The sequence below is a fragment of the Cynocephalus volans genome, chromosome 6 (genome assembly GCF_027409185.1).
Source record: "Cynocephalus volans isolate mCynVol1 chromosome 6, mCynVol1.pri, whole genome shotgun sequence".
Lineage (NCBI taxonomy): Eukaryota > Metazoa > Chordata > Mammalia > Dermoptera > Cynocephalidae > Cynocephalus > Cynocephalus volans.
Window position 1 is genome coordinate 65,725,961 of NC_084465.1, and position 435,041 is coordinate 66,161,001.

At 37.2% G+C, this 435,041-nt stretch overlaps 10 protein-coding genes, 1 long non-coding RNA gene, 1 other non-coding gene and 3 pseudogenes across 25 annotated transcripts; 6 read left to right on the plus strand and 9 right to left on the minus strand.

The window, feature by feature from the left end:
• Nucleotides 1–6,472: 6,472 nt before the first annotated feature.
• On the minus strand, nucleotides 6,473–39,364 carry KRIT1 (KRIT1 ankyrin repeat containing). 4 transcript variants are annotated; one of them, XM_063099261.1, is made up of 18 exons: nucleotides 39,069–39,364; nucleotides 37,559–37,713; nucleotides 35,888–36,012; nucleotides 34,812–34,971; nucleotides 31,284–31,376; nucleotides 30,319–30,448; nucleotides 29,424–29,667; nucleotides 29,111–29,226; nucleotides 28,640–28,783; nucleotides 22,779–22,935; nucleotides 21,932–22,039; nucleotides 19,659–19,815; nucleotides 18,248–18,399; nucleotides 12,921–13,087; nucleotides 12,208–12,295; nucleotides 11,526–11,732; nucleotides 7,240–7,356; nucleotides 6,473–6,716 (listed from the first exon to the last, which is right to left on the minus strand). In XM_063099261.1, exons 3-18 carry the CDS (start codon nucleotides 35,987–35,989, stop codon nucleotides 6,648–6,650), a joined length of 2,211 nt encoding a protein of 736 aa, XP_062955331.1. In that variant the 5' UTR covers nucleotides 35,990–36,012; nucleotides 37,559–37,713; nucleotides 39,069–39,364; the 3' UTR covers nucleotides 6,473–6,647. The 4 variants fall into 4 exon arrangements, with proteins under 4 accessions (XP_062955331.1, XP_062955332.1, XP_062955333.1 ...); XM_063099262.1 differs by lacking the exon at nucleotides 28,640–28,783; XM_063099263.1 differs by lacking the exons at nucleotides 37,559–37,713; nucleotides 39,069–39,364 and having other exon boundaries at nucleotides 34,812–34,955; nucleotides 35,888–35,904.
• Nucleotides 39,365–39,537: 173 nt separating this feature from the next.
• On the plus strand, nucleotides 39,538–200,072 carry ANKIB1 (ankyrin repeat and IBR domain containing 1). Of its 4 annotated transcripts, XM_063100255.1 has the most exons (21): nucleotides 39,538–39,961; nucleotides 90,895–91,168; nucleotides 96,493–96,793; nucleotides 109,227–109,409; nucleotides 125,975–126,092; nucleotides 151,075–151,283; nucleotides 152,487–152,575; nucleotides 159,105–159,249; nucleotides 160,701–160,867; nucleotides 171,050–171,138; nucleotides 179,926–180,056; nucleotides 185,031–185,165; nucleotides 186,138–186,224; nucleotides 186,315–186,381; nucleotides 188,387–188,532; nucleotides 189,557–189,735; nucleotides 190,728–190,779; nucleotides 194,702–194,816; nucleotides 195,705–195,838; nucleotides 196,293–197,066; nucleotides 199,861–200,072. In XM_063100255.1, the coding sequence occupies exons 2-20, from the start codon at nucleotides 90,981–90,983 to the stop codon at nucleotides 197,031–197,033; spliced, it is 3,276 nt and encodes a 1,091-aa protein (XP_062956325.1). In that variant the 5' UTR covers nucleotides 39,538–39,961; nucleotides 90,895–90,980; the 3' UTR covers nucleotides 197,034–197,066; nucleotides 199,861–200,072. The 4 variants fall into 4 exon arrangements, with proteins under 4 accessions (XP_062956325.1, XP_062956324.1, XP_062956326.1 ...); XM_063100254.1 differs by lacking the exon at nucleotides 199,861–200,072 and having other exon boundaries at nucleotides 196,293–199,615; XM_063100256.1 differs by lacking the exon at nucleotides 199,861–200,072 and having other exon boundaries at nucleotides 194,720–194,816; nucleotides 196,293–199,615.
• Nucleotides 132,930–133,456, minus strand: LOC134380629 (ubiquitin-ribosomal protein eS31 fusion protein). The gene has a single exon (XM_063100670.1). It carries the CDS (start codon nucleotides 133,432–133,434, stop codon nucleotides 132,964–132,966), a length of 471 nt encoding a protein of 156 aa, XP_062956740.1. The 5' UTR covers nucleotides 133,435–133,456; the 3' UTR covers nucleotides 132,930–132,963.
• Nucleotides 200,073–209,866: 9,794 nt separating the features above from the next.
• LOC134380929 (protein lifeguard 2-like) lies at nucleotides 209,867–237,192 on the minus strand. Its single transcript, XM_063101048.1, has 11 exons — nucleotides 236,943–237,192; nucleotides 235,416–235,443; nucleotides 230,195–230,469; nucleotides 225,766–225,844; nucleotides 222,828–222,881; nucleotides 222,031–222,121; nucleotides 218,537–218,574; nucleotides 218,212–218,299; nucleotides 215,098–215,187; nucleotides 212,652–212,699; nucleotides 209,867–210,383 (listed from the first exon to the last, which is right to left on the minus strand). Exons 1-11 carry the CDS (start codon nucleotides 237,190–237,192, stop codon nucleotides 210,231–210,233), a joined length of 1,194 nt encoding a protein of 397 aa, XP_062957118.1. The 3' UTR covers nucleotides 209,867–210,230.
• A 659-nt stretch (nucleotides 237,193–237,851) lies between these two features.
• LOC134380184 (GATA zinc finger domain-containing protein 1-like) lies at nucleotides 237,852–325,827 on the plus strand (annotated as a pseudogene).
• LOC134380183 (RNA-binding protein 48-like) lies at nucleotides 244,348–255,467 on the minus strand (annotated as a pseudogene).
• Nucleotides 255,694–264,754, plus strand: LOC134380435 (uncharacterized). Of its 4 annotated transcripts, none has more exons than XR_010023870.1 (4): nucleotides 255,694–255,879; nucleotides 261,078–261,188; nucleotides 261,988–262,035; nucleotides 262,706–264,754. It is a non-coding gene; the product is annotated as an uncharacterized LOC134380435 (long non-coding RNA). The 4 variants fall into 4 exon arrangements; XR_010023872.1 differs by lacking the exon at nucleotides 261,078–261,188 and adding an exon at nucleotides 257,748–257,998 and having other exon boundaries at nucleotides 255,694–255,875; XR_010023869.1 differs by lacking the exon at nucleotides 261,078–261,188.
• LOC134380434 (GATA zinc finger domain-containing protein 1) lies at nucleotides 260,493–271,598 on the minus strand. The gene is made up of 5 exons (XM_063100319.1): nucleotides 271,118–271,598; nucleotides 270,129–270,254; nucleotides 268,484–268,543; nucleotides 262,950–263,133; nucleotides 260,493–260,712 (listed from the first exon to the last, which is right to left on the minus strand). Exons 1-5 carry the CDS (start codon nucleotides 271,367–271,369, stop codon nucleotides 260,522–260,524), a joined length of 813 nt encoding a protein of 270 aa, XP_062956389.1. The 5' UTR covers nucleotides 271,370–271,598; the 3' UTR covers nucleotides 260,493–260,521.
• LOC134380421 (protein FAM133B-like) lies at nucleotides 276,333–308,026 on the plus strand. 2 transcript variants are annotated; one of them, XM_063100296.1, is made up of 11 exons: nucleotides 276,333–276,462; nucleotides 282,038–282,135; nucleotides 284,268–284,346; nucleotides 285,032–285,106; nucleotides 285,246–285,278; nucleotides 285,678–285,743; nucleotides 286,431–286,523; nucleotides 288,658–288,708; nucleotides 295,531–295,623; nucleotides 302,350–302,397; nucleotides 306,234–308,026. In XM_063100296.1, the coding sequence occupies exons 1-11, from the start codon at nucleotides 276,439–276,441 to the stop codon at nucleotides 306,312–306,314; spliced, it is 741 nt and encodes a 246-aa protein (XP_062956366.1). In that variant the 5' UTR covers nucleotides 276,333–276,438; the 3' UTR covers nucleotides 306,315–308,026. The 2 variants fall into 2 exon arrangements, with proteins under 2 accessions (XP_062956366.1, XP_062956367.1); XM_063100297.1 differs by lacking the exon at nucleotides 276,333–276,462 and adding an exon at nucleotides 276,706–276,801.
• LOC134380066 (calaxin-like) lies at nucleotides 313,033–321,284 on the plus strand. Its single transcript, XM_063099573.1, is given in 6 exon segments — nucleotides 313,033–313,221; nucleotides 314,034–314,095; nucleotides 315,434–315,585; nucleotides 316,964–317,068; nucleotides 319,305–319,456; nucleotides 321,135–321,284. Coding segments are annotated over 6 exon segments (810 nt in total).
• Nucleotides 325,828–331,730: 5,903 nt separating the features above from the next.
• Nucleotides 331,731–366,606, minus strand: PEX1 (peroxisomal biogenesis factor 1). Of its 2 annotated transcripts, XM_063099675.1 has the most exons (24): nucleotides 366,414–366,606; nucleotides 363,347–363,490; nucleotides 361,142–361,225; nucleotides 360,582–360,696; nucleotides 359,720–360,483; nucleotides 357,007–357,126; nucleotides 353,658–353,781; nucleotides 353,323–353,432; nucleotides 352,243–352,325; nucleotides 350,945–351,077; nucleotides 347,844–347,940; nucleotides 345,838–346,008; nucleotides 344,238–344,392; nucleotides 342,899–343,088; nucleotides 342,527–342,693; nucleotides 340,942–341,076; nucleotides 340,425–340,489; nucleotides 338,209–338,351; nucleotides 338,023–338,126; nucleotides 337,022–337,198; nucleotides 335,350–335,580; nucleotides 334,065–334,262; nucleotides 333,658–333,788; nucleotides 331,731–331,967 (listed from the first exon to the last, which is right to left on the minus strand). In XM_063099675.1, the coding sequence occupies exons 1-24, from the start codon at nucleotides 366,540–366,542 to the stop codon at nucleotides 331,883–331,885; spliced, it is 3,855 nt and encodes a 1,284-aa protein (XP_062955745.1). In that variant the 5' UTR covers nucleotides 366,543–366,606; the 3' UTR covers nucleotides 331,731–331,882. The 2 variants fall into 2 exon arrangements, with proteins under 2 accessions (XP_062955745.1, XP_062955746.1); XM_063099676.1 differs by lacking the exon at nucleotides 357,007–357,126.
• Nucleotides 366,607–366,902: 296 nt separating this feature from the next.
• On the plus strand, nucleotides 366,903–374,746 carry RBM48 (RNA binding motif protein 48). Of its 3 annotated transcripts, XM_063100682.1 has the most exons (5): nucleotides 366,903–367,024; nucleotides 367,598–367,788; nucleotides 369,279–369,424; nucleotides 370,794–371,362; nucleotides 374,409–374,746. In XM_063100682.1, exons 1-5 carry the CDS (start codon nucleotides 366,914–366,916, stop codon nucleotides 374,493–374,495), a joined length of 1,104 nt encoding a protein of 367 aa, XP_062956752.1. In that variant the 5' UTR covers nucleotides 366,903–366,913; the 3' UTR covers nucleotides 374,496–374,746. The 3 variants fall into 3 exon arrangements, with proteins under 3 accessions (XP_062956752.1, XP_062956753.1, XP_062956755.1); XM_063100683.1 differs by lacking the exon at nucleotides 367,598–367,788; XM_063100685.1 differs by lacking the exons at nucleotides 367,598–367,788; nucleotides 369,279–369,424.
• A 168-nt stretch (nucleotides 374,747–374,914) lies between these two features.
• On the minus strand, nucleotides 374,915–388,074 carry LOC134380930 (calaxin-like; annotated as a pseudogene).
• Nucleotides 388,075–389,981: 1,907 nt separating this feature from the next.
• On the minus strand, nucleotides 389,982–415,737 carry FAM133B (family with sequence similarity 133 member B). The gene is made up of 11 exons (XM_063100331.1): nucleotides 415,621–415,737; nucleotides 412,320–412,417; nucleotides 410,426–410,504; nucleotides 409,668–409,742; nucleotides 409,491–409,523; nucleotides 408,978–409,040; nucleotides 408,340–408,432; nucleotides 406,079–406,129; nucleotides 399,854–399,946; nucleotides 395,580–395,627; nucleotides 389,982–391,570 (listed from the first exon to the last, which is right to left on the minus strand). Exons 1-11 carry the CDS (start codon nucleotides 415,642–415,644, stop codon nucleotides 391,484–391,486), a joined length of 744 nt encoding a protein of 247 aa, XP_062956401.1. The 5' UTR covers nucleotides 415,645–415,737; the 3' UTR covers nucleotides 389,982–391,483.
• Nucleotides 391,690–391,763, minus strand: TRNAT-AGU (transfer RNA threonine (anticodon AGU)). The gene has a single exon. It is a non-coding gene; the product is annotated as a tRNA-Thr (tRNA).
• Nucleotides 415,738–435,041: the final 19,304 nt, after the last annotated feature.

Here is a 435,041-nt window from a genome sequence, read left to right on the forward strand (position 1 = left end):
CTAATTTAATTTCTTTCTCATATATCTAATCAATTGTCTCCAACAATTTATTGAACAGTATACCTGTCAATGATTTCTAGTGCTGCTTCAATCATACAATCACATATGTGTGGAAGTGTTTCTAAACTTTTAATTCTACTATTTTTAAAAAATTTGTCTAAGTGTGCATCAATACTACATGTTTTAATGATTATAACTTCGTAGTATATCTTGATATCTGGTAGAGAAAGTTCTCTCACTTTATCCTTTTTCTTCAAAACCATGCCTCTTCATAGACACATTGATTTCAGGATCAGTATGTCAAGTTCCACAAAATATCTTGCTTGGATTTCAATTAGAATTGAATTAAATTTGATAATTAACTTTGGAAAGTAGTGACATGTTTATGATATTGAGTCTTTGTATTTAATAACACGGTATATTTCTGTTGCTATTGGGAATTATATCTTTTTTCTGTCATTTTTTAGTTTTTAAAATATTGCTACTACTAATTTTTTATATATTGATTTTGTATCCAGCAAGCTGACTGGCCTCTATTATTAATTCTAATAATATTATACATTTTTCTAGACTATCTATAAAGACAATATTATAAATATTGACAGTTTTTGTTTCCAATTCTATGAATTATTTATTTTCAGTATCTTACTGCATTTATCAAGCCCTTTAGTGCAATGTGAAATAGTAAGGATGACAGCAGCTATCTTGACTTGTTCTTTAATCACTAGTGTGGTATATTACATTAGTAGATCTTCTTTATTGAACACTTGGAATTTCTTGGGTAAATCAAAATTGGTTATGATATATTACTTGGTCATATTATATTATTTGTATATTAGTAATAATTAATTACTATACAGTTAATATATGGTAATTAACATTAATATATATTATATAATATGTAATGTAATAATCTATATGTCATATTACTTATAAACTTGGTCATGTTTTATTACTGAGTAAATGTAATATTTACTCAGAAGTTTTACACCTATGTTCATTAGTAATTTTGCTAATTTTCCTTTTTTGTAGTATATTTGTCCAGTTTTGGTGTCAAGGTTATATACACCACCTTCATAAAATGAGTTGGGTAACTTACCCTACTTATCTATTTGTTGAAGCATTTTACATACTTAGGGATATCTGTTCCCTGAAGGTTCACAAAAAATTTACTTTTTAATATTTTTAATGGATACTGGTTTGTTCAGCTTTTCATTTTCTTCTTGTAATGTGTGGAGAAGTAATTACCTTTCCCTGGCTTCATGTTTCCACGTGGAAGAAACTATACTTGAGTAATGCCCTTGGCCTCGAGCCTCATTGCTACAGTCTCCCTTCTGCAGAGAAGAGGAGAGTTGGATGACTGACGAGTCCAGGTTCTTCTGGGCTCTCTCCTTTGGGTCTTTCTATTTGCAAGATTTGTGTTCTGTCAGCTGTCTTCCATAGAATGAGAGCTGCATACCTGTGGAAGGAGGTCAAAGTTGTCCATCTGTGTGATGACAGAGATCTGCCCAATTCAGGGGCAAATCATTGTAAGTCCACTTAGCTGCAGACCAACATTATTTTCTGTAAACTGCTTTATCAGTAACAAAGGTGATATATTGACCCCCATCTCCTGATTATATTTAATGATACAAAAATTGGGAGGGGAAGGAAGGGTGTTATTCTTTGACCACTCCTCAAATTCCAACATTTGGTGCATTGGTTGAACACTGAAAAATAAATACAACTGGGTTTTGATCTGCTAAAAAAAAAAAAAAAAAAAAAATTGGAAAAATCTAAACTCTGGGATGGCCAGGATTCATGGTTCATAGCCTTAACATTTTGTAACAGCTCAGACTGTGTAACCAGCTTTTGTGAACATAGCTTCTTCAGATGGCTTTAGTAAGCACGGCATACATTGGATTGTGATCTTGATGAGTCATTGCAGTTTATAGCAGTTTTATTTCAAGCTGTTCGGTTGTTTTAATGCAAAAAGCCTTCTTCCTCTTTTTAAAAAATTGTGGTTAAATATACATAACATAAAATTTATCATTTTAACTATTTTTAAGTGTACAATTAATGGCATAGGTACACTTACATTGTTGTGCAACAAAAGGGCTGTTTTTAAAAGATGTGGAACTTGAACAAGGGCTGCACTGGCCTCAGTGTGGGATACGTACAGATTGACCTTGAATGTCGCACCTAGCTTGGTATTGGAGAAGAGACTGAAACAGAGATTAGATCTCCTGTTCCATTGGCCCAAGTTAGGTCATGTGCCCAACCCTGAACCAATGACTATGGTTCATTTTAGATAGTGCCACAAGGCTCACCCCTAGAGTTGGGGTAATATTTGCCTCCCTTAGATCACAGGGGCTATACAAGGGAAATAGAGCAACTCGAAGGATGAACACATGCTGTAGAAGCAACTATGATGTCCTCTATAGCTACTTCTTAGAAATAACTACTGGTGAATATTATCCATATAGTTTTTTGGACAAAATCAAGACCTTAATATGTAGTAGCATCATTATCCAGTATGGTAGCTACTAGACACATGTGGCTATTTCCATTTAAATTCATTAAAATTAAAATTATGATTCAGCTCTGCAGTCACACTAGCCATATTTCAAGTGCTCAATAGCTTCAAGTGGCTAGTGAATATCTAATTGAAAAGTGCAGAGTCAATATTTCAATCATCATAGAATATATACAGTAGTTAACATGCAATGATTTGAAATCAAATATTATCTGAAAAGCTTCTTTCATGCCTGCAAAATATTCCACTGAAGGATGTGCCATCAATTATTTAACCATTTCCCATACGAACAGTTTTAAGGCTGATACACACAGCTAAGTAACATTCTAAAAATTTATGCAAGAAAGTCTTCTCTCCCATCATTCTCACAAGCACTGAGTCTCATTTAAATACAAACATTGCCAATTTGATAGACAAAAATATATGCAAACTCAGTTTTAACAAATATTAGTAAAGTTTTAACAACGACGCAATGTAATTTGTTACATATCTTAAAGACATGGACTTTTTCATATCGTGCACATCAACAAATTGTTTCCTAGAGTGTGGAAAAAGGCCACTCAATAGAGGCTAAAGCAACGTGGGACAGAAAGCAAACCTGTGAGAAGCGGGTATCCCTGGAGCATGGAGAAGAGGGGAGACATTCAAACCTGCCGGAGTTGAGGAGAAATGGGAGGAGAGAACCTAGGCTTGGTTTACAGAGCTGCTGAAGTAAGTGACAGCGCTTCTCATCACCTGGGGCCTCCTGCGGCCGCTGCGGCTCCTTCGAGGAGCCGGCAGGGGGCGCGCGCAGCGCCCAGCGAAGCGATTGCGGCGACAGCGGAGATGCTGCCCGGACTGACGCTGGCCGTGGCTCCCTCCGCCCAGGCCGAAAGACGCGAGGCGCTCGGCTCGACCGCGCCCCTTGCCTGTTTGTGAGCTGGCGCTCGGTCACACTATTTTATCCGAGGGGGAGGCCAGGGCCCTCATTCAACTCCCCAGGAGGGACGCGCGCTGGCTGCCGCGGGCAGTTCAAGAACGTGCCTTAGAGTCCCTGATTTGCGTACTGGAATCTCCCTGGGAGATTTTACAACCCGCCCTGAATGTTCTGATTTAATTGGTGCGGGGGGTTGGGGGAGTGTCCAACTGGGTGGATGGTCGCATTCCGAGGTGCTTCTGCCTAGTGATATTAAAAACGTTTGATATTTAAGTTTTGCTCATATAAAATTTATTGGACGAGCTGGCTGGCTATTGCTGATTTCCTCAGGATCAAATTAAAATCTAAATTTTATCAATGCAATTCTATTAAATTTGGCCAAGAACTGCAGGAAGTTTTATTTTGTTGAATACTTCTATCAAGTCTAATTTTTCTAGGATCAATTTTGGCAATTTTTAATCCTGTGGTTCTTCAGTTAGTTTTTGTCTAGTACGTTTATCATGTACAGTGGTTTTAGTTCTACAACGGAAATTCATTTATTGTGATTTGGATAACAATTGTTTGAATTCATATCACAACTAAACATGAGAAAATTGTAATTCCCCTCATCAGTTCTCCAGGACTGTCCTTGGGGTCAAAACGTCGTCTCACTTCCTTTCCTACTGAACTATCTTCACATAATTAATTCCTGCTCACACCTCAGATGCCAACTCAGGTCTCACTTGCTCAGGGAAGCCTCTCCTGATCCCTAAGACTAAAACTGCTTAGATTATACATTTTATTTTTCTTTATCACAGCTATTAGCATTTATAATTATATATTTCCATGAGTATTTATTGTCTCCCTCATCAAACTTTGTTCCCTGAAGGCAGTGACTTTATTTTCCTTACCACTGGATTCCTGGTACATAAAAGCATTCAAATTTGGATGATGAAAAGGAAAATGGTATCTTATCCGCAGTGCATATAAAATGACTGACCAGTAGTACTAGGCATTCTTTAAAAGTTGTTTGGATTTCCACATCATTGTTTTATTTCTGGTTTGTTATGGTCTGACAGGTAATGAGCAATAATTTTTTTCTCAATACTGATTTTTTAAATTGACTTTTAAATGTGATGTACTTTTATAAGCCTTCAATAGCTACGCTACTCTAATAGTCTTCTCTTCCTTTCTCAATAAGGGCTGCCATACTGTACAACTTCAGAAGGGTATACTGTATTCCACGGAGCAGGGAATTGTTTGGTGTGTATCACCACATCCTCACCTCGCTGTGAAAGGAAAAACATTCAGCTTTTTCCTAAAGTTGGTTATAACTGTAGTTCTAACCCCTAGCTGTATATATCAAAAGCATATGGGATATTTGAAAAACAAAAATGCTTGGGCTCCATCCTAAAATTATTGAATCAAAGTATTTCCCCACGTGACTGCAGAGCCAGGTAGTTAGGAAACACTGGGTTGGAATATAAGACGAGTGTGGAAGTGGTCAGACATTAATATGGATAGGCAGGTTAACAACAGAGTATTACGGCCCTGTGTTCAATACTGAGGAATTTGGAACTTAATTCTACATGTAATTAGGAACCACGAAAGGTTTTCACATGGTAATGAAATGATGAGATTGATGAGAAAGGTTAAGTTGGCATCAGTGTGGCACACAGGTGGGCAGGGTGTAGAGCCTGAGTCAGGCTCTCCAAGATCTCCAGGCTAAGTAACTGGATGCAATTTGATGATGCCATTAGCCAGAGGGAATACAATGGAAGAAGGACAGAATGGAGCAAACAGAGGAAACAAATTCTCTTTCCAGCTTTGATGGAACTGAAGTTCCTTGTAGGCCATTTCGATGGAGCTAGAATAACAGGAATTTGGGAGTTAAGATCTAGAGTTCAGAAGAGGGGTTGAAGCTGAAATTTCAGGTTAGGGAGTCAATAGGATATTTATTAACAATTGAGGCCACTGGATGGGTGAAATTGGACAGGGAATTGTTCATGTAGAATCAAAAGTACCTGGCACAGAATTAAAGATAAATCAGGCTTTCTTGTTAACATTACTTAACCACATCATTTAATAAGGCTTAGACAAAGCACCACTAAAAATAAGCAGAAGTAATTTACAATCTGTAGGACAACTTTAAATATGACTATTATATCTCTGAACTTATTTAGAACACATCAGTCTATTAGTTCGAAAAGGCTGTAGTTTCTAGCTTATTAAACAGTACATTGATCAAGTTAGCTCCTCCTCATTGACATCAGCACTCCCCTAAATGAAACAACCAGATATCTGGTGACCTGCTTCCTACAATATAAAGGTAAAGGTAACAGAAATAAACCATTGAGTCAACTCTTGAAAATACAGCATGCACTAAATAAATGCGACTACAGGTACTAATTTCCAGAGGCTGTCATTTAAAATGTTAAAATGTGTGTCTGTGTCTTAAATATGTGTGCTCGTGTGTCTGGCAGTTTTGTGTAATTTCTCAACTTTAATAATCTAAATTCCTTATTGGGTGTGGAATTATTTCAACAGGAAAAAAAAAAAAAAAAAGGCAAACAAACATGGAAAGCTAAAACTTAAGATTCCCAGTCTCTGCTACTTCCAGAGAGTGAGTGAACTTGTCTAACATGAATTGCTGAAATATTTGTTTTTAACAGTCGCCCAGGTAATTATGCAAGGGATTCAAGAAATACACTTTGAGAAAAACTACCTTATACTAGATATACATTTCAACCAAGACTTTAAAAAACATGTTGGGAAATGCTTATAAGTTTCAGAAAAATATTTTAAATAACAGTGTTACATGGTTCAAGTAGAAAATAAATTTTCTTTATTCAAATCATGTTAACTTTCAGTATATTTTGAAATAACACACAAAGTTATACCAAAGCTACACTTTAATTTCATCACAGTGCACTCCAAATTCTTTACCATTTACCAAAAATAACTTTTTATAAAGGCTATTTTATCTAATATTATACAGACTATCAATCTACAATTTTTTTTTATGTGTTTCTCTCAAAAATCAGAATAGCTTATGAGGACATTATATAAAACTAATTGGTATATTACACACCAAATAAAAGTACAGATTCTGTACAATGTAATAGTATACATATATATTACAGGAAACTAAATACCTTACTAAAAGTAACATTTTAAGAAGTCTTTCACAGAAAAAAACTACACTACAAAATGTGGTGGCTTGAGTACCAGCTACTTTCATGAATTTCTTTCAGTGGGCATGAACTGTCCATTTAGCTTCATTAACAGTTTTACCACGAGACCAGCCTACAAAGTAAAATATATGTCAACAATAAGTATCAAACGTGTAAGAATGCTTAAAGGACATACATGGCAATAGGTATCTATTTGAAAAGGGAACTTTCTTATCAGGAGGAAGCTTGTATACAGAGTACAGAGATAATATTTACTCAGGCTTTTTGAAGAGATTTAAGAAGCGACCTGCTGAATACAAATAGTGGCTCAGATAGGATACTTGTCAAGAAGAGAAAAAGACTACCTAATAACTTGATAGAAGAGACAGAGAATACTGACCAGAATTAAAAGAAATGGCACAAGAAGCTTAATTGTTATAAAACTGAAAAGAAGTATTCAAATTAAGGTTCTGGCTTTCCTTGCTTAGGAAAGGCCTGCCTTTTTTCCTCAGTCTTAAATATTTTAATTTCATTTAATAGTAGAGGTTTTCCTTGAAGTTAAATGGATTATGTCACTTTTAAAAAAAGAAATACCTTTAACTTTACTAATACAGTAGTTCATTATCAGAAGTGCAAAATAATTGACAAATACTTACCTGTTTTGTGTGTACGACAAAGCTCATTTTATTTTCCATACTATGGATCTGAAAACAAGTATCAGCATCTCCCAGTTGCCACATAAAACAACCATACTTAAGACTGATGAGTAAAGCCTGAAACATAATTAGAAACCATTATATTGACTATATATTAAAAACAACATTTACCTTCTCTTTCTATCTATACATATCTAGTCAGATCTAAACATAATGGTTTTGAATTTTATACTACAATCTATTCAAAGTGCCCACACTAATCTCACACAACTGCAGCACAGAATCACAGAGATGGCAGGCTCTCAGGAGACTGCTTTGAGCAATGATATTCTTTGTATCAGACTGACAAAAATTTTTAAAGAGGCATATTCTTATCAGTGACTTTCAGGACAATGAAATGCACTACAAGCTTTTACTTTTTGCAGGTTAAAAATTATCTCTAATTTATTCAGTACCTTTCTTTTGAGTATTCACATAGTATTTTCAGATCTGAAATTCATGCAATAGGGGTAGCATGCTGACTTAGGCAATTTCATCGCACTGAAAATAAGTAGTTATATTTAATGTAAAATTAAACATAATTTTAAAAATAATATACTCCTCATAAATTAAACAGAACTATATAAAAATCAACATTAAAGTAAACTATTCCTATAATTTAGTAACTTAATGCTGTATTTAAGCAGGTATTCGACAGTCTTGATTATTTTTTAAAATTCTCTCCTAGCAGTAACTTGCATTTTCTTGCCCTAAACATATATTCTTTGAGCACACATATATGAAGAAAGTGTTCATGCCACCCCATAAAATATATATGTTTAGAAACATCAGCTATCCCTGAATAGCAATTCTTGTAATATTGATTCTAAATAATAAACTAAGAATATGCCAAAAAAGATAATGGCTCAGAGCATTTTTAAAGCAAGGTTCTATAAATGAAACAGCATTATTTATTTACATGAGAGTATATTATGTATAATGGAAAACTAATAATATCTTGTTTAAAAAACAGCTATATATATTCATATTGTAAAATACAATTCTATACATAGGGTGTGCTAAAATCGCTACTTACCAACAGAAACATGAGTCAAGATGTCATAATACCTTAAACTGCCTATCTTTTGGATCAATCACTTGAAATTTCTTTAATCAAAAGCCAGAAAACAGTCCATTAATATGGCCTCAAAATAGTTTAATATACAGAAAAACATACATCTGTGGTATAACAACTCCTCAATTACATGGAGGTCAGATTTCCAACAAAAGTACTGAGCCCATAAGATAAAAACACAAGTTTTGTTATTAAGGGACAATGTGTAGTGAGGAAGAAATTCTTGACAAACTCCAAATAACGAAAATAGTTGAATAGAGTTGAAGAGCCAAACATTTCACAAGGTGCTTTTTAAGTGACGAAGCTATTCCAAAAGGAAAAAGCAGCTCTCATTAGGAGGTAAAACCTACAAAGGGCAAGGTGCTCAAGTGAGGGAAGTAAAAAAAATCACAAGAGAAACAGTTGAGAAGGATAATTGAGAGAAGTGGGAAGACCACAGAAGTCAGAAACAGCACACAGGTGACAAGCAGATTGGAGAAATAGTGATGTTGACAACTGCTCATGTAGAATGGGACTAAGTGGGTGTTTAAACAACCAGTTTCACTTCGATGGTCAACATAAATTAACGTCAGCAAAGGATAATCTATTGCCCGGGTGTGATAGTGGTACTATTAAGGTTGAAAACATAACAAGTACAGTTCAGTTGTGGAGACTGCAACACACTCACTATAGTAAAATGCTAAACCACAACATAGTGCACTTATCTATTCAATGGTGTTTACATTTTATGTAAGTATAGAAATTGGCTGAGCTATATATTTTCTGATGGGCAACTTTATTTCAGAGAAAGAAGATACAGAAGGTAGAAATAACTGATATAAAAACACAGCTGTCTTCTATGGCTTTTCCTGAGAATTAATATCTGAGGTTAATGTATCCCATGTAGAGTTCAAATGCAAATGAAAGGTGTTTTTGCAGATGAGGGTGTTTACTCTATTTTAGTGAACCTTGTCAAATTCAACCCTAGCAGATCTTGATGAATTTAAGACAACTGAGAACAAGCTATTTGTTCCCACCTTTGGTGAATGGAAAATGTAATCATCTTAGAACTTTCAAAGATGACTTACACCTAGATTTATCAGTGGCTTACAGAGCACAAGGTAATGGTCAGAATGGACAGAAAACATCTTAACCCTTTGGTTCAATCATCTTTTTATATACCCAAGGATAGAATTTCTATTTATATTTCTAGAAATTGAACATCTTATCCTAAAAAAGCAGACTGTTAACTAATAATGTTGCTATCATCCTCTACCTGCTTCTGATATCTCACTTATTCAACTCCCAGACCAGAATATATTCAGAATATGAAATGCTGGAAGATACTGCTAAACCATTATTTGGATGCTATGAAGCTTTTTATTGTTGCCTAAGCTTGGAATGCTATCAAGTCAAACATAAAACACAGCTTAGAGAAATGGCACAGCATCACCATCCACAGCACCACCATTCGGTTCTATGAAGAAGAGATTGTACATGTTGGTATAAAATGCTCTGAAACAGCAAAGGAAAAATTTCTTGAAATGGTGGGGGGCTTTTCTCCTTCATTTCCTTTAACAAACTTAGTACAACAGAAACAGAAAGTGGTTACAAGCTAATAAGCAGCAGACTGTTCTGTGTGAGCAAAATAGTTTTAAGAGAAAATGATAAGCAAATGACCCAAAAGCAAGCTGCTGTTATACAGCATTTAAGAAATCAACCTCCAAGTCAATTACTGAAATCAGACCCTATTTGGCCCTATGTCTCTATCTCCGTCCACAGGTATGTCTAATAGCAAAGTGAAATAACTGTTGCCCATATGGATGATCCCGAATTAGTAAGAAATGGCTAAACTATGAGTGGGATTCTTTAAGAAGTTATGTGATTACATAATAAAGACTTATGAAAACAAGGAAAATAAAAATTAGGTTCATAATGAAATTTCCTAATCTGAAATGCTTTTTTAAAATGCATAATCTCAGTTATTACTTTAACTGATTTGGAAAATGGTCTACTCTTGACAAATCTGAATTGACAGATTAGATTTGATTTTTATTATCTTCCTATTATAAACTAGAAAGCTGTTCATCTTGTTTAAATGTGTTAAAAATAATTGATAACTATGTATTTTAAATATGTGACTTTGATTAGCAAAAAGAGCACCATACAGTAACAAATTCTTATTGAAAAGATCTGAAGTATCTCATGGATGTTCACAATCTCTTCCACACTTCATCCTGCCTCCAAAAGTTTCTTATAACTAATTCTAAAACTAAGTCTAATTTTCAAAGTGAAGCCCTTATGTCAGATAGTACATTTTAATTATTTTTTATCCGTATTTTTTCATTTAAACCTAATTGATGTTTTAAACAGATAATATAATCACACAGTTAAAAAAAAATATTTAAGGTACAAAATGGTACTGTTATAAATAGAATGTCTGTCCTCCATTCATATGTTGATATCCTAACTTCCAATGTGATGGTATTAGGAGATTGGGCCTTTGGGAGTTAATTAGGTCATGAGTATGGAGCCCTCATGAATGGAATTAGTGCCCTTATAGAAGGCTCTCAGAATTCTTTCTGCCATCTGAGGATACAACAAGAAATCAGCAGTCTGCAATCTGGAAGAAGGCCCTCACCAGAACCAGACCATGCTGGTACCCTTCCAGCTTTCAGTACTGTGAGAAATAAATTTCCATTGTCTATAAGTCACCCAGTCTATGGTAATTTGCCACAGCAGCCTGAACTAAGACAGGTATACAGGGAAGTCTCCTTCCTTAATTCCTATTCCCAGTTACCTGGTTCTCTTCTCTAAAGGCTTCAAGAGATTTTTTAATGCATACACAAGCAATACGTATTTACATAAAGATAATCTTTACTTCCTCCTATTTTTACATCAATGGTAGCATATTACATATGGTTCAGAACCCTGCTTTTTCACTAAATACATCTTGGAGATCATTCTACACAAAAATACTCAATAGACTTTTATATGGCTGAAGGTATTCCAATGCAGAAATGTACTATAATTAATGTTAACCTCCTACTGATAATCATTTAGTTTTCCCCCTCAACTTTTGCAATGAATGAACAGTCTTGTATACATAACATTTCTAGTTTCTTTACATAGGCTGGTACTGTTATTTTAGATTTTATATGATGTGAGTGGTCAAAAACAGCTGAAAATTTACCTTAGTTTCCATGTTGAGGAGATGAAGTCCTTTTATATTGACTCCTACATACACAGGAATAACTTTATGATTGCTGGGGCTTGCCTTTGTAAATATCTGTCCTGTGAAAAAAGCTGCTCCATATGTTGGAATTTCCCAACAATTCTGTAAGAACATGCGCTGAAGGTGATGCATTTCTTTACTGACACCCTCACTTGTACTAAGACTCTAAAAATAAATGAGATAAAATAAAAATAAGAGAAGTATAAAAATAAAAATAAGAAATAGGTCAACTAAGCAGATTTTAAAATCAAGGCTGCTTCAAAGAAGAATAAAATTATGGAACATTATCCCAAGAGTACTTTTTCTTTTGTGATCTTAATATTTATAAAAATTGAGATATAAAAATATTGCTCGTCTATTATATTAGGTTTTAAGTGCCTCATGGGCAGAAATAGTACATTATTGCAAATTTTTATCTCTAGCCCTTACCAGTATTCAGCATATATAAGGTATTCAGTAACAGATTCTACATTACTAAAAATAAAAGTATCTGCTACTTTGTTTCAGGCATTGTGAACTAAAAGATCCATTCTTAATTTCAGAACTATAAATTTAATGTAACTATGGGCAAAACATTAATAATATTAATAGAATTTTAACTAGGCTATAAAAATGTTTTTATTTCTATTAAACAGCTTACCTTGTATTCATGAAGTATTCGATTTGTCCAGTGAGGTGCCTTACTTTTCAGTTTAGTAATAGGTACAATGGATTTTAGATTTTCTTCACTGTAAGCACACATGTCAACACCCTTTAAATAAATCACCTTTAGCAGCTAAAGTACAATAATCATTCTGTCACAAATGGCTTTAAGTAACATAATTTTTAAGCTGAAAAGTACTATGTTGTAAAATATCAGAGAACTCTAAAAATTTCAAGCAAAAAGCCAGAATCCTAACGTTATCGACTTAGAGAAATGTTTCTTCTTTCAATAACTAGGATATATTTTTGAAAACTGAAAACCATAACAAACACTTTAGATATGCTCAGTGTTTTCTCCCAAAAACTGATCATGAAGCTAGTTTTTAATGGTGGGATTCCTAAATGCATCTGCCTTATAAAACTTTTTTTACTACTTACTCAAGTCAGGTTTTCATTAACTTATTTAAACATACAGTAAAGAAAGATAAATAAATAAATAAATAAAGTACATCAAACTACGGTCAAATATAAGAAAGATAACTTTGGAGATTATAACATGAAGAATGCTTTACTATAGTAGCGTTTTTTTTTTTCTCATTCTATGCCTTGTATTCAATGTATAAATCCTTTTAATAATAACATTTTTAAACTTTCTTGGTTAAATGGAATCTTGAGCATAGCACAAGATCATGCAATGTATTAAATACTTACTTTAGGAAACCTTGCTTGTGTTTCTTACTTTCATAATTTCCATAAACTATTTGCAACAGCAGACTTGCCAATGTTATCAGTTTAGCATCAGGAGCTGTATAGAAGCCCTTCAATAAATGATATCTGGCTTCGTCAAAGAGAATAAGAATAGCTAGTGGATCTTCAATCTTAAAAGAAAAAGAGTAATTTGGTTATTAGGCTATAATTTCCTCTTACAAATGTACAACTTACCACTGTCTGATGTTGGAGAAGCAAAAGCTATATATTTGCATGTAAACAAGCTGTTATTGATTTAGAGTGTGGGCTGGCAAACTTCTTCTGTTAAGGGCCAGACAGTAATATTTTAAGCTTTGTGAGCCATATGATCTCTGTTGCCATTACTTAACTGTCATTGTAGCACAAAAGCAGCCACAGGCAATACATCACAAATGAGTGTGGTGGTGTTCTAATAAAACGTTATGTACGGATAGTGAAATTTGAATTTCATAAAATTTTCACATAAAATATTGTTCTTTTGATTTTTTTCAACCATTAAGAAATATAAAAAACCTTTCTTTGCTTGCAGATTGTATAAAAATGGGCAGCAGGCAGGATATGGCCATAGGCTATAGCTTGCTAACCCGATTTACCATCTTATAATATTATCATAAGTTTATGGATATAGGTAATTTCTAGCACAATTTTATCTAAATTTTTATATTCTTGAAACATTTTTCTGTTGCCTATGTTTTATGTTACAATATAGTAGTGAACCTCAAAGAAGATAAAAGTATGTCAATTCCCAGAAGGGCAAATGTAGTTTAAAAAGCTTGTTTTAAAAAAAACATTTTAAATTTTATTTGACCAAAAAGACTTTGCACTTTCAAATAATATTAAAGGAGAGTATAGGTTTTTTTTAAGTTTTTAAAACTTTAAAGTTTCACATTATCCAATAAGATTAATAAAGATTGAAAAATGCTAGCCTACAGAATATATTTCTAATTGGAAATAATCACCAATTATAATGTTTATGAATGAATACTTAAAGTATTTTCAAATACAATTCACAACAATACCAAATCCTATGGTAAAAATGATTTTTGTCATAGTAACTAAAGTAAATCTGTTTTTCAACTTTCTAGTACTCTGTACAATATTAAAAAACTGAAACAGATTTCGCAGAAAATAAAAGATGTGGGAACTGTTCTAAAGAGATAGCCAAATACCTTGCTAGATAAAGTGTGAATCTTGACAAGACCCTTCCTTGCATTTGTGAACTATAAAAGACCTTTTGAAACAATTGGGAAAAATCTGAATTTAGATCAGATACTGGATGTTATCATGAAGGTATTAATTTTATTAGGTTGAAAATAGCATTGTGGTATGTCCTTATTCTCAGGAGATGCATGCCAAATAAGTAGGGATAAAGTGCCATGATATGTACAACTCACTTTAAAATGGTTCACAAAGAAAAAAAAGATGAAACAAATACAGCAAAATGTTAGTGAATCTAATGAATGGTATATGGTATATTACTCTTTCTTTAATGTCTCAAAATAAAATATTGGAGAAAAAACATGGAATGAAGGCATATTTTACTAATAAAAATTGACTTAGTGAATTTGAAGAGTTTGATTAGATAACAGTTATGAATTTCCAAATAATATGTTCGATGAGTTTTAGTCAACAATTGTTCTCTTCTAATGAAATAAGGCTGTTTTCACACTACAAGAATTATGGTAACCAATAAGTGCAATTCTTCTATTTTTCAGATGGTACAGATAGTAATTTCTTATAATTACACAATGAATGAAAAACAAGTATTTTACCAGGTCATCGTGATATTCTGACTTAAGAACGTACTAAGCCTTGCTTCTTTTTTACTCAAGTCCACTTTATTTTATAGTATAATTATGCTATTTATTTATTATCCAAGTATTATCATTATTGCCCCTTTCCTCTACACCAGCCAACTTTTATTTTTTAAAATTTTTATTTACTCATTTATTTTTATTTTTGGTGACTGGCCGGTACAAGGATCTGAACCCTTGACCTTGGTGGTATAACACTGCATTCTAACCAACCAGCCAATTCTTAAAATATTACTTGGGTGGAAAATGAAGATAGACTAAGTCTACTTAAATTATTTGCAGATTTTATAGATTTAATACATTTTTTAAAATCATGGTAAAATATATCTGCTGATAGACACTTAGGTTGTTTTCACCTTTTTGGCTATTATAAATGCTCTCATCACAAAGAAACTAAAAATTTTTACAATGATGAATTTGCCAACTACCCTGATTAAATCACTACACATTGTATACATGTATTGGAATATAACTCTGTATCCCATAAATATGGACAATCAATATGTTTCAATTAAAAAAAACAAAAAAAAATTTTTAGGTTGCCATTTTAACCATTTTTAAGTATATAATTCAGTGGCATTAATTACATTCACAACGTTGTGCTACTGTCACATTATATCCACAACTTTTACATCACCTCAAAAAGAAATTCTATAACCATTAAGAATAACTCCCCATTCCCCTCCACCCCAACACCTCTGGTAATCTTTAAGCTATTTTCTGTCCTATGAGTTTGCCTATTCTAGATTATTTATATAATTATAAATTATAATATGAATGGAATCAAAATATTTGTTCTGTGTGGTTTAACTCACTTAGCATGTTTTCAAGGTTCATCTGTGAAGGGCATGTATGAGAACTTAATTCCTTCTTATGGCTCAATAATATTTCATTGTACATATACCACATTTTGTTTGTCCACACATCTGCTAATAGACATTCAGGTTGTTTCCACTTTTTTGGCTATTATAAACAGCCAACATATTCAAAATATTATTTATATTATTCAAAATATTATGAATAGCTGTAGTGAACAATGATGTACAAGTATGTCTGAGTCCCCGTTTTCAGTTCTTTCAGGTATATACCTAGGAGTGGAAATGTTGGATCACACAGTAACTGTATGCTTAATTTCTGAAGAACAACCACACTGTTCTCCACATTGTCTACACTATTTTACTCTCTCACCTGCAATATATGAAAGTTCCAATTTCTCTACATGCTCACCAACACTCGTTATTTTCTGTTTTGCTTTTTACAGCCATCCTAGTAGGTGTGGCTTCTCCTTGTGGTTTTGATTTTCATATCCTTAATGACTAATGATGTTGAGCATCTTTTTATGTGCTTGTTGGCCATTTGTACAGGTTTGCTGGAGAAATACTAATCAAGTCCACTGACTACTTTTAATTGGGTGGTTTGTCTTTTCATTGTTGAGTTGTAGGAATTCTTTATTTTGAATAGAAAACCTTTTTTTGATTGTTTTTTGCTTGTTTGTGTTTGGCAGCTTGCTGGTACAGGGATCCAACCCTGAACTACAGCGTTATCAGCACCATGCTGTAACCAACAACTGTGCTTAACTGGCCAGCCTGGATAGTAAACCTTTATCAGATATATGATTTGCAAATATTTTCTCCCATTCTGTACGTTTGTCTTTTCACTTTCTTGATAATATCCTTTGATGCATTAAAAGTTTTTGATTTTGATGAAGTCCAGTTTACCTATTATTTCTTTTGATGCTCATGCTTTTGGTGTCATATATAAGAATCCACTGCCAAATCTAAGGTCATGAAGACTTACCCCATGCTTTCTTCTATTGAGTTTTATGGTTTTAGCTCTTATATTTAGATCATTGATAACACTTTGAATTAATTTTTATATATGGTATGAGGTTAGGGTCCAATTTTATACTTTTGTAATTTCCAGTTGTCCCAGCGCCATCTGTTGAAGAGACTATTCTTTCTCTGCTAGACGGACTTGACACCCTTGTCAAAAATTAATTGGCCATAGATGTATGGATTTATTTCTGGACTCTCAATTCTATTCCATTGATCTATATGTTTATCTTTATGCTAGTACCACAATGTTTTGATTACTGTAGCTTTAGAGTATGTTTTGAAGTTGAGAAATGTGAATCCCCCCACTTTATTCTTCCTTCCTCAAGATTGTTTGAGGCTGTCTGCAATTTCACATGAATTTGAGAACTGACCTTTCCATTTTTGCAAAAAAGGCTGTTTGAATTGTTAGGGACTGTGATGTTATCAGCACCTTGCTTTAACCCAATGAGCTAACTGGCCAGCCCCAGCTGTGGGTTTTTCATAAATGCCCTTTATCATGCCGAGGAAATTCCCTTCTATCCTAGTTTTCTGAGAGTTTTTATCATGAAAAGGGGCTGGATTTTGTCAAATGCCTTTTCTGTATCAGAGATGATCATGTGGGCTTTTTCCCCTTTATTCTATTAAAGTGATTCTAACACATTTTTAACAAATAATTGAGACTTAACTTTTTAGTAAATTTCACAAATTTTTATGTAATTCCCAGTATATTTGGTTGAAACGATTAACTCTATCTTTGATTTGATAATGTAAGAGGGACAATATAAAGTTACATATAAAACATTTACCATGTTTAGACGTGGCCACTGAAATTTTCATGTGTTGAAATTTGTTTAATCTTGTCTGTCTAATATTTCCATGGACAAAAAAATCATGAAATGCATTATATTTTTTTTCTTCACCAATGCTGGGAGACCTTGGAACTTTTATTTTTTCCTTCAATTTTCACAGCTACCATTGTATTTAGACTATCATGCCTAGTTTAAGTTGTTATAATCTCTCCCTTAGGTTTCTCCTTGTCCATTCATCCTTATGGCATTACCTCACCTCATTTCTAAAATCTACAGTAGTTCAAACCCAGACATACTGGAACAGAGCTATTATCTAATGTAAATTCTATTCTTGTTTTTTACTATCTACACAATTCTCTGCTTGAGTCAAGAACAGCTACTCACTGACTGTTGAGAATAATTTTCTTATGCTGCCTTTAGAAATACAATCTTCTCCACTCAGATTTTTTTTCTGTTCTCTTCCACACCAATATATCTCTTTTCTTCTTTGAAATTTATACAACTGATTAGCCCTTTATTAAGTTTATCTTTGAACTTGAACTTCCTTTCTAACTACCCAAAAAATTACTTTTTCTATATAATTCATCTCCCCATTTGATTGCTAATTTTTTTTTAGGATGGCTTCTCTGTTTCTTTTGTATTCTTAAGACAATGGGAGTAGAAATGAAAAAACCAACCAAAGCAGAATAACTGAAACTACCACTTACCACAAGGATGTAGGAACTGAACAGCAACAAAAGTAAATAAAACACCTAGTGCAGAAACAGCACAATCTCTCTGCCTCTAATTCCTACAATAGGAACTCAACAGATTCTGTGCGTTTAAATGACTATAAATAAGATTTCCAAACAAACCTTTTTTTCAACTTCCAAAGGAAGTCTCACATCTCTTCTTAGGAAAAGCTGTGGTGTTTCCCTTTGAGGATCCAAATTGGTCAACTCAGCAAGTATTTCTGGCCAATCACGAACATGTTGCAAGGGTTTATGATAAGGCTTGAGTTGAAGGCCTGAAAAATATCTTTCCTTTTATAAATGATAATGCAAAAATAAATCAATTATATCAATGTATAGAAAATTTGTCATATAAGTACCACGTGCTAACTGATTGTGCCACTGGAACTCCAATGCATAGATAATTTGTATTAAGCTCTCTGCAGTTAAGTACTGAATACAAAAATAAGGGTCAATAATTATTTTAATCAATATTACTACCCAAATTGTGCTTAACTGCTTGTTTTTAAGGATATCAGAATTATAAAAATAATTCTTAAAATAAATAAAATTTATCAAATGTATTTAAAATCCTGAATTATATTATAGCCTATTTAATTATGACATAACCAGTAGAATTTAATGTTAAAAAAATACAATTAAACCAGGCCGGCCCGTGGCTCACTCAGGAGAGTGTGGTGCTGATAATACCAAAGTCACAGGTTCAGATCCTGTACAGAGATGGCCAGTTTGCTCAATGGATGAGAGTGGTGCTGACAACACCAAGTCAAGGCTTAAGATCCCCTTACTGGTCATCTTTAAAAAAAAAAAAAAGTATAATTAAACGACTAGATAAGCAGTCACATCAATCAGTTAAACCCAGTATGTAATTTGCAATACTTTGAGGGACAAATCTATAGTGACATTAGGTTGATTTTAAATAAAAAGGTTTGGCAGAAAACTAATATAATCTTCCCCCCACTTCTCACTACTACACTGGACTATCTTTTTTTTTTTTTTTTTGTGACCGGTAAGTGGATCGCAACCCTTGGCTTGGTGTCGCGCCGGCCAGTGAGTGCGCCGGCCATCCCTATATAGGATCTGAACCCGCAGCGGGAGCGCCATTGCGCTCCCAGCGCCACACTCTCCCGAGTGCGCCATGGGGTCGCCCTACACTGGAGTATCTTTTAAAAAAAAAAGTAGGGGGGGACAAATAAAGGAAAAAAACAAATTATATTATTTTGAGATGAGCACTGAAAATAAAGGCAAGTTGTATGAGCACTATGGTTTGACAGCATTAAAATCAAATGCTATTACCAGAGAACAAAATTTTGGATTTTGCTACTCAAAAAATGCTTTGAATGAAGCAGGGGAGAGGGTCCCTGGGACTTACCTGTTCCAGTAGTTTGAACACTAATAATTTATATAAAAGAGAAGAACACTGTATTATTTCAAAATTTAAAAGTCAAAATAAACATATATTATACTTAAGTTTACCAACCAACTCCCAAAAAGGAATAATGAGGTTTACATGACAGAATAAAAACTTTCTTACTGAGGTTTTCCGAACAGATCCAAATAGTGAAATATTGCTGTGTTTCTTGAGAGAGACGCATCCCTTCCATTATCTGCTGCACTGTGGTATTATTTCCATGCTTCAGTTCAACAGAACGATATGATCCATCCATTCTGTATATTCGAACTTTTTCATACTAGGACAAGAAATGATAATTAATTATTTAACCTGCTTAGAAATTACATATTACCATCCAACAAGATACTTCATTTTCAACTTCATATTCTTTTGTACAGATTCCTAACATGGAAAATAACAGAAAAACTGCTTTGGGTCAGAATCTGTGGAACATTTTTAAAACATTTTGCTTCTGTAAAATATTTTCTTCTGGATGTTCCCCAGCCAAATAAGTTTGGGAAACTAAGGAAAATGGCTTTTTAAAAAATACTGAACTTCAAATTCTTGTGAGAGGATGTTTTAGAGCCTTTAATGTACAATGCAAATATCATATGATATGGGGAGTACAGACTTGGTTACTGAATCTAGTGTTAGCTGGGTACCTCATGAATCTAGTGGTCCACAAATCATACTGCAGAAATGTGTACCAGCAATAATTTGTTCTAAGATGAATCTGTGATGAAAGGAAGACTTTGCAGGTAAAAGTTATAGAACAAAACGGACTTTGAGCTAGTTTCCTTCCTTCAGTTCAAAAAATCTCAGGGAGTAGTGGCATTCTCAATAGATTTTTATTGTTATGGGAAGCAACTGATGCCCCCAAGTAACTTCCAGGCAGTTCGTTTTGAATAAAGTGATTCTTTACCTTATCAATCCTTATATCTTATCAATTCCCAATATAAAAATTATGCCAGGAATAAAAATGTGTTATCACTACACAGCTAGAAAAGAAATTGTAGTAAAGTATAACATAACGGTGCCAATAGCGCTTATCTATTTTCTTGACTCTGTCTTATGCTCTTGGAATAATTCTCTGACAAAATATGTATGAGTGCGTGGTGAGTATGTGTGTATGAGTAACATTCCTTAAAGGCAGAGATCATATATTCCTTATTACTTTCAGCATTTTGTAGTGTTAAATTCACAGAGATGCTTAGCTCAACAAACTTTTATTGTCTAATTGATGGTTAATGTCTGAAAAGGCTTAAATATATGGGTTATATCTGTTGGTGTAAAGCTTTTATCCTTTATCTGTTGGTATAAATCTTTTTCTCTGGATTGCAAGTTATTAAACAGTTTTAAATCAATGATAGTTTTATCATCACTTTAACTTTTAGGAATAACTGAGTTTCTTTTAATTGTTTCTTCTCTTTCTCAATATCACTGCTAACTGTAAGTTAAACTTTACTCTTTTTAATACTTTTTTTTTAGATTTTTCAATACATATTATTTTTAGAAGAATACAATATTATAAAAGAAATATATTTCATGTTATTTTTATTCTCTTCAAATTACGTAATTTTATTTAATGTTTTAATAAGAGTTTAATTTTATTGATGCATTTATCAAGTTTTATGCTTGTTATTTCTTTTTTTTTTAATCTGTACTTTCATTTCTGAGTAAATAGATTTAACAATATATATTATTCTCTAGTTGCTGTTTTGGTTACATCCCAGAAATTGTGATAGATGAGTAACCTAAAAGTGACATATTTAAAAAATTTTTTTTATTATTAGCATATTCATTCTTACAAATCATATTTCTTTATGCCCTTTTTAATACAATATTTTTTTAACGGCTATGTGTGCCCAGCATTAGATTTATGAATTTAATTCAGGTGTAATTAGATGAAAAGGCCAGGTTGAATTAGCAGAGTATAAGAACTAGGAAATCACTTATTTCACTTTCGTGAGGAGGAAAATTAGTCTACTACACATAAACTAACTTGCTGAAACTAAAATAATGAATGATGTGCAATGCTTTTATTTACAAATATAAAATGTTGTTTAGAAGGCCTAAGTTGAGGGATATGCTTCAATGAATACATTAGAATTATTTGTAATCAGCACATCAAGTATAGAGGTTATACTGAAAATTAGATTAATTTTAAGTGTTTTGAAAGTTATATTTATTTATTTTTACAAGTTTTATTTTGTTATGTAAGAATAAGTGCCCAAATTTATCATTCCAAATGTGTTAGGGATAATAAATTTAATACCTATGAAGTTTAACAATGAGGTTTTATAGCAGTAAAGAAGCCAACCATTCAATTCATCCTTCCACTTCTGGCACAGATCCTCAAATTACCTATCAGTTTAAATACTATGCTTGGCTCTGTTTATGAAGATTATTCTTACTGGTTTGTTAATGGCTTCCTTCAATAATTTTGCAGCTTCTTCCCAGTTATTTTGTTTGTTTTCTTCACAAATATTTAATGGAGATCTTCCTTGTTGGTCTGTTATGTGCTAGATGTGGGGGAAAAAAGAAAAAAAAGGCAATATACAGAAAATGTCATTCAATCAAAGTTTCAAAAAAATAGACTTGTCAAGTATTAAGTAAATATTAACAATACTTAGTACATACTATACTTAAATAAGAATTGCCAAAGATAAAAGACTCAAAGCCCTAATCAATGAAATTATTGTTTTTTAAAAGGTGTAATATAACAAAAGTTTTGCTAATGCTGTTATTTTTCCCTTTATGAAAATACTTGTTACTACAAATTCCAGAAAATGGGTAGAAAATATATATTTTCCAACATTTTTGGGGAAAATACAATATAAAATGAAAAGAGGTTAAATTTTATGTACATTCTGGAGATGGACAGTGATGATGTGAATGTACTTAATGCCTCTGAACTAATACACCTAAAAATAGATAAAACTGTAAATTTATGTGAGGAGTATTTTACACAATAAAAAAATTTTAAATTTATGTTCAAAAGCACAATACATGCATAAATATTACTTACACTATAATGTAGGTAAAATTTGTTTTTATTCACCTGAACTGTCAGGTGTACAATTAAACATTTAAGTAAGTAAGTGCCATGGGCCGGCCCGTGGCTCACTCAGGAGAGTGCAGTGCTGATAACACCAAGGCCACGGGTTCGGATTTAATATTTAAAAAAAAAAAAAAAAGTAAGTGCCATTATTTATTATTCACTGCTTGAACATTAAAAAAAACCCTTGGAAAATAACTTACTCTGTCAACTTCCGGATGGTTTAGGAGAATTTGTACTATTTCAGCATGTCCTCCTCCAGCAGCAAAATGAAGAGGAGAACTAAGCTGTCCATTTAAAAGATTTGGGTTGCACTTTCCTTTCTCTAACAATATGCGAGTGGCCTCAACTTTTCCATACCTATAAAGAAATAAAGCTTACATATAAAAAAGTCATCCAGAATGTATTAAAAATCCAAATTTTACATGTTATCTCAAAAAAATCTAAGATTGTTCTAGGACAGAAAGCAAGGGATTATTTAAGACATTGACATAAATATTTTTAGTGCTTATAGATTTCTTATGAATCATTCTGGTTCAATTCAACTATTTCTATTTCTGATCAACTGAGAGAAAATATAACCTCAAATACAAGATAGAACATATGACAAAGTACAAAAGTTACAAATTAGACATACTTTTTAGTCAAAAATGAGTTCAGAATCAGAAAGTAACTCATAAGCTAACTTAATAAGCAAGTTTTTCACTTAGGCCTGACTGTGATTTACAAAATAGGCCCAAAGACATAATTCTGTATGTAGTTGTTGTACGAGGGGTCTTCACAAAGTTCATGGAAGGATTCATGATATATATTAATTCAATTTTTCCACGAACTTTTTAAAAAATTAAAACATAATTGACTACATATCTGTGGGGTACTGCATTGAATATCAATACCTATTGCAATATGTGATACTCAAATTAGGATAATTTTATATTTAACATTACACAATGTAATCATTTTTTGTGGCCCTTTACCAATTTCTTGCTTACACTTCCTCACCCTTCCCCTTTTCCTACCTCTGGTAACCTCAGTTCTGTTCTCTCCTTTTGAAAGCTTCCATGAACTTTTTGAAGTACCCTTGTATTAGACAATGTGGGAGACACATAGCTCTGCTCTGGAAGGTTTACAATGTAATTGAGAGGCAAAACATAAGCATGGGATAAGGTACATAATGCTGTAAAATTTAAGTAATAGCTTAGGATAACAATCAACAAAATAAGGCACTTCATATTTTTCAAATCAAAATAGTATATAATTAATGCTTTAAAAAATATCAGAAAAGAGATACAACTTCACTCTAAGATGGTCCTGAAAAGTGTTTTGATAGAAGAAAAAATTTCAAAAGGATTTTACATAGGAAAGGGTACAGGGAAAAGAAGTAACCAAAGCAAGATCTCAGAAGAGTAGAAAGCATAAGTCAACCAATCATTTGGTTAGAGCCAAAGACTTTTGTAAGGCAATCTGAAGCAATGGTGGGAAGTAAATTGTTGTTTGGAAATAAGAGTGTGGTAGGGGAGAAGGGGAAAGAGAAATTTGGTTTTAGATATGGTGCATTTGAGGGGAAAATGGCACATCTTTAGAAATGATCTGATTTGCACTCAACTTTTCCTTTCTTTCCCTTCACATATGCTACGGTTTTCCTATACCCCAAATCGCCCACTTGTATCCTAACTACCCTTCTTGTTCATGTGACTTTTTGATCACATTCTTTGCTATTCTTAAGATGTCCTTTTCTCCTTCCTCATTTTGTTCAGGGTAAATTCCATAATTTCTCCAAAACCATTTAAGATATACTTCCTCTATATTCCCACTATATTTTAGCATTTTATTTTTGCTTCTTTTATGGGACTTATCTCATTTTACCTGATTTCATCCTTGTTTATACACACGCTTCTCTATCAGTCTAGAAGTTCCTTGAAAGCAGAAACAGTATCTTTGCATCCTTCAATGCGCCTTATGCACAAAAGATGAGTGACCAAACTGTTTAGCAGGCAACAAAATGCAGGATTGGTACTGAGGAGCAAGGCAAAGGCTTAGAATATCTATCTGAGAATATGCAAAGTCATCTTAACTGAAAATACTGTTAAAGCTGGGAGAATGGGTGAAATCTTTCTGAGAGAGAATTTAGGGAAAGATGATCGTGTTAGAACAATGAAATGTATCTTAAAAAACACCCTTTCAAAAAAAGGCAGGAAAATACAGTGAGGGAGCAATTCAAGAAGTAATAATATAAATAATTAATATGAACATACATTTTATATGATGCTTTAACATTTTCCAGGTACTTTCTTTTATAATTATTTAATATAATCTTCACAGAAACTTGAGGCAGACAGAGGTATTTTTATCACACAGATGAATAATAAAGCTTGACCTAAGTTAAGTAAATTGCCCAAAGTCTCATTATTACTATCCAGAGATAAAATCTGGTTTTCTGAGTGTTAAAATAGTAGTTTCCATATTGGGACACATGCTTGGATCACAGAATGAAGGCCAGTACTTCAGTAGTATTAGTAATAATAATGATGATGATGATGATGATGATAAGGTAACAAATAATATGTTGCACTTGTAATGACCTTCACTATAGCTCCATTATGCCCTTTCAACTGTAATTTGTTCTTAGAACGAAGGGGTGGTCAACAGTATTAAAAGCTTCAGAGCAGGGAAAGAGATTAAAAACTCAAAGAAGTTTAAGAAGGTTTATGAAGAGTGAAAAAAGAGAAAGCAGAGTGTGGCCCACTCACCTTTGAAAGGAAGGAAAGAAAACAGGATAGTAGTTAGAAGAGGCAGCAGGTTCAAGTTAAGATTTTTTTTAAGGAAGAAGAAAACCATGCATATTTGAAGGCAAGAGAAAAGAAAGTGTGAAAAATTAAAGAGTAAATTTAATGGGAACAGGAAAGATTTTTACATCCATACCCTATGATACAGGAGAGATGGGAACAAAAACAGATCATTAAGGATAGAGAAGGACATTTCTGATGGCTTCAATTTTCTTTGAAAATAAGGAGTAAAAGGGAGTATGGGGATTATAAAAGTAGAGAAAGAAAGTAGTGGGAGTTTAGATACTTAAGAGTAGAAAGGTTTGGAATAGGTTGTAAGGGAGGAGTAAAAGGCTGAGAAAATAGACAGCTAAGCTACAGTGAGGTCCCAAATAAAATCAGATGGAATAATTTATAGGGAGCCAAATCACCATAGTTCTGAAAACACTTTCTAGCAGTGATCTGAAGCTTAGAATTATTACCAGAGAAAGATGACACTGACTTGATTCAAAAGACAGAGTATGGCAGAGAGGCATGGAATATCAGTGAGACATTTACTGAGTGGTTGACAAGTTTTCTACGTGGGGTGAAAGCCATTTTAAATAGTTTGGAATAATAGTTTTTCTAGAAAGAAAAGAATAGTTTTTAGGTGCCTGATCGCCATTTGGAAATTTTTAAAGCTTAGAACAATACTAGGGATGATCTCATTAAGTAGTCCTCAAAAAGTGATCCAGAAACCCATGAGGATCCTTGAAACTTTTCCAGAGTGTCCTCTAGGTCAAAAATATTTTCATAATAACACTAAGACATTACTTGCCCTTTCACTCTCATTTTCTTGTAAGTGTAGACTGGAATTTTCTAGAAGCTATGTGACATGTAATACTGCAACAGACTGAAGGTAGAAGCAAAGTGAGTATCCAGCTATCTTCTCTTAAGCTAGACAATAAAGAAGTTTGTAAGAATGTAAAACAATGCCACTCTTCTCATTAACATTGGAAAATATGTTATTTTTTCATAAAGTTTGTTAATATATAACATTTACTGTTATTTTAATATAAATGAATACTTAAAATACTTTTCAGTTTTTACTTCTAATATGGTAAATAATACTAGATTTAATCCACATAAACAAAAATTCTGTAGAATTATAACTTTTAAGAGTGGAAAGGGGTCCTAAGACCAAAAAGTTATAGTAATAGTGATCTAATCAAAACCCTCATTTTAAAGATGAGAAAACAGACTAAAGGGGGTAAAACATTTTGTCTAACCTTATAAATACAGGATCAAATGCCAGTCCGATGTCCCCTCCTCAAACCTTGTACGAACTAGTGAATAAGAGTACATTTCAGAGGTGAAGTAGTTGAAGTTTTTTCCTGACTAGCTAAATTATTCTTTATTCACATTCACCTCAATCAAATGATGCATCTGATTAAAAGTATTACAAGGTGACTCATACTACTTCTGGTGTATTAAAGTTGATTATTATCTCCAGCTGAAAGAAGATTTTATCAAAAGATAAAATTCTTTTTCTTGGTGTATTCTAGTAACAAGAAGGTGCAGTTAAAAATACTGCAGATTAATAAATTTTAGATTTAGATATCAAAATCTTTACATTTTTATAAACTTATTAATAAAAGCCAATATTCATTGCGTGTTTATTATGTACTCTCAAAGCACCTTATTTGCATTTTCTCTTTCCATTTTAGGTAAGATACCACTTTAAAGCCCATCTCACAGATAAAGAAACAGAACCTTAGAGACATTAAGTGACTTGATGAAAGTCATACTTTTTGGAACAGTTGGGACTGATACGTAGGTACATTCCAAAGCACATTAAATACTATACCATACTTTTGTTTTTTATGTAATAGGTAGTTGAAAACATTACCATTCTTTAATTAGAGAGGAAAATAACTCCCTGCCACAAAAAAAGGGCTACATTATAGCCAAATATAAATTTGGGGTTCCTAAACTGAAATATACTACCTTTGTATACTGCCTTTCCTAATTTCAGTGTACTTTCTTCAGGTTTGAACTATATTCTCCATCTCTTTTTGTTTAGCTCCAGGTAGAGCATATGATTTCTTTTAGTATTATTTCTGCTACCAGTATTTACTGATAATCTGAAGAACTATTCATTCAGTTAAAAACAATTTAGAGTTAACTCTTTCTAAATCTGAATATAAAATTTCCCTGTAATGGGAAATATAAGAGCACATTTATAGAATTAAAGATCATATTTTTAAGGAAACAAAAAAAAGATATACACTAAAAGCAACTATATTTAGGTACTTGATCACAAATATTAGAATCAGAGAAATCAAAAGAATTTTGAGTTGGAAAGAACTCTAGAAATGATCTATTTATTGCATTTCACATATAAATAAATAAACAGATGCAGAGAGGCAAAGTGAAGTACCTTGCTCAATGTGGTACAGCTCTGACATTGTGGAATTCAAGAGGCAGTAAGTAATATGGTACTTCTTAAACTAGCCAAGGAAGTTCACTTTAAACATTAGGTCAAAAACACCTTTTTCACAGAAATAATGGTAAAAAAACTTCATTATGTCGTTTGTAGAGGATGGGCTATAGCAAACAGTTAACTACTGCTATGAACACTAAGAACTCAGCTGAACTGAGGGGAAGAGTTATTATTTTGTGAGCAGAGTAGGAGATCAAGAGCTACAATGGGCAACTAGTGAAAAGAGCTAACCTCAATCCTGTCCCAACACTCACCTATGAAAAAATGGAAGGCTATGATTCTAATGAAGGCTTTGGGAGTGTCTTGATACCATAGCTTCCCAAAGAACTATAGGGATTCTTTTCAAAACTGATGCAAAGTCAAATCATATGTAGTTAGTTATCACATATAAATGTTATAGGAAAAATACAAGGGGACTTCAAAAAGTTCATGGAAAAATAGAATTGAAAGATAACATGAATCTTTCCATGAACTCTTTGAAGTACCCTCATAAACTAACATAAAAGCAAATACAACAGAAACTGAAAGGGTGACTAAGGGACCTCGTGTTCTGCAATGACTTTTACTAGTCATTAACTATCTTACTGTATGACCTGGGAATGCCTAAGAACACTGACAGTACTTTTCCTAAGGGACAGACATTGCAATTCTGAACAGTGGCACATATCAAAAATCAAAGATGAAAACAGAAAGCTTCATAAGGCAAACGTGGTAGAGAGAAAGTGTCTGGAATGAAAACAGTTTTGAAAAGAAGCACTAACATTTATAGCTAAGAATTTATTCTTTCTAAAAAGAAAAGAATAAGTAATCCATTTACCAGCATGCATAATGAATAGGTGCCCAGTGGTCACTATCTAATTGGTTGACTGAAAATCTTTCACTGAGAAGACGGCTTAGTAATTCTGAATCTCCTTCACAGGCACTTCGATGAAGAGGAAAATCATCTACCCACTGTCGTTCCCTAATCATTAAAAAGAAATTTAAAAAATACAAACAGCACTGTTGAAATTCAAATTGTTTCAAAACAAACGTGACACATCAATAAAGCTATATCAGTATACGGCTGAGCAGCTGCAAACTAGTAATTACATTGCATACTATTTGCATATACTGTACAATTTTAAACAACATTTTAACATTAGAATGTAAGTTTAAAAAAAAGCAAGGGCTGGCTGGTTAGCTCAGTTGGTTAGAGCGTGGTCAAAGTCAAGGGTTCAGTCCCCCATGCTGGCCAGCTGCCAAAATGAAAACAAACAAAAAGCAATGTAGAGTAAAACCAAAACAGTACTTGTCTTCTGTGACACTGCTCATGCTTCTCTGCCATTTTTCCTGTTTGGGAATTTGGATTTTTGAGTAGTCTGGAGCTCCTAGACCAAAGTATGGATTTATTACCACTTTATCTACCTAGAAAGGGAAAAGAAAAGGAAACAAAAACCCCTTAAGAGCTTCAGATATTGACTTTTATATGTATAAATAGAGCAAGGATGTTTTCTTAATGTTTACAATTAGTAATAAATGTATTTATATTCTCAGGGAAAAAAAAAATTATATTGAGATGAAATGTCTTTTGAAACCAGAGCCAAAATTCACTCAACTCTTACCCGGTTTGTATACTGAAGATCTGATCCAAACAAAGGGTTGTAAATACAGGTATCTGCTTTCTCTAGGGCTAACATTTTAATCTTTATTTCTAGTGCACTATAGCCCATATGTAGTGAGTTTTCTGTCTGACCTGATTCAGTAGCATACGCAGGGTTTATGACATTAGTTTTTATCCGCTCAAGAGGAGAAGGTCGGAATAAAGCTGGAATAAAGTGAGATTGTGAATGGCGTTCATCTAACCACCTGGCAAAACAGAAAAAAGTAGAAGTATCTGTTCAAAAGTGAAGCTGAAAAAGGTAGACAGACTGCTTTCCAACTCTGATATGTGATACTTTCTAATATTACCTTCAGATTTTTGTAACTTTAATTAGTGTTGGTTAAGTACTTCATTTATTGCTAGAAAAAGTTTTGTTAATGGACACAGCAAACAAGTTTTTAAAATGCATATGCCGTTATAACAATAAAAAATAAAAATAACACCTTTCAAAAAACATGAAGTACTTTAAAAATATAAATCATTGAGATGCAGGTGACATCAACTCTATTACTACAGAAAGACATAGGCGTGAGAAGCTTAAATGACTTGTTCACTGATAAGATTAAGGCAATGCTAAATCTAGTTTTACAACAGGGGAATCTTATTTCTCAAGCCTTCCTAAGCCAGGGTAGCGTTTGTCATTTTTGAAAAATAAAATTAACATGCTGTAAGCAGACCAGCACAATCTTGTCTTGGGGGTTTTTCACTTTTATATTATAATTTAAAAGCTTAACATTTCTTAATACATATATTATTTTGACTATTTTCTTCTGAAAGTGTCTATATCTATCACAACTAATTTCTACTATGAACATGTATTTGATTAATTAAAAAATATTTTTAACGGCATTTCTTACTTATCCAAAGCTATTAACATCCTTGCTGTAAGTGTAGCAAAGTGAGTACTGGATTCACTACAGACTCGCATAATATCCTGTAAGCAGTAAAAAATAGGGCATCCTGGAGTATACGTATATTTAGTATTATCTGAAAAAGAAAAATGAAGAATTATGTAAACATATAAAAGCCTTGCAACTGCATGTTTTTCATTTAAAAATATACAGTATGTTAAAAAAAAATTAAGACTTGTTAAGTATAATATAAATTATTCTAGATTTGGAATTAGAAGATCAAGTGATGACCAGCTCTATGACCTTGTCCACTTGGGTGAATGCAGGATTTAGAATCTTGGAGGACTATAGAAACTGTTTCCTCTTTTTCTTCCTCAACAGTGTTGTAAAACTTATTAATAAGATTTCCAACACCGTTTAAAACACTGAACTTTTAAATCTAAGTTTGACTGGAAAATATATCTAGAATGCTAGGGCTGGCTAATAAAATACATGTAAGTACTATGAAGCAGCAGACTGATGGGATGACCATGGTGGGTCATTAATATATCATTAGTATTATTACCATCTTACATCAGGCCAGTACTCTAGCTTCCAAAGTGATTTCACATTCAGTACCTTATTGAATTCCAAAATGAATACATTATTGCTCAGCTAAGAAGCCTGTATATTATTTTGAAATCAAAACATCTTTAAGTAACAAATTTCTTTTCTTTCTTTAATTTTTTTAATGTTTTGTTTTGTTTTTATTGGTTATGAATATTCATGGAGTACAAAGCAAATGGTCACCACTCGTGCCTAAGATGTGATGGCCAGATCCATACCAGCAGTCTTTGTTTTTTAATTTAAAAACATGTATTTTACAACAGTATTATACTATCAACTATGAATGCGAATTCCTAAGTTCCTCAATAGACTTTCACTTAGCATCTAAAGTACATAAAGATTTATAAAATAAATTTAGACTTTACCTTTGACAACTGATGGAACAATAAATAACGCCGCTTCTCTGCCCATCTTCTCTCCATCCAGAGGAAATTTCTTCATTAGTACCACTCGTTTTCCTACTCATTTAAAAAAAGTCAGCAAAGATAAAAATAATTATTTTATTTTATTTTATTTTTTTGAAAAGATGACCGGTAAGGGGATCTTAACCCTTGGCTTGGTGTTGTCAGCACCACGCTCAGCCAGTGAGCTAACTGGCCATCCCTATATAGGATCCAAACCCATGGCCATGGTGTTATCAGCACTGCACTCTCCCCAGTGAGTCACAGGCTGGCCCCCCAAAATAATAATTTTAAATCCTATAAATTACCCTGAGAATTAGAAAATTAAAAATTTAAAAGGCAGCATTAAGAGGAACTGAAATAGTCAATATTATTATATGCATTAATAAAAACTAATAATTCTAATAACAATACATAATCATTCTGTGGACAATCAACTAGTAGATTCAGGGTCCTGATCTTAACTCACTAGAAGAGAAGCGTTCTATGCACAGCAAGGAAACTGTCCCGCTAAGAACTGGGAGAGCAGCTGAACAGCAAGGCATCCCACAGGGTCAACAGGTATATACTTCCTCACTCAGCTGGGATATAGATGGGAATTTTACTACAGCCTAGGCTGGCAAAAGAGGGTATATATAAGTTCAAAGTTTTAATCTTTAGAAGCTCTTCATTTAACATGTAACCTCCATCCACAATTTCAGTTTTTTTAAAGCCTGATTGGACTACAAACTATTGTTCTGAATTTTAACTACTGTACTTAGTCTATTTTTCCTGATTTGGCAGTAAGGGGGTTTATAAATAATAACCCACAAGTTTTGTGCTCTAAAACCTCATGCTCTAGATACCTTTGCCATGATATTTATCAACCCTTCTAATATCCTCATCCCCCAAAATATATCCTTGTTCCTAACCCAGATAGGGATGCCTAACTGGCAGGTGGGATGCCTTCTGTGTACAGGCAGATAATATAATATTTCAAATAACATCATTTATTCACAATATATCTGAGTCAGTATTTGTGATTATTAAGGCCTATTATATTATAGCTCCCAAACAATTATTTTACAAAATGAACACTTATACAAAATATGTGTTAGATACAGAATAACATTCTCATAAATTTCAGAGGCAGCATTTTTTTTTTAATTGATTATACATATTCATGGGTCACAGAGCTGAACATCAGCACTTGTGCCCAAGATGTGATGATCAGATCAATACTATCAGCATGCCCACCACCACAAATTGCAATTATTCCCTGTGTCCCCCACCCCACCCTCTGCCCCAGCAACCCTAGGTCTGTTCTCTCCCTCTACCAATCCGATGCACCACTGAAGAGGTCCTGTTTGTTTTGTCTGGCTTGAGGTCTTATCCCCATTTAATCTTTCCTGCCCTGATGCTTCCCTAAATCTGGTTCTGATTCATTGTTTAATTGCCTACTTTGCAAATTATATATGTAACTATGAGATCTGTTGCAGGGGAAAAAAAGGACTGACTACAAGTTGGGAGATAAGGGTTCTAATTCCTTCACTAATGGCAGTGTATGCTCTTAGGAGGTGATATCTTATAGATGTGAAAATGACCACATACCAACTCACAGGACCAATTTAGGAATTTCACGAAAAAGTAAACATGGTAGTGCTTTGTAAACTACATACAGCACTGCACAAAAATGAAAAGCATAACTACTGGTACTATAGGCATTTGTGATTTTCATGTGATGCTTATACAAGGAATCATATTACTATAAAAATATTTCATACATTTCAAAAAACTCAGTTGAATAGGATATTCAGGATATGGCATGACTCATTAATATAACTTTCTATTTAGTTAAATAAAACTTCTCTATTTCAGTTTCATTAAAAGCTGCCTGAAAATATACTAGTACATTTTACTAAGTATACAACGCAAAATTGTGCTAGACATATTTTGGGGTGCCTGTCCACTCATAACTCCTACTAAAGAAAACTATCCAGTGGCCTCTGGACCAGATGACATTTTTGTTGACACTGACATCTCTTCCACACCTCTTCTGGATAAATGGACCTCGTGGTAGAGCTGGGCTAATTCATAGCAAACTATGACTTGTTTGCCTCAGCCCAAATATGAGATTTAAGCTAATCAGATTTCTGTCTCAGGAACTTGGTCTCAGGATAGATCCTGATGAACTACAACAGTTTGGCAATACTGGAACAAATTTGTCTGGATAAAAATTTATCAGAGAAGTCCAAGACTGACATAGAAAAGACTAACAAATTTGTGGTAACCGAAAAGAGCCCTTCACATGCCTTGATGGCACAAAAGGACAGTACCCCCCTCCTTTTTTTTTTTAAAGGTAAAATTGGTTTCAAGATCATTTTATTAAAAAGTGAATCTGATAATTATGGAAAGGAGATTGTCTTTGTGAGACTCAGAATGTATATCAAAGATCTATAAATTTATGCAGGAACTTCTTACAATCCTGAGTTGCAAGGCTTAGAGTCCCAACCCACAAAAAACCCTTCAGGTCCTACTGGGGAAGTTACCTATTGGGAAGGTAAAATGTAGTGAATGGTACCTCCAAAAGTTATGAAACACAAGCTTATAGTTCATCTATATATCTCTAGGGAACAGATATCCAAAAGAACTAATAAATCAAATCACAGGATTCAGCCATATCTCTGCAACAAAACGTCTCTTTTCTGAAACTGATGAATTGAATAATTAATCTCTATAAAGATGTACAAGCAGAAAAAAACCAAAAAAGTAAGCACAGAGAGGTACTCTTTACCTCACTAACAACTGTTTTCAACTGCTCTTCGATTTAAATTAGCTTTACGTTTTTAATTATAATGCCTGAATCTTGGACATAATTTATAATTTCTGTAACTTTTTAGCTGCTATTTCTTATGAGACTAAGGCCTGAGAAAACTGATCATTAATTTTTAATGACTTTTAAATGGGGTGTCAACCTTTTAGGGTTAATACTTCTACAATTTAGTTTGGCTGTCTGAAAAGGATCTTCTTCCTATGACCAAACGGGAAGAAAACCTCAGCTACCCACTAATTTATAGAACTTTCCCTAATCCATGAATATTAACTTTTACTTAACTATGGAGAGAGGTTTATTGTTTCCTCTGTCCTGGAGTAGAGAAATAAAGTACTAGTTCAAAAATACTTGTCTAGAGAACTATACTTCTAGCAAAAGTAATTTGTACTCTTTTGATTTTCAACCTACCCCTGTTTCTTCTTTCTATTGAACAAATCATTAACACTGTGACCTCTTTAAATACTTTTCAACTTTAAAAAAATAATAGTCAAGTTACTTCTGGAAGGGGCTTGGCTGTACCTTAAAAAAACTTTGAGTATTTTGCAAGTTTTTTTAAATGTAAAAGAAAATAAAAAGAAATTAATTTTAATATATTAAAAAGTATGTCTTTCTCTACAAATATTTAAAGCAAACTGTGTTTAAATTAAAAAAAAAAAAGAAAGAAAAGAAAAGGTTCCTACCTCTGATGCCCTGGTTTGCAGGAGAAATTGGTTTGGTAGCTTCTACTACATAATCCAATATGCCTTGCGTTATTTCACTGTTGCCTTGAAGTTTAGTTTCCAACAAAACTTTCTTTCTCTTTTTTTTCTGCCCTTCAATGGGAACTTCATGCAACAAAATCTTAGATGAGAAAAATAACATTAAGAGAATGCTTTAAATAAAATTACTTGCCCTAGAATACTATACAATAAGATAGCAGTCTTTCTCAATCCTAGCTGCATATAAGAATAACCCACAAAACTTTAAAACAATACCAATGCACAGCCCCATCTCAGACCTATTAAATCAGAATGTCTGGGGACTTGGTGTCCTGGTACTCACAGTTTTAAAAGTTCCTCAGGTGATTCTACACTGTAGCCAGGATTGAGAAATGGTAAGCTAGAGAACTGTTGAAGCAGCAGCCTCCTAAGAACCCCTATAGTAACCTTTATAACAGGTTTCAGATAATCTTAAAAACAGTTTAAGAAGAAACTGTTGCTAGAGAAATTAGTCAAATGAGATTACAAGTAATTCATCATGCTTGGAATCTTGCATAGAAAAGATAAAAATTCAGTTATATATATACATTTTTTGCCTCAATTACATGTTTACGAATATATGTAATATAATTCAAAAAGACTACAGAGAGATAACTGAACTGCCAAATACTTAATTTAAGGTAAAAGGATATTTTTAAATGAATTGTTAAAAATATTTGGGAAAATAACCAAGAACAATGTTTAGATTGAAATTTTGAGTGAGCTGACTTTTGCAGCGGTTTTTTAATTTCTGAGAGCAATTCCATAAACAGTACTAAAATCTAACCCTATAAATTGTAAGGAAAACTCGGACAAGTAACTTTTAATATCTAGTAACCTTCACGTGTCAATGAATAGCAAATAGAAGACAAGCAGCAGAAAAAAGACAGTGATGGGCAGTTATCCAGAATAATTAGCTTGTCATTAAGAATTTATAGAATATGGTAAGGCTTTGTGTGTAAAGGATAATACAGAATGACATTCAATGGTAGAAATCAAGTGTTATTTAACTTTCTCACTTCATATGACTTAGCTTTGTATTCCCGAGAATTGAGACTGGTGGTATTCTTTGGACGAATAACAGCAACATACGCATCTTCTATGTTTTCTGGATTTCCCATTGCTTTATAAAACAAACAAATCCCTTGAAAGATTAAATGACTCAATTAGTGGCAAGGTAAAAAATATAGTATTGCATACTAATGACAACTTTTATTTTCACAAAATCACTTTAGAAAAACAATTACAAAACTAAAGTGATTTTTCTATATTAGAATAAATAGTTCTTAAAAGGCAAGAAAGAGATGACTTGATTGTATCTTTGCCATTGAACTATTCAAACATCAAGATTTCTTTGTAGTCCTTTTTTTCTTTCTGTTAAAGATAAAAAATTTTTAAATGGGATATATATTTTCATAGATCTTAACTGCACAGTAAGAATCTGCCTTTGGGTCTAAAAAAATTGATATAAAATATCTTGTAAAGTAAATAATAACTTGAAATAGTTATTCAGAATAATACGCATTTATTTTCCATAAATTACTGAGTGAATGTCATATTGCTAATGGTTTGGAATCTGAAAATAAGTAGCTGCCTTACATCAACTGACATTCACTCCAGAATCTTTAGCAAGGAGAATTTTGATATTAGAAATTTAGAGGAACTAAAGTATATTTTATAATTTTCTTTGGGAGGTGCCTATCACAGAGGCAAAACCATTTGGCCAGTTGAAAAAAGCTTTCTGATGATGACTTAAGAATCTTTTCTATTTCCCTTATCAATTCTCTAGATACTCCAATTTTTTTCTTCCAAATATATTCTCTCTCTGTGTGTGTGTGTGTGTGTGTGTGTGTGTGTGTGTATGCTTTTTTCCCTCCTAGATTAATTTTAACTCTCCAATGGGCAATTTCCAACAAGTAACTGAATTTGCTCTTTTTTTGGTTAATAGTTCTCTTCATTAAGTGCTATTATTAATTTTTTCATGGTTAGACTAAAACACATCTCTTTGTATTGAATATCTTTAATTTATCTTTACAAAAAAAAAAAAAAAGGTTCCCCTCATTTATATGCCAGCAAATTTCTAAGAGTTTTTAATCCCAGCCATGATAAGGTGAACTTTCTTCAGTTTTTTAAAAGCCCAATAGACATTCAAATGATCTGTTCATATTTAATGAATTCCTTACTGCTCCAACTTTCAAGAGAGAAAAAAGAGTCTATTTTCAAGAAAAAGTTTTGAATGTTATTTGAGGGGAGATACTGTAATTTACTCTGTTTTCTCAACTGCAGTAGATAATATTACTTTGGAACTTTTTAATCACTTCCCTAAATAATAATTTTAAAAATGCCTTATGATTGAAAAATGTCCTTAAAACAAAATTCTTTTAAAATCCAGTTACTTTGGGCATTTTAAATAAAATTTCCCTTAAGATTACAACAATCATTAAAATTATTGTATAAAAATTTTATTTTAAATAAAATAATTTAAATAATTAAATAATTTAAAAATTTATTTTCATTGATATAGGTACAAAAAAATACAGATATTTCACTAAACAAACTATAGTAAATCATTAGGAATGGAAACATTTCATTTTGTGAAAAATTTTGAGGACACAGCATTCATTCTCATACTATACGTCATAAAATTTTTTCAGTTCAATTTTTTTCATAAGATCATTCTTAAAACCCACCTCATGTAACACAGCTTCCTACACCATGTGAAAAAAATAAGGCCGTTTTCTTCTCAGAATTTCTATTTAGCAATTTCTTTTCATCTTGGATTAATAATGACTTCACGATAATAAAACTTTACAAATTATGAGATTTATGGATGCCTTCTTCAAGACTGCAAGCCCGAAAACAGAAAGACATTGTACTGTGAATACACTGTACAATATACAGGACACAATTACAGAAACAACTTTTTCTATTAAGCACCTAAAAAAGAAATAATTTTTGGCTTTCTAAACACAATTTAAAGCAAAGCAATTCCTGTCTTGGTCAACTCATGTGAAGAAAACATCAACTAGCAAAGTGATTTATTTGTTAATACTCACCACTTCTCTAGACTATTTACTACCGCACAGAACACTCAACTTGTGAAAGGTAAACAAATGTTACATGATAGAAAAAAAGAGACAGACATAACTATGAGGGTTATAGTGTTTTGTTTTTTTTTAACTATTTAATGTTAACATATCCCCAAAGATTCTTAAAATTGATTTTCAAGAAATATTCATACTTGACTACTTGAAATATATATTCTATAAGGGACATGAAAGGAAACAAAGCTTAATTAAGAAAAATAACAAAAGCTACAAATATAGTAAAATACTGCTAAGGCAGAAACACAAATGGATAGGAAGAGAGTAAGCTGAGCTAAAAATAATAAAGAAAGGTATAACTAGAGTTTGCACTATGTTTAGACTGAGTTTTAGATAAAGATTCAAGTGACTAAATACAGGAAATATCGGCGTCTTGTTATATGGCTCACTCTACCCTGGGAAATACTTAGGCATAAATGATGATATGCTGCCTAAGTAACGAGGCCTTATATATGAAATGGTGGAAGTGGTTCTCAACTGGGGGGTGGTATTAAAAGTACACAGGGCCATTTCTTGTTGTCACTATGCCTGCCTTTTAGTGCCCATCGCTCAAGTTTGTTAATACCCCTTTATTGTGGTAGACAGTCTGTTTGCAAACAGAAACTGTAAAGACACGTAAGCTCTCCAAGAGAGTGAGAAAGAAACGGAACTTAGATCTGAGTGAAGCTAAAAACATCATAGAGAAAAAGCAAAGAAAGCCAGACGTTAAAAGAATGAGAAAGGTGTAGAGGGGAGAAGTGAGTTAGAACAAACTGTGAATCGCTTTCTGAAACGACAAAAATAAACGCTGCCAAGGAGGTTTTTTCCTCTGCTTCCACCCATCAACGTCTACTACCGGGAAAAGTGCAAGCCTCTTTGCTCAGAGAGTCTCCATCCAAAAAGTGGCTTTGGCTTCCCTGTAACTACTCGTAAAAAGAAACTCCTTGCCTGGAGAAACTAGATGTGGAGAGGGTTCAGTCTCCCACTTGTTTTCTCTCGCTGGAGTCTGCATCTTGCTCCTCCTCGTTTTTCCGAAGGAAACAGAGCGGTCTCACCCGTGAGGGCGGCCAACTGCCTCCTGGGCAGCTACATTCAACTCACTGGGTGGGACAGTTACCTGGGGGGCGGGGGGCTGTCACCGCTTTCTCATTCCTCCTTCCCTTCTCCCAGGCACAGCGGCCAGGCCCAGCTTCCTGTGACAGGAAAACCCTCGGTCGCCACCAGGAGCCGCCCGGCGTGTTCCGCCGCGCTCCCCAACCCGCGCTCTGAGAGCTCGGGTCTCTGGAGTCGAGAACCTCTTGGTCACTGGCTCTTTATTGTCCTTCTCTGTTCCCGCACCTCAGCACCTTTCACCCCTCAACCTCTCCCGTAACTACAGGATCCCAGGTCTTCAAAGGCCTCGGCTTTCCATCTCGCCGCTACCGGGGCAAGGAAATCGCTTCCGGGTTCACATCCCTGCAGCCCGGCGGTTGGCGAAGGAAAAGCTTCCGGGTCGGCGGCCGAGCAGCTACCATTCCCGCTGCTGCTCGCCGAGGCTACCTGCTATTTAGACTATTGGCGGGTGGCTTCGAGACTGGAGTGGCGGCGGCGGGGTTGCCAGCGGCTGAGCCGGAGGCGGGGGAGGGGAGGAGGGCGGTCGGGGCTGAACGCGCGCGCGCGAGGTTGGAGCATGAGCCGGACTTGACCGGGAGGCGGAGGCAAGAGCCACCGCCCCCTCCTCCCCTCCTCCGAGTGAGGCGGCGCGGCGGTCGTAGAGGCATGGGGGCCGCCTGCCCAGTCTAAGCCTTGCCGCGGGCGCCTTAGGATCACGCACCGTTTGCGCACCCTCAGCCCCAGCAGCCTCCGCCCCACGGGTGCACCCGGGCCAGCGAGGAAGGGGCTCCCGGGTGGGTGGGGCGGGGAAGGTACCTGAGGTCACCGGCGTCGCGCGGGAGGCAGGGCTGCAGCGGCCAGAGGCAGAACTGAAGACCTTCGGTGTCCACCAGGCCCTTACCCTCAGCCGAAGTAACCGTAAGTTTCACCTTCTCCGTACGGGTCTGCTTGAGGCTCCCTCAACACATTTTGGGCTCCGAGTTCAGAGCTGCCTAGTTCACGCTCTCCTACGAATGTGACTTTCTCCCCCTGTGGAGCATTGTCCGTCCGTCTGTCTGTCTCTGCCCCTGAATTGGCAGCAGCATCGTCTGCCCTGTGGGGCTTTTCTTCTGCGAATATGCAAGCCTCTGGGTCTCCGTGCCGCGTCCAAAACTCCCCATCTGGATGCATCTCCTTGTCCCTCTGTCCTCAAAGGATCTGTTCCTTCCTCTTTTTTCTGTCTCTATCCCAGAGCTCACAGCCTCCCCCGCCTATCCTTTGAGACGTGGAAAGCCACGGGTTCTGCCGAGCTTGGGGGCTAGAGAGAGTCTAGAGGAGCGGCTGGATGAAAGCTCTTTGCAAGGCTGTCATGGGTGGGAATAGGTACAGATGGCTCCCGTGAACCTTTATTTTTGCAGCTTCTGCCACCAAAACAAAGAATGGGACGCTCCCCTGTATGTTGCTGTTTGAGTCGCAGGAAATTGGAACTAGAGCTGTGATCAACAGCATCTCCTGAGGAGGTTTAGAGAATTGGTCTCAGAAGCTCCATTCACACAGAATGGCATATTGAACGGTCTTTTATTGAAATGAAGGCCCATTCTCAAAGAGCTTTACTAGTAGATCTGAGAAATGAATGTGGAAACAAAAGTCTGATATTTCAAATATATCTCTAGATAATTTTTAGTGTTTTGATTTACATCTGCTTCTTAGTATACAAAGTGTGTTTGTGTGTGTGTATGATGTGAAAATCTTTGTACTGGAAGATATTTCTTTGTTGGTGGAGACATATAGTGGTTAAAAAAATCTTAACACAGAAGTGATTTTTAAAGATCATGTCAGATTGTACTCGTATTTGTCTGAAGATACTATTTTCAATCCTTAATTCCTTTTTTGCTGATATGTAACACCTGGAGATGTTACACAACTTGGTGCCTGTGACCTTTCTGCTTCTCAGTAAAAAAAAAAAAAAAAAAAATTAACTGAGTATCTTCAATGTGTATTTCCAAATTTTGGACCAAACATTTTTTCATTAAAATTTGGTTTGCTTTTTAACTGCTACTTCAGAACTTTCAAGAAATTTGATTAAAAAATAATTTTAATGCTGTCAGTAATTGGACAGCAGCTCTTATGTACCTTCATGTATTTGCTACTTTTCAAGGCACCATAAGAGGTAAATGATAATTTAAGAATAGTTTTACTGTGTATTTCAGGTTCTTTGTTTTATTCTCTAAACTACTCTGTAATGTTGACTGGTAGCTTTTGTGTTTTGTCTGTCTGAAGAATATTGTCATTTAGTTACAAAAGATAGATGTATTTAATTGTGTTTTCCCAAAAAACGTATTAGCATTTGATTTCAGGCTATTATTTGGTTTGTAACCTCACACTATTTACAGATTTTAGTTTGAAGTAGGCTCAGGACATGTACCTCCAGCTGTCTGTCTGGAAATGTATTTTGCTTGGCACAGTGAATTATAAAGGGTGTGGTTTTTGCTTTCTATAAAATTGATTAGTTTCCAAATAAGAGTGGGATGCTGTAGTGAGGGAATGGGCAATAACTTGGAGAAATCTTTTTTTAAAAAGTCCATTGATCCCCCTCTTACCCTTGGAATAGGGTGGGGAAGATAGGACCGTATTTTTATGTTTCACTTGTTTCCTCGCCCACTGCACTGAGAATTTTGAGTTTTCAATATGAAAGTGTTCAAAAGCCGTGCAGACTGTGAAGTATGCAAGGGCTGTAACAGTTGACTGCTGAGACGTGGGAGATAAGTTTTGTTAGCCACTCTTTTGTACTCCCATGGCACTGCCCACTTCTGAGAGGGTTGGTTTTCTCTCCTCTTCCTTTTCTTGGGTGTGCACTCAAACTTGTAAAAGTGAAATACGTATATTTACTGCTTACTTGTAGATAAAAGTTCAAGGTAATTTTCACATATAAGTAGATAGAAGAAATATGAATTAAGATTAACTGATTTTCTGTGAATGGAAGTTAGAAAAGTTTCCTCAGTGCTTTGGGTAATTGTTTCTCCCATTGAGGATACACATAATGTTTATTTAGATTAAATTTAAAAATATTTCTCTCAAATATTAGAATTTATATATGATATATTTGCCAAAAAGGATTTTAAGGAGAACTATCTGAGGGAAGTTTTATGCGTGGTTCTAAAAATGGTTAGGTATTTTATTTCTTTTTTCAAAGTGACTTCCTTAGGAAATAGTAATTTTTGGACTCCCAGTTTGTTTTTAAGATAACCTTAGACTACTTCTTTTTCTTTTCCAGACAACTTACTTTCATGCTTACTTCATTTCAGCAAATGTTTTTTGAACACCTGTATGTGAGGCACTGTTCTAGGTTCTGGAACAACCAGGATAAATAAGTCGATTCCTTTCCTCATTAAATTTAACTGGTAAATTAAACTGGATATTCTGTCCACCAGCCTTTACAGACTTCTCTAATAGGATTTTAAGACACTTGACCTTATTGCAGGGTTGTTTCACATCCTTTCTATAAGAATAAACACAATAAATGACATTTATTGAGTACTTCATTTGTGCCAGCACCATGCTAAGTGCTGTATATACATTATCTCATTTAATTCTTAAAACAGTCCCAAGAAGTATTTTATCTCCATTTAGAAACCATACAGATTCTGGTTTATAGTATTGCTGGATGTTATTTTACTTGCAATATGATAGAACAGATTTGACCTGTACTTCTGAAGGAGAAGAAATGGTAATATAGTCATAACAGTTTTTAGTTCCCTAAAATTGCTTTGAATAGAAAATCCTAATTTCATAAGATGTTAGTATCTTTTGTGTTTTAAAGCAGATAGTTATATATTATCAAAATGTAATTTTTGGGCCGAGCCCGTGGCGCACTTGGTAGAGTGCTGCGCTGGCAGCGCAGCGACGCTCCCGCCGCAGGTTCGGATCCTATATAGGACTGACCGGTGCACTCACTGGCTGAGTGCCGGTCACGAAAAAACGACAAAAAAAAAAATGTAATTTTTAGTTGTTGTTTAAAACCTTTCAAAAGACATAATTCTGAAGTTCATTATAGTTAACCGTAACTGATTTTCAGACATGTATAACTGTTTTTTTGAAGTTCAGCATTGGGATGAAGAGCCTATAAAATGTCCTAAAAAATATTTGTATTATTCAGGAAGGGTAGAGCATTGAGCCGTGTGAAATCTCTATTCAGCTTTTAAAATTTTGAGTTTAATTTTGACAACTATCTGAATGCTTTGGAGAGTTTTGGTTTCTGCAATGAAAATGGATTTCTTCAGATTCAAAAGTGATCTGACTCATCCATTATTAGTAGAATATATACTTTATCAGCAATTTGGTATGGTTCAATCTAAGAACTTCCAACATTTAAAAAAATATGGTCTTCCACTGTGAACTCTTTTCTCCAAAAGCCTCCTTTGTATTCTAAACATTTTATCCTGTTTTTTGGTTTTATTTTTAACCAAAAACTTAACATTTTGTTATCTTGGGTTTTTTTGGTGACTAGCTGGTAAGAGGATCTGAACCCTTGAACACCACACTCTAATCAGTTGGGCTAACTGGCCAGCAACATTTTGTTATTCTTTAGCCTAATGCCTTTTACTACTGTCACTCTTCTGTTTTTAGGACTGTAGAGCAGAAAATTAATACTCCTCGAGTTCCTAAGAATGATAGTCCTTGATATTTTTCTATCCTCAGTCTGACATATATATTTTTACTTGACATAGACAGTCCTTCCCTTTCAGTGTAGCAAAATCCTTGATATTCAAGTCACTGTATTTTTCTGATTGGAGTAATACTGGGGGTAGAATTATGTTCAAGGACATAAGGGTGACTAAATTATAAATGTCTTAGGTGCTGGGACTACAAAGACGAATAAGTCGACTGCTCTACTGATTGAGTTGCAAAATGCTGTTTAAAATCTGTGAAGAAAGAGGAAAGTTCATTTAGAACACTGAGATGCTCTTAGTTCTCCAAACAGGCATAAAAACATTGCCCTTCTTGTTAATGTATCCCCTCAGAGTATGGTAAAGGAAGGTATGTAAATAAGCATATTAAGTCAGGGTATTCATTCTATATCCTGGCTTCAGACAATAGCTAATTCACATTTGCTGGAGCACTAGATGTTCTGTATCACATCTTTATTTCAGAATAGAACCATTTTGAAATAATTTCAAACTTACAGAAAAGATGCCAGAACAGTACAAAGAACTACTATATCCCCTTCACCCAGATATCCCCCATTGTTAACATTTTGCTGCATTTCTCCCATTGCCTGTCCTCTCTCTTTCTTTCTGTCTCCATACATACGTATGTGTGTAAAATACGTACGTATACACATACCAATTATCAGTCTCCATACGTACATATGTGTATATAAATACATACATACATACATACCCATTATCGGTCTTTTTCTAAATCTTTTAGAGCAAGCCGCAGACATGGTGCCCATCACCCCAAACACTACAGTGCCTATCTTTTAAAAACAAGGCTCTCTCTTATACGACTGACATACAAATAATCTTAATAATAACCAGAAAATCAGCATTGGTACGACACTGCTGTTTAATCCAAAGAACCTATTCAATTTTCATCAACTATCCCAACAATCTCTTTCATTGCTGGTCCAGGATCATATCCAGGAATACATGTTACATTTAGTTGCCATGTGTCTTTAGACTTTTTCAGCCTCAGTTTTCCCTATCTGTCGTGTCCTTGACAGTTTTGGATAAATACAGGCCCTACATTCTGTAAGATGATCCTCATCCTAAATCTATGTGGTATTTCCTCATGATCCCAGTCAGGTCATGCATTTCTTCTTGGCAGGAATACCCAGTAGTGGTGCAGTGCCTTTCTCAGTGCTGTGCATCCAGAGGCATATGATGTCAAACCGTGCCACTGGTAGTGATGTTAACAAGATCATATTTGTGTCCCTTTGTCATTGATTGGTATTTGTGGAGATATATTGCAAACTTATGCTAGTTTCCTGTTTCTCATCAGACCTCTACTCACTAGCCATCATGGGTCTTACTGATGACTTCCACCTGAATTAACCACTTTTAAGATGATTCCCAAATGATATTTCTTTTTCTCCTTTCTCCCCATTTATTAATTAAATCAGTAAAGACTCATGGATTTTGATTTTATTCAGTGTGTTGTAATTTTGCTGTTAATTGTCCCCAATTTAGCTAGGGAGCCCCTTCAAGCTGGTTCCTATGTCCATTTGTCATGCTTCTGTCTCATTCATTGTGCATTTCTTTAGGACTTTCTGGCAGTTCAAGCTGTTCCTGGTTTATTTAGTGCTTTGTCTGCTGTAGCCCTGTAATCAGCCATTTCTCCAAGGTACCTTGATTTTCGTTTTTGTAAAAGGTGGTATTTAAAAATAAAGGTTTGGTGGCTTCATGCGCTCATTCCTACCAGGGTGTCATTGCTTTCAAGCTCTCTTAGTGGACAGAATTAGGACACTTGGGTGTGAGTATGGTTTGTAAACACACACAGACATAATGCACATACTCATATACATACATTATTTCTGTATCTGTGTATATATTAGGAAATCATAAGTTTGTTCCTGTAGTTCTAATTTCAGTCCAGTACCTCAGGGGTTTTTTTTGTTTGTTTTTTGTTTTTAGCTTTCTCCCTTTTCATGTTTATAAATGCTTAATCTGTTAGAAAGAAACTTGGCTTCACATTAGCCTCAATTTATTTATCATTTGCCCAGTTGTTTTACTTATTTGCTTAGTGTGTTACCATTCTTTCTGCCATGCAGACCATCTCTTACCACATCTGCCCCTACCACCTTGCATCATTTACCGCTGGGCCTGCTGGCCTGTGCCTGTTTGTGGATCCACAGTCCCCACTGGGCCTACAATTCTGTGCAACTGTCTGTCCCCACAGAACACCTGATGTCCCCGCCTCTGGGCTAATTGCCCACACATCTTCTGGCCTTCCTAACATGCCCTCACTACCCTGCATCCTCAGCCAGCATGCCGACTCCTTTGCATGTCCCAGTTATAGTTAATTGTGAAATATATTTCAAGGATTTACAAAAATACATATATGTGATAAAATATATACATAATTTCCACACAGACAAATGGTAACATACTATATTAAATGTTCTACACCTCGGGTTTTTTTTTAATTTATTTAACATATCTTGTAAAACTTTACACATGAGTACGTAAAGTGACACCACATTCTTTTTAACAACTTATATAGTATTTCATTGTTTGTGTGTATGTATATATATCCAGATGTGCACGTACATGCACACACCTCTACACACCTACCTATCTGTGGCAGAATGTTTTATGATCATAAATTTCTCCCATCCTGAAATACATTCCTTTTTGCAATGTGCCTTTGCTGCTTCTTCATCTAGAGGTGGAGTCTATTTATCTCTTGAGTCTTGGCCGGCCTTGTGACTTGCTTGGACCAGTGAATATGGTAGAAATAATCTATGAGTTCTGCAGACAAGTCTCTTAAGAGGCTTCAAGGAATGCTTTCCTGCAGCTGACAGTAAGGAAGCGGGTTTGGCCTATAGAAGGATGAGAGGTCTCTCGCAGGAGAAACCAAAATGCCCCAACCGACAACCAGCACACATGAATGTGGGTTATCTTGGACCTACTAGCCCAGCAACCCTTTAGCTGAACGCACCTGCAGAGGAACTAGAGATGAAACCAGCAGTAAAACCTGCCAGCCAACAGGTTGTGTGAAATAACGTTGTTTTGAGACACTAAGTTTGGGGAGGTTTGTTCTGTAGCAGGAGATATCTGAAACTATAACTGTGTTCTGAACATCTAGGTTGTCTCTAGTCTTCTATTATGAATAATATTGCAGTGAATATCTTTGTATATAGTATTTGTATGGATTAAATTTTAGTACGTAATGCCATATTATTTGCCAGAAGTAGTGACACAATTCTTATTGTCACTATTAATGTCTGAGAGTAACTCTTTCCCCTGCACATTCACTCTCATTGAATGCTTTTCTTTAACAATAAAATGAGTTTTAAAAAAAAAAAAAAAACTTCTTATGGTGCTTAATTGTACATTTCCCTACTTATGAGGCTAAACATCTTTTGATATATGTATTGGTCATTCTGATTTTCAATTCTATGAATTTCTTATTCATATCTTTACTCACTTTTTCCTATTGGATTTTTTTCCTTACCAATTTGTTGGTGCCCTTTGATGTATTTATTATGAATATAATACTTTAATGTTGTTTGCAAATATGTTTTGTCAGTCTATCTTTTGTTTTTTGTCTTAGTTTATGGTATCATTTACCATAAATTTTTCTTTTGGCATTTTATGTAATCATTTGTAAGTCTGTCTTTTTCTGTGTGACTTCTGATGTTCCTGTCTTGAGACTGTCTTTCTCCTGTGTAGGTTATACATACTTTTTCCTAAATTTTTTTCTAACTTAGTATTGTCTTTCCTGTCAAATAGGAATCATGTTTAGCTGCTACAGAAATAAAAAAGAGAGTTGTATAAACAAAAAGAGAGTTGTATAAACAAATTAGGGACTGTTTAGAGCTGGCGTAGTAGCTCCACGATGCTGTCAGGAATATAGGCTCATTTGTCTTTCTGTTTAACCATCCAAGCTTGTCACCTTGTGGTCCCGAGATGGAATTCCAAGCTGAGCAGCAACAGCTTTCTATTTCCTTACTTAACATCCATGGCTCTGCTTATTTTAACTGAGGATCATATCCAGTTTGGTGACTATAACCTCTGGGGATGAGGCCATGACAAAGCAGGTCCCACAGAATAACACGTTTTTGTGAAATATGTTTTTTTGTTCTTTGAAAAAAGTAGTGATGATTTTGCTTTCTGCACCATAATAAATGTGTTTACAGAATAAGGCTCCAGAAATTTTTTTCTTTAAACTATTGGGCTGCCATGTTTTTAAAAATTGTTTTTCAAATATTTACAAGCAAACAGGAAAATTAACATGATTGTATTCTCAAACTGGAAACCAGTGTTGGGGACACAGAACTTTGTTATTATGTTCAATAAATAATATTCATTAAAGGTGTTTATGTGCAAGTAACTATGATAAGCAGTTGGTATAAAACTGAATATGGTGTGATCCTTGTCCTTAGGGAGTTTACCAGATAACTGGGTGTGTTAGTCCATTTCTCTTGCTTTTAACAAAATACCTGGAACTGGGTAATTTATAAGAAAACAAAATTTATTACTTACAGTTTCTGAGCCTGGGAAGTCCAAAGTCCAGGGAACACATCTGGTGAGATCCTTCATGGTGGTGACAATGACAGCAGAGTATCACATTGTGAAAATGGTAGAGAAGAGAGTCTAACCTCATTCACTCTCCTTTTAAAGCCCTCCAAACCACACCCATGACCACCATTTTTAATCCATTCACTATGGCATGGTCCTACAATCTAATCACTTCTTCAAGGCCCCACCTTTCAGTTACCGTAATAGGATTTCCCACCCTCAGCAGTTACAGTGGGGATTAATTTTGGGGGGGGATATTCAATCCAAGGCACTGGGGAAGCAGATAAACATTTAATTATAGTTTTAGAGTGTAGATTGAGTGAACTATAAAGTTAGAGAGGCAGGGCATCTAACTAAGTTAATTGAGGGTTGGGGAGCATGATCAGGGAACATGATAGAGAAAATGGCTTTTAAGCTCAGACCTGAATTAGCCTATTTGAGAGGAGTTTGTAGCAGGGAAGGAAGAAGAACATTCTAGGAACTTTAGTAGTTCAGTGGGCTTGGGATGAGTTACAAGAGATACAGTGAAGAGATAGATAAATGCTGGTCTTGGCAGAGACGTTTCCTTAAGGCTGGGAGCATTTGGAAAGTTGTAAAATGGAATTGTACAAGATCAGACTTGCCATTTGATAAAGTGAATCTGGATTTATTTCAGTATTAAATAAATATTGAACACCTATATAATGTGGGGGGAATACATAGATGTGTAAAACATAGTTTCCATTCTCAAGGAGTCTGTGTTATAAAATAACTATGGACTAGATATCAACAATATGAGGCATTATACCAATATTATGGCTCCTATCTTACAAAATGAGGGCAACTAAGAACTGCAATTAAAACGAGCCCAAAAGATCTTCACGGCTTCAAAGCACATATTCTTTTCATGTATACCACATTGCCTTTCACAACACTTATTCCCCTTGACTTATTCAATTATCTGTATGTTGCTTGTACATTGCCTCGTAACCCTTGTGAAATAAGATTAGAGTACAATTAAAGTGGTTTTCAGTTTGGGAAGGAAAGTGTCAAACAAGTTTCACTGTCTTTCTCTAGGCAGTCTCTGTGTTGGATGGAGTATAACCAGGAAGATAAATATTGCTCAGAAAAGTTTTCACGTTGCATGAAGGAAGCAGTTGTTGTGAACAGTCTTAAGTTTAGTTTCTGGGAAACTTAGAATTAAACTGACAAGATAATGGGGGACAAGATGCTGGCATAGCATGCCATGTCGTTAGAAATTTGGATAGCATTCTTGTTAATGTTAAGGTTCTTTTTTCCATATTTAATATACAGAGCAAAAAATGAGAAAACAGCATGCACTATTGCTAATAAATAAAGCATTGGTGGTTTTTGATGATGTATTTGTTTTTATTTCTAGAAAGTAGTTGTGAAAATAAAAATTATTCTCTTTCCAACCTTTCTAACACCTTACTTAAATCTACTAAACTAGCTGTTTTTTTAGACTAAGGCCAGATAAAGATGGCTGGAGATAGTAATATTATTCTTGGTCTCTCTTTACTTCTGAAAGATGTGTGCTTACCAATTGACCTCTCTGGGCCTCAATTTTCTCACCTGTAAGTTGATACATTTGGATAAATTCCAGAGAGTCCTTTTTGCTCTGAGATGTGACTTAATAACATCCACAGAATTACTTAAAAAGTTAGGATATGACATTCTAATTGGAAAAATGTAACTTTTTCTATAAAGTAGGGAGGAAGAAGGTTGGATTGATAATTTGATATCATAGAATGAGGAGAAAGAAACTCAGAGGGAGGGTGTTCTTCTGATTTTCTAACTATTGGAAAATTCTGAAGGTGGGTTAAATGTCAGATGTATAAGGCAAGAGAAAGCAAAAAATAATAAGGTTCCAGTGTTCAAGGATTTTAGAGTCTAGGAGCCTTTTTCAACTGACATTCCTCGAGAGAATTGAGCCTTAATGCTGTAAGCCAGTGGTTCTCAAAGTTTAGCATGTATCAGAATCATCTGGAGAGCTTATTAATACATAGATTGCCCTTCGTCCAAAGCGTCTGGGTGCGGCCTGAAAGTTTTCATTTTTATCAAGTTCCCAGGTACTACTGCTTGTATTGGTGTTATCTGTTGTATGAAATTAATTTATTTTTCTTCTATGCCTCTTGAATGCTACTAGAGACATTGGGAGAATTTTAGAAATAGCTCCTCAAATCATTTTTCTGTGTTCTGTGCTTTAGATGAGGAACTGTGATGGAGAAAGCCTGGAAGGGTGGGGAATTAAAAAAAAGAAAAATGGGGCCAACCCCGTGGCTCACTCGGGAGAGTGCGGTGCTGGGAGCGCAGCAGCACTCCCGCCACGGGTTCAGATCCTATACAGGGATGGCCGGTTCGCTCACTGGCTGAGCGTGGTCACAAAAAAAAAAAAAAAGAAAGAAAGAAAGAAAAATGGTTGAAATTATAATTCCAAATCTTGTCTCAGAAGGTAAAAACAAAGTTGCGTGGATATAGGGAGATTAATCTAGCAGTCATATGCAGAATGGGTTGGAGTGGAAAAAACAGGTATGGTCCATTTACTCAGGAGTTTCTCTTATCCATCTGCTACCTAGAATCTGATTTTTTTTTTTTTTTTTTTTGCCGCTGGCCGGTATAGGGAACCAAACCCTTGACTTTGGTGTTATCAGCATGACATTCTAGCCAAGTAAATTAACCAGCCAGCCCTAGACTATGATTTTAAAGAGACCTCTCCTTTTGGAATTTTTTGCCCTTAGACCTAGTAGCATCAACTACACATCAGGGACCAGTTTTAAATATAGCACATACCATAATGTCAATCTGCTAGTTTGTAACCTAAAAGTTGGATAGTTAAATATTTGACTTTCTCCATGATTTTTCTCATCCTTTGCTCCTTGGTGTAGTTTGTGTATATACTTCTGTCTCCCTAATTGGATTTCTGGCTTCTAATTTCTGTATCCTATTTAACATGTATGCATATATTACATAATTTATAATTCAGTAGCCTGGATAGGCAGGAGAAAAATCTCAGCATTTTAAAATTGGACAAATATATGTGGAAAATATCAGCAGGTTTATATCTTTGGGTAAACTTTTTTACAAACAATACCATCTGTACATTGCCAACTTCCAAATTGTACCCAGACCTCTCACTTCAGCTTCAGATTTGTACATCTTTTTGCCTACCTGATATATAATAAGTATCTTAAATGTAACATTGTTCAAATATAAGCAGATCTCTCCACTCCCACTCAAGCCTCACCTCCTGCAGTCTTCTGCTTTCAGTAATAGTAACTCCATTCTTTCAGGTGCTCAGGCCTGAAACCTGAAGTCATTTTTATTTTTTCCTTCTCTCTCACTCCTCCTTCTAATCTTTCAGTAAATTCTGTCTGCTCTTATCTTCAGAGTACGTCCAGAATCTGTTTAAGTATTCACCACCTCCATTGCTACGTCTCAGATTCAAGCTACCATCATCTTTTACTCGCATTAGTACAGCCACATCCTAAATGGTCTCTCTGCTTTTCACATTTCCTCCTGTCCCCGTTAGTCTTCTCATTAGACAGCCACCCAAGGTGATTCTGTTAAATGTAAGTCAGGTCATTTTACTTCTCTGGTAAAAACCTTCCAGGTGCTTCCCTTTTCATCAAGAATAAAATCATAGTGATTTACAATGACCTTCAAGGCTCTATCTAAACAGTTTGTCTGCTCCCATTACTTTTCTTGTCCTACTTCTTTCTTTCTCACTCTCTAGACTACAGTAACAATGGCCTCCTTTCTGTTCCTTCAACACATAGGGCATGTTCCTGTCTGTGTACTAACCATTTATTTTATGTGGAATACTCTCCCCTAGATACCATATGGCTTACTACCTCACATCCTTCAGCTCTTTACTCAAATGTCACCTTGGTAAGGCCTTCCTGACTACCCTTTTAAACGTTACAATATCCCAACATCCTCTCCTCCTGGCTTTACACCTTAAACTATTGAACATAGAGTATGAACTCCATAGGGACAATGATTCTAGTTTATTTTGTTCCTGCTGTATTGCCCTACACCTAGAATAATACCTGGCACATGGTAGATGGTTGATAAATATTTGTTGCATGAATTTATTATTTTATCTGCCTGGAAGAGTATCCCTTTCCTCCAAGAAGTGCACCTGAAAATCTTGCATAGGCTACCAGTCATTGACTATACAACACTTATTATTCTATTTCTCTCTATTCTAAAATCAGTATGTTCTGTGCCTCCCTTGTTTGTATTTGAAGTTACTGTTTCATCTTATTCTGCATAATTGTAGTTCCTAGGTTTGTTTATAATTTTGGGAAATAAGTATCCTTTAATCCTTTGTAAGGTATATGAATTATTAATTGCTGTCGTTGTCTGTGGTGTTTCCTTACAGTCACATTAATATTTTGTTATGTGTCTTGCTTTTAGATGACTTTTTTTTAGCTGACACTTTGTTTTTTTTTTGACCAGTAAGGGGATCACAACCCTTGGCACAGCGTGGTCCACACCACACTCAGCCAGTGAACGCACCAGCCATCTCTATATAGGATCTGAACCCGCGGCCTCAGCACTCCCAGTGCCGCACTCTCCCGAGTGAGCCATGGGGCCGGCCCCAAGCTGACACATTTTAATTGTACATGCTTTTAGGGTACAATCTGATGTTTTGATACATACATATGTTGTGTAATGATCTGGTCAGGATAGTTAATGTAACCAGGGTAGTTAATGTAACCTTATGCATTTATCATTTCTTTGTGGTGAAAACATTCAAAAGTCTCTCCTAGCTGTTATGTAATATGCAAAACTTAACTGTTAGCCACAGTCGCCCTCCTGTGCAGTAGAACACCAGAACTTATTTCTCCTGTCTAACTGTAATTTTGTACCCATTGGCCAACCTCTCCCTGCTTTCCCTTCCCCTCTTCCCTTCCCAGTCTCTGGTGACCACTGTTCTTTTGGATGACTATATCATGATTTATAACTTCATACCATAACTTCTTTCATATCTTCTAGGAAAGGTCAATACCTGTTTCTCCTTTTAAGCCTGAATTGAGAGTACTTGGTCTTGTTTTGATTTTTGAAGGTTTTATAGATTTTAGTGTTTTTGTGAGGCCAGTACTTAATAACTACCTGAATTGGAGCTGTTATATCACACAGAGGCACCTTGCCCTCTTATTCAATTTCTCTTGGTCCAACAAGACTTGAATTTTATGTACTTGCTATGGAAGTCATATGCATTAGATTTTTCCTTTCACATCTTGTGCCCTATTGTGAGATCATGTTTTGAAACATGTCCTAACTTTTTAATTTGAAAAAATAACCGTAACACTTATGTTCATCCTGCTGCCATTTCTTCTGGATGCTGGGAAGCACAGGTGGCTTAAGACTCAGTTCTTCATATCTTTTCTAGGTGTTACAGGCTGTTATATTCATGTGTCCTTCATTACTTTATTAAGATATATGGAATGTAAAGTGAATTCAAAAACATTAAGTCAAATACATGGTATTAGTTTCTTGTTTCTGATGCTGGGGAATTTCTAGTCTCAGACTGGGTCTGTGGCTTTGGTAACAAACAGTAGACATGAGGAAGCCCTTAACCTAGAATGCTAAGATTCAATATCATTAGCTACAGATGTATAAACTAGAAATGAATTCTTTCTTTCAGATGCAAATCATAACCTGAATGTTAACATGTATGATAAAAGTAGGGGTTTTGCTGAGAAAACAAGTAAAGCTACATGGCTTAAGATATCCTTTGGTTGGGGGGAAATAGGTTCAAAGATACACATAACTTTATAACAGTGATAAATTAGAATCAGCTTTAAATGTAAAGCAATAGGGAAAGGACTAAGTTATTATCTGTATGTCAGAATTTGATATTATTAAAATGTGTTCAAGGCATATTTAATCAAATGAGAAAATGCCCATAATAAAGTTAAGTACAAAAGAAAAGATTCCAACTTTATTATACAGCATGATCCAGTTCTGCAATTTAAAGAGGGGTATATATGTACAGGGAAAAAAAGCAGAAGAAAATATACCAGTATGATAACAGTGATCAATTTAGTTTGAGGATAATAGTGATCTTTTTCTTTTCTTCTCTATATTTTTCTATATATTTTCTAATTTTGATACTATATATATTTTTGCTAAGTATTTTTTTTTAAGTTTTTAGAAATGTAGCTTTATGATTCTAGGCAAGTTAGTTAATTAGTAATCACAGGGATAAAGGCTACATTATATTGAGTACCTACTATTTAGCAAACATTGCATGTATTTCACACATTTTATCACCCTTATTTTATAATAACCTAGCAAGGGAGGCCTAATTGTCTACTTTTACATACTGGGAAAAATATTAAATAGTTTGTAAGCTAGTAAGTGGTAGAGCCAGGTTCGAACCAGGTTTTTTCTGCAGAATTTTCTTATTGTACCATAAGGCCTTCCCAAAATAATTAAATTCACAAAGCCTGTGTTTCTTTATTGTAAAATGCAGGTGAGATTTTGTGTGAATTAAATGACAGAAGGTACATAAATCACTGGTTTAGGTTTTTCCCATGAGCATCCCTTACAAATCTAGTCTTTTGGCCTTTTTTTCAGTCCACTTCTGAACATGTATTCCTCAAGCCTATTGTTAAATATTTTCATTAACAGCATTATCTGAAGTTTAACTCTGTCATATCAAACCTGTAAACTGCATTTCTATAAAGAAGAGCAAAGTTAACCTCTTGATTAGAGTTTTGTTCTTCATAGTTTTTGTGTATATGTAATGTAATTTTGCAGTAATTTTTGAAAGTTTTATTTATGTAAAGATCGATGATACTCTTTAAAAGGTGTAAAGCTTGTGTTTCTCGCCTTAAAACATGTTTTAAGAAACCTGGTATTTTGTTGAGGTTTGGAGGGACCTCTATTTCTTGTCTGAGTTCTGAGCCATATGAGTATATAAAACAGTAAGTATATCCAGTTTTTTTCTTCCTTGATTTGCTAATACCCTTAGGTAGATAAAGGTCAAGAATATTATACCTGTTGGGCTCTTGCAAATGGAAGAAAGCATTAGGAATTGGAAAGAAGTGTTACTCTCAACTCCTCTCTCAAGTTTTATACTTTGTTTAGAAGTTAGTATAAAAAAGCTGCTGAAATGCCAAAGTATGATGAATTGGGCCCTAGCTAATAGTTTTAGTCAGCAAAATATGCACAGTCAGCCCTCCAAACCTGTGGGTTCCACATCCTTGGATTCAACCAACCATGAATTGAAGATATTTGGAAAAAAAAATTGGGTATGTACTGAACATGTACAGACTTTTTTTTCTTGTCATTATTCCCTCAATATAGTATAACAGCAATTTACATAACATTTACATTGTATTAGGTTATAAGTAATCTAGAGATGATTTAAAGTATACAGGAGGCTGTGCATAGGTTATATGCAAATAATATGCCACTTTTTATCAAGGACTTGAGCATCTGTGTAGGTCCTGGAACGAATACCCTATGAAGACTGAGGGATGACTGTACATATATGTATATATAAATAGATAGTCTAGGTATAGACATAGATTGCCTACTCTTATGTTCAGATTTACGCTGTTGCTTATGAGTATGATGAACACACCTCTCAGAAAATGCATGACAAGTATGATTTCAAGTATTATATTTGGCCTCTGTGTTTTTCTAGTTGTGTGTCTTAATGTAGGATTTGGAAAATATGGGCGCTATTATCTATGGGAAATACAAAGAAGTATAAAATCATTCTTATCCACAGGTTTACAATTTGATTGGACAAATAAAACATTCCTTTAGACAATGAACATGTATTTTTTCCATATGTTTTAGTGACTGCATAGTATTCCATTGGATGATTAACGACCATTTATTTTATCTGTTCTAGTGATGAACAGCTAGATTATTCCACATTTTTTTAAAAACAAACTTCAGAATAGTGTTTTATCTGGGAGAGAGAGGGAGGGCAAGGGGGTGTAGCAGAGGGAGGACCTAATTATGTGTTATATCTTTAAAAATAAAGAGATTTGAAATAATTATGGAGGAAAAAACAATAACATTATGGACGTGAAGTAGATTGACAGTGGTAAGAATTCAGAGGAGGAAAAGAATATTTTCAGGAAGTAATCTTTTATTCTTTTAATAAATATTTATTAAGCTGTTTTTTAGGTGCCAAAATGCTAGGTGGTAGCTTTACACCAGTGAATAAAACAATCATGGCCTCTGCCTGTAGCAAGTTTATAATCTAGTGGGGTAGACAAACACTAAAACATGTAAATAAATCAAACTTACAGCAAATGATTTCAAGGGATACATAGACTCAGTGATAGGGAATAATGTGAGGAATACAGACCTATTTAAATAGGAAAGTGTTCAAGGAAAGTGTATCCGAGTACATGATATTTAAGACGAAGATGGAAGGATGAGAAAATGTTTAAGCCAAAGAAGAACAAGGGAGGTAGTCATTGCTAAGAGTGCTTTAGGAGCATATTAGAGGGATTTGGATACGGTTTTAGCTACAGCTTCAAGCCATTGAGTTATGTTTAAAAAAAAAATAAAGTCCTCTAAGTGCTGTGTGGAGAATAGATTGTAAGGGTGTGAGGGCAAAAGTAGACATGGATAAACCAGTTAGGAGGCTGTTGAAGTTGTTGAGATAAAAGGTGAAGGTTGCCTGAGTTGGGGTTGTCCAAGAGATGGTGAGATTTATATATTTTCAGAATGAACCTGACAGTGTTTACTGATGGATTGAATGTGTGGTATGAGGGGAAGAGACAACTCAAGGATGACTTCTCTGTTATTGGCCTGAGTGACTAGGTAGGTGATAATGTCATTTATGAGATGTGCAAGATTGGGGAAGGAATAGATTGGCAGAAAGAATCAAGAGGACATGTCATTTGAGGTAGTCAGTTACACTTCCCTATACAAGATGTCACGTAGACATTGATACAGGAATCTGGATTTCAGAATAGAGGTCAGCAGTTATGAAGTTGGGAGTAATCAGTATATACAAGGGTACTTCAAAAAGTTCGTGATAAAAGACAAAAAATAATACAAATCTTTCCACGAACTTTTTTTTGAAGTACTCTCGTGTGTGTGTGTTTGTGTGTGTGTGTATGTGTGGTATTTAAACTCATAAAACAGAATGAAATCAACCAGGGAAAAATGTAGTTTGGGAAGTAGCCATGGCTTAGGAGCAAGCTCAGAACTCCAACATTTAGAGGCTAGATAAATTTCATCAGGAATCTGGGAACCAAGTGTCCAGTGAGGTAGGAGGAAAGCTGAGAGGGCCTGATATTATAGAAGCTGAAAAAGGAAAGTATCTCAGAATGGAGAAGGAGAGATCATCTATCTGTTCAGAAGGCTGCTAAGAGTTCAGGTAGGATGAGAATAAGAAAATATATACAGTCATCCCTCGGTGTTTGCGGGGGATTGGTTCTAGGACCTCTTGCGGATACAAAAATCTGAGGATGCTTAAGTCTCTGATGTAAAATGGCATACTTATGCACATCCTCCTTATACTTTAAATCATCTCTAGATTACTTATAATACCTAATACAATGTAAATGCTGTGTGAATAGTTATTAGACTGTTTTGTTTTTATTTGTATTATTTTTTATCATTTTGGGATTTTTTGGTGTTTTTTATTGCTGTATTTTTTTTTGTTTGTTTTCTTTTTTGAATGTTTCTATCTGCAACTTGTTGAATCTGCAGATAGGTAAGCTGTAGATATAAAGGGCTGACTGTACTTGATTTGGTGATGTGGTCAGTTTCCAATCAGGAGGCAGAACCACAAAGTAATTTGAAAAGGGAAAGTTTAATATAAAGAATTATTTACTATAACTGGAGATTACCTACTGAGGGGAGAAGAGAACTCTAAAGAATATAACTATAGCAAATATAGGGAAACAACCACTACCTCTAGTCCTGGGGCTGAGCACCCAGGGAAGGAACAAATCTGAAAGAACCCCCTCCCCCCTCACCACCCCTGGGCTGAGATTCAGAGATCATTGGAAAGGGCATGGCCATGGCCTACTAGATGGCAGAAAAGTTCTCTGGAGTGCTAAGCTAAAAGAACTCACTGACAGAAAATCTCCCTCTGAGGGGTCCAAGAGAAACAATCCAATGGGAGGTGCCTGACACAAAACTCACTGGGGCCACTATGCACTGCCCAGGAAGTCATCTTCTAGGGTGCTGGAGGAAAAATATCCATAAAGAGGTGCCACATTGTAGAGCTCCTTGGGATTCCATTCTTGGGGATAATGTATGCTTAGAAGCTAATCTCCATGGTACCAAGTTGCCAACAGGGAGGTACCATTCAATATTAGCTGCTGCACACTGCAGAAGCCTACCGAGAGGAGCACAGCAGAACCAGGAAAAGAATCCTTTTTTTCCTATATTGTCTCTTCCATACCCTCTCCTGACAAAGTTTAACATTGTGACAGCAAGCAAAGCAAAATTGTTTCCAGTGTCTGTCTTCATTATAGCACAGCAGATAATGAAGGATGAATTTTCAGTTGAGATAGTTGGTACACACGGGAAATTGCTGGTGATCTTGATAAGCAGAGTCAGGGAATGGTGAGAGTGGAAGCCAAATTGTAGTAGGTTGAGGAGTGAATAGGAAATGAACGGAAAAGATAATGTAAACTACTCTTTCAAGAAGATTTACTGTGAAGTAGAGCAGAGTTAAAGAGTGGTATCTACTGTGTGGGGTATTATAAGATAGAATTTTTGTTTTATCGTTTTTAGAATGTTACAATAGAACATGCAGAAAAATACACAAACCATTTTATACATCTCAATAAATTTCCACACAGTGAACATAACTGTGTAATTAGCACCAAAATCAAGATACAGATACATAACCAGTACCCCAGAAGCCACCTGTATTAGTCCATTTTGTGTTGCTTGTAACAGAATATATGGAACTGGGTGATTTATAAAGAAAATGAAATTTATTGCTTACAGTTTCTGAGGCTGAGAAGTCCAAAGTCCATCTGGTGGTGGTGACAGTGAGCCAGGGGTCTCACATGGCAAGATGGTGGAAACAGAGAGAGAGAGAGACCCTCCTCTTCTTTTAAAGCCCACAGAACCATGCCCCTGACCACCATTTTTAATCCATTCACTAGGCATGGTCCTACAATCCAATCACCTCTTCAAGGCTCCACCTTTTGATTACCATAATAGGACTTCCCACTCTCTTAACAGTCATAGTGGGGACCAAGTTTCTAAGATATAAATTTGGGGGACACAATTCAAGCATCAGTGAGTTTTGGGGGGACATAATTCAACCCACTATACCACCCTTATGCATTCAGTCAAAATTCTGCCTCCCAAGAGTAACCATTATTGTGACTTCAACAACATTGTTTTTGCCTTTGTTGTTGTTAATCTTTATGTGAATTGAATGGTAGAGTATATGCTACTCTGTGTGTGCCTTCATTTATTCAAAATGTGTTTCTCCATACTAATGCATGTAGTTACAATTTATTACTTTTTATCACTGAATAGTATTTCAATTTATGAATATTCCACAATTTATCCATCCTATTGTTGATGGATATTTGAGCCAAGTCCAGTTTTTCACTATTACGGTTAAGGCTGCTATGAACATTCTTACACTTATCTGTTGATAAACATATATTATATATTTACACATATCTGTGGGGTATATGTTGGGGTGAAATTGCTGGATGGTAGGATATGCATATGCTCAACTTTACTAGGTAACGCCAAACTGTTTTCCAAAGTGACTATACCAGTTTGCACTTGCATATACTGGGTATGAGCATTCCAGTTTCTTCAATCATTATACTCCTAAATGATATGATTATTTTTTTTCTATGTGGATGTACAATGCAGTCTGTGTGGATTGACCAAGCATTTATTGAGAGGACCCTCCTTTAAGGGAGGAGATTTTTTAAAGATGGAAAATTATAGAATGTTTGCATGTTGATGGGTGATCTAGGCCTCTGTCATTCTCTAGATTGCAGGGAATTGGTGGTATAGGAATAGGGTAAGGTAAATGAAAGAACATAATTTTTGAAAAGGAAGGAAAAGTTTTAGAAAAGGAACATATGCCTAAAAAGAACATATGACTTTGCTTTGAAAGGGGCATACTTTCATTGTAGCATAAATAGAACATATGCCTTTGCTTTGAAAGGGGTGTACTTTCATTGTAACAGGAAAAGAAGAGAAAAAACAATTCAAGTGCAAGTTAGTTTATAAGCTTAACTATGAGAAAATGAAGGAATTCCCTCTGTGTGCTTCTGTTTTGTTCATGAGATAAGGGTGAGTCCTGAGAAGGTAGGTCAAGGAGGGAAGGGTTTTTTGGCACATGGATGTCTAGTTGTTTCAATACTATTTGTTGAAAAAAACCCCTATCCTTTCTGCATTGAATTGCTCCACCCCTGGAGTGGAGCCAGCCCTACTAAGCCGTGTCCTGATTGTGGTGGAAGGAAGTTTTTCCAGAAAAATTAAGTTCCTCTTACTAGGGAAGTAGTAGAACACCTGCCAAGTAAATAAAAATATATTGGAATATAATGGAGGAAAACATTTGTAGCCCTTTGATCTTTAAAGGAGTATGACTATCTTTTTTGTAAAATCAGTGAATTAAAAACTGAAGCAATCATGTTGTAAAAGGCTTTATCTTCTTTTAGAATTTGTCTTTACTGTGTCAGTGTCCTTTGACTTAATGGCAAAACTGTCACAATGGACTGTGGGTATTTCCTTTGAGCTTGCATCTCTTCCTTCTTTACATTAAAGTTTTTGTTCAGTAAGTTTTGTTCAATGGATTTAAGGGAGAAATATGCTTCATTATTAAAATAGCTTATGGCTTGTGGTAGGGTGTTCAGGGAGGGCATTACTATAAACTACAAATTATTCATGACAAGATACTTTTGCAGACATGGCAACAGGCCACAGTGTTTTCAAGACTCTTTTTAATGTTTGACTTTAAAAACAAATAACATTAGAAATTGTATATTTCATCTTATAATACAATTAGAAGTATTAGACAGTGCCTGTAGGACAAAATCTATTTTGTAACAGCATGTCTTACTCGTTTCTTAGATTGAATCAGTGGGATAGCCTTGAGGGAAAGGAAAATAATAAAATATCCTTAGATTCTAAACCAGTTTCTTAGGGTGAGGGCTATAGTTATTTAGTAGTAGGAAAGTTTGGCTTTCATCCGTTAAGCCTATAATTCTTTTTTTTTTTTTTTTTTTTGACGGCTGGCTGGTACAGGGATCTGAACCTTGACCTTGGTGTTACAAGGTGGCGCTCTAACCAACTAAGCTAACCAGACAGCTAAGCCTATGATTCTGAAACCATCTTTCACTTAAGTTAGAAAAGAGGAGTAGTACCCAATAGAAAAATAAATGTTTTTGTATTATCTTGTAATTTGCTCCTTCAGTGAGAGAAAGGAAGTCAAACCACATAGGGAAGTGTATTTGTTATCTTGTGCTTGCTTGACACAGCAATTGCTCAATAACAGCATCTGAATTTATGAAAAATATGTAAATATGTGATTTTTTTTGGAAGCTCTGTAATGAAAACCCTTTTCCTGTTAACAAATATTTTATTTTGTAAGAGCCTATAGCCCTAGTATGGACAAGAATTATTCTGACTTTATTTTACATAAGCCTAAAGCAACTTGATTCATTGATACTTTCCGCCGTGTTAGCTAGCATTACCCAAAATATATCGGCTACATCGGCATTGCATCCTCTTCCTTTTCCATGATTGAAAACATTCGACTGTCTCTTTTTGCCCAACTATCCACAATACAGTTTCCAGTCTTTTTTCCCCGCTCTGGCTGGTACAGGGATCGAATCCCAGACCTTGGTGTTACCAACACTGTGCTCTAACCAACTGAGCCAGCTTCTAGCCATTTTTAAGTACTTTACTTGTATCTGAATAGTGAGCTGGAAAGGCACTTAAGGAACATCTGTACCATGATAGAGAAAGTCTGAAACAAACGCATAGGGTTGAGTAGGGGGAGACCCAGGTGATTTTTTGGTAATTCAAGGAGCAGAAGAAAACCGTTAAATTTTATTTTTTAAATTATTATATAGTAAAGTGGACTTCTTTTGGTATACAGTTCTACAAGGATACTTGAAAAAATTCATAGAAAAATGGAATTAAAAGGTAATACAAATCTTTCCATGAACTTTTTGAAGACCCCTCAGATGGATTTTAACGTGTATAGATTAACATGTAACATATAACCACTGTCATAATCAGGATACAGAACAGTTTTATCATCCAAAAAACTCGTTTGTCTTATCCCTTTATAGTCACAACTTCTTGTACTCCTAACCCTTGGCAGCCATTGATCTGTTCTCCATCACTATAGTTTTATCTTTTTGAGACTGTCCTAATGTATGGAATCATATAGAATGTAACCCTCTGAGACTGATTTCTTTCACTCAGCATAATGCTTTTGAGATTTATCCAGGTTGTAGCATTTTCTTTGTTACATGTGATTGCCAATATTTTCTCCCAGTCTGTAGCTTGTCTTTTCATTCTCAGGAACAGTGTCTTAATGCACATCAGAATTAAATTTTGATCAAGTCCAATTTATCAATTTTTTTCTTTTATAGATCATGCTTTTGGTGTCATGTTAAGAGCTCTTTGCCTAATCCCAGGTCTGAAGATTTTCCCCTAATTTTTTTTTCTTCTTAAAATTTTATAGTTCTAAGTTTTACTTCTAGACATATGATCCATTTTTAGTTAATTTTTGTATAAGTTGTCCTTGCATCTTATGCAGTTCATAGTTTTTCTGTTTGTTTGTTTTTTTTTTTGCACATGGATGTCTCATTGTTTCACTGTCCTTTCTCCATTGACTTGCTTTTGTACCTTTCTCAAAAATGAATTGACCAATTTGTATGAGTCTGTTTCTGAACTCTGTTTTCTCATACATAAATCTATGTCTGTTTGCCAGTATCACGTCTTAATTATTGTGGCTTTAGAGTAAGTCTTAAAATCAATTAGTGTGTTTCCTCCAACTTTATTCTTTTTAAAAATGGTTTTATTTATTCTAGTTCCTTTATAGATTTTAGAATCACCTTGTCTGTATCTATAAAAATTCCTGGTACAACTTTGATTGTAATTACATTTAATCTATAGGTCATTTGGGGGAGGTTGACATCTCTAACTATGTTGAGCCTGGAAAGCTTTTTTAAAAGAATGTTTAATATCTTCATAGAGATGAGATGTTACATCCACAGTACAAATATAGGCTATTATAGGAAAAGAAGCAACCAGAAGGCAAAAAATAGCTGTGGAAATTAAAGTATGATAGCTGGACTCTATATTCAGTAGAGTAGTTGAAGATAAAGTTAAAGAACTTTAAAGGATGATAAAGGTAAGAAGATTTCCCTGAAAATAGAACAAAATGGTAAAGCAATGGGAAATGGGAGAAAGATTGAAAAACTGAATGATCTAGCTAGGAGATTCATTATTCAGATAACAGGAGATTCAGAAAGATAGAACAGAGAAATGAAATGGACAGATGGAATTTGTCCTAGAACTGAATGAAGGAGATGGATCTTCATATTTTAAAAGTGTATTTTAAAAAGAGCCACACAACTTCATAGAGACAGAAAATAGAATGGTAGTTGCCAGGGTCTGGGGAAGGGGAAAATGGGGAGTTAGTGTTTAATGGGTACAAACTTTCAGTTTTAGAAAATGAAAAGGTTCTAGAGATGGCTGGTGGTGATGTTTGCACAAAAATATGAATGTTCTTAATGCCACTCAACTGTTTACTTAAAAATGGTTAAAATGGTAAATTTTATGTTATGTATATTTTACCACAGTTTAAAAAAAAAAAAAGAACCACACCAAGGTGTATCACTAAAATTCAAAAACATGGAGATCTATGGGGAGACAAAGAGAAGATACTGAAAAGTTCCAGAGAGAACAAAACAGGTGACATAAAATACACTGGAAATTAAGACACCCAACAGTAATATTGTAAGCTAAAAGATGATAAAGTAATTACTTCAAAATTGTCAGCAACCCTCTAAAGTGACAGCGTAGAAGAAAGAAAAGGATAAAAATTTTACCTCTAATGTTCTTTTTTTCAGTAGGCTACTAGAGGATGTGCTCTAGCAAAATGAGGTCATGGTTCAAGAAAGAGGAAGATTTGATCTAAGAGTATAGCAGAACCAGAATGGAAAGCCCCAGGATGACAATTGTACAACAGGCCTAGAGAACATCTGGCCCAGATTGGTGCAGGAAAGAGTCTTGGAGTAAAGGTAGTTTAGGGAAATGATTATTTTACTTGACTGAACATATGAAAAATAACATGGATAGGTAATGAAAAATGTGATGGAACATTTTCAAAAAAATAAGAATATTTATATAGTTCTATATAAGTGCAAAAGAGATAGAATTAATTCCAGGAAAGTCAAAGTACAGGAAAGTACAAGAAAGAAAATGTAATGTTTGTATTAGTTAGGATGCTTTCAGATTCAAGTATAAAAAGCTCATTTAGGTTCTAACAGTGAGAAATTTATTTTCTCACACAAAATAGCGTTAATGAGAAAGATTTATCATCTTATTCAACAAAATGAACCCAGATAGGATGGTTCAAAGATTGGTTAATTCAGTGGACATCATCAAGCACTGAGATTCCTTGAATATTCCTGTCTTCTACTTTCAGCTTTCCCTTTTCTGTCTATAGACAACATCCAGAGGGAGAAGAAATTATTTCTTACTATGAGTTTCATTTTATAAACCAGGAACCTTTCCTAGATCATGCAACAGAATTTCCCTTATGTCTCATGGCCAAAATTGCATTGCCTAAATATTATGAAATCATTGTTACAGAATTTATTACTAGAATCATTTATGAAGATCAAGTAAAGATGGGGAGAATATATAGGGGATTGTTGTTGTAGTCTGGGTAGGAGAGGGTGGCACACCAGTACTAATATAGAGGGAATGGAGCTTTATAGCACTTGAGAAATGACTGCCTTAAAGATTGACTATTTACCATTGGTTTATGTTTCAGACAGCTTTTTAATAGTTCAATTTTTCTGTTTACAATTAAGAATTTATATTACCTCCCTTCCCTGAACTATTGGTGTCATTATATGTTCCCAAACTTCAGGTGCTTATAAACAATTTTTATAGCTTGTATTGACTATGTGTAAGGCACTACTAGGTACTTCAGATTAAAAAACAAAATCAAAAAATACAAAAATAGAGGTATAGACATAATCCCTAACTTTAAGGAATGGAAGTTCACCTTAGAACAATAGTACATATATGTAAAAAATCAGTAATAAAAGATAGTTTATACTTAGGATAAAACTAGATTATAATAATAAAGAATCTAAGATTCTAAATGCTGTTAACTAATTATTGTATGGGTGTGCCTTTTAAAAGTTTTCACAGTAACTATAATTTTGAAGGTTTTAAATAGGCAGATTGTGTTTTATACTCATAGGGATGTTTGCCCCATACATTTATCATATATACTTTTGTAAACCCAGTAATTTTCCTTGAGTTCCTTTTTCTTTTAAAACGGTGTTTCAGAGCAGGAGCAATTTCTCAGCTGCATAGTCTGGGGCAGAGGATCTGGTCAGTTTTACTCCTTATAAGATTTTTTAGTCTCTGCTATTTTTAGCTATATCTGATACTTCTTCATTTAGAGCTATTCCTTCCTCTAATTCCTGTGTTTTGGGGGGTGTTTTTTTTGTTGTTGTTTTTGGCAGCTGGCTGGTGTGGGGATCCGAACCCTTGACCTTGGCGTATAACACAATGCTCTTAGAAACTGAGCTAACCAGCCATCTCTTTTTGGGGTGTTCTTTAGCACAATGCAGCCTGCTTTTTTTTTTTTTTTTTTTTTTTTTTTTTTTTAAAGATGACCGGTAAGGGGATCTTAACCCTTGACTTGGTGTTGTCAGCACCACGCTCAGCCAGTGAGCGAACCGGCCATCCGTATATGGGATCCGAACCAGGGGCCTTGGTGTTATCAGCACCGCACTCTCCCGAGTGAGCCACGGGCCGGCCCTATCAAAGCTTTTTTGTAGTCTTTCATCTGCTGTTGTCTCCTTTCTTCTTTTTCACTTTGTGAATTTATCCTTTTTTCTTAATTTACTATCATTTAATGGGATTTCAGGAGTATACTGAATAATTTTTTAGTTATACATGATTACTAAAGAGTATAAGACAAGACATCTCTGCACTGAGATATTACTGATGTAAGTCTACTTTGAATCAAATGAGCAAATATTTTAAAACTATTCTTCTCAAATGTGTGTGGTACTAGCCACTATCACTCCACCAGGGTATTTGGAAATACTTAGGATTTTTTAAAATTACAGTAATGTCTGGGAAACACTACAGGTATTCAATAGGCAGAGGTCATGGACAGTAAACATTGATGTGAGGGACAGTCCTAACACAATGAAAGAGTAGCCCCAGATGGCAGGAAGAAGACAGGAGGTGCATTAACCTGGAAAAAGTGTGTCAGAAAGACAGGAACATACAGCTGAGGGTGATGTACCATTCCGGAAATAAGATTAGGTGGAAGTACACATCCTAAATGGGAGGCCTCCCCCAGCTTCCTTCCTACCCTTAGCCTGAAAGAATAGGCCTAAAGATTCTGACAGTTGGGGTCCACAATGAAACCATCCAGTCAGTTTCATTCTACAGTGATGCCTGCTGGTTGCCTAGCCTTGCTATTGTAAATAATGCCAAAATAAGCATCACTGTATATGTCTCTTTGTATACCTGTTAGGAATGGTCCTACGACACTATCTGTTAATTTTTTTTAACCATAATCCACAGTAAGAAGTGATTTTCTATCATAATCTAGCATACACACACACTATATGTATTTCTGTGTGTGATATATCTATATCTGTATATAATTGAAACAAATTTTGCAAGACTACTCTTAGAACATAGATACAGTCTATTTTTAGTTTAAAAGAAACAAATTGGCTTGTTACATCTCATTTATATAGAGAAGTAAATATATATATATAGAAAATACATACATTAGATATGAATATATGTAGAAGTAAATTCTAGGCCTAAGTCATGTTCATCTTCAACACTAATGAATATAAAATTACTCTGTAGAATCATTGTTCCAAATTACACCTCCATCAGCAGTGAATAAGGGTTTCAATTTGTGTTTTCAGACTCTTACTAATCTAATAGGTAGAAATGGCATCTGTGACATTGTATGCTGACCTCATCTTTATTTCTGAATCTTTTCTTTCTTCCTTTCTCAACTATGGAAACCTTAAAAGATCAAAACTCTGTTCCCCAGCTTTCTTGTGATTAGAAGTAGCTGTGCAGTTCTGACCAAGCCTGGACTGCATTCTGCAGGTGTAGCAGCCATTTTATGACCAAATGTGTGGAAACTACATGCCTGGAATGGCAGAGTATAAAAACAGGAGGAGCTTAGGACATTGGCAATATTTGTAGTTTATTTAAGAGTTTTGGATTATCTCCTTCTGGACTTATAGTGATGTGATAAAAAATAAACCTTTACCTGTTTAAGCCACATTTATAGATTTTTCACGTTCACTCTTCTATAAATTGCTTGTTCATGCCTATACCAGTTTGTTTTGACTAAGTTATGCTATAGAAACAAATGTCTACAAAACTTAAGTGGCTCATAACATTTATTTTTTATTCACCTACATGTCAACTGCAGATCTGCTTCAGATTTGTTCCATGTCATCCCTATTCTGGGGCCCAAGCTGAAAGAGAATCTCCTGCCTGGGTCTTGTGGCAGCGAGAAAAAGACGATGGTAGAGCCACACGATGTCTCTAAGGCAGTGAATAATTGGGGACAGTAATACAACCTATCACAGTATCCTTTTGCTTTTTCGTTCTTATACATTCTAGTTACTAAACTTGTGGGTTTTGCTTTTACGCTTAGGTCTGTGATCCATCTACAGTTAATTTTTGTATATGGTCTGAGGTGTAGGGATCAAACTGTAGTTTTTTGTTAATAGGGATATCTATCTATTCTGGCACTTTTAGATAAAAGGACTTAACTTTCCTCATTAGATTGCTTTGGCTCCTTTGTTGAAAATCAAAATGCCATTTAAATATGTGTCTATTTCTGAGCACTTTTTTCCTGTTCCATTGATTTATTTGTTGAATTTTATGCCAGTACCATACCATCTTGATTAGGTAAGCTTTGAAATCAGATAATAAAATTGTCCAACTTTGTTCCTTTTTTCAAGATTGCTTTGGATATTCTAGGTCCTTTGTAATTCCAATACTATTCCATTCTCAGTGATATTTGTAGTTTTCAGCAAAGAGGTCTTGTACATCTTGTGTTAAATTTATTCCTAAGTATCTCATGTTTTTGATGATAATTGCAAATAGAATTTTAAAAAATTTCCCAATTGCTTGTTAATTTATAAAAATACAATTGATTAAATATATTTTTTTTGGTATTCATTTTTTTCTGGCAGGGCGGGGGTAGCTGGCCAATCTGGGGATCGGAATCCTCAATCCCCTGGTGTTGTCAGCAGCACGCTCTACCAACTGAACCAGCCAGCTAACCCATCCTTGATTTTTGTGTATAACTTTTGATGGACTTTTAAGTTGTTTCCACTATGTTGCTATTACAAACAGTGCTGCAGTGAATAATCTTGATTTTACATCATTCTAAATATATGTTATATAATATATGATCTGTATCTTGAATCTTTTTGTAGTTTATTACTTTCACATGCCATGTCTATCATTAGATCTAGTTTTAAATAATTGTTTTCTAGAGAGCTAGCTGTTTAACTCAGTTGGTTAGAGTGCAGTGTTATAACACCAAGGTCAAAAGTTCCAGATTCCCATACCAGCCAGCCCCCCCCCCCAAAAAAAGGCTAATGAATGGGAAAGTGTTCAATTGCACTGAGGAGTAGAGAAATGCAAATAAAAGCAATGAGATACCATTTAAAATAATAATAATTGTTTTCTAGAATTTTTGAAAAATACCAAAAAAAAAAAAAACCAGGAAAAATTCCAAGTAGAATTGCATAATTCTTTGACTTAGAAAAAACCATGGTTAACAGTATAATAAATATTTCCTTAGTCTTTTTTCTATGGTTATGTATATTTATTTAGTTGTAATTTATTATATATAATTCTATAATTATTTATTTATTATGTAAACATTTTCCCACATAAAGTAAAGTTACAGACATGATTTTGGTGCCTGTAGTATAACATTCTATCGAATAGATTTACCATAATTTACTTAATTAGAACCTAAAGAGAAACTTTGTTCATCGTTTCTTCAAAATTTAAATTTGAAACTAATTGATCTTCTTGTAAATTGAGCATCAGAATCATTTTTTTTTCATGTATCTGGAAATGGACTAGAAGTATATTCTTTCCCCTTTAATTGGTAATTAATAAAATACTGTTTTTACTTGACTTCTTTATGATAATGAAAAGTTTTTTTTTTTTAAATCAAAACTCCTTATGGTTTTATTTTGTAGTGTAATTTGTTTATTGTATTATAGATATTTTAATTGTTTTTCTTTTTTTGAAGGGGATGTAAAGTTTATTTCTTAACGTATATCTAGTTTATAAACATCTATATATAGTAATAACCATTTTTAGCTGAGGTCCAGAAAGACAATCAACCAGTTAAAATTATTTCTAAAATTAGTTTGTGAGTTTCATACAAGGAACTTAAAATGAAATTTTGGAAGACTGGTCCATTCTATGTTTTGGGAATAGAAGAACAATGATGTTTTTATTTACCTCAATTATGTCTAGAGATTGATGGAGTCAAGTAAAAAAAAATTGGCATTGTTATTTCCTGTGTTTCTCTCTGTCACTAAACTATTTAAATAGGATTGTGGCATCAAACATTAATTAATCACTCACCTTATCCCTGTTGATAATCTTCACATAGCTTAATGTGAATAAAAGGATTGTGACGTCAGAGAAAATTGACTATGTTCCTTCTTTTGTTCTCTCTACTTTTCTTAATACTGTCCTGTGTAATAAGTAATGCTAATAACCTCCCAGTATCTAGAGGTTAGATGCATATCTGAAAATATGCAATATTTCTTTAAACCCCTAAAATGGGAATTTGATTTTTAACATTTGTGCATACACACACACGTACACACACACGTACAGTTTCAGAAAATAGAAAAATCATACAATCTCATGCTTATTAGGACTTACATAATATAATAACTAATTACAATTTTAACAGTAAAAAGAATCCTTTATTTGGTAGCATAATTCTGATACTAATGGCTTATATTTAGCATATAACTGTTTAAAGTTATAGATTTTAGGTACTAAGATGCTTTTCAGTTTTGTCACTTACCTTATTTTTCTTAGGGCTTTCTTAATGACACTGTAAATGGCAAGAATCATCATGAAGTTCTGCTTGAAGTTCATCTTTTAACAGAAAAACATAAGGGACCATTAGTTTGTATAAGAATAATTTACTTCCTCTTAGTCTTGAAGTTCCAGTGGGCAGAAGATATTGAATTAAAATTAGATTATCATGACTAACAGGGAACATATTTTTAACAATATTGAATAATAGCTTAAACATTTGTTATAATTTTTGTATAAGAATGTAAATTATTGTTTTAAATGATCTAACGTGGGGGCTGGCAGGTGTAGCATAGTTGGTTAGAGCATGGTGCTGACACCAACAATCCAAGGTTCTATCCCTGTACCAGCCAGCCAGCCAAAACAAACAAAAAGGGCTGGTTGGTTAGCTCAGTTGGTTAGAGCATGGCACTAACACCGAAGTTAAGGGTTTGATCTGTGTACCTGCTAGCTGCCAAAAAAAAAAAATAATAATAATAATAATAATTAATTTTAACCAAACATTTTTTTCCAAGTAAAGTAAAATATCCCTTGACTACAGAAACTATATTACATACATATGCTGGCAGTGAACGTGGGCTTGGAGTAATTGTTATGTGAGGAAAGGCAACATGGTAAGTTTTCCTTCAGGAAGAGGGCAACACTTCCAAAAACAGCTCTGAAAAACAAAGATCATTAGTGCCCTTTTCCATGCCTCCCCAGGTGCTGGATTTTTGTTTTGTGTCTGTTGTTACAAAATCATTGTGTCCTATTTAGCAATCTTAAGTTTATGTTTTTTCAATTATCTCCTCTTTTCACCGAGACTTTTTATCCAGAAAGGTTTGAGTGCAAGAGGGGCAAAAGCATCTTTGTAGAAAAACATTTTAATATAATTTGACGAGAAAGATACATTTTGTTCAGGAATTGGTCAGTATGAACTATGAATTTTTGAAGTTTTAAAAATCTTCATAATGGATTTACATAACTTCCCCTCCTCCTTTTTCTTCTTGACCAACTTATCTAGTAGGCAGCCTAGGAAAAAACATTTTCTTTTGGGGGAAAGCTCCTTTGATAATGAAACTGCCTCACTAAAGTGTGTGCACCATGAGAAAGGTGAGGGAAGTTGAATCAGGCTATCAGTCCATTGTTGTAAGATGCAACTATTCTGGAAACCTGAACACAAATCAATAGCAGTGAGACATCCCCTAGAGGGAGTCCAGAATCCAATCTGTAGGTGGAGGGGTCATACTCCTTGTGATGTGCCCTCCCTCAACTTGAAGCTTTTGGCCAGAACCACAAATTAAGAATGCATCTAGTCACTGCATCAGAAATACACAGTCAATCAGCCCGATTTTAGATTGTCCCATCAGAGAATAAGCCCTTTCCTGTTGACATTTGGATGTGACCCAGACAATCCAGCTGCCATCCATTGATGTTTTCATAGTTTAGGGCCCCACAGAGGGGTGTCCTAAATCTGCAACCGTCCCAGAGTCTGACTTCTGTTCATTAAGCCTATGTCTGCTTTCAGTTCAGCAGACCTAATGCTGAGGCTAAAACGGCCCTTATCAGATGGAATCAGGTTTTAGCTTAAAGTCAGGCCCAGGCAATTAGGACCTCTGAATTCAGAATTCCAAAAAAGCTAGCAGCTATTCTTTTGCAGCAGCAAAATCAAGCCAAGCAAGCCCAGACAGTTGCGTTCCAAGGCCAAGTGACAAGCAAGGCTTTCTTAAGCCCTTTATATCTCATCAATCTTAAAGTCCAAATTGACCCACTCAAAAATATGCACATCAGGCTGGAAAATTATCCGCCTCTAAGGGTCAGACATCAGATTTCATAAGAGCTTATTATCAACTAAAAACTGGTGTAAGACTCCAAAAGTGTATCTACATCTAGAGATCGCCTATTTTTATGTTGTCTCCTTTGATGCAGAGAGTCCAGTAGGCAAAAATCATCAGTTACGGAGACCTACTCTGTTTCTGATATTCAGAGTGTTTAAGTTTCAATCAAGTGGCCAAAAGCAAGGAAATTTTGTCCCATTAACATTTTTTCTTTTCAGCTTTTCCTGATGGGGATGATCACTCAAGCATTTATGAAATTACCAGCATATAACATTTTACATCAGTTTTATCATACACCCAAATGCAATAGCCACAAAATATAAAAACATTTTGTAAATTTTTTTTCTCCTTGAACGTTTATTTAAATTCCTAGCAGTAAATTTTACATTTATAGATTCACATTACAGCTGTGGGATTGCGGGGAGGAGGTTAGTGTATATCTTGACTAGAATGTAATGGAGATAAGGTTGATGCAGCAGCAGCTAAGCTGGAAAAAACTGCTGGAGGGCATCCCCCACCATCACCCCTTTCTTTGGTCCCCTTTTTTTCCGTCCGAATTTATCTAATGCCTTATTCCAGCCCTGGCTGTTGATTTAAACTTTTTTCCTCTCATTTGGAGGAGAGAACAATGTAAATTTTAACATTTTTGGTCCACCCAAAGCTTACCTTTGGGAATGTTTGGGCCCTTTGTCTTCTCACCTGCAGGAAAGAACAAAAACCAAAAACATCACCCAGGAGGTGCTCCCCCCGCTCCACTTTAGCCAGTGTAGCCAAAGCAGTCAGGAGATCAGCAAGCCAATTCTCCTAGTATTGGATCTATTATTTTCAAATTTCATAGGTAATTTTTATGTCTCATAACAGAAAGACACTCGCCTCCTATTTTATATTATGGGTAACTCCATAGCTACTCAAGCACCAAACATTTATTATACTCCACCCCTTCATCCTTTCTTTTCCCAAATAATGCTTTTGCCATATTTTAGTGAGATAATCTGGTGAATCCCACTACCGACACCACTGTGTTCTGGGGTCCTCAAGACCACCACTCAAGTTCAGTGATTCTTAGAGGACTCACAGGACTCAGCATGTAGTTGTACTCACAGTTAAAAGTAATTGCAGCAAAAGAATTTGAAGCAAAATCAGCAAAGAGAAAAGGCACATGGAGTGAAGCCCAGGGGAAGCACAAGATTCCAAGAGTCCTTTTCCCTGTGGAGTCACACAAAATGTGCTTAATTTCTCCAGCATTGAATTAGGACAACATGGTGAGATGTTGTCTACAGGGAAGGTCATTAGAGATTCAGTGCCCCCCAAAAAAGGTTTTTACTGAAGGCTGGTCATGTAGGTACCATCTGCCTGGCACATACCAAAATTTCAGACTCCCAGAAGAAAAGCAAGTGTCTAGCATATACCTCATTGTTTGTACAACAATTTAGGCAGACTGAACCTCTCCTATCACTTAGGGAATGGGGAGAGCCCTGCTGGTATTTAAGTTCCCAGACCCCAACCGTGGACCGATTCTGCAAGCAGACCTTTTTAAGGATGGCTATCTCAAGCCTGCTACATTAACTTTTTTCTGCACAATTGGGTAGAATTTTCTCAGACAAATGATGCTGAAATTGGAATATCGAATAGATTTAGTTTGACTTGATGAATTCATCTAGGTTCAGCCAGACAGTAAGAAAAAGTGAGAGCTCCTAGAGGTGAAATAATTTTATACTCTGACACAATACTTCTAGAGTTTTCCTCATAACAATAATAATTCTTAGAGTACTTTAGCACAGGACACAGCAAAGCGAGGAAGACTCACTGACTTTAAAAGTGTCTGACGGAGTGAGGTCTTTTCCGATGAAGACAATTTAAACAATTTTGTATTGTAGCAATTTTGTATTTGTTCTTTATAATTAGTTTGAGAAAAGGAATTGTTCTCTTTTCATATAATTTTGTAAACTTGTACTAATTTTGTATGTATATAATTATTAGAGATATGTTTAGAGAGCAATGCAGTTCCTTGAAGTGTAAAAAAAATTCCCAATTACACTTTTTTTCATTTCAAGCATTTAATTAATGATTCCCTTTTAAAGCAATATTTGACTACAAATTTCTAAACTTCCATTCATAGTGTTTAGTTTTTGTCTTTTTCTTTAATTGAATGTATAATTGATTTACGTTAAGGGAGCCTCAGTTAAGGCTAAAAGTTTCTCTTTTGGGGCATAAGTAATTTTTGTCTTTGTCTCACATGCATCAACTTTGAGTCTCTGGCTTCCTAATTTTAAGTTAAACACTTTCAATTTAACATTTTCACTTATGTTTTTGAAATAAGGACAATACAGTATTCAAAAATTATGAAAACAAACACTGTTGAATAGTTAGAGATGCCAGAGTTGCTGAAATTAAACTATTTGCTGACAGTACCATAGTGTTAGAGCCTGAAATGTTCTAAAATTTCATGTTATGAAATTTTACTGTATGAAATTCTGAATTCAAAATTTGAAAAATAGTTGTGAAGGGGGAGTTAAAGTATGACACGTAACATTTTGAGTAGTTGAAAACTTAAATGTATGAAAACTGTATACTGTCTAAGAAAAGTTTCAGCTATCTGAAAAATGTATGTGCAGAGCTGTGATTATTACAGGTAATTATGTTTTAATAGGAAATAGAAAAGTAAGAGTGATGTCTCATACAGTGATTTTATCCCAAGTTTGGACAGTCTTCCACTTGTGGACCTCATGCTAGCTGCTGCCTTTTTCAGTGATCTTTACTTCTTCCTTTTCTAACTGCAGCATCCTTTTCCACACTGTAGATTTAAAAGGTATCCAAGGAGAGCCAGAATATGCTGGATTATCTTTTTCCATGCTTACTGAGAAAACTCAGGCAGATAAACTGCCACCAGTTTTTCTTTTATTGCTATCATGATAATACTTTTGTGTTGACGTGGCCATTTTATTTTGAATTCCGCTGTATTAAGACATCGGAATAACAGTAAGGTGAATTTTAACTCTGGAATGCACATTACAGGGAAGTCACTTTTTTCATTAAAAGATTTTTCTCAGCTCAAATTATTTTCACAATATTCCGTAATACTCAGAAGTTTTCCTGTAGCCTGTGGGCATTCATGAACTTCATCTGGGAAGTGATCAAGAGTAAAAGCTACATTTGATTCCAACTTAATATGCAGTTTGGCAAGCTAAACCCCAAATCTCTTAAACCAGACTTCATTTTTAGCAACATTTCAGACCTCTTTGCTTCCTGCCAAAGGGGTGTGTGTGTGTGTGTGTGTGTGTGTGTGTGTGTGTGTGTGTGTGTGTGTGTGTGTGTGTGTGTACGCACACACTTTGCATATACTCACAGTGTGAGGTCTGTCTACTGCTCCTGGCTTTGTACTTAACAATTCTATGTCTCTTTCACTCATTATTTATAAGTGCAATTACATAGGAGAGACCTTTGTTAATACTGGCAGTGACCTAGAAAAATTTTAAAAATGGAATTAACATTTGTTCAGAATATAGTTGAAAAAAGTACAGTTTTAACTTGCCATAGGTCAGACACATAATAAACAATAAAGTCTAGACTACCAGTTATTTATCATTCTTGATATAGAATGTAGAGTTGGTGACATCTTCCTTAAGGTTTCACTGTCTTTTAAAAAGAATGAGTAATGAGTTCTTCAAAGGTAGCAACAGACTCTACTAATTGCTTGCAGATCCTGATGGGGAAGAGAGATAAAATTTATGGAGCACCTGCTATGTGCCAGGCACTGTCATATGTGCTTTATGTATGTAATTATGACAATCCTGAAGGGTAGGTAACCTTCCCATTTTACAGATGAGGAAATTGAGGTACAGAGACGTTAAGTGATTTGTGATAGAAATAGGAGGCAGTTGTGTGGTTCCAGTTCACATTGCTCCCCCATGTAGTACTCTTTCCACCAAACCAGAGGTTAGCAGACTATGGCGCATGGGCCAATTCTCCTTGCCTGTTTTTGTAAATGAAGTTTTATTGGAATACAACCATGCCCATTCTGTTAGGTATTGCCTGTGGTTTTCAAGGCACAATAGCAGAGTTGAGTAGTTGCAACAGAGATTGTATGGTTCACGAAGACGTGTTTACTATCTTGCCCTTTACAGAAAAAGTTTGTTAGCCTCTGAAGCATATCTTACTGAAGCATTAGACTTGGACGAGAACAATAAAGTACGTTCCCCATAATCTAACGAGGGAGGTATTAACTAACAACAAGCCATGAGTATTCAAAAGCTTTTAGAGTTAAATTTGGAAAAATAGGCTGGGATGATTTAAATATAGTCCTTTGTATTCCTGTGATTCTACGTATTATAATTCATTTTTAAGAATTAATACTTGTAAGCATTTCAGTTTTCTCATGAAAGTAAGTATAAATTGCTTTTCTTATCTTTGTTTTGTTCTTGGTGAATACAAGTTAACATTTCCTAGTATATTTTGTGATGCTTAAACTGTGCCTCCTGTTATGTTAATGTTTGCACTCAAGCAGAATGTTTTGTTTATAAGTGAGTTCAGCTTAAATTTTAAAAGTCTGTTATAATAATAGGATTAAGATATATCAAGGAGTATATGTTGAGTCAGGGGGCAAGGACTAGGGACAAGCTGCTAACCTTATGGGAGGGATATAAAGTTTCTCAGAAGACTCTCTCCAGTTTGCCTTCACATTTCTAAAGACTTTTATTGTCAGTCAGTCAGGTTCATCCTTTTTATCTAATGTCATTTTCTGAGTGAACTACACCAATATTATTTTGCTGTAGTATTTTTTTTGGGGGGGGGGAAGGGGGTGCCTGGCTGATATGGGGATCCAAACCCTTGACCTTGTTGTTATCAGCACCACGCTCTCCCAAGTGAACTCATCTGCCAGCCCCATAGTACTTTCTAATAACACTATTATTGTTTTTAGTTCCTAAAATCTTCATAGACTTTTAAAAACAACAGTCCTCCAATCTTTGATATCCCAGTTCTTAAAAGAATAAAAGGGGGGAGGAGGGGTTAACATTAAGTCATTTTAATTTTTAAATAGCATTTTCTTTTGGGGGCAGCCTATGTCTCTTTAAATGCCCATGATACTCTGACGTCTGTATGAAGTGTGAAAGAGTACCAAATACATTTAATAAGGATTTCAGTGACCACTTCACGGTCAAGTTCAGGGTAGGTTTTTTAGGTAACTAACGTGGAAGGCGTGCTAATTTAGGATTGTCTGATCACCATATAGTAGTCCCCCCATGTCTGTAAGACATACTTCCAAGACCCCCAGTGGATGCCTGAAACAGTTGATGTATACCAAACCCTGTATACATACATACCTATGATAAAGCTTAATTTATAAATTAGGTGCAGTAAGAGGTTAGCAACAATAACTAATAATAAAATAGAACAGTTATAACAATATACTATAGTAAAAGTTATGTGAATGTGGTCTCTCTCAGAATATCTTCTTGTACTGCACTCGTCCTTGTTCTTGTGATGATGTGAGTTGATACAATGCCTTGATGATGAGAGGAAGTGAGGTGAATGATGTATGCATTGTGATGTAGCATTAGGCTACTATTGACCTAATGGGCAGGTAGTGTATACAGTCTGGATACCCTGAACAAAGGGATGATTCATGTCCTAGGTGGGATGGGGCAGGATGGTGCAAGATTTCATCACGCTACTCAGAACATTGTACAATTTAAAACTTATGAATTGTTTATTTCTAGAATTTTCCATTTAATATTTTGGACTGTGGTTGACCATGGGTAGCTGAAACAGCGAAAGTGAAACTGTGCATAAGGAGGAACTGTTGTATTTACTTACAACAAGCTGTGAATCTTAAGAGCTTTTATTGTTAAATCTGTGAGTTTAGGCTGGAAAGATTTAAATGTAGTCCTTTCTATTCCTGTGATTTTAGAAATTAGTAATTTGTTTATACTATAAACATTTTTCATATAGAGAAGTATAAGCTATGTCTTACATTGGTGGACTTTAGTCTCAAGAGGAATAGAAATTTTGTTTTATCAATTATTTCTTATCAGTTGTATAACTTTATATGCTGTTTTAGTCCGTTTTGTGTTGCTATAACAGAAATACCTGAGACTGGGTAATTTATAAGGAAAAGAGGTTTATTTGGCCTACAATTCTGGGTTAGCTGCATCTGGCATGGGCCTTAGGCTGCTTCTACTCATGGCGGAAAGTGGCAGGCGGCCGGGGGGTACAAGCAGATCACATGGCAAGAGGAAGCAAGAGAGAGAGAGAAGGTGCCAGGGTCTTTTTAAGCAACGAGCTCTCGCAGGAACTAATAGAGCGAGAACTCACTCATTAATCCCCCCTCCCCCAGGGAGAGCATTAATCCGTTCATGAGGGATCCACCCCCATGACTCAATCAGTTTCCAACACTGCCACATTGAGGATCAAATTTCCACATGAATTTTGGAGGGGACAACACATCCAAACTCCATCATATGCATTATCAAATTTAATCTTTTCAATGGCCTTCTGAATATTATTTTCTAGATGAGAAAACTGAGGTTGTCATTAAAAGACTTCCAAAATTCTAGCTTAGCTCTGTCTATCTTAAAAGCTCTTTCAACTCACTACACCACGTTGCATTAATTAATCTGTCAGAAGAAACAGAATATATACATAACACTAAAATACACTGGCCAAGTTCAAAATAGCCAAAATAATAAATGAGCTCTCATTTCAGAAATAGGAAATATCATTAAGAACTGTGATAACCTGAAATTATGTTGAGAAAGTTAAAGCTAAAGCTAGACTCTTAGGATAGGAATCCAAGGGTCCAGCCCTACCTAGCTATACAACCTTACCTCTGCTTATTCCCCCATGCAAATCCCCAGCTTCAGGCCAACTCATTGTTCTTAAAAACACTTTTATGATACATCCTAAGTTATGCACTTCCTAAGAGTTTGCCTTTACATTGTCAACTGTAGGAAGCCATTGCAGATTTTATAGAAGATTAACTCCTAAAACCGCTACCTTTTCACCTACATACTTTATGATCAGATGCTGAACCCCTGGTGTCACTGAAGCTGACTGCACACCCTAGGAGCAGCCAAAACGTGCCTTTTTCCTTATTTCCCTCCAAATGAGATGTTTTAATGTTGGACTTGAGTACTAGGTTGTATACATTTTAGTAGAAGCAATGCAGATTGAACCTGGATTCAGGCAGCTGTTTTTAACCTCCCCCCACCCCGCCTCTGTCTCCTCACCATCAGAGAAGTCTAGTCAAGAGGGGCCAGTGGACCTTGTCATTTACATGTGGCATATCTTAATATTCTGGGTTAAGAGGCTGCATGGAGGTTAGACATTTGGTACCAAAAATAGTTGATTTTTCTTGGAGTTGCCTTTCTGTTTATTTTCCAGTGGACAACTGGTCCTTCAAGGTTTAGTGAGTTTAGGATGTTGTCCTTATTTTTATTTTGTTCTTTTGGATAGTTAATAACTTATACTGCTCTATTTCTACACTCTTTAAGGTTTCTTTCAATAAGTACTGTTTAAAATATATCCAGAATCTAAACACTTCTCAGTACCTCAATTTTTGTGGTCTTGGTCCAAGAAACTGTCATCTGTTTCCTGGATTACCCTTGTAGCCTACAAGTTGGTCTTCCTGTTTCTATCCATGCCTTCTTACATCTGTTCCCAATGGAGGAGCTAGAATTTTTTTTCACCTTTTTATTTTTAAGCAATTTTAGACTTACTGAAAAGTTGGAAAAATTGTGTAGAGTTGTGTCTACCCTTTACCCAACTCCCCCTAATGTTAACATTTTGCATAGCCATAGTTCAGTTATCAAAAATAAGAAATTAACATTGGAACAATACTATTAACTAAACTATATACTTTACTTAGATTTCACCAGTTTTCCATTAATGCCTTGTTTTCTGTTCCAGAATTCAATCTAGGATCCCACATGGCATTTAGTTGTCACGTCTAGTTAGTTTCCTCTAATCTGTGAACAATTGTGTATGTAGTCTTTTCTCATCTTTCATGGCCTTGACACTTTTGAAGAGTACTGGCAGTTATTTTATAGAATGTCTGTCAATTTGAATTTCTCTAATATTTTATCATGTTTAGATGATATTATGCATTTTTTGACGAGAATACACAGAACTTATGTGCCTTTTTAGTGCATCAACTTGGGGTACCTGATGTCAGTATGTTACAGATGATGTTAACCTTGATCACTTGGTAAAGGTGGTATTTTTCACTTTATAACTATAGATATCTTGGGGGAGATGCTTTGAGTCTATGCAAATATTCTGTTTCTTCTCAAACTTTTGCCCACAAATTTTTTTTTTCTTAATTTTATTTTATCAATATACAAGGTGGTTGATTATTGTGGCCCATTACCGATAACTCCCTCCCTCCTCCCTCCCCCCTCCCTCCCGACAATGTCCTTCCTGTTTGCTTGTCATATCAACTTCAAGGAATTGTACTTGTTATGTCTTCTTCACCCCACCCCCGGTTTTTGTGTGTGTGTCTGTGTGTGTGTGTGTGTGTGTGTGTGTGTGTGTGTGTGTGTGTGTGTGTGTGTGTGTGTGAATTTATTTATTTATTTTTAGCTCCCACCAATAAGTGAGAACATGTGATATTTCTCTTTCTGTGCCTGACTTGTTTCACTTAACATAATTCTCTCAAGGTCCATCCATGTTGTTGCAAATGGCAGTATTTCATTCGTTTTTATAGCTGAGTAGTATTCCATTGTGTAGATATACCACATTTTCCATATCCACTCATCCGATGATGGACATTTGTGCTGGTTCCAACTCTTGGCTATTGTAAAGAGCGCTGCGATGAACATTGGGGAACAGGTATATCTTCGACTTGATGATTTCCATTCCTCTGGGTATATTCCCAGCAGTGGATAGCTGGGTCATATGGTAGATCTATCTGCAATTGTTGGAGGATCCTCCATACCATGTTCCATAGAGGCTGCACCATTTTGCAGTCCCACTAACAATGTATGAGAGTTCCTTTTTCTCCGCAACCTCGCCAACATTCATCGTTCAGAGTCTTTTGGGCTTTAGCCATCCTAACTGGGGTGAGATGGTATCTCAGTGTAGTTTTGATTTGCATTTCCCGGATGCTGAGTGATGTTGAGCACTTTTTCATATGTCTGTTGGCCATTTGTATATCTTCCTTAGAGAAATGCTTACTTAGCTCTTTTGCCCATTTTTTAATTGGGTTGCTTGTTTTTTTCTTGTACAGTTGTTTGAGTTCCTTGTATATTCTGGATATTAATCCTTTGTCAGATGTATATTTTGCAAATATTTTCTCCCACTCTGTTGGTTGTCTTTTAACTCTGTTAATTGTTTCTTTTGCTGTGCAGAAGCTCTTTAGTTTGATATAATCCCATTTGTTTATTTTTCCTTTGGTTGCCCATGCTTTGGGGGTCATATTCATGAAGTCTGTGTCCAGTCCTATTTCCTGAAGTGTCTCTCCTATGTTTTCTTTAAGAAGTTTTATTGTTTCAGGGTGTATACTTAATTCTTTAATCCATTTTGAGTTGAGTTTAGTGTATGGCGAAAGGTATGGGTCTAGTTTCATTCTCCTGCATATTGATATCCAGTTCTCCCAGCACCATTTGCTAAAGAGGCAGTCTCTTCCCCAGTGTATAGGCTGGGTGCCTTTGTCAAAGATCAGATGGCTGTAGGTGTGTGGGTTGATTTCTGGATTCTCTATTCTATTCCATTGATCAGTGTGTCTGTTTTTATGCCAGTACCATACTGTTTTGGTTATTATAGCTTTGTAGTATAGCTTAAAGTCAGGTAGTGTTATGCCTCCAGCTTTATTTTTTTGCTCAGCGTTGCTTTGGCTATGCGTGGTCTTTTGTTATTCCATATAAATGTCTGGATAGTTCTTTCCATTTTTGAGAAAAATGTCATTGGAATTTTGATGGGGATTGCATTAAATTTGTATATCACTTTGGGTAGTATGGACATTTTCACTATGTTGATTCTTCCAATCCAAGAGCATGGGATATCTTTCCATCTTCTTGTATCCTCTCTGATTTCTCTCAGCAGTGGTTTGTAGTTCTCATTATAAAGATTTTTCACCTCCTTGGTTAACTCAATTCCTAAGTATTTTATTTTTTTGGTGGCTACTGTAAATGGGCAGGCTTTCTTGATTTCTCTTTCTGCATGTTCACTATTGGAGAATAGAAATGCTACTGATTTTTGTGTGTTGATTTTGTATCCTGCCACTGTGCTGAAATCATTTATCACCTCCAAGAGTTTTTTTGTAGAGGCTTTAGGCTGTTCGATATATAGGATCATGTCATCTGCAAACAGGGACAGTTTGACTTCATCTTTTCCAATCTGGATGCCCTTTATTTCCTTCTCTTCTCTGATTGCTCTGGCTAGTACTTCCAACACTATGTTGAATAGGAGTGGTGAGAGTGGGCATCCTTGTCTAGTTCCTTTTGCCCACAAATTTTAAAATCCATCTAGCTAGTGTAATAAGGCAAGAAGAAGAAATAAAAGGCCTGCAGATTTAAAAGAAAGAATTAAAACTGCCTCTGTTCATGGATGATATGAGTTACTTTTGATAATCCCAGAAAATGAACATAAAGACCTTTAGAACTAATACAGTCATGCACTACATAATGACGTTTCAGTCAACAGCAGACTGCATATATGACAGTGGTCCCATAAGATTACAGTGGAGCTGAAAAATTCCTATTTCCATTGTAATGCAACACGTTACTCACATAGGAGCAGTAAGCTAATACTGTATAGCCTCGGTATTTGTTTTGGGTGGCTGGCCAGTATGGGGATCCGAATCCTTGACCTTAGTGTTATAACATCACACTCTAACCAACTGAGCTAACCAGCCAGTCCCCATATAGCCTACGTTTGTAGTAAGTAAGTAGGCTATACCATCTATGTTTGTGTAAGTACACTCTGTGATGTTCACACAGTGATGAAATTGCCTAACAATGTATTTCTCAGAAAGTATCTTCAGTCATGTTGTTTAGCAGTGCATAACTGTAAGTGAATTTAGCAGGTCAATATACAAATTCAATTGTATTTCTATATATTCATTTATATATACTAGAAATTTTTATATACAAGAAATGAACACTTGCAATTTGTTTTTCTTTTTCTTTTTTGAAGTAAAATTTATAATAGCACTTCCCCCCCAAAAAAGAAATACTTAGGTATAAATCTAACAAAATACATATACCATTTGTATTACGCAAACTACAAAAATCTCATTGAAAATCAAACAGTGTAAATAAATGAAGAGAAATACCATGTTTATGGACTAGGAGACATAGTACAGTTAAGATGTCAGCTCTCCTAGTAATCAAGGCAATATAGTATGGCTGAAAAGGGAGACACACAGAAAAATAGAACAGAATAGGGTCCAAAAATGAATTAACACAAGTATAGTCAATTGGTTTGTGACAAAGATGCAAAGTCAGTTCAATGGAGAAAGCATGATCTTTTCAACAGCTGATGCTGGAACTATTGGATGTCTATACTCAAAACGCCTTACATAAAAATTTACTGAAGATGGATCATGGACTTAAATGTAAAACCTGAAATTATAAAACTTTTAGAAGAAAATATAGGAAAAAATGTGATCCTGGTTAGGCAAAGAGTTTACAAAAGACTGCAGAATCACAGTCTGTAAAAGGGAGGAAAATTAATAAATTTGACTTCATCAAAATTAAAAATTTTGGTCTGTAAAAAACATTAAATGAATGAAAAGAGAAGCTATAAACTGGGAGAATATTTGCAAATCATGTTTCTTTGTTTATTTTATTTTTTATTTTTGTTGAATCATAATTGATTGTACACATTTTGGGGGTTCAACGTTGACATATGTTGAACAAATCAATATTACTTGCATATATATTGTTTCAAATCATACTTATTCTTTATGCCCCAAGTCCAATCTCTCCCCATCCCCCATCCCTCCCCTCCACCTCTGATAACCCTAGATTTCTTCTCTCCTTCTGAAAGCGTAATGGTTACTCCGTTGATTTGTTGCCTAGATGATCTGTCCAATGCTGAGAGGTGTGTTCAGGTCCCCCAATATTATCATAGAGCAGATGCATCTGTCTCTCTGGAATGGGCTTTGTGGAGAGAGACTTCCTCTTCTTTTCTTTGGTCTCTGTTGGTGACTCTCCTTCTGTCAAAGCACTCCAGTGGCTGGCAGACTATCTGCATGGTGGTTGTGGCCTGTAGCCGCTTTCATGGCAGCCGTGGTTATTGTGGTGGCTGTGGTGGGCCACCCACATGGAGGTGATGCTTTTGGCATGCTCCTTACCTAGTTGCTGGTGGCTCCTGGCTCCATACCTCAGGACGCTGGGCAGGCCCCATGGCATTGGTAGTGGGCCTGGTTGTGGGAGGGGGTCCGGTTCCTGGCCCCATAACACAGGACCCTGGGCGGGCCCTGTGGCACTGGCAGTATTCCTGGTTGTGGGAGGAGGGTCCAGTCCACAGCTCCAAGCTTCACAACCCTGGGTAGGCCCCGTGGCACTGGCAGTGTGCCTGGTTGTGGGCAGAGGGTCTGGTCCCTGGCTTCATACCTGAGGACCCTGGGTGGGCCCCAATGGGTTCTCTGTTTTTTCTTTCAGTTCTGTATTGGATTATTTGCTGTTCCCACCACTTAAACTCTGCACTGGAAATAATTTGTTGTCCTTTGCTTACTTCTAAAGTGGGGGAACTTCCTGAGGGGACAAGTACTTGAGCTCTGTGATTGAGCTAAATTGCTGCTGATCCCCTGGGGAAGGCTTTTTGTGCAGCTCAGGTTTTAATGGTTGACTTTACAGGTACTTCCGGGTTTAGTGAAATCCGCTGCACCTAGGTTGTGTAGAAACACTGGTCTGGACCTGAGACTCTTTATCAAAGTACACCCCATGCAATTCTATATTCCTGACCAGTCTCCTCTGAGTGGTCCTATGTTGATTGGGAGGCAGATCAGCTGTCCTTGCTGTGCCCCAGTGTTCTCCTGGTGGACCTGTCTCCCCCACTGCCTGTGCTTCAAACACTTGCCATGGGATGGGCTGTGCTCTGGTCGCTTGCAATGATTCACCAGCCTCTAAGTGGCTCCTTTCTTTCATTTGTTATGGCTCCTTGGTCCTATATGGGTCCATGGGAACCCTATTAGTGGTATTGCTGGCCTGGGGGCCACCGAGGTCCTCTTCTCCCCTGCCACTTTCAAGCAACTTCACCCAAAGGGTGTAGCTGCGGCTTTTGCCAGCTCCTGCTGCATGCACTCAGCAGCTCCAGCCTGAAATGTCTGGGATTCAAAATGATCAGAGCAGTTTTTTCTTTCTCTCATCATGGCTTCTCCCGCCTTCATGTACTCCATAGGTCTCTGAGCTCTAGTTGCCCTAGCTTGGCTGTAGTTGCTTTTAATAGTTGTAAATTAGTTGATTTGTGGGAAAGAGTGATGCTGGGGACCTCTATTCCGCCATCTTGACCGGAACTTATTTTATTTTATTTTTTGCTGGCCGGTACAAGGTTCAAACCCTGGACCTTGGTGTTATCAGCACCACACTCTAACTAACCAATCTAACCAGCCAGTTTGCTAATCACATTCTAATGAAAGACTTTTCTTTTTTTTATGTAAATTTGTAAGGAACTCACAGACAACAACAATTTATCTTAAAAATGGGCAAGAGCCCTAAACAGGCACTTTACAAACCAAGATATATGAATAACAAATAAGCATGAAAACATGCTCAACATCAAAATCATTAGGGAAATGGAAATTAAAACCATTGTGCTATATCCCATTACACATCCATTAGAATGGCTGCTAAAAACAAAAACAAAACACCTAAAAACTGACAATTCCAAATGTTGACCAGGATTCAGAGTAACTGTTCTTATGCATGGTTGATAGGAATGAAAACTGGTATTTCTGCTCTGGAAAACAGTTTGGTGGTTTCTTATAAAGTTAAGCATATGACTTATCACATGTCCCAACAGTTCTACTCCTGGATATTTACCTGTATTAGTCTGTTCTGTTGCTTACAACAAAATACACAGAACTGGGTAATTTGTAAGAAAATGAAATTATTGCTTACAGTTTCAGAGGCTAGGAAGTCCAAAGTCCAGGGAACACATCTGGTGAGGGTCTTGGTGGTGGTGACAGTGATGCAGGGCATCACATTGTGAAATGCCAGAGCAGAGAAGTCAAGAGATCAACCTCCTCATGTGCTCCTTTTAAAGCCCTCAGAACCACGCCCCTGACCGCCATTATCAATCCATTCACTGCTGCCAGGTTCTACAGTCTAATTAACTCTTCAAGGCCCCACCTTTCAATTAACATAATAGGATTTCTCACCCTCAACAGCTACAGTGGGAATTAAGCCTCAGTGAGGTTGGTGGGGTGGGGATTCTAATCTACAGCATTACCCAAGAGAAAGTAAAACTTAAGTTTACACAAAACCTGTATATGAATGTTATGGTAGCCTTATTAATAATTGTCAAAAACTGGAAACAACCAAGCTGTCCTTTAATAAGTGAATGGTTAAACAAACAGTGGTACATCCATACAATGGAATACTACTCAGCAATAAAAAGTATTGAACTATTGATTCATGTATCAACATGGATAAATACTAAATGCATTTTGCTAAAAATGCTAAAGCAAGATCTAAGATAGATGAAGCTCAAAACCCTGTGATGGCTCCTTGTTGCACACAGAATAAAATCAAAGCCTTACAGTGTACACCCACTAAAATATAAACTCTATAGGTGTAGTGATTTTTATGTTTATTCATTTGTATTTGTTGACTGAAGAAAGTAGATATTAATACTGCTGGTTTACAGATGAGGAAACAGCTCAAAGAAGTTAAGTTATTTAGCAAAATAGGAAAAATTTGAAAACAAGTCCATCTGACTACTACTACACTGTTCCTCACCATCACATTTCCTGCCACTACTTTTGGCTTAGCATACTTTCAAAACTAGTCTGTGGTTCTCAACTCTAACCTGCATCTTATAATCAACTGGGGAGCCTCTAAAATTCTCACTCTGGTCTTGTCCTCCCAAAGACTGGATAAAATCACCACCCCAAGTGATTCTGATGCACAGTGACAAATAAAATTACTGTAGGTCAATAAATGCTTGTTGAATGGGTGAATGAACAGAATCAGTAGCTTACTATATTATTTGTCCACATACTTTTGGTCTGCTGTAGTATGTTGATATTTCCTCGCTTTTCTTTTTCTATCCTTATTTCTTTCTTTACTTTATCCCTTGAAAGTTCTCTTACAGTCTCTTTTTTAATCATCTTTTTTTCAATAAGTATTATTGAAGTAACAATTAGAGCTATTTTTGGACTTTGAACTTTCTGGAATCTTCTTAGAAAATCATCTCTTAGATAGCTTGTGGTGGGATGGGGTTAGGTTGGGGCTTGCTGTTTGAATGAACTTTCTACTTGTTTCTATACTGGCTAACAAGAAGTTTAGTTGTAAATTTAAGATTGTTATTATCAATAGTGCAGATAATTGCAGAAGGGTGAATTGAGTATATGTATTAATATATACGTATATGTGTGTATATAAACCCAATATGACATACATATAAGTGTGTGTGTATATATATATGTGTATGTAATATTGGGTCTTCTAGTTAAGCAAAGAATGAGAACCAGTTATTTTGTTTAGGTCAACAACTATAATCCATAAGTAGGACTAAAAATAATTTACTTTATGGAAACCAATAAATTAGGAGTTGGTTATTTCTGAGGAACTTCATCTTCTGTAAAAGATTTCTGGGAGTAATTTGTCAATTTAAGTGTACTTGAGTTTTTATTGGAGATTATTAACCTGTGAATGGGAAAGCTGGGAGACAAAAATTTAAAGCTAGAGTTATAGAGCTCTTCACAATTAAAAGTTAATCAGAAATTAAGTAAAGCTTCCCAGAGTCCAACGACAGTCTACATTTTTCTTTCTTTTTTTCACTAAATACTTATCAAGTGATGTGCTTTACTAAAAGATGATGAAACCTTGCCCAGGTTTTGCCTGAAAAGATTTAGAAGCCCAAAATAAGGAATTATTTTTACCTTTTTGATAATCTCTTACCTCTTTCATGAAGCTCTGTACAGATTTATTTTGGAGTTGGAGAAATATTAAGGGTTTTGATTCAAACAAAGAAAACAATCACTTCAGGCAATATTAGCTGTGGCTATGAAAAAGTGAGAGGACACATCTGGCAAATTTCTAAGCAAGACTTGTAAGGATAAATCTGAGGGGAATGGAATGTTTTTAAATGATGCATTTCCTGGTGACTTTCAGACATATTCATCAAATTTCACCAATGAAACAGACTTGAAAATGACTGAAAGCCACAAAAAGGTTTCTAGATGCTATTTTACTTTTCAGCATTAGTAACAGTAATATTTAATGCATATTTACAGTATTTTTGTATGTGTGTGTGTGTGTCTTTTTTTTGTGACCAGCCGCATCACGCTCAGCCAGTGAGTGCACCGGCCATCCCTATATAGGATATAAACCCGCGGTGGGAGCGCTGCTGTGCTCCCAGCGCCGCATTCTCCTGAGTGCGCCACGGGGTCGGCCCTACAGTATTTTTTTTTTTAAGTATCTTGTTACCTTAAATAAGTACCCCCAAGATACCATTGCTTCCTTAGATATTTCTTTTTTTACATGTTGGATACAAATTATTTTTCTTATAGAACATTTTGCTAAAGTAATAATGTAATGAAAGAAAATATGTTATCTATTAATCTAATCCAAAATTCTGAAAATGTTTATAATTTGAGCTGCATTCTATGATGCAGATGATAAGACCAAAACAACTGAAAGTTTCCAAATCTTTTGGAAAGACCTTTTAGAACCCACATGATATCCTTTATATTTGGTTATAGAAAAAAATATACAGTAAACTGAATGGAATTCTTCTTAAGAATAATAAAGAAGATTGGTCTGGGATATAGCGTGGACAGTAGGACTCTGGAGTTTTTTAGGTTATTATGATGTACAGCCAAGGCTGAGAGCCACTGTTTAGCTTAAGGAAACAATCCTTTTGGTTTTTGGTCCTTTAATTTCTATTCTGTTGAAACTATTACTGCCCTGTACAAAGATTACGTTGAACAGCATATATGTTATTTTTAAGTGTTTTTTAAAGCTGTATTTTAGTGTGCAGCCTGCCACTGTATTAATCAGGTAACATGATAGACTCGTATTGTCTGCCTCTGAGTTTTCCTCTCTCCATTCTATCTTCTGCGTTAACTGACAGTAGTTAATTTTCTAAAGCATAAAATAATTATATCACTGTCTGTATAAAAGCCTTTAATTATCTGTTCTTTTCAGGTTAAAATATAAATCCTTTAAATGGCATCAGCCTGTTTTCAATTTTATCTTCTGTTGGTCCAGTGCTAGAGACCTTGAACTCCATGCATATGCACCATTCCTTGCATAGGCCTTTTTTTTTTCATACCTGTCTTTACATATGCTGTTTCCTTCGTCACTAATTTTGCTTATACTTCAACAGTAGATTCAGAAACAACATTTATTGTAATAGAAAAAAGCTAGCATTTATTGAACACATTAACTAAGGACTGTATTGGGTACTTTAAATAAAGTAGCTCTTGTAATCCTCATAGCCATCCCTAAGAAAAGGCCATTTTCCTTGCTGTACAGTTGGGAACCTGAGGCCTTAGAGGATGAATAACTTGCTTAAAATTACACAGCTAGTGTAGGCAAATATGGTATTTCAAACTCCAAGTATAGTACTTGTTTCTATGACCTTCCTCCACCCACCTCACAATTGTTTCAGTAGTAAATACCTGTATGGTTATTATTGTAGCCTCTTTCCAGACATAGTATGCATACACATTAGATGTTTTCAGCCTTGTTTTGAACTCTTTATAGTAGAAGCAAATAAATTTAATGGTCTTAATTTAATGGTTTCCATTGTTCTATGTATTGCTGTAACTATTGAGGATCAGTGAGTTGTGTAGTCCTATTTATCTACATTTTAAAAATCTTTTCTCTGATGTCCTTGTAAGTACTAAGCAGTTTCACTTTTCCTTTACTGTAGTTTAACATCTATTCTGGAGTTCTGATTTGAGCGAATTTCCTACATTTTTCACTATTCCACAAATTGGCTAAGTAAGATTTATACATAATTTATACAAAAATTTAAGTGTTTTCAACCATAAAATTCAGTCAAGCTCATTTCCTGCCCATGTGAAGAGGAAAATTGAAAAGCTTATATACGTAGATAAGTTTTGTACTACAAAGTACAGCCCGTATCTGTGTGAAAAAATGTTACAGTTTAACACGAAGTTAATTTGAGCAGTGTTAAAAATTTGAGATTTTTATTGACTATTGAGATAAATTTGCTAAAGTGTAATACAGTTTGTTCCCTTACATGTGCTTTCCAAATTTTATTAGTATTTCTAATTGTGATATTGTTTCTTTAGGATACTGCTTCATAATTATTATTTTACAATCTAATTTGAATAACTTTCCTCCTTCAGAATGTGAAACATGTTGCAGAAGCATTCAAGAAGTAGCTGAAGGGAGAAGGAAAAAAGTGTCACTGCCTATCAGAAAAACACAAAACATGGGAAATACAACCACCAAATTTCGTAAAGCACTCATCAATGGTGATGAAAACCTGGCCTGCCAAATATATGAAAACAACCCTCAGCTAAAAGAATCCCTTGATCCAAATACGTCTTATGGGGAGCCCTACCAGCACAATACTCCATTACACTATGCTGCTAGACATGGAATGAATAGAATATTAGGGTAAGTATTATGGTAAACCAATTGATAACAAATTGGCGAAAGGGAAAAAAGAACTGTGATCTTTAAAAGTATATGCAGACATATTTGTGTGTTGTATGGTATTGTAGTGAGTTAAACTTTCTAAAATGGAATATACCTAAATTATTTGGTATGTTTTCTTTATTGTACCTAAATTAAACCAAAAGTTTTAATAATGAGGTTTACATATTCTTGTTGCTATAAATATATTTTGACCCTCAGTGTGTTTCATAGTGTGAATTCTTGATAATAGTACAGTTTTTAATTTACAGCATTTCAATTCTACAAAAGTACTTGCCAGCTATCAAAAAAATTACAGGGAATTGTGCAAAAGGCAGAATTCTAAGCTCTCGTTAGTTATTTTATGTTGAAAAACAGGTACTTTTGCTTTGTCTAGTCATGATCGGGCTTGAGTTTCCTTTCTTTTAATGGGGTTCAGTTAGTTGAAAAGACTTTTCTTTTTTTTTTTTTTTTTTAAAGATGACCAATAAGGGGATCTTAACCCTTGACTTGGTGTTGTCAGCACGATGCTCACCCACTGACCTAACCGGCCATCCCTATATGGAATCCAAACCCGTGGCCTTAGTGTTATCAGCACCGCACTCTCCCAAGTGAGCCATGGGTCGGTCCCAAAAAAACTTTTCTGGAAGTAAAATATTTTCTTAAAACTAAAAGTACTAAGAAACTTTTAAAAAAATCTCTTCCAGAAGAAAGCATCAGTGACTTAGCGAATATGTCTAATTTATTTATATGGAGATTTTTACCTCATTACATGGGAATTACATTTGATATTTGCTAGCTTATAAAATGAAAGAAACAGGATAGAATGGTAGTTCCAAAACAAGTTTAATTTTTTAAGAAGATTGTGCAGCTATGGAAGTCAGGTGCTTGAAGAGAAAGATATACTTCTTTGCTTATACAGTGAAATATAATTCTTAAACCAATATTCAGACCTCTTAAGAACGTGACAAAAAAAATTAACTTTCAACCTTTTTTTCTATTTCTTCTGTATATAAATTGTTCGAATTAAGCTGCTCTTTGGTATCCCCAAAACATGCCTTGAGTGTTCTGTCTGCCAGGTGTGTCTCCCTTCCCATTCTTCTCACCTTTCTCTTTCTTATCTAAATCTTGCTCTTCTTTCAAGGTCCTGTGCCTGCTACATCTATCTTCTTAATATTGTTATAAGCCATAGGAACCTGAACTTTTTTTTTTAACTTCTATGGCTCTTTTTTGTTTGTTTGCGTCACTAATTTGGTATTTACCACCTCGTATTTTACAACTTTGTATACCTTCTCTCTGCCTACATATGTTATAACTATTTTTTTTAAGGTAACTTCTTTGTACTTCTAGCATGTAGCACAGTATCTTAACACAGAGTGAGTAGAAATTTTATAAAATCATTTGTACAAAGAAATGTTTTTATGATTAGGATTTGTGAATGAGAAAAATTCCATTAATAATTTAGGTCATTCAGGCCCATGACTTTATTGAGTATATCTTGACTTTTGTAGGTATTTCTGGTACCTCATTTTTGCATTTATCTGAAAACACCTGCTTAGAAGCCATCTCCAAAGCTTGTTTGCAATTTTGTATTTTTCTTAATTGAGATAATGCATATAGAACATTATATGCATTATCTTGATTATTGGAAGACCCAGATTGGGTCTTCTCTATGTTAATGATACCACTATATTGTGCTGATGTAATAATGGCGAGTGTTTATTGAGGGCATACTAGGCACTATTAACAGTGCTCTATATGCATTATCTCGATTAATCCTCATTGCAGTTCTGTGAGATAGTTTCTTGTCTGCATTATACAGGTGAGAAAACTGAGGCACAGTAAGGTTAAACAAAATGTCAGAACACTCACAGCTTATAAGTGGAAAAGCTAGTTTCCCAGGCAGAGGACTGTGGGCTCTTAACCACTGTGCTATACAGCCTCTTACCTTTACAGTTAGATCAACCTATTTGTCAGGGCTGCCTCAGCCACTTATTAGCAAGTCAAGTTACTTAGTCAATCTGCACTGCAGTTTCCCTATCCTTAAAATGGATATTTATCTCACAGCTTGTAGGAGAATTAATCAGTTAATGTGTTATGTGTCTATTATGTTGCCTAACATACAATATACACTTGATAATATTTATTACTTCTCATCTCTATAACCCCAAATATGTTCAAATTATCCTTGACTTACTCTTCTTCTTTATCTAACCTGCTACTAAGTTCACTAAGTCTTATCTCTTAGATTCACTTCTTTCCATTCCCATTGCCCTAGGCTTAGTTCATTCTTATTAACCCCTGCTCCCAATACGGTAATACCCTGGCTCCTAAAGGGTCTTTTCGCAAGTCTGTTCTTCTTACAGTCTCATGTCCAGATTAATCTTCCTGAAGCATAGCCTTTCAACGTTCTTTCTATCTTGAAAAAATTATAACAATATCCTATTGTCTGCGTTATTCTGTTTGGCTTTCCAAACTCTCTTTACTTCTGCCCTCATTCTACCCAATTAGCCTAAACTCTCATTACTCTCTAACATGATCTTATCAGTCAAATTGGTTGGTTGACTTTCCTCTTGCTTTCCTTCCCCACCTTTAGGAATGCCACTCCCTTGGCTTTATTTCTGTTGTTCCTTTATTCTCACATGTCTTCTTTCTTCTCTACCTATCCTTTAAGTTTTAACTCTGTTTCTGCCTTATTCATGAATTCATCCCCAACTACTCTGACCTGAGTATTCTTTCTGTTCTCTGAAATCCCTAGAACTTACTTTTTTTTTTTTAACTGAGTTTATTTAGGCAAAGAAAATCAAAACAGAATAAAGCAAAACAAAGCAAACAAAACAAAAATGATTCATGAATCTGGCAGCCTTCTGAACCAGAGCAGGTTCAGAGAACTCCAACCAATAACATGATCTGACAGCATTTATAGAAAACAGACTTCAGTGCAGTGTAGAAACAAGTTAATTGGTTACAGCTTAATCTGTATTGGTTAACTAAAGCTCAGCTACTGTAGTTAATCTTCATATTAGTTTGGTCAGTTAAGCTTAGTGTAGGAGGAGCCTAGTACAAATCAGTGGTCCCCACAAATTTGTTAACAAAACAAATCCCTGGGGCTAGCCAGTTAGCTCACTTGGTACATGGTGTTGATGATAACACCAAGGTCAAGGCTCTAGAACTTACATTTAAAACCATATTATCATTATTAAACTCATTTCGTTTACTAAATTTTTTTTTTTTGTCTTTTTCGTGGCCAGCACTCAGCCAGTGAGTGCACTGGCCAGTCCTATATAGGATCCGAACCTGCGGCGGGAGCGTCGCTGCCTGCGCTCCCAGTGCCGCACTCTCCCGAGTGCGCCATAGGCTCGGCCCTCGTTTACTAAATTTTAAACATCATAAATACAGTGCTAGACACTTAGTATTGTTCTCAATGGATTACTCATTGCTTAATTTATTCAGACTTTCTAACATGACCTTTTAGTTTTGATTTTTTAGATTGAGCATTTTCAGTGAAATTCTAAAACTATTGATAGAGCTTCCTAATATTGAACATTCCAATAATATTTAATATCAAGTCTTATATATGATTATTTAAAACTTGTATGGAATAACAACATAAAATACATTTAAATATTGTTAAACTAAATTAATATGTATATTTTAACATAAAAGAAACCAAATATGAAAATATTTTTTAACCATTTATAGTATAACTTACAGATATACTTTATAAAACTGGAAAGCTTTATATAAGAAAGTCATTTAGTCTGTTGATTCTTAAAATGCCTGGATCCCAAGACTCTTCAAAGGGTACATGAAGTCAATACTATTTTTATAATAATACTGATAAGCCATTTGCCTTTTTTACTGTGTTGGCATTTGCAATGATAGTGCAAAAAATGGAGAGAAAACTGCTGGTGCGTTTAGATGAATCAAGACAGTGGCGCCAAAGTGTACTAGTAATCACTGTTAGGCACTTGTTAAAAAATATAAAGGCAGTTTCACTTAAAAATATTCTTGATGAAGCAGTAACATTATTAATATTAATTCATCTCCATCCTTGAGCACATATCATTTTTAATATTCCGTGTGACCCATGGGAAGTAGGCATAAAACACTCCTGCTGCATTTTGAGATCTGACGATAGCTTTGAGGAAGAGCATTTGTACTGTTGTTTGAGTTGTGAGTTAAAGCACTTACTTTTTCATAGAATACCATTTTACAAATAGCAACAACAACAAAACAATGGTTATTCAGACTTGGGTACGTGGCCAACATTTTCTTGAAAATGAATTGAGTTTGTCAATTCAAGGAAAACTGCTAGTATTTACTGCTATCATTTATTAATGATAACATTTGAGCTTTCAAGTGAATATTGAAATTTTGGAAAACTTGTCTTTACCAAACTTGTCTTTACTACCTTCAGCATGACAACTTCCCAATACTAAAAGACTTTTTTTTTTTTTTTTTTTTAAAGATGACCGTTAAGGGGATCTTAACCCTTGACTTGGTGTTGTCAGCACCACGCTCACCCAGTGAGCTAACCGGCCATCCCTATATGAAATCTGAACCCGTGGCCTTGGTGTTATCAGCACCGCACTCTCCCAGTGAGCCACGGGCTGGCCCCTAAAAGACTTTTCTAAGATTGGCAATGATAAATGTGACAACATCTGGAAGTTCTGTATAACTCAGCAAATGAATATTTTTTCAAAGATCAGTGTACAATTTTTAAAAATTATGCATGGGTAAAAGGTTTATTCAAAATATAAGGTAGACCAGTGGATTTTAATGTAACAGTACAAAAAGTTCATGGATACAATTTCAGATACTGCATTGCAACTAACCTTTAAGAAACTATCACTTGTTAAATTTTTGGTATAGTATCAAATATAAAATATTCACAGTTATCTGAAAAAGCTATTTTAAAACACTGCTCCCCTCTCTGATGATATAAAGGCTGGCTTTTCTTCATATACTTGAACCCAGACAACATACTGCAACAGATTGAATCCTATGAGACTCTGGCTATCTTCTATTTAAAAAGACATTAAAAGAGATTTGTCAACAAGTAAAACAATGCCATTCTTTCACTTAATTTTTTAAAATAGCTACACATAACATTGTGAAATGAAAAATAACTAATGTGCAATGGATTTATTTTTTAAATTAATATATAACCCACCTAAACAAAAGCTCTTAGGAACCTGCAGTGATCAGCTTAAAAGTAGAGCTTATTTTTAAATTTATATTCTGTGTATTTTAAGGTAGGAAAAAAGTGGTTTTCATCCTTTTTTTCTTTCTTTCCATTTTAGAACTTTTCTTTTTGGTAGAGATGGAAATCCGAATAAACGGAATGTGCACAATGAAACATCTATGCATTTGTTGTGTATGGGACCTCAAATTATGATATCTGAAGGAGCCCTTCATCCTCGCCTAGCACGCCCCACAGAAGATGATTTCCGAAGAGCAGATTGTCTGCAGATGATCTTAAGATGGAAAGGAGCAAAACTTGACCAGGGTGAATATGAGAGAGCAGCTATTGATGCTGTTGATAACAAAAAAAATACACCCCTGCACTATGCTGCTGCCTCAGGGATGAAAGCCTGTGTAGAGGTAAAACTTTACTTTTTTAATATTCTGCACTGTAAAATTTATGTCTTGGTTAATAATCACTGCTTATTTTGCTTGTCTTAAAAAAAGTGTAACTAATCATTTTTGCCCCTTTTGTCATTCTAAAAGAATCAGGGTTATTTCATTGGTTTAGGAGGAAAAAACACTCTGCTGTTAAAATGGTCAATGTTTGGAATAAAAATTTGCTAGATCTTCTAAGATAATGGTCATCAATTAAGCTCTATCGTATTGAGAGTAAAAGTTTTAGTAGAGATACATTCTGCTTTTTTCTGATTTTTTTTTTGTAGCCAGTTTATAGAATTTACACATGTTGAATGTGGCAAATCTTAGCAAGTGGGACCTATAGTTACATTATCTAGAATTGATCAGTTCACTAAGCAATGGATAAATATTAATACATGTATTGAAGGTTTTATAAAAACACTTGTAATTTTTTCTATGAAATTCTTTTAAAAATTTTGTTTATAATTGACACATAATTATAAATGTTTACGGGGTACGGTATGATGTTTCAGTACATGTGTACATTATATAATGATCAAATCAGGGTAGTTAGCATATCTGTCACCTCAAACATTTATCTTTGTGGTAATAACATTCAAGATTCTCTTTTCTAGATATCATGAAGTGTACAATATATTGTACAAACTATAGTCACACTATTATGTAATAGAACACCAGAACTTATTCGTCCTATCTAACTGTAACTTGGTACCCATTAACCAACCTTTCCTCATCTCCCTCTCCCCTCTACCCTTCCTAGCCTCTGGTAACTACTATTTTGCTCTCTACTTCTGTGAGAACAACTTTTTTACATTCCACATACGAGTGAGGTCATATCGTATTTGTTTTTCTGTACCTTGCTTATTTCACTTAACATAATGTTCTGTAGGTTCATCCATATTGCCACAATGGCAGGATTTCATTCTTTTTTTTATAGCTGAATCATATTCCATTGTGTATATATACCGCATTTTCTTTCTTTATCCATTGATGGACATTTAAGTTGATTCCATCTCTTGGCTATTGTGAACAATGGTGCAATAAACATGGGAGTGCAGATACCTCTTAGACATACTGATTTCATTTCCTTTGGATATATACCCAGTTGTGGGATTGCTGGATCATACAGTAGTTTTATTTTTACTTTTTGAGGAATCTTCATACTTTATTTCATAATTGCTGTTCTAATTTATGTTCTCACAGTGTATGAGAGTTCCTCTTTCTCTGCATCCTCACCAGCATTTTATTTTTTGTCTTTTTTTGAAGGGGTGGCTGGCTGGTATGGGGATCTGAACCCGTGCATTTTTTGTCTTTTTGATAATGGCCATTCTCACTGGGGTCAGATGATATCTCATTGTGGTATTAATTTGCATTTCCCTAATGATTAGTGATGTTAAGCATTTTTTTCATGTACCTGTTGGCCATTTGTACATCTTTTGAGAAATGTCTATTTAGGTCTTTTGTTTATTTTTTAATCAGATTATTTGGCTTTTTGCTATTGAGTTGTTTGAGTTCCTTATATATTCTGGATATTAACCCCTTGTCAGATGCATAGTTTGCAAATATTTCCCATTCTGTATGTTGTGTTTTCACTCTGTTGATTGTTTCCTTTGCTGTGCAGAAGCTTTTCAGTTTGATGTCTATTTTTGCTTTTGTTGCCTGGAAAACACTTGTAATTTTTATATGTGTTATTTTTTCTGTTTAATCTGCATTAACTTGTTCCTGAATACATACCGTATTTGATTTTTTCCATATATATTTCATGTATAAATACATAATATATATAAAATATCTAATGAGCTTAAAGTCACACATATAATACGGGATCTTAACTAAGCTAAGAAATCATTACTCTATATAGTATCATCACTAGTATGCGTACAATAGAACTGTTTTTTTTTCAGCTACCAACATTTATATTAGTCCATATGTATACATATCGTAGAAGTTCTTTTGCATAGATGTATTTAAGTTTGAATGGGGAGCATTTTAGATCAGATCACAGAGTATCTTCATTACTAAAAATCTATACCTTTAATGGAAAAGCAATGATCTTGATCAGATTAAAATATATACCTGAAAATTAAGTGTTTTCTTAATGTCATTCATGTATATATGCTTTATAGTTATAAATTGATCAGTATACCAAAAATATGAATGTCCATTTTCTTATTAAAGGATTACAGCCACATTATATGATTTCTCTAGTATATCTGAAGTGTCAATTCTTTTCACTTCTAGAACTCTTATGATCTTATTTTTTGTTTACTGCTATTATTTGTGATGCTTGTTAATCTTTTAGCATCTTTGTCATTTTATTTCTTGGGTTTGTGTCACCTTTGCCCTCTAGTTAGTGACAGTTGTTAACTTGAAACTATTTTTTCATTCAGTGCTTTCTAACGTTGATTCAGTGTGGTGGAAGAGAGGAGGGACTAATATCAGAATTCCTGAGGTTTTTTACACAAGGCCTTTCTGTGTATTGTTCTGTGCCCACATCCTGTAGAATAATTCCTGCTGTAGTTGTCTCACCATTACTGATGAGGCTAATCATATTTCTCAAGTTTGTTAGGGTAGAAAATAGCTTATTCTTGATAGTAGCAATAATGTTCTCATGTTGCTGTTTTAATATCATGCTGCCAAAACTTCTCTATAAGCATTGCTTTAGTAGTTGTTGATTGTGGAGTATATTTACAATGACATGAATATTAAATTGTTTAAAAAATTGAGTGTGGTGTTTTCACCAGCTTTACTTTTTGCTCAGTGAGGGAAATTAGTGCCAGGTTTTGCAGGCCTGGTGATTTGCTTGGAGAGAGAGAGAGAGAGAGAGAGAGAGAGAGAGAGAGAGAGAGAGAGAGAGAGAGAGAGAGAGAGAGAGAGAGAGAGAGAGTGTGTGTGTGTGTGTGTGTGTGTGTGTGTGTGTGTGTGTGTGTGTGTGTGTGTGTGTGTGTGTGTGTGTGTGTGTTTTAACTATTTGATCTGTCAGCATATCACATTTCGTAAACTGCACTATTTGGTGACTGTTTTCAATTTTCTATATTCAGAAGAGGTTTTTTACTTAATGTAAATCATTCCAAATGGAGCCTTGTAAATATCTTACATCTACTCTAGTTTTCATCAACAAATTTCAGCATATCACTGTGCCTATATAAAACTTATCTTTAATCTCTTGTATGTACTTGACTGTATTCTTGCCCAGCCTTATGACCTTAATGACTTTTGATTTTGCTTACTGTTGATTAAACTAGAAGAGTTTCCCAGGGAAGGAAGCATATGTTAACTAATCTCCAAAGGCTTTATTGTGTTTCGTAGTGTGATTGCATAAAATAAATACATTGAAATATATAACCTACCATATATAGGTATAGTTCTTAGAGTGTTAGTCTTCAGGTATCTTCAAGTGGTGTCATACTGCTTTGATGAACAGGAAAGGCTTAGATTTCTCTTATAAAGTTTACTATCATGGGTAATTTAAATACTTTTTTCTAAACTTGTTTCTCTACATCATTGTTTTCCGTCTTTAGCCATAAGAATAATAATTATAACAACTAACATGTGTATAATGCTTTCTAGTTTTCATAGTGCTTGTTGGTACCAAGCATGATATAAAGGTTTGGGTTGAGTGAAAGTGTGTCCCCAAATATTTATTAATTTTTTCATGTAACTAAGAGGTTTCAGTACGGTGGAAAGAACACTGGTTTTCATCTTGGTCCTCACAGTGACTATCTGTGGTACCTGGTATGAGTCACTCAACCTCTGTGATAGTTTCCTATTGAGTGATTGGGATAGATAATCTCTTAGACCTCCTTTTAGCACTAATTTCCTATTAGCCTGCAATTGTAGTAAAACATATCCCATTTTCAGTGACTAGCCTTTAAGATTAAAGAGATTATTTTTTTCCCTATGATTAAGGCTAGTCTGCTTTTAACTCTCAGATGACTTACATCTCTGGAAGTATGTCTTCTCTACTTGTTGAAAATGTTTTTCTTTCTGTATATTTATTTAAGAATAGAATTGAAGTCATCATTTGACAATTACAGTGCATTTAATAATTTTAACACATTTTCCTATGGCTCATTATTTTGAATGATAGAAATGAAATATTTATTTTAAAACTTCCCCTTCTCCCTGTGATAATTGTGTTTCACAATAAACCCCACCCCCAAACATAAAATTAAAACCTCTTAATCACAGAGTTCTTCTGGGAACCACCAGGTGTGAAGACATCACTGACTGTATGTAGAATTGCACTGGTATGTGTCTGTGATGCCTAGCACTGACTTCTCTGATATTTCTCATTCTATGTTGCTGCCTAATTGACTTCGTCTTATGGATGTTCCAACAGTCTCTAAAGTCAGCATTTCTAAAACTGTGCTCAGTCATCTTCTCTATATACTCACTTCTCCTCTGCCTTGTTTTTATTAATGATACTACAATTAAACTCATCCAGTCTTGATATCTGGACTACCTGGGACTTTTTTCTCTTTTTTTTATTGTATCAAATTCATATCATTCATTGGCAGAGTAGAGCTCTTCCTTGTTTCTTCTGGCTAGCCCCTCCTTTTTATGGACACACTGTAACACCAAGGGCTTTATGTCAAATCCTTGGTTTAGTGTATTTTTTCAGAACTTCCTTAAGCAGGAAAATCTGGAGTTTCACAAATATTAATTATTCAAAATTATTTATGAGATAAAAGTAACGCAAAGAGCAGTAGTTTACAATTGTTTGAAAATTGGAAGTGCTTATATGATAAACATTTATTAAGGGCAAATAGTAAATAAAGTCCTTGTAATTCTAATTTTTTCATATTCCAAAGAATTATTCAAGGGTCATCAAACTTTTTTCTGTGAAATCCCAGATAGCAAATATTTTAGGCAACTCTGCCATTATAGCCTGAAAGCAGCCATAGACAATGCATAAAAGACTATGGCCAGTGTTCCAATAATCTTTATTTATGGACATCGCTATTTGAATTTCTAATAATTTTCACATGTCATGAAATATTCCTTTAATATTTTTCAACCATTTAAGGATGTAAACCATTTTTAGTTCATGGACTACGCAGAAACAGCAGGCTGGATTTGTCCCGTGGGCCTTACTTTATGATGAACCCCTGCATAATGCAAAGAATTGGGAAAATAAAACAAAGATTCCTTCATACTTTAGAACCTTTTACAAATACATAAAATAGCATTATCAATATGTAACGAGTCTTATGTCCTTTAATTATACAAAGGTTTTAAAAAGTATGCCGTAATGGTTGTCCAGTGCACAAAAATAAAACTCCATTATGTCATAAATCTAACAAGAATTTTATATAATTAATAATACACTTTTTTCTTAGTTGCTAAGAGTTTTTGTTTTCTACTTTGGAATACAAGTGGATTTTGGAGAGGAATGATGGGTTTGGTCAATTAGCATGGTCCAGTAGAAAGTCTAATGATATTTCTCCCCTTTATAGACTTCCCTAGAGCAAGCCTACTTATTAGGCCTCATTTTATTTCTATTAGTGCTTGACCTATAATAGTGATTCAGTAAATGGTGGATGTGACAGAGGTTGTTATATTTTTGATAGCGCTTTGGTCTTTGTGAAAAGTGGTTTTTAAAAATGAGTGTTATGTTAGATATTTCCTATGCACCCTTGCCCTACTTGCTTCTTCAAAGCTTCAAGTGTAGCTGCTTAGTGTCAGATCAAAGAGAAGTCACTAGAAAACCAAAGGTGGTAAGTCACACTTTTCTCTTTGCAGCCATCCCTATTTGATACTTTGACAGCTATCAGAGCATTTTGCACTTCATTGAAAGCCATAAAAACCATTCACAGGTCAGACTGAAGAGTTTTACCTAATAATACTGTGTTTTTAGCATTCACAGTTTTAAAACTGTGAAAATAATACAGGAATTGTAGTCCTAGTTCAGCACCTGAGTAACTTTGCCTGTCTGGGCCTCAGTTTTCCAGTTTTTAATCAAGAGAGTTATGCTTTCATTATTGTCCCCCAAATATTATGATGCTAAGGGCTATATTAATTGTTTAGGCAGTGACTGTTACAGTCATTGAAGGGAAAGAGATAATTATACATCTCCTAGAAGATTTCATGGGTAGTAGTAGTACGATTTGAATGGGTAAGATTTCAGTTTAAGTATTTGGAAGAAGCTACTCAGAATGTGTCTCTCAGACCTGCAGAATCAGTAATTCCTGGGAGCTTGTTATAAGTAGAAAATTGGGGGCCCACCAGAACTTCAGATTCCAAAGCAGAATCTCTATGAGTAGATTCCAGGAATGTAGCAAGTTCTCCTGGTGATTCTTTGGCATGGCAGACTTTGAGAAGCACTATTGTAGGTCTGAGGCATATGCAGATGAAAGTATTTTGTGGAAGAATAATAAGATAGATGACTTAAGAGGAAGATAGAGGCCTTGCCAACTAGAAACTACTAAAGGCCAAAGTCAAAAATTTGGAATTTCTTTTACAGAAAATTGAGCCGTTGAAAATTTTCGATTGGAGAAGTGATATTATGAAAGCAGTTATAGTAAAATTAGCCAAATGGTTGTAATGTAAAATGGATTTGAATGGGTTAGTTCTAAAGCAGTGTTTTTTAAGGCCTTGCCACTCAAAGGATGGTCCTCAGACTGGCTATGGCATCAATTTCCTGGGAACCTGTTGGAAGTGCAGAATCTCAGGTACCATCCCAGACCAAGTGAATCTGAATCTGTAGTTTAATAAAATCCCAAGGTGAGTCATATTCACATTAAAGTTTGAGAAGCCCTGTCCTAGAACATAGTTTATGGGCCACCTACATTGGAATCAGCTATAAAAACTATGAATACCTTTTACATTCCCCACTTTAAAATCACCTAGTATGACTATTAAGCTACCCAGATGATTCTTATACAGTTTGAAAACCTTTGTGCTGGAACATTGGTTCTAACCTTGACTGCACAGAAACCTCAGACCAGTGAAATTAAAATCTCTGAAGGTGGACTCCAAAAACTGGTATTTTACAGTTCTCCAGATGACTCCAGTATACAGGCAAGGTTATATGAGAGGGAGTGATAGGAGTTAGCAGATTATTGCACTAATTCTGGTGTGAACTGATAAAAAGCCTGGATTTGTATGGTGGTATTGGAGATGGTAAGAATGAGGCAGATATAGGGGACATTGTGAAGAACTGGTAGAATTTAGTAACTAGGTCAGTTGATACAGGAAAGCAAAGGCGAGAAGGGTTAAAAATGATGCAGGCTTTAAAATGTTAGTATTGACAGTGGTGAGCTATCTTTGTGTGATATAATTTTCTCTCTGATTTTTTTTCACATTTTCTATAATAACCTGCTATCATCTATAATTAGAACAAAATTAATTAACTTTATTTTTAAGTAAAATGAGCATGGTTTTGAATCTGAGTGACTTTGAAACCTGCTAACAACAGACATTTGAAAAGTAAGACAAGGTGGAGGAATTGGTTGAAATGAAGGGAGAATATGTTGAGTTTTCATTTAGAAGGATGGTGATTGAAGAAAAAACACATGCTGTTTTTCTTCTGTTCTCACAGCACAACCATCAACACAGAGACTGACTTCTGTGACCAAATATATGGGGATTTCTCCCCACCAGCAAGAAAGCCAGCAATTCAATCCCGTTTGGTGTCCTCCAATTCATTTCCGAGAGAGGGCTCCCCAGGTCTGCCTCCCCCATTCCAATGCCAGTCACAAGCTCCAGGTTGTATTACCTGTACTTCTGACCTACTGGCTATAAATCTGGGTCCCCAAAACCCCCTCCTTGGGTTTGATTGATTGCCGAGTGGCTCACAGAACTCAGAGAAATGCTTACTTACATTTACCATTTTATTATAAAGGATATTACAAAAGATACAGATGAAAAGATGCATAGAACAAGGTATGGGAGAAGGGACACAGAGCTTCCATGTCCTCCCTGCGCACACCACCCTCCAGGAACCTCCACATGTTCAGCTATCTGAGAACTCCCCAAACCCTGTGCTCTTGGGTTTTTATTGAAGCTTCATTACATAGGCGTGATTAAAGCATGGTCAACCATGTAGAAATGTGATTGGACATAAAGGGTATGATCTATGCTAATAGACTGGGTGGGAAAACCCAGCAAGGCCTGTGTCCAGATTCTTCTTTACCTCTCTGTGCAGCATTCCTTCCTCCCAAGCATGGGGCAAGACCCCTCCTGAAATGGGAATCTTATGACCTACAATGAGACAAGGTAGGTCAGAGAATTTCTTAATGGCCAGCTCCAAAACAAAAAGATTAAGGCTTTGTATCTGGCTTTGCCATGGAGTCTTGTGACAATGCAGGGAATCACATGGTAAGAAAGGCCGGTTCTATGACACGCCTTGGAAAAGAGGGATTCTAGTGTCTATGGCTTGCCTCAGGGATAAAAAGGAACAGATGGAAGGAGGGCAGGAGAAGGTCTGTTTTCTGAGGCCTAAAGTGCTCCCAACATTATAACAAAAGAACAAGATTTATTGGAGTTGTGAGCCAAGAATTGTGGCAAAACCAGATATATATATCATAATATCACAGATAGAGATTAAGGTCTTAGATTATCCACATGAAAGATTGAAAAGCTATTGAAAAATAGGACTACGTGTTTGGGAATAAAGAAAATAGATTTAGAATTGAGTGTCATCTACATAGAGTTGACAACTAAAAGCAAGGTAATATATAGATGAAAAACTCAAGGAAAAGACTAGGTTGTAGTTATATTAATAGAGTTAAAGTCACAGCATCAGTTTAGAGAATGCCTATGTTTAAAAAGGGTTAGAACAAGAAATGGAGCCTGTGAATGAAACAGAAAAAGTAGAGAAATAAGAGAACTCTTGTAGTCCATTTTCTGTTGCTTATAACAGAATACCTGAAACTGGGTAAAGTAAAAAGAAAATAGTTTTATTTCTTACACTTTTGGAGGCTGGGAAGTCCAAGGTCCAGGGGCCACATCTTATGAGGACCTTCTTGTTTGTGGGGGCTCTGTATGGAGTCCCATGGCAATGCAGGGTATCACATGGCAAGAATGGCAATAGCGCTCTTTACATACTCACTTGCTCTTATAAAGCCACCAGAGCCACTCCCTCATAATGCATTAAACCATAACCCCATTAATCCATGAATGGATTAATCCATTCACGAGGGCTTAGTCCTCTTGATCCAATCACCTCTTAAGACCTCACTTTCCAACACCATATTGGGGCTGAAGTTTCAACGTGAGCTTTGGAGGACATTTGAACCACAGCAAGAGAAGAATTTCAAGGAGAGGAGGGAGTTCATCATGTGACATGCTGCAGAAAGGTAGTTATTGGAGGACTGAGCAAAGTTGATGGATTTGAGAGTTCAGAGGTATTAATGACTTTCAGGACTATTGTTTCAGTAAAATGTTCACAGTAGAAGTCAGATTGCTGGCAGTAATTGAGTCATTTGCTGAGGAAATGGACAGACAGTTGGTATCAATCTCTAATTTGAGAAATGTGGCTGAGAAAGGAAGGAAAGTATCAGGGAAGTAACTATAAGGAGAGAAGGATTAAGTTAAAGATTCCCTGTGCCAGGAGCCATTGGGAATTCAGAGTGAAGATGGAGGAGGTGCAAGGAGTTATGGAGAGATGATTAAATGGTAATTTTAGAGCTAGAACAGATGTTAGAAATCATCTTGTTTTGTGTCTTTTTTTAAAACTTTGTATGCCTTGTTTTACAGATTGACCTGTGTAAACTAAGACTTGAAGCAGTTAAATGACTTGCCTAGAGTCACCAGCCATTTAGATTATGGACCAAAGGGGTAGGCAGGATGTCTTGAATACTAGGGGTTACCTCTCTTCCTCTGGAATTGTGAACAGAAAGAAAGGCAGAGTAGAAGTACAGATGTGTTGATATAGTGATAATTTGATGTTTCTTTTAACATAGTACATTTTATGTGCCACCATGTATTTAAGATCGGCCAAAAACCACATTTGAATAAAATATTTGATCCTCCTTATTCAGTTCTCCTTAGCTTGAGAGCGAGGAAAATGATGCTTAGTTGGGATGCTTTGGTTGAAGCATTTTAAAAGTCCCTCTTCAGAACCAGATGTAACTCCCCTATTATGTCAAACCAAAACACCTGACTTTATGCAGCAATAATTTGACAGTTATAATAAGTCTTTCACTTAATGGTGTTTCTGATATTATGCCCCAAAGGTCAGCAAGCTGAAGTATTTTTTAACACAGTCCCCTCCAATGTCTGATAATACTGCTTTTAGATAGCCTCTATGCTAGAGGTAGCGTACAAGCAGAATTTCATTGCCAGGACAAATGCTACAAACAGGGACCCTCCATTCCATCATCAAGTATGAATTTCTCTGTAGGTGCTAATTTCAGCAATGAGAGGTCTTTGTGATCCCATCACACTCACTCCAGTCAAATTCATTTGGGGATTTCATGCAAAGAAAGATTACCAGTTAATCTCACCTGAGTTCTAACAGTGGTCAGCAATGACTCTCACAATAACTTCTCACACATCCCCTCTCCACACACACATTTTTTTAAACCCACCAGTGAATGGAGCCCACACTCCAGCATGTCCTTTTAAGAAGTTTCCCCTTACCATGATTCTGTTAGGGCACAACTTTTTAAATTTTGTTGTCTTTGCTTTTGTTAAGGAAGACTGGGGTGTTAAAGATGATTTATCTTGTGAAAGTAAATCAAATCATGACTTTGAAAGCTATCCCAGTGTGCATTTTCAAAATCATTTTCTAGAATTCTAAGTAGAGAACCAGAGAATAAAGTCAGCTCTCTTAGTTCTGCAGCAGTCAGAGGCATATAGTTTATTTTGTATTTAGCTGTCGGAGAACCTGGGAATCATAGAGGCTAATAATAGTAATAGATCCTGCTATATGTATGTCTGTGAACTTACTACAGGTCCCCAGTATTGATAGATTAGGTAATATAAACATATCAATTTCCATACCCACACTGGTTGTACTCTAGGTTCATTGCTTCTCAAACATGTATGTGCATGAGAAACTCCTGGAGATCAGAATCAGATTCTGATTCAGAGGCCTTCGTTGGGAGGGTGTTGGGTAGTGAGACAGATTGTGTATTTCTAACAAACTTTCAAGTGGTACTATTGGTCCCCAGACCACACTTTTACTAAAAACTTCTAGGTGGTGAATAGCAGCTGATGTGATCTTGTCCTCAAACTCTAGAAAGTGGGTGCAACAATGATTACTTAGAGCTGTCTCTAAGACAGAGTAAAAGGGCGAGAGAGTAAATATTTTAAACTTTGTGGCCAGAGGTCTGTATTTCATATTCTTGGTTTGTTCGTTGCTTGCCAGTGTAATATCCAGTCATGGTTGAAAATTTAGTCAAACTTGTGTCTGAATCCCAGTACTACTGCTTAATAGCTAGATAATTTGGTCAAATTAACTAACTTTTCTGAGACATAATAATACCCCTGTCACATGAGGTTGTTAATATTAAATGTGAATGTATGTTTAAAATGCTTAGCATGGTGCTTGGCACTTAGCAAGCACTCAATAAATGGTGACTGTTCCTACCTTATTAGAAGTATGACCAAATCCTATAAAAGAATCTTGATAACTAACTGTTAGGCTGTCCTTTAGGGTTGTCCTAGATTATGGCTCTCATGGCATTAATGCCCTTCTTAATGTTTCTGCAGACATATGGGGAAACTTGAACCTACAGCTCTTATAAATATGTTGTCACTAAAAGCTGTAGGTTCAACCTAGTAGAAACCTCAGTAGTGTACAAGTCATTATTCTATGTGTTTTTAAAATTGGGATTTCTTTGGGCCAAAGATAAATTGTTTGATAGAGTATCTTTCCAACTTGGCTATCAGTAGCTGTTCCCATCACTTATTTTGAGGAATATTGAATACAGCTTTGCCTCAGAGACTTGCTCGGTCTAATTTCATTTCAGTGTTTCACTGGATAATGAATGATACAAGTGGAAACTTTTGTCTGCCATGTCAGGGAATCCAGGTATTAGTGGTTCAAGTAATGGTATCAGTAGGGTCTCTGTTTAAGATTTATAGAAATTATAAGAAATTTGTAAACTTAAAGCATTAACTATAAACTGTTTTTATCTTTAAGTAAAACTTTATTTTTGGACTGGACAAAATGCATAAGAATTTCTTTTTAAAGTTTAAGAAATTGGTTTTTTGGGTTGTTATTTTTATTATTATTTTTACCCAAAGGAACTCATAACTGAAAAACAAGAATTACTAATCTTAAAATCAGAAGTCACTGGTATCCAGATACCTTTTATTGTCATTTCAAATACATACTGTACATACTGTTGCATTTTTGTTATGTTAATTTTATTATATTTTTAATGTTTTTAAGTGTGTAGCATGATATAACTTGTCATTTAAATCTGTGGTTGCAAGTTTTTTAAAAAAACTTTTTTAGCTTTTAGTAAAACATGGAGGAGACTTGTTTGCTGAAAATGAAAATAAAGATACTCCTTGTGATTGTGCTGAAAAGCAACACCACAAAGATTTGGCTCTCAATTTGGAATCTCAAATGGTATTCTCAAGGGATCCCGAAGCTGCAGAAATAGAAGCTGAATATGCTGCATTAGACAAACGAGAGGTAAGTTTTTTCAATAAAATATTATATGTGAAAATAATTTTAGATTTTATGTTGTTTTTTATTTTTCTTTTTTAAAACTCAGTTTGTGTGGTCTTCTTTGCAATATGCTAAATATCCTTCCATTTTCATAGCCGTAAGTATAAAAATACATCAAGAAAACCTGGAGGTGGGGGTCTTTTCTCTAACATATGTGAGTATGTTTACTTACAGATAAATAGGGGTGCTGATGTGTGATATGATATGTATCCTGTCCACTTCTGCTACTACATGTCTTCAGTCCTTCTGTTCATTAGTGTCTGCCCTTATCAACAAACATGCTTTGGTAACTCCCATCTTAAAAAATAAAAGAAAAAACAACCATTGACCACTCTTCCCCAGCCCTGTCCCTGTCTTCTTTTACTTGTAGCACCTTATCTGTGATATTCATATGAGAGAAACAGAACTTAGGAGTCGTCTATACATACCAACTTTCTCACCTTACATTCACTCTTCTGGCCACTGCAATATGACTTCCTCCCCTTCTGCTATGGTGGAACTGCACTTGTCATGGGGTCCCATGTTGCCAAATCCAGTAGGTGCTTTTCTCTCCTTCTCTTACTTGAATTCCTAGGCATCACTTGACACAATTGACCACTCCCTTCTTAGAGAAACACTCTTCTTTTGGCTTCCTGGACAACATTCTCATGTGGTTTTCCTATAAGTCTTCCCTGTTTCAGTAAATATTACCTACATCCACTGAGTTGCTCAAGCATAAGTGTGGCAAGCATTCTTGATTCCTCACATCTCCTTAATCATCACATTCAAACAATCGGAATCCTGTCAATTTTGCTTACGAAAATATAATCTAAATCTGTTTGGTTCTCAACCTCTACCTCCCTAGGCCCTCAACCCCTTCACTTCTCATCTGAGCTACTGTAATAGTTTCCTTACTGTTCTCTTTCTTTCTGTTCAGGTCCCTCTAGAATCCATTTTGTACACAGGAGCCAGGGTGACATTTTTTTTTTTTTTTTTTTTTTTGTCTTTTTCGTGACCGGCACTCAGCCAGCGAGTGCACCGGCCATTCCTATATAGGATCCGAACCCGCAGCGGGAGCGTCGCTGCGCTCCCAGCGCTGCACTCTCCCGAGTGCGCCACGGGCTCGGCCCCAGGGTGACATTTTAAAACTTAATTTACATCATAACACTTAAATCATTTAGTGACTTCATTATATAGGAAGTTTGTTGGTATCAGCACTTTGGCTTCTAGAATATCATTGATTACAGTGGTAATCTCTTTCTGCCCATTACATATTCTGTATTGTTTTAAACTAACCACCTGAGTGGGTTCAGGCAGTTCTGGTTGTTCCCATTTAGCATGTCCAATCAAGACTGGCCTGAGGGTGGACTTACATGTCTTTTTACAATATTAAATAGGGCAAGCAGTCACCAGTCAGACATGATATCCATCCCAATAGTACTTTCAGGTAAAGGAGATACTACCACCTTACATAAAGTTTGTTCAAAAAATCCCAACTTTCATCCAAACTTTCACCATAATCCCCTCAACTATTGCATCTCCATGTCCTCCCAACCTAACCTTAACCCCCATTTAAGATTTTGCTAACAGGTTGGAATCACAGTGCAGTGGGCCCCCATGTGAAGAAGCCCCCAAAATGTTTCCACTCCCTCACCTGGCCGTTTTACCCACATGTGCATATGGCCTCTGATCCCCAGCCAAGGGTTGGACCAGGAGACCCTGGCCTCTCTCTCAGTTGTTACCTTGATTAACCAGTCTTAACTATTGACCCAGGTTATTCTGGGTAGGCTTTCTCATAGTAATCATTGACTTCTGGCTTTTTGAATTCCTCCAAGTTGTGATAAATGGAGGGGACTTGCTTGGGACCTATTAAGGTTGGGGGAGCAAGTGGAAGCTCCTGCTGACCCACCTAACCTTCAGTGGTGTTGCATCAGCACCCTTGTTTCAGTGTCATCAATGTCTGCCATATTCATCCCATTTTTCAATAACCATCTAGAGATTTCTACCCTACTGGGACAAGTTTCTTGACTCTCCCTTATGTCTCTCCCTATTTTCTTTTTAATCACCTTAATATCCTGTGTATCGAAAGACCCATGCAAAGAAGTTGAGACAGCAAATCAGACAAGGCTTCTTGAACTATTGTTTGATTTTGCAAGTATAACATCACATGGGGTGCCCATGTAGAAGGGGCTCCCATAATCACAGCATTTGTCATAACCTGGGTAATAGGCACATTCAGTAGAAGAATATCCTGGTCATCATAAAGCTAGTCCCACATGGCTTGCATATGAAGCGTATCAGCTGCTCCAACGGGGATGCTCCACTTAGCATTTATAAAAGAAGTTAAGCAGTCCCCCTACTCAAGATAAACACATTTTACTGGATTTTATCCATTCAGTCAGGCTGGCTATTCCCTTGGGAATAAACTCCTGTGTTTTAGGATCACGTATAGCCATCTGTGATTGTTCCATAGTTAGCTGTGTATCATATATTAACCCAAACGTATTCTTCCACTCTGCTACCTTTGAAACCAAAGATACTGCTCCTAAATTAGTTGCTCTCACAATCCATTTTAGTGTAAGTTCCTTAGCTAATGATACCAATTCACAAAATGAGAAAATTCCTTCACACTATACCCTCTAGTTTCAATAGTTTCTTGGTTTTGCCTTTCCCCTGCATTGACTACCTTCTTGGTGACCAAAGGACTTTGTTGTCCCTGCATAATTTTCCCCTATGTGGATGGCTTTGAGGCCAGTGGCCTCAACTCAAGACAGACCGATCTCTGAGCTTGGTCCAGCCTCAAGGCCTTACCCAGTACTCTCTTTTACCTTCATTTTAGCTATTACTTATAGCAATAACCAAAGGATTGTATGTTTAGTATGCTTATTATTTTTCATTTCCTTGTGTGTCCAATAAGCCAACTCCTCATGATTTGTGTCTACGTAACCATCTCTAAATTCCATTGGTAACTTTAACCTTTATTGACTGAATGCAGTACAGCTGCAGTTTTATACCATGAGTTACTGGGTAGCCATCCAGTAATCAAAGGTTTCTTATCCTGCACCCTTTCATCCTTCCTTTTCCCAAAGTACATGTTTCTGTGAGCCAGGACCGTTCTAGCAAATCCCACTTCTCTGACACCAAATGAGAGAAAAAAACAAACTTTTTTTCTGTTCTCTCAGAAAGCAAAAATTATCAGCACAGAAGACAGACTTCTTACATCTGTGACCAAGTGGATTTCTCCCCACTGGCAAGCAAGTCAGCAGTTCTCTTGTAGACACCAGCTGGATGTACTCCAATTCAATTCTGACACTGTCTACCTGGAAATAGTGTCAAATCCCATAGGTTAAAGGTTCAGTCTCCAAAACTTTCTCCCCACTTCAGATGCCAGTCACAAGCCCAGACCTCTGGAGCTTCTGACCAACCAGCTATAAGTCAGGGTTCCCACAACCCCTCCTTGGATTTGATTAGTTTACTAGTGCAGGTGATAGAACTTGGAGAAAAACTTACTTGCATTTATCAGTTTATTACAAAGGATAATTCAAAGGATACAAAGAAACAGCCAGATGTAAGAGATACATAGGGTGAAGTCTGGGAAGAGTCCCAAGTGCAGGAGCTTCTGTTTCCGTGGAGTTGGGATGTTCCACCCTCCCAGCACACAGATGAGTTCATCTGTTCAGAACTTCCCCTTACCCCATCCTCTTGGGTCTTTTATGGAGACTTCATTGGAAAGGCATGACTGAAGCATGGATAACCATGTAAAAATGTAATTGGACAAAAAAAAGTATGATCTAACACTAACAGACTGGATAAGGAAAACCCAGCAAGGCCTTTTTGTTCAGGTTCTTCTTGACCTCTCTGTACAGCATTCCTTCCTCCCAGGTGTGGGCAAGACCCTTTCTGGAGTGGGGGTGTCTTATGACTTACAACCAGACAAGATGGGTCAGAGAATTTCTTTATGGCTACTTCCAAGACAGAAAGATTATAGCTTTGTGACTGGCTTTGTGGCTGGTTTCTGTGATCCTCCTTGGGAAAGAAGGATTCTAGCTTCTATGGCTTGCCTCAGGGAAACAAAATAACGGGTGGAAGGAGGGCAGGAGAAGGTGAGAAAGACTCAGTTTTCTGAAGCCAGAAGTACCCTGATATTACAATGGAAGAAGAAGGGTTATTGTAGTTATGAGCCAGGGACCATGGACAAAAACATATATACATATGTCATAATATCACAGTAATTACATCAGAAAACAATAGTCCTCATTGTCCACAGATTTAAGATCTAAATGAACTAAATGTATAACTACAATAAACTATTACATTAAGTTAAAAAAGAGTTACAGAACAATTTGATAGTAGTTTTTTTGTATATAGTTAGTATGTATAGGAAGAAGATTGCAGTACACCAAAATGATATTTGTGGTTATGGATAATTTTCTTTACTGTTATTATTTTTTCTATTTTCACAAATTTCCTGAAATTTATAATAAATATTTATTGCTAAAAATATGAAAGTTTTCTCCTTGCTGACTCTACCCTCCCCTGTCATTTCTTGTGTGTACTACTAGACTTAAGCAAACATATGTACATATTGAATTTTTAATGCAAAAGTGGGATCATATCATACATTGAGTTCTACTAAAATATTTTTTCAAGTTAACAGTATATCATGAACATCTCTTCCAAGTCAGAACATGTTATGTACACACTTTACTCATTTACCTATTGATGAACATTTAAGTAATTTAGATATTTTTGTCTTTAAAAACAAGACTAGAATGAACATTTACTTGCCTACTTGCCAGGTTATTTAATCTTTCTGCCTCAGTCTTTTCTTCCTTAAAATAGAGATAGTAATAGTCTCTACCTCATAGGGTTGTAGTGATTCTTAAATGAGTTAATATATGCTTATGCTTATGTGTATGTGTAGAACAGTGCCTGGTGTATTTTAAGTGTTAGGTAATTGTTTGCTTCTATAATCAAGATCATCATATCATCATCATTACTATTGCATTTATATACACATTTAAAAAGTATATTCCAACAGCTGGTTCAAGGGTTTGGATCCCCTTACTGGCCAGCTGCAAAAATATATACATAAAAAATGAAAAGTATATTCCCTGTATATTTCTAGAAATTGGTCTGATGGATCATAAGATTTTAAACCTTGATAGATGCTGTTGAACTGTCCCAAAAGATTATATTAATTTACTTTTCTTCCATTAGTATATTAGAGAATCCTTTTTCTCATACTCTTCTCATCATTGGATATTATCAGTGTTGTTATTTTTTGCTGTTTGGACAAATAAATGATACCTTGTTTTAATTTATTTCTTTGATTTTTCTGTGAATTCACTCTTCGTTTGCCTTTTTTCTATGGATTGTTCATGTTTTCTTAATACTTTCTAAAAAACTTTTTCTTTTTCCATATCCTAAGTTTATCACTTGTACAGTATTCGGAGGGGTAAATTTTTTTTCTTTATGGCTTCCAAATTTATGACATGCTAATATTATAATCATATGCCTGTATATTTTTCTAGTTTTGTTTTTAATCCATATTGGACTTGTTTTTGTCTACTGTTTTTATAATGTAAAGAGTAATACTTTTGTACTCAGATAAATACTTGTACACAAATGTTTTTAGTAGCACCATTCACAATAGCCAAAAGATGAAAATAACCCACGTTTATCAACTATGAATGGATAAGATGTGATATGTCCACACAATGGAATATTAGCCATAAAAAGGAATGAAGTACTAATACATGCTGTAATATGTATCAACCTCAAAAACATTATTCTGTTTCTATGAAATATCCCGAATAGATAAATCCATAGAGACAGAGAAAGCACATCGGTGGTTTCCAGGGTGTGGGGTAAGGAGGAATAAAGAGTGACCGCTTAATGGGTATGAGGTTTTCTGGAGAAACGAAAATGTTTTGGAACTATAGATAGAGTTGGTGATTTCACAACATTGTGAATATTCTAGGTGCCACTGAATTGCATACCTCAAGATGGTTAATTTTATGGGTTGTTTTTTTTTTAACCTCAATTTAAAAAGAAAAAAACAGTGCCTTCTTCAAAATTCATTATTACACCTTCTATCTTGACCATGGTAACTTTTGAATTATTTTGTCTATGTTAGTAATTTTACATGGCCTGCTGTGTAATTGTATTAAGTCATATAATTAGGTATTTTTTTAAATTTATGTTCTTAAGGTGAAGTGTATATTTTAGCTAAGTTTTGGTTCAGTTAATGATGTGGGAAGTGTATAATATATCTCCATAACTTCTTGACACATCTTAATTTAGTTCTTTCCTTTAAATGATTAATTTATAAATGGGTAAAATCCACTTCTTGATCTCATCATTCAACAGAACTCTAATACTTGGCTAGACACTGTTTTGGGTTCTTGGAAGTTACACTGAAGAACAAAGATAAGCACCTGCCCTCAAGATATTTATATTCCAGCAGAGAGAGTGAAACACAAAAATAAGTTTAATAAGTAAATGAATACATAATTTCAGAGTGGTAACTGCTATAAAGAAATAAAAATAAGATGATGTGTTAGAGTGATGGCTGGAAAGAGTGTGTTCAATTTATTTAAACCCCAAGCAAAAAAAGAAAAACTAGTGAGTAATCGCCCTGTAAGGATCAGACTCTTTTTTTTTTTTTTTTTTTTTTTTTAAAGATGACTGGTAAGGGGGTCTTAACCCTTAGCTTAGTGTTGTCAGCACCACGCTCAGTCAGTGAGCTAACCAGCCATCCCTATATAGGATACAAACCTGCAGCCTTGGTGTTATCAGCACTGCACTCTCCCGAGTGAGCCATGGGCTGGCCCAAGGATCAGACTCTGAAGAAGTAGGATTGTGTGATTACATCTGAATAAATGAAGGGAAGAGTGGGCAAGGTGTTGCTAGAAAAGCCCATCTAAAGAATCCCTGCTTTCCCTCCCTACTCCCAGTCTATAACTCAGGAAGTCTCAAGGTTCTTTTTCTGGCATGGAACCCATATGCTGGACATCGCCTTCGCCGGCTACCCTGTTTACCAGGTTTAACCTCCTCTGCTCTGTGGGAGTGGCTACCTTCCTGTTAGGTCAAAGTACAGGTCAGAGTATCTTAGGTCTTGATGCCCAGGTAAGAACAGCTGGGTAAGGAGAAAGGACACTGAAATGAAGGGAAAATTCTAAGAATCATAAAGACTTTCTCTGGCTGTTTTCCCCTCTACCTCCCAGGCTAAACTCATGCATCAACTAATGAGAGATTGGTATTAAGGGGAATTGGAAATATCCTTTCTCTCCCCTGAGTGTCTTTCACGTCTTTTAAAATTTTAATACTTACCGATACATTTGAGTAAATAAGTACTGTTTTGTTTTGTTTTGTTTTAAATAATGAACATATTTTACAGTCCAGGGTGGGGGAAGGCTATTTTCAAATACAAACGAATACTTCTTTCATAATTCCTTTATGTCATAGTCTTTCTCAAAGAGTTTTTGAGGACAACCAACATTTTATACATGTTATGCATTTCTATGTGAGGTGGTTTCACATTTCTTCAGTGGTCTTTTGGTAGCAGTAGTATGCGGAGGCAAAAGAGGTACTTTCATTCCCTGTTTCTTTTTCATTTAGTTTTCTTTTTCTTTCTTTGTATCAGTACTGACTGCTTTGAAGGTTATTTCTGGTTTTTGTTTAATCTGAAAATAGAAGCAGTTTATCTTTGCAACAGAAAAGAGAAAGGCACCTTCATTTTAATCCCTCCTGCAGAAGAGAGAGCTAGTGCCTGCTTGGGACTGAGCAATGTATTGAAATGCTTCACATGACCTAATTACAGTTCTCTCACAGAGATTTGGAGTGAATATGTTACGTGCTCATGAAGTCAATATGTCTTTGTGACATAAAAACTATTTTTCTTCCATTCCAATTTTAAGTTTAAAATTGCATGCATTTTAAAAAACCTAATCTGTACAGATGGCTTTATATTATCCCTTCTTTCTCAATATATCTAAAATCAAAATTTTCAGTATATTATGCCAGAATTGCAAGGAAAATTAATTTTCCCCCATTAGTTAGGTACCATTTTCTCTCTACATATTTGATTCAACATAAATGAGATAGAATGATAGCTAATCTGAAAAAAGAACATTTAGAAAATAAGACCAGAAAATATACAATTGCTGCCATTAAGAATATCAAGAAAGGTCAGTGGAGGCAGCGGCAGGAGAGGCAGCGGCGGGAGAGGCAGTGGCAGGAGAGGCAGCGGTGATGGCAAGGAGATAGCGTTTGCCCTCTGGGAAGCTGACAAAACGCTAAGGATTACCCGGCCTGCCCCGTGGCAAGATGGAGGTCTGAAGGCAGCGGCAGCGGTGGAAACTCAAGACTTGGGGGCACCAGGGACTGGAAAAAATCACAGTGCCTACTTGGAAAGAAGAAAAGGTAGCGACTTGCCCCAGCCCAACCCCAGAGCGGGCCCCTAGAAAGGTTGGAGCCACCACCGCTCGCAGTCGGTGACCGCGCAACTCTGAGCCCACCCGCAGAAGGGACAGCGGCAGCAGCGGAGGAACCGGCAGCAGTGGAGCCTGCGGCAGCAGCGGAGGAACCGGCGGCAGTGCAGCCGATGGCAGTGGCAGCAGCGGAGGAGCCAGCGGCGGCAGCAGCAGCGGCAGCGGCGCCCTTGCCAGCGGCGGAAGCGGTGCCAGCGGTAGTGGCAGCAGCAGACGAACCGGGTGCAGCAGCAGCAGCAGCGGAGGAGACAGCAGCGGTGGCACCGGCAGTAGCGGTGCCAGTGGCAGCAACGGTGCCAGCGGCAGCAGCAGGGGAAGCGGCACCAGCGGTAGCGGCAGCAGCGGCACAAGCTGGGAAGTGGCGGCAGTAGTGCCGGCAGAGGCTGCGGGAGTGGCATCAGCGGGGAAAGCGGCAGCGGCAGGAGCGACACCCTGCAGTAACACCCCATCACCCAGCAGCCTGGCAGAGTCCAAGCTGAACAGAGAGGTGGCTCCCCGGAGAGGCCCAAGGCCCGAGGCAGCCACACACGCAAGGCTCTATTGGCCAACTGAGTAGTCACCAAGGTAGCCATACCAAATTGGCAACCACAGCAATATCTTAGTCAGTCAATAGTGTAAAACCAGTGGACTGTGAAACCCCCTGCCACAATGAATAAACATCGAAGAAAAGATACCAGAAATACAAAAAAATCAAGAAAGTACACCACTCAAAGATAATAAATCTCAAGCTCTAGATCCTATAAAACAAGAAGCCCTTGAAATGACTGACAAGGAATTTCGAGTGATAATTCTAAGGAAACTGAATGAGATACAAGAAAACCCAGCTAGACATCATGATGAAATGAGGAAAAGTATACAGGACCTGAAAGAGGAAATGTACAAGGAAATCAATGCCCTGAAAAAAACTGTACCAGAACTTGCTGAACTGAAGAAGTTATTCAGCGAAATAAAAAACACAATGGAGTGTTTAACCAGCAGGCTTGTGGAAGTTGAAGAGAGAACCTCTGAGCTTGATGATGGGCTGTTTGAAATAACACAAGCAGAAAAAAATGAAAAAAGAATCAAAGGCATTGAAGAAAATCTGAGAGAGATATCAGACAACCTTAAGTGCTCAAATATCCGAGTCATGGGTATTCCAGAAGGGGAAGAAAAAGGAGATTGCATTGAAAACATATTCCACAAAATAGTGGCATTAAACTTCCCAGGTATAGGAAAAATCACAGATCTTCAGATCCAGGAAGCTCAACGATCTCCAAACGTATTAAACCCAAAAAGGTCTTCTCCAAGACATGTTATAGTCAAGTTGGCAAAACTCAAAGAGAAAGAGAGAATCTTAAAAGCTGCAAGAGAGAAGCATCAAATCACGTATAAGGGAGCCCCAATCAGGCTAATATCAGAGTTTTCATCACAAACCCTAAAAGCCAGAAAGGAATGGGATGATATATTCAAAATAGTAAAAGACAAAGATTGCCAGCCTAGAATACTCTACCCTGCAAGGCTATCCTTCTGAAATGAAGGGCAAATAGTATATTTCTCAGACAAACAAAAACTGCAGGAGTTCACCACCACACGACCACCCTTACAAGAAATCCTCAAGGGAGTACAGGGTTTGGTTCCTGAAAAATAACTACCACTGCCATAAAAACCCAAGAAAAATCAAAACCCACTAGTATAATATAAATGGCAGACGGAAAGAAATCATTAAGATCAGAGCAGAACTTAATGAAATTGAAACCCAAAACACAATACAAAAGATCAATGAATCAAAAAGTTGGTTTTTTGAAAAGATAAATAAAATTGACAAACCATTAGCATGGCTAACAAAAAAAAGAAGAGAGAAGATTCAGATAACAAAAATTAGAAATGAAAAAGGTGATATTACAACTTATTCATCTGAAATACAAGGAATCATTCGAGACTACTATAAACAACTATACGCCAACAAGTTTGAAAATCTGGAGGAAATGGATAAATTTCTGGACACACACAAGCTCCCAAAACTGAACCATGAAGATGTAGAAAATTTGAACAGACCAATAACAATAAAGGAGATTGAAGCTGTTATCAGAAGGCTCCCAACAAAGAAAAGCCCAGGACCAGATGGATTCACAGCAGAATTTTACCAAATATTCAAAGAGGAATTGACACTGATTCTTTACAGACTATTCCAAAAGATTGAAACAGACGCAAATCTCCCAAACTCATTCTATGAAGCAAACATCATCCTGATACCAAAACCAGGTAAAGATATCACCAAAAAAGAAAACTACAGGCCGATATTCTTGATGAATATAGATGCAAAAATCCTCACTAAAATACTAGCAAACAGAATACAGCAACACATACGTAAAATTATTCACCATGATCAAGTGGGATTCATCCCAGGGATGCAAGGTTGGTTCAACATACGCAAATCAATAAATGTGATACACCATATTAATAAAGTCAAACACAAGGACCATATGATCATCTCTATAGATGCTGAGAAAGCATTTGATAAAATTCAACACTCACTCATGACAAAGACCCTCTATAAGTTAGGTATAGACGGAAAGTATCTCAAAATAATCAAAGCCATATGTGATAAACCCACTGCCAATATCATCAAGAACAGGAACTAGACAAGGATGCCTACTCTCACCACTCCTCTTCAACATAGTGCTGGAAGTACTAGCCAGAGCATTCAGAGAAGAGAAGGAAATAAAGGGCATCCAGATTGGTAAAGATGAAGTCGAACTGTCCCTGTTTGCAGATTACATGATCCTATATATTAAACAGCCTAAAGCCTCTACAAAAAAAATCTTGGAGGTGATAAATGATTTCAGCACAGTAGCAGGATACAAAATCAACACACAAAAATCAGTAGCATTTCTTTTCTCCAATAGTGAACATGCAGAAAGAGAAATCAAGAAAGCCTGCCCATTTACAATAGCCACCAAAAAAATAAAATACTTAGGAATTGAGTTAACCAAGGATGTGAAAAATCTCTGTAATGAGAACTACAAACCACTGCTGAGAGAAATTAGGGAGGATACAAGAAGATGGAAAGATGTCCTATGCTCTTGGATTGGAAGAATCAACATAGTGAAAATGTCCATACTACCCAAAGTGATATACAAATTCAATGCAATCCCCATCAAAATTCCAATGACATTTTTCTCAGAAATGGAAAGAACTATCCAGACATTTATATAGAATAACAAAAGACCACACATAGCCAAAGCAACACTGAGCAAAAAAAATAAAGCTGGAGGCATAACACTACCTGACTTTAAGCTATACTACAAAGCTATAATAACCAAAACAGTATGGTACTGGCATAAAAACAGACACACTGATCAATGGAATGGAATAGAGAATCCAGAAATGAACCCACACACCTACAGCCATCTGATCTTTGACAAAGGCACCCAGCCTATACACTGGGGAAGAGACTGCCTCTTTAGCAAATGGTGCTGGGAGAACTGGATATCAATATGCAGGAGAATGAAACTAGACCCGTACCTTTCACCATATACTAAACTCAACTCAAAATGGATTAAAGAATTAAATATACACCCTGAAACAATAAAACTTCTTAAAGAAAACATAGGAGAAACACTTCAGGAAATAGGACTGGACACAGACATCATGAATACGACCCCGAAAGCATGGGCAACCAAAGGAAAAATAAACAAATGGGATTATATCAAACTAAAAAGCTTCTGCACAGCAAAAGAAACAATTAACAGAGTTAAAAGACAACCAACAGAGTGGGAGAAAATATTTGCAAAATATACATCTGACAAAGGATTAATATCCAGAATATACAAGGAACTCAAACAACTTTACAAGAAAAAAACAAGCAACCCAATTAAAAAATGGGCAAAAGAGCTAAGTAGGCATTTCTCTAAGGAAGATATACAAATGGCCAACAGACATATGAAAAAATGCTCAACATCACTCAGCATCCAGGAAATGCAAATCAGAACTACACTGAGATACTATCTCACCCCACTTAGGATGGCTAAAATCCAAAAGACTCTGAACGATAAATGCTGGCGAGGTTGCAGAGAAAAAGGAACTCTCATACATTGTTGGTGGGACTGCAAAATGGTGCAGCCTCTATCGAACATGGTATGGAGGTTCCTCAAAGAATTGCAGATAGGTCTGCCATATGACCCAGCTATCCCACTGCTGGGAATATAACCAGAGGAAAGGAAATCATCAAGTCGAAGGTATACCTGTTCCCCAATGTTCATCGCAGCACTCTTTGCAATAGCCAAGAGTTGGAACCAGCCCAAATGTCCATCATCAGATGAGTGGATACGGAAAATGTGGTATATCTACACAATGGAATACTACTCAGCTATAAAAACGAATGAAATACTGCCATTTGCAACAACATGGATGGACCTTGAGAGAATTATGTTAAGTGAAACAAGTCAGGCACAGAAAGAGAAATACCACATGTTCTCACTTATTGGTGGGAGCTAAAAATAAATAAATAAATTCACACACACACACACACACACACAAAAACTGCAGGGGGTGGGGGGAAGAAGACATAACAACTACAATTCCTTGAAGTTGATACGACAAGCAAACAGAAAGGACATTCTTGGGTGGGAGCGGGGAGAGGGAGAAGGGATGGGGGTTTCGGTAATGGGCCCCAATAATCAACCACATTGTATATCGACAAAATAAAATTAAGAAAGAAAAAATGAATATCAAGAAATATTCACTCTCATTGCTGAAACAAAGAGAGGTACCTGGAATCCCAAGTATGGACTTGGAACACATTTTCTAGAAGCAGTGATATGCATAGTGTATAACTTCTATACTAGAATGAGTACTACAAGTTTAACCGTTAAAGCATTTACTAGGTTTTTGCAGGGAAAAGTATGTTTTATAAATTAGCTTAAAAGCAAACTGTACGTGATGGTTTGGGGCTTTTTCTAGGATAATTTGGATTAAATTGTAGTCTTTCTTTTTTATTTAATGGTACCCCTATATAGAATAGTTTGGGTTAAATTTCTATTTCTTTTTCTAGTTAAGTTCACGGGATATACCTGTATGTAGAGATTCATGGCAATATAGCTAGCCGAATATTTACGTAGGTGAAGTAGACTGTAAATGCCATTTAACATAAGTCTTCACTCTCATTTTTTAAAAGGAATAGCACAACAGATTGTGTGCACTGCCACAGTTGGTAGCCCTTTAACATCCCCAGTGATTTTTCTTTTATTCTTTAATTATTTTTTTTTCTGTAAAACATGCTCTTCATAAAAAAGAAGCAGGATGAAAATTTTAATTATTCATTATTCTACCATTTTAAAATAATTATAATATTTTGCTGAATTGTCTTCCATTTTTCTCCTTGCATATTTTTATATCATTGTGATGATATTATATATTTTATATCCAACATGATTTTTTTTTCCCTTAACACTCATGGTTTTTACAAACTCATCATGAAAATCATTTTGAATGACTGCTTAGGTTAGTATTCTAACATGTGTATGTCATATAACTCTCTTAATGTATATTTGGGTTATTTGCGTTTTTTCATTTTTGTATCTAACATTGCAAATAATTTTGTTCACATTTGTGATTATATCTTAGAACAGATATATATATGTGATTATATCTTAGGAAAAGTAAAATTACTGGGTCAGAAGATGAATGTTTTAAAAGCCCATGATACATGATTAGATTGTTAAATGATATACTGATTTTTATTTTCACCTATAGGGTATCTGAGGGCCATCTCACCACAGCTTTACCAACATTTGAGTATTGTCTTTGTTTTTTTTTTTAACCTTGGCCAGTTTGCTAGGTAAAAAGTTTTTCTCTCTAACGATGTTTGTTTTTGTATACATGTTAAAGGTAAATACACTTTTTGTGCTGAAATTGTGGCAGATTTTTATGTGATCAAGTCTGTCAGTCCTTTTTATCATTATCATACTTATTGCTCTTATATGCATCACTGCCAGAAGATGTCTAAGGATCAGAAAATTAATTGTGTCAAGTGAGAAATTAACCCTGGTGATTAGTCCTAGTCATATGGGGTTGAGTTAGAACTAATGAAAGAGTTACCATAATACTAAAAACAGGGCAAGAAATAAAATCTAATTCTAAAATATCTATAAATCAGCTGCAATGGGTGAGGTTTGTTAACTGCCCGGGGCTTTCTAAAAACTGTGATAGGTGCCGCCAGAGGCCATCCTCAGTGGTTGTTTTTCTAAGTATGTGGTAATTTCTACGACTTTTAAAGCTATGACCGTTAGTTCTATGCTTACTGCAATAAACTAGTTACATCTGTTTAAAAGAATGAAATAGATACATGTTCTAGTATTTGAATGATAAAAATGTAATATTGAATAAAAATACAGGAAAGCAAATTGCCTAAAGATGTACATGGGGTCTTCAAAAAGTTCATGGAAGGATGTTATTATCTTTTAATTCATTTTCCTATGAACTTTTTGAAGTAATCTCATATATGATGTTATACCATAATATTATAACAGCCATAAATCAAATTCATGATAGTGATTGCCATAGGCAGGGATGGGGGAGATTAAGGAAATGGAATGGGGAGAACATGTTACAGGTTATTTTAGCTTTATTGAGTTTTGCTTCTTTTTTTTTCAAAAAGGACTTGAAACAATTACGGGGAAAATGTTATCAATAATTGATTCAAAATGGTGAGACACTTGTGATTTTTATTTTTTATATATTTTCTGTTAAAAGCAAAAAATATATAAATAAAGGGTAAATATATAGTAAATATAAATATAAATAATAAATATATAAATAAAGGAATAAAAAACCTGAGATGATATAGTACCTAAAGTGAGAAAACAAAGGGACATCAAAGAACACTTGAATGAACAGAGAGAGCATTTATAAGAAGTCTGAATAGTATGGTATAATCATTTCTCTCCAAATTAATTAATAGGAATCATATAATGTCACTAGCAATCCCAAATAAATTATGGTTGGAATTTGATAGAGTAAGTCTACAGTTCACTCAAAAAATAGACAGGAATATCCAAGAAATATTTTGGAAAACCAAAAAGGAGTGCTGCAGGTTCACTGATAACTTTTTTTTTTTTAATTTTTCAAAAGAACTTTATTAAGAAACAGAGAAAAGATATAAAATACACAACCAAAGGAATGAAATAGTCTGCAGCACAGATGATTTTACCCTAGGGCAGGTAAGAGAAATAGGCTGGGCTGACACCATGGCCCTGATTCCTCATCTTCAACTGGGCTCTCCCTAAACCAGCCAGTTCAAAGTTTTTTGGGGACAAGTCAGGTTGCCTTCCCAAACCTCCTTCCTAATCTCCTCTGTGTACATAGGCCCTTCTATAACTGGTCCCCAAGATTTCTCACCCAGCACTTCAGGTGAGGTCTCTACCCGTCCAATCACAGGAGTCTGCAGTCCTTGGAAGACCTATTTTTGCTCCTGTCCTGATCCATTTAATTAAACACTAAGCAGATTCATAACTTTCTAGTAAGTGTAAATGTTCATTGGTTTAATGACTAAAACTGTGCCTAAATGAACACACATACAAGACTACTTTGAAAAGTTCATGGAAGGATTCATGTTATCTTTTAATTCCATTTTTCCACAATATTTTTGAAGTACCATCATATATTCACATATAATTGATTTGCAAGTAGAACAGACTGAATTTAAATACACAGGAACTTTAGTAATGATTATTGCTCAGTGTTGGGATTTTAGGTTTTTATTTCTAATACTTTTCTATATTATCCATATTTTCAAAACTGTAAGGTAAGGTTGTCCTGCCATTATACTATGATACTTTTATTTTTAGAATGATAAAGTTCATGAGCCTCAGCATCTGCTTTCCAGATTAAAAGAAACTTGTGAAAGGGTAGTTTGAAATCTGTGATAGTAGAGCATAAGAAAGCTTTTTGAACCTAGGTAACCCAAATTGAAACTGTGAAGTTAAATAAATGATAACCATATACTTGTTTATAGGTATTTTGATACTTCCTAAGAGTATAATGGCCAACTTAACTTTGTTTTTCTTCTTTTCAAAGCCATATGAAGGATTAAGGCCTCAGGATCTTCGTAGATTGAAAGATATGCTTATTGTGGAAACTGCAGACATGCTTCAGGCTCCTCTGTTTACTGCTGAAGCTTTACTTCGAGCTCATGGTAATGAAAGAAATGTCTTACGCTTCTGATAACATGGGTACCTTTTGAAAGTTTTCACAGTTAAAAGATGGCTATTTTTGTATTTTAATATAAAACAAAATGGTTTGTTAACAAGCCCAAGTTGTTTTTTGTGCAGTGGTTACTGCAGTACTCTGCATCCTCATAACGTTTTGTATTTTGAAGTACAAACTGGCTATAAATCAAAGAGGGGAAATTGAAAATTTCTTTTTAAAAATGAAGCTACTAAATCAACTTACACATTGTCTCGTTTTAGAAATGTGTCTGATTTGAGTGGGGTTGGGCATTGGAATCCATAGTCTTAGTCCTGGTTTTGTTACTGATTTTTACTGAAGTCATTCAAGTATAAAATTGTAGTAGTTCAAGTAAATATCTAATGATTGTGTTATTAGTATTGTCAACTGTATTTATCTTATGTAAAAGCTGTTTTCACCATGAAATGCACAAAGCAAAGTTAAAAGTCAACTCAAGAATGTACCATCACTTTTAAGAGTTGTCTTTTTGTTTTTTAAGATATAACCAATTTACTTAGAAAAATTTTTCTAGTGACTCAGGTTATTGTAAGTTCTATGTGATTCTTAACACAGCTATTCTTGGTGTTGTCACATGCTAGGTTGGACCCTCTCATTGCACACTTGATATTTAACATTTTGGCAGGTTTCCAAGAATAGTATTTTCTGGTTTAAAAATATCTTGAAAAAGAAAAAGAAAGGTAAATGTTGAATTAAAGAAAAATTTTAAATACATTTTTTAAAAAGTAAATGGCTATTTTATTCCAGTTGTTTGGAGGCACTAGCTGTCTATTTTAGATATAGATCTTTATCATCTATACTAAAATAGAATGTCAACTTCCAAAATTTTATATAAATTTTTGATCAGAAGAAAACATAAAACTCCATATTCTATCTTGTTGATCACCACTGCTGATAAGTTGGTATATAACATTCCAGAATCACTTTCTTCAATGTTAATGTTTTCCATGGTTCTACGATTGGTGTTTTTTTCCTACTTTGCATACCAGTGGCTCTTAAATTTTAGTGTAATTGCCTGGGAAACTAAACATAGATTCCTAGGACTAACCCCAGAGAGTCTAAGTCATTACATGTAGAGTGAGGAATACAAATAAGTCCTGTAAACAAGGCTACCAAGTGGATCACTCTGAGAGGCGTTGCTATGCACATTTACCTAATGAAACCCATGGTTTTAAAAACCACCTAAACAACGAAGACTGTATCTACTACCTGACTTTAATCAAGTATTCTAGACTGTATTTCTAAGTGCTTATTTATCATTTTCTTTTCAGTCCAAGAATCTCCACAGCTGAACTCATCATTTCTCCCACTGTCTTGATTAGTGGGCACCAACGTTTGCGTAATTACCCTAGCCAGAAACTTGGAAGTCATACTTTACTCTTCCATCTCTATTATGTATGTCCATAGTACCATTTTCTCTTCCTAAGTATCTCTCAGCCTCCCTGCACCCTTACTAGCTCTTTCCGTTAATGCTGCCACTGACTTAAATTCAGGCTTACATTATTTTTCATCTGAATTGTAGTACCCTGAGTCCTAGTCTCCAGTTTTGCCATTCCTCTTTCACCCAATTAATTTTTTATATTGCCATTATAGTGTTCTTTTAAAATGCAGATTTAAACATGTCATTCCCCTGATGAAAACCCTTTCCTGGCTCTCCCAGACTAAAAACCGTACAAATTTTTTGGTAGACTTTATGACACAGGCTTCTTAAACCGGGCTGTCACTCTCCTCATTTCTTTACCTTGCCCATTCCAACTTATCCTTAGAAATCACCTCTTCTAGGAAATCTTTTCTAAGTATGTCTTTTCATGTCTCCATTGAGACCTTTCCTGTCTATTCCTATTATATCCCATGCATCTATGTCATACATTTAGAAATCAGTATTGTTATCTCTTTTTAAAATATTTATTAGTATTTTTAATTTAGTTGAAATGTGTTGATTGCACATATTTATGGGGTACAGAGTTATATTTCAATACATGTATACAATGTGTAGCGATCAAATTAGGGTGGTTAGCAAATTTGTTATCACAAAAATTTATTGTTTCTTTGTGAAGAGAACATTTAAGCTCCTCTTTTAGCCATTTGATAACATACACTAAATGATCATTTATTATAGATTCCTGGCTACTACTATATACCAATAGTACTTATTTTTCCTATCTAGCTGTAATTTTGTGCTCATCAACCAACCTCTTATTATCTCCCCTCCCTGTTCCCCTTTCCCTCATCTAGTAACACAGTTCTCCTCTCTACTTTTAAAAGTTCAACTTTTCTATTTCTCTTTCTGTGCCTGGGTTATTTCATGTAACATAATTTTCTCCAAGCTCATTCACTTGCTGCTGTGAGTGGTAGAATTTCATTGTTTTTTATGGCTGAGTAGTATCCCATTGTGTGTGTGTGTGTGTGTGTGTGTGTGTGTGTGTGTGTGTGTGTGTGTGTGTGTGTGTGTGTACACACACACACACACCACATTTTCCTTACCCAATCATCCATCAATGGACATTTAGGTTGGTTCTAAATCTTGGCTATTGTGCATACACCTGTGATAAACACGGGAGTCCAGGAATGTCTTTGACATGTTGATTTCCTTTCCTTTGGATATATACCCAGTAGTGGGATTGCTGAGTATGGTAGTTCTGTCAGTAGTTGTTTGAGAAACCTCCATACTGTTTACCATAATGGCTGTACTAATTTATAATCCACCAACAATATATGAGTTCCCTTTACTTTGCATCCTCGCCAGCATTTGTTATTTTCTGTCTTTTACATAGTAGCCAAATCTAACTGGGGTGAGTTGAAATCTCGATGTGCTCTGATGATTAATGATGTTGAGCATTTTTCATATACCTGTTGGACATTTATATGTCTTCTTTTGAGAAATGTCTGTTCACCTCTTTGCTTATCTTTTACTCGAATTTTTTGTTTTTTTGCTATTGAGTTAATTGAATTCCTTCTTATTCTGGATATTAGTCCCTTATAAGATGCATAGTTTGCAAATATTTTCTTCCATTCTGCAGATTATCTCTTTGCTGTATTGTTTCCTTTGCTATGCAAAAGCTTTTTAGTTTGATAAAACCCATTTGTTTATTTTTGCTTGTGTTGCCTGTGCTTTTGAGGTCTTATTCATAAAATCTTAGCCCAGTCCTATGACCTGAAGTGTTTCTCCTGTGTTTTCTTCTAGAAATCTTATAGTTTTGCATCTTACATGTATGTCTTTAATACATTTTGTTGATTTTGTGAAATGGTGAGAGATGGGGTCAAGGTTCATTCTTCTACACGTGGATGTCCAGTTTCCCCAGCACCATTTATTGAAGAGACTGTCCTTTCCCTAGTGTATGTTCTCAGCACCTTTGTCAGACATCAGAAATGTTTTGATTTCTTGCTTAATTTCTTCTTTGACCCATTGGTCATTCCAGAGCATCTTGTTTAATTTCCATATATTTGTACAGTTTTCAAAGTATCACTTGTTCTTGATTTCTAGTTTTATTCTGTTGTGGTCTGAAAAGATACTTGACATGATTTCAATTTTTTAAAAATTTGTTGAGACTTGATTTGTGGCCTAACATATCTATCCTGGAGAATGATCCATCTGCTTATGAGAAGAATGTATATTCTGTAGTTGTTGCATGAAATGTTCTGTAGATATCTGCCAGGTCCAGTTGGTCTGAAGTATAGTTTAAATCCTGTGTTTCCCTGTTGATTTGTTGCCTAGACAATCTGTCCAATGCTGAGAGAGGAGTGTTATAGTCCCCAACTATTGTACTGGGGTCTATCTCTCCCTTAGATCCAATAATATTTGCTCTATATGTCTGAGTACTCCAATGTTGAGTCCATATATATTTACAATTGTTTTATCCTCTTGCTGAATCGATCCCTTTAGCATTATATAATGTCTTTCCTTCTTTTGTCTCTTTTTATAGTTTTTGGTTTCAAGTCTATTTTATAGCTACTCCTTCTCATTTTTTGTTTTCCTTTGTGTGGAATATCTTTTTACATCTATTTGCTATTAGTCTGTGCATGTCTTTATAGGTGAAGTGAGTTTCTTGTAGGCAGCATATAGTTGGGTCTAGTTTTTTAATCCATTCAGCCAGTCTATATCTTTTAAATGAGGAATTACATTCAAGGTTGTTAATGAGAGGTATTGCCTTATGCCTGATATTTTATTAATTTTTTATGGTTGTTTTCTGTATCTTTAGTTCCTTTCTCTTTTGTTGTTTGTTTGCTGTTTGGTGGTTTTTTGTATTGATAATAAATTATTTCTTACTGGCATATCTGTTCTAGATGAGAGTTTTATTTTTTCACTTGTTATTATGATGGTAATTATTGTTCTTTTGCCTTCAGATGTAGGACTCCCTTAAGGATTTCTTGTAAGGCTGGTCTTGTGGTGGTGAATTCCCAGTGTTTGTTTGTCTGGGAAAGACACTATTTCTCCTTCATTCCTTCATTTGCTAGGTATAGTATTCTTGGCTCGCAGTTTTTTTCTTTCGGTACTTTGAATATATCATTTCACTCTCTCCTGGCCTTTAAAGTTTCTGCTGAGAAGTCTGCTGTTAGTCTAATGAGGATTCCCTTATAGGTGCCTTATCACTTTTCTTGTGCTGTCTTTAGAATTCTGTCTTTGACTTTTGACAATTTGACTGCTATATGTCTCTGCAGCTCCCTAGCTGGGGTAGGTAGCTGTAGGCATGCTCACTAGAGCTGCAGATGGAGCTCTGTGCCCTCAAGATAGGTGACAAGGCACTTCACAGTTTCCTGCTAGATACATGGGTCTGGGCAGATTTTTTGGAGCTGTGCAGGACTCAGAGCCCCTGTGAGAGGTGCATGGGCACTCCACTAAAGACAGCAGTGCTGCCAGCAGTGGCGGTCAGCTCTCTGGCTCTAGAAAGTGTGCACACTGACTCCCTCTGTCCTGAGGGTGGCTTCCACACTGCACTGGACTGCTTGTTCCCAGGGTATAGGACACAATATGTGCTCAGGGTGCCAGAGACTTGCCATGATGAGGCAGCTTGAGGCTGTGGAGGTGCAGGAGCTGTTGGCCCCCTGGGAAAACTAGGGTTTTGGCTGTAATCCCAAAAATGGTGATATGCTGTGGCAGCCCTGGACCCAGGAGTGGGGAGGTTCAGTGTGAACTCCCTCCCTGTATTAATGCAGTTTCCCACACTGGGCTCACGGCCTGCAAGGGCTGCTCAACTCCCTTGTAGTTTGGATTGCAGGCTTTTATAGCACAACTCTGGCTTACCTATCCCCTGCAGGCAGGAATTCCTCCTTGATCCCTGTCACTGCTGACTGGGGGATCGGGTGGTGGAGGCCAGAAATTTTCTTCTCTTCTTTATGTGGCTATCCCGAGTTTCTGTGCTCACTAGCATTTTTGTTACTCCTTTGATGTACTCAGGCGCTCTCCTTTAGTTATTTACGCCCGAGTGTAAATGCATAGTCATTGTTTTGTCTGTCTTTGGAGGAGAGGAGTCTTGTAGTCAGCCATCATGCTCTGCTCCCATTCCTATAATCTCTTTATATGCTTTTTATCTATATTAACCTGGGAGCTCCTTGAGGGCAGCTTTTAATGATTTGTTTGTTTGTTTGTTTCCAAAATGCCTAACATTTATCAATCTCTCAGAAAATTGTTATGAATAGGTAATATACCTGAAATGTTATTTCTTTTTTTTTTTGAAAATCCACCTTTTTGTTATAAAATTGTGCTTCTCCATTGCCATCTTTATAAATTACAAAGTAAATCCTATGGGAAAAAACTTAGAACTTTGTTAAAAAATCAAATTTAGAAATTCAGAATAGCTTTTAAAAATCATATAATTTAAAGATAAAGTATTTTTTCAGCCATTAATAATGCTTAACAGCCATAATATAAAAGCTTGTACAAAAACACAAAATATCTTAAATTGTGTTTCTTGAGGGTAAAGTTCATAGCACCAGAACATATAACCTGTCCTTTACTTGAGCTTTTAAATACAGAGTATGCATTTAAATATACGTAGAGCTGGCAGAAACATGGAAGCTATTCATCTGTGGAACTAGTTAGGATAGTCTGGCTGCTGAAACAGAAGCATAGGCTCAAACACAGTAAACATTTCTTAATCATGTAATAGTCCAAAGCGTTTCCATTTAGATTAGGTGAGACAGGAGCTCTGCTCTGCAGTCAAGTATCCTGAATGACTGAGACTTTGCCATATTAAAGTAGCTTCTGAGGTTGCCCTGGGGATTATCTCCATTCCAGCCAATCAGTCAGGAAGGGAAAAGAGCATGGAGGAATTAAGTGTGGGAAGTTTTTTCATCCAGTCCTATAAGTGGCATACATCATTCCTGCACATGTTCCTTTGGCCAGAATTCAGCCACGTGGCCACATTTAGGCACAAGTAGCAGTTCTGTGCAACAGCATTTTTGAGTACAGATAGCCGTCTCTGCCACAGGTGTCTACATTCAGCTAGATAATGTAATAATGTATTATAACTCATAAGTTACAGTATCTTTTAGAATCTAAGACTAACTTAACCAGTAGTTTCAACTGTAATGAAAAGGAACAGTTGCTGTGTTTTTAAACATTGTGTTATCAAGTATTATTAAATGATCTACTCCATTTTTACTCCATTGATATTTCCCTAAATTATTTATTTTACATAATAAATAATTGAAGCAAATTCAATAAAGTGAATCTTATTGAATTTTCCTACTTGCCATTTGTCTATTCTTTGAAAACTTTTTTGATAACTTATAAAGCATTTGTTCTGTATTTCATTCCCTTGTTTTTTTTTTTTTTTTGTTGTTTGTTTTTTAGTTCATGTCTTTTATTAACTCATACACAATTACTTATCTTCTGGTTTGTTGAAGCAATAAGTCAGACAACATTTGCCACAATAATGTCTGTCAAAGTGGCTGGCCATAAAAACTCCAGCACCACATTCGTCTGAAGGACACTCCCGACGAAGGCGACTAATTTTGCCATTCTCATCCACCTTATAGTATTTCAAAACAGCCAGCTTAACCTTCTTTCTCTTATGCTTATTCTTCTTGGGAGTGGTGTAAGACTTCTTCTTCCTTTTCTTAGCACCACCACGAAGTCTCAATACAAGATGAAGAGTTGACTCCTTCTGAATGTTATAATCAGACAAAGTACGTCCATCTTCCAGTTGCTTACCAGCAAAGATCAGTCTTTGCTGATCAGGAGGAATTCCTTCCTTATCCTGGATCTTGGCCTTTACATTTTCTATTGTATCCGAGGGTTCAACCTCGAGAGTGATGGTCTTCCCCGTAAGGGTTTTTACGAAAATCTGCATCTCGGTGGCAGTTCCACCACAGATGGCAGATCGGAAAGCTCATTCCCTTGTTAAGGCATAAAATAGAGGGTAATGCAAGATTTCAAATGAGCATCTCTTCTGTATTGTTTAGGTAATATCAGTGATGATTGATAATCAAATAAGATATACAGAGATAAATGGTTAGTAAAATAGAGCACAGAGCTACAGTTTATTATAGTTGCTCTTAAAGCCAGAACAGAATCTTGTTTCAGAGCTGTTAAACTAAGCTAGTTTGAAGATTTATAGATCATATTCTTGGTAACATTCATTCAGCTTTACACAGGAAAAATAGATTTGAGTTTTATACTGTCCTTTGTCAAATTTAGTCCCAAGGTAATGAAGTTGATACAGATTTAGTGGAAAGCAGAAATGTTTGGCAGTATTTACTAAATAATCATTGAATTTTAAAGAGGACTGTGTTAGGAATACAAAAGTAATACAATAACTTATGCAATTGAATGCCATCTAATGAGAAAATTTTAAAAATTCACAAAATCTGAGACCAAGGCTGATTTGCTTGTGCTTAGAATAAATTTATATTGAAGCATTGTTTTTAACCCCTTTGGAGGCTCATCATCTTCTGTGGGCAAGGAGTCACTGGTAGTCCACATCTCCTCTTCTCATTCTACTCTTTTGCTAGGAAATGTTCTCTTCTCTCAAGTGTTTTTCAGTATACATATTTCCCTCTGAACTAGACCTCTCTTCTGAGCTGCATAACTTATGTATAACTGCCTATTTGAAACCCTCTCCAGAATGTCTTGACAGCCCCTTTAACTCATCATGTCTAAAACTAAAATCGTACTAAAATATTCCATTTGTACCTGGTTCTCTGGTATTCCCTATCTCCATAGATGGCAGCACCAGCCAACCAACTGGATTTTCAAGGCAGAAACCTGGGATACCAACTTTGACATTTCTTTTCCCTCACACCCTATATCCTATCATCACTGAATTGTCAGTTTCACCTCCCAAATCTTAAACTTCCTCCTTTCCCTTCATTTCCATTCCCCCTACCTAGCCCTAGCTGCCATCATCTCTAAATTATACTACACAGTAGCCTCCTGTGTGATCTACTTTCCTTCCACTCTTGACCTATCCAATTTGGTTTTTTTTCCATACATTACTTAGTATAATCTTTTCACATCTAATCATAACAACCTGTCCTTCCTGTCCCCAATCTTGATTTTTAATTGACTTCCTATCACTCGTAAATTGAAGATAGAAGTGTTTGTAAAATGTCATGTGTGGCTGAGCCCCTGACTTTCTCTAGCCTTATTTCACACAGTGCTTTCCCTCTGGTCTCCATGTTCCAGCCACATTGACCTTTTTAATTTCACAAGGGTGCCACCTTTCCTCCTGCCACAAAGCCTTTGAAATGTTGTGTTCCATCTGTCTTTCCCTCCCCCTTTCACCTAGTTAACTCTCACTCATCCTTTAGATGTCCACCTGATGCCATTTCCCAAGGTTCCCCCTCTCCCTGACTTGGATTCTCTACATCTCATTTATGGCACTTCTGACAGTGGTGATTCAAATGTCTTTCTCCTTACTACACTGTAAGTTCCGTGAAGACAGGGATTGTGTCTGGTTTTACTTACCATTATATCTCCACTGCTTGACATAGTGGATGACACATAAAAGGCATTCAATAAATAATTTGCTAAATGACCGATATGATAGAATCAAAGCAGAAATTGTGTTGAAAAACATTTGTAGTAGATTTGGCTAAATTTAGCATATTTAATAATCTGTGTATATAAATTGTAGTAGTTCTTGTTCTCCTTTATTACAAAGTAACATAATGGAAATTTTTGAAAAATAATTATGGTGTCCTAAGAAAATTATTTTTGCAGTCTGCCCCCCATATTTTAGCTTCTGCATCTGTGATCCAGCCAACCACAGATCAAAAAATATTTGGGAAAATAAAAAAGAATAAAAAATAACAATTCAACAATAAAAATAATACAAAATTTAAAATACAGTATAACAATTATGTACATGGCATTTGCATTGTATTAGGTAATATAAGCAGTCTAGAGAGGATTTAAAGTATATGGGATGAAGTGTATAGGTTATATGCAAATACTATGCCATTTTATTTTTATTTTTATTTATTTATTTTTTTTATCTTAACCCTTGACTTGGTGGTGTCAGCACCACGCTCTCCCAAGTGAGCTAACTGGCCATCCCTATATAGGAATCTGAACCCGTGGCCTTGGTGTGATCAGCACCACACTCTCCCAAGTGAGCCACGGGCCGGCCCTCAAATATTATGCCATTTTATATAAGGGACTTGAGAATCCTCGGATTTTGCTATCCAAAGGGGTTCCTGCAACCAGTCCCCTGCAAATACCGAGGGACAACTGTACTTTTTATGACTCACGCTTTTGATATTATGTGGCACATTTTTATACAGTATCAATCTAATTTTGCTACACTTCCTTCACATAACTTTTCAAATTTTTTCAGCAGTTTTTATGGTTACCACTTTTAATGTATAAAAAAATGTGATGTGCTTAGCTAAAGTAAATTTGGGATATGGCACTTACTGTTGAATTAATTTATTATTACTTTATTCCAAAGATAAAATTTTAAGAGGTAATAGTACTTAATGCTATTATTATTGAATTCCTTCTGTGTTGCAGACCCTATACTAAATGCTTTACAAACACTGAGAGTTGAAAGAATTAGAGCCAAAGTAGATATAATTATCCTGGAATTTCAACTCAAGATGGCGTGATTCCAAAGAATGATTTTTATACTATACTCCATTACTAACATTTTGAATGACAGCAGTGAGAAAATTTGAGAAGCTGTACAGGGAATGCGTTCTAGATGTAGTATGCTGTCAGACAGATTATAGAAAATGATATAACAAAAAGAATTATTTTCCTGAGTTAGGCTTAAAAAAATATTTTCTAACAATATTCAAATAAATAGTAAAACAAATTACTAGAGGGAAAAATTTTTTTAAACTTTTTTTGTAGTTTTTATTTTCAAAGTAAAAATGGCTCCAATGATTTTTATATGGTTCTAAAAGTAATATATTATCTGTCTGAAAGAATATCCAGCAGGACACAGAGAAGTTAAGTTTTATAAACATGATGTTTCTATTGTTGATTATTTACACCATTTTTTCTTTTTACTATTATAAATAATGCTGTGATTAACATCCTTGGTACATATTGTTGTGCACCTATTCATTTATTTACTTAGGACAGATTCTTGGCAGTGAAATTACAAGCTCAAAGAATAATCTTTTAATTAAAATTCTGTATTTCTTAATTACAAGTGAGGTCTAGTATATTTTCATATTTACTGGACATTTGTATTTCTTTTAGTGATTTGTCATTTATTTCTTTTCTGCTATTTTTTCTGTTGAGCCCCCAAATTTGTATATTGTGTATTATTTTCCCATTTTCTTTTGACTCATCTGTTATTTAGAAAAATATAGTTTAATTTCCAAATATTTGAGATATTTCTGTATCTCTTATAAGTAATCATTTCCACTTTAATTCCACTAGTTAAAATTTCAGTCTTTTGAAATTTGTTGATAATTTGTTTAATGGCCTAGTATTTGGTCTATCTTAGAAAAAGTGTATTCTGCAATTGTTCAGTGTGGTGGTCTATAAATGTTAAGTAAGTTAAAGTTGGTGATGTTATTTCGATTGTCAGTGTCTTTACTAATTTTTATTAATAAAGACTAGTTCTATAAGTTGGTGAGCGTGGGATATTAAAATTTCTGTTTATGAATATGAATTTATAAGTTGCTCCTCCTTAATGCTTTTACTTTGCTTAATGTATTTTGAAGTTCTGATATTATTAGGCTCATAAACATTTATGATTATGTCTTTTTGACTTTTTTCTCATGACTTTTCTCTCCTTTACCTTTCTTACTACTCTTTTTATCTGATATTAATATAGCACTTCAGCTTTCTTTTGCTGTTTGTAGGTCTTACAGATAGCATATAGAATGGAATCTTCCTTTTTTGATTGGTTCTAATACTCTCCCTTTTCATTGGACTCAGTCCATTTACATTTAATGTAATTATTGCTCTGGTTGGATTTAGGTCTTCTGTTTTACTGCTTTGTTTTGAGGGGTTTTTTTTGTTTTTCTCTTCTGTTTTTTATACCTCTGTTTCTTCTTCCCTGCTGTCTTTTGAATTGAAAAATTTTAGAATTTGATTTTAATCATCTCTTGGGCCTTTAGCTGTTCCTCTTTGCATTAAAAAAAGTGCTTGCTCTGTGGACTACTATGTTCTTCTCTCTTTACAGTCCTTTTTTACAGTCTACTTAGAACTAATGTGGTATCACTTCACATATAATGTAAGAATCTTGCAACTATATATGGGTTCATTGCCCCATCCTTTATGCTATAATTACAATATTATGTACAACATAAATTTCATAATATGATGTTATAATTTTTGCTTTAAACAGCCATATATATTTTAAATGAGCAAATTCATCTTTTTTTCTTTGTACTTCAGGTGCTCCGGTCACCCTGAATTTAATCTCAGGTTCAGTCTAATCTCAGATTCTTTAAGCTAGTATAATTTCAGGTTTCTCTCCTGGTGTGCAACATGGTCTGCTGGGCTGGCTGGTTAGCTTAGCTGGTTAGAGCGTGGTGTTATAACACCAGGGTCAAGGGTTCACATCCCCTACCAGGCAGCCGCCAATAAATAAATAAATAAATAAATAAATAAAACCACAAATGAGTTCTGCCTACAAGCAAAAACTTGTAGAAACAGACTCATAGGGTGCTTTTCATTTTGCCACGTGTCAACTCCTTCCCAATTTCTTCCTGCTTTTCATTCCTCCCTAGAGTCCTCAGATTGTTGTGAATTATATTTTGTCCAGTCCTCAGATCATTGTGATTTATATTTTGTCTGATGTTTATAGTTGTTATCTGTAGGAGAATAGGTCTGATAGAAGCTACTTCACCATTACCAAAGGTGGAACTCTGTTTATTATATTCAGAGTATCCCTTATGGTTTTCTTAGGACTACCAAGAGTGAAATCATATCATTTGTAAATAATGGTAATCCTGCCCGTGGCTTTTCCTTATCTTTTATCTGGTTTAATTACATTGGCTAGCACTCTTATGCAATGTGACATTTGTTATTAGTGATGCTTGCATTATTAGTGATGCTTATTGTTTTCTTGGCTTAAGTGGAAATTTATTCTTTCAGTCACCAAATTGTTTCTTATTGTATACCAAGCAGTGGACTTTGAGAAATCCAAGTGGAGAGATTGTCCAGAGCTCAAAATCATTTGGGCAAGAAATAGATTCTTGGAATGCATCAGTGAATACGCGATAATGGAAATCCTGAGAATGCCTCTAGTGTTTTAAATTAAGAAATAGGTTATTGGTTTGAAACAGATTAGATTCTCTTTATCATGTTAAAGAAGTATATTTTTCTTGCTATTTAAAGGCTCTCTTTTTAAAAATTCAGGAATTATTTTTCAGTTTGTCTCACTTTTTCCAAATCTTTTTAAAAAAAATCCTGGCTTTTTCTGCTTTGATATATTGGTATTATAAATTATCTTTCCTAATACTCAACTGTTCTTATATTTCAGGAATAAAACATACTTGGTCTTTGGGTATATGTCATACTGAATTTGGTTTCCTGATATTTTATTTAGATTTTGACATCATAGTACAGTAAATGCTCTCTTAACCAGTGTCAAGTTAACTGACTCTCAGGATTCTCTTTGTCAAATAGACTCAATACTCTTGGCTAGGAGGCTGTTTTTCAGAATTTCCAAGCACTTGGCTTGAATCGCATGCTTACCAAGGGTCAATTACCAAACCTGGTTATCCCAGTTGTACATCTTATTGTGATTACATAACATAATCAGCCATTGCTGATAAAAAGATGAGTAAAAAAATAGTTATTTCTCTAAAATATAAATTGTATGCCTTGGAAAGCCTTGATAAAGGCAAGTTACTTTTAAAATTGCTCTTCTGTGTGAGTGAAACAACTGAAAAAGAAAGCGAAGATTAAAAACATCTAAGACTGCTTTCAGATTATTACCTAAGTATCTTTTAAATCTTGTTAAATAATAATAAGATTATAGACAGTGTTCTATGGATGTAGGTTAGACAAGAAATATGAAATAGAAGCAGAACAAAAGTCAAAGAAAAGGCCTTGGCTCTTCATAAAAAGGATTAGTAAATTAATGTATTTGTTTTATTAAATGTTTGAGGGATGTGTGTCTAATTGTTTTTATAATTCTACATTTCAACTGACCATCTATGTGTGCTGATAATGTCAAAGATGACGACTTGTTTTATAAGTGAAATTGTGTTTTGGCACTTTAGGTTTTTATAAGAACTTTTTAAAAATATCTAGGAATCTTTTTTTATTCTTTATGCTTGTGAAATAGCATAAAAATTAATTGCTACTCGAAAATTTGAAAAAACATGTTTATGGAAATCATATAAGCTCTGTACTTTTTAAAGAAATAATTACTATATATTCTTAAGTTTCTTCCATAATTATTAGTCTACTTTTACTACCTTTTCATGAATTCTTTGGTTTTAGTCATTTACAGTTTCATAGAATACTGTCTGCTTCATCTAGATTTTAATAATTTTGGCATGTGGCTTTACATCTGTTTGTTCATTCAAACATATTTATTGAATACATACTTAGAACTAGGCTCTGGGCTGAGTAACGGAGATAAAATACATTGCAGTACAAGGACCAGCTCTGCCCTTAAGTTTACAGTTTAAAAGACATGGTGTTTTCTTACAATTCTTTTAATTTTCTCTCTACATATTGCTGTATCTCATTTTTAGTTGAAATGTGTATATCTTGAGTTTTCCTTAACTACACCAGTTATTGGCTTAGAGAAGGTCTAGGAGAGTTACATGTAAATCCAAGGACAGAGGAAAACCTCTGAGTTTCTAAGACAAGAAACTAAGAAGCTAAAGCAAAGACAGACATATTAAAGTGTATTGAATTTTTGTTTTCAAATGTACTATAAATAAAGTTAAGAAACAAAGTTTTGATTTGGGAAAAACACTAGTTAATATTTATTGTTTAAATTGACAAAAAAAATTGGTTAAAAAAAAAAAAACAATAAAAAATGATGGAAAGATGTGGATATGTAATTCACAGAAGACCAAATCCAAATGGCCAACAAATACATGAAGAGATGTTTGAATTCATGGGTTGTCAAGAAAAATGAAAATTAACATAACAGTGAACTATCACTTTATAAACATTTTAAAGAACTGTAGCATCCACTGCTGGAGAGGAAAATGGTAAGGTTCTTTCTTGCTGAGTAAAATATAAACTTTTGTAGCCTTTTTGGAAAGCCATCTGGCATTATCTTTTAAAAACATAACAGGCCTTAGACTCAGTCCCATTCCAAGGAATTTCTCTCAAAGAAATATACACATGGATGTAGACTTATTCATGTGTGCTGATACATGTAGCAGCGTTATTGTTGTGGCAAAAATTACTATAAACAAAGCAGGGGAATATTTGCTAAATCATGATACACAGATTAATTTGCAGCCATTAAAAAGAAGGAATTAATGTTAAATTGGTTTACTTGGATAGATTTCCAAGAAGTTAAGTGGGAAAAGAGGATAAAGTTTGTATTATATGCTATTTATGTGAAATAATCACCAGAAAGCCTCTGTATATACTTACATATTTGTTTGTATATGTTTATACATAATTGTATTAGCATGGAGGAAAATACTCATATGGAAGAAGACAGATTTGATTGCTAACACTGATGAGCTGAGGGATGGTGGAGAGAGAGGACAAAGAGAGACAACTAAAAACATGAAATATTCTCCTCTAAAAATAGCACCATGATATACCATGTATACCTTTATGTATAATTATACATGTTTATAGACTCTAATTTAAAAATTTAAGAAACATTCTTCATCCTAGCAAATAATAAATATGAAATGATTGAATATTTGAAGCTTTGTCCTAAAAATCTTTTGAAGTAACGAATATAAATAGCCTTACTTAAAAATTAAAAGTAAAAGAAAAGCTATAGCAGTTCTCATAGCCCCATTTAATTTTTTAATCTAATTGCCTTTATAAAAATTTTTTAAGTATGTTTTCAAATGTATGTTTTTAGTCAATGTATTATTAAAATTTATAAATTAAAAAAGTAATTTCCAAACAAGACATTTAGTAAGATGTTTTCCCATCATTAATGATTGCAGTTTTTAAATGGGTTTTTTTAACTTGCTAGTCCATTTTCAGTAGAATACTTTAGACTTAAATTATACCTCATTTTAACATAAAATTATTCTAACTGGTGTTTAAATTTTATTTTAGCCTATCATTCTTCACAAGGCTAATGCTACCTCCTATTTCTCACATTCTCCTTTAAACCTACTAATGAATGCCATATTTTTAAGAGACAAGATAAGGTTATTAGTAAAGATTTTTTTTTTGCTTTATTTCCGTGTGTTGGTTTTATTTATTTATTTTTATTTTATTTTATTTTTTCTTTTTTTTAAATTTTATTTTGTCGATATACATTGTGGCTGATTATTGTTCCCCATCACCAAAACCTCCCTCCCTCCTCCCTCCCCCCCTACAATGTCCTTTCTGTTTGCTTGTGGTATCAACTTCAAGTAATTGTGGTTGTTGTATCATCTTCCCCCGCCCCCGTTTTTTTTGTGTGTGTCTGTGTGTGTGTGTGTGTGTGTGTGTGTGTATGTGTGTGTGAATTTATATATTAATTTTTAGCTCCCACCAATAAGTGAGAACATGTGGTATTCTTTCTGTGCCTGACTTGTTTCACTTAATATAATTCTCTCAAGGTACATCCATGTTGTTGCAAATGGCAGTATTTCATTCTTTTTTATAGCTGAGTAGTATTCCATTGTGTAGATGTACCACATTTTCCGTATCCACTCATCTGATGATGGACATTTGGGCTGGTTCCAACTCTTGGCTATTGTAAAGAGTGCTGCGATGAACATTGGGGAACAGGTATACCTTCGACTTGATGATTTCCTTTTCTCTGGGTATATTCCGAACATCGGGATACCTGGGTGGTATGGTAGATCTATCTGCAATTGTTTGAGGAACCTCCATACCATGTTCCATAGAGGCTGCACCATTTTGCAGTCCCACCAACAATGTGTGAGAGTTCCTTTTTCTCCGCAACCTCGCCAGCATTTATCGTTCATAGTCTTTTGGATTTTAGCCATCCTAACTGGGGTTAGATGGTATCTCAGTGTGGTTTTGATTTGCATTTCCTGGATGCTGAGTGATGTTGAGCATTTTTTCATATGTCTGTTGGCCATTTGTATATCTTCCTTAGAGAAATGCCTACTTAGCTCTTTTGCCCATTTTTTAATTGGGTTGCTTGTTTATTTCTTGTAAAGTTGTTTGAGTTCCTTATATATTCTGGATATTAATCCTTTGTCAGATGTACATTTTGCAAATATTTTTTCCCACTCTGTTGGTTGTCTTTTAACTCTGTTAATTGTTTCTTTTGCTGTGCAGAAGCTTTTTAGTTTGATATAATCCCATTTGTTTATTTTTCCTTTGGTTTCCCGTGCTTTTGGGGTAGTATTCATGATGTCTGTGTCCAGTCCTATTTCCTGAAATGTTTCTCCTATGTTTTCTTTAAGAAGTTTTATTGTTTCAGGGTTTATATTTAAATCCTTAATCCATTTTGAGTTGATTTTAGTATATGGTGAGAGGTATGGATATAGTTTCATTCTCCTGCATATGGATATCCAGTTATCCCAGCACCATTTGCTGAAGAGGCAGTCCCTTCCCCAGTGAATAGGCTTGGTGCCTTTGTCAAAGATCAGATGGCAGTAAGTGTGTAGGTTGATTTCTGGATTCTCTATTCTATTCCATTGGTCAGTGTGTCTGTTTTTATGCCAGTACCATACTGTTTTGGTTATTATAGCTTTGTAGTATAGCTTAAAGTCAGGTAGTGTTATGCCTCCAGCTTTATTTTTTTGCTCAGCATTGCTTTGGCTATGCGTGGTCTTTTATTGTTCCATATAAATGTCTGGATAGTTTTTTCCATTTCTGAGAAAAATGTCTTTGGAATTTTGATGGGGATTGCATTAAATTTGTATATCACTTTGGGTAGTATGGACATTTTCACTATGTTGATTCTTCTAATCCCAGAGCATGGGATATCTTTCCATCTTCTTGTATCCTCTCTAATTTCTCTCAGCAGTGGTTTGTAGTTCTCATTACAGAGATTTTTCACCTCCTTGGTTAACTCAATTCCTAAGTATTTTATTTTTTTGGTGGCTATTGTAAATGGGCAGGCTTTCTTGATTTCTCGTTCTGCATGTTCGCTATTGGAGAAAAGAAATGCTACTGATTTTTGTGTGTTGATTTTGTATCCTGCTACTGTGCTGAAATCATTTATCAATTCCAACAGTTTTTTTGTAGAGGTTTTAGGCTGTTCAATATATAGGATCATGTCATCTGCAAACAGGGACAGTTTGACTTCATCTTTTCCAATCTGGATGCTCTTTATTTCCTTCTCTTCTCTGATTGCTCTGGCTGGTACTTCCAACACTATGTTGAATAGGAGTGGTGAGAGTGGGCATCCTTGTCTAGTTCCTGTTCTTAAAGGGAAAGCTTTCAGCTTTTCCCCATTCAGGATGATATTGGCAGTGGGTTTGGCATATATGGCTTTAATTATGTTGAGATACTTTCCCTCTATACCTAACTTATAGAGGGTCTTTGTCATGAATGAGTGCTGAACTTTATCAAATGCTTTTTCAGCATCTATAGAGATGATCATATGGTCCTTGTGTTTGAGTTTATTAATATGGTGTATCACATTTATTGATTTGCGTATGTTGAACCAACCTTGCATCCCTGGGATGAATCCCACTTGATCATGGTGAATAATTTTACGTATGTGTTGCTGTATTCTGTTTGCTAGTATTTTAGTGAGGATTTTTGCATCTATATTCATCAAGGATATCGGCCTGTAGTTTTCTTTTTTGGTTATATTTTTACCTGGGTTTGGTATCAGGATGATGTTTGTTTCATAGAATGAGTTTGGGAGATTTGCGTCCGTTTCAATCTTTTGGAATAGTTTGTAAAGAATCAGTGTCAATTCCTCTTTGAATATTTGGTAAAATTCTGCTGCGAATCCATCTGGTCCTGGGCTTTTCTTTGTTGGGAGCCTTCTGATAACAGCTTCAATCTCCTTTATTGTTATTGGTCTGTTCAGATTTTCTACATCTTCATGGTTCAGTTTTGGGAGCTTGTGTGTGTCCAGAAATTTATCCATTTCCTCCAGATTTTCAAACTTGTTGGCGTATAGTTGTTTATAGTAGTCTCGAATGATTCCTTGTATTTCAGATGAATCAGTTGTAATATCGCCTTTTTCATTTTTAATTTTTGTTATTTGAGACTTCTCTCTTCTTCTTTTTGTTAGCCATGCTAATGGTTTGTTAATTTTATTTATCTTTTCAAAAAACCAACTTTTTGATTCATTGATCTTTTGAATTGTTTTTTGGGTTTCAATTTCATTCAGTTCTGCTCTGATCTTAATGATTTCTTTCCGTCTGCTAACTTTAGGTTTGGATTGTTCTTGTTTTTCTAGTTCTTTAAGGTGAAGTGTTAGGTTGTTCACTTGCCATCTTTCCATTCTTCTGAGGTGAGCACTTAATGCAATAAATTTCCCCCTTAATACTGCTTTTGCAGTATCCCACAGGTTCGGGTATGATGTATCATTGTTTTCATTAGTTTCAATAAATTTTTTGATTTCCTGCTTGATTTCTTCTTTGACCCATATGTCATTAAGTAGAATGCTGTTTAATTTCCATGTGTTTGTATAGTTTCCAGAGTTTCGTTTGTTCTTGATTTCTAGTTTTAATCCATTATGATCTGAGAAAATACATGGGATAATTCCAATTTTATTGAATTTATTGAGACTTGATTTGTGACCTAATATGTGGTCTATCCTGGAGAATGATCCATGTGCTGATGAGAAGAATGAATATTCTGAGGTTGTTGGATGGAATGTTCTGTAGATATCTGCCAATTCCAATTGGTCTAGAGTCTTGTTTAGATGTTGTGTTTCTCTACTGATTCTTTGCCTAGATGATCTGTCTAATATTGACAGTGGGATGTTCAGGTCCCCTGCTATTATGGTATTAGTGTCTATTTCCTTCTTTAGGTCTAATAGAGTTTGTTTTATAAATCTGGCTGCTCCAACATTGGGTGCGTACATATTTATGATTGTTATGTCTTCTTGATGGATCAGTCCTTTTATCATTAAGTAGTGTCCCTCATTGACTCTTTTTATGGTTTTTAGTTTAAAGTCTATTTTGTCAGATATAAGAATAGCTTCTCCAGCTCGTTTTTCTTTTCTGTTTGCATGGTAAATCTTTTCCCATCCTTTCACTCTTAGTCTATGTGAATCTTTATGGGTGAGGTGGGTCTCTTGTAAGCAGCATATAGTTGGGTCCTCCTTTTTGATCCAGTCAGCCAGTCTGTGTCTTTTGATTGGGGAATTTAAACCTTTCACATTAAGAGTTGTTATTGAAAGGTGTTGATTTATTCCTAGCATTTTATTGGTTGTTTGGTTGTCTTAGGTGTCTTTTGTTCCTTGCTTTCTGATTTACTGTTTGTTTTCTGTTTTTGTTGGTTCCTTAGGTTGTAGATAGCATTTTTGTTTGATTGTTTTCTCTTCATGAATGCCATTTTTATTATACTAGTGGGTTTTGATTTTTCTTGGGTTTTTATGGCAGTGGTGGTTATTTTTCAGGAACCAAACCCAGTACTCCCTTGAGGATTTCTTGTAAGGGTGGTCGTGTGGTGGTGAACTCCTGCAGTTTTTGTTTGTCTGAGAAATATACTATTTGCCCTTCATTTCAGAAGGATAGCCTTGCAGGGTAGAGTATTCTTGGCTGGCAATCTTTGTCTTTTAGTATTTTGAATATATCATCCCATTCCTTTCTAGCTTTTAGGGTTTGTGATGAAAAGTCTGATGTTAGCCTGATTGGGGCTCCCTTATAGGTGATTTGACACTTCTCTCTTACAGCTTTTAAGATTCTCTCTTTTCTCTGAGTTTTGCTAATTTGACTATAACATGTCTTGGAGAAGGCCTTTTTGGGTTGAATACGTTTGGAGATCATTGAGCTTCCTGGATCTGAAGATCTGTGATTTTTCCTATACCTGGGAAGTTTAATGCCACTATTTTGTGGAATATGTTTTCAATGGAATCTCCATTTTCCTCCCCTTCTGGAATACCCATGACTCGGATATTTGAGCGCTTAAGGTTGTCTGATATCTCTCTCAGATTTTCTTCAATGTCTTTGATTCTTTTTTCTTTCTTTTTGTCTGCTTGTGTTATTTCAAACAGCCCATCTTCAAGTTCAGAGGTTCTCTCTTCAACTTTGACAAGCCTGCTGGTTAAACTCTCCGTTGCGTTTTTTATTTCGCTGAATAACTTCTTCAGTTCAGCAAGGTCTGGTACATTTTTTTTCAGGACATTGATTTCCTTGTACATTTCCTCTTTCAGGTCCTGTATACTTTTCCTCATTTCATCATGATGTCTAACTGAGTTTTCTTGTATCTCATTCAGTTTCCTTAGAATTATCACTCGAAATTCCTTGTCAGTCATTTCAAGGGCTTCTTGTTCTATAGGATCTAGAGTTTGAAATTTATTAACTTTTGTTGGTGTACTTTCTTGATTTTTTGTATTTCTGGTATCTTTTTTTTGATGTTTATTCATTGTGGCGGGGGGTATCACAGTCCACTGGTTTGAGACTATTGACTGACTAAGATGTTGCTGTGGTTGCCAATTTGGTTTGGCTACCTCCGTGACTGCTCAGTTGGCCTTTAGTGCCTTGTGTGTGTCTTGGGCCTTGGGTCTTGGGCCTCTCCGGTGAGCCAGCTTTCTGGTCAGCCTGGACTCTGCTGGGCTGCTGGATCACGTACCACAGGGTGTGTGATCTCTGTTGAGCTTTCACTTCCCGTGCTGGACTTCTCCCTGTTCCGTGTGCTCTGGCCCGGGCTGTTGGATCGTGCAGTGGCGACCCCACAGGGTGTGTGGTTTCTGTCGAGTCTCCGCCTCCCTGATCGCACGTCTCCCCACTCTGTGCGCACTGGGCTGGGCTGGGACGTGTCTTCTGCAACCTTCGTCTATCAGCTGGGCCTTCAAGACCCTGCTCGGCACTGCCTCGCCCAGGAAGTCTACCAGGTTTCTGCTAGGCACAGACGACCGGTCGCTCTGGGTGCCTTTGTAGCACTGTGTAGATCTTTCTCGGTACTTATCACCTTCCTCCTGGTATTGCGGTTATTTGTGTACTTGTCTTATCTCCCACACCAGAGCGTGAGCTCCTCGGGGGAGGAGCCCGCAGCACACGGTTTACCTTTGTATCCCCCCGGCATGGACCGAGTCTAGTGCCTGCCTGCAGTCAGCTCTCCGGCAGGTTCAAGCAGACTTGGGAACTCTCCTACCACACTATTCCCAACCAGAAATTGGTTAGGCGTTTTTCCGAACTGGTGGCTGCAGAGATGGTATCTGCCTCCCAGTAACAGGAAGTTTAACAGGGGCCGGAGTCCAGGTTGTGGTGGAGTGACAGTCGGCCCCGCCCGTACTTCCTTGCCCTCCCAACACTGGCCGGGACGCCCCACGCCACCAGCCCCACCAGAAAACTGCGGAGGCAGTGGGAAGGGAGGCCAGCCCACAGGCCCCGGGAAGCCCCACGCTGGGGCAAGCAAGTGGGAAGGCTCAGTGAGGAGCCGAGTAGGGCTGGACCTGCCACCACCTGGGAAAATGGAGGCAGCCCCAAGGCAGTGAGTGGCCCGGTGATGCAGGCAGAAGCCAGGTGGGCGTCAGCCCCCCGAGCAGGGCCGGGCCAGGGGTCACTCACAGGGCTGTGCCAGGTCGGGCGCTCACTCTCTGCCTCTGGTTTGTCGCCTTCCCCGTTCTCAGCCGCCGCTGCCTCGGGCTGCTCGCTCGTCCTGCGGCGCGGCTCGGGCGCTCCCAGGAATCTTCTTTTATGCTGGCCTGAAACCTCTAATCATGAACAGGGGCAGCTGGCCGCCTTCAGTGCGGCCCCGGCCTCTGGGATCCTGTCTGCATCCACAGCAGCCCTGGCGCCGTGTTCCCTGTTTAGAGACTCGCTTTTGCAGCTACGGAACAGTTCTTTTCCTGCTCCATTCTTCAAAGCTGTTGCCTGTAAATGAGGCAGCCTCTCCTGCCGACGGCAAAGTGACAGTCAGCCCCTACGACCGGCCACCAGCAGCGGTCCTCCCTTAAGAGATGGCAAGAGGAAGGTCCACAAGTTTCCCGGCTGCCTGAGGCCCAGTGGCTGCCTTTTCCACCTCAGCTACTCCGCGCCAACCGCCGCGGCCACCGCCATCTTGAAACCAGTCCCATTAGTAAAGATTTTTTAGCCTAGATAAACTGATTGCCCCCTGGGCACAATTTTTATTCTTTAATGCTGTTTGTTTATGATTCCTCACCAAAATCCTCTAGCTAAAGCCCTCATTTCTGGTGCTTGTATTAGAACTCCCAAACTATGAGTCACATACCTTAAAGTCACCAAGAGTAGTTTGAAATAGCTAGTTTGAATATTACTGAAATACAGTAATAGCTAATCGTAGCCTACATTTGCTGATATCACCATCTTCCAGACACTATTTTGAGCGTATTACATATGTTACTTCAATTAATTCTCATGAAACCTATAGAGTACATAGTAATTATAACCAAGTGACAGATAAGAAACTGAGACAAGGAGGTTAAGTAATTTGCACATTACACTCTTATGAAGTCAGTGACATTTTGTGAAAATGCACATGGCAGATTAATTTTGCCTAATAAACCGCAAGTCTCTATAGCTGCTAAAAAATAATCAAGGATATCTTCCCATATCTTCATCCCAGTCAGTATCACATTTTTAAATATCTGCCCACCAGTTTTAAGAAACCATCATGATATTGGCATCATAACAAAAAGTAGTTAGGTAAAAAAATTATTTTTATGATCAAGTCCGGGGGGAGAAAACATTTATTTATTACTCCCATCTCTAGTAATCCTCCCATAAATGTTTATTCAAATGAAGGATTGCTTTTGTATATTAAAATGCCTTTTTACTGATAAAATTAGTAGATTTGTCTAATTTTATTCTATACATTTTAGAAGCAAAAGTCAACTGTTTGTTAGAAATGTGTCTGTTTTATATGTACATATAAATTTGTCATACAGGTAGGAAATTTGGGTTTGTAGTGCAACATTTGAAATATGCAGAATTTAGACTGACAATCAGCAGTACCACAGGAAAGTGAAATATTGCATACAGGCTATGATCTTTGTAACTAATGATTTATCAGAATGCTGAGGTCCATTTAACGACATTTCCTTGAAAGCACTAAGTGTGGTTTTTTTCAGTTGTTAGATTTTTCTTCCCCTTTGTAATCTGACCCCTATTTTCAATCTTATTTTTCATCTCCCCAAACCACAACATCCTGTACTGCAACTTTACAGAACCATTTAACGTTGTGTTATACTTCTGTACCTTTGTATGTGTGGTTTCCTCAGCTGGAGATAGAATCCCTCTATCTTCATTGCATGAGTAAGTCATACTTAAACCGCCAAATACATTGGCTTAATGTGGTTGAAAAAAATCTTGTATAGAAAATTTCCACAGCTATTTATATTTGAGCTATAAAATTACACAGAATAGGAATAATTTACCCTTTAATACTCTTAAGAAATAGTATGTGATAGTAGAAAGAACACGGACTTTGGAATCACAGAACTTGGTCTCAAATCTCTATCTGTGTGAGCGTGGGCACATTATATAAATTCCCTGAGTGTTGGTTTCTTCACCTAAATAGTGATTGAAAAGTTTGCTGGGAGGAATAAATGATATAATGTGTGTAAAACACCTAGCAAAATAATTGTATATATTAGTTTGTTGCTTTTAAATCATTAGATTTTTATGGCTCTGGACTTTATGCTTTATATAGCATACATGCTTCACGAAGCCAATTTAAAAGTGCTCCAAGTACGAAGATAATCATTTTGAGTTAAGCCAGGTTTGAGCTCATACAGAATTTATACCTAATTCACTAAAACTTTGTTTATAACCCTAATCCCTTTCAAAGGTCCTTCTGCTTTCAAACTGTTTATGAAATGATTTTTAGGACCTGTTGTTGGCATTTTGACATGCTTATAGTGAACTATGATTATTTTACAACTTGACAACAGTGAGGCTGATTGCAAAATTATATTACTCATTAAAGAGTAAAGAGGTTAATTAAACGTACACCATCAAAAATTTAGTAAATTCCAAAAGTGATGTGTGAGTCACCTGTTTTGATTATTAGTAAAAGTTTACTGGGAATTTTGACTATATTATTAGATGGGCCGGCCCGTGGCTCACTCGGGAGAGTGTGGTGCTGATAACACCAAGGCCCCGGGTTCGGATCCCATATAGGGATGGCCTGTTCACTCACTGGCTGAGCGTGGTGCTGACTATATTATTAGATACCTTTTTTCCCCTTAGATAACCTATATATTTTTAATCTATTCTTATTGGTTCTTTTGTTATTATGTGGCTTTTAAAACATTGCCATATTTTCTGGTTTTTGAGAGATATCCATTCCATTTTTCTTAAAGACTGGGACAGGGAGAAATTACTTGAAGCTTGGATGTCCAACCCAGAGAACTGCTGCCAACGATCAGGTGTTCAAATGCCAACTCCACCACCAACTGGGTATAATGCCTGGGACACACTCCCTTCTCCAAGAACTCCAAGGACTACACGCTCTTCTGTCACCTCTCCAGATGAAATCAGTTTATCTCCTGGCGATTTAGAAACCAGTTTGGTATGGTTTGGTGTTCAGTGTACTTCCCATTGCTTTTGGTTTTAGTCTTTTTACTTTTTAATTATTTAATATTGTTCCATGGAGCATGTAGTTGTGTTCTTATAATGGAATCCTACACCCTTCTTCCAGGGTTCAGTTATTTTCATGCTTAGTAAATAAATATTTTTGTGATCTCTGAGCTACAGATTGAAAAGCAAAAGATTTTCTTTTCTCACTCCAAAAAAGAAAACATAAGTGAGTTTGGGGAAACTTAAAAGTTCCAGTTGCTTAAAGTTTTAAACACAACATACTGAAATACTAAAAGTTGAGTTTGCTATTGGCACTTTAAAGCAGAAATACAAAAACATTTTTTATAATTTCTTACATGCTACTAATTTTTAAATATTTACAATATATTAATAATTATGTATTTGTTTCAATAAAGCTTCTCGAGTTGTCATCTAGATGCATTTTCTTAATGTTTCCTTTTTTTATTAAGCAACAGTATTACCATTGTCAGCATTTTTAACTAGCATACCGTTGGTGTGCTGTTATAGGAAATTTTTATGTTTTTTGAATGATTGTCACTCAAAATATGTGATAAATATGAAAGCGCTTCTCATTTCATCTAGGCCTTTTTGGAAAACAGAATCCTACTTCTGTAATTCACATGGGTAACTTTATAAAGTTTGCTTCTAGGAGTCATTATTTAGAAGATACATAGTTTTGTAGCAAAGTTCTCTGGGTAGAAAGCCTTAAATTGCTACTCTGAATATCCTGAGTTGCTGTATTAAAAGCACAAAGTTACTCTGTATTTTGTAGATTTTCCAGGGTAAGTGTAGGGTGAAGGACATGATACTGAAATGGTTATTTTGCAACATGCAATTTGATCTTGACTGGAATAGATTGTAATGGTTTTTTCTTGTACTTCCTTTTCCAAATGCACAGTTGCTGATTAATATGTAAATTAGGAATTCAAGAGTTTGACTTTTACATTAATACATTTAAATCCCACAGTAGTTTATAATGAGGTAGTTATGATATTCGTTACTCAAAGAAAGGTAGGCACCCTAACTGTAACTGCACTTATAATTCTTAAAACACAGTTGATAAAGCATGTAATTAACATATATTGTTTTTGCATTAAACTGGTGAACAAAATGAATGTATTATTCTGTCTCTGATGTATGACTGTGTTAAATCATTGTTCTTCTTCATCTCCAGTGTGACATTTGTATGTGCAGTATTTCTGTATTTGAAGACCCAGTGGATATGCCCTGTGGACATGACTTTTGTAGAGGATGTTGGGAGTCGTGAGTATATGAGCAGCTTAGCATCTCTTACTGCATGATAGCACTCTGATTTGGTAATAAAATTGTTTGCTTTCAATATTTAATGATATGGATTATGTTGGTTTCAGAGTTACACTGAAATGTATTACACTTTACTATTAAGGGATGAATATTTCTGTATTTCTTATTTTGACATCTTCCCAACTACTTTAATTAATGCTGTTTAGTTTAATGTAATACTTTTGAGAACAAAGCACATACATATAAATAATTTCTCTTAGTATTTTCATTTATATTACATCTAATATAAATTTCATTCAAGCCTACACCTAAATATAAAGAATCAGTTTCTGTCTTATATCCTGAGAATTTTAAGTATTTGTTTTTGTGCTTTTTCTGAATTTTTGTAACAAGCAAATAGCCTTGAAAATCTGTAAGAATATGTATGTTTAAAATTCCTTTTTAGGGCCGGCCCGTGGCTCTCTCGGGAGAGTGCGGTGTTGAGAATACCAAGGCCCCGGGTTCAGATCCCATATAGGGATGGCCGGTTGGCTCGCTGGCTGAGCGTGGTGCTGACAACACCAAGTCAAGGGTTAAGATCCCCTTACCGGTCATCTTTTTTAAAAAAAATAATAATAAAATAAAATAGAATTCCTTTTTAGTTAATTCAGTTAACTAAATATCTCTACTAGACATAGTTAGGTATATATTATAAATAGTAATTTTATTTTGCTTCTCATGTTTATCTCTATTCTCCTTCCCATTACTTTGCCAAGATTTATACTTTCTCACCATCCATTAAATTTGCTCTTTGTTGTGCTTTTCAAGAGAGGTTTATAAACAAATGAAGAAAATCAATATAATGAGCAATACAATATCATGTTATTTCTAGAGACACACAAAGCCACCTGAGAGAAGCATGTCATTAGTATTTAAGGAAATCTTAAAAATCACAAGTTTTCAAACTATTTTTTTCATAGAGTACTGGGTACCAAGTATAGGGAGCTGGGGAGTACCGTGGGGTTGAGAGAGCAAGAGCCTCAGCAAATTTTCTGTTTTCTGTTGTTTTTTTTTTCTAACAGTTTTGTTGGGGTACAATAGACATACATCAAATCACACATTTAAAATAAATAATTTGATAAGCTTTGACATATGTATACACCCATGAAACCATCACCACAATCAAGATAATAAATATATCCATCATCCCCAAAAGTTTCTCCATTTCCCCTTGTACCCCTCTTGCCCTTCTCTTTCTGCCTCCCTCTTATCCTCTCACACCACCCACTCTCCCTTTCCAATCTGTAGGAAAGCACCGATCTATCATTCCAATTTCAATTTGAGAGTATTTTCTTTATCTGTTTTCTAAATTGGAGTATGAGGCAAGATTTCATTTGGAGAGGGAAAAAAATTACTACTTTTTAAAAAGTCTGAATAAATAAAATTATCTGGTTGTTCTTTCATAAAACATAAATTCTGCGTCTAATTAGATAGGATCAAATCAGTACAGCTGATTCAGGTTAGCTAATTGGCAAGGGTTAGTGCTCACAATCCAAAGGGATCCTTGGCCCAGTACTGGACGCAGAAAATCTTCCCCAGGTACAGTACTTTATTTAGCTCAAAATTGTTTACTGTATTATAGGAAATATTACTTGGGTTCTACCAAGTTTGCAGCTGTTGGCCCTGGTTGGTATGTGAAACCTGAGCCCCCAAGGGATTTACTGGAATTTTTTTGAACATTCTTGACCTTCCTCACCTAACTCATATCATAAGAACCATCTCCCGTACTCATTACAGACTAGCAATGAGAAGATAATGGTAAAATTTAAATATGAAAGATCTAATTATTGTTTTCCTTCTTTCCTCCCCACCCCTGCCAGTTCTTGTCAGATCAAGCCCAGTAAAACAAGTTCCATGTTGGGTGATTCATGTTGATAAAATCATTTTTTTAATTAATTAGAGTCTTTTCTTAGGCATAGAGAAGAGAAACTCCTGCCTAAAAAACAAGGAAGAGTTTTTCAAAGTCCTCAGATTGAAAGCTCCTCAGTCTGTCTTATTCTTCCCAATCTCCCTTATCTAATCAGTCCAGCCAGATGCTTTGAAGCATCTATGCCAAGATCTTAAATGAAAGGGAATTATTATGTTCTACCCAGACTAGAATATCCTTCCTAATTTTGAGGATAAGAGCTCAGGTTCTAGATAAAATAGGCTGCCGAGTTGTGAATTTAAACTCTGCTGTTTATTAGTTGTTGATTTAGGTAAGTGGTAACCTGCCTGTGCCTCAGTTTCCTAATCTATAAAATGATGTTAATGGTAAGTACTTCATAGGATTTTTGTCAGTTTATTAAATGACTTAATACGTGTAAAGTGCTGAGAACAGGGCCTGGCACATAATCCCTCAATAAATGTTACTTATTGTCATCTTCCTAAGCATTGTAGTAAGCAAAGAGAGACTATCTATATCATCTGTGAAGCTGACTTAGAAGATAAAATATGTAGGTGAAGTTTACCCCAGATTTATATCTTTTTTTGACATTCATCAACTCCATGTTCTGCTCATAAATTAAGTATAAAATTGTATCTTGATGTGAATTAATAACATGGCTATCAGAGAACTGATTCTATCTTCAGTGAGATCTTCTCAGTTCTGCCTTTTAATTCCCCAGAGATAATTTAATATGCTCTGATGTGTTAGAATACATAAAATTCAAAACATCATAATATAGTAACTATGTCTAAGCAAACTGTGCTCTTTGGCAGGGACTATAAGTATTAAAATAAACTGTATCCAGCTTTCCAGGCAAAGCTAAAAAGAAGAGATTCCTGTTAGCAATTCTGTAACTTTTAGACTAAGACCCCTTTACACTCTTATAAATTGTTGAGGACTTTAAAGAACTTTTATTTGTATGGGTTATACGTATCCATATGTACTATATTAAAAATTAACACTGAAAAAAATTTAGTATTCATTAAAAGTAATAAACCCATTATATCTTAACATAGTAACATTTACTGTGAACAATAACTATATCAAAAAAAAATTTAGTGACAAGAGTGCTATTGTTTTATATTTTCTCAAATCTGTTTAATATCTAGCTTAGTGGAAGACAGTTGTATTTTCATGTCAGCTTCTGCATTCAGTCTGTTAAACAATATTGTTTTGGTTGACATATATAAAGAAAATCTGGCCTCACAAAATGTGTAGATGGAAATGAGGGAAATATATTAATAGCCTGTTCAGATAATTGTGGATACTCTGATACACATCAGTACTCAACAATTGATAGTTTTTTAATGGCTAGTTGCAGTATATAATCTGAAATATCGATGGACTTTTTGTATTCTATTACATTAAAAAACATTGGTCTAGCACTTTGAATAGATCTTTTACCCATATATGGTTTTATAATATCATTCACTGATAATTTGGGAAATATTGGTTCCCTGAGTTCTGCAGATCTTCCAATGTTGACATATTTCCCTACAGGTAAATATAGTGAAAAATCACATTAGTTAATCTCACCACCAGTCTCATCAGAAAAGTCTCTGTGTATTGGGAAGCTGTTAAGGTCTTGATAACAGATAAAAGTTTTTCAAAATTCTAATTTTTACTTAAAGGCTTTAATTTTTTTATTGACAACAAATACTGTCAGGGTTTTTTGTTGTTGTTGTTGAAACGACAGGCTCATTTAATTCATTTGAAAATAATGTCTGCCACATACCCGTATCTGAATAATCATTGTAGTCATTTTTTTAAGTGAAAATAGTGTTTAATGAAAAAAGCAGGTTTGTCTGTTAGCAACTTTGAACAATCCCCTAAGAGCTTTTCCTTGAGACAACAATCATGTTTTGGTATGCAGCAGAAGTTAATTATGCTTACTTCCCATTTCTATGCACACAATACCCAAAAGATGTATGCTGAAGGGTCAAGATTTAACAAAATTAATCATTCTTAGTACTCCATCAAGAACGTTTTTAAACAAAACTTTTTTTTTTTTAACTGCAAGTGTGGGGCAGTGATGAATGCAGAGACTAATACTAGTCCTGTTTTAGTGCCCACTGCTATGATTTGTGCTAAGACACCAAGCAGTTTTAACCATAAAGCAAATAGTCTTCATACCATTAGGAAAATAGTTTTAATTGCATAACCCCCCTGATAGGTGTCAGAAACCCCCACAGCTCTACAGATCATATTTTGAGAACTACTACTCTACAGCATTTCAAGAGTGCCTCATCCATCCTTACTTCTTCCAAAATGTTTTGCCGGACATCCAGAGTCATACAAAAAAAAATGTAACTGGGAACTGAGGTGCTGAAAGCCCTTCTCTTGGATGTATCAGAGTTTTGTGGAAACAGTGTGGTTTTTAAATCATATTTAAAGTAGAATGGAATATTTTAAACATGTTGAATTTAAATTGCCTATGGAACATATAAGTGAGAATACCCTGTGTATAATCAAGATATATAGCTAAAGAGGGAGATCTGGGCTTTAAATTTCAGAGCGTATAGTTTAAGTTAGGGGTTTTTAGATCACCCAAGGAGATTTATGGAATGGGAAGGGAAGAATTTTAGGTGTAAACTCGGTATGAGGAATTCAAGAGTGAAAAAGGCAGTAGTAGAAAAATGGACAAAGAACTACCAGAAATAAAAATGCCAAGAAAAAAATTAATTCCTGGAAGCCAGAGAAAATTTGAAAGAAAGAACTGTTCAGCAGTGTCTGATGCTCCAGAGAGGTCAGGGAAGATAAAAACTGAAAAGTCTTGAATAAATTGTGCTAATGAGTAGTCATTGTGGCTCAACAGAGCCAGCCATTGAATGAAGAAGAGATAGAAGCCACAGTGCTACAAGTTGAGAAGTGAATGGGATGGACTTGAGGAAGGAATGATAAATTATCATAAACTATTTTGTCAAGAAACTTTGATGTGAAAGGAAAGAAAAGTGGAACTAAAGAGGGTCATTTAGTAAAAGAGTCATTTGGTTAGAAAGGGTTTTCAGGGTGGGAAAAACTTGAGCATGTTTATTGTGCCCAAGTAAGAGCCATTAGAGTGTGAGAGAGAGAAAGGATAGGCTAATGGATGGTGTGATTCCCAGAGCTGGCCAGAGGATTTGAGGATTAGCCTGGGAGTAAAAGAGGAAGCCCTCTTTCAGTGAATTGGGTGGGAAGAAAGCAAAAATAACTAAAGATACCACTAGGTTTGGAGTGTGGTAGAGAGGACTTTGAGAGAGGGCTTAAAGGGCCACAAAAAATGATTACGTTGTATAATGTTGAATATACTAATTATCCTGATTTGAGCATCACGTATTACACACAGGTATTGATATTCAACACAGTACCCACGATTATGTTTCAGTTTTTTTAAAAACAGAGAAAGAGGGCTGCCCAATGGGGATTCTGTTTTCTATGAAGTGCCATGATTGAGGATATGGAGGAAGGAGGATTTGGAGTAAAGGGAGCAGGTCTAAGTGTAATGGAATTAAGAGACTAAGAGAACTAAAGGATAAGGGTTTTACAGGCAATGGAATAATCAAACCATTGATGGTGATGACTAAAAAGTTGTGATTTAATTGCCAGACTTTCTATTTATTTTCTCTAGGTTTAAGTGTTAAATCTATACTTCAAAAATTTGTGTCTTGCTTTTCCACAGGCAATATTAGATAGTAATAATGATAATAATCCTTGCTACAGTTTATGAATTCTTATTCTATGCAAGACACCATGTAGATATTTTACACATATGAGGGTACTACAAAAAGTTCATGGAAAAGTAGAATTAAAAGATAATGTGAATCCTTCCATGAACTTTTTGAAGACCCTTTATATTATATAATCTGTATAATAACCCTGGAAAGTGCATATTATGAGTATTATCTCCATTTTAAATATGGTAAAACTGAGGCTCAGAACAGTTAAGTAAATTTCTTAAGATTATATAGCTTATTGGTGATAACCTGGAATTTTCTAACTCAAAATCCTGCTCTTAACCACTTAATTCACCATGGGCTGTTCTCCTGCCACTTTATGGGATGCTCTTTCCTTACTATCTCATCTAGTGTGCCTAGAGAGGGACATAAAACACATTTTAATCCTCATCTAAATGAAATATAAAGAGAAAACATTGTCTTCAAAAAGGCATGGTATATATTCCAGTGCCACCACGAGATATCTTGAAGTATCTATGGTTAATTTCTGTGCCATTGCTCCCTTTTATTTAAAGGTGTAGAATATTGAAAATTGAATATAATCTTTCTAAGCCACTCACTTCTGAATTTTTAACTAAAAGTATGCTTCAAAGTTTTAGAGAGGATAAAGCAAAATAAAAATGTAAAAATATATAAAGCATACAATATACTGTATATATGTCTCTATATATCTGTGTATGTATCAAATGAATGGCTGGGCAGATAATAAGTATTACAATTGATATTCCACACGTTGTGGGTGTCATTTTAATTATACTCTAACAGAAAATTCAGCATAAGGAAAAAATTCTTAGAATATACAAATAACTTATATCCTTGCCTCTTTTCTGTCAATTATTCGTTTTAATAGGTTTTTGAATCTGAAAATTCAAGAAGGTGAAGCTCACAACATTTTCTGCCCTGCATATGATTGCTTCCAACTTGTGCCTGTGGATATCATAGAAAGTGTAGTTTCTAAGGAGATGGACAAACGATACCTACAGTTTGATATTAAGGTTTGCTGTCAATTATCTGTCTGATTTCCATAATTTTAATTTTATTAAGCCTATATATCAGATGTTCTTTAATTCTTTTTGGGGTTTTTTTGGGGGGGGTGGCTGAACTTCATGGGACCTTGACCTTGGTGTTATATATGCACCCTAACCAACTGAGCTAACTGGCCAGCACCTTTTTTATTTTTTAGAATTCATAAAATAATGGGCTCTAACTTTTGTTTCTCAGAAAACTTTCATAAAGGAGTGGTGGCATTAATTAAAGTTTTAAGCTAAAGCATTATTTTATAAGAGCGAAAGGCTAATTTAGTAGTTTACCAAAAAAATAAAACTATTGCTCAGAACTGTTTGCTAATTTGCCTGTTGCACTTTTATAACCGATTGATCAAGATAATGTTCAAAGTAGATAGTACCTACTTTAGGTTTTACAAAAGACATTATATTTCATACTACTTTTTTTGTCTTTTTAAAAATTTATTTATTTTTACATTCTAAGATGTTGTGGGAAGGCGGTGGCTGAAGGTGGGGGTGGGAGGATGGGGCTGGCCTGGTTGTGGAGGGCAGGTGGACATGGCTGAGACCCCAGATCACCCCCGCCCCACTCCAGGTTGGGAACCTGGGGATTTCTGGTGGCAGCTCGGTTGTTGCCAGGCTGGATGCTAATGTTGGGGAGTGTGGCTGAGGTTCTCAGCCACCCCCACCACAGCTCAGGAGCCTGGGGTGGGGAGTACTTCTTGTGGCGGCAATATATTATACTCCTAAATATAAGTATTTAGAAATAAAGATTCCTAACTTGGAAATTTCTGATTTTTCTTAACATAAATAATAGTTTTATGATAAATTATAATGTTTATTTCATTTTTTTCTATATTTTCATCCAGGAGTTACTTGGAAGCATATATGCAAGTTACTTTCTTTTTTGAGTGATTTAAAAGTTACATTTTAACTGCCTTGTGCAGATTTTTCTTAGTCTAAACTCAAATATATGGACTTTTAAAGAAGTCCTACTACTTCTTTAACACTGAAAGCATCATAATGATTTGTATTAGGGTGCTGTTTAGAAATTTACTCTTCTAATACAACCAATAATTATATACAAGACTCTACTTATATTTCATCAGAATAGTGGCACATTGTATGAGAAAACATTTTTAAATTACATATTTTCTGTATGAGTAATTGCATCTTTACTTTATCATTATTTACCTAGTTTTTAGATTAAGAGAACATAAATTTTAAAAATCGTGTTGTTAATAATTGCCACTTTTTTCTTTCTTATTTTTTTGAGTACTTCCCTTACTGTTTTAAGTATTTCTGCAGACTGACAACTCCTTGTATAATATTTATTTCACTCTTTTTTAGCTTTTAAAGTAAATTACCATAGAAGTACACTCTATATTAGAATTTAGAGTTAAAATATATTCTTTTGTGTTTTGTTATTGCTGTTTAAACAGGCCTTTGTTGAAAATAATCCTGCCATTAAATGGTGTCCTACTCCAGCCTGTGAAAGAGCAGTCAGACTAACAAAACAAGGGTCAAATACATCTGGATCTGATACACTCAGCTTCCCATTGCTGAGAGCTCCTGCTGTAGATTGTGGAAAAGGACACCTCTTCTGCTGGTTAGTATAAGACAAATTGGGATCAAACTAATCACCTTTCTAACAGTTTTAAAGAGACTTTGTACCTTGAATCAGGCCTTTAAATTGTAGTGTACTTGATATTATTATTAATTTTAAAAATGTGTAATAAGTTGTAATAGTTCATATTTAGCACAGATCATGTGCTTGATCTGTGCCAGACACTATGCCAGTATGTTTTAAATATTGAATTCTCCCAACAATGCTGTGAGTTGACTGCTGTTATATGTCCATCTTACAGATAAGGAAATTCAGGCACAGAGGAATGCAGCTAGGAAGTGGCAGAAAAGGGATTAGAGCCCAGCTCTGTTTGATTTCATAGCCCATGCATATAAACTCTAATACCAGATTGCTGACCTTAGATTAGAAAATGTTTAGAGTTTATCTTCTTGTAATACAAGCTCTGACAGTGATTCTTAACCAGGGGTGCCCAGGATTTCTAAGGAATCCTTTCCAAATTTTTATCCCGGACTCCAACAAGTGAGATTTTGATTAAGTAAGTTTTTCAGTGAGACTCAAAAAAAAAAAAAAAAAAAAAAATTCCCAAGTGATTCTAATGCACGATTCTAATTAGGAACCAATGACTACAGGCTTTTTGAGTCTTGTTTCGTTTAGTTTCTAGTGTCTGATAAGTACTCAATAAGTATGAACTCAGTATGGAAAGGATATGTAACTGCATACTTGTTTGACTATATGTTTGTCAGCCATCAGCAGTCTACTTTATTCGGAGTACATTCAATTAATTGCTTTGTTTTAGTTATTAAATGATCAGAAAAAAAGTATTCTGCTTTTTTGCTGATTTCCAGAATTATCACCTATACATGGATATACTTTAGATAGATATAAGATTCTCAGATTACTTTTATACTTATCAGAAACCAAAGTCTATGGCACTGCTAAATAGTAAAAAGACGTAGTCATAGAACTATCCCTACCCTGACAAGTTTATTTCTTATCCTCATCATCATCATTAGCTAAAAATATTTTAGTTGCCAATCTATATATAGCACCAAACTCTTGGTTAGGGATCAGCAAACTACTGTGCATGTCTATTTCTGAAAGTAAAGTTTGATTAGAACACAGTAGGTTCCCAACTCCTACTCAATACTATACCATGAAAGATAAGGCTCTGGCTGCAGGAATGAGAAAGAAGTTAATGAGCTTAACTGTTAGCAAATAAATGGTATTTAGATGAATATGAATATACTTTATTCTAAAGTAGGAATATTAAAATAATAAAGGAGCTTTTTCTTCTGAGTCAGTGTGGGGTTTCTTAAGAAAATTAAACTCGAGTGCCCTAAGGCATTCGTTTTATGCATGCTCTGCATCTAGAATGGTACTGTAGGTTTAATATCCTTTATCTGAAATGCTTGGGATCAGAAGTGTTTGGGATTTTTTCAGATTCGGGGATATTTGCAGAATGCATATCAGCTGAGCATTCCTAATCCAGAAATCCAAAATACTCCAATGAGCATTTCCTTTGACCATCATGTTGGTACTCAAAAAGTTTTGGATTTTGGAGCATTTCAGATTTCTGATTTTTAGATTAGGGATGCACAACCTATAATTATATATGTGAGAAATACCCTCACCTGTCCAATGCCAAAGAATGGACATGGAGACATGAGGTACAGTGGAGCGAGACTTTGGTAGTGGTCTTGCAAGGTCAGGTATCTGATGGGCAGGCACACCTGAAACAGTTACAGCAAGGAATTTATTCCCTAGTGTGCAAGTCCCTCCCTGAGTTCCTCACTGGCTGAGTACTATCGGATGTACAATCTTCCTGGACATCACCTAAGTTTTAGTATTTCCTTATAAGGCATTCCTTTGACAGCTCAGGACAAGCCCGTAAAAAAGGCCTGCCAAAAGTCCTGAGAAGGGAGAGGAACCAGGAAATAAAAAGAACAAAGGGCTGGCGACTAGCCACCATCTTGAGAAGTTATTTCTCAAGAGTAACATCCTGTTTCTGAGCTCTGTTTGTTCAGGTACTCTCTGGGATCAGGGACTCTCTGGGAATGGATTGAGCCAGTTAAACAACTTTTGTTAAGCTATTCCTGAAAATGAATCACTTAGGCTATTTTCTTACATATACAATCCTTGCGAAAATTGAGAAAAATTATTGCATAAATCATTTTCTGAGTTCTCTGGTTCCGTTGAGGAACGCTAATTGAGAAAGGCTGATTTAGAGGATTGACTGGAAAGGCTACACAGAAGAAAAACATAAATTAGTAAAATATCTAGAAGGTAAAATAAAAAGACAGCATTTGCTGAGATTAAAGTAAAATAAGGTTTTGAAAGGAAAATAAAACCTGTGACTGGCATTGTCTTCTTAAGCTCTGTGGTTTCTGTGGTGTAGCTTTTACTAGTTTTCGCTGTAGTTTAGCTTTTATTTTCTTGTATTCTTCCCCATTCTCTTTGTATGCTACAAGTAATAAGTTTGATTTGACTGAAGATAAGGAATTAATGGAAAACCTACCAGTATAGGTCCGACTCTAAAAACTGTATGTGTATATACATCTATAAGATGATGCTATAAACTGTAAATTTTTAGACCAACCTTTAGAGAAATATATCAGCCTACTCCTTCTCATACTTCATCAGGCTGGTTATTCTCAAGATCCATTGGAGACTATATGTCAAGATCACAGGCCCTACTTTGAATTTTATTTCAGTTCAAGGAATCTGAATGGCCATATGTACTAAGATCACATTTAGTAATTATTTACTTTCTCCTATTTATAAGGGTAGTAGTAGCAAATAGAATCATCATTTTCTGGACATAGCACCTTAGGGGAAGGGAAGAAGATGACTTAAATGAAATAAAAGTAGGTTTTAATGAGGGGCAAACTCAGATTTGTTCTTCCACTTAATCTTGCCTTTCAGTTTTGATATTCGCTAAGCTATAGGATTGTGAAGGGTGTGTGGTGGGGGGGGTCTGTGTGTAGAAATCCTAGGATTTTTCTACTTCACCTTCTGGCATTAATTTACAATCCCTGTTTTTACATTCTTACCTTCTTATTTTTACTCATATAGTATAAGACCATAATCAGAAATTCTAAGTGGAAATGGTCACGTTTTCTAGTGCCCTAATCCCTTATTTCCATGAAAAGCAAAATCTGCTCATGCAAAAGGAAGCTTTGTAAGAGAAATCTTTACAAAATAAAGGCATGTGATTTTGGTTTTGCTTCTTTCTTTCCCCAAAATGTTCAGAAATAATTCTCTAAAGATTATAAAAACTGCAACAAATGACAATAACTGTTTCTTCTTTTTAAGAACTACATGTGACAGAATCAGTTGAGCCTTGCCCAGGAGATGTCTGCCTGGTTATGACAGTGTATTCATTGTTGGGAAAGAAGGTGATAGTGGGCATTTCCCTTCCTACCACATGATAACCCTTTCTGTTGTAACTTGTTCACCAAGTTCCGTGCCCTTTGTGACTGAATCGAGGGTGCTTTCTCCGCCTAGCCTTTATAATTGATTCATAATTGTCTGATCTGCACAAAGTTATGTCCAGACAGTTTTCAAAACCTGGATGGACTTTGACTTGAGCCAGTGACCTTTCCCCATTTTTCTTTGTGTTAAATAGAGTATGCTACTATGTAACTTCTCTGTCCTTTGAATTGACACAAAGTCTGTCTTCTCTGAGACAACTCTTTAACAAATTATTGTCAGAAATACTTCTTGACCACCAAACCCTGATTTGTAAGAGAAGAGCTCAAATTTAACCTGGTATAGTGGGCATTTTCTGTCTTATGTCACAATGTCCTCTGGTCTCTTAATCACCAGTATTTCCAGTGGAAACTGAGAAACTTAACATGGAATTCTTCTTCTAAAGCCATAGACAGTCAAACATATTTTAGAGTTATTCACTGAAATTGACTAGCAGGAATATTCTAAATAGTAATCTGGTGGGGTTTTTAATATATCACTCAGCTGTGGAACGTTTATTTACTGGAACTATGCAAAGACGCCTTTAAAATAGTGTCACCACCTCCAAGAAACAAATTTAAACCCCTGATAGAAAGGTTTGAATCATAATGATGCACAGGTTGAGAAACTACAGTATCAGGTGTCTAGTCTACTTAAGTTTCCAGTGAATCAGAGTACAACGTGCCGACTTGTCAGGTATTTAGGGAAAACTCTGAAAGTGAATGTCATTGCATTAAAGTTGTCATCAACGCATTCCGTTTTTCAATACTCATGATAATGATTTTGACAACACCTACTTCCTTGTTAGGATCATGTATCTTAATGGAGTTAAAGCAATAGTTTCATGCTTCATCTCCCTCTCCATAGACTTCACAGGCAAAGGGACTCTGCAAGAGTCCTCTGAGCAAAATAGATGAAGTTGTCCTTATTTGTGGATCTTAATAGTTGCATCTTGTCTTCTCTTACAAAATCACCCTCAGACTCTAATGGAAAAAAGGTTTTTCCGGATGGGCAGTGTCAAGCTATTAAAGTTTCAGAGTCTTGCCAACTAGCAAAATGTTTCCCAGCTCTTCTGAGGCCCAGAAATAAAAACATGATGCTATTTATTTGACAGAGTGGCACCACAAGACCTTATTTAAATATTATGTTATACAAAGTAGGGTACCCCACAAAATACATACTGCTTTGGAGTTCAGTTTATCAGTTTTCAGTAGAGCAAAGATTGATATTGATCTGGGGACAGAGGACATGCATTTGAGACTTAGTTCTGCCACTAATCAGCTGTGTGGCTTGGTGATAAACAAGCATTATCTTTTATAATAATTTGGTAATAAAATAGAATTCTTCTTATCTGATGTAGTCAACATAAAGAGTGCTAATTCCAGAGCCCAACTATTTAGCTTTAAATTTTAGATCATCCACTTGCTACCTGTGTGAACTTTGGCAGGTTACTGAACCTCTCTGTGCATGTAAGATGGGATAAACAGTACCAATCTCAAAGAGTTGTTATGAGGATTATATGAGTCAGTATATGTCAAGTATTTAGAACATTGCCTGGTATACTCAAAAATGTTAGCTGAGAGGGAGTATCACAATGATTTCTACTTAATGCACTCAAGATTGGTTTTTAATACAGTTCTAAAATGGCATTGAACTGAAGTTGGCCAACTTCTTGATACAAATTCCTTCTTTCAAGTAATGACATTTGAAACTTTAGTAGATTTTTCTTTTTCCAGAACTCTTTGGAGCCACTGTATATTCCTGCCAACAGTGTGCGTATTGACATGTTTTCAAGGAAGGAGCTGTTCTTTGATCTGTTGATATTAGGTTAGCCATCCGATCATATTTGGACAAGGTTGAGGACTTTAGATTAGACAACCCCCCCCCCTTTTTGTTTCTTATAATCTCTTACCAGGGCACTTTTTTTCCCTGAATAAACCCACTCTATTGGTATCTCTAGCTAAGATTCAGTTGGCTATGTGCCAATATTCTTCTCCCCATACACTTGTTTTAGTGATATTTTGAGATTCAGTTTTTAAAAAAAAACATTATTAATATTACTTTTTTTTACATTCTAAATTGTTGTTGCAGAGCAGTTGGGTAGGAAGGGGAGAGGGGAGGGGAATAAAGTGGGAGGAGGATGAAGGAAGGGCAGCATGATGGAGGCCTGTGACATCCTCATTCCAGGAGGGGAGACCAGGGGGCTTCTGGTGGCAGCTCAGTGATCTCTGGGCTAGATGGAGATGTCAGGCAGCATGTGGCTGAAGCAATCTGTCCCCCACCACCCCAGCTGGGGAGCCTGGGGCACGTCCTCTGGCAGCTCGGTGGTCATGGCTGGGCTGGGAGCAGTTGGGGGGCGGGAAGTGGCTGAGGCCCATGGCTCAGGGGGCTTCTGTTGCTCGTAGGGTTTATAGGTGTTCTTTGGTGGTGGTAGACCTTTACTGGTTAATATCAAACTTTGTCTCTGATCTGTGGGTATTTTGTTTTTTCTTTCAGTTCTGTGTTAGATTATTCGCTATTCCCACCACTTAAACTCTACACTGGAACTAATTTGCTGTCCTTTGGTTACTTCTTAAATGGGGAAACTTCCTTAGGGAACCAGCACCTGAGCCTTGTGATTGAGCTAAATTGCTGATTTGTTGCTGATAGGGAAGGCTTTTTGTGCAGCTCAGGTTTTAATTGTTGATCTTGTAAGATCTTCCAGGTCTTGTGATGTCTGATACACCTGGATTTTGTGGAAACTCTAGTCTGGGCCTGAGTCTTTTCAGCAAACTGCACCCCCAGCAGTTCTATATTCCTGACCAGTCTCCACTGACTGAGCGTGTGCTGAGTGGAGGGCAGATCAGCTGTCCATCCTGTGCCCCAGTGTTCCCCCAGTGACCCATCTCCCCCACTGCCTGCACTCCAAACACTTCCAATGGGACAGGCCATGCACCGGTCCCTTGCTATGACTCACCGGCCTCTGAGTGGCTCCTTTTTTCAGTTGTCTGTGGCTCCTCACTTCTGTGCAGGGCAATGGGAACCCTGTTAGTGCTCTTGCTGGCCTGGGGGCCACCAAGACTCTCTTCTCCCCTGCCACCTCCAAGTAACTTCATATGAAGGGCACAGCAGTGGTTTTTGCCAGTTCTTGCTCACCAGGGCCAGCCTTGAAGCAGCTGGGGCTCAAAATGGTGAAAACAGTTTCTTCTTTCTCTCATTGTGGCTTCTCCTGCCTTTATGAACTCTGTAGATCTCACCTCCTCTTCCCCTGAGCTCTAGCAGCCCCAGCTTGGCTGTCATTCCTTTTTAGTAGTTGTAAATTAGTTGATTTGTGGGAGAGAGCGACGCTGGGGACCATCTATTCTGCCATCTTGACCAGCGAGATGAAGTTGCAACAAGTACCAGGTCCTTTAGAATACTTGTCACCCATTATTGGTTAAAACTTTCTACAGAAATTTAGCTTTCTAGTATCCATAGCACATTCTTCTCTCTATTACTTTTCTCATAATAACGTCTCTTCTCTACATTGACAATCCAGGTTATCAGTCATCTATTGTATCTCGTAGCATTATTATTACTATACTTTGGAGAAGTTCAGACATATTTTCCCAGATGCCTGAGTTTTCATATATATTTCATAGTATTAACTGGCAACCTCTAGCTCTCTTTCTGATTTATAGTCCTTGCTATAGCTTCTTCTTTCTTTATAAGTGTCTCCTTTTTATACCCACTCTTAGTATTGCATTGGAAAATAGTAGAAACTGTGCCAACTTCTTATAAAACCCTGAAGTAATCTTACTGATTGGGCTGGCACTCAGGGAAAAATAGCAGGTCTGTGTCCTCCTGTGAGATTATGGAAAAGAAAACCTTCTGTGGCTTTTTTTTTTTTTTTCTTTTCAGACTCTATTTGAAAACATTGGGCTTTTTTTCACCATGATTATTTTCTTTTTTCTGTCAGAAAATATACATATTTTCTCAATATATAAGTATTGAATATTATATATTCTCAATATATAAGTATTTATTCTGCTAGGAAAAGAATGTTAAATATGCTGTTTAATCTCCAAGGAAAAATATCTTAAACTTAATGGAAATACTTTAGCTCATTGACTTCACTTGTTTGTTTTAGGTACTTCAGATATACGAGGGTATTTCAAAGAGTTCATAGAAAGATAACCTCTTGATTCTATTTTTCCACAAACTTTTTGAAGTAGCCTCTTGAAAGGGTATTTTGCACCTCCAGACTTTTTTCCCCAGTTTTCTTAACATATAATTGACAAAAAGCCTTTTTTTTTTTTAAACGAGTTGTGAAAAATGTAGATTCTGCATTCCCACATGTATTCTCCAGCACCATATGGAAACCCTCTCCCTAGATTTGTAGGCATATTTCTTACTCTGGTGTATGCTAGCATGTGTGCCAAATTAAAACTAATGATTACCACAGATATCCCTTACATTTCTGGAAAACAAAGTTGATTTTAATATACACCAAAGTGAATCTAATATACCCACTTCCATTTTTCATCAACCCAGTATTTTTTGAATGTCTCTTAAGTTACTGTTAAGTTGCTAGGAGCTCTATAAAACCACAGTTATGGAAAAGATTTCCCAGATGACAGGTTAGGTGATGTCAGGAACGTAAAAAAACTAAATTATCTTTTCAAGATTTTTTTTTTTTTTTTTTACCATTGAATCATTTTTAAGTATGCAATTCAGTGGCATTAATTGCATTCACAATGCAACCATCACCCCTATCCATTTTCAGAACTTTTTCTTGATACCAGACAGAAAGTCTATAAGAATTAAGGAGTAATTTCTCTTCCTCTCCTACCCCAGCTGCTGGTAACCACCATTCTACTTTCTGGTCTCTCCGAATTAGCCTGTTCTAGATCTTTAAATTAAGTAGAATCGTACAATATTTGTCTTTTTATGTCTGGCTTATTTTATTTACAAAATGTTTTCAAGATTCATCCATGTTGTAGCATGTATAAGAATATCATTCCTTTTTATGGCTGTATAATATTCCTCTGTATATATATATAAAACACAATTTGTTTATCCAGTCATCTGTTGATGGACACTCAGGTTGTTTCTACCTTTTGGCTATTGCGAATAGTACTGCTATGAACATTGGTGTACAAGTTTGAGTCCTTGCTTTCAGTTCTTTTAGGTATATGCCGAGGAGTGGAATTGCTGAATCATGTTGTAATTCTATGTTTAACTTTATGAGGAACCACCAAATTGTTTTCCATAGCAGCTACATCAGCATTTACATTTCTACTGGGAATACACAAGGTTTCCAGTTTTTGCACAGCCTCACCAACACTTGTTATATTCTGTTTTCTTGATGTGTGAAATAGAATTGGTACATTCTTAATATAGTGAAATATTACCTCTTACTCTGTAAGACTCTGCCTGAGTCACTTGGTGTGCTTTCTTAACAGACTTAACCTTTGCAAATAAGATCTTTATTTAAAATAACACTGATGATGATGATAATGATGTCACTTCCAGATTGAGTATTTCTCTCCCCAAAATAATATTATTAACTAGAATAATTAGCTTTGTAATATACAGTATAGGGTCATATTGAATTAAAATGAGGAATTTTGTTTGTTTTGTTTTGTTCTGATGGCTGGCCAGTTCTGGGATCTGAACCCATGACTTCGGTGTTATAGGCTATACTCTGACTGACTGAGTTAACTGGCCATCCCAAAATGAGCAATTCATAAAGGCTTTAAGCTCTTTTTAGTGTTTGACTTTTTGGTGTCATCATTTTAGTGGGGAAACGCTTGTTTAATTCTTTGGTCTCCCCCCTTTTTTCCTTTAAATAACTGTCTCTGTCCCTCCCTCCTTTATCACCTCCACATAAAGGAATTCCTGCTCCCCTTTTGCCATAGCACATTGCCCAGCCAGCAGGGAAATCCTACCCTGGGCCAGAAGTGTAGGAGGCAACTGCACCTACTGTAATGGCAGCTTTTTACCCCATACACAGCTAGAGATGGCATTGATTGTAGCTGCATTTTTTTGCTGCTTCTCCCCCAGACCTCTTCTATTTTTTGCTCCTCCATCAAGACAAAGACCAGTATTTGACTTTTTATAGAGCTATAGAAAGAATACAAAATTGAGTTACAAATGATAAATTGATGTTTTTACTTATTTAAATCAAAATTTGCCAAATTCCAGTAAAAGTAAATTAGGTTGCCCTAGCTGGGGATTCAGAGGTAAAAGTAACTGCAAAACTGTGACTTAAAATAGTGCTTCTCAAACTATAAAATGAAGAAGGGGTCATAGTAATTTTGACAAAATGCAGATTCTAATCTATGGGTCTAGTGGGGCCTGCTCTTCTGCGTGTCTTACAAGCTTCTGAATAAAGGCAGTTCTGCTACCTTGAGTAGCAACAATTTTTAAAGTATTAGTGAAGATAAAACCTAATTGATAAAATTTATTATAGCTTTTAAGGCATGCAAAACTAAGGTATAAGTTAGGTAATTTATAGATTACTAGGTAATCTGTTTGGAACTTTTGAAATGTATAAGTGAATGTACTGATTAAAATTTTAAAAAACTAGTCCAGTGGTATCAAACATTGGAATTAAATTTTCAATTCCTCTGTTGAAATGCTTCATCTCTCTTTAGTCCCTATGCCTTAATGATTTCAACTTTAAAATTGGAAGAGTACTTCCCACCTATTTTTTTCACCTTGATATTGATGAATAATATTTTTAAATTGCACTTTCTATGTTTTCTTCTTTAGGGAGTGCCTTGGTGAAGCACATGAGCCTTGTGACTGCCAAACATGGAAAAATTGGCTGCAAAAAATAACTGAAATGAAACCAGAAGAACGTAAGAGGAATTTTTTTTTATTATGAAACATAGTTGATTGTACCTATCTGTGGTGTACAGAGGTGAATATCAACATCTGTGTGCAGTATGTGACAGTCAAATCAGGATAATTAGTATATTCAAGATTATACATTGTAGTCGTTATTCATGGCCCTTTACCAGTTCTTCCCTTATCCCCCCTCTCCCTCCCCCTTTCCCACCACTGGTAACCTCAGTTCTGTTCTCTCCTTTTGAAAGTTGATCATACTATTATGATTGTTATATCTTTCTTTCTTTCTTTCTTTTTTATTTATTTGTGTATTTTTTATCTCCCAGTTATGATTGAGGACATGCAGTATTTCTCTTTCTGTATAGGGCTTATTTCACTTAACATAATTTTCTGTAAGTTTATCCATGTTGCTGCAAATGGCACTATTTCATTCTTTCTTATGGGAGAGTAGTATTCCATTATTTAAATATACCACATTTTCTTTATCCAGTCGTCTGATGATGGACATTTAGATTGGTTCCAAGTTTTGGCTACTGTAAATAGAGCTGCAGTAAACATAGGAGTGCAGGTATCCCTTCAACATGATGATTTCTATTCCTTTGGGTATATTCCCAGCAGTGGTATTGCTGGATTGATTGGCAGTTCTGTCTGTAGTTGTTTGAGGAACCCCCATACCATTTTCCATAATGGCTGCACCAATATACACTCCCACCAACAGTATAGGAGTATTCCCCTTTCTCTGTATCCTTGCCAGCATTTGTTATTCTCTGTCTTTTTTATCATAGCCAGTCTAACTGGGGTGAGATGATATCTCAAAGTGGTTTTGATTTGCATTTCCCTGATGCTGAGTGATGTTGAGCATTTTTTCATGTGTCTGTTGGCCATTTGTATATCTTCCATTGAAAAATGCCTATTCAGCTCCTTTGCCCATTTCTTAATTGGGTTATTTGTGTTTTTTTACTGTTAGGTTGCTTGAGTTCCTTATATATATTTTGGATATTAATCCATTGTCAGATGTATAGTTTGCAAATATTTTCTTCTCTATAGATAGTCTTTTTGCTTTGTTAATTGTTTCTTTTGCTGTGCAGAAGCTTTTTAGTTTGATTTAATGCCATTTGTTTATTTTTCCTTTTGTTGCCTATGTGTTTGGTGTCATATTTATAAAGGCCTTGCCCAGTTCTACTTCCTGAAGTGTTTCTCTTATGTTTTCTTTTAGTAGTTTTATAGTTTGAGGTCTTATATTTAAGTCTTTAATCCATTTTGAGTTGATTTTGGTATATGGTGAGATGTATGAATCTGGTTTCTTTCTTCTGTATATGGATGTCCAGTTTTCCCAGAACCATTTATTGAAGAGGCACTCTTTTCCCCAATGTATTTTCTAGGTGCCTTTGTCAAAGATCAGTTGGCTGAAAGTTTGAGTTCTCTATTCTGTTCCGTTGGTCAAAGTGTCTGTTTTTTTGCCAGTACCATGCTATTTTGGTTACTATAGCTTTATAGTATAATTTGAAGTCAGGTAGTGTTATACTTCCAACTTTATTTTTTTTGCTCAGGATTGCTTTGGCTATTTGGGGTCTTTTGTTGTTCCATATGAATGTTAGGATTCTTTTTTTTCTATTTCTGTGGAGAATGACATTGATATTTTCATGGTGATTGATTGAATCTGTAGATTGCTTTGGATAGTATGGACATTCTCACATTAATTCTTCCACTCCAAGAATATGGAATGTCTTCCCATCTTTTGTGTCCTGTAAAAGGAATTTTAGATAGCTATGCTACATATTCCCTAATAGCATTTGAAAGATAATGTGGTCATATTTCTTATAGTCTCCATTTAACAGGTTTTCAAGATTATTCATGCTAGAGCTCCCATGTCTAACATCACCCCTCTGGCCAACATCCTTTTGGAGACAATAGCATTTTTGCAAGGAGGAATTATAGAATTTTAGACAGATTCCATGTTTTTAACAGACTTACTTTCCAGCCTAAGATAACCAGGGTAAATGGGTGTCACATTTAACCTTCTCCCTACATCCCTTTTATCCTGGGGTGAGCCAACCAGCTTTTCTGTACTTTATGAGAAGAGTATCCAAGGGTACTTCAAAAAGTTTATGAAAAAATAGAATTAAGAAAGATAATACAGATCTTTTTGTTAACTTTTTGAAGCACCCTCATATGGTCTGTAGTAAGATTAAGCTTCTCATTTCCCTGAAAGCTTCCAATGAGGTATGAGACAAATTAATTTATTGCTATTATGTGTTTCTGCAGATTTGCTTATATTAAATACTATGTCTGTAACTGTTGTCACTTAGACTTGTCTGTAAGTACATTTTGTCTGTTAATCCTTACAGAAATTCTAAGAGGTTGATGTTAGTATTCTTGTTTTACAGAGGAAACTAATTCTTAGGTTGGGTTGAGTGGCACAGGGTACATGCCTGGTAAACAAAATGGGTTGAATTTCTAAGGGTACTCCTTTTTAAAGACTTCCTAATAACAATTCCCATATTTAACAAATAAATATATCTTCTTTGCAATAAGTTTCTACTTCTAAAATGTATTGTGATAGCTATTTTCTTTTAAATAAATATAAATGAAAATTAATTTAGTTCAGGTCTTTAAAAAACCTTTTTAGGTAATGGAGTTAGTTTGATATGTTGCAGATCAGGATCAAAAATTCACTCAGTGAATCTACACTTAAAAAGCACATAAAAAGTTGATGCTAGACTTCAGAGAATGCAAAGACTAAAGGGAAGCAGTCAGGTAATTATAGTATCATGTGACAACTGATATGGTGGAGTAAAGATGAGAGAAAGGTTGCAAGGAAGAAGGGGTTTCAAAGACTCTTACTGCAGACAGTAAGCTTTGAATTGAGTTTTAGCATATCTGCAAAGGCAGAGATATGGTAGGTATTCCTGTCAGCAGCTGAAGTGGCACTGGGGGAGACTTGGCTGGCAGCTGTGAGACCTTTCACGTTTGTGTTTTGTCAGGGAAATTACCATTGCCTGAGGACAGGTCTTCAGCATTTTAGATCCACAAGGTTCATTTTGTTCACTGACTCAGGGTTATTCCCACCCATGGAGAAGAGACTACTTTGTAAACCAAAATACCAGTTTATTAATTGATAATGAGGAGGATCCCTCTCACATGATAAGAAGGCTCATGTTCCTTATCCAAGAGTACAGAGAAGTGGATAATCTTAGGATATTTTACAGTGAGGTCTGATTAAACATTTCTGTCCTATTCATGCATCATTCAATCAGAAAGTATTTTTTTTGGAGTACCTGCTATGTACTAGGCACTTCCTATATCAATCAGGTTTATTGTGTCTCTCCCTTGTATGCCACATGTAGCTTACCATTGCTCTTGATACCCACCCATTTAACCTATTCTCCTGATACATGTGGATGTGTTTGTGTGTGTGTTACTTAAATAGATTAATATACCATTACCCTGCAGCACCTTTAGATGTGACAAAAAACAATTGGATTTTGCTTTCTTTTCCTGCTTCTTGCAACTAGAAACATCTGTATTTCTATTAGGAATGGCTTTCAATTGCCCACCTACCTACATTTCTTTATACATTTCTGTAGAACTTAAGGTTAAGGTCAATGGGAGAAATTTGCAAGAGATGAGGCTGGATAGGTAGGTGTTGCCATATTATGAGCGTTCTTGCCAAATTGTTTTAATTTATCCTCTGAACAGAATAAGCTATAGAGTGTATTATTTAAGTAGGGAAGTGGAGTTATCAGAGAGAGATTTATTTATTTATTTATTTTTATTTATTTATTTTTTTTAATACCCCCATATTGGACCTCCTAACCCTAAGTTATTATTACCCTCTACGGTGTCTCACCAGCTTTGCTTTGGAACTCAGAGTCTGGACCTTTTATAGAAAGCCAGGCTTTGCTTGTGTATTATAAATGAATGCTATTGTCATAGAGATATTTATATCAAGATAACGAATGACTATGAAGAGTGGGCTGAAGGAGGGATAGACCAGAGGTAGGGAAGTGAGTTTTTAGTTTGGATCAAGGGTAGATCATGATGCCATTAGTCAAAGTTAGGAAACTCAGATAAAGGAGTAACTTTCTAGGAAAAATAATGAGTTTTGGTGTGGACATTTTTAACTTGAAGTACTTGCAGGACATATGTGTGGAGATGTCCAGTTGGTATTTTAGAAGTGCTTATCTGAAGCTCAGAAGAGATGCTACAAAAACTGAGGAGTAATTTGCTGGTTTTAAATGGTACCTTCATTATTTTTTTAACATTTATTAAGTGTTGTATGTTAGAATACAGAAATAAGATGCCCTGCTCTTGAAATTTATATATTAGAGATGGAGACAGCTATATACAAAACTAAGAAAAAATTGTGTTATAAACATTGTGAGAGAACACTGTTCCTGTGGTAAATTGTAGGGGAGGGAAGGACAAGGAAGGAGGAAGTAAGTTATCTCTGAGATAGTGTTAGGAAACACTTTATAAAAGAATTGATCCTTAAGCAGAGAGATGTCATTTACATGGACCAGAGTAGGAAGGGCATTGCAGCATAGTGTGAAGTAGCGCTGTGCGGTGGTGTAAGAAGGTACAGTGGTGCAGGAAGGTACAGTGAGAGATAAGACTCTGGCTCTCTCTCACTGGCAGAAGTCCAGATCAGGCATTGGGCATGAAGAGGGGATTATACCAAATGCTAGGAAGTCTGACTTTATCCTGAGACTCTGAAAAGGAGTTTTGAGTAGGAGAGTGATGAATGAAGATGCTTCCTTAGAACGATCACTCAGGCAGAAGTGTGGATGATGAATCAGGGACTATTGAGAGACTAGGTAAGACCGCTATTTCTGAGACAACTTCAGAATGTCCAGATGGGAGGATAATTAGGGCTTAACAAGACAGAGGCAATGCAGATGGGAGATGGGGGCTAGGGTATATACAGCAGAGTTAAGGAGATGTCATTTTATTAAGTTGTAAGTCTAGTGTGCTTACTACTTCCCTAAAAGATTTAATGCACCACAAGAATTAGTCCAGCATGTTATTTAATTCTTGAATAGAAAATGGGCAGATGTGTCTGATTTGAGACATAAAGCAAGTATTTTGAAATTGGTGATTATTTTTAGCTATATCTTACCATTTTAAAATTGGATCAGTGATTCCATACCTATGGATAAGTTTTTGCTAGAGAAGGAGAAAGGGAGAATGCCCTGGCTAGTGAGTGGCATGGTGAAAGAGTATCCTAGCACATGATAAATGATTCTTATAATAATGAGGGGAAAGAAATAGGAAAGCTAGAAAATGGTATACATGGTGTATACATGATAACGTCTGGTGGCCGGAGATAGGGAGACCACAAATAAAAACTGAAGATCACCCTGGAAGAGCCCGAAATGGGGTTTTTGATTCAGAAAGATGGAGGAATGTTGGAAAATAGAATAGGAGGTAAGAGACTGAGGACACCTTAGAGTGCGGCGCTGGGAGCGCGGCAACACTCCCGCCGCGGGTTCGGATCCTATATAGGAATGGCCGGCGCGCTCACTGGCTGAGTGCCGGTCACGAAAAAGACAAAAAAAAAAAAAAAGAAGTGTTTAGAGAAGGAGGCAAAGCCAAGACTGCACGGAAAGTTCCAATTGCTAAGAGAAAAACCTAGGAGTTTTCTGACTGCGCTGATGTGTGTCCTCCACACTGAAAGGTGGTGACCAGTAGACTACTATTCATGGTCACTGAAATTTATAAAATTTAGAGTGAGGCTTAAAGTGAACAATAATAGGCCAACCATAATACTAAAGTAAAACATCATCATTAAATATACAAAAATGATGTTACAAAAAAGAAAACCAGGCCTAGCCCCTTAGCCCAATTGGTTAGTGCGTAGCCTTAGAACACTGAGATCACGGGTTTGGATCCCTGTACAGGCCAGCCACCAGAAAAAAAAAAGTATGATTAAGTGCTGTTCTAAGTTTACATATTACTTTGGATTACCAGCATTTTTATTTTTGCATTTTATGCACAAAAAAAAATGGTATAAGCATTTTTAACTAAACTTGTAGATTCATGAGATATGCCCAGTTTTTCAGTCTTTGAATTATGAGACTCAAAAGGAGTGACAAAATCTAATGAGAAAAAGAATTAGAAAATATGCTGAAATCAGTTCAAAGAATTAATTTTATATAAAGATTCAAGTAGTATATTTAAGCACTGAAATTGCCTCTATCATATCTAATCAGAGCAAGAAGCAGGAATGATATTTTCTGTGAAATGATAGTTAATTTATAAAATTTTCAGACCAATTTTTTTATAGTATGTATTCTAAAATGGTTGTTGAATGAAATTCAAATTGTTCATTTAAAAATTCAGTTCTTAAAAGCAACCGTTTTCACTTGGATATATGTTGATTCTACTAATAGATCTTAGATTTTGTTTTACCCTAATTGCTTTATTAATTAGAGTTAATATTTCTTACAAAGAGGCTCAAGCACACTAGATTATTAAGAAAGAAGATCAAGATATAATAAATATGTAACTGAAGTGTAGAGTTTGAAAGTCAGTAGGGGTGAGGAAGACTTACCAGATAGGTTGTAGGGAGATGAGGTATTGCAGATGTTAAGAACAGTAAGTACCAAGGGACAGGTGTATGGAATAAGCATGTTCAGAGAATTGGAAGTGAAGGCATTTTTTTCCAGCACAAGATTTTATCATAGTAATAGTTGGTTATTTCCTGAACGTGATTTACTTCATGCAGTCTACTAGAATGGACTTAGGAGCTGGCATTCTCTCCAAGGATAGAGAAAAAACTGTTATGCTGTAGGCCACACAGCTGCTTTGTTTTAATGGCTTTGTGCTTTATTTATTATAACAATAGACAGTAAGGGTTATAAGAATATGTTAGAGCCTTTGAGCTAAAAATAATGTTGATGCTGAGGGAAGAAGAAAGGCCACCACTTTTAAACAAAAATTAGATGTTTTAATTGGGAAATGTGCTTAGTGATTAGGTTTTATAGCATTACCCTGTGTTAACAGCATTGCCTCCACAGTTTGACCTTATTAGCTGTAAATATACTAAGTTCCTTCTGAAACTCCAGCTCCCCACCAAATTATCTGAGAACTCTCCCCACCAACACCCGAATCATACTACCATCTTCTACCAAATTGTTTTAGAACTAGACTGAAGCCTGATCAGTTCATTGCCCTTATTGTTTCTCTTTCCTATGTGGAATTAAAAAACAGTGCTTTGTAGTCTTAACAGTAACTGCTGTTCTGTTGATATAAGCTTAAGTAGGTGCCTTGCAGCAAGATGGCCCCACTTATCTTCTGCTACACTCCATTAAAGGGCTGCTCCTAGTGCTCAGCTCTTCCAATTCATATGCAGAGCTTCTTCTGAGGGGTCAGTCAACCCAAACCTTTGTCCCCCTTCCCTCTCCTGGGGCTTATATCTGGGGGTGGTAATTTTCCTTTAAAACTTCAAAACTTAAAGGGTCTGATTTCTCCCCTGCTTTGAGCAGTAGGTTTAACCCCTTATCCCACCACCCTTCTGAAAATGTCTGCATGTAATCAAAGCCTTGATTGGGTGGGCCACTTTCAGTGATTACGAAGTGATTTTCTGACATCTTTTTCAGTAGAGAAAAGGTAGGACTTTCCAGTGCACTTAAAGCTAGGAAAGAGTAGAAAACAAAAGCACTTGATTACTGGCATTCTTGGAGAAAAAATAATTTTTAAATTGTGAATCTAGAATTCTCTCCAGCCCCTAACTCTCCACTGGAGGGAGGGGGCGGGTAGCTTGTAAAATGTAAATTTTAGAATCTTTAAAAACCATGGCATTCCTTCAGGTTGCCGATCTCAAATTATAGTAGAATAAATTCAGTTTAAGAAGATGAAAACGGTAAGGTTGGTGTGGGTATAGAGAATGAAATAGATGGCCAGATCATGAAGGACTTTGTATTCTTTGCTAAAACAGTTTGATTTTGTCTTGTAGTTAGTGGGGAGCAATTAAAAGATTTTAAGCAGATTTGTATTTTAAAAAGATCATTGTGCAGGCAGTATAGTTGGGGATGGAAGAGGGAAGGAGACGGACAGATAGTTTGGTTTTCTGTGCTTTAGTTGTCTAGGCAAGAGGACCTTAACTAGAGCAATAAGAACTGGGAATAGAGTGGAAACGGATGAGAGAGAAAAAGGTGGAATCAATGGGATGCCGTGAGTGAGGGAAAGAGGAGGGTGTTGAAGATCATACTTTTCCTGGATTGTCTCTGGGCAGATGATGGTGTCATTTACCAGGACATGAGAAAGGAGCAGGCTTGAAGCAGTGATAAGTTTGGTTTTTAGATATATCACATAGTATTCATTTTTACTTTATCCAAAATAATTGTGGATAAAAAAGATGTTGATATTTCATGCTTTTTGCTAGGATGAAGAGTTTTTGGTAATTATGTTTGCAACTGACCTATTTAAGAAATTATCTAAAGTAACCGTTCTTTCTATAATTTTCTTTGATGCAGTAGTTACTTTAAACAGAGAGTAACATATTGCCTTTTTTCCATTGTTTTTGTCCTTCCCCAGTTTATTTGAACACAAGTTTATGGAGAAATCTCCTTTAAATGAGGTTTCATGAAAAGGGCTTTTGGAATAGAGCTCCTATAATTATGCTATTCAGAGTGAAACAGTTTAAAAGCTTTGCCATAGACCCTAATAGGAAAATAAATATATGATTAAAGTCGAGAGAAATCCTGCAAAGTAAAGTCTGGGTGTTTTTTGGTTTTTTTCCCCTGTAGTTGTACAGTAACTCATTTATTTTTGTGTTTGTGCTTAATATCCCAAAGTTGTGGGAGTTAGTGAAGCTTATGAGGATGCTGCCAATTGTCTTTGGTTGCTAACTAACTCCAAGCCTTGTGCTAACTGTAAGTCTCCAATACAGAAGAATGAAGGCTGCAATCACATGCAGTGTGCAAAGGTAAGAGGGTTAAAGAGGATTTTGCATGCTTTGCATTTGGAATCTTAATTTACTTTTATTGTCAATCCAAAGCAGAAGTGTTACAAGCATAAAAATCTTATTGGGTTTCAGATAGGTTCTAGAAGAGTGCATTCTACATTCTTTGTTGAATAACAAAGTGTTGATTTATACTGATAAATTTTACATTCACAGTGAATGTTAAAAGTAAGGGTAAGGAGGGTGGCCAGTTAGCTCAATTGATTATAGGGTAGTGCTAATAACACCAGGGTCCAGGGTTTGATCCTTGTAGAAGCCAGCCACCAAAAACCAAACCACAACAAAACAAAACTAAACTGTATGATTACCGTATTCCTCGGTGGTCTAGTAGTAGTAATTAATAAATAAATAAAAGTAAGTAATAAGTAAGTAAGTAAGTAAGTGTAAGGATTCTATGGTATTATGTTCTACCTTATATAGATTTCTTGCAAAGCTGGTTTTGGAGCACAAAGCTCAGACTCAAGGCCCAAACCATGACCTTTCTATATAGGGATCTGTGTAATATAGGTACCCAAAGCAGTGGCCAGAATTTAGGTGTGCTGATGAAACCAATTAAATAGGTAATTCATTAATATATTGAAAATGAAAATGCCAGCAAAGATCCACTTGGCTGAAAAATCATTAATATAAAAAATCACTGTTAGAGAACCAAAGGCTAGATACAATATATCTTCCTGACTTAGTTGCACAGAAAAAAACTACTATATGTTCAAAAAAATTTTTTTGAATTAGATTAATAATATTTTATTAATCCATGCCTACATTTATGAACATATTTGTTTTAAAATTGTAATAATCTAATTTTTTTCCATTGGCAGTGTCATATGTATATTAAAAATGGTTATTTAAAATTGTTGAGAGGAAAATGTAAGTTTTTCTAATTTAAGATATGAGAAAAACCCAGATAGTTAAGATTATTTCAGTAAAATATACTGATAACCAAGTCTATATTATTATAAAATTAACACAAATTAATTTGCTTAGTGAGGCAGTAGAAGAGTCAGATAGCAAAACCTAGTACAGAGTTATGAACAAAATACTCAGAAGTGCTTGTTAGTTCAGTTCAGGATGGGACCAAAATTACTTTATCTATTTGTCATCTTATCTCCAATATCCTTTTTTTTTTCTCTTGGAGAGTCAGATATAGACTACCTAGATGTGTAAAGAAATACAGATTGACCATAGAAATTAGCAGTTAGCTACCAAGACAAAATCCAACATTATTTCCTTCATGGCACCTACCAGTACAAAGTAACTGATAAGTATGTATTGAGTGAATGAATATTTTCATGAATTAATCAGGCTGATGATATAAGGTAATCCAACTTAAGCAGATTTTGCTTAAGGTTCTATTGCATTTAAAAGAAACATTTTCTTACATGCTATGTAAATGTAGTAGTCTTATTTAATATACCATCTGAAGTGTTTGCGTTGAACAATAGAAACAGAAAAGTAGTGTTCTTATTATGGCATAGAAGACCCATCTAGAAGGTAATAATCTAGTTGCAGCAAAATTGTATACTTTTAGAGTATTTTTTAATATGTAGGGGGAACAATATGTCGGGTGTAATTTAATCCATACTCTAACACAATGACTAAATTATAATATACCTTTATTAATGCCTCAGTATTGATTATGATTCAGTAAGCAGTTTAGTCTATTAAATACTTTGAAAGAATGACAGATGTGGTCCTCTAAAAATAAATGGATTTATTTTAAAAACACTTTTAATTTATCTTTAGATAATTTTCAAGGGACTATTTAATTTTGCATTTTTAAATATTTTAAATCACACAGTAATTTTCTTCATTTGACTGTGTAAAACTATCTGCTGCAACTACAAATAAAAATTATTAAAGTTCTGTACTCTTTTTCCCATCATAGAATGTAATTAGCTGTTTTGTAGAAAGGTTTGCCACTAACTTTGAGAAATCAGTAAAACTCTATTGAAGGGTACTTGTATCAAATCAGGCACAGGTTGGGGCCGAGCTCGTGGCGCACTTGGTAGGCACAGGTTGTTTATACCATGCAGAATAAGAATTTTATACTGTCAGAGCCTTGAAAGTAGTTTGCAGTGTATTGTGTAAGTGCATGTTGTAAAGGGCTAGATGATTACAGAGACTTTAATTCAGCTCTCTGTCCATAACATATCAGGCAGGCAAAAAATGAGTAAAGATGTAGAAGACTTAAATACCATAATTACCAAGGTGTATCTGATTACTGTATATTCAAATTTCGTCTCCTGAAAATGTAGACTGCGCTGTTTTCAAGTACCCATGTAGCATTCACAAAAAATGACCATTGATCATCAAAGAAAACCTAAATAATATTCCAGAAAAAATAAAATGTACAAACATCTTCCGATCATAAAGGGAATGAAATAGAAATGAATAATAAGATTACAAAAGACCTTTTCACATGGTTATTTTAAATCTCTCAACAACTCTTATTTTAAACAACTCTTGAGTAAGAAGGAAATAAAAATGGAAATTAAAGAATTTCTAGGAAACAAGGATAATGAAAATACTACTTTATCAGAACCAGAGTGCTGTAGCTAAAACAATGCTCAGAAATATGCATAGCCTTATTCACTTAAAATGATATAAATGAGTTAAGGATATGACTCAAATTTAGAAACACAAAATGAACTTGAAAACAACCAGGAGGAAAGTCTGTTTTTTTTAAAAGCAGAAATCAGTGAGTTACAAACTGAAAAGTAATGCAACTAATAAATAAATCTAAAAAGTAGATTTCTGAAGAAATAATAAGATAGATAAACCACTAAGCTAACAATCAAGAAAAAAATGGAGATAAGGCAGTTCAAATATACAATATAAGAAATAAAGGAAATAATCAGAGAAACAAACCAAACTAAAATAATAAGGAATAATGTTGCTCAACTTTGTAAGTTAGTTTGAACTTAGATTTGAAATTGATTGATTTTCTAAGAAAATATAATTTATTAAAACTAAACCTAGAATATCCAAATAAAGCCATTCCCATAGAAGAAAGAAAAGAGTCTTTCAGAGATCCTTCCGCACCTTAAACTCCTTAAAAGCATTGGTCCTAACAGTGTCACAGTAGAATGTTATGAAATCTTTAAGGAACAGGTAATTGCAATGTCATTTAAACTGTTCCAGGGAGTTAAAAAAACAAAAATTTTAAAGGAAACTTTAAAATTATTTTTTAAAGTGAGTAGAACCTTGACACAAACTTGACAGGATTATAAAAATTAAGAGAAAACTGTAGATTTATCCTACTTATAAATAACAATGCAGAAATCCTAAATAAGAGGTTGCAGAGAAAATAAAACCACAGACTAGCAAACATAATCCAGCAGAGCACATTAAAAGAGCAGTTGACCAGGTGGGGTTTATTCTAGGAATACATGAATGGTTACACTCAAGTAAATAGGGATAGAATGGATTCTTTCTTAGTATGATAAAAATAAATTACATCAGTCCAAAAGCTGGCATATTTAGTGGGGAAACTAGAGGCGTTCTTATTAAACTGAAGGACAAGATAAGTATGCCCTCCATCACCAGTATTAACATTGGACTAGAGATACCAATCAGCATAATTAGACAACAGAAAGAAATTAGAGATGTAAAAAATTAGAAATGAGGTGATAAAATTATCACTTTTTTCAGATGATTGTATACCTAAAAAATCCACATGAATCAACTGAAAAACTACTACAAACAAGAATTCAATTAAGTCAGAGTACAAAATTAATATGCAGAAAGTAATAGCCTTCATATGTGCCAACGACATCCAGATAGGATATATACTGAAAGACCTCATTTAACTGAATAAAATTAACAAGAACTATGCAACATTTATATGTAAAAAAACTTTTAAGCCCTCTGTGGAACACAAAAGATGACCAAAAAAATAGAAAGACAACCAAGTTCTTAGAAAGATTCCAACAATAATACCAATAGATTTTGTTTCTGCATGTAGGTGAATTAATTCAAAAAAGTTCATATGGGAAAACAAAGCAAGAATTACTAGGAAAATTCTGAAAAAGAACAATGAGAGGGAACTAGCCTTGTCAAATAGTAAGCCATATTATAAAGCCTCAGTAATCAAAACAGTATGGTACTGGCGCATGAATAGACAGATCAATGAAAAAGAAGAGAAAGCCCAGAAAATAGGCAGAGATACTTGGGAATTTAGTATGTGGTAAAGGTAGCATCTTCAACCCAGTGGAGAAACATGAACTATTCAATAAATGGTACCGGGACAACTGGACAGTTGTGTGGGAAAAAATAAAGTTGAATGTATACTGTATACTCGCATAAATTCCAAATGGCTCAAAGATTTAAATGTTTCTTAAAAAAAAATAAACAATAAAAGTACCAGAAGACAACATAGACTTGGAATGGGAAGATCTTTCTAACTGACTCAAAATCCATAAGCATAAAGGAAAAGAATATATTTTCATACTGGAATGCTAATATTTTTGGCATTGTCTGCTAATTATGATACGTGATTTTTTTTTTGTAATGGGGAGCAGGTTTTATGTCAGCTGTTCTACTTAGAGACCTTTTGTCAAAGTTGCCAGAAGTTTTTCAAATAGACTGGTGGTACTTCATCGACCCATGTCAGATTACCACACTCTTGAAAAATGAAACATTTTTATTTGTTTTTATTATTTGGAAGAAGATCCTATTAATATTTTTAATGATTCCTTATGATTACTTCATAATATTATGATTTACATTTTAATTTATCTTTAGAAACAATAATTTTAAACTACCCCCACATCTTTCCATAATGCAGGTAAAGTCTCCAGAGGAAGTGTGAGAAAGTGAGATTTGTTCCTGGTCACACAGGCAGGATTGTTTAATCTTTACAAATTGGTTGACTAGAAAGATGAAAATAATTTGCATATTAACATGGGGAGATGTTTTCGTATATGTTTTGTTTTGAAGTGCAAGTATGACTTTTGCTGGATTTGCCTAGAAGAATGGAAAAAACATAGTTCTTCCACTGGAGGTTATTACAGATGTACTCGCTATGAAGTTATTCAGCATGTGGAGGAGCAATCCAAGGAAATGACAGTTGAGGTAAAGAGAACTGATTAAGCCAAGATCTCTGTTTAAGCCACTTAATGTCATTGAAAGTATTTTGCATTTCTTCTTTTCCTATCTTCATCTTAATGAGGCATTAAATTGGATATACTTTAGAGTAACCTTTAATTTAAACAAAATAGCTCTATAAGCTTGGGAGCTTTTTCTTTTTTTCTTTTTTTTTCCTTTTTTTATTTTGGTAAAGATATGAAATGTCTTATATATCCCAGCCTGCCTCTGTAAAGACTTAAAAACAATTTTAATATAATATCAACAGTACGACAGTATAGCATACAGTTTCTTAGCCTGCTCAGCTGCCATAACAAAATACCATAGACTGAGGTGGCTTAAACAAGAGGAATTTGTTTCTTGCTATTCTGTAGGCTGTGAAGTCCAAGATTAAGGTTCTAGCTGACTTGGTTCTTGGTGAGGACACTCTTGTTGGTTTGCAGATGGCCACCTTCTCACTGTGTCCTCATGTGGCCAGGAAGAAGAGCAAGAGACCTCTGGTGTCCTTCCTCTTCTTATAAGGACACCAGCCCTATCAGAATAGGGCCCCACCCTAATGACTTTATTTAACCTTTATCACATCTTCATAGGCCCTATCTCCAAATTCAGTCACGTTGGGGGTTAGGGCTTCAACATATGAATTTGTTGGGGACAAAAATCAATCCATAGCAATAAGCCATATAATAAAACTTTGAAGATCTGATAAACATAGGTACTGAGAAGCATCTTTGCCTTAATACCCTAGGATTGTGGATTCACTGGTTTGTCATGGAGAATACAAATGCAAGAATTTGTTCTGGGAGCCTTTAAAATGTAATGGTTATTATTTTCTCCCAAAATAATCAACAAATCTGTATGCATTACTACCTATTACTAATAAAAACTTTAAATGATCTCCCCCAAAACCAATTTCAATACCGAGTAATTGTTATAAGTCATTCATGGACTTTTGTTTCCTAGGCTGAGAAAAAACACAAACGATTTCAGGAACTTGACAGATTTATGCACTATTACACAAGATTTAAAAATCATGAACATAGTTATCAGGTATGTCTCAAATAATTTCAAATGAGCTAAACTACACTGTTGTGAATAAATGAAGAGAATGGTTTAAATTATTTATTTCTATTCCTTTAGTTAGAACAACGCCTTCTTAAAACAGCGAAAGAAAAGATGGAACAATTGAGTAGAGCTCTCAAAGAAAGTAAGTTATAAGTGGTATGTGTGATAAGTAATATAAAATATCCTTATGTGTTTAAGTCACTTCACTCATAGGAGGTTAGGCCCTTAAAGGAATGCATTATATCCATTAGCTTGTTCTGGTAGTGTTTTGAGTTTTCTGAAGCCCTGAGTGTAGCTTAACACATGAGGCCTCTGTGATTGGATTTCCACCCAGCACCTAGCCTTCTCCTCTCAGTGCAACCTATACTGTTACCAGATGAAAACACATCATGATTTTGCTTACTGTTTACCACTGCTAATGCTCTACAATGTTAGAAAAAGTGGATGCACCATAAAGGTCATCCCTGACCTATTCAAAGGAGCAAGATACATATGCTACCCAGTTGTCATGTAACTGAATACCCAAAGATATTTGAAGAAATTTAGCAGAGAACCTAATGTAGTGAAAGTCAAGTACAATTTGGGGAGAAGTCATTTTGCTGGTAAATAATTAACACTGGAGTCAAAAAGCAAAGCCATGAGAGGGCTAACATGTGAGTCCCAAATTGGAAGTTATAAAAGAACATTCCTAAATATGGATTGAGTATTGGTGGCATCATTAGAATATAATATCCCACAATTACCAGACTATAGGTTTGGTATGTTTGTTTTAAAAAGTCACGTTTTTAAAATAATTATAGCTTATATATGAAAGGTACACTTTAAGCATAAAAATGTGATCAATTACACTTGCGTTTGCTCCAGTTTATAAAAATAATGAGTACTAACACCTTTTCATGACGATAATTACCTAAACAAGACAGTAACCATAAGTTAAATAAATTAGAGTGGGGGAGAAAGTGTCAATGTCTCCTTGTTAATTATTAGTTCTTAGACTTTATTAATGACAAACTATATCATGCCAAATACCAAACTCTTAAAGTACTGTCCACAGTAAAAGTTGAAAGGAAAACACCCTCACATGTTCTGTTGCTCTTCAGCAGGGATTTTTGTCTGTTTCATCACTAATGTATCCCTTGTGCTTAGAACCTTGACTGACACATAGTAAACACTCAATAAATATTTGTAGATATTATTGATTCTGTTCAACATTCTGGAGGTTTCAAACAGCATGGTAAGATATGAAAAAGAATTAAGATAAACAATTGGAAAGGAAAAAACAAAGCTTCACACACTTCTCACACTTACCATAATGAGGAAGTGGGGATGGTGTGTTTGTTTTGTTTTGATGTTTACATCTTAGTCGAAATACCTACTCTTGGGATTGAGTGTACTCAGAAGTTTTAGTCATCTGTATATCAGTTTGTGTACATACACATGTAATTTCTTTCTCCAAGCATGCAGAATAATCTGATTTTCAACAGTACTTATGAATTTAGATTCTATTGTTTAATTTCTGTTTATTTGTACTTAAGGAAAAAGTTAGAATGCTATAATGGTATTTTTGGAAGGAATAATTTCATATTTTAAGGCAATTTCTTCCTTCCTCCACATTCGTTATTTGTAAGTTTTTTATTTACTACTAGCATTAGTGACCCAGATGTTCCTGAAAATGTCATATCTTTTTCCTTACAGTGTTGTTTTTACAGAGTGTTGTTTTAATTATAATTAGACGGTTTTTTTAGCAAGCAACTTAGCAAAGGCATTTGTTCTGATTCTTAAGTAGTAAATTTCCACTGGGGATAATATGAAAAACTTAGTAAAGCATGGTACTTTTGGGTAGACCTAAAACTAGATTTCCTTACCAATAGGGTAAGAAAAGAATCCAGGATGAGTGTATGCATTTCTTCATGGCTGCCATCAGTTCCCCTGGGCTGCTGGAGCATATGCCTCATGTATAAACACATGTATGGCACACATGAGTGTTTTATACAGGTTTTTAGTCCAGTTCAAATGAGGATTATCATACAGCTACTTCAGTTTCTTCTTAGGGGTCCTCCTTACTTTTTCAAGAGAAAACATAGTTGTTTAATTTTATAATAGCATATTTGCAAAAAAATTTTACTGTGCCTCAATTACTTTTATAGGTGAAGGAGGCTGTCCAGATACCACTTTCATTGAAGATGCAGTTCATGTGCTCTTAAAAACTCGACGTATTCTCAAGTGTTCTTATCCATATGGATTTTTCTTAGAACCTAAAAGCACAAAGAAAGAAATTTTTGAACTAATGCAAGTAAGATATCTTTTTAAAATTACATTTAAATGGTAGCAGTTATTATGAAAAACAGATTTCCCCCTTTTCCAACCACTTTACTAAGTTTTATCTAATTTGGGTGCAATTAGTAAAACAATTTTGTTTTCATTTTTAAAATTATTTTAAAATAAAGGAAAAGTTACCAGTAATAACCTGAAATTTTCTTTATGATTAAATTTGTCACTCTGCGGTCCAAATGAGTTCTGAGCTATATAAACATTTACTACAACATTTATTTATCTGTTTTAAACTGGTTGAGGTTGAAATCTGACCTATTTCTTATTATGTGATTTCTTCAAAAATGAAACAAACCACATGACATACTAGATGAGAAAGCTGCTATTTACCAGTTTATTTCAAAAGTACAACTCAAAAAGTTACAGTATTTAAAAAACAAAAACACTTAAACCAACCGACATCACTATAGCTAACCAACTTCATTGCACATTCTTTTTTTGAAGCCAAACTTTCTACTGTTCTTACAGTTTTTATGTCATCCCTTTGAACTGCCCTCTACTAGTTTACATCCTACATTTCTTTCAAGGCTTAATATTCATTTTCTCCATAAAGCCCAAATCACAGTAGTCTTGCATTGCCTCAAGTTTCTTCAGCATTTATATATATTCTTCACCACAGTATCATGCATTTATTTGTACAGTGCTTTCAAAAGTACTAGTTTTTTTCACACAGACAAATTATAAATTCCTTGTAGACAGCTGCTGTTCTCACTACGTTGTTATCTGTACCAACTGCATTGCTATAAATGCCTATCAAATGAGGGCTGTTTCCCTGAATTTAAGATGATTTCTTTCTTTTTTAAGATGATCCTTCTTTCTCTTTCATAACCTGGAAAAAATGTACAGTGTTGAACAGGAAGTTATTTCAAAATTTGGATTGAATTCTGACTTCAAAAGAGTTAGGTTTAACTGAGATACCAGATAGAGTGTGGATTTGCTATTGACTAAACTATTCAGCCTGTAATTTTCTCTCTCTCTCACCATAGACAGACCTAGAAATGGTCACTGAAGACCTTGCCCAAAAAGTCAATAGGCCTTACCTTCGCACACCCCGTCACAAGATCATCAAGGCAGCATGCCTTGTACAACAGAAGAGGCAAGAATTCCTGGCATCCGTGGCTCGTGGAGTTGCTCCTGCAGACTCTCCAGAAGCTCCAAGGCGCAGGTAAAAAGGACATGCACTATGGAAATCATCCTAGCGCCAGCCACAGATGCCAGCAGTTTTTTATTTTTTATCCAACTAGGGTTCATATTCCTGCAAGTTACTTACACCTAAAATATGGATAGCTGATAAAAGTATGTTAACTTCTTTTTGGTGATTTTCTTCTCAGTACTGTTTCTATTTTTCCTGTTGTTTTTTTGTTGTCACTGTGTAGTTCCTTAGACTAAATTAGGCTAGGTTAATTTCACATTTTGGGTGAACTCATAATTCAAAGAGTATTCTAATGCATCATTTCAAATATGTAATTTACTGTAGGAATATAATAGTCATAAACATAATATAGAATTTGTGAACTTTGCCAACTTGTTATGGTCATATTTGTACTTTTGTGTTAAGAAGCTGTGAAGAAATGAGAAATGTGATATTTATAAAGTTATGTAAGTGATCCAAATTCATCCATTAGGGCTTGCCGGTTTGCTCATTTGGCTAGAGCACAGCCTTATGACACCAAGTTCATGGATTTGGATCCCCCCTACCAGCCAGCTGCCAAATAATAAAACAAATTCATTCACTAAAGAGCAGTTGAGTTTTGATTGTTTCATTTCAGATACTTAACACTATTCCTGCCTTTATAAATTGAAGCATGCTTTCTTATTAGTAATTATAAGCATTAGAAATTCCTTTGGCCCTATTTTTACTAAATTCCTTTGACCCCATTTTTACATAAATACTCAATTTACTTACTAAGTAAAAATAGAGGCAATCATAAAATACTCTAACATGGTGATTTTTATTTTTTCCACCATTTTACACATACATAAAGCAACTTAGAATTTGAAAGAAATGGTGAAAGTATTTTAATTATAATAGTTGATCTGTGTTGGTTAAGCAAGTTCCAAGCAGAAGAATTAGAAATGTTCAAAGGGCAAGGGTGTGATTATGTATACTTTGTAGTACTGATAATAAATCAAATGGTATGTCTAATTTCTTTGTAGCTTTGCTGGTGGAACATGGGATTGGGAATATTTAGGATTTGCATCACCCGAGGTAATTGTTTTGTGGGGGTTTTTTGTTTTGTTTTTTTGTATTTTTCCTTAGTGCAGTCCTGCTTGCATTTGCACTCTCATCTATTCTACATCCTACTGAGATTATCAGCAATGCTTTCTCTTTCTTTTGTAACAAAGATGCCTCAGCAGAGACTACATCTAGCTATTTGTGGTATTAGAGTATCATCACGTTAAATGCATCCTCCTTTTATAGTTTTTAATTACTGAACAGTCAGAATTAAGGAAAGCTTACAGCACAAATTTTTAGAAAATGACTTCTAATTTGTTAATAGAGATATAAATTTTATTTATTAGAAATGCGTTCCTGGTGATAATATTGTTTCAGTCTGAATCTATTGAACACCTAAGTGAAAACGTATTTTTTTAAAGTCACTGCAAAATCTTGAGAGAATTGATTTATAATCAGTTAGTAAGGTGGAAAACTTGACATTAGTGATGTTTATGCAGAAAGAAATGCTTTGCTTAGTTGCTTTCTGCTTCCCTTTAAGACTTTCACACTCTTCTTATTTGTTTTGTTATTGTTGTTGTTATTGATATGCCATTTTAAAATACGGAAGGTCTAAAATACTAACTGCCAATAGCAGTTGTGGCAAATTAAAATAAGTAAAGTGAAAGTCTTAATCACATAGCTGTTTTTTGAGATTTAAATTGCCACTGTCAATGTTGAATCTGTTTTTTTAATGACTTAAGCAGTTCTCTCCACTTCTCCCTCCTTGCTCTTTATAAAACAATATACCATTTGATGCTTATATTAGGATAACCCTTCAAACTTAATTCTTGAAGGGGAGGACAAATAATGAAACCTTTGTTTATCATTTATGACCCATTTGTTATCTGCAAGTGAAAGACAGTGAAGTTGATTATTATCCAGAAATGACTGTGGCTTATTTAAATCAGATACTTTCTCTTCACAGCTGCTGAGGATACTTGCAATCACCTTGTAGCCTTTTGTATTAGTAGATATGTCCAAGAAAATATTGACTTGAGAAAACAATTTGTGCTTAGGGCTGTGATATGAAAATTTTAAATTCACTTAAATTGCAAAAAAATTTAACATATTGATGAATTTTTTATTTTAAAGTGAATTATGAACTTTTTCTTTACCTGATCTTGTACTTATTATTTCTGTTATGATTATAGCTTTGATGATATTGAATTTCCACCTAAAAGGAGGAATAAACAAACTTCACTTATCAAAAAAGGGTACTAAGGAGTTCAGTATTTCAAAGGAGAAACACAATTTAGCAAAAATAAAACCTCTATCAATGTATTTACAATCATGTATGTACCATCTTACAGGTTCTGGCTCTGACAGTAACTTAGGAATCCTGAAATATCTGTCCTTGAATATTGGGGGTCTGCCACTTAAATTTTTTTTATAAATCGATAAATTTATTTTTAATTATTTAACTCACTTTTACTTTTCTTTAAAGTCTTTGGTACACTGAAAAACCAAGCTTTTATGTAACCCTTATTGCATATCTAAAGAATTACCACAATTGTGAGACTTTCACATTTTGCACATGTGTTGCATCAAGTAACTGCCAAAATTGTTTTTTTTTGTTGTTTTTTTTGTTTTTTTTTTTAAAAGATGACCGGTAAGGGGATCTTACTTTTGACTTGGTGTTGTCAGCACCACACTCTCCCAAGTGAGCCAACCAGCCATCCCAATATAGGGATCCAAACCCACTGCCCCAGTGTTATCAGCACCACACTCTCCCAAGTGGGCCACGGGTCAGCCCCAAAATTGTATTTTTAAAAATTAGTTCTTTGACTTGACATAGATTGTGGGAGGGAAAAATGTTGCCAAACTCCAGCAGACTTTTTATGTTGAATTTATATTTTTCAGTAAAGTTAATTTCATCTTATGCTCTTTAAATTAAGTTGAATGAGTCAGTGGCAAGCATAAATATTTGTTTAATGCTGCTTTAAAGGCAGTGGAGCCCAGTGGAAAGAGTCTAAAAGTCTAAAAGTCTGAGGGACACCTGAGTTCAAGTTCTAGCTCTGTAAACTTATTAGATCTTAGGATAGGTCATTTCTTAATTTGTCCTTTCTAAAATGTGTATGGTGGTACCCCAGGGAGGTTTGGGAAGGATTAAAGCATCTCATTAAATCACTTACAAAATTGGTGCTCAATAAATGGTGGCTATTGTTATTTAAAACAAAAACTTCTGGCAGTTTTTTCCCCAGTAAATACTAGAACTTTTCAATCTTCTCAAAGATTGCCTTAACATTCTCAAACCATTTGGAGCATCCTGACTAAAAGCGTTTTCATATGCTTATTTGAAGATCTTAGGAATCTTTGGGAATTTTCAGATAAATTTAATTTTATGAGAACAATTTTTTTAAGCCTGTTGTATCATGAGTGAATCCCATTTGAGAATTTTGTATCAGAATAATTAGAAATATAACAAATTTCTTTTGCAATTGTTTTAATACCGTTTAGTTTTCTTAAATTAGAAATATGTATATTCTATGGTACTAATTTATGTAATTCAGAATAACTTTGTGCCATCATAGAGTCTACAAAGTAAGCAAATTCTCCCTGAATAAAAACCTCGAATTGAGATAAAATTTCTATACCATCTTTGTCTAAGAAGCGTGGCAGTCCTCAGTGGTCCAAAGAGCCATGATGACACATAAGAATTCATCCACTTTGAGATCATGTAGCTCAAGGAAAGAGGAAATGATGGCCCAATTCAGAAAGAAATTTTAAAGAACCTAAACATTTCCTCAGGGCACTTGTAGTATCTTTTATTTACTGGTTTCTAACCTGGTAAGAAGTCTTCCATCTCTTATTAAGAGTCCAACTACTTAAAATGATGAAGGAGTTTAAATAAGTTTAACCAGAGGGGCATGACGTGAAAGTTTTATTTGTGATCTTCACTTATTCCTAGTACTTTCACAGTATAAGCATATTACTATTCGAGGGATAATCATAAACCTGAATATCTTAGTGTTTATCACTGAAAAATTATATAATGATCCTTAGAATTAGTGCTGATGTCACGCACCCTGGCCTCCTCCTGTTCTCTTTTCTTCTGTCACTAAAATCTGGAAAAGTACACTTATATCCAGGTAATAGCAGGTAGTCCCAGGTTGTAGCCTTCAGTAATAACAAACCCACTTTAAACTGTTGTCACAAATGTAAAATAGACTCACAGACATCTGCCTAAATTTGTGTTCGTCTCTTATGCTAAATAGAAAACACTTCTCCTGCCTGTATCGTAGATAATGCCACATATTGGCTAATTTAGGAAGGAAGCCAAACATCATCTTATTATAAAGCTAACTAACATTTTCCTTTTAATCTAGTCACTTGACTTGTGAGTATGGTATGTAGTAGTCCCAAAGAATAGACAGTCCAGCAATCTGGCAAGTACTTGACAGTGTGTGTTCTTCTTTCTTGTTTCTTTTTTTTTCTGTTGCATATTTCACAGTTACTTTTTAAAAACCAGACCTTCAGTTTAGAGCGTGGTGCTGATAACACCAAGGTCCAGGGTTTGATCCTTGTACTAGCTAGCTGCCAAAAAAACAAACAAAAAAACCTAGACCTCCAAAGAAAGCTTAACTTATATTAGTAAAATAACTGTGGTATTACTTACAATATTACATAAGAAGGCACATGAAATAAGGCTTTGTTATAATCTAGCATGGGGGCTTGCAAGTATTCCCAATTTATCTAGGCAATTGTAATGACTATTTGAAAAAAATTTTTTTTCCATTTTATCTTTTCCGTTTCCTTGGCATGGCAAAACCTGAAGTTTCTTTTTCTAAAGCCAAGTGATTTATGTGTATAAAATCACACCTTTTTTTCCCTTGGAAAAAAGTATGTTGTTTGCTTTATTTGCATTTAAAAAGTTGCATGCTCTCCTGTATTTTATAACCTTTGGTTTATGCAGGAATATGCTGAATTTCAGTATCGGAGGAGGCACAGACAACAACGCCGTCGAGGAGATGTACACAGCCTGCTCAATAATCCTCCAGACCCTGATGAGCCAAGTGAAAGCACTTTAGGTAAACTCTTGGGTTGAGCGTGGTTTAATCTCTTAGTTCTCTTGAATTTATTCTTAAAACTGGCCGATGTAAATGTTTGTGAAAGCAGATGCTTCTATTGTCACAGATACAGAAAACCAGTGAGATGAAGAACATGGGCTGTGAAGTCAGACAGACCTGGGTTCATGATCCCATCTGCTGCATATTAGCTATGTATCTTTAGTCAAGTCACTTAACCTCTTTAAGCTTTAGTTTCCTCATTCTAAAGAAGCGATAATAATAGTAGTGCCATCTCATGGGCTCATCGTGAGGTGATGCATGGAAAACACTTAAGCACCTAGTGAGCACTCAATAAATTGTAGCTGTTGATACTGTTACTGTGTTCATGGAATATTTTTCTCCTTGCCTTAGTTCTCCTATAGACCTTCTTTAAAAGAGAGAATTTGTGGGATTAGAGATAAATTATTTTAATTATTCAACTTTTAAATGTTAAATTATGAATTGAAATTTTTCCAACAATGTCAGGATCGATGGGATTAAAGATTTGCTCTTCAGGTTATTATAATTCCCAAATTCCTTAATTCTAAGAAATTTGAAAATGAAAACACCTGTATTTGTTATTGCTTAAGATAAAAAGATTAGATAGCAGCATTTGCACTTATGAAGAGAATCATATAGCATGCAATCAGAAATGTAAAAAACAGTCATGGATTTGAAGTAACTGTATTAAATATTACTGCTTATGGTGAGAGAAATATGGATGAGAAGTACCAGAAAGATTAAGTGAACATGTGAACACAGGTTTTCATCAGCACTGAAAAAAGAAATTGCCAATTTAATAACAAAATGGATAGAAAAAAAATAAAACTTACTTATCCTAAATTCTTTGGTATCAATTGCTTGTAACAGATATTCCAGAAGGTGGCAGCGGCCGCAGGCCCGGCACATCTGTGGTAAGTTCTGCATCTATGAGTGTGCTGCACAGCTCCTCCCTGCGTGACTACACCCCTGCCAGTCATTCTGAAAACCAGGACTCTCTTCAGGTAGCCTCTCTGGGCAGCCTCGTTGCCCATGCTTTTGCTCTTTCTCTGTTTAGTGTGGTTTCCTGGTTATACTTTATTGCTTTCCTTTTTCTCCCTTCCATTCTAAAATCTTCTATTCAAAGATGTGCTACAGGAAAAGATTCCTATATTTCAGATTTATCGTAAGGTATTTTTTTTCCTTAATCATGGGCAAGGAGGAAATTATAATATTATTTGTGTAGATGAAATAATTCTGTATAAATAGAAATAATTATCTGTTTAATAAAGGAAAAGTTGTAAACCTGATTAGGTTAATCATTTTTCCTTTAGTCAAAAATTTTTTTCTTTTTATTTATTAAGACTATTCATGAGATGCAAAGCTAATTGTCACACCTATCTTTTTATTTGTTGGTCTGTATGGGGATCCGAACCATTCAGTCAAATTTTAAAGTGGTTTTACTTTCTGTTGCCTCAGGCTCTAAGTTCCTTGGACGAAGATGATCCCAATATACTTCTTGCAATACAGTTATCACTGCAAGAGTCTGGGCTGGCCATCGATGAAGAAACTAGAGACTTCCTCAATAATGACACATCCCTAGGTGCGATAGGCACTTCTTTACCTTCCAGGCTGGACTCTGTCCCCAGGAATACAGATAGCCCTCGGGCTGCATTGAGCAGCTCTGAACTGTTGGAACTTGGTGACAGCCTCATGAGATTAGGAGCAGAAAGTGACCCATTTTCAACTGATGCCCTGAGTTCACATCCTCTCAGTGAGGCAAGAAGTGATTTCTGTCCATCATCCGGTGACCCTGACTCAGCTGGCCAGGACCCCAACATCAGTGACAATCTTCTTGGCAATATCATGGCTTGGTTTCATGACATGAACCCTCAGAGTATTGCCCTGATTCCTCCAGCAACTACAGAAATCAGTGCAGATTCTCAGCTCCCCTGTGTTGAAGATGGGTCAGAAGGTGTGAGGAATGTGGAACTGGTGCTGCCAGAAGAAGATTCAGTGTTTGAAGATGCTGGTGTCAATGAAGGTAGAGGAACCCAGATAGAAGAAAATCCTTTGGAAGAAAATATTCTGGCTGGGGAAGCAGTGTCTCAAGCTGGTGACAGTGGTAATGAGGCAGCCAACAAAGGGGATGGTTCAGATGTTTCAAGTCAAACACCTCAAACCTCAAGTGACTGGCTTGAACAAGTACATCTAGTGTGAACTGCACACATCTGAGCTCTATATGACTCACAGGTATGCTAGGGTGGAGTATACTTTACAGAGACTTTGACCCACTTAATTCCAACCCAATTATAAACCACTGACATTAGGATTGAATACAAAGGAGTTCCCTTGAATGGCATTCATTTTTTATTTTAACATTACAGGGAATTTCTTTTGTATTTAATTGGATAGCTTTTCCCCTTTTTGCTGACAAAAAAAGAACAGGAGAGAGAGAGAAACACAAATGGAATAAATAGGTAGTATTCCACAGTCTAAGAAAATGCAGTCGTCTGTTTAGCCCAGAGTTGACAATACTTAAATTGAACATTTAAATTAAAGGCTTTCCTTTTAAAAAATTTTTTCCCTTCATTTTAGAAGTTCATTTTGGACAGATCTAATAACATGTATGTCCTCAGTCTCTTTGTGCTGTTCCATAACTTCCTTCCTTCCTTTTTGTCTGAGCAGTGTGAATTGAGGCTTCTCTTTAGTGCTGCATCTACCACAGTGTAATTAGTTTTAATTTTCACATGAATCAAAGATTATTTTTCATGTCTATTTACAGTCCAATTGTGCCAAACTCTGAGTCATGCGCTGACTAACAAGGCACTTAGGTGTACAATGTCTTAGAGTGCTCCAGGGTAGTGTCAGCGTTTTGGGGAGTAAAAGGTGCCACTCGGTAGCAATGATATTCCAGAATTTAATGGGCTTTTGTTGCCATGGAGACTGCATTAAATAAATGTAGCCTGTAGCTTAAGTTAACTAAACCTAATGCTGCTGTTAAAAACAGTTTATTTTAATATTAAAGTACAGTTGATTAGCAACAGCGGTGCTGTATTTTAAGAGACACTTTATTGGAAGTGCAATCATAGTTCTTTGTTTTCATAATTCTACAGTGCATTCTAATTACTAATGGGTGCAATTACTTTTAATGGTAAGTGTTTTATAAAATAGAAAAAAAGTGGAGTTTTCATGAGTTATAGTAAATCCCACGATTATTAAAAATTCAATAAAACATCCTGCGCAACATGTTACCGTGCCTTTGCCTAACCTTAATGGATAGTTGCCAGTTAAATAAGTGAGTAATTCAAATTTCAATGTCTCTTCTGAAGTAACTATGCTATGAATTGCAAAGACCTCCATAAAACCACCCATGGCCTTGCCTTTACAGTAAATATAACAACTAAATGTTCAATCAGTTTGCCAAAATAGCAAATGCTGACATGTGTTTGTTCTATTGCACAATACTCATCTGCTGTGTGATTACTGTTTAGTGTTGAAAAAATTCAACTTCCTAGTTATCAGTGTCTTACTGTGAAGAAAATACTGGTCTTAGTTGTAATTAAGATACAATGGTACATACAGTGTGTAATTAAAACGAGTAAACTGTTGGAATGGCTGTTTTACTTACATATTATTAGAACTAGCATAACATAAGCAAAAATAGATACACACAATACTCCATTTAATGTCTGCCAGATTGTTACCAGAAATCTACAGATACCAAAATTTCAGTACTGAGTTTGTACAGGCAAGTCCTGAGCTGAGTAAAAGGTTATATTAGTATTGATATCCACATGAGTTGCAATTACAGGTTTTTTGGGTTTTTTTCCAAACCCTGCTTTTGAAATATTCTTGTACTTCAAATTCATATGGCTAGGACATTATATTAGAGTATTTAATATTTCCTGTGTTCCCTAGGACAAACCATGTGGAAATTGCTCCTATGCCATGTATATCAAAGGTCCATGTTAGTTTTTATTTCTCCAATTATCAGAAACATTGCTATCAATCCCTATTAAAGTTAGTGGGGGAAAATAACTTTATCTACAGTGTATTACTGTATATTAACCTGAAATAGTCCATTAAAGGATTTTTTTACAAATTTATTTTGGATTAAAAATATCAACAACAATAAGCTTTTAGACCGAGTTGTAATTTTTCAATAGAAAGAGTCTTTGCATCACATTGAGGCATCTTGCACAGCTGCAGTAAGGTGAGAAGGAGTGCTGTGTGTGAAGATAGCATACTTGGTGGGTTCTGGTTTCCTTGCACCTTGTGCAGTATCCTTTGTTTCTGTGCTGTTTTCTCCTGAGCATGAAAAATGATCATTATCCAACTTGTATTTCCTTGGTACATATTTTAAAAACAACACAGTCATTGACTTTGCAATTCAGTAATAAAGTTTGGCAAAGCCTATTTTGTAAACGAGTTAATTTTATAATGTAAAAAAAAAGTTAATCTAACCTTGACTTGTTATTTGCACTTTCATAGTCTATACTTGATACATTCCCACTTTATATACAGTAGTATTCTACAAACGTGTAGATGTTTGGCCAAATGAATGCTGTTAATAATATGTACAATTCTTTGATTAAACATTTATTACTTAAACCACTTCCATTTTGTCTCATTACATAATAGACTTTGTTTTAACCAAATCAGGAAGCTGATTTTCTTCAAAGTAAATCCCCTCCAATATGATTGGATTAATTTGGTTCTTGCACGTAATTGGCTAGTGCCTAATATTTTTACACTAGCCCACTTACTAAGCATCTTATACCCCAGTGATAAACCCCAAAACACTGCATGACAATGTGTTAAAACGTTATGACTTTAGTGCTCATTTTGTTTTTATCCCTGTAGTTTTCAGGAGAAAAATGTTATGATTTTTCCTCAAAACCTCTAATAGAAACACAAAAAAAGAACTTTAAGATATGTTTTGTGAAATTGCTTAGGAAAAGAAAAATTTTTTTATGCCATAAGACTAAAAACATCTGCTTCTCCATCACTTTATTATTCTGTCTCTGTTCTGTTACCAAAACAGCCCTTGGCATCTGTTCTCCTGTGCCAATACACAAGGTCCAGGCCACCAGCTGGTGCTCCATGGGGTCTGCCAGTGATAATCATTTCAAGTCATGTTGTTTCATTTGTGCCTTTCATTGTGTGGATCTGAAGCTTAACTACCAGTGTTCATATGCTGAATTATTTCTTAAATGTTTTTATTGTAGCCACTGATCTCATTTTTGTTCTTTTTAGTCCTCCAATATTTGTCACTTACCTGTTATGAATTAAAATTTGAGACTTAAGTTTGGTTGTGATTTTAAAACAGTTAGTTAATAATATCCCTGAGGAGTAAAACCTTGGCATCTAAATACTAAAAGATAATAAAAATTGGGGTTTTTTTTAATGCTGAAATAAAAACTCCATAGGAAAAGCATTTTCATGTCCTCAGTTCTTGGGCTGAGTAGTGGTTTTATCTCAGCATTGTGCTACAGGCATAATTATTGGGTCTTCTCCTTAGCAATGTTATATTACTGCCTTGTCAGTTATAACCTTCTCACCGGAATAGTGGATTTCTTTCTAGAAAGATAGAAGTGGCTCTTTCTAGACTGCATTACATGACAGTCCTTTTTTTAGGAACTGGCAGTAGTCAGTTCTTAAAGAAAGACAGACTTGAGAAGTTTCCTTTAGCTCTCTTTTCCACTACGGACTGACAGGTAGCTGACACACTAGTGGCCAAACTTCTGAAGGAATTCTTCTATAGTCTTTGAAACTGTAATTTGACAATATTTCTTATCAAGTTATCTGTCATCTCTTAGCCAGACGTTTCATTAAGTATTTATTACACAAGAGCCTAGCCTGCATGAGGCATCGGTTTACAGATAGGTTGAGAGATAAGTACATGAAAGAGTGAACAAAGCACAGTGTAGAAAAGGATAATTATTGGAAGAGACAGTCAGTCCTCTTGGGCCTCTTGTGTGCTTAGACTGCCAAGGCCCTGATGACAGTTTTGCCTGGGCCATCTTAAGGTTTAGGTAACTAGTAACCTAGGACAAGCAGCAGGCTTAACTGCTTGCTGTAAAAGTGGTGGATTCCTTGCACTCAGTATTCCTCAGCTTGGTATCCATCCAGACCCATTGCGTTACCTCTGTGGAACTGAAGACCAGGGGAACTGACTCAGTTAGGGTGATGTTCATTCTCCCTGCTGTGCCATGAGTGATAAAAGATCCAGGAGTCTCATGTCTTCTGTCATCATGCCCGAGGCTGTGACAGGCTAACACTGGTTTGTAAGTACGGTAAAATAGGATCCTAGACCAACGAGGATAGCATATTTACTGACAGAGACAAGATTTTCTGGAAAACAAATCATGGGCCAGGTTCAGGAATATAAGACTCCTCCGTAGGGTCTGGAAGTGAAACTTCTCATCCAAGTCATGGGTACAGGGCGAAGACTGGAGGAAGCTAAGGGTTTCCACTGTCCTACCCATTACTGTTGAGCTAATGTTTAAAGACTTAGCAATAAGAGGTAGGATTGAAACAAGCTCTCCAAATGATGCCTTGATTGTCACTCCTGCAGACAGGAAGAGGAAGGGATGTTTTCATGACAGGGTGAGCAATTCCTTTGGCCTTAGCTGAAAGGCAATTTGGCTGTGGCTGCTGTGTCAAGAACTCTCCAAACATAAAATACATGGTATCAGCAATAAGAACCTTGCTTTTAGATTGAGAACTTTGGGTGGACTGAAAACATGAGGAAGTGATTTGGTTGAGCCACAGACAGTCACAGCACTGTTCAAATGCAAAAGTGAATGCACAACCTTACCTAAAAGTTCAGAGAAAACAGCACTCACAGAACTAGCTCCTGCAACAGCCAACTTATCTAGCTGTGAGGACAAGAAATGGTGCAGGAGTGAGAAGGTGCCAGAGATTTCAGGGTAAAATGTGGCAGGGTGCAGGGGAGAAGAAAGAAGTCCCTGGACCCCAGTTCTCTCTGATGCTGAGAGGCATTACCACTGCCACAGAAGTAGTTCTCATTGTTCAGGCGCTGACCCTGGAGCAAGGGGGTAAAGGAGAAAAAAGGCTGACAATTGAGTTTCTTCCCACAGCTAACCTCATCTACCACCCTCCTGGTTGGGGGACAGTGTGATCTGGCACCAGTTTGCCATCTGTTGCTCCTTCCACGTGTAGTTCCTGACTCGTGCATATTCTTAACTCCTCAGTGTGTGTTCCTATAGTGGAAAAGGCATTTGGACATGCTCCATGGCAGGGAAGAGCTGCTAGATGGCCCTGTGGGTGGGGCTCTCAGTGGTTCAGTGTAATGCTGTGACTTCCAAACCTGAATGTATAGTGAAATTGATGTGTTAAGTGCCTACACTTACCTGTTTCATAATTGTTCGTGGGATTCTCCCTTTCAAGTGCTGCCATATGTAGACAGGTGATAGAGGGGTGTGTAAATCATTCCCCGAACTTTCCCTCTCCCCTCCCAGGTGGTCCAGCAGAAACTAATAGAGTCCCAGGAGAAGAAAGGAAAATCACTGCTTTTAAACAATTTCAGTAAAGTTGCAGGATACAAGATCAACACCCAAAAATCAGTAGTGTTTTTATACTCCAACAACAAACTAGCAGAAAAAGAAATCAAGAAGGCTAGCCCATCTACAGCAGTCACCAAAAGAATAAAATATCTTGGAATCAGTTTAACCAAGGAGGTGAAAGATTTCTACAATGAGAACTACAAATCACTACTGAAAAAAATTAGAGGACACAAAAAGATGGAAAGACATTCCATGCTCTTGGATTGGAAGAACTAACGTGAAAATGTCCATAATACCCAAAGTGATCTGCAGATTCAGTGCAATCCCCATCAAAATACCAATGTTATTCTTCACAGAAATAGGAAAAAAAAAATCCTAACATTCATATGGAACAATGAAAGATCCCAAATAGCCAAAGCAATCCTGAGCAAAAAAAATAAAGCTGACTTCAAATTATACCAGAAAGCTATAATAGCCAAAACATCATGGTGTTGGCATAAAAACAGTCACTTGGACCAATGGAACAGAATTGATAACCCAGAAATCAACCCACAAACTTACAGCCAACTGATCTTTGACAAAGGCACCCAAGAACATACATTGGGGAAAAGACTGCCTCTTCAATAAATGGTGCTGGGAAAACTGGACATCCATATATAGAAGAATGAAACCAGATTCATACCTCTCTTGCCATATACCAAAATCAACTCAAAATGGATTAAAGACTTCAAACTATAAAACTACTGAAAGAAAACATAAGGGAAATACTTCAGGAAGTAGGACTGGGAAAGACTTTATGAATGTGACCCCAAAAGCATGGGCAACAAAAGGAAAAATAAACATATGGGGTTAAATCAAACTAAAAGCTTCTGCACAGCAAAAGAAAAAATTAACAGAGCAAAAAGACAGCCTACAGAGTGGAAGAAAATATTTGCAAACTATGCATCTGACAAAGGATTAATATCCAGAATGTACAAGGAACTCAAGCAACCCAACAGTAAAAAAAATACAAAAAACCCAATTAAGAAATGGGCAAAGGAGCTGAATAGGCATTTCTCAGTGGAAGACATACAAATGGCCAACAGACACATGAAAAATGCTCAGCAGCATCACTCAGCATCAGGGAAATGTAAATCAAAACCACTTTGAGATATCATCTCATCCCAGTTAGACTGGCTATGATAAAAAAGAGAATAACAAATGCCAGCAAGGATACAGAGAAAGGGGAACACTCCTGCACTGTTGGTGGGACTGTAAATTAGTACAACCATTATGGAAAAGAGTACGGAGGTTTCTCAAACAACTACAGGTAGAACTACCATATGATCCAGCAGTACCACTGCTGGGAATATACCCAAAGTAATGGAAATCATCATGTTGAAGGGATACCTGCACTCCCATGTTTATCATAGCTCTATTTACAATAGCCAAGACTTGGAACCAACCTAAACATCCATCATCAGACGACTGGATAAAGAAAATGTGGTATATTTAAGTAATGGAATACTACTCTGCCATAAGAAAGAATGAAATACTGCCATTTGCAGCAACATGACTAAACTAGAGAAAATTATGTTAAGTGACATAAGCCTGGCACAGAGAGAGAAATACCACGTGTCCTTACTGATAAGTTAGAGCTAAAAAATAAATTTTAAAAAAAGAGAAAGATACAACAATACGTTGAATTTTCAAAAGGAGAGAATAGAACTGAGGTTACCAGAGGCATGGGGGGGTGTTACGGGGGGATTTGGTAAAGGGCCACGAAAAATGAGTACATTATGTAATGTTGAATATACTAATTATCCTGATTTGACCATCACATTGCACACAGGTACTGATATTCAACTCTGTATCCAACAGACATGTACAATCAACTATGTTACAATAAAAAATTTAAAAAGACTTACTGGAAGTCAGAGCACTTTTCCAAGCACAACATTGTCATCTATCTGATGCAGCCACCAAGTACACCCGTTTTGAAAAAAGGCAGCTATTAACCTACTACTGAGCTCTTGAAACTGAATGCTTGACCCATGGAAGCTTTACGACTTGCTGGTCTGACATCTTGATTTGGGGTGGGTCAACTCAAACTGGAGGATTAACATGATGGGAAGGGACCTACGGGCCTTGCTAGTAAAGTAGAAATGATATATTTGAGAGTGTAGCTACCCTGGCCCTAGCAGTATCTCAATTTTACCTGAAAAGTTATAGCTACCGGAAGGGAGGGGCGGGGAAATTTTGTGCCCAACTCCACTGCCTGAAGCAAAGCCGCTAGCTTAGTGGGGGTCCTTGTTCACAGAGTGCCTGGTTTAGTCCAATTGTTTGGCAGCAACTTTTGCCAAATCCCAGCAACATTTTTTTTTTATGTAGCTATAGATAATTCTAAAATATATATGGAAAGGTGAAGAAACTAGAATAGCTAAAACAATTTAGAAAAAGGAAAACAAAGCAGGAGGAGTCATTCTACCCAATTTCAAGACTACGGTAATCAAGACTGATACTGTTGGAGGGATAGACTCGTAGATTAATAAAGTGGATAGAGAACCAGAAATAGCCTTACACAGATAGTATTGACTGATTTTGTTTGACAAAAGTGCAAAAGGAGAAAAGATAGTCTTTTTAACAAATGATGCTGGAATAATAGGTATAAAGAAGGCAAAAATATGACCCACTACTTAAACCTCATACCTTATATAAAACTTAAAATGATTCATAGGTTTAAATTTAAAATATAGAACTTTTAGGAAAAAAACATAAAAGATCTAGGTTAAGCAGAGAATTTATAGACTTGACACCAGAAGTATGATCCCTGAAAGAAAAAATTGATAAATTGGACTTCACCAAAAGATAAAACTTTTGCTCTGCAAAAACCTGATGAAAAGATGAAAAGACAAGCTACAGTCTGGTAGAAATACTTGCAAGCCATATATCTGACAACTCATATCTAGAATATATAGAGAACTCTCAAAACTGAACAGTAAAACGACAAACAACCCAATATAAAATGGATAAAAGACATGGAGACATTTTGCCGAAGAAGATAAATGACTAACAAACACATGAAAAGATGTTCAATATCACCCTCCATCTGTGAAATGCAAATTAAAACCACAGTAAGACACTCTATACACCTATCAGAATGGCTAAAGTAAATAATAACACCACGCACTGGCAAGGATGCAGAGCAACTGCATCACTCATACATGGCTGATGGTTATATAGAACGGTACAGCCATCTTGGAAAGTAATTTGATAGTTTCTTTAAAAACTAATTATATACTTACCATATAACCCAATACTTCCACTCCACAGCACTTATCACAGAGAAAGGAGAACTTATGTTTACACAAAAACCTGTACTTGATTGTTTATAGCAGCTTTATTTGTAATAGCCAAAAGCTGGAATCCACCAAAATGTCCTACAGTAGGTGAATGATTAACTCTGTCACGTTCATGCAGTGGAACACTACACAATAAAAAGGAACGAACAATTGATACACACTACTTGGATCTCAGGGGCATTATGCTGAGTGAAAAAAGGCAATCTCAAAAATTTCACATTATTCCATTTATGTAATGTTTTTGAAATGACAAAATAATAGAGATGGAAACCAGCAGTAGCCTGGGGTTAGGGATGGTGGGGGGTAGGGAGATGGGGTGTGTGTGTGTGTGTGTGTGTGTTGATATTGTGCATTATGTAAAAGGCAATCGTTGAAGGAAACTGGGTAAAGGATACACAGGGCGTCTCTGTACTCTTAACTTCCTATGAATCTATAATTTCAATATAAAAAACACAGCAGGTGAAATTTGGTATACAGGCTATATAGCTTACTGACCTGTGCTTTACAGCAACAATCAGATAAATCAAATGCTATCTTAGTGCATTATGAGCTGTCGGTATTGCTAGAACTTGAGAGTCCTTGAAGATACCTTAACAGTTGATTCATTTGTTTCAAAAACTTTGAGCAAAGGTATTGAAACTACTAACATTCATCCTTGATAGTAATGTCAAATATATGCCACAACATTTTGGCCATTGACATTCTTTGAGCCTATGAGTACAAGTGACGTACTGATCTTAAAAAGAACATGGCTAGGGCCAGCCCCGTGGCGCACTCGGGAGAGTGCAGCGCTTGGGAGCACAGTGGCGCTCCCGCCGTGGGTTCGGATCCTATATAGGAATGGCCGGTGCCCTCACTGGCTGATCGCGACACCACACCAAGGGTTGCGATCCCCTTACCGGTCACAAAAAGACAAAAAAAAGAAAAGAACATGGCTAACTGTGCACCAGACTTTAACACAAGTAGTTTCACCAAGGTCCATGGGCTCATAGACTATGCCTAGAGCTAGATGAGGCAATGTTCATTTGGGATAATATAAAGAACAAAAGTTAAAAATAAATTATACATAGGCCCTACATTTGTGGGCATTATAGAAACTATAAGCTGAAGCCTTCTGTGGGTCTCTCTTTCTTGGCCAATACCCTTTTATAGACATCTTGAGTTGGTTTACAGATGTGCTACATGTCATTGGATTTTGGACCATACCTGACAGATTGTCAAATTATGGACTCTTCTTAAAAGACAGATTTCTAATATTAAGAACAAATCAGTCTCTCATTTGATAGACTGACCCTAAAATGTGTGTCTTGCTCAGAGCCCTTACTTAATACAGAAGTCAAAACATTGCCCTATCTCTAGAAGCATTAGAACATCTTTTAATCAAGTAACCACCGCTATATAATGGCACATACAAGAGGCTCACACAATATGTTGCATGTGGTTGGAAACATAACTGAGACAACAGAAATGCCTAATGTGGTGCTGGGACAGCAAAAACTTAAAGCAATTGGCCTATTATATGTCACTATTATATTCATCAATTTTTCTGTATGCCCAGGAGAATATGCAAAATCTCAAGCTTCCCAGTTGAATTTGCTTTCTTGTGTGGAATTAGTTCACTGTGACTTCAGTACCAAAGCCTTTACTATACCCAGTAATGTTTGTTAAGATACCCAGACTCAGGAGCTTTGGAGGGTTCTCCCAGATTTTTTGCTGAGTGGCTTTAAAGACCCTTTTTCTTTTATTTGCCTCCATTTCAGAGCACATCTTCCAGGACATTGCTGGTAGTAATAAAGTTATGAAACAGTAAAACTCTGCTAAAGTAGAGTCCCCTTCTGAGAATTATCATAACCAGAAAGCAGTGGAGATAGGTGAAACTGAAACAATAAGTAATCAGAAAGTTAAGTGTACATTGCTTGTACTTACATTCAAACATCCTATTTGAGACCTGTAAATTCAGGTAAAGCACCACCTTATTTCCTCCCATACTTTGATAAAGTTATCACAATTCTGGCTGACTCCCTCCTGCAAGTGCAGGGCAGACTGATTAAACCTCCTCCAGTGTCCTCTAAGCCCTAATCCCTCCAGCATGGGCTCTGCAGAACCCTTCCTGCCTGTTTCCTCTGTTCAGTGTTTTCTTGCCTCCATCTCAAAAGAGGTCTTGCCCTCCAGTTTTGGAAGAAATGGGCCCTTGGCCTGTGCAAGTCCATCCTGTCCTCCTATCCCTACTCTGATTTTCCCCAGTTTTTAGCACCTTTATTTCCTTCTGCCTTCAAGACATGCCCACATTTCCCCCTATCCTGGAAAGTGAAAAAACAAAGAGCAAAAGCATAACCCTTCCCTGCCCCTGCTGTTTGTCTCCTTTCTGGAAGTGAACCTGGCAGACCCCTCTCGGGCTCTGGCTTCTTGTTCCACAACAACCATCCCTGCCCTGAAGAAATGTGGACTTAATCCTCCCTGCCGCTCAGAGTCAGTGATCTGGTCGTTGTCATATCCACTGGCCTTGTTCTGAGTTCTATTGTGCCTTGACCTTTTGGTATAGGCTAAATGAAACAACCTTGTGTATTCTCAAGGACCTTGGACACTATAGCCTGAAATGAAGTAATTGCTACAGTTCACCTAAACCGTCCTGAAAGTCTCTGCCGGCCTCCAGAATGTTGTGTTCTCGCCATTCTCAGATTTCGGTGACCAACACCCTTTTTCTTTCCATTTCCTAATTACAGGCATTCCCAGAGTTCTGTTTTAGGGCTCTCCTTCCTTTTCTCTCATTCCTGGCAATTTTATCTGCTCTCACAACCTCAGTTCTCACCAAACTGTGATGGCCCCCAATATGTGTCTCTATCCCTGAGCTCCCAAAACTCTGCAAAGTTAACATTTCCTGTTTCCACATATTGAAAATATCTAAATCTACATGTATCACCTTTCCTCACAACTCCGCAAGCCTTTTTCTCCTTTCTTAAGATGGCCTTGTTTTTTGTGACAATTACCCACAGTAAAACTTGGGACATCCCTAATTTTCCCCTGCTGTGTGGATCCATCCAGTTAGACATCAACTCCCATCAACCTCTTTGTTCATTATCTTAATCATATGTATTCATTCTGCCCTATTTATCACCCTAGTTCTATACTATAGTGTCTTAAAGCCTAGGTTTATTGCATTAGCCCTTATGTGGCCCTTCCTCTCTCCAATATCTCACTTCACCCTAACCCACCCACCATGACCAGACTTACTCTCCTAAAGAGGCGCCTTCACCATGATATTGCAAACAAAACCTTATGCTTGCAAAATAAAGACTAAAATCCTGAGCCTGATATTTGAGGTCCTCCATCATTTCATACAACCATCCCTCTACATAAATCTTTCCCTCTAGCTCCCTGTCTGGACCACTTTAAGCATACCAGGAGAAGGCCCGCTGAATGCTTTTGTTCATACTGCAGCCATGACATATTCTTCCTGCTGGGGCAAGCACCAAAGAAAGACTGGCTGGCCCAAGACTTGGAATTAGAAATAGATGAAGAAAGGATAAAAACATAGGTTCATTTGGATGGATTTGAAAGTGTGAGCTTTTACATTTGAGCAAAATATTTTCTTATCTAGCATCTCATAGCAACAAGGTATGAGACTCCAGGAGGAATATAATGATCTACACAGCTTATGACCTTCAGAAACATAATGAAGCTGGTTATATATGTATAAGTAAATAATTCGACTCAAAATGTTAGGGGATTTCTTGTTGTAAATGGGTATAGAGCTTCAGTTTTGCAAGATGAAAAAGTTCTGGAGATTGCACAATGATGTGAATATACTCAACACTCCTGAACTGTACACTTAAAATGGCTGAGATGGTAAATTTTATGTGTATTTTATCACAATTAAAAATTAAAACTATGAGGCTTAAAAGGAGGCCATTTGTCTCAATCACAGGAGGTCATCTCTGAATTAAGCCCAGAAGTATAGGGGGATGGTGACAATAGCAGCTAATGCTTTGTCCTGAGCCTTTCGTGTACATTAACCTGATTAATCCTCTAGACCCTACCAGGTAGCTACTATTCTCTCCAGTCTGGCTCTGGAATCCACAAGAAAGGAAGAATTATTCAATTTATCTCACTTTAAAAAAAAAAATCCCCAGAATGTCCAAATCAAGAGAAGAGAAAAGTAAACGTAGGTTTCTGTCATCAGTTTTATTCATGTGGGGAGACTTTATTTACAGCTATAAAGAGTGCCTGAAAATCTTCAACAAAGTAATAGGTATCTTACAAATGTTCATAAGTATGTAATTACAATACTCATCTTTTGAGTTTATAAAAGTCAGAAATGTCCCCCAGAAAGTTTTGCTATGTGACAGTGGAACTAAAAATATAACAACTACAGCTACCATCTATTGAACACTTGGTTTCACTTGACAAAAAAAAAAAATAAGTATTCTTAAATTTTTTTTTTTAAGGGTTTATGAAGTGGTAACCTCTGCTTGTCTGAGCCTGGTGACACTTCACAAGCATCCCTCCTTCCCACTTCTCAACACGAGCCAGCCTTGCTTGTACGGCTACCGTGCCAATCCGATTAGTTGCAAAATAAAAAGGAAAAGGTTGATGATGTCCAGGTAGATGTTCAGGGCAGCAAAAACATATTCTTCGGGGCTTAGGTTAGAATAATGGTGGCGCCCTCCCACCATGAGCTGCACATCCATCACCAAGTACTTGAAGAAAAGGAAGAAGAATTAGAGACTTAAGTTGTACATTTCTATCAAACAAGTGTGCTAAACGACTTGTGAAAATGATTTTAGCATCAGGAAAAATATTACAGGAAGTCACTTTGTGGCTGAATGTGTTTTTCTGAATATATTTTTCAATTGTTCACGATGTTTCCAGGTTTGTACTCTGTAAAAGCAAGTGCCTCATCCTTCTGAAGCCTGTGGGACCAAATTTGTGAGCCTTCCTTTGCTTTCCAAGTCCAAAACCCTTTGTACCTTTAGTCAATGATGTGGACCAGGTAGACAAAGGGGACACAGGGATAAACTACAAAATGCCCTGTGTACATGATTTCCCCCCACCATGTTCTTACTGAACAAAAATGAAAATAAAGTTGGTTCCCAAACATTTAGATTCACACAGAATAATAATTCTCATTTCTTCGCACTTTGGGTGATAACACACCTTGTCTTTGGGGATGGCTTTGTAATAATGTCAGTACATCTAAAATAGAATGAGGAGGAGAGGGGATTCGTAAATGGTTAAAATAACTCCCAGAATAAACGCTTTAGTTCTTCTGCAGTAGGCAAAATTATGAGCTCCTAAAACATCAAGATAAAAAAGTCAGAGAGCCCTCTCTCACCATTGTGTTTGTTGCAAAGTGAGCAGCCGTGGGCAACAGGAGTGTATTATGGAGAAAAAGAAAGCAACCAGCTCAGGCACTTACATCCAGACTCTGCACTGAGTGTAGTGCTGTGAGGCAGAGCCTGGTCAGACAGATCAACACTGGCATTAGAGGGCATTCTTGGTGTTTTAAAGATTCTTTAAAATAATCCGTTTTAGAACAATATCCACTTCAGTGAAACATATCCAAAGAACTCAGATATTCGCTCTTCCTGGCTCCTGGTTCCCACCTGGGCTTTTAAGAAAGGGGATGCAGGGCAGGAACATGGCGAAAGTTATTGGATACATCCTGGGAAGCCTCCCACCAGGTTCATTACAGATGTTGTCTCCTGTAATGTGGATGTGGGAACAACTCAGTTGAGGTAGGCAGGATTTAATTGAGCCTTGGAGAAGGGAAGAACATGCTCTAGTGGGTGGCAGAGAAGGGAGTCCAACCTGATCCTGGAGGATGCCAAAGCATGTGCCTCACTGAACCCCAGAGTCCCTTCTCCCTGTATGTCTCATTTCTGCACCTTTGAAAGGATAAAAAGCTAGGGTGACCAGCCTTTTCAATTTGACCAGGACTTTTGGGTGTCCCGGGCAAACTGGGACAGTAGGTCACCCTAAAGGCCCCCCCCACCGTGGCTGAGCATCCAGCTTTGCTCTTAGCCTTCATCTATCACCTGCAGTCCTAACTCCTATGGAGAAGTGCTTTTCTCTCTTCCTCCCCTCCAAAAATCCTTGGCTTTATCTTATTTCGTCTTATAAGAGGGGACAATGACGCAATCATTTCACAGACATGGGCCGGGTGGTTAGGAGTATAATGTCTCAGGAGAGGTTATGTGTTTGAGGGCAGACAAGAAAGTGGGAAAGTAAGATGAGCTGGGATCCAGCTGTGCCCTGTCCCCTCCAAGGGGAACAGGGCTTAGGATACCACCCAAGAAACAACCCACCCACAGGGAAGCCCTTGCTGGGATTCAGACCCCAGGGAGCGTTTGGGAGTGTGGCACCCTGCCTCACCCCCACACCACAACTCTGGTAGTTAAGCATCCACACACATAACCCCCCACCCCCAAATTCTATTTCCTTCTCCAGCTTTTTGTTTGGTGTTGGGTAGACCTACTTGAGTCTATGGGAGTTTTTGTTCTGCGTGGAAACGGGGAACAGAAACGCCGACATACTTTGTCATGGAAACAAACTATGCCTAAAACAGGCCATAAGAGATACGACAGCAAACACACAAAGACTGAGAGCACAGTAGTAAGAAAAAAGAACCAAACAAAAAGCTGGAGAAAGAAATAGAATTTGGGGGTGGGGGTTCATGTGTGTGGATGCTTAACTACCAGAGTTGTGATGTGGAGTGAGGCAGGGTGCCACACTCCCAAAGTCTCTTCTTAAATATTGGCTCTTTCAAGAAAAGGGATGTTTTCATGTATGGGGAAGATCATACAGATCTGCTGAGGGTGGTGGTTTTAAATATGATCCTTTAAGAGGAAGCAAGTTGCTAGAGGGTTTCCAGTGAATTACTGACTCCACCTGACTCCAGGTTAACACAAAGGCTTGTCAAAGTACATGCCAGATACTTTATCAAAGGGAGGGGGAAGTGGACTTACAAATGAGAAAATCACAGTTCCTAGTGCAGCATACAACAGATGCAACCACTGCAAAGAGAAAGTAAACAACGGCATATTAACAATGACAAAAAGGCTCCCTTAAGACCAGTGCTGTCAGATAAGGACCCAATATTAACAAAGTCTAATCTGTGGGGAATCAATCTCTTCTTGAGAACGTAGTCAACAGCATCCACTCAATTCCAAAAACAAGCAAATGAAAACTAACCTTGCACATGCCAAATAATACTCATCAGGTAAATGCTAAACATCTCACAGGTGACAGGGCAAATAGAATACGTTAGACGTGCTTCACTTTTTGCCTCTTCCACATGGCCCTTCCAGAGGATCTGCCCTGCCCTCGGCTGTTGGAATAGCTAGCTGGGAACATAGTGACCATCGCATACCCATTCCAAAAATAGTAAATCTGTCCACTGGTCAGGAACTTCTGTGTGACTGGGCTGAGACACACACATCAGGCCAGTTGGAAATTAATTCTCAGGATAGAGGGGTCCAAGAAGCAGAGGTGGTCATATCACCAGCCAGTGCGGGAGTTACTGGTGCACAAGTAGATGTGGCCATTCAATTCAGCCCCAGAGAGGAAGGTAGGGTTTCCATTTCTGTGAATCCCAGCTCTTTTTCCCACCTAGGAATCCCATGAGATTCTCTGGGTCTTTGCCTCAAGCTAGTCTGAGTGGAATCTGTTTTTTGCAATCAAAACAGCACTGATCAGAATATGGGACTAGTCTAAATGCCAAAGGGTTTGGCTTTAATGGGAATAGGAGAAGGAAGCAGTGTACTACACCTGAGAAAAACATGGCATTAACTTTTTAGGATAAGAAAGTTGGTCCTGAGAGGGATGAGCAGGGCACTGCTAACCAAGAGGGGTTGTTGGAGAAGAGAGATCAGGAGACAATGACACAGTCTGGGAGGCACCATATTCCTAGACTGAACTGATAGTAAGAAAATTCCTGATAACTGGAGCCAAAGTATTTAAAACTGCCGAAGTCTAACAAGCATGTAGACATACGTAGGACAGGCCCCATCAAAGTCTTCTATTTAAACATATGTGTAAGATTACAGATAGTAGATATTTGTGAAAGAAAATTTAGAATGGGAACTAGAGTTGATCTAATAGTAGGAAACACAGTTTCTTAACCGAACCTAAGCAATACCATAAAGACCTACGGAACCCACCTAATATTAGTGTTATTAATACCAATATCTCTGCTACCATCAATAATAATAAGTGGAGAGCTGTGGCACATCTTTGCGAGGCCTTTGAGTTTCTCTCTAAAATACAGATGCTATAAGCCTGTGTGGTCATTCATAAAGGTAAACCAATCCAGGCAGAAGATGTATATGTCTGAAGATCACATAACAAGTCCACTTGCCAAAAAAACTCATTGGTTCAGCATTGGACCACGTTGGCCTTGGGACTCAAAGGCTCACAGGCCCCGGCCAGTCCTCAGTGGACCTGGCCTCCAACAGGATCGTCACACAGACCTGGCCTAATGCCAGCCCTACCATTTACGACTTGTGGGAACTTGGATGAATCATTTATTTTCTCTGAGTTTGTTTTTTCATAAACTAGATAGATCTGTAGTTTTCAGGCACGTTGTGAAAATTAAATGTGATGGGTATGTGAAAAACACATACGCCTATGTTCGGTATCTAGTAAGAATTCAATGAGTATATTTAAGCAGGAAAAAAAAAGCTGGAATGGGAAAATAAGGAATCTCTTCTAGGCTTCTGTTGGAAAAGACCAAACAGGCCTATCTCTCCTCCCATTATTTCAAACAAGCAGCACATATACAGAAGTAGGAGTCTAGCCTGCCCCTGGGGGTAGGTTCACCGTAAGACCCTCTTAGAGAAGGACAGCTGTAGTGTAGGGTAGATTCAGGCACCAGATCCCCCGTCCATGGTACCTCCCAATGACAACAGTGTGGCGGCCACAGGGAAAGGCCTCACACACTTTCAGCTGCCGGGAGAGGAGTGTAATTGACCAGGGGCCCCACCTGCTGTGCTGTGCAACCCATGGGAGTTTGCTCTGAGGCCGCACTCCCCACTTCTCCATCACTGGCTGGAAGACACAGGACAACTCCCTTCCTGGGAGACACAGGACAACTCTGATGGACAGGCAACTTCAGGTCAGTGACTCCTGGATGGCCTCGTCGAACCTCCCTTAGACAGCACCATGTCTAGAATGCTCCCACCAACCCACCTTCCCGTCCTTCACTTGGGATCAGATGCCATCATGGTCTGGCAGCTCGCCCAGCCTTGGTTGGCTCCCTCCCCTTTTTCTCTCCCAGGCATTTCTTGTATTCAAGTCCTTGCGTGCTTAACCCCAACTCCGTGTCTGCTTCTCAGAGGACCCAGACCAACACAGCCAGCACTTCATTTGTATTTTTAACAGTTCTCTGAGGCTTCCAAATGAGATCCCACTTACATATGATTGTATGAAGATTAAGATAATTCCATAGATAATAAGTATGAAGAGGAAAACGAACAGCATTCCATTTAGCAAGGTGAAATCACACTGAGGAAACACAAACAGCACACAAACATCAATTATCATCTGTAAGGCATGCATAGAGGTGTATCTTATACCGAATAGATAGCAACAAGCCCCTTGCTAATAATTTACCCTGGCCAATTCAGAGAACTATGGAAATCCATTAGCCCCAAACATGGAAAAATGCTACACAAAAAGTGTCATACCATATTGACTGGGATTTGCTTCAGGAGGGACACAGATAAAATGACAGTAGCCACGAGTGCAATTGTTGAAACTGGGTAATGGGCACATGGGGGTTCATCATACTATTCTATTTGTGTATTTCTATGGAATTTTCCCTGATAAAAAAGGTACATTGAATAAGTATGATTGTATATATAGTATGATCATAATTATTTATATTTTTAAGTGTTTGTGGATAGAAAACTTTGGTAGAATGAAATATACCAAGATGTTAAGTGGGTATCTTTTTCATGTTTATACAGTATGCATATATTTTAATAAAAATATATACTAAGTTTTCAAAAAATACTGTCAATGATTCATTTATAATTTGTAATAATGTGATTCCTGTTTTTGCCTTCATAAATCAGTGACCCAAATCATCCTGGGGAGATGAGGGTTCTTTTTTTTTTTTTTTAAAGAAAGTGGATATTCATCTTCTGGCCTAAAAAATTAGATTGTGCAGCAAAAGGGAGGCTTGAATCCAAGATATTTTCTTGCAAGAGCATTTTCCTAATTTTTTTATATCCCACTCTTGCCCCACCCTCTTAACCCCAGGAGAATAGTCAAAAGCACTAGATGTCGAAATATGGTTCTCAGACCAGCACTAGCAGCACTACCTGGGAAATTCAAGTTACTGGCCTAATGATGCAACAAGTCCAGGGGTGAGGCCTGGTAATTCTGACACACAACAAACTGTCTAGAGCTGTGCTTTCAATACAGTGGCCACTCGCCACATGCGGCTATTGAGCACTTGGAATGTGGCTAGTCCAAATTGAGATGTGCTATCAGTATAAAATGCTGACTGTATTTCAAATTTTAGCTTAGAAAAAAGGAATGATATTATTCTATTATTTTTGATATATGGATTAAATGCTGAAATGGCAACACTTCGTATATATTGAGTTAAATAAAATGTTATTAAAATTAATTTCACCTTTTTTTAAAATGTGGTTACTAGGAAACTTAAAATTATGTGTATGACTTGAATTTGTGACTCATGTTGTATTTCTCTTGGACAACACAAGTCTAGAGTGCAATAAATACGGCTTATGATAGTGAAACCCTAAGGCTTCTTCCTTGTTGTCAGAAGGATGTGATATTGAGGAAGGACAGGTGGGGTGAGGTTAATTCAGGTGGGGAGCCCTGTCAGCTCTTACTGGGCCCAAGAGAAGCAGGTTCTGAGTCATGCCAGTAATGGACTTTCAGCTTCAGAGGCCCACTGAGCATACTTGGGGATCGGGTGACAGCCATTCAGGAACAAGAATGGGTCATAGCATCTCTGCCCTTAACTCTCTCCTTGGCCAGTGCCAAGAGGTCACACAAGCCACCCCCTCATCCCAAATTCCCGGACCCCACTTTAGAGAGAAAAGCAGGGAGAGGAGGAAGCTGAGAGTCTGAGCATGTTGTATCTGCACCAGCCTATTACTCAGCCCAAAAGAACTGTTTCAACCATGGGACCGGATTAAGTTTAAACCAAATGGACATTTAGTTAATTTTCCCCATGCTAAGTGGATGGTCGGGGTTCTGAAGAAAACTGAGACTCACTGTGTGCCTACATTTCCTTGCAGCCCTTGGGTTTTGGTGGGAGTGAATTTTGCAACCCCCGCCACATAACTTAATCTGGGGGAAAACATCTGAACATTTGTTCAGCTGTCTTTCAAAATCACCAATGCAAATGCAGTAACCAGAAGCATCTTTAAATACTTTCCAGTGTAATATTCACTCCCCTGAACCTGTGACTTAAAATCCTAACGGGTTCTTTAAAAAGTATTCTAGCATTTTTAGAAGATTCTAAATGACTACATGAATCTACGCATTCAGCAGCGGCCCACTTCACTCACAGGAGAGAGGCATATCTGTTTACGAACAAAGCTGCTTTCTACAAATTACCAGCACAGAGATGGCAAATACTGATGTGATGATGAATTAAAGTTGAATCTCTAATTTTTGGTACAATTTGACTAAATATCTAGTAGACCCTTCTGCCTCTCTAACACATCTTCCTTTTTCAACCAGGAAAAGGCTAAAATTCTTCATGTGTACATATGCTAAATAACTTGGACGGCACACTCCCTTCTGTATGTTACTAAACTGACTAAAGCAAGCCCATCATTCACTGAAGTACAGTGACCAGAACTGAGAGAAAGGGCTGCTGAAAATACCTCATCAAATCTCAAGGAGCATCTTTCAGTCGGAGAGACTCTGATTCATCTCACAGTTAAAAAGGAATAGTCCCAAATTATATCATGTTCTCTGGGAAATCTTGGCACTTTGGAGCCCTGGTGAAGTGTACAACTTTTTAATTTTTAAACTCCCTATATCAGTAAGGGTCCCAGCAGGGAACAGATGGCACGCTCAAATAGGATTTTTTACAGAGGACTTGTTGTAGAGGAACCATCCATCCAAGGGTCTGCAGGGCAACCAAGGGCAGTGGCGTAACCTCGGCCAGCAGCCAGAGCACTGCTACCACCCCTAGGCCCACAGCAGGAAAGAAAGCGGCAGTTAAAGGAGCCCAGAAGGCTGTGCTGGGTTGGCTGCCTTGAGACAGGCAGTGAATTCTGGTAAGGGACAGGGCTAGCCCAATAGGAACTAGTCGGGAGGCGGGAAGAAGCCAGGGGCATAAGCTCCTCTCTCCTGCCTCCCATCTCAGCCCAGGTGCCCTTTGGCCAAAGCTCATGGAAAGCCTGAAGGCGAGAGGGCCGCGGAGGTGAGGCTCACAATACAGCAGAGGGAAAGGGGGAGCGCGGGAGGGGTCAGAAGGGACAAAGAACATGTCCAGCACACTCCCTTATGACAGAAATCTGTTTCAATAATACGTACTTTTGTTTGTAGAGCAAATAAAGTGAGCGCTAATGTCACCACAGCAGTTGCTGCCGTTGCCCATAAGACTTCATCGGCTCTATAGAAACTAAAACCAGAGACTGTGGTTATTGTTCACATACGTTCAAAGAAAAGCATGCGCGGGAGCGCACACACACACACACACACTCACACACACACTCTCACACACACTCACACACTCACACACACACTCTCACACACACACACACACACACTCTCTCTCACACACACACACACACACTCACACACACACACACACACACACACACACACTCACACACACAGATGTGTATCAAAGACTTACACTGTGATAGTTCCCAGCAGCAGACCTTGAAGAATTGTCTAAAAACAAAATTCACGATAAAGATCAGAAGCTTGCTTCCCAAGGTATGAGGCTGAGGCAAAGAATCCGGGGGAGGTGACGTGAGGTGTGTGTATTGGGCTGGGTCTAGGGAGCAAGTGGGAATATGTAAGACCTCGGTGCACACAGCCTCAGGATGATTATGAGAAATAAAGAGTACAACCAAACACTTCCATAACATTCTCCCTGGGCCTGACAAGAGAAAGTTCTTGTATTAATAAATATTTTCTAGAGCACAAGAATAACAGATTCAGTGAATTAAATATGTATTGATTATGAATGTGGAAATCAAGGTAAAAGGTTCATTTGCAGACCATACTGTCATTAATCAAATGGGGCCATCCACTCAGCATCTTCACATCTTATCAGGACAGGATATACTGTTTCTACTAATGCCTCACCAACACTTTAGGAGCTGACACTTTCCATAGTGCTTGGGTGAGAATACAATACTTATTCAACCCGCAGACATGGGATGAGAATTGAAAACTCAGTGCCAGGAGGTGGGGCTGCAGGGAGGTTACTGGCAGAGCCTGAAGCTGCACCTGCAGGTGGCAAGCCGGGCTCAGGAGGAGGGCTGCACCAGTATTGGAGGATTCCTGTCCTCCTCATGGAGCCAGGGAGTGGGCAGTGTGGGAGAGAGGCAGGGGCTGGGAGCCAGAGGCAGTCACACAAAGCAGAGACCAAGAAAGGCGCCGAGAATGTGCCCAGGCCCATGGTCAGGCTCCAGGACAGCACACGGGGCCAATGCGGACCACATTCAGCAGATGCTGCAGGGCTGCACACATTCTCCAGCCCTTGGGATGCTCTGGAAAAGGCAAAGGCAGAGACATGACTGACCCACTGGTCCACAGGAAGAACCAGGAAAGAATCCTCTTGGCTCAGGGAATAAAAATGAGGGTACATCCTAATGAAGTGGTAGGCCTGTATGTGAGAGGGGCTTTGAACTTCTCCATCTCCAGCTGGCCAGAGACAGGCAGGATCAAAGGCTGGAAAAGAACTGAAGTCCTGAAAAAAGTCCTGGATCACGTCTCTGGATTTCTCCAACTTGGTGGTGATTGCCTGATTCCCTATTTTGCTAAACTTACCTAAGAAGGCTGTCTCTATTTGCATTAGAAGGAAAATGAGTATCTATTCCATGTACACATGTCATTTGAATAATGCACTTGCTTCCAACCTTCCTTTCAAGATTAATTTTCCTTTCCTACTAGATCCATCGCCTCATCTCTCTCCAGCTCCAACAGCACATGAAAGGTGTTTATGACTGTGGTGTGTGACTGTGTGTGACTATGTGACTGTGTGTGTCTGTGGTGTGTAACTGGGAGAGACTGGCGGGTGGGGGAGGAAAGAGGGATGATTTCCAGCTGGAAACCATGTTTCAGTTTTAGGAGGAGGTCGAGTGAGTAAGAAGAGGCCTGAAAAGTCAAACCTGCCTGATGACTTCAAGAGCTCAGAATACGGGCTCATGGGGCCAAAATTCTGTGGGACAAAAACTGTCTTCAGTGAGTGTGTTTTCCTTTTTTCCCTCAACTCCTTTTCTGAAATAATTGTCTCCATATATTTCCTGACACTTAGGCAAACCTTAGGTTTGGAAGATATAACTAACTCTTTGCCCCTCTGTATCTTTTCTTAAGCTGTTACTTGCTTCGAGATGAACAATAAAACCTCAGAGATGTGACCCTCCTTTGAGGCCAATAACTTTTATCTCTTCTTGTAGTAAACATTAAAACTGTTTAATTTTTTTAAATAAATTCAAACATTTCTTAAAAAGTGGCACTCCTTCCCCTGTCCACCCCCCCATCACTCCCCTAGTCACCTCTGCTTTAGGATTCCCAGTATCTTTCTATGTCTGCCTTGTAGTCCCTACCCCCTCCCTGCAAATCTGTGCTCTGTCAGTGCAGGATGGGACACCCTACTTGCTGGCCTGGGCAATGAGCAGGGTATCCATGCCAGCTGGAAAAGACTCCTCAGTGCTCTGGCAGCTGAGGAAATGCCCAAATGTAGGCAGCAGGCAGTCAGTCTTCTCTAGCCTCAGGAGGAATATATACTCCTGTAAATCACAGCAAATACTGCATGGTTCTGATGCTGCGACTCTCACGGTTGGTCATGTGTTCTTCCTTGCTTTGACCACCAGGAGGCGCAGGACCAAATATAGGATCATGACACTCAAGTGAATAGAACTTAATGCATTTTGTGCACTAATCTAACTACTTCCTGTATTTTCCTACACTATCTTTCCACCCATCAGATTTCCCCATCAATTTATCTTATCTTCTTATATTGTGGATATTTTTATAAGCTACCTGAAATTTGATTTGGAACCAGAGGAATAAATCAATTGGTAAGTAAATCTTCATATGCAAGGATGGTCAACACTGCTTGGAGGGAAACACAAACCCTCCCCAAAAGAATCATTTGCTCACACTATCCTGAATCGCACTGGCACAGTCCTATATTTTTCCCAAGAGAAGCAAAACACCCCTAGTATTTTGTGAACTTCAGAGAGACCATGGCCTCCAGGCAGTGACTGTGTTAAGTGAGAGAAAGAGAGTCAGGGATGGGCATGACACTTAGATGCTGCTGAGCCCTGCCTTGGGATGGGGCGAAATGATAGAAATTCAGATTTAATTCAGGTTTAGGACATTTAGGAGCTCCAGGTACCTGCTGGGAGCTGACAAGATCCCATGGTCCCGTGGGCAGCACAGAAAGGAATTAGCTGCAAGAAAGGGGGCCACACAATTTTCTGTGGCCCAGAGTGGCACTGAATGACAGAGAATGGGCAGATGTGGCGAAGCCTGTGGGTGGAAACCACTACATTGAGACGCCGGGGAACCAAGAACCAGATGATGAGTAAAAGGGGAGGGCCAAGGTCCAGAAGCCCTCAGCCCCAACTCTCTGGCCCTCCTAAAACTGAGATGCAAGCCATGGTAAAGGAGGAAGACTGAGCTCAGAGATGGTTTCTGCTCCCAGTGGGACCCGAAATAGAAGTAAAATACATTTTACAAAAATAAAGAAAATGACATTTCTTGCACACGGGTTTGTGAACTGGATGTGGAATCCACTCTCCATAACAAAATGTGTTTGTTGTGCCTGACAGAGCTGCAGTGACAGTCAGGTTAACTGTTCCTGTAATGTGGCCCAGAATCGCGGGTGGGTCCCCCTGTGCAGCCTTATCAGAGGCAAGTTGCTGGCACAAAGGAGTAGCCCAGGATCCCCCAATTCTCTAGGTTGCTAAAAGAGTGGTGATACTATCTCATAAGTAAGTTTACTACTTACTTCATTACAACCAGAATTCTGCCAAGAGAATGTTTCAAATAATTTCTATTTGTATTATTCCACAGGAAGAGTTTCCACAATAAAAGAAATGAATTTAATAATGTGACAAAATATGTTTCAGTGATGAGCTAAAACAGGTGCTAATAACAACGTTTACTTACAAAGAATACCAGGAGAATGTAATTTGCAGGCACCTGACGTCGGAGTTTCCCACAGCAAGCAAGTATAATAAATACGACAAAAAATGCTGGTCTGGAGGATAATTTAAAACCACGTGTTATTTGCTTCCAGTGATTATACTATATGATATATATAAATAGGTAGATAGATATAGGTACATAACTGTGTCATCATATACTGTCTGATAAGCACTATTAAGTAAACAAAAATGTTAATTATTACCTTTAACTCTTTTTTAACTTTTAAAATTAACTTTTCTCAGGGCCACCCACAGATAGCTTGTAGGGCTTTTTAAAATTTTTATTCTGAAATAAGTATAGATTCACAGGAAAGTGGAAAGGGACAGAGAGGTCCCGTGAGACCTTCACTCAATTTCCCTCAATAGTTACATCTTATACATTTATATTACAATATCAAAACCAGTAATTTGACATTGGTACCATGTGTGTATATATATATATATATATATATATATAGTCTTTTGTCATAGAATGATGACAGCAATCTACATGTAGATGCATGAAGCCACCACTGCAATCAAATTCAGAACCATCCCATTAATAAACCATCAACAAAGACCTCCCTCTTGCTACCCCTTTATAGGAACACCCACTCCCACACACTCAACCCTAACTCCTGGCAACCACTAATTTGTTTCTTTTCCATCTCTATAATTTTGTCATTTCAAGAATATTGTACCTTTACCTCATTTTTAATAGCAGAAGAACTTTAGTCAATAGTAGAAAAATCACATTTTATTAAATTCAATAATACTTACAAGAGTGCATAGGTGAACCAGGGGTTGGCAATCACCCAAGCTTTTAAAGCCTTCCTGGTTAAAAAAAATTAATATAGTTTTACACAATAAATAGTATATTTTGTTAACTGGTGTAATATTTATGTAGAAGTAAAACAATATCATGAGAAGAAAGGAGAAACCCTAAAGGGATTAATAATGATGGATGAGGAATGAAACGGTGATACCTTCTTAAAATAGGTATATTCATAAAAAGATATATTCATAATAAGTTTTAAGTCAAGTTTGTATAAATGCAAATGTCCTAATGAAGTTTTTTACTTTAAAAAATAATGAGGGAAGGCCGACCCCGTGGCGCACTCGGGAGAGTGCAGCGCTGGGAGCACAGCGACGCTCCCGCCGCGGGTTCGGATCCTATATGGGAATGGCCGGTGCACTCACTGGCTGAGTGCCGGTCACGAAAAAGACAAAAAAATAAAAATAAAAAATAAATAAAATAAAAATAAAAAATACTGAGGTGGATATGTGCGCAAAGCAAAAGAAATGAACTTCTCATATATTTGTTTCACAAATATAGATTCTCATAGGATGTGTGTGTTAGTCCATTTCTCTGTTACTGGGTATTTGTAAGAAAACAAAATTTATTGCTTACAGTTTCAGAGACTGGGAAGTTCAAAGTCACACAGCTAGTGAGGGTCTTGGTGGTGGCAAAAGTGACCCAGGGGTTTCACATGGCAGAAAACGGCACAGCAGAGACAGACTAACCTCTCATGCACTCCCCTTCTAAAGCCCTCAGAACCACACCCCTGGCCACCACTTTTAATCCATTCACTAGGTATCATCCTCAGAATCTAATCATCTCTTCAAGGCCCCACCTTTCAATTACCATGATAGGATTTCCCACCCTTTTAACAGTCATAGTGGGGATCAAGCTACCAATACATAAAACTTGGGGGACACAATCCATATCATTCTGCCCCTGGCCCTCAAAGTTCATGTCCTCCTCACAGGTGAATACATTCATTCCATCCCCAAAGTCTTAACTTGTTTCAAATCAAAAGTCCAAAGTCTTAAAGTCCCATCTGTGAAAACAATACAAGTTATCTACTTCCAAAATACAATGGTGGGACAAGCAGAGGGTACATATTCTGCCCCTGCAACAGAACTTCCCGGGCCCCCAAGCTTTTCCATACAGCCTTTGAAATCGGGGTGGAGGCTCCCAAGCCTCCACAGCTCTAGCATTCTTCTAGCCTGCAACTGTAACAACTTGTGGATGCCACCATGGCTTCAGGCTTGTATCCTTCAAAGCTGTGGGTCCAGCCACACCTGGGGCCAATTTAGCCATGACTGGAGCAGCCTAAGCAGTTGAGGTGCTGTTGTAGGGAGCAGCATCCTGAGGTGGCCCAGGGAAGCCAGCTTGTGTAGGGCACCTTGGGCCTGTTCCTGGAGACCATTCTGTCTCCCTAGGCCTCTGGGCCTATAGAGGAAGGGGTGGCCCCAGAGGCTTCTGCAATGCCGTCAGGGCCTTTTCCCCTTTCTCTTGACAATCCCTTTATTTTGTACTAATCTTCTTAATACCATTGCCCTTTTCTACTGAAAATGAAAATGCTCTCCGCTTCTCTATCACATGGCCAGGCTGCAAGTTTTCCAAGTCTTTGCACTCCCCTTTGCACTCCCCTTTCCTAATGTTATGTCACCATAACACAGCACAGGCTATTGCAAATAGCCATGCAGCTTTCTTAATGCTTTGCTGCTTAGAAATTTCTTCTACCAAATACCCTGGGTTAGCACTTTGAAGTTCCACATTCCATAAAATTTGGGGGCATGGACAGAATTCAGCCAAGTTGCTTGCCAGTTCATAGCAAGGGTGAACTTTGCCCCAGTTTCCAAAAAACTCCTTCTTACTTCTGAGACCTCCTTAGAATGGTCTTTATAGTTGATATTTCCATAAGCATTCTGATCACTGCCATTTAACCAATTTCTAAAACCTTCCCTGGTTTTCTCGTCTTCTAAACTTTCACCAGCTTCTAGGATTTTTCTAGCCTGTTCTTCCAAATTCCTCCAGCCTCTCCTCAACACCTAGTTCCAAAGCCATTTCCACATTTTCAAGTATTTGTTATAAGAAACACCCCACTTCTCTGGTACCAATTTTCTATATTAGTCCATTTCTGCTGCTTATAGCAAAATACATGAAAGTGGGTAATTTGTAAGAAAACAAAATTTATTGCTTACAAATTCTGAGGCTGGGAAGTCCAAAATCCAGGGAACACATCTGGTGAGGGACTTCTTTGGTGGTGGCTTTACAGCATGCAGGGGTCTCACATGACAGATAATGGCAGAGCAGAGAGAGAAAGACTTTTGTGTGCTCTCCTTTTAAAGCCCTCAGAACCAAGCCCCTGACCACCATTATTAAACCATCCACTCTGGAGGGTCCTTACAATCTAATCACCTATTCAAGGCCCCACCTTTCAATTACCATAGTAGTATTTCTCACCCTCAACAGTTACAGTGGGGACCAAGCTACTGATACATAAAACTTGGGGGACAAAATTCAATCCATATCAATGTATTTCAGCAGTTATGGATCTTAGTCCCTCAAATAATTTCTGAATTTGAAAGTGGTTCAGCCTCCAAGGTCTCCATAATCTCATCTTTTTTTCCTTTATCCAGTTTTATCTGTGGAAATAGCTCAGAGAAAAATAAAAAAAGAAATAGTGCCTAAAATAAGAGTAAGGAAAAAGTTCTTGGCTTAGGAAGTTAAAGTAAAATTCTAGACATCTACCACCACCTTGGTCTAGGAGTTGCCTCAAAAAAACACAGCTGTGGAAATATTACCTCCTATGAATGATTAAGAAAAAAGTGACGATTTGTCTTACATGATCAAAATTAAATCAAGCTGATTCAACAAGAATTAATGTGAAAAATAATATTTAGTTCTACATCAATAATAAAGACTTACCAGAAAACAAACATGCTGATAATTGCCACAGTGACCGACAGCTGAGCTGACAAGATGAGGAACACTTTCATAATGAAAGCTGAGGGGACAGAAACAGTATTTTTATGACACAATATTCAAAGGCAAAAATTTAAATGTAATTACCTCTTTTTGATACTGAAAAGGAATAATAATGAAAGGAATTTTTCCTCTGATTTTTTTGAGGCTGGGAAAGGCCGGGCTAGTTTATAGTCCGCAAATGGCAAAACCACAAAAATACAGCTCTGCAGAACTTTTAGAGAATGCTCAATCTGGACTGTCAAAGGTGTTTTACTAGAGATCTGAGGGTTTATCTGTGGAAGCCCTGAAATTTTAAACACAAACTCAGAGACTCAGTTCCTTATTATGCATATCCCATCCTCCTTAAGATCAAAAATGATCCGAAAGCCTCTGGATGTCACAAGCCCATCACTAGGGATCCAGCTACACCCCTGCACAGAATGGAGAACCACACTGCCTCCAGCAGTGCTGGCAGAGAGGGTGCTTACCCCTCCCGAGATGGACCTGTGCTGCAGAGTCTGCAGGACTTTTCTGCCACTTTTCTCTCCAGCCTACCTGTCTTCGGCAACTCCCTTACCTTCTACTTACTGATGCAGAAACTAGATTACCTGGCGAAGTAAAAGACCAGAGTTCCACGTGAATGACACAGCAAACCATAGTACACAAAGCATTGGCATTTCTTTTTGCTTACTTCCTACTGCACAGGTTTTCCTGGGCCCTCTGAATATGGCGTGGACCATCACAATTTACTTCTTTTGTGGCTTTATCTCAATTTAAAACTAAATTTCAAAAAAAGAAATAATGTTCCTAAAAGTTAACTTACGGGTTTGTCAATTCTGTCCCTTTGCTGGGCAGTTTCTGCACATAGGAAGTCTGACAAGAAAGGAATGGGACTAAGCTGTCTTAGTCAAAATACTAGAAAACATATACCCATATGTTTGCTGCCTACATTAAAAAATTCATTTAGCTAACATTAATTTTGCATCTACTATGTATCAGGGCCTACGGAGGGAATAAATATTAAATGTGGCCCAGCCTAATAAGAACAGATGTATAGATCAATAGAACAGAGTTGAGAGTCCAGGAATTAAACCTGTACATTAGTGGTCAATTGATTTTTAACAAATGTGAAACAGAATAGCCTTTTCAACAACTCATGCTGGGACAACTGGATATACACATACAAAGGATGAATTTGGACTCCTTCCTCATGCCATACACAAAAACTAATTAAAAGTGGATGATAGACATAAATATAAGAGATAAAACTCTTGGAAGAAAGCATAGGTGTGAATCTTTGTGAGCATTGATTAGGCAATGATTTCTTAGATATGACACAGCACAAGCAACAAAAGAAAAAAATGGATAAAGTGGACTTCATCAAAAGTAAAGGCTATGTGCTTCAAATGACATGATCAAGAAAATGAAAGAAAACCCACAGAGTTTTCTGTGTTAAGGAAAATTAAGGAACTTTCTTTTTTTTGAAAGAGAAATCACATACACTCTTGCCTACTAACTACTAATGACAGGTAGAAATGTGGGTTTTTTTTTTTTTTTTTTTTGACTGGTAAGGGGATTGCAACCCTCTGCACAGTGTGGTCCGCACCACGCTCAGCCAGTGAGCGCACCAGCCATCCCTATACAGGATCTGAACCCGCGGCCTCAGCATTAACAGCACTGCACTCTCCCCAGTGAGCCACAGGGCCGGCCCAGGAACTTTCTCATAAGAGACTTGTATCCAAAATACATAAAGAACTCTTACAACTCAATAACAAGAAGACAAATAACATAATTAAAAATGGGCAAAGCTTGTGTAGTGGCCTCGCACATTGACTCCTGGTGTGGCCACATGACTTGCTTTGGCCAATAGGACATTTGTATGTGTGATGCAAGCAGAGGATTGATAAACTGCTTGCACATTGGAGCTTGTCCACCTGCTACACTTCTTGGAACCCAGCAGACATGTAGTGAGAAGCTTAAGCGGCAAGATGAGAGTCAACTACCAACACCAACTGCCATCCATGTCAGGGAGTCATAATGGCCATAATAGCATCAGCTACCATCTGATTACAAGTGGATGAGAGCTCCCAGTCAAAACCAGCAACAGAATTGCCCATCTGAGCCTGGTCAACTTACAGAATCATGAGAAATAACAAAATGGTTGTTTTTTTTGAAAAGTAGACAGAGGATTTGAATAAACATTCCCACAAGGAAGACCTATGAATGGCCAGTAGGCATGTGAAAAGATGTTCAACATCATTAGTCATTAGGGAAATGCAAATCAAACCTACAAGGAAATACCAGTTCACACACACTAGAATGTCTATAATCAACAGACATTGGGGCCAGCCCGTGGCTCACTCAGGAGAGTGTGGTGCTGATAACACCAAGGCCACGGGTTCGGATCCCATATAGGGATGGCCGGTTAGCTCACTGGGAGAGCGTGGTGCTGACAACACCAAGTCAAGGGTTAAGATCCCCTTACTGGTCATCTTTTAAAAAAAAAAAAAGACAGACAATAACAAGTGTTGCCAAGGACATGGAGAAACAGGAGCCCTCATGCATTGTTAGTTGTGATGTAAAATGGTGCGGCTACTTTGGAAAAGTTTGGCAGTTCCTCAAAATGTGAAACCTAGAGTTATCATATAGTTCAGCAATTCCTAGGTATCTACCTAAGAGAAATGAAAACATATGTCACAAAAACTTGTATATGAATGTCGATTGAAGCATTATTCATCATAACCAAAAAGTGGAAACAACCCAAATGTCTGTCAACTGATGAATGGCTAAACAAAACGTGTTATAGCCAGGCAATGGAATGCTATATGGCCATAAAAAGGAATGAAGTACTGACACATGCTACAACATGGTTGAACCTTGAAAACAATATGCTAAGTGAAAGAAGGAAATCACAGACCACATGTTGTCTAACTGCATTTATACGAAATGTTCTGAATAGGCAAATCCATAGGCACAGAAAGTAGATTAGTAGTTGGCCGGAGGCAGGGGAGTGAGGATGGGAGTAACTGCTAATGGCTATGGGTTTCTTTTTAAGCTGATGAAAATGTTCTTAAATTGCTTGTGGTGATGGTTGCACAACTCTGTAAACATGCTTAAAATTATTGAATTACATACTTAAAAGAGGTGAATTTTATGATTTGTAAATTGCGTCTCCATAAAGCTACTTTAAAAAACTGTAGTCCCCGCCCCCATAACTCTTAATCCATTGCCCTGCTATACTTTTCCTTTTTCCACGGCACTTCCATCTTCTTATGTAATTTTTTAAAAGCACAGAAGGGCCCCGCGTCTGCTCTCCAGGAGAGGCAGATGCAAATAGCTAACTCTAACACTGGTGAGGAGGCTTTAGGTGTTTTCAGTTATACCTCCTTAAGCCTCATTTCCTCATCTGTGAAATGGCAAAACAACAACTTCATTTTTAGGGTTGTTGTAAGGACTAAATGCAATAACACTTCTTTTGCACAAGGTCTAGCACCTGTGGAGGTGGCGGCTAGTTGCTTAGTGACATTTATGCTTCCTGGCTTCCTCACTATCTGACCCATATTTGTAAGGGTGGCAACGGGCCCAGCTGAGAAACTACAGATAGATGTGGCCATGTGATGCAGACAGGGTGAACAACGCGTCAGTGAAAACTCATTGTGTGGTTTCTGGGAAATTTCTGTAAAGAGGTCAGGTTTGACTATTCTTAGTGCAGCAGCCGTCCTGTGGCCCTTCTTTGCCTCTGGCTGTTTGCCTTTTCCTTTTAGTACCTGAAGGGCTAGAGCGCCAAAAGACATCTTTCCAGCCACAGGATGGACGATGAGGGCCACAGGGACATAGCAATGGGAGTCAAAGCTCACAGTCCTCCTGCAAGTTGTCCTGGCCCTAAGAAAGCCTCAGGATGGCAGTGAACACTGAGAACATGCAGCATTAGCCTTGAACTGCCTACCTTTGAACTTCATATTTCACGAGAGGAAAAAAAACTTCTCATTTATTTAAGCCACAGTTTTTTAGCTTTTTATTAGTGCTGAATGTATTTCCTCACTTACATGGAATTAATGTATAGGACACTGAATTAATAATTTCTAAAACTTAAGCAAATATTATGGTATCACCTTGTATATAGGTGAGAACATTTTACAATCAATGACTAATTCATATTTCTTAAAAATAAAAAAATTAAAAATAAAGTTGTTTATCGCATGTTTATTATGAATTTCCGAATGCCCTGGACAACTTGGGGGCAGTCTTTTACAGCAGCCCTACATCATGTTTTATAATAAAGCAAGACTAGGAAAAACTAAAAATTAAATCTTTCTGACAACCCACTCTGGAAACATTTTAAGAGAACATTTGCTTTTTTCTTCCAAAAAGGCAACTTCTTTCTTCTTACCTTTGCGGATAGATACATCTGAGAATGAAGTGGCTAAAGATCTGCCACGGTCATCTGGTGTGCTCTCATCTGAAATGTATACCACGAAGGCATCTGCTCGCCTACCAGCCTTTGAGTGTGGACTCTCTCGAGTTTCTTGTGGCTCATCTGGAGATGACGGTGTGTCCTGTTGACCGGATTTAGACTGGATGCTTTCATCTGCTGCTTTCCGAATCAGATGTTGATGATCTCCTGAACTAAAGTCTATTGGCTCACTGACCTCTAAGTCTATTTTCCTGGAGGGAAAGAATTGTTATTTATGTTCTTGTGACCATACCTATACAACCTGACCATCTTCATGACATTCAGATGATTTTTTCTTAATTTTAGGCACCTTGGCTCAGTGCTTACCACGTTGGTGCTTAATAAATATTTGTTAAATTAATAATGAACAAATACTTTTAAGATGAAGCCTATAGAGGACCATAATTTGCATTCTATTATGAAATTAATATTTTTATAAATTCATTCAGCAAAGAGTTAATGAGCTCCAAGCAGGGAGCTATCTTGTCATCTCTGCCCTCAACAAGCTTACGTTTTGGAAGAGAAGATAATCAAACAAGCAATAATATAAAAGGCAATATAAGCAAGCCAGGAACATTGAAGGATGATGTGAGAGCCCTTAACAAAGTCTGGAGGAAATGCAGAGAGTGGAAGAGGTTGTCAAAACCTCCTAGAGAAGGTGAGGTTTAAGCCAAGCTGGAAGCTGAGTAGGAGTTAGTCAAGTGAAGAGGTGAGGAAAGGTTTTCCCAGAGGAGGCAGAGAGGACAGGCTCCAGAAACTGAAAGAAATTCATGTAGCTGAAGCAGGGAGTTCGAAGGGGAGAGTGGAATGAGGTTAGACAGGGGTGTGGGGGTGGGTGGCATGTCACTAGGAGGCTGGCAAGCCAAGTTAAAGAGTTTGGACATCATCCTGAAGACCACAGTTGTGGTAGGCAGAATAATGGTCCCCCAGTGATGTCCACATCCTAGTCCTTGGACCTGTGAATATGTCCCCTCGCATGTCAAAAGGAACATTGCAGATGTGACTGAGTTAAGGACTTTGAGATGGCGAGATGATCTGGATTGTCTGGGTGGGCCCAACCAAATCACAAGGGTTCTTATAATCACACCTACAAGAGGGAGGCAGGAGGGACAGAGTCAGAGAGAGAAAGAGATGTGACAACAGAAGCGAGGTCAGAGGGATACAGCTGCTGTCTCTAAAGATGCAGAAAGGAGGTCACGAGCCAAGGAATGCAGGGGACCTCTAGAAGCTGTAAAGGCAAGGAAGTGGATTTTCCCCTAGAGCCTCCAGAAAAGAAGGCAGCCTACTAACACCTGGATTTTGGCCCAGTGAAACTGATTTTGGACTTCTGACCTCCAGAATTATAATACATTTGTGTTGTTTTAAGGCATTAAATGTGTGGCAATTTGTAACAGCAGCAATAAGAAACTAATACAATGGGTACGATGGGAATCTGACTGGAAAGATTACTCTCAGTACAGTGTGCAGAACGGACTGGAGTAAGCCAGAGTGGAAGCAAAGAGACCAGAAATCTAGATAAGAGATGACGGTCCAGATAGAAGATTTCCACAGCGCTTTGCAGCCAGAACACAGTTCTTAGAACATCACTACTAAATGGACCAAAAGTGGCAAAGGAAAGGGCTCCCATTTGTCTCATGGGGAGCATGAAGATGCAGGTAAGCCCCCTGCTGCCTGTCTCCTGTCCCACCAAGAGAGCCATGGAGGTCGAGAAGGAGACTGTTGACATGGCAAAGGTTTGGACAAACTGAAGGCCAACTGGGAATGGCATAAATAGAAGGTCTGAACAAAATGCCAGCCTCTTGGAGAAGCAGATGCAATTTGGTAAAGATGTCCCTTCTTCTCAAACTAATCTCTAAATTTTACAAAATTTATTGGGGCTTTTTTCAGTATTTGAAAATGTAACTCTAAAGTTCATCAGAAAAAGTAAATTTGTGAGAATACTTAAGAAAAATTTGAAACAGAAAAATTATGGAGGGGGGGTTAGCAATTTACTTTATCAGAAATTAAAATATCATAAAGCTACACAATTAAAACTGTGGTACTAGCATGGCAATAGATAAATGGATCAATGGGATGGAAGAGATTCAAGAAACGGACTGATGTACATATGAGAATTTAATATTTGATAAAGGTGAAATTTCAAATTATTTTCCCATGGTGTTGGAACTATTGGCTATGTACTTGGAAAACAGTAAGGCTCAATGCTCAATAGCTATTTCATATCTTATAAATATGTATCCTAGGTGAATTAAAGATATTACCATAAATAACAGCCATAGATATTCTACAAGAAAATAGAAGGAATATTTGTGTAAGCCTTTGTAAGAATGGTACCATAAAAGAAATGCTTGGCATATTTGGGGTCCAAGAACAGATGCCATTACAAAAGGCCAGCAATAAATCTGAAATGCAAAATTGTGAAGTTAACATTTGTAACATTTAACATACTGTAAAAAAAAACTTTAACAAGGAAAACATGGGCAACCCAATAAAAAGATGAGAAAAGTACATAATAAACAGGCAATTCGTAAAGGAAATTTAGATGCTAGATAAACTTAGGAGATGATGCCTCACAAATAACCAAAGAACTACAAGTAAAAAGAATAGAAAAATGTCATTTTTTGCTTACAATACTGGTAAAGATTAAAAAGATAATTCTCCGAGTTGTAAGGATATGAAGAAATAGATAATCTAGGGCCACATTGTGACTTGTGTGGGCTCTACACACATTTAACCTTGGGGTCCCCTCCTCCACAAAAGAAATATTAAAAATTATATTCTACTACTGCACTGGTAGAAGGATGAATATAATCCAGTCTGGATTTGTTACATATTACATATTCATTTTTCTCCTGACTTTAAAATAAATTAAAACATTTTGATGGCCCCTAAAACTGTTATGGGCCCTGGGCACTGTGCCTATCCTGCCTAGTGGGTAAGTCATTTCTGGGATAGCCTCATGAGAGTGTAAACCTTTGTGGGGGGGAGCAATTTAGCAGGAGCTATCAGAATTCAAGATGTGCATTACTTTAGACCCAACAGTTACATTGTTAGGAATTTATCCCATAAACATACCCAAACAAATAGGCAAACATCCATGTATAAGGAAGTTCATTACATCACTCACTGTAACTGCAAAAAACTGAAAATGGTCTATCTATCAGCAGGGGAATGGTTAAATTCACTCAGGCAAAGGAAAAGGCAGATATTTATGAATTGATGTGGAAAGTTCACTGGGATACACTTTTGAATTGAAAAGTAAGATTAGAGATTAAATCTCTAATTAAGATTAGATCTTTTTAAATATTTGGTACAATCACAGTAATGTTTTACACACACACACACAGACACACACACAATTTCCAGAGACTAGAAAGACATACTACAAACTGTTAATATGGTTATCCCCAACACAGCAGAGTTGGGGAACACACTCTGAACTGTATGAATTTTCACAATGAGCACTTATTAATTACATAATAACAAAAAAGATAGTTACATTTTGAAGAGAAAAAGAAATATTTCTCTTTTTGATAGAGTCTGGAGCTCCTCTGAGGAAAGTTCGTGTCTTCACAGAAAGCTGAAAAGCATTCAAAGATGCTCAGCTAACCACACGGGTTTCTTCCCAGGGTCCTACAAATGAGAAGGGGGAGGGGCAGCAAGATTTTCAAAGTACTCAAAACACAAAAACAATAACAAACAGAAACCAAAGGTAACCAAGTTTTCCTCAGGAAACTATGTTTGGCCAGTGCCTGAATCACACAATGAAGCTTTCACCTAGTCCTCGCAAAGCTCACCCAGCTCCTGAGCCAGTGGTCATCCAGAGGCTGGCAGGAGCTAGGACAGAGAAGCAAAGTTCTGAGTGACAGTTAGGGGGAGTGGCAGTTGGAGCACAGGGTGGTCCTCTGGGACCCCACTGCCTAGGAGAGGGGCTCTAAATCAAGCCCAATCCGCCAAGCCTCACACCGGCCAAACAGCCTCTGTGCTGTCTAAGGGAGGCCTACACCCCAATCTCCAAACCGATTCATGTCAGGGAGCAAAAGGCTTCCAGAGGAGGTCTGTATGTATCCCCAAACTCATGTGTTAAAACTTAATTGTCAACATGATAGTATTAAGAGGTGGGGCTTTTAGGAGGAAATTTAAGTCATGAGGGCATAACTTTCATGAATGGGATTAGCAACCTCATAAAAGGGCTGAAGAAGCTAGCCACTGTCCCCTCTTTTGCCCCCACCCTTCTTCATGTGAGGACACCTAGACAGGTGCCATCTATGAAGAATGGGCCCTTATCAGACACCAAACATACTGGTACCTTGATATTGGACTTCCTGGCCTCCAGAACTGTGTTCTTCATAAATTACCTAGTCTCAGGTATTTTGTTACAGCAGCACAAACAGACTGAGATCTCTCCCCTGACACCTCAGGGAGCCCTGGCCTACTATGGCTCACGTTCTTTCTGAGGCACTAGCTGAGGGAGCAGGGGACTGGGTTGGAGCCTTCATTGCCAGTTCTTGAGTTCTTTTCTCCTACCCACTTCCCTCACCTCCCAATTTGGCCCCCCAGTTCTTTTCTGCCTAGTAGTCCCTAAATGTCCTCACAGCACACTGCTGCATTACACTCTACTAGTACATCTGCACAAGAGTGTTTTGATACTGTAGCTACTGCTCCTTTTACAAGCCCCACTTATTGACTAGAATTATGGTCCAAGCACAATAACTGATGAAATCTTCACACAGCCCTGTGGTGGGCAATATAATCCTCACTGCACAGACAGGGAACTGAGCTTCAGCCAGAAGGTCCTTGACCCAGGTACTGTGCTCCACTCCCTCCAGTTGGGAGAGGATGTTTAAGGCCAAAAAGCTGCCTTTCTTTTCTATTTGATATTTTCTCTTCTTCATTTAATTTTTAAAAAATAAAAGTAATGCATGCATGTGGTGAAAAAATGTCAAACTTCAAAATGAAAGTTTTAGTTTTAACGACTAAAACAATTTATGCAACACAGAGAACTTTTTAATTTCCACAAAGTGATCTTATTCTATACACTGTTCTATGCGTTACTTTTTCCCTCATCTTAATAATATCTGAGTTTTTTTCATATCAGCACATATAAGAACCTTGAATAGTTTCCTGTCTCACTCAAAATAAAATCCAAAGTCCTTACTTTGGTTGATACAACCTGATGCCAAAACCTGACAAAGATATTACAAAAAAGGAAAATTATAAAACTATATCACTCATGAACACAAATGTAAAACAATCTTAAACAAAATAGTAGTAAATCAAACCCAGCAATAAGTAAAAAGGATAATACTTCATAACCAATTGGCTTCATTCCAGGAGTTCCCATGTTAATCTAATATTCAGAAATCTATCTGTGTAATCCACACATTTATAAAGAAGAAAAAGCATTTATGATCATTTCACAGAAAAAACCATTTGATAAAATTCTACACATTCACAACAAAAATAAAAGTAAAAGGGAACTTCCTTAACATGTTAAAGAGAAAAACCTATGGTGTTAGAGATCAGCATAGTGGTTATCTTTGGATAAAGGCAAAGAAGGAGGCTTTTGCTATAGTAATGTCCATTTCTTGATTTTGTTACCCTAGTGTGATTTCTTTGTGCTAATTAAGCTGTACATGTATGAGTTGGATACTTTACAATATGTTTATTATATGACATTTTTAAAGCATGCAAGAAATTTACAAGGAAAAAATATGTATAACTTCCTGATGATCTCAGAAGGGTAGAGAGTGTGGCCAGGGGCTGAGGAGCGGACAAGGACAGGACTTGGAGATGGGTGGGATGAGCAGGAACCAAGAAGCAGGGTGTAGGGTGGTTACAATGTGGATGCTGACCCGCCCCAGTGACCTGTGGTGGAGAGGAAGCTGGTGAGCCAGGGGCTGAAGCTTTCAGGGAATGAGAGGGATGAAGGTAAATTGGAGAGATGAAGGTAAAGAGAGGTTTACATTATCAGACAGAGAGAAACATTAGGGAATATGGAATTTAATGCCTGGACTCCCTCAGAGAATACATTGTAGGAGAGGAAAAACAAAAGCCCCTTACGTTTTGTGTCTGAGCCTGAGAATTAAACTAATATAAGACAGATTAACAGAAGAAAAGCATACAAATTTGATTTAATGTTTTTACATGCACAGGAAACTTTAGAGAAAAATGAAGACCAACAGAGAAGCTTTTAGATCCAAAACCTTCAATGCTCTTTCAAACAAAAAATGATAAATTGCAGGGATGTGATGAGACAAAGGGGCCTGGGCCAAGACTGATGAACTGTGTGAAAGTGACTAAGAAGTATATAGGGGAAACTAACAGAAGATAAGGGTTACAAATTTTAGTAATGTTTTGTTTCATCTCAGTGTTAACTCTGCCTCTGCCAATAAGAATACTCCCCTCTTCCTGGTACAGGAAGGGCACATTTCAGAAGGGAAGTTTGATGTCCTGCTTCAGGCAGAAAGGTGGAGGACAAAAAGCCTTTCCTGAATACGTTGCTGCTCCACTGCCATCAGCTCAAACTAATCAATATGCCAAAGTGGCATATTTTGAAACGGCAGGGGCTGAATCCCTTCAGCACTGTTCTAAAACGAAACAACACTCTTTCCCTATTCTCCTCAGCCACTGCTACGGTTGGTCTTAATCCCCAGAACATTCCCGGAAAGCTGTTCTGTCTTACCATTGCGGATGCTTAGACTTACGCTAGGATGTCTGTGCCACAGCCAAGGCCTGAGGGCTGCTGCAAACCCTGCTGGGAAGAGGTGCCAAGAGCGGCTGTGATGGCAGCCAATGCAAATCACAGTTCCTCCACTGATCACCCATACATGGTAAAGTACCGACAATACCTGGTTCCAGGGTGTCAATGCACTAAATGCCTCAGATTTTGTAACATCATAGACATTTAACACATATTTTGTCTTCCTCCCCATCCCGTCAACATACTCATGAATAGCTCTCCAAGGATACCAAGTCTAGAAAACCCAGAATCATGAAAAAGGAAATGTCACCACCGCTCTACCAAGCGAGGCTGAGGAGACACTTCTTTCCCTGGGGACACCTGTACTAACGATATTAAACGAGGCAATCCGGCTTCTCATAATGTGCTCGTCCTAGATCCGTGTGATCTTGGGACTGCCTTGTCCCAAGACCCTTTCAGGGGGTCCTCAGGGTCGAAACTCTTTCCCAACAATCCAGAGCCACTAATTTGTCTTTTCCACTCTCACTCTCTCGCTGATATGCTCTCCAGAGGTACGGGACATACGATGACATCATCACCCAATGGTAATCAATGTGTGACACAGGGCGCCCAGATAAATGTGAATTTCAGATAAACAACCATTACTGCGTGGGATACACTCATACTAAAAAAGTAGTCGTTCAAATTTCACTGGGCCTCCTGCATTTCACCCGGCAATTCTAGGCCTGAGACTCAAAAGTTTGAGCACCGCGCCCCTTAGCCACAGCAAGCGGAACTGCAGCGCGCTCCAGGCAATCGCTCGGGGCCACTTCCGGTCAGGCTCCTCCGCCGGCAGCAGCCGGGCTCTCCTCGCAGGCCAGGCCCCGCCCCCGGCCAGCCCGGCCCCGCCTCCCTGCGCCGCCGTCCGCCTGGGGTTGGCGCTGCGTGCGGAACCGCCGGAACCCGCTTCCCGTCTCCAGGGGCAGCGGCCGCGGCCTGCTCCCTGCGCGGACAGCTCGGCGTCCTCGCCCTCGCCGCTCTTCCTGTCTCTGGGAGTGACGGGCCGACCAGAGGGCGGCCGGCGCAGGCGGCCGCCATTCCCGTATCGCTGCGCCCGCGGGGGCCGCCCTGGCCGGCCACCATGCCGCTGGGCCTGAAGCCCACCTGCAGCGTCTGCAAGACCACTTCGTCCTCCATGTGGAAGAAGGGCCCGCAGGGGGAGATCCTCTGCCACCACTGCACCGGCCGGGGCGGCGCGGGCGGCGGGAGCGCCGGCTCGGGGGCGGCCGGCGGGACGGGGGGCAGCAGCGGCGGTGGCGGCTTCGGCGCGGCGACCTTCGCCAGCACCTCGGCCGCCCCTCCGCAGAGCAACGGGGGTGGGGGCGGCAAGCAGGTGAGCTCGTCCGGCTCCTCCCGCCGGCGGAGGCCGACCGGGCGCGAGGCGGGGACAGGCCGGGCGGGACCGGCGTGGGGCGGGCGGGCGCGAGCCTTCCCGGGTCGCCGTGCCCCTGCTGGGCCGGGACGCCGCCTCCCCTCCTCCCGATGGGAAGATCTCCGTTGCTGTGGCTCATCCCTGAGCGCTTCTTCCTATTGTGAACATCGAAAGTATGAAGAAGCCGGAAAACTAAAAGCGCTTCAGAAATTCCCCCATTGTAATAATATTTGGGGTAGCAGCCGGACATCTCGATATACGCTCTATGTATACGCACTCGTAACAGGGCCAGGCCCCAAATGTTGTAGGCCCTGGACCTCTTTCCGTGTTTATAAAGGTTATTTTGTCATTATGTTAGTAAGATTACGATGCCGTTATTTTAAGTGGCAGCGCAGGTATTCATTCCGTTGTAGGAGGGGCCGTAACCTAACCCGTTCTCTGGCCTTGGAGAGTTACGTTAAGGGTTTTTCTCTAGTATGAACACAACTGAACAGTGCTTGCCTTGGCCTAGCCCTACTCCTACGGCTGCCCCCTGACCTGTTGTAAGCAGCTCACACCTTTTCCAGTCTCCGGAGACCCTTTCCAGGACCCTCCGTGTTTTAGTCAGTCTGAGTTACCCAGCTTCAAAAGAAAAGAAAAGGCGCACTCTTACCTAATGTTTGAATGTCCTTATAGAGTGCATACTCTGGCCCCAATTCAATTGTCTACGTGTAGACGAAAAATAAAGTGCATACTCTGGGATCCTTGTAAGGTGGTTGTATTGGGACAGCAACCTTTTTACAGTTTTTCTTTCTCTTTTTGTTCTTTAATTGTTTATGTGACAGAGTAAGCAGGAAATTCACAGGAGGTCTGCTAGGCTCAGAAACAGTAAATACAAATCTGCTCCAGCTGCTGAAAAGAAAGTTTCCACTAAAGGAAAAGGGAGAAGACATATTTTTAAATTAAAAAATGTAAGGTGATTGTGGACAGTGTCTTTACTGTAATGACATTGTGTGTATCTGCCTTCATTTCTCACCATTGAATATGATGAGCCCTTCTACTGTATTCTGGGGAGTGATTCAAACTCCCAAAAGAGAATGAACTCTTGTTGCAAGAGGCTTATTGTTTATAAAGTTAATAATATATTTTCTCTTTTAGCTTTTATTTTTTCCTCTGGAACATAATAAAATATGAGTCTAAAAAAAAACATCAAGTTTGAACCCGTATTATCAGATTCTCTATGCAAAGGAAGAGGAGAGATTATGGTTGTTGTTATGGCCAGGTACACTAGGAAAACTTTTTCATTCTTGAAAGATCTAAGTAAATAGTAATACTGGAATTCATCATTTCCATTTCCTTTATTATCATAGCACCAGAAAATGTATCTCACTTATGATGGATTTGTTGAATATGAGTAAAAAATTTTTCTGAACCTTCATTATCTCCTCTTCTGCTATAAGAAAAGGAAGAGATTGTTGAGAGTCTGCGGCTGGCGGTAGTTGAAAGACCATTTTTGATAAAGTAAGTTCTAGTTTTGTAAACACAAGGGGAATACTGGTTGAACACAGTGGAAGGTGCATTAGAGACTATGTAAATCTCAGTATGGTATTCCTTCCTTTCCTAACAGGGATGCTTCACTTACTGGAAGAGGCATTTCTGAAACTGGGCATATTCATTTATAAAACACAGAGGTGCCCTGCAGTAGATTCTTGTGCAGATTGCAGATTCTTTTCTTATTGAGAGTATTGCTCCTAATTTGTTTAAGATTTGTAAAATTAAATTTTCCTAAAGTGAGACATTTGTTCACTGGACAAAACACATTAAGTAAATATTCATTCGTCTGTATTTATATCACTTATACATTTTTTTCCTAAGTATGATGGACTGTGTTCTCTGCAATTATTTCATTATCAATTTCTCTGCAACCCCTTCCTTCAAGGATGGTACCAAAACAGATTTAGGGGAGCCTGGTTTCTGTGTTGTGCCATAAAAGCGTGTACTACAACTTAAGGGATTTCAGTGATGGTTGGAAGATGGCACGTTACTAAGAACGCCCAAGAAAGTTTCAAAAGCCTTAGTTCAGACTTGCTAGAAAATCAACGACATTGAGTGTCCTGGCTAGTTCCATAGCTGAGACGGAAAATGTCTTCAAGGAGACACTTTTTCACGTTGTATTCACCTACACATTTTTTATCACTTCCCTTCTGTCATTCTCAGGCTATTAGAGCCACTATATTTTAATAAGTAGAATGTTAATGTGTAATGAAGCTCTGAGAAGGGTTTGTGTTAGAGCTCAGCAGCACAATCAGAAGCTTGTCCTTTGTTTCTCAGCAACTTTTAAGCTAACAATAGCAGAAATAGGAGTGGCTGTATTCAGACTGTGCTTCATAACATTTCGAAAATCATTTATCTTTTCATTGCAGTTCTTTTCACTACACAACACATTTTAGTATATCTCAAATTACAGAACTCTTACATGTAGCTGGAAAAATGCCTGTACACATTATACACACATACTATGAATGTGCTCATGATTTTATTCTTGTTTTTTAATAACCCATCAAAGTTCCTGAGTCAGTTTCCACCATAAGTCACTGCAGAATCAATCTTCTATAAGGTAAGCTTCTGTAGAGTTATGAAAGAAGAGTTGCTTGTTGTGTAATATGCTACTAAAATGTTGGCTTAGTCTACAGTCTAAGTCTGCTACTCTGTAGAAGATATGATTATGCTTTTTCTTCCCTTGGAAGCTATTTTCTCCCATAGGTGGCTGTTATAAAACATCTCATCTGGAGCTGAGGTAGGAGGGGAAGTTGCCTATAGAAATATTATCTGAGGGTTTTTGGTTTGTTTTTTTGACCGGTAAGGGGATTGTAACCCCTGGATCTGTGTCATCCGCACCACACTCAGCCAGTGAGCCCACTGGCCATCCCTATAGGATCTGAACCCGCAGCCTTGGCACTACCTGTGCTGCACTCTCCTGAGTGAGCCATGGGGCTGGCCGTGATGTGAGGGTTTTAATTTTTTTTTTTTTTTTTTTTTTTTTTAAAAGATGACCGGTAAGGGGATCTTAACCCTTGACTTGGTGTTGTGAGCACCACGCTCAGCCAGTGAGCGAACCGGCCATCCGTATATGGGATCCGAACCCGGGGCCTTGGTGTTCCCAGCACCACACTCTCCCGAGTGAGCCACGGGCCGGCCCAAGGGTTTTAATTTTTTTTAAGGAAGGTTATGGGAATTGCTCTTATAATGCTAATGTATAGCATGGAACCACGAAAGAGCAGGCCTTTCTAGTCAATGGGATGGTATTGAAAGGTGAGGACAGAGGCAGGATTTGGAGTAGTAGAGGGTGTAGACTGTGGTGTCTAGTGCACAGAGTGGGATCAAAAATTCTAAAATGCCTTTAAGCAGAGGGGAGAGGAATAAGAGCAGTAGTGGGAATGAACACCTCCTAGAAGTCCACGGTAAGAGAGAGTCCAACATGTTTTGGTAAGTGAGTTTTGATAAAGTCAGGTTTCCTAGGGCCAAAGCCCAAGGACTTTTGATACTTCAGTGACAGAGGTGATATATTTTTTCCCAGGAGGCTGAGGAAAGGAGTTGGAACATAGTCCAAGGCCTGGCAGACCTGACACTGGCAACAACCATTAAAAGCTGTTTGCAGGTGGAGGTCTGAACTTTCACTTACAGAGCAATGGTGTGAGTTAGTGCTTTATACCTGACTCAAGTGGACCAGACAAAGGAAAACACAAGTGATTATTCCTTTTGAGTGTACTATCTTTTTGGCTGCTGGTCATACGGGAACCTGCACCCTTGACCTTGGCATAATCACCACTGGGCTCTAATCAATGAAGCTAACCTGCCAGCCTTAAGTGTACTTTTCTTGTTAGCCCACTATCTGTATAGTCAAAAAGAGTCATACACAGACAAATATTTCTATATTTCCAGCATTTCATAATTGTTAATAATAAAATAGCTAAAGTTTAGTATGTTCTTGCTATGTGTTGGGCACTAAGCTGAGCATTTTATTTACTTTATTTTATTCAACCCAATCTATGAGATTGGTACTGTTATCCCCATTTTATGGATGAGGACACTGAGGCACAGAGTACTTAATCTAAGATCACCTATATGACAAACATGGAGGAAGGCAGTCCCATGGCAGAACCTAAACCCAGAGCTGAGATCCTGGCTCCACCACTTTAGCAAGTGGCTGTGTGACTGGGCTGGGGACAACCTGTCTAATGCTTCTTCATCTGTAAAACAGGGATTGGAACTAGTAACTACCTCCTTGGGTCAAGTGAGATCAAGTATGGAAAGCATTTAGCAGAGTAAGCACTCAGTGAATAGTAGAAATTATCATCATCACATCTTCACATTTGTGCATTATCTTCCCAGCTGAATATACAGTTTACAGATTAAGTCCAGAAGCACATGGTTGAGCTAAGGACTTAGTGTACTAATGATTTCCACGCTTGTGTCAATGGAAAGGCCCGTGGGACCTGTTATGGCAAGTATCAGTACTTTCATATTGTCTGTGCCCCATGTAATAATAAGGATAAGATGCAACAAAATATTCAAGTAATGCTGCCAACAGCCAGCACTGGGGAGGATGTCACAGCAGTGCTGCTGGCAGCCAGCATCGGGGTGGGTGAGTTCAAGTGGTCCGTGTCAGATGCTGAACTGAGCCCAAATGAGGCAAGGTGGAGGGAGCTGAGTGGGAGCCCCTGGGGATGATGGCCAAGGGTGTGGGCACTCAAGATACAGAATGGTTAAGTGACCTCTGTGGAGCCTGCAGTGGCAGAACAGCTCCATGAACTTGGGTCTGGTGACTCCTAATCCAGTCCTCTTCACTGTGTTGTATAGACCCCTTTCTCTCTGCCAGAAACCTTGAAACCTCCCAGCAAATGAGGGCACTACTTAGATCAAGTGTCTTAGTGCTGCTTGGTGTTGTACAGTATGTATGTGCACAACACAAGACATATTAATAAACACCTGCCATGTGCCAGGCATTGCTTTGCCATTAAAATCTTTCAATTAGACATTGTCTTACATATTTTGGATTAATATTTATTCAGCATATATTTAAGTGCTTATGATAAGCAAATATATATGATCATTTTTAATTTCAAAATAATCATATACATTTGGACAAAGCAAACCATAAATGCAAACTATTTATATGATAAGTAACTTAGAACTTCGGAGTAATGGCTGGGAGGAAGGACTAGCTGATGATGGGTGTGAACTAGCAAGTAGCAGACCATGGCCTCCACTGACTATACCCGTCCATAGTGACCAGGGGCAACAGATTCCTTCAGACACAAGGACAAGAAGTCCACCAGGAGAAACTCCTGGCCTATCAGGCACTCATGTTGTAGCTCAATTACTGGAAATATTCAGTAATTGATATAAATAAAATAAAAAATGTTGAACCTTATTAACTGATATGTTCAAATTCAATCCACTAGGCAAGAGGCCCTTAAGGACAGGGCAAAATGAAAAATACACACCATGTGGTATGAGCCTTCTCAAGTTATTTCTTCAATTAAGAAAATGGGAACAGTCTGGACATATGTGGATTTCCAATTATGTAGTCCACTGACAGAGGAAAAAGTATGGATATGCCAGTAGTAGTGGTAGATGTCTAGAATTTACAAACACTGATTCCTTTCTTGATTGCCACAGATGATGTAAATTCTTCTTAGAAGTTAATTAAAGAATTTAAGCTTCTAATTTCAGCTTTTTTCTAATAGTTTATTGACTTTTTCACTTTACAGAATTGTCTTGATTTTGAAGACCTGACATTCAGAAAAATCCTGACTTCTAGTTTTTGAATGTGAATTGTTTAATACTGGTATTAAAATCAGAAACAGATCCTAGTTGCCTGTGTTTATTTGTATTGTCATTTCTATAAATTTGGTTGAATTAATTTACATATAGGTATTGCAATGTGAGAGGTAATATTATATGACAAAACAGTTTCTGCAATATTAAGTAGGGATCAAAAAAAAAAGAAACTATTTTAGACAAACAGCTAAATGAAATTACAAAGTAGTGCATTAAAAAATATCAGCCGTAAAATCTTTTGAAGAATTAAAATGATAGGCTAAAAATAAAAAATAAATATTCTCTTTAGAAAATATAAATTTGCTGCTGGCAATACATATTCTTCTTTGTTTTAGTGGAGCAGTCGTACTCACATCTTGGCAGCTTGCCTTCTGAAGGCTTTGGCACAGATGAAATTACCTAGTTAAAAAAAAAAAAAACCACAAAGTTAGTTTTTATAGTGCAAGAGTAAATAAACTGTTAGAAGAGGTACTATATACTTCCAATAGCTTAATTCTTGCCATCACTTCTGATGCAGAGTGGCTGAAGCTGAAGGTACAGTCTACGACCTAGGCACAGAGCAAAGTTCTCTGCCCAAACATTGATGGGAATAAAATTTCTAAAGCCATTACAGGAAAAATGTGGATGGAGAAGAGTAGACATGTGCTCTCATGATACATTTCTTTATAGATCTAAAGTCACTTATTTTATGGATACAGATAGATATCCTGGTTTTGCATTCTTGAAACACTGACATTGATAGATTTAGACACATAAATACTTGGGGGGAGGTGGGGATGAAAAATTTGGAGAATGAGCAGAAAATGGTATAATCCTCAATTTTCCTAGGGGAAAAATGAAAACCACACACATCATCAGAAAAAGAGTGGACTGCCGGAGTCCAGCTCCAGCTGGTTCTTAGAGCCCGGGAAGGATGTGTGGAGTCGGCGAGAAAAAAAAAAGAAGAAAAAGACGGACCAATGATGTCTAGTGCATCAGTGGACGATAGACAAAAGCCGTTCTCCTTTATTTATATCATGTCTATCCTCCAATTACACAATACAAGCACTTTTCATTAGGTTAATATTAAACTATGAACATAAATTTGATCAATACAATACTTAAATCATTTTCTTTTGATCATACTGAATCATAAATTTTAAAGGAACTACATGTCATTATTTATAAATCATAATCTTTAGGAAAGTACATATTATTCTTCAGACTTAGGAAGGTAATGAATCATCTCAACCGATTGTTCCCAGTCAGTCACAGGTCACAATCTCCCAGAAAAGTACATATCATTCTTTGAAGCGAAACAAGCTTAACCAGCAAGCAAGAGTTTCAAACCGAGGTCTGTGGCCAGTGGCCAGAGACCTCACGGTTGGCAGCACATGCAGTTTTTGAATAAAACATTTAACCCCTACGACATATGATTTTTATATATCCTTCACCTATTTTGATTTTAATTTTTTATTTTAATCAACTGAAAACAACAATTATTAAAAAGGCACATCTCTTTATAATATGATTTAACTATTTGTGTAAAAAAATTCTTTGTTTAAAGTTTTTTTGAACAACTTAAAAGCCCAGACCTGATTTTTTCATAAAGAAAACTTTAAATTTTTTGCTCATATTTAATCTTATCATATCATATATGTGTCCTCTATATATGGCCCTGTATAAGAAAGAGGGGGTCTATCAGCTCCTACATGTAACATGCCATTGACGCTCCCTGGTGGTCTAGTGGTTAGGATTCGGCACTCTCATGTAACATGCCATTTTTTCCTCCAAGAGCCCACCAGACTTTTAATATTTAACCAACACAATTGTCGTCTCTGACAGTGAAAGCCAAACCCATGAGTAGTAAAATAATGACCTGGGCAACTTGTACCTCAGGTAAATTTACAGGAAACTTATTGTTATTTTACTTTATCTCACCGCCCCGTCCATTCATCTGTACAGAAAGGCCTCTTGGCTTCTCTGTACCTGCTTTTTGAAACAATGTTTGGAACAAATCGTAGACCCAGGTATACTTTTTAACATTTTTGCCTGGGTTGCATTAATCAAATCAAACTTGTTTTTATTAACGAAAAGTTTCCCAAAAAAACAGGTTCAATACCAGAAAAAATGTAATCTCATTTGTATTGTTATTAAAAGGTACAACTGCCACCTCACACCAAATGCACAAGAGCATAAGCATTCCCATCAACCCAATTATTTCCAGGGGGGTTGATGACTACATGCAATCCAGGGAACACCGGAATAGGGACTTTCGGGAAAACTTCCACGGGACCCCTTGCCACACATACGGAGATTCTCCGCAGCTCTGCTGAACGGAGAACCGTTCTCCTTATATTCCCACACTGGAGTCCACAGACGCATGGCTTCTGACAGTGGACAACATGTCAAAATGAAGACAGTCTTCATTTGAAATTGAAATTATTAGAAACTGCAGTAAACAGTATTGAATACTTCTCTTTATCGTTGTTCTATTTCTGTATCTAGAATTTGGACTTTACACTTTTTCTTGAAAACAGATAGCTATAGCTGAGACAGCTATGTATCAGCATCTGCACCCTAGTTCAGCCACATCTGAAGGAAATAAAGGTGCCAGCACAAACTGCAGAACTTCTGAAGGCTGCATCATAAGAACTGTATCCACAGATTTTTATTAAACAATCCCTAATCCTTAATCAGATAATTTTCATGTAAAAAAATTTAACAAACTACCTTAGCCTCACTTAATCACACTGTAAAATATATATACAACTATGTGAAAAGCACTTTCTAAGCCTTGGAGTTAAATAAGAGAATGGTCATGACCCTCAGTTTATGATTTCTAAAAGTCTCCCCTCACCCCAATCCCAGAAAAAGGTATCTTTCAAAAGCTAACTCAAATGTTAATTCTCTTTTATTTGTGCCTAGGTAATCAAAAATGATCATGTAAATAAAATTTTTTTTAAAAAGGCTAGGAATCACAGTCTAATTCTAAAAAAAACTTAAAACTTAAAAAAAGCTTAAATCTGAAATGAAGACCTTAATGCCCAGTCTTTAGAAATCTTATCTTCTATAGCTATCTTTATCACAGAAGCAAAATAAGCATTTCGAACTTCATGTAATCTTTAATAACTTTGAATTTAAGAGAAATAATCTGTAATTTTCCTTCTCAACTTTGGTTTATATTAGAACTACCTGGGGAGATTTTAAAGCAGGGGAGAGGGGGGCTGGACTACACTCACAGACTGACTTAATGACTGAAACCACAACTTTAATATTTTCTATCTAAAAAATGTCTATTCACTGTTTAAAGCAAGGATTAATGGTATCAAAGCAAATAAATGTTAGCCAAATTTCACTAATTTATCAGAGAATTGTAGAAAAATACATCGAAAAACTAAAAAAAAAAAAAAAAAAACCCCAAAACCCAGGTTTTAAAAATGACCTTACCTCTTTAAGTTTATTCCGAATTAAATTCGCCGTTGTATCCAATCGTACATAGCCACTTTAAGTACACCTGGTAATAGAGGCCCAATCATAACCTCATTACTACTTGAGCTTCTTTCAAGAAAAGTTCCAAGTTTAAGATCATCTCCTCTTCTTTTTTTCCCCTCCTGCACTTGTGTTGTCCTAGGCATAAATTTGTCAGCTGCCTCTGAAGGACGGATAGTCTTTTCTGCACCACAGCACATCACTGAATTTTTAGAAGTGTTCCTTTTTATTTTCTGCAAAGCGTCACTGTGGTTACAATGCTCCACTGTTTTATCACGGTTTCTACCTTCCTTAGAGGAATCTGATGCTCTGTCCACATGATCCCCAGATGAACACGTACATTTTGAGGAGAAATAAAGGCAATTCACAAGAATAAGGAAGACAAGGATGTGAGTTCTCACTGGAAAGGTTCAAGGCATCTGCACAAAATCCAGACGTCTCAGAGTGGAAGTCTTGTCTAAAACCTTTCGTGTCTTTAGGCTTTGGAACCAGTTTCTTCTTTGTCAGGGAATGGTCTTTATATAATAATTCAAAAAGTGAGGGAAAGGGAGATAGATATGGTTCATTTTGTTGTGTTCATTATTCAGAATCATATAATTTTAAGAACAAACATGACTTAAAAATGTTAACAAATTCTACCCCCCAAAATTGATTTCTTGAGCAGGGAATACATTCATGTGGTTTAAAAGCTAAAAAGGATAAAAAGGTATATAGTATCAAGTGTCATCCTTTCCTTACTCCCCATATGCCTGGTCTCCACCTGCACAGGTGATCACTGTTCTTTCCCATTCATCTGGCCAGTACATCTTACTTTTCCTTCTCTACCTGCCCCTCGTTTTCTCCCCACTCAAAAGGTAACCTGGAATACCCATTTCTCTGCACCTTAGCATTTTCCACTTAACTGTAGATCTCAGTTTTTCCATGTCTTTACACAGAAAGCTACTGTTTTTTAAAGCTTCAGAGTATTCTACTATATAATGTATCATGCTGCTTAGTCATGTTTGTTAGTTATTAAAGGAAGCAATAAGCTGGGCCCACTTTTAGGGCCTGCACAGTCCTCTTCCCTGGTCAACCTTGCCCAAAACAGACTGTGCCATTAAAGTGGGGTATGGAAGATGTGGTAAAGATGGGGCTGGCTGGTTAGCTCTGTTGGTTAGAGCGTGGTGCTAATAACACTAAGGCCAACGGTTTGGATCCCTTTGAAACACACATACAAAAGGACGAAATTGGCTATGTGTTGATATTTACTGTCATTAATACATGGGAATTACATTTTCTTAGTCTCTTCTTTACCTTGGTATGTTTTGAAATTTCCAGAATAAAAGGTTTTAAAAAGTGAGACCAACTATGCAAATGCACCATGTAGATACTAGAATACTGCCGATGAAAAAGAACTTAACAAACAAGTCATAGTTTAAAACACTATATTATGCTGCCAACTAAAGCTGGAGCAACACTGAATCTAACTTTGAGGAGGTCAGGGGCAGGGCAAAAAGGTCTTAAGAGGATGGAGAGCTAAGAACGAAGACAATGCTAGGCTTCTATCACCAACACTGAGATGCATATAGCCGTTCAAATGTATATACAGAACAGAGAATCCAAAGACTTGGGTTTTAATCCCACTCTTCCACCAATTTATCTCTAGTAAGATAGGCCAGTCACAAACTTTCTAAGCCTTAGTTTTCCTCACCTGAACAAATTAGGACATGGGTCAGATAATCTCAAAAGTCTTTCTCCACACTGATAAATTTTGTAATTTCCTCTGCTACACACATGTACAAGTATTCCTGGTGCTAGTTATTTACATATCCCACAAGGTAAAGTTTAATGTCTAAAAACGGCTAGGGATTCTCAACAGCTCTTTTGCCAGACTTCTAGGTAAGTTTTCTGAGAGTCTTTCCACCTTGTTTCTCTCTTCACCACTGACACATGCCCTTTCTACCATCAGCCATAAACTCATCACATTCAACAGCTGTAGAGATACTGCTGTGGTTTCAGTGTCCTCCCAGGCTCATGTTGGATCTTAACCCCCTTGTAACAGTGGTAAGAGGGTGGGAAACCTGACTGTGGTATTTGAAAAATGGAGCCTTTAAGAGGTGATTGGGTCATGAGGACTATGCCCTCATGAATGGACCAATCCACTCATGGATTAATGGGTTAATGTTTTAATAAATTATCAGAAAATAGACTGGTAGCTTTATAAGGAGAGCAATGAGTACGTGAAAATGCTCTTGCTTAGCCCTATGTGACAGTGTATGTTGCTACCAACTCTACAGAGTACCCGCCAAAAAGAAGGCTCTCACCAGATACTCCCCTTGACTTTAGACTTCCTAGCCTCAAAAACTATAAGAAATAAATTTCATTTCTTCATGAATTACCCAGTTTCAGGTATTCTGTTATGAGCAACTGAAAGCTGAATAAAACAGATACTCACTCTTTCTTTTTTCTTTTTTTTAACATGACTGGTAAGGGGATCTTAACCCTTGACTTGGTGTTGTCAGTACTACGCTCTCCCAAGTGAGCAAACCGGCCATCCCTATATTGGGATCTGAACCCGTGGCCTTGGTATTATCAGCACCACACTCACCCAAGTGAGCCACGGGCCAGCCCTCTCATTCTGTCTTTCAACTAAAGGGTGGAAATATGGTGCTTTGAGCCTCTAGTAATATTTAGATTTCAGAACACACACTTTATCTTAGCTCAATTCTGTCTGTTCTAGACCTATAATCCAGGAACCAGATCCCATGAGTCCATCCCAGGCATTTGGAATTTGTGTCTGGAAAAAATCAGTTGGGTATGTGGGGTATTTAGTAAGCTGTTGGTCAAAAATGGAACTTTTACATGATTAGCAGTTGGTAGATAGTCTACAAATACTTGCTTCTCACTGCCTTCAGGTCAAAGCCTTAATTCCTTAGAATGGGATACAAGGCCCTTCATGATTCACATCCTAGTTTTCTAATCTTTTTATCTCCAACTGAAACCTCTGTGCTCTGGTTATCCTGTGCTCCCAGCAGTTCCTTAAATTCATGATATTCATTTATTCCATGGGGGCTTTAAACATACTGGCTTGACTCATCTTTCAATTTCGTCATCCTCTCTTCTGGGTAATGTCTACTTCTCCTTCAAAACTCAGCCACTTCTCACAGCCTATAGGAAGTCTTCCACAAACCAACATCTCTCCCTGCTCAGCCCAGATTACTCAGAGTGCTGCAAAGAACTCTGTGGTTTATGTTTACTGAATATTGTGATTTACTTGACTCTTCTCCCACAGGACTGGGAACTGCATAATGGCATACCTGGCAGAGTACCAGACAGGAGGCATTAGAAACAGGCTTTCCATACCTTTACTTCTAGTAATTCTTGCTATATAAGCCTTCTTCTCTAATTTTTTTCTAGTTTCTTCAACTGTCTCAAATTCTGGAGCATCGCACACATGAAGCAATCCACCAAAGAAACTCTGTTCATCCATTTTTTTCTTGGCTGTCCTGAACAGAAAAATATGATAGCGTTGTTTATTAATCTACATTTACTCACGATGAAAGCTTAACTAGTATACAATACGTTGATCTAAAGAGCAAAGTCCAGCTTTTGCTATGTGTATATACATCCTATGGACTGGGGATTCAGACGTTCTGCTTGTGGATAGTATTGACACTACTGATCCACTCTGTATTCTTAGAGCTTTCCCTTCCCTCTCCCAATAGTGTTAATAGGTTTTGAGCTAAGCCATCCACACATATACAGACTCTCCTTAACCAACTCAGGGCCCAACTGGTTGGCCTGATGTATATAAACTGTAGTCATGAAATAAAGCTTTTTTCTGTGAAGTTAAGTGGCCTGTGAGTGTTAGTTCATACCAAATTTAGCCTTTCATCACAATGTATTCCTATAATGGGATTCATACATAAAAACTTAAAAATACTGTAATTATAAAACTTTCAATAACTGATAATATATATGTATGAATGAACTAATCAATGAGAAAATGAGAACGATGGTATTCATTCAATAAATATTTATTGAATATCTATGGCCAGCCAGGCACCATAATAATATTTAAATACTTCTGTATCGACTTCCAGTCAAGATGGCGGAATAGATGGTCCCCAGCATCACTCTCTCTGACAAATCAACAAATTTACAACTATAAAAATGTAACATCAGCCAGGCTGGGGCTGCTGGAGCTCAGGTGAAGAGGAGGAGAGACCTATGGAACTCATGAAGGTGGGAGAAACCACAAAGAGAGAAAGAAAAAACTGCTTTCAGCGTTTTGGGCCGTGGCCGCTTTAACGCTGGAGCACATGGAGCAGGAGCCAGCAGAAGCCGCAGCTGTGCCCTTTAGATGGTATTACTTGGAGGCGGCAGAGGAGAAGAGGACTTTGATGGTCCCCAGGACAGCAAGACCACTAATAGGGTTCCCGTGGACCCACGCAGGAGCGAGGAGCCAGGACAGCTGAAAAAGAGGAGCCATTCTGAGTCCGGTGAGTCATCACAAGGGACTGGCGCAGGGCCTGTCCCATGGGAAGTGTTTGGAGCAAGGGCGGCAGGGGAGATGGGCCCACTGGGAGAACACTGGGACACAGCAAGGACAGCCAATCTGCCCCCCAATCAGTGCAGGACCACTCAGAGGAGACTGGTTGGGAACGAAGAGTTGCATGAGGTGCAGTTTCATGAAAAGACTCAGGCCCAGATCAGAGTTTCTACACAACCCAGGTGCACCGAGTATCTGGACAGCTGGAAGTACCTATAAGGCCAACTATTAAACCCTGAGCAGCACAAAAAATCTTCCGTAGGGAAACAGCAGCAAAGCAGCCATTTACCTCAACCACACAGCTCAAGTGCTGGTTCCCACAGGAAGTTCCCCCATTTTAGAAGTAAGCAAAGGACAAAAACTTAGTTCTGGCCCAGGCACACCATGAATGCCTCGGGGCCCACCAGGGGACATGAGGTCATGGAGCCAGGGGCAGGACCTTTGCCCACAACCACTCATACCACCAGCACCTTAGGGCCCCACCCAGGAACCCAAGGATTGGAGCTGAGGACCAGACCCCACTCCCACATACAGGCATACCACCAATGCCTAGGCACCCGCCTGAGGACCTGGGGCTAGCAGCCAGGGACTGGACCCCCTTCCCACAACTAGGCACACCACACCAGCACCTTAGGGACCACCCAGGGACCAAAGGCATGGAGAAGGGGACCGGAACCCCCTCACACAACCAGGCACACAGTGCCAGTGCCTCGGGGTATGCCTAGGGACCCAGGGTAAGGAGCTGGGGACTGGACCCCCCCTCCCACAACCAGGCACACCGTGCCAACACCTTGGGACCCACTCCAGGATCTGGGGCATGGAACCGGGGATCAGACACTCTCCGCAACCAGGCACACTGCCAGCACTACAGAGCAGGCCAAAAACATCTCCTCCATGTGGGTGGCTCACCACAGCCACCATGATAACCATGGCTGCCGTGAAGGCAGCTAGATGCCACAACCACCATGCAGATGGTCCACCAGCCAATGGAGTGAATTGACACAAGGAGAGTCACCAGCACAGATAAAGAAAGGAGGAGGATGTCTGTCTCCACAGAGCCCATTTCATAGTGACGGAAGAGACATCTGCTCTATGATAGTATTGGGGGACCCGATCACGCCTCTCAGCATTGGACAGATCATTTGGGCAGCAAATCAACAGACTAACCATTATTCTTTCAGAGGGAGAGAAGAAATCTAGGGTGATTAGAAGGGGGAGGGAGAGAGGAAGGGGGATGGGGCGGGATTGGAAAAGGGGCATAAAGAATAATTACAATTTGTAACAATATGTACGCTAGTAATATTGATTTGATCAACATATCTCAATGTTGAACCCCAAAAATATGTATAATCAATTTTGATTCCATAAAAATTAAAAAAAAATTTTTTTTTTAAATAATAAATAAATACTTCTGTATCCAGGAATAATGATAAATACTTACTGAGATGTTAGCACATACCAGGTAATGTGCTTCACTTGAATTACCACCTTATAACAATCCTGTGATGAATCTGGAGCACTGGGATATTAAATAACTTGGCCATGTTCACACGCTGATTTGTGAAGTTAGGATGCAAATCCAGATGTCTTAATAGGTGCTGTAGAAGATAGCAAAGCTCTAGAAAATATGCTTCCCTGACCATGGGAAGCTAGCTAGTTAGTTAGGAAAGTAAGATTACATATAGCAGCAGCCTGAGAACAACACATGACCTCATAAAATAAAGTTATCCTGTGGCAGACTATGAGTGCTACTGGTAGCACAGAAAAGAAAATACAAATTCTAATAGCCAGGGAAAAATAGGTCTTGGAGCCGATTAGTGACAGGAATGGGGCCAACATAAAAATAGATAGGGCACTGCACACTTCAGTCTTACTGGAGCAGAGGGTTTATGTTATATAGAAGGCTGAAAAAGATGAGGTCAATTTAGAGCCATGACAATAAGAACCACAGTAACTCATGTTTACTGAGTTGTGAACAGGAGGCACTAGACTAAGCCCTTTACATGGGTTATCTCATTTCATCCTCATACAACCTCAAGAAGTAGGTCCTTTTACCATACAGATTTTACTGAAGAGGAAAAACAGGCTTAACAGGGTTAAATAATTTGTACAAGGTCATGAAGCTAGTAAGCGGTGGGGTTGGAAAACATCCAAACCCAATTCTTAATCTATCACCCTCCAGTGTGGAAAATTGGTAAGCATGGGAATGACGTGATGGAAATAGTGTTTTGGGAAGGTTAACCTGTAAAACGACTGGAGGAGGATAAGAGTAACAGAGGGCCATACTAAGCTAATGCATAATGCAGATATGAATGAGGGAAGCCTGAGCCAAAATGATAGCAATAGGAATGGAGGAAAGGAGACACGGCTTAAGCTGCATATTACCTTGCACTTTGTAAGTTCATAAATTTAATAAGATAAACTTCTGTAAAGTCTTCTGCTGGGTATTCATCTAGAGCATTATACTGCTCTACTGCACCATACAGAGCAAATCGCTCAACTAATTCCTTCATCGCTCCCACTGCAGGAACTCCTTGTATTAATAAGTACCGAGATTCCAAATTGATTGTATATACCTAAAAGAAAGGCAGGCTCGTTAAACATATTATTCATTTATACATGAGTATTCATTTCATAAATAAGCTTAGGACAAAACTGCCCTTGTTTTTTTATAACAGAGCTTTGAGAACGAGAAATATTCTGTTCTACCCGGTCTGCGAAAAACACAATTTAAAAATCTTTCCACTCCCTCTGCACAAAGAATAACACACTCCACGTTTGAGGGTGTCCAAGTACAGCATGTATCAGACTACCTTCAGTGACAGTTATTCCGGAAGTTCGATCCTACGAAGTTACTGCGAAGAGTCACTCAACAATACTCATTGAGTGCTTACCATGTGCGAAGCACCACTGTAAACACAGAAGATACAAAGAGTAAAACAAAGCCCCTGTCTCGCGGAGCTGACGCTCTGATAGTTGCCCAGAGGAATCGGAGAATCTCTGGTACCTGACCCAGGGCTCCTCACGCCACCTCCACTGAGAGGCGGATCTGACAGCAGCCTTGTCATACCTTTGGGTAGGCTGGACATTCAGAGCTAGCGCTAATCTAAGGCTACCGAGGATACCGAATGAAGCCCAAATCACTTTACCTTGACAGCGCGAGGCCGTCTTCCCTCCCGATATTTGGCCCGCGTGTCGCATACCGCCCTCTGGACGTGGTGGTCGAATAAGCCCCCAAGCTCCCCGCCATTCGACGCCATCTTGCCTGTTTTGGACGTCGCCGGGAGAACTTCCGCCTTGCTGGGCTCCCGTTTATCCAATAAGAGAGCAGGATGGTCCAAGGCGTGCCAGGATTGGCTGGAGGATGGACAGAGCCGGCCATCTTTCCTGCAGGCGAGGATTCGACGAACGAGGTGCCCCCCCCCCCCCCCAGCGGCTCGGCGGAGAGGCTCAGAGCGTGACAGAAGCGTGCTTGTCTCTCCCAACAGGCTCTCAGCAAGATCAGTCCTGGGGACAGGGGGCGGCCCCTCGGGGGGCGGGGCCGGTCGATCTGCTCTGGCTCCGACGCCCTAGGCCTGCCCGGGCAGGGGTCTGCCTGCGCCTAGTGTTACAGCTGTACCTCCCGCAGTTTGCGCCGGGCCCCTGGATGGCAGCCTGTAAAAATACCACCTAAAGAAAAGTTCGTGAGTTCAAATGTATATGTTATATCAAAATTCTTACATGTTGAATAAGATTTCTAGTTGCTTTAGGTAAATAAGAATATTGCAGTTCTTTTGCGAGAAGAACAAAGAAGTCTTTTTGTTGTGTTAAAATATATATAATGAAATATTCCATTTGAGCCATTTTTAAGTGTACAATTCAGTTGCATTAATTACATTCATAATGTTGTGCAACCATCACTATTTGCAATACTTTTTCATCACCCCAAGCAGAAACTCCGTATCCATTACACAATAACTCATCATCTCCTTCTCCCCCCAAACCCTCCTAACCCCTAATCTATATTGTCTTTTTAAGTTTGCTTTTTTTTTTTTTTTTGTCGTTTTTTTTCGTGACCGGCACTCAGCCAGTGAGTGCACTGGTCAGTCCTATATAGGATCCGAACCCGCGGCGGGAGCGTCGCCGCGCTGCCAGCGCAGCACTCTACCAAGTGCGCCACGCTTATTCTACGTATTTGATATATGGGGAATCATACAATATCTGTCTTATGTATCTGACTTCACTTACCATGTTTCAAGTTCATCCATGGTGCAGCATGTATCAAAACTGTATTCCTTTTTGTATATGAATAATATTATATTGTATTTATATTTCACCTTTTCTTTATCCATTCACCTTTTGATAGACACTTGGGTTGTTTCCACCTTTTTACCTACTTTGAATAATGCTGCAGTTAGCATCGGCATACAAGTATCTGTTTACATCCCTCTTTTTAATTCTTTTCATCCTGGAAAAGCTTGTCACACCCAAGAACACACCAAATAGTTTGGGATAATTTTTTAAGATACTCATGGTTAAGATTCATTTGTGTAAGACAACTATTAAAAGACCATCTTAAAAACATCCTGTTAAAACAATCTTAAAAACAATTTAGTACTAATCCAGAACATAATAATTTCAAATTTATTTATCTGCAATAGAACGTGAAGTTTAAGCCGTAGTTAGTATGAACTAGTATTAACTATCAACAAATTTTAGTTAACAGTATCTAATATGGACCCTTCACTAAGCATCTCCCATAAGCAAGGACCTGGGTTAGGTGCCATGGGAGTTGCAAGGATTACTATAAAACACACATCCCCCTGCCCTCTGGGGAACACGGGTGGGAATGGGAAGGATAGAAGTAGAAAGTTAAAGCAGTGACAGAATAGGACAGAGATTGATGTCAAGGAGCCATGGAAATCTGGAAAGGTCTCACAGAGAGAATTTGAGGTCCTGAAGAAAGACCTTTGGTAGAGTTGGAGGGAACAGTATGAGCAAGGGCTCAGAGCCAGGAAAATGAGGAGGATGTACAGGGGGAAATACGTCAGCAGTAGTGAGAAGGGGGAGACAAAGTCTGGGCACACAGAGCAGGAAAGAATCAGGGCAGGACTCAGATCACAGGAGGAATCGACCCTATGAGCCTTTGCCTTTGTAGAAGAGGAAAGTGAAAATTCTATCTTTATTTTAAAAGATTCTAAACAAGTATCAACCAATTTATTTATTTGAATCATAATTGATTACACATATTTTGTGGGTTCAACGTTGATGTATGTTGATCAAATCAATATTATTAGCATACACATTATTACAAATCATACTTATTCTTTATGCCCCTCATCCAATCTCTCCTCACACCGCTCTCCCTCCCCCCCTCACTTCTGATAACACCCGACTTTTCTCCTTCTGAAAGAGTAATAGTTACTCTGTTGATTCGTTGCCTAGATGATCTGGCTAATGCTGAGAGAAGTATGTTCAGGTCCCCCACTATTATCCTGGCATAAATGCCTCTTCTGTCACTCTGGAATGGGCTTTGTAGAGACAGACATCCTCTTTTCTTTGGTCTCCACAGGTGACTCTCCTTGTGTCAATGCCCTCGAGTGGCTGTAGGGCCATCTGCATGGTGGTTGTGGGGTCTAGCTGCTTTCGTAGCAGCTGTGGCTATTCTGCTGGCTGTAGTGGGCCACCCACATGGAAGTGGTGTTTGTGGCGTGATTCTTCTCTGGTTGAGGAGGAGGGGTCAGTCTCCGGCTCCATACCTCATGACCCCCGAGGGGCCCCGTGGCAGAGTGGTGTACTTATCAACCAATTTATAAACAAATGGTCAGTATATAAACTGTTTTCTTAAAATGTTCTCCTTTTGAAGATATCCAAATGGCCAACAGACATATGAAAAAATGCTCAACATCCCTCAGCATCCGGGAAATGCAAATCAAAACCACACTGAGATACCATCTAACCCCAGTTAGGATGGCTAAAATCCAAAAGACTATGAACGATAAATGCTGGCGAGGCTGCGGAGAAAAAGGAACTCTCATACATTGTTGGTGGGACTGCAAAATGGTGCAGCCTCTATGGAAAATGGTATGGAGGTTCCTTAAACAATTGCAAATAGATCTACCATACGACCCAGCCATCCCACTGTTGGGAATATACCCAGAGGAATGGAAATCATCAAGTCGAAGGTATACCTGTTCCCCAATGTTCATCGCAGCACTCTTTACAATAGCGAAGAGTTGGAACCAGCCCAAATGCCCATCATCAGATGAGTGGATACGGAAAATGTGGTACATCTACACAATGGAATACTACTCAGCTATAAAAACGAATGAAATACTGCCATTTGCAACAACATGGATGGACCTTGAGAGAATTATATTAAGTGAAACAAGTCAGGCACAGAAAGAGAAATACCACATGTTCTCACTTATTGGTGGGAGCTAAAAATTAATATATAAATTCACACACACACATACACACATACACACACAAACCGGGGGGGGGGGAAGAAGATATAACAACCACAATTATTTGAAGTTGATACAACAAACAAACAGAAAGGACATGGTTGGGGGGGAGGGGGGGAGGGAGAAGGGAGGGAGGTTTTGGTGATGGGGAGCATTAATCAGCTACAATGTATATCGACAAAATAAAATTTAAAAAAAAAAAAAAAAAAAAAAAAAAAAGAATTATTTACCGAACCCAAAAAAAAAAAAAATGTTCTCCTTTTAGTAAATATTTAATGAACACTTACATTAAGTGTTCACTATATCAATCAGCCATTCTTGGATTTTCCTAAAATCTCTTACTAATGACTGTCTACTCCGAATCCTAAGTACAACTGTTTTTTTTATAATACCATTTTTGAGTAGAAGTCACCATTTAAATTGTTTAAATGAAAAAAAATCTAAAATACCTTGTGAAAAATAAATTTTAATTCAAAAGTTTTGAACATCAGCATTTAGAATGTTATTTACAATCAATTATACCATTGCACCTGTGACTAGAGATGACTATGTACGTGGAGCTATCTACAGTTGCTTCTTTCCTACACATAAACTGTAACTGTAGAAAAGGGGTAAGAGTTAAAGCTGCTACAGCTCAAAATCATTATGATCAAATTAGATGCTGACTAATTTTCCTGGGGTTGAAAGATGCTGGGTAAATCAGGACAGAAGAGGAAGCAAGTGTGTGCCCCTCCCCCACCACCCGTTTTTACGTTGTTGCTCCCTCACTTACCTGACCTGTGCCTGAAGTAAGACCTGCACCTGAATTCTGGACAGTTTCGTATACAACAGGCCTTCCCGGTCCAAGACATGGTTTTAGGCCTGTTGTTATGAGTCCACAGCAGATGGTGTAACTTTGGGGTTGACTTGTTTGAGAGATCAACACTAGTGACCTACTAAGCACTTTGATGAGTGCCCAAATGCTGTTCTAATGGTAGTCAAGAAACTATCTCATGGGATGCCTGGCCAGTACAGGTTTCCTGTGTGGCTTTAGTAAAGCTGACTGTCTGCATTGTAAAACCTATGGTTTGATTGGAAGACTCGTTCTGATTGAGAAACAGTGAAGAGCAATTCCATTAAGATCAAATGAATGATTCTGAATGCCTGTTTGCTTACAGAAGAATTAGAAAAAAGTTTTTAAAAGCCTGGGCTATTAACATCATCCACCAATCACTTTCCTTACAGTTAAAGCAGCCACAAGTTTGTCATAGCATTTTCCAGATAAGAAAATTAAGTCTTCTGTGGCTTTAAATACTATTGGTCATAGCTACATTTTATTTAATTAAGCCCTTGGTCAGAAATCCAAACCTTAATTAATATTTTGTTCTTATAGAAAAATACAATCCATTTTATGAGATTCTAGAGATAAATTAGGTAGAAAAATAGACAACACCTGTTCTAATGGACCCCCTGGAAATTACAACCCCTGCCTGGGAAGATACACATACAGAATATAACATTTAACTTCAAAATATATTTCGTTCTTTTCTATCCTTTTTAATTTTCTAAGTGATTAATAATTAATGAACTAATGATTATTACTGGGTATTAGGGAAAAACCTTTTTTTGTTGTTTTTTTGACCAGTAAGGGGATCACAACCCTCGGCATGGTGTCCGCACCACACTCAGCCAGTTGAACACACTGGCCATCCCTATATAGGATCCGAACCCGCAGCCTCGGCGCTCCCAGCGCCGCACCCTCCCGAGTGAGCCATGGGGCCAGCCCGGGAAAAACCTTTTTAGTCATTTTTCCATGTAAGAATTTCATTAAAGAAATACGTGGCATATCTTATAGTAGTATGAGTACCAGATAACTGGAAATCCAGTTTTAATTTTTCAACTACAAATGGTTGGCAACCGTTTCCTTAATAGTTATTGCAGGAGTAGGTCCAACATGAGTCCATATGTAGCCCTTCTCTGGTCTGGTGGGAACTGTGGGAAATGGTGATGACCGCGACTTGAAATACTCAGAAGGTGCGTGACAGACAAATTCCAAGTATTCCATCTTCCTTGGAAGGTCTTCCTCTGGCCCTAGAAGGTAGCCAATGGAAAGGTTAAATACATTTTTGAACATACATGTCAGTTTCACAAAATGTTAAAATTTCTAGACTGTAGGAGGGAACCACCTCAAAACATGCATTACTCTGCCACTGATATAGAGTTTATTACATGCCCACACTGTTCTAAGCACTCTCTATATAGCAATACTCTGAATCCCCACAACAAGCCCCTGAGGTAGGTACTATTATTGTTCCATTTTACATATGAGGAAAGTGAGGCAAGAGAGATTAAAGAACTTGCCAAAGTGCCACAGCTGGTAAGTGGCAGGGCTGTGAACCCCGATATCTGGCTCCAAAGTTAGTGCTCTGACCCCCACACTGTGCTGCCTCCTCCAGCACATGGCTGCACACTGGAATCTGGGGATCAGGAAGAGGAGGTGGGAGAGGAGCCCTGGAGGTGATTCTGACACATCATTGCCTCTGCTGGGACCCTGGCCCATAGACAAGGTAAATGAACAACCACTCTTTTGCGTACTGTTGAGCTAGAGCTAGGGTCTGGAGGTAGAACATGTTTACTCTGCTGGCAGCTTCTCGGTTTCAGTTTTTCTTTGGATTTTGCTGTAGCAGTTGAGTTTCTGAGTTTCTCCTTTGTACTGCCTAGCTCCTAGATGTTTGTGTGCTGAATAAAGTCTATTCCTTCTTCAACCAAGGCTCCAAGGGCCGTTTTGTCCGGTTACCTAGCTCATTGACCTGCATGTGAAGGGTTTGTGAATGGGCTCAAGGGGTCTGTGAGCTCCAGACCCTAGCCCTAGCTCGACACGTAGTTATGAACAGAAGACTAAAACTATTTGGTCTTGTGGGAAACTTGACATGTGGGTGAGAATTAACAGTGGTACATTACAGTTTCCCTCAGTATTGGCGGGGGAGGGAGAGATTAGTTCCGGGATCCATCACAGGATATACCAAAATCCATACATGCTCAAGTCCCTTAAATAAAGTGATGTACTATTTGCGTATAACCTATGCAATCCTCCTGTATACTTTGTCATCTCCAGATTACTTATAATACCTAATACAATGTAAATGCTATGTAAATAGCTATTATACTGTATCATTTAGCGATTAACGACAAGAAAAAAAGTTTGTGTGTGTTCGGTACAGATGCAACCATTCATTTTTTTCCCTGTATATTTTCGACCTGTGGTTTGGTTAAATCTGTGGATGAAGAACCCATGGAAATGGAGGGCTGACTGTATTTGTCCCTGGAATACTCTATTTTAAAAACATTTATATGTTTTCTTCTCAGGATGCAAGAGTAATGCAGGCTCATTCCAGAAAGATTTAAAAGTTTGGGGTAAGTTAAAAATTCTGAACACTTGTAAAATTGAAACTTCATGTAGTCTACATCAAGAACTGTTTGTATCACATCTTTTGGCAGCCTTGAAATTCACAAAAGTACAGAGGCTGCCCTTTCAACCATTAACAACAATGTGCTAGAAAAGGTCTGGGATAATGTGTGTTGTGTGTAGAGATACACATTGAGAATTTGTAAGATTTTAGAAATAAGTGGGATAGTTCTTTTAGAAATTATTTTTGAAAAGATTTTTATAAGCAACTTCAATAACATAGGTCCTGAGCAACAAATTGTTTTGGCACAGTTTAACTCAGGATCACTCAGAAAAATCTTATCCATATCATTTTTTAGTAGGTGCGCATTCCTCTAAGTCAAAATTACCATAGCACTCAAATACAGCTATATAAAATATCTCTCCTATTTTCTATAAAGCCCTCTACATTTTTTATATGATGTTCATGCTTTCTTTGTTATGGACTGAATTGTGCCCCCTGCCCCAAATTCATATGTTGAAGCCCTAATCCCTAACGTGATGCTATTTGGAGATGGGACTTTTAGGGAAGTAATTAAGGTTAAATGAAGTCATAAGGGTGGGATCCTAATGTGATAGGACTGGGATCCTTATAAGAGGACACCAGAGAGCTCATTCTCTCTCCATGTGCACACACAGAGAAAAGGCCATGTGAGGACACTACAAGAAAGCAGCCATCTGCAACGTAGGAAAGCCCTCACCAGAAACTGAACCTGACAGCAACTTGATCTTGGACTCCAGCCTCCAGGACTTGGAGAAAATAAATTTCACACACCCAGTCTATGGCATTGTGTCATGGCAATATAAGCAGACTAATACATTTTTCTACATCATACCAGAGCACTAACTAAGTTCAAGAATCTATACCATTTGCCAAACTCACCTATGATATAGGACGCAGGATCAAATTGGTCTCTGGGGCTAGAGAGAGTGGGAATGAGCCATGTCAGTGCTGCACTCTTCTCACAGTACTGGTCCTGAATAAAACCCCTGATCTGAGCATAGTAGGGCTTTCCATCTTGCTCATCAATCACAGAGACAACATCGCCAATTTGGAAATATACTCCCTGGGAAAACAGAAGATAATTCCATATTTAAAATAAAAATAGAACAGCACCTCAGCACTGAACGAAACTTCCTCAATATGAAAACAAATTTTCAAAGTGGTCAATAAAAGTTCTCCAAGATGGTCTAATGTATCAATGTTTAAAAAAAATATATAGGAGAGTTCTGGTCAAGATGGTGAAATAGACGATCCCCAGGGTCAGTCTCTCCCACAAATCAACCAATTTACAACTATAAAAATGTAACAAAGCCAAGCTGGGGCCACTGGAGCTCAGGGGAAGAGGAGGAGAGACCTATGGAGTCCATGATGGTGGGAGAAACCACGACATGAGAGAAAAAAAAAATGCTCGGAGCATTTCATGCTGCTGCCGCTTTAGGACTAGAACTGCTGAGCACAAGGAGCAGGAGCTGGCTTCTGCCACAGCTGTGCCTTTCAGATGGCGTTGCTTGGAGGTGGCAGGAGAGAAGAGGGCCTTGGTGGCCCCCAAGACTGCAAGACTACCAATAGGGTTCCCGTGAACCCATGCAGGAGCAAGGAGCCAGAACAGCTGAAAAAGGGGAGCCATTCAGAGACTGGTGAGTCATCGCAAGTGACTGACGCAGGGCCCGTCCCATGGGAAGTGTTTGGAGCACGGGTAGTAGGGGAGACAGGTCCACCGGGAGAACACTGGGACACAGCAAAGACAGCCGATCGCCCCCCAATCAGCACAGGAACACTCAGAGGAGACTGGTCGGGAATGCAGAATTGCATGGGGTGCAGTTTAATTAACAGATTCAGGCCCAGATCACAGTTTCTACACAACCCAGGTGCACCTGGTCTCAGGAGAGCTGGAAGTACATATAAGGTCCACCATTAATCCCTGAGCTGCACAAAAAGTCTTCCCTAGGGAAACAGCAGCAAAGCAGCAATTTAGCTCAACCACACAGCTCAAGTACTGGTTCCCACAGAAAGTTCCCCCATTTTAGAAGTAAGCAAAGGACAAAAAATTATTTCTGGCCCAGACACACCACCAGTGCCTGGGGCCACCAGGGGACCAGAGGCTTGAAGCCAGAGACCGGACCCCCCACCCACATCCAGGAACAACACCAGCGCCTTGGGACCCACCTGAGGACCCAGTGCATGGAGCCAGGGACCGGACCCTTACCCCACAACCAGGCACACTATCAGCACCAAGGAGCATGCCAATAACATCACCTCGATGTGGGTGGCCCACCACAGCCACCACAGTAACCACAGCTGCCATGAAAGTGGCTAGACGCTACAACCACTACGCAGATGGTCCAGCAGCCACTAGAGTGCATTGACACAAGGAGAGTCACCAGTAGAGACCAAAGAAAAGAAGAGGATATTTTTCTCCACAAGCCCATTCCAGAGTGACAGAAGAAGCATCTGCTCTATGATAATATGGGGGACCTGAACACACCTTTCAGCATTGGACAGATCATCTAGGCAACAGATCAACAGAGTAACCATTACTCTTTCAGATGGAGAGAAGAAATCTAGGGTTATCAGGGGAGGGAGGGGGGATAGAGAGAGATCGGACAGGGGGCATAAAGAATAAGTACAATTTATAACTATATACATACTAGTAATATTGATTTGATCAACATATGTCAACACTGAATCCCAAAAATATGTATAATCAATTATGATTCGATTTTTTAAAAATTAAATAAATAATAATATACACACAGGTGTGAGCACATGTATGATAATTTGCATCTGGAGAAAACATTTGCTCACAAACAATTTTATATCACAACAGTATTATCCCTACTTTTTTCTAAAAAACATTATTTTTTCAGAATAGTTTTAGGTTTACAACAAAATAAAGCAGAAGGTACACAGATTGTCCATATATCCCCTGCCTTGGCACATGCACAGCCTCCCCCATTATCCATATCCCCCACCAGAGTGGTACACTTCTCATAACTGATGAAACTACATTGACACATCATTATCAACCAAAGCATTGTTTACATTAGGGTTCACTCTTGATGCTATACATTCTATCGATTTGGGTAAACGTATAATGACATGTATCCACCATTATAGTATCATACCGAATAGTTTCACTGTCCTAAAAATCTTCTGTGCTCCATACTATCCCTGATATTTTGACCAGAGTTACTAAGCTGCAGACTTGCTGAAAGCCATACAAGGCAGAGACTGCAGATGAAGCTCCTAAACCAGCTCAGGGGTCTTTCTCTGTACTGCCCTAAAAATCACTGCTTATCTGGTGAGAATACATTCTACACATCTCCCTCCCCAAACATCCATTCAAAGAAAATAAGGGCTGGCTGGTTAGCTCAGTTGGTTAGGGCACAGTGTTATAACACCAAGGTCATCGGTTCACATCACCATACTGGCCAGCCACAAAGAAAATAAAAAAGAAAAGAAAAGAAAATAGATACCATAAATTCAAACCAAAACAAATGACAGAAACTCTTCTGAGTACAGTCAGTCTTCAGGATATGTTTACTCTCCATTTACGATATATTTCACAAACTCACTGCAGCCTGCCTCTTCTGCTCCTCGTTCAGTTTCATATCCTCCCAAGATAAAATAACTGGTATTTCTGGTATTCAAAGCTTTGTATCTCATTTATTTCTTGCTCCACCTTACACCCAACTAATGCGTATATGTCCTGTGTTAAACCCCGCTATGCTTCTGCTATCCTTCCCATGTCTTCTTCCCTGGGTCTTAAACTGGAAATAATCTCTCTTTTGAACACCCAAAATGGCTGCTCCAAATCTTTATGACACTTGACACTTCTTTAGGTGGATGCAGTTCTCAGTAGGCCACACTGTCCTTGACTGCACAAATGAAGTGTTCTTCCTTTGAAACAGGGCCTTGGCAAGCAGGTAAAGCCACTGGGGTGTGTACCTCAACCATAAAAACAATTCGGAAGAAACATTTCCAGTAACTGAGCTGCAACATGAGTGCCTGGTAGGCCAGGAGTTTCTCCTGGTGGACCCCTTGTCCATGTGTCTGAAGGAATCTGTTGCCCCTGGGTCACTATGGATGGGTATCGTCAGTGCAGGCCATGGTCTGCTACTTGCTAGTTCACACCCATCATCAGCTAGTCCTTCCTCCCAGCCACTACTCCAAAGTTCTAACTACTGATCATATAGTTTGCATTTAGTTTGGTTTGTCCAAATGTATAATCATTATTCTGAAATTATAAATGATTACACATACTTATTTGTCATAGGCACTAAATTTATGCTGAATAAATATTAATCCAAAATATGTAATGTCTAATTGAAAGATTTTAATGGCAAAGCAGCGCCTGGCACATGGCAGTGTTTATTAATATGTCTTGTGTTGTGCACATACATACCATACAACACCAAGCAGCACTAAGACACTTGATCTAAGTAGTGCCCTCATTTGCTGGGAGGTTTCAAGGTTTCTGGCAGAGAGAAAGGGGGTCTATACAACACAGTGAAGAGGACTGGATTAGGAGTCACCAGACCCAAGTTCAAGGAGCTGTTCTGCCACTGCAGGCTCCACAGAGGTCACTTAACCATTCTGTATCTTGAGTGCCCACACCCTTGGCCATCATCCCCAGGGACTCCCACTCAGCTCCCTCCACCTTGCCTCATTTGGGCTCAGTTCAGCATCTAACACGGACCGCTTGAACTCACTCACCCCGATGCTGGCTGCCAGCAGCACTGCTGTGACATCCTCCCCAGTGCTGGCTGTTGGCAACATTACTTGAATATTTTGTTGCATCTTATCCTTACTATTACATGGGGAACAGAAAACAATATGAAAGTACTGATACTTGCCATAACAGGTCCCACGGGCCTTTCCATTGACACAAACATGGAAATCATTAGTACACTAAGTCCTTAGCTCAACCATGTGCTTCTGGACTTAATCTGTAAACTGTATATTCAGCTGGGAAGATAATGCACAAATGTGAAGATGTGATGATGATAATTTCTACTATTCACTGAGTGCTTACTCTGCTAAATGCTTTCCATACTTGATCTCACTTGACCCAAGGAGGTAGTTACTAGTTCCAATCCCTGTTTTACAGATGAAGAAGCATTAGACAGGTTGTCCCCAGCCCAGTCACACAGCCACTTGCTAAAGTGGTGGAGCCAGGATCTCAGCTCTAGGCTTAGGCTCTGCCATGGGACTGCCTCATTCCATGACTTTTCAGCTATGGGATCTTGGACAAATTACTTAACCTCTCTGTCCCTCAGTGTCCTCATCCATAACATGGGGATAACAGTACCAGTCTCATAGAGTGGATTCAATGAAAGAAAACATATAAAATGCTGATCTCAGAGCCAGACACATAGCAAACGCATACTAAACTTTAGCAATTTTATTTATTATTAACAAGTATGAAATCCTGGAAATAGAAGAGATGTTTGTCTCTGTACAGACTGTTTTTGACTATACAAATTGTGGGCTAACAAGGAAACTACACTCAAGTCTGGCTGGTTAGCTCAGTTAGAGTGCAGTGGCGGTAAAACCAACATCAAGGGTGCAGATTCCCATACCAGCCAGCCGCCAAAAAAAAAAAAAAGTACACTCAAAGGGCATAATCACTTGTGTTTCCCTTTGTCTGGTCCATTTGGGTCAGGTATAAACCACTAACTCACATCACTGGTCCCTAAGTGACATTCAGACCCCAAACACCAAACAGCTTTTAATGGTTGCTACCAGTGTCAGGCCTACCAGGCCTTGGAGACCTTTTCTATGTTCCAACTCCTTTCCTGAGGCTCCTGGGTAAAAACTTATGATATTTCACTTCTGTCACTAAAGAATCAAAAGTCCTTAGGCTTTGGCCCTAGGAAACCTGACCTTATCAAAACTTACTCTTATCAAAACATGTTGGACTCTCTCTTATCATGGACTTCTAGGAGGTATTAATTCCAACTACTGCTCTTATTCCTCTCCCCTCTGCTTAAAGGCATTTTAGAATTTCTGATCCCACTCCACCCACTCGACACCACAGTCTACACCCTCTACTACCCAAAATCCTGCCTCTGTCCTTCTCACCTTTCAATATCATCCCATTGACTAGAAAAGCCTGCTCTTTCATGGTTCCACACTATACATTAGCATTTTAAGAACATTTCCCACAAACTTCCTTAAAAAAATATTAAAGACCCTCATATCATATTTCCATAGGCAACTTCCCCTCCTACCTCAGCTCCAGATGAGATGTTTTATAACAGCTACCTATGGGAGAAAATAGGTTCCAAGGGAACAAAAAGCATAATCATACCTTACACAGAGTAGCAGACTTAGACTGTAGACTAAGCCAACATTTTAGTAGCATATTACACAACAGGCAACTCTTCTTTCATAACTTTACAGAAGCTTACCTTATAGAAGATTGATTCTGCAGTGACTATGGTGGAAACTGACTCAGGAGCTTTGATGGGCTATGAAAAAACCAGAGTAAAATCATGAGCACATTCATAGTATGTGTGTGTAATGTGTACAGGCATTTTTCCAGCTACATGTAAGAGTTCTGTAATTTGAGATATACTAAAATGTGTTGTGTGGTGAAAAGAACTGCAATGAAAAGATAAATGATTTTCGGAATGTTGTGAAGCACAGTCTGAATACAGCCACTGCTATTTCTGCTATTGTTAGCTTAAAAGTTGCTGAGAAACAAAGGACAAGCTTCTGATTGTGCTGCTGAGACCTAACACAAACCCTTCTCAGAGCTTCATTACACATTAACATTCCACTTATTAAAATATAGTGGCTCTAATAGCCTGAGAATGACAGAAGGGAAGTGATAAAAAATGTGTAGGTGAATACAACGTGAAAAAGTGTCTCCTTGAAGACATTTTCTGTCTCAGCTATGGAACTAGCCAGGACACTCAATGTCGTTAATTTTCTAGCAAGTCTGAACTAAGGCTTTTGAAACTTTCTTAGGCGTTCTTAGTAACGTGCCATCTTCCAACCATCATTGAAATCCCTTATGTTGTAGTACACGCTTTTATGGCACAACACAGAAACCAGGCTCCCCTAAATCTGTTTTGGTACCATCCTTGAAGGAAGGGGTTGCAGAGAAATTGATAATGAAATAATTGCAGAGAACACAGTCCATCATACTTAGGGAAAAAAATGTGTATAAGTGATATAAATACAGACGAATGAATATTTACTTAATGTGTAATGTCTCACTTTAAGAATATTTAATTATACAAATCTTAAGTAAATTAGGAGCAATACTCTCAATAAGAAAAGAATCTGCAATCTGCACAAGAATCTACCGCAGGGCAACTCTGTGTTTTATAAATGAATATGCCCAATTTCAGAAATGCCTCTTCTGATAAGTGAAGCATCCCTGTTATGAAAGGAATACCATACTGAGGTTTACATAGTCTCTAATGCACCTTCTGTTGTGTTCAACCTGTATTCTCTTGCGTTTACAAAAATAGAACTTACTTTATCAAAAATTGTCTTTCAACTACTGCCAGCCCCAGACTCTCAACAGTCTCTTTCTTTTCTTATAGCAGAAGAGGAGATAATGAAGGTTCAGAAAAATTTTTTGCTCATATTCAACAAATCCATCATAATAAGTCAGTGAGATACATTTTCTGGTGCTATAAACAAACGAAATGGAAATGATGAATTCCAGTATTACTGTTCACTTAGCTCTTTCAAAAATGAAAAAGTTTTCCTAGTGTACCTGGCCATAACAACAACCATCTCCCCTCTTCCTTTGCATAAAGAACCTGATAAAATGAGTTCAAGGTTGATTTTTCTTTTAGGCTATTTTATTAATTTCCAGAGGAAAATATGGCATATTATATATGTATATTCATATACATATAGAATATATATATAAGAATATACATATAGAGCATACTCTATATGTATATTCTAATATTATGGCAGAAAGGCTCCTAAGAGCTAACAGTTCAAGTTCAATGGTGAGAAATGAAAGAAAGGGCAGGACACACTACAAAAACAATGTCATTACAGTAAAGACACTGTCCACAATCACCTTACATTTTTTAATTTAAAAATATGTCTTCTCCCTTTTCCTTTAGTGGAAACTTTCTTTTCAGCAGCTGGAGCAGATTTGTATTTAGTGTTTCTGAGCCGAGCAGACCTCCTGTGAATTTCCTGCTTACTCTGTCACATAAACAATTAAAGAACAAAAAGAGAAAGAAAAACTGTAAAAAGGTTGCTGTCCCAATACAACCACCTTACAAGGATCCCAGAGTATGCACTTTATTTTTCGTCTACACGTAGACAATTGAATTGGGGCCAGAGTATGCACTCTATAAGGACATTCAAACATTAGGTAAGAGTGCGCCTTTTCTTTTCTTTTGAAGCTGGGTAACTCAGACTGACTAAAACACGGAGGGTCCTGGAAAGGGTCTCCGGAGACTGGAAAAGGTGTGAGCTGCTTACAACAGGTCAGGGGGCAGCCGTAGGAGTAGGGCTAGGCCAAGGCAAGCACTGTTCAGTTGTGTTCATACTAGAGAAAAACCCTTAACGTAACTCTCCAAGGCCAGAGAACGGGTTAGGTTACCGCCCCTCCTACAACGGAATGAATACCTGCGCTGCCACTTAAAATAACGGCATCGTAATCTTACTAACATAATGACAAAATAACCTTTATAAACACGGAAAGAGGTCCAGGGCCTACAACATTTGGGGCCTGGCCCTGTTACGAGTGCGTATACATAGAGCGTATATCGAGATGTCCGGCTGCTACCCCAAATATTATTACAATGGGGGAATTTCTGAAGCGCTTTTAGTTTTCCGGCTTCTTCATACTTTCGATGTTCACAATAGGAAGAAGCGCTCAGGGATGAACCACAGCAACGGAGATCGTCCCATCGGGAGGAGGGGAGGCGGCGTCCCGGCCCAGCAGGGGCACGGCGACCCGGGAAGGCTCGCGCCCGCCCGCCCCACGCCGGTCCCGCCCGGCCTGTCCCCGCCTCGCGCCCGGTCGGCCTCCGCCGGCGGGAGGGGCCGGACGAGCTCACCTGCTTGCCGCCCCCACCCCCGTTGCTCTGCGGAGGGGCGGCCGAGGTGCTGGCGAAGGTCGCCGCGCCGAAGCCGCCACCGCCGCTGCTGCCCCCCGTCCCGCCGGCCGCCCCCGAGCCGGCGCTCCCGCCGCCCGCGCCGCCCCGGCCGGTGCAGTGGTGGCAGAGGATCTCCCCCTGCGGGCCCTTCTTCCACATGGAGGACGAAGTGGTCTTGCAGACGCTGCAGGTGGGCTTCAGGCCCAGCGGCATGGTGGCCGGCCAGGGCGGCCCCCGCGGGCGCAGCGATACGGGAATGGCGGCCGCCTGCGCCGGCCGCCCTCTGGTCGGCCCGTCACTCCCAGAGACAGGAAGAGCGGCGAGGGCGAGGACGCCGAGCTGTCCGCGCAGGGAGCAGGCCGCGGCCGCTGCCCCTGGAGACGGGAAGCGGGTTCCGGCGGTTCCGCACGCAGCGCCAACCCCAGGCGGACGGCGGCGCAGGGAGGCGGGGCCGGGCTGGCCGGGGGCGGGGCCTGGCCTGCGAGGAGAGCCCGGCTGCTGCCGGCGGAGGAGCCTGACCGGAAGTGGCCCCGAGCGATTGCCTGGAGCGCGCTGCAGTTCCGCTTGCTGTGGCTAAGGGGCGCGGTGCTCAAACTTTTGAGTCTCAGGCCTAGAATTGCCGGGTGAAATGCAGGAGGCCCAGTGAAATTTGAACGACTACTTTTTTAGTATGAGTGTATCCCACGCAGTAATGGTTGTTTATCTGAAATTCACATTTATCTGGGCGCCCTGTGTCACACATTGATTACCATTGGGTGATGATGTCATCGTATGTCCCGTACCTCTGGAGAGCATATCAGCGAGAGAGTGAGAGTGGAAAAGACAAATTAGTGGCTCTGGATTGTTGGGAAAGAGTTTCGACCCTGAGGACCCCCTGAAAGGGTCTTGGGACAAGGCAGTCCCAAGATCACACGGATCTAGGACGAGCACATTATGAGAAGCCAGTTCGTTAGTCAGCCTCGCTTGGTAGAGTGGTGGTGACACTCCCCTGTTCATGATTTTGGGTTTTCTAGACTTGGTATCCTTGGAGAGATATGGATGAGTATGTTAACGGGATGGGGAGGAAGAAGAAACATGTGCTATATGCCTATTATGTCAGGAAATCTGGAGCATTTAGTGCTTATGACACCTCTGGAACAAGATACTATCAGAATAGATGCCAGGCAGAGTTAGTTGTTGCCTCCTCTTGTCTGGCTTCCTGAAGTAGCTTCCCCACTAATCAAGTGCTCTTGTAGATGTCATGTGCAGTAGTGGGAACAGATAGTGATGCTGAGAGGAGAACAGTGTTAGAGTGTTTCTGTAGAAGTACAACTGTCACTTTGGCGATGTCCCAGTTTCCGTGCTTTAGGCAACTTGGCTGAGTACAGAAGCAATCCAGCCTGCTAATGAAAAGCAAGGGTTGCACGTGCAACAGTTAACGAAGGGATTTTAAGAATTCCCAACACCTGAAAAGCATGTCATTTCTGATATCTTAGTTTTGATCTGAGGGTTAACGGGCAAGTGTTTGGTATAAAAGAGCAGTATGTGTTTAGAAAAGCATAGTATCGGTTCCCAAAGAGTGCAGATTAGAATCAGAGAGTTTTATCATTCCTGAGATGTGTAAAACTATGTTTCACCATAAAATGTATCAGTGTTTCCGCATTCCCATAGGGCCTAGTTATAACTTTCTTCTGCGTTTCAGCAAGGTAGGCTTTTTTTTTTTTTCTGATTTATACTAGAAAATGTTTTAGAATTGAAAATAAATCTTAATTTGGACATTCGACTTGTTGGGTTCTGTGTTTGAAATTGCTGTTTTAGAATCATAGAGATTGTGCATGTTGGATGCTAAATCTAGGTGGTGTGAACCCAGCCCAGGATGACCAACACCCCTGTGGCCTTTCTTTCCTCCCACTGAATTACTACCTGCAACCTTCCTGTGACCATCCTGGCCCATGCACCTGGTGCTCTGCGTCCTCCTCTGCTAATTTGTGGGCATTGGGGACACAATGAGAGATACTTTACGCACAAGCATGTGCCTAGTCAGGCCTGGCCACCACCCTCACTAGATCTTTGGCTAGCCACAGTGATCAAGAGATGATTCCTGATGCTGTGTCTCTCTCCATTGTTGAAATTCTGAAATATCCACACAACAACAATGAAAAATACAGGAAAGGCAACTTATATGATAGTACTTCGAAAAGTTCATGGAAATAGGGAATTAAAAGATAATACAAATCTTTCCACAGCTTTTTGAAGACCCCTCAATATTATTAAATTTGGATATAGATCCAAGTTTGTTCAAGTCTTTCTAATGTTAAAGATGCCATTTGAGTTGTGATCTTTGAATGTTATTCAAACTGAACATTTCTCCTCCAGATAATTATTATTGTGGGTATTATTAGATTTATTGTTTATAGCTTTGTCTTCTATTAATGCTTATGCTACTCTTCTATTCAAAAAGCTTTGCCTCATTTACAACAAAATGGATGAACCTGGATGACATTATGCTAAGTGAAATGAGCCAGGCATGGAAAGACAACTATTGCATGATCTCACTCGTGCGGAATTCAACGAAGTTGAACTCACAGTAATAGAGACCAGAATGGTGGTTACCAGAGGCTGGGGGGAGAGGATGGGGAGGGAGAAAATGGGGAGCTGTCGATCAAAGGGTACAAAGTTTCAGAGGAATACGTTTTGAAATCTATTTGACAATAGGGTAACTATTGTCAAAAATAATGTATTGCATATTTCAGAATAACTGAGAGTAAATTTCAAAAGTCTCACCTTAAAAAATGATAGGTAAGCTAAGTGATGGATATGTTGATTTCATCATTCCACATTGTATATTAAAACATCACATTGTACCCCATAAATATGTACTATTATGACTTGTCAATTAAAAATACGAGTAATATTAATTTTTAAAATGCTTTGCTTCTCTTTAGCTTAGCTAAGCCAAAAACAAAAACAAAAAAAAGCTTTCCCTATGAATAAAAGAAAACTCCTTCCCTTGGCACCAGGTCCTTTGCCTGCAGACCCCCAACCCCCAGTGCACCTTTCCAGCCTCTTTGCCCTCCATCACATGTGTTCTGTGCTGCCACACCTGGCCACAGTGCCATTCCTTCTATTCGGGCTGTTGCCTCTGTCTGGAATGTCCTTCCCTCTCAGCTCCTCTGTGGGACATCTGCCCAGGGTCACAGACCACCTGAAATGTGACTTCTCAATCCAACTCTCCACCCCACCAAAGGCAGTGAAACAGTATGAGGAAAACACACGCTTTCGTGTTGGACAGGCCTGCGTTTGAATTCCCAGCTTCTCTGCTTTCTTGCTACGGACCTGGGGCAAGTGACTTGGCTTGTCTAGCCTCAGTTTTTCTCATGTGAAAAAGTGGAATGTAGGGCTGAGCCCGTGGCGCACTCGGTAGCGTGCTGCGCTAGCAGCGCGGCGACGCTCCTGCCGCCGCAGGTTCAGATCCTATATAAGGATGAGCGGTGCACTCCCTGGCTGAGCACCGGTCACGGAAAAAAAAAAAAAAAAAAAAAAAAAAAGTGGAATGTAATCTCTTGGTTATGCCTAGAACATGTGGAGGGCACGTCGGACTACTGCTAGCAGGAAAGTGTGTTTATTAGCAGATCACACGTGTGTACAGGATGTGTAAAGCAATTCTGCCATCACTGTGAGTAATATCCTGGGATGAGTTCAAGTGATCTAGTCTGTGGAGGCCACTCAGATGAGCTCCCAGTAGCTCTGGCTTTCTTCATCATCTCCACAGTTCTCTTGGTCGTTTTCCTTTTTCTCTGCCCTCCCCGCTGGATTCATGCTTTATCCAGGAGGGGCTGTGAACATTGCGAGGGGGGAGACACAAACCTTTCTGTTGAATTATTGCATTATTACATTTTTAAAAATCTCTGTACTCTGTAAAACTAGCCAAAAAATAAGAAAGTGGAAGGAGCTAAAGAGAAAAAAACTACATTCTCCAACAAGTACTGTGATACTTATGCTGGAGTGTTGGAAATAATACTGTCAAGTGCATGGAATTTTAAAAACATTATAAATGAGCTACGAAAAAAGAATAACTTTATATTCACAGATTCTTCTCTTCCTTTTGTGCATAAAGAGAAGGCTGTCTTTGACCCGAGTCCTCAGCATAAGTCAGGGGTCATGGAGGAGGCAGAGAAATGAAAAACTGGAGGCCTGATTTACAGCGAAAAGCCAAGTGCATTATTCGGGAAGCATCAACAGTTAGTAGGGAGTGGAACCACCAAGGGCTGCATTGGAGAGAGCTTGGGGACGTTTTCAAAAAAGCAAATGGGAGTTGGGAGCATCTGTTGTACAATGTCGTATGAGAAAGGCAGGGAGGAAGATAGAGACTGGGAAAGATAATTTCAAAGCGTTTGCTTCTGTGTCATGAGTCTAAGTCCCATTTTGCCATTTTCCAAGAGTCCCGAAAAGATACTAATTGATTTTCAACTACCTCCTAATGACACTGCTGGGATGGGCTCTCAGGGGTTCTCACTTTATCCAGGTCTATCATACTTACTGAATATAATGTATCCTCCCTTGAAGTTCCACTATTGTACTGTCATGCATCACAGTCGGCCCTGTGTCTGTTTATTGCCCCTAAGAGTTTATAAACAGGCCCCCTGAAGGAAGGGAGTGTGTCTTAATGGTCTTTTGGTCCTTCTCCAGCTCCAGCTCCCAGTCTTCCAGTTAGTGAAAACTGCACAAAGTAGATGTTCAGCCATTAGTGTGAAGTGAATGCACAGGTGACGGATGGAGGGAATTGAACTTATTTGACGGGCGATTTCGTTAGCAACGTCAATGACAGCACTTTCTCCCCCACCAGCTGAGGGGCTCTGGGAGGGAGCACGTCTGTGCTGCTCCTCACTTTATCCCCAGCACTTGAACAAAGCCCAGCACACAATAAGCGTCGGAATAATCTTTGTATCCGCTGGAATATGTATTTCAGCGCCTCAATAATGGAAGAAAGCAAAACGACCTAAGGCCAGGCGGAAGGAGCTGCGTTGGCGAGGCTGCTGTACACAAACGCAGCGTCCGCCTGCCCCCGGGTGGGGGATGAAGAACACGAGTGCCCAGGCCATCCCCCGACCCGCGGTGGGCGCCGCGGCCGCCTCTCCTCCCCGGCGGCAGGGGGCGCTGTGCTGGGCGCGGCCGTCGGGTCCGCGCGGCGCCGCTCTCTGGCCGGGGAAGGGAGGCGGCAGAAGGAGCTGCGGCGGGCCCGCTTCGGCCTCTGGTGTGGCCTGGTCTCCCTCGGGTTGGGACTGTGCGCTCAGCCGGGCACCATGGGGAAGCGGGACAATCGGGTGGTGAGTACCGGGCGGGAAGACAACGGGGCGACGCGAGGCCCAGTGGCAGGAGAGCGGGAGCCCTCGCCTTTCCCCGCCGGGCCAGAGGGCCAGCGGCGGCGCTCGGACTCGGGGCCCGCAGACCCAGCACCCTCCGCCGGTCCCAGATGCGCGTGCGCCGCGCGGCGGTTGGCACCTCGAGGTCCCCAGCGCTCTCCCCCGCCCTCGCCTTTCCTCATACCCGCACCCCGCCGCTCCCTGTGGCGCCGCTCTCTGTGGCACTGCTCCCTGGCTCCCTGCCCTCCCGCCCCGGGCCAGCAGCGTCCACTTTAGAGCTGCCAGGGCTCGCCGGTTCCTCAGGTTCGCCCACCCGCGCGCCGCGCCCCTCTCCTCTCAGGCACCCGGGGGGGGGGGGGGGGTTGGAGGAACGGAGGCCTCGGACGCGGCCCTGCTCCGGGGACCAGCAGCGCCTCCGACTCTAGCGACAGGGGAGCTCTCGTTTGAGAACCGGGATCGCAGCGTTTGCCTTGGTGTCTCCAGGGCTGCCTGGCAAAGGAACGTATGGCGTGAAAATAATTGGCTGTGGAGTCTGGTTCATACTGGAATGTTGGTTCCTCGGGAGTCAGGTGACCTAGGACAAGTTACTTTCCTTCTCTGAACCTCCGTCTCTTCCTTTGTAAAAGGGGATCGTTGTTATCCATAACCGTGCAGAATAGTTGGACCACAAAAGACAAGATACCCGAACGAGGGCTTGGCACTATTACTCGAGTAAATGAGATAAAAGAGATGTATGAATAACTCATAGCTGAAAGAGTAAGAAATGACACCTGGTGTTCGAGGTATTCGGGGTTGTGAGGGCATTCAAAAGAAAAGGTACTTTTGCCGGGTGGAGATGGGATGAAAGAATTCCAGATCGCTGGGGGGTGGGGTTGGTTGGAAAAGCCCGGGTTATGAATCAGATTGGTTGGGCGGTAAACACAGGGGGAAAGTAGTAAGATTAGGTTGCAGTCTGACAGTTCCTGGGCTTGTCTATGACCGTTTTAACCACTGAGCAGCAAAATGAGGAAAATAGCCTTAAAGCTACGGATGCTGCTCACGTTATGATGGAGTTACCTCCCGATAAACCCATGGTAAATTGAAAGTAAATATCGTTAAGTCGAAAGTACATTTAATACAGGTAACTTGCCGAACATGATAGCTTAGCCTAGCCTCACTTAAACGTTCTCAGTATCCTTACGTTAGCCTATACTTGGGCAAAGTCATCTGACATAATGCCTACTTTATAGTAAAGTGTTGAATATCTCATGTAATTTGTTAGATACTGTACTGAAAGTGAGAACCACAAAATTATGGGTACTTGAATGAGTCTTGCTTTCACACCATCTTAAAGTCAAAAAACTTTAAATCGAAGCGTCCTAAGTTGGGTACTGTCTGTACATTTAATGCACTAGCTTTTTTGTTCAACGATTATTTGTGCGATACTGTGTGTATGTGAGAAATGAGCCTTATTTTTAATGAAGTGATGACATTGCCATCTTAAAAACACTTGTTTTAATTTTTATAGTCTTCATAATTGAAAATGTGTAGGAACTCCAGTGGTAGTGAACCTTGATTATGAGATTGAAGAATGCTTTTTTCTCTTGGCTGCAGGTTACACATTGTCGTATCTTGATTATCATAGAGCTGAAATGGTGTTATGCTGGAGCATCCTTAGGTTTGAAGTGGTAGGAGAGTTTGGGCTCTTTTAATGCCTGTGGGCCTTAAATGTTTAGAAATCACCTGACTTGGGTGCAATTTTGTACAGGGACCTAAAATATTTCATTTTACTGGGAAAAAAAAGTTTTGAACCCTTTAAACCATTTGAAAAACTTATCAAATTAGCTTCATTTACTGGATCGTTTTGGTAACAAGTCTGGGCTCTACTTACTGCTTTTGGTACTCTCTCATGGCACAGAGAGCTCTGTAACATTTTGTTGGCACTTCAGAGATTGTGGGAATGAAAACATGAAGTTAAGAGATAGAAAACAACAGGAGATGGGACTGTTTAAACTAGGACCAAAACTTGTGTCATCTTAACAGTTCAGTACATCATAACTCTAGATATTTTTAAGGCCTTTTTTTTTTTTTAGAGCAATTTTAGGTTCATGGCAAAATTGAAAGGAAGGTACAGATAACCCCTATACTTCCTGCTCCTACATGTGCATAGCCTCCCCATCATTAACATCCCTCACCAGAATGGTACATTTGTTGTAATTGATCAACCTACATTGACATGTTATCACCCACAAGTCAGCAGTTTACAATGGGGTTTGCTCTTAGTGTTGTACATTCTATGGGTTCAGACAATTTATGACAGCATCCATCATTATAGATAGTATCATAGAGTATTTTCACTGACTTAAAAATCCTCTGTGCTCTGCCTTGTCATTTTTCCCTCCCCTGTAATTGGTGCAACCACTGATCTTTTTAGATCTTTTTAGCCATAACTCTGGATTTTGGGTAACAGAATGAATGTTTGTCTCAGAAAATATTGGCATTTTTTTTTGATTGTTGAAAACATTTTGGGTTGTTTCTTACATTGATGATAAAATCGTAGTTTTATTATTTATATATTTAGGCAGCTGGCTGGTACAGGGATCTGAATCCTTGAACTCAGTGTTGTGAACCGAGCTCTAACCAACTGAGCTAACCTGCCAGTCACTAAAATCATGGTTTTAATGATGATAGGATTGTTTCCCCCCAAAAAACACAGCCATTAAATTTCAGTTTGAACAATTAAAACTAAAATATAAAGTATATTTGTTTTTAGGTTCACAGCAAAATTGAGCAAATAAGGGACAGAGAGTCCCTTTTACCTCACACATGTACAGCCTCCCCCATTATCAACATCTGGCACCAGGGTGGTACATTTGTTACAAGTGATGAACCTACCTTGACACATCATCATTTCTCAAAGTCCATAGTTTACATTAGGGTTCACTTTTGGTGCATTCTCAAATAGTTTTTTTAACTGAACATTTTAATCCTCGGGATTTGAAAAGGGCCCTTAAGTTCGTGATTCCACCCTATTTGCCTCTGGTTTTCCTGAAGTTTTCTTCAAGTTCTTTTCTGTCACTTTGTGCTCTCCAAAATAGATGTATCCTCTAGATAAAAACAGGTAATCAAAGAAATTCTGCACATTTTGTCTTTACCAGTTTTACTACATTGCTCTTTTTGTATCTGCTCATATATATATACATATCCCCTTGAGTCCAATGTGCCATTCTGGATTTTTTTTTATTTTTATTTTTTTTGGTGGCTGGCCAGTATGGGGATCCAAACCCATGACTTTGTGGTGTTAACAAGGCTGAGCTCTAGCTAGCTGAGCTGTCCCATGGGCCTCCTGCCATTCTGATTTTCAAAAACAAATAATTTTGTGTTAACCAAACTCATACAGCAGTTTGGAGCCACAGACAGTTCTAGTTACATATGAATATATGCATGTTCAATCTACAAGGTCACAGTATTTAAAATGATTAAGTCACAATGAGATGTTTCAAGAAATGGCACAATTTCTATATTTAAACTAACGCTTAACCACCTCACCCCCTTATTGTTAGGAGCATTATTTTTCACACTTATGCATAAGTGAAAAATGCCTTTTCCTCTATAGAACAGTTATTTTAGTTTTAAAAAAAACTTTCTGTTGTGTATACTAAAAAGAAGCATTGTTGTTTAATGATTAAGAACACAGACTATTAGGTGTTTTGCATGGAGCCTAGCAGGTATGATGCACTTAATAAATATTGCTATTATAATTGAAATAAATTATGAAGCTATGTGGAGTGTACTTAAGCAGATCGAGGATAGTCTTCACGATCAATAGTTTTTTTCGTTTGTTTGTTTTTTTTAAAGATGACCGGTAAGGGGATCTTAACCCTTGGCTTGGTGTTGTCAGCACCACGCTCCGCCAGTGAGCGAACCGGCCATCCCCATATTGGATCTGAACCCGTGGCCTTGGTGTTATCAGCACTGCACTCTCCCAAGTGAGCCACGGGCCGGTCCTCCATGGTCGGTAGTTTAAATGTAAGCCTTGTTACTTCAACAATACCTCTTAACACTGGTACTATAAATTACCTGTGATTAGTAGTCCTAGCATGTGAATATACTACTTGACTATTATGTTCCTCTGAAAAGCAAAAGTAAGACAGGTTCGTATGTACTTTGGCAAAGTAGTTTGACAGTAGACATTAAGACACATAAAAATGTTAATGTACTTTTAAGATATAGGGTAGAAAATTTGAAAACTGTAAAATGTGGTAAATTTTGAAATGCTTTTTTAAAAATTAGAATGAAAAATTCCCACTGTAGTATTTGCGAATTTTTACATAAGAGCAATTAATTCAGTTCTCTGTATTGGAGTGGCAGTATTGTGGTTGAGTTTTTTTCATTTTGCTTACCTTTATCATACGTGTTTATACCACATTTTGTTTATCCATTCATCCGTAGATGGACATTTGCGTTGTTTCCACCTTTTGGCTATTGTGAATAATGCTGTCGTGAACATTTGTGTGCAAGTATCTATTTGAGTCCCTGTTTTCATTTCTTTTGGGTGCATACTAGAAGTGGAATCTTGAATCATGTAATTAATTCTGTGTTTAACTTTTTGGGAAACCACCAAACTTTTCCGCATCAGCCACACCATATTACATTCCCACCAGCAACGCACAAGGATTCCAATTTCTCCACATCCTTATCAATCCCTGTGATTTTCTGTTTTTTTTGATAATAACCATCCTGATGGGTGTAGATTGGCATCTTGTGGTTTTGATTTGCAATTCCCTAATGACTAGTGATGTTGAACAATTTCTCATGTGCTTATCCATTTACTGCATATCTTTGGAGAAATGTCTATTCAAGACATTTGCCTACTTTTGAATTGGGTTATTGGATTTTTGTTGTTGTTGTTGAGTTATAGGAGTTCTTTATGCATTCTGGATATTTATGTGTCATCAGGTATATGATTTGCAAATATTTTCTTCCATTCTGTGAATTGTTTTTTCATGATTTGGATAGTGCCCCTTGATGCACAAATGTTTTTAATTTTGATGAAGTCCTATCTATTTTTTTGTTGTTGCCTGTGTACTTAATTTTTGATATTAACAATCCACAAATAAAATTGCCATCAGTATGGCACAGTACTTCCTGAGATGGAATATACAGTTGAATACGCAGTGAATTTAGGGTTAGATGTTTTTAACTTCTTTGGAATTCAGTTTCTTAATTTGCTAGTGAGCATAGTGTTATTACCCTGCCAGGTTTATTGGGCTTTAGCAGAGAGTAGTATAAAGCCATCAGTAGGTAAGAGGTGTCATTATTATTTCATCAAATCTCTGGTAAAAAACACATTTCCTATGAAATACCGATATTATCTCCCAAACTTTCAAGGCTGAATAGAGGGTTAAATTTATTTTTTATGATGAAAGCTGGTTACTCAGATTCTTCATGCTGAGTTGGATGTAGAATGCATTTATAATAAAGATTACTTGATGAGTAAGTTAACTTTTGCATTTTTAACAGTTACTTTAATGGAATAAATTTTTGTTCTTTCCTCAAGGCCTACATGAACCCAATAGCAATGGCCAGATCAAGGGGTCCAATCCAGTCTTCAGGGCCAACGATCCAGGATTATCTGAATCGACCAAGGCCTACCTGGTATTTTTGAAACAATTTACCTGCTTATAAGCTTTTTATAAACTTATTAAAGTTTATTCTTACAACTTTTATTGATTGCCAAGCAGTTGCCAGATAGCTTAAGTAACTTTTTGTAGTAATATTTGACATATGCTTTCTTTTGAATGTATGAAACACATGTACATCTGTGAGATAAACATTTTCTCAAACTTTTCCGACCACCCAATATACTTGAAGCATTGCCAGGTAACCACTTCATGCCACTCTCTTCTCTGGCGTCTAAAAGATCTTGCCCTTGCAGTGTGTTCTGAGCTATTTAAAATAGTGGGATTGAATAATCTTACCCTTTACTGAGGCACAACCAGGTGTGTTAGGAGGGATAGTGTTCAGCTTTGTTTCTAGTTTTATCTGCTGGCTTTTCAGTGAGTTAGAAAAACTGATTGAGTGACTCTGATCTTTTGTAAATAAAGCATTATAGCATGGGCCTTAGTATTTTTTTGTATGACTTCTGTGTTATTAATACCATACTACTGAAGTGATATATGACAAGCTTTGGAGTTGTTAGCAACAAAATTTTTCTAAGTGCCTCTGAAAGCTGGGCTACTGTGGTTGAAAAATGCACTTATGTGAGGGTACTTCAAAAAGTTTGTGGAAAAATGGAATTAAAAGATAATACAAGTCCTTCCATGAACTTTTTGAAATACCTTCTTATTTATATAATAGGGAATCCTTCCTTTAAGTTAAATAGCAAGTAAGCATTGTCTGCTTCTTGCAGTGTTCATGAGTGCTGTTGTTAACCATTGCAGCATACCAGAAAATAAATTACCCCCAAACAAAATATATTTTATCTTTAAAATGGGGAGAGGGAATGACCTCTAAAGGGGAAATGCTGAAACAAGTGTATTACCTGTGTGTCAGAGGTCTTTGAAACAAACCTTAGGTTGCTATTTTGTAGGAGGACGCACAGGAGTCTCAGCAGATAGTCATGTTAAGATTTATTACAGTGAAAGAGTACCAAGCACAGTCAGCAAGTGGAAAAGGATCATGGGGTGAAATCCAGGGGAGACCAGGGACAGGCTTCCAAGGATCCTCTCCTAGTGGCACACTTAATTCCTTTAGCAAGGAATTGTGACAACACATGTAAGATGCTGCCAACCAGGGAAGCTCATTAGATCATTTTCTTTTCTTTTCTTCTTCTTTTTTTTTTTTTTTCTTTTCTTTTTGGCAGCTAGCTGATAGGGGTATCTGAACCTGTGACCTTGTTATAAGGCTACACTCTAACCAGCTGAGCTAACCAGGCAGGCCCCCCCCGCCCCAGGGAAGCTCGTTAGAGACTCAGTGCCTAGGTTTTTACTAGAGGCTGATTAGCCTCTGCCTGTCACATACCAAAATTTCAGATTCTTAGAAGGAAAGCAGATGTTCAGCCTAAACTACACTGTCTCTACAAACAGTTAAGGCACAGTGAGCAAGCTATTCATATCAGGGAATGATAAAAACCCTCCAAAATCCAAGTTCCCAGAGCTGCTCTTATCAGGGAATGATAAAATGATCAAGCTACTCTTATCAGGGAATCATCAGAAACCTGCATAGTCCAAGTTCCCAGATGCCCACTCAGGGCCAATCTCATAATCAGGGCTTTCTAAGAATAAGCAGTTTAGGCATGTTATATTAACCCCTCTTTGCACAGCATGTCTGGTACCTCATAAAATGGGTGCTTTAGTAATAGAATACAGTAGTTCAGTCAAGTAGGCCTTAGCTCACCTAGCACTGAAATTTCCAACTTTATGACTTTAGGCAGATCTCTTATCTTCTCTAAGCTTCAGTTTCTTTATCTGTAAAATGGGGGTAGATACTACCCTTTTTCACGGGGTTGTTGTGAAGACTAAATGAAAATATGTGTAAAATAGTGCCTGTTGTATATAAGAGCTCAGATGTTTGGTGCATTATTTCTTATAATCCGTGTTTAGAAGAGGAGTGATTAGTGTTATTTGATAGGCTTTATTGTGATAGAAAACAAAGAAACTTGAAATGTATTAACGTCGGAGTGGAGGTGTATTAAAATATTAAGAAAAGATTATGAAATTTTTGTTGTTTGTAAGTATCCATGTAATTTAAATTGCTTGAAATTTTATTTGTACCTTTGATTTTTTAAGGGAAGAAGTGAAAGAGCAACTAGAAAAGAAAAAGAAAGGCTCTAAGGCTTTGGCTGAATTTGAAGAAAAAATGAATGAGGTTTGTAAATAGTACCTTTTAAAAAATAGACTAATCTTTTTTCTTGTAATAAAAATGAAATCATTTTTATACGATGCAATTTTTAATACACAAAGGTTTGGAGCATATCTCTTTAGGTTAAGGGGGTTCTGTATTTTAGAAATGTTATTGTTATGTTGAATACGGATTTGTATGTAAATGTATGCTTTCTTTAGAAAATAGAGAATAACCATCTTGTACTAATTTAAATCATCTAAATTGTCTAAATGTTAGGATCTTTTCCCTGTGCTCCCCATCTCACCCTGGGATTTCCATAGTGATGTTTGCTTGTTTTGATTATAAACAAGTATGTAGTATTTCAACCATAGTGTAGATTAATTTAATTTTCACAGTCTGGAAGAGAATCTAGCCATCTTTATTGAAAAGAAAAAAGGCCTCTGCCTCAGTAATACCTACTCCTCCTCCCGGCATGTAGTGGAGAACTGCCACCCGCTTAATATCCTCTTTGAAAAGAGCTAGTAGGGACTCCTTTGGTGATGGGGGCAAGGATTGGCACCTAGAGTGTCTTTTGACTGTAGTTAAAAGCTGAGGTGAGTGAGGATTAGGGGATGGAGAGAAGGAAGTAGGTGGTTGTCTCTATATATTAGGTGTTCAAATATTAGAAGGGGATAGATAGCCTCTGATGGTGTTTATAACCTTTTTACAGAACTGGAAGAAAGAACTAGAAAAACACAGGGAGACATTGTTAAGTGGAAGTGAGCGCTCATCCAAAAAAAGACAGGTAATACCATTTTTAGTTTATTGCTATATCTCATAGCTGGATTTCCATAATAGTGCTGTGTACTACTATTAATAGATGTATTTGAAAACTCACATCACCTTATTTACTTAGACTTGTACTTTTATTTGTTTCCATTTAGAGAAAGAAAAAAGAAAAGAAGAAATCTGGTAGGGTGAGCAAAAGTTTTCCATTTTCTAAATGTTATCATTAAGAGCCTGCAAAAAAAATAAGAATAATTTATTTAACCTGTTTGCTGAAGGCAACTTAGACTCTAGAGGAGTCAAGGAGCCTGGATGTCCTTTGGTTGTGATGGGTGGTTTTGTTCTATCAGTGATATGAAAGAAAGATACCCACCTCCTTATAATTTAGTAACTCTTTTGTTGCTATTTAAAGAGCTTTTGGGGGGAAGGGGGACCACGTGTGTTATCATAATCTTACTATTTAAGTCTTAAGAATATAGCATCTGTTTCTTAGACACAAGATTGATTTTGCTGGGTATTTATTTGAGAGACTTAGGAGAAGAAAAAATTCCTGCATCTCACAAGTTTTAATTGTTTTGTGCTTGGTCAAGTATTCCTCCTCTTCTTCTTCATCAAGCTCTGATTCTTCCAGCAGTTCTTCAGATTCTGAAGATGAGGTAAGGTTCATGAAGTGTAATATTTCTAATTTTTTAGTCATGAAGAAACCCATTGTGAAAAACAAGGGTACTTCAAAAAGTTCATGGGAAGATTCATATTATCTTTGAATCTTATTTTTCCACAAACTTCGAAGTATACTCATACCTATTAGAAATGTTTACTTCCAGGTTTTGATTAATTATCCATAACTTAGAGCACTAACCTGAATAAATAACTAGATATTTAAATATTTGTGTATATATATTGTTATATTTCTTTTTTTTTTTTTTTTTGGTCGTTTTTTCATGAGTGCACCGGTCATTCCTATATAGGATCCGAACCCGCAGCGGGAGCGTCGCCACACTCCCAGCGCGGCACTCTACCGAGTGCGCCACAGGCTCGGCCCTATATTGTTATATTTCTAAATTTATTTTATTTAACGGTATCAGTAGAAACAGATTTGAAAAATGTGAAGTTCTATTTGACTAGATTCTAGGGATTATCTGTGAGTCAAATCACTTGACCTTATTTATAAAACAGGAAAATGATATATTACATTTTAAATACTAATGATTAAGGAAAAATATACATTTAAAAGCTGGTCCTTTCTTTAAGTTTTGTTCATTGGCAAAGTTTTGATGTTGAGAAAATGTATACATTATATTTTTGGAACAGAAAGCAAATGTTTCTAACAATGTTTTATATAGGATAAGAAACAAGGGAAAAGGAAGAAGAAAAAGAAGTACCATTTACATAAATCTTCTGAAAGCTCAATGTCGGAAACAGAATCAGATAGTAAGGTAAAATTATTTAAATTATGAACATTTTGGATAGCAAAGACATTTAAGTGTTTCTTTTAGTTCTTTGTATCTTAATATCAGTTTAGAAACGAGATATGGTTTGATTTTTGTACTTGGATGTTCTATGCCACTTCACTGATGTACTTAATAATATCTTAAATTTGGCATTTATTAATTCTCAAAGTACATTCATTTCTTTTCTTTATGTTTCCACATCTCCCTGAGTAATTACATTAATTTCCCCATTTTCATAAAGAAATTGTCATTCAGAGGAAAAACATTTTGCTTAAATTCAAGCACCTAGTGTTATAATGGGAAATCTGCATCTTCTAATATCTGGCCTAGTGTCCTTTTTGTACTGTACCATACCTAAATTTGTTCTGTACTAATCAGAATTGTCAGATAAAATTGGTTCAAACTTTAGTGATCATTAAAAAAGGAATGAAGATCTCAATTAAAATGTTGATTCCTGGGCCCCATCTCCAGGGTCTGATTTAGTAAGTCTGATTGGGCTCAGAAGCCTACATTTTTAACAGATACCCTGATTCTGATACAGGGTGTCCATAGGCCACAATTTGATGGTGTACTAGGGTCTCAGGAAACTGAAGCAACTGTCTGGATTTTATAGAAGATATCTACTTGCCCTGGTGAGACTTCTTCTGGCAAAATACCTAGTGTCTAGAAAGTACTCAGTAAATGTTGGTTTTCTCTTTTTTTTTTTTTTTTTTTCTTCGTTCTTTTTTGCTGGCAGGTACAGGGATAGAACCCTTGACCTTGATGTTATCAGCACCACACTTTAATCAACTGAGCTAACTGGCCTGCCCTCTTTGTCTCTTAAAGCAGATGAGCCTGTCTCATAATAATGATAGCTAACATTTATTGAGTACCTACTATGTGTTAGGCACTGTGCTGAGCACTTGACATTTTATGTCATTAAATCCTCTCAACAGCCTTGTAAAGTAGTTAATTCATTAATGCACTTTACTGAAAAGTAAACTGAGGCTCAGGGTGATTAATAGCTAGAACTAAGGGATTCAAAAGCAGAAATTCTTGCCTCCCCTCCTGCTGAGGAGAGTGAGGAAATCAAACTGGTGGATGTGTGTGAGCACAGGGTGAATTAGAAATCCAGTGCATGTCACCCCTACAGGCGAAGACAGGCAATGGCATGAAGTCCTATTTTAAAATAGGCCATGTAGTGGGTCAAATAAGAAAAACAAGTTTAAAAGAGAGGGAAAAAAAAGAAGTAGAGAGTAGAATAGTGGTTACTAGAGGCAGGGAAGGGAAGGGAATGAGGGCTGGGGAAAGATTGGTAGAATGGTACAAACTTACAGTTAGGTAGGAAGCATAAGTTCTGGTGCTCTAGAGTGACAACAGCTAATAATATTGTAATGTATATTTCAAGAAAACCAGAAAAGAGGATTTTGAATGGTATAAACACAAAGAAGTGATAGGTGTTTAGGTGAAAAATATGCCAACTATTCTGATTAGATCATTATACAATATATGTGTGTATTGAACCAATAAACTGTACCCCGTAAACATGTATAATGAAAAATAAAAATTAGAAAAAGAAAAAATTCTTTCTTGGTAATGATGTCTGAGTATCTTTTGCATAGATTTTATTTGCATATTTCTGAACCATTTATCCAGTGCTCCTTTTCAATTTTTGTTCGTATACTTGTTCAAAAGCAAAATTAAAGCAAGATAGATGAAAGATGCACTCTGTGCTGCTTCATTTTAGTGAATCAAAACTATAGTCATAATTGGGAATTAATTAATCCATTCATTTATTAAACCACATGGGTATTATAGAGAGTATCTCATTTTGGGGGTACATACGAGGATACTTCAAAAAGTTCATGGAAAAATAGAATTAGAACGTAACAAAAATCCTTTCATAAACTTTTAAAAGACTCTTTGTAGATTTTTAATATAGCCAGATAAATGAAGAAGTTTGTTTGCTTACAAGCAAATATATACATAATGTACATTTCTCTTACATTTTTAGAATAATATGCTAGTACTGGAGTACAATTTTTTAGTCTTAGAGCAAATTACTTTTTTTATATTTTTGTCTTTGTTCTGTCATTCTCTATCCTTTACATTTAAAGTTGATGTGTATGTATTTGTTTAGGATAGTTTAAAGAAGAAAAAGAAGTCAAAGGATGCAACTGAGAAGGAAAAGGTAAGTATTCTTTTATATTGCCTTAAGATAGTCTGTCACACAATACTTAATTGACTTTAAAAAATCAATAACGCATACCACTTTTTAACTTACATTTCTTTACTTTGCTTTTATGGAATTTTGTGCTGACTCAAAGATTTTTATTTGTTTGTTTTTGTTTGTTTGGCTTGGCAGCTGGCCAGTAAGAGGATCTGAAACCTTGACCTGTTGTTACATGCTTGTGTTCTAACCAACTGAGCTAACTGGCCAGCCCCTAAAGACATTTTTTATTTGAATTCATTATTGAAAGTAAAAGATCAGAAGAGCATTCCTGCAGGGCATTTGATTGTATAGAGTAATGGATTATTTCAGATTTAAAATACAAAGTAATGGAGATTAAACATTTTCTTCGTTTCCTCAAGTCGTTTTAAAGAAGGCCCTTTTAATTAGATAACATGGACTTCTGTTTCAAATTGAACATACTACAGATAAAGTGTGAGAAGTCTTTTTACTATTGTAAGTAGATGTTTTATCTTTATTTATGACTTATCTGTAATTAATGCTAAATTTGTCCTTACCTAGGTTTCTGGTTTACATTAAAAGTATTTTTCTCTTTATTAAAAATAAAGACAAGCCCGAAGAAAGTAATTATTAAAGAAAGAAAACTACAGACTAATGTCACTATATTTTACTCAGTCTTTTTATATCATTTTTTAAAAACTGAGGTGAAATTCAAATAATATATTATTGGCCATTTTAAAGTTACATTTTGGTGGTATTTTGTATACAGTGTTGTTCAATCACCACATCTCTGTAGTTTCAAAATTTTTTTATCACCCCATACCCATTAAGAATTCACTCCTCAGTCTCCCTTCCCTTCATCCTCTAGTAACCTCTAATTTCCTTTTTGCATCTATAAATTTGCCTTTCCTGGATATATTATACAAAAGCAGTCATGCAATATGTGACCTTTAGAATCTGGCTTCTTTTAGCTAGTGTAAAGTTTTGAGATTCATCCAGGTTGTAGCCTATATCAGTACTTTGTGTGTTTTTTAAATTGCTGAATAATATTCCAATATATGTGTGTACTATAATTTGTCTATTCCTTTGTTGGTTGTCATTTGAGTTGTTTCTACCTTTTGGCTATTATAAATAATGCTGCTATAAACATTAATAAACATGTACAAGTCTCTGTGTGGACATGTGTTTTCCTTTGTCTTGGGTATATATCTTGGAGTGGTTTTTATATCAATTTGTAAAGAAAAATCCATTAAAACATGAAAACAGAAAACATCATGACCAATTGGGTTAATTCCAAGAATTCAAGGGTAAGAAATTTATCAATATCATTTTCCATATTCACTGATCAAAAGAAACAAACCTTATGATTATTTTGATAGTTGCCAGAAGGACGTGATATAATTCAGCATTAATTCCTAATTTCCAGAGCTGTTATACAATAAGTCCTTGCTTTCATGTTTAAAGAAAATGTATGTGTGAAACTGAAATCTGGTAATATACAAACATGAAATACTAAAACAACTGCATTGTTATTTTGTAGTACTTCATAATATTAGGTATAGAGTATTATACACTTATATAATAAACAAATACCTATATACATTTATGAATTTATGAATGGTTTACATTTGTTTTAGTTCTTGTACTTAAAAAAAAGAGAGAAAAATCCCCAAACTCCTTCCTTAGAGGCAGCTGAAATTAGTGCACATCCTTCCCTTTCACATTTGTGCACTTTTACTGCATAAGTATGTGTTCATAAATAACATAGACTATTGCGTATTTTCAGAATGGTGTCATATTTCCTTCTGAACCTTGCTTTTTTCCTTCAGCGTTACTGTTGACATTTATCCTCGTTGATACTTTCAAGTTTGTTTTCTTTTCCTTGTAGTATTCCATTATATTAATTTGTCACAATTTATTTCTCCATTCTCCTGTTTGTGGACATCTAGATTGTTTTTGTTTTTCAGTAATGTGAACAGTGCTGCAGTGGATATTTCTTGTCCATTTCTCCTTTTCTACAAATTATTGTTAATTTTCCAAGGTATACCTGGAACTATAATTTCTGGGTTCTAGCATATGCATACATTTAACTTGTCTACATTTTCCTCACCAAAGTGCTTATTATTAACTTGTAGTGCTTAGTAGTATATGAAAGTAGTCTTGTTTCACATACTTGTCAACACTGTAAGACTTCTCTTTTACCAATTTGATGTGGACGGATGGTTGAGCCTCTTCATTTGCTTATTAGTCATTCATATTTTATTTTCTGTGCATTTCCTGTTTATAGTATTTGCCTGTTTTCCTTTCAGATTGATTGCTTTGGATCTTTCTGATTCATAAGAGTTATATATTTAGGATACTAATCTTGTTTACTGCATATGATTGATATTTTGGGGGTTATGGTTTCTCTTAATCTTAATCACCTAAAGGCTTTAATTTTCTTTTTTAAAATAGCAGCTGGCCAGTATGGGGATCTTAACCCTTGAGCTTGGTGTTATAACACTAGACTCTAACCAACTGAGCTAACTGACCAGCCCCTAAGGCTTTAATTTTAAGTCACATATCAATTATTGCTTTTAGCCCCATTATTATCTAAAATTGTTCTAAAGTGCTAGGTAATGCAATACCCAATTAGAAAATATAATGAAAGAAAATATTCCACTTATAATTGCAATCAAAAATCTATGGGAAAATTTTAAAGGGAGCAGGAAAACGGTATTAGTCTATTTTGAGACATATGAGTATATGAAGATTGAATAAAAGGAAAAAATAACATGTTCCTGGGTTTGGTGTACCCTCTTCGATGTTAAAACATGCTAAAAATGTTTTAATACACTGTGGTACTGGTACAAGAATACACAAAATAATGAAGCAGTGGAGAGTTCAGGTAAAAATTTAAGTACTTGAGGAATATACTATATGGTAAAAGTGGCATTTCTTGGGATGGAATGACTAACCATTTGGAAAATATAAAGCTGGACACTTGTTCAAACCAAGTGAGTCCCAGATAGGTCAAAGATTTAAATGTATGAAAATGCAACTAGAGAAAGACAAGGGTGAATATTTTTATAATACTGGGGTGGGAAAAGCCCATACCTCAAAACAACTTTTGACCACATGTTTCAAATTCTCAATGGTAAAGAGAGAGAATACAAAAAACTATGAACAGAGTTTAAATACAGTGAACAGACTATGAAAACCATCTGGGAATGCATAAGATAAAAATTTAATGGTCTTTGATAACTGAGAAATATAAAGAATACCAGAAATGCACAGAAAATTTGGCAAAATACCCATTTAGGCAATTTTACTTTACTTTTTAAAGTTTGTTTATTATTTTTTTACATTCTGTGATGTTGCAGAGCAGTTGTTGGGGAGGGGAAAAAAGAAGGGGAAAGACAGTAGGGTAGGAGAAGGAGGAAGGAGGAGGGGCAAGTGTCAGGCCTGTGGCACCCCGTTCATTCCTGCAGGGGAGACCAGAGGGCTTCCAGCAATGGCTTGGTCATTGCTGGGCTGGGTGCAGATGTCAGGGATGTGTGGCTGAAGCACTCACCCCCCACGACCCCAGCTCGGACCTCAGGGTGCTTCCTGTGGCAGCTCAGTGGTCATCACTGGGCTGGTTGCAGGTGTTGGGGTGGTCGCCAAGGCCCTCGGACCCTACCACCCTGGCTTGGGAGAGCCCAGGGCTCTTCATGTGACTGCTCGGTTATCATCGCTGGGCTGGTTGTGGGTGTCAGGGGACATGGCTGGGGTCCCTATCCTTCCCTGCTCCCTGGCTTGGTAGCCCAGGGGACTTCTGGTCCTTCTAGGTTTTATAGGTGTTCTTTGGTGATGTGAGACCTTTACTAGTTAATATCAAACTTTGTCTCTGGTCTGTGGATATTTTTTTTTTTCTTCCAGTTCTGGATTATTTGCTGTTCCTACCCCTTAAACTGCACTGGAACTAATTTGTTGTCCTTTGCTTACCTCTAAAATGGGGAAACTTCCTCTGGGACCAGCACTTGAGCTCTGTGGTTGAGCTAAATTGTTGCTTTGCTGATGATTGCTGGGGAAGGCTTTTTGTGCAGTTCAGGTTTGAATTGTTGACTGTATAGGTACTTCAGGGTCTCATGAGTTCCAGTACACCTGTGTTGTGTAGAAACTCTGGCCTGGGCCTGCGTCTTTTCAGCAAACTGCACTCCCTGCAGTTCTATATTCCTGACCAGTCTCCACTGAGTGGGCCTGCACGGATTTGGGGGCAGATCAGCTGTCCTTTCTGTGTCCCAGTGTTCTCCCAGTGCGCCTGTCTCCCCCACCGCCCATGCTCCAACTACCTCCCATGGGACAGGCCATGGGGCCTCTGAGTGGTTCCTTTTTTCAGTTGTTGTGGCTCCTCGCTCCTGTGTAGGTCCATGGGAACCCTATTAGTAGTCTTGCTGGCCTGGGGGTCACCAAGGCCCTCTTCTCCCCTGCAGCCTCCAAGCAACTTTGTCCGAAGGGCACAGCTGCGACTTTTGCCAGGTCCTGCTCTGGGCACTCAGCAGCTCCAGCCTGGATGCAGCTGGGGCTCGAAACAACGTTTTTTTCTTTCTTTCATTGTGGCTTCTCCCACCTTCATGAACTCTGTAGGTCTCTGCTCCTCTTCGCCTGAGCTCTAGCTTTCCCAGCTTGGCTGTCATTGCTTTTTCATAGTTGTAGAGTGGTTGATTTGTGGGAGAGTGTGACTCTGGGGACTGTCTATTCCACCATCTTGACCAGAAGCCTAAATCAATATGTTGAATTCCCGTGTACCATTCAAGAAGACCATCAGCCTTTGCAATTGCCTTTGCTTTGGCTTCAGAGGGCTCTTCTTCCACAGTGGCAGGACCTTCTGATCTCAGGCAAAGTGTCCCCCTTCCACTACCAACTTTTCCTGCTGACAACCTTCCAGCTTTTGACCTTGGCTGTATTTCAGATGCCTTCTTAGGTTCTCTTAACTTCATGGTAAGGAGTTCCTTTTTCTTTAATTCCCTTAACTTCTTAACAACCTCATAGTGATGCAACCCAATGATGTTTTCTCATCATGTGATGGGGGATTCAGTATGATCCCCGACACAGATTGTTTTAATTGAGTCAATAATGCTACCATCTTTAATTCTTTCCAACCACTCTTCATCTTCCTTATCATTCAGAATTCAGCTCATAGTCAGAACTACCACCTCCTCAGGGAAGCTCATCCTCCATCCCACTCCCTTCAAGGATGAGTAATGTGCCACTCTGGTGCTTCTAAATACTTTTTGCTTTATACGCTGAGGTCTAAGCTAAGCAAATATTTAGGCAATTTTAAAAGAAAATGCAAACTGTATTCCAGTAGTCTGAGGTTGAGATGATTGATAAAGAGCCTGATAAGGGAGCTTCTTGATAAAGTGTGATTTATAAGTGGGTGACAAATAAGAAAAAATTTGGAGGGTGATAGGAGAGCGAGAATATCATTTGTGTGAAGGCCACTGTAGTCTTTGATTTAGTCATCATTAGGTAAAGGTTTTGCATTTACATACCCTTCGTTCTATTTCAACTTTGTTTGTAATAGCAAAGAATCCACAGGTCTGCCCACCAGAAGAAGACAGGTTAAGTAAATTTTGGCATATAATTTCAATGAATGTCAAAGGCAGTCATAAATGATGATGTGGTTGGCCTGGAAAGATATTATTGGGTGAGAAGAGCAGGTTCCAAACAGCAAGTATTTATGTAAAATTATAAACATACACATAGAGAGATGTTTTCAAAAATCTTAATGACGTTTATCCTTTGGTAGAGAGATTTGAGTGCATTTTCTTACAATGAACATTTATCATTTCAACCAAATAATAAAGCTATTTGCAGACACAAAACAAAATCACCTAAAATCTAACACGTAGATCATCACTGTTAGTTTATTTTCTACATGATTTTTTTTTTGTTTATGTCTTCAAAATTGGACTCATGCTATATGAAATGGTTTATGTCCTGCTTTTTCTGTGTAAGATTACGTAGGTGGTGAGCATTTTTTCCATTGTGTGGTTTTGTTGTTTTTATTGCCGTGAGCTAGTTATGCAGAAAAATTCTATAATAAATAATAAAATGGTATTAAAACACCAAGATCAAGGGTTTGGATCTCTATATCACCTAGCCACCCCCCAAAAAGAAAAATAATAATAATAAAAATGATTAGCAACATATTCAATATGCAGCTTTCATAAATCTTAACATTTTGCCATAATTCTTCAGATGACTTCTTAATTTTTTATTTCTTGAAATATATGCTTTAGTCTGTAAATACCCCTCCTAATCACCACCCTCTTTTTCCAAAGAGTTAATTCATTTTCTCAATATTAAAAAGGTTTAAAGATTAAGATTTTTTAAAATATGAATTTAACACTTTACACTTAAAGGTGTCTCCTCTTAGATCATTGCAAATAGTTACACATTGATTTTTTATTCTGCAACTCTAGGCCTGTCTGATCCAATTCTGGGTAAAAACAAAAGTATTAAAATACAAAAGACCCAAATTTTATACCATCTTATATGTTTTTTTATGGTTCTTAAAATTCTATCATGTAAAATTTAAGAAAATAAGGAGGATATTGTATCTCAGTGGTTATATAGTTATTTCTTTTATAGTTATTTACTAAAAGCATTGGTATATTGGGATTAAAGACTTAAATCCTAATAAATGTCACCATTTTCTAGACATTTCTAAAATGAAATGAGTAATTTTCCTGATAATTGGAAGAATTATTAAATAGAGATTAGAAACATAAAATTTGTCTGGCATAGTATAATATATATCTTTTTGAATTGAGACACATGTATTTTCTTTTATAGGATGTTAAAAGGCTCAGCAAAAAAAGGAAAATGGATCCTGAAGATAAACCTTTATCATCTGAGTCCTTGTCCGAATTAGAATATATTGAGGAGGTGAGTATACAATACAATACATTTTCTCTACTTTAAAATTTTTAGTTATTGATTTAATAAATATGAATTAGTCAAAAGAAATGCTTCAGAAATACTTGATTTACTTTTCATACTTTTTTGGTGTGAAAAAATGGAAATTGTTCCATTTCAGCATAAGTTTTGCATTTTTCCAGAAAACAGTTGCATGACTATTATTTTGATCATTAACTATATTTCCACATACCTTTCCAAACAGATATTTTTACTCCTCTAATATTTTGTCTTTATTGTACTACCATTCTGATTACATGAAAGAAGCTATATAATCTATAACGTATGGACAACCAGCATTCCTTTTCATGTTTAAAATAGAACATTGCACATACTTTCTCAGTTTAGTTGACATTATTGTTTTTGTTGTGAGCTATTATCTGGGGACTAGAATGGTGATAAGGTGGAGAAGAAATGGTTTGACCTTGGTTTTCCTGTCTATAAAATGAGGGTAGAGGATTAGGTCATCCGTATAGGCTTTTTCAGCTCCAACAATCCCTATGTTAGATTATGTACTCTATTAGAATCAGAGTCCATTCTTAGTTAATTTTGGGTCTGGAATTTATCATCTTTAAAGTGTTTCCTTTTTGGCTGAGGTTTCCTCATCTGTGAAATAGGAACCTATCATGTTACTTTATTGTGAGAACTAAGTGAGACGATAAATTATGAAAGGCTCTTCAAAATACCTGGACTAGAATAAATGGTGGCTAAAGTTTGCATAGTTCTTGGCATTGCAGTAAAATCAAGGCCACGGTTGCACAAGAGTCATTGATTTTTATAGCTGCAGCTTTCTTTAGAGATCAACATATTCAACCTAATCTAAGAAAGTTGAGAGTCTGGCTCTTGGTTATAAGGAGTAGTATCAGATTACTACAAGAGCTGATTTCTTGATTCCGCCTCCTTTCTGTCTTGGCCTCCTCTTATATCAGCCCTGCCCAAATCTATCTATCTCTACCCTGTTTTTCATTTCCCTACTCCCTGATTCTGCCTTTTTGTTTGTTTATTTGTGCCTGTCTCCTTTTTCATTTCATTGCACCTAGTCTACAACAGTGGCCCTCAGTCCTTGCAGACCTGTTGCCCCTGTTTTATAACAATATTTTGTAATGCCCCTGAAATGAAATTTGTAGCTAATAATATAAGCTATCTATATAAATGTTTTATTTTTCTGTTCCTGAACAGAAATATAAAGAAGAAATAAAAATAGTGATTGTAATTTTATGAAATTATATTTTAATATGTAAATTCTTGCAGAAGACATAGAGTATGAAGACAAAACAAATGCATGTGCATTACATAGGCCCTTCAAAAACCATATAATAACATTGCCATGGATGACGTTTTCCAGAGGGTGAGCAAAATTTAGTAGAGCTCTGAATGAAATAAAATAGTCTTTCCTCTATTTGATATGACATTAGCACTTCTGGGGCATGTATTATATCTTAAAGTCTTGCACAGAATATTTTTTGTTCATATTTACAACAAATTTACTTTCTGTATTATAAACAAACTTATTGTATGAATGTTTAGCAGGCTATTCAAAAGTCATGTAGGATGTACAAAGCAAGAGAAAGCAATAAAGAGCACCTAAATCAGAAAGGAGGAAGTTCAACTACCCCTATTTGCAGATGGCATATGCATAGAAAATCCTAGGACTCCACCAAAACATTACTAGAACTGGTAAATGAATTCAGTATAGTGGCAGGCTACAAAATCAACACACAAAAATCAGTAGCCTTCCTATAGGCCAATAACAAAAAAGCCGAAGAAGAAATCCAGACAGTAATCCTATTCACAGTAGCTATTTAAAAAATGAAATAACTAGGAATAAATTTTTTTTTTTTTTTAAGATGACCAGTAAGGGGATCTTAACTCTTGACTTGGTGTTGTCAGCACCACGCTCTCCCAAGTGAACTAACTGGCCATCCCGATATAGGGATCCGAACCATTGGCCTTGGTGTTATCAGCACCACACTCTCTCAAGTGAGCCACAGCCTGGCCCCTAAGAATAAATTTAAGGAAGTGAAAGATCTCTACAGTGAAAACTATAAAAAATTGGTAAATAAAATTGAAGAGGACACATGTAAATGGAACAATAGCCTATGTTTGTGGGTTGGAAGAATTAACTTCATCAAAATGTCTATATTACTCAAAGCAATGTACACATTCAGTGCAACCCCTATCAAAAATATCAATGACATTGCTCACAAAAATGCAAAAATCAATCTTGAAATCTGTATAGAACCACAGAAGACTCCATATAGCTAAAGCAGTCTTGAACAAAAAGAACAAAGACACTTCCTGACTTCAAAATATACTATAAAGCTATAGTAACCAAAACAGCATGGTACTGGCATAAAAACAGATAAATAGACTAGTGGAACAGAATAGCATGCCCTGAAATAGATCCATACACTTAGAGCCAACTGGTTTTTGACAAAGGTGCCAAGAATATACAATGGGGAAAAGATAGCCTCTTCAATAAATGGTGCTGGGAAAACTAGATCTCCATATGCAGAAGATTGAAATTAGATTGCTACCTCTCACCTACACAAAAATCAACTCAAAATGGATTAAAGACCTAAATTTAAGATCCGAAACTATGAAACTACAGGAAATTGGAGTGGGCGGCCCTTTTTTGAGCAAGACTGCAAAGGCACAGGCAACTAAATAAAACATACACAAATGGGACTACCTCAAACTAAAAAGCTTCTGCACAGCAAGAGACATTATCAACAAAGTGAAGAGACAACCTGCAGAATGGGAGAAAGTGTTTGCAAACTACACATTAGACAGAGAGGTAATATCCAGAATATATAAGAAACTTAAACAACAGCAAAAAAAACAAATAACCCATTAAAAAATGGGCAAAGGACCAAACAGACATGTCTCAAAAGAAGATGTAGAAACAGTCAACAAGCACTCAAAACAATGCTCAAAATCACTAATTATCAGGGAATGCAAATTCAACCACAATAAAGTAATCATCTCCAGTTAGATTGGCTATTTATCAACAAGACAATATAACATGCTGGTGAGTATGCAGAGAAAAGGGAACTCTCCTACATTGTTGGTGGGAGTGTAAATTGATACAGCTGTTGTGGAAAACAGTATGGAGGTTCCTCAGAACTGAAAGTAGATCTACCTTATGACCCAGCTATCCTGCTACTGGGTATATACCCAAAGGAAATGAAACCAGTATATCAAAAACACACCCGTACTCCCATGTTCATTCAGTGCAGTTCACAATAATCAAGAGATGGAATCAACCTAAATGCCCATCAGCAGATGAATGGACTAAAAATTTATGGCAGATATACACAGTGAAATACTATTCAGCTATAGAAGAAATGACATTCTATCATTTGCAGCCACATGGATGGAATTGGAAACCATCATGTTAAGTAAGTCAGGCACAAAAACACTAATACTACATGATTTTGCTCATATGTGGAATCTTTAAAAAAAAAAAAAAAAAGGTTCATACAGAGGTAGAGAGTAGAATAATGATTACCAAAGGCTGGTAGGAGAAGGGGGGCTGGGGAGAGGAGAAGTGGTAGACCAACAGGTATAAAACTATGCTGTCTACCCTAAGTGAATTCTTGTGCATTATATGCACATAGTTAAACAACACACTGTACTCCACAAATACGTAAAAGTAAATGTTAAAAATAAAAATAAAAAACACCCCTACAATGGCATTTCCATCAGTTACATTTTCCAGAATGGTGGACAAAACTTAGTTAATCTCTGAATGAAATAAAATACAGCCTTTTCTCTGTTTATATGATATTGGCACTTCTGGGGCATGCATTGTATCTTACAGTCATTTTTTTTTTTTTTTTTTTGATTTTTATTGACTCAAAATTGATTATACATATTTTTAGGGTTCAATTTTGAGATACGTTGATCAAATCAATATTACTGGCATATATATTGTTAGAAATCGTAATTATTCTTTATATCCCTTGTCCAATCTCGCCCCATTCCCCCCTCCCCCCTCTAATTACCTTAGATTTCTTCTCTCCTTCTGAAAGAATAATGGTTACTCTGTTGATTTGTTGCCTAGATGATCTGTCCAATGCTGAGAGGCATGTTCAGGTCCCCCAATATTATCGTAGAGTATGTGCTTCTTCTGTCACTCTGGAATGGGCTTTGTGGAGAGAGACATCCTCTTCTTTTCTTTATCTCTGCTGATGACTATCCTTGTGTCAATGCACTCCAGTGGCTAGCAGACCATCTCTGTGATGGTTGTGGCGACTAGTCACTTTCACGGCAGCCATGGTTATTGTGGTGGCTGTGGTGGGCCACCCATGTGGAGGTGATGTTTTTGGCATGCTCCTTGGTGTGGCAGTGTGGCTGGTGGGGGGGGGCCAGTTCCCGGATTCATACCTCGGGTCCCTGGGTGGGCCCCAAGGCACTGGCGTGGTGTGCCTGGTTGTGGGAGGGGGGGGTCTGGTCCCTGGCTCCATGCCTCACTTCCCTGGGCAGACCTGAGGCACTTGCAGTGTGTCTGAGCTGGAACTAATCTTTTGTCCTTTGCTTACTTCTAAAGTGTGGTAACTTCCTGTTGGGACCAGTACTTGAGCTCTGTGGTTTACTTAAATTGCTGCTTTGCTGCTGCTTCCCTAGGGAGGGCTTTTTGTGCAGCACAGGTTATAATGGTTGACTTTATAGATATTACTGGCTCTCCAGAGACTTGGTGCATCTGGGTTGTGTAGTAACTCTGATCTGGGCCTGAGTCTTTTCATCAAACTGCACCCCATGCAATTCTATATTCCTGACCAATCTGCTCTGAGTGGTCCTACACTGACGGGGATGCAGATCAACTGTCCTTACTGTGCCCCAGCATTCCCCCGGTAGGCCTGTCTCCCCTACCGGCCATGCTGCAAACACTTCCCGTGGGACAGGCTGTGCACCAGTCCCTTCTGATGACTCACTGGCCTCTGAGTGGCTCCATTTTTTCAGATGTTGTGGCTCCTCGCTTCTGTGTGGGTCCACGGGAACCCCATTAGTGTCTTTCTGGCCTGGGGGCCACAAAGAACCCTCTTCTCCCCTGCTGCCTCCGAGCAACTCCATCTGAAGGGCACAGCAGCAACTTCTACCAGCTCCTGTTCTGTGGGCTCAGCAGCTCCAGCCTTAAAGCAGCCATGGCACAAAATGGTCAGAGCAGTTTTTTCTTTCTCTCATCATGGCTTCTCTCACCTTCATGTACTCTGTAGGTCTCTCCTCCTCTTCCCCTGAGCTCTACCAGCACCAGCTTGGCTGTTCTTGCTTTTTTATCTAGTTTTAAATTGGTTGATTTGCAGGAGAGAGTGACACTGGGGACCGTCTATTCTGCCGTCTTGACCAGAAGCTGTATCTTACAATCTTTCACAAAATACTTTGTGTTCATATTTATGATAAATTTAGTTTCTGTATTATAAACCAATTTATGGCATTAGTGTTTAGTAGGCTGCTCAAAAGTCATTAGGATGTACAAGGCTGTCCTGTGCTTGGCATGACAGCATCTTTCATCTCTGCCTGGCTAAATGGGGATGCAGTACAGCTACTATCACCCCCAGTCATTATAATGACAAGAGTAACAACAAAAACCAATAATTTCTTAAGTGCTCTCTAAGAGAGCTGCCATCCTATTGAGAGCTAATGGTTTCTGATGCTTATATGTTCTATTCCTTTACCCGTATGCTTCCTTACATTGTTAACACCTTTATCTGTTTGTGTCATGTTTTTACTGTGTAGTCACCTAGCAGGCGCACAACACATTAACTTACGTTTACTCTTTTTTTTTTTTTTTTATACTAGTCAAGTACAGTAGTGAGAAATGGGGAAAGAGTAGAACGAGGAGTTTCATCTGTAACTTACTATGAACAGTCAGTTGAGGTAACTCACTACCTTTGGACCACCCTATACGTTTTTTATACTCTAGTCTTTTTATTGTTGTATTAATTATGTTTGCTACATGATAACAAGTAGAGCTTAATATACAATATCTTAAATTTGGACTTATTTAATAAATGTGAGCTTTTATAACTTTTAATTTAATATCAGTCTAATATACCACACTTTAAAAGACTGAAATAAAATTTAAGTGGGGTGATAATTATTACTTAAAAGGGTTTTAGTCTGTTGTTTCATACTGAGTACACTGGATGTGTAGCTGCCATTTGTTGAGGAAGGGAAACACCTCCTACATTCCAGGCACTTCCCCTTGAGAGTGAAGATTATCTCCATTTTACAGATGTAACTGAGATAGGATTCAGATCTTGATCTGTCTTATTTCAGGGTTCATGGTTTTTTTCTGCTGTACCACAATGCTTTTTTTCTTTTTTTAGGTGCTGAAAGGGAATATGAGAGAAACTTTCTAGATACTTAAAATCTTAATTTTCTTTCCTTCATATTTTTTACATTGACACCTCACTGAGATATAATAGGGTTACCTAAAATGTCATTTGACTGTCAAAATGTTTTTTACATATGAATTTTGTGCTTTTCGGGATGAGGGAGTTTGGGCTGGCCAGTATGGGAATCTGAACACTTGATCTTTGTGTTATCAGCACTACCCTCTAACCAAGTGAGCTAACCAGCCAGCTCTTACATATAAATTTTGAAAATGCAAGATATACTATGGAATGAAATAAAAATATAGAATACAATTACATATTTGTCTTCTGTTCTCCACAAAAATTTAAACTCTAGGTACGAGCAAAAAAGAAGAAAAGCAGTGAAGAGCAAGAAAAAGCAACAGCAAGTATCTCTTATATTTTTACATGACAACAGTATAGCTGTTTTGGGTTAATATAAAATGAGTTATTGTGAAGCATGATGATATTTATGGGAACTAAATAAATATTTTCTGGGAAAGGTGTGGTGTTCAGCAGCTTCACTTCATGGGTAGGAGAAGGTCATATTGGCTCAGGAAAAAAGAATACCCTGGTAGCAAACTTGTCCTGTTTCCATTTCTGTAATTCAGTGTTAAAAATATAAGCTCAGACTTTTGTTTGACTTTCTTAGACTGTCATATGAAATATGAGGTCCAAGTGTGGTGATTTCCTCAGTCTTCAGTAGTACTGTAGTTACTTCCAGACACCTGGGAACAACAGGAAAAGCCTCTCTGAGCACTAGCTGCAATGAAAAATAAGCAGGAATGTGACAATGTTAATGACTCACTAATAAAGAGGATTCCTTTGGTAGTTTTTAAAGCCAGCTCTGCTGTTATACAAACTGAGAAGTAGGAAAAGAGAAGGAAGGAAGAGGAGAATTAAGGAGAATGGAAGTGGTATCCAAATGAGGAGCAGAACAATGGAGAGAAAATTGTGAATGGAGATTATCAGAGTACTGCAGACCATACCTGCAAATTAATTTAGGGGCCCTCAGTATAAGTGCGGGCTGTGGCCTTTGAAGGCATTTTCTCAGGGAGAGGTGAGAGAAAAATGAGAACAGCATTAGTTGTAGGTTTGGGGTAACCCCTTCCCAGAATTTCCCTAGCTCTTAGAATGAGGACCCTTCCCTGATAGGAAGGTTCACGTGGTAATGTATGATTCAGAAATAACATTTTATGTGCTTCAGAACCAAGGTGACAAACCAGAGACACTTCTTGTCTGAATGGGAAAATAATTTGGGTGGTGACTGCTTTGATCTATGGTTCATATTAATTAAGACAGCCAAATTAATTGACTTTGGATAATTCTGATTTGTGTTTGCATCCCTTTGCTAGTATTGATTGTGTTTGCATCTTTCAGCTAGTATTTATTTATGAAGCGTCTATGCAGGCTCTGTTCAAGGTCATAGAGAAATAATGGTGTATAAGATAGAGAAGAGTGTGATGAGGGAGGGAGTGACTGTGGGGAAGGGCTAGAGAAAACATCTCTGAGGAAGTAAAATTAAGCTGAAATCTGGCTTATGAGAAAGAGCCAGCCATGAGAAGATGAAAGGAAAGAATATCCTAGGCAGGGAGAAGAGCTGAGGACCTGTGGTGGGAATGAGCTTGACATGTGTGAGGAATTGAGAGGAGGTGGACTTGGTTTATACATGGTAGATAAGGAGGAGTAGCAGGGATGAGGTTGGGAAGTAAGCAGAAGCGGTTTCCTGTAGCATAGTGCTTAGGTTTTAATAAGAGTGTTACAGGAAGATGTTTTGAGAGTTTTAAGCAAAGAGGTGACCTGAAAACTTTACGTTTTTAAGACACTGTGGCAGGGGAGATGAGTGGACACAGGCAAGAAATGATGTTTGTACTACGGTGATAGTAATGGAGATGAACTGGCCTACATGCATTTGAGACTTAGATGGTAGGACATGTTTGGTGCTTTGGATGTGGAATGTGGAGTTAAAGCAAAGAGCAGGAACCAATTTGGTTCTTAACAACCATAGATGGAGAGAAAGGTTGACACCGTCCTCTGTCAGTCAGACCTAGTTAACGTGGCAACTCACTTGCAGATGGCAACTCAGGACATAATGTCCAGTGATGATGAGAGACCCATGAGGCCACGGGTGCAGGAAGTGAGGAAGGTGGCTGTGGTAGCTCAGGAGAAGCAGAGGAAGTAGAAAGTTCTTCCAAGACCAGAGAACCCTGATGAGGAGACACTCACTAACTAACCGAGAGTGTAGAGGGGCTGATAGCGAGCAGGCAGGGGCTGGCTGGATGGATTGTCACTCACTCGGTCGGCAGAATCGGCAGGGGAGGAGAGTGTGTGGACACAGGAGCTGAGTGAGCGGGCAAGGGCAGTAGTCGCAGGTACATGGCTCACCGAGCTCCACAATTGTATAGGGACCATTGAGGTGGCTGTTGGTGCACTCATCTTTCAAGTAGGACACTGAGAAGAAATTCTCAAACAGATTGAGGGCAAGGTCAGGAACATTTCAAAAGAGGAATCCCTATACACTGCAATAAGAATTATCCAGAAGAATATAATTTAGGTTGATAGGCATGTTGCTGCAGCTAAAACAGACAGAAAAAGCTTCTCGAACCCTGGAGACTGTCCATGCCCGAGCCCAACTCGGTCAACCTCAGATGGGGCAAGCAAACATCGTTCCATCTGCGGCGCCTCAGACCACCCTTGTTTATCCCTTTGACAGGCTACCTGGAGGAAGGCCATCAGTGGTAGCAGGTTCCATCACTTTTGAGGATCAAGGAGTTATAAGAGCTTAAAAAAATAAGTTAGAGTTTGGTTTATTAACACCAAGGTCAAGGATTTGGATCCCTGCACTGACTAGCCCACCAAAAAATAAAGAGCAGAATCAGTGACAGCTTAGATCTTTGACTTACCCAAAAGTGACAGGTTAGTGATGCCATTTTCTAAGGTGTCTAAGAATATGGAGAAAAAAAGTGAAGCATTTTGTTATGGTAATTTTAGGTATGCTTGCTACACATTCAGATAGAGCTGTTAACGCAGCACTTATAGTCCTGAGTTTAGAGCATAGGACTGGGCATCATTGCTGTTGAAGTAGAATTTAAAGTGTGTGACTGGCAGAGCATGTGGAAAAGAAGAGAAAGGAGCCCTGGAAAGACTGAGTAGAGGAAGAAGAGCTGGCAAAGGAAATGAAGAGGGCTTTGTGATAGAAAGAAACCAACAGAGTGAGGTGTCATAGACACTAAGAAAAGTATTTCAGGAAGAGAGTGGTCAGCTGTGCTTTATGAAGAAGTAGCCTATACCCAAAACTTAGTTTTAAAAGATCTAATTACAAGATTTTGGGCTCCTTATAGTATTTGAGCATGTGCTGCAAGAAGGATGAAAGTTAGCTTAGTGCCACAAAGTGGTTGTGGCCTTTGAGAGAGAGGAGATTGTGGATGGTTCTCATAGATATGAAATAGATGAGGATAGGAAGCTGTGCTCTCACTTCCCTCCTTTCTTTTCATTTTCTTTTTCTGGATATCAACAGTAGCAGTAAGTAGTCTCTCATTTGGTACCACCTTTGCAAAGTGTCTGTGTCAGGAGAGTCAGAGTTCAGCAAAACTCCAGGTCCCTTTATCCACTCATAATTGGATTACTTTTACTAGGTTTCGATGGCATTTTCCTCTAAAAATCAAGTGTCTGTTTTCCTAAGCAAAATACTTTTCACCTGTACATCAGTATTTTGTACTGATTAGTTACTGTTAATTTAATGCTTAAAGCAGTGCTACCAGTCTGAGGAGTATGCAATATCTGTGTTCCTATTTACTCAAAAATAGCAGATTTATTAATTCTGTCTCTCTGAAAACTGTCATTTTACAAAAACAATTATGTGGTGTGAATATTCCTTTACAGTAACTGGTTACTTCACTTTTAGAAATTACATAAAATGAAATGTGTCTATTGGTAGCATGGTTTAATGGAATGTGTTTTCTATAGGAAGTTTTGCTATAAGCTAATTTAACATGCTAATGACTTAAGAGTTTTTCCCTTTGTTTTTGAAAATGGACAACTTCTGTCTTAGTCCTCATATGATAGTGGTTGTTGAAACTTTTGAGAAATATCTTGAGTAGTTTATTTAGTTGTGTGGATTGTTTGAAATTACTGTGTAATGGCTCAGATGTATCATGGTAATAATATTTCTAATTTGTATTGTTTCATAGAATAATGTCTAACATGGAATTTTCTTTACAGGAAAAAATAAAAAAGAAAAAGAAGCATAAGAAACACAGTAAGAAGAAGAAAAAGAAGGCTGCTAGTTCAAGTCCTGACTGACCATAACATTAAGAAAAATCAGGATCCCCCTTTAAAGAAAGTGCAATGTCTATGGAAATTTCAACTGTGAAAATTATGGCATATTTACTAACATGCATGAATTTTATTGTTTTTACAACTATCCCTGGACTATTCAGTAGCCACTCAGATGCCTCTGTTTGCAAAGACAGTTATTGTGGCCTGCTGCTTGACCATTATTTTTTCTCTTCCAGTGCTTGATAACTCTGGAAGACTGTACACTGCAGTCGTACTAGTGGTTAAGCTATTTGGGAATAAAGTTTATAATTTTTGACTAGAAGGATCTAATGATAAAATAAACAGAAATTGAATCTGGAAACATCTTTAATATTTTAATCAGAAATGACCAGCTGACTCTAGTTAAAATTTTTAAAGTAGGGATTACATTGATATTTCAACATCCTTGTTCTGTAGATAAGCTTATGTTAATTTTTTCCCCTTCTTTACTTTTTGTTTAACCTGGGAAGGAGCTTTTGGTGGGGTGGGGTTTGCTATCTCTTTAGCTAGCAGAGCAGTGTGCCTTTGATGCTCATACATCCTATTTTTATGTACAGAGAAGCCATGTTTCATGGGGAGGTCAGAGCCGGGTCCCAGCTGTCTTGCCCTTGCTGAGTTTAGTGATATCCCTGGACTCTGTCATATGTTGCTTTGAGTGAACCAGAGAAACAGCCCTTTGCAGCATGAGAAATCCCCCAAAGCTCTGAGATTTACCTCCACTTCAATAATACTGAATGTTTTTTAGCATTAGAATGTGTATGTCATTTGAATTAATTTTGATTACACTTTGGCTTTGAAGAAGAATTATTTCAAATAGACAGTGGTATTTTTTGAACTTGATAGCTACAGATTCTAAAATGCATGTTTTATATTGTTTCATTTTAACCAGGCAGGAAAATTTTATGTTACCAGTTATAGTTTATTTTTTGTATGAATTTTGTTTAAGCTACAATGTTTAGGTTTTGATAACTCCTTACTCTTGCTATCTTAAGTTTATTATTATGTTTAATGGTATACTTGCCAAGATATTTAGCATGTAAAAAGCAGGGTTTTGACTTTTTAACAAAAAATCAAAACAGCTTCATATTGAAGCTGAGATTTACCATAAACAAGTTGAGTGGCAAGCCTGGTGTGCTGTGTCTTGTTACATTTAACTGTTGCCAGGATTTTTGTAAATATAATGTTTTAAATGCTTGTTGTCTTCGTATATTAATAACAAGTGATGGCAAGTTAAATTTAAGTGAAAATTACGTTATTGCTCTTCCTGTGTTATATTTCACTGAGATTTTGTGCCTCAGATCTGCTGAACTGTTTACTAGGAGTGTTAAAAGGAATTGATATATCATTTTCATTTTACATTTTTATATAATCAGGTAAGATGAAATATAATTTGATGTACAATTTTGCCTGGTACAGAGGGTTTGCTAGTTATAGTGGTATATGCACAGAACATTATGGCATAACAAGAGGCTGAATAGCTATTTTACCTTAAAATAGCTGTATTCTTATCTGCTCCCTGTGGGTTGTAAGTGAAGTTATAGAGATAAACATTACTAGGGTTGTTTTTTAGTTTGTTTGTTTGTTTGTTTTTTAAAAAAGATAACCAGTAATGGGATCTTAAACCTTGACTTGGTTTTGTCACCACCATGCTCTCCCAAGTGAGCTAACCGGCCATCCCTATGTAGGGATCCGAACCCGTGGCCTTGGTGTTATCAGCACCACACTCTCCCTAGTGAGCCATGGGCCAGCCCTTAAACATTACTAGGTTTTAAGCAGGTGATGAATAAGATATATCCCCACCTTTATTGCTGTATATGTAACACATTTGTAGGTAAGTTTCTTTAAATTTTATGCTTAAAGCTGCATAAAAGATATCTATATGCTCTTGAGTACATAGCAAATTTGAGAGATATTTTGTATCCAAAAGAAAGATTCTCGTAATTGTTATTCATGAAAGTGCTAGGAGATAAGTTTATCAGGTCATTTGTTGATCAGTCTTGCTATGAACATATAAGTGTAACTTTACAGACTGGTCCAGTATATGATGTTTATGTCCCACTGGAAGCAACTGTTCATGTTATTGGACTGGGGAAGAAGATGATGTGGCAAAAAATTGTATTCTTTCCAGACATGTTGACTGTCTGGGCAACACCTTTTTCATTGTTTCTCTAATGGGAACCTTAACAGTCTTCTAATAAGGTATGGAAAAAAATTTGACAGAGTAATATCAGTAATGTTTATTGGAAAGTTATTACATGTGCACATTAACAACATCTCTTCCTTTCTCCAGCAAACCACCCTATTTCTTGAATAACTTTACACCAGTTTTGTAAACTCAAGGCATGTTAACTTGGATAATGATGCAGAGATAACTGCCAGAAATTGTTGAGTGTTTGGATAGAAAAATTGGCTGCATACAAGTGCCGCCTCTTTCCTGTTGGTTTGGATTCCTTTGGTTGTCCTTAGTATATTTAGATGTTTTAAGTACCATAAGAGTGCCCTGAATTTATTTTATGGAGGATGCAAGTTCATGTTCCTTCGGTCAAGATGTGCAAAAAAACCTATTGCTTAATTTTCTGTTATTCCATAGAGAAAAATAGACTAGCTTCAGGGAAACCAAGTGAGAGCCATTACTCTTCAGACTTAAGTGACAGGTTTCACACTTTTCAAAAATTGCCACTTTTTAACGTAAAATCTGTGAACACTCATTTGTATTTTTATTTTAAGAAAATTTGTAGGAGCTATCTCTCTGCTCCACCATTTTCTGCCATGTGAGACCCCTGCATTGCTGTAAAGTAACCACCAAGAAGACCCATTCCAGATATGTTCCCTGGACTTTGGACTTCCCAGCCTCTGAAAATGTAAGCAATAAATTTTGTTTTCTTACAAAGAAAGAAAAAGAAAAGTGGGAAAGGTTTTTTTCCCCCCACTAGTATTTGCCTTATTTTCAACCTTTTAAAAAGTATTTTATTATAAAAACTTAGACCAATCTATTATCCTAAATTTTAAAATTCATTGTAGTATATTTTCTTGCCTTACCACAGTGAAGGCCAAGCAGACATAGACCAGAAGATATTTGTTCTCTCTACCAGGATTTTGCAATAGATAAGAGTTAGAACAATTGACATTTTGGTCAGCTTTGGAATGGTCACACATAGTCACACCATGTTTTTCTACCAGTCAGATCTAAGTTGGAGGGGTAAAAGTGGGTTTTTATGTTTATCTAGAAACTCCCTGATTGAAGCCTGTTTTGGATATCATGAGAGTCTGCTTGCTTTGAGTTTAGAGGAGGTTATAACATCTGAAGTGGCTGTGTATATCCTGGGAAATTATTTTAACTTGAAGAATAATATCTTTATAGTTTTATTTAGTTATTATGTGTTGAAATAGGGAGAAAAACATTTTCAGCTGTAGAATTTGTGTTGAGGGGAGTATAAATGGCAATAATATCAAATACCATTTTAAGAACATCCCAAAGAAAAGATAAATGTTGGAATTGTTATAATGTTTCAGATCACAATGCCCTTAATTACTTAAATTACTGCAGTAGCAATTATTGTTGCATATTTTTCCAATTCCTTGAGAACCTTGTTTGGTTGCTGTGATGTTATCATGGTCACATTCTGTGTTGGAATGGGATTGGTGAGCTCTGGAATCAGTGGTAGTTTAGGCTACCCAGGCTTGGAACTAAGTTATCTGGGAATCCATCAGTAAAATCCATCAGTAAAACTGCCAAGAGCTGTAAGTAGTGACCAGATTTCCAATAGTGCGTGAACATCTTGATTCAGTCAGATAGAAACGTTGGCAGACATACTAGTTGGACATTAACAAATACTTTGTAATCCTAAAACAGATCATCTCTAGTCCCACTAGTCCAATATTTGGCAATCACTTTCCTTATGAGACAAAATACCGTGGGCCAATATGTGTGCAATATGTGTGCAATATGCATACACACTTAGGTGTGCGGAGAGGGCTCAGAAGCAGCAATACTCCACTAGCAACAAGCACACCCAGTGTCCAGAACTAGGTTTCTAAATACCATTCTTCAATACAAATAACCAAGACTCCTTGAGGAAATAACTGAAAAAGGATAATATAAGGATGATTCAAAAGATTCATGGACAGATTTGTCTTATCCTTTAATTCTGTTTTTCTGTGAACTTTCTGAAGTACCCTTCATACAAGATGTGCCTGGAACATCTTGTAGTGCCGGAAAGCATGGAAGTGTTTTAAAAGCAAATAGATGGGAGCACATTAAAAAGATAGAGAAGCCAACCTGGAAATTCCCAATGGCCAAAGCTAGAACAATTTGAGCAACAAAATAACAGTATTGGTATGTGTTTCAGCCCTTTTAGGCCGCTATAATGAAATATGATAGACTGGATGGTTTATAAACAACAAATCTATTTCTCACAGTTCTGGAGGCTGGGAAGTCAAAGGTCAGGGCAGATTCAGTGTCTGATAAGGGCCTGCTTTTTGGTTTATAAATAGTACCTTCTTGCTCAGTTCTCACATGGTGGAACAAGCTATCTAGCTCTCTGCGGTCTCCTATTTTACAATGGCACTAGAACTAACCACCTCCCAAATGCCCCACCTCCTAATACCATCACCTTGGGGGTTAGGATTTTGACATATGAATTTGAGGGGGATCCCAAACAGACCATAGCAGTACGTAATCCATGGTATAAACTAGATATATGTGATGTCATAATAGTATAAGTAAATAATGCAATGAATCAATAAATAATTGGAAAAGAGAAAAATCTTCCTTACAAAAGGATTCTAAGTAATAGTATAGATACCACTTCACAAGAAGTGGAGCTTCATTCCCTTCCTGAGTGACTGGCTTCCAAAGAATATATTGTGGAAGGCAAAAAACTGGTAACTACAGTGGGAGGCTCTAGTTTAACCAGGTGATCAAGGTTAACATAAACAGTGGTACATCATGTTGATACCATGTACCCCCTTACATGTGATGAGAATATAAGGTATACTTTCCCAAAACATAACCACAGTCTAATCATGAGAAAAACATGCAAACCTAAATTGATGAATATTCTACAAAATATTTTCAAAACTGTCAGTGTCATGAAAAGCATGGAAAGGCTGAAAACTATCATCAATGGGAAGAGACATAACAACCAAATGTGTGTTGAATACTGGAACAACAACAGCAACAAAAATTAGTGGAAAAACTGCTGAAATCCAATTAAAGTCTGCAGTTTATTTAATACTAATGTGCCAGTGTTAATATATTAGCTTTGACAAATGTACCATGGTTATGTCAAATGTTAACTTAGGTAGAAACTGAGTAAAGAGTATATAAGGAACTCTGTACACTCTTTGAATCTCTTATGTAAATCTAAAATTATTTCAGACTAATGGTTTTTAAACCTAAACACTGTTATTGAAATATTAAAAGTAGTGATTAAAAATGTCTTCCAAATTAAAATAACATGGGTCAGTCCCCTTGGTTGGATGACTTGTCAATACTAGACTCTCAGAGCAGCTCCTGACTTTTATTTTTACATCCTCGCTTTCCTCGGGCTTCCCTTTTCACACCACTGTTCGGGCTCACATTTCCTCTCAGATGATAATTTTCTGCCATTGTTGAGCAGGGCTGCTCTCAGGAAAGCATTGATATGCTGTGCACTCCATACAGTGCATTTAGACCTGAGCTTCCTTTTTCTTCCTATTCCAAACAAGAAAAGAGGAAGTTTTCCAAGGTTTTGTGCTCACAGCAGCTGCATTCCCTTTTATGACCTAGCCTGGGAAGTTGCCAAACCTCATTTCATTTCCACTGTTGTCTTAGTTGAAACGGTCCAAAAATCAACCTAGTTTTAAAAGAAGGAAACATAGACCCCATCTCTCTAAGGGAGGAATATCAGAGTTGTAAGAAGAGCATGTGCCATGGCCGATTGTCACATTTGTCTTTAGGAAAATAGAAACTGCCACATCAGGACTCACCATTCATAAGGTAGTCTCAAGAGTGATCCCCCCAAAGTGATTCCTGCCAAAATAATTTCCCTTAAATGCAAATCTGGTATCTTTTCCAGCCAAAATTATTGAGCAACCTCCCCATTGTATTTTACGTAAAGTCAAACAATTCTACCGTCTTGCCACCCCAGGCCATTCACAGCTCTCAGAACATGTCTCCAGTCCTTCAAGTTGCCTCCTCTGGTAAGTGCAAATCCTTTGGGAGACCTTAGCTCAAGTGACACCTGCTCCTTGGGACCCTTCTTAATCTCTTACCGCCTCCCCTCAATTGATTATTGCTTCCTTTGGGTCCTTGTCCGACAGCATCAGTTGTAGTGCTTGTATTACTTACTGCACTTTATCTCTTGACCAAAGAATAACAACCTGGGGACGAGAACCATGGTATATTCACTGACTGGTTCATGGGAGGCCTGTATTGTTTATTGGATGACTATAAATGACCTTTACATCCTATTTCAGAGCTTCATAGTTACAGTGTGATATTAAGCAAGGAGCCAGAGAATCTAATTCGGTTCCTAAAGTATTATTAGGCACCTTTAAAATTGCTTATTCTTTTGATTATCAGCCACTGCCCTAAGAATCAAGTCATCCCTCTGACCACATAGAAACCTTCTGTTTCCTCCTATTGAGCCTGTGGCTAAAATCACTCCAAAGGTGGTTGCAGGGGGATTCCCATAAGGGCATGCTCCCAAACCATCCAGAGATGTGGCAGGTTGGGATTCCAAAGAAAGAAGCACTAAATGCCAGGGTGATCATCCCAGAGGATTTGTTAGGGGAACTAAATGTGCAGAGAGCTGCAGCGTATCCTGATGACAGACAGCACGAGAAAGGGATGTTCTACCTGGGTATGTCCAGCAGAGAGAAGATCGGGGTGTGGAGTTTATATGAGGATGTAAGGAATCTGCCTCGGGGGCAGGGCCAGTTTCTTTCAGGGTTTTGAGCAACAACCTAGGAACCTTTCTCAGTGCCTGGGAATGATCAAGGCCTGGTTTTGTTTGAATCCTGCAGAGAGGAACCTGCAGCTGGATGGGTCACAGAGATGTCAAGGCACTCTGTGATTTTCTTTCAGAAAGAGAGCAGAGGAAACTGGGGGACCCTACACCCTCACGGTGTAAACTGTGTATTTGCTGTTCTCATTGATTTCACTTGGGTAACCCAATGTCAACTCAAAGACAGCATCTAACATCGTTCTTTCTTTCTCCCCACTTTCCCCACCAAAAATAAAAAAGAAAAGGAAAAAGACGAGAAAAAGAATAGTAACCACCTTTCACTCCTCACTCTGATAGTTCTTTCAAGTTATCTTTGATTCACTGAATTAGTCTTTTAGAGACTGACGGAATCTCAGAGATCATCCAGGACAATACCCAGTTGTTTATAGGGGAGGATACTGAGGCATAAAGAAGCTGTCTGACTTGTCTGAGTCTCTCAGGTATTTATGATAAGGAATGGAAGTGGAACCAAGATGATTAAGTCTGGTACCCTCAATCCACTCACCCTTGGTTTTCAGTCCTGACAGTGCATTGGAATTACCTGTGCACTTCCTCACATTAGCATTTTACTAAGTGTGGAGTGAGACCCAGGGATGTGAATATTAAAAACTTTGGTTTGAAAACTACAGATCTTAGAAGTCACAAAGCCCTGCTGATTTTCTGCAGCATCTCAACCTCCCTCCCCAGTTTTCTGGCCCCATTTCCACCTCTATAGCTAGAGCCCTGTCGCTCCAAGTGTAACAACCTGAACAGAAGTGACTCCATGTTGTTGAACCTGTGAATTTAAAAATTTGTTTTCTTCTGTAACTCAAACCACTTAGCCTGCAGCTAACCACCAGAACACAATGACTATTACTCTCTCCTGTTCACTAATAGAGAATAATTATTCACCCAGATGGGGATTCTTCACTACCTTACTAACTTAATCTTATTTGAGAAAACAGGAATTGAACCCATGGAGAATGCAGTATGATTCCTGCCAGCTCTTACCCAGGAAATTTCTTGATGATTATCTAAAACACTCAAGCATGTGTCAATTTTCCACCATAAACCCCTGTAAAACACTTTGGCAAACCTAGGAGAGGCAGAGATGGTCTTTCAGACATAAGTCCACCATTTCCCGAGGCTGCCTCTGGATTAAAGGCTACCTTTCCTTAAATCAACACTTGTCTCTCAGTTACTGGCTATTGAGTAGCAAGCAAACGGACCTTTGGGGTCTTGGTAACACAACCCCAGCTTCTACACTTCCAGCTTTCCTCCTGTAGTACAACCTTGCCACATGGATTTTACTAAACCACTTTTACTGTTATGGCCCTCTCCTGTTTCAAAATCTTCAATGGCTTAACCCAAAGATTCTCAACTCCTAGAGCATGGAAGACTTAACTGAGCTCTTGTCTTGAAAGCTAATTCCTGGGCCCACTGTTAGGAATTCATACTTACTTAGCAGAGTTGGGGCAAATCCTGGGAATCTGCATATTTCACAGGCATAGGACAGTGGACAGCCAATTGATTCTCATCCAGATGTTCCTAAAACGACACCATGAGAAACACTGCTCCAGTACATTAATGGTAATCCTCTCACCGAGCATTCAAGGCCATCTACCATCAGCCCATTCTCTTCGACCTTGTTGTTCACTTCTTCCCAGCTCCTTGCTATGTTCCCAATAAGGCGTGTTCGGTCTCAACCCTAATTCTCTTTCCTTTACTCATGTTGCTTACTCCCTTTCCCTAGAATTCTCTACTTCTTTACCACCCCCAACACATTCCTTCCTATATCAATACTGTTGATCCTTCAGGACCCAGTTCAAAGTCTACTTTTCCCATGAAAATGGCCCAACTCCTGTTTCCCATACTGATTTTTCATTTCTCTTGCTTCACATATCTATAGTGGTGAGTGTCACATAATTAAGCAGTTTTATACAGAGACTTCTGAGTGGGACCCACCTTAATTGTGTAAGCTCTTAAGTAACAAGTCTATATCATACATTTTTCAGTATCATCAAACAGGTAGCTTCAAAGTAACAAAATAGCTGCTTAATAAAATATAATTAATTGGATTGAATAACTCAGTGTTAGTTAATCTAAGTTGTATTTATTTGTCTTTTCCTTTTACAGTCAAAGTGAAGTAGAATGTCTCATGAGACTTTTCCACAGCTTGGTGGGAAGGACCGCTCAAACATTTGGTAACATTGGCCTAGATTGTAACATGTTTCGAGGGATCCTGCACAGCATATTTGGAATGACTGATGATATACTGATGGGTAGGGGTAAGAAGTCCTAAGAGAGTAAAAATGGGCCAATCAGGTGGCAAATATGAGGGTACTTCAAAAAATTTATGGGAAAATAGAATTAAAAGATAATACAAATCTTTCCATGAACTCATATATATATTATGCATTCAGTTTTGTCAAACACTGAATTTTTCCAGTGCCAAAGAGGAAAGGCATAATTCTGGTAATGTAGTGCTGCAGAAAATAATTGGTTTGATTGTGAGGATGTTTTCTCATACAAACTCACTTAGAATTTCATATCTCCTATGAACAGCTGTACAGCCTTGAGAATTAACCAGTAACAAACTAAATATGCTAGTAGTTTTGGTTTTTAAAAGATAAGCAGCTTTTAATTATGATGTCTTCATATTCACATGCTGCAGACATGTAATCTACTAAATGACTTCATTTTCCTCCTAAAAATGAAGAATGTATCAGTGTAAAAAATGATAATGACTCATATGGGAAAAATCAAAGAAAAGATAGTACATTTATTTATTTATTGTATTTTAATTTTTTTGGTGGCTGGCATATATGGGGATCTGAACCCTTGACCTTGGTGTTATAACACCACTCTCTCACCAACTGAGCTAACTGGCCAGCAATATCATACATTTAAAATAGGAAATTATTTGTGATCCAGTTAGTATCAGTAAGAGACTTTTAAAGTGTACAATTTGGTAATTTTGACACATGTGAACACCAGTAAAGCCATCACCACTTGGAAATAATTCATCATTTCCAACAAGTAAATAATTTTTTAACTTATTTTATATAGGATAATACTGAGTTTTCACTGGTAATCTAAAAACTAATGAAGTACTTTAAGTAATTTACCTTTAGGTATTCTGCAAACTCCTTAGAACAGAATTTTGGTCACTTTTTATAGTAAAAATGGTCACATTGGTTAGCTACACTGTTTGTCTTCTTGGCTCATATTAACTGTACAAGGTAACAAAACATCAGAAATGAAGCTCATCATTGAACATGGAAGAGAATGTCTCTTTTCTTTCTTTAAAAATATGGGGGGAAACACATTTCTAGGAATTTTGATTCTTTCAAGAAGACGTTGCCAAACCATTTTTTCCCTCTCAATTTGGGAGAAAAGTTTTTAAATCTATTCATACATACCTGGTGTTGAATTCTTTTTTTTTTTAAAGATGACCAGTAATGGGATCTTAACTCTTGACTTGGTGTTGTCAGCACCACGCTGTCCCAAGTGAGCTAACCAGCCATCCCTATATAGTGATCCAAACCCGTGGCCTTGGTGTTATCAGCATCACACTCTCCCAAGTGAGCCACGGGCTGGCCCTCCTACTGTTGAATTCTGAAATAGCTCTAGATTACAATACACTTACACATCTTTTTCTTTCAGTGTTCTTTGCATTTGATGAAGACAATGATAACTCCATAAATGTTAAAGAGTGGGTTAAAGGGTTATCAGTGTTTCTTTGAGGGACTTTTGAAAAAAAGCTGACGTGTAAGATTTCTATATGTGATTACTGGTTTATTAATATATATTGTCAATTTTGTATTTAGTGAATGCTTAAATATTTGAAAATATAAAATTGGTGTTCACTATAGCAACCTTGTAAAAATAATTTGTGACGGATTTGGAAAACAACAACATGAAATGGGGGGGGGGGCCAGTTTTAACATCAGGGCAGAGTCCCCAGTCCCAGGGTCCCCAAAGCCGTCCTTCACTGGTTCTCTATGTGCAAATGCCACCAAGATGGGTTTTTGGCTTACGGCCCAGGCTAGGAGCAGCAGCCAGTGGTCATCTCTGATCAGCCAGCAGACCGAGGATTCCAAGGCTGCCACTGGACTCAGCAGAAAATGGGCTTTGCTATGGGGCAGTGCATGTGTTTTGTTGGGTCACTCCTTGTCCTTTCATCCAAGAAGACATGAAGCGTCGACGACACAAGACGAGATAAAACTCACATTAACCACTGGACATGAATCCTCAAGTGTTAGAGCTGGTGTAGATGACTGAGAGGGAAGAGGGAAGTGAGGAGAAGGAAGAAGATTGAAGACAGTGTAAGCCCAAAAGGAGCAGGATTATAAATGGAGCTTCCCATAGAAAAAGAACTTCAGGAATTCCAAAGACAAGACTCTCCCAGTTCACAGTTTTGTCTAGGGATAACTGGCCTGTGCCGTGGAGGTTCATTTCCTATGCTTTACACCACTGGTGTCAGGATTTGGGGGGAGGAGCCCAAGAGAATAGTGATTCTAAATGGCAATTTTTAAGGGAACAAATTGCTTAAAGTGTGTAATTATTTAAGAAAAGATTGCAGAATTCTGTGTAAGTGAGCAAATTTTTATCCCTTTTGTTCTTCAACTTTAATTTGGATTGGGGACATTAAAAAGAAGATGGCTAAATTAAAGACACATTTTTAAAAAATGATAGCATTTTTTAAAATTACTAAATTTCTCTCACATTTATAATTTTTTTGTTTTGTATTTTTTTATTACTTTTTTCCTCCAGTTTAATTTTTCATGAATAACAGTTGAGTATAGTTTCCCCTTAAGTTTGCCACTGTACTCTGAGAAGTGAAAAGCTGAGTTTCATGGCTGTAAATTCTTGTGGTAATACTAATACGGGGTGGAAATGGTTTTGACACTGAATTTAGCTTTACCTGGTTGAATAGCATCACACTATCAAAAACATTTTTCCTCCTCTAATTCCACTTCCTAAAAATGTTTCATATACATTTAAAGATATGTTAACTTGAGGAACATAGTGCTTTCTAGTTGCAAACTTATATTGTGCTATAGATCGGATAAATTCTACAGAGAGGCACAGTTAATCTTATAGTCCAGAGTTTTATTTCTGGTTCTATGCTTTTGCTACAGTATCAACTCTAGAGTATAAACTCCATGAGAGCTCTTTCACTGCTTTCTTCCCAGGACCTGAGTTAGGGTCATCTGTGGGATGAAGGGAGAACTCGAGCTTACACAGTCGATGTAAGCCATGGAAGTGGCTATCCAGGGAGAGATTATTTGATAATTTTGAATAGTGCAGATGGGCAAGACCCAAGGATATGACTGACTCACTCTGCAAATGTATTGAAAAATGTTCTTTGTCTTGGTATAGTGAGATGAGTACTTCGTTTTTTTACTCTATGTAAAGAGAGAATCATAATATTAGTATAGATATATAGGTATACACACCCATATATGTTTATGTGTATATATGTATTATAGTATTAAAAGTTTAAAAAATTTATCTCCTTATTTTTTAAGCCCTCAATGTCAAAATTCAGAAATTATAAAACTTTGTTTTCACATCCCAGGGGTATTAATCTTGTGGAAAGAAATGTAATAAAGAGTCCTTAATTCTAAAATCTCTGTACCATATAGTAGATTAGAACAGTAATTGTATGGTATATAAATTGTTTTTATCCTTTATTATCATATACTGAAATAACTAAGGAGAAGTCTAATGACATTTTTAAAAAATTTTAACTTCTCAATATATATTGTAGTTGATTTTCGTGTCCCTTTACCTGTTCCTCTTTTCCCCCTTCTTCTCTCTTCCCTCCCACCCCACTACATCGTATCTGTTCACTTGTCTTAACAAGTTCAAGGAATTGTTGTGATTGTTGTATCTTCTTCCCCCCGTCCCACACTTTATTTGTTTGTATATTCATTTATTTATTTACTTATGACATTTTAACTTCTTATCCATGTCTTTAAACTTCTTGCATTTTAAAAGGTCTGTTTTGAAGTTTATTATTTGAATGGAGATGGTTACATTTCTCGAGAGGAAATATTTAACATGTTGAAGAACAGTCTACACCAACAGTCATCTGAAGAAGAGACTGAGGAAGGAATAAGAGGGTTGGTAGATATAACACTGACAAAAATGGTAAGAATGAAAAACTGTAATGCACTATATTCCAGCAAGTGGACGTTGGAAAAAGCTGAAGACAAGAAATGATTTTCCTCCATAATGAATGTAACCTCTATAAGGGCAGTTTTTGTTTGTTCCCTGCTCTATCCATTGCCTAGAACACTGCCTGGCTGAGAGTGGGTGCTCCATGAATATTTATGGAATGACTGGGTGATTAAATAAATCGCTATACAAAATGAATGTTCATTTTATTATTTTAAAATATCCTACCATCAGTAAAACCTCATTCATTTTGGGGGAGGCCAGACTTGATTAGTGTAGAATTGGATGCTACTCTATTCATGATCTCGCCCTCCAATCCATCTAAACACTTACTATAACAAAATAATATAATAATTAAACTATTTGATCCTGATAGAATGCTTACTACATGCCAGGCCCTTCAGAGAGCTTTTATTTGTGAACTCATTTTATCCACAAAACAACACTATGAAGTAGGAACTATTATCTCCATTTTCCAGATGAGAAAACTGAAGTACAGAAAGGTTCAGCCAAGGTCATACCATAATATGGGGGATGCAGAATTCACTTTCAATAAAAGCTGTAGTTAGTATCTATTTAGTATGATTTCTACCCCTTTCTTATGTGACCCTAAACTGGATTGCAGTGAGGTTTTGTGAATCGACAGCAGCCCGGGCCCGGTTCACCTACATCACTCTGGAAGTCAGGAAAGAGACAGGTGATGGGCCTCTGAGTCTCAGAACCAGGCAACGCAGCCTCCGGAGTGTCCTCTTTTAGGAATACTCTCACTGGCTGCTGCGAGGGCTGAGGGAAGATTTCTTCTTGAGAGACAGTATGTTCCCCTGTACCGCCCATCCCCTTCCTTTCTGAAAAGAAATGTTTATGGAGTAAGCCTTTTTCTGACAAGTATTCAAACTTTTTTGTAGATTAGTCTCAGCAACCCTGATGCTGTGCCCCAAAGTGAAAAACAAGGATCCGTCAAATCCAACTGAGGAGTGAAAGACATTCATGATCTACATACATGCCCCCACCCCACCCCCTGCCCAGCACCACACACTTAATCTCTCACCATCCCTGTCCTGAATGCTTTCCTCCAGGCAGGTCTGCCCCTCCTTCCTGCATCCCACTTCCTCTGCATGTCTCTGCGTATCCAGATTCCAACCGTCCTTAGGCCCAGCAGTGGTCTGCAAGGCTTCTTCTCAGACTCTAGTCCATGCTGAACTGTTACCGCTGCAACACCCAGTGCCTTGCTCCTTAAGAGAGTAACTTCACCTTTATCCGTTTTATCTGATGGGTTCTGAAGTAAGAGATCCTCGAGGAACACATTCTACAAAAAATTAAGCTTGAAAATCATTGCCCTGTTGCACTTATATTATCACAAAGTAGCAGCATAATAATGGGCTTCCTCTAATTTTTTATCTTATTTCCCCAATCAGAGTATAAGTGTTCTAGTGACAGGGATACACTTTATGTATCTAAGGTAATTCGGGTATGCCTATGAGAATAAGAATAAAGTAGTGGCCTCCATAAATAAATACCTTTTGATGTATGTAAATAGTGTCTACAGAAGTGTGAACTGATAGTTATGCTTGGTGAAACTTTCCTGTCCAGAGAGCTATTTTCCATGCACAGATAAAAAATGACTCTATCAAGAAATCATCTTCCTCTCAAGGATTTTGACAATGTTGGCAAGATACCTTTTGCAGACTTTGAAAAAGCAGTGAGAGAAGACAGACTTCTGTTGGAGGTGTTTGGACCATGTTTACCAGAGGCAAAGGTACAATTACCAATGCCAACAGCCCAGATTAGAGGGAAAATTTAAAGGGTCAGAAAGTAACATTGCTAGACACTTACCTCTGTAGGGCTGCAGCCCACTGCTGAAGTTCAGGCCATCATAAATGGCTCAGCCCCATCCTAGCCTTTTGGACCCTAAGAAGACACTCGTGATGGTTTCAGTAACCATATTTAACAGACTTTTATTGAGCTTGTAACCTCTTTAGCCATACACAATTCCTGTTTCCTGTAAGTATGGTGAAAGTATTTTCCCAAACCCAAACCAGGGTAGATTGGCTTACTTAAGTGATAAAACTGAATAAAGAGTGGATTCAAGGGCTGGCCCGTGGCTCACTTGGGAGTGTGGTGCTGATAACACCAAGGCCAAGGGTTCGGATCATTATATAGGGATGGCCGGTTAGCTCACTTGGGAGAATGTGGTGGTGACAAAACCAAGTCAAGGGTTAAGATCCCGTTACCAGTCATCTTTTTTAAAAAAATAAAAAGAGTGGATTCAGCAAGTACCCACCATAAACAGCTAGAATACTTGACCTCTTTGAACCCAATTGTCACAAAATGGAAATAAAAGATTTAAAATAAAAGACGTGTAGTATAGTATTTTATTTGTGCTCATAAAGGCTTTTAATTTATAAATCTGACAAGACTTCTGAGCTTAAAAGGTCAGCCTAATAATTGATTTGGCTTATTAATATTTCCTTCACAACTCTTTGTTCGATCAATTGTGTTTCTCAAACATAATACAGGATGAAACTTTATTTTCTGAAGTAATTTCATCTTGTGATTTTGCAAATTAACTTGCATGTAGTTAAGCTGTCCTTAGCCATCTCAGCTCATCTAACTTGTCCCACTGTAGTTTATTCCTTCAACCCACATGGAAATAGGTGGTAAAAGCAATGCATGAAAGGCAGGCTTCCAAAGTGAAGAGACTGATGGCTGGAAACAATATAGCACGATGAACTGTCTTGGAGTACCTACTTAGGATGGAACAGCCAAGGATTCTTCAGCTGCTCTCAGAGAGTTCATTTGTAGCCATTATCTAGAACCTTGCAAAAAGTGGTCTGCACACCAGCAGCAGCCATGACAATCTAGGACCTTGTGGAAAATGCAGAATCTCAGATCAATGGAATCAGAAGCTGTTTTGTTTTTTTCCCCAGTTTGACGTGACAAAGGTGTATTTCTCTCGTTGTGGTCAAATATTGTATGTGTTGGTGGGGAGGGGGAGCAGTACAGGCCCCATACAGTCACAGAACAGATCAGGAACCCATTCAGGAACATAGAATCTCTCTAACAGATCCTCCCTTAAGGCTGTCAGAGAATTTGTTTTAATTGTGGTAAAATGCACCTAATATAAAGTTTACCATCTTAACCATTTTTTAAGAGTACAGTTCAGTAATGTTAAATACATTCACACTATCATGTAACCAGTCTCCAGAACTCTTTTCATCTGGCAGAACTGAAACTCTATCCCCATTCAACAACCCTGCCTGCCCTGTCCCCACACCCCCTGGCCACCACTGTCTAAATCAGCATTTTAAGACAGATTCATTGCACCTTAAAGTCTGAGAAGGCTGATGTGGAGATTCATAGCACCTGAATGTCTTAAGAAGACTGGTCTACAGCAATTTGCTTTTTCCAGTTCTATGCTTATATCTCTAATATATCTTTTACCAGAGATCAGCAAAAAGATACACCTAATTATCTCACAAAGAAGTAGGACCTAACCCCTGCCTGCAGCTTCTTTTAGTACCATCCACCACTTAGATTTATCCTAGCAACTTTGGGTCAGTAGATCATGATGACTGAACACTGATTACAGTCAGAGTTCCTCTCATTTCTTTGATTTGAATATATTGTATCTTATTTTCTTTGTTTGGATGGCCAGAGAGGGAGGTGTATAGAATTATATCCCCACCAGGTATGCACTGATTTTCAGGACAATACAAAGACCACTGAGGTAATGTAGTAGCATCAGCTAGTCTCCGCCTCGTATGGCTTTCAACAAGTCACTAAACCTTTCTACATCTTATTGACTGGTTAAAATAGCAGGGATAGTATGGAGCACAAACGATTTTTAGGACAGTGAAACTAACTGTATAATACTATAATGGCAGATACATGTTATACATTTGCCCAGACCCATAGAATGTACAACACCAAGAGTGAACCCTAATGTAAGCAATGTCTTTGGCTGATGATAATGTGCTGCTGTAGGTTCATCAGTCGTAACAAGTGTACCACTGCAGTGTGGGATATGGATAGTGGCGGAAGCTGTGCATGTGTCAGAGCGGGGGATTTAAAGTTGTCTAGAACTGTTGTGATATAAAATCAGAGTACTTTTATGAGTAAATGAGAAATCCAGATGCAAATTATCATATATGAGCTTGAGTGGGTGTGTGTGTATACACTAACATGAAACACTTTAGAATTGGCGTCAAACACATAAATATTGATACATTAGACCATCTCGAAGAACTTTTGACCACTTTGAAAATTTGCTTTCATATTTTATGTAAGTTTCGTTCAGTGCTGAGGTGCTGTTCTATTTTTATTTAAAATATGGGATTATCTTCTGTTTTCCCGGGGAGTATATTATCAAATTGGCGATATTTCTGTGATTGATGAGCAAGTTGGAAAGCCCTACTATGCTCAGATCAGGGGTTTTATCCTGTCCAGGACCAGTATTGCGAGAAGAGCACAGCACTGACATGGCTCATTCCCACTCCCTCTAGCCCCAGAGACCAATTTAATCCTGTGTCCTATATCATAGGTGAGTTTAGCAAATGAACTTAGTGTTCTGGTATTATGTAGAAGAATGTATTGGTCTGCTTGGGTTACCATGACACAGTGTCACAGACTGGGTGGCTTCAACAGCAGAAATTTATTTTCTCACAATTCTGGAGGCTGGTAAGTCTAAAATCAAGGTGCCAGTAGATTCAGTTCCTGGTGAGGGTTGTCTTCCTGGCTTGCAGATGGCTGCCTTCTCTCTAGGTCCTCACATGGCAGAGTGTTCTCTATCTCTGTTCCTTTTCTTATAAAACCACTAACCCCATCTTGAGTTTCCGACCCTCATGACCTCATCCGACACTAATTACTTCCCAAAGGCCCCATCTCCAAATACCATCAACCTTGGGGGTTAGGACTTTAACATATGAATATGGAGAGTCAGGACACAATTCAGTCCATAGCAAAAAAAAGCACAAGCATTATTAAGTACAAAAAAATGTGAGCACTTTATAGAAAATATTAGAGATATTTTATATAGCTGGGGTTTGAGTGCCGTCAGTTATTTTGAGTTTGAAAAATGTGTCCTTAAAAGTGATGTGCATAAGATTTTTCTGAGTGACCCAGGGTTAAGCCATACTAAAAGAATTTATTGCTCAGGAAGTAGGTTATTGAGGTTACTCATAAAAATCTATTCATAAATAATTTCTAAAAGAACTATCCCAATTATTTCTAAAATCTTACAAATTCTCAATGTTCATCTCTACATGCAACACACATCATCATAGACCCCTAGCACATCATTGTGATGGTTGAAATGGCAGCCTCTGTACTTTTATGAATTTCAAGGCACCAAAAGTTGTGGTACAAACAGTTCTTGACTCACAAGAAGTTACAGATTAGTACAATTTTGAAAGTGTTCAGAATTTTTAAGTTAATCTGAACTTTTCAATCTTTCTGTAATGAGCATGCATTACTTTTGCATCCTGAGAAAAAACAGAAATGTTTTTTTCAGATAGAATTCAAGGGACAAATAATAAACCACTGTTATTCTCACCTACATGTCAAGTTTCCCACATGACCAAACAGTTCTAGTCTTCTGCTTTTAAGTATGTAGAAGAGTGGACGTTCTTTTACCTTGTCTATGGACCAGGGTCCCAGCAGAGGCAGTGATGTGTCAGAATCACCTCCAGGCCCCTCTCCCACCTCCTCTTCCTGATCCCCAGGTTCGGGTGCGCAGCCGTGTGCTGGAGGAGGCAGCGCAGTGTGGGGGTCAGAGCACTAATTCTGGAGCCAGATTTCGGGGTTCACAGCCCTGCCACTTACCAGCTGTGTGATTTTGGAAAATTCGTTAATCTCTCTTGCCTCACTTTCCTCACATAAAATGGAATAATAATAGTGCCTACCTCAGAGACTTATTGTGAGGACTCAAAGTATTGATATACGTAGAGTACTTAGAACAGTGTGGGCACGTAATAAACTCTATATCAGTGGCAGAGTAATGCATGTTTTGATGTGGTTCCTCCTAGAGTCTAGAAATTTTAACATTTTGTAAAACTGACATGTATGTTCAAAAATGTATTTAACCTTTCCATTGGCTACCTTCTAGGGCCAGAGGAAGACCTTCCAAGGAAGACGGAATACTTGGAATTTGTCTGTCACGCACCTTCTGAGTATTTCAAGTCGCAGTCATCACCATTTCCCACAGTTCCCACCAGACCAGAGAAGGGCTACATATGGACTCATGTTGGACCTACCCCTGCAATAACTATTAAGGAAACGGTTGCCAACCATTTGTAGTTGAAAAATTAAAACTGGATTTCCAGTTATCTGGTACTCATACTACTATAAGATATGCCACGTATTTCTTTAATGAAATTCTTAGATGGAAAAGTAACTAAAAAGGATTGTCCCTACTACCCAGTAATAATCATTAGCTCATTAATTATTAACCACTTAGAAAATTAAAAAGGATAGAAAAGAACAAAATATATTTTGAAGTTAAATGTTATATTCTGTATGTGTATCTTCCCAGGCAGGGGTTGTAATTTCCAGGGAGTCCATTAGAACAGGTGTTGTCTATTTTTCTACCTAATTTATCTCTAGAATCTCATAAAATGGATTGTATTTTTCTATAAGAACAAAATATTAATTAAGGTTTGGATTTCTGACCAAGGGCTTAATTAAATAAAATGTAGCTATGACCAATAGTATTTAAAGCCACAGAAGACTTAATTTTCTTATCTGGAAAATGCTATGACAAACTTGTGGCTGCTTTAACTGTAAGGAAAGTGATTGGTGGATGATGTTAATAGCCCAGGCTTTTAAAAACTTTTTTCTAATTCTTCTGTAAGCAAACAGGCATTCAGAATCATTCATTATATTAGATCTTAATGGAATTGCTCTTCACTGTTTCTCAATCAGAACGAGTCTTCCAATCAAACCATAGGTTTTACAATGCAGACAGTCAGCTTTACTAAAGCCACACAGGAAACCTGTACTGGTCAGGCATCCCATGAGATAGTTTCTTGATTACCATTAGAACAGCATTTGGGCACTCATCAAAGTGCTTAGTAGGTCATTAGCGTTGATCTCTCAAACAAGTCAACCCCAAAGTTACACCATCTGCTGTGGACTCATAACAATAGGCCTAAAACCATGTCTTGGACCGGGAAGGCCTGTTGTATACGAAACTGTCCAGAATTCAGGTGCAGGTCTTACTTCAGGCACAGGTCAGGTAAGTGAGGGAGCAACAACGTAAAAACGGGTGGTGGGGGAGGGGCACACACTTGCTTCCTCTTCTGTCCTGATTTACCCAGCATCTTTCAACCCCAGGAAAATTAGTCAGCATCTAATTTGATCATAATGATTTTGAGCTGTAGCAGCTTTAACTCTTACCCCTTTTCTACAGTTACAGTTTATGTGTAGGAAAGAAGCAACTGTAGATAGCTCCACGTACATAGTCATCTCTAGTCACAGGTGCAATGGTATAATTGATTGTAAATAACATTCTAAATGCTGATGTTCAAAACTTTTGGATTAAAATGTATTTTTCTTGATGTATTTACTTTGTATTTATTTTGTTTATTTCATTCAAACAATTTAAATAGCGCCTTCGACCCAGAAATGGTATTATAAAAAAAAACAGTTGTAGTACTCAGGATTTGGAATAGACAGAGTCATCAGTAAGTATTAAGTTTTAGGAAAATCCAAGAATGGCTGATTGATAAAGTGAACACTTAACGTAAGTGTTCATTTAATATTTATTAAAAGGACATTTTAAGAAAAGTTTTTTATATACTTACCATTTGTTTATAAATTGGTCGATACTGTACGGTGTTTTTTAAAATAAAGATAGAATTTTCACTTTCCTCTTCTACAAACGCAAAGGCTCACAGGGTCGATTCCTCCTGTGATCTGAGTCCTGCCCTGATTCTTTCCTGCTCTGTGTGCCCAGACTTTGTCTCCCCTTCTCACTACTGCTGACGTATTTCCCCCTGTACATCCTCCTCATTTTCCTGGCTCTGAGCCCTTGCTCATACTGTTCCCTCCAACTCTACCAAAGGTCTTTCTTCAGGAGCTCAAATTTGCTCTCTCTATGAGAATGTTCCAGATTTCCATGGCTCCTTGACATCAGTCTCTATCCTATTCTGTCACTGCTTTAACTTTCTACTTCTGTCTGTCCCATTCCTACCCTTGTGTTCTCCAGAGGGCAGGGGGATGTGTGTTTTACACTAATCCTAGCAACTCCCATGGCACCCAATCCTTGCTTATGGGAGATGCTTAGAGTCCTTATTAGATACTCTTAACCAAAATGCTTGTTGATAATTTAGTTTATTATTATTTAATACTAACTTTTACTTAAAATTCAAATTCTATTATGAGTAATCAACTTAAGTATAATTTCTAATTCTTATATTCTGGATTAGTATTAGATTGTTTTTAAGGTTATTTTAACAGGACGTTTTTAAAATAAATCTTACCATGAGCATCTGAAAAAATTACCTGAAACTATTGTTTCTTGGATGTGAATGCCTTTTCCAGGATGAATGTTTCCCACCAAGAAGTTTGAATCACAATTCCATTTCAGCCATAAGTAGGGGAAATCATAAGAACTGTGGAGTGATATTTATTAACGTGTGTGTGCACGTTTGTGAATGTATAATATACATAGATACATCTCACACACTCAGAGTGAAGTTTATGTCATGGGCCAAAAGATGGAGAGGCATTTTTGTGGATTTTGTTTTGCTGTTCTGGGCATGTTTAAAGAACTGGGCTTACTTCATACCTGATGTGTGAACCATACCTTTTATAGGAGAGGTTACATCCTACACCCAAGAAATATAAGCCAGGAGAAGGTCAGTGCCAGGGAAGAACAAGAAGGAACGTGAATGACCAACAGGAGGGGAATGCCCGAAGAAAGTATAGTGCATTTTTGCTATGTAATGTTACACAACTATCCAAAATGAAAATTGTGAATGATGGGGGAAAGATCCACAAGATATAAGTGAAAAAAGCAGAATATATAATTGTATGATATCAATTCTGCGAACAATAAACAACTTTTATTTCATTTGTTTTTGGCAGCTGGCCGGTATGGGGATCTGAACCCTTGACCTTGGTGTTAAAACACTGAGCTCTAACCAACTGAACTAACTGGCCAGCCCTAAGAAACAACTTTTATAAAAGATGGAATGAAATGCTCCCAGAATGTTAACATGTTAACAGTGGTTTTCTACAGCTCTTTTTTTCTTTATACTTTTCGGTATTTTCCAGATTTTCTACACTGAGCACACACGCACACGTAGGCAAACACATTTGTCTGCATATTGCTCAATTGGTGAGGGACTGCTGGGTTTTAGTCCAGACAATATAGAGTATTTTATAAACCTTCATTGTTCTTAACCCTTTGCAAGGGAGATGAAGAAATAAATGCAGTGATTTGGTTATTTTCCTATATTCACATTGTGATTCTAGGAAAGAACTCTAGAGTGACTCCTTCAGCAACTTCAGCAACTCCTGGGCCAGGTGCACATTTAGCTCCGTGATGAAGGGCACCAGCTTCTCCTGCAGGGCATCTGCATCATCTGAGTCAGAGGCTTGTCAAGGGTGAGAGACTCTTGTAGGTTCAAGTTAGTCCTTCATCTCTTCCAACTCCAAGTTCATCTTCCCTTCCATACTTCCTTTCCTGCTGATCTAAGGCCCTAAGACCAAACACAGAAGCAATAGCCTTCCACAGACTGTACAACAAACTCCTACAACTGTGTAAGGTAAAATCTCTATCATAGATCCTTTATTGTATATCACCCCAATGGTTCTATTCTCTGATCAAGTTCTGACCGATAGAGTTACTAAGGTGCTGAAGGAGAAGGCAAGGAACTACTGCTTTTCACTACAAGCTATTTAGAATTATTTGGCTTTTTAAAATTGCATATATTATTTTGATAAATTTTTTAAAACTGAAAAGTAATGAAGGAGATCCTATAGAGAAAGATGGACAGATTGGGTTATTTTTAAATGTATATACAAAATTAAAACAACAAAACAGGAGAAACAGCTCACTCATGGCTGTTGGCAGGAGGCTTCAGTTCCTCACTGCAAGGGCCTCTCCATAGTTTGGTCACAACATGGCTTCCCCCAGAGCAAATGATCCATGACAGAAAGAGAGTGCATACATATCCAAGATGGAAACCACCTCTTTTATAACCTAATCTAGAAGTGACATACCATCTCTTCTGCCATATGCTGTTGGTCACACAGACCAACCCTGGTACAATGTGAGAGGGTACTACAAAGGGTGTGACTTCCTGGGGCAGAAACCACTAGTAACCATCTTAGAGGCACAGAGGGACACCATATCCAGCTGGTGTTGTTGTAAATTAACACATCTTTTTGGAATGGCAGTATCAATAGTCTTAAAAATATTTATACCTTTTGATCTAGTAATTCCATTTCTAGTAATCCCTGCTAAGAAGATATGAAATATGGGCAAAAAAAAGTGTGTTTGAAAAGAAGTTATTTCCAGTATTGTTTAAAGTAGTGAAAAACCAGAAGCAACCTAAAGATCCAACAATAGGAAAATGAATTTTGATATGTTTGTAAAGGAATTTTATGCAATAATCAGAAATGTCATTTACAAGGGATTTTTAGTAACATGAGAAAATGCTTATAAAAATGTTCAGTGTAAAAAATAGATACAGAACTACATAATGATTTCTGATTTTGAAAAATCCACATACACACATGCATATATATGTATATAAAGAAACCTGGAAATAAACAATGTGTCAACAATTGATATGTTTGGAATTAAGTGAATTTAATTTTTTTATACCTTTTTAAAATTTTGCAGTTTGTATTATTAGCATCAACTAATTTATATGAGGGTACGTCAAAAAAGTTCATGGAAGGATTTATATTTTAATTCTATTTTTCCATGAACTTTTTGAAATACCCTCATATAATTAGGAAAAAGTCTGGATCAAAACTTGCAGACTATACTGACCAAATAAAATAGTCATATTTCATGGAAGACTTCTGCAACCTTAGGCAGGCCTACCAAAGGCTCAGATGGGAATGAAAGTTTCAGGCCATCCCACCTAGAAAAGGTCTCTAATCCACTGAAGCACTAGCTGCAAGTTAGAGGAAGATGCAATAAGTCATAGAACAGCCACGGCTTCATGATTAGCTGCAAAAGAGCAATGGTGGCTGCCTGTACATCCTTCACTGCTGCCTCATGTATTTATTTGTTTATTTAATTAATTTTCTCCTTTTTCCTTTTCTGTTACCCATTACTACAGAGTTATATAGTAGATACATACTTTGTACTGATAGTGACTGACTTTACAGTTTAGTACTGTATTAGTCCATTTCTGTTGCTTATAACAAAACACATGAAACTGGATGATTTATAAAGAAAACAAAATTTATTGCTTACAGTTTCTGAGGCTGGGAAGTCCAAAGTCCATCTGGTGGTGGTGATAGTGACCCAGGGATATCACATTGCAAGATGATGGAAGCAGAGAGAGACAGTTCCTCATGCTCAGTCCTTTTAAAGCCTTGAGAACCATGCCCATGACCACCATTTTTAATCCATCCACTAAGGCATGGTCCTACAATCTCATCTCCTCTTCAAGGCCCCATCTTTCAATTACCATAATAGGATTTCCCATCCTCTTAACAGTCACAGTGGGACCTGAGTTTCTAATACATAAAACTTGGGGGACACAATTCAAGCTTTAGTGAGTTTTGGGGAGACAATTCAATCTACTACAAGTGCAGAGATTAGAGAATATCAAGATAAAATCATGCTGGAACTAGGAGAGGAATGGACATCATTCAAAGATCCTGGACTTGGAGGTGGATGTAGTATATTAGAGGGATATGATCTCATTTCTGGTTGAGAGGGTAATTAAATTTATTTTAATTGTGTTCAACTCCACGTTTTCTGATATAAGAAAGTTGACTCAGTAGATAATAGAATATTTTATTTCCAAAACAATCAAGAAGTTGCTAAGCATAAAATTTGTCAAATGGTAGAAAGACGTTGAATATGCAATTGTGAGTTCCAAGAAATTTATTGTAATTACATTCTTTATCATCTTTTCTTCAAAGGAGAAATAAATTATTCCCTACATTTGGAGAATATTATTTCATTAAGGATTTAATATAGATTTATCGGAAATAAAATACAGAATCTCTTATGAACATCCTAATTTATTCTACAGTCTTAATCTCAAGTAATCCTAATCATTACATAATCACAGCATTGACCAATCTATGATTTTATAGATAAACCACATTTGTTAAACTAAAAAGAAATTTACAGGCATCATTTTTTACTGTTACAACATAGGGACAGGGGGACAAGCCTCCCCTCTCCCCCAAAATCAGAAGTATATTTTATGCTAAAGTTACTTTTTGTCCAGGTCGAAATATTGTTCCACTTTGATTTCTTCTCTTCTTTGGATTTTGAAAGCTTTCATACCTTAAAAAAATGAGAGATAATATTTAATACATGTAAATACTTTTATGTATTACTTTATTACAAAACAAAATATAACGAATTGTTTGCAAACAATTATATTTGAAGAAACAAAGGAAAAATAACAAAATGTTTGGAACAGAAAAAAATATTTGTAACGGAAATTAAGGAGAGTTCTTGCAAATAAATTTTCAAAAGTTGCACTCCAGTAGGAAAAGGAGCAAAGGGTATAAAGAGCCAAGTTAGAAAAGACAAAATACAAATGTTAATGAATAATATTAAAAAATTATAACCTCTATAGTTTTAATCAAAGAAATATAAATTGTTAAACAAGTTCTAATTTTTGTCCAATCACATTGGCCAAGGTTAGAAAAACACTGCAATATTCAATGTTAGTGAGGGCACAGAACTAGCACTCTCATCCATTGCTGTTGAAATATGTATTGTATGGTATTTCTGGAAGGCAATATATTTGACAATATATTTCAAAAGTCTTAAAAAATGTGAGTGCCCTGTGATGCAACAATTTTACTTCTATCCCAGTGAAATAATTAAGGATACATGCAAACATTCAGCTACAAGAATATTCATTGGCACACTGCTTATAATAGTGAAAACTTGGAAGCAATTTAAATGTCCAAAAATTGTATAGTGTGGCACAGCTATATTATAAAATGACATTAAAAACAATAATGAAGTAACGTATTTAAAATGTGAAAGAATGTTCAAGATGTGTGGATGGATGAAAGGGGGACTGCTGCATAGCAATATGAACAGAGTGTTCTTATTTTAGTAAAAAAAATACATAAGTATAGAAACAAATATTCTTTGGGAAGTGGTGAGATTAGGGGAAATTTGTTTCCTTATCTTTGTTTTCTGATTTTTCTACAATAAGTATATATAGAGTATGCATACGTATACACACACACACATCCCAGAGTTCTGCAAAACTGAAGAAAGTTGCAGCTTCTAAAGACCAGGAGGCTGGCCCGTGGCTCACTCGGTAGAGTGCGGTGCTGATAAAGACCAGGAATATTTCTTGAATTGAATTATATTGAATCACTGACTTAGAATGGTTTCTAGTACATGTATCTCAGACCCATAGGGGACCACAGAGTCCACTGCAAGAAGCGTTTAAATCCAAACGTATCCTAAACATAGTCTACAAATAAATAAATTTGAATGTATTTAAATGTTCTTGAGATTAATAAAATATAAGTTACTTTGAAAGCAAAACAGCCATATATATATATCTTTTGGGCAGCTGGCCTGTGTGGGGATCTAAACCCTCGACATTGATGTTAAAACACCACACTCTAACCAGCTGAGCTAAACAGCCAGCCCTGCAGGTATATTTTTTCATAACAAATTTTGCAAACTAAATATTATGACCATTTTGAGCTTTTATTTTTCCTCTTTTTCTTATTTCTTCAAAGTTACTAAAATTAAATTAGTTCATTATAAATAATTCAAATATAATCAAATGAATTGGTTAATAAAAATTCAATTTTAATTTCTCTACTGAAGTTTTGGGGCGTTTAAATGCATAGCTACCACATACATTTTCTGAATGGGCTTTTAAATATCCAAAATAATATTTTTGATTTTAAACAAAAACTTTAAAAGTTTAAGTGAGTAATTATGTAACCTGTAACAATATATCTATACTACCAAATCAGAATCTGTTACTTACAGCTCAGCAAAATTTTTCCAGTCATCTTCACTAATGGATGGTCTTGTGTAACTGAGTGCAGTCATCAAATGTGACTGACTGATAGCCAGACTGGTTTTGATTGGTCCTGGTTGGTTAAGGGATTCATCCTCCTTAAATAAAAAAGAGAAATCGACAGAAAGTTAGGGACATGATGAAAAAGCAGCAGTCCACTGTTAATTTTTTTTTATTGGTTTCAGAAGACTATACACTCCCTTTCTTATAAGATAACTAAAAACTGGAAAGCAAGGAAGGGCATAACCATTTGAGTTGTATTTCAGTCTCTTGTTTATAAATATAGGTCATTTACAAGTGAAAGAAATACATATCAAAAAAGGGAAAGCAATTTTTAAGAGGTTTTAACAATTATAATGGGGGGAAAGCCATACTCCACTTTGGCTTCGGTATCTGCCTTTGATAATACTGATATCTGCCCTCAGTTGATCTCTTTGTTCTTGTGTAAGTTCTTGGTAACTCTCTTGTGAAGCTGTTCTGAACACTGGAGCTTGTGAAAACAACTGATCTTTCCCAGGAACTCCAGGCAAATCTTGAGTCATGGAGCTTGGTGCAGAGAGACACTGTGAGCTCTGCATGGTTAAGTATAGTAAGGAAGGAAAGAAGGAAAGAAAGAAAGAAGGAGCAGGAGGGGAAAAAAAAGAAAGAGATAAAAAACCAATGTAAATTTACTAAAGATAAAAATTAAAAATTTTAAGCAATAAATCCTTACCATAGATAACATTACATTTTAATTAACTGAAGTTAAGCAAATTTAAAAGATGTTCATATTCTTTAAAGGTTCACTGATATTTATATTGTAGAATTACCATGGAGTAAAAACTGCCATAACACACGTTTTCTTTTTTATGCTTTCTTACTTAAATCCAACACAATAATGCCCAAGGATAGGTTCCAAATGAGCCTTCCTCTTAGTTTTCAGCAAATTCATACTAATAAGGTTATGGAACATTTCTAGATAGAAGTTAAGAAATAGAAAACAGAATTAAAGACTAGAATTTAAACAACACATTACTATTCTTGGGAATAAAAATGGGTCACTTATATTTTTAAAAACCTGAATTAATATAGCAAATGTACAAAAAGCAAGACAAATGTAACTCATAAAAGTGTTACGTGTACCAACAGAGTAACAGTGAACCACTATTAATTTTGGGGGGATATATGTTAAATGCTATTTTAAGTAAGTAGAAAAACAATGATATTGCCCACATTTAAACTAAACACTTTCCAGTTGAAACATTATTACTACTTTTCACTGTGCTTAGATAACATTTTGTTGTCAGGAATTTTTGAAATCATTGTATCAATGTTCTAGTTATCCTCAACTGTTCGACCATAATAGAATTTAAGTTTATAATAAAATGGGACTGCTACTAAGATCCACTAATGAAGAGAGATAAACCTGAAAGAAACCAAAGGGTAATCACAACCACTTGCTACTTTGAGTTCCCCCCGGATCCCTGCTCTGCCTTAGAGATCTTAAGAAGGCATGAAAATTACTAGTTAAAGTAAAAAAAAAAACAAGACTATTTTCCTGAAGAACCACCCAACCAGAAGGAATATGTGGGACTGGTTAAGAGATAAATCACTGTCCTACTTTACACCAACATACAGTTTTATGTTTCAGAACTGTATAACGATGACTGCACAAGATACCAAATCAGAAGAGGTTCCATTTCCAAGTTCTGATTCATAAGAGCTTCCGAAGTATAGCCGGTACATATTGAATTTTGATTCATCTGGAAGGATCTCAGACATCTCTAGAGAAACAAGGGACTGATCTAAGCCACATTCTCCATCTCCAGCTGAATCATCAGAGCCACTGCTGTGGTTAAGAAAGACCATTGAAGACAGACTTAGGTCACTATCAGAGCTGGAACTTCCATCCTGTAATACACAAAAGGACAACCAGTTGGAAAGATCTAAATAATCCACAACTCAAAAATAAATAATAACATAGATAACATTCTAATAGAGCAATACAAACAGACTAGAGGCATTTTTCAAAAAGCTCTTATTAATTCTCTAATGATTTTGAGGCACATAGTAAAATTTTAACTATTAAAATAAGGAAAGACAAGATAGAATGTGTAAATAATTTGCCAACTATCCCCCCAAAAAGTCTGTAACAAAGCTAGGACTCAGGCCTTTGGGTTTTATTTTTATGTTTCTACCTTTCCATTCATATTTTTCTACTCCAATTTTGAATCAACCATATTATAGAGTGTTTTCTCATTATTGAGTGTTTTACAAATATCTTTTTTTGGTAGGGAAGGGAGGTTGTAAAAGAACTTCAATGGCTTGCCAAAATAAATAGCAAAAACTTGGGAGTATCTGATTTAGAAACTTTAGATCCTGCAAAAAAATTTCCAATGAAGTGTGGGGGAGAAGAGTATACAGAAAAACTTTTCCTAGGAAATATATGGTAAAGTTTATGATGTAGCAGTGTTCAAATTATCTACTGCAATAAAAAAAATCAAATTACTATCATTAGAGAAAAGACCAGTTCTACAGAAAGTACAAGATAAACTAAGAACATATTGTTATTGGGAAGTAAGGAAGTGATCAAAGAACGATGAGGACATATCACAAAGATGCAGGAGCCATCCAAAATGGGCTCCTATTGGCCAGACTGGTACAATTTGAGCTTCAAAATAAATAACAACTTTATTATTTTTTAAAAAAATTTAAGTACAGGGCCGAGCCCGTGGCGCACTTGGTAGAGTGCTGCGCTGGCAGTGCGGCGACGCTCCCGCCGCGGGTTCGGATCCTATATAGGACTGACCGGTGCACTCACTGGCTGAGTGCCGGTCACGAAAAAACGACAAAAAAAAAAAAAAAAAAAAAAAAAAAAAAATTTAAGTACAAAACAAACTAAAAACCCCAGTTGTTTTCTGTTTATATTATGTAATTCATGATAAACCAATTTATTTTATTTATTATTATTATTTTTTGTCTTTTTCGTGACTGGTACTCAGCCAGTGAATGCACCGGCCATTCCTATATAGGATCCGAACCCGCGGCGGGAGCATCGCTGCGCTCCCAGCGCCGCACTCTCCCGAGTGCGCCATGGGCTCGGCCCATGATAAACCAATTTAAATAATTTCCTTCCAAATACCAGCATATTCTTGTCAATATCAAGGTAATGTTAAAGAAACAGATCCTCTGCAAAACCTATATTCCAAGTATGGAACATTCAACTAAAAGTAAATTTAAATTTCTATACAGTTTTACCAAAGCTGTTAAATACAGTATTTTTTAAGGTTGAAATATTGAACTGCTCTTATCCGTCATAAAAACATCATAATAACGATCTCATATAACTTACCTGGAGTCCACATGAAAGCAACCTTCCATGTAAGGCCTCTAATTGGGCATTGTAAAGTAAAGCTTTCAGATCAGCTCCAGTAAAGCAGTCAGTTACTGATGCCACATGCTGAAGGTCAACATCATTTGCCAGAGGCAGAGAGTCACTAAGAACATTTAAAATTTCAAGACGTGACACCTTAAGGGAGAAAAACAAATTGATTTAAAAATAAAAAATAAAATTAAATATTATCTTAAACTGTGTATCTTATGATTTTTTTCATAGATTAACTTTTATAATTAATAATTAGCTTTACAAGTAAATTGAGAATGTACCACCAGTCTAATATCTATCTTCCTTGGAACTTTTTCCCAAACAGAAGGAATATAGGTAGTAAAATGAAAATCAACATTCTTAACTATTCAATGTAAATAATTTCTTATTCAAGCAGTGCTTATTTTCTAGATTTGGGCAAGTGTGCCAAGAAAGTGTTTCAAAAGGAAAATTAAAATAACCTAAAACATATATTCAGATATTTTATACCTTTGACTATTCATCTGTCTATCTGTTCTTTCATTCATTTATTCACTAGTTTTAAAATTTGAGACAAGAGTTGGAACAACACAGGACTTGGAACAGCTGAAAGACCATTTCTTTATGTAACCTGCTTGCATGCTTACTATTCATATGCTTGATTCTATATCAGAGTTTTTTGAAAGAATAATGAGGTGTGTGATCTTTGAACACAGAACATGGACATGTAATATTTCAGGTTGCTTGTATTTTTTTCCAATCCACTGAACGATTATAAAGTTTTTAGACTTGCGTGGAAATGGCTGGGCCAAAGACAGGCTTTGCATCTAATTCAGAACGTTTTCATGCTTTGAGCAAACAGTGACTAAAGCCTTTGCCTAAGAAAGCTGGTCTTCTAAGGACAATTGCTATTACCTGGCAGAAGTAAAGTTCACAAGGAAAGAGTGTAGCATTTGTTGGGTTTTGGAGTCTAGATATGAAATTGTCACCTGATCAGGAGGAGGACAGTATACACATTTATCTAGTCGACCAGGCCTAAGCAGGGCAGGGTCAATCAAGTCAGGGCGACTAGTAGCAGCCAATACATAAACACCTGGGGGGAGGAAAACATTTTTTTTACTAAAACTTGGTGAAATTTTGTTATGACAATATATTTTTGTATTTATAATTATTACCCTGTAAGCTTTCTACTCCATCCAGCTGAGTCAGCAACTGGTTAACTACTCGATCTGTAACTCCTGTATTATCATGACCTCGTTGGGGAGCAATGGATTCAAATTCATCAAAGAAAATAATGCAGGGCTTTGCAGCCTGTGCTCTGGGAAAAACAAACAACATTTCATATTTGAATAGGGCTTCAGAGTTTGCAAAGTAATTTCATATACATATGTACACACGTATTTATATATTTATCTTAATTTTCACAACAAAACCCTTAAAGAAAGCAAGGTCTATGTAATTATCCACATTTTCAGTAAACTGGTCTTAGAGAGGTCACAGTATCTAAGACCCATGCCTTCTGGATAGACTAATAGGGACTAAACAAAATCCCAAGTCTTTGTCAATAAGTGGAACATTTTGATTCCTATTACAAGTAACCATTTTTATATATGCCTATTGGCCACTTTACTTCTTTTGTGAAATGCTGATTCATTTCTTTGCCCATTTAAAATTTGGCAAGCTCATTATTTTCATATTTCTTTGTAAGGGTTCTCTGTAAAATATATTTTAGTTACTTATTTTATGTTTTTTCAACTTGAACTTTGACTTCTAATTTTATTAACTTATTAACTAATTTTATTTTAATTCAAAAGAGAACATTAATTCCATCTCTGGCAACAGTTGGACTAAATATCTGCAGAATAGCCCCTAATAAAAATACCTGTCACGATGATTGAAAAAACCAACAGCTATCTCATTAAATGCATGGCAAGTAACAGATATCTTCTGGGGCCGAAGACAGACCGAAAGGATCTTCTCCTTAAATGTTTGGCAAAACTCTCCTAGAAAACTAATACTGAGTCTGATGTTTGATTTCTGTAAAGATTTTTTAATTAGTGACTCAATTTTTTCCTACAGTTACAGGACTATTAAGTTTTTGTTTCTTCTTTGCTCTATCTTGGTCAATTATATTTTTGTCTATGTCACCTGAGTTTTCAAATAAATTGGCATAAAGTTTTTCATAATATTCTCTTATTATCTTTTACATTTCTGGTATATTTTTAGTCATGTCTTCCTTTTTATCCCTAACATTGTTCATTTACGCTTTCTTTCTTCTCAGTCAAACTTGTTGCAGATCTATCAATTGTACTAGGCTTTCAAAAAATAACTTTTGGCTTTGTGAACTTCACTATTGAATTTTCTATTTCATTAAATTTTGTTCCTTTGCATACTTTTAACAAAATATTTAGAAGAATGGAACAAAGAAACTTTTTAATTTAGAAATTCTTCATAATCTCATATTTTAATATTTCCATCCTTAAACATTATCTTCTATATTCATATGCAAATGTATTTTTATATATGCAGTAATAGTTATACTCTATTTTAATTAAATTGGTCACATGGAATCTTGAGTTATAAGAGATAAATTAGGAATTGAAAAAAGAATTTGGAACAACATGGATGGATCTTGAGAGAATTATATTAAGTAAAACGAGTCAGGCACAGAAAGAGAAATACCACATGTTCTCACTTATTGGTGGGAGCTAAAAATTAATATATAAATTCACACACACACACACATTAAAAAAAAAACCGGGGGGGGGGGGGAGAAGATATAACAACTACAATTACTTGAAGTTGATACGACAAGCAAACAGAAAGGACATTGTTGGGGGGGAGGGAGGAGAGGGAGGAGGGAGGGAGGTTTTGGTAAGGGGCAACAATAATCAACCACAATGTATATCGACAAAATAAAATTAAAAAAAAAAAAAAAGAAAAAAGAATTTGGAACTTTAAAAAAATGAGAAATAAATTAGGGGTAATTATTTGCTTCATATAAGAAGATACTCTCAGATTTCTTTGAAAAACCACTTATGATTCCATTTTAAGGAATATTTATAATTTAAATATAAAGCCAAATAGTTCCAAAATTCAATATTTAGGGGGCTAGCCGGTAAGCTCAGTTGGTTAGAGTGTGGTGTGATAACACCCAGGTCAAGGGTTCAGATCCCTGTACCGGCCAGCCACCAAAAAAAAAAAAAAATCAATATCTAAAATGTTTTATATTTAAGTAGTATTTGGTAAAACTGAATCCTTGTCCTCTAGTTTATTAATAATTCACATAAATCACAGGTTTCAAGCACCAGTTCTTCAAGAAATAAGACCAAAACACATTGACAAATCATAATGAAGTCAGTTACTTAAAAAACATTCATAGAGAACCAACCTAACAAAAATATCCCGAACAGCTTGTTCACTTGCTCCAATATATTTGCTGAGTAACTCTGGCCCCTATTAGGTAAAACAAAATGACAGCTGAGATAAATTATTTAAAAAGAAAATATAACTTTGGTGTTTTACTAAGTCTAAACGAATCATGGAAAATTTTAATATGATTAAATGGATGTCTCTTAAATACATTTTTTAAAAATTGAGTGCTGGACTAAACAAAAGGTCACATATTGCATGATTCCTTTTATATGAAATACACATAATAGGCAAATTCACAGAGATAGAAAACAGATTAGAAGTTACCAGTAGATGAGGAGAAGGGAGAATGGGGAATGAATACTTTAATGGGTATGCGGTGATGCAAACATTTTGAAAGCAGAGAGATGTGGTGGCTGCACAGCACTGTGAATGTGCTATATGCCACTTAATTGGATGCTCTACAATGGTTAATTATATGTTACGTAAATTTCACATCAATTAAAAAAAAGAAAAAAGATAAATGGACAACATACCTTGACACTAATAAAATTCATTCCACTCTCTCGTGCAATTATCCCAGCGAGTAAGGTTTTTCCTGTTCCAGGAGGACCATACAATAGTACTCCTGTTCTTTGTCGTATTGGCAAGTTTGCAAATAATTCTGGGTACTAAGAAATACAAAAAAATATAAAAAAGAACTCCAATCTAAACAGAAAGAACTAAGCAGCAGTTAAATATCAAGATATAAAAAAAAGTATGGTGATAACTGCCATCTTCCTTTATTAACAGCACAACTGTAGAAAATAAAATTCCTATTAAAATAATGAATGGACTCAAAGGAACTACCACAGATTTTTCCCAACTGAACCATAGAAAACATTGTATATAAAATGCATATAACTGCATCAGAACTTCTTTCCATTTCTCCTCTTTTTTTAAAACATTTAAAAAGTACTACATTAAAATAATAAAAGCCAATCGTTTAACAAGTATACTGCCTTCCACTTGCATGGTTCATAGGACAAGCTGTGATAGCTGTGTACATTCAAATATATTCAAACAAAGTACAATCTCCCAAGACTCCAGGCTGAACAAGTGATTGAATGCTTCTCAATTATCTCCTAAACTACCAACTGCTCAGAGAGGAAGAGAACTTTTTGAACAGGTGAGTCAAACATCAAGCTACTGTCAGCAATATCCTGGTCCACTCTATTAGGTATGCCTATTTAGTTCCACCTGTTGACAGAATTCCAACTCATTTCTACCTCCATTCTAATCTGTAAGAGGCCCCAAAGCCAGCAGTTCTGCATATGATCCCCACTTATCCAGTTTCTAATGCTTACTGCCCAGCCCTGGCATCTGGGCTCACGATCCTGCTGGCTAGTACTTCCATGCCCATGTTTTCTCACACAGGCTTTAACTCACAGTCATGGGCTGCACTCAATGTGTCCCAGGCCCTGATGGCCACCATTCCCAGGAGATGCATTCAGGCCCATGTAACCCAAGGTCCTCACTCATCCATTTCTTTACCTCATTGCATGGGTCCCTGATCTCATGCTATGATCCTTCTCTCTCAGGTCTCTGAGTCAAACACATTACCTCATAAACTCTATCATCTGATCTTCTGAGGAACCATCGACATCTGCCTCCTTTATCCTGCCATCTGCTTGGTCTATGCTGCCTGCCAACTCTGCCTTTCTATGACTGACACCCAAAGCCTGAAAATCTGGCTTAATCCATCAGTCCTGTGGACCTAGCCGACTCTTTCACCTCCCAGCTTATTACTATCTGTTTCTGTTCAAATTTCAGCAGACAGTTCATCTTGCTTTAGTACAATCTGAATGAATCAAGTAAAACAGAACAATTATGAAATTCACATCAAAATGTATTTACTGTAAATATAACCCCAGCTTTCCATTATACATTTTTTATGGGCAAGGAGTATATCAAATACATTTTAAAAATCTGTTAAAGTACCTAAAATAATGCTCGACATTTATTTGATAACTCAGTAAATACTTGTTGAATCAAACTGAGATTGGGCAAGCCATCAAATAAAACCCAAACCAATGATTCAGTGGTTCTTCTGGGAGTTTTTTTTTTTTTTTTTTAAAGTACCTTGGCTGGTAGCTGGATAGTATCCATGAGTATTTGCCGAACTTCATGTAACCCACCAATCTTATCCCAGCCCAGGTCTCTAGGTTTATGCAGGTTGACACTTCGTAGAGACACAGGAATAAATCCCTGGAGAGCCTTTTGGAAGTCCAACGTTGTTAAAACTAATTCTGTTTAAAAATAAACAAAACTTCTTTCGGTATTCATATTTCAACATGTGAATTTTCAAAATATGCCATCATGTTAGCTAGAGATGCCAATTTTCTACTCAAAAAACTGCTTATTCAAATACTAAAATGGAATATACGTATTTAATTCTTGCCTTACCACAATAGAAAGAAGACTCCAAGTTTGAGTTTTAATAGTAAAACATACCTTCCCTGGTAGATATACTCTGATGAGAGAGACAAGAATGTATGGCTCGATCCACAAGCACTGTAAAATCTCTAGCCACAAACCCTTCAGTTTCTTTAGCTACATGTTGCAGGTCTAGATCAGTGAACTTGTTTATATCACAGTCCAATTTATTTTTTATTACATTATGCAGAATTTCACGTCTTTGTTCCTAAAGAAAACACACAAAATTCAAATTTCTAATTTTATTCAACTGTACATTTTAGTACATATATTTGAAGAAAAATCAGGTTGATATAATGACAGAAAGCAGATTGTTGTCAGGGGATGGAGTGGGAGAGGGATGGATTGCAAAACGACACAAGTAAATTTCTGGGAGTGATGGAAATGTTTGTTACCTTAATTGTGATGATGGTTTCATGGTTAAAACTGATCAAATTGTATACTATAAATATGTGAGTTTGCTGTACTTCAATTATACCTCAATGAAGTTGTAAAAAAAAATCACATTGACAAATGCCATTACTTTCTCAAAACAAACAAACAAACAAAAAAACCCATTTCTAGTAATATATGGTCCCTTTAAGAGGATTTTTTTGTTCCTATAAAACTTATTTCTAAAAACATATTCAATGACTAATCTCACTACCATTCTGTTATCCTAATAACGGGAACAATACTTTTGTTCTTCAGTAACAGTTAATTAGCACAGGGTCTGAATATTTATATTTTGGGTAGATTCTAGGAGAGAACTTTAAACAAGAATTTAAAATATTCTTGCTTGTCCCAGAATATACTTCTTTCAGCTCACTGCCACTAAAACCCTCAGTTGCATGAGTCCCCAAAAGGGAATACCACCCATATGTGCTGGTGGAAAAAAATGTTTACTCAATCAAAAATTTAAAAGACACCTATTTGCATTTCTCAACGCTCTTCTCATTCAGAAGAAATACTGTTTTAGAAAAAGGCATCTCTTTGGAAAGTACATAGTAACATTTCAGATGGTTATAAACTATAATTTGTACATCTAGCACAATATGCACCAAATGTTGACTTTTAAATATCCTTAAGATCACTAATAGGGGCCAGTCCGTGGCTCACTTGGGAGAGCGTGGTGCTGATAACATGAAGGCCACAGGTTTAGATCCCATATAAGGATGGCCGGTTAGCTCACTTGGGAGAGTGTGGTGCTGACAACACCAAGTCAAGGGTTAAGATCCCCTTACTGGTCATCTTCTTTAAAAAAAAAAAAGATCACTAATAGAAGAATAAGTGTAAAGCCATAAATCATTAATAAAATCAAAAAATAATTTCTATAAAGAGGGAAATATTTCAACCATCATTATAAGTAGTATATTACCTGATTAGGAGGTTGAATATGCTGGACACACTGAAATATGTGAATTCCTTGGGCAGAAACAAGTAAAGGATGTAGAGAATGTTGAGACTGACTTGTGGCAATCAGTGCAACCAAACTTCCCATGGCAATAAACTCTTTAACAATATCATTCAAAGCTAGAATTAAGTAATATAGTGTAAAAGCTCAGGAAAAATAAACATGAAAAATTTAAATTATACATTCATTGATTTATCTATTGAGGACCTAATTTGGGCCAGGCTGTAATCAATCTAATGCAGGCATAGGAAGTATTATAAGCTCAGACTATATCCTCAGGACCATAGGTCCAGAGGTTCCCCACTCCTGGATCTTATAAAGTAAATGAATGAATAATAAAAAGTGTCTCTGAAATGAATATTTGAGAGGGGTGATAAATTTCCATATTGTTTTCTGTTTATTAAGTAAAATACAGCTCATATTCCTGTGACTTCCTCAACAATCTCTTTCCACCCCAGGTTTTGCAAGGTTTGGTATGAAAAGGTCAGAATTGAAATAGGCATTAATAATGTATATCTGAGTCCTGACCCAGAAATTTAGAGCACTCCCTTAAATACTGGACTAATAGTTCTAGTGTTTAAGATCTAGTGTAAGATTAATAATACTAGTCTTACCGATGGTGTGGAATTCAAAATTTGAGATTAACACTGGCTAATAACAATCCAAGCCACTCTGGTTATATTTTGTATCTATTTCAGCTTTCAAGAACCTTGAGGCAGCTCAATGCTACCAAACCCTCCAACTCCCTTTTCCCACTAGTCCTCTCTGTGCACTCTAAGCTCCAATCAATGGAGTATTCCCTAATACACCAGGATTTCTTATATCTCTGTGACTTTGCCTATGAACCACACTTCCTTTGCTTCTTCACTGGCATAAAATTAGTTTATGCTAATTTCTACTCCTCCATTAAAACTCAGCTCAGTTATCAAATCCTCCAAAAAGCCTTCCTTGAAAATTTTTACCCCACTTCACCCCCAGTTTAGGTTATATGCTCCTAAAGTACCCTATATATACTTCTAATACAGTATATCCTACCACCTCCTAGTTGGTCACCCTTGTCAAATTACTTAATCTCTCTAAATTTCCATTTACTGACCTGTAAAACCAGGAGAATATCTGCATGTAGAGTACAAAGCAATCGCTAGCCCAGAAAGGGCACTCAATACATGGTAGCCATCATTATTACTATCATTATTCTGTACCAAAATTGTCTGTTTACTTTTCTTTCCTCTCCCAGACTTTGACAGTACAGACTGTGCATAAGCATTCAACAAATATTTGTTAAATAAACAAAAGCAAGAGTAAATCTGTAAATTAAACAATTTATAATATTTAAAGGAGAATGAAAAGGCACCAAAAGACTAACCATCAAGGTGCACAATTTTCAAACTCCTCTTTACCAATTTTGCTAACACAGGACAACTGCAGAATGCTACCAGAGGCCTCAAAAGCAACATATAACATAGCATTTATATTATTCTCTGAAGAGAGGAGATTTCCCACTAAGACTAAAAATGCTGTCTGACAAAAGAAAAAGGCCTTACGCTGGTAGAGGATGCATTACCATGTGCGAGCTGCTGGCCCTGTACAGCGTCAGGACTATGCTCATGTTCCGGGACAGCAGGCAGTCCAACAATGAGATCAAGGTCATCCAGCAGAACAACAGCTGGCTGTCTCCATGCTGCCTCTGAGAAAGCCGCCTCCACGGTTTTTTGTATGTTTTCAAGCCTTTTTCCTTAATACAGAAGGTATGAAAATGGTTTTAATGTTATTTCAGGGCTGGGGAAGTTCAGGCTGCCCTTTTGAAGGCATTAGAAAAGCTCAATATTGATTTAATCATGGAAATTCTATTCATATTTTGCTACTCTACTAATCATTAAAACTTGTTAATCATTAACATGGTTTAATTAATACTGTCTTGAAGGACTCAGTAAAGTGCTGAATTTTAAAAAACTGAAAAAAGAAATATGCTATTATGATTTCTGTATGTATATATTTATTTATATCCAGCCTCACTCCATAGATAATTTTAGGTGACTTACAACAAAATAGTAAAATAAAAACAGGATGTGGGAAAATGTAAAGGAGAATAGGGGTCCAGATTCAGGTAAAATCAAACACAAATGCAGCTGCCTAGAGATACTAGAGTCTTTATATCTGAATCACAGATTTGGTTTCAAACTTCCTGATGAGTTAAAAAGTTTCAATTTTCAAAGAATAGAAAACACCAATTCATAAGCCAATGTAAAGATTTCCTGTTACTTAGCTCTAAATTAAAATTTTCACGAAGTTTCAAGCAAGACTGAAAGTTAGACAATGTCTCCAAATCCACCTTTATAGCAAATGAAGCAATGGATTTTCAAAAATTATTTTTTAGTTTCTTATCACATACAAGGCAAAAAACTGAGAGTATAATGACTCCAATCATGTGTTGTTTAACAATGGTGAGAAATGCATCTTCAGCAATTTTGTCATTGTGGGAAAGTGTATTATGAAAGGGAACAGCAATGGATATTACTACTATCCACAATGACGACTAGTTGCATGACCCTGGGCCCTCTAATTGTGTTCCTAAGTCTCTCTGTGCCTCATTTTCCTCATTTGTTAAATGGGGATTAGAATAATACCACCCCCACAAAGTTAATAAAATTAAATTACATGTAGGGACTGTGCCTAGTACTCAGTGAGTGGTAGCTAACTGTTGTTAGCATTATTTTGCTATGAGGATGGGTGAGAATCATTTAAAAATGCATGAATTCTAAAGCAGACAACAACCCTTTCACTTGGGATCTAACCTAATGTGTCAAATGCTTGGCTTTCTACCTTAACGGTCTGAGCCACCTTAGGGAGGGTCACCCGGTGGGTGAGCTAGGCACTCCTCCTCAGTATATTTTGCAGGAGATTTGTTTACACTAGCATCACCACAAACATGTGAGTAATGCATGGCTTTACAACATTACATCATTATGTGATAGGAATTTTTCAGCTCCATCACAATCTTATCGGACCACCATAATAAGTGAGGTCTATCATTGACCGAAAAGTCATTATACAGTGCATGACTGTAGTTGGGACCATATGTTGTAGTGGTAGCCAAGTGAGGAAAAATCAACTGATCAAAGTAAAATCTTTCCCTTTTTTTTTTAATTGAATAGGTAGTGATGTAAAAGACTTTAAAAAGTACAAAAGTATATGTGGTAGGTTGTAATTCTCCTTCTCATTGCTATCCACAGCCCCCCAACTTTCCTTCCCCTGAGGTAACCACTCTACCATTTTCCCACTGCAATTCAGATATCATTTACACATATTAGAGTATATTCTAAATACTAACTTTCTCAGAGTGGTGTAAGTTGGCATTTCCAGGAATATAGTCTACAAAGACTTTTCTTTTGGCTAGAAAAAAAATATGGGCCTATTAAATATGGAGAGTTTCAGAAACTGTGTCAAAAACATTAGATAGCCAAAGACTTAAAATTTCTAAGGAATTTCAATAACTAAATGATAAACAGAGAAGTTATATAAAGATTAGATGATATTTGTGATTTATGTAGAGTGTTACCATATTTATACCTCGTAAAGCTTTACAGTCAACTATCTCCACATGGGCATCCAATGTGTCACATGCTTCTTTACAGATTGCCTTGGCTAAAGTTGATTTTCCACTTCCCTAGAAAATAATTGCTCCGTAAGAACTCCCAGTATATTCAGTCACAGAAATAGCTCTGTTATTGTGTCAACCACCAAAATTCAGCCTCACCAATCAGTAAGTATACACCGGTCAAGTTGCTGTGTGGGCTATGCAGGTGTTACTGAAATATGGCTCTCCCCTTAAGTTGCTCATGTGCTAGGAGCTAGCTGTTCATTACAGTATATAGATAGAAAATAAACATCTAATTTATTTTTTACAGTTTGTTAGTTAAAACAATAATAAACATTTAAATCTTTTACCTTTAAAAACAAGTAATGCTTTATTAGTTGTTACTAGAAGGGAATAATATGAACATTAAATAATTTTTCTAGACAAATGAAACATTGCCATTTAATCTCAACTACTTTTAATGGAAAAAGCTTTATTACCCAATTCTCGATTATCTTAAATTAGCTAATTTTAATGAACGGTTTCGTAGTGATTCACAGTCATTACTGTGAGCATCAATTAGAGTACAGGGCAACCTGCAGAGGCTATTAAGGTAGAGAGATCTGTTTACTTTTATACTAAATGGCTCTAGACTGGTTTTAATCCAATGTATACTTTTTGTTTTTCAAGCAAAGGCTTTATTTTTTTCCCATTATAAAATAATATGTAAAAACACAAAATAACTATAAATACTTAGACCATAAAGAAAAAAATCTTCTGTAATCATCTTACCTTACAGCAGTAACTATTGTCAATTGTTTTGATGTTTATTATCCTTTCAGAAACTCCACACACTTTTTTTTTTTTTTTTTTGTCTTTTTGTGACCGGCCGCACCGCGCTCAGCCAGCGAGTGAACCAGCCATCCCTATATAGGATCCGAACCCGCGGCGGGAGTACTGCCGCGCTCCCAGCGCCGCACTCTCCCGAGTGCGCCACAGGGTCGGCCCCTCCACACACGTTTTATGTAAATTTATAAAAACAGGATTACAGTATTCATGAGATTTTACTATCTGATTTTTTACATCACAATAAATTATTGTCCTCCTTCCATGTCAACAAAGACAAGCTGCATCAGCTCTCCAGTGTACCACCACTGTGAGGATGTACTGAACCATAAAATGTTTAACAAATCCCTTCCTAGTATATATTTATGCTGCTTCCAATTTTTAAGTATTAAAAATAAAGCTAAAATAAAAATTCATAGATATATGAATTTACTTGTCAGATTATACCCTTAGAAAATTTCTAGAAATGGAATCACTACATCAAAAGGTATACATATTTAAAATTTTGCTAAACATTACTATGAAAGGCTGAACACTGTAGGTTTTTATAGTTTTATAGTTTATGTTTCTTCCCTCAATCTACTATTATTTCTTACCATTGCCATTTGTCTAGATCCTTATCAGTTCTAGTATTTGTTTACATTACTGTGGACTAGAAAAACAGCCAAGCTTGATATGCACAGTTGAAAATTTAGGAGGCACTCAACAAATACGACCATTATTATGGTTTATAGAATTGCATATATGAGTATATTCAAAGTCAATGGGCTCCAAACAAAGAATAAAGAAATTAAGGGCACTGGGGTATAGGCCCCACCTGTCATCTTCATTTACCTAGTCAGAGGTCCTTTTCTCCTTGCTCAAAGTAATTCACATTTGTTTAGCACTTTTCAATTTACAAAGCTGTTTTGTAGGTAGTATCTCCCTTAAGTGAGGTAAATCCTAAGAACGCAGGTGAGACACTAAAACTGCCTAAGGCCACAGGCAGTACATACGTGACAGAGGTGAGACTCAAATCCAGGTCTTCTGCTTGCTCTTCCTATTAGCCATACTACCCACTGGGGAGTCTGATTTCTGAGTCAGTAGGATATTGCTTTATCAAAATAAAATATTCTACCATGATGATGCATTTTGAAATCGATAAGGGTAATTCAGAAACCACACAGAGTAGTTGCTATATTTTAAATAGGGATTAGAAGAGAGCAATGGGGCTAGTATCAGGACAAAAAGTTATTGTACTGGAGTTAAAAGTGAGTGGAAATTTTAAAAAGCCTTAAATTTTTGAATTATAAAAACACAAACACACACAAAAAATTTTGTAATTCTCAAAGACCACACTGTACCCTCAGAAACAATACTGCATTGGTAGAGAATGAGACTTTAAGCCCCTTTAATAGGGCAGGGTACCTCACAAGACTGACAAAGATTAAAAAGAGAGAAGACACAAATCACCAATATCAGTAAATGGGATCTCACAACACATCCTGCAGGCATTAAAAGGATAATAAGAAAATACTACAAACAACTTTATGCTCATAAATTCAACAACTTAGAAGAAATGGACCAATTCATTGAAAACCAACAGCTACATGTTAGCCATATGAAATAGATCACCTGAATAGTCCTATGAACACTAAGTAAATTTGTAATTAAAAAGCTAATGATAAAGAAATCTACAGATCTAGATGGTATGATTTCAACTGGAGATTTCACCAAACATTTAAAGAAGAATAAACACCAATTTTATACAATCTATTCCAAAAAAAAGAAAAGGAACACTTCCCAACTCATGAGGCCAGTATTACCTGGACAGCAAAACCAGACAAAGACAGTAAAAACACAGAAAACTACACACTAATATCTCTCATAAACTTAGATACAAAAAACCTTTAAAGAACATTAGGAAATAGAACTCAGCAATGTATAAAAAATGATACACCATGACCAAGTGGAACTTATTACAGGTATGCAAGGCTGGTTCAACATTTGAAAATCAATCAACCCTATCAACACCCTATCAATAACCTAAAAAAGAAAAATCATATAATCGCACGAAATGACACAGAAAAAAGGCAGGGAGAACATCAGTCTTAGTCAACATCACTTCCCCAATACCTAACATATTTAGTGAATGAATGAATGCTTTCCCTATCTCGTATTAACAACCCTATATAATAGAAGATCAAAACCCAAAGAGAGAGAAATTAAGTTATTAATTAGTGAAAATGAGCACATTTTAACCACATACCTTTCCTCCTGTGAGTAAAAGGGCTCCATTCCTAAGTCCCGCCAGAAGAAACATCAGCTGTCGAGACAAAGGGCGTCCCAAGAGGCTATGAGTGATGTGCTCCATGGAGAACACACCTAAGGAATTCACTCCTCTGCAAATACACGAATTGTTATGTGATAAAAGACTTAAGTAGGATAAGTTCTAGCTATAAAAATAAAATGCTGAAACTTTCCTTCCCAATCTAGTTAATGAATTTTAAAAGAGTAAAATCTTAGAAATTCTCCCTTACTTGACAGAAAGTATATTAATGCCAAATCTGATTTACAGCTTTAAAAATTATTTTTATGACTTTCAAACAGGCGCAGAAAGTAAAGTTTTGCCTTAGTAAGACTCCTTAAGAAATCTGTCTTAACACACACAAACACCCCCTACCCCCAAATGATTTCTAGTTTGGTAATCAATATAATCATAAATGAATGCTTTTAAAGTGCTTAGGATAGCTGAAAACTTATTTCCTCTTAAATGTCACCTCTGAACTCCAGTTTCAATCTGTAAATTACACAAAAATGAACTTTAACCTACTTCTTGACTCTGCCACTTTATTTATAGTAGAAATATAATAATAAATTCCTAAAGTTAGAATCTAAAGTGAAGAGATTTTACTTCATATTAATGAATACTGTGCTATATTTAAACATGTTTACTTTATGGTTTAATCTTTTTACTAAAACATTTCAAGATTATACTATTACAGGAAATCAAATTACTACTACTATATCTACCAAAAGCCTCTGTGAAGAATACTAAGAGGTAATGTTTATAAAAGATTCCCATATTGTGTAAGAAATAAAGAAATTAAGAGAAAGTTCTTTTTAGATCTGTTTGTCTTAAAAGTTGAGGAAAATACAAATAATCTCAATTATTACAGTAATAAAATAGTGAAGGAATACTTAATTTGAAATATTTTTAAACATTCAATTTTGGATTTAACTTTTAAAATATATTTATTTGCTCTAAGGTTTATTGTTTTATTCAAGCACATATGATCCAGGTGATATCTAGTTGCCTTCTTCTCAGAAGCCAGTTCTCAAAGTAAAATTTCTAATAAGTTTCAGCTTTTAGTTATCTGAAAAGACAAGGCAAATTATTATGCTAGGTGTGAAGATAGAGACAGTCCTTGAAAAAATATCTACTAATTCATTAGTAAGATCATTAATTGACATTTACATGTATTTTAATATTTACACATAAAAACCATATCAGAGATAATGTCAAAACATGTCTCTAAACATGCCAGTTTGACCATAACTTCTTACCCCAAAGAGTTCAGCTTTAAAAACGGAAGAATAAAGTCAATTTCCTCATTGTTTTCTTCTTTTACCATAGGATCTAGAAGGACCTATAGTAGCAAGGAAAAATCAGTTTTACATTTCAAAGTTAGGTCTTTTGCCTGGTTTTCTTGGGTCCCAGAAAACTGAGTTGCTGATTCTGTTATACCAGACAGAATAGATAAATAGTGCATGCAAGATCATTACTTAAAACAGCCTTGACAATAACAATTAACTCATTCAGGGAACACAAATATTTATGATCCACTAGCAGAAAGAATATCATCTCCTTAATTACATTTTAGAAATATACCATTATTTGCAGTTTTGATTTGTGTCACATTTATTCTTTCCACAGTTCTTACGCTTGTATCATCTCTGAATGGTATTCTTTCAATTACATTTTAAAAGTAAGAAAACAAGGTCTAAGTCCAAACCACTGAAATTCTAAATGACGAGAGCATCTTCAGTTCTATAATGACAAGAATGAATATCCTAAATAAAATATAATATTCTAAAAAGACCACTCTTAAAATACTTCTGGAAGAAAAGTGATCTGATAATATTTGAAGAGTTGAGACTTTAAGAACTGCCAAAATAAGTTATAATATCAAGGTCAAGAGTTCGGATCCCCATGTCAGCCAGCTCGCCCCATCCACAAAAAAAGCTCAAGAAATATATATATATATATTATTGCCAAAATAATATAGGTTGTGTACCAAAATTGTATGTAAAAATACGAATTTTTAAAAACTAAAACTAAGTTTTCATTTCTTTCACTACTAGCACAATTTTAAATCATGATCCATTGTGCTTATTAACACAATCAACTCTATTCCTAAAATTTAATTGTACTGAGACATTGATTTTTAAATTTAGGATAAATTTGTGTAGATAACTTAAAGAGATTACAGGATAAAATATTTTAAATCAAGTTATTCCTTACTCTTATCATTCTGGCTTTTTAATACACTTCAGGATGCAGGGTCTTACAAAGAAATTCACATGTTATTATCAATCACAAGTAATAAATATTACTTTATTAAATATTCAATAGTATGTAATTACTTGTATTGTGATCTTCTGCAGCAGACTGGTATTCAACAGAAAAATATTTTTTTCTCTTTCTATTTCTTTTTCCCAAGAATGGACTACACTCAGAGAAAACTCCTTCAACCCTATGAAAAAGAAAAAAATAAATGTAGAGTTAGTACTGAAACTGAGATGAAATAATTTAAGATTTTAAATATCAAATTTATTTAAGTTAAAGGCATTCTTTGATATGTAAAATCTACTGTTTAATTATCATGTTTCACTGTTCACGTGTCACAGGTTGGAAAAACAATTAAAAATGTTATGACTATTTCAATAGGAAAACTGTCAAAATAAATAATTTTACCCACCATTTTTAATTCTGAGCTTGATATATTCTTCCTCTGATATTACCAAAGGAAGCACAGTGGTAGTAGACTGCTGTAGCCATGAATAGAACACAGTTTTTACATCATCTTCACTTATGTCTTTGGGCTGCCGGAGGAAACAAAAGAAGAGTAATGAATTATCCTAGTATCTGAACTTTAACTCTCTCATTTTAAAATCTTATCTTCTGAATAAAATATAAACCTCACCAAACAAAACCAGTGAAGGATGTTCACATTCTATAGGCACAGATAGTGGTCAGGATTTGACATTACAGTTAGTACAATGAGTACAGTGTATGCTAAAGAAACATTTATGTAGCAGCAAAGCTTTAAATACTCCTTTTCTCTATGCCCAGTAATACACATACCATAATTTGCCTCACTCAGTAACCATTACAATCCCATTCTCCCTTGCTCCCATCTACTAGAGAGACAGGAAAGCAAAATCCTCAATTCCTAGCTTGAAGATCTGTGTGTGTGTGAGTGTGTATGAATGTGACTTCACTCTTGACAACGGCATGCACTCAGCAATCCCTGGAAAGGATTTCTCTTCCTAACTAAAGGTAGAGAAACCGTGCAAGGAGAAGGCTTCTGCCTGGTGCCCTTCCTTCTGCTTCCTGGAATGTAGATGTGATACCTATTAGTGCAGCGAACATCTTACGTCTAAGAGGAGGAAAGTCACAGCCTAAAGATAGGGGAAAAGAAAGACTAAAGCAGCTTAGATCCTTGAAGACATGGTTTAACTACCTATCAGCTCCTTCACACTTCTTTGTACATGAGAATAAAGATAATTCTTTATATGTTTAGGTCACTGTTTTCTTTTCTTTTTCTTTTTTTCTGTTAAGCTGACCACTGTCCTGATATACTTAATAAGTAGAGTGTTAAAAATCATTCTAAGATATAAAAAAACTTCTAAGAAAAACTTTGCTAATTTTTAAAGCTTTTAGATTAAAAATTTTAAACCTATTTAAAATTAAAAATTAGAATAGCAAAACTTCGTATAGAAAAGATTATTAATATCTACATAAGAAAATAAACCTCTATTCTAACATTTCTCAAGCTGGCCCATTTCTCTTCTCTCTCTTCATCCAGAGTCCAGCTTAGATTTGCTGATTAAGCTGATTCAGAACTTGACCTCTACCAAAAGCAGGCTAAACTAAGAAAAGCCATCATTTTCCCATTCTCACTAATCACAGAAATAGCGTTACTTCCTTGGATATTATTAGGCAACGGAATTAAAAACCTAAATGAAGCTATAAAATGAAAAATAAGAACTATTTAAAATTCAGAATTTTGGAATCACAATGTAACTCACAGTTACTCTAGAATTAAACATTCTCATATCCCAAGTGATATAATCACAGCTCAGAGAGACCTGCCAGAGGTCATAAAGCTTCCACTAAAATATGCAACTCAGGACAGGAAAGGAATTCTGTAGTATTATCCCATCAATGAGACTGAAAAAGAAAATCTAATGACCAGTAGCAATTTTCTTACATAGGAGCCTAACATTTGAAAAATACCAAGATCAAGGGGCCGGCCCGTGGCTCACTTGGGAGAGTTTGGTGCTGATAACACCAAGGCCAAGGGTTTGGATCCCTATATAGGGATGGCCGGTTAGCTCACTTGCTAGAGCATGGTGCTGACAACACCAAGTCAAGGGTTAAGATCCCCTTATCAGTCATCTTTTAGAATAAAAATAAATAAATAAATAAATAATAAGGAAAAATATCAAGATCAAGAACCAAAAAGTTAAAATAAAACTACAAATCACTGTGCACTGTATAGCCAATGTGTTAAATGCTCAGTTACATATTGTTATAGAAATGGCATTTATTCTATTTGTTTTCTTCTTCCCTAGTTAAATAACATAAGCTGTCTTAACCAGTGTTTTATCAGCAAGAAAGTTCTGTTAAATTGGTTCTTCCATAGCACAATGATCATCATGATCCTAAGAATCCAAAAGTAACATCTGAATTACCAGAGAAAGAATAAATCATACGTGGAATTTCTTGAACTAACATATAATACAATAACAATTTCCTGTGTTATAATTGTTTGAGAACTGGTAATACATGGTAATAACCTATTAAAAATTTTTAAAATTAAGTTTGATATCTCATTTCTCAACCATACTAGTTTCCAAAAAATTAACTGAGTAGAAAAGTAAAACAGTCTAGCACTCTTTTAGGCTACAATATTAATATTGAAACAACAGAGCAGAAATTCTAAGAATTACATGGGTGTGGCAAAAAATATCAATATTTTAAAAGCCAAAATTATTTATATTTGCATTGGCACAATAAACGTAATATGTGTACTGCTCATTGAAGACTTTTTGGCTTCTCAAAAAGTTAAACATAGAATTGCCATGGATCCAACAATTCCACTCCTAGGTATGTACCCAAAAGAATTTAAAAGAGAGATGCAAAAAGATGCTTCTACGACAAAGCTCACTGCAGCATTATTCACAGTAGACAAAAAAGTGGAAACAACCCAAGTGTCTATCAACCCAAGTGTCTATCAACATTATTCACAGTAGGCAAAAAGGTGGAAACAAACGAAGTGTCTATCAACAGGTGAACACACAAAATGTGGAATATACATACAATGGAATATTATTCAGCCATACAAAGGAATGAAGTTTTGATACATGCTACACCATGGATGAACCTTGAAAACATTATGGTAAGTGAAATAAGTCAGATACATAAGACAAATATTGTATGATTTCCCTTATATGAAATATGTAGAATAAGCAAAAGACACAATACAGATTAGAAGTTACACGGGCCAGGGGAGAAGGAGATGAGGAATTATTGCTTCATGGATACGGAGCTTGTGTTCGGTGTGATGGAAAAGTATTGGAAATAGTGATGATGGTTGCACAACATTATGAATGTAATTAATGCCACTGAACTGTACAGTTAAAAGTGGCTCAAATGGTGTATCCTATATTATACATATTTTAACACAGTAAAAAGAAAAAAAAGGCATTTAGTCTCTGTGAGCCCTCATAAGCAGGTATCTGTACATGCAGGAGTGGCAAAAAAAAGGAACGCAGACTTATTAGTAGTCCTAGCCCCAATTAGGGAACAAGTGCAGTTTCCGTTACGTGAGCACAGCCTAAGTGGGACTGAGACTGATCTCTCTACCCATTTCCTTTTCTTGGCCAACCCCATGACTAGCAAATATTGCTCTGGGAAAAAAAAGAAAAAAGAATTCTTTGCCCTTCTAGCAAAAAAGAGTATAACTTATTACTTAGTAAAAGCAACTAGAAATTTTATAACATATAAAAGAATTTTGATATAACATATATATTTAAACTCACTATGTTTTCTCTAGGTTGTAATTTTAGAGCTCTTGGAATTTTAGGGGTAATTTCCACTGGAGATATTTTGACTACTGCATGCATTTCTATATTTAGCCTCTTTCTCAGGTCATCTGGAATCTGAAATTTAAAAAAATAAATAAAAATATAAATACGTTCAAAGGTTGATTAAAAATATTTCATAGCATAAATATTGATTTAAGCTTCTATGAATTCAGGTGAAATTATAGAGGCTATCACAATGACTCAGAGTAAACTCAGTTCATTTAGGATGCTATAACAAAATACCATAAACTTGGTGGCTTATAAACAACAGAAATTTATTTTTCACAGTTCTGGATTCTGGGAAGTCCAAGATCAAGGCACTGGCAGATTACCAAATCTAGTAATCTTGTCTAGTGAGGGTGCCTTCACAGATGGTGCCTTCTTGCTGTGTCCTCACATGGTAGAAGGGGTGAACAAGCTCCCCTGAGTCTCTTTTATAAAGACACTAATCCCATTCATGAGGGTTTCACCCTCATGACCTAATCACTTCCCCAAAGCTTCACCTCCTAATATCATCACCTTGGGGTTAGGATTTAGGGTGTCAACATATGAATTTTGGGAAGGAGGAAAATAAACATTCAGATCGTAGCAACAGTATAACCAGATATTGTTCAGGTATTGTTATGCCACAAACATTTTTTTACCTCTTACATTTCCTTCCTTCTGTTTACATATTCTTCAGAATTAGACCTTCAAATAGATATATTTGACTGTATCCACAATAGTCACCTTTTAAACTATGGTACAATTACATTAAAATTAAATATTATTGGCAAACTTTCAGTGGTCTTCATCTGTGAAAGTTTAGAACCAATGAAAAAGTTGAAATGGTCAAACCTAATCACAGACAATCTGCCATAGGCATGATTAAATCTAGACAGAAACTTAATAAAAGGCAAAGAGTAAAATTTCTCACCCTCATTGATGAAAATGTTCTAAACTTGGATTGTGATATTTGTACAACTAGGATAAATATACTAAAAATGACTGAATTTTACACTTTAAATTTTATCTCAGTAAAGATGTTAAAAAATTTTCTCATCTCCCCAAATATTGGGAAGCATTGAAAGACATAAAAACAACTTACTATCCCCATTAATTTCTAAAAAGCAGGTGAAAACATATTAATGGTAGACTAAAGCATAAAATAAAAACTCCAAGGTGCATATCCTAACCTAAAGACTAATAAATCTAACAATCAGGTGTTCTTCGGAAAATCCCCACCATATTTCATGCGGTAATAAAGACTCAAGTCAACATTAATTTGTTAGTTGTATCCCCGAGTGATCAAATTTGATCTCTCACGTCAAGCCTGTTTGAGCACCTGATGGCAATTACTGTCACTTCTCATTGCCTATGGTTTTTCAACCTTTAAAGTACAGTGGGAAGTACAGACTCCTTCCTGTTCTCTTATATGGTCCCCAGGACTTTACCATCAGCACTTCTTCACCTCATCCTCACTATACAATTTCGAGGAAATAAAAGGGTATTCTGATCAATTGGCAGAACCAGCTAAATCATGACAAATTCAGTGTTATTTTGAATTTGAGGATGCATAGAGATCTCCTAAACTAACAAGTTTAAAGCTAACAGAAAATAAGTCGGGACCTTTACAAAATGAAGTCGGGAGCTTTACAAAATGAGGTCGGCCAAACAGATTAAAACTTTTTAAGTTGGGGGCCGGCCCGTGGCTCACTCGGTAGAGTGAGGTGCTGATAACACCAAGGCCACGGGTTCGGATCCCATATAGGGATGGCCGGTTTGCTCACTGGCTGAGCATGGTGCTGACAACACCAAGTTAAGGGTTGAGATCCCCTTACCGGTCATCTTTTTAAAAAAAAAAAAAAAAAAAAAAAAAACTTTTTAAGTTACTTGCATAAAGGTCATAGGTAAATCTATGGGAGTAAAAGAAATCTACAAAGGAAACACCTTCTCTTCCTATTTTTCTTGCCTTTCCTAACAGTTTCTTCCCTTTATCACTGGGATGTCTAAATTCAAAGTGGTTCAAAATTAGGCTCAAATAAATGGAACTGGTAACTCATGTCATATAACTTTAGCATTAATATTTGAGGCCAGGACGAGGGAGTGGAACATTTGTTGTCCTGTTTACTTCCTGTCCCAGTTACACATAGCTTAAAGAGCAGATATCAGCAGGGTAAGCAGCTTCTGGGTGCATTATAACCCAGGTGCCATCACGGGCAGGTTGTCTCGTGCTATGGACCTCGCCCTACACAAGGCATTTCCCCCAATTTGTAGTAAGTCCTTCCTCTGCTTTCAAGAACTTGGGAACAATTCTTCTACAAGCATTAAAATGTGAGGCTTTGTAGGGCACTCCATGCTGAGCATGAACCCTATAGCCAATCTACCTGGGTGTGGATCCAAGTTCTACCACTTACCAGCTCTGCACCCTCAGGCAAGTAATTTTGGCCTTTTTGGGCCTATACCTGTTGAAGCTAGTACCTGTCCAAGCTTATTAGGCCCCAGAATATACAATCTTTATCCAAACAAGGACTTTACCCTACAAGCAGAAATGTGTTCCCTCAGCAACTTTAGATACTATGTTTCTTATTATATTAGTTTTCAATTTATACACAAATTATTCTAATTCATAATTTGGGGAAGTTTATGCAGCAGCAATTTCCCCCCAAATTATAAAATTTATACTAACCCAAACTTTTCCAAGATGGAGAGCTTCTACATTTTTGGTGTATTTCATGGCATTTTTCAATTCCTCAAGTCCATTCCAGACTACCTTTAGCATACAGGTGTTACAAGCTTCTTGACTATGATCTGAGCTAATTTGCTTTTGATCTAGTGGCTCTGACATCTGCTTCTCTTTTTCTGATGACAGGATATTTTGCTTTGTTTTACTTTGCTGTTGCTTTGGAGAAAGTAGCTTAATTAACTTTCCATAGGTCACAGTAAAGCTGGGCTCCACACCAAAATATTCCTGGTCCCATGGAAATACATGAATGGCACAGTGTTTGTGAAACACAGAAGGTGCTGATGTGTTACCTACACTGGGGGGCTGAGATTTGCATACTCTGAAAATATTGTCTAGAGGAACAACCTTTGACTGCATATTTTTGAATGCACTGATTTCAGTAAAACCCCAGGATGTCTCTTGTTTCTTCTCAGATCCAAAAGAAAAAATGCTTCCTATCATAGCCCATAAGCTTGGTATCGATGAGTCCACTGGAATCTCGGAGTGTGTTTCATTAGACCCAATTACTCCCATTGTATTTGACTCAAGTTTGTTGGTTTGAAGTTCTTTTGTCATTACTTTTTGGTCTCTTTCAAAACTATGAAATATTCCATATGTATCATCTGCTTTTGAAAATGTATTCTCTTTGGCTTGGCGTGTCTTTGGCTGAATAAGGAGTTTGGTGTCAGTTTCCAGCCTTCCAAAAGTGGCAGTTGGCATTAGTGCAACTGTGTAGAAAATAAAGCTCATTAGTGCACATTCATCTCTGCTTTGGACTCAGTGCTGTAGTGTAGAGTATGATGGCAAATATTACAAAAGCACTTACCAATCTGGATAAATATGTAAGTTTGCTGATCAACCCAAATAGGAAAAATGGCTTTCGGGAAAACTATTCGAATTTGATCTAGAAGATGCTGTTCAAGGGAAGCAGCATGCAGTTCCTAAAACCAACAGATAAAAAGATCAATTCACTTTACATTTTGTCCATCTCATGTCTAGTAAGGAAATCTCAATTCATTCTCTTTTTAAAAAATAAATTTTAATGTGTACATTTAATGTATACAAGACAATGTTATGGGAAACATAGTAAAAGGTTACTACGTATAATGACGTGAGTTAACATATCCATCATCTCATATAGTTACCTATTTGTTTTTGTTTGTGTTTATGGCAGGAGCAGCCAAAATCTACTCATTTAGCATGAAATCCAAATACAGTATAATTTTATTGCCTACAACCCTCATTTATACATTAGATCTCTATCAATTCATTTTTATAACTCAAACCAACTCAGCATATATAATGAAACACAGAGAAGAGAAATCCAAAGGCACCGATATTTTAAGGTAGTTTAAGATGAGATAGCTCTTATTTTGCTGTCTTTACCAATATCTCCCAATCGTCTGCTGAAAGGGGTTCGACCTCCACTTGTTGACAAGATATCACATGTGAACATGGCTTGAGAAACACCTGGAAAAAATTAAAAATTTAAAGGTATTTTTAAAAGGTTTTTCTGTATCCCTAGAAAATAATAAGTTCTTTGTATACGTAACTGTGTTTGAGTGTATGTAGTCTTTCAAGTGACAAATATTTAAATTCTTATTCTTAGCTATGCCTTGGTATACTCATAATTCTAGGAAAAATTGCTTCACATCTAATACAATAAGGGAAAACACATCTTAGCACAACACATTTTTCAGAAATAAAGATAATCATTAAAAAAAGATATGTAAGTAAAAAAATGCAAGAAGTGACCATGTCATCACGTCATGGCTTCATCTAATATACATAAATACTCTCATTATTTCTAGAAGTTTTGCAACTGTTTGTTTTATAACCAAATTCAAGACTTGCTGCTTCTAGAAAAGTGAAAAACACATTGAAATAGAAATCAGAGGTAATTATTTAGAAGTATAATCCTTCACAACTAAAAGTAAAGTAAAACAAATACCCTCTCATTCTAGTCTACGGATACATGCAATGTAAGTCTCTATAAGCTAGAGTCCACCATCTTATTTCCGTTCCCCTTCTATAGGCATTTCTGGGAATTAATGGTGTAAAATCCAAAGCCACCGAGTGTTAAATGCTCTAGGCTACTGGCCTTTCTTCACTGCTTTTGTGGATTGGAGCAGAATTTCCCCAAGTGCCTCACCCCAGACTCCTCAGTGAACTTCCCTTCAGTACCTCCCTTATACCCTATTTGAATGAGATAATTCTGATGAAGCACAAAACAGCTCCTGTCTACCAAGATGCTAAGAACTCCTGGGCTAGTGTGGTGGATTGAATTATGTCCCCCCAAAACTCACTAAAGCTTGAATTGTGTCCCCCAAGTTTTATGTATTAGAAACTGGGTCCCCACTGTGACTGTTAAGAGGGTGGGAAATCCTACTATGGTAATTGAAAGGTGTGGCCTTGAAGAGGTGATTAGATTGTAGGACCATGCCACAGTGAATGAATTCAACATGGTTGTCATGGCATGGTTTATACAGCTTTAAAAGGAGAGTGAATGAGGAGGTTACTCTCTGCTCCACCATTTTGCAATGTGATACTCTGCCATCACTGTTGCCACCACCAAGGCTCTCACCAGATGTTTTCCCTGGACTTTGGACTTCCCAGTCTCAGAAACTGTGAGCAATAAATTTTGTTTTCTTTATAAATCAACCTGTTTCAAGTATTTTGTTATTAGCAACAGAAACAGACTAACACAGCTAGCCAGTTCACTTTCTGTTCCTATCAGTGCTTTGGGAGAAAATGTCTTAGTGGCACTGCTACAAAAGAGGATCACATATACACACAGAGAGAAATATGTTCAAAACATATTGTTTGTAATACCCGGAAGGTTTTTTTTGATATATTTTTGTGGGGTAAAAACTGCAGAAAATACATATAATCTCATTCTTTAAATCCTAAAGGTCTAGTGAGATCCCCAAAATAGTAAGGATACATTCTGAGGCTGTAGATGGACAAAAGGAAAATCTCATTTTTTACTTTGAACTGTAAAATATTTATATTTTGTAAAATATTTATATTTATAATGAATATGTATTTCTCCCACAATTCAAAAAAAAATTTAAAGGAATAAATTGGTGAACATAATTAAACAAAAAAATAGACATGAGTCCTTAAGCTTTGGAGTTTATAATCTAAGCACATTAAATTCATAAGCAAGACAAAAATGGAAAAATAATAACCCTCTGTTGTAGAATTCATATTTTTAATCAAGTAAGACCATTGAAAATCAGAAAATATGTCAGAAACAAATGAAATTGTTCAATAATAGTAAGTAAAACCCAGTAATTCATAAAGAAAGAATAATTTCAGAGAAAGAATAATTTCAGAAAATTAGGGAACCTAGAAAGTCAGTAAAATAGATAGTAGACTACAAAATCAAGTAGGGAGCATGATAAACTACAAGATAATGACTTAACAACGAAGTATAGTCAACTTGAATATCCTAGACTGGTTATAACACCATACAAATAAGGTGTCATCTCACCTCCTTTAAAAAAAATCTGAACTTTTAATTTATTTGCATGTTATATTACATGACATTAGAAGAAAGTCACTATCATCATCAAGTTTTGTGCTTACCTGTCCCCCATTTGAGAGTCCAAGTTTCTGACCAACTTGTCTGTTAACTTCAGCCACATTTTCACCTTGATCACTAAAATGCCTGCCTTCTACCCAGCTCAAGAATGCAGGCTGGTGACCCCATGCTATCTCTATAGCTTGATTCTATTAATATAAGAAAGGGAAAGGAAAAAGGTTTTTAAAGTTTTTACATATTTTTCTGGATTCACATAATGATAAACTATTATTGCAATCTACACATACAAAAAGAGTTCTATAGATGCTTGACAGCTCTTTGTTACCTACATTTCTCATATCATTTAAACAGGTAAAATCATTTTCAACACCCAATACTAGTGATGCTATGATGAAACCAATACCCTTCTTCTCTTCTAACAGCATTATAAATTGACTCAACCATTTTAGAATTCAAAATGGCAATAGGAGCCACATGAACTTAATAGCCTTTGAGCCATATATAACTGTTTGTGTATTTATTCTAAATTAATGAGTCAAAGAAAAACCTACACCAGGAGATATCTCTGCAATATTTTCTAGAATAGTGAAACCTTGGGACTGTCTTAAATGTCTATCAATAAAGAAATAATTAAATAAGCTATAAATTTACTGTATTAGTAAAGTAGAAGTCAATAAGTAAAAATGTATACCATGATCTTTAAAAACACAATATAGTTATTGAATTATGAAACACCAACCAGTTGTAATATGTAATCCCATATTTATTTATGTATTAGAAGAGTAATAAATGCACATGGTAAAAGCACAAAGAGTACAAAAGGGTAAAATGTGAAGGCAGGTCCCTGTTTCCCGAGGTAATTACTGCTAATATCTTCTTGTGTACCCTTCGAGAAATGTTATATTATGTAACTCCCTAAATGACAATTTTTAAGAGTGCCATCTTGTAACCACCAAGGTCAAGGGTTCAGATCCCTGCACCAGCCAGCCACCAAAAAATAAATAAATAAATAAATAAATAAATAAATAAATTTTTTTAAAGTTCATAAAACTATAAAAACATTTATAAGTTTTTAAATAGCAAAATATAAAATTTATTCTTATTAAAAGAGAAAGTATATAAAATTTGTAAGTTTGTAGCCAAGGACTAAAAAACGATGTTTTATATCATTAAACTCATTATAGAAACCTTAGAAAATAAAGAACTTGGAAGAAAAAAGGGAATCTTGATATTCCCTCCACAAAAAGACAACCACACCAACAATATTGTCTATTTTCTGCTAATTATTTTTTTGTATGTGCAAACTAATTTTTTACATAGTTGTGTACTACAGGCTCTATTTAATATCCTTTATTCCCACTTAACATCGTATCGTGAGCATTTTCACACATATATCTTTTTTAATGAAAAGTAAGGATTTCATTAATAGCTATCAAGCTTTATCATCTCAGGAAGCTTCAGTACTATTAAATTCATTTATTTAAATCAAAATGAATTCATTAAATTAAAAATATTAAATATCAAATTCATTCATTTATATCATATTTTACTATCTCAAAACTGGGTATAGACTGTTTATGTTTCTTTAGGACAAATTTCTTCTTTTTTTTTTTTTTTGTCTTTTTCGTGACCGGTACTCAGCCAGTGAGTGCACCCGCCATTCCTATATAGGATCCGAACCCGCGGTGAGAGCGTCGCTGCGCTCCCAGCGCCGCACTCTCCCGAGTGCGCCACAGGCTCGGCCCTAGGACAAATTTCAAAGGATGTTACAACCACTTCTAAGACAATATAATGTACTTGAAATTAACCATGTTATTAAAATCTTGTATACAAGAAAGTCATCATGTATCACTTGCATGTGCAATTTTTCTCACAATTTTCAAAAATCTAAAACGAAAATTAAGACCCTTAAATTCCTAAACAGTGATGACTTTAAGGTAACAACCACATCTTAGGATCAAATTATTAGAGTTATTGTAAGGAATTATTCCTATAAACTCATCAGGTGGGGAGTTTATTCCTATGAACTCATTAGGTATGGGTTTGAAAGCATGTTGAAAATTTCCATCAAAGCTGAGCAAGACAGCACTGAGCCAAGTTCTACCTGAAACTCGGTGACAGTGACTGACTCGTCTCCGGCCATGAAGGAAGCTCCTCAGTGCCAAAAGATGTATTCTTAACGGTAAAATGATGATGATGATAGGATTCCGTTGAATTTGGTCCATTTTGAAAGATGAAATGTCCCCTTCCCCCAAAATCTAGACTAATAGTTACAGGGGAGTAAACACGAGTGGAAAGGCAGGTACATGAAATTATTGCAAACTCTTACATATTTCTTGCATGGATTTCCCAGTGATAGGTACCATGCATCCAGGATATTTGCAGTTTTCAAATATTCTGTCCTTTTGCCCCATAAGCACACTCAAACTCGTGAGACCATGTGTCTCTATTTTTAATTATGAAAACATGGATGCTGTATCTCTGCTAGTGGTTGGAAACGTGAAACACCACAACCACGACCGCAGAGGTTCAAGTAATCCCAACTACGTATGTGCAGGTATGCGTAATTCCACTGCACATTCCCGGCACACCTAGGCTGTGCTCCGAGGGCCGGCGACGCAGGGAAGAGCCATCATTTTATTAGCCTTTCCCGCTCGTGGGATGCGGTGCTCAGTCCCTCTTAACCTACAGGGGCTCCGCCAACCAAGTCTGCCCCTCCCTCTCGATGCCTGACGACAGCAACGCAGGTACCTGGAAGTCGCGGGCAGAAAAAACTCGTTTAAAAATAATAAAAATAAACGACTTCTCAAGAGCTTTTCCAATCTGGAGTGAGGATATTTCTGAACGCAGAGGTAGAATATTAGGACATCTCAAAGCCCAGTTTAACCGAGTGAAAAGACCTGGACTGCGACACGTTAATTTAACGGCTCGGCGCTGCCCCGGACGTGGTGTGGGGTGCAGAAGCCGCCCAGACCGGTCCTGCCTTCCAGGGGCCTTCAGTCTGTGGGCCGGCGCTGGGAAGGCAGCCGGTGTCTCGTTGTGGGGACAGGCCTCAGGTCAGAGGACGGCAGGCCAGGCTGTCGTCCAGGGGTCCTGGGGACGGCGCTTTACCTGCAGGAGGTGCAGCTGGGACACTAGGCGCCGCGGCAGGTGGAGGAAGCAGTCGCGAGCGTTGGTGAAGGCCACGGTCACGGCCGCCCCACCTCCCCCCGAACCCGCCAAGCGATCGCTGTCCCACATCCTACGGGAGCGCGGCTCGGGATAGCCCACCCCAGTGCCCGCGGCAGACCCCTGCCCGGGCAGGCCTAGGGCGTCGGAGCCAGAGCAGATCGATCGGCCCCGCCCCCCGAGGGTCCGCCCCCTGTCCCCAGGACTGATCTTGCTCAGAGCCTGTTGGGAGAGACAAGCACGCTTCTGTCACGCTCTGAGCCTCTCCGCCGAGCCGCTGGGGGGGGCACCTCGTTCGTCGAATCCTCGCCTGCAGGAAAGATGGCCGGCTCTGTCCATCCTCCAGCCAATCCTGGCACGCCTTGGACCATCCTGCTCTCTTATTGGATAAACGGGAGCCCAGCAAGGCGGAAGTTCTCCCGGCGACGTCCAAAACAGGCAAGATGGCGTCGAATGGCGGGGAGCTTGGGGGCTTATTCGACCACCACGTCCAGAGGGCGGTATGCGACACGCGGGCCAAATATCGGGAGGGAAGACGGCCTCGCGCTGTCAAGGTAAAGTGATTTGGGCTTCATTCGGTATCCTCGGTAGCCTTAGATTAGCGCTAGCTCTGAATGTCCAGCCTACCCAAAGGTATGACAAGGCTGCTGTCAGATCCGCCTCTCAGTGGAGGTGGCGTGAGGAGCCCTGGGTCAGGTACCAGAGATTCTCCGATTCCTCTGGGCAACTATCAGAGCGTCAGCTCCGCGAGACAGGGGCTTTGTTTTACTCTTTGTATCTTCTGTGTTTACAGTGGTGCTTCGCACATGGTAAGCACTCAATGAGTATTGTTGAGTGACTCTTCGCAGTAACTTCGTAGGATCGAACTTCCGGAATAACTGTCACTGAAGGTAGTCTGATACATGCTGTACTTGGACACCCTCAAACGTGGAGTGTGTTATTCTTTGTGCAGAGGGAGTGGAAAGATTTTTAAATTGTGTTTTTCGCAGACCGGGTAGAACAGAATATTTCTCGTTCTCAAAGCTCTGTTATAAAAAAATAAGGGCAGTTTTGTCCTAAGCTTATTTATGAAATGAATACTCATGTATAAATGAATAATATGTTTAACGAGCCTGCCTTCCTTTTAGGTATATACAATCAATTTGGAATCTCGGTACTTATTAATACAAGGAGTTCCTGCAGTGGGAGCGATGAAGGAATTAGTTGAGCGATTTGCTCTGTATGGTGTAGTAGAGCAGTATAATGCTCTAGATGAATACCCAGCAGAAGACTTTACAGAAGTTTATCTTATTAAATTTATGAACTTACAAAGTGCAAGGTAATATGCAGCTTAAGCCGTGCCTCCTTTCCTCCATTCCTATTGCTATCATTTTGGCTCAGGCTTCCCTCATTCATATCTGCATTATGCATTAGCTTAGTATGGCCCTCTGTTACTCTTATCCTCCTCCAGTCGTTTTACAGGTTAACCTTCCCAAAACACTATTTCCATCACGTCATTCCCATGCTTACCAATTTTCCACACTGGAGGGTGATAGATTAAGAATTGGGTTTGGATGTTTTCCAACCCCACCGCTTACTAGCTTCATGACCTTGTACGAATTATTTAACCCTGTTAAGCCTGTTTTTCCTCTTCAGTAAAATCTGTATGGTAAAAGGACCTACCTTTTGAGGTTGTATGAGGATGAAATGAGATAACCCATGTAAAGGGCTTAGTCTCGTGCCTCCTGTTCAGAATTCAGTAAACAGGAGCTATTGTGGTTCTTATTGTCATGGCTCTATGCAAATTGATAAACCCTCTGCTCCAGTAAGACTGAAGTATGCAGTGCCCTATCTATTTTTATGATGACATCTATTCCTGTCATTAATCTGCACCAATCCTTCCCTGACTATTAAAATTTGTATTTTCATTTCCATGCTACCAATACCACTTGTAGTCTGCTACTCAGGCTGCTCTTATATATAATCTCACCTTCCTAACCAACTTGCCAGCTTCCCATGGTTAGGAAAGCATATTTTCTAGAGCTTTCATATCTTCTACAGCAGCTAGTATACTAGGGTCTGAGTAAGATGTCTGGGTTTGCATCCTAGCTCCACAAACCAGTGTGTGAACGTGGCCTAGTCATTCAATGTCCCTGTGCCTCAGTTTCATTATGGGGTTGTTGTGCGGTATTAATTCAAGTGAAGTAGTTACAACATTGCCTTGGCATGTGGTACAATCTCAATAACTTTTTATCATTATTCCTGGATGTAGAAATACTTAAATATTTATTACAGTGCCTGCGCAGTCATAGGTGTTCACTAAGTATTTATTGAAAGAATACCATCTTTCTCATTTTCTCATTGATCAGTTATTATATATTCAGTATATCCCCAGTTATTGAAAATTTTACAATTACAGTATTTTTAATTTAATTTTTAATGTATGAATCCCATTATAGGAAGACATTGTGATGAAAGGCCAAATTGGGTATGAATTAACTTTCAATGGGAAATAAACTTAACACAGAGAAAAGCTTTATTTCATGACTACAGTTTATATACATCAGGCAGAGAGTCTGTGTGGATGGCTTAGCTCAAAACCTATTAACATTACTAGGAGAGAGAAGGGAAGGTTCTAAGTGTACACAGTGGATCAATAGGGTCAATACTATCCACAAGTAGAGCATCTTAATCCTCAGTCCATAGGATGTATATACACATAGCAAAAGCTGGACTTTGCTCTTTAGATCAACGTATTGTATACTAGTTAAGCTTTCATCATGAGTAAATGTAGATTAATAAACCACGCTATCATGTATTTCTGTTCAGGACAGCCAAGAAAAAAATGGATGAACAGAGTTTCTTTGGTGGATTGCTTCATGTGTGCTATGCTCCAGAATTTGAGACAATTGAAGAAACTAGAAAAAAATTAGAAGAGAGGAAGGCTTATATAGCAAGAACTACTAGAAGTAAAGGTATAGAAAGCCTGTTTCTAATGCCTTCTAAATGCCAGGTATGCCATTATGCAATTCCCAGTCCTGTGGGAGAAGAGTCAAGTAAATCACAATATTCAGTAACCATAAACCACAGAGTTCTTTGCAGCACTCTGAGTAATCTGGGCTGAGCAGGGAGAGATGTTGATTTGTGGAAGACTTCCTATAGGCTGTTAGAAGTGGCTGAATTTTGAAGTAGACATTACCCAGAAGGGAGGAGGACGAAATGGAAAGGTGAGTCAAGGCAGCGTGTTTAAAGGCCCCAAGGAATAAATGAACATCACGAATTTAAGGAATGGCTGGGAGCACAGGATAACCAAAGCACAGAGGCTTCAGTGAGAGATAAGAAAAATTAGAAAAGTAGACAGGAAGTGAATCATGAAGGGCCTTGTATCCCATTCTAAGGAATTAAGGCTTTGACCTGAAGGCAGTGAGAAGCAATTATGATTTGCAGACTAGTTACCACCTGCTAAGCATGGAAAGTTCCACTTTTGACCAGCCGCTGGCTAAATGCCCCACATACCTAACTGAATTTCTCCAGAAACAAATTCCAAATGCCTGGGATGGACTCATGGCATCTGGTCCATGAATTATAGGACTAGAGCAAACAGAATTGAGCTAAGATAATGTTTGTGGTCTGAAATCTAAATATTACTAGAGGCTCAAAGTACCATATTTCTACCCTTTAGTTGAAAGACAGAGTGAGTATCTTTGTTATTCAGTTTTCAGTTGCTCATAACAGAATACCTGAAACTGGATAATTCATAAAGAAATGAAATTTATTTCTTACAGTTTTTGAGGTTGGGAAGTCCAAGGTCGAGGGGTGCATCTCGTGAGGGCCTTCTTTTTGGTGGATTCTCTGTAGAATTGGTGGCACTCAAGGTATCATATAATAGAATACTCTGTAGCTGCAAAAAAGAAAAGCAGCTTTCTGTGTAAGGACATGGAAAAACTGAGATTTACAGTTAAGTGGAAAATGCTAAGGTGTAGAGAAATGGGTATTCCAGGTTACCTTTTGAGTGGGGAGAAAACGAGGGGCAGGTAGAGAAGGAAAAGTAAGATGTACTGGCTAGATGAATGGGAAAGAACAGTGATCACCTGTGCGGGTGGAGACCAGGCATATGGGGAGCAAGGAAAGGGTGACACTTGATACTATATACCTTTTTATCCTTTTTAGCTTTTAAACCACATGAATGTATTCCCTGCTCAAGAAATCAATTTTGGGGGGTAGAATTTGTTAACATTTTTAAGTCATGTTTGTTCTTAAAATTATATGATTCTGAATAATGAACACAACAAAATGAACCATATCTATCTCCCTTTCCCTCACTTTTTGAATTATTATATAAAGACCATTCCCTGACAAAGAAGAAACTGGTTCCAAAGCCTAAAGACACGAAAGGTTTTAGACAAGACTTCCACTCTGAAACATCTGGATTTTGTGCAGCTGCCTTGAACACTTCCAGTGAGAACTCACATCCTTGTCTTCCTTATTCTTGTGAATTGCCTTTATGTTATTTTTCCTCAAAATGTACATGTTCATCTGGGGAGCATGTGGACAGAGCATCAAACTCCTCTAAGGAAGGTAGAAACCGTGATGAAACAGTGGAGCATTGTAACCACAGTGACGCTTTGCAGAAAATACAAAGGAACACTTCTAAAAATTCAGTGATGTGCTGTGGTGCAGAAAAGGCTATTCGTCCTTCAGAGGCAGTTGACAGATTTATGCCTAGGACAACACAACTGCAGGAGCGGAAAAGAAGAAGAGAAGATGATCTTAAACTTGGAACTTTTCTTGAAACAAGCTCAAGTGGTAATGAGGTTATGATTGGGCCTCTATTACCAGGCGTACCTAAAGTGGATATGGAAGATGACTCATTGAATACAACAGCGAATTTAATTCGGAATAAACTTAAAGAGGTAAGGTCATTTTTAAAATGTATTTATTTAGTTATTTATTTTGGGCCACAAAAGAAGTCTTAATACATTTAAATAGGCTAAGATCCTAGAAAATAGTAGAAAATATGTTCTCTGAACACAATAACAGAAGGAAATTTATAAAGTTCACAAATGTGAACTTTATAATGTGGAAAGTAAGCAACACTCTTCTAAATAAATAATGGATAAAAAGAAAATCACAGGGAAATTCTTTGAGATAAAGTGCAACATATCAAAATTTATGGGATGCAGGGCTCATGCTGCGCTTAGAGGAAAATTTATAATTGTAAACACCTATGTTAGGAATAAGAAAAATCTCAAATCAGTAATGTAAACTTCTGCCTTAAGAAAACAGAAAAAGAAGAGGAAACTAAATCAAAAGGAAATATAAGTAGGAAATAAAAAAGATTACAACACAAATATATGAAAAAGAGAATTAAAAAACAATAAAGAAAAACAAGAAAACTAAAAGTTGATTCTTTTAAAAGATCAACAAAATTTGCAAACCTTTATCTAGCCTGACCAAGAAATAAAAGAGCGAAGACCGAAATTACCAAAATTAGAAATAAAGCAGGGGCATTATTACATTGTCATTATGGTTTTTTGTGGTGGTAAGATTTAGTTTCATTCTTTTGCTCATTTACATTTTTGTTCTACCAGTGGGTGTTGTTCTTTCTTGTGTATTCATGGTAGTGACTATCGTTTTTCAGATTCCAGATGCAGGACTTCCTTGAGGTTTCCTTGTAGGGCTGGTTGTGTAGTGGTGAACTCTGCAGTTTTTGTTTGTCTGGAAAATACATTATTTTTCATTCATTTCTGAAGAATAGCCTTGTTGGATATAGTATTGTTGGCTGGCAGATTTTTTTCTTTTTAGTATTTTGAATATATCTTCCCATTTTCTTCTGCCCGGTAGAGTTTCTGTGGAGAAGTCTGCTGTTTGTCTGAAAGGGGCTCCCTTATAGATGACTTGAGGTTTTTCTCCAGCTTCTTTGTCTTTGAGCTTTGCCAGTTTGCCTATAATGTGTCTTGGAGAGGATCTTTCTAGGTTGAATCTGTTTGGGGATTTTTGAGCATCCTGAATCTGAAGGTCCATGTCTCTCCCTATACCTGGGATGTTTTCCGTTATTATTTCGTTGAATCAGTTTTCTGTTCCTTTTCCTTTCTTCTCTCCTAGTGGAACACCCATCATTTAAACGTTTGTGTGCTTAAGGTTGTCTGATAAGCTGTCTTAGATTTTTTTCATTTTCTTAAATTCTTTTTTCCTTTTTTTGGTCTGCCTGGGCTATTTTGAAAAGTCCATTTTCAAGATCAGAAATTCTTTCTTCTGCTTGTTCTAGCCTGCTGCTTAAGCCATCGGTAGTGTTTTTTATTTCGTTGAGTGAATCTTCCAGTTCCATGAGTTCTGCTACATTCCTTTTTAAGATATTAATCTCTTTGTAAATTTCCTCCTTCATATTCTGGATTTTATTCCTCGTTTCATTATGTTGTCTAACTGAGTCTTCTCATGTCTCAGTGAGTTTCCTTAAGATTATTGCTCAGAATTCCTTTTCAGTCATTTCAAGGGTTTTCTGCTCTGTAGGGTTTGGTATTTGAGAATTACTGTATTCTTTTGGTGGTGTCATATTTTCTTGGGTTTTTGTATTTCTGTTATCTCTATGTTGATGTCTGGTATCCAGTAGAGCATGCTTCTTCTACCAGTCTGGAGTGGGCTTTGAGTATACAGAGACGTCCTCTTCTTTTTCCGGTGTCTGCTGGTTACTGTCCTTGTGTCAGTGCAGTTGAGTGTCTGACAGGACACCTGCACAGTGGCTGTGGCTACTGCTATGTTGTCAGGCCACTTCTGTGGCAGCCGTGGCTGTGGCAGTGGCTGTGGTGGGCCATGATGCAAACATGGTGTTTTTGGTATGCTCTCTTGCCTGCTTCTGGGTGGAGGGGGCAGCTGCCCTCAGCTCCTGCCTAGGACACTGGGTGTTGCTATCTTGCCTGCTTGGTAAGTCATTTTTAGAAGCTGTTGTATTTTTTACTTTTTAGTTTTTTGATCTGTTTTTCTATAATTCTCTGATGAATTAATGGAATTTGACTAACATATTTATTTGCTTTGATACCATTAATCCTTGCTTTAAACTGAGGGTGACAACATTCTCGTGTATTTATCTCCAAGGTTTAGAAAGTGCTTGATATATATTCACATAGTTGAATATATATTTTACAGTGTGATTAAGGGAGGCTAAGGTAGCTTAATTTCTATATTTTTTACATGAAAATTATTATCTGTTTAAGGATTAGGGATTGTTTAATAAAAATCTGTGGACACAGTTTTTATAATGCAGCCTCCGGAAGTTCTGCAGTTTGTCCTGGAACTGGGACAAATGTATTGATACATAGCTGTCTCAGATAGAGCTGGCTGTGTTTTCAAGAAAAAGCGTGAAGTCCAAATTCTAGATACAGAAATAGTAGACAACAAAAAAGTATTTAATACAATTTACTACAGTTTCTAATAATTTTCCATTTCAAATGAAGACTGTCTCACTCTGCTTGGACTTGTTGTCCACTCTTTTTCTGACGGTGTGTTTGGTTTTCATTTTCCCCTAGGAAATTGAGGATTATATCTTTTTCTGCTCGTTCTACAAATTTTTAATCACCACCCCCTCTTCCCCAGTATCTATGTCTCTAAGTCTTTCAAACATTCTTAATGTTTTAAGAATACAAAACAAGAATGTGTATCTGTATCTATAAAATAACAGGTGACTTTAGATCTATAAAGGAATGTTAAAGCAGAGCATGTCTACTCTTCTCCCTCCACATTTTTTTTCTTGTAATGACTTTAGAAATTTTATTCCCATCAGTGTTTGGGCAGAAAAACTTTGCTTTGTGCCTAGGTCATAGGCTGTACCTTGAACTTGGGCCACTCTGCATCAAAAGTGATGGCAAGAATTAAGCTATTGGAAGTATATGCCACCTCTTCTAACAGACTGTTTACTCTTGCACTATAAAAACTAACTTTTAGTGGTTCTTTTTTTTAAACCAGGTAATTTCATCTGTGCCAAAGCCTTCAGAAGACAAGCTGGAAGATGTGTGTTCAAGTTGTCCATTAAAACAAAGAAGAAGAATATAGATTGCCAGCAGCAAATTAATATTTTCTGAAGAGAATATTTTTATTTTTATCCCATCGTTTTACTTCTTCAAAAGATTGTACTGCTGATTTTTTTTTTTTTTTTTTTTTTACATCTGGCTGGACCTTGGTGTTATCAGCACCACACTCTAAGCAACTGAGCTAACTAGCCAGCACTACTGCTGATACATTTTAATACATTCCTCTTTGGAATTTTATTTAAGCTATATGTCTAAAGTAATTTCATCTTTTTTTGATCCATACTTAATATTGCAGAAACTGTTTTTGTTATATAACATTACCTCTCGCATTGCAATAACTATATGTAAATTAATTGAAGCAAATATGTAGAAATCTTACAAATAAAGATAGACTACCACGATCTGTTTCTGATTTTAATATGAGTATTAAGTGATTTACATTTAAAAACTAGAAGTCAGGATGTTCCTGAATGCCAGGGCTTCAAAATTAAGACAATTCTGTAAAGTAAAAAAGTTAATAAACTATTAACACAAAGCTGAAATTAGAGGCTTACATGCTTTACTTAACTTCTAACAAGAATTTACTTGATCCTTGGCAATCAAAAAAGAAATCAGTGTTTGTAAATTCTGGACTTCTACCACTACTTTTGGCATATCCACACTTTTTTCTCTGTCGTTGAACAACACAATTGGAAATCCAACTATGTTCAGGCTGTTTCCATTTTCTTTATTGAAAAAAATAACTTGAAAAGGCTCATACTACATCGTGTGTGTTTTTCATTTTGCCATGTCCTTAAGGGCCTCTTGCCTAGTGGATTGAATTTGAACATATCAGTTAACATGGTTCAAGTTCAGTTATGATCTACTGATCCAAAGTTTAGCTCTAAGTGGTGGATGGTACTAAAAGAAGCTGCAGGTAGGGGTTAGGTCCTACTTCTTTGTGAGATAATTAGGTATTTTTTTTTGCTGAAATCTCAGGTAAAGATATACTAGAGATGTAAGCAAAGAACTGGAAAGAGCAAATTGCTCTAGACCAGTCTTCTTAAGACTTTCAGGTGCTATGAATCTCCTCCACATCAGCCTTCTTAGACTCTGAGGTGTTATGAATCTGTATAAAAATGCTTATTCTGATGGTGGTGGCCAGGGGGTGTGGGAGGGGGTAGGGGTAGTTGTTGAATGGGTATAGAGTTTCAGTTCTGCCAGATGAAAAGAGTTCTGGAGACTGGTAGCATGACAGTGTGAATGTATTTAACATTACTGAACTGTACACTTAAAAATGGTTAAGATGGTAAATTTTATATTAGGTACATTTTACCACAATTTTTAAAAATTCTCTAACAGCCTTTAAGGGAGGATCTGCTAGAGAAGTTGTGTGTTCCTGAATGGGTTCCTGATCTGCTCTGTGACTGAGTCGAGTCCTGGCCTGCTCCCCATCCCTACCAACATATACAATATTTGACCATGATGAGAGAAAGAAACCTTGTGCCAAGCTGAAAAGGAAAAGAAACAACAACAACAGATTCTGATTCAGTTGGTTTGGGGTGGGGCTTCAGATTTTGCATTTTCCAGGTCGTCATGGCTGCTGCTGGTGTGCAGACCACTCTTTGCAAGGTTCTAGATAATGGCTACAAATGAACTCTCTGGGAGCAGCTGAAGAATCCTTGGCTGTTCCATCCTAAGTAGGTACTCCAAGACAGTTCATTGTGCTATATTGTTTCCAGCCATCAGTCTCTTCACATTGGAAGCCTGCCTTTCATGCATTGCTTTTACCACCTATTTCCATATGGGTTGAGGGAATAAACTACAGTGGGACAAGTTAGAGAGATGAGCTGAGATGGCTAAAGACAGCTTAATAACATTCAAGTTAATTTGCAAAATCACCACATAAGTTACTGCAGAAAATGAAGTTTTATCCTGTATCATATGTTTGAGAAGCACAGTTGATCAAAGGAAGAATAAGGAAGGAAATTTTATAAGCCAACAATTATTAGGTTGACCTTTTCAGCTCAGAAGTCTTTTGTCAGATTTATACATTAAAATCCTTCATAAGCACAAATAAAATACTATACTACACATGTCTCCAAATTTTAAAATCTTTTATTTCCATTTTGTGACAACAATTGGGTTGAAAGAGATCAAGTGTTCTAGCTGTTTATGGTGGGTACTTGCTGAATCCACTCTTTATTCAATGTTTTATCACTTAAGTAAGCCAATCTACCCTGGTTTGGGTTTGGGAAAATACTTTCACCATACTTACAGGAAACAGGAATTGTGTATGGCTAAAGAGGTTACAAGCTCAATAAAAGTCTGTTGACTATGGTTACTGAAACCATCACGAGTGTCTTCTTAGGGTCCAAAAGGCTAGGATGGGGCTGAGCCATTTATGATGGCCTGAACTTCAGCAGTGGGCTGCAGCCCTACAGAGGTAAGGGTCTAACAATGTTACTTTCTGACCCTTTAAAATTTTCTTCCTACAAATCTGGGCTATTGGCACTTGTAACTGTACCTTTGCCTCTGGTAAACATGGTCCAAACACCTCCAGCAGAAGTCTGTCTTCTCTCACTGCTTTTTCAAAGTCTGCAAAAGATATCTTGCCATTGTTGTCAGACCTAGAAAGGAAGATGATTTCTTGATAAATGATAAAATCGTTTTTAGCTGTGCATGGAAAATAGCTGTCTGGACTGAAAAGTTTTACCAAGTATAACTATCAGTTCCCACTTCTGTAGACATTATTTACATATACCAAAAGATATTTATTTATGGAGGCTACAGCTTTATTCCTATTATTCTCATAGGCATACTTGAGTTACCTTAGATAAATAAAATGTATCCTTGTCCCTAAAACGCTTATACTCTGATTAGGGAAATAAGATAAAAAATTAGAGGAAGCCCATTATTATGTTGCTACTTTTGTGATAAAATAAGTGCAATACAGCAATGATTTTCAAGTTTAATTTTTTGTAGAATGTGTTCCTCGAGGATCTCTTACTTCAGAACCCATCAGATAAAACGGATAAAGGTGAAGTTACTCTCTTAAGGAGCAAGGCACTGGGAGTTGCAGCGGTAACAGTTCAGCATGGACTAGAGTCTGAGAAGAAGCCTTGCAGACCACTGCTGGGCCTAAGGACGGTTGGAATCTGGATACGTAGAGACATGCGGAGGAAGTGGGATGGCCCACCCAACTATGACAGGAAGGAGGGGCAGACCTGCCTGGAGGAAAGCATTCAGGACAGGGATGGTGAGAGATTAAGTGTGTGGTGCTGGGCAGGGGGTGGGGTGGGGGCATGTATGTCGATCATGAATGTCTTTCACTCCTCAGTTGGATTTGATGGATCCTTGTTTTTCACTTTGGGGCACAGCATCAGGGTTGCTGAGACTAATCTACAGAAAAGTTTGAACACTTGTCAGAAAAAGGCTTACTCCATAAACATTTCTTTTCAGAAAGGAAGGGGATGGGCGGTACAGGGGAACATACTGTCTCTCAAGAAGAAATCTTCCCTCAGCCCTCACAGCAGCCAGTGAGAGTATTCCTAAAAGAGGACACTCCGGAGGCTGCGTCGGCTGGCACAAACTTTTTTACCAGAACCGCACTCTCCCGAGTGAGCCACGGGCCGGCCCACAAACTTTTTTTACAAGGTTGCTATAGAGAACACCAATTTTATATTTTTAAATATTCAAGCACTCACTAAATACAAAATCAACAATATATACTACTAAACCAGTAATCACGTATAGAAATCTTACACTTCAGCTTTTCTTCAAAAGTCCCTCGAAGAAACACTGATAATCCTTTAACCCACTCTTTGACATTTATGGAGTTATCATTATCTTTGTCAAATGCAAAAAACACTTAAAGAAAAAGAATATGTAAGTGTATTGTAACCTAGAGCTATTTTAGAATTCAACAGTAGATATGTATGACTAGATTAAAAAACTTTTCTCTGAAACTGAGGGAGGAAAAGTTTTGGCAGAGTCTTCTTGAAAGAATCAATATTCCTGGAAATGTGTTTCCCACCATATTTTTGAAGAAAGAAAAGAGTCATTCTTCTCCATGGTCAGTGATGCACTTCATTCGTGATGTTTTGTTACTATGCACAGTTACCATAAGCCAAGAAGAGAAACAGTGGAGCTAACCAATGTGACCATTTTTACTCTAAAAAGTAGCCAAAATTCTGTTCTAAAGAGTTTGAACAATGCCTAAAGGTAAATTACTAAAATAATTAATTATTTTTTAAATCACCACTGAAAGCTTAGTATTATCCTATATAAAATAAGTTAAAATATTACTTAGTCTTTGGAGATGATGAATTATTATTTTGATTGTGATGATGGTTTTAGTGGCGTATATGTGTGTCAGAACTTACCAAATTATACACTTTAAAAATCTCTTTCTGAAACTAACTAGATCACATGAAATAATTTACTATTTTAAATATATGATCTTGCTGGCTGCTTGGCTCAGCTGGTGAGAGCATGGTGTTATAATGCTAAGGTCAAGGGTTCAGATCCCCGTACATGCCAGCCACCAAAAAAATAAAAATATAATAAATAAATACATAAATGTATGGCTTGTCTTTGAATTTTTCCAATATAGAGTCATTATCATTTTTATACTGACTTATACACTCTTCATTTTTAGTAGGAAAAAGAAGTCATTTAATAATTTACATATCTGCAGCATGTGAATCCAAAGACATCATGATTAAAAGCTGCTTCTCTTTTAAAAAACAGAAGTACTAGCATATTTGGTTCATTGCTGGTTATTTCTCAAGGCTTTATAGCTCTTCATAGGAGATGTGAAATTCTAAGTAAGTTTGCATGAGAAAACATCCTTAGAAACCAATTATTTTTTTCGGCATTACACTACCAGAATTATGTCTCTCTTCTTTGGCTTTGAAAAAATTCAGCGATTTACTAAAATTGAATGTATATATACGAGTTCATGGAAAGATTTGTATAATCTTTTAATTCTATTTTTCCACAATTTTTAAAGTACTCTCATATTTGCCATCTGATTGGCCCATTTTAGTTGCTTATGACTTCTTACCCCACCCATCAGTATATCATCAGTCATTCCAAATACATTGTGGAGGATCCCTCGAAACACTTTACGTCTGGGCCAATGTTATCAAATGTTTCAGCGGTTCTCCCCACCAAGCTGTGAAAAAGTCTCATGAGACATTTTACTTCACTTTTTTTGACTGTAGAAGGAAAAGATAAATAAATACAATTTAGATTTAATCACTGAGTTATTCAATCCAATTAATTATATTTTATTAAGCAGCTATTTTATTCTTTTGAAGCTAGGTGCTTTGATGATACCAAAAAAAGTATGATATGGACTTGTTTCTTAAGAACTTACACAATTAAGGTGGGTCTCACTCAGAAGTCTTGGTATAAAACTGCTTAATTATGAGACACTCACCACCACAGACATGTAAAGCAAGAGAAATGAGAAATTAGTATGGGAAATAAGAGTTGGACCATTTTCATGGAAGAAGTAGACTTTGAACTGGGTCCTGAAGGACGAATAGTATTGATATAGGAAGGAATGTGTTGGGGGTGGTAAAGAAGTAGAGAATTCTAGGGAAAGGGAGTAAGCAACATGAGTAAAGGAAAGAGAATTAGGGTTGAGACCGAACATGCCTTATTGGGAACATAGCAAGGAGCTGGGAAGAAGTGAACAACAAGGTCGAGGAGGATGGGCTGATGGAAGACGGCCTTGAATGCCCGGTGAGAGGATTACCGTTAATGTACTGGAGCAGTGTTTCTCATGGTGTCATTTTTGGAACACCTGGATGAGAATCAACTGGCTCTCCACTGTCCTATGCCTGTGAAATATGCAGATTCCCAGGATTTACCCCAACTCTGCTAGGTAAATCTGTATTGCTAATAGTGGGCCCAGAAATTGGCTTTCAAACAAGAGCTAAGTCGAGTCTTTCATGCTCCAGGGATTGAGAATATTTGAGTTAAGCCACTGAAGATTTTGGAACAGGAGAGGGCCATGACAGTAAAAGCGTAAAACCCATCTGGCGAGTTTCTATTACAGGAGGAAAGCTGGAAGCGTGGACCCAGGCTTGGAGTGAGGGCTTTGGATAGAGAGGTGGAAATGAGCCCAGAAAACTGGGGAGGGAGGTTGAGATGCTGTAGAAAATCAGCAGGGCTTTGTGACCTCTCAGATCTGCAGTTTTCAAACCAAATTTTTAATATTCACATCCCTGGGTCTCACTCCACACTTAGTAAAATGCTAATGTGAGGAAGTGCACAGGTGATTCCAATGCACTGTCAGGACTGGAACCCTAGGGTTAGACTGAGTGGATTGGGGGTACCAGATTTAAGCATCTGGGTTCCACTTCCATTCCTTATCCTAAATAGCTGAGACTCAGACAAGACATACAACTTCTTTATGCCTCAGTGTCCTCACGCGTAAACATCAGGTATCGTCCTCGATGATCTCTGAGTTTCCTTCAGTCTCTAAAAGTCTAATTCAATGAATCAAAGATAACTTGCAGGAACTAGCAGTCAGGAGCAAAAGCTGGTAACTATTCTCCTTTTTCTCTTCCATTTCCTTCCTTTCTCCCTTCTTATTTTACTTTTATTTGTGTTGGTGGTGGTGGTGGGGAGAAGAAAGAATGATGTTAGATGTTGTCTTTGAGTTGACATCGGGTTACCCAAGTGAAATCAATGAGAACAGCAAATACGCAGTTTACACCGTGAGGGTGTAGGGTCCCCCAGTTTCCTCTGATCTCTTTCTGAAAGAAAATCACAGAGTGCCTTGACATCTCTGTGACCCATCCAGCTGCAGGTTCCTCTCTGCAGGATTCAAACAAAACCAGGCCTTGATCATTCCCAGGCACTGAGAAAGGTTCCTAGGTTGTTGCTCAAAACCCTGAAAGAAACTGGCCCTGCCCCCGAGGCAGATTCCTTACATCCTCATATAAACTCCACACCCCGACCTTCTCTCTGCTGGACATACCCAGGTAGAACATCCCTTTCTCTTGCTGTCTGTCATCAGGATACGCTGCAGCTCTCTGCACATTTAGTTCCCCTAACGAATCCTCTGGGATGATCACCCTGGCATTTAGTGCTTCTTTCTTTGGAATCCCAACCTGCCACATCTCTGGACGGTTTGGGGCACATGCTTATGGGAATCCCCCTGCCACGGCTTTTGGGGCAAGGAAACAGAGGGTTTCTATGTGGTCAGAGGGATGACTTGATTCTTAGGGCAGTGATTGATAATCAAAAGAATTAGCATTTATAAAGGTGGCTACTAATATTTTAGGAACTGAATTAGATTCTCTGGCTCCTTGCTTAATATCACACTGTAACTATGAAGCCCTGAAATAGGATGTAAAGGTCATTTATAGTCATCCAATAAACCATACGGGCCTCCCATGAACCAGGCAATGAATATACCATGGTTCCCATCCCCAGGTTGTTATTCCCTGGTCAAGAGATAAAGGGCAAAAAGTATTACAAGCACTACGACTGATGCTGTTGGACAGGTACCCAAAGGAAGCAATAATCAAGGGGAGGTGGTAAGAGATTAAGAAGGGTCCCAAGGAGGAGGTGTCACTTGAGCTAAGGCCTCCCAAAGGACTTGCACTTACCAGAGGAGGCAACTTGAAGGACTGGAGACATGTGCTGAGAGCTGCGAATGGCTTGGGGTGGCTAGATGGCAGAATTGTTTGACTTTACGTAAAAGACAATGGGGAGGTTGCTCAATAATTTTGGCTGGAAAAGTTACCAGATTTGCATTTAAGAGAAAACACTTTGGCAGGAGACTCTTGAGACTACCTTATGAATTGTGAGTCCTGATGTGGCAGTTTCTATTTTCCTAAAAACAAATGTGACAATCGGTCATGGCACATGCTCTTCTTACAATGTGACTCTGATACTCCTCCCTTAGACAGATGGGTTCTGTTTTCTTCTTTTAAAACTAGGTTGATTTTTGGACCATTTCAACCAGTACAGTACAGTGGAAATGAGGTTTGGCGGCTTTCAAGGCTAGGTCATAAAAGGGGATGCAGTTGCTCTGAGGACAGAACCTTGGAAAACTTTCTTTTTTCTTGTTTGGAATAGCAAGAAAAAAGAAGCTCAGGCGTAGGTGCACTGTATAGAGTGCACAGCATATCAATGCTTTCCTGAGAGCAGCCCTGCTCAACGCTGGCAGAAAATTATCATTTGAGGGGAAATGTGAGCCCAAACAGTGGTGTGAAAAGGGAAGCCTGAGGAAAGCGAGGATGTAAGAATAAGTCAGGGGCTGCTCTGAGAGTCTCTCTCACAAGTCATCCAACAAAGTGGGTTTGGGACACATTTTTAATCATTATTCTTAGTATTTCAATAAAGGTGTATAGTTTTTAAAACTTTGTTGGAAATAATTTTAGATTTATGAGACAAAAAGTACAAAGAATTCATACTCTTCACTCAGTTTCTACCTAACATTTGACATATCTAATAAACTAGCATTAGCAATTATTATTATTATTATTTTTTTAATTATTATTATTTTTTTTTATTTTTTAACAAGATGACCGGTAAGGGGATCTTAACTCTTGACTTGGTGTTGTCAGCACCACGCTCAGCCAGTGAGCGAACCGGCCATCCGTATATGGGATCCGAACCCGGGGCCTTGGCGCTATCAAGCACTGCACTCTACCGAGTGAGCCACGGGCCGGCCCAAGCAATTATTAAATAAACTTTAAACTTTAATTGGATTTCAGCAGTTTTTTCACTGTTTTTTGTTGTTGTTTCAGTATTCAATGCACATTTGATTTTTATGTCTCCTCCAATCTGTCATAGTTTTTAGTCTATCCTTGCTTTTCATGACTTTGACAGTTTTGAATTTATTTTGCAGGATGTTCTTCAATTTAGGTTTGCTTTCCTCACGATTAAAATGTTTTGGGGAAGAATACCACAGAGGTGAGTGCTGTTCTTATCACATATAAGGCGGTACGTGATATCAACTTGACATATCACTATTTAACTTTGATCACCTGGTTAAGCTAGAGTCTGCCAGGTCTGTCCACTGTAGTTACCATTTTTTCCCCCTTTCACAATCTATTCTTTGGAAGCCAGTCACTCAAGAAGGGAATGAAGCTCTGTTTCTTGGGAAGTGGTATCTATACTATTACTTAGAATTATTTTGTAAGGAAGATTTTTCTAATTATTTATTGATATATTCAATTTTTTATATTATGAAGTCACATGTAGTTTATACCATGGGTTACATACTGCTATGGTCTGTTTGGGTTCCCCCTCAAAATCATATGTTGAAATCCTAACCCCCAAGGTGATGGTCCTAGGAGGTGGGGTCTTTGCAGGTGGTTAGTTCTAGTGCCCTTTTAAAACAGGAGACCCCACAGAGCTAGCTAACCTCTTCCACCATGTGAGGATTGAGCAAGAAGGTGCCATCTATGAGCCAGAAAGCAGGCCCCTACCAGACAATGAATCTGCTCTGACCTTTGACTTCCCAGCCTCCATACCTGTGAGAAATAAATTTCTATTGTTTCTAAACCATTCAGTCTATGGTATTTTGTTTTAGCAGCCTGAATGGACTAAGACACCTACTGCCAAAACTGTTATTTTGTTGCTCAAATTATTCCAGCTTTGGCCATTGGGAGTTTTCAGGTTGGCTCCTGTATCTTTTTAACATGCCCATCTTTTGCTTCTTAAACGTTTTCGTGCTTTCTGCCACTACACGATGTTCCAAGCGCACCTTGTATGAGGGTACTTCAAAAAGTTCAGGGTAAAATAGAATTAAAGCATAAGATGAATCTGTCCATGAACTTTTTTTTTTTTTTTTTAAAGATGACTGGTAAGGGGATCTCAACCCTTGGCTTGGTGTTGTCAGCACCATGCTCAGCCAGTGAGCTAACCGGCCATCCCTATATAGGATCCAAACCCGTGGCCTTGGTGTTATCAGCACCACACTCTCCCGAGTGAGCCACGGGCCGGCCCTTGTCCATGAACTTTTTGAAGTATCTTCATATTAACCCTTTTCAGCTATTTCTTCAAGGAGTCCTGGCTATTTTTACTAGAAAACTAGGTGTGAGCACTGGGTGTGCTCGTTACAGGGGTGTTCTAAGCTCTCTCCACAGACCTAAGTAGGAACTATGTATACATACTAACCTATGTATGCACACATATTGGCTCATGGTATTTTGTCTCACAAGGAAATTGATCGCCAAATATTAGATTAGTGGGTCTAGAGGCGGTCCTGGTCTAAGTCCCTGAAAAGGTGATCAGTTGTACTAAAACCTCATGAACACTCAGGGAAGAAGGGTTCATGGATTCACAGAGACAAATCATTTTAGATTTAACTTTTTCCTTCCTCTGGTAGGAGTAGATTAGAGAAATGCCATTCACAATGTATTCAGATTTTGGTAAGGCATATGACAAAATCTCTTATTATTACTGAAAAAATATAAAAATGCAGGCTGGGAAATTATAGAAAAAACACAGCTGATTGAGCACTTTTATTCAAAAGGTGCTGTTTATTTAACATGTTAATATAAATGCAACATCCGGTAGTGTCTAGCACAATAGTTAGCTCTCAATGTTTGCTAAGCAAATGACAAACATTTATCAAACCACTTGTAAATTGGAATAATTGTAAAATTTAGAAGACCTGAAATTAGAGCAGTTAAGGAACACACAGGATAAGAGTTAGAATCCAAAATCACCTCTAGATGCCAAAAAGATCGGTTGGATCAACACAAAATGATTAGGAATAGTTCTAAAATCCTCCACTTACTTCGGAGTGTCTTAAGAATACCTGGAGTGAAAAGTTTGGATGCTTGGCCCCACTTCCAGAAATTTTAAAAGACATCTAGGGTGGTATCCAGGCATCTATCTATATTTTCAACCCAGACCTTCAGGTTATTCTGATGCTGGTTATTCAACTCCCATCATCCATTGAATAAGAGGTAGATAGGCAGGACTGACCAGAGTTTGTGGGCCCAGTGCAAAATGAAAATGCAGGTCCCTTGTTCAAAAATTAAGTCAGTGATAGCAGAACATTAAGCATAGGGCCCTCTGAGAACAAAGGTTACACACCCATGAAGCCATTTATTACACCCTGAGGTAATTATTTACCTGCTTCTCCTTCTAGGTTAAAGGGCTATTGGAAAAGGGAGTAGATTTATTTGTGTGATTATAGAGCATCACTATGCAATAGAACTTTCTGAAATGATGAAAATGTTTTTTGCCTATGGTGTACAATTTGGTAGATGCTACCTACCCACATGTACTTACTGAGCCCTGAAAAGTGGCTAGTGAGGAGGGAGACTGAATTTTTAATTTAATTTTAATTTATTTACATTTAAAAAGCCACATGTAGCTAGTGGCTACCACATTGGACAATGCAGCTCTTGGAACTAGTACAAAGATCAATAGGTAGATGTTATACTAGCTCTAGAATATAAAACATTTTAGATCTGGAAAGAATGTAAACAGTTGCTTGGTAGGGTAATGCATTTCTTTTGTCCGACTACTAGAGGTAATCAGTTTTCTGAGGATCTGAGGGAACAGTCATGTAGTGAGTGGTAGCTGTTTGGACTAGAAGAGGTCCTTTGGCGACAATGCCTAGTAAATTATGAAGGTTCCCTCCTAATAAGTTCTAAAGCAAAGAACAGGAAAAACTATTCAACTTTCTGCCACATGGGACAATTAGAACTTTGTACACCAAGAGAAATAAAAAGACAGTCCCTTCTTGAGAAAGCCAAGGCAGCACTAGCTCTGTTAGATCTCCCCACACCTATTCATTAAGAACCAAATTCCAGTCTTGAGAAGACGACCAGTGTCTATCCTGGTCTCAATTAGAAGGACCCAAGAACTGAGCTAAATTAAACAAATTCTCATTGTACACTCATTATGTGAGAGCACTATACAGAAAGACCATGAAGGCTGTCTATAATACTGATAAGCAGAATTCATTTGAGAAATAAAGATGCTTGGGTATGGGCTCTGGTATCTGACTACCGAGGTACTAACTCTGCCTCCACCAAAAAAGTCCAGTAGCTATATCACTTTAGACAAAAGAATCTAAAACTTGGTTTTCTCATCTGAAAACTGGAAAAATATCACTTCATTGGGCTTTTTCTGATAATTTAAAGATAGTGAATATAAACCATTTAGCAGTATCTTGCCAATAAAGAGCTCAATAAACATTAGCTGTGTGTAATCAAGCATAAAATAGTAATGTCTACATTGGTTTAGGACCTTGAATGAATAGCTATTATCAAGCATTCAGGGCCTGAACTTTTGATCATAATTTAAGAATTAATGTGTCAAAAATTTTGGAAAAAGGAAGTAATGCAACTCATTCCTTTTTCAAATGATAAGTATCTTCTTTGCAGACTATCTGAGACATGATTCTGATCAAGTATTACTACATATTTATACCTACAGACTATTTCAGGCAGTTGCTTCCAAATAACAAATTATGGTATTAAACACATACAGGTATCAGACATTACTAAAAATTTCATTAGGCCGGTGAGAGGAGTTAGATTTTAAAAGTATGCAAACTTCCTTTTGAGTGTTACAAAAGCCCAGGCTCTGTTAAGAAGGCAGCAAATGACAGTAGGTCTTCCTTATTACAATCAGCTCTGGCTAAATCTGCAGCATGGACTATAAGGGTTATATGATAGCAGGATTGGAAAACAGGCCCTTGGAAGTACCTGAGGAATTTAGGTCATTAAAAACCCAACTGGAATAAGAGAACACTCAGTTAAATCTACAATGAGACTCTTAGGGTGGGCCTTTTCCTCCTGAGGTCCTGGAAAAATGGAAGTGACCAATAATAAGACTGTAACAGTGGCTAAAGTAATTTCCCCAATGTCTAAAAGCAGATTCATTGAGAACTATCAGTCAGGATTGCTTGTGGTCATGCCTGAGAAATAAAACTCACAACATTACTTGTTAAGGTCTCTCACGGCAAGGATTCCCAAAAAACTATTAAATTTGATTAGCTTTAATAAACAAACACTTGCTACGTACAAAGCACCATGCTATTTCTTCAACATCTGAAGTATCTTAGGTATCTCTGTTAATCCCCATCTGCCACTGTGGGTCTAGTGCCAGAAAGCTCAGGGAACTGGTCAAAACACTTAGAATTTATTATAAACCTTTAGAATTTAAAACCTCTTTATTAAATTTCAATTTCAGACTATAATAAAATCAATCCTTGATTGCCAGATAATCCTTTACCATTTATGAGGTCATGTAAATTCTCAAGGCATTCTTCTCATATAGCCAAATACATTTAAGGACACCTGATGATTAAAATATTTTCTATATAAGTACAGGCATAATTGTTCACTGGCTCATCTATTTTTAAAATGGCCAACATATTAGAAGAGAATAGAAGGACTCTATTTTAGGGTTACAAAGCATTTGTTAATGTCCAATGTATGTCTGCCAATATTTCTATTTGAGTCAAAATGTTCAGGCAGTGTTGGAAGTCTGGTCACTACTTACAGCTCTTGACAGTTTTACTGATGGATTCCACCAGTTTCTTTAGAGCCTTCTGGTCCATGTTGAGTGTGACCTCAACACACTGCAGACTTCCCAGATAACCTAGTTCCAAGCCTGAGCAGCTTAAGCTACCACTGCTTCCAGAGTCCACCAATACAATTCCAACACAGAATGTGACCATGACAATATCACAGGAAACAAACACAGAAGGTTCTCCAGGAATTGGAAAAATATGCAACAATAGTTGCTACCACTCAGTACAGATGCAATTTCATTAAGGGTATTGTGATCTCAAACATTATAGCAATTCCAATGTTTATCTTTTCTTTGGGATGTTCTTAAAGTGGTATTTGATATTATTGCCATTTGTACCCCCTCAGTACAAATTCTACAGCTGAAAATGTTTTTCTCCCTATCTGAACACATAATAACTAAATAAGATAACAAAGATCTTATTATTTAAGTTGAAATAATTTCTCAGGCTATAAACAGCCACTTCCAAGGTTATAAGCTCCCCTAAACTCTAACCAAGAACCGTCGCATGATATCCAAACAGAGGCTTCAATCTGGGAGCTTCTAGATAGACCAACATAAAAACCCACTTTTACCCCTCCAACTTAGATGTGACTGATAGAAATACATGGTATGACTATGCCAAAGCTGGCCAAAATGTCAATTGTTCTAACTCTTATGTATTACAAAATCCAAGTAGAGAGAACAAATATCTTCTAGTCTATATCTGCCAGCCTTCAATGTGGTAAGGAAAGAAAATGTATTACAATGATTTTGAGAATTTAGCATATTATATTAGCCTAAGTTTTTAATAAAATATTAAAACAAGGATTAAAATAAGGAAGGGGCTGGCCAGTTAGCTCAGTTGGTTAGAGCACAGTGTTATAACACCAAGGTCAAGGGTTTGGAACCCCATACTGGCCAACCACAAAAAACAAAAGGCAAATACAAGTGAAAAACAAAAAAACAAAAAAACCCAAAACACTTTCCCAAAGCTTTTCTTAAAAAAATACCACATGAATGTTAACAGATTTTCAGTTAAAAAGTGGCAATTTTTAAAAAAAGTGTGATTCCTGTCACTTAAGTCTGAAGAGTAACCGCTCTCACTTGGTGTCCCTGAAGCTAGTCTATTGTTCTCCATGCAATAACAGAATACTGAGCAATAAATTTTTGGCACATCTTGACTGCAGGAATATAGACCTGTATCCTCCATAAAATAAAAGTACTCTTATGGTACTTAAAACATCTAAATATACTAAGGACAACCAAAGGAATCCAAACCAATAGGAAAGAGGCAGCACTGGTATGCAGCCAATTTTTTTATCCAAACACTCAACAATTTTTGGCAGTTATCTCAGCACCATTATCCAAGTAACATGCCTTGAGTTTATAGAATGAGTGTAAAGTTATTCAAGAAATAGGGTGGCTTGCTGGAGGAAGGGATGTTATTAATGTGTACATTGTAATAACTATGGAATAAAAATAACTGATGATATTTCCCTGTCAAATTTTTTCCCATACCGTATTAGAAGACTGTTAAGGCTCTCATTAGAAGAACAATAAAAAAGGTGTTGCCCAGTCAACATGTCCAGAAAGAATACAATTTTTTCCCCGTATCAACTTCTTCCCCAGTCTAATAACATGAACAGTTGATTCTCGTGGGACATAATCATCATATCGTGGACCAATCTAAAAAGATCACGTCTATGTTCATAGCAAAACTGATCAAAATATGACCTGTTAACCTTATCTTCTAGATTTTTATGAATAACAATTCTGAGAAAGTTTCTATTGAATACAAAATATTCCCTCGAATTTTCTGTGTACTCAAGAGCATACAGGCATCTTTTATGCAGCTTTAGGCATAACATTTAAAGAAACTTACCTAGAAATGTGTTACTTTTACAACTAAAAACGTGGGGATATGTCTTATTTATCTACTACTTAACATCTAGTAGTGTTTCTTATCTTTATAACTTCCCTTGTGACCCAAAGGGAGCAGATAGAACACAGCTACTTTTAAGTAAAAGAGCTATTTATTCAGCCACTAGTCATGCCAAAATGTTCTGTGCATATATCATTATAATTAGCAAACCCTCTGTACCAGGCAAAATTGTACATCAAATTATACTTCATCTTACCTGATTATATAAAAATGTGAAATGAAAATGATATATCAATTCCTTTTAACACTCCTAGTAAACAGTTCAGCAAGAGATCTGAGGCACAAAATCTTAGTAAAATATGACACAGGAAGAGCAATAACGAAATTTTCACTTAAATTTAACATGCCATAATTTGTTATTAACATACAAAGACAACAAGCATTTAAAACATTATATGTACAAAAATCCTGGCAACAGTTATATGTAACAAGACACAGCACACCAGGCTTGCCACTCAATTTCTTTATGGTAAGTCTCAGCTTCAATATGAAGCTGGTTTTTTTTTTGTTTTTTTTTTTTTAAAGTCAAAACCCTGCTTTTTACATGCTAAATATCTTGGCAAGTATACCATTAAACACAGTAATAAACTTAAGATATCAAGAGTAAGAGTTACCAGAAGCTAAATATTGTAGCCTAAACAAAATTCATACAAAAAATAAAGTAACTATCATTGATTACATAAAATTTTCCTGGCTGGTTAAAACATAACAGTTTTATATATGCATTTTAGAATCTGTAACTATCAAGTTCAAAAAATACCAGTGTTTATTTGAAACAATTTCTCTGAAGCCAAACTGTAATTAAAATTAATTCAAATGACATACATGTTCTAATGCTAAAAAACATTCAGTATTATTGAAGTGGAGGTAAATCTCAGAGCTTTTGGGGATTTCTCATGCTGCAAAGGTTTCTCTGGTTCACCCCAAGCAGCATATGACAGAGTCCAAGGATGTCACTAAGCTCAGCAAGGGCAAGACTGCTGGGATCCAGCTCTGACCTCCCCATGAAACATGGCTTCTGTGTCCACAAAAATAGGATGTACGAGCATCAAAGGCACACTGCTCTGCTAACTAAAGAGATTACAAACCCCACCCCCCCAAAAGCTCCTTTCTCAGGTAAAAAGAAGTATAGAAGGGGAAAAAATTAACATACACTTATCTACAGAGTAAGGATGTTGAAATATCAATGCAATCCCTACTTTAAAAATTTTAACTAGAGTCAGCTGGTCATTTCTGATTACACCTTAAAGATGTTGCCAGATTTGATTTCTGTTGACTTTATCATTAGACCCTTCTAGTTAAAAATTATTAACTTTATTCCTGAATAGCTTAACCACTAGTACGACTGCAGTGTATAATCTCCCAGAGTTATCAAGCACGGAAGAGGAAAAAATGGATGGTCAAGCAGCAGGAAACGATTACGGCCCTTGCACACAGAGGCATCTGAGTGGCTACTGAATAATCCCGGGATAACTGTAAAAACAAGAAAATTCATGCATGTTAGTAAATATGCCATAATTTTCACAGTTGAAATTTCCTTAGACATTAGAAGGGAATCCTGATTTTTCTTAATGTTACGGTGAGTCAGGACTTGAACTGGCAGCCTTCTTTTTCTTCTTCTTACTATGTTTCTTATGCTTCTTTTTCTTTTTTGTTTTTTCCTGTAAAGACAATTTCATGTTAGACATTGCTCCATGAAAATATGCAAGCTATAAACATCTTTACCATGGTATTTCTGAGCTACTACATAGTTATTTCTTCTTCTATTTTTTTTGGTGGCTGGCCAGTACGGGGATCTGAACCCATGACTTTGGTGTCACTAGCACCATGCTCTCCCAACTGAGCTAACTGACCAACCCTATAGAGTTATTTCAAACAATCCACACAACCAAGTAAACTACTCAAAACATTGCTCAAAAAGTGTCCACAACCACTATGCTATGAGGACTAAAATAGGAACTGTCCATTTTCAAAAACATATGGAAAAGCTCTTAAGTCATCAGCATGTTAACTTAGCTTCTAACAAAACTTCTTGTAGAAAACACATTCTGTTGAACCATGCTATCAATTGACACATTTCATTTTATATAACGTCTAAAGGCAAAGTAATTGCAGTTACTGTAGAGGAGTATTCAAAACCCAGCAAAACATAATTGTTTTGTAAAATGACAGTTTTCAGAGAGAACAAAATTATTAAATCTGCTATTTTTGAGTAAACAGGAACACAGATATTGTGTACTCCCCAGACTGGTAGCACTGCTTTAAGCATTAAATTATATAAAATACTCAAGTACAGTTGAAAAGTCTATTTTGCTTAGGAAAACAGATGCTTGTTTTAGAGGAAAATGTCATCAAAATCTAGTAGAAATAATCAAATTATGAGTGGATATAAACGGGCGCTGAAGTTTTGCTGAACTCTGACTCTCCTGACACAGACAATTTGCAAAGGTGGTACCAAATGAGAGACTACTGCTAGTGTTGATATCCAGGAAAAGAAAACGAAAAGAAAGGAGAAGAGACATCTGAGGGAAGTGAGAGCACAGCTTCCTATCCTCATCTATTTCATATCTATGAGAACCATCCACAATCTCCTCTCTCTCAAAGGCCACAACCACTTTGTGGCACTAAGCTAACTTTCATCCTTCTTGCAGCACATGCTCAAATACTACAAGGAGCCCAAAATCTTGTAATTTGATCTTTTCAAACTAAGTTTTGGGTATAGGCTACTTCTTCATAAAGCACAGTTGACCACTCTCTTCCTGAAATACTTTTCTTAGTGTCTATGACACCTCACTCTGTTGGTTTCTTTCTATCACAAAGCCCTCTTCATTTCCTTTGCCGGCTCTTCTTCCTCTACTCAATCTTTCCAGGGCTCCTTTCTCTTCTTTTCCACATGCTCTCCCGGTCACACACTTTAAATTTTACTTCAATAGCAATGATGCCCAGTCCTATGCTCTAAACTCAGGACTATAGGTGCCACGTTAACAGCTCTATCTGAATGTGTAGCAAGCATACCTAAAATTACCATAACAAAATGCTTCATTTTTTCCTCCAAATTCTTAGTCATCTTAGTAAATGGCACCACTAACCTGTCACTTTTGATTAAGTCAAGGAATCTAAGCTGTCGTTGATTCTGCTCTTTATTTTTTGGGGGTCTAGCCAGTGCAGAAATCTAAACCCTTGACCTTGGTGTTAATACACCAAACTCTAACTTATTTTTTTAAGCTCTTATAACTCCTTGATCCTCAAAAGTGATGGAACCTGCTACCACTGATGGCCTTCCTCCAGGTAGCCTGTCAAAGGGATAAACAAGGGTGGTCTGAGGCGCCGCAGATGGAACGATGTTTGCTTGCCCCATCTGAGGTTGACCGAGTTGGGCTCTGGCATGAACAGCCTCCAGGGTTCGAGAAGCTTTCTCTGTCTCATTTTTAGCTGCAGCAACATGCCAATCAACCTAAATTATATTCTTCTGGATAATTCTTATTGCAGTGTATAGGGATTCCTCTTTTGAAACGTCTCCAACCTTGCCCTCAATCTGTTCGAGAATTTCTTCTCAGTGTTCTACTTGAAAGATGAGTGCACCAACAGCCACCTCAATGGTCCCTATACAATTGTGGAGCTCGGTGAGCCGTGTACCTGCAACTACTGCCCTTGCCCGCTCACTCAGCTCCTGTGTCCACACACTCTCCTCCCCTGCCGATTCTGCCGACCGTGTACCTGCAACTACTGCCCTTGCCCGCTCACTCAGCTCCTGTGTCCACACACTCTCCTCCCCTGCTGATTCTGCCGACCGAGTGACAATCCGTCTAGCCCCTGCCTGCTCGCTATCAGCCCTCTACACTCTCGGTTAGAGTGCCTCCTCATCAGGGCTCTCTGGTCTTGGAAGAACTTTCTCCTTCCTCTGCTTCTCCTGAGCTACCACGGCCACCTTCCTCACTTCCTGCGCCTGTGCCCTTATAGGTCTCTCATTGTCACTGGACATTATGTCCTGAGTTGTCATCTGCAAGTGAGTTGCCACGTTCACTTGGTCAGACAGAGGATGGTGTCAACCTTTCTCTCCATTTATGGTTGTTAAGAACCAAGTTGGTTCCTGCTCTTTGCTTTAACTCCACATTCCACATCCAAAGCACCAAGCATGTCCTACCATCTAAGTCTCAAATGCATGCAGGCCAGTTCATCTCCATTACTACCACCGTAGTACAAACATCATTTCTCGCCTGTGTCCACTCATCTCCCCTGCCACAGTGTCTTAAAAACGTAAAGTTTTCAGGTCACCTCTTTGCTTAAAACTCTCAAAACATCTTCCTGTAACACTCTTATTAAAACCTAAGCACTCTGCTACAGGAAACCGCTTCTGCCTACTTCCCAACCTCATCCCTGCTACTCCTCCTTATCTACCAGGTATAAACCAAGTCCACCTCCTCTCAATTCCTCACACATGTCAAGCTCATTCCCACCACAGGTCCTCAGCTCTTCTCCCTGCCTAGGATATTCTTTCCTTTGATCTTCTCATGGCTGGCTCTTTCTCATAAGCCAGATTTCACCTTAATTTTACTTCCTCAGAGATGTTTTCTCTAGCCCTTCCCCACAGTCACTCCCTCCCTCATCACACTCTTCTTCTATCTCGTACACCATTATTTCTCTACGACCTTGAACAGAGCCTGCATAGACACTTCATAAATAAATACTAGCTGAAAGAATAAACAGGAAAGGGATGCAAACACAAATCAGAATTATCCAAAGTCAATGAATTGGCTGTCTTAATTAATATGAACCATAGATCAAAGCAGTCACCACCCAAATTATTTTCCCATTCAGACAAGAAGTGTCTCTGATTTGTCACCTTGATTCTGAAGCACATAAAATGTTATTTCTGAATCATACATTATTATGTGAACCTTCCTATCAGAGAAGGGCCCTCATTCTAAGAGCTAGGGAAATTCTGGGAAGGGGTTACCCCAAACATACAAATGATGCTGTTCTCATTTTTCTCTCACCTCTCCCTGAGAAAATGCCTTCAAAGGCCACAGCCCGCACTTATACTGAGGGCCCCTAAATTACTTTGCTGGTATGTTCTACAGAACTCTGATAATCTCCGTTAACAATTTTCTCTCCATTGCTCTGCCCCTCATTTGGATACTACTTCCATTCTCCTTAATTCTCCTCTTTCTTCTTTCTCTTTTCCTACTTCTCAGTTTGTATAACAGCAGGGCTGGCTTTAAAAACTACCAAAGGAATCCTCTTTATTCGTGAGTCATTAACATTGTCACATTCCTGCTTATTTTTCATTGCAGCTAGTGCTGAGAGGCTTTTCCTGTTGTTCCCAGGTGTCTGGAAGTAACTACAGTACTACTGAAGAATGAGGAAATCACCACACTTGGACCTCATATTTTATATGACAGTCTAAGAAAGTCAAACAAAAGTCTGAGCTTATATTTTTAACAGTGAACTACTGAAATGGAAACAGGACAAGGTTGCTACCAGGGTATTCTTCCTTTTTCCCGAGCCAATTTGACCTTCTCCTACCCACGAAGTGAAGCTGCTGAACACACCTTTCCCAGAAAGTATTTATTTGGTCCCAGTAAATCCAGTCATGCTTCACCATAACTCATTTTATATTAAACCAATACGGCTATATTGTTGTCATGTAAAAATATAAGAGATACTTGCTGTTGTTTTTTCTCTTTCTTCACTGCTTTTCTTCTTTTTTGCTCGTACCTAGAGTTTAAATTTTTGTGGAGAACAGAAGACAAATATAATTTATACTCCAGGCATTTTTCTTTCATTCCTTAATGTAACTTGCATCTTTAATATTTATACCTAAAAACATTTTTACAATTAATTGACCTGTTAAATAACCCGTTATATCCCAATGAGGTTTCAATGAAAAACATTAAAGGAAAGAAAATTAAAATTTTAAATCTCTAGAGGCTTCTCTCATATTCCCTTTCAGAACCTTAAAGAAAAAAAACATTGTGGTGCAGTGGAAGAAAAATATGAGCCATTATATCAGACAGACCAAGATCTGAATCATACCTGTTTCATTGTCTCTAAAATGGAGATAATCTCCACCCTCAAGGGGAAGTGCCTGGAATGTAGGAGATATTTCCCTTCCTCTATGGTGCTCAACAAATGGCATCTACACATCCAGTGTACTCAGTATGAACCAACTGATTAACCCCTTTTAAGTAACAATTATCACCCCATTTACATTTTATTTCCATCTTTTACAGTGTGGTATATTGGATTGGCATTAAGTTAAAAGTTACAAAAGCTCACATGTATTAAATAAGTCCAAGTGTAAGATATTGTATATTAAGCTCTACTTGTTATTATGTAGCAAACATAATTAATGTAACAAATCTAGAGTAGAAAAATTGCCTAGGCTGGTCTGAAGGTGGTGAGTTATCTCAACTGATTGTTCACAGGCAGCTGCATATGGAACTCCTTGTTCTAAGCTTCCCCACTTCTCACTACTGCACTAGACCAGTATTTAAAAAAAAAAAAAAGCTTAAGTGTGAATTGTTGTGTTGTGCGCCTGCTAGGTGACTACATAGTAAAAACATGACACAAACAGATAAAGGTGTAACTAACAATATGAGGAAACATATGGGTAAAGGAATAGAACACATAAGCATCAGAAACCATTAGCTCCCTATAGGGTGGCAGCTCTCTTAGAGAACACTTAGTAAATTACTGTTTTTTGTTATTCTTGTCATTATAATGACTGGGGGTAATAGTAGCTGTACTGTATCCATATTTAGCCAGGCAGAGATGAGGGATGCTGTTACGCAATGTCCTTGACAGCCTTGTACATCCTACATGACTCTGGAATAGCTTGCTAAATTAAACATTCATGTAACAAATTTGTTTATAATACAGAAACTAAATTTTTAAAAATCCATTCATCTATCAATGAACATTTAGGCTGATTCCATCTCTTGGCTATTGTGAATAGCATTGTGATGGACATAGGAGTGCAGGTGTCCTTTTGATATACTGATTTCATTTCCTTTGGGTACATACCCAGTAGTGGGATAGCTGGGTTGTAAGGTAGATCTATTTTTAGTTCTCTGAGGAACCTCCATACTGTTTTCCCCAATGGCTGTACCAATTTACATTCTCACCGAAAATGTAGGTAAGTTCCCTTTTCTCCACATACTTGACAACATTCATTATTTTGTCTTCTTGACAATAGCAGTTCTAACTGGAGTGAGATGACATCTCATTGTGGTTTTAATTTGCATTTCCCCGATTAGTGATTTTGAGTGTTTTTTCATGTGCCTATTGGCCATCAGTATGCCTTCTTTTGACAAATATCTGTTTCGGTCCATTGCCCATTTTATTGTATCCCTTCACTTTATTGTATCCCTTGCTGTGCAGAAGCTTTTCAGTTTGATGTAATCCCATTTGTTTATTTTTGCTTTATTTGTCTGTGCCTCTGTCCACTTCCACTTCATGTAGTGTTTACCCTGTTTTCTTCTACTAGTTTCATAGTTTCGGGTCTTAAATTTAGGACTTTGGTCCATTTTGAGTTATTTTTATGTATGGCGAGAGATACGGATCTAGTTTCAGTCTTCTGCATGTGGATAGCCAGTTTTCTCAGCACCATTTATTGAAGAGGCTGTCCTTTCCTCACTGTATATTCTTGGCATCTTTGTCAAAAATCAGTTGGCTGTGAGCGCAAGGGTTTATTTCTGGACTCTCTATTCTGCTCTTTGGACGATATGTCTGTTTTGATGCCAGTACCATGCTGTTTTGGTTACTACACATATATAGGATATTTCAAAGTCAGGAAGTGTGATGCCTCCAACTTTGTTCTTTTTGTTCAAGACTGATTTAGCTATACAGGGTCTTTTGTGGTTCTACACAAATTTTAAGATTATTTTTCTATTTCTGTGAAGAATCTCGTTGGTATTTTGATAGGGATTGCATTGAAGGACTAGATTGCTTTGGATAATATGGACATTTTGATGATGCTAATTCTTCCAACCCATGAATGTGGGATATTTTTCCATTTATCTGTGTCCTCTTCTGTTTTTTTCACTAATGTTTTTTAGTTTTCATAGTAGAGGTCTTTCACCTCCTTGGTTAACTTTACTCCTAGGTATTTCATTTTTTAGTAGCTACTGTTAATGGGATTACTGTCTTGATTTCTTCTTCAGCTTTTTTGTTATTGGCGTATAGGAAGGCTACTGATTTTTGTGTGTTGACTTTGTATCCTGCTACTATACTGAATTCATGTATTAGTTCTAGTAATTTTTTGATGAAGACTTTAGGATTTATTATGTATAGGATCATGGTATCTGCATATAGGGATAGTTTGACTTCCTCCTTTTTGATTTGGATGCCTTTATTACTTTCTCTTGCCTTGTACATCCTATGTGACTTTTGAATAGCCTGCTAAACATTCATGTAATAAATTTGTTTGAAATGCAGAAACAAAATTTATTATAAATGTGGACACAAAGTAGTCTGTGCAGGATTTTAAGGTATAATGCATGCTCCCAAAGTGCCAATATCATACACAAGGAAAAAACTGTATTTTATTTCATTCAGAGCTTTACTAAATTTTGTCTACCATTTGGGAAAACATTGATGGCAATGCCATTGTATGGTTTTTGAAGGACATATGTAATATGCCTGCTACAGCCTGCATTTTGGATTGTCTATTAAGATTTTATGTCTTCTGGTGTTATCACATGTAAGCATTTACATATTAAAATATAATTTCATAAAATTACACATTATTTACTTTTATTCTCTACTTCTGTTAGGGAATAGAAAAATAAAACATTTGTATACATAGTTTATATTATTAGCTACAAATTTTATTTCAGGGGCATTACGAAATATTGCTGTAAAATGGGGGCAACAGGTCTGATAGGACTGAGGGCCACTGTTGCAGACTAAGTACAATGAAATCAGAAAGGAGACAGGTGCAAACAAACAAAAAGGCAGGACTCAGGGAGTGGGGAGATGAGGAATACAGTAGACAGACAAAGAGCTGGGTAGGGCTGATGTAAGAGGAGGCCAAGACGGAAATAAGGTGGAATCAGGATATCAGCTCTTGTAGCAATCTGCTGCTACAACAAGGGCCAGACCCTCAACTTTCTTAGGTCACAATGTTGGGGGCTAAATACGTTGATCTCTAAAGAAAGCTGCAGCTTTAAAAATCAATGGCTCTAGTGCCACTCTTAGATAGATTTTATTGTAACACTAAGAATTATGCAAACTTTAGCTGCCATTTACTCTGTTCCAGGTATTACGTAATAATTTATTGTCTCATTTAGTTCTCACAATAAAGTAATTCTATAGGTTCCTGTTTCATAGATGAGGAAACTAGCCAAGAGAGAAAGACTTTAAGGATGATAACTTACAGACCTGAAATTAACTAAGAATGGACTTTGATTCTTACAGAGTACATAATCTAACATAGGGATGACCTAATCCTCGCCCCTCATTTTAAAGACAGGAAAACTGAGGTCATGCCAATATTTCTTCTCTACCTCATAACCCTTCTACTCTGCAAAATAGCTCAAAACAAAAACAAGAATATGTCAACCAAACTGAGAAAGTATGTGCAATGTTCTATTTTAACCATGTAAGGGAATGCTGGGTTTCAATATTCTGTGCCTTATATAACCTCTTTCATTTAATCAGTATGGTAGTACAATAAAACAGAAATATTAGAAGAGTAAAAATATCTCAGAATGGAAAGGTATGTGGAAATATGGTTAATCATCAAAATAACTGTCAAGTAATTATATTCTGGAAAAAAATGCAGAACTTATTCTGAAATAGAACAAATTCCATTCCTTTTCTTCACACTAGAAAAGTGAGTAAATCAAACACGAAGGATTTCTTTTTGCTAATTCATACTTATTAAGCCAATACTAAACATTTTAAAGTGCAGAATATGGACTTGAGCATAATATACTCACCTCCTCTATATAATCTGATTCTGAGAAAGACTCAGATGATAAAGGTTTATCTTCAAGATACACCTTTCTTTTTCTGCTGAGACCTTTAACATCCTGTGAAAAATAAAGAGGCATCTTGATTCAAAAAGATATATTATGCCAGACAAATTTTATGTCTCTAAGTTCTATTTAACCATTACTCCAAATTATCACAAAAATTACTCATTTTCATTTCATAAATGTCTAAAAATGGTGACATTTACCATGACTCAAGCCTTTAATACCTATAAAGGATGCTTTTATTAAATAACTTAAAAAGAAATAACTACATATCCATTGAGATAAAATATCCTCCTTATTTTCTTAAATTATACATGATAGAATTTTGAAGAACCATAAAAAACCACAAAAAATGGTGTAAAATTTGGGTCTCTTATATTCTAATTCTTTAGTTTTTACCTAGGTTTGGATCAGACAGGCCTAAAGCTGAGGAATAAAAAAATCAATGTGTAATTATTTGCAATGATCTAAAAGGAGGCACCTTTAGTGAATTTAAATTGTTAAATTTACATTAAAAACAATCCCAATCTCTAATCATTTTTAATGTTGAGAAAATGAATAACTCTGGGGAAAGACGGGGATTGAGACTGGAAGGAGTTCTTTGGGACTAAACATATATTTAAAAAAATAAAAGAATTATGAAAACTTCTGAAGCATTACAGCAAAATGTCAAGATTTATTAGAACTGCATATTGGGGGCCGAGCCCGTGGCGCACTCGGTAGAGTGCTGCGCTGGGAGCGTAGCAACGCTCCCGCCGCGGGTTCGGATCCTATATAGGAATGACCGGTGCACTCACTGGCTGAGTGCCGGTCACGAAAAAAAAAAAAAAAAAAAAAAAAACCGACAAAAAAGAACTGCATATTGGATATGCTGGTTATCTATTTTATTATTACTTTACTTTTATTATTTATTATATACTTTAAAGTATATAAAGACTAAATATGTCTAAAGTAGTTCATAACAATAAAAACAACAAAACCACACAATGGAAAAAAATTGCTCGCCAGCTAGTCTTACACAGAAAAAGCAGGATATAAACCATTTTATATAGTATGAGTCCAATTAGAGGACAGAAACAAACAAACAAAAAACACATAGAAAACAAATTAACAGTGATCATTTCTCTATGTATTAGATTATAGTTGATTTCGTTTTGTTTCTGTAAAGAGCTTTATTAATTTGGTTAAAATGACAAATATTCATTATAAGAATATGTACCCAAATCCCTCTTCCAGAGATTAAACATCATGAAGATTTTTGGAAACATCTCTCAATGTGTATGTTTACAATTTTACATAAATACTTGCTGTTTGGAACCTGTTCTTCTCACCCAATAATATCTTTTCATGCCAACCACAACGTCATTTATGGCCACCTTTGACATTCATTGAAAGCATATGTCAAAATTTATTTAACCCATCTCCTTCTGGAGGGAAGGCCTATGGGTTCTTTGCTATTACGAAGTTGAAACAGGATGAAGGGTATCTAAATGCAAATCTTTACCTAATGATGATTAATCAAAGACCAAAGCAGCCTTCACACAAATGATATTCTTGCTCTCCTACCACCCCCCAAATTGTTTATTTGTCTCCCATTTATGAATCACACTTTATCAAGAAGCCTCCTTATCAGGCTCTTTATCAATCTTCTCAATCTCAGACTACTGGAATACAGTTTGTATTTTCTTTTAGAATTGCCTAAATGGGTATTTTGCCAATTTTTCTGTGTATATGTGGTATTCTTTTTCCCTTAGTTATCAAAGACCATTAAGTTTTTGTCTTATGCATTCCTAAATGTTATTCATAGTCTGTTCATTGTATTTAAACTTTGTTCACCTTTTAATTTTTGTATTCTATCTCTTTTCCATTGAGAATTTGAAACATGTGGTCAAAAGCTGTTTTGAGGTATTTGGCTTTCCCCACCCTAGTATTATAAAAATATTCACCCTTGTCTTTCTCTTGTTGCATTTTCATACCTTTAAATCTTTTGCCTATCTGTGATTTATTCGATCTGAACAAGTGTCCAGCTTTATATTTTCCAAATGGTTAGTCATTCTGTCCCAAGAAATGCCACTTTTACCATATAATAAATTCCACAAGTACTTAAATTTTTACCTGAATTCTCCACTGCTTCATTGTTTTGTGTATTCTTGTACCAGTACCACAGTATATTAGAACATTTTTCTAATTTTTTTTTTGGTATAAAAATGAATATTTAAAATAAGAAATTCAACAACTTTCAAAATTAAAAAGCTTACAAATAATGCAAACTTCACAAAATCCATACACACCTTGATAATAGCTTTTCTGTACATTTTTATCTGCCTTCTCTTCATTATCACATGAAAAGTTTGATCAACTTTGTAATTTTTTCAATAGAGAAAACAGAAAAATAATTCTTTTCCAGCTGTTTGGAAAACACTGTAATAACTGCATTATGAACATGTCGAACTTTTAAAAAATGAGAATAGTATAAAATAAATTTATTGCTAATAGGAGAATACTTTAGTTTCGACTAGGGGATCAATGCACAACGAACTCTCAGCTTACAATTTTGCACATTCGTTGACTGGGAAAGAATTTCTCACAGACTAGTTTGTGGCTTTGTACTTTTCAAATTCCTTCTTTCTCCTTCACTACCCGCACAATTCTGGAAGCTAGGCTGCACAGGAAACATTTGACACAGTTGTATGGCAATACAGCCCCATGGTCCTGCAACTTGATGTCACAGTGCTTGGGTGACCTGTCACAGAAGGTTACTGGATTACTCCCGGAGACCGTCCCTGCAGTGCTGCAAGACTGTCCCTGGGAGAGGCTGGGTTTGGTGAGATATATTCACACACGTCAGAAATTAAATCTATCCTAAACTCAGCTTCTGCTTAGCTAGACTCCAGTACCACTCAACAGCAGGAGAAATGTGAGGGAGGGAAAGTCAGAGGTGAAAGGGACAAGATCTTATCCAATCGTGGTTGAAATATCTCATTTTCGAAAATTTTACTACAAGAGTTCTTCAAGATACAAGTTCTTCAACATACAAGAGTTCTTCAAAAAAGTTCATGGAAAAATAGAATTAAAAGATAATACAAATATTTCCACGAACATTTTGAAGTATCCTCTTATGACCATGTGGACACATTACTAGCTTCACTCTCCACACCTTAGAAGGGGCTCAGGAAAGTGAGTGTTCCTACCTAAGTTTGTTGTAGGGACCTCTCCTACAATGACACTTCTGAGTTCTGGTTGTCTCCTCCCCTTGTACTTTTATTCAAGTCCCTTTTTTAAGAAAAAATCAATCAATCAATTAATTATTATTGTTTTGCATTCTAAGATGTTTTAGAGCAGTGAAAGGGGGAGGGGAAAGGTGTGGGGGTGGGGTGTGAGGGGAGGGCTGGCCCATGGTGGGGACTCCTTTGCTTGCCTGGTTGCAAAGGGTGGTGGTGGGGGGGCATGGCTGAGGCCCTCAGCCTCCCTCGTATTTTAGCATCTAATAGGCCAAGTTATACACAGGGACATGTTATTTTCTCCATTTATTCAATCTTCATATACTTGCATGTCTCTAAATAGATTAGTACAGTTTTCTTCAAATAAGACCTGCTTCATTCCTTAAAACTTTCCCATAGATATTTGATTGTTATTATAAATGGGATATTTTCTTCCATTATATTTTCTAATTGGGTATTGCATTACCTAGTACTTTCAGAACAATTTTAAATAATAATGGGACTAAAAACAATAACTGATATGTGACTTAAAATTAAAGCCTTAGGAGCTGCCCAGTTAGCTCAGGTGGTTATGGCATGGTGTTATAACACTAAGCTCAAGGGTTCAGATCCCCATACTGGCCAGCTGCCATTTAAAAAACAAAAAAAACCCCTAAAGCCTTTAGATGATTATAATAGACACATGAACAAGGTTAAGAGAAACCGTAGACCAAAAAATGTCAATCATGTGTATGAAAGAAGATTAGTATCCAAAATATATTATTCTTATGAATCAGAAAGATCAAAAGTAATCAATCTGAAAGGAAAACAGGCAAATAACTCTAAACAGGCAATGCACAGAAAATGAAATATGAATGGCTAGTAATAATAATAAATGAAGAGGCTCACTCATCTGTACATATTAAATTGTAAAAATGAAGTCTTACAGTGTTGACAAGTATGTGAAACAAGGTTACTTTCATGTAATACTAACAGCACTGCAAGTTAATAACAAGCACTTTGGTGAGGAAAATGTAGACAAGTTAAATGTATGTATATGCTAGAACCTAGAAATTATAGTTCCAGGTATACCTTAGAAAATGAATAATAATTTGTAGAAAAGGAGAAATATACAAGAAATATCCATTGCAGCACTGTTCACATTACTGAAAAATGAAAACAATCTAGATGTTCACAAACAGGAGAATAGAGAAATAAATTGTGACAAATTAATATAATGGAATACTATAAGCAAAAGAGAACAAACTTGAAAGTATCAACAAGGGTAAATGTCAACAGTAATGCTGAGGGGAAAAAGCAAGGTTCAGAAGGAAACATGGCACCATTTTGAAAATATGCAATAGTCTGTTATTCATTAACACATACTTATGCAGTAAAAGTGTATAAATGTGGAAGGGAAGGATATGCACTAATTTCAGCTGCCTCTAAGGAAGGAGAGAGTTTGAGGACTTTTCCTTTCTTTTTAAATAAAACAAGATGTGAAGTAAATGTAAATCATTTATAAGTTCTACTTGGTATGTATATTAGTATTTATTTATTATATTATCTATATTACTCTGTACCTAATATTTTAAAGTACTTCAAAATCACAATGCAGTTGTTTTAGTATTTCATGTTTGTACACAACCAGATTTCAATTTCACAAATAAATTTTCTTTAAACATGAAAGCAAGTACTTATTGTATAATGGTTTTGAAAATCAGGAATTAATATTGAATTATACCACATCCTTTTGGCAACTATCGAAATAATCATATAGTTTGGTTTTTTTGATCAGTTAATATGTCAAATGATATTAATAAATTTCTTGTCCTTGAATTCTTGGAATTAACCCAATCTGGTCATGACGTTTTGTATTTTCAGTGTTTCAAGGGATTTTTATTTGTAAACTAATAGAAAAACCACTCCTAGGTATATACCCGAGACAAATGAAAACATACATCTACACAGAAACTTGTACATGTTTATAAATATGTTTATAGCAGCATTATTTATAATAGCCAAAAGGTAAAAACAGCTCAAATGTCCATCAACAAATGAATGGATAAACAAATTATGGTTTATAGATACAGGGGAATATTATTTAGCCATTTAAAAAACCCCAAAGTACAGATACAGACTACAAACTGGATCAATCTCAAAAACATTATGCTAGCTAAAATAAGCCAGATGCAAAAGGTCACATATTGTATGACTGCTTTTATATGATATATCTAGAAAAGAAAAATGCATAGTGACAAAAAGAAAATCAGAGGTTATCAGAGGACGAAGGGAAAGGAGATCGGGGAGTGAATCCTCAATGGGTATGGGGTGATAAAAAAGTTTTGAAACTAGAGAGAGGTGGTTGTTGCACAACACTATACACTGCTATCAAACTGTAACTTTAAAATAGTATATTATTTGAATTTCACCTCAGTTTTAAAAAAATAATATAAAAAGACTGAGTAAAATATAGTGACTGGTCCTTAGTTTTCTTTCATTAGTAATTGCTTTCTGTAGGCTTGTCTTTATTTTTAATAAAGAGAAAAAAATTTTAATGTAAACCAGAGATAGCATAATTGTAGATAAGTCATAAATAAACATAAGACATCTACTTACAATAGTAAAAAGATTTTGCAAAATTTATCTGTGATGCAAACAATTTGAAACAGAAGTCTATGTTCTCTAAAAGGGCCTTGTTTAAAATGACTTGAGAAAACAAAGAAAATGTTTAATCTCCATTATTTTGTATTTTAAATCTGAGATAATCCATTAATTGTACAAATTCAAACTCTCTGCAGGAATACTCTTCTGATCTTTTACATTCAATAATGAGTTCAAATAAAAAATTTCTTTAAGTCAACACAAAATTCCATGAAAGCAAAATAAATAAATCTAAGTTAAAAAGTGGTATACATTATTAATTTCGTCAAATTAATTTAGTATTGTGACAGACTATCTTAAGGCAATGGAAAAGAATACTTACCTTTTCCTTCTCAGTTGCATCCTTTGACTTCTTTTTCTTCTTTAAACTATCCTGAACAGATATATATACATCAATTTTAAATGTAAAGGATATAGCATTATAGAACAAAGGCAGAAATAGCAAAAAAGTGATTTGCTCTATAACTGAAAAAAGATTACTCCAATATTAGCATTTTATTCTGAAAATGTAAGAGAAATGTACATTATGTACATATTTGCTTGTAAGCAGACTTCATTCATCTGGCTGTACTTAAAGTCTAAAGTTCACGATAGGATTCATATTATCTTTTAATTCCATTTTTCCATGAACTTTTTGAAGTACCCTCATATGTACTCCTAAAATGACAGATACCATCTGTAATACCCACGTGGTTTAATTAATTCCCAATTAAGACTACAGTTAAATTCACTGAAATGGAGCAGCAGAGTGTATCTTTCATCTATCTTGCTATCTATGTTTTTTTTTTTTTTTGTCTTTTTCGTGACCAGCACTCAGCCAGTGAGCGCACTGGCCATTCCTATATGGGATCCGAACCCGCGGCGGGAGCGTCGCCACGCTCCCAGCGCAGCACTCTACCAAGTGCGCCACAGGCTCGGCCCTTGCTATCTATGTTTTTGAATGAGTATATGAACAAAAATTAAAAACTATTTATAGTTTGGAATTATGCAGAAAAAAATCTATGTAAAAGATAATCAGACATCATTACCAACAAAGCATTTTTTCTTTTTTTAAAATTCTAATTTATTTTTTTCATTGTACATGTTTATGGGGTACAGTTTGTTGTTTCAATACATGCATATATTGCATAATGATCTAATCAGAATAGTTAGCATCCACCTAAACATTTATCATTTCTTTGTGTTTATACCATTCAAGATCCTCTTTTCTGACTATCTTGAAATGTACATTATAATATTATAGCTACTGTCATGCTAGAGCACCAGAACTTAATCTAACAGTAACTTTGTACCATTCTATCAACATTTCCCCAGCACCCGCTCTCCCTCTTTCCTGTCTCTAGTAACCACTATTCTACTCTCTACTTCTCTCTTTTTTTCTCTTTTAAATTTGTTTTTCTTAATTGACCCACCTCATGGTCTATTTTAAAATAGGACTTCATGCCATTGCCTATCTTTGCTAGTAGTAGTGACATGCAATGGACTTTTAATTCACCCTGTGCTCACACATCTATAAGTTTGATTTCCCTACTCTCCTCAGCAGGAGGGGAGGCAAGAATTTCTGCTTTTGAATCCCTTAGTTCTAGCTATTAACCACCCTGAGCCTTAGTTTACTTTTCCGTAAAGTGCATTAACGAATTTACCATTTTACATGACTATTCAGAGGATTAAATGAGATAACATGTCAAGTGCTCACAACAGTGCCTAACACGCAGTAGGCACTCAATAAATGTTGGCTATCATTATTATGAGACAGACTCTTCTGCTTTAAGAGACAAAAAGGGCTGGCTGGTTAACTCAATTGGTTAGAGCATGGCACTGATAACACCAAGGTCAAGTGTTCATTGAACACTTGATCCCTGTATCACCCTGTAAAAGCCAACATTTACTGAGCATTTTCTAGGCACCAGGCATTTTGCCAGAAGATATCTCACCGGGGCAAGGAGATACTTGCTATAAAATCCAGACAGTTGCTTTTGTTTCCTGAGACCCTACTACAGTGTTTCTCAAATTGTGTTTCATGGACACCCGAATTGCTCAAAGTATCTATCTGTTCAAAATGCAGACTTCTGAGCCCGATTGTACTTACTAAAACAGACCCTGGAGATGGGGCCCAGGAATCAACATTTTTATTGAGATCCTCATGCCTTTTTTAATGATTACTAAAGTTTGAGAGCTAATTGTGGTTAGTACAAAACAAATTTAGGTACACTACAGAAGAAAGGACACTATACCAGATTTTAGAAGGTACAAATTCGACTTCCCATTCTAACACTAGCTGTATGTATGTAAGCAGAAAGTTTTTTCTCTAAACTACAACTTCTTTATGAAAATGGAAAAAATAATGTAATTGGTCATGCAGATGTGGAAACATGAAGACACATATATGAAAGTACTTAGAGAATAAATGCTACATGTAAGATATTATTAAGTACATCAATGAAGTGGCATAGAATATCAAAGTACAAAAATCAGATAGTATCTCATTTCCAGTTGAGAGCAATTTAAGACAGGAAGAACTAAAAGAAAAATTTAATTAAATGTCTTTGCTATCCAAAATTTTAACAATTTAAGTAATTTTACCTTACTGTCTGATTCAGTTTCTGACATGGAGCTTTCAGAAGATTTATGTAAACGATTCTTCTTTTTCTTTCTCCTTTTTCCTTGTTTCTTATCCTATATAAAACATTGTTAGAAATATTTGCATTGTTTCAAAAATATAATGTATGCATTTTATTAATGTTAAAACTTTATCAATGAACAAAACTTAAAAGACCAGATTGTAAAAATATATTTTTCTTTAATAATTAACATTTAAAATGTAACATATCATTTTCCTGTTTTATAAAAAGGTCCAGTTATTTGACTCACAGGTAATGCCTAGAATCTAGTCCAGTACCATTTCAGATTTTTCAAATCTGTTTCTTCTACTGATATTGCTAAATAAAACAAATTTAAAAATCTAAACAAAATATATATAATATTTAAATATCTAGTTATTATTTATTCATATCAATGCTTTAAGTTATGGATAATTAATCAAAACCTGAAAATAAACATTTCTAACACATACGAGGGTACTTCAAAAAAGTTTGTGGAAAAAATTGAATTAAAAGATAACATGAATCTTTCCATGAACTTTTTGAAGTATGCTTGTATTTCACAACAGGTTTCCACTTGACATTAAAGAAATCAGAAATATTACACTTCATAAACCTTACCTCATCTTCAGAATCCGAAGAACTGCTGGAAGAATCAGAGCTTGATGAAGAAGAAGAGGAATACTTGACCAAGCACAAAACAATTAAAACTTGTGAGATGCAGGAATTTTTTCTTTTCCTAAATCTCTCAGATACTTGGCAAATACTGAGATTGATTAATCTACTGTCTGAGAAATAGATGCCATATTCATAAGACTAAAATAGTGAAATTATGATAACATAGTTGGCCCCCCTTCCCCCAAAAAGCTCAACAAAGTGACAACATTATGTGACAATAGCCATCAATTTTCCTCTTTAAATAGCAACAGAGGAGTTACTAAGTTATAAGGAGGTGGATATCTTTCTTTCATATCACTGATAGAACAAAATCACCCCTCACAACCAAAGGACGTCCAGGCTCCTTGACTCATCTAGAGTCTAAGTTACCTTCAGCAAACAGGTTAAATAAATTATTCTTATTTTTTTTGCAGGCTCTTAATGATAATATTTAGAAAATGGAAAACTTTTGCTCACCCTACCAGATTTCTTCTTTTCTTTTTTCTTTCTCTAAATGGAAAAAAATAAAAGTACAAGTCTAAGTAAATAAGGTGATGTGAGTTTTCAAATACATCTATTAATAACAGTACACAGCACTATTAAGGAAATCTAGCTATGAGACTAAGAATAGCAATAAATTAAAAATGGCATTACCTGTCTTTTTTTGGATGAGCTCTCACTTCCACTTAACAATTTCTCCCTGTGTTTTTCTAGTTCTTTCTTCCAGTTCTGCAAAAAGGTTATAAACACCATCAGAGGTTATCTATCCCCTTTTAATACTTGAAACACCTAATATATAGAGACAACCACGACTTCCTTCTCTCCATCCCCTATCCTCTCACTCATCTCAGCTTCTAATTACAGTCAAAAGACACTCCAGGTGCCAATCCTTGCCCCTATCACCAAAGGAGCCTCTACTGGCTCTTTTCAAAGAGGATATTAAGGGGTGGCAGTTCTCCACTACATGCTAAGAGGAAGAGTAGGTATTACTGAGGTAGAGGCCTTTTTTCTTTTCAACAAAGATGGCTAGATTCTCTTCCAGACTGTGAAAGTTAAATTAATCTATACTGTGGTTGAAATACTACATACTTGTTTATAATAAAAACAAGCAAACATCACTATGGAAACTCCCAGGGTGAGATGGGGAGCTGAGGGCAAAGAACCTAACCTTTAGATAACTTAGATGATTTAAATTACTATGAGATGGTTATTCTCTATTTTCTAAAGAAAGCATACATTTGCATAAAATCTGTATTCAATATAACAATAACACTTCTAAAATACAGAACCCCCTTAATGTAAAGATTTGCCCAAAATCTTGGTGTATTATAAAATGCAACATATAAAAATGATTTCATTTTTATTACAAGAAAAAAGATTAGTCTATTTTTTAAAAGGCACTATTTACAAACCTCATTCATTTTTTCTTCAAATTCAGCCAAAGCCTTAGAGCCTTTCTTTTTCTTTTCTAGTTGCTCTTTCACTTCTTCCCTTAAAAAATAGCAGGTACAAATAAATTTTCAAGCAATTCAAATTACATGGATACTTACAAACGAGACAACAAAAATTTCATAGATAAACTTTTAATATTCTAATATACCTCCATTTCAATGTTAATACAGTTCAAATTTCTTTGTTTACATCCAAGTAAATAAACTATCATAATAAAGCCTATCAAATAACACTAATCAATCCTCTTCTAAACATGGATTATAAAAGCTAATGCACCAAACATCTGAGCTCTTATATACGACAGGCACTATTTTACATATATTTTCATTTAATCTACACAACAACCCTGTGAGAAAGGGTAGTACATACCCGTATTTTACAGATAAAGAAACTGAAGCTTGGAGAATATAAGAAATCTGCCTAAAGTCATAAAGTTGGAAATTTTAGTGTTAGGGTGAGCTAAGGTCTATTTGACTAAACAACTGTATTCTATTACTAAAGCAACCATTTTATAAGGTACCAGACATGCTGTGTAGAGAAGAGTTAACATAACTCGCCTAACTGCTTATCAGACTGGCCTTGAGTGGGCATCTGGGAACTTGGATTTTATTTTATTTTATTTATTTATTTATTTTTATTTTCTTTCTCTCTCTCTCTCTCTCTCTCTTTCTTAATTTTATTTTGTCGATATACAATGTGGTTGATTATTGTGGCCCATTACCGAGGAACTTGGATTTTAGAGGGTTCTGATCATTCCCTGATATGAGTAGCTTGCTCACTATGCCTAAACTGTTTGTACAAACAGTGTAGTTTAGGCTGAATACCCGTCTTTCCTTCTGGGCATCTGAAATTTTGGTATGTGACAGGCAGACGTTAACCAGCCTCCAATAAAAACGCTGGGCACTGAGTCTCTAATGAGCTTCCTTGGTTGGCAGCATCTTACATGTGTTATCACAATTCCTTGCTAAAGGAATTAAGTGTGGTTTGTATGATTCCACTTGGAGAGGACCCTTGGATGCCTGTGCCTGGTCTCCTCTGGACTTCATACCATGCTTGGTACTTTCAGTGTAATAAATCTGACCTTGCTGCAATGGTTAACAACAGCACACACAGACACTGTAAGAAGTGGACAAGACTTACTCCTGATTTAACTCTAAGGAAGGATTCCCTATTATGTATTTGAGAGGGAACTTCAAAAAGTTCATAGGAGGATTTGTATTATCTTTTAATTCCATTTTTCCACAAACTTCTTCAAGTACCCTCACGTAAGTGCATCTTTTGACCACAGTACCCCAGTTTTCCTCTAAGAAAGAGGAAAAGCACTTAGAAAGATTCTGTTGCTAATAACTCTAAAGCTTGTCATACATCACCTCAGTAGTATGGTATTAATAATACAGAGACATACTAAAAAATACTAAGGCCTGGGCTATAATGCTTTATTTACAAAAGATCAGAGTCAATCAGTTTTTCTAACTCACTGAAAAGCCAGCCTAGAAATAAGGCTGAACATTATCCTTCCTAACACAGCTGGTTGCACCTCAGTGAAGGGTAAGATTATTCAATCCCACTATTTTAAATAGCTCAGAACACTGTAAGGCTATGATCTTTTAGAGGCTAGAGAAGAGAGTGGTATGAAATGGTTAGCTGGCAATGCTTTAGCTATATTGGGTGGTGGGTTCTCAAATGTTTATCTTTCATGTGTTTCATACATTCAAAAGAAAGCATATGTCAAATATTACTACAAAAAGTTACTTAAGCTATCTGGCAACTGCTTGGCAATCAATAAAAGTTGTAGGAATAAACTTTAACAAATTTATAAAAAGCTTATAAGCAGGTAAATTGTTTCAAAAATACCAGGTAGGCCTTGGTCGATTCAGATAATCCTGGATCGTTGGCCCTGAAGACTGGATTGGACCCCTTGATCTGGCCATTGCTATTGGGTTCATGTAGGCCTTGAGGAAAGAACAAAAATTTAGTCCATTAAAGTAACCGTTAAAAATGCAAAAGTTAACTTACTCATCAAGTAATCTTTATTATAAATGCATACTACATCCAACTAAGCATGAAGAATCTGAGTAACCAACTTTCATTATAAAAAATAAATTTAACCCTCTATTTAGTCTTGAAAGTTTGAGAGATAACTAATATCAATATTTCATAGGAAATGTGTTTTTACCAGAGAGTTGATGAAATAATAATGACACCTCTTACTTATAGCCTTTATAGTGCTTTCTGCTAAAGCCCTATAACCCTGACAGGGTGATAACACTATGCTCGCTGGCGAATTGAAGAAACTCAAGTCCAAAGAAGTTAAAAAATATCTAACCCTAAATTCACTGCTTATTCTTGTGTATCTTCCATCCCAGTAAAAATTGCCATCAGTATGGCACAGTAATACTTGCAAATTGGTCATATGAAAAATTAAATAATACACTGGTAACAACAACAACAAAAATAGACTTTTATCAAAATTAAAAAGATCTGTCCATCGGAGGCCACTATCAAAGCCTTAAGTTTGGGTAACAGTTTGTGTTTGGGTAACTAGGCAGAGCACAGAGGATTTTTAAGGCAAAGAAAATATTCTGTATGACACTATAATGGTGGATGCATGCATTATAAATTTGTCCACACCTACAAAAGGTACACCACCAAGAGTGAACCATAATGTAAACTACTGACTTTGGGTCATAACGTGTCAATATAGGTTCATCAGTTACAACAAATGTACCATCCTGGTGAGGGATGTTAATGATGGGGAGTGTATGTATATGTAAGGGCAGGAAGTATATTGGTTATCTCTGTACCTTCCTCTCAATTTTGCCATGAACCTAAAACTGCTCTAAAAAAAAGTCTTAAAAAAATCAAGAGTTATGATGTACTGAACTGACTGTTAGATGACAACAGTTTTGGTCCCAATTTATACAGTCTTATCCCCTGTTGTTTTCTATCTCTCAATTTCATGTTTTCATTCTCACAATCTTTGATTTTTTTTTTTTTTTTTTGTGGCTGGCCAGGAACTGAACCCTTGACCTTGGTGTTACAAGACCATGCTCTCACCAACTGAACTAACTGGCCAGTCCCTTAATTTTTTAAATTATTATTATTTTTTTGGCTGCTGGCTGGTACAGGAATTGAACCCTGGACCTTGGTGTTATTAGCACCACACTCTTCTGCACAGCCAAATCTCACAATCTTTGAAGTGCAAAGTATTACCAGAGCTCTCTCTGCCACTGTCATAGTGTACCAAAAGCAATACACAGAGCCCAGAGTTGTTATCAAAATGCTCTAGCAAATGAAGGTAATTTGATAAGTTTTTTAAATGCTTTAAAAGAATATACAAATCAAAACCTTTTTTCCCACTAAAATGAAACATTTTAGGCCCCCATATGAAACTGCATCCAAGTTCAGGTGATTTCTGATCACTGAAGGCCCAAGTGCATTAAAAGAGCACTTCAAACCTAAGGATGCTCCTCCAGCATAATATCATTTCAGCTCTATGATAATCAAGATACCACAAGGTCTCACATGCATCCAGGAGAAAAAAACATTCCTCAGCCTCCTACTCAAGGTTCACTACCACAGTGTTCCTAGACATTTTCAATTGTGGAGACTAAAACACTAAACCAAACATTTTTATGATGGGAAATGTCATCACTTCATAAAAGTAAGGCTCTTTTTAGCACGCATGTGCACAAACACACACACTACCCCACAAATAATCATTGAATAAAAAAGCTAGTTCACTAAATGTATAGAAGGTCCCCGATTTCCAATGGTATGGTTTCTAATATTCCAATTATTCGATTTATGATGGTGCCAAAGTGATACTCACTGAAGTATCCATACAACCTTTAGGTTTCTCACTTTCAGTACAGTGTTCTATAAAATACACGAGATATTCAACACATTATTATAAAATAGGCTTTTTGTCAGATGATTCTGCCCAACTGTAGGCTAACGTAAGAGTTCTGAGAACGTTTAAGTGAGGCTAGGCTAAGCTATCATGTTCGGTAGGTTACCTGTATTAAATGTACTTTCGACTTAACGATATTTATTTTCAATTTACCATGGGTTTATCGGGAGGTAACTCCATCATAACGTGAGCAGCATCCGTAGAACACGAGCTTTAAGCGTATTTTCCTCATTTTGCTGCTCAGTGGTTAAAACGGTCATAGACAAGCCCAGGAACTGTCAGACTGCAACCTAATCTTACTACTTTCCCCCTGTGTTTACCGCCCAACCAATCTGATTCCTAACCCGGGCTTTTCCAACAAACCCCACCCCCCAGCGATCTGGAATTCTTTCATCCCGTCTCCACCCGGCAAAAGTACCTTTTCTTTTGAATGCCCTCACAACCCCGAATACCTCGAACACCAGGTGTCATTTCTTACTCTTTCAGCTATGAGTTATTCATACATCTCTTTTATCTCATTTACTCGAGTAATAGTGCCAAGCCCTCGTTCGGGTATCTTGTCTTTTGTGGTCCAACTATTCTGCACGGTTATGGATAACAACGATCCCCTTTTACAAAGGAAGAGACGGAGGTTCAGAGAAGGAAAGTAACTTGTCCTAGGTCACCTGACTCCCGAGGAACCAACATTCCAGTCTGAGCCAGACTCCTATTTTCACGCCATGCGTTCCTTTGCCAGGCAGCCCTGGAGACACCAAGGCAAACGCTGCGATCCCGGTTCTCTAACGGGAGCCCGCCTGTCGCTAGAGTCGGAGGCGCTGCTGGTCCCCGGAGCAGGGCCGCGTCCGAGGCCTCCGTTCCTCCAACCCCCCCCGCCGGGTGCCTGAGAGGAGAGGGGCGCGGCGCGCGGGTGGGCGAACCTGAGGAACCGGCGAGCCCTGGCAGCTCTCAAGTGGACGCTGCTGGCCCGGGTGTGGGAGGGCAGGGAGCCAGGGAGCAGTGCCACAGGGAGCAGCGGGGTGCGGGTACGAGCAAAGGCGAGGGCGGGGGAGAGCGCTGGGGACCCCGAGGCGCTAACCGCCGCGCGGCGCAAGCGCATCTGGGACCTGCGGAGGGTGCTGGGTCTGCGGGCCCCGAGTCCGAGCGCCGCCGCTGGCCCTCTGGCCCGGCGGGGAAAGGCGAGGGCTCCCGCTCTCCTGCCACTGGGCCTCGCGTCGCCCCGTTGTCTTCCCGCCCGGTACTCACCACCCGATTGTCCCGCTTCCCCATGGTGCCCGGCTGAGCGCACAGTCCCAACCCGAGGGAGACCAGGCCGCACCGGAGGCCGAAGCGGGCCCGCCGCAGCTCCTTCTGCCGCCTCCCTTCCCCGCTCAGAGAGCGGCGCCGCGCGGACCCGACGGCCGCGCCCCGGCACAGCGCCCCCTGCCGCCGGGGAGGAGAGGCGGCCGCGGCGCCCACCGCGGGTCGGGGGATGGCCTGGGCACTCGTGTTCTTCATCCCCCACCCAGTATCAGGCGGACGCTGCGTTTGTGTACGGCAGCCTCGCCAACGCAGCTCCCTCCGCCTGGCCTTAGGTCGTTTTGCTTTCTTCCATTATTGAGGCGCTGAAATACATATTCCAGCGGATACAAAGATTATTCCGACGCTTATTGTGTGCTGGGCTTTGTTCAAGTGCTGGGGATAAAGTGAGGAGCAGCACAGACGTGCTCCCTCCCAGAGCCCCTCAGCTGGTGGGGGAGAAAGTGCTGTCATTGACGTTGCTAACGAAATCGCCCGTTAAATAAGTTCAATTCCCTCCATCCGTCACCTGTGCATTCACTTCACACTAATGGCTGAACATCTACTTTGTGCAGTTTTCACTAACTGGAAGACTGGGAGCTGGAGCTGGAGAAGGACCAAAAGACCATTAAGACACACTCCCTTCCTTCAGGGGGCCTGTTTATAAACTCTTAGGGGCAATAAACAGACACAGGGCCGACTGTGATGCATGACAGTACAATAGTGGAACTTCAAGGGAGGATACATTATATTCAGTAAGTATGATAGACCTGGATAGAGTGAGAACCCCTGTGAGCCCATCCCAGCAGTGTCATTAGGAGGTAGTTGAAAATCAATTAGTATCTTTTCGGGACTCTTGGAAAATGGCAAAATGGGACTTAGACTCATGACACAGAAGCAAACGCTTTGAAATTATCTTTCCCAGTCTCTATCTTCCTCCCTGCCTTTCTCATACGACATTGTACAACAGATGCTCCCAACTCCCATTTGCTTTTTTGAAAACGTCCCCAAGCTCTCTCCAATGCAGCCCTTGGTGGTTCCACTCCCTACTAACTGTTGATGCTTCCTGAATAATGCACTTGGCTTTTCGCTGTAAATCAGGCCTCCAGTTTTTCATTTCTCTGCCTCCTCCATGACCCCTGACTTATGCTGAGGACTCGGGTCAAAGACAGCCTTCTCTTTATGCACAAAAGGAAGAGAAGAATCTGTGAATATAAAGTTATTCTTTTTTTGTAGCTCATTTATAATGTTTTTAAAATTCCATGCACTTGACAGTATTATTTCCAACACTCCAGCATAAGTATCACAGTACTTGTTGGAGAATGTAGTTTTTTTCTCTTTAGCTCCTTCCACTTTCTTATTTTTTGGCTAGTTTTACAGAGTACAGAGATTTTTTAAAATGTAATAATGCAATAATTCAACAGAAAGGTTTGTGTCTCCCCCCTCGCAATGTTCACACCCCCTCCTGGATAAAGCATGAATCCAGCGGGGAGGGCAGAGAAAAAGGAAAACGACCAAGAGAACTGTGGAGATGATGAAGAAAGCCAGAGCTACTGGGAGCTCATCTGAGTGGCCTCCACAGACTAGATCACTTGAACTCATCCCAGGATATTACTCACAGTGATGGCAGAATTGCTTTACACATCCTGTACACACGTGTGATCTGCTAATAAACACACTTTCCTGCTAGCAGTAGTCCGACGTGCCCTCCACATGTTCTAGGCATAACCAAGAGATTACATTCCACTTTTTCACATGAGAAAAACTGAGGCTAGACAAGCCAAGTCACTTGCCCCAGGTCCGTAGCAAGAAAGCAGAGAAGCTGGGAATTCAAACGCAGGCCTGTCCAACACGAAAGCGTGTGTTTTCCTCATACTGTTTCACTGCCTTTGGTGGGGTGGAGAGTTGGATTGAGAAGTCACATTTCAGGTGGTCTGTGACCCTGGGCAGATGTCCCACAGAGGAGCTGAGAGGGAAGGACATTCCAGACAGAGGCAACAGCCCGAATAGAAGGAATGGCACTGTGGCCAGGTGTGGCAGCACAGAACACATGTGATGGAGGGCAAAGAGGCTGGAAAGGTGCACCGGGGGGGTGGGGGGCTGCAGGCAAAGGACCTGGTGCCAAGGGAAGGAGTTTTCTTTTATTCATAGGGAAAGCTTTTTTTTGTTTTTGTTTTTGGCTTAGCTAAGCTAAAGAGAAGCAAAGCATTTTAAAAATTAATATTACTCATATTTTTAATTGACAAGTCTTAATAGAACGTATTTATGGGGTACAATGTGATGTTTTAATATATATATATATATATACACAATGTGGAATGATTATATCAAGCCAATCAACATATCCATCACCTCGCTTACCTTTTTTATGGTGAGACAGTTGAAATTTACTTAGTTATTTTGAAATATGTAATACATGATTATTGACTGTAGCCAACCTGCTGCGCTATACTAATAGACCTCAAAACTTATTCCTCTTGTCTATCTGAAACTTTATACGCTTTGACCAACAAGTCCCCATTCTCTCCTCTCAGGCCCTGGTAACCACCACTCCACTCTCTATTTCTATGGGTTCAGCTTTGTCAGATTCCACATATATATGAGATCATGTGATATTTGTCTTTCAATGCCTGGCTCATTTCGCTTGCCATAAGGTCCTCCAGGTTCATCCATTTTATCTCAAATGTAGCAAAGCTTTGTTTCCTTTTTAAATTTCTTTAGGTAATGGCTGGTATGGGGAACTGAACCCTTGACCTTGGTGTTAAAGGCTGTACTCTAACCAGTTGAGCTAACCTGCCAGCCATAAGCAAAGTTCTTGAACAGAAGAGTGACATAAGCATTGATAAAAGACAAAGCTGTAAATAGTAACAGTCTAATAATAACAACAATAATTCTCTAGGGAGAGATTTTCAACTTGAATAACATTCAGAGATTATAACTGAAATGATGTCTTTAACATTAGAAAGACTTGGATGAACTAATAATACAAGTGGTCTTCCAAAAGTTTGTGGAAAGATCTGTATTATCTTTTAATTTTATTTTTCCACAAACTTTTTGAAGTACCGTAGTATGGTTGATGTTCCTATGTTTTTCATTGTTGTTGTGTGAGTATCTGAGAATTTCAACAATGGACAGACACAGAAATGCAATCCATGTGTCTGTGTTTGGGTGGGCATATCATTAGCCTCGATGGAGATGGAAGGATGGAGATTTCATGTTTGAAGACAATACCATTGTGATTATCCAACTATATTAACAGAGTGAGCAAAAGACAGAAAACAAGTTAAATACCCATCACAAGGGAATTGGTTAAATAAAGTATGGTACATTGATGTGATGTGGCAAACTATGCAGGTATTTAGAAAGTGATGTAGAGCTGTATGTGTTGATATGGAAAAATGGCCAGTATATATTATTAAGAGAAAAAGAGAATTATAAAACAGTATACAGAATATGATAGCATGTGCATAAGCGAGAGGATATATTGATTGATCCATATAAAGTTGCCAATATTCAGCAATTTGTAACCTATAAGAATGGCAATTTCATATGGTTCAACTTATTACATGCTTGAATATGTGCGGGAGAAACTTCAGAATGTTTACATGATAAACCTTTACTAGCTGTTACTTCATAATAGTATTAGTGAATTGAAAGCATAGTATAGGAATTTTATTTTTCACCATATCCCGTTCTTTCCTGTTTATTTTATGAAAAACTGCCCAGCTAATCAATTCCCCTTTCTTTATTCCATACTCATCATGTAACTTCTGGCTGTAATTTTTCCTACATAGAGACAAAACAATGACCAGTAAACATAATCATCTTGTGCTCTTAGCAGTTACATTTCTCACTGTAAGAAAATGTACAAAGGAAGCTTTTTAAAAAGGAATTTGAATCATGAAAACCAAGTAGTGATTCACTTTAATTAATTTTCCTTTTGTAAACCCCAGACTGAGTACTATTAATGGAAATGGAAGTTACCAAGTAAAGTGAGTCAGAAAGGAAAATTCCTCATGTTCATAAGAGCTTCCAGTGAATGAATGGGTTATAGTTTCACTGTAATTTTCCTCTTGTTCAATCCTCGTTGAGGTGACTTACAAGCTATAAAAATTCTTGGCCAATTATTTCAGGTTGGCTTTTGTTAGCCATAGAAAGAGAACATCTTTACTCAGCTTTATTGAGGTATAGTTTACATATTAATAAAATTTACCAGTTTATAATGTACAGTTAGATGAATTTTGACAAACGTATAAAGTTACGTAACCATGATCACAATTAATATACTGAATATTTTCATTTCTCTAAAAAGTTCCCTCATGTCCTTTTGCAGTTAAGCTCCTTTCCTGTCCTCCCAAGGCCCTGGAAACCATTGATCTATTTTCTGTTACTATAGTTTTGCCTTTTCTGGAATTTCATGTAAATGGAATCCAACAGCCTTTTGTGTCTGACTTTTTTCACTTATCATAATACTTTTGAAATTCACCCATGCTGTTGGGTATATCAATATTTCTTCCTCTTTATTGCTAAGTAGTATTCCATTGTGTTTATAAATTACAATGTGCTTACCCATTCACCTTTTGATGGATATTTGGGTTCTTCAGTTTTTTTCCTCCTACAATTAAAGCTGCTATGAACATTCATATACAAGTGCTTGTGTGCATGTTTTCTTTTCTTTGTAGTAAATACCTGGAGGTGCAATTGTTGGGTTGAATTTTTTTTAGTTTTTTTTCTTTCATTTAATTTTTTAATAGAAATGTGTTGTTTTTTAAATTACATTTTTCATGTACATGTTTATGGGGTATAGTTTGTTGTTTCAATATATGCATATATTGTATAATGATCTAATCAGAATAGTTAGCATGTCTATCACCTAAACATTTATAATTCCTTTGTGGTTATAACATTCAAGATCCTCTTAAAATACACAATACAATATTATTAGCTATTGTCACCTTAGAGCCCCAGAACTTATTCTTTGTATCTGTTACTTCACAACTTTGCATGTTGGGTTGAATTTTTTAAGTGCATGTTTAACTTTAGCTCCCCAAACCTTTCCAAAGTGGCTGTGTGATTTCATGTTCCCATCATTGATGGTGAGAGTTTCAGTTGTTCCAAATCCTCACCAACACTTAGTATTGTCAAATTTAAAAATTTTAGCTAGATGTGTAGTGATATCTCATTGTGGTTTTAATTTGCATTTCCCTAATGACTAATGTACTTGTTCTTTTCAGGTACTTATTTTCTTTTATTTATGTTGTGGTGAAATGCCATTTTAAGTATTTTGGCCATTTAAAAATTAGATTATTTGTCTGAATATCAATTCTTTGTGAGAATATGCTTTGCAATTTTTTTCTCCCAATCTGTTTTTTTTTTCATTTTCTTAATAGTGTCTTTCAAAGAGCCTAAGTTTTAAAATTTGATGTAGCATTTATCAATAATTTCCATTTGTTTCATATCTAAGTAATCTTTGCCTAATCCAAATCACAAAGATTTTCTCCTATGTTTTCTTCTCCAAGTCTCATAAGTTTAGTTGTATAGTTTAGGTTCATGATCCATTTTGAGTTAATTTTTTTTTATGGTGTCAGGTAGGGTCAAGATTCTTTTTTTTTTCCCCACATGGATATTCAATTTTTCCAGAACCACTTATTGAAAAGATTGTCCTTTCCCCTTTGAGTTACTGTATTAGTTTGCTAGGACTGCCACAACAAAGTACCACAGACTGGGTGGCTTAAACAACAGAAATGTATGTTCTTACAGTTCTGGAGGCGAGAGGTCTGAAATCAAGATGCCACAGGGCCACGATCCCTCTAATGGCTCTAGGAAAGATCCCTCCTTGCTTCTTTCAGCTTCTGGTGGCCCCAGGCATTCTTTGTGGCAGCATAATTCCAATCTCTGCCTCCATCTTCATGCAGCCGTCTTCTCTGTATGTTATCTCTGTGTGTCCTCTCCTCTTCTTATAAGTCCACAGTCATTGCAAAAGGTAATGCTATGGGTTAAATGTGTCCCCCTAAAGTTCATGGGTTGGAAAATTGATCCCCACTGTAATAGTGTTAAGAGGGCGGGAAATCCAATTATGGTATATTTGAAAGGTGGGGTCTTTAAGAGGTGATTGGATTGTGAGGGCCTTCATGAATGCATTGGTTCATTCATGGAGTAATGGGCTGATGGTTTAATGGGTTGTCATGAGCCTGGTTTTGATGGCATTATAAGGAGAGTACATAAAAGAACTCCTGCCATGCTCACTGTATGATATCCTGATTGGCATAGAACTCTGCATAGACTCCCCACTCAGAAGAAGATCCTCACCAGATGTGTCCCCTGGACTGTGGACTTCTCAGCCTCCAAAACTATAAGAAATAAAATTTTCTTTATAAATTACCCAGTTTCAGGTATTCTGTTATCAGCAACAGAAAACTGACTAATACAGGTAACAAGTGTTGGCAAGGGTGTGGAAAAAAGGGAACTCTTGTGCACTGTAGGTGGGAATGTAAATTAATACAGCCATTGTGGAAAACAGTATGGATATTCCTCAAAAACTAAAAATAGAACTACTATATGATTCAACAATCCCACTTCTGGGTATATATCGAATGCAACTGAAGTCAGTATGCTGAAGAGATATCTGTACTCCCATGTTTAGTGCAGCATTATTCACAATAGCTAGGATATGGAAGAAACCTAGGTGTCTATCACTGGATGACTGGATAAAGAAAATATGGTATATATACACAGTGGAATACTGTTCAACCTTAAAAAAGAAGGAAATTCTAGGGCCAGCCCGTGGATCACTCGGGAGAGTGTGGTGCTGATAACACCAAGGCTGCGGGTTCGGATCCTATATAGGGATGGCTGGTTAGCTCACTGGCTGAGCGTGGTGCTGACAACACCAAGTCAAAGGTTAAGATCCCCTTACCGGTCATCTTTTAAAAAAAAAAAAAAAAAAAAAGGAAATTCTGTCATTTGTGACATGAATGAACCTGGGGGACATTATGATAAGTGAAATAAGGCAGGCACAGAAAGACAAATACCACATTGTCTCACTTATATGTGGAATCTAAAAAAGTCAAATTCACAGAAATAGAGAGTAGAATGGTGGTTACCAGGGCCTGGGGTACAAAATCTCAGTTACACAGGAGGAATAAGCTTTAGTGATCTATTGCATAGAATGGTGACTACAGTAAATAATAAAGCATTGCATATTTCAAAATTGCTAAAAGCAGATTTTAAATGTTTTCACTCCCCCCCCAAGTGATAAGTATGTGAGGTGACAGATTTGTTAGTTAGCATGTTTTATTCATTCCACAGTGTAAACATATATCAAAACATCACACTGTATTCTCTAAATATATACTATATACTAGTCCATTTAGTCTTCATTGAATATTCTTCTTCATCTCCTGGGCTATAAACTTTGGAGTACTCTAGAGCTTTGTTCTGTGAGCTCTTTCTTTTTTATATGCATCATCTTCCTTGGTGATCTCATACAATCTCTAGCTTTAAATACCATCCATACACTAACTCCAAAACTTTTATCTCCAATCTAGACCTCTTTCTTGGACTTGACTCATGTGTCTAACTGCGTATTCAACGTCCTCACTTCAATGTCTAATACATATCTCAAAACTTAACAGGTCCAAAATCCAACCCCCCATATTCTCCCTAAAACCAGCTCCTCCTATATTATTCTCATCTGAGTGAATGACAATGTGATCTTTCCCCTTGCTCAAGCCAAAATCCATAGAGATATCTTGGCTTCTTTATCTTTCAATGCCATGTCTAATTTATCAGCACATACTGTAACCCTTACCTTCAAAGTATAATCTTCTTGCATCTCACCATTTCCACTGTTCTCACTTTGATCAAAGCCACTGTTCTCACTTTGATCAAAGCCACTGTTCTCTCTCAACTGTATTATTTCAATAGCCTCCTAACTGGCCTCCTTCCACCCTTACCACCCAAAAGTCTGTTCTCAACAGAGCATCCAGAATGGTACTTTAAAAACATATGTCACATCTGTGCTTCTTACCTTCCAATGGTTTCCCAACTTATTCAGAGTGAATAGCAAAGTCTTTGCACTGGCCTATGAGCCCCTACAAAATGTACCTACCCCTGCCACTCACTTCTCTAGAATATCTCCTTGCTTTCTCCTCCTGCAGTCAACTGCAGCCACACTAGCCACCCACAGCCCCCTACCCCAACCCTGCCCTGCTGTTCTTCGAAGAATCCGTTTATTCTCCTGCCATAAGGCGTTTGTGCTCGCTGTTTCCTTCATCACATATCCACCTGACTCCTTCTTCTCTGTCAGGTCTTTGATCAAATGTCATCTTCTCCATGAGGCCTTCACTGACAACCCCGTTTAAAATTGCACCCCCACAGCACTCTCTATCCCTTTCCTTGTTTTATTTTTTCCACAACACTCATCTAACATCCTAGATAATTTATTATAGTTATTTGTTTTTAGTTCCTCACTAGAAAATAAGCTCCGTGAAGGCAAGATGTTGCCATATCCCAGTGCCTATGACAGTGCCTGGCACAGAGTAGGTGCTCGATGAATGTTTACTGAATGAATCAATGAGTATTCCCACCATACCTCTTGAACCCATGGTCTTTGTCTGCCCTGCTCTTAGTCCTTTCCTCTATCAAGGCCAGCTCTTCCTCTTGTACTCCTCGGCCCCTCCCTCTCCCCCTACTCATCAAATTTGTTCCTGCTGTTATTTCTTCTCTCTCCTTCACCTTCAATCTCTCTGTCTCCGCAATGGACTGTCTTCCATCTCAGAGAAGAGAAATTCTCCTTTGATACCACATCCTCCTTAGGCTCTAACTCCATTTCTCTGTCCCACTTCATGGCTAAGCTTCTCAAGCAGGTCGTCTACATACTCTAACCACTCCTTTAACCTCATTTCCAACCACTGCTCCCCAACTCACGCACTATGTTCCCAGCATATTGGCCATACTTTCTGTTCCTACTGCAGACCAAGCCTTTCCCATTTTTAGGCTTTCAGTTTCTCTCCCCTCAGCACCTCACCTGGCTGCCTCAGTCTCATCCTTCATTCCTACACTCAAGGCTTTCCCCAGGGCCTTGCCTGACCACCATGTTCCAAGCACTTTCTATCTTATGGCCTGTTTATTTCCTTTATAGCACTTATAATAATGTAATTATCCTATACAAAATTATTTATGGTCTGCCTCCCTGCTAAAATGTTAGCTCCATGAGAGCATGCACCTTGCTTGTCTTGTTCATTGCTTGATCTCTATCTAGGGTCTAGTGGTTCCCAGAACTTAGTTGAGGTTCAGTAAGTGTTGAATAAATGAGTGAATGAGTTTCCAGTGACAAGATGACTTAAATCTAACTGCCGACATGTGCAAATAGATGCATGCACAGTACTACCCATAGAAGCATGACTTCTGATAGTGAAAAATTGGGGGTGGGGTGGAGAGAAATATCTGTCAATAGGGGATTGGCTAAGTAAATTATGGTACGTTTACACGATGGCACACTAATCAACCATAATAGTGACGTAGATTTACATTTCATGTGATAAGTTGTCCAGGATCTTCTGAAAAGCAAGAAACAAACAATCTCTAAAGCACAGCTTATCGAATGGAGTGCACAGCCCTTTAACATAGTGTAAAATTAATGTATCTTACATGTATCTATGTAAAGCTAGGTATCTAGAAATTGTCAAAATAGTAGCAGTGGTTTTCCCTAGGTAGTGGGATTTCAGATAATGTTAATTTTTTTCTTTGTAATTTTTGTATTCTTTAAATATTTTATGGTGAGCACATAATCATTTTATTTCAGCAGTAACATTTAAGTTGCCTGGTCACTGGAAACTCATTCACTCATTCATTCAACATTTATTAAACCTCTACTCTACAGGCGCCAGTAGACCCCAGAGCATGCAATTGTATTTCTTTCCTGTGGGTTTTTATGCAACATTATTTCAGAACTTTTTGGAGATGACCACATCATCTACTTATTCTCACCTGGAGGTAAGAATAACTTGATGAATAAGATAGTTTGCATGGCATGTACCAGAATTGTCACTTGGGGGGTTCACTGGATTTTAATTGCCTCCTTTCTCCTCAGGAGTGCCATTTTGCTGCACTCACAGTTAAATAACACTGAATCACAATGAAATCCAATGAGCGGAAGGGAGGGTCAATATCACAAACCATCACTGTTGAACCAATGAACTACCTGATGCCTCTTGACACTTCTGTCTCTTTGTATCAGATGCTCTTTCAAAATTGAAACCAGTTTTAGACGTCCAGTGAATATGGGTAAACTAGATTTTCTTCATCAACTTTCTGAATACACTGTCGGAATAGGTGTCATTTTCCAATGAAGAATCCTGGGGGCCCCAGGAGGTACAGCATTTAGAACAGCTGGCTGGCCCCATTCCAAGTGCTAATGTCTTCTCTTGGCTGGTACAGTGCTTCTCAAAATTTTCTATGGCAGAATGAATTCATTGAGGGGCATCTGGTTGTATAGTCCTACACAGTTATTAAAATCATGTAATGTCTCTGAAATCAAACATATTAAATTTTTTCTTTTATAAAAATGTATTTTATTTTAAAACAAGTCCATAAAAGTAGTATATTACCTAAAAAATTTGAATTTTGCATTCTATTCCATGATTTTTAAAAATGTATTCCATGTCTTTTTTAATGCATTTTTTTTTAAATGTAGTAGTGTCTTTTTTACCCCCATTGCAAAGAACACATGGTATATTAAAGACAACTCGTCATCAACAGCACTGATTCAAGGAACAAAACAGATGAAAAACAAAAGTAAACTAACGTTCTGACCCTCGGGAGTGAGACCTGCTGAATTCATATAGCTCAATCTGTTAAGTGTCTGAAGTCTTGGGGCAGTTTGTCAAGCAAGAAACCTCAAATGCTCTGGCTTTGTGGGAACCTCCCTTGAGAATCTGGCAAGGGGGAATTGCCAAAGGCAGGAGTGTCCTTCTCTCTAATGAAAAACATTTTTCTCATTTATGTAAATTGCTGCTCAAGGAACGTACAGATTGTTTATCCATAGCTTTGTATTCTCTCTTGTATACTCCAGGTAACTGGGAACCCACTTTGAAAAGTGCAAGCTCTATTATTTTTGCTCTTATCTGCATTTAAGTAAGGACAGTTTTCTTCCATTTAGCTTTTCAATAGCTTCAAATTACATTGCAAATCAGGGACCCCAAGCTTCAGTGCTGAGGAAAAGGAGGGGGTTGTAACACGATTTTTGCTGCAATTAATAGAAATTTACTCAAATTACATAAGTTAAATGAAAAAAAAAAAAAAAAACTGGAGGCAGACTTCATTATAAGGATATGGAATTTCAGAGCCCAGGGAACAGGAACTAGAAGGTTATCTGGACCCAATGTGTGCGTATTTCCTTTTCTCTCTGCAGATGGCTCCTCATGATCATCTGTGCATGAGAAATATGCCATTTGCAGCCCTGAATTTACAAGTAGCAGTTCTACATGTATAAGAGATTACCACACAGTCTGTTGGTCCCAAATTCATGGGATAATCTGGTTGCTCCATTGCTACATTCGGCATGCGAGCAGACATGGCCTCATGGGACCCACCCCTACCACTGGGAGTTCTTGCCTTGAGAATAGGGAAGTGAAAATTGGGCTGACACTCCAAAGAGTAAAGTCAGTGGCAAAAGATTCTTAATGGAATGTGGCTCTAAGAAAGTATAGCAGAGATAACTGAAGGATCTGTTTGCACACAGCTTTGAAGAAAATGTGTATGTGTATCTGTGTACCAGATCATGCTGTTGTGTATATTAAAAAAACCCCAAACATATATATATATATCAATTAACATATATATATACACATATACAGGTATATATGTGTTTTTTGGTACTGGCCTGTACAGGGATCTGAACTCCCAACCTGGGGGTTATAACACCTCCCTCTAACCAGCTGAACTAACCCAGCCAGCCCTATATTTCCTTCTATAGATTATGATCTAAGTGTTTGGAAACCACTGCCCCAGGCACAGTCTCACCAAAACTTCCTGCCCTCTCTGGCTGCTGTTTCATAATTGCAAATGTGCAAAGTAATTCTCCTTGTGTGGCTGGTAAACACTGACCTTTGTTTTTGAGTATCCTCTAGCATTATTTCCAACGTGAAACCTTTGCTCATCTCCAGGTTCATCAGCAACTGGTTACACAAACCTTTCCCCCAGCCCATCTGCAAGTCCTGTAAAGACTGCCATGGCTCACTAGCTTTCATGTCTTCAGTGTATAGCATCGTCAACAAGGAAGGCAAGTAAGGGCTCAACAAGTATATGTTGACTAAACTCTAAGCTCAGCGAGCTTTTTTTTACTTTTTTAAACACTGGAAACCCGAAAAGGAGCCTCTTAAAATAAACGTTTAAAACACATTTTGCTAAAACTTGCTATTTAATGATGTTACTCACTGCAGTTTTATTCATTTTACATTAAAGTGAAAAAAAAAAAAAAAAAAAGCCAGGAGCGTAATTCATCTCCAAGAATGTGATTTAAAATTGCCGTTTTTTATTATTTTTACTTGCTACCAATATTTTTATTGTAAGAAATACAAAAGGTATGACAAATATACAAACCATTTTCTTTTTGCTTCAATTTAGCTTGTGATAGTGAACAATGGACAGTGACATTTCAACACCAATTTTGAAAATACAATGAATTCCATTAGCTGTTAATAAATACCTAGATTTGCATTCTAGCACCCAGTAAGACATCCAGTTCCCAAAGGATTATTGATCTGCAGCCCTCTGAATTTCCTGACACTTGTAACCTTTGCCATGGCAACAGAATCAGCACTGCAGTTCTCCCTCTTCAAATCAGTCTTAGAGTAAGGTGTGAGCAAGATGGCTACCTGTGACCTCACAGACCCCAGGTCGTAAAGCATGGCTTACTTGAGCTACTTCTTAAAACAGATGTCTAGTGATGGGGTATTTCATGGAAATTTTTGTGGTCCTTGGATGACATATTTTACATGACACAAACACCTGCTTTTCTACTCTCCAGTTTGGAAGGGTCTAGGTAAACTGACCTGGATTTTCATCTGCCTTAAGTGGAGGAAGGAACAGCATTCAGCTCAGGTCCTCTGAAGGGGTAAACTTAGAGATAAGCTTGCTTTCTTTCTTTTGCCTCAGGAAGGCTTTTTGTATGGACTGGAGACTGCCCTTCCTATTCAACTGCTGTCTACACTCCAGGCCAGTTTTCTTTGAGGGCTAAATAATCTGGAAGGTCCCAGCTTTCAGAGACCCCAACCCACCCTTGGAGAGAGGAAGGATACCCAGGTGGACAGGACAGGCCAATGTGGTAACCCTCAATCTTGTGTACAGCGAAAAGAGCAGGAGTAACATCTAACACCAAGTTATTTGCCAACATTCTGTAAGACTGTGTTCCAGGCAGTGAATTTCCACACTGCTTCTTAGGCCTGCTGAACCCAAAGCACCAAAACAGAGCATTCTGTAGCAATATGAGCAAACGGAATGAGAGTAATTATGCACCTTGAAGGAACATGCACCCTTGTAAGTCTGTACCCTGATATTAAAATAGCAGAATGAGTTTCAAGTATGAAGAAATACAGTAAAAGTATAATCTGTAGATGGATAGAAAACAGCAGCCTGGAACGTGGTTTATATTCTTGGTTAGTTTTTCTGGTGGTACCACAGCCAAAACAGAATGCTCTGCAGAATGACTTGGTTTAAAAATCAAGATGCATACATAGATGCTAGAGGGCATTTCTGATTGATGTCACGAGCACATTCTGTGCTCTCCATCAGGAACCATCTCTTGATGACTGTGGCCAGTCAAAAGTCAAGTGGATGTGGTGGCCAGGCCTAGGCAAGCACACCTGTGGCACCTAAAGCAACTCTCATCATGTCCCTGACGCCCAAAAATTGGCAGAGGAGGATGCAGAGCACCATATGGACAGCCAGGATGGTGGCCGGGAGCACTTCAGTGGGAGGAAGGAAGAGATACAGGGGACGGGGATGTGGGGGCACGGGGTGTTGGTCATCCTGGGCTGCTTTACGCAGCCCAGGTTATCATCTGACATGCACAATCTCTACATTTCTAAAACAGCGATTTCAAACACAGAAACCAAGTCGAATGTCCAAAAAGTTTTTTTTTTTTTTTTTTTTTTTTTTACCTTTTAAAACTTTCTATTATAAGAATAAGTCAGAAAAAAAATGCTTATTATGTGTGACAGCCTTGCTGAAACCTAGAAGAAAGTTATAACTAGGCCCTACGGGAATGCAGAAACACTAACACATTTTATAGTGAAACATACTTTTACACATCTCAGAAATGATAATCCTATAAAACTCTCTGGTTCTAATCTGTGCTCTATGGGAACCGATATTGTGCTTTTCTTAACACATACTGCTCTTCTGTACAAAACACTTGCCCTTTAACCCTCAGATCAAAACCTAAAATACCAGAAATAACAAGCTTTTGAAGATTGGGAAAATCCCTTTGTTGACTGTTGTACATGCAACCCTTGCTTTTCTTTAGCAGGCTGGATTGCTTCTGTACTCAGCCAAGTTGCCTGAAGCACGGAAACTTGGACACCTCCATCTGACACGTTCTGCAAGCCTCAAGGCACAAGCTGACGGTTCTACTTCTACTGAAAAACTCTCACACTGCTCTCCTCTCAGCACCACTACCTGTTCCCACTACTGCATGTGACACCTACGAGGGCACTAGATTGTGTGGGGAGTTTTTTCCTGAGGCCAGACAAGAGGAGGCACCTGTCTCTGCCTGGCCTCTACTCTAATGGCTATCTGGCACAGTTCCTAAAGTAAGGCAATATTTAAAATGTTTTTCTACCATTAGTTTTTATTTTTGCTTTATTTTCACACTATATTCTATGCATACTTGACAAAAGCAATAACTACAAAGTCCTTTGCTTTAATATTTTTACATAATGATAAAACACCTAGACACCAAAAATACTGCATCTTTATACTTAAATCTACTAATCATGTTAAAAATGCATGCCGCTTATTTGGGGGCATAGTCTAATTTTAATTTTCTTAGCTCCATCCAGATCATGATAATGTTAAATGCAAATCCTAACACTTGTTGCCTTCAGTTGCACTTTCACAGGACTAGTGTGATTCAGAAATAAATAACATACATGAATAATAATAGAAATAATTTATGCAAATGTAGAACAACTTGAAAAAAAATTTCCCACCTGTTTAGTGCTGTTCTTAGGGGTAGTTGATGCTATTAATTCCATGTACTACCTAATATATTTATTATGGGTCACAGGAAAATAAATGAGTAAAAAGTAAGTTAGGAACTATAATATACATGTGTATATTTGCAAATACAGGACCAGAATGAAAAGATGTGTGATGCACGTGGGGGTTCAAGAAATGTATTACTACTGAAATCTATTTTCAATACTTAGAGACTTCAAGGTCAAACTCAGAGTTGCTGGTGATTATAGAAATATTGTAGCTAATACATATTATTGCATTTCATAAAACTTAAGATCAGAAACTTTCAAGTAAGGGTACAAAGGTATCTTCAGAACTTTAACCTAAGCACATCAGCGGAATTTGACTAGAAACCACAGTTACAAATTAAATAATTGTGTGGCTCTGTGATTGCTGATTAGTGCTACAGTCATGGTTCTTGGCAGTCAATATGTAGTTTATGTGCTCCCTCTAAGAAAATCTACACTTGACAATTCAAACTCCTAAAATAGAGAAGGGGTTGATTATTTGCATAACCAAACAATTTACACAAAAAGTTCCTCTACATAGGAAAGTCCCCTGCTACATGAGATAATTTGCTTACATACTTTTAATTACATGACAAAGAAAAAGAGAGAGAATCAGAAGCTAAAGAGTTAGGAGCTTTTGCCAAGTGAAGATGAAGCAGAAAATAAACCATTTTTCAGGGCAAAACTTTTCTAGGCATATCTTTTGCCATCATATGTGTAGAATGATAGAAAATAAAAAAATAAAAACAATCTTTCCTGTAATTATACATCTTCTCTTTAAAAAAAAGAAAAAGAAAAAAAAGAAAAAGAAAAAAAGCTGAGCTTAGAGCTTGAGAGATGCCCGGTAGACAGCTTCACACAGAGCAGCTTCTACTACATCTCTTTATACCCGAACTTTCGGAGAATTGTGTTGTACTTACTTATGCACAGAAGACACCTGTTTGCTTCTAGGGACATGTTACTTCCTAAGACTGCATAACAGATGCCTCCGGGACAGCAGCAGGGCACTTTGACCTCGGACAGCATTCCGCGGGGCCGGGTACATTTCACCACGTGCAGGTGAGCAGGCGGGCGAGTCCCAGCCAGCCCCGCCCACTGCCACTCTACTGCCAAAGGGGCGGAGCGCCGAGGCAACGCGCCCGGAGGGGTTCCAGGCGGGAGTCAAGCTTTGAACTCCTGCAAATAGGGTTCAGACTGGCCCACAGATAACAAACCGGAGGTTTGAACGCGGCCTTTCATTTAGAGGCTTAAACTGTAATCTACTTCAGTGGGAGCAGAGGGGTGAATGAGGCTGGTGATTTCTCAAGGAGCCTCTGACAGCCCCTAGTGTGTGTGTGGCATTTTGATTCAGTATGAATTACCGAGATTTGCCTCCCTGCCACTCTGGAGGAAAGTTAAGCAGGCGATATCAAGTGTCTGCCACTCAGAAGGAATAAACTGCCTTCTGCCGTGCTGCCCTAAGGAACTATAATTTCCTCCCTCCCAAATTTCAGTGACACTCTTGAGAGGAAGGTGACTTCTAAAACTAACTTCAATCATTTGGGGGATAATGGGCCTCTAAACAGATCTGCGAATTAAAAAAAAAAATGTATATATATATATATATATATATGTATGTGTGTGTATATATATAGATAAAATTGCCAAAAAACTTCAAAAGTGAAGAAATTAAAGATTTATGTAGACAATCTCCTAAGTTATTATGCTCATATACTTAGACCAAATTTTTTAAAAATCAGAATTTCTTATGAGTTTACATTTGTGATTATACACGTAAAAATTACCAGGTCTTTCCATATTTTAGGGCTGTTTCAGTGTTAACAATTCTTTAGAAAAAGTTTTGTTTACTTGATTACTGATATACTTACTACTTATTTTCGCTCATCTGATTTTTCAAGTAGGATTTTAAAACTTAATCAGTGTCAAAAGGCCACAATTGGGGGAATTTGAAAGCAGCAGATGGGGTTATGGGAATTTTGACTAGGGCCACTGGAGGAGTTTTATACTGCTAACAAAACTATCCTGTGCACAGACGAGGGTTACCTTTTTTGTAAGTAAGCCTGTTTTAACCTAAAAAAGTGAGGTAATTAGTACCTCAAAAAATATTTCTTGAACAAATGAACGACTTAGGCTTCCCTTATCACTTAAATGCGCAATATGGGTGTATGTGGGGGTCTTCAAAAAGTTCATGGAAAGATTCATATTATCTTTCAATTCTATTTTTCCACAAACTTTCTGGAGTACTCTCGTATTATTCATCCTCAGGAACAATTTATTTGTAATTGTTAAGAAGCTATCTAACAAGTAAAACATCTAGGTTACAGAACATTATGAAGACTATTAATCATCCTGAAAAACAAGTGCTAGATAAGAGTTAAATATGTGCAGAAAAATAAACTTAGAATGAAGTCTTTAGAAGTACCTCTTTAGCCTTGGTCAGATTTTAATTTTTCCCTGAAAGTGCCACCTTGTGGAATATAGCGGAATAAAACAAGGAAGTCCATCTCTTAGGACAGTGTGTATTTTAAAAGACTTTTGCAAGAAAAACCACATCCCTTTCCTACCATATACGCTTCAAATTGCTAACAGAATTTAAATGGATGCTTGAAAAAAGCCTGCAATTATATTCAGGTGGCTCTCATCTTGAAGGCCAGAGCACTAGTATCAAGGAAACATAAATATGTTGACGGAAGTCCATTCATTTATCGATACTAACTCACTGGGAATGCTTAGAAATAAAAAAAATTTTGAAAAGCCAATTGGTATTTCCTTTTTAAAAAGCCTCAAAAAACAGATAAACAACCCCCAAAAAACTAATTGAGAAGAAACATTTAAAAATTGTACCCCTTCTGTTTCTACATTTCTGTTGTTTTCAGAGGTCTGAAGATAGAGAAGGCCAAAGAAACATTTTTGGTTTATTTTCTGAAAAAGCACAAATTAGAAATGCTTGAGATATAGGTATGAGTTGAAAATTGAATTGATATAAAAATGGAGCCAATAAGAAATGAAAATGTTATTTCCTCATGCTTTTGAGTAAAATACCATTTCTAATTATTCCAAGGACTTACATTGGTCAATAGGTTTTGGTAGCCTCAATATGTTTTTCCATTGCGGAGGAGAAACATGTAAATATCTTCCTAATTATGTATCTGGATGTATTTAATGCACATGATAAATGGTTTGGGTAAGGTTCACGATTTTTCAAAAGTCCTGGTGGCATAGGAAACATATGCCTCTTTAAAATTTGTTTTATTTCTTTACAATGAACACTCTTAGGTATATATAACAAGTGTAGTTCATGTGGCTGCTTCTTTCCAAGAAATGAGGAAGGAATACCAATGATTTAGTTTGCTCAGCTCAACCTTTGAAATGGTAACTATGCTTGAAACAGTTTCTCCACAAAATTTGTTTTGAACATATCAAGTCCATAGTTGCCAGGTGACTTTAATATTAATTCTTACAGTGTATTTATTAATAGAACTAAATCCTTCAAAATATATGTAACTTTGAAACTACTCTTTGAATACCTTCATTTTCTCCAGAATTTCTTTTATCCATTGCCACTATTTTATGAGTAATTTTTAAAGATTTAGAAATCATATAACAACTTTATTTTTATCTGTCACAATGTGAAACATGCATTCTTTTGAATTCTATCAATAGCTAAGAATTTTTATAATAATACTTCAACATTTTTCTTTCCAACGTAAATATTCTGTAGTTTCTGTACTAACACAATTAAGTAATTATGGTGGCATATTAGCTTTTAACGTTATTCTTTCCTAGACCCAACTATGAAACAAAAGCCTACTTTTGGAAAATGTGAGACACTCTCAAGTGCTTATCATAAAAATAGTCAAGCTGTCACTTAAAAGAAAAACAATTATTTGAACAGAAAAATTTTAATATGTTTATATTAGGAAGCTTACATGATTTAATTTCCATCATGGAATGAGAATTGCCATGACTGACATTAATAGGCACCACTTTTAAAAGAAGTAGCTATAGTTATTTAAAAACTTAATTTAAGTACATAATTTGAAGTTCAAAATGTTTGGTAATATTTAAGAATTTTCTCATCAAGATGGAGAGTACCACATTTTGGAGTCAAACTATATATTTCTCTATTAAAAGGAACAT

Coding starts and splice junctions, on each gene's coding strand:
- KRIT1 (XM_063099261.1), bottom strand. CDS start 35,989: ATGGGAAATCCAGAAAACATAGAAGATGCGTATGTTGCTGTTATTCGT. Junction 13,088..18,247: donor CTTTGGAAGTTGAAAAAAAG/GTTTGTTTGGAA, acceptor TTTTCTTTTAAG/ATTGAAGATCCACTAGCTAT. Junction 11,733..12,207: donor GAATACTTCATGAATACAAG/GTAAGCTGTTTA, acceptor ATTTATTTTTAG/AGTCTTAGTACAAGTGAGGG.
- ANKIB1 (XM_063100255.1), top strand. CDS start 90,981: ATGGGAAATACAACCACCAAATTTCGTAAAGCACTCATCAATGGTGAT. Junction 151,284..152,486: donor GCGATTTAGAAACCAGTTTG/GTATGGTTTGGT, acceptor CTTCATCTCCAG/TGTGACATTTGTATGTGCAG. Junction 185,166..186,137: donor CCAAGGAAATGACAGTTGAG/GTAAAGAGAACT, acceptor TTTGTTTCCTAG/GCTGAGAAAAAACACAAACG.
- LOC134380629 (XM_063100670.1), bottom strand. CDS start 133,434: ATGCAGATTTTCGTAAAAACCCTTACGGGGAAGACCATCACTCTCGAG.
- LOC134380929 (XM_063101048.1), bottom strand. CDS start 237,192: ATGGGGAGGAAGACAAAATATGTGTTAAATGTCTATGATGTTACAAAA. Junction 222,882..225,765: donor ATCAGCATGTTTGTTTTCTG/GTAAGTCTTTAT, acceptor TTTTTTAACCAG/GAAGGCTTTAAAAGCTTGGG. Junction 222,122..222,827: donor TGGTTCACCTATGCACTCTT/GTAAGTATTATT, acceptor ATTATCCTCCAG/ACCAGCATTTTTTGTCGTAT.
- LOC134380434 (XM_063100319.1), bottom strand. CDS start 271,369: ATGCCGCTGGGCCTGAAGCCCACCTGCAGCGTCTGCAAGACCACTTCG. Junction 270,255..271,117: donor GGGGTGGGGGCGGCAAGCAG/GTGAGCTCGTCC, acceptor TTTATGTGACAG/AGTAAGCAGGAAATTCACAG. Junction 260,713..262,949: donor TCCTGCGTCCTATATCATAG/GTGAGTTTGGCA, acceptor GCTACCTTCTAG/GGCCAGAGGAAGACCTTCCA.
- LOC134380421 (XM_063100296.1), top strand. CDS start 276,439: ATGGGGAAGCGGGACAATCGGGTG. Junction 288,709..295,530: donor ATGCAACTGAGAAGGAAAAG/GTAAGTATTCTT, acceptor TTTCTTTTATAG/GATGTTAAAAGGCTCAGCAA. Junction 302,398..306,233: donor AAGAGCAAGAAAAAGCAACA/GCAAGTATCTCT, acceptor TTTTCTTTACAG/GAAAAAATAAAAAAGAAAAA.
- PEX1 (XM_063099675.1), bottom strand. CDS start 366,542: ATGTGGGACAGCGATCGCTTGGCGGGTTCGGGGGGAGGTGGGGCGGCC. Junction 360,484..360,581: donor TTACATATTTATCCAGATTG/GTAAGTGCTTTT, acceptor TTTTCTACACAG/TTGCACTAATGCCAACTGCC. Junction 333,789..334,064: donor GATACCGAAGCCAAAGTGGA/GTATGGCTTTCC, acceptor TTTTTATTTAAG/GAGGATGAATCCCTTAACCA.
- RBM48 (XM_063100682.1), top strand. CDS start 366,914: ATGGCGTCGAATGGCGGGGAGCTTGGGGGCTTATTCGACCACCACGTC. Junction 367,789..369,278: donor ATGAACTTACAAAGTGCAAG/GTAATATGCAGC, acceptor ATTTCTGTTCAG/GACAGCCAAGAAAAAAATGG. Junction 369,425..370,793: donor AAGAACTACTAGAAGTAAAG/GTATAGAAAGCC, acceptor TATTATATAAAG/ACCATTCCCTGACAAAGAAG.
- FAM133B (XM_063100331.1), bottom strand. CDS start 415,644: ATGGGGAAGCGGGACAATCGGGTG. Junction 410,505..412,319: donor AATCGACCAAGGCCTACCTG/GTATTTTTGAAA, acceptor CTATTTTTTAAG/GGAAGAAGTGAAAGAGCAAC. Junction 406,130..408,339: donor AAACTGAATCAGACAGTAAG/GTAAAATTACTT, acceptor ATATCTGTTCAG/GATAGTTTAAAGAAGAAAAA.